We start from the raw sequence: 563,385 nt of genomic DNA on the forward strand, positions 1-563,385 counted from the left end.
AAAAGAAAAAAGGAAAAATGAAACCCAGGAAGAGAGCCAGCGTCGGGGAGAAGTCATAGGTCTCTGCTCTAGATGGACAACTTTCTCCCAGGCAATGGAAGAGGCTGTCCTGGAGGGAGTGAGCTCCCTTCCCTGGGGGGGAGGGGGGGGCGGGTATGCAAGCAGAGGCTGGGTGAGGATATTCATTCATTCATTTGGCAACTTCGGCACAACCATCGTTGGCTGGCCCTGATGGAGCACCAGGGATGCAGTATGGGTAAGACAGAGCCGGTTGCTGAGTGCATGCTGCTCCCAGAGCACTGGAGACATTCACAGGGGTTCTGGTGCCCAGAACTTCAGGATATGATAGGGTGAGTGGTCATATTTTGAAATTCTGAAATGATCTTAGGCGAATGCTTATTTTTTAGCTTTTTAACTATTTAAGCCTGGCTGCTTCAGGCATCTCTGGCTATGCAACAAATCATGTCAAAATGTAGTGGCTGACTGGGAGGTTATGCCGATCTCACTGGGTTTGCCCATATGGGTGCATTTGACCAGTGAATCAGGCAGGTCTGGGTTCTGGACAGGTGGGCCAGCTGGGCCTCTCTCAGTTTGACCTCAGGCCTCTCTCTGTACTGGCCTCTTATCATTTAGTAGTCCGGCTTGGGCTTTTGACACGGCTGGGCTGGGCTGGGCTGGGCCGGGCTGGGCTCCAGAGGAGTGAGCGCAGAAGCTGCAAGGCCCCTGAGGCCTGGGCTTCGGCACATGTACAGCTTCACTTATGTCACATGCGTCCGTTCAAGCAAGTCACGAGGCCAGCCCAGATCAAGGGGTGGGGAAACAGACTTCACCTCTGAATGGAGTCACATTTTAAAGGGGTGTGTATGTCCCGGGATGCAAGGAATTGGTGTCATTTAAAAGCTGTCCTTCCGAGAAAGAGTTCAGACCAGTGACAAATTGTTCTCATCTCTCAGCCTCAGTTTCTCTCTGTGTGCAATGGGGGCCCTGGGTATGGTTGTCTCTGGCCCTCAGTGTGTGCACAGTGAGACCCAGGTGCAGAAACATTGACTGTATCATATCAGGGAAGTGGAAGCCCAATGGAAGGAACTGCCAACCTAGACACAGGTGCCCATTGACCCTCTGCTTCCCATCCATCCTTTCCAGGCACTACCATTGCCAGGGCTCTCTCCCCATGGCAATAAAAGGGAGGGCATGTGACTCAAGCAGTCCAAACAGCTGCCTTCCCTGGGACTAATACTGAGGCCCAGGGAGACAGAAGTTCTCCTTTGCTTGGAGTTCTGAGTGAGTACAGCTCTTGGTTCAGGTCACCAGCCACGCCAATTTCTCCCTCAGCTGCACGAGCCAATAGGCTCCCTTATGTTTAAGCTACTTGGCATTGGATTTCTCCCTTGGAGTTGAAAGAGGCCTGAGAAACACAAACATTGTCTCCTGAGCAGCTACCACCACAATTAAACAATCGAGAGTTGAAAGCAGTCTTTCAGAAGCGACGCCTTCAACAGACATAACGGGTGGCATTTTGTTATGTGCACTCAGAAGGAAACCTCTCGGCTGACCCTGGCGCCCCCAGCCTGCTCCCTAAGCCTTGTAAAACAACAATTGCTTCCCCAAGGCAACAAGGAGGAGAATGTAACCCAGTGGCCAAAGGCTCAGCGGCCTGTTGCACTGGGTTTGCAGCCAGGGTCTAGCGCTCACTGGCTATGATATGAGATCTTCCAGAAATTACCAGAGAGGCCTGGTCTCCATGTGCACATCTATAAAGCAAGGCCTGTCTCATCCACAGGCATAGAAACTGCCTGGCACACAGTAGGTGTTTGGTCAACACTGTTATTCCTTTCCCTCAATATTATCTCCCAGCAACCTTGGGAGGGAATAGTTTAGTGGTTTTCCCATTGCGCAGATGATAAGACCAAGGATCACACAAGCTGGGTGGCTTGCCAGGGTCACACAGTGGGTAAGTGAAGGAGGAGAATCTGAGACCCAGGCCCAGATGCTCTGATGGCATGCCTCCTTCTGTTTGATCCCCCTCTCCCTTCCTGGAAGCTCTGGGCTCATGGAGCATACCAACCTCTGGGTCAAAGGACAGCTGGGCTGGGCTACTCTGCCCAGACCCCTGTTCACTTGCCTTCCCAGGAAGGCCTTTCTAAAAAGCACCCTAGTGCTAGAAAAAGCACTCTTCAGTCTCATTGTGTCCCCATGTTCATGTCATCTTATGACACGGGTTAGGGTCAAGAAGGCTCAAGACCTGGATTCTGGAGTAGAATAGTCCTTGAAGGTTATCTAGTTTAACCCCTTCACTTCCAAAAGGAGTGACTGGGGTCCAGAGAGGGCAAAACCATGGTCTTCTATTACACAGAAAACTACTGATGGTGCTAAGGACTACAACCAGGTCATTAGTCTCCTCATCCAGGGCTCCTGGAAACAGCCAACTAACCCTTACCCATCTCCCCCAAGGCCTTGGGATCCAGAGAGAGAAACTGAGGTGGATAGAGGGATCACTAGAGATCAGCACCACAAGTAAAACTGTGCCCTCCTGCCACTGGCATGTCCTTTCAGCCCAGTGCTCCCCTGGATGGACTGTGTGCAGGGGTGGGGGTGTAAAGGTGTGTGCCCTGACCAATGGCAGTCAGGCAGGGGCTGAGAAGCTGGCTGACAGGAAGCCCGCAGCATGTCTGAGTGATCAGATAACCAGAATCACCAAAGGTAACTGAGGAGAGGGGAAATACACTGTATTAGCATCCACAGCAGCAGCAGCCAAGAGCATGCCTATGCTGCCCAGGTCAGAGGCTCCTCACTCTGAAGGGAAGCTTGCCGTCCAGATGGACAGCACAGGCTTGACACACAGACACCCTTGAGGAGGCTTCGGACAGAAGGGAGGAGTAGGAACAGGGAAGGCGGGAGGTCAGTTGGTTCTAGAGAGGAAAAAAAATTATTCTCACAAGTGACTCAGGGAATCCCAGGATGTCTGAGGTGGTAAATATTCCCTCTTACACAAAAGAGGAGGCTGGGTGCAGGGAGGGGCAGATCTTGCCCCAGGTCTCCCTTGACTCTCAATCCAAGGTTTTGCCTTCACTTCCTCATCCCCTTTCTGCGTCCAGAGCAAGTATTTTCCAGCCTTAGCTGATGCCTAGGTCTTGATTTTGGAGAAAGGGTTGAGTACCTGAAAGAGGTCAGGAAAGGTCATGGCTGGACTTCAGTCATCCTGAGATCTTCTCCTTTCTCCCCTCTCGAGACAATAGAAAGTCACTATCCTCCCATCTGTTTCAATGGGGGCTACCAGCTATAGTGCACTTGCAGCCAGAAAGATCTGGGTTCAAATATCAGCTGTATTGCTTGCTAGCCTCTCCCTTTTAAGCCTCAGCTTCCCCTTCTCCATCTATGAAATGGGGTTACTAATCCTCATCTTGGAGGACATAAAGGATTTGGTGGGATTGTATTATTCCCATCTGAGGAAACAAACGCTTCAGAGAGTTAAAGCAACTTGCTCAAGATCACACCGCTAAAAATAAAATTGGGCAGTCAGTATTGGAACCTAAATATATGTGACTCCAAATTGCTTTCTGTGCCTACTCTAGCTGGGAACTAGAGTAGATTTCAGGCCAAAGGACTGCTTATGCCAATGTGTGGAGGCAAATTATTTAGCTTCTCAAGTGAGCAGAAAGCTAGACCTAGAGGAGAGTGCATCCCATCTGGACAGAGACCACCTGGAAGGCTTCTGGCTGTGATGGCCAGAAGGACTTGGGGTAGAAGAGCTAAGGATACTCTTGACTCAGTTAAGATCCTTAGAGGCCTTTGCCCCCAGCTTCTTCGGTGGAGCAACCTTGTCTTACCCACCCCTTCTTTGATGCCCTACCCAAAGCCCCACTACCTCCCCAAAGCTTTTATAACCCTTAGCTTTGCACAGCTCTTACTGACCTCAGTGCTCTAGGAGAAGAGATAGGGCTCCTGGATGCTCTTACACTGACTGTATGTGTTCACAAGGACATTTCTGTGACTGTGTGCACAAGTATATGTGCATTTGGTGTTGCACACTTGGAAGCTGTGTGTGCATGGAAGCACATTATTGCTTGTGCATGAACTGGTTGGGACAGTCATGTGTTTGGCTACATCTTGAAGATGTGTGTGGCTATTTCACTTGTATATGCTATTGAGAGTGTGTGGGCATCCTGAGTGTGTTTGTGAACATTTGTGGGGTGATATGCCCCAGCACCGTGTGCAAGGGGGACTAGCTGTCAGTGTGAGAAGAGTATGTGGCTGACAGCCTGAAGTGCATTCTGTGGACACAGATGGGCTTGCTGTATGTGGAGGCACCTGATTTGGGCAGCCTTTGGATGCCACTTCATGGCAGCAGCAAAGAACGGGGAAAAGAGTCTCAGGAGGTTTTGGGAATCTGAGAAAAGCGTCATTCCATTCAGTGTATGTTGCATCTACTAATGAGCTGAACTAGATCATCCTTGGGATTGAGGTCCTTGGGGCGGGGGTTGAGGGAGAAGGAAGCCCTGCCCAGCAGAAGGGGTAGGGACGTGCATCCTTAGTCAGGAAAGCCACGGTGGGAGATTAGGGGGATGGACACTCACCCAACCAGTACCAGGGAAGTTGCCCCAGAAACACAGCGCCAGCCCCAGGCCAGATCTACACCGCTCAGGAAGCACCTCTGTAGTCCCCTCTAGCTTCTGAAACTCAGTCCTCCGCTGGTGATCCCCTGGGGACCGGAGGCAAGGTACCCAGAAGGCTCCCCAACAGTTACCCTACCTAGAGGCTCCAACGCCTGCCTCCTTCGTGCCTATGGTTTACAGTGCGCTTCCCAGAGCAGAGCCCTTGTGCTTCCTTTCTACACAGAGAGCTCAGGAGGGTTGAACTGGAGTTAGAGGCTTTGAGAGATGGAACCAGGAAGGACGGACTGGAACACCAACACGGCTCTCAGACCCCCCAGCACCTATAGTAACCTAGCTGCAAGATTCAGACACGCTCGGGCTCCAGATGAGACCTTAGCGGGCTTCGCTCTGAGCCTTGGCTTGCTCCTCTGTCAAACCAGACAGGTCGATGAAGTTCTTTTGCAGGGCTTGTTGCGAGCTTTAGAAACCTGCTTCACCTGGGCCCCACGTTCGGGAGGCACGCAGCAGGCTCGCTTGGTAAACACCAGTTATAGTTAGTAAGTTTCATTTTTGTAACTAAACAGGGTACTAAGTCCTCTGTGCCGCTGTAGCCGCGGGACCTTGGCATCCGCGGGGACCCCGCCCCCACCCCCCGCGCGCAGCCAGAGCCACCGCGTGGGGTTTCTGCGCGCTGACGTGGGCGGATCAAAGCAGCTGCCGGTGCCTTATAAAGCAGTTTGGGCGGCCCCCGCCGAAGACCGTGCCCGGCCAGGAGCAGAGCTGGGGCGCACAGGCGAGCACAGGCCCCGGGAACTGAGAAAAGACCAGAGCAGCCTGAGTTTGCATCAGAGTCCTCGCCGGACCTGAGCCGGCCGCGGCTTGCCAGGATCCCGGTGGGCGCCCTTCCACCGCGGCTTTGCCAAAAGGGCACCCTCACCGCCTGCCCGAACAGGAGAGTGCTCAGGTCCCTTGGGGGCCGCGATCTCAGCTCCCTGGCCGACCCGAGTAGCCGGCCGCTCCGGGCGCGACCCGCCGGCGAGCACCCGAGGAGGTGAGCAGTGACTGCGGGCAGCAGGCGGGTGCTCAGCAGGGACCTGTTAGGGTGGAGGGCGTCCGAGTCCGACGGGGACGGCTCAGCCCTGCTGGGCACTCAATCCCGGATAAGCAGACCAAGCCCTCCTCCACACCTCTCCTCCGTGGCATTCCCCTTACTGAGCGCAGCCCCCGGGGTCGCGGGCGCTGGCCGTCCGCGGCTGTGTGATGGAGGCGGCTGTGTAGTTCCTGCGGCCAGCGCGAGCCTTCCCGGCCCTGGTTCCCCCCGGCCGACCCCCTCCCTCCCAGTCGGCCCGCGATGAGGTCATGCCCTAGCCATCCCGGGGGTGGGGGACTTGGATCTGGCGGCAGAGGGTGTGTGGCAGGGCGGGGGAGAGTGGCAGAAGGCAAAGAACCACGGCAGCTCCCACCAAACTGGGGGGTGGAGGGTGGGCGAACGCCTCGCTGTGAGACTCGGTCCCAGAAGAGTCAGGGAGGTGGGAGAACCGACCATTTATTTACAGACCTGAGCTCCAGGCTGGCGGTGGGAAGGAGGAGAGTCCTCTCCCGGCCGTGAGGCACATCTGGAGCCTCCGAGTATCTGGCTGAGCTCGCGCGCCCCACACCTCCCACCTCTCGGCGCCGAGGTACTTTCACACCCTCGCGGTCCTTAGGCGCTCGGGGTCGGGCCCTGGGGGCGGAGGTCAGTTGGAGGCACCGGAGTTCCCGCAGCCCTCCCTTCCCAATTCCAAAATAACCCGTCGCGGGTAACCCTGCGCTTAGTCCGCAGCGAAGCAGATCCTCTCTCAGTGCTCGAGCGGCTCGGGTCGAAGCCGGGTTGCGGGCCCGGCCTCGCTCCGCATCGCAGGTCATCTTGAAGTGGTCTGTCGGTGTTGCCGGCTTGCGGGGCCGGCTCTGCAAGCTGCGCAGCCTGAGGCTTCAGGCCCGGCCGGCGCCGACCTTATGCGCAGCGTGGACGCCCTGCCCCGGCGCGCGATGCCAGCTCTCAGCCCAGCGCAGGCTGACCCGGGTAGGGGAGGCTCGACATGTCCCCGCCGGCTTGGCTCAAAGGGGCGGCTACCGTGGAAGCGGGGTTTTTAGGGACTTCAGAGTCCAAGCCTTATAACCACCTGTTGGAGCGGCGCTGCGGCTCCTGCGCTCGCGGTGTCCCAGAGCGCGCACATCCCCGGCGGCCCCGTCTCTAGCCCGCGGGAAGCGGGCTACCTTGGGTCTTATCCCCAGTGTGGGGAGGAGGGGGCCGCTTATCTCTCCAAGGACACTGAGCTGAGAAGCAGGCCCACTGTGCGCCTGGTCCCAAGGGAGCCTCAGCTCTAGGCCCGAAGCAATGGGTCGGACAGTTGAGGGTTGCCAGCGGCAAGTGGATGTCTTACAGGACAACCAGAACTGAGAGGGCACTCACACTGCACCTCATCCCATCCTCAGACGGGGACACTGGGGCCCAAGAAGAGAAGGGGACTTGCCCAAAGTCCCACCGGGAACCCGCTCCTATCCTACCTTGAACCCCGATTTAGCGCCCCCTGGCGGGCCGGGGGCTCCGAGAGCGAGTTGGCCCTGACCCACCGGGCGCAGGCTGAGGGTGACCCCGAGGCCCACGCGGCTGTCCTGGACGCTCTTACATCGGACAGGAATAATCCGTCAGCACCCCGAGGCCCAGAGCAAGCACTGCCTCCCCAAGCGACGTGCTCGGGTGGCGGAAAAGCCCCGAACCACCAGGGCAGCTCAGAAAGAACTGGAGTAACTAGCTGGAGGCCTGGGTCGCCGTTTGCTGTGTAACCTGGGCCACCCCTCCTCTCTCTAGACAAGCTGAGCTGGACACTTACACCCCGCTGTGAGTCTTAGCCTCTTCCCCCTCTTCGTGCAGCCCCTTCCCCTTTTTCACCCTGGAATGTTGGGCGGCTGGGAGGCGGGGACGAGGGAAGCCTACACTTTGGGAAGGGTGGGGGCGAAGAGAGACAGTGACTGGAGGTATGATCCCCTCCCCCATCCACAAGATATTTTTCTAGCTCTCAGGAGTGTGGTAAACTTTCAAGGCCAGTAGACAAAGAATTTGAATACAGGCTGGCTGGGAAGAGGGGGCTCAGTTACACTGAGAATCCCGCTGAGACCCCCCCTCCCAGACTTAACCCGCTTGTTTGTAGCCAGCGTCTCTGTTAGACGCCTAATGGGAGACTTTGCGAAGGAGAAAATAAATTTAATTCAGATTATTTTCCCCTGCCTTTCTCTGGATTGTGACAGAGGCTCCAGAAAACAGCAGGGTTTCAAATCTGTGTGTGTTTAAGGCACACAAGTCCTTGCACACACTGCACAGGTATATGGAATAGTGGAAACCCGTGCAGAGGAGAGCTCAAAGCCCCGCAGACTGCTGGGAGGCTGACAGGACCTCAGGAGATGCGCCGTGAAGTCCAGTCCCTTGTTTTTAGAGAGGGGGAAACTGAGGCTGGCTGTGGTGAAGAACTCGTACAAGCTCACAGAGCTAAGTAAGAGCGCTCGCTTCCCGCTCAAACTCCCCCTCTAGGACGGGCGCCTACTTTTTCCAACTCCCCAAAACCTTTAGAAAGGAATCCCTTTGTCTCTGCTCCTCCCCAGGGGAAAGAGGCTGGGGTTGTGAATGCGTCCAGGAGAAAGCCAGGTGTTGGTAAATTTGGGAGAAACTGGGAAGGGAGTTAATGAGGCGAGAATGAGGAGGGAGGGGGGAGAAAAAAATCCAGAGAAAGTGGTTCTGCGGCCTCCAGGCGGGAGGGGTAGCGGCGGCTCTGCGGCCCCAGGGCGCCGCCTGGCGGCGGGAGGTGGCATCGCGCTGGCCGGGTGCGCTTTCCTGCTTATCCAAGGCCAGACTGCGTAGCCCGCGCTCTGGCCTGAGCACCACCAGACCCTCTGAAGGAGGTCGGCTGGAGAGGGACTAGGAAACCTGGCATCCTTAATAGCCCTCGCTGTACAAAGACCTTTGCCATCCCATTTCTCCACCCCCCCTTCACAGACTGAGAAACTGATGCCAGAGCAAGCCTCCATGTCCTTGTCTTCTCCTAGTCCGTGATCTCATCGGACCCCTGTGTAGATGTGGGAGAACACGGGGTGTTGTAGATATGCGCTCACTGGCTGAACAGCCCCATTTAATGTCCCTGGGCCTTAGTCTTATCGGTATGATGGGGGCTGTGATAGTACCTATCTTACAGGATAGCTGGGGGGAGCAAATGTGATCCTGTTAGGTAAAGGAACAGATTAAGTTATCACAATTTGAATCACAATTGTGTCTCCAGTATACAGAAAGGATCAACTGAGGCCTGGGGGGAAAGGGAAATCACCAGGGCCATAATATAATAATTCCTATTGCGGAGATAAGAACCCAGTTTCTGGGTCCCAAATCTGCTCCTTCCTTGGCCCGCCCGCGGCTTCCTTCTCCCTCTCCTTCAGGTCCATTCCCCATCTCCACGTGTCTCTGCCGGCATCTCGCTCTGCTCAGTGTCTTTCAGCCTCGGTCTCCGAGCATCTATTCCTCTTGCTGTCTCCCTGCCGGGTCTCTCCGGTGTCTCTAGCCCAATCGCCCACTCTCCTTCCTGCCTGCAGTACGGGTCCCAGCCGAGTGGCACAAAGAAGCAGCCGGGGGCCGTGCTAGGTGCGCACGCTCTCGGCCGCGCTCCAGCGGCACCTAATTCGAGCCAGATTCCGACCGAGTCCAGTATATGCTGGGCGGGAGGTGACAACCGCTGCTCACTCGGCTTCCCCGAGCCCGCCCCCCCTCGTAATTTGAATAAAACGCCCCCCGCCCCCTCCCCCGCCGGGGCCCCAGCCCTGCGCACCGCCCTAACCCGCCGCCCCCGCTCTCCCCGACTGCAGGCAGCCGGTGCGCGGACTAGCTGCGGTGGCGGTGCGCGCAGTGCAACTTTGGCGCGGCTCCTCCAGGGTGCGACCCCAGGCGCGCCCAGCGCGCGACGATGAGGGCACGGTCGCAGGTTTGTGAGGCTCTGCTCTTCGCCCTGGTGCTCCAGACTGGCGTGTGCTATGGCATCAAGTGGCTGTAAGTAGGAACCCCGTGTCCACGTAGATGGGCTCCGGGATAGACGGCGGGGGATAAGGGGGTGCCCGGGAGCAGTAAGGGGCCTCGAAAATGGAGCAAACGCGTCCCAGACCCGGAGCAGAAGTTGGTTTGGGGTCATGGGCAAGTCGCTCTTCTTAGGCCTCCTTTCCCATCTCTGCAAAATATTGTCCTTACCTCCCGAAGGGTTATGAAGCAGGGAGGGCGTGGAGGGCAATGGAACTACCTTGTCCTGGGCAGCTGAGGGTTGGGCAGGACCTCCCCGGGGGCAAATGAAATGAGACAACGTGGGCAAGGGGCACAGTCAAGAGGGTCTGCACCCTGCACATGGGGCCCTCTTATGTTGTGTTTCCTTGTCAGTCTCCTGACCCCACCTGGAGGTCCTCAAACAGTCCTTACCCCTCCACCTGAGTGACATTGGGGATGTGTCACATAGCCTCTGGAAGCTTCAATATCTCCTCTGTCAAAGGAGAGTAAGCGGCTGTACCTCACTCAGATCAGATGAGAAGCGGCTCTTGAAAGAACCTCATAAACTGTCAGATGCTGCGCACATGTGAAGGGTATTTCTTCAGATAGAAATGATTAATGGTGGGGTATGTGGGAGAGAGAGGCGCCCTTCCATCCAGCAGAAGGGAGGGCTTGCTCTGCGCAGTGCTGTGGGCCCTGCAGGGGTGGAGAGAGGAGTCGAATCCAGCCTCTTTCTGTAGGAGCTGCCCTCTGGACTGGAAGAGATAAGCCCAGGCTGTAAATAACTCTAAGTGCCTTGGAGAAAGCAGGGTGGTGTAGTGCGGGCCCAGAGTCGGGGAGACCACCTGGTGGGGTGCACACACTTGAGGCCCTGGAGAGATTTTTCAGGGGCAGTGCCCCTGAGCTGGGCCTTAGGAGGCTCTGGGAGTGTAGCAGGTGGGCACAGTGGGAAGGACAGCACTTTGAGTGGAGAGACTCCTGAGTGATGGGAAAGTCCAGGACAGGACACAGTCTGGAGTTTGGGGTGGGGGTGGGGAGCCACACAGATAAGACAGGCAGGGGACAGATTATGGGGGCTGCGGAAGGTCTGAGGAAGGTTCATGGATTAGCTGGGAGGCGGCGATAGTGGCCAGGCCACCAGCAAACATTCTCGAGGTCACCAGCCCTGCCCTTTTCAGGGCTGAGTTGTCAATTAATTGGAGATTCAAGAAGGGAGCCCCATCTTCCTGCATTTCTTGTTTGCAAGAAGAAGCCTGGGCTCAGAGGCCTCTCAGCTGCTCACTGATTAGTCTAGTGAGAAATCACCAACCTTCCTTCTACTGCCAGTACCTGGCACTGTCCCAGCTAGTGGGAACCTCTGATCAGGGAGTCCAAGCCCTCCTCACCCACCACCATTTTCAGAGGTGTAAACTGAGGCCCATAGAGGGAAAGGATTTGCTAAAGAGCCAAGTAGTGTCAGGCTGAACTGAGCTTATTCTATAACATTGTGGGGGATGCTGGTATCATTCCTAAGCTACAGTGGGACCACTAAGACTCTGAGAAGTGTGTGACTTGCACAGCCCCCAAGCTGGCATGTGGCCAGGGAGGGCCTAGAATAGATAGCTAGCTAAAGCCAATGTGCATGCTGGCCCCACTGCATAGCTGAGGCGGCCACAAAAATGGGTACAACTCCATGTCTGCCATAAGGACCTCTTGTGGGAGGTGGACATGTAAAAAAAAAAACACAAAGTGGACTTTGGGCTGTGTCCTCAGAGAGGGAGCATTGGCGCCCAGAGGAGGTTCAGTTAGTCCCACCTGGAATAGGTGACTTTGGGCAGGGCTTTGAAGGATAGATAGGATTTTGATGGTCAAGGCCGGGTATAAAGCAGGCACCCTAGGTAGGAGGAACAGCTGAGACAAAAGCATAGAGGTAGGACTGTGCACGTGGGAAACAGGGAAACAAGGAATTATAGGAGCCTATTAGTAAATCCCAGACACTGTTTCAAGAGCTGTAGACATGAGGTAGTGATATTCTAATCACTGCCATTTTACAAATGAGGAAGCAAAGGTACAGAGAGGTTAAGTAACTAACCCGAGGTCACACAGCTAGTTAATGGCTATGGGAACAGAACCCAAGAAGACATGCTCCATGAAACCAAACCTCTTTAGAGTGGTTAAACTTTTGCTGGAGCTGAATTTAGAGCAGGAAGAAAGAGAAGGTGTAGTTTAAGAATAACGTGTGTGTGTGTATGTGTGTGTGTGTGTGTGTGTTTACAGATGACCCTTGAACAACACAGGTTTGAATTGAACAGGTCCACATATGCGTGGGTTGTTTTTTCTTCAATCAGTACCTGTACTGTTTTCCATCTGTAGTTGGGAGCCCACGTATATGTAGGGCCAGCTGTATGTATTGATCCATGCCATATAGGGAACTTGAGCATCTATGGATTTTGGTATCCACAGGAATCCTAGAATCAGTCCCCATTGGATACTGAGGGGCAACTTAAGTTTTGAGAGTGTCAAAAGTTATATGAAGATTTTTGACTGCTTATAAGGGTGGGGAGGTGGGCACTCCTAACCCCCAAGGGGTTCAAAGGTCATCCATATATGACCTTGCTACAAGCCGAGCAGTTATAAGTGCTTTGTATATAGTGTTTCATTTAAGTCTCCCAAACACCATGTGAAGTGGGCTCTGCTATCACCCCCATTTAACAGAAAAGGAAATGGAGGCAGTTAGGCTGTCTGTGGCCTGTTGGTGGCAGGCAGCCACAGGACAGTTGGGAACAGGGAAGTATACAGTGCTGGTAGGAGGCCCCTGGGATTCATCCAGGAAAGCTCAGCTGTCCTGGGGTTGCCCTGGGGGGTCCTGCTGACCTGGGTTTTGGAAAGTGAGCTAAAGATAAAAAAGGCCATTTGACATAGGAACTGAAACCAGATGTGGCTGAGTGACCTGGCATGCCCACCTGTGGGACACCTGGGACTCAGCCTGAGTTTCCTGGTGGGATGGAGAGTAAGAGAGTGGGGGACAGACTGGCAGCTTGTGGAAGCAGCTGCCCAGAAATAACTTATGCGGCCCCTCTACTACCTCATCTCCCACCCAAGTCAGGTGCTGGGAGATTCTCAGACCAGCAAGTGTGAGACGTGAGCTGTCCAGTACTTTCTCTGGCTGCCCTGGGTGGGGGAGGGTGGTTTCAGCCTCCTATGAACCCTGGGGGTGTCAGTGAAGGCAAAGGGCCAGGGACAGCCCTGACTGATTTGCTCAGTGGTAGAGTGCCGGCCTAGCATGTGGATGTCCTGGGTTTGATTTCCAGTCAGGGCACACAGGAAAAGCGACCATTGGCTTCTTCACTATTACTACTTCTTCTTTTTCTTCTCCTCCTCCTCCTCCTCTTCCTCCTCTTCCTCCTCCTCCTCCTCCTCCTCCTCCTCCTCCTCCTCCTCCTTCTTTTCTCTCTCTTTCTCTCTCTCTCCCCCTTCTGCCATGGCTTGATTAGTTTGAGCACATTGACCCTGGAGTTGAGGGTGGCTCCATGGAGCCCCTGCCTCAGGTGTTAAAAATAGCTTTGTTGTGAGCATTGGCGCCAGGTGGATCCTGGTCAGGGCGCATGTGGGAGCCTGTCTCTATCTACCCTCCTCTCATTTGGAAAAGAAGAAAAAAGAAAAAGGAAAGGGCCAGGTTGGCTAGTAGGGCCCATAAAGGCCATTCCACCTGCTCTGGGCAGCCTCAAACCTGCTCCTCACTCGGGGGCAGGGCCTCTCAAGGAAGAGTCCTAGGAGTCTTCCAAAGGGACAGAGTTGCTGCAGAACAGGTGGAAGCCTGAGCTCTGCCAGTTCAGCAGCGTGAGCCAGGCCTCAGACCAATCAGTCGCTTCAGCCTCTCTGAGCCTCAGTTCCCTCCTCTCCAAAATAGGAGTGAAAGAGCCCTAGCCTGGGATCTGGGCGACCCGGGTTCCAGCTTGGCTCTGCCTCTGAGGGGCTGTGTAGAAGTCTGGGCAAGCCTTGCCCTTCTCTGGATCACAGTGTCCCCACTTACACAAAGGGATGCGGAAGCTAAGGCTCTGCAGGGTAACATGTTGGGTGAGCAGCTAAGCTGAAGTCGAAACCCAGGTCTCTGCACCCCAGACGTTCTCAGAAGAACCTCCAATTCCTGAATGAAGAGACCTCGGCCATCCCAGCAGCTCTCTTGGCACAGGCCTTGCCTGTGAACTCTCCGTTCCCTCCTGTCCTCTCTTCCACCCGCTCACTCATGCCCCCACCCCCAGATAAACCAAAATGTTTTCAATTAGGGGTCTGCTGCAGTGAGGCAAGCCAGTGGAGATGTCCAGACGGGCAGCTCCCCCGCCTCCGCCTTAATCCTTGATTACCTCCCTAAGGGGGACTTAGTTAGATACGGTCATTACCACTAATTACCAGATGACCGAATCTCCCTCCTCAGGAGTGGAATCCACGACCTCCCGCCTCCTGATCTCCCAGCCTGCACGCGCCTGTGGGTGTTCCCCTCCCCCACCCCCGTGCAGACCTCTGTCCCAGTCGCTTCTCTCCAGCAGTTCCCAGCCTTCATCCTGTGCCCACCAGGGGCATCCAGACCACTTCCTATTTGTCTACCTCCCACCTGGGCAGTCTGAGCCTTGTATGGAAGTATCCTCACTGTGGTGTCCCTCCTAAAACCTCTCACCATTGGCTGGGGAGGCAGATGCTTGAAGAATTCAGAGAGGAACAGGCTGAGACCCAGAGTGGCCCAGCGTCCCCAGGCACTGGGAGCACAGAGCGTACCTCCCTGGGAGCCACTGCACTGGGCATTCAGGAATTGTCTGAACTGAGCTCCCCAGGAAAGGCTGGGCTCATGTCACCCCACTTCTTGAGCTGAGCAGGATGGGTAGGGAGGCAGCCCACGCAACTTGAGGGCTCACTGCGTGCTCAGTCCTGCACCTGAGTTTTCTGGTGCATCTCATGTTAATTCTACCTGTCGTGAAACAGAAAACTGGCTCAGAGGGGAAGGAAGAGAGCTGGGAGAGGTGAAGGACAGAGTGGCTCAGGACAGCTGAGTGTGGACGGCCCCCAGCCCAGCAGAAAGGGGACCCGGGAGGGGCAGGCCGTGTGCAGGAGACTGGAGTCAGGAGGAGGCTGAGCACACAGACCCTGGGTGTCCTCTGCGTCCTCCTCTGTACAAAGGGAGGATAATCATCTCGTCCAGGCCTCTCCCCCGGCTGTTGTGAGAGTGGGGTGAGGAATGGCCCGAGAGGCTTTGCAGACTGGGGCTGCATGTGTGGACAGGGCCTGCAGGGAGCGGGGGGGTCACAGCTGAGGGGCTGACCACTGCCGCTGTGTGTCACACTCACCCAGTATGGCTGCAGGAATTTAGACCACGGTTTCCCTGAGGTGTACCCACTTTGGCAGGCCTCAGCGGCTCAGAAGGCCAGGTAGGAAGAGACAGTTCAGTTGAGATCGAGAAACCATGTCTGAGGTCTGCTCTGAGTGCTGGATGCTGGCATCCAGGTACACCAGACATTTCCATGTTCATGGTTTGGGAAGGTAGGGATGTCTCTCTACGGTCTCTGAGGGGAGGGGGCTAACCCGTTAAGGCTCTGGGGCCTCTCTTGCCTGCACTTAGAGAAGGTGCTGCCTGAGGCAGTCTGCTCCTCAGAGAAGGCCTGGGAGAAAGGCCTGTCCAGGATGGACCCGTGGTCCTTGGGTCTTAGAACCCCAGTGCCCAGGGCCAGGATCTGGGAAGCTCTTAGGTCCTATAGTGTCGCCAGGGTTCATAGAGACCACCGAGCCCAGTATTTCCCAACGCACAGGTGAGGTCAGCAAGGGCTTTGTGCTCAGTAGACGAGGAGTTAAATGAAACCAAGCCTGCTACTTTGTGGCAGTGTTTCTCAGGGCCCTAATATATGCTTGACCATGGCTCCCCTTTTCAGAGTTTTACTGGACTGGAACCCATTCTAGGAAATATATTTATAGGTGCAGTCACTGAGGCTCAGAGATACAGTGATTTTTCTAAGGTCACACAGCAAGTTCATGGCTAAGTACGTTTCATCACAAAATGAGTGGCTTTTTAATACTTTAGTAATAATCCCTTGCATGTATAGGGGACTTTATAGCTTAATAAATGAGTTTAATAAGTGAATGAAACAGTGATGGGAAGCTCCTAACTCATGTTGTACATCTAGTAAATGCTTAATTAATAATAGGTATTATGATGATGATTATAAAAATCTAGCACTTAGCACAGTGTCTGGTGCATAGTGGGTGCTCAGTGTTGAATGAATGTTAAATAAAGAGGAATAATTCGCAGCTATGTGAGAACTAAATCAAGGCAATGGATGTGAGTACCTCTCAAACTGTAATTTTTGTTGTTGTTAGTGGAATTATAATAAAGGCTAGATAGGATGGAGGTTGTGATCCTGTTATGAACAAGAGCCCGAGGCCTGGAAAGGGACAATTATGTGCCCAAGGTCACAGAGGAAGGAGCTATATTTCTGTTGGGGACAATGCTTTGCCTTTTGGTTTCCTGGCTCCTTCCAGCAAAGGCTCCAGGGCCCACTGAGGAGGGGCTGGAGCCAGTAGGATGGGTAGAGGCAACATGGCTCCTCACACACTTTCTCCTTTCATCGTTGTTGCCTTTTGGCGGTGCACAGGGCACTGTCCAAGACGCCGGCAGCCCTGGTGCTGAACCAGACGCAGCACTGCAAGCAGCTGGAGGGCCTGGTGTCCGCGCAGGTGCAGCTGTGCCGCAGCAACCTGGAGCTCATGCACACCATCGTGCACGCCGCCCGTGAGGTCATGAAGGCCTGCCGCAGGGCCTTTGCAGACATGCGCTGGAACTGCTCTTCCATTGAGCTGGCCCCCAACTACCTGCTTGACCTGGAGAGAGGTAGGGAGCCAGCAGGGGCTGCTAGGACCTACCTGCAGAATGCACGTGGTTGGGGATGGATGAATTCAAGCATAAATATATGTGTTTAGATAGGTGGGTGAATTCATGGGTGAACGGATGGATGGATATGTGATGGGTTGGATGAGTGAATAGATCGATGATGGATAGATACACAGACGATTAGAGGTGTGGATGGATGGATGGGTAGATGAATTAATCATAGATCTGGATATTTCGGTATGAATTGATGAATGAATAAACATATAGTGAGTGAATATACCAGTGCAGGGGAACCTGAATGATGGCTCAAATACATATGTACCCTAATGCATGAAGGAAGAAATTAATGGTGCCAGGGAGACTCTTGGGGGGTGAAGGGAATATGGGGGCAAGAATGTGATGGAACCTACTCTTGAGGCAGACTGGTGTTCACAGATAATTCTAGACCGGGCCAACTAATGTTGCTGTGAGATCCACAAAGTGATGTATGGACTAAAGAACATCTGCGGAGAAGGCTTCCTGGAGGAGGTGGCTTCCAGGTGGAATTGGGGATCGTGTGTATGATAGGCTTTTGATAGGCATAAATGCCCTAATGGACCAGAGTGCTCTGCACAGTAACAGCTGATGTTTGTGTGGCCCTGACAAAGCTTCCTTTCTTCCTGAATTAGTTGAACTCAGCCTGTGAGGCTAGTAGAGTCAGCCTGTGAGGTAAGTATTCTCATCCCCATTCTGCAGTTAAGGAAAATAAGGCTCAAGAGGGAGAAGCAGCCTTCTAGTAAAGAGATGGAGCCAGGGCTTGGACCCAAGGCCAAGCCACCCACAGCTGAGGCTCCTTGGCTCTGTGTGCCAGGGCTGCAGTGACAGAGTACCACAGACGAAGTGAGGGTGGCTCAGACAGCAGCGATCCGTTGCCTCACGGTTCTGGAGGCTGGAAGTCTGAGGCCGAAGCGTAGGCAGGGCCGTGCTCTCTTAGAAGGTGCTACGGGAGGGTCTCCCCAGCCTCCCTGTAGCTTTAGGTGGTAGCCAGTGCTGCCCTGCTTCCTTGTTTATCACTGCATCGCTCCAGTTTCCAGTCTCTGCCTCTGTCACGTGGCCTTCTCCCTCTATGTGTCTCTGACTCCAAAACGCCCTCCTCCTCTGAGGACACCAGACATTGGATTAAGGTCCACTTTGATCTAGTATGACTTCATCTTAGCCAGTGACACCTGCAAAGACCCTATTTCTAAATAAGGTCATATTCACAGGTAAAGAGGGTCAGGGTTTGAGCAGATATTTTGGGGGGCACATTTCAACCCACAGCAGGCTCTCTGCATACTCCCTTTGCCCATCAGGTCATGCTCTCTCTCTTTTTTTTTTTTTTTTTTTTTTTCATTTTTCTGAAGCTGGAAACAGGGAGAGACAGTCAGACAGACTCCCGCATGCGCCCGACCGGGATCCACCCGGCACGCCCACCAGGGGGCGACGCTCTGCCCACCAGGGGGCGATGCTCTGCCCATCCTGGGTGTCGCCATATTGCGACCAGAGCCACTCTAGCGCCTGGGGCAGAGGCCACAGAGCCATCCCCAGCGCCCGGGCCATCTTTTTTTGCTCCAATGGAGCCTTGGCTGCGGGAGGGGAAGAGAGAGACAGAGAGGAAGGCGCGGCGGAGGGGTGGAGAAGCAAATGGGCGCTTCTCCTATGTGCCCTGGCCGGGAATCGAACCCGGGTCCTCCGCACGCTAGGCCGACGCTCTACCACTGAGCCAACCGGCCAGGGCAGGTCATGCTCTCTTCACGGAGCTCAGGGACTGGGCCTTCATTTCTCTAAAGCAGCCCCTCACACGGAGTGCAGGGCAGGTGGGGGCGAGCACGGGATCAAGGGTGTGTGGGAGGGAGAGTGCCTGTGTGAGTGTGGGGCTCTGTTGGCCTGTGTGTGTGAGTGTGCTAGTTAAGTGTATTGGTGGGATAATGTGGGGGTGACAGATTGATGGCCCAAGTTCTGTCCTCCACCTGCTCTGCCCTGCTTGCAGCCCGTGTGCCCACCCAACCTCAGAGAAGCAGGTCGGGGCCCAGGAGGAGGCCCTCAGGCCTGGGCTGGGTGCTGTCCCCAAGTCCCCCCACACGGGCTGACCCGCACCTCCCCACAGGGACCCGGGAGTCGGCCTTCGTGTATGCGCTGTCGGCAGCCGCCATCAGCCACGCCATCGCCCGGGCCTGCACCTCCGGTGACCTGCCTGGCTGCTCCTGCGGCCCCGTCCCAGGTGAGCCACCCGGGCCCGGGAACCGCTGGGGAGGATGTGCGGACAACCTCAGCTACGGGCTCCTCATGGGGGCCAAGTTTTCCGATGCTCCTATGAAGGTGAAAAAAACAGGATCCCAAGCCAATAAACTGATGCGTCTACACAACAGTGAAGTGGGGAGACAGGTAACCACCCACCCCAACCACCCCAGATGGTTGTGCTTGTGCCAATCGGCCAGAAAAGGCCACCCAGTGTGCCCCGAAGGTGGGGGTGGCGGGGGGACGGGCCCTGACACACCCACAGTGACGTGCTCCAGGCCTCCCTTGGCTCTTCCTTCTCCAGCTGCTTGGGGCTTGCCTGGTTCCTCCTCCTCCAGGGTGTCCACTGGGATTTGGGTTGGGGAATATTGGCAGAGAAGAAGTAGTACTGAGCTAGGTGTCAGAAGCTCTGAGTTGCCACCTTGGCTCTAGCAATTGGCTCTGTATGTAAGTCACTTCCTCTCTGGCCCCAGTTGTTCCCATAGATAAAATGGAGGGTTTGTGCTCCTGAGCTCCTGTTGGTTATGTTCCTCAGTCTCTTCCTCTGGGGCTCCTGGCCAAGGCTGGGTGGGGAGGAGACATGGAGAAGCTGTGAGGCAACTAACCGAGCCTTAGCCTAAGGAGTCCTCTCCTGGGATCTAAGGGAGACTCCCTTCTGCCTCCAAAACCCACCCTAGCCTCTGAAACACAGTTTTCTGTAACATCTTTTATCAATTTTTCCATAATTCCTCACCTCACTCCAGAAAAGATTGGGAGAATAAATAAATGGACCTTTTTATATTTTGACAATTAAAAAGAAACACTTTATACCAATCTATGTGCCCAATACTGTGTTGGGTGCTTGATGAGTTTTTTCTCCTGTGGTCCCCAGACCACCTGCAAGGAGGTACTGCTATCACTTCTTTACAGATGGAGAATGGGGCCCTGGGGGGGCAGGGCATTGGCATCTCATGACCTCCTCCCTGCAGCCCTGTGAGGCCCATTCTACAGACATACCGAGTGAGGCACAGAGAGCTGAGTGGCTCAGCCAAGGACACAGGGCGTAATGGAGCCCAGGTCTGTGGGACTCCAAGTCCAGAGGTTTCCCTGTCCTGACCTTCCTCTCTCACTGGTCTCCCTTGTGTGAGGATTCTATGATGTTCAGACCATCTCTAAACGTTTGGGGAAACTAAAGCCAAGTCACATTGTTGGTCTGAAGCAGAACCTGGCCAGAGACCCAGGACTCTAAGCTCCTATCCTGGGAGGCTCAGTGGGAGCCCTTCAACCAGCCCCGAGCCCAAGAACCCAGCCCCACTCTCACCCACAGCCAGGCCCAAACCTTCTGCTAGCCAGGCACATCCATTGCCTCCCTCCATGCAGTCCAAACAGGGTGCTCAGCCTAGGGGAGCACTGGGCTTGTCCTGGGGGCCCTGATGCCAAGGAGCTGGCCTCTGGGGGGCCATCTGCAAAAGGGCGCAGTCCCTCTTCCCCAAGCTGAGGGCCTGTGAGGGGCGGATGGTGCCTCAGGTACCAGGTGGTCAGTGCTGGCAGAGAGCTGAGCTGAGAAACTGGACGTGGTTTACCTTTCCTTGATGATTCAGATGTACCTCCCCACCTTCAGGAGGCTGAGCATGCCCTGCAGTCATGTTCACTTCATTCCTGAGTTTTCCACAGGCTTTGCTGCGCCAATTCTGGATTTTATACTCAAACAGACTTCCTCATTCCCCTCTTCTTGGCACTAGTTAGGGGAAGGAACCCTGGGACCTTGACTGATGCTCTCACTAACTCACCCAGTGATTTGGGGCTAGTCCCCGCCTCCTCAGTGCTTCAGTTTCCCCATCTTTTGATAAAGGGGCTATGCCCAGGGAACCCAACAGCCTTGTAGCTGTCTGCGCAGGGCAGGCAGGAGGACTGGCCTGGGCACATGGCTTCAGTCTTACATGCAAAGAAGCAAGGGTTAAATGGCTGAACTGAAAGGATCTAAGTCATGCCCCTCGTGGGGAGGGGAAACTGAGGCCCAGAGAAGGTGGCAGGGCAGTTACTTCTGAAGCCAGGACCAGTCTTCCCGAGCCCCAAGCCCAAGCCTACCCCCTCCACCAAATTATTAGACTGATTTTTCAAAGCCGAAGTTGATTTAAATTTTATATTTCACAATGCAAGGTAACAATTATGTGTTGACTCTGCACATAGGAAGACAGAGGCACTGAGTGGTGGAGTAGCTCGCTGAGGGCCACCTGGCAGGAGTGCTGGCAGTGGAGGGGAAGGTCAGCCAGGCCAGAGAACATCCTCATGCATCAACTCCTGCCTCTTCTTCCGGCTCACCCTCCCTCCCTCCCTCCCTCCCTCCCTCCCTCCCTCCCTCCTTCCCTCCCTTCCTTCCTTCCTTCTTCCCTCCTCATTCCTTTCTTCTTCCCTCCCTTCCTTCTCCCCCCCTCTTTCCCTAAAAAACACTTAGTGAGCCCAGGTTTTGTGTGAGAAACAGCGTGGACCTATTAAAAGCCATGACTTTTGGATTTGCCATCAGACCTGGGTTCAAATCCCAGCTTCAGGGTCTCCTGGCTTTGCAGCTTTGTGCCTGAGACTCGGCCTGTCTGAGCCTTCATTTCCTCGTTTGCAGTGAGGGAAATAATGAGACCTCCTATGAAGGGCTGCAGTGATGATTAAGCCATAATTTGTGTCAGATAGAGCACTTGGTATGCAGTATGTATATGAATGGCATCCATTATCCTGCAAACACCACTCCTCCAGCCCCTCCCAGCTGCCCCCCCCCAGTTTGGAGGATAAGCTGGGGACCTACAACACCCCCCAGCTTTAAAGCAAAAAGCCCTGCCACCTGAGTTCTGGAGCAGGCAGGCAGTGACTCCCTGAGAGCACCCAGCACTAGGGACAGGAGGGTAGGGGAGCAGGGCGCTGGGGCCCAGGGCAGGCCAGGGAGGGGGCCCTGGCCACCCAGCCCGATGCCCTCCCCTGTCCGCAGGCTCTGCGTGCCTCCCTGGAAATGAAGTGTAAGTGCCACGGGGTATCTGGCTCCTGCTCCATCCGCACCTGCTGGAAGGGGCTGCAGGAGCTTCGGGATGTGGCCGCTGACCTGAAGACCCGCTACCTCTCGGCCACCAAGGTAGTCCACCGGCCCATGGGCACCCGCAAGCACTTGGTGCCCAAGGACTTGGACATTCGGCCAGTGAAGGACTCGGAGCTCGTCTATCTGCAGAGCTCACCTGACTTCTGCATGAAGAACGAGAAGGTGGGCTCCCACGGGACACAAGACAGGTAAGGGCCTGCCGCTACCCCAGCAGGAAAGGATCAGCTGCGTTGCACATGCCCCATCCCAGCTCAGCACAGGAGAAGGGGAAGGAGCCAGTGATGACTGCAGGCCTACTGTGTGCCAGGCGGGGTCTCAGTTGGCATTTGGAGAATGGAGTCTCTGCCCAGTCAAAGGAGGTGGCCCCAGAAATACTGAGTGGAGGTGCCAGGATTCAAGGGACCCCAAGCAGAGCTTCTGGGTATAGCTATTGTGCACCTCACCAAGGCAGGGGCCCCTTAGGAATGGGGCCTGGTGAGAAGCTCCCCCCCCCCCCTTCCGCCTAGCTGAGGAGACAGATGGGGAGAGATACTGACAGGTGCTAGCCTCAGGAAATGTTGCCAGATGAATAAGTGAAAGATAAATGTCATACAACTTGCTCACTGGACAAATGAGGGGCTGAGGCACAAGGGGCGGTGGGGGCAGTCGCCAGCCCACAGCGACACAGGAAGTCCGCAGAGAGTGCAGGTAGCACCAGGACAGCCCCTCTTCAGAGGTGCAGCAGGAACGCGAGCTCTGCCTGCGTGCTGTGGGGAGATGGTGGCCCCGTGGCCCCCCACTTGCACACGCCCACCCCCCTAGGCCCCAGTTTCAGAGCTGGGGCTGGGGTCCCTAGAGCTGACCCCATCCTGACTGCTGAAGCTGGCTCCGGACAGGGGAGGGGGAGGGAGTCAGTGATGACTGCAGACCTACTGTGCTGGCCGGGACTGGTGGGGAGCAGCATTTCCCAGAGCTGGTTCTGGAGGAAGCCAGTCCCGAGAAGCCATAATAGAGACAGTTCCACAATCATACTCATTTGGGAAATTTTCTGGCGATTCACAAGGCACGAGAACATATTAAAGGCTCCGAGGAATCCCACAGTAAAGGATCTGTCTAAGCTGTGTTTCCCAGAGGTGTTTGGCTGTGGAACTCTTTTATTAAGGAGCCCCTAATAGCATTCCATAGAATGAGTGTTCTGTGGGGTTAAAAGAATATTGAACCAGAGTGAGGGTGTCTGAGAATGTGTTTGGCACATAGTTGGTGCCCAGCCAGCATCTGCTTCCTCCGCAGCCCACGTTCCTGTCTCCAGGAGAGGGGGGCTGGTTTGGGGAGCTCTGTCTTCACAGGCCAGGGCAGCAGGCTCTGCAGGGAGGCCCAGGCTCCCATCTGGAGGCCAGATTGAGGGGGTTGGGCAGAGTGAAGATGGAACCAGGTCAGGCCAGGGAGACAGGAAGAAGTGAGGCTGTCAGGATGGGTATGATGAGGATGGGGTAGGGAGTGGAGAATTCTAGATCCCAGAGGGGCTGGGGGAATCCCATCAAGGACCCCAGAGCAAACAGAGGTTCTTCTTGGATGTGTGTGTGTTGGAAAGGACAGTTTGCACCCTGACACTGCAGCGTCCCAGCCGTTAGACCTTGAGCAAATCCCTCTACTAGTTGGAGGATCTGTCTCATCCTCTGTGCAATGGACTTGTTACCATATACTTGGGAGGATTGGCAAATGATCTCTGATTACACTTACCAAGCAGCTCCTCTCTGCTGGGCAGTCCCAGTCCCATGGGACAGGCTCGTTAATGGCAGTCTCCCCTCTCTTCCCATCCTTCAGGCTTCCATCTCCACCCGAAGGATTTGCCCCCAAACTACTGATGAGGAGACCCCACCCCACAGCACCAGTTGCCTTCCTTGCTTTCTCAGAATGCATCCCCCCAACCCAGGTTTCTTGCCATGCTCAGCTCTCAGCCATTCTTTTGATGATGAGCCTTTGCAGACACCTGTATTGGTCAGTGTTTTCTGCAGTAACAAACAGCCCCAATATCTCAGAAGCTTACAACCACAATACTCCTCATACCTATTACATGAGGCTCTGGCAAGCGCTGGGGAAGTAGAAAGACATCAAGTGCTCAGATTGTGATAGAGGGAAGCCGAGGAGTGAGGGAAACCCAGAGGGATCCTGATTCAGTCTGGGCATCAAGGATGGCTTCCTGGAGGAGGGATATGTAAGCTTTACTAGGCTAGGGAATTTAAGGGTGCAGGGGGTTGGGTATAAATTAGCCTTTTTAACTGTAAAAGGCATGTGTACAGGTTGTACCTCTTTAGAGACTGGCCCCCTCGCTGGGAAGACACCCTCCTCCAGTCCAACCTGGCGGACCAAGGCCTCTTCAGCAGTCAGTATTCTCTGGTCATCCTTCTTCCAGAGGCCCTGCACCCCCAAAACCTTCCCTCTGACAGCCTGTGCTGCTTGTTCCCTGGGAACCAGGTGTCCCTGCAGTCTTCTCTGGGGCCACAACTGACCCCTTTTTCCAGGTCCCACCTCCCACACCCTCCTCCCAGGCACCACCTCAAGCTCTCTGGCTCGGAGTTTGGAGGCCAGGTTTTCAGACATTTCGAGTCAGGGATCCAGAATAAAAATGGAACTCTGTCCCCTGCCTACCACCCTTTCCTTCAGAATAAGGCTGAGGAGGACCAATGGTGCTAAGTGACTAAAAGCCCAGAAAGGTTAAGTGATTTGCCTTAAGTCACTCAGCCAGTAGGGGCAGAGCTGGGGTTTGAACCCAGGTCTGTCTGGCTCTGGGCCTGTGTTCTTCCTATTGTTCCCTCCTGCCTCCTGCCTGGCACTGCTTGTGGCCACCACATGCAGATCACTGTCACCTCCTGACTCTTCCCGCAGCTGCTCCATTTCCTTCCTACCTCAAGGTCCCTTCCCAGCTCAGGCCAGGGCCTCTTACTCAGCCTCTGCCTGCCTCCTCCCTGGCCTCCTCGCCTCTAGCCTTACCCTTTCCGCCTATTGACTCGCTCCTATTAGTCAGGTTGGGCTGTTCGTCCCCAACACCCTGTCTCCTCCTCTCCATCTTGGATTCCTGATCCCTTTTCATAAAATGGCCCAGATGACTCTTCCTCCTCCTCTTCCTCCTCCTCCTCCTCCTCTTCCTCCTCCTCCTCCTCCTCTTCCTCCTCTTCCTCCTCCTCCTCCTCTTCCTCCTCTTCCTCTTCCTCCTCTTCCTTCTCTTCCTTCTCCTCCTCTTCCTTCTCTTCCTCTTCCTCCTCCTCCTTCTCCTCTTCCTCCTCCTTCTCCTTTTCCTCTTCCTCTTCCTCTTCCTCCTCCTCCTCCTCTTCCTCCTCCTCCTCCTCTTCCTCCTCCTCCTCCTCTTCCTCCTCCTCCTCCTCTTCCTCCTCTTCCTCTTCCTCCTCTTCCTTCTCTTCTCCTCCTCTTCCTTCTCTTCCTTCTCTTCCTCTTCCTCCTCCTCCTTCTCCTCTTCCTCCTCCTTCTCCTTTTCCTCTTCCTCTTCCTCCTCCTCCTCCTCTTCCTCCTCTTCCTTCTCTTCCTTCTCCTCCTCTTCCTCCCCCTCCTCCTCCTTCTCCTCTTCCTCCTCCTTCTCCTTTTCCTCTTCCTCTTCCTCCTCCTCCTCCTCCTCTTCCTCCTCTTCCTTCTCTTCCTTCTCCTCCTCTTCCTCCCCCTCCTCCTCCTTCTCCTCTTCCTCCTCCTCTTCCTCCTCCTCCTCCTCCTCCTCCTCCTCCTCTTCCTCTTCTAGGAGGCTTTCCTGAACTCTCACAGACCCCATGCTCACCCTGTGTGACCTTGGTCAAGGCCCCTCCCATTCTGTGTCTTGGTTTTCCCATCAGGAAATAAGGGGGTTGGACTGGTCACCTCTAGGACTTGCGCATCTCAGACATTCTGGGATTCCTTGGCCCCCGTGGCTGGGGGGGGGGGGGCCCAGCTGTGTCCTATGAGGATATCCCTAACCCGCTAGGGAACTGTCAGCCTGCACAGTTCATTAGAACTGATGGCAACAGAAGGATTGGGTTTTATAGGGACCTTCAACGTCATCTTCTCCCACATGAGTAATTCAGGATTCAGTGCAGCCTGGATTGTCCACCCTTTAGGGTGGGGGGAGTACACGTGGACTGTTTTAGGACCCCTGAGCTTAAGCCCTGCGTATCCTTAGACTCCTGTGAGACCTGAGTAGGCCTCTGCCCTTCATTCACTGAGCCTGTGAAATGGGCACAGTAATTCCACTGACCAGGGACCCTGCATTCCTTCAATAAGACAAAATACTGGAGAAAAGCACCTGGCAGGCAGCAGGCAAGGGGTGACAGACCCTCTTGCCCGATGAACAGTGTGCCAGACACTCACCTTGTCTCATATCCGGTGCCATTCCGCCTGTTTCAGAATTTTTCCTGGGATTCTGAAAGTAAAATAAATCTTTACATTTGTTACAATATAATTCAAGATTAAATAGGAAGATAAGATTATTGGAGTGATTTGAGGCTCCCTCGAGAATTTAGAAGTGGAAGAAAGGAAAAAAGACACCTTCAAGAAATAAAACACCCCCATCATTTTGATAAATGCCTGTTAGAAATGTAGGGAAAACTGAGAAGTCCCCTTGGGGAAGAGGATTATTTAAAATTCCCAAAGACCAAGACACCTTCCAGGGGGGACCGAGTCCGCAGCCACGGTGGGGGAGGACCACGGGCTGCATGGCTGAGAGTGTAGGGCCGGGCCTGAGAGAAGTGCTCACTAACCTGCCCTCCCTCCCGCCACCCCCAGGCAATGCAACAAGACATCCCACGGCAGTGACAGCTGCGACCTTATGTGCTGTGGACGCGGCTACAACCCCTACACAGACCGCGTGGTTGAGCGGTGCCACTGCAAGTACCACTGGTGCTGCTATGTCACCTGCCGCAGGTGTGAGCGCACGGTGGAGCGCTATGTCTGCAAGTGAGGCCTGCTCTGCCCCCGTGGGAGCTCCTGGAGACCCTCAGAGGCCCGCCGAGGCCCGCCAAGGAGCCTGGAGATGCCCTATGGCTGTTTGCTTGTGAATTCCAGATGCCAGGCATTGGAGGTGGTTTGTGCTTCCACTTGGAAGCTACCAGGAACAGGAGGAGGGCCAGAACATCAAAGGAAACTGACAAGATTAAAAATAACCTGGCAGCCTGAGGCCCTGGAGTGCCCACTTGCTGCCTTCCAGGCTGGTCTAAGAAGCCACGGGCATGGGTTTGGCAAGACTCCTACAGACTTGACCTTTCACAGCCAGATCACCAGCCTCCCGGGAAGGAACTGGGCATCTGCCTGCCCTCCTCAGAGTCCTGCAGGCCCTGCCCTTGAGACCCCCTGCGCTCCCAGGGGCAAGCCTGCTGGGCCAACCACATGGAACCACTAGCTTGGATTGTAAATGTTTTTGTTTTGTTTTTTTTCTTCCTCTGGGATGTGGGAGCTACAGAAATATTTATAAAACATAGCTTTTCCTTTGGGGTGGCTCGCCTCAATTCCTCTTTATATATTTTATATATATAAATATATATATATATAATGATCTATATTTTAAACAAGCTTTTTAAACAACTGTATGAAATAAATGCTGAGAGAACGCCAGCCCTCCCCTGCAGTCTCTGGCCTCCTTAAGAGAGCTCAGAAGATCCTGGCACTGGTGGGGGGCTCTCTGGTTTCCAGACAAGGCGGCTTCTGATTGATGTCCTTCCCCTCCCCACCCCCACCGAACCCCACCCGGCTCTGAGGTTCTGGCCCTAGTCTCCCTGTAAGATCTCTTGGTCAAGGGCGAGGACAGACGTCTTGAAACATAAACCCAGCTGGCAGATTCTTTGTTCCTCAGGGACACACACACACAGACTCGCACAGCCTGGCCGTGTCATCAGACCTGCTAAGCTAGCTTCAAGGGAAAACCCAACCCAGGAGAAGCTGGGGACAGAGACTCAGGTTCCAGCTAACTCTGTGGTGTTTCTATGTGACTGTGGGGGAGCCTTTTCCCCTCCCGAGGCCTCAGTTTCCCCATGTGTAAACTTGGGGAAGTGCAGATTGAGGCTGGTGGTTGGGAAAGGGCCCCGCTGCGTGCCCGGACAGGCTGGCTGCAGTGGGTGTGGGGAGAGGCAGTGGGATTCCTATGGTGTTCCATCAGGATTTGTTCTCTCTCTCTGGCTGTGGGCTGTGAGGACAAGGAGGATCAAGAAGGACTGCAGGGATTTGGGCCGAGCACTTGGAGGAATGCTGAGATGGGGGTGGAGAGAGGACTGGGTTCAGACTTGGACATGTGGAGATGATGATGTAGATTCGGTCCCAAGTGGAAATACTGAGTAGATGGGCAGTTCTTCAAATCTGGAGTTCTGGGGAGAGGCTGGGGACGAGATGCACACGTGGGCACCAGCACTAAGGGGTAGAATAGAAAAGCAGAAAGTCCCAAGGTCTGAGCCTGGACACTTCCACTCTGAGGTCAGGGAGATGAATAAGAAACAGAAACTGAGAAGTAACAGCCAGGGAGGTAGGAGAGACCGGGGTGGTGGTGGGGGGCAGGGTCCTAGCAATGGCCAAGTGAGACGGGTTTCAGTGCGTTCAGCACTGTCCTCTGAGCCACAGCTTCACTTCGTCATGGGCTGGCAGCATGTGGACAAGCGAGAGTGTCCTGGGGCCTGACCCATGGCAGCCCCCCAAGTGAAAGCAATTATTAGTCACCTGTATCTTGGTCTGGCTGTGGGTGACCACATGAGTCAAAAGATATAAGGAGAATTTACAAACAATGTCTGTGTGCACGGGAGACAAGCACTGGGCCATGAGCTGGAATGGCTGGAGCTCAGCGCAGCCCTGGAGTCTGGGCAGGACCCGGTGAAATGAAGCAGGTACCCTGGGGGTGGGGGATGGCATGGGTGTCCCCGAGAGGTGGGACCCGTCACAGGGTGGGAAGAGAGAGGGCTGTGCGGCCATCCTCCAAGCCCCTGCCCGAAAGTGTGCAGCAGGGGTGGCCATAATGACGGAATCAAAGGCTAAAAGGAACTTCAAGATAAGTCTCCTAGTCTCCTCTCAATCTGTTTTGCAGATGAGGAAATTCCAAGGAGGGAAGGGCCTTTCCTGTGGCCACAGAGCTGATAAGGGGCTGAGTGCTGGTGGTGGGGTGGCAGGACATCCCAGGGCGGGGCTCCCGCCAGCACCTCTGCAGAAACCACTCAGCTTCCAATGAACAAGCCCCTGGAAGGTGCGCTCTCGCAGGCCCAGGGCGATCCCTGTTCCATAGCCTTCGCTGGCTCCCCATGGCCCATGAAACCAATGCGTAGTTCCCTGCCCTGGTGGATAAGGCCCTTTCCTCAGGCCCAGGTGACCCTTCCAGCCTCAATTTCGGCAACATCCCAGGCATCTCCTCTGCTCGGCCTGCTTCTGGGCATCAGCTGTTCTTCAGCCTTCACAGCCTTCCACAAAGCTGTCCCCAGTGACCTAGGACTCTCAGCAACCCCTAGCACCTTTAAAGCAGCCATGACATGATCACAGTGGCCAGTCACTGCCCACTCTTTCTTAAAAGCCCATGTAAATGGCCCCCTCCTTCGGAAAGCCTTCCTTGACCACCCTCAGCCTGGGCCAGTGGCCTCCTGTGGGTTCCTACAGCCTTTGCACTCCTCTCTGATGCTGAACTGAGCCAAGGTATTGTAGTGGTCTGTGCTGTGTCTGTATCTCTCCCCTACCTGTCTGGGCCTTCTCATGGGCTGGGACCAGTCCAATGCACCCATGGGCCCCCAGGATCCACAGGTGGTACACTCAGGGCTGGGTACATCCTTGGACCTGTTGGATTTGGAAGTGTCCAAGACAAGCAAATGGAAAACCAGACCAAGGACCCAGAATGACTCTGGGTCGATCAGAAAGGATGATCATATACTCTATATGCTACCCTTTACTATGTACCTACTGTGTGTTATGCCAAACACATTGTCCTAAGTCATCTTCACAGAAGGCCCCTGGTGGGTATGGTTATCATCATCTGACCAGCGAAAATAGAGAGGCTCTGGGAGGGGTCGTCTGGTTCAGATCTCACAGGAAGTTCATAGCAGGGAAGGGCCAGGAGCCCAGGTGTGTCGGACACCACACCCCTTCTCACATGTCCTCATTCCAACTAGACATGAGCTGAGCAGTATGGAAGACAGAAGTCTATTTCTGGCTCAGGACAAGAGATGTAGCTGGGCCCATCTCAGTGGGCCTCATGTACCTGCTGCTGGCCAGTGCCCGGGCCTGCAGCTTTCTGGCTGGTCAGGGGCTGGGCAGCCAGGGTGTGGTGGAGAGCTGGTGCCGGCCTGCTCCTCCGGCCAGGTCAGGGTTGTAAGCATGTGACTGGGCTGAGCTCACACTCAGGGGAGGCCAGGCTAAGGCCTCCTCCAGTGTCAAGCCCAGGACCTTGATGCTCTAAGTGTCTCGACCTTGTTGTGGCCAGAGATTCAGAACCATAAAATCGTGGTACCTTGGACTTATGGAGTAAAATCCTCTAACTGTTGCATCAGAAGTCCTATAGAGGCCAGCAGCCAACCCAAAGAATTTGAAAGGCCCAGGTATTGATCCGTGGTTAGCATGCTTGTCACCAGCAGGATTCCTGACGCAGTCCACGCTCCATTCCCCTCCTTTGTAAGAGGCAGCAGTCCCAAACTGGGCTCTGTGAGGCCCAGAACGCCCCCAAGAGGTGGGAACTCCCCAAAGATGATAGTACCAGCGGCTTTGAGGAAGCTCCTGAACCAAGTGTGGGAGGCAGGCCGGGGACATGGGAGAACAGGGCCTGTGGGGAGAGACAAGAAGACGGCAGAGAGGAAACAGGAACTCTCGGAAAGAGGGAGAGATTAGCTCGGTGGGAAAGGAGAGAATAAGCAGATAAGGCCCCCTGGGGAGGCCAGGTCTGGCCAGAGGACCCAGCAGGGGGGCCCAGGCCTGGCCCGGAGCAGGCGGATGGTCTGTTGTTCCTCAGGTCGTGGAAACCAGCTGCCAGGTTACACAGACCAGGCTTCTAGCAGGATGCAGCCCCAGCCTGGGACCTGAGACCCGAGAGAGGCTGGAAGGAGGCAGGAGGTTGGGCTGGGAAGCAGGAACCCCAGTATCTTTTCTACTGCTGTGTGACTCCAGGCAGCCGCTGGCCCTCTCTGGGTCTCCACAGTAGTTGTCTTATTTAATTCTCACAACCATTCTTTAGAGCAGGGCCAGTATCTCTGTTTTATTGATGAGGCCTAGAGAGAGAAGTGACTGGCCCAAGATTACGGAGCCATAAGTGGCAGAGCAGAGATTCAAACCTCAGACTGCCTGGCTCCAAATCCATGATGGGCATCCCAGGGGTGCAGGTGACCTTCCACTGAGTGGGTAGTTTGACTCTCAGGCAGTGGAATGGCCAGACCAGGTGTCACACAGGAGAGAGAGAGAACAATTTCGAGTTGAGCAGTTCTTGATATCTGTCACTCAAGACTGTAGTCCAGGGACAGGTGCCAGGGGCTTCCATCCCATGGCCCTGAGACCATAGCTCAGACAACACTTTCCTGCCCTGTCCTTCTGAGCTGAGGAGCTTGCCACCTGGTGCCACCTGGGTGCCTGGAATCGCAGGACCTACCTGTGTGTGAGGCACATGTGCCCCATCAGTGGGCTCACAGTTCCTAGTTCGTGTAGCAGAGATGACTGAAATCAAAGGCAGGCAGAGTCCTGGGGGTTTTGAGGGCTTGGGAATGAAAAGCCCACTTCTCTCAGGGTGTTTGGGGGTAAGAAAGGGAAATCTGGAAGACTTCATGGAAGAGGTGCTATTTGCGCTGGGTCTGGAAAACTGAGTAGAATTCTAAGAGATGAATATGAGGGTGAAGGCAAGGGGGTCTGCGTGAGCAAGGCACAGCAGCAAGTCTGCTCATAGGTTGCCAGAAAGTGAGGTGTGGCTGGACTCAGGCCTGTGGGCACCAAGGCAGCAGAGGTCCAAGCCAGGCTGCCTCAGGCCCTTAGAGCCAGGGTGTCTAAGAACAACCGCACTAGGGCACCGGCTGGCACTAGACACTGGCTTGTCTCCCCCACCCCCAATTCCCTCCTGCCTGCCAAGTCCCCTGCCCACCCGCCGAGATGGCTGTCTTCAGGCAGAGCGATTTAACAGCCGGAGTTTAACAGGTCCCTTTGCTCCCATAGACCAAATCAATATCCGCTTGGCTCCCCAGGCCTGTGGCTGCTGAAGACATTGTCCTTATCGGCCCCTTGGTCCCCATTGCCTCACCTGCTGGGCTCCAGCAAAGGGCTGAGGCCAAGGCGGAGGGCGGAGGAGGTGGCATGGTAGATCACACAACCACCCCAGACACCCCCACCCAGGCTGGCGGGGGGGAGCCCGGGCCTCGTTGCTGGCAGGTGAGAACAGGGCTTGTGAGAGGCCCAGGCGCCAATGCTCCTGGACAGGGCACAGCAGTGGTTAAAACTCAAGTGTTTGCTTTATGTTGTCACCGTCTTTGCATCCATACCAGTGTGTCGTCCTCGTGGGGACTGTGGGGCGGGAGGCAGTCTGGGAGGTGCTGAGACAGCAGCTCATTAGGTGTCCTGTCCTTGAAGCCACCTTCTAACTAAACGTCTTGTCAGCTATTCTTAGATTCTCGACCTCCACCGGAGATGTTGCGGGGTCCTGGGAGTCCGGGACTCCAGGACTACCTAGAGTCTAAGAATCCCAACTGTTCGCCTTTGCTTTCCTCCACCTGCAGTGAGAGGGTTTCCTAGTGTTTACATCGCCCTTCCCTCCCCCCTCTCTTCCTCCCCCAGGAGCTGTCCTCACTTCCAGTCACATCTGACCCCAGAGAGGGCGGAGCGGGCAGACGGGAAGCCAGGTTGCTGCATGTCCCTGGACGAGCAGCCTGGGTGCCCTCTGACCCAAGGCCACCTCCTTGGGACAGGCTGTTCATCTGGATGGTTTCCCTGTGTATCTCTCATGGTGCTTATGGGCTCCAAGTGACAGCTCCCTGCCCCTTGGTGTCAGTTCAGGGGGCTGTTCACCTCCTCACAGTTGCTGACCCTCTCCTTCCTTCCCTGAGCACTCCTCTCCCTGCAAACAGAGACTCCATTGCCACCCCGAGTGATGGGGACCCGGATCCTCAGGAATGGGGTGAGAATGCCCTTGAAACACCCTGTCCAGGCCAAAGCCTAGGCTGGGTCTAAAATCCATGCCTGGAGCAAAGAATAAAAGGCACTCTGAACCCACAGAGCTCACCTCCCACCCACACATGTCCCCCCACATTCCAGAGACACCCACTACCCTCTCTCTGTGCCGCTTCCCAGAACACCCCTGAAACGTACCAACTATGTGGAACAGGCAGGGACACGGCCAATAAGAGTGACACAGCCAGGGTTTTATCCTTGCCTCTGCCGTTCCAGCTGAGTGACCCTGGACAAGTTTGGCTCCAAGACTCCGTTCCCTCAGCTGTCAGGTGGAGGTGAGCAGAGGCTCCTCCTGTCCTCTCCAGAGCCACACTGGGCCGGGCCAGATCAACCAGCCAGGGCTTAGCCCTGGTCCCTATATCCAGTCTTGGATGACACTTGTGCCCTGGTGTAAGAGCATCACAGAGCGAGGACCCTGGGAGCACTACTGTGGTTCGGAGAATGGCTTCGCTGGGGGCCAGGCCGGATTCTGACTCCTGTCTCTGCCCTCACTGGTTGTGTGACCTGGGATAAGCTACTCAACCTTTCTGATCTGTAAAGTAACATGAATAACAACCCCCACCTCTTTGAATTGCTGTGAGGCTCAAACTAGATAATGGACATCAGGTACTTGGTAGGCAGCAAGAGCTATTTATTGATAGTCATCATTGTAATTAAATCAGAATTGAGTCAGTCAGTCAACAAGCTTCTACTGAGCACAGTACTGCTCTGCTGGGGGTGGGGGGTGGGGTCAGAGCTGAGACCAACATGGCTCCAGACCTCCCAGTCTCCGGACACGGACACGGGGGTAGCCGAGTGGGCTGGGAACCTGGGTGCAAGCAGGGGCTGGGTAGTGGGTCACATGGCCCTCCTAGAGGGGGCTCCTTGGCCTTTGGCCCTACAGTTGGCACTGGAAGGACAAGGAACAGTGCCGAGACGGACTGGCGGACACCCAGGCAGAGGGGACAGCACGGCACAGAGACAGGGAGGGAAACACAGGGGAGTGGGGTTTACAGAAAAGCCCAACTTCAGGGGCAGGGGGAGTGTCTCACAGGAAGCTGTGGGAGGGGGTGGCATGCAGGAGTGAAGCCCAGCTCTGCCCTCCTGCACTGCTCCTTTGACAGCTGGGAAGGAGTCTGGGGGCTGGGGGAGGGGAGAGTTCTTCCTGCCTCCTGATGAGGCCCTGAGACCCTGAGGCTTCCTGGCCCATGGGCTCCGCTTGTCCTCTCCCCAGGAGGCTGTGGGCTTCTGGGGGGGGCTTTTCTCCACCATCACATCCCCAGCTCCAGGTATGCACAGCACCCCCACTGAGGCCCCTGGTGATGCCATCTTGCTCTCACTGTCTCTCTGGAACCCAGACCAGGTCTGGTCCAGAGATAGAGTGAGATCACAAGGCCTGAGGGGCAGATGGCCCCCCAGGTCCAAGGGTGGGGTTTGGGTCCAGGCTGTATTAATGCCCGCCAGGCACAGGGGAAATGTTAGCCCTTTGGAGGGTGCTGTTCACCTGGTGACTGGTGGGCACCCAGCGAGGCAGCCAGTCTCCCATTCTCCTGCAGGGTCATGCCACTTAAAGGTGAGAAAACTGAAACGAGAAGGCTATTCGACTGGCTCTACTCCCAGTGGCTCACCTGGCCTGCACTAAGGGCTTCCCTGCCCCATCTCACCTATGCCCATGTTTCCTGTGCACCTGCTCTGTGCTGTGGCTGCCCCAGGGGAAGTTGGGGGCACTTCAAGCTTTCCTGGAGGGTTTGAGGCTGGAGTAGCAGAGCTCAGAGCCCCACATCCTCGACCCACAGACCTGGCTTCTGGGGGGCATGGCTGCTTCAGACAGGATGTCCTCTCTCCCCTGGAAAAAGCTCCCAAAGGCTGTGCCACCAGAAGGCCCACATACCTTGGAACCTAGAAACTTAGACTCCACAGTGGGTAAGGTCATTGGTTCCAGTCAGCCTGTGGCAGAGATTAAGCCTTGTAAATGTCACCGTGAAGATGACGGTGCTGGGATTTGATGCCTGGGCTGGTCCCATCAGGACGAGTCTATGGGCTCCTGCTCAGCCCTTGCCATAGTGCTGGGCACAGAGCAGGCACTTACAAATGGCCAGTGTTTATTATTTGGGGGGAGGAGGGGAATATGGTGGCATTTGGAGGTGCTTTCATGTAAGCTTGGCCCTCGCCCCAAATGCACCGTTATATAGAGTCCCTCCGAAGCCTTGCATCCTTGGTAAAGGACCTTAATCTGTGTTGCCACTGTGTCTTCTCACCTTCGTGCTCAGGGGGATTGATCCTTTACCACTGCTCACTGAGGGCTGCTTTGTGGGGAAGGTTCAGAGAGGCTGTGTTCACTAGAGAGCCAGAAGGAGCCTCAGGAGTCAGCCTGTCCAACCCTCCTAGACCCGACCCCATTCCACCAATGGGGATACTGAGGCCGAGAGGAACAGGGCTGAGCCAGGCCCCACTGTGTCAGAGGTAGACTCCCTCATGACGCTCTGACTTTTGAGGGACTGGTGGCCTTTGGGCTGAACAGGGCCTGCTGTGATCAATCTCAGCCACCCCGTCTGCCTGGCCCCAGAGGCAGAGTTCTCCCTACCTCCCAGGGCTCCCGAAGACAGAGCAGCCAAACCAGAGGGGATCCTGGGTGCCACCAGGCCGGGGAAGGAGAAACCCAAATATTTAGTCTGGGCGGAAGGGAGCAGGGTTCAGATCCCGCCCGGTGGCCCTCCTCCCGGCCCCGTGCCAGAAGCCACATCACAGAGGGGTGTGAGCCCCACCCCCAACATGTCCTATGGCTCCATCACAAATATTTTTTACACAAACATGTTCTGGTGCCTGAAATGCCACCATTCAATATTCTTTTGGGTTGAAGCATCATGTCTTCCTGTTAGGTTCCCCTTCCTGGAAGTGGTACAAGAAGTAGTAATACTAATAACGCAGCTCATGCATGCTCAGGGGTGTACAGTTTACATACGGCTTTCATATCCCCCGGCACCTCATAACAGCTCTGTAAGGGTGTACTCTTATTGCCATTTTAGATGGGAGACCTGGACTCAAAGGGGTGTTACTAGTCTAAGGTCATAGAGGGTAGTGGGTGGCTGGACACAGAGGCCTGGGGATCAGCTCTCCCCCTGCAGAGCTACGGCTCAGATCAGCCGGTCTATGAAGGGAGACCTCGTCCAGATCGGCCCAGGGCACCAGCTGTCCCCCAGGCTCCCCCTTTATTCCTCCACAGCCAGACGCCTGCGGACTGGCTGCAGCATGGCACCCAGACCTGAGTTCACAAGGGTCCTCTGTGTTCCTGTCGCCCTCATTTCCCACCCTATGGGTTAGACATGTGTATCTCCAGGCCCCACCCCAGCTCTACAGGGTCAGACATTCCGGGATGGCGCCCAGTAATTGGTGTTTTAGCAAGGGCTCCGGGCGGTTCTGGCGCTGGAGTTTGAGAACCCCTACACTAGCACACACCCCCTATCTCTGCACTCCTGTTTTATAACCCCCCCCCCCAGTCCCTGCAGGACGAATCATAGCTCCTTAGCCTGGCGTGGAGGGCCCTCTGTTCTAGCCTCCCAACCCAATTTCCCTGCCTGCTCCTCTCCACACCCACACGCACTCAGCCCCTCGGGTCCCCCCGCCTCCTCCTGAGCTCCACACTTCTCACACTTTGTGTGTCTCCTTCCTCTTCTCCAACCCTGTGCCCACGCCATTCCTCCTGCCTGTCCCTGAGCAGACTGGAAAATTCTTTCATCTTGCAACACCCTCTGTCTCTGGGAAGCCCTCCCTGGCTTCTCCAGGCAGAGACGGCCCCAGCTGGGTAGCCACTGCCGTTCTGTGGCTCCAGAGGTCCCTAGGGGCTGCTGCCCCTGCACTGGAGCGGTCCAGCCTCTCCTGGAAGTCTCCTACATCAGTGCCTTCCCCCTGGCTCCGGACTGGCTCCATCACCCCCTCTCCCACCTTCCCCTCCCCTCAGCCCTGAGTGACTGCCCTGGTTACCTCACCCCTAAGTCTTCAAAGTTGGATGGTCCTTAGAATCCCAGCAGTTCTGGGTGACCCTGGCCAGTGACTTCTCATCTCTGAGCCCTGGTTTTCCCAAATATGAAATGTAAGTGATGACTTAGGCCCCATCACCAAGTATATGATGTTCTGAGTCAATGACAGCACCTGACTCTCCTGGGCTCTTCTGCTCCTTTCTCTTCTCTGCTGACAGCTCCATCACGTGATTAATGACTCTTAGAGCTAAGTCTTAAACTGCTGTGATTTCTTTGGTCGGATAATGCGAAGTATTTAACTCATCATTATTTCCTTTATTGCTGTGGTTAACAGGAAGTTCAGAGCTGAACTTTATCTTAATCACAGTCATTATATAGGTTACCATGCGGTTGATAAGTTACTTCCTACTCAGTCGAAGGGGTTTTAGTTAAGACCTCTATTGCATCCTTCCTTTTAAACTACCCCTAATCTTTTAAGAATTATGTGGTGAACACACTGTTATTTTCCAATCCTGCCTGCTCCCCGCTGTCCAGCCCAGCCTGCCCGGTCCCCCACACACACACACCGCCATCATCTCCTTTCCAGCCACCGGGCCTCCTCGCCCTTCTGCATTCACGTTCACGTTTCATGTCTGTGCCTGTCTCCAGGTCTAGTTGTGCCCCAGACCCAAGTCCCTTCCCCTGCCATCTGGCAAATGCCGAACCCTCATTCCAGGCCCAACGTCTCCCAGGCCAGTTGCCAACCTACATCTTCGCTTTCTCCTAATGCCCTCCCTCCCCACCTCCCACTCTTCCATGTTTACTGAGCATCTACTTGATTCCACGCACTGTTCTAAGGATTCCTCAGTAGACAAGAGACAAAACCTCTGCCTTCCTGGAACTGATATTCTTTTTGGGTGGAATGACAATACACAAGTAAATTAAAAAAAAAATTTTTTTTTTTCAGCTGGTGGCAAATATTAAGGAGAAAGTTAGTTCAACAGCCTGAAGGGGCAAGGTTGTGCTGGTGAGGAAGGATTCTATTTTACTGAGGTTGTCTAAGGGATAGGAGCAAGCCCTGTGGTCACGGTGGGGGAGCTTCCAGGCAAGGTTCCCTGGGGCCAGGGCGGCTACGGTGGCCGGAGTGATGAGAGATGAAGTCAGAAGCCAGCAGCATCAGACTAAGAGAGCCGGAGAGTCGCAGCATCCTTGGAAGCACGGGCTCAAGGTGTCCCGCCCCATGCCAAGCTCTGAGCTGTGTGCTTGCCATCCAATTTCTCACTTGGGCCTTCTGGCAGTTCTGTGATTTGAGGCTGGTTTTCAGACCATTTCACAGGCAGAGGAGGCCCAGAGACAGAAGGGACCTTCCCGAGGTCACACAGCAGTGAGGCCCTTTCCCTTTCTCCGGAATCTGCGGCCAGTGAGGAGTGGGAGGAACGTGCCCTGAGACTGCTTATTTCCCCCAGCCTCTCTCTCAGCATCTGCACATAAATCACTCTGACACCCAAAGAGGGGGCATGAACAGATTCAACATCACCTCTGTGGGCGAGCACTTCCCAGGCCCCACACTCCAGCTGAGCTTGTGATTCTTGGCTCTGAGGTTGGCTGCCCAGCCCTGGGCTCCTAATGCTGGACCCACAACACCAGGGGAGCTGTGTTTGTCCCGGGGCCGGGAAAGGGTTCAGGAGAAAGGGGAGGACCCCACAGGGCCGGAGGATCTGGCTACCAGATAAAAGGTTGGAAACACTCAGGTCTTACTGCCAATGATCTGGGTGAGGCCGGGCCTCCAGTGGAGGGTGTGGAGGGCACAGAGGGCCAGAAGCTCCAGGGGACAGGAGTAGGGCCCAGCCTCCTAGCTGGGGGCCCCCCTTTGCCCTGGGTCACCCCTGTCCTGCCTCACCATGCTAAAAGCTCCTGGTTTTGCTGGTTGTGCCAAAGTAGCACAGGAACAGAGGCAGACGGAGGGAGGGAAGATCACCCCCTCCAATCCTGACTGTCCTCCATCCACCCACCCACCCCTACTGGTGAGTCATTGGCACAGGAGCCATCAAATGCTTTTTAACATGGAAGTTGGCTAGAGGCTTTATGGAGACAGCCTTGTGCTCCCCATGGTCCCCCTGGAGGAAAAGTGACCTTTGTCTGACAAACCTTGAAGATTTAGAGAGCACCTATCCTGTGTAGGGCTCTGAGCTGTGCTAAGACAGCTTCAGAACAACATGCCTTGACCTGAAGGCGTGGCTGGTCTCCAAGTAAAACATATCTCTCGGCCTGCATTCAAGGCCTTGGCCGTTGGCCCGGCTGACCTTTCCCACCAGTATGTACCACCCCGTTGTTTTCCACACATGCCTGGGACTTGAAAGCCACCACACCTTTGTTCAGGTATGCCCTTCCTTCCATTATCGTCTGTCAGAGCCAGCCTACCATCCTCCAACTCTGGATCAAATAAATCTCCTGCCCCCTTGCTTGTCCTCAGGCACCTTCCGCCACCACACCACTCCAGGTCAGCTGCCCCTCAGCAAGGGTTACACCAGATGGTGGGAGGCAGGGTAGGGTGGGAGATCATGGATTCCTGGGTCAGAGGGGTCTTCTGAACATCCGATTCTGCCACCTACTCAATGGCTTACTGGGTAAGTCTCTAAACTCTGAGCATCAGCTTCCAGAAAGGATACTCGATATTAATCTTGTTAGGATATATAGGATTGTCAAATGACCATATTCTTGTGAAGGTTCAGTGAAGGACTCAGCAACACTGTTGATGATCATTAATAATCCATTGCTCTAGCTCCAGTGCTAGGCCTTGATGGTGACTTCCTCCTAAATCCCCTGCCAGCCACCACCTGCAGGGCAGGGCATGAGGAGGAAGGAGCTCTCCATGGATGTTAGGAGGGGAGGAGCAGTAGCCCAAGCTTCTTTTTCCATCCTCAGAAGATAGGTCCCTGGCCCAATCTGGGTCATTCCAAGGTTCTAGAAATCGGGGAGGGTGGGAATATCTGCCCCCATATAAATCCTCTTCCCTTCCAGAGTTGAGGGCAGTAAGAGGTGTGAATCTTGAGGGAGGAAAAAGACTCCTACCAAGAAGGGCCATGGTGGCTAACTGGGCTCAAATTAAAAAGCACTGCCTAGCTGCCAATTCTAGGCATAGCCAACAAGGGCATATTATGCAAGTTGCATTTCATGGAGAGGCCTCTGTGCTAAATTCCCTGCCTCTGCACTGAACTGCCTGAGTACTGTGTTTTTGCCATCTGAGCCTGCCTTTCTAAAGGAGTTCCTGAAATCCTATTTCAACCAACAAGACTGAGGCTTTCCCTATCCAATCGGAGCTGCACAGATCTGGCCAATCAGAGTAGCTCTATTTCGAGCAATCCAGTCCCTTTTGGACCAATCAAACTATGAGAATTTAGAGTCTTCATTTGTGTGAGGCTGGACCAATCAGGGACCAAGAGAGGAGACTCCTATCCATATAAGCCAGCTAGCTGCCTTCTAACTAGGAGAGTGTACTTTCCCTTTCCACAGGAGATTGAAGACTAAATCTCCTTGGTTGGGATGAAATATGGAAGATGTCTTGCAGAAGCAGAGCAGACTAGCTCAGTGCAAAGCAGATCAGCATGGAGCAGAGCGGAGCTGTTTAGTGGGAGAGGGGCTGCCTCATGGGTGTGCTATATCACAATTGAGCTGTTTGGCAGTGGATAAAGTTTCTTTCTTCACTATACCCTAAGTCGAGGGTTCCTGTTGGCACTGAAGTGGTGCCAACGACCATTGTTTGACAGGCTAACCCCCAATGTGGCCTTTTTTGTCTTAACCATGGGTCCCCAGCTTTTTTTACATAGCCTAACTTTCAGCAGGCCCACTGGCTTTTCACAGCAAGGGGCAGAGCTGGCTATACCCCCAGTGCCCCTCACCTCTCTGGGGGTCTGGCTCTGTGGCCCGATGACTGGTTGTGAAGTGGGGCTAGGTGGGGAAGAGAGCGGCCTCGTCATTTCTAGGAGCCCTGCCTGCTCTGAGTCTATGGGGTTCTGCCCCCCACTGCAGTGGTGGGGAGAGCTGCCTGGGCTCAGCTGTGGCTCTTCACAGCCTCACTGTGTGGTCTCGGGCAAAGTGCTGCCCTTTCTGGTCGGCGTGAAGGCTGGCCTCACAGGGCTGTGGAGGAGTCCATCCAAGGTGACTGAGGCTTGAAGAGGGATGAAGGCCACCCCCTTGTTCAATCAGAGCTGTTAGTGCACTAGAATCAGGAGGGAGGGAACAGCAGAGGCCAGGAGATACTGGCAGGGGCTTATGGGGGCCCAGTAGAAGGGACTATTGGGGATGGCAAGGAGTGGGCAGGAGGGCAGTGGGGGACCAGAGGGTAAGAGTTGGCAGGTGGCCAACCTCACCGCAGGCCTCCCCAGGGCCCCCTAATGGAGCCCACAGAGGCTGCTTGTCAAGGCCTCTTGCCTAATTATCAAATTGTTCCCAGATTCCCTAGTGCGGCCTGACCTCCTCCCAGCCTTAGTCTATTAGGAAATAGTCAGCTGTCAGCCCAGTCAGGCCAGCGGGAGTTGGGGACGCCAGTTTTCAGGACAGCAGGGCCCGGCCTGAGCCCCTCCCTCACTCCTGTCAGGGCCCTGGGGAAGACTTCTGCCCCAGTCCCATGTGAAGGAAGTGCTGGTTTAGGAGTCAGCCCTGCTGGGGGTGGAGGGACCTTGGCTAGGTTCCCTGATTCCTGTTTCTTCCTCTGTCAAATGGGGATTTCCACCCTAACTCCCAGGGTCATTGAGATAGTCTGTGCTGAGTCTCAGGGGAGCCAGTGCCTTCTCCCTGCACCCCAAACCAGACTCATAAGCACACGTGGGCAAGGACTGGTACCAAGTCGTACCTCTCTGCCCACCCCTCTGCCAACCCCGACACCAGGCTCCCTTAGCTCTCAGCAAATGCTTTCATTTCCGTGTTCTCCCAAGACGGCCTCATGCCTCCTCACAAGTCAGCCCATCTGCGGAGATCCAGCTCTCTGCTGGCTGACCCCCCAGGCCAGGAAAGAGGGTGCGTTCAGGCACACCCACAGGCCCTGAGCTGCTGAGGTCACGTTCTGACGTGCACTGCTCAGGGCCATGGGGGCCCCGAGGCACACTGGACAGGGATTTCCCAGGGTCCCACCATAAACCTGGCAATGCCAGCCCTGTCCCTGCACCCCCATTTGATGCTTTCCCCACTCCCCAGTGCACCCTCATATTTGTGTGTGCACACACATCTACAGACACATGCACACAGATGCACACTCATGTGCGTGCACACGCAGGATCAGCAAGGGTGATGAGGAGCCGACATCTGCCCGCCAGGTGCACCCCAGCTGTTAATCAGTGCTTGGAAGGAGCCGCTGGCGAAGCAACCCCCAGGGAGATGAGGGCAGCCAAAGGTCACCTGAGGTTCCCACAGCCCCTCACGGTGGCCACATGGAACGGGCCAGGAGCCTGTCAACCCCTCAGCTGCCTTCTCCCATTTCCAGATGGGGAACTGGGGCTCAGAGAGGGGCAGGGACTTAGTGGGGGCCACACATCATTGGCAGCTGGGGCTGCACTTCCTCCCCAGCGCTCCTGACCTGAGTTGGGCCTCTGTCTTCCCCACCCAGCCCCAGATGACTGCCCCACACCCGCGCCTGCTCTGTGTTCCTGCCTGGAAGGAAGAGGACCCAGGGTGCCTTGGCTGCTGTCTCCAGGCTCTAAGGGAGGTGCAGGGCCCTCAGCTCTGTAAGAGTCACATTCTTCCAGTCACAGCTGTCCCACTGGGCAGGGGCTGACACCAATTAGAGAGAGGGAGCTCCCTGTCCCTGGGTGTTCAAGCAAGGGCTAGAAGCTACTGGGGAGTTCAGTGGGTGGGCTCAGTGACCACCAAGAGTCCTCCCAGGCAAGGAATTCCTCTGTTCTGAGATTCAGAGTGTCAGTGACTCCCCTGAGTTGAGAATTCCTCTGAAGTTTCGATTAAATGCAATCACTTCCCCAGGCTCCTCTCAGCCCCTTTACTCCAGGGCTTTCTGAGCCTCTAGAATCCTCTCAGCCGAGCCTCACAGCACATGAGCTGACAGACCAGCACTCCAATCCCTGCTCATCAATGACAGCCACAGACTTTGCCTCCCAGAGCCTTGGGGCTCCATCTGTGTGATGGGGACCATCACAGTGGCACCAGCTTCACACACTGTGGTTGGGGTGGGGATAAAATGAGGCACTGCACATGAGAGCCATTGTGAATTAGACCGGGCGTTGTGAACTTGACTCTGGCTTGGTGACTCTGCAGGAGGAGGAGACAGTGGGAGCAAAGCCTAGAAGTGGTCCCAGGAGATAGAGGGGCTCAGGTGACAAAACGGCTGGGAGTGAGCAGGGAGCCATGGGGGCGGAAGCTGGGGGCCTCCAATGTCAGCCAGAGGCCTCAGGACTTGTAGGAGGGGACATGTGTTTCCCAGCAGGTCACCAGGCAGGCACATCCATCACTGCCAGGGCCTGCCAGCCTAGGCTCCAGCCACTGGACCTGGCAGCAGATCAAAGGGCCTTGAGGAGGATGCTGACAGCTGGATCAGGCCCACTGACCTTGCTGACCCCAGCTGGTGGCTCAGGCCTCAGGAAAGTAGGGCTTGGAGATGCCTGAGGAAGGAGTTGCAGGGTGGCAGATTCCAGTTCAGCGAACAGCACCTACTGGGCATCAGACCGGATGAGGCTCAAGCCCTCGTTATTGAGTTGGGTACCCATGTCATGATAATGCATTTCATAGATAAGGGTTCCGATGCCCAGAGGTCTCCTCTGTCTGGGTCTCCACCTGCCTCTCCCCCACATCCTCAGCCACAAAAGAGAAGGTGTCCAGAGGAACTGGAAAGCTGGGAGCAAGAGAGGGAGCCCTGGAACCTGATCTGTTCAGCTTCGATAGCTCCAGAGCCGCAGTCCTCCCTCGTCCGGTTTGGCCCTTCCAGGTCAACAGCGACCACAGTGGCCTTGGAAGGGTTTCTCCGGGCCTCCATTTCCCCATCTTCAAAACGGGTGGGTTGAACTCACTGCTCTCCAAGAGGCCTTCCAACTCTGAGGTGGGGTGGAGGGGGCTGGCGAGGGGCTTCCAGAGAGGAGGCCCCTTCAGCTCAGATTTAACGAGCCGTCTGTTTGGTTGAAGTTGATCAGAACCAGACTTGAGCTCAGCCATGTCTCTGATTTGCACCAACTGAAGCCGCCAAGAATTCATCCCTCACAGTTTCCAGTAAATAATTGGGCTCCCGTGGGGTTCCCAGGGCGGGCCGGACATCTCACCTCGTCTCTTCACAATGAACTTGACCAGGGAAGACCGGGTGGGAAGAAGACCCACAGCCAGGCCTCCGGTGGTGCCTCTACCACACCAACCCAAGGTGGGCGGAAGCGAACTCAGGGGCACCCAGCCCTCCGGTGGTCAGAGTGGTGAGCGGGGCCGCAGGAGCCCACGTCGAGAAGTCTGGCCCCATCACTTCCTTCATTCACTCAGTCAACGAAGCTTCATGGAGCTCCCAAGAACTGGGATGGGAGGCAGTGGCCTGGCCTCTCACCATTCCCCTCAGCCTCCTAGGTCCTGAGGGGTCATCGCCTCTTCCTTTGTTGTTCTCTCCACCCCACCCCCCACACCTGGTTTATAAAAGAAATGAAGAAATGCCCAAACCAACTTTCAAATAGTGATGCTGTGCAAGTTGTGCAGTCCTGTGGGTTGTCACCATGGCTGTGGCCACGCCAACCCTGTGTGAGGTGCTCACATAGCCCCGGGGGCCGTGCTCAGTGGAGGCGACGCCTGGGCTGAGAGACCCCTGCACAGGGAGTGTGCACACACATGCACACACACACTACTTTGTGTCAGGCCCCGGTTAAAATACAGGATTCTGACTGAGCGGGGTGGGGTGAGGACTGGAGTCTGTGTTTTAACGAGGGTCCCTGGTGATCCTCCCTCCTGTTGTGTTTGAGAACTCAGACTACAGACCTGACTTTGAAAAGATATCCACCTCACCTCTAGTGTTGCAGCCTTAGAATTCTTACTCCAAAATAAATAAATAAATAAATAGTCACAAAAGATATCAAGATGTGGGTAATGATAGGCATCCGTTTACTACCATTTCACCCTAAAGTGTGAGTGACTGGGTTTTACCCCACAGAGGAGAGTTTGAATTTACTAGCCTTGGGGAAACTAGATTATGCTATAAAAAAGAGTTTTAAGATATTAATGAAAAAATATTAAATAATACCTGACAAAAAACAATAAAACTGTTATTTAAGATATTTCCATATTGCTTCTTGATTGGTGTTCTCACTTGTAATTTTTTTCATCTGTGGACGGAAATAAACATTACTGTCGCAAAGACAATCACTTTTTGGAGACCACATGGCATGCACTGAGGGGAGACTGCCTCACAGTCCCCTACACAGGTTTCATGAGACGCCCCAATACCCAGTCCTTACCGGTGTTTACTGATACACACGAAATAGAAGCAGGGACAAGAATGAGGAAGTCAGGAAGGGAAACTTCTTTTGAGCAGATTAAAGGGCAAGAGAAGTAGCTCAAATAAATAGCCACAAAAGATATCAAGATGTGGGTAATGATAGGCATCCATGTCCCCACCTACTGATTAATCAGAATTGCTAATTCTATCCCTGTGTGCTGTGTTCCAGCATAGTACTGCGTTCAGTACTTTTGTCAGTAAAGTCACTGTGGCCTTGGCCTCAGGGCACTGAACTCTGTCACTGTTCTATGTTCCTGTTCAGGGCCTCTATACATTACTACGGGCGCTTAGAAGATGTTGTTGTGCAGATAAACATTAAAAAAGAGTAAGAAATGTAAATTTGTTATTTCCACATTGGGCAGCTGCCCAGGTGTCCACCTTAGAGAAAACAAGTGATTACAAGTGTCATTTTAAAAACTGGTTCGCCAAACTCAACGAATAATTAGGTATCAGTTCTGTTGAACCGGTGCAAACCGGCTGAATCTCAACACTGCTTGATACCCTGAGAAAGGGCTAGAATGTGAGTGGGTTCTGGAGCCCAGTGTGTGTTTTTACTTGCCTGCCGGGTGCAAGCTAGAATTAAAGATGATGGCCCACCAGTTTTTGGCTCCGTTGTTTCTTTACCGGCTGTCCGAACCCAATGCGAACCTGCATGGGCCAGGTGGCTGTGATGGTGGCCGTGGCTACTGGCTTTACAGACAGCTTTAGGCTCCCTCTCCTCCCCTCCCACAGGCCCTTCCCTGTTCTGTCCCTTCCCTGGCTCCCCTTTGCTCAGTCTGCCTTTCTCTTTCCCACCCACACTCAGCAAACCTGGGCCAGGGGAAGAGTGAGGGGCTCCTGTCTCAGCCTCCTGCATCAGGTGGACAGTTTGCAATTGGAGGAGACTTAAAAACATGGGGGGGGGGCTTTGCCTCAGCTGGTCACTCATTCCCTTAACAAGCCAGGCTCTGTGGACCTGTTGGGCAAATAAGTTTAATGTGATTTTTATGCTCACTTTTATTGTTAAAGATTGTGTTGTTCATGTAGATGGCCGTCGCCTAGGTGATAATATTACCTTCATGTTTGGGAAAGGGCTTGGTTATGCTAATGTGTGCTGGAGGAGGGGGTTTGTCTTGGGGGAAAAAGTTTTAAAAGGAGGAGCTAGGAGGCCTTTTTGAAGAGAGACTGCATTCTTGCAGAGAGGGGAGGAGACCATGCTGTAGCAGGGCAGGGAGGCCACCTGGAAGAGCCAGCTAAAATGGGGCATGCGGGCCCTGGACGGTTGGCTCAGCGGTAGAGCGTCGGCCTGGTGTGCGGGGGACCCAGGTTCGATTCCCAGCCAGGGCACATAGGAGAAGCGCCCATTTGCTTCTCCACCCCCCCCCCTTCTCTGTCTCTCTCTTCCCCTCCCGCAGCCAAGGCTCCATTGGAGCAAAGATGGCCCGGGCGCTGGGGATGGCTCCTTGGCCTCTGCCCCAGGCGCTAGAGTGGCTCTGGTCGTGGCAGAGCGACCCCCCGGAGGGGCAGAGCATCGCCCCTGGTGGGCGTGCCGGGTGGATCCCGGTCGGGCGCATGTGGGAGTCTGTCTGTCTCTCCCTGTTTCCAGCTTCAGAAAAATACAAAAACAAAACAAACAAACAAACAAAATAATAAATAAATAAACAAAATGGGGCATGCGGAGGGGACTGAGTGAGGCCTTTGATTCTAGCAAAAACCAGAGAAAGTCAGTGGCTTTGGGAGTCCTGAATGGAAAGGGAAGTGTTTTCCCACTGTGTGTATTTTCTCGCCAGCCGGTTGCGAGCAGGAATAAAGGAAAACAGCCCGCCAGTTCTTGGCTCTGCTGTTTCTCTACGATCGACCCAAATAAATGCGAACCTAAACCTGCACGGGCCAGGTGGCTGTGATGATGGCCGTGGCCACTGGCCTTCCAGGAGCCGAGAGGAATCCTACAGGTGTAAACCCAAACAGGAGCAGCTGGCTCGCTGTGCGCCCAGGCTGGGGTCACCTCTAGGCAAGGGCTGGGTCAGTCCTCTGGCCAGCATCCAGCCCATACAGGGAGAGTCTGAAAAGGCTCTGGGAAATATGAGTAAGACTCCAGACTCCCTATATCTACCACATCCACCACAAGACTGACTCAGAGAGAGTGTGAGGTGTGAGGAGCAAGAAATATTCTCTCGGGGGCCAGGGACACTGCAGAGATGGCACCAGTGTGCCAAATGCTAGAGTCGGAGGCTCAGTGTATGTGGGTGTGGGGCCACACAAGAGCTGACCTGCTGGGTCCCAGCACCCTTGCCCAAAGTGCCCTCCTAGTAGGGGAGCCCTTCACATGTCCAGGGGGCCTGTACCACCTGCCCAGGCTGCCCCAGGGCCTCAAGCCAACACCCTGAGCTGTCCTGGTCTCCAGGACAGAGGAGACAGACAGCTGATGGATGGCTGGTAGCTAAGGTTGCCAGTGGACAGCTTAGCTTCTAAGGGGCCAGCCTGACACCCCCATCCTCTAACACACACACCTGAAATAGCAGGCGTGCGCCTATGTTTCCAGTCTGTGACTTTACTCCCTTGCTATTCCCCTAGTTTGACAGATTAATATTCGAACAAGCCCCGAGGGATGGGTGGAGGGAGAAGCTCTCTCTGCCTGGGCTCCCTCTACCTCATCAGCAGCCCGGTTCTGCCTCATCTACATCCCAGACCTGCAGATGAATGGCAAAGAGGTACCTGGTGCCCCCTCCCCCAACTTACCTGCCCTTCTCGTTGTGCAAGTACTTGGCCCCTGAGTACTTGTATATAGTTCTGGGCCACCTAAGGGGCGGGGAGCTGGATACAGCAGCCTGGGTACAGCTAGCCTGGGGTCCTCAAAGAGGAGTGTTACTTGACTTCATCAGCCCAGCCCTGTTGTCACCAGACCTGGCCTATACCTGGCCTTTGTGATATCTGATCTTGGGGGCCCTGACCTTGATGGCCCCTAACACCCAGAACTTCATTTGCTAGGGAAGGGTCTGGAAGGGGTTATTGATGGGTATAGCAGTAAAGATCTGCCAAGCCTAGGGGTTTAGGGTGTGAGTTGTGGAGCAGAATGAGCCATGACAACATCATGGTTTCTAGACCACGACTTCCAGCCAGCGCAGCCATGCCCTTGACCAGACAGATCCTTGGGCCCCTCTCACCGTCACCGACTCCCAGGGTAAGGCTCTGTTCACAGGTTGACAGGTGGCCTTCCTCCAAATGCTCAAATCCCCCAGGGCCACCTGCTAGATCATGTCTAGGTTTCAAAGCCTCCATGATCCCACCCTGTAGCTATTCAACCCTCATCCAAGAAACATTTCTAGGTACTTCTCTCTGCCCAGCCAGACCTTGAGGCCCTCTCTGAGGTACAGCTGGAGTTAGAGGAACTGACTTTGCAGCCTTAAACCAGGCCTAACTTCTGTGTGACCTTGAGCAAGTCACTGTCCCTCTTTGGGCCTTAATGGAAAAGTGATACACAAATTATGATCTGGGCCTGTTCTGATTTCATTTTTCATTCCTGTCACTTTCACATCCCATGTTTAAACCCTTTAGACAACAGGGAGGCAGGGTTTCACTCTCCCTTTCCCAGATGTAGAAAATGGAGGGAGGTGGAGTTGGCACATGCAGGCCGTGTTCCCTGCAGGGAACTTGTAAGGAGGCTGGTCACAGCAACCCCGTGGGCCTACATCAGAAATCCCACCCTATGAAAAGGACCATGGCCCCGAGGGGGTCACTGATTAATCACAGCAACAACAAGAGCCAACCAACATTGATTGATTGCCTGCTTTCCATGTGCTGTTAGCTAGGCTAAGTGCTTTGTATTATTAACTCATTTAATCTTCAGAACACTCCAGTAAGGATAAAGAAGATGTGGCACATATACACTATGGAATACTACTCAGCCATAAGAAATGATGACATCAGATCATTTACAGCAAAATGGTGGGATCTTGATAACATTATACGGAGTGAAATAAGTAAATCAGAAAAAAACAAGAACTATATGATTCCATACATTGGTGGAACATAAAAACGAGGCTAAGAGACATGGACAAGAGTGTGGTGGTTACCAGGGGTGGGGGGAGGGAGGACGCAGGAGGGAGGGAGGGAGAGAGTTAGGGGGAGGGGGAGGGGCACAGAGAAAACTAGATAGAGGGTGACGGAGGACAATCTGACTCTGGGTGAGGGGTATGCAACATAATTTAATGACAAGATAACCTAGACATGTTTTCTTTGAATATATGTACCCTGAATTATTAATGTCATCCCATTAACATTAATAAAATTTATTAAAAAAAAAAAAAAAAAAGAACACTCCAGTAAGGTTGGCGCCTGTTAATGATTCCATTCCACAGATGAGGAACCAAGGCTCAGAGAAGTGAAGTGATTTGCACACAGCCACACACTTTGAAAACTCTAGTGCTGGGATTTGAGTCAGGTTGTGTGACAGAGCCTAATCTGTTATAGCCTGTCCCTGGCAAGACTCAAACCCAGATATGCCTGCCCCAAGCTCTCCAGATAAGCTCTGCCTGCCTCTGCAGGCCTGTGTTGGGCAGGAAACCCCCAGGCTGCAGAGAGGGTGACAGCAGAGCAGGGACCTGCAGCACAGCTCCCCAGAGGCCAGTGCTGAGCAGAGTGGTCAGCGGCCGAGTGGCTCTCCCTGGCTCCTACTCCCCTCATGCCCAGGGTTAGAGAGCCCGGGGCCTTGTTATCACTGGCCAAATGGAAGCAGCCATCCTGAGAGAGGGCTCTGCTGGTTCAGAACCAGGAAGGATTTTCTGTGGGAGGAAGGAAGAAGCTCATAGATCCAGTCAGAGAAACCCCAAGTCAGCCAGCATTAGGTGGCCACAAACCCAAACCCCAATCTCCTAATCCTCCACTAGCCCATTTCCACACTCTGAGGACAGAGGCCACCTGCCTACTGTCCTGGTCCAGACTGTCCTTCCACCACAGCCAGAAGCCCTGCCAAGCAAAGCAGAAAGGAGGGTGACATTGGTGTTCCCATAAAGCTGTGTGGCCTTATACAAGTCATTTAACCTCTCTGAGCCTCATTCTATCAGACAGGGGTATTCACACAGACCTCATTAATGGCTCTGAGTGAGAGAAGGTATGCAAAGGGCTTGTTGGCACCTAGCACAAAGCAGGTGCACCTCCATTCGTCTGCACTCCCAGTGGGGGTCTGATGCAGGCTGGGTCTGTCACCAGGCACCTGGACTCACACCGGGCACTGGAAGAAGGAGGTCAGGTGGCATGTGGCTGCCTGGGAAGAGAGTGCCCCTGAAAGTATCTTATCTCCTTTTCCCTCATGGCAAGATGGGAAAACTGACCCACAGAGTGTCAGTGACTGGCCCAGGGTCATGTAGCGGCTAGTTCCAGTCTTTGCAACCTTGTGGGCCTGAGAGTTCTCATCTGTACAATGGTTCTTGTCCTTGACCTCTTTGAAGTCAGAGGGAGGGAGACAAGGAAGGGAACTTGTGGAGAAGAACAGGAAACAGTGGGTTTCTTCCTACTCCTCCTTTGGGATCATGGGTCTCAGGATCTAGAGCTGGTGATGAGCAGATCTCTAATGGAGCACCCCCCCTTTGCTTCAGGCTGTATAGAAGAATGGGCCACTCCTTCCTCATGCTCAGCAGGACAGTCAGAGGTGCTGAGGGGCCTGAGGGCAGGGGCGGTCACAACGCCACAGTGCTCAGGAGCACAGAGAGGAGGCCCTGGAACAGGGCACCCTACCCCACCCCCAAATGGCAGTATGAATGCTCATGACACACACTTGTGCACATTGTATGTGCACACCCAACTTCTACTGGGTGGAAAGCCCTGCAGCTGAGGCAGAGTCCTGGTCAAACAGCGATGAACAGGCCTGGGAGCTGGACGCCTGACCTGAATGAAACAGAGAGGCAAGAAAGAGGCAGATTCAAACTTGTGCTCTGGTCCAACCTGATGATTTCTGGGCCATTTTCCCATCTCAGGGGCAGTTACCCTGTCTTGGTGGGAGAGTTTAGGTGATGGTGAGACAAGATCTTGTGTGTGTGTGTGTGTGTGTGAGGGGGTCCCCACTAATCTTAAGGGCCTTTTTGTCAGATATAGGGTGGGAGCCTTCCCACTGCCTCCCAGCCTTCCCCTCTCTTGGCCTCTGGCTATTCATCTGTTCAATGGGGAGATTGTGTTGAAGGATCCAGAAGGCTGCTTCTTGCTCTTAAAGGTCACTTGTCACCTCCTCCGTTGGAAAGGAGGAGCCCAGCAGAATTGAGGACCAGTGTCTACAGAATATTGGGGGTTAGCTGGGCCCCCAGAAATGAGGTTCTGGGGTCCTCTGAAAGCATGTAATGTCCAGGAGAGCCCCCGACATCTGGAGCAGCCTGGAGCAGGGCCAAGCCTGCTGTGTTGGAGATGAAAACAACCCCAGGGACAGGGTGAGGAGAAGGGGGTTGGGTGGGGGCCTGTCACCCGCCAGGCGGGCGGGATGAGCCTGAGTCTAAATAAATCACTAACACACGAGTGGAGAATTCCTTGAACAGGCGCCCTGGATTATAGACAACGGGAGGGGGAGGGGAGAGGGGAGAGGTTCGGGGTGGGGGGACCATTCCTGCCACCCCTCCCTCTCATGTGCAGTGACCCGTCCCCCTCTTACATCAGGGGCTGTGACTCTGAGGACTGGCTGCCTTAGCTGGGGGCCTCTTCTGCCCAGGCCCAGCCCCTTGATCAGTGCCGTGAGAAACTCCAAAAGCCTCGAGCCCATCCGAGGGGAGAGAGGTGTTGAAAGCCGCATCCTGCTCAGAGGGCTGAGCCAAGGCCAGAGATAATATCATGTGCTGGGGAGTAGAGGGATTGGGCCTCCCCAGCCCCCACCCCCCCGGCTCTGCACCCCTGCCTGCGCCTGAGCTCAGGCTGTTAGGCAGGGACCCTGTTGCTCCCAGCCTGGGAGGTAGCCTGGCCCCTGTCCTGCTGGACTCCTTCCAGGCCCCAGAAACCCCTGGCTGGCCCAGGGTGGGGTCAGAGATCAGCAGTTGAGGTTGAAGTCTGGAACCGGTCAGATCATTCTAGGCTTCTCTCCTGCCTCTCTCGGGACCCCGGTTTCCACATTTGGAAAGTGGAGTGGGGAATCCCAGGTCGTGTCTAAGGGTATCCAAGTACTTATCGGGCCCCGACTGGGCGGGGGACGCGAGGCTGGCTCTGGATCATGCTGTCCAGGCTTTCGCTACAGCTAAGGGGGTGGCAGCCACTGGCTGGAGAGATGGGATGATGAGGGACTGAACGAGAAACAGTTCAGATCTAGAAAGCCTCCCACCCCGGCATGGCTGGAGACCGGGTCCAGAGAAAAGTGTCTATTTCCCTGCTCAGTTATGATAGCCCGAGAGTCCCATTCCTCTTAGTGTGCAAAGGGCCTCTGTGTTCACTGCCTGGGCTTTCAGGAGAAGGACAGAGAAGGCCTATGGCCACTGGGGCAGATGAGGAAACAGAAAAGGCCCAGCTGAGCGTGGCACCAGGCTGTCTCCCCATGGCTTCCATGTTCTCTGTCTCTGAGCTCCCAGGATCCCAGAATGCTAACAGGAAAGGAAATGTCACCCTACTCAACAGATGAGACACCCAGGTCCAAGGAGGGTCAACACAGGAACTAAAGGCCCAGCCTGGACCAGAACTCAGGTGTCTACCTTCCAGCCTGGCCCTGTCCCGGCCTGGCTTGAGCCTGCGTGTGCCTGCTGCAGGAGTCCCGGGCACGGCCATCCATCTCCTCGGGCGCAGGGCCTCTGCCCATCAGTGCCCTCAGGGACAACTGTCATGGAGGCCAGGACCCAGGTCCCTCTCCTGCTAATACCCTTCCCTTTTCAGGCTCTGTGCCCAGCTCCTCCAACAGCATTTGAAGCCCCTCACGCCATGACCCCTGCCAACCTCTGTGCTGTGCCCACCACCATCCCCTACAGTGCTGGAGCCCTGACCATGTGCCTGGCAGTAGAAGGAGGCCTTTTCCAAAAATCAAGAACAATCTCCACATCTGTAGCCTGAGCTACTCTATACTGCAGCCTCTACTTTTCTACAACACACATCCGAAAACATGTCCTTGAAGAATGGCTGTCTTCATTCATTTCCACTCTCATCAACAACCCAAATCACCAATTCAGATGTAGTTACCTGCCAAATCCCATTCCCCTGCCTGGCCCCACCAGGGGAGGGGAGAGACCAGGCTTTGCCTTTAGGTTGGGTAGACTATGCTCATTGTTGTGAGGTCGGTTGGCAATGGGGGAAGGTAACGTGAGGAACCAGGTCCCGGGACTTTAGCTGGAACCACCCACACCCATGCCCCCCCCCCAAAAAAAAATGGCCCAGGAGCACTTTGAAAAAGAATGACTGTCTGTCAGCCAATGAAATTTCGCCATGTCATATCAACCTTCCACCACCATACCAACACTATAAATTACCCCCCACCCTCACCCCCCGGGGCAGGGGAGGCTGCGCGACTTCTCTGGCCCCTCCCTGTCTTGCGGACCAGAGAACCTCGTCAGGGATGTGCTCTGAATAAAGCTTTTACTAGTCCACACTTGGTGGCTATGCCCTTCTTTCTTCCTTAGTGGAAAATACCTTACAGTTGTTACCTGGGTAACCTTAGCCCAACCACCACCCTTCTCTGAGCCTTGGTTTCTTCGTCTGTAAAATGGGATGACGTTTATGCCTGAGAGGATGCAGTATTGCAAGACTCAAAGAAAAGGAGAGATGTGAATGGACTGCGCAAATTGTACAATGCTGTTCAAAGTGCAAATCAAATGCGAAAGAAGAACCTACCTAGGTGACTGCCAGGGTCACACAGAGGCGGGGAGGACATTACTGTGCGAAGGCCTAGAGGGTGACAACCTCAGTGTGGGTGCTGGGATCAGTCCCACACTGGGAGAGCCTGAGCACGGGGGCCCTTATTCCGTAGGGGCTAAGCACCTTCCCAGCGATGCCCATGTGGCTTTGGTCAGAGGGAGGACTCCTTCTTTGAGAGGAGGGATAGGCCCTCACTTGTGAACTTCTCAGCAGACCCATTTTACCTCCTAGAAAACGGGTTCCACAAAGGAAGATACCTACCTCGAGTCACATGGCCACTTGGAGGTGACCCAGAGGCCAACCAGGTCAGGGTGTCACCAACTGGATCAGCATCCAGCTCTTTGGGGACCTTATGAGCAGTCACACCACTTCAGCCTCAGGCCACTCATCAGACTCCCAGCTCGAGTAGCCTGACAAGGCCCAGGCAGGTAGCCAGGCGGGGCGCCTCGAGGTGTGCAGGGAGGCGGGACGGGCAGAGGGCGTCTCCGGAGAAGAACCAGAAGTGGTGCTGAAAGGGGCCTGGAAGAGGCCGGTCTGGAAGAACACAAGAGAGAATGGTAATAGGAACCAGAGGCCACGGGAGGGGCTGCTATGGGCTCAGCCCAGCCTGCTCGCCCCTTGAGGTTCAATCAGGGAGACTGAGGCCTGGCCCAGTGCAGGGCTCATTGTGGCTCCTGGGCCACTGCCTAGCACTCTCCCACACCAGACGGTCCGCACGGCAGACGGTGTGGGGTTAGGCAGTGCTGGAAGTCAGGGATTTGGTGAGGTTTTGGGATAGGGCCAAGTAACATCAGAAGAGTTTGTGAAGCTAATAAATAAAGTCAACATGATTGCTTAACCTACTGAGGAGGTTTAGGAGTCACTCAGGATCAAGACAGACAAATGAGTTCAATGTCCTCTGCCAGCCAGGGCAGGGTGAAGCCCTACTGTGTGCTCCACTTTCATACATGTTTCATTTGTTCCTCACAAGAGCCCTGAGCTGAAACTGTTTCCTGATTTATAGATGAGGACACACAGCCAGCAGCAGGCAGAGAAGGCACTGGGGCTCAGGTCTATGGATTTCAGGTCTGGGGTCCTTTCCATGCCTCCTCCCTCCACGCCCACACTCCCCATTTGTAAGCCTGCCCTGTGGCTCCGGAAGGAATTTCACAGGAGAATGGGGCTCTGCCCTGGTGTCCCCACTGGCTCAGCAGAGAGAGATGCTGGCTTCAAGAGTGTGGGTGCTGCCCTAACCCATGGGCCCTTGTCTCTCAGATATATTCTAGTGTCTTGCTTGGAAATCAGCAAAGCCCTTTCCCCAAGGTGCCCCTAGGGTTACTGCCCCCCAAGGCCTGTCACCCATGCTGTCCTCAAAGGTCACCCATCAGCTCCCTACCTTTGCTTTCTCCCCAAATACCTACCTTCCTCAGTTCCTCAGGGCTTGTTCCTGAGGAGATAATGAAGCCCCCCAGGGACCAATGAGGACTGAATACCAGCTTTCCCCTGAGGGTAATGGGGAGCCTCAGAAGGGTGTTGAGCAGGGAGAGAGAGTCGAGCCAAGCTGGAAATAAAACTTAAAGTGGATTTCCAAAGAAGCTGATGAAGCTCAAGTTTCATTCAGGTCCCTTACTCACCTGAGTTCCTTTCAAGACCAGAAGGAGAGTTGAGAGGGTGGGAGCTGGCCATGTGCTCACATGAATACATGTTTGTGTGATGTTTCCAAAAATATATAATGTCTTAATTCCAATCGGCTAAGGCCTCTGTCACTCTGCACTTACTCCCACCTACACGGCCTTCTCTGGAGCAACTCTAGATAGTTTTGGAATCTATAGGGAGATTGAACGAAGTCTGAGTTTCATTTGGGTGTAGGATACATACATATATGGCCACAGTCCTGTGCATGTATAGTCCTGTTAGTGTTGGTCCCCTGAAATGGAATAGCTTCCAGCAGTACTTCCACTGCCCCCTGCGCAGGCGCGCCCAGCATCGGGACTCCGTGGTGCAGAGCCACATGTCATATTGTGACATCAACATGTCTTACAAACTGTCATACCGGCAGCATTGGGCAGTGGTCGGGAAGCAATGTTTGAAATGGACAGAACCGGAAGGTAGTCTGTGGAAAATTCTATCAGCCATCAGATTGTGTAAATTGTAACCGGAAGATTTGGTTCTCGTCAGTGCATCCCGAACATGAGCGTTCTCTCCTGTCAGAGGAACATGCAATAAAGCAGCATTCATTTTTATTTTTTCTCTTTTCTGATGACACATAAAATAAAATCTATCATAAGTCTGGTGTTCTGGGCAAACCTGCAGCAGCACCACAAACAGCAGCTAATCTGGGTGTCAGCAGCATGTTTGTGTATCCAACTAACTCATCTCATCCCCGATAAGGTCTGGCTGTCCCAGATGAAATGACAGGTAAATTCTCTTTCTCAACAAGGACTCCCCACGCTGTACAAGCTTTGGGCCCTCAAAACTTGATATCTGTCCCCAGTCTGCCTCACAGGCCTCGCTTGTAATCTCTACAGTACTTTGTCTCTGACTGTAAGCTATGTGCCCAGAACCAAGGACTCCCCCAGGTCCAGATACTCCCAAGGCCTCACTTGTCTTTTTAGAACTTCTGTCTGCATGCTTCCTTAACTCCATATACTTCACTGTCTGAAAATCTCCCCTTCCCAGGCCTCCCACATTGGGGCTGCATTTCTACAGGTAGTGCCTCAGTGGATGGGCCAGGGCCAGGGGGCAGGGGTTCTGAAGAAGCCTCTGCAGCTGACTGCATGTGTCTGCTGGAACCCCCAGCAGTGCTGCCATGTAGGAAACGGATCTGGCAAGCCGGAACTTCCAATGAGCTGTCTCTCAGGTCCTGGGTGCCTGTGTCAGTCAGACTCTCTGCAGCCTTCCTCCTCAGGCGCTCACTGCTGCTGGCACACCTTCCCACGCCTCCATAGGTGCTCACTCCCCTCCAGGAAGCCCCCTGCAGCCCGGCCAGCCCCACCTGTGAGAAACGTTTTGTAGAGTGAACTTCTGCCTCCTCTCACTTCCACCCACCCAGAGGTCTTGAGTGTACTCCTTGGATCAAACAGAACAAACTCAACCTCCCTTGCACCATCTGGAAACCCTTTACTTCCACTGATCCTTCATGGCCCCAAACATCACTTCTCTGTGAGGTAAGTATTCTCTGCTCCCCATCTCACCTCCAAGTCCAGGAGCTGCCACACAGGGCAGTGCACTGACCCTCCTATGTGGCCCAGGCTGGGAGCTCTTGGAGGGCAGCAGGGACTGGATCCGGTGTTTTCTGTGCCCCAAGGACCAAGTAGCTGTCTGTCTGCCTGCCTGCCTGCCTGGTGGGCACACCTGGCCCAGGACAGAGGGTAAGGCCACAACCCAGCTTGTAATCCTCCTGGGTTTTCTCCCATCAGCCCCTGGGGCAGACACCTGCCTCCTGCCCTTTGCCTCCCCATAGCACCGGGCTCAGGCCTGACTTCTCAGCAACATTTGTGCAGCCAGCCACACACTTTTTCTTAAAACACCTCTTCCTGTGGATCCCCTGGTTTCCTCCCACCTCTTTGACCGTTTCTTCTTAGTCTCTCATGAGGGTTCCTTTCTTGCTCTTTCTCCCACCTATAAATGAACCCCAGGACCCCGGAGCTCAGTTCTGAACCCACTCCTCCCACTCTGCAGTCTCTAACGCAGTGACCTCTTGTCTGCACATGCAGCACCTCCGACATCTACCCTTGTGAGGCTGACAGGCCTCTCAAACTGAACACTTTCATCTGAAATCAGTATTTTTCCTAATAAACCTGCCTTCCCTTTTCTTTGCATTATAGCCCCATCCTGCTCCATTCCAGCCTAAGTCACTCCCGACCTTTCTACTCTTCAGCAGCCACTGGGCTTTTCTTTAATGTAAACAAACAAACAAACAAACAAACAGCTTATTGAGGTATAATTACATACAATAAACTATCCTCATTTAAAATGTACTTTCATAATTCTTATATTTTTCAATGCATTGAGCTTTCTATTACCATTATAAAATGTTCTTCTTTATGGTACTAGGCTCACTCTTAAGTCGCCTGTGTCTGATGTGAATAGAGCCAGCCCAGTTGTCTCATGCTTGCCGTCTGCATGGTCTCTGTTTCCATCCTTCTACTTTCATTCTGCCCTGTGTCTTTGTATTTAAAGCATGTCTCTATTAGGCAGTATGTATATGTATATGTATATGTATATGTATATGTATATGCGTCTGTGTGCGTGCGTGTGTGTGTGTTCTTTTTTAAGTGAGAGGAGGGGAGATAGTAAGACAGACTCTCACATGTGCCTCGACTGGGATCTACACGGCCTCCCCTGTCAGGGGCCAATGCTCGAATCAACTAAGCTATCCTCAACACCTAAGGCTGATGCTCGGACCAACCAAGCCACTGGTTGTGAGAGGAGAAGAGAGAGAGAGAGAAGGGGGTGTGGGGAGGGGAAGAGAAGCAGATAGTTGCTTATCCTGGGTGCCCTGACTGAGAATTGAACCTGGGACGTCCATATCCTGAGCTGATGCTTTATCCATTCAGCCAACTGGCCAAGGCCCATAAAATTTTTTTATTCTTGACTTTTTTTTTTTAATCCAGTCTGACAATCCCTGCCTTTTCATGGGACTATGTATTGCATTTGCATTTACTGTATTTACTGAAATAGTTTTGTCTTATTTATTTATTTCAGTTTATTTAACTTTGCTATTTGTCTTCTATTTGTCTCATCTGGGTTTTGTTTTTTAGTTTCTCCTTTCTGGCTTTCTTTTGTGTTAATCAAATTTTTTTTAATATTTTATTTTCTTCCATTTTTATTGGCTTTCTAGCTATATCTTTTTGCATAACTTCTAATGGTTGCTCTAGAGATTACAATACACATCTTTGTTGCATTTATATGTATATGATATGTGTGAACCTTGAGGAAAAAAGACACCTACTAAGGGCTCCTCGTGGCTAACTGGGCTCAAAACACAGCATAGCAGCTAGGGGCCTCTCAGGCAAACTGTGCTTCACAAAGAGGTCTGCACTGAACTGCCTGCCTGCACTGTGTTTCTGCCATCTGAACCTGCTCTTAAAAAGGAGTTCCGGGCCCTGGCTGGTTGGCTCAGTGGTAGAGCATCGGCCTGGCGTGCAGGAGTCCCGGGTTCAATTCCCAGCCAGGGCACACAGGAGAGGCGCCAATCTGCTTCTCCACCCCTCCCCCTCTCCTTCCTCTCTGTTTCTCTCTTCCCCTCCTGCAGCCAAGGCTCCATTGGAGCAAAGTTGGCCCAGGCGCTGAGGATGGCTCCATGGCCTCTGCCTCAGGCACTAGAATGGCCCTGGTTGCAACAGAGCGATGCCCCAGATGAGCAGAGCATCGCCCCCTGGTGGGCATGCCGGGTGGATCCCGGTCGGGCGCATGTGGGAGTCTGTCTGACTGTCTCCCCATTTCCAACTTCAGAAAAATACAAAAAAATAAAAATAAAAAAAGGAGTTCCATAAACAGAGGCAGATTTAACAGTGGGCACACCAGGCATGCACTCTGGGCCCCGACATCTGAAGGGCCCCACAAAACCCCAACTTTACACTTTTTTCTAATGACACTTAGTTTGGTTTCATATATGCAATTTTAACATTAATAGTACATAATATTTTTTATTTATTTTAAAATATGGTTAACATGTATTTTTATTTTCCTGTCTCTCTCTTTTTTCTAAGGGGCCCAATATTTTCTTCTGTGCCCAAGGCCTCAAATGACCTTAATCTGCCTCTGTCCATAAATCCGATTTCAATCAATAGGACTGAGGCTTTCCCTATCCAATCAGAGCTATACAGTCCAGCTGATCAGAGTGGCTCTATTCTGACCAATCAGGACAGTGCTTTTTGGACCAATCCAACTGAGAGGATTTGGAGTCCTCATTTGCATGAAGATGAACCAATTAGGGACCAGGCCCAGGGACTCCTGTCTGTCTGGGGGAGCACCCTTTCCCTTTCCACCCAAGACTGCTGTTTTTGCTAGAGCAGACCAGCGAGGAGTGGAGTAGAGCATGGCTGTCTAGCCAGAGGGGGGCCTCACCCCTAGGGCCTGTCCCCAAGGTTGTCTCACAGCCATGCTGTCTTCACAGCAGTGGTGTATCACAATTGAGCTGTTTTGCACTGAATAAAGTTTCCTTCTTTACCACACCCCAAATTGGGGATCCCTGTTGGCAGTGAACTGGCAACAATGACCATTGGTTGACATGTATACATATGTATATCTTTTTTTTTTTTTTTTTTTAATTTTTATTTATTTTTTTATTTTTTACAGAGACAGAGAGTGAGTCAAAGAGAGGGATAGACAGGGACAGACAGACAGGAACGGAGAGAGATGAGAAGCATCAATCATCAGTTTTTCATTGCGCGTCGCAACACCTTAGTTGTTCATTGATTGCTCTCCCATATGTGCCTTGACCGCAGGCCTTCAGCAGACCAAGTAACCCCTTGCTGGAGCCAGTGACCTTGGGTTCAAGCTGGTGGGCTTTTCCTCAAACCAGATGAGACTGCACTCAAGCTGGTGACCACGGGGTCTCGAACCTGGGTCCTCCGCATCCCAGTCCGACGCTCTATCCACTGCGCCACCACCTGGTCAGGCATATGTATATCTTGATCAGAGTCTATGTAGAGTTAATGAATTGTTTTAGGTAAAATTTAGGATTGTTGTGAAATATATTTCCATTTACCTCCCACCCTCATTTTCCTTAATGCTATTGTTGTCAATTACATATATATGTAATATATATGACAATATATATTATAAATATATATTCCTTTAATTGACATACACTTTTATCAAGTCTAGTTCTCTTGTTTCCTTAATGTAGATCTGAGCTCCCTTCAGCCTACAGCGTTTCCTTTAGGATTTTTTTTTTTTTTTTGTCATGAGATCTCCTGGTGATAAATTTTCTCCTTTTTTATTTTATAAAATGTCTTATTTCACCTTTATTTTTTGAGGACAACTTGCTAAATATAGAATATCAGTAATGGGTTTTTCTTCCACTACTTTGAATGTGTTGTTCCAGTATCTTCTGGCCTTCATGTTTCTGATGAGAAATCAACTATTAATTGTTTCACTTCTTCTGTATGCAAGGTATCTTTTTTCCTTTTTTTCTGGGCTGCTTTCAAGATTTTCTCTTTGTCTTTGGTTTTTATCAGTCTATTAAGTGCTTAGAAGAGGTTTTCTTTGTGTTTTTCTGCTTAAGATTTGTTGAGATCCGTAGCTCGTGAAGTTAGCTTTTCACAAAATTTGGGGAGGTTTTCCCCAGTATGTATTCAAATATCTTTTTCTGCCCTTTTATCTCTTTCTCCTCGCCTAATGGCATTCAAATTACACAAATTTTGCAGCTTTTGATATTCTGCAGTTTTCCAAGGCTCTGTTATTTATTTTTAAACCTTTTGTTCTCTTCAGATTAAGTGATTATTATTCCTCTACCTTCAAGGTCAGTGAGTCTTTCTTTCTTTCTTTCTTTCTTTCTTTCTTTCTTTCTTTCTTTCTTTCTTTCTTTCTTTCTTTCTTCTTTCCTTTCTTTCATTCTTTCTTTCTTTTTTTCTTTCTTTCTTTCCTTCTTCTTTATTTCTCTCTCTCTCTTTCTTTTCTCTTTCTTTCTTTCTTTCTTTCTTTCTTTTTCTTTTTGACAACTCAAACATATTGTTGAGATCAGCCAGTGAGTTTTTTATTTCAATTATTGTACTTTTCAATATTGGAATTTCCATTTAGAATATATATCTCTCTATTTCCTGTTAAAATTCTCTTTCTCTCTACTCATTAAGACCACTCTTGGCCCTGGCCGGTTGGCTCAGCGGTAGAGCGTCGGCCTGGCGTGCGGGGGACCCGGGTTCGATTCCCGGCCAGGGCACATAGGAGAAGCGCCCATTTCCTTCTCCACCCCCCCTCCTTCCTCTCTGTCTCTCTCTTCCCCTCCCGCAGCCGAGGCTCCATTGGAGCAAAGATGGCCTGGGCGCTGGGGATGGCTCCTTGGCCTCTACCCCAGGTGCTAGAGTGGCTCTGGTCGCGGCAGAGCGACGCCCCGGAGGGGCAGAGCATCGCCCCTGGTGGGCGTGCCGGGTGGATCCCGGTCGGGCGCATGCGGGAGTCTGTCTGACTGTCTCTCCCTGTTTCCAGCTTTAAAAAAAGAAAAAAAAAAAAAAAAGACCACTCTTTCCTTTAAATCTTAAAAAAAAATATTTTTTTATTAAGTGAGAGGTGGGGAGGCAGACTCTCCCACATGTGTCTCAACCAAGATCCACCCAGCAAGCCCCTACCAGGTGATGCTCTGCCCATCTTGGGCCACTGCTTCGTTGCTTGGCAACCAAGTTATTTTTAGCACCTGAGGCAAGGCCATGGAGCCATCCTCAGCACCCAGGGCCAACTTGCTCAAACCATTTGAATCATGGCTGCAAGAAGGGAAGAGAGGGGTGAGAGAGAGAGAATGAAAGAGAGAGAAAGGGGAAGTAGAGAAGCAGATGGTCACTTCTCCTGTGCACCCTGATTGGAATCAGATCCGGGACTTCTACACATTGGGTTGATGCTCTACTACTGAGCCAACTGGCCAGAGCCTCCTTTAAATTTTTGAACATATTTTTCTTTTGTTTATATAAAAGCTGTTTTGAGATCTTTGTTTGCTAAATCTAAAATCTGTGCTCCAATCAGATTCAGTTTCTAGTTTACCTTTTTTTTTCACCTGAAAATAGGTCATGTTTTCCTGTGTCTTTGCAGTCTAACAACTAGACATTGAAGTAATCCTAGGTCCTTTTGTGCTCTTCTGATGCTTGTTGGTGTTTATTTAGGTGAGCAGTTAATTTGCCTGGACTCAAACTGCAAATCTGTCTCCTCCACAGTGTGCAGCGGCAGCTCTCTCTGCCCAGGTCCTATAGCTCCTAGTTGTCCCTTTCTTTTTTAAAGCCTGGTTCCCAGGGGTCTTCCTATACAATCATCCAAGGATTTGGCCAGTTTATATTCAGATTTTTTATTGCTCACTTTTTTTGTGGTTTCCTTATTTCTGTGAATTCTTCCCTCAATTTTCAGCTGCTCTGTCAGTCTTGGGGTCTCTCCTCTGGCACCTCAAACAATCAAGGCTTTAGCTTTCTGCCACATGCACTGCACACGGGTTGGGAAAGCCACTCCGTTTTTTTTGAAGTAGTATACTCATCTCTTCCCAGCCTAGTGCAGCTCCGTCTTTCAAGGGTAGCTTCTTCTCTGGTGTCTATTTTTTTCACCAAGTCTTCTAGCATTTGATGAAAGAACATGGACAGTTTCTGCTCAGACCTTGTAGAAGGCTTAGCCCTTCTACAATTCTCTCAGTTCCAGAATTATGCCCTTAAATTTCCAGGTACTCTTATGACTCTGAACTCTTCCTTCTGCAATCTAAGGTCGTGAGGCTGTGGTTTTCCGCCTGCCACAGCCTCAGGGGTTTGGGAGCCCCAGCATAATTCTTAAGGCTTTTGGGTGCAGTTTTTCAAGAGTAAAGAAACTTTTCTTCAGCTTCTGTCTGTTTTGAAACACTTCCCAGGGCATTTAAATAATTGTTTTAAAACTTTGTGTCCAGATTTCCTAATTGTTTCCTAACTGCAGAAAGGTTCGTGCAATCTTCATTAAGCTTCTCCTGCTATGTTCTTTTTAAAACTATGACATCATGGCATGACCTGTGGTGGCGCAGTGGATGAAGCTTCGACCTGGAATGCTGAGGTCACCAGTTTAAAACCCTGGGCTTGCCTGGTCAAGGCACATACGAGAAGCAACTACGAGTTGATGCTTCCCCCCTTTCTCTCTCTCTCCTTTCTCTAAGATCAATAAATAAAACCTTCAAGGAAAAAAAAGCTACAATAGCATATCATTCCTTATGCTTAGGACACTTCAAAGATTTCTCACTGCCCTTAAGATAAAGTACAAAATCCCTAGAAAGACCTGCGGCACCATACAAAAAGTAATGTATGGGTTCTTTCTCTCTCTTTGGTTTTATTAATTGGTTTTACTGAGAGAAGAGGGTGGGGGAGACAAGAAGTAGTTGCTTCCCTGCAGTTGTTCATTGGTTGCTGGTTGTATGTGCCTTGACTGGGCAAGCCCCGGGTTGTGGACCAGCGACCTCAGTGTTCCAGGTTGGCGCTCTATCCACTGCACCACCACAGGTCAGTCTGTATAGAATCTTTTAAGGTTAAAAATTCCTACCGATCCTCTAAGTTTGAACACTTGTTTTATTTATAGTATTGCCTAAACAAGTCTATGCCAGCATAGGGTCTTTTCCTTCTCCATTCTTCCTGGGACCTGGCACACCAAAGCCAAACAACAGAGGGGACATTTGGGAATGTGGCCAAGGTGAAGTCAGGGGCAGAAACGTTTATGGCAAAACAGTGCTAAGAAGGGCCCCATATGGACACTGCAAATGATCAGGCTGTCTGGTGGGTGCTTTGCCGTCAGGATCCAGGGCCCCTTCCTTCTGCGCAGGCTGTCCAGAGGCCAGAGGGAAGAAAATGTGTAATCCAAAGAGGAAGGGAGACCCAGGAGTTAAAGGCATCTAGGGAAATAGTAGGGAGGGGAGAGGGCCTAGAAGAGAGAGCTGGCAGCCTGGCCTGTGGTGGTGCAGTGGATAGAACATCAACCTGGAATGCTGGGGTTGCTGGTTCAAAACCCTGGGCTTGCCCAGTGTTGGCCAAACAGGTGTGTCAAGCTTGCTCGCTTGTACTTTGCCTGATTGGTGCATGAGCACGGGGCAGCACCACCTGTGTATAGTCTATGTAAGGCTGCAGGTGCTTGCTCTTAGGGAGGCAGATTGTAGATTGTAGATTGCTTGCCGACATTGGGAGGGGCAATTGTTTGCTGAAGAAGGCTTTCCTTTTGCTCCCAGCCTATTTTGCTTGTGAGTCCTGAGAGAGAGGGAAGCAGTTTTTCCTGCCTTCTTGCTCATCTGCCATTGTGAGACTCATCATCCTCTGGCTCCACAGTTCCTTTACCATCTGCCTGAATCCAATGGGAACCTGCATGGCCATGGTCACTGGCCTTATACCTGGCCAAGGCACATACAAGAAGCAACTACTATGACTTGACGCTTCCTGTTCCTCACCCCCTTTCTCTCTCTCTCTCTCTCTCTCTAAAATCAATAAATAAAATCTAAAAAGAAAGAAGAAAAGAAAAGAGGGCTGGCCACAGAGGGCAGGCACTCGAGGCCGAGATTGGGGGCAGGTGATTGCAGCCCCTCCCATAATGCCCCTGGGGCCTGCATCTTAGGAAAGGGCAGATATGGGCCAAACCTGAAGTAAAAACTCTTTCCACTTCCCCCTAATTCCTGGGGGTTTTTTTGTTGTTGTTTTTATGAATTTTTTTTTTTTTTTTGCAAAGAAAGATGGTTTAGTACTGGCTGTTCCACCCTCCCATTTTGCTCTCAAGAACCTTTTAAAAACAAAACAAAACAAAAACTAAATATAAACTAACATTTATACCTCTTCTACAACCATAAAGCCAAAACAACTTTACAAATTAAAACCACACAAAACTACAAAGCTGGTGAATTTCATACTAGTAATAGTAATGTGATGGATGATGTTTTGCTGAAACTAAATCACCTCCAACTCTGGCACTTGGCATGACCTGCCACATTGCAAGTTTTTCAGGCTTTAAAATGCCCACACACCAATGACGAGACTCACTTCTCCCATCATTTCTTTCCCCCTGAACTTCTGGGATCCCTTTGTTTGGGCCACAGGCCCTGGCTTCATTTGGACCTCACTCAGCAGGAATGCTTCATTATTTGTCCAGCAGCCTCCTTTGTCCCTGCTTAATGGCAGGGAGAGCAGTGTAGCATTAAGCTAGGTGTTTTTCATTCCTCTGACCCCTTCCCTTGCCCCACCATTTACTGCCCGTGGGGCAGCGTGGATACAATCCAAAACATTAAAGGGAATTGAAGGGCTGAACGTCTCAAAAGCCAAGCTGTTATTGCGAGGGCAGGCAATGTTGAGCTGGAAAAGGATCTGAGCCCTGACCAGATAGAGGCTGGAGCCTCGAGAACTTGGAGTGTACAGCCAATAAAAAAGGAACTATAGGCCCTGTCCGGTTGTCTCAGTGGTAGAGCATCGGCCCTGCATGTGGAAGTCTGGGGTTCGATTTCCGGCCAAGGCACACAGGAGAAGCACCCATCTGCTTCTCCACCCTTCCCCCTCTCCTTTCTCTCTATGTCTCTTCCTCTCCTGCAGCCAAGGCTCCATTGGAGCAAAGTTGGCCCGGGCGCTGAGGATGGTTCCATGGCCTCCACCTCAGGCACTAGAATGGCTCTGACTGCAACGGAGCAATGCCCCAGACGGGCAGAGTATCGCCCCCTGGTGGGCATGCCAGGTGGATCCCAGTTGGGTGCATGCAGGAGTCTGTCTGACTGCCTCCTTCTTCTAACTTTGAAAAAATACACACACACATACACACAAAAGGAACTGTAGGGAGACAGGATGCAGGCTGGTGACAATGCAGAATGTTTTCCCACCTTTGGGAAAGGAAGTGAAAGTTTGAAGAGCAGCAGGGGGGTTATTTGGAAGAGTAAAAGCTAGATATCAAAGTCAAAAGGCTAGGGAGCCTGAGAGGGTCTGTCCTCCTGCCCAGGCCCCTATATCTGGGGTCTGAATAGAACATAGGTTTGGGCCAGGGGCAGACTAGGGACTCAACTGTCCGGGACTGGCAGGAAGATCTAGGAGAGTCTTCACAGAGGGTCCGTGTTCCTTAGGGTGCCCCAGCGGCCAGAGGGGAGAAGTCGCAGACAGTGGCGAGAGAAAGTGGGCCAGGTGACCTAAGTCCAACCCCAAGGGAGCCTAGCAGATCTGAGAGGGCCCGGATGTAGAGAAAAGTGACATGGTGAGGGGATCCAGAGACCAGAACCGCAGAAGGGCCCTGGCTGTGTAGGGCTGCGCCAGGTACCAAATGAGCCTCCCCAGGGGCTGGTCACAGATGTTTGCGTCAGAAGCCCTAAACCTGGGACCAGAGTGGCAGAAGGGTGGGGTCATAGAGGGTAAGTTTTAGCCAGAAATGGCTGAGTTTCTTTTTTTTTTTTTTGTATTTTTCTGAAGCTGGAAACAGGGAGAGACAGTCAGACAGACTCCCACATGCGCCCGACCGGGATTCACCCGGCACGCCCACCAGGGGGCGATGCTCTGCCCCTCCTGGGCGTCGCTCTGCTGCTACCAGAGCCACTCTAGCGCCTGGGGCAGAGGCCAAGGAGCCATCCCCAGCGCCCGGGCCATCTTTGCTCCAATAGAGCCTTGGCTGCGGGAGGGGAAGAGAGAGACAGAGAGGAAGGGGGCAAGGTGGAGAAGCAAATGGGCGCTTCTCCTATGTGCCCTGGCCGGGAATCGAACCCAGGTCCCCCACACGCCAGGCCGACACTCTACCACTGAGCCAACCGGCCAGGGCCGGCTGAGTTTCTTTGAAGTGGCAAGATTAAGAGTTTTCTGCAACTAGCTGAAGAGGGCATCTGTGAGTTTGGTTGAGGGTTATTCTGGGGAAATAACGTTACATTTCTGCAGATCTGGGCTGTGACTATCATTAAAACTTGCTGCTCATGCTAGTGTTCCTCATGCCCGTGCAAAGGGCCATACAAACACAGAGCTAACACCGAAGCTGAGAGGCCCAAGGCACAGCCAGGGGCTCAGGATGTCCTTTCATTGTAGTTGCTTTTTAATCAGTACTATAATGCAAAATGCCATTGGAAGAAAACTCGGCAGGGGAGAGGGTGATGTCTGTGAACCCCAGTTTGAGAAAACCTGGCCATTGTCCATGTCTCCAGCCTCACCACCCATTAGTCCCCTCCAGCCCCTTGGTTCCCTTTCCATGTACCACGCTGCTTTCTACTCCACGCTTGTTCCCTAGGCCTGCGGTGGGATTTCTAGCTTCAACTATGTTTAAATTTTACTTCCGCAAAAAAGGCTTGCCTGAGATTCCAGGGCAAAGGGGGTTCCTTGGGTCATAGTCTCATGGTTGCCTGTGGGTTTTCTTCATAGCACTGCCCTGTGTTCAGCTAGCGCTGGACCAACAGGGGGCGCCCAATCAATGCTAAATGGATGAACGAATGAAGGGAACTGTGGCCTGCTGCTCAGCTGTAATGAGAAATGGCGCAAAGGTTCTGGTTTCAAGTCCTAGCTCTGTCACATTTTAGCTCTGTGAACTTAGCTATGACACTGACTTCTCTGGGCCTCGATTGCTTCACCTATAAAAAGGGTACTCAGCACAACCGCACTGATGTAGCAAACTCTCCTGAGCACTCACTGTGCCTTAAAACGGGTGCCTGTCTGCTTGGGAGCTGGCAGCACCCTGGTGGTGACCGGGAAACTTAACTTAGAAAGTGTACAAGGGCCTGGTGGAAGTGTAATATAAAGTGAGTCACACATGCCAGTCTCATGTAATTTAAAATTCTCTAGTAGTCGCATTTTTAGAAGTAAAGAGAAATTGGTGAAATTAATAACATATTTTACTTAATTCAATATATTCAAAATATTGACATTCCAGCATGTAATCAATATGAAAATTATTACATATTGCATATTTTATATTCACTGCAAATCTTATTTTGGCCTGGCTACTTTTTCACTTACTAGTCACACATGGCCAAGGTCTATTGCATTGGACATACAGATAGAGGTGTGATCGTATTTAGGGTCAAGCATTTGCCAATACTACATTGGTACTGTGTTCTTCCATCAGGGGGCATAAAATATCCGGTTTTCCATGTTTTTGTGATACTAGCAGCCATTGATGATCATTGTCTCTTAGACCAGAGATTTTCAACCTTTTCAATTCATGGCACACATAAACCGATTACTAAAACTCTACAGCACACCCCTGGTCAAGTAGCTCAGTTGGTTAGAGCATCGTCTGATACACCAAGGTTGTGGGTCGAGTAGCTCAGTTGGTTAGAGCATCATCTGATACACCAAGGTTGTGGGTTCCATTCTCGATCAGAGCACATACAAGAATCAACAAATGAATGCATAAATAAGGGGAATAACAAACCGATGTTTCTTTCTCTCTCCCCCTTCTTCTTTCTCGAAAATTAATAAAAAATATTTTTACATTCTGTGGCACACTCTTTGAAAATCGCTGTCTTAGAGACATGAATTCATAGGAGGTGAATCTTTTTACTTGGAATATTTCAGTAAGAGAAACTTCCCCTCATCAACCATCTGGTTAACTAGTGTGCGCAATGGATGAAGCCAAGGTAGGCCAATGTTTAATTTTCTTTTATTGAACAGCTCTGAGAGGGCAGCAGCTTTGTGTAGGACAGGCCACTGGGCACGCAGTGTGCAGAATGGGGTTTGTGGGGTAAGAGGTGGCTGAAGGGAGCAGGGGAGGAGGTGGTCTCCATCCAGGTGCTACTCCAGCCATGGTGAATCCCTGGGCAGCCAGCCAATTCTCCCCCAAACCTCAGCAATCGCTTTCAAAAGGTCTGAGATGTTCTCAGCTACCCACAAGGTAACCCTTCCGCCCTGACCTGTATCCAGGATGGTCACTCCGATCAGGCCCCCATGCCAGGCCATCTCCCATTAGGGGCTAGCAGCAACCCCAGCAGCCTCTCACCCTCTGCAGACAGCTGGCCCAGTCCTGTCCTCCTGACCCAGGTCATGTCCTCACCACACCTGGCCTCCCCTCTCCTCCACCCCTCCCACTCTCTCTGAAACCTTGCTCCTTTTTATTATTGGAAACTTCTTATAGGAACCTTCACTTTCTCCCTGCTGCTGGCTCCTTCCATTAGCATCGACATAAAAATTCCTTCTACTCTCACATTTCCACTCTCTGGTCTCCATTCTGTTTTTCTCCATCTCTTTCCAGGTAAACATCTTGCAAAAGTCGTTGTCTCCACTTGCTGTCTGCACTTGCTCACCGACCACTCTCACTGCCACAGTCCCCTCTTCCTCATTGCTGCCCTGCCACGCAGGATGCACTCTGACTAGATGCTCAATGAATGACTATATATCGGTCCGGGCAATTCCTTTCCTCCTGCCTTTTACTCCGGCCGGTAGTCCTGCCTCCACGGAACCCCTAGACCTACCTGTTAGACATAGCTAAGGTGAGTCCTCAAAGTAGTTTCCCCACCCTTCTGGCTCCCTGTGTCTTGTATGTGAGTCACAGACCTCCTGGGCTTTTGACAGTTTCCTTTCTGACAGTTGCAAAGGTACATTCCTCCGCTCTGGAAATTTGCAGCATGTCCTCCTACGCAACAATCAGGAGACTGAAACTGTTCCACTGCCTGGGCAGGAACGTCCTCCCGGCGTGCCCTCCTTCGCAGTGAGCGCCGCCCCCTGGAGGCGCGCGAGCGGCCTGCCGCCAGCGGAGGCTCAGGCAGGCTCAGGCAGTGGGGCAGAGGAAGCAGGCTGCGGGCCTTCAGAGGACTTGGGGGAGGTCAGCGCCTGGCTTGGCCCCAGTGTGCTCTCAGGATTTGTATAATCTTTGGCAGGACATCCTCCCTCAAGGGCCTCCTGTGGGCTCCCTGGTCAAGTGGTGGTGGTAACCCATTGCCCACATTTTCTCAGGGGTGCCCTCAACATAAATGCTGTCACGTCAGACACTAGTTTGGGACAGGAAAACACGGCATATTTCAGGGGTCACTGCATCACCAGAGAGAAAGCAGGCACCCCAGTGCAGATGTCTGCAGGGCTGGGGGAGGGCGGCAGGGCTCAGCGCCCGCACGGGTCTCCCCGGTACGGGTGATTCGTTACCACGCGGGACGCTCTCTGAGGATCTGGGATAAATGCGCACTTTTTTTTTAGTTTTTATTTTTTTCTTTACCGTTTATAAAACCCAGTTCCAGTCTCTGACGGTTCTGCGGTTCTGCCTCTAAAGGTCACAAATGATTTTTATGTTAACATTTAACATGCTGGACCTCCACAGAGCTCCCACGGAACCAAGGCATAGACCCAGGTGTGAGGATAAAAACCCCTGGATCTATGTTCTGCCTCATTCTCCCACTCAGCCCAGCTCCATGCGCCTCTACCCTGCGCCACGGGTGGCCTGGGCGGGGGTGGGGGCATGAGGCCAAGGAGACTGACAGGCTCTGGGGGCAAAGGGCCTGGCTGGGGAAGCTCCTGAGATCTCTGTTGCTGAGTGGAAGGTCCCATACCCTCGCATATAAGCTAGCCTGGGATCTCCTCACATCTCAGTAACCAAGTGTGGCCAGTCTCTGACCCACAGAGGAAGACATTTCTGGAAATACAAAGAGATGCTGGTTTCTTTGAAGAATAAGGTGTTCCCTATATGTGAATTTGAAAAATAATAATAATAAAGTTTTTGCAAGTAAGTTTCTGAGAGAACAAGTTTATTCCTTAAAGCATCAAGAGTTATTCTCTTTGGAATAAAATACTGTCTTAAAATATTTTATGCATTTCCTAATTGAACTAGAATTAATTTATCTTTTCTCCGATGACTGAGGGCTATGCTTAGAAACAGTAAGTCACATGCAAGCTGAGTTTTTAAAGCTAGTTCTTTTATTAATTTTTGTTATAAATTTACAGACCCTTGTGTCAAGGATCCAAGTAGATGCAGGCTGGTAGCTGTTGGGCTACGGGCAAAACCCTGTCCGGAGCAGCTGCTGTTAGGTGGCTCCGCCCCCAGTTCTTCACAACAGGCAGAATGACAGGGCGAGGCGCTCTCCTTGCCCGCCAGGCTCTGGCCCCAAGGCCCTCTGAGGCAGGTTCTGAGGAAGGAATACAAATTCACACCTAGAGCAAAAGGAGTCTCTGTCCAGTTCCAGGAAAAACCTGAGTCAGGAGCTGAGGAGAAGCACCTGGGCTCAGAGACGCCAAGCGCCTTGCCCGAGTCACACAGCCAGTGCACGTCAGGGCTCCCCTGTCTTGCATGTGAGAGCCCTCCCCTGGGCTCTGAATCCCCGACCAGCTGATCTGCTAGGCTGAGCTCCCCATTCAAGCTGCCCAGACCGCCTCCTTCCTGACTGCTCACATGTGTTTCTTAGAAGGTTGTCTGTTACTTCTGTCCACTCCCACTCTCCATTCCTTTTTAATTTGCTGCTTGTGACTCAGGGACTAAGAGAAGCTCAGAACTGCGTTTTGTACAAAACCACAGGGACCCCAGCCTGCTCCTCTGCCCCTGGCAGTTCTGTGCCTGGGCTTGGGCGGCTACAGCTATTTTACAAACTAGTTCAGTTTTTCTTTCTTCCTTTTTAAATATTTATTTATTGATCTTAGAGAGGGTGAGGGGGAAAGAGAGAGAGAGAGAGAGAGACAGCAATCTGTTCCTATCTGTACTGTACCCTGACTGGGGATCAAACCCACACCTTTGTGTATCAGGACAATGCCCTAACCAACCTAGCTACCCGGCCAGAGCTGAAGTTTTCATTTTTATCTTGATCGTGACTATTCTTTTTCTGGATTGCTGATACCGCCAGCCTCTAAAAAGTGAGGAATTATTTTATAGACATGTATTTTTTATTCATTTAAAATCCACAAGGCTGAGCTGTTTACCTACAAAACTATAATTAGATGTACTGAGAGGAAAAAAGAAAAAGAAAAAGAAAGCTTCTATCTACTTCAGGTAAAATTCAGAGCTCTGGGCACCAATTTAGCCTTCAGTGAGGCAGCTGAAACGGTGGTAGAGTATTTCTGGAAGAGGTGGGCCAAAATAAGTTCATCTGCTGGTGTTAAGAAATATGAAAATTAAGCTAATTAGGCTTCCAGGGTATGTCTCAACTCTGTCCATGCCACCCACCCAAACCCTTGAAGCACTTGATATTTGCTTAGAGCTTAGTTTTTCAAAAGCTTCAGTCCTGACACATCCTCAGTGTGTACAGAATGAACATCTGTATTTCAGGTGTCCCACCAGAGCCTGACACTTATGATGCAAGGAGCCCCAGCTGAATGACTAACTCCTCCCAGTTTGCATGGTGATTTGCAAAGATCATTAAGTGCTTTCTTCAAAATATCTCTGTTTAACACTATCCAACCCTGGGAGCGGGTGGGTATTACCCCTACTTCACAGACTAAGAGTGGGATTTAGAGAGATTAAGTAGTTGTGCCCATTCGTTAGAACAGGTGACAGTGCTAACAAGTCTCAGGGCCTCGTCACTACTCAGTGGCCTCCCACACGACAAAAGGGAAACAACATTGACGGCGCAGGCCACACACAAACAGAATGGTGAGGGCTGAGTTCTCTCTAAGTTTTTACAGATTTAAAATGGGGGGGTCTTAAAAGTACAATGACTGGACCAGTGTCAGAGCTTCAAAGTGGCCAAGTTGGGGCATTCAAATTAAGCTTCTACAGAGTAGATGCTGGCTGCGCTCTTTGTACCACACAAACCAATCCAATCTGTTATTTAATACTTACCCTGAAATAAATCGTTAGGGACAGAAGGCTGTGTCTCTTTTGTCAGACAGATTTTTCTAAACCAAAAGGAAAAATTAAATAGACTCAAAAAAGTATCACTATAGTCCAGCCTCAACTGGGCTGCCAGTCATAATTCAGATCTAACCAAGTCACTCTTCTGCTTTAAAGCCTACGAGGGGAACCGACAAGTTGCTCTCTGCATGCATTCAAATCTCTTGACCTGGCACTTAAGTCCTGCCCATTGGCCTGCAATTCAACCTCTCTTCTCACCCTTCACATCCACTCAGACCCCGAACACAGCAAACTCCTTGCCTTCTGCAAACATAAGCCCCACCTTGCCCTTGCCATGTAGTCCCCGCACCTGTAATGTGAAATTCCCCAGAGCTTTTATCTGCATTACAACCTCCACAAACCTTTCCTGATCCTGAGTCAGGACAGCTTTCTCTGCATTCCACAGGATGGCTTAGATCCCGTCACCATAAAACTAACCCACTGAATTATAACTGTTAATATACCTAATCCCGCACTCCACTAGACTGTGGCAGAAGTCGAGGCTTATTAATCTTTGTATTAACCTTGTCTAGAGAAGAGAGAAGAGAGAGAGAGAGAGAGAGAGAGAGCTTGTTCAAGAAATGTGGAGTGGCTGGCCGACTGAGAACAAGGTTTTCATACTTCGCTTCAGTATGAAACTCAAAACAATGAAGAAGACAGGACTCAAACATAGCAGGGAAATAACATACACTTTTACTCTCAAAATAAATACTAATCAATTTTATTTTATAAATACAGATGCTGAGTTTTCTTCCAATTACCAACAGATCAGTTTCACATGCCATTTATTATTGGTGGTGGTAAAAAAATTATTTAAATAACCGGTTAGGTCAGGATAAATGGGCACCATTAGAACTGCTAAAAAAATATAGCTGGATACAATCTTCCAAAACTAATATTCTGAGGGGGGGAAAAATCTCTGGAATTTCTAAAGTAAGAGGAAGCAGAGAGAGAAAACACAATCAAATATTCATTTGATAACATTTGCTGGCTGTTAAAACTGTCTCAGCTACACAAAAGCTGAAAGGGCTTGGAGTAGTTCAGAAAAGGGTAGTAGTGAGCTTTCATTTCAACTTATATCCTCAAAGCAATTTTTTTTTTTGTAAATTACACAATTAAAAAGGTTAGTAGGAGATAATAACTCATCCCATATTTTGGCCATGGCCACTTTAAACAGAGGCAATGCTAATTCTGTCGCATTGGAAAATGTTGAACAGTTATTTCTGGACACATGTAATACTGTAGGTTCTACTCAGGTCATGGCAGAAACTAAAGACATCAAAAATATTCAAATGAAAACCCAAAACCCAAGCTAAACAAACCCAAACCTAATTGGTGTTTTGAGGCACAACATTATTGGACACAAGTGGACCAAGCAAATGTGTCAAGAACTACTGATCTGTTCTGAGCCATCTAATCACATTCATGGCAGGGCTCCACATGGAGGGGTGAAAAGCTGTGAACCCCAGAATCAGGGGTCCCAATGAGACAGATGGAAGCCTAGAGCTCCAGCCAGTCACGTGGAATCTGAGATGACCCTGTAACAACAGGTGCTCTGACGGCTGCCTCTGCGTGTGCTGCCAGGAGCCGGGTTGGAGGGCTCGCAGCTGAATACACCTTGTCTTTGAGTTTGGCATAAAGTTTAAAGTCCACTCCCATATCTTGGGAAATCACAATCGTGTGATTCACCTCCCATTGTTCAATGTTAACACAGTCCTTCAAAAACCTTTTTTTGGGGGAAGGAGGTGTAGCTGTTACTTCATTGGGGGACCCCACAGAACAGTCTGACGTGTATCCTAGGCCCCGTCTATCCCCACCCTCTTTGATTCTGAAATGAATGACAGTACATTACAGATGGCTTCTGCTCCAACTTTGGAGCAGCCCTACCTTTTATGAGAAATTCATGCGGATTTCTTCAGGTCAAGTTAGAGCTTTTAATTGCTTGCAGGTGGGTTTGTCTGTCATGCAATGATTCTGTGAGTCTTCTTTACATGAAAAATAACAACATGAACTATCCCATTTCAAGTGTTGCTATAAATTAAAAGAGCCCAGGAGCGCTGGATAAAACATGAAGATGATTATGAAACCTCTGAGTTAAGATGTTATGTCGGACAAATGCAGCTAGTAGAGAGTGCACCTGTGAAGGTGTTTGTGTTGCTATAACAACATGTAAATTCAAATGAAGTCAACATTAGCTTAGATACAGCCCGGCTTTTGCTCAGGCTAGTCCTGTCATGACTTAACACATGGAGATGTGGTTTCAAGAGGAATTTGAAGCTGGGAAAAAAAAAATCAGGTCGAGTGAAGTACACTCAATTTTTATTCTTCTATATAATACATGGATATATGAATAAGTTTTCCTTAAAGAGCTTGCAACCCTGAGGCGATGTTCTTGGGTATATAAAATATAAAGCAATAGCAAATGAAAGTTGAGCTCCAGGAATGACAATTGGACTTCAAAAACATAATTTAATATTTATGCAATTGCACATATACCAACAGCATTCTATACCTCATCTAGTCTCTCAGTCCAGCTACCTCAACCGCCTTGCAGTCTGCATACTGGGCAGCCTGACTTTCTACATATATTTCATCACATACAAGGTCTTCCATTCCAACTGAAATTTAATAAATTAACACGGGATTTACACACAGGGGTTTTGTCTGGTGAGTGCGCTGCCAGAAAGCACGCCTACTTTTTGACTGCAGCATCTGCCCACATAAACACTTTGGCCCTCAAAGGGGACTGGATGCCATCTGACTATAGAATCTTGGGGCCCTTGAGGGTTCCCTGGGATCCACCAAAGATGAGGTTTTTCATCTAGTTTAAGGGCTACATCAAGGGTATGGCTGATGAGAGCAGGTGGAAGGTCACAGCTACTGCGTTAAAGAGCCAGTGACTCTGTCCTCAGTTTTCAGGATGTACAACCACCCACCATGAAATGGGGCAGCAGCAGGGTCTGCAGTTGCCTGTGGGCCAGAGGCAGATGGACCTGGGTCTCGGAGACTATTGTGCTTCTTATTCTTTAGCCTAATGGATGGCCAAAGTTCCTTCAGTAAATGGTAGAAATCTTTTTCTAAAATTCAGTTTCCCCAAAGTTTTATAAACTGTGGTAAGGGCAAATGCTTGAGAAACTAAAGGTGAGTTCATTATATTATTTATATATTATCATCTTCCCTCTGAGGATAACATAGAAGTGTAAATAAAAAAGCAGACAAATACTTATAAGGTGACTTGAGCTAGAGAGTGACTGACTCTTGCCTTAAAATAATTGTCAGGCCCGAAAAGCAAATCTTGTGAGCAAAATCTAACTTTGTCTGGCCACTGATACACATTGATCCTGAGTCCCTCTGCGATTCACAAAGTTTGTTTTTCTGAGGAATATCCTCCACTAATACTTGTTATGTCATAATCATTACAAAGGGTAACCAGTGCAGCTTTATCTTCATTTTAGGCAGCAACCCTGCCCTGGTCCTACTGTCTGTCTGCTCGCTTCACTTATCAGAACTCCTGCGCGGCCGCCGGAAGCTAGATACGTTTTCATTCAGTGCATAGATCCTCCGGGAGAACTCTTCAAATTCTCCCAGAACTTGTTCGTCACACTCCACTGCCACAGCACTGTCCACGGGGATGCAGTTAAATGCTTCCAGCTGATCACTTGAGGTGAAACCGGTGGCTTCCAGCCCGATGATCTCTTCTGCCTGCTCCACGGTGCAGCAGAGCTCAGCGTCTGAGCCCGGGCGGAACTCGCCCGGAAGCTGGACACTGGCGGAGCCAGCCTGCTCGCTGGGTAGGAGAGAGCCATTTACTGCGGCAGGATGCCCAGAGAGGGCTGCTCCCTGTTCTTGACTGGTGTTCACACTCACATGGCCTCCATTTAAGCTGTCACCCAAATCTACTCCTTTTTTCTGGTTTTCTTTGGAGAAGTCCAAGGAGGTCTCTAAGGAGGAGGACAGAGATGTTGTCCTTCTCTCAGATTCTCCCAGGGAGGGGATGGTGGTCACAGGCTGGGCCAGTGTTGAGTTGTAGCTGGGAGGAGGGGTTTTGTACTGGAGTCTCTCGTTCTCCGAGCTGGCCCGTTTTCGGTGTCCTTTGTCTGGTGAAGGGATGCCTCCAGAGAAACCTACATCTGCACCCCCAAATATGGAGCTTTGTCTCTTTGGAACAGGGATTGCACTGGAGGTGTGATGTCTGTCGCTAGAAGACAAACAAAAATGAGAAGTTAACTTTAAACTTCAGAACTCAGTTTAAGCCTTCTGGATCCAGTTATAGGAAATAGTATGTTTAGGTTTGAGATAATAAAAATTGATAATCAATCTTAGTATATCAATCAATTATAGTGTCTGAATGAAAGAAACAAGCCGAAGCATTCTTAGTTCAAATTTGGGAGCTTCCTTTAAGAATACAAGGCATAGCCCTGGCCGGTTGGCTCAGCGGTAGAGTGTCGGCCTAGCGTGCGGAGGACCCGGGTTCAATTCCCGGCCAGGGCACACAGGAGAAGCGCCCATTTGCTTCTCCACCCCTCCGCCGCGCTTTCCTCTCTGTCTCTCTCTTCCCCTCCCGCAGCCAAGGCTCCATCGGAGCAAAGATGGCCCGGGCGCTGGGGTTGGCTCCTTGGCTTCTGCCCCAGGCGCTAGAGTGGCTCTGGTCGCAACACGGCAATGCCCAGGATGGGCAGAGCATCGCCCCATGGTGGGCATGCCAGGTGGATCCCGGTCGGGAGCATGCGGGAGTCTGTCTGACTGTCTCTCCCTGTTTCCAGCTGCAGAAAAATGAAAAAAAAAAAAAAAAAGAATACAAGGCATAATCAAATTATCCAGAGGACAACACCCAGGTAAGAGTGAGGAGAGAAAGCACGTCATACAGGGAAAGAGCTGAAGTAGCTGGAGGGACTGGATCTGGGAAGAAAAATATGTAAGAGATGTAATCAACTCTATATATTTGAAGGGCTATCCATATTCTTATTTATGTTTTTCATATTCAACTGATTTTATCTTCATAAAGCAGGCATCCTTATTTGGCAGAGCAGCTAAATGACTTGCCCATGATACCTCAGTGAGGCAGTGGCAAGGCTAGTCTAAAACTCACGGCTCATCTGACCTGTGGTGGTGCAGTGGATAAAGCGTCGACTTGGAACACTGAAGTTGCTGGTTTGAAACCCTGAACCTGCCTGGTCAAGGCACATATGGGAGTTGATGCTTCCTGCTCCTCCCCCTTCTCTCTCTCTCTCCCCTCTCTAAAAATGAATGAATGAATGAATAAATAAATAAATCTTAAAACAAGAACAAAAACAACTCATGGCTCATGATGTAATGATCAATAGCTTTTCCAATATCCAAATGCTAATCACTTGGATTAGAGAACTGACAGAGAGGGGATCATTTTATAAAATGACAAATTAGTTTGGGAAATGACTTCTCCTTAATAAGGCTAGTTTTGTAAGTTTGGTCTTCAGTGCCTTCTTTCAAACTTGAATTACTTCTCAGGAAGATACTTTGGGCCAGCAATAATAATCCTTATTAAGTGATACAAATTTTAGTTTCTAAAGTAATTTCACATACATCATTTCATTTGGTCCTTACAAAAATCCTGTCAAGAAAGCAGAGTACACATTATGACTCTTAAGTCTGAAATAATAAATAACAATTAGTTCATGGAAAGAGAGTGTCCAGACCCTGGAAATAATGGCCATGTTATATACTGTGCTAATAAAACCATCTCTAGAGTATCGATCACAGTTTTTGATATTATACTTGGATGAAGCTAGTCAGCTTCAATATAAGTATATGAATAGACTGCGTCCAGAGACAGAGGGAGGTAGAAACACCAGGCCTGCTGACTCGAGTGTTCTTCAAGTGAGGAGGCACACAGGGAAGAGGTCTGCAAGAGGACAGCGACTGGCAGGAGCAGAGGCTGGACCTGAAACCACACCCACCTCACCAACAGCCCCTGCAGCTGCTGGCCTGGGGGCGGAAACAAATGTGGGAGGGCAGGCCCTGCCTCTGAGGAGCTTCCAGTCTGTCGGAGAGAGACATCCATACTGACCTAAGTAACACAAATGGGATGTGCCCTGGGAAAGAAGAAAGGATCTAGGGTTCCTTGTCTGTGTTCACAGCCACAAGCCCTTACACCAGCTCCCTGCTCCCTCTTCTCTTGGACCTTATCTGCTGCTGGATAATCCCTGCTCCCTCAGACACCTAAGCGAGGGTTATTCTTCCTGAGAAAAGGCAAGCACAAGGCATCTAATCCGCAGGCCCATCAGACAACCCTGCTTGGCTGTAAGTGTTGGTGCCAGGAGAGAGTTCATGATTAGGGGTGGTGTTCAGTGGGGTGTACAGAACCAGGCAAGTAGACCAGTAAATCATTGTTTTTAGTTCTCAAAATAAACAAAACAAAACAGAGCAAAGTCTGCTGGCCTTAATCTCAGTTTTCAGTTACTATATTGTCAAAGCTCACAGTAACTGAGTGAACCACACATCCCTGCGAACCTTGTTTTCACTCTACCGCTTGCTGACATGGCCTTCTCTAAATGATTTTGCGGGGGCCTACGTAAGCAAACCAAAACAGAGCATCAGCACTACCCAGAGTCCGTTCCAGGCAATTCCCAGCCAGCCTCGTTGGGGTGGGAAGCACCAAGTGAAATATCCTGGAACGGTGAAGGCAGTACTGCGGGGCCGGGACTAGACGCCAGGTGCTGAGGCGCACAAGGCTGTGAAGGGGGAAGGCCAGGAGGCCTCCCTGCCGCCACCGCCCCCTCCCCATCCTGCTCTGCCTCTCCACTGGGCTGATGAAAGGCAGAGCATGAGAAACAAGCCAGGTACAACCAGCCATGCTTACAACACGGAGGAAAGGGGTTTATTTTGTAGTCCTTCATGATTTTCAGACACCCTGAAAGCTCTATTTTGCACAACAGGAAAGTAATAAAGTGTGACTCGCCTCCCTGCAACAGTGGGAAGGAAGCTATCGTTTTCTTGGGAATCAATAATGCTAAATCCTCACCTCTGCCCTGTGAAAAGGCAGGCAGATGAGTGGGTTCTCTGGTCTCTTTACGGTCGCAGAACCCACACCTGAACTAGACTTGGTCTGACTCGAGAGCCCACACAGTCTGTGGCATCTCACGTGGGAAAAACCACGTTCTAGTTCAACTAACATTTGCCAAGTGTGGATGATACACCATACTTCCAGCTACAGGCCATTCTATTGGCTTCTCATTTATCTCCCCCAGCTTATCTCTGAACTCTGTGGTGTTCCTCCTGTTTTTATTTTTTATTCATTTTAGAAAGGAAAGAGAGAGAGAGAAGGGGGAGGAGCAGGAAGCATCAACTCCCATATGTGCCTTGACCAGGCAAGCCCAGGGTTTCGAACCAGCGACCTCAGCATTTCCAGGTCGATGCTTTATCCACTGCACCACCACAGGTCAGGCCTACTCCTGTTTTAAGGATGGATTCTTAGGCATTTGAGAGGTAGACTTTGGTACTTTGACATCTGATTTTGTGATATTCTTCTCTAGGTCCCTTGGATTTTCATGAGAATCTAGTAATGATAGTTTGACATACAATCTGGAAAACTCCAGTAACAGTAAAATGAAAATGAGTTACTACGGATAGGCAAAAAGAAGTCTATGCATCTAAAGTTTACCCTTTAAACACCACATTGTCTCCCCCCTCCCATTTTTAGCCATGTGTAATGAAACCTTTCAAAGTTTTTTATTAAAGTCTTTCTCATAATCTTAAAAAGAGTAAGCTGAACAAAAAAAAGGGATTTTCATAACTTTAGCCCATCACTATGAACATGTATTACTAAACTATGACACAGTAAAGACACTAGGATTTCAGTGGCGTGTTTCTTAGGACATGAGTCTGGGTGATCAGTCTGCATGTTAGCTTTTCTGTGTCCTCCCTAACGGTCACTGCCAGGTGGTTGTGTCAATGCGCTCGCCTGCAGGGGCTCCTCTTCTTTAATGTTTGCTTCTGATTTGCTGAGTTCTTATACAGTAGATGTCCTAAGACTTGTGTGCAAAGAAGAGTAAATAGAATTTGAGTGATGGGCCAGTAGATGTGCTAGGCATAATATTCTTTATTATGAGTTTTATAATATTAGTTTTGGCTGCTCAGAATTAATTTTTTTTATTACATCCAGGACCTTAGCAATGTTCCTGATTTTTAAGACAGCTGAGCTCCACACAGCTGAAGTGTTGAATGATTACATTAAAAAATATACAAACACACATGCATTTTTAATTATTGTAATAATTTTCCCTGGAAAATTCAAAATATATAAACCATATGAAAAATAAAAATCACTCATAAGGCTAACCACTATTAATTTTGGATATTTTCCCTTCAGACTTTGATTTTTATGAGTGTGTGTTTAATTTTAAAAGACCAAATAAATCTAAAATTGTGTTTGTGGTATATATATACAATTCTGAATCCTGTTGTTGGATGTCATTAAAATCTCTCGGTAAACAATTCTAAATGGTTGCTCCATTGACTAGAATATCATCATTTGCTTAATCATTCCCTAAGTATTATAGATTTAGGATATTTCTAGAATTTTACTATTAAGAAACTACTCTGAGCATCTCCATATAAAAACATAATGCATAAATTTTTAATAAAATTTGATTTTCATATTTAATTGAAGGTTTCCAGGTGAAACTTTCATTTCACATTTCAGTAGAAGCTAAATTCTTAAAAGAAAAAAAGCATTTTACCTCTACTACTGCCTAAAAAAAGGTAAAGGGTAGCAATTAAAAAGTCAAACAATAGATTAAAAATGAAGGCCCAGAAGGTTTCATTTTGTCTGATCACAGTCTAGCTTTATGATTACTTCATGTAGATGGAAGAAGAGGTCGAAACACATAGATTTCCCAATTTATATGACCAATTTTTTTTTTCTTTTTCTGAAGCTGGAAACGGGGAGAGACAGTCAGACAGACTCCCGCATGCGCCTGACCGGGATCCACCCGGCACGCCCACCAGGGGCGATGCTCTGCCCCTCCAGGGCGTCGCTCTGTTGCGACCAGAGCCACTCTAGCACCTGGGGCAGAGGCCAAGGAGCCATCCCCAGCGCCCGGGCCGTCTTTGCTCCAATGGAGCCTCGGCTGCAGGAGGGGAAGAGAGAGACAGAGAGGAAGGAGAGGGGGAGGGGTGGAGAAGCAGGTGGGCGCTTCTCCTGTGTGCCCTGGCCGGGAATCGAACCCGGGACTTCTGTACGCCAGGCCGACGCTCTACCACTGAGCCAACCGGCCAGGGCCTATATGACCAATTTTTAAAGGCTGTTGATAATTTACTTATCAGATAAAATTAGTCTGTTATTTAAGTTATGATGAGTAACTTATAGGAAACTTCTACTCCTAGAAACAACCGGAGTGAACGAGGGTATTTAGGGAGGAGTGGACGCAGCAGGAAGCATGCCAGCTTCGCTCTGTCTTCTACTTCCACCTTAGACTAGCGCCTGGGGCACAGTGCCTGAGGTTTAACTACTGCGCAGAGTCCCCAATTCACTGCACACGTTCTCCTTATCACCCTGTGCCTTGAGTGGATGTCTCTTCCAGCTTGGCTTAGGTCCAAACTGGAAACATGACATCTGGAGTTTAATGCTGCAATTATAAGGAATTTATTAAAAACAATGACCCAAAGATACTGTAATTGCAAATGTACTAGGCCATGGTTTAGTGAAACAGGGCATAGACTGTTGAATAACTGAACCACATCGAGCCTGTTAAATTACTTAATAAACCTTTTGCTACAAGTAAAAAAGGATATCCTATGGTCACAAACGATGTAGCATGATGAGGGAGAGGCCAAGTTTTGGAGTTTAGAGGTCAAGGAGAACAGTCTGGTTTAAATTTGGCTTCTTTGGATCAAATCTTCTCTGATTTCTGTAAATTAAGGTGATTAATTTCTTTTTCGTTCCGTCAGTGCTCATTTATTGCAGCTTGCTTTGTTCTCCCCTCAGCTGTATCTGGAGAGAGCAGTGATGAGAAAGAACATTCAAAGACCTGGACTCTCCTCCTAGCTCTGCCTCTCCAACACAAGCCTGGCTGCAGTTCTGACTTCGCCACTTATCAGTTATATGACTGAAGTCACTTATCTTTCTGTGCTCCAGCTTTCTCCTTCATGAAACAGATTGTTGGACTATGGTAAGAAATAAATAAAACAATGTACTTCAAATCCCTGGCGGGATGCCTGGCATATACATCGATGTCAATAGTAGCTGTAATAGTGGTTGTTGTCATTATTGTTAGCTTCCATGGGTTTCAGATTCCAAAAGTATTACCATCATTTGACAGAAGGGGTACACTGAGGCTCAGAGACATTGATGTCTTGTGCAGGAACAGGGGAATAAGTGGCAGAGGAAAGACCAGAATCTCGATCTCTTCCTTCTATTGTTTCCCTGACACAGAACACTGCTGACAGCAGAGAACACACAGAACTCTTCCAACCCACCCCACAGCCACTCCTCCATGAATCTGGCCTAGTGTGAAAGTGCTTTGGAGAAAAAAAGTACTAAGTCAATCAAAAGATTTATTCTGCCCAATGTGAAACTTCATTCCAGTCTTTTTCTTTTTAGTTGAGGACATGGGATGGAGGAGGCTTTGGATAATGTAGAAATGCTCAAAGTACTTCTATTTACATGATCTACCAAATGCTTAGGGACTATAAGAACTTCCCAGAATCCTTTGTGGTACATTCCAATTGTCCCCAAACCCCTGATGCATCATGTTTTCCGTATGAATTTAGTTTCAGGGAGAGTTTTTGTAAGAGGCAGAATTTCTCTGTTTCCCCACAGTAAATAAGGAGAACCATGTTCAGAACTTTTATAACCATTACACAAATACCTGGCCATGAAGCCAACCTGGAGACAACAAAACCAGTTCGGGAAAGCACCGACCCAAAATGTGTTCCCATTTCCACATGGGAACCATATAAATATTCGAATACTCCATGTGCACTCCACCATTATAAATAGAGAAATTGGCAAAGCACATCATTACTCCGAACTTGTTTCTTCTTCTGTAAAATGGGTATATCCACCTAAGTTGTTACAGTAAGAATTAAATGAGATATACAAGTAAAATTCTTGTTACAATGGGTAGATATGGCCCTGGCCGGTCAGCTCAATGGTAGAGTGTCAGCCTGGCGTGCAGAAGTCCCGGGTTCAATTTCCGGCTAGGGCACACAGGAGAAGCGCCCACCTGCTTCTCCACCCCTCTCCCTCTCCTTCCTCTCTGTCTCTCTCTTCCCCTCCCACAGCAGAGGCTCCATTGGAGCAAAGATGGCCCAGGCGCTGGGGATGGCTCCATGGCCTCTGCCTCAGGCGCTAGAGTGGCTCTGGTCGCAACTGAGCGACGCCCCGGATTGGCAGAGCATCGCCCCTTGGTAGGCGTGCCGGGTGGATCCCGGTCAGGCGCATGCGGGAGTCTGTCTGATTGCCTCCCCGTTTCCAGCTTCAGGAAAAAACAAAAACAAAAACAAAAACAAAAAAACAATGGGTAGATACTCTGCAAAGCAATAATAATAAAACAATAGCAACTAACATTTATGAAGTACTGTGGTGTAAGAAAGTACTCTGTTAACAACTTCATACATGGTCTCATTTAATCCTCATCTCTGTGAATTATTATGAACACCACTTGCATTTTACAGATGAAGAAACTAAGGCACACAGGATTTTTAACCAAGGCTGTCTGACTAAGTAAATATAGTTCTCTTCTCTTGCCCATTCCCTAGGACTTGCCACCAAAACACCTACATTTGACCTCTATTTCTGTGTGAGGCAGGAGTGATAATCAGAACCATTTTTAGGTCAAGTGGCTTGGTATCTTTTCCTTCCATTCTTCATTAAGTTGGTGTAGTTTTCTTTCTGACCCCCTAAGACTTGGTAGGCTGTTACAAGAATGCTGATGCATTTTAAGCATCAATTATAAACAGAAATGCCAACTAACACAAAATGATATAAATGTGGAGATTTAGGGAAAAATGAAATAAAGGAAAAATAAAAACTTAGCACATCAAGAAAGTCCCTGAAGCAGGGGGGATGCATTCATAGCTATGCGAAAAGATTTTTTCCTATTCTCTTTCAGAGTCACTTGTGCATGTTTTATCTGTCTACAACCAGGTCTCGTACTGTCAAGTATTAGGAAAGAGTACAATTCACAGTCTCAAATATGTATCTCTCCCTCTTACAAAATATTTCCTCTGAGGGACATTACTAGATCACAGCTGGTCAAAATGCTAAATCTTGATTGTCTGGATCCTGGCCAAAATCTACAGCTACAATTCTGTGGAATAAGAATACTTAAAAAGAAAAAAAAAACCTTTTAAATAACATTTGATCTTCTTCTTTCTCCCCCTTGTAGCAAGTGATGACTTCATGGCAGCGAGAACTCTACATGGAGGTGTTTAAGTTGGTTTCCCGCCATTGGGAATGTTTGAAGCTCTAGGTATGACTCTGCGCCAATATCATGTCAACTGTGCTAAAAAGCAATAATAGTTTCTCACCTTCTTAAAGATTACTGCTTAAATAATGCAGAGCAGTGCCGGGCTGCACAGAGCGCCAGAAGCAGGTTGCCAAGGCAAAGCTGAGGTAGAATTACGTCTTTGGCAGCTAAGAAATTATGACATAAAGTTAGTTTTTTCAAAAAACAACCTCCATAAATAAGGCTACTATCCTTTTTCAAAATCCAGCGAAGAGTAGGATTTATCTTTCTCCTTTCTCTCAGATCAAGTAGAAGCACAGAGCCTCCTTTGGGAAAGCCAAATCTAACAGCTAGCTCTCAGCTCCCTAGGGAAGCTGGGGTTAATAGTTTTAAGCATGCAGTCTCCTGGCCACAGGCAAGCATCTGAAGACCTCTCACCATTACCAGATAAGTGAAAGTGCTTAATCTTTGCCCTGGATGTTAACAAAAACAAGAAACAAAATAAAAATAGAAACTATCTTGAGCCAAAAGCACTGGCTGAAATTTGTGCCAATGGTCACTTTTCCCTTGGGCTCAGCTTGAAAGGTTTCCTGCCAAAGTCTGACTAAATAAAAACAGAGAGTTAAAAAAGGTATAAATGAACAAGGTAGCCTTTAGATTTTCTTTGACGGAAAAGGCAAATTTCTGAAAGACAAAGTTCCATAGGCAAAGGATAAAACAAGCAAGCCGAAGAGACCCATTTCCCCAGGCTCTGTGATGAGAGGGCCTGGTCATCAGACTCCATGGCCTTAGGCAACAGAGCTCAGCCTGGAAAAGAGAGACCCAGCACAAGGCAGCAGACAGAGGCTGAGGGGGTGCCCACAGCCAGCAGGCCCATCTGGAAGCCAGCTCCGTCTCAAGACTGAGCACCCTGGGATCAGGGAATAAGAGACTGATCCTCCAAAGAGGTAAAGAGAGATCCCAGGAGGGTGATCAAGTCAACCACTACATCCACGAGCTTTCACTTTAAGAAATCATCATACAGCCTGACCAGGCTGTGGTGCAGTGGACAGAATGTCAGACTGGAATGCAGAGGACCCAGGTTCAAAACCCCAAGGTCGTCGGGTAAAGGGCGGGCTCATCTGGTTTGAGCAAGGCTCACCAGCCTGAACCCAAGGTCGCTGGCTTGAGCAAGGGGTCACTTACTCTGCTGGAGCCCCCTGGTCAAGGCACATATGAGAAAGCAATCAATGAACAACTAAGGTGTCGCAACGAAGAATTGATGTGTCTTATCTCTCTCGCTTCCTGCCTGTCTGTCCCTCTCTCTGTCTCTCTACCTCTATCACACACACACGCGCACAAAAAAATCATCATACAAATTAATCTACTTACTCACAATCAGACAGCAAATGATATGAGGGCTATAGAATAGTCTGTAAAATAGAGATGCCAGGGATGATGCTTAGGGACCCTGTGGAGTGTCTGGACAGCACCTAAGACTTGGGAGTAATAAAGTGTTTACAATGAAAACTGGAAAACAAAACCTCTAACTTTGTCAGGGAAACCAGAACAGTAATCTCAGAGCCCAACCCCAGCAGGAACTCTACAGGGAAATTAAAATCTCAGTCAGAGAATGCTTTCAGAATCTAAAAAGCTGATTTGCAAAGAGAGCTAAAGGAAGCTTTAGGCCCCAGAGGCCAATGCATAACAGAATCTGTGAAACTAAGTCTGTGAATGATGCTGCTAAAGCAGAACTACCACGACGATTCATAAGCTCTGACATGAACCAAACCATGGGGCTTTAGTAGTTTGTTATTCTCAAAGATAAATGGATAGGTTGGCCACTATTTTCAGATATGCTGGAGGCCTTTGGAAGAAGTGCTTGAATTACATTTTGCCATCATTTAATCACTGCCTCGTAAGAGGTTATGGGATGTCTTGGGAACCTTATCTTAGGTGGTCTCTGTAGCACTAAAAGAGGTGCAGTGTAACACTGTATGCACATTAACAGAACATATTAACAAATTAAATGATTTACTTCCTTACTCAAATATATACTGAGTGTCTACTATGCATAAGGCACTGGGTACTAGACATTATTGCATCTGGGATACTATAATGATTGAGGGGGAAAGCCATGGTTCCTGCTTTTATGGAGCTTACACCACAGTGAGAGAGGACAGGCATTTGTCAACAAAATTACAAACAGAAACATAAAACGACAGCCTCTGACACAGGCCACGCAGGGGAGGACATGGATTAAGAAAAACTTGTAACAGAACTGCCCCAGGAAGGCCAAGATTCAAAGGGCAAGTACAATTCTTCACCAGGTTAAGAATGGGTTAGCAGATGAGAAAATCTGTTGTAAGACATTTTAATCTCAACATAATTATAAGGGAGGCTGTACTGAGTAGTGGTTAAAACAGGGGCCCTACACGTGTCCTGCCGGGGCTCAAAGCTTAGCACTTCCATTTGATGGCTGTGTCACCTGTAAGTTACTTCAACCTCTCTGTGCCTTTGTTTCCTTGTCTGTAAGCTGACAGAGCATAATGGGTCTTAATTCACAGGGTCGCTGTGAAGACTAAAAAATTAACTACATAATATATTCAAAATGCTTTGAAAGAGTATCTTTGAAAGAGTAACAGTCATCTGATTTAGCTATAATGACATTATTTATTATTATAATACATTGCTGTCCACTAGCAGAAGAACTGTTGAACAACCATCAAATAAAATGATTTTTTAATTAAAGACTTTATTTATTAATTTTAGAGAGGAAAGGGGAAGAGAGAGAGAGAGGGGGGGGGAGAGAAGGGGGAAGAAGCAGGAAGTATCACCTCATGTAGCAGTTGTTTCTCGTACGTGCCTTGACAGGGCAAGCCCAGGGTCTCAAAACAGCGACCTCAGCATTCCAGGTCTGTGATTTAGCCACTGCGCCATCACAGGTCAGGCATAAAATAATCTTTAACAATTCCGAAGTTGAAACACAGGGTATATATCTAAATTGAACTCAGTCACACTGAGGCAGACAGTGATCATTTCTAACACTGCAATCCTTGTCAGCTTTTGATGGGCAAAGTCGATTAACTACACAGCCTTCTTGGAAGTTAAGAGTAGAGTGCTTTAGATCCAGAAGGATGCTTATCTGCTGATACTTACACCACATGCTAAAGAATCCCTCCTGAAAAACAATTAGTACAGGATACATGAGTGGCTTTTCTAATTCCTTCCCTCATTCATTTAAGGATATTCCTCTTCCAAAGCCAAATTCAAGTCCTACCTCCTTCATTAAGTCTTCAAACACGCCAATCTAAAGTGATCTCTTTGAACTCTAAACAGCTTATAGTACTTGTAATTAAACCATTAAGTGACAAGTGACAATATAATCACTTGTATTATATATTAATTTTAATATATGATTTTATAATATATAATTTAATAATTGATTTTAATATAATTTTAACATAATCACTTGTATATATATATTAATTTTAGAGAGGAGAGGGGGAGAGAGACAGAGAGACAGAGGGGGTGAGGTGAAGCGGGAAGCATCAACTAATAGTTGCTTTCTGTATATGCCTTGACCAGGTAAGCCCAGGGTTTTGAACTAGCAACCTCAGCATTCCAAGCCGACACTTTATCCACTGCGCCACCACAGTTCAGTTTCTACTTTTTAATCTCCTGTAGTACAGAGAACACAGTAGATTCTAAGTGAATATATATATTTGTTTTATGAATAAATGGATTTAATTAGTTGTATTCAAAAGGAATAATTTGTTTTTTTTTTCCTTTTGGCAATGCATTGAGAAACATTCAGTTAATGTTTAAAAAAGTAAAAAAAGAATACTACAGGGTTGCTTATAACAGAAAACCCAAACTATCTAAGGATATAGCTATAGTAAATCTAAACCAGGAAATATTGTGTAGTCATTAAAATGAAGCTAAAAAAATTTTAATGGCATTGGTGAAAGTCTTAAGATGTGATACAAGAGGTCTGTACAACCCCACCACTGCGCTGCCCCAGCGGCGGCTGCAGCCACAGGCCCAGGCACCTCGGGTGGGCTGCATTGCAGACCTGCTGTTAAGTGTAAAACACACACTGGATTTAGGAGGCATAATGTGAAAAGGAATGTGAAGTATTTTATTAATAATTTTCTGCCCTGGCCGATTGGCTCAGTGGTAGAGCGTCAGCCTGGCGTGCATAAGTCCCGGGTTCGATTCCCGGCCAGGGCACACAGGAGAAGCGCCCATTTGCTTCTCCACCCCTCCCCCTCTCCTTCCTCTCTGTCTCTCTCTTCCCCTCCCGCAGCCAAGTCTCCATTGGAGCAAAGATGGCCTGGGCGCTGGGGATGGCTCCTTGGCCTCTGCCCCAGGCGCTAGAGTGGCTCTGGTCGCAATACAGCGACGCCCCGGAGGGGCAGAGCATCGCCCCCTGGTGGGCAGAGTGTTGCCCCCTGGTGGGCAGAGTGTCGCCCCCTGGTGGGCGTGCCAGGTGGATCCTGGTCGGGTGCATGCGGGAGTCTGTCTGTCTCTCCCCGTTTCTAGCTTCAGAAAAATACAAAAAAAAAAAATAATAATAATAATAATAATTTTGAAAATACTGATTGCATATTGACAATTTATTATTTTATTGGGATTAAATGAAATATATTATTAAAATCAATTTACCAATTCCTTTTTACCTTTTTTCAATGTGACTGCCAGAAAACTTAAATTTACATGTGTGGCCCAGACTGTATTTCCAGCGAACAGCACTGGTATACAGGTGATGCGCTCTCAACCATGTAAGAAACACCTACAAAACTCACTGGACGGTGACTTTCCCCCCAGATTGTGGTTTTCCCCTCTTCTCTGTATATATTTTTACATTTTCCAAATTTTATTCATTGAGCACATACTACTTTATAATCAAAAGGAATAAAAAGAAATAAAGAAGACACAAATAAAAACAAAGAGAAAAAGATCTCAATTTGGTGTAAAGATTTGGTTTCTGGAGGTTGAGAAAAGAAGCCCAGGGTGACTGTCACCCCAGTGACAGACACTGGTGTAGGCCCAGCACACAAAGGGTGCTGGCCAGCTGTTCCTCATCCTGACTGGAGACAGCAGAAAGCGGAGCGGAAATGGTGTTAACAGCAGGACGGGCCTGCAAGTTAAATACAGGGAAGAATTCCTAAAGCAGGGCTGTTTCGGCTCTGGAATGAGTTATGGGAGACGCCTGCTCCCCCAAAGTCTTTTAAAATACTACAGATACCGGTATGTCCTGTGTGTTCCTGTCTAGAGGCAATGAGATGACTTGTCAAGGTTTCTTCTAAAGTAGCTATCTTAGAGCAAATAACTCCAATAAAACTTTCTTTTCTATTTATTTTTGACCGGGCTTCACTTTCCCTATTCAGGATGCCAGCCTGCGAGCAGTCCTCTGAAAAGCAAGTGTATATGCTGCAGCTTCCATAAGTAGTGCTCTTGAGACTTCAAAGACAAATTTGATCTAAATTTAAAAACCAACATCAGCTAGACAACATGTATTCAATTCCCTCACAGGTAACCTGCCAGAAGTTAGTTCTGATTTCAGCATAAGCATGATGGAGGGAGAGAAAGAGGGTAAATTTGCTTTTAAAAAGTGAGGCTTAGGTCCTGGCCGGTTGGCTCAGCAGTAGAGTGTCGGCCCTGCGTGTGGAAGTCCCAAGTTCGATTCCCGGCCCAGGGCACACAGGAGAAGCACCCATCTGCTTCTCCACCCTTCCCCCTCACCTTTCTTTCTATCTCTCTCTTCCTCTCCCGCAGCCAAGGCTCCATTGGAGCAAAGTTGGCCCGGGCACTGAGGATGGCAGGTGCTATGGCTCTAGTTGCAACAAAGCAATAGCCCAGATGGGCAGAACATCGTCCCCTGGTGGCATGCCAGGTAGATCCCGGTCGGGCGCATGCGGGAGTCTGTCTCCCTCCCAGCTTCTCACTTCAGAGAAATCCAAAAAAAACCCCACAAAAGTGAGGCTTTTAAAAAATGTTAATACTGGCTACTGCCTCATTGTCAGAGGTGACTGGTTTGGCTTAAAAGTAGAACTACTATATTGTTAGCCGATGCAGACTGGCTCACTTGCTCTGGGTTTTCATCATTCTCAGTTTACTCCAACATTTTCTTAAAATGTGCCAGAGTTCTTAGCTACTTAATTATTCCTTTAAAAACACTGTTGAGCTTGATTCTATTTATAAAAAGGACTGGAAGACTAGGTCCGCAGAAGCACTATCTAGAGATTTTACCCCTGAAGTGAGATGACCTTACAAAAAGCCACTAGTTGCTTCTCCCAAAGTCACATCATTAAACTCTGGAAGGAATCTGGAGAAGCAGTCCAGCAAACTGAAGAAGAGCCAACGATCCTTCTCAAGGGTTCTGTCCTCGATGAGCTCACTAAAGTTGATGCACACTTGGTCCTAAAACATCAAATATGTCAGTCTATGGCTGACTTCCTTCACTGTACAGATGACTACACTGAAGCCGAGTCTCGGGCTCTGAGCCCCACATGACAGCAAGACCGAACAATATATAGAAATATTTTTATAAGATACACCCTTCAAAATAGCTCATTTGTCTTATCTACTCATTTAGATTATAAACTAAACAACTGTCAACTAGGCAAAGGCAGGGCAAATCTTACACTTTGAATCTTCTTTTGTTCCTTGAATAGTGCTATACACAAAGGAGGCCCTTCATGAATTGTTGAATGCATGAATAATGCTTAATAATACTTCCCACAGTCTTTTTTAGTTTATAAACTACTTAGACATTATCTCATTTGCTCCATACAACTATGCTTGGGAAATAGGTCTGATGCTATTAACTTTCTTTAAAAACAGATACTCAAAATGATTTGTGAACACAAAATGCCAGAGTTGAAGTGGAGCCTACATTTTCAGATTCCCAAACCCAGTGCTCCTTCCACAGAGCCACACTGACTTGCTGCTATAGTTTAAGCTTCATAGTTGGGAAAAAATAAACTTAGAATAAAAAATTCCAAGTATAAAGCTTTGAAATCCTGCTTTTATCATGTCTTATTCTAAAGAAAGAACATGAAACTCAAGGAAGACAAACAGGGCAAACATGTTTTAGGACAATTAGTGTGTTTCCTTCCAGTTCTCTTGTTTCTTAGCCAACGGGGTTAAAACAAGGAATTATTTTTGTTTCTTTTGGTCTTAAAAGTTCTTCACAAATTTTTTGACTCTTGGTTTCCTACTTCTCCGAGGTAAATGGGGTAGGATATGCAACCAAAAATGTTTTCACCAGAACTGCAGCCTTGATTTTGCAGTGTATTATCCAAGAACTCTGGTTTTGACTTTGGTGGATTTTCTGTAGAAGGTAACAGGCGTTTCAAAATTAAGTGGCACAGAGATAGGAGTGCTGGAGAAGTGCAGTGAAAGGAAATAACGATCACTAACAAGTAATACGCAGCATGGTTCGGTCAAAAAAACATGGGACTAGGAGTCAGATAATCTGGCATTCTGGTCCCAGTTCCTTCACTTATGGCCGTATGGTCCTGGCAAGTCACTTTACATTTCCATGTCTCTGTTTTCTGAGATGTGCAACAGTGATCACTGTCCTTGCCTTGCTTGCAATGCTTAAATAAAAATATGGAAAGTTTTGCAAACAAGGGACTTTTTATTATTCATAACTTCTAACTACAGTGAGAGTTACCTAAGAAGGCAGGTACCCCAAAAAGTAAGTAGGCAAACAGATTTGTAGGATACTTATTTCTGTCTTCAAAAGGGTCTTGAAAGGAATAGGGGAAAGTGAGAGGGAGATGGTGAATATTTTGTCATCTCTGTACAAACAGATTCAAACTATGCTCTTAGTTATTAAAAAATGTGACCAAAAACCATATTCTATAGCTTACATGCAAGAAGATGACTATATATTTCAAAGTAAAAACAAAACACCTATAACAAAAAATGGATTTAGTTCTTAAAACAGATTACCATATTTTCCCATGTATAAGATGCACGTTTTTCCTCAAAAAATTGGGGTCTAAAAACTGGATGCATCTTATACAGTGGTCATAGATTTTTTTATTTGCATTTTCCACTTTTTCACCCTCGTTTTTTGCGCTCATTGTTAAAGACAGTGATTCGTCATCAGACACAGATTAGGACAAGCTAATGGATGGGAGTTTTGACAGTGATGAGAAGTTGTATGAATTTTAAGATCAATAAAACTTGAGTTCAATAACTTTAAGCAGTACATTTTTTTTTAATTTTGGGCCCCAAAATTAAGGTGCATCTTATACATGGGAGTCTTATACATGGAGAAATATGGTAATAGCTATGATTTACTTATCCATTACATATTTATAATAATAGCTACCATGCATTCAGTACTACTCTGTACCAGGCAGTATGCTAGATATTTACATATTTAATCTTTATGATTAAACTCTATCAGGTAGGCACTATTATCTTATTTTATAGAAGACTTTTAGCTAATAGCTTAAACTCGCCTGAGGTCACAGACACAATAAGTTGGTGGAGTTGGTATTCAAGCCCCTAGTCCTTACAGGCTCTTTATAACTGGGCAACTGCCTCCTTAACCTACTCTGTCCTTTTCCCCAAGCTTCATGTGTCTAAATCCTTCTTGTGCTCCAGGTCCACTCTCACTGCTTCCTCCTTAATGAAAGTTTACTTGGTTCTCACCCACACTTCTCACACCAGGAAGTAAATGACCTCCTCTGAATGTTCTAAATAACTTATCTACCTTTCGTATATACTTCATGCTTTATATTATATATTGTTTATTTCTACTTCATTGCCTCAATTAGACTATAAGCCCACTGAATATGCAAGTTCATATTCATGTACCTTGAACAGAAAAGGATTCATTCATACGCATATCACTTACCAAGCACCTCCTTGCTTAATGCCAGACTGGGACCCCAGGATGAGTAAGACAGTCCCAGCCTCAAGCTGCTCCCAAGCTGAATGGGTAGGACTTGGTGGGAGAAGCGAACCTAAGCAACTGAGGGAACGCACTTATTCCTCTATTTGTCCCTGAGCCTGCAGAGTGGCCCTGAAGGGAGAGGAGCATCTGGGTAGGGCGAAGACAAGGGCAGGCTATTCTAGCTAGTGGGAAGATGTCTGAGAAAAGATCTGAGGTCAGAAATGAGTGTGGCCTGATCTCTGGTGGCGCAGTGGATAAAGCGTTGACCTGGGAACACTGAGGTCGTCGGTTCAAAACCCTGCACTTGTCTGGTCAAGGCATATATGGGAGTTGGTGCTTCCTGCTCCTCCCCCCTTTCTCTCTCTCTCCTCTCTAAAATGAATAAATAAAAATAAGAATAATTAAAAATAAATAAATAAAGAAATGAGTGTGGTATGTCCTGGGGAGATGAGCTGAGATGGGGTAATAGGGCAGTGAAGAGAGATAATGGAGGGACTGTCCCAGGACTTGGACATTGGGGCCCCATCGCACAGCCTGCTCACAGCAACCCCAGCACATAATCTCTTCAACTCGGTTCCAAACTGATCATTTTACTACTGGCAGCCGTCAGGCAGCCCGCATGTACATTCTTCCCCAACCATAACTCAGCACTCGCACCAGCTGTGCATGTGCACGTCAATTTTAATCTTGGACCTCTTACTACTTAGTAGTAAAAAAAAAGAAAAGAAATAAAAGAAAGAAAAATGGCGTGTTTTAAGTGGCATGCTGGTGGCTTTTAACCAAAATATTCAAGAGTCAACCCCGAACTGAGATTCTGCTTTTAAAACTTGTACTGCTTGTAAGTTACAAGGGGGTTAGTAATCCTGGGATGAGAACCTGGGGAATTCTTTTGGAAAGAGCAGCATGGAGCACTGAGCCCCATGTAACTGTATTCATGAGGAAGAGAGGTTAATTGTAGAATTAATCAGGTAGATGCTTTTGGTATTAGATAAGGATTCTGTAATGTGAAAGAAAAAAAAAGGACTTTTAAGCACACAGTCTTTTCTTTAAAAAAACAAACCAAAATAAAATGTCATGTAGCTTTGAAGCTTACCATAAGGAGGAATTCAGTGACTGCACTGATTCTCAGCCAGTTTGAAATCCTTGACACCAAAAGAACATACAGCAATCACTTCCACAGGGACCAATCTGTGAATGGTAACAACCACACAGAAAATGGCAGTGTTTTCTTTTACAAAAGATGTAAGAGGCTCTCTTAGGAGCTTGAGTTTTTTTACCCTTTGCCCTAAGGAGCACAAGCTTGGGAGGTAACTCCTTAGTCCGTGGTTGCTCTCGGAAATTCTCAGATTTCCTCTGAGGCTGAAAGTGCTTGTTCCAGCTTTGTTTAGATTTGTAACTTCCAGCCCGGCTTCCTGCAGTGGTCTTTACTTGGGATCGTTATAGAGCATTCATTTTGCGGGACTTCGCATCCACCTTGGCAGACCATTTTTCACTAGAGCACCATAAAGTGGTACCATACGATTCAGTCAGTGTTTATGTGCTTGGCACAGTTGGCACAGAGGGGAACTACTTAAGTGTGTGAATTTGTAGCTTAATGGTTTACATCAGTGCCAGGAGGCCTAGATTCTAGTTTTATTGCTAGAGGTTCATGGGTCAACCATTCTTGGAAAGTCATTTAATTTCTCTGTACCTTACAAATGAAAGTTGCTACAAATTATGTAGCATTCTAGGAGGGGAAGGGCAGTCAGGTTGCAATGATGATGCATTTCTATGTAAGCATTTTGGGTAAGTTGTCTAAAAAGATTTCAAAAGGAAGAGATCTAATCCCTAAAGTCCCAGTAATTTGCTGTGATTTTGTTTCTCATTTTAAATATTTACTAAATTTTTTTCCTAATTTTATATTTGTAATTTTACCTTCTTTTTCTTAAAAGGGGTTCCTAAACTGTATAAGCTCTAAGTACAAGACCCAGATTCTCTGTTTCTAAAATGAATTTGTACTCTAGCCAAGGTAGTCTATTCTTTGCCAATAAAGCTACTGTGCCTTTTCTAAATCTGTTCCCTCTATGTGAGAGGTTGGGGTCAGGACCACCGCAGGAGAGAATGAAGAGCAAGAGCACATTCTAGACAGAAGGACACTGAGTGTCACGACTCTGAGTCAGGAAAGAACTTGTTCGTATAACTAAGAGGAGGCCAGGACAGTGACCAAACATGACAGCAGGGACAGTGGTATCAGATGCAGTGCAGAGGAAGGGGTCAGGCAGACCATGAACAAGAGCTTAGATTTTATTCTAGCCGCTGAAAACAAGGAGTGATTAAGATAAAACTACAAAAATTGTAAAGGTCACTCTGGCACTGTGGAAAATGAACAAAGGTGGGAAAAGAGTAAAACCAGGGAAACAGGCTGGACTGGCACAGTGTCTGGGTAAGAGGAGGTGGTGATCTGGACTGGGGTGGTGGTAGAGATGGTGGGAAGTGGTCAGATCTGACGCATACGTTGTAGGTAGAGATGACAGAATTTGCTGATGAATTAGACTGAATCTACTAAGAGTGAAGAAAAGAAGAGAATCAAGGATGATCCCCTGGTTTGAGCAATGAATGGGTAGACAGGGCCACCTGCTGAGAAAACACCAGTAGAAGGATAGCTTTAGATATGTTGAGGCTAAGGTGCTTCCGATATTCCAAGGGAAGATGTCAGTAGGTCTTTGACTATATAGGGTTTACAGGAGAAATTTACACTGAAAACATGACTTTGAGTGCCATAAAGATATACATGGTTTTCAAAACTAAGGAAATGAATGAGATCACATGAGAAGAAAGTAGAGAGAGAAAGAGAGAACTCCAGATTTAATGATGTAAGTAAGTAAGTAAGGATGAATATGAAAAACAGAGAAAGAGCAGCTGAAAAAAGAAAATCGCGGGAGAGTAGTATTGTGGAAGCCAGGAAAGGAGAATGTTTCAAGAAGGTAGGAATGCTACTGAGATGTGGAACAGGATAAGGACAGAAAAGAGACCTTTGGGTTTGGCAACAGAGAGTTCAGTAGGTACCTACCTAGAGAAAAGGAATTTAGGTATATGATAGAACTGGAAATCTGACTAGAATTGCAAAAATAGAACATAAATAGACCTAACATCATTATAAAAGTTAAATTGGTAGTTAAAAATCCATACTTTCCCTTTCAACAAATAAAAAACAATAGGTTTGCGCTAACTTCTATCAGACCTTCAATGTATAATTCCTATTGTATACAAACTGTTCCAGAGAATAGAAAAGGGAAAGGTCCTCAGTTTATTTTATGAAACCGTTATAACCTTGTTACCAAAATCAGACAAGTATTTATATGAGAAAGAAAAATTATAGGCTAGTCTCATCTCAGTTCACAGATGTAGATATTGTTTAAATATTAGCAAATCAAAGCCAATAATATAGAAAAAAATAATATGTCATGACTAGATTAAGAGTTTATCCCAAAAGAAAAAGATAGTTTAGCATTAGGAAATATATTAATATTTATTATCATATTAACATAGTAAAGGAGAACAAATAAAGTATTTTCTCAACAGATTCGGAATAAGCATTTGATAAAATTCAAAATATACACATTCACGATTAAACTTTGTGAGCTGGGAATAGAAAGAAAATCCTTTGGCGAATAAAGAATATTTATTTAAACCTGCAATAAATAAATATAATCTCTCTTTTTTTTTTTAAGTGAGAGGCAGGGAGGCAGAGATAGGCTCCTGCATGCACCCTGACTGGGACCCATCTGGCAAGCCCCTACCAGGTGATGCTCTGCCTGTCTATTGCTTGGTAACTGAGCTATTTATATTTAGTGCCTGAGGCGAGGCCATGAAGCCATTTCAGTGCCTGAGGCCAACTTTGCTGAAACCATTAGAGCCACGGCTGCAGAAGGGGTAAAAAGGAGGGGGTGGAGAAGCAGATGGTCACTTCTCCTGTGTGCCCTGACCAGGAATCGAACCTGGGACTTCCACACACTAGGCCGTTCTACTGCTGAGCCAACCAGCCAGGGCCAATAGATACAATACTTAATGGTGAACAGTTAGAAGCATTTTCTTTAAAATCATTAATAAGATGTGTATATCCACAATTGCTGCTCCTCTTCCATAATAAAACATAAGACAATAAAAAGTAATAAAAGTTGTAAAAAATAGAAAGGAAGAAACACCACTATTATTTACCAAAAAGAACTGTATATACAGAAAATCCAAGAAAATCTAAGACAATCTACTGTACTTAATGTTAGCAAGGTTACTAGATACACTCCAAAATACAGCAATCAGTGGTATTCCTGTATACTAGCCACAAAAAAGCTGGATGTTATAATGAAAAATGTGTTAACAGCAACCAAAATGGTAAGCTACCTAGGACTAAGTAATAAAAGACTTCCTTTACAAAGAAAATTAAAAGACTTCACCGAAATATTTTTAAAAAAAACAACAAAAAGAAAACATAGACATGATGTTCACAGTTAAGAAGATTCAATATCATAAAGCTGTCAAATCATGCAAATATGTATAATTCATATGTCAGGAAAAGCCAAAAGAATTTTGAGAAAGAACCGTAAGTAGGAGCTTATTATACCAGATTAGCAAGAAAGTTGGGGTATCTTCCTTTTCCTTGCTCTCCCATCCTCTCACTAACTGGCTCTTAGAGGAGGAGGGCCTTTAAAGAGAAAAATAAAACATGAGTACTCTTGGTTTAGCCCCATCTAGGCTCCTGTAGGAGTCATGGTACTGCTCTCTGCAGTGTAGTTATTTAAGGGCCTGTTCTGTGGGGAAAGCCTAGGGTTCTCCAGTTCACACTGTGATGGTGAGGGTACGTTTAATTTTGCAAGCCATTCTTATTATGGATCTAAAGCCACATTTCCAAGTGGCTTTATCAGTAATAAAACTGACATTCTGCTTTCTAGAGTCTGTCTCTTTTATCTCCTTTCTCAAGTTGTTCCAAATGTCAGGGGGAAAGGGATGCTATTTATTGGGCATCCTCAAACCTCAACAAGACTTATAGAATTATTATATATACCTGTTTCCAACTAGTTCACAAATCTCTCGATGGCAGGGCCCGAGTCTTACACTTGTTACCCTCCCGACTACACAGAGTTAAGCTAAATGCCTGCTAGTTTTCTTCTACTCCTCCTTTTTCTTACTATTATTTTACATTAAAACTCAATTCCTATCCCTCATTCCTTCAGGCATCAACCACATTAAGCTTTTATAATTATTTTGATATCCTTATTAGAATTCTTTAAACATTTGTTTATATCCTGACCTGTGGTGGCGCAGTGGATAAAGCATTGACCTGGAAATGCTGAGGTCGCCTGGTCAAGGCACATATGGGAGTTGGTGCTTCCAGCTCTTCCCCACCTTCTCTCTCTCTGTCTCTCTCTCTCCCTCTCTGTCTCTCTCTCTCCTCTCTAAAATGAATAAAACAATTTAAAAAAAAAGAAATCTTAAACATTTGTGTATTTGCTTAAGAGGAATCCTATCTAAAGTCAGATACCTGGAACTTACATTTTAAAGATCAGATGAGACAAAAATAAAAAAAATGTCAAAGGTTAATCCTATGTGTTGTTTTCTTACAATCCTCAAGACCTACCTCCATGGCACAAAAGAAAATGCAACCAATTTGGCACCTTCCTCTCCACAAGTAGTTTTCCCTCTAACATGGCATTTCATTCTCACCACAAATGGGTGAGATGAGGACAGGGATTACAGATGAGAGGCAGTTACATTTCAGAGCGGCAGGACTTTAAGTTTACTATTTTAGACAAAAATCGGGGATCAGAAGCCAGTCCTCTTTAGAAGAGACCATGCTGCTCCCAGTTGTCTAACTTTCTAAAGGCCTAATTTCTATTCACATGATTTTCTGAGTTACTGCCTATCATTCAAGGATTCAAACTCCAAGAATTACTATCAATACATAGCTAGAACTAATAGGTCTCCATTTATCTGAATCAAACAAGTCACTCTAATGTCTTCTTGGCATTAGATTTTCTGTCTCCCCTTCTCTTTTTCTTCTTTCTTTTTAAAGTGAGAGGCAGGGAGGCAGAGAGACAGACTCCTGCATGTGCCCCAACTGGAATTTACCCAGCAAGTACCCTACAAGGGTGATGCTCTGCCCATCTGGGGTCATTGCTCAATTGCTTGTCAACTGAGCTATTTTATATTTTAGCACCTGAAGAGAGGCCATGGAGCCATCCTCAGCACCCAGGGCCAACTGCTGGAACCATTCGAACCCTGGCTGCAGGAGAGGAAGAGAGGTGAGTGGAAAAGCAGATGGTTGCTTCTCCTGTGTGCCCTGACTGGGAATTGGACCCGGAACATCCAAAGGCTGGACAATGCTCTACCACTGAGCCAACCGGCCAGGGCCTATTTTATAGTTCAATTACACTTTACATTCAATATTATTTTACACTAGTTTCAGGTGGTTAGACAATCATACTTTTTAAATTGTTCCCCCTGATATTTCCAGTACCCATCTGGCACCATACATAGTTATTACAATATCAGTGACTATATTCCCTATGCTGTGCCTTACATAGTACTGGAAGTCCTAGCCACTGTAGCTACCAATCTGTGCTTCTTAATCCCTTCAGCTTTTTCACCCAATATTCCAAACCTCAATCTGTTCACTGTGCCTATGAGTCTGCTTCAATTTTGTTTGTTCATTTATCAGTTCAAGTAGTTTTAAAAAAAATGTGTGTGTAGAATCTTTAGGGTTTTCAATATACAGTATCATGTCTTCTGCAAGAAATGACAGTTTTATCTCTACCTTTCATATTTAGATGCTTTTTATTTCTTCTTCTTGCCAGACTGCTATGGCTAGGGCTTTCTGCACTGTGTTGATTACAAATAGTGAAAGTGGATATGCCTGTCTTGTTCCTGATTTTAAGGGATATGCTTTTAGTTTTTTTCCCCATTGAGTATGATGTTAGCTGTGGGTTTGTCATACATGACCTTTATTATGTTGAGGTATGTTCCCTCTATTCTCATTTTGCTGAGAGGTTTTATCATAAATGAATGCTGGAGTTTGTCAATGCTTTTTCTGTATATATTGATATGATCATGTTATTTTTATCCTTCATTTTGTTTATGTGGTGTACCACATTAATTGATTTGTGAATGCTGTATCAATTTTGTATCCCAGGAGTAAATCCCACTTGATCATGGTGTATAATCTTTTTAATGTATTGTTAGGTTCAGTTTGCTTGTATTTTGTTGAGCATTTTTGCATCTATGTTCATCAGGGATATTGGCCTATAATTTTCCTTCTCTGTAGTGTCTTCATCTGGTTTTGAAATTAGAATAATGTTGGTCTCATAAAATAAGCTTGGAAAAAATAGGAGTTAGTTCTTCTCTGAATGTATGGTAAAATTAACTTGTGAAGCCATCCAGTCCAGTAATTTCTTGTTGGGAGATTTTAAATTATTGCTTTGATTTCATTAGTTGTAATTGGTCTGTTCAAATTTTCTGTTTCTTTTTCATTCAGTTTTGGAAGACTATGTTTCTAGGAATTTATCCATTTCCCCCAGATTGTCCAATCTGTTGGCATATAGTTGTTCATAATATTTTCTTATAATTCTTTGTTTTTCTGTGCTATCAGCTGTTACTTTTCCTCTTGGATTTTTGTTTTATTTGGGTATTCACTCTTTGTTTCTTGATGAGTCTTGTTCAAGGTTTATCAATCTTATTTATCTTTTTAAAAACAAGCCATGGTTTCACTGAACTTTTTTTTTCAAACTCATTTTATTTATTTTCACTCTGATCTTTATAATTTCCTTTTTTCTAGTCATGTTAGGCTTTGTTTGTGGTTCTTTTTTTAGTTCCTTTAGGTGCAGGGTTAGATTGAGATTTCTCTTGTTTCTTGAGGTAGGCCTGCAATGCTATGAATTTCCCTCTTAGAACTGCTTTTCCTGTGAATTGGGTTGTTGTGCTCCCATTTCCATTTGTCTCAGGCTATCTTTTGATTCCTTCCTTGATCTCATTGTTGACCCATTCACTGTTTAGTAATATGTTATTTAGCCTCTGTTTGTCTTTCAGTATTTTTTCTTGTAATTGATTCCTAGTTTCATACCATGTGGTCAGAGAAGATAGCCTGATATGATTTCAATCTTAAATTTATTAAGACTTCTTTTCTATCTTAAGATATGGCCTATCCTAGAAAATGTGCCATGTGTAATTGAAAAGAATGTGTATTCTGCTGCTTTGGGGTAAAATGCTCTGAAAATATTTATTAAATCCACTAGTCCAGTGTATCATTTAAGGCTGTTAGTTCCTTGTTGATCTTCTGTCTGGAAGACCCATCCATTGATATCAATATGGTGTTAAAATCCTCTTCCATGACTGTATTACTGTCAATCTCTCCCTTTATGTCTATCAAGTTTTGCTTTATATATTTAGATTCTCCTATGTTGGGTATATAAATGTTTACTGGGGTTATATCATCTTGTTGGATTGGTTCCTTTATTGTTATATCATATCCTTCTTGGCCTATTATTATAGCCTTTGTTTTAAAGTATATTTTGTCTAAATATTGCTACCCCGGCCCTGACCAGTTGGCTCAGTGGTAGGGCGTCGGCCTGGCATGCAGAAGTCCCAGGTTTGATTCCCGGCCAGGGCACACAGTAGAAGCGCCCATCTGCTTCTCCACACCCCCCCTTCCTCTCTGTCTCTCTCTTCTCCCCCCGCAGCCAAGGCAGGCTCCATTGGAGCAAAAAGATGGCCCAGGCGCTGGGGATGGCTCCTTGGCCTCTGCCCCAGGCGCTAGAGTGGCTCTGGTCGTGACAGAGCGACGCCTCGGATGGGCAGAGCATTGCCCCCTAGTGGGCGTGCCGGGTGGATCCCGGTCGGGTGCATGTGGGAGTCTGTCTGACTGCCTCCCCATTTCCAGCTTCAGGGGAAAAAAAAAAATATTGCTACCCAGCTTTATTTGTTTGTTTGTTTCCATTTGCATAAAATTATCTTTTCCATCCCTTTATTTTCATTCTGTGTTTATCTTTCATTCTGAGGTGGGTCTTTTGTAGACAACACATGTAAGGATCTTGTTTTGTTATCCTTTCAGCTATCCTATGTCTTTTGATTGAAATAATTACATTTAAAGTGATTACTGATAGAAATATATCATATTTACTACCATTTTATTCTTTATAATTATGTTTCTTTTTTATTGTTTCTTCTTTTTTTTCCTTATGTTTGACATCGATTAGGTACTTTTTCTTTATGGCAAAGTACTTCAATCACATTTGTTCCTGGGATTAATTGTATTCTTTTTTTCATAATTGAGATTTTTATTGGTTGTTTTGAGGATAAGTACACAGACTTTTCAATTTGTACACAATTCTTAACAAACGTACCAAAAATGTAGTCATGTAGTTGTGATTCTTTTCTAAACAGTTATTCCAGTGACTTTCCAGCTTAAAATTTGGGGCTAATTTTCCTTGATAGAGTATCAAGTACTAGTATCTTCAAATGTTGACACACTGTCACATCAGTCCCACTAATTCACAATTTAATATCATATGTACTACATAATCAAATTCTTAATCTTTCACAGCACATTCACAGTTACTAGGAACACTGGACTACCACACCAGAGATGTTACAGAGTGCACAAACTTCTGACAGGGAGAGCCAAGATCAAGGAGTGGTTTTCTTTAGGGAACAATTCTACCAAAACCATGGGAATAGAAGCAATTTCAAATATTCAAGACATTAAATGCACAACTGACTCCAAATTGCCATTTAGTATGCTCTGTGTTATAGGATATAAAAACTACTCCCCATCTATGGAATGTTAAGCTGACACCCAAGACAATCAAAGCCTCCCATATTCATATCCCACTATTTTCTGGTTGTACCAAAAAATAAACAACCAGCAAATGATTTCACCTCTTAAAAAAAAAAGCATTTATACTTAAAAAAATGAGATGAGGTGGAATTCCCTCCTTCTAAAAAATGTTTCTAGAGCTACTAAAAAACTTGCATTTACAAAATAGTTGATAGAAATATTCCTCTGGATTGTACAAGAAGGGAGACAGGGACCGCTGATAAGACGTGGCGTATGACATTAATCAGACTTGGCTTCTTTCTCTCCGGCTTCCTCTGAGGCTGGGCTCTTCTCGTTTTTAGTTTATCCGTTTTCTGCAGGCAGATCTTCTTTAGGATCTTGGTTAGCCACTTCAGCCTGTTTTCCCTTTGCTCCCCTTTTCCCTTTTGATTGCACTTTTTTGTCGCAGATTTATCGTTTCCGGCTGCCTTTTTGGGTTTCATTTCCACTTTTGCAGGAGCAGGTTTGGCTGACAACCTCGCTGATCTCCTCTTGGGCTCCTCCTTCGCCGACCCCTGGGCGGAGCTGACCTTCCTTTTAGGCATCGTGGCGGCCGCGCGGGCGTGTGCTGGGTGTCTTCGTGAACCTGGGCTGCCTGGCCACTGCCGCTTCTCCCGACGCCCAAGATGCTCACTTAATTGTATTTTTGAATAATCTCCAAATTGCCTTACAAGCTGGTTTTCAAGCTATTAAAACACATGACTGTACATGATTTTGCTATGTTTGGATCTGGCTTTATTTCCTGATTTCTTTGTGTGTGTGTGTGTGTGTGTTTACATAGATTCTAGGGTCACCCAGAATGCATCCCCCCTCACTTGCCCCCCTCCTTACAGTGCCCTCCTCCCTTCCCTTCAGGTTTATCCCATCCTATCATCCTCTTTCCCTCTGTCCTCTTTTCCTCTCTTCCCTTTGATCCCTCCTCTGTTTCAATTCTGTTCCTCAGTTCTCATTATTCCTTGGATTCCTCATATGAGTGAGGTCATATGATATTTTTCTTTTTCTGCCTGGCTTATTTCACTCAACATAATAGTTTCCAGGTCTCTCCATATTGTTGCAAAAGGTAATATTTCCTTCTTTTCCATGGCCCCATAGTATTCCATTGTATATATGTACCACTGCTTTTTAATCCACTCGTCCACTGACGGACATGTGGGCTGTTTCCAGATCTTCGCTATTGTGAACAATGCTGCCATAAATATGGGGGTGTATTTCTTTTTTCAGTTGGTGATATGGTGTCCTTGGGATATATTCCTATAAGTGGGATGGCTGGGTCAAAGGGCAGTTCCATTTCTAACTTTTTGAGGAATCTCCATACTGTTTTCCACAGTGGCTGCACCAGTCTGCATTCCCACCAGCAGTGCAGGAGGGTTCCCCTTTCTCCACATCCTCGCCAGCACCTATCGTGTGTTGTTTTGTCAATGAGCGCCATTCTGACTGGTGTGAGGTAGTATCTCATTGTGGTTTTACTTTGCATTTCTCTAATGATTAGTGATGTTGAACATTTTTTAATTTGTCTATTGGCCATCTGTATGTCCTCTTTGGAGAAGTGTCTATTCATTTCTTGTGCCCATTTTTTGATTGAATTGTTTGTCTTCCTGGTGTTGAGTTTTACAAGTTCTTTATAAATTTTGGTTATTAATCCCTTATCAGATGTATTGTCAAATATGTTCTCCCATTGTGTGGTTTGTCTTTTTATTCAGTTCATATTGTCTTTAGCTGTGTAAAAGCTTTTTAGTTTGATACAGTCCCATTTGTTTATCCTATCTTTTATTTCATTTACCTGTGGAGATAATTCAGCAAAGATATTGCTGCGACAGATGTTGGTGAGCTTACTGCCTAAGTTTTCTTCTAGGATACTTATGGTTTCATGATTTATATTTAAGTACTTTATCCATTTTGAGTTTATTTTTGTACATGGTATAAGTTGGTAGTGTAGTTTCATTTTTTTGCAGGTAGCTGTCCAGTTTTCCCAACAACATTTGTTAAAGAGACTGTCTTTACTCCATTGTATGCTCTTACCTCCTTTGTCAAATATCAATTGTCCATAAAGATGTGGGTTTATTTCTGGGTTCTCTGTTCTGTTCCATTGATCTACATGCCTGTTCTAAGCTGTTTTAAGTAAAATGGCCTTGTAGTATAACTTGATATCAGGAAGTGTGATACCTGCCACTTTCTTCTTCTTTTTCAAGATTGCTGAGGCTATTCATGTTCTTTTTTGGTTCCATATAAATTTTTGGAATATGTGTTCTGTATCTTTGAAGTATGTCATTGGTATTTTAATTGGTATTGCATTGAATTTATAAATTGCTTTGGGTAATATAGACTTTTTTTAAAAAATTTTATTTATTCATTTTTAGAGAGGAGAGAGAGAGACAGAGAAAGAGAGACAGAAAGAGAGAAGCGGGGAGGAGCCGGAAGCACCCACTTCCATATGTGCCTTGACCAGGCAAACCCAGGGTTTCGAACTGGCGAACTCAGCATTTCCAGGTCGACGCTTTATCCACTGCACCACCACAGGTCAGGCAACATTTTAATGATGTTTATTCTTCCTAACCATGAGCATGGTATATGCTTCCACTTGTCTGTATCTTCCCTGATTTCTTTTATCAATGTTTTATAATTTTCTGAGTACAAGTCTTTAACCTCCTTGGTTAAATTTACTCCTAGGTACTTTTTTTGTTGTTGTTGCAATAGTGAAGGGGATTGTTTCCTTAATTTCTCTTTCTGACATTTCATTGTTCGTGTATAAAAATGCCTCTGATTTCTGGGTATTAATTTTATATCCTGCCACTTTGCTGAAATCGTTTATTAGGTCCAGTAGTTTTTTGACTGAGACTTTAGGGTTTTCTATATACAGTATCATATCATCTGCAAATAATTATAGTTTTACTTCTTCTTTTCCAATTTGGATGCCTTTTATTTCTTCTTCTTGTCTGATTGCTGTGGCTAGGACTTCCAGTACTATGTTGAATAAGAGTGGTGAAAGGAGGCCTTGTTCCTGATTTTAGGGGAATTGCTTTTAATTTTTGTCCATTAATTATAATGTTGGCTGTGGGTTTGTCATAGATGGCCTTTATTATGTTGAAGTATGTTCCCTGTATTACCACTTTGCTAAGAGTTTTGATCATAAATGGGTGCTGGATTTTATCAAATGCTTTTTCTGCATCTATTGAAATTATCATGTGGGTTTTCTCCTTCCTTTTGTTTATGTGGTGAATCACATTAACTGATTTACAAATGTTGTATCATCCTTGCCTCCCAAGAATATGTCCTACTTGATCATGATGTATGATTTTTTTCATGTATTGCTGGATCCGATTTGCTAATATTTTGTTGAGAATTCTTGCATCTAAATTCATCAGGGATATTGGCCTATAATTTTCTTTCTTTGTGTTGTCTTTGCCTGATTTTAGAATTAGAATTATGCTTGCCTCATAAAAAGAACTGGGAAGTGTTCCTTCCTCCTGAATTTTTTAAAATAGCTTGAGAAGGATAGGAGTTAGTTCTTCTTTGGATATTTGGTAGAATTCACCAGTGAAGCCATCGGGTCCAGGAGTTGTTTTTTGGGAGCTTTTTGATAACTGTTTCGATCTCTTTTGTTGTAATCGGTCTGTTTAGGTTTTCTGATTCTTCCAGATTGATTTTTGGAAGATGATATATTTCAAGGAATTTGTCCATTTCACCTAGGTTGTTTAATTTTTTGGCATACAGTTCTTCATAGTATTTTCTTACACTATTTTGTTTTTCTGTTGTGTAGGTTGTTATTTCTCCACTCTCATTTCTAATTTTATTTATTTGAGTCTTCTCTCTTTTTTTCTTGGTGAGTCTTGTTAAAGGTTCATTGATCTTGTTTACCCTTTCAAAGAACCAGCTCTTGGTTTCATTGATACTCCATATTGTTTCTTTAGCTTCTTTGTCATTTATTTCTGCTCTGATTTTTATTATTTCCTTCCTTCTACTACCTCTGGGCCTTACTTGCTGTTCTTTTTCTAGTTCTTTTGGATGAAGGGTTAGGTTAGTTGAGGTTTTTCAAGCTTCTTAAGAAATGTCTCTTTTAGCCTGACCAGGTGGTGGCGCAGTGGATAGAGTGTCAGACTGGGATGCAGAAGAAATGTCTCTTTTTTCTGCTCTGCTTTTGTGCCTTTGTTCATCTTGCCCTCCAACTCGCTGATTTGATCCTCAGCTTCAGCCATCCTGCTTTAAATTCCTTCCATTGTGATCTTCATTTCTGATATTGTATTTGTCATCTCCGACTGATTATTTTTTAATATTTCAGTGTCCTTTTTTATACTCACTATCTCTTTATTTAGGTGTTCGTAATGACCATCCATTGTTGTTCTAAGATCCCTAAGCATCCTAGCAATCATTATTCTAAACTCTGCATCCAGCAGTTTGGTTATTTCCATATCACTCAGTTCCTTTTCTGGAGATTTCTCTTGTGGTTTCATTTGGATTGCACTTCTTCTCTGTCTTCCCATTATGTCTGTGTGTTTGGGTGTATTGTTTGTAGGGCTGGCTGAGTCTAGGTTTGGTGTTGTCTGGCTCCAATTTTCAGTTGTGTTATTTCTAGGTCTTCTTGGGTTGGCATCAGCTGTTATTTTCTGTTTCTTCTTCTTAAAGAAGTCCCTTACCATTTCTTGTAATACTGGTTTGACAGTAACGAACTTCTTTAGTTTTTTCTTATCTGGGAAGCTCTTTATGTCTCCATTAATTTTAAATGATACCCTTGCTGGCTACAGTAATCTTGCTTGTAGTTCTTTGCTTTTCATCATTTTGAGTATTTTGTGCCAATCCCTTCTGGCCTGAAATGTTTCTGTTGAGAAATCAGCTGATAGTCTTATGGGAGCTCTTTTGTAGGTAACTGTCTTTCTCTTGCCCCTTTTAAGAATCTTTTTGTCTTTAATCTTTGCCATTTTAATTATGATATGCCTTGGTGTGGGCCTTTTTGGGTCCATCTTGTTTGGGACTCCCTGTGCTTCCTGGACTTGTGTATCTTTTTCCTTCACCAAGTCAGGGAAGGTTTTAGTCCTTATTTCTTCAAATAGGTACTTGATCCCCTGCTCTCTTTTACCCCCTTCTCTTCACATCACCCCTATGATATGAATGTTGTTATAATTCATGTTGTCTCAGTGGTCCCTTAAACTATCCTCACTTTTTAAAATTATTTTTTCTGTTCTAACTGGGTGTTTTCTGCTACCTATATTTCAAATTGCTGATTTTATCCTCTGCTTTATCAACCTGTTACTGATTCCTTTTAATATGTTCTTTATTTCATATATCTGATTGGTTCTTTTTATATGGTTTCTATGTCTTCTTTTATACTTACTATCCTTTTAAATTCTCACTGTGTTCACCCATTCTTTCTATAAGTGCCTTGAACATCGTTATAACCATTGTTTTAAATTCTGTATCTGGTAAATTGCTTGCCTCTGTTTCATTTAGTTCTTTTTCTAGGGATTTCTCCTGTTATTTCCTTTGGGGTGTGTTTCTTTGTCTCCCCATTTTGCTGCCCCTCTGTATTTGTTTCTATGTAGTAGGTAGATCTGCTTTATCTCCTAGTCTTGGTATGGTGGCCTACGTAGTAGGTATCCTGTGGGGCTCAGCAGTGCAGTTTCCCTGATCACCTATGCAAGGTGCTCCAGGAGTGTCACTTGTATGGGTTATGTTAGCCCTCCTGTTGTAATTGAATCTTAATTGCTATTGGCTCCTTTATGTGTAGAATAGATTCTCAGGTTGGCTGCCTGTGAGGACTGACTCCCAACCACAGGGTATAGGCTGCTATGTGGGGACTGATCACATGAAGTGAAATTTGCCCCCACTGGGTCTGGTGTCTTCTGAGATTTTGCTTTGGATGTGCTGCTTGTGGAACTGGGTCATGGTTTGATGTGGTCTGAATCTGCCACCTGGTGCGTTGGTTCTAGGGCCTCTTGAGAGGGACTCCAGTGAAGGTCAATGTCGGCTGCTCCCTGTGACCAGCTCTGGGCTACCTGATTGGAGCTACAACAATTCACACTTTGTCACTGCCTCTGCTATGCCTGTGTGTATGTGGGAGGGGCCAAGCTGTGCACCAAGGCCAGCTTCCACAAGCACCAAGCCTGGGGTCAAGTCAGCAAAAGGCCCAAGGCACTCTGAAATCTGCTTCTGTATGCCAGCTGCCTGCCAGGCTCAGTCACTATAGGGGCCTCTGGAGGTACTCAAGTTGCATGAGGTAGGCTCTCAGTGAGTCACCAGGGAAGGGTGAGTGGTGTTCATCACACTGATACAGATTCAAGCTTGGTGCCAGTGCTGGGACTGAGGCCACTCATCAAAAGTCTCTGGGTATACCAAGACCAGCTACTACCTTCTGAGTGTGCTTGGACCTTTGTGGTGGGTTTGGGAGTCTCAGGAAGTTGTCAGGGTAAAGCCAGCAGAGTTTATGCAGCCAAAACAGACCAACATTGGCCATGTGAAAAGAGGGCTCTGCACAGGAAGGGGAGCACTGATCAGGTGTGTGAGGGGAAAATGGTCCCTGCCCCAGAGCCACAAGACTCGGTCTATAACATCCAGGACTAGGCAGCTGACACTTTAGCAGGACAAGAGCTTGTCAGGGCAGAACAACAGGGAGCCAGGAGGGTATGGCTTATTTTTTCCTCTAGGCTGATGCTGCAGTACAGAGGGGAATATTCAACTCAGGAAAAGTGAGTGGCATCTATAGGCAGTGTGGGAGAGGTACCCAGCACAGGGATCTGGAAGCTGTCCCATCAGCTCTCTTTCCCCAGCCACACAACTCAGTTTGTTCTCACATGGTTCCATTTCACTCCAAACCATGTTCCCTCTGCTGGAGCACAGGGTGAGTGTCCCCAGATGAGATTTTGTAAGCTGGCTATATAAGAGGTGCCTGGGTTTCTAGAAGACTCCCATATCACCCTGGGTAATGAACTCCTGCTGATTTTCACAGCAATATGTTATGTGGGCTCCTCTTCCCCTGGTGCTCCAGGCTGGGGAAGCCAATGTAAGATTGAGACCTCATGCTTCTTAAGGGGACTTTTGTAGCTGAGATATCCCTCTCAATTCTTAACAACCCCAAATGGATGGGGGGCCACTACTTTTTGCATCTCTGGCCCTTCCTACTAGTCTCTATGTGGCTTCTTCTGTAAATATTTGGTTATATGACTTCTGTTCAGCTAGTGTTCAGTTGGTCATTCAGGTTGATTGTTCTATAACTAAGCTGTAATTCCACTCTGGACCTGGGAAGAGGTAGGTTAACTTCTATCTACTCTGCCACCTCTTGGATCTCCATCTCCCCTTTTCTCTTAAAAGAGTCATGTCTATCCTGACAAAGCACTTTGAAGGCACAGCTTGCCCTCATGGTAGACCATCAAACACAAGAAACATTCTAGCATGTGCCTCCTGATCTCAAGACTAGGTCTTGACAAGCTTGACCTGCTCCTTGTGTGCTTCCTTCCCTTAACACTCACAGACACTGATCCGTGTGTACATTCTATATTAATGACCTTCATCTGTTCTTTAGAAAAGTCTTAGGGGCTCCGTGTCTGTCCCTTTTAGGAGTCACAGAGCTGCCCTCAGTCTCTGCCGCAGCAGTGTGCTCAAGGACTGCGTGCCCAGGCAACCTCTCAGTGTTCAACTGCAGTCCTCCAAACCTCCCCTCCTGAAGGCGCTTCACCCTCCTTTGCCAGACTGGCACTTAGACCTGCAAAAGTACAGTGGCTGCCTTTCCTTTTCTTCAGATATCTTATTATAGAAGAAAATCCAGAAGGCCAGTGTGAAGCAGTGTGGAAGTCAGAAAAGTTTCAGGGTTAGTAGCTACATTACAATTTCTGAGTATCAGAAATAAAGGTACTCACCACCTGACCAGCAGTCCATGTTCCATGAAGTTTTTCAGGTTAGGAAGGGTTTGCCTCAAGTCTGGAGTCCCAAGTCCATGTTGATATCTCAGCTGCAAAGGTAGAAAAATAGAATTAAATGAAATTCTGGCAGATACTAGGCAATGCTTCAGAAACATGATTAAACATGTCTTTTTTAAAACTGTAAGAGAGAAAATGAATGTATGATCCCAATATCATCAACCACACTTTTGGGATGATGTTTAAAAGTAGCCTTTCCTCACTCCCTTGCCTCTGCTGGAAAAGGCTAAGAATGACTAAGTGTGGAATCGGGATATTCGAAGACCTCTGTAGGACTTGGTAACATCAATTCCAGGGACATAAAACCAGCATTTTATCCTAGATACTGAAGGCTGGTATTACATACTCTGAGTACATTATCCCTTCTTTCACTGATCCTTCCCTTAATCAAGGGTAAGAATCATGTTGTATTTGATTCCCAACAGTGTCTGACATAGTACTAGTGCTCAGTTAGTGCTTATTAAATAAATAAAGAGAAAGCCAATTTTGACAAAGGCTGTACACTACATTTCTCTTGCATCTATGATTTCCCTCTTTAGCCAGAACCAGGGCACAGAGTTATAGGTCTCACCTGAGGAAATTATGGCCTGTGGGCTTGATCTGCTCTTTTTTTTTTTTTTTTTTACTTATTTCTGCTAGAGGCTGATTTTCTAAAATTAAGTATCTTTCTATGAACCTTGGGAAACTTGCTAAATGGTTTTCATCTGTCCCTTGCCTCCTCTCACTCTGTCTCTGAATATCATTTGCTTCCTTAACTGACCATAACAAGATCTGAGATAGGTACATGTGCATATTTATACACGTACTCACATACATGATATCAAGTACGCAATACATATGCAACATAGCCCTCTAGAAATTTTTCAAATGAAAAAAAGTGCTTTGTAAACTGTATACTGGGGTACAAATGTGAAGGGTCATCCGTTTTGAAGTTTTACTTTTTTAAGCACCTAACTTTAAAAGTGACTAAGTCAAACTTTTAAATATTTTCTTTTCTTAAAAAATAAAACCACTACCAACAACAAAAAAATAAAGTTTTGTTTTGTTTCTATTTAGTAATCAATTGATATTTTTCACCTAACAGCAAAGTTCATTCTAACTACATTGAATTTTTAAATGAAACCACAAACCTAATCAGGTCTCTTGAATATTCACATAAAGCTGGGCATTAGAACATAGAATGTTCAAGCTAAAAGGTATTTTGAATATTACTTAAGCCAATCCTTTCCTTTTGCAGATAGGAAAACTGAAGCTCAGAAAGGGGAAGTAAATTTTCCAGGACCATGTGTTTCAATGGTAAAGACATTATTAGCCAGAGCCTCCTTTCACAACCATAATACCCCACCATTCACCCCAAAGTGAGAGGAAAATTGGTAAAAAAAAACACTTGAGAAGACAAAGAGAAAATATTCTTTTACTTTTCCAAAACTAAGCTTGGTGACCTAAATCACCTCCTGAGATTTGCTGACCTTGAATTATAACGTCTACTCCATATTAAATGACATCATTTCTTATATTAATATAAAAGCATTTTTTTCCATACATTGATAAAAGCAAAATGGCTGATATCCCAATATGACATTCCTGAATTCATTGTTTCAATAAAAAAGTGAAATTGTTTACACATGGCATGGAAATTTCACCTGTGATTCATATTGAAAAATATTAAATATCAAAAAACCATACAGAAATAACACTAAGCTATGTGTCCCTGAGCCAATACATAGCCAATTGCTGGCCCCAGGTCCACAATGGAAGGTGGGTGTTGAATTCTTTTCAGAGACCACAATGAAAATTTGTCTGCAAATCTGATTTCAACCAAAAAAGGAAAATATGGGCATTTGAAGCCTCTACCCAGGTCTTAACTCTTCATTTGCTGCATAGCACTGTTAGTCTTTATCACAGAATCTTAGGATATTATAGTTTAAAGAGGTCCTAGAGATCATCTTTTCCAAACCCCTTCCTTACATAAATGAAGAAGCTAAAATTTGGTAAATCACGTGTACTGCCCCAACTCACACAGCTGATAAGGGACAAAGCCATGGCTAGAATCTCTTAATAACCACTCTAAATTCTTTCTACCATGTCATCCTTTTACTTTCAATATATAGAACTAAAAAAGAAATTCACACACAGTACAAATAAGTTACTATTTAAAACAAAGAATATGTACTTTTTAAGTCAAAACTACTATAAGGCTTATAATAAAAAGCAACCGTTCTCTGCTCTTCAGTAGCAACTGCTTTTAGCCTCTTCTTCTTTACCTTTATATCTCTGAATAATATATTAATACTGCTTATTTTTTCCCTTCCAGTTTTAGACACCATCTACCATGTTCCTACTAAGAAAAATGAAAGTTGGCTCTCCTATGTTATTCTTTTCATTTATTTATTTATTTATTTATTTACTTACTTATTTTTGTATTTTTCTAAAGTTGGAAACGGGGAGGCAGTCAGACAGACTCCCGCATGCTCCCGACTGGGATCCACCAGGCACACCCACCAGGGGGCGATGCTCTGCCCATCTGGGGTGTCGCTCTGTTGCGACCAGAGCCACTCTAGCACCTGAGGCAGAGGCCATGGAGCCATCCCCAGCGCCCGGGCCATCTTTGCTCCAATGGAGCCCTAGCTGCGTGAGGGGAAGAGAGAGACAGAGAGGACAGAGAGGGGGATGGGTGGAGAAGCAGATGGGCGCTTCTCCTGTGTGCCCTGGCTGGGAATCGAACCTGGGACTCCTACATGCCAGGCCGATGCTCTACCACTGAGCCAACCAGCCAGGGCCTGTTACTCTTTTCTTACACAAACATTTTACCACCTTACCCACCGTCTACTGACTTTTCATCAAAAAAATACAAGGATTTAACTCACTATTCTCCCAAATATACTTCTCCTCATCCTCTTAAGATATTCAAAATCACATTTTTTGTTAAATCAATATTTAGTGTTTACTATACCTACAAAAATATTATTCACTGCTGAACTATGTATGTAATATACTATTCTTCTTTTTTGTAGTTTTTTGTTTTTCTTGAGTGCTAATTGCCATTTTTTTTCCACTTGCTGAGTATCTACTTTGTTGATAGCACTACTTGTTGGATACCTATGTACTCATCACTAGATTCTCCCAAACTAGGACAAAACCTTAAAATCTTTCTCAATCTGATTAAAAACACCATTTAACCTATCAAGTCCATTTTCCCCTTGGAGATATTCCCTGAAGCATCCCTCTCACTGCTCCAATCTGAACTGGCTGCTCTCTAGGTTATTCCATTTTTATCTTCTTAGAATTTTCCTTTACCATCAACTTGGACTTGTTGTTTACTTCTTATCTGTGTTGAAGCTGTTGTTCCCTAGATCTCATAACTTCTTTCTTGATTTACTGCCCATTTTTTTGAGAGAGAGAAAGAGAGAGAAGCAGGGAGAGAGAGGAACATCGAGCTGCTCTTGTATGTGCCCTGACTGAGGAATCGAACTGGAAACTTTAATGCTCTGGAACGACACTCCTACCAACCGAGCTATCCAGCTAGGACTTAATTTTTACTGATTTTTAGAGAGATAGACAGAAGAAGGGAGAGAAGGGAGGGGGAAAGGAAGCATTCATTTGTTGTTCCACTAAGTCATGTATTCTTTGGTTGCTTCCCATGTGCCTTGGCCGGGGACTGAACCCTCAACCTTGTCATTTCCGGATGATGCTCTTAACTGACTGAGCTAACCAGTCAGGGCCTCACAGCCTCATATTGGTGGAGCATATTTTATAATATCATATCTTTCTGGGAAAGCTGAGCATAGGAGGCATCTTTTTTGACACCTTGAATATTTAAAAATACCTTTATTCCACTCTTGCACTTGAATAACCATTTGCTTGGGTCTAGACTGCAAGGCTGAGAAGAATTTTCTTCTGACTTTTTAGAGTATTGTTTCACTGTCATTTCACTTTGCATATGGCAACTGAGAAGCCTGATAACATTCTGATTCTCTACCCCTTGTATGTGAGCTTATTCTTCTTTCTGGAAGCTTTCAAGATTTTATTCTTTTTTTTTCCCCCTGAAGTGAGAGGCCGGGAGGCAGAGAGACAGACTCCCACATGCACCTGAAGGGGATCCATCAGGCATGCCCACCAGGGAGCGATGCTCGGCTCCTCTGGGGTGTTGCGCTGTTGCAACCGGAGTCATTCCAGTGCCTGAGGCAGAGGCCACGAAGCCATCCTCAGTGCCAGGGCCAACTTTGCTCCAATGGAGCCGTGGCTGCGGGAGGGGAAGAGAGAGACAGAGAGAAAGGAGAGGGGAAAGGGTGGAGAAGCAGATAGGCGCTTCTCCTATGTGGAGAAGGAATCAAACCCGGGATTTCCACATGCCGGGCCAATGCTCTACCACTGAGCCAACTGGCCAGGGACTCAAGATTTTATTCTTTAACCCTAGTTTTCTGAAATTTCAGTGATTAGCCTTGTTTGGATTCTTTTTTCCTTCATTGTGCTGTTACTTAGTTATTGAAGGAACTGAGTTCTTCAATATGAAAACTCTTATCCCCTAATTCTGATTATGTTATTTTATTATCATTATTATTTTATTATTATTATTATTTTATCTCCTTCTTGATTTGTTTACTTCTGGGTTTCTTCTTTCTTTCACTTTAGACTTAAAAATATATTAGAGGCTTTCCTTTTAATGTCTAGTAATCTTTTGTTGTCATTCATCTTTACAAATGATACTTAAAAAACTGATGAGACAGTCCACGCACTGGGAGATTTCAGTTTAGAATGAGTGGGTGGAAATCTAGCTCTTTCCATGGAGGGCATGTCAGTTGCACTAGCTCTCATTGAGAGAACTATATTTTTTTTCCAGGGAGAACTTCAGTCTTCTACTTACAGGTATAATCTGGATCTCATTTTGGGAATTAGGTAGGAAAAAGCGATTAGGGAATTTAGTGTTGGCATGTTGGACTTTCCTTGAATTCCCTTATCTCCAGTAAGGTACCTTACTTCTTGCCCCAGATACCAGGCAGTTCAGAGTTCAGGGCTTCTCAGGTTTAATTTTTTCAGAAATTATCCTCCAGTTTCCCACTGGGGTATATGCAAAAGTAGCTGGTTAGCTATGCAGGGTGGGGGAAGTAACTCAGAATCTTACTTTTCTTCCTCCTAATTTCAGACTTATTCCTCACTCTATGAGGTCACTGGTACCTCTAAATCCTACATTGTTCTGAAATTCTATGGCTCAAATTACATTGCTTCTTGAAGGCTTTAGGTTTCACTTTTCTCCATTCTGCCAACTCAGTTTATCACTCATTTATTTGCTTGTGATTTTCTAAAATTTTGTTGACTCTGAACTGTTCTTGTTTCTTCTGTTCTTTTCATGCTTGTGAGTTTATAATTTTCATTTTATCTTTATTTTTAGCATTTCATTAGGGAGAAATAAAGTAAATATAGTGTATTTGTTTATCATGAAGTTCCATATATATAACAGCTTTTCAACACCGACTAACAACCTTCCTTACAGCCTTTTACACAGTACTCACCACTATGGCAGAGAACTCTCTTTCCTGTCTCCGAGTCTCTCTCTCTACATCTGTTCATATTCTACCCACTCCCAAAGAGCCAATACAAGTTCCATTTTCTGCAGGGAACTCTCTCTGACTGGTCCAGGCTAAGGAGGCATTTTACTCCTCTCCCCAAATCCCTTCCTATCTGATGTCTTTGTAAAGCCATTACTAATGAACAGGTAATTGATAACTATGTATTAACTAAGTCAATTAATGCAGTATGGGAGGCAACTGAGAGGCATCAGGACATACTGGAATGAGCTTAGATGCAGAAGATCTTGGTCTGAATACCTGTGCTGTCCTTATTAGTTGTTTGACTTGGGTATGTCACTTCATTTCTCTGAATTTCATCTCTTTAATTGGAAATGAGGATGTTATGTGCCTTGCAGAGTTGTTGTAAAGTTTAAATAAGATAAAGTATATAAGTTCCCAAAGCAGTATCTGGTACACAGTAAGAGCTCAATAAGCTATACCTATTATTATTGTAGTACATATATAGTTTCTCTAGATTATCATTATCATAGCATCTCCACTAGGCTGGGCATAAAACTGGTGCTCAATATAGCTATCACTTAACTAATCAGAATGAGAACCAGTAAGTGGGGGGGGGGGGGAAGAGTTCAAATCTAAGGCAAAAATAGCTTAAGTACACTGTCCACTTTTAAAAGTGCTATTTTTATTTTTTTTTAAACTAATTTACTCTCAGTGGTAGAGCGTCGGCCTGGCATGCAGAAATCCTGGGTTCGATTCCCGGCCAGGGCACACAGGAGAAGCGCCCATCTGCTTCTCCACCCCTCCCCCTCTCCTTCCTCTCTGTCTCTCTCTTCCCCTCCCGCAGCCGAGGCTCCACTGGAGCAAAGATGGCCCGGGCGCTGGGGATGGCTCCTCGGCCTCTGCCCCAGGTGCTAGAGTGGCTCTGGTCGCAACAGAGCGACGCCCTGGAGGGGCAGAGCATCGCCCCCTGGTGGGCAGAGCGTCGCCCCCTGGTGGGCGTGCCGGATGGATCCCGGTTGGGCGCATGCGGGAGTCTATCTCTCCCCGTTTCCAGCTTCAGAAAAATACAGAAACAAACAAACAAACAAACAAAAACTAATTTACTAAGGTTTTGACTGCAAGCATTCCCAAGAGGCAGCAAAAAATACATACACATGGCCCTGGCTGGTTGGCTCAGTGGTAGAGCATCAGCCTGGCGTGCAGAAGTCCGGGTTCGATTCCCGGCCAGGGCACACAAGAGAAGAGCCCATCTGCTTCTCCACCCCTCCCCCTCTCCTTCCTCTCTGTCTCTCTCTTCCCCTCCCGCAGCCGAGGCTCCCCTGGAGCAAAGATGGCCCGGGCACTGGGGATGGCTCCTTGGCCTCTGCCTCAGGTGCTAGAGTGGCTCTGGTCACAACAGAGCGACGCCCCGGGGGGGCAGAGCATCGCCCCCTGGTGGGCAGAGCGTTACCCCTGGTGGGCGTGCCGGGTGGATCCCGGTTGGGCGCATGTGGGAGTCTGTCTGACTGTCTCTCCCCATTTCCAGCTTCGGAAAAATACAGAAAAATAAAAAAAAAATAAAAAAATACATACACATGTAATATCTTTAAACTAATTACATAGTGAAATGGAAAGACTGATAACATGATCTGACTGGTCAGAAGACGAAGACCTGGGTGATAGACCCAGCCCTGTTGTGTGGCCACGAGCATGTCCTTCCCCTGCTTGGGCTAGTCAAATAATTGTCAGACTGCTTTGGTAGCCCTGGAGTCCTTTGTTCAGCTGAAATATGTGGAAGTCCAAACTATGAAACAAACAGAGAACTGCTCTAACTGTAGGGAGCGGTGGTCAAGTGGAGCCTGAGCCCTTGCAGGCATTCTCTTTTGCAATGTCAGCTCCCGTGGACTAGATCATCTGTAAGAGTCTTTCAAAGTTCTATGAATCCACTCTAAATGCTCTATAAATTACAGGCTTGAACCAAGCATCTAAGGATTTTGATATAAAAATATGGTAAGGTAGCGCACATTCACAATGTGAGTAAGGAAGGAACATCAGCCCATTTGGCCCCACTTCTGGTTCTGCCCACCTCTAATGGTGTCAGAAGTAAAACTTGGCTGGAAGAGTTAAATCTTTACACATTGACTTGAGCGGTGGGGCTGATGGCAGAGTCTACACTCTGGACACCTTAGGGGAAGTTTACATAAACAGAAGGGTAGGATGGGGTTCCTTTTTATACTATATACTATGGCAGGTAGAAATGACCCACTATTAGTAATGTTCCTTCAAGAGAGGAATGAACCCAAAATTTTATTAATTCTTTAATAAGTTAACTCTCTGATAAGATATTAGCAAAAAAAGGAAGGAAAAGAAAGGTCGAGGTCAAGGAAGAAAGGATAAGGATAAGAAGGAAAGGAGAGAAAGAATTATATTTCCTAAGCTACTACCAACCCTAGTCATTCATTCAACAAATATTTATTTAGTGTCTACTAGGCTAAGCACTGTGAATCTGTTCTCTGTCTTTGGAATGATAGCCCAGGACTCAAACTCTGTTCTTACCATAGAATGTATATAATCTGAGTACGTTACATAACCAAACTGTGCCTTGTCTAAGCAGGAGAGCGAATGAGGAAAAGTACGCCAGAGGCAACTGTGAAGGACAGGGGGAAAGACTCAAGTGCTCCCTTTTTTTGAGAAACTTACTGCACATCCCGTCAAAGCCTGCCCTCACCAACTGCCATCAATACCACACTTCCCTAAACGCTGCTCCTGCTCTCACGCAGAGGCCAAGAAACCCGAGCAAATAAAATACTGCTTTGGGTCTGTCTAACGGCCTCAAATTAGTCTCTGAAATAAACACCTTTGTAACAACTTCCTACTGCACCACCACCCAAAGAGTCTAAGCAGTTTTTAAGTGGAATTTTGGTTTCAATTAGCTTGAATTTCAGCTTTACTCTGATTGGTTTAGAACTCCACAGGAGCAATTAAATTTTTGTGCAACTCTATAGTAGGCTACTAGGTGAAAACTACACAGAGATGATAAATTAGATGGGAAGTGGGAATAGTAATGTTCAGTGGTTTCCTTTGAAAAATGAACAAATGCTATTGTCTACTAGCAAAAGAAAATCCCTGAACTAATGTAACCAGAGAGATCTGGCTCTCTAGTTACTAGAACCAGCAAAAATAAAGAAAATAAGAGCAAAGAATAAACTTAGACTGCAATAGACAACTGTAGCCGTGCTTATAATATTAACTATCTTCTATGTTTTCCTTTTCCATATCACCTTTTTGTATTAAAATAATGGTATTTTTCCAAAGCCTCATGTTGGATTCATCCCAAATCACTATATGTTCCCTGTGAGTTTCACCAAAGAAAACATATCAACTATGTTAAAGCTTTTGTAGTTGAAACTAACTAGTTTATTCAGTTTGATCACTGGTGTTGCATTGACCAGGTAAGACTATTCATAGCTTTGGAGATCACATTTAAAAATAAAGTGATTGTATTTCTGAGAAATAAACATTGAGTTTGTAAACACAGTGAGTATCTTCCTATTGAGCTAAGAGGCCTAATTTCATATCAAAGTGCTCAATTTTATTTTTATTTTATAAACACATTTTTTCAAGGCCTGGAAAGACTCTGGGGGTTCAGGAATCATTTTGTCATTTAGGTTTTGGCAGAAGAAATTCAGCTTAGACAAAACACACACACACACACACACACACACATATCCAAACTACACAAGGCCACTTATTGCGTGGCTTATTAGTTCCATATGGGGCTTGAGCTAAACTGCATGATATGTTTGATACAAACCGTCTGTTACCGTGAGGGAATGTGGATTAATACAACGCTTCGATAAAGGTTACCCAAAGATCAACACTTTCGTGATGGGATTACAATGAATTTGACTAAAAAGAGAAATGGACTAGAGGAACTCAAAAAATAAGAAATTAAAAATGCACATATGCATCAAAGACTTAACTTTATAGTTTTGGCTTATGTAGTCAAAAATCTCTATAGGAGTAGTGGCCAATATTTCAATTCATTTTTAAATGCTACGGTTTTGCTGACATAAAAAAGGAACTAGAATACAAGCTCAAAAAAGGGCACCACCATGTCAAAAATAAAATCCACCTTCATAGAAAATACAACTCCAAAATGTGGAAAAGCTACTTAAAAAATATTTAATATGAGCAATAATATTGTTCCTTACAGTGAGTCAATGCAATATATACCTCTAAGGAAAAGTATAAAGCCTGATTCTGAGCCTGTAGTTGCAAGAACAACCCAAGTACTTTTCTATCCCTATTTATAAACCATGCCAGTTTTTTCTCAAAATAGATATGTTATAATGCAAACACTGGACACAGCTGAGACCTGCCATTCTGAGGGCTGAAAAGCCTAAAAGTCAAGTCTAAGAAATGGAGGCGTTTCTTTCATTCCTCCTACCAATCACACTATCGACTAGTCTTAGAATTTGGGATTTATATTAGAGCTGAATGGCACCTTTGAGAGCACCAGGCCACCTGCTTCACTTCCCTTATAAGGTAAGTGAGTCAGTGGCCTATCTAAAGTTGAACAGGTTGAACCTAGGCACCAGAATCAAAGTTTCTTGAGTTCTAACCACAGGCTCTTTTTTTTTTTATATCACAAGTTGCATTTATGAGAAACAGGTTATATTTGAGTCAAACTTATCGTTTTAAAATCTGTTATATTAAAAACACTTCAATTAAGATGGTCCTTTGCTTCAGAATCTTTTGTTTGCCAGAAAACAAGCAAGCACTAATAAACTGATGCAACCCTGGGTCTGCATGATCTTTAAGTTTGGTCTCTATCACCGCCAATTTTTGAGTTGCGAAAGAGGGTCAAGTAAAGCACATTGCAAAGGGATAACCAAAGCAGAACTGGAAAATCTGTTATAGGTAGTTAAATCATACACTGAGAGCAACTGGAATCAGCTTTAATAATGGTTATTTTCCCTTTCTACTAAAGGCTATATAAGTGGACAGACTTGTATAGTAGGCTTCATTAGAACAGATATTCATACTGTCAGGTCTAGCAAGCTCAACCTCAGCTCCCTGCCCTCTTGTTATTATTAGTTCTGCGTACCCTGATTTACCTCCAAATCACCTTGTACTGACCTGTGACCCAACCTGGATCCTGATTCCCTTGCTCGCTAAACTGACCAAATTCAGCATTTCTGCTTCCAATTCACTTTGATGCAAACTTGATACAAAAAACTATATCAGATCGAGATCAAGAAGATCACAGGGCAGGGACAGTTTTGTAGAATGTCTTATAAACTTAATCATAAAATATTTAGCCTCCTGTGTCTGTCTTCTTTCATTTACATTTTTGAGATTCATCCATGTTGCTGCATGTATTAGTAGTAGTTCATTCCTTTCCATAGCTGAGCAGTATTCCACTGTATGGATATACTATTGCTTATCTATATACCAGTTAATAACAACAATTTGGGTTGTTTCAAGTTTTGGCTATTATGAATTAAGGTGCTGTAACATTTGGTTTCCACCTGTATATATAGCACAGGAATTTTTTTGGACCTGTATTTTTATTCTTCTTGGAGCAATACCTAGGAGTGGAATTTCTTTTTTTTTTTTTTTTAGGAGTGGAATTTCTAGACTGACTGGAAGATATATGTTAAATTTATTTTTAAAAATGCCTGTTTTCAAAGTGGCTACACAATTTTGCATTCCCTCCAGCAGTGTGTTTCAGTTGTTCTGCATCCCTGTCAGCACTTGATACAGTCTTAAAATTTTTAGCCATTCTAATAAGTATGTAGTACTTCATTATCATTTTAATTTACATTTCCCTAATGACTAATAATATTAAGCATCCTCATATATATAAACATATATATATACACGTATATATATATATTTCCCCCTCCTCTATCAGTATCTCTTCTTCTGGCCTTTCTATAGTTTCTGTGAATTACTTTTAATAAATATCTAATACATCTGAGTAATACCTTCTAATTAATATTAATACCTTCTAATTAGCAACCCCTAATTAATACCATTTCTGCTTATCATAGATAGAGTAAATTCTGTTTTGAAAAATACAATTCTATTTGTAACAAGGAGCCACAGGGAGTTGAAAGACAAAAAAGAAAAAAACTATTCTAAAGTGCAGGGATTCTTTCATAGAAATTCAGGCAAATCTAAGTATCAGTTTTGCTGGAATAAAAAAAATGCACTTAAATCTGTTGTCATAATCTGATTACATAGGAATATAGAAGCCCATTCTGACATCTTTTCAGGAATGCACAGCGATAAAAAAAATACCTGAGGCCCTGGCCGGTTGGCTCAGTGGTAGAGCGTCGGCCTGGCGTGCAGAAGTCCCGGGTTCGATTCCCGGCCGGGGCACACAGGAGAGGCGCCCATCTGCTTCTCCACCCCCTTCCTCTCTGTCTCTCTCTTCCCCTCCCGCAGTGAGGCTTCATTGGAGCAAAGATGGCCGGGCACTGGGGATGGCTCCTTGGCCTCTGCCCCAGGCGCTAGAGTGGCTCTGGTCGCAACAGAGCGACGCCCTGGAGGGGCAGAGCATCGCCCCCTGGTGGGCGTGCCGGGTGGATCCCGGTCGGGCGCATGCGGGTGTCTGTCTGACTGTCTCTCCCCGTTTCCAGCTTCAGAAAAATACAAAAAAAAAAAACCAAACAAACCTGACATGATTATTGGAATAAATTACTTAATTCAACAAATGATTACTGAAGAGCTTATGAGTGCATGTATGTGGTATAGTGATAATGGTGAAAATGTGGGAAATATATGGGAAAAATATATGGTGAAATAATAGGGGATAATGGGAATTAATTTGAATATATGGTAGGCCTTCAGCCAGGTTCTATGGTGGAATGAAATTGTCTTAATAACAAAAATAATGCTATAGCTGCTAATATGTTTATTGAGTAGTTTAGGCATTGTGCTAAACATTTCACATTATATTATTTCATTCAATCCTCACTATAACTCCATTATGGTTAAAGAAACTGAGATTTAGAACTAATAAGTGGTAGAGCTTGAATCTATAACCTTAGCTTGTCTGACCCTAGTACCTTAAGCTCTTAACCACTTAAGGATGACAATGCTAATGGGAATATCAGTAGCAGCGATTGTCCTTAACCTGCAATCTGTGCCAGGCATGGGACTTGACTGTTTCTTTATGTCATCTCATTTAAATTTCATAATAACCCCATGAGGTAGGTTGTATAATTCTCCCTATGCACCTGAAAAAGTTAAAAAGTTGCTTCAAATTTCGTTCATGGGTAACAAATCAAGGAGCTGAGATTTGAATTCAACTCTGATACTCTATATCCCAGTACACAGTTTCAATACAGCTTACAAATTGGTTAGAAAAGATTGTTTTCTCATTCCTCATTTAATTCCAATACTTAGAAAGAGACCCTCAACTCTTGAGAGAAACACATTCCTTCTCTTGATATCAGACATCTGACAATAGTTACATCTCCACTTAGTTGTTGTTCAGCTAAGCTATACATATTTAATCCTTCGAAATCTTTGCTTGTAAATTAATCCCCACAGCCTCTTCATCATTCTTTATGTCTCTGAACTCCCTCCAGTTTCCCTTAAAGAATCTGGTAATGAGGTGACCTAAATGGAATACAGTTTTCCAGGATGCTCTTTTCTCTCATTAATGATTTTTTCCCTTAAAATATTAATTTTACTATAATATCAACTTCATGCCTTTTAAGTTTTTTGGTGAAATTCTTCTGACTTCACTTGAGTTACATTAGAGTCCAAGCCCATATGTCTGCTGTTTAGCCTCTCTGGTTGATCATAAATAAATGTAGCTTCAAAAAAAGAAAAACAAAACCAGCACCACCCCCCACCCTGCCCCTGGCAATGAACTGTAGAGTGCACATTGCTCCTCCAACTGGACAGATGATGCTCTTACAATTTGGTCTGGAATAATTTTACTCATCTTTTGGTCTCACAGTTCGTTTAACAAAAAGCAAATAACTCATTAGATATGTACTGACAGGTAAGGTATGCACAATGTGACTGGGTATGACACAACGACCAGTGAAGGATGCCACCTTTTAGGAGGCTAAGTGAACCCAGAGGGAAAGCACAACCTTCTATGAGTTTGAAGGGCAGGGTTAGCAGGCAGAATTTTAAAACAGTTCTCATAACCTTCATTCCCAGTTGCTTCTCCCCCATCACTTTATGTTTATGGCAAAGGGAGATTATTTGGGTCAGCATAATCTAATCACATGAGGCCCTTTAAAAGCAGAGAGTTTTCTCTAGCTGGCAGCAGAAGAGAAATTTCAGAGAGATCTGAATGGCAAGAAGGGCTTGATGGGACATTATTGGTCTGAAGATGGAAGGGCCATGTGAGAAGGAATGCAGGAAGCCTCTAGGAGCAAAGAGTGGCCCCAGGCTGCAGGCCAGCAAGTAAATTGGAACCTAAAACTTTCAGCTGCAATGAGCTGGATTGTGCCAACAATTTAACATGAGCTTGGAAATGAATTATTCCCAAGAGCCTCCAGATCAGAGCTGAGCTTGACCAATGCTTTGATTTTGGCCTGTGTGACCTGGAAGCAGAGAAACAAGATAAAGCCACCTAGACTTCAGACCTACAGAATTTGGGACAAAAATAGATGCTATTTAAGCTGCTAAATTTATAGTAATTTGTTATGAAGCAACAGAAAACTAATAAAGGTTGAAAAGATTACTTCTACCTTATAGCTGAAGATACCTGGAGTGAATTCCTGGGGAAATGTCGCCTGAGCAGTTCCTCAATGGACAGAAAACATTTTGTATATCTACTACATGTCAGGTACAGTGGGGATGGCACTACACAAGGGCTCAGAGGTTTTTAGTTAGCAAATAAATAATATTTTGAGCGTCAGACACATGCTGGGACATACTTGTCCAATGGCCAATTAAGTACTCTGGGGGAAGGGATTAGGGTCACTGAACTATCATCCCTAACTTTATCTATTTTTGGGAGTCTGAGTTTTTGTTCTCCAGATATTACAGTTCTCTAAAATATTCTGGAAGATCTTGTCAGGCTAAGAGCCAAATTTGGATGTTCAAGTTTATAAAAGACAGACTTAAAAACTAAAAATACCACATGAATAACTAGTTCAGAATAGGACAAAATCTTTGGTGGTTAAAGCAAAGCATGCAATGTTAAATGACAACACATTTGAACTAGTGATATAAACTAGCTATGGTAACATCACTAAGTTGGACTTTCCACCTTCAGTCTTCCACAGGTACAGAGAAGACAAGCAGCTGCAATCAGCTATATTCAGCCAATAGATACTGTATACTCTCTATGTGGCAGGCCATGAACTGCAGTTACAAAATGAAGAAGAGGCAAACAATTCCTGCATTTAAAGGAAAAAATATAATAATATTAGGAAAAAGATATTTAAAAATGAGAAACATAATCATATTAGAGAATAATGAGTATTACAGTAGAGGAAATTATAGGAACACTGAGGGAGGACACCTAACTGAGTCCAGTAGAGGCAGGGACATTTGGAAAGGAAGTGCTAACTTATCTAAGTCATACATACAGTACAAGATTGATTTCACTAGGAGAAAGGATAGGAACAGTTTTCCATACAGAACTGCATGTGTAAAAGGGACGAGACTAGAGTAATGCAGGCTGACCACAGGAGTTAAGCAGTCTAGATAAAAAAACCTTAAGACAAGTCCCAAATTCTGAATGTCTCAAAGAAGTAACCAGAATGTCAAATGACAGTGACTAAGTGTGATGGAGGGTTTAACAGTTAAATGGCCTCAAAAGGACAATGATTTTATACAAGGAGGGAAAATAATGGTCTGGAGAAATGGACAAACTACCCGTCCTTCCCTCTACCTTCATCACTTTCTTTCTCAGTGTAGAATCAGAAAACAAGTCTCTAACGGAAAAGATTACAGGTTTCAGTTAAGATAAGAAGATGGACAGAGTTCTGTGGCTATTAGGGGCTTGCAAGGGCCTGGCAAGACTTATTGCAAACTGTCTGGAGGCTGTGGCTCAGGTGAGGATGCCCTTGAGGTTCCTGGAGCTGCACCAAAGGCTTCATTTAGATCAGTGGTAGTCAACCTGGTCCCTACCGCCCACTAGTGGGCGTTCCAGCTTTCATGGTGGGCGGGAGCGGAGCAACCAAAGTATAAATAAAAAGATAGATTTAACTATAGTAAGTTGTTTTATAAAGATTTATTCTGTCAAACTTAGCGAAAATCTGACATAAAGTACTTGGTAAGTAATTATTATTATATGCTTTAACTTGCTGTAACTCTGCTTTATAAATTTTATAAAGTAAAGTTACTTCCCTACTTTATAAATCACCATTACTGTGGAAGTGGTGGGTGGTTAGAAAATTTTACTACTAACAGAAATACGAAAGTGGGCAGTAGGTATAAAAAGGTTGACTACCCCTGACTTAGATGAAGATTGCCTTCTGTACTGAATTCAGGAGGACTGTGGAGAAGGCCCTGCTTAAGGCACCATCAGGAGACTGTTCTGTGGAAGCTCCCAGAGGTCTCTGAAGTGGCTGAAACTGTTCACTCAAGGAAGGGACTGCCTCAGGGTATTTGAAATAATCATTAAGGTCCTAATTTGTGAAGCAGGACGTTCTGGGCAAAGCCCAATAAAGGTTTACATTCAGAGGACAGCAAGAGCCCTGGATAGGCACAAAATCGTAAGGAATAAAGCATAACTTTGGAAGGCACTTAGTTTCACCTGTTCACAGAACAGACCCATTTTCTATAGCATCCTTGACAATCATGTAGCTTTAGTATGTACACTTCTAATGATGAGATACTTCATTCATCTCCAGGCTTTCCATTCCATTGTCGGGCAGTTCTATTTGTTAAAAATATTATTTCTCATGTGAGAGATTTGCCTCTTTCTGATTTCTACTTGTATGAAATTAATCTATCAGCAAGGTTTGATTTTTTTACTCCTTCTTCCCCCCTGACAGCCTTTCAAAAACAAAGACAGTTATCTCCTTTTCTTGGATCTAGTCCTTACTTACATTTCTGACCTGGCTAGAATAACTATATGTTTAATATACATTTTTTTCAGTTTTGTCAATAACATTATAATTTTGATCTCTATCAGATCAAGTTGTTCAAAAGCCACACTAAATAAGCTTCTCTGGAGAAGGGATCCTTGACTCCCCAGGGCCTCTTTGTTTTGTCTGTGTCTCACTGAGTGCCGCAATACCAGAGAACGCCACCTTTTCTTCCTTTTTGGCACTAAGGTGCCCTACGTCCAAACCTCCCGCCTCACTCATTACACTGGATCCCGTTCATGTACTCTACAGTGCAAACACCTAGAAACACTTGCCATCCTTTAAATAAGCCTTGTACTTCAACTCTGTGACACAGCTGTCACGCTTTTCCTCCATTCTGGAAGAGCTATCCTAGTCTTTCCATGTCTGGCTTTCTCTATTAAAATATTACCTTTTCAGAGCCTGACCTGTGGTGGCACAGTGGGTAAAGCATCAACTTGTAAAATATTACCTTTTCTCAGGCGTTATTAGCCAATTGTTATACGTTGAAGAGCTTTCCCTGACTGAGCCAGTAAGAAGAATAGATATCACTTAACAATTAGCTTCTATGTGCCATGTTCTTTGCCAGGTTCTTTAATACTGTATCTTATTATAAGTTTATAAACTGTCAAAGCATTATTATTTTTGCTTCACAGATGAAGATACAGGTTCAGAGGGTTAAGTAATTTCTAAAAGTTACACAGCTAATAAAACACAACTCTGGTCTCTCTGATTTAAAGGCCATGAACATCAGGCCCTGGCCAGTTGCTCAGTTGGTTAAGAGCATCGTCCCAAAACAACAAGGTCCCTGAAACAACAAGGTTTCGGGTTCGATCTGGTCAGGGCACACATGGGAGGTGGCCAAGGAATGCATGACTGAGTGAACAACAAATGCTTCTCTTCCCTTTCCTCTCTCTCTACCTCTTCAAAAAATCAATAAAAATTAATTCCTGGCCAGATAGCTTGGTTGGGAGGAGTGCCATCCCAGAGTTATAGGTTGCCGGTTCGATTTCCCGATCAGGGCACATACAGGAGCAGCTCAATGCTGTCTCTCTCGCCCTACCTCTATCAAAAATAAGAAAAAATAAAAAAGAAGTCCATGAACATAAAATGATGCTGCTCCTGTGACACTGTTCACCTACTTTAGAGCAGGTGCATTATGGATAAACATGCCAGCGAAACAACCAACCTTCCAACTGCTCTTCCACCTTCTTTCACAAACAGTCTAAATGCATGTCTCAGAAGGCAATGCATTTCTCATCAATTAGTTTTATGAAGAAATACAATGAGTATCTCTTAGGAATACTATAGAAAGTATTAGAAGTCAGAGAAGATGTCTCTGATTTTTAAATTCTGGGACTGTGGAATTCAGAAAAGCCTGACTGTGGCTTTGGGACAGTCACTAGTTATATCTGGATCTCATTCTTCTACTGTTGGAAATGTAATCAAATCAGGCTGAATTTGGTTAAAATAGAATATTTTAAAGATCACTTTCTAAAAATGTATTTTAAAACCTTCTTCTTACATTTAAAAAGTTATTTTGGGGACTTGTGGGTTTGAATGGCAGACTGAACGTGTACCTTTACTTTTGCAGCCTTCTGAAACTCCAATAACGTGTCAGTAATGGGATTTTCTATTTTTGTGTTTCCATGGCTTCTAATGAGAAGATGGTAATGATTTAAATTGTTGTTCCTTATATGTACTGTGTTTATGTATAAACAAACAAAAAAGATAGAAAATAAGAGATGATATAACAGCAACAAAATTGGGGAAGCTGAAAACCAAACGGATAAGTGGTCACTAACTCTGCAGACTTAAAAAAATTAAGATCTAACCCAGAAGAGCGGAGTTGTGAGGCAATTCAAACTACGCTTCAACAACCCCATTAAGACTCAGGAACTGGTGGCTCCATGTACTTCTTGGAGTGGCAGTAAAACTGGGTGAAGAATTGGAAAACGAGTTGAAAATCTATAAGACAATTCTATCTCTAGATCCCCTCCCAACTCCACAGAGCCAGGGAACCCTCCCTCTTACACCGTGGCAAATAAACTGGAATTGTATTCTTCGGAGAGGTAAACATTAGAACAATTCCAAGCAAAGGCAATGTACTAAAAATAAGTGATTAAGTTAACACATGCATATTAAATGCTAAGACTTCCAGTCCTCTTCCCCCTACTCTGCTTCCAGACTACAAGCAGATCTTTTACAGGCAGACACTTGAAAGATCCTGACAAGCCCCAGAGGAGACACCTAAGTAGCAGGACATTAGGTGTTCCCCAATGAAGAGTCCAGCCCGAGTACCCTACAATGAATCCACAGTTGACAGCCTCAGTCCACACACTAAGAGCTTCTACTGCTTTCTAGTCTTCTCTTAAAAATAAATATGCAATCAAGTATCTCCAAACCTCTAAAGAAAGCCTTTTATGCAAATGATATATCAAGACCAAACCAAAAACTATAAAAATTTTAGAAATCACTAATATGCTGATAGCTAAAAGATACTACACACAAAACAACAGATGTTATTCAGAGAAAAAGAGCTCTTAGAAATTTACAATATGAAAGCAGAATATGAAAAATGAAAAAGGACAAGAAGATAAAGTTAGGGGAATTCCTCAGGAGGTAGAACAGAAAGACAGAGGTAGAAAACAGGAGAGGAGAGGTAAGAACCCTAAGGGATTAGTGTGGGAAATCAAACAGCTACATAACAGGAGCCCAGAAAAAGAGGTAAGAGAAAATACAGGAAAGGAAATTCTAAATAAAATAATTCAGAAAGAATTCCCAGAACTTAATTATCTTAATTTTCCAATGAAAAGGATCCACTGAGCACCTAGCATGATGGAAAGAATAAACCCACACACATGCCCATCAGTCGGAAATTTCAAAAACACTAGTGACAAGAGGAGTTCCTACAAATTTCCAAAAAGAAAACAAAGCAAACAAAATAAGTAAATAAACAGATTATGTACAAAAAAGGGGTGTCAAACATTTTTAGGTTTCTCAAAAGTCACATTGGTATCTAAAATATAATTGAGCAAAGACTTCAAAATTCTTAAGGAAAATTATTTCCAGCCCAAAATTCCATATCCAGCCAAAGAAAAATGTAAATGTTTTCAGATTTACAAAGTCACTGAAATTTACGTCCACATATACCCTCTGAGGAAGCTGTAAGAACATGTGCTCCAAAAAAGAGAGTAAGCTGAGACAGAGGAAGACCTGGGACCCATCCAGGAAACTGATTTCAATGTAAGAGAGTGATGAGAATCCCTGGGATTATGATAAAAGCATAGAGAGCAATGAGACAGATTGAGCAGGTCAGACGGCTCCAGAGAGATTTCTTCCAAAGATGAAACTGACAATACCTAACATGTAATTGATTGCATATCTGACATATGTGAACATCTTGAGAGATTTACATAACTGGTAGAGAGTCTGGGTAGAATTAGTTATAAAAAACCTGAAAACTAACCAAATTAAAAAAAATAAGAAATCATAAACTCCAAAGAAAATAGAAAACATTAGGTAGGAAAAAAGTAATCACAGTATACTACATAAAATATCTATTAGTAGGATTTCATAGATAGAGTAATTTAAATGCTAACCTATATTGTTAGGTTATATACAGGTTACCAACAATCCATATGGGCAGAGCAGGGGAAGAGAAATGGAATACAAATGTAGTAAAGAGGTAGTGAAAGGAAGCTAAATTTTCATCTACTAAAGAAATCAGTGGTAATCCTAAAACCAAACTCAACTGATAGCAACATTATCAGGTTATTTAATAACCTAGAGGCAAATGCTAAGAGAATCTGTTTAAATTGTTGAAAGTTAGTTGCCTTTGGAGAACAAGAAGAACATTATTTTTCACAATAAGCCTTAAGGAATTATCTAACTCTTTAATAATATATATAATTTTTTAAAAACAAAAAAGGTGTTAGTAGGCCAGAGCTCTAGGCTTAAGTTATCTAAAGGCACAACCCCTTTCCCTCCATTTTCAGACCTTCAAATGGCATCATGTCATGCATCTTTGTTGAACTGGTAATAATACATCCTATATTGCCATTATAAATACACTATTTTAATTACACATAAGGGCAGTAATTTACTACTGCATCTGAAATAATTAAATAAAATTATCAGGCCTGACCTGTGGTGGCACAATGGGTAAAGCGTCAACCTGGAATGCTGAGGTCACCAGTTCAAAACCCTGGGCTTGCTGGTCAAGGCACATATGGGGGTTGATGCATTCTGTTCCTCCCCCTTTCTCACTTTCTCTGTCTCCCCTCTCTAAAATGAATAAATAAAAAATATAAAACAAAAAAAAGTTGATAAAAAAATTAAAATAAAATAATCAATGAGAGACAAACTTAGAAAATGCCAATAACACTTTGAAAACATTTGTCAGTTCTCTGGTGACTAGAAGAAAAAAAAAGGCACATAAGATTTTATAACAACTCATTACTAAAGGCACATGTTTTGGGAAAATGCTCACTTACTGTGTACAATCTCAGCCACCTCTCAAAGCCCTGCATTATCTTCCTAGACACAGAGAGTCAAGCACATTTATAATTGAAGACAGTAATTTCATCTGATACAAATGTATACTCCCCCTCTCCTTTCAAAGGACAGGCTATTCCTTTCAGTATTGAATTCTTGTCCTTAGTCCAGGCAGGAAGGTCACTGATTCATTCTAGCTTCCATGCACAAACCTTTCCTGAGTCCATTTTATGCGTTAGGCACTGCGTTAGGATGCAGAGATGAGTAAGCTTCCATCTCTGGCCCTTGAAGTGCTTATTTGTCTAGTAGGAGAGACACAACAAATAATAACAGAAGCATAAAAATATTGATATATTTGATTGACTGTCTTTTAAAATTTTCAGCAGGGAAAACAGAAGATGAATGATAACTCTGTTCAGGAAGGTAAAGAAAGACTTCACAGAAGTGAAGATGGTCTAGCTGGATAGCAGAGCAGGAATAAGAGTTTAGCACATGGACGATAAGGGGAGATTTCAGGCAAAGGGAGTATAAAAGCAAAAGCAGGTGGGCCTCACCTCAGTGAAGTAGTTCAGCTTTCCTGGCATAAAGGGCCAGTGGCAGGGGTTTTGGGGTTAATGGCAGCAGAAGGTGAGGCTGAAAAGGGAGGAAGAAGATAGATCACGTGAAGCCTTCGCCATGCTAGTTTTTCTTTTTCTTGTGGGGGATGGGTTGTGGGAAGGTAGCCTATGGAAAACTACTAAAACAATCTTAAGCAGGGTTTGACATGAACAGATTTGCAAGTTCCTCCCAACCTCACCCCCCACTCATTGTTTTTTGCTTATTTTAAGAGTACTTACTTGAATGCCAAGTATTTGAGCAAGAACTCTACCTTGGAGGCAATAAAGAATTTCTTGACAAAAACAAGCCAATGGGAACCCACACGGGTATTACAATGGTGTGACCAATGCTACTATTGGCCTATAAACTTCTACAAATGCCAAGTAATATCAGGGTTCAGAGGATTGTCCTGGACTGAATCAGTCTCACTGTAGTGACCATGAGTAAATTACTAAACTGCTCTACTCATTTCTAAAGTGGGAATAGAAAATAATTTATTCTGTCTACCTTAAGGAATGTTATAAAGATCAAATAAAAAATGCACCTAAAAGTCTCTTGGTAAAGTATCTTGATCCTTCATTTATAAGCTATAGATGATATATGACTTTGGGCAAGCTGTTCATGTTTTCTGAACTTCCCAATTCCTCATTTGTAAAATGGGGATAATTCCATCTATTGTAGGGTGCTATGTCAGAGGCCCAATATTTGTGATATATCTTAGTTGTTTACATTGGCTTAGGGAATATCAATTGGTCAGTTATGCAGTCAATAAACTTTCCCAGGGTACATGAAATGTGCAGAGTACTGATCTGTGAGAACTCATAGGAAAAACAAGCAAAACTAGATCAAAATTTAAGATTAACACCATGCTACTCATGATCAGGTCAACATAAGAAAATAGCAGCCAGTCTCTATAAGTTTAAACATTTCTCCAGAACCTCACACAGGAATTAACCAAGAATATGTTTAACTTTCTCATTGGCATTCCTATGTACCCGCACACATACACAAGCATGTGTGTATGTGTTGTGTGTGTGTGTGTGTGCAGAAACATTAGGACTCACTAAGGAAAAATAAATCTCTCACACTTGAAAATTAAGGAACTGCATAGGCAGCAAATCTCTGGGTGAGGGTGATATAAGCCAATAATTTATGTTAGGGTTTCACAAAATGTTAGACACTAGGAAAGGAACCAAAATAAGTCAAATTACATCAATAAAAAGGTATGACTAGCTGTGCTGCTTGGACTGGGATGCTATTTCTTGCTATAAACACAAATGGCTAGAGTTTGGATGGCTAACTAAACAGTGCAATAATAAAAACAAAGCATATTATAATAGCTGCTGCTAGATCCACAACCTTGGGGATCAATGAAATAATGCCTGCTGCCATATATACACAATCTCGTGGGTTTTATTTTGGGGGGAAAAATAAGTTCAGGTCATTTCTAAACTAGCAATTTGTCCGCCTAGCTTTTGCTAAGTCTGTTATGGTTACGATAAAATATAATGTTTCATATTAAATCACTTATGACCTTGGTAAAGTATTACTTTATATTAACTGACTCTTGGGATGCTTTAATTTTATAAAACATGCACTTTAGTTTCTAAAAGTATGAAAGCAAAACTAGATATCCCTAGTCTACTACATCATGTTAACAAGCCATCCAGATCTGGGAGTACACAGGAAAACAGACACCAAATCTCCATCTAATTAGTTTCAAATATGAAAGGATATCTGCAATTAAAACAAATATATAACCTCTATTTTAAATCCTTAAAACTCACAGGACACAGGTCTGACTGGCTTCCTGATTCGTGTCTCCCAGGCTAACACTGTATTCCAAGGGAAAAGGTTACCAAACAAAGTAAAAAACTGTGGGGAAATCCAACACCCATTTTAGGGCAGAAGTCAGCAGCTTTGCAGATGTGTGATGACAAGTATTTCTGGAATATGTGGTAAAAAAGACTAAATGAAGATTACAGCTCATGGATTAAGCTGGGGCATCCACAGCTCAAAAATATATCTTACATAGTTCCATTAAGCTCAAACTTTAAATTACAAATATATAACTAGGAGGTAAGTCACCTTTGTATTACTTATTTAAATCAGATTACTTTCCTCTTACATGGCTGCCTGCCTGCTTACTGAGGGAATGGGACTTGGCGCATTCTGGCCTGGGAGGGACAGCGGATTGGGTGGGGCACCACACCTGGGATCAGGAAGGCTGTGAAAGAGCACCTTGGAGCTCCAGGTAGCAACAGTCACGTGGTACCTGGCAGGTAGCAGGGGCTCCATGAATATATGCTGATAAATAAGCTGGGAAAAGGACACACAGAAAAGGACTTGGAAATACGACAGTGACAACCTTGCCTGCTTTGCTAGTTGATCATAGGCACTGAAGCGAAAAATGCTAAAGGTGCCACTAACTACCACCAGTGTAAGTAATGTGAGTCTCTAAGCCCTGCCTGCAGAGCTTTCTTCTGTAGCAGACAAGCAGAAAGACATTATGATGGAGCCCCTAGACAGTGAAAATCAATTTGATTTTCAAAAGGATGTTAGATTTTGCTTTTTATATTCGACTGAACTCCAGTGCTCCTCAAAGTACCAGTATATAACAGATAAGGAGCTTGTGCGAGAATACAAATAAATGCCCTCCTTCCTTCACTGAGAATGTCTTCATATGAAAAAAAAATGTATCTGAGCTAAGCAGTGTGTTTATCCCGCCTGCTGGTCTGCGTACCACACTCTGAGCGGCTCTGGAATAGACAACCTCAGCACAATTTATCCCCTAATGATGTTTTTCTAAGGAAAATAAGTTAGAAAATAATCACATGCTAGTGGAAGCAGGGGGCCATAAAGAAAACTAACATTTATTATTATTATTGTTCCAAGGTTTTTACATATATTATTTTACTTTATCTTCATAATAACTTTGTATTGGCAGTATGACCATTCTGAATTAATGTTCAGAGAGGTGCTAAACTTACACTGCTCACAAAAAGTAGGGGATCAGGCCTGACCTGTGGTGGCGCAGTGGATAAAGCGTCAACCTGGAAATGCTGAGGTCGCCGGTTTGAAATCCTGGGCTTGTCTGGTCAAGGCACATATGGGAGTTGATGCTTCCAGCTCCTACCCCCCTTCTCTCTCTCTTGTCTCTCCTCTCTCTCTCTCTCTCTCTCTCTCTCTCTCTCTCTCTCCCTCTCCTCTCTAAAATGAATAAGTTAAAAAAAAAAGTAGGGGATCAGGGAACGTGCAGATACTCTAGCACTTTCAGCCTTTTGTATAGTGCATTTTCACCAATGAAATAAAAGTTGGTTTTGCATCTTAATTTGCATAATTGAACAACTTTCTCTGACTTGTTGTTTGCTTTTCTAATGTTGTTTAATAAAAAAAAAATCAAATGCTTCTTTTTTTAAATCGCTTCGTATTTATTTTGAAACATCCCTTAATTTTTGTGAGCAGTATAGCCATGCCCTAATATAGATGCCCTGAAATGCGCCCCTTAGATGTCATGTAGCAGGGAATATAACTGACTGAAGGTTCCCGAGACGGCACCTCTGCAGCCTCATAGGACTTGTGCCACTCTTCCTGCAGGCTGCTTCCAGCCAATGACCAATGTGGGGCACAGCAGTACTGTGAGGGCAGGCCCATCTGGGTGAGACATAGGACTCTTCCAATGGGCAATTCTGGCTTGAGGACTTCCCAACAACCTGGATGAACCTTTCTTAGAATTGAGCTGCACACTAAGATCCTTCCTTCCCTCTCTCCTACAAGTATGTTATATGCATTACAATCTGAAGGCTCTTCACACCTTCAGCTCCCTGCTCCAATGAATCTTTTGTATATCTAATCCCATTATGAAGTCTGCCTCTTACTGAATCGAAACTAACATAGCTAGTAAATGTGGGCAGTGATATTGAACCATGTGATTATTTGGGGGGGAAGAGAATGTTCATACAGAATTAACTGCAGTGAGTCTAAGACACTGCATTTTACTCACAGTAAAGGAAGTTTTATACAAGGAACAAATTAAAAAGGCTGCCACTGTCTAACTTTCTCTTACTGCACCTGGGATAACACACTAAGAGTGAGGACCAAAGGTGGAAAGTAGTGATGTTGTGGTGAGACGGGCAGAAGTGTGTGTGCTAGCAGATCTGCAGAACTACCACTTCCTGGTACCATTAACTTCACGTGGCAGTTTTGAAAATGCAATACTAGCAAAAAGCAAAAGCAAAACAAAAGGGTATCATGCTGCCACAGTGCTGTCAGAGCCCCTGTAGGCAGTAATTTATGGATTCCTCAAACAGAAAGTCACATTAGCAACTTTGCCAAATGTCTCAAATGGATATGATCGTGAATGACATTGAGAGATATGTATTTACTGAATATGAATTCTGGCTAAAGCAATGTAGTGGGGAATTCATCAGAACAATTAGATTTTATACATGTGTGACCTATTTGTCTTGTGGGGCAACTTCTTTTATACTCCCTTACCCCCTAGAGTCTAGTTTAGTCCATTCAATAAATACTTTTTGGCTAGTATATCCAAAAGATACACATTCTGTATATATTCTGAGTTTCAGATTAATATTAGAAAACTAAGATAACTTATAAAGTATAGGGAACTAGGGTAATGTATTTTGTTTAGAAAAGGAGATTATATAAATGTAAGATATTAACTTTTAAAATAAATTATGTATATTTTAATGGCTATGTTTTAGGGAGAAAAAGAGAATAAAAATGACAACACAATAATGAATGTATTTGCTTTTCACATCCTCTCCATCTCACCAGAATGAAAGATCTTAGACCACTGCTAAGAGCTTTGCATTCTCTTGGACTCTTAAATTCAGATATTAATAACTCATTTATAGAAATAAATAAAAAAGCACTGATGGAAGAAGTAAAGTGCATTAGTGTTCGTGTTATCTCTCCCAAGTATGAATTTAATGGGTATCTTAATAAGGAGATATAAACTAATGTCACTGATTAGGAAATATATCTACTCACATCTGTTAGAAGCCTTTAACGGGGCTTGATGGTGATGTCTGAATGGAATTACTATAAAGCAAATGATGAATTAGTGTTGGGGCAAAGGGACACATAAATGTGCCTCAGAGATAAAACAATTATATTTTATATCACAAGCTAAAGGTCATCTCAAAAGCCAGTGCACTCAGCCCTCAAGCAGGGCTAACCAACTTGGCTAAGCCCACTGCTTGGAACGTGCTGAAGCTTAGCTGTTTTGATACCTGGGCCACAGGCTTCCCTGGCTACAATAATCTAAAAGTAACATGTACATGTTTTAAGTCTCTCTTAATCTCCTAAAAACCATGAAGTGATACTTATCAGGTTTTAAGACAGGCACATTCCGCTAAGATGATTTCATTCTCAGGGGACCCCCATCATTATGAAAGTGTATTAAAAGAAAGTGAAGGTTCACAAGCCTTTCAGAAGAATCCTAAGTGACATTACAAACTAAACCTAAAAACATTTTTGTTTTGGCTTGCCTATGCAAAATAATTTCCTTTTCATGGTTTGTTTAGTGGTCATAGTTCAGCAAACTTTGGATAAAGTGACCAACACAATTAGTGTATCAAAAATACAGATGTCGTTTCTCTCACTTCTTTTCTAATTAGGTTCAATTTCAATACTCAGTGCAAGGGCTTGATCTACAGTGGTAAATGCCCAAATATCCACAAGCTTACATACTACTAGGCACTGAGAAATCTTCTATTCTTTTAGGCTTATTTTAAGAAAAGATATCTAGCCCAAACTCAGCTTATTCATTTATTCAGAGCTTATTTTTATATTACATTTACTTAAAATGGTCCTAAAAGTTGTTTCCAAAAATATATATAAAAAATGCTCCACACAGATTTGTGTCAGTGATTTACTTAAAATTCCTCCTTCATGAAGGACTTAAGTACCCTAAGCTTCAATTTCCTCATTTGTAAAATGAGGACAATAAAAACCTGAAGATTAGGGATAAAGAATAAAGAGTATTTGGCTTGCAGATCATCAATAAAAGCAGACCTTCGTATCTGTGAAGTAAAGATAAATGAACTTCCAGTGCTCTAGTTCAAAATTCTTTTTCTTCTGGAATATGACAATGAAATATCAAAGCCTTAGTAATGACAAACATTTCTCAAAACTACAAGAATTCAATAAAATATTGTCACAAATACATTTTTATTGTTATCTTATAACTTTTAAGGCCATGATAAAACATACATATAAGAAAATGTTTAAAACAAATATGCATTGTTATTGTTATAGAGCAAACCCCCGTGTAACCACCCAGTCAAAAACCAGAATGTTCCCTCTGGGCCTCTTTCTCATTGTAACCCCTTCTCTTTAACAAAGGTGGTCACTGTCCTTGTTTTCTGTGTGGGTTTCATTCCTAAAATACAGTCCAGTTTAATCTTGCCTATTTTTGAACTATACACAAACAGAATAACATTCTGGTGATCCTCTTTTGTTTTGCTGCTTTTATTCAACATTCTGTTTATGAAATTTGTCCTTATTATTGCATACAGCTATGGTTACATGGTTGCACAGTATTCATTACATAATCATAGATTATATATTACGATTAATGATAAACACATTGCTGACAGATTTTGAGCTGTTTCCAGTCTTTGCTATTATGTTAAGGTGCTGTCTCAAACATTTTCATATGCATATCTTCAAGTTTACCGAATAATGCCAAATTGTTTTCTAAAATGATTTTACCAATTATACTTCTATCACTTCTACTGTCACAGTAAGCAATTTATTGTTTTTTAAATCATGTCTATGATCAAACAAGATGGGCAGGAATCATAGATTACTACTAGAAAGAAAGGTTATTTACTTGAACTTCCTTACTTAAAGAAGGATCTAGGGCAGGGGTCCCCAAACTACGGCTCGCCGCATGCGGCCCCCTGAGGCCATTTATCCGGCCCTCGCCGCACTTCTGGAAGGGGCACCTCTTTCATTGGTGGTCAGTGAGAGGAGCATAGTTCCCATTGAAATACTGGTCAGTTTGTTGATTTAAATTTACTTGTTCTTTATTTTAAATATTGTATTTGTTCCCGTTTTATTTTTTTACTTTAAAATAAGATATGTGCAGTGTGCATAAGGATTTGTTCATAGTTTTTTTATAGTTGGGCCCTCCAACGGTCTGAGGGACAGTGAACTGGCCCCTTGTGTAAAAAGTTTGGGGACCCCTGATCTAGGGGTTTAGACAGATTAAGAGGCTTGCATAATGTTACAGTGGCTAAGAGACACACTGAGTTAGAAACAGAGTTGGAGGCAACTTTGAAGGTAGAACACAATCTAGGGCTCTTTTTAAGACATTAAGCTTCCTGCAAGGCAGTCTGGAAACAGTAAGATACACCTAGTATCTACAAATGTGAACACCAGGGGGAACAAAGCTAGAAATGTTAAGAGCAGTTTAGAAAAAGCCTACAAGAACATTATATTGCATAATAGAGATTTGTGAGCCCCATTATATAAATAAAAACACTGAGGCCCAGAGAGAAATTTCTTATACAATACCACAGTTACCAAGTGGCAACACTGAAACAGGAACTGAATCCAAGTCCATTTGTGCCTGTGCTCCTGACCACATTATCTGCCCTAAAACCTACTTAAGGGAAGGTGAGATTATGAGATTTTGATTTTGTTAATTTTATTAAAAACTAATGGATATGGCCTGACCTATGGTAGTGCAATGGATAAAGCGGCTGACCTGGAATGCTGAGGACACTGGTTCGAGGCCCTGGCTGCCCTCGTCAAGGCACATATGGGAGTTGATGCTTCCTGTTCCTCCCCCCTTCTGTCTCTCTCTCCTCTCTAAAATGAATAAATGGAATCTTAAAAAAACAAAAAACAAACAAACAAAAAAACTAAGGGATACCAAAAGGGATCTACAGACTAATAAGAAAAAATATATAGCCAGGCAACATCATTAAAGCTGGAATCTTTACATCTGCTGGCATAGTGTATAATTTGATGGTAGAAGACAAGCATTAGTGAATAGATAAGGAAACCTGGTTTTCAGTGCCAGGTTTAACATGAAGCATTTATGTCATTTTGAGACTAGTAAGAAATCTCACTAGATCTCATATTTATCTGAATAGAATTATATTTATATACATATATTTTATTATAAAAGCAGTATGTACTCAACAGAAAATCAGAAATAAAAAGATAAGTAGAAAGATTACCCCAAATCCCACAAAACAAGCATATAATCACAATTTTGGCATTCATCTGGGTTGCATTTCTCTCCCTAATAAACAGTAAATGTTTGATTGGTGCCTTTAACATTTTTATTTTAGTAACTGTAATCATGCTTTGTATTCAACTCCAAATCCTCTTTTGCCCACTATTAACAGATACACTTCTATACTATTACCTAATCATCTTAAAAATTTTAATGGCTATGGATGTTTCTCCGTTTATTTAACCTACTCCTAGATGATAGCTAAAGACCTTTTAACTGTTTTCAGGAAGTTAGAATCATATCCTTCTGATAGAGTTCCTAAGAAGAATTACTAAATCAAAGGTGAAAATGCTTATGAAATCTACTTCAAAAGAAAGAGTAAGGATCAGTTTATGAGCTTTTGTGTGAAAGCATTTTAAAAACTATAGGGCACTACAGAAATGTATGGTGTTATCATTATCCCATATTAATCCATATTGTATTGGACTCATAGTGATCTGTCATTTACCTGGTATGATACTCCATAAATCTGTTTATTTTCTATAAACAAAATTACCAACACGTAGCCTACTGTTTCCAAATAGTATCTTAGAGAATCTTAAGATCTTTCTAATGATGTTGTGATATATACAAAAATTGAAGGTGATGATTTTTAAAAAAAAATCAATGAACAGACTGAAATGAGTGGTAGCGTTAAAAAGCTCAGATTTAAAGAATATTAGAACTGATAAGGACCTCAGAGTACATAAAACTCAACCATTTTATTCTTCAGATGAAAAGACTAGGCTCAGGAGAAAGAAATCACTTGCCCACAGTATCAGCAAGTTAAAAGAGATGGAACACCCAAATTTTTCATTGTTGATGTTTCATTCTCTCCATTAAACATTTTTGGAGCCCATGGATGACAAAACTTCATTCCTTCTATTTTATTTATCCAAGTAATTTAAATGTAAAATGTTCACCTAAGTTTATAATATATACATCTTTATTTATTTATTTATTTTACAGGGACAGAGAGTCAGAGAGAGGGATAGATAGGGACAGATAGGAATGGAGAGAGATGAGAAGCATCAATCATCAGCTTTTTGTTGAGACACCTTAGTTGTTCATTGATTGCTTTCTCATATGTGCCTTGACCGTGGGGCTACAGCAGACTCAGTAACCCCTTGCTCGAGCCAGTGACCTTGGGTCCAAGCTGGTGAGCTTTGCTCAAGCCAGATGAGCCCACGCTCAAGCTGGTAACCTTGGGGTCTCGAACCTGGGTCCTCTGCATCCCAGTCTGACGCTCTATCCACTGCACCACCACCTGGTCAGGCTAGATACATCTTTTAAACTGACAACTTATACAAGTATCTCAAAGCTATATAGGACTACGATTTGGGTCTATCCATAGATAACTGTGGGTCTATTAAAGAGAATAACTGTCTTTTCTCTTTTTTCAAAGGATAAATTAGCAAAATATAATATCATTTAAAGTTGCAAAAACCTAGAACTTCAAATCAATTGTGCTATTCTCTCCTAAAAGCTAGATATCCTGAGTTTGGAATCAGAATACCTAGGTTCAGGATTTGGCTCTAACACCTAAAAGATCTGTGTGACCCTGAGGTTGCGCACTGCACTTCACTTCTTCAAAGCGTAGTTTCCCAATGAGCAAAAGAGGACAACAGTAATTCTATACCACACAGGGTTAGGGGAGATTATAAGGAAAAGTGTCTTGTGACCTGTACAATGCTAGGTTATAAAAATCATTATTATGTGTGTAACTATTATAGTATGTAACAGAAATGAGGTAAAAGTTTAATACTCAAAGTCCAATCTACCAAGCTTAATTCAGGTAAATCAAAGCCTGATTCTGTTCTTGTTTTCATAAGAATGATAGAATAAGAGGAGATCTGTGTTTTTTTGTATTAATGCCTTGAATATATAGCATTACATTTTTTATACAGTCCTAAAATGGCTTCACTTTATTTCATACTGAGTTAAAAATATCAGTTTACTAATAGCAAAACAAAGAATACTGCTAAATTTTTTGGGGGGGGGATCTAGGAATGCAATATTCCACCTGATTAAAAATGTAATAATCCAGAAAAGGGTAACATGTCATAGCCTATAAATGCAGATGAAGTGACAGTGAGATGTAAATTTTATTGCCCAGGAACACAAGTCGTGTCATCAGGAGGCCTAAGGGAGAGCCCCTGACTGATCCCAGTGTGTAAGTCCCCTCCAAGCTCTGCTCACACTAGCACCTCTGCCAAAGAGTCTTTACCTGTCCCTTCCCACAGTCCTCCCCCCTATTTCTTTGAGAGCACACCGTGAAGCTTTAGAGGCCCAGCTTGCATGTTTCCTTTAGGAATACTTCCCGAAGAAGTTTTCACATCTCTGTATTATTAGCTCACACTACACTGTAATGCCACCTTGGCTAGTAGGTGAGCTACCAAGTTTAGAAACCAAGTCCTGTTCATCCTTGTCTTCTCAGTGCCCAGCCCAGCACCTGACATAGAGAAAGTGATCAATCAGCCCTACTTGGAGGCACAGAAAGACCAAGATGGTAAAGAGATACAGTCATAGCAGTCACAGTACTCAGACAAAAGGAAAGAAACCTTTACAGCAGACGAATAGTGCCAAGCAGAGGAAAAGAATGAAGAAATGAGCCAGGCACTGGGAGATGGGAGTGTAAAAACTTCTTCAAAAAGCTGTCTTCAGTGCAGCTTTTGCTCTAATGCCACGGACTGCTTTTATACAGCATGGGAACTGACAGTCCTGGACAGGACTCAAGAAAAAAGGAGGTAAAAATAGAGGAATAAAGACTGACACCAGTCTGTGACTTAGCAAATTCTTCACACTTAGTCGTAAGCCTATGTCTTATTTCCTTTCATTCTGTGTATTCTACTTATACATTTTTAAAAAAGGCATAAAAGTATATTGGTTATTCACAAAAGAACTTGAAATGGTAAATAAACATATGAAATGCACGAACTGATTCACTTACAGTCAATGTGGAGATATGTTTCTTCTCTTATATAAAAAAGGTTAATAACACACAATACTGGCAAGAGGGCAGAGAAACAGATATGTCAAACTTTAAAATGTATATTCTTTGACCCAGCAATTAGGTGTTTATCCTCAGGAAATAACCAAAAGCATGTACAAATATCTAATTAGAAGAATGCCTATCATTCCAATGTTGTTCATTAACTGGAAAATCTTGGAAATGATCTAAACGTCCGTCCATCAACAAGGAAACTTTAATTACAGTATACCCATACAAAAGAATGCAATGCAGACAACAAAATTTTATACAACTATAAATAATCAATATGAAATTATCTTCACAATAATTAAATGAAAAAAATAGCACAGAATAAAAACATTTACGTAAAATTTTATCTATTTAACTTATGTGTGTTTATTTGCATAGATGTTTAGAAAGATGTTAACCACAATATTATAATGGTTATCTCTTAAGTAGTAGAAACCCAAATGTTTTAACTTTTTCCTGAATGCATTCCTGTATTTTAAAACAAATTTATACTGCAATTAAAACACATAATTTAAAAAATGTTATTCTTTTGAGAAAAAAAAAGAAAGAAAAAAACATTATCTCAACTTGAAACTAAAAGTTGACAGTGAATTAGGTGTCTGAATACTTTTCCTTCCTATATACAAGGTACTCTCACTGATGCAGCTAAAGAGGCAACTTTCTCCCTCTCTTTACTTACTGTTAAGTTGCATTTCACTTGTAATCTACTTCCACATATCTTCACCTCATTTTGTATTTGTGAAATATGGGATTTCTTTACAATTATTACACTGCACTTTGCATTTTTATTTATTTAGCAAACACTTATTTAGCACTTACTGTCGTCCAGGTACTATTCTAAGTGCTTCACAAATATATTGTTCACAAAAATTAGGGGATATTTTAAAATGAATACGAAGTGATAAAATATCCCCTAATTTTTTTGTGAGAAGTATATTACTTAATCCTCATAAGAGACAGAAATTATACCTATAATTATTATTATCATCCTCATTTTACCAGTAAGAACACTGAGGTTCAGACAGATTCAGTAACTTATCCAAAATCATATAGGTAATGTGACAGAACTGGCATTTGAACCCTTGTAGTCTAGATCCATAGTAGTTATTCTTTTTTTAAAAAAAATTTATTTAGAAAATTAAATTTGACAGGGAGACATTGATCAATAAGAGTAAATCGGTTTCAGGGAAACATTTCTATAGCATTTGAACTGTTGATTATCTTGTATACCCATCACCCAAAGTCAGATCATTTTCTGTCACCTTTTATTTGTCCCTCTTTACGTCCTTCCCCCCACCTCTTCTCCATCCCCCTTCTAGTATGTCCCCCTCCCCCAGTAACCACTGCACTTTTATCTATGTCCATGAGTCTCAGTTTTATATCCCACCTATGTGTGAAATCATACAGTTCTTAGCTTTTTCTGATTTACTTATTTTACTCAGTATAATGTTCTCAAGGTCATCCATGTTGACAAAAGTCACTATGTCATCATTCCTTATGGCTGAGTAGTATTCCATAGTATTATATATATGTACCACTTCTTCTTTATCCAATCCTCTATCAAGGGACACTTTGGTTGTTTCCATGTCTTGGCCACAATGAATAATGCTGCAGTGAACATGGGGGTGCATGTGTTTTTACATACCAATGTTTTTGAGTTTTGAGGTAGATACCCAGTAGAGGGATTGCTGGGTCATATGGTAGTTCTATTCTTAATTTTTTGAGGAAACATAATACTTTCTTTCATAATGGTTGTACTAATTTACATTCCTTGCAGCAGTGAATGGAGGGTTCCTTTTTCTCAAGAGCCTCTCCAACACCTGTTATTACCTGTCTGGTTGATAACAGCCAATCTTACAGGTGTGATGTTTTGTAGTTTTGATTTGCATTTCTCAAATAACTAGTGAAGAGGAGCCTCTTTTCATATATCTGTTGGCCACTTGTATGTCCTACTGAGAGAAGTGTCTGTTTAGATCCTCTCCCCATTTTTTAATTGGATAGTTTGCTTGTTTGTTGCTGAGCTTTGTGAGTTCTTTATATATTTTGTATGTTAATCTCTTATTGGAGCTGTTGTTTGCAAATATCATCTCCCATTTAGTTTGTTGTCTCTTTGTTTTGTTGTCAGTTTCTTTTGCTGTGCAGAAGCTTTTTAGTTTGATATAGTCCCATTCATTTTTTTTGCCTTTACTTCCCTTGCCTTTGTGGTCAAACTCATAAACTGTTCTCTATGGCCAAGGTCCATGAATTTAGTACCTATGTTTTCTTCTCTGTAATTTGTTTCAGATCTTATATTTAGGTACAATGGAGCCTCGGCTGCGGGAGGGGAAGAGAGAGACAGAGAGGAAGGAGAGGGGGAGGGGTGGAGAAGCAGATGGGAGCCTCTCCTGTGTGCCCTGGCCGGGAATCGAACCTGGGACTCCTGCAAGCCAGGCCGACGCTCTACCACTGAGCTAACCGGCCAGGGCTGACATAGGGATTTTAATGGGGATTGCATTAAATTTATATATTGCATTAAATTTATATATTATAAATTGCTTTGGAAAATATGGCTATTTTAACTATGTTGATTCTTCCAGGCCATGAACATGGAATATTTTCCCATTTCATTATGTCTTTTTCAATTTCTTTCAATAACATTTTGTAGTTTTCAGTATATAGGTCCTTTACATCCTTTGTTAAGTTTATTCTTAGATATGCTTTTTTTTTTTTTTGCAATCGTAAAAGGATTTTTTTTTTTTAGTTCATTTTCCAAAGTTTCATTGTTGCCGTATAGGAAAGCAATAGACTTTTGTATATGATTATGTATCCTGCAACTTTACTGTACTGGTTTATTGTATCTAATAGTTTTTTGGTGGAGTCTTTGGGGTTTTCTATATACAGGATCACATCATCCGCAAAAAGTGATACCTTTACTTCTTCTTTCCAGATATGGATGCCTTTTCTTTCTTTCTTTTGCCTGATTGCTCTGGCTAAGACTTCTAGAACTATGTTGAATAAGAGTGGAGAGAGGGAACAGCCTTGTCTTGTTCCTGATTTTAGAGGAAAAGCCTTAAGTTTTTCACCACTTAGTATGATATTAGCTGATGGTTTGTCATATATGGCCTTTATTATGTTGAGGTACTTTCCTTCTATTCTGATTTTATTGAGTGTTTTAAACACAAAGGAATGTTGTATCTTATCAAATGCCTTTTCTCATAGTACTTATTCTTCATTTTTCTTAAGTTAGAAGCAGGGAGGCAGAAAGACCCGAATGCACCCCACAAGCCCCTGGGGGCAATGTTCTGCTCATCTGGGGCCTCTGTTCTGTTGCTCAGCAACTGAGCCATTCCAGTGCCTAAGGTGAGGCCATGAAGTCATCCCCAGTGCCTGGAGCCAACTTGCTCCTACCGAGCCATGGCTGCAGGAGGAAAAGAGAGAGATAGAAATAGAGAGAAGGGTGAGGGGTGGAGAAGCAGATGGTCCCTTCTCCTGTGTGCCTTGACTGGGAATCTAACCTGAGACATCCACAAACCAGACTGATGTTCTACCACTGAGCCAACCAGCCAGGGCCTCATAGTACTTATTCGTAAACATTCAGTTATGCTGAATTTATTTTAGCTCATTTTATTCTAGGATTTTGGCTTCCACTTGATACATTTACATTAATTAGGATAATAATTTCTTCCCCCTGGAAACACAAGTCTGCACATTTCTAAGTGTTTTCTCTAATGGGTCCCAAAATATACATATAACAATTTTTTTAAGTTCATGCCCTTAAGTAGCTTGCACCTAAGCTATACTGGTCATTCTGATGCCAACTAAAATCAAACCAAATTCATTTTTCATATATATTATTTCTCATACTTCATCTCATGAGGCTTAACCATAAAAACAGAGTTAGAATTTATAGTCAGCATTTTCTAAACTAAGTACTGCGTATTCATTTCACTTAAGGTGCAGTCCTTAAATAATTTTCTCCCAGCAAAAAAGTCACACATGGTGGTGCTTTGGAAAAAACTAACATCATTACTGACTAAGCAGTTTATTTCCTTAATTGAAGAAAATTACATGCCAGCTTAAAATATTAAAATGTGCAAAGTAAAAGGCTAAAGTGAATTTTTTTTAAAACAACAAGGATAAACAAAGAGATAGAAGTTATCAAAGATGCTAAACCAAATACTTAGCTCTCAGACAGCCATGGCTAATAGAAGAAACTGTTATTTAAAGTGTTTCTTTCTATCTGATAAAAAGAAACCAATAAGTATGGTCCCTTGAACTTAGAATCAGAAAGATCAGAATCCAAATTTCTTTGCTCAGTCTTCAGAGATTCAGTTTATCTAAATGTAAAATACAGACACTAATAGAAAGACTTTTAGGGCTTTTGCAAAGGATAAAAGAGATATATGTGGAAAATTGCTGTACCCTAAAATAAACCATGTAAGTGTAAGTTACAACTGCTTTATTTTTCATTTGGAAAGGTAAGTTTGGCACTGGAGTTCTAGTTTCAGTTTAAAGGGGCAAGGGGTAGGGGGGAGGGAGGATGTCCAAATGAGGTAAAAATAAATTGTTTTGTCAATTTAACACTCTCAGCATTTGAATAGTACAGTGTTCACGACTATTAATAATTAAAAAAAGATTATTTTTTTTTTTGTATTTTTCTGAAGTTGGAAACGGGGAGGCAATCAGACTTCTGCATGTGCCCGACCAGGATCCACCAGGCATGCCCACCAGGGGGTGATGCTCTGCCCATCTGGGTCGTTGCTCTGTTGCAACCAAGGCCATTCTAGCACCTGAGGCAGAGGCCATGGAGCCATCCTCAGTGCCCAGACCAACTTTACTCCAATGGAGCCTTGGCTGCGGGAGGGGAAGAGAGAGACAGAGAGGAAGAAGGGGGGAGGGGTGGAAAAGCAGATGGGTGCTTCTCCTGTGTGCCCTGGCTGGGAATCGAACCTGGGACTCCTGCATGCCAGGCCAACGCTCTACCACTGAGCCAACCAGCCAGGGCTAAAAAAAATAATTTAAAATGTCTACTAAACTGATATGATATGATGCTTAAAATATTAATAACGAACAATTACAGTAATTACTTTTAACTACAAAAAGGTAACATATTATCCCTTTAAATACAGAAAGAAACTTTTGGAAAACTATATATATTATATTTCTGCCTCAGTTAAAGACTTCATTTAAGTAAACATACATGAACATGCATTTAATGTATATTCAAATACACACATTATTTAAATAGAAGTTAACCACCCACCTTGAGGAGAAAAAAACAATCTCCTGGTTAACTCACTCACCATTCCCTCTTTCAATAAATATTCATAAAATACCTGAAACATGCCCAGGGCATTCACACAGACCACACTAGGTCCAAGTATAAAAACTGGTAGCTAAGTGGCGCTAGGGATAATGATGTTGTCAAGCAAAACATCTTCCTAGCCTACCATTAAGGTAACTTCTGCTCGAGCCAGGCTGGTGTTGATATACCTTAAGCTATCCTCCCCCTGCACCTTAGCTCTCCCTCCTCTCACTAGCCAGATACCCTTAAATGTACAGTTCAGGTGTCAGCAATTTTATTGAAGTATTCATTTTCCACATCAGCCTAATAGGAATGAAAATAACAACCAGACTGACAATAAAACAAACTATAGAAATGATCCCTGAAAGCAGTCTTCTGACAATAAAACAAAAAAGGGCAACTACCATTATCTGAGCATCCTGTGGATAAATACTGAGCTCCAAACTTGACATTCATTGTTTCTAGTCCCCACAACAAGCCTATAAAGATTATCCAATCTTTACAGAGCTAAGGGAATGGAGGTAGAGTGAGATTTTATCCAGTCAGTGGGACAACATATCCAGTGGGACACTGTGGGGCTCTAAATTACCACAGGGTTCTCCCTGCTGCGAACCAGAGCTGCACTTTGAGCAGAACTTCTCCTCTGACAGTAATCATTGCATGCCTTGTACCATTGTGCATATTTATATACTGTGCATATTTTTATTGCCCTCCCTCAGATATAGGTACCTTGAAGGTAAATTCAGCCTTTCATAGGCCTTGCATAGCTCAAACATTCAGATATTTGATGATTGAGATATATATTATATACATACATATGCAAATGTGATTTTTCTACTATTAAAGAGAAAAAGAAGTCACATAAAGGATTAATTATGTTATTTATCATCATTTTTCTTTTTTTTCTTTTTCTTATTTTCCAAGTTAGAAGAGGAGAAATAGACTTCCACATACATCCTGACTGAGATCCACCAGACAACTCCTGTCTGGGGCCGATGCCCTGCCCACCTGGGGTCAATGCTTGCAAATGAGCTATTTTTAGTGCCTGAAGTGGAGGCTCCATGAAGCCATCCTCAGCACCTGGGCTGATGTACTCAAACCAATAGAGCCATGCTGTGGGGAAGAGATAGAGAAAGAGAAAGAGAAAGAGAGAGAAAAGAGAAGGGGAGGGGTGGAGAAGCAGATGGTCGCTTCTCCTGTGTGCCCTGTCAGGGAATCAAACCCGGGACGTACACACACTGGCCAATGCTCTATCCACTGAGCCAACTGGCCAGGGCTTCCTCATCTTTCAAAGTGATGATCTGACTGAAAATCTGCTTGTCTGCTGCAGCATGAAGCTTAAGTTTGAACTGATTTAGTGAAAACACTGTACCACTGATAAAAAAGCTTTAAGAGACAGGATTTCTGCCACTATGAACTGCTCAATATTTATTTACCTTACTGTACCTTCTCATATCTACATGTCACTCTATCATAAAGCAGAAACATAATATATGTATATGTAAAATTCATTTTTATGCTCACTAGTATGGTAACTAAAATCTTATTTTTGCAAAAATCCTAGAAGAACAAATGTCCAAGATTAGAAGAATGGTTAAATAAATTATAATATATGCACACAAATAAAATATATATTAAAAATATTAAGTTTTTAATGTGTTGAAGAAATGCTTGCATTCAAGAAAAAGACAGGCCCTGGCCAGTTGGCTCAGTGGTAGAGCGTCGGCCTGGCGTGTGGAAGTCTCAGGTTCGATTCCCGGTCAGGGCACACAGGAGAAGCGCTCATCTGCTTCTCCACCCCTCCCCCTCTCCTTCTTCTCTGTCTCTCTCTTCCCCTCCGGCAGCCGAGGCTCCATTGGAGCAAAAAGATGGCCCGGGCACTGGGGATGGCTCCTTGGCCTCTGCCCCAGGAGCTAGAGTGGCTCTGGTCGCGACAGAGCGACACCCCGGATGGGCAGAGCATCGCCCCCTGGTGGGTGTGCCGGGTGGATCCCGGTCGGGCGCATGTGGGAGTCTGACTGCCTCCCCGTTTCCAGCTTCAGAAAAATACAAAAAAAAGAAGACAAAAATATAGAGAAGTATATAAAATGCTAACTTAACTCTGTAAGAAAAAGACAAAGAAGTTTAGAAAACCCAGAGGTACATGTGGATAGTAAGATTGTGGACTATTTAAAAAATTCTGTTCTCCTATTTTGTACTTCAAAAATTTTCAACAATTCTCATATATTTTTATTTTATTTAAAAAATATTTTTTAAAGAAAAAAGATATGGGTGGTACTAGCATAAGAACAAGGTACATAAATAAACCCTCATATTTATAGTTAATTAATTTTCAACAAGAGTGTCAAGACAATTTGATGGGTAAAGAGTAGTCTCTTCAACCATTTTTTCTGGGACAACTAGATATTTTCATGCAAAACAATGAAGCTGGACCCCTTCTTTATACTATACAAAAAATATTAATTCAGAGTGAGCCACAGACCTAAACATACTAGCTACAACACTGAAGAAAACCTAAAAGTACTTGAGCTGAGCTTTCTTAGATATGACACCAAAAGCACAAATAAGAAAAAAAAATTGATAAAATTGAAATTTACCAAAATTAAAAAACCTTTATGCTTCAGTGAACACTATCAATAAAGTGAAAAAGACAACCTACAGAATAGAAGAAAATATGTGCAAATCATACATCCTAGAAGGGACTTACATCTAGGTTATATAAAGATTTCTTACAACTCAACAATAAAGACAAATGATCCAATTTAAAAATGGGCAAAGGATATGAATAGACAGTTCTCTTAAGAACATATACAAATATCCTCTATGTTAATCCACTATGCACATAAAAAGATGCTCAACATCATTAGCAATTAGGAAAGTTCAAGTCAAAACCACAATGAGATGCCACTTTACATTCAGCAAGACGGTTAACAATAAAAAAGGAAAAGATAACAAGTGTTGGCAAAGATGTAGAGAAATAGAAACTCTTATATATCACTAGTGGAAATGTAAAATGATGCAGTTGTTTTAGAAAACAGTCTGGCAATTCCTCAAAATGTTAAACAAAGTTACCATATCGCTCAGCAATTCTACTACTAGGCATATACCTAAGAGCAATAAAAACATATGCCCCACAAAAATTTGTGCGTGAATGTTTATAGCAGTACTATTCATAACAGCCTAAAGTATAAACAACCAAGATGTCTATCGACTGATGACTAGAAAAAGAAAATTTGGTGTAGCCAAAAACAAACAAAGTGGTATATCCATACATAACTTCAAATTGCCAAAATAATTTGGCAATAAAAAGAAATGCCTGGTATGTGCTATAACACGGATGAAACTTGAACCTTGGTAAGTGAAAGAAACCAGTTCACAAAGCACAAATATTCTACGATCCCATTTTTATGAAATGTTCAGAGTAGGCAAATCTATGTAGCTATGTAGGAATGGAGGTCTTGGGGAAATGGGGAGTGACTGCTTATGGGTACAGGGTTTCTTTTTGGGGTAATAAAAAATTCTAAAATTGACTGTGGTGAGAGTTCTACAACTCAAATAATATACTAAAAAACACTGAATTGTACATTTTAAATGGGTGATATGTATAGTATATGAATTATAGCTCAGTAAAGTTTTTTTTAAGATACTGATATAGGACTTAAAATAGTTTCTACTACATTATAGGCAAATTTTGTAGGCAGTGGGGAGGGGAGCATTTTCACTATTAAAACGTCCTTGGAATTTTAATTCTTTTTTTTTTAAGGTTTTTTTTTTTTTTTTTTTTTTTTTTCATTTTTCATTTTTCTGAAGCTGGAAACGGGGAGAGACAGTCAGACAGACTCCCGCATGCGCCCGACCGGGATCCACCCGGCACGCCCACCAGGGGCGACGCTCTGCCCACCAGGGGGCAATGCTCTGCCCATCCTGGGCGTCGCCATGTTGCGACCAGAGCCACTCTAGCGCCTGAGGCAGAGGCCACAGAGCCATCCCCAGCGCCCGGGCCATCTTTGCTCCAATGGAGCCTTGGCTGCGGGAAGGGAAGAGAGAGACAGAGAGGAAAGCGCGGCGGAGGGGTGGAGAAGCAAATGGGCGCTTCTCCTGTGTGCCCTGGCCGGGAATCGAACCCGGGTCCTCCGCACGCTAGGCCGACGCTCTACCGCTGAGCCAACCGGCCAGGGCTGGAATTTTAATTCTTGACTCCAAAAATTAAGGAAATAAAAATGCATTTTCTCCCCATGCATCATGTACATTAGACTGTATGCTGAAGAAATAGACATGAATTTAAGCTGCTGGGTATAAGCTGGCATGGATCCCTTCTAAATAGATGTGCACTGTGAGTCCCACAAGCAGTCAAGTTTTAGAGAAAGACTATGTCCTTGGCAAAACAGAGGTTTCCAACTGTTCCTGGAAGGAGAAGCTATTTTTACTTTCTATGAAGTCTTAAAATAACTTAATGGGAAAGAGGTAATAGAGTAAAAGAAAGAGAGCTCATGAATAGAAAAAAAAAAGGGAGGAAGGGGGGAAGGGACAAAGGGAGGGAGGGAAGGAGGGAGAGAGGGAGGGAGGGAAGGAGGGATAGGGGGAAAAAGGAGAGGAAATAAAAGGAGGAAAAAAAAGAGAAACCATGTTAGTGGGACATGGCTGGATTTGATCTCAGAAGATTTGGTCTTAAATTCTGCTTGCCATTAATAGCTTTGTCATCCTTGGGGAAGTAAGCATAGCAGCAGCTCAATTTTTATCTCTAAAGATAATCCTGGTCAACATACTTCACAAATATAAAATGAGACACAGAAGTAAAAATATACCAAAAGCCATTACATTTAATACAAATGTAAATCATCATCAGTATTTGTAAACTATATCCTCAGCATTACTCTGAAGTCCCTGAGCTTTCAAGAAAGGAAAGAGGACTGGCTTATGAAAAGGCAAAGGCAACAGGGAAGAATCCATGGATAGCCTATGCCTTGCACTGCACAGTATTACCAGAATTCAAACTGTAAGTCTCTTATACAACGGGGAGTTGGCATATGTGTCTTGGTTTACCAAACTTCAGCAACTGAAACGTTTCATAGGTAATCTAGATGGCCACATTCTAATGGACAGTGCTTCTCCAACTTTTTGATCTCAAGATCCCTTTTGAGGACCCAAAAGAGCTTTTGTTATGTGGGTCGTATATATCATACATCAGAAGTTAAAATTGAGAAACTTTTAAATATTTATTCATTCATTTTAATATAACAATGGAAATCTACTACTTTTTAATTATATATATAATGTTTTTAATGAAAAATAAGCGTATTTTCTAAAAAAGGAACTTAGAGAAATGAGGAACATTTGTTTCAGATTTTTGCAAGTCTCTTTTGCAATGTCTGCCTTAACAGAAGACAGCTGGATTCTCATGTATTCTTCTGCATTCATTTTTTTTTTATTGTATTTTTCTGAAGTTGGAAACGGGGAGGCAATCAGACAGACTCCCGCATGCGCTCGACCGGGATCCACCCGGCACACCCACCAGGTGGTGATGCTCTGCCCATCTGGGGCATCGTTCCGTTGCAACCAGGGCCATTCTAGCACCTGAGGCAGGGGCCATGGAGCCATCCTCAGTGCCCGGGCCATCTTTTTGCTCCAATGGAGCCTTGGCTGTGGGAGGAGAAGAGAGAGACAGAGAGGAAGGAGAGAGGGAGGAGTGGAGAAGCAGATGGGCACTTCTCCTATGTGCCCTGGCCGGGAATCAAACCCAGGACTCCTGCACACCAGGCCAGGGCACAGTCTACCACTGAGCCAACCGGCCAGGGCCAAGATCATTTTCTTAACATGTGTGGTTTCATAAGAAAAGCCCACCACATATAAATATGTGGTTAGAAAAGATTATTTAAATAGTCTTTTCAGATAGTTGTGGCTATTCTTCTCTGATACTCCAAATTCATCAAGTAGTAGTTTCTTAAAGGTTAGTAGCAAGGTAAATCTAAAAAACAGCATACTTCCTCTAACTGTTGTATTCAAATCCATTGGTTTTTGGCATTTTGAGGAGGTCTTTACCTGTACATCATTTCATAATATCAGACATTGGTCACTTGGAAAATACTGGCTCACTGAATTATAGAGATTTTAAATGTTGACACATTCATTATAAAACATTTACGAATCAGTTGTTAAAAATCACTACCAATCAAATCAAAAAAATCTTTAAGGAATGGGGAGCTGTCAATTTCATGGGGACAAACACAAGTTTTCAGAAATACTAATTTTCATTCAAAATCTTAAATTTATTTATTTTTTGACAAAGACAGAGAGAGAGACAGAGAGAGAGGCAGAGAGGGACAGACAGGAAGGTAGAAAGATGAGAAGCATCAATTCTTCATTGCAGCTCCTTAGTTGTTCACTGATTGCTTTCTCACCTGTGCCTTGATGGTGTGTGTGTGGAGGGGGGGTGGGGGCTACAGCAGAGCAAGTGACCCCTTGCTCAAGCCAGCGATCTTGGGCTTCAAGCCAGCGACCATGGGGTCATGTCTATGATCCCATACTCAAGACAACGGCCCTGTGCTCAAGCTGGATGAGCCCGTGCTCAAGCCAGTGACCTCGGGGTTTCGAACCTGGGTTCTCTGCATCCCAGTTCGATGCTCTATTCACTGCGCCACTGCCTAGTCAGGCCAGTGTTAAAATTTAACATTAGTTGATTCCCTTTAAGAGAGAAGCTCATTTAATTCTTTTTTAAAAATGTTTGACAAATACATAAGTCTGAATAGTTAGTCAACTGTCTTTCGGTCATTCTTTCAAGATGGTGCCCCATAAAAAAACCAAGTAGTTTAGTTAGCAACTCAATTGCCCAAGGGCTCTTCTCAAAACAACCATTTTACTTCAGTATATAGCAGGGATGCCTTATGAATTATTTCCCTGTACATCACACAGAATATTAAAAGGTATGTGCTAATGGGTCAAGATATAACATAATTAATTATTTTTACTGCTCAAGGAAATTCCTCAGTGAAACTGGCTTTTTTTAAACTATGAATTCAAAGTGTCCCCTTTTCTACTTTCTGTCAACATGTTTGCTTATGTTCTGTATCCTATTTCCTCTTCCCTTCTCAAATACTTTAACCTGCAAGTTCCCTATTTTATCTTGTATTGTCAATTTTTCTTTTTTGATCACTCTCATCAGCATATAAACATGAACTGTTAACTTGTGATCTTAAAAAACAAACCAACAACTCCACATGCCCACAAAATAAACAGATAAGCAAACAAAAAATTGTTCTTAACCCCAGTTTTTCCAGTTTTGAACCCATCTCTCACTTTACACACACACACACACACACACACACACACACCTCAGAAGAGTTGTCTACAATCAACATCACTTCCTATTCACTCTTCAACACACCTTTTCTCTACTAAAACTGCTTGTCAGTGACTTCCATGTTCCCAACTCCATTGGATACTGCTTATAGTAGGATTTGACATAGTTGATTCCCATCCAGAAATTGACTTCTTAGTTTCCAAATTACTGCTTTCTCTCTACCTGATTGGTTACTCCTGTCTTTGCTGGTTCATCCTCCTCTGTTCAACTTCTAAATGTGATTTCCCAGGACTAAATCCCATTCTTTGTTTCTGTCTGTATCTGATTCTCTTTTCAGTTCTGCATTCTTTCCCTCATTGATTCCTTCTAGTTCCACAGATATAGATATTTTTAATGATGATTCTCAAATTTGTGTCTCTAGTACATACTAACCTCTCCACCCCGAGTTCCAGACTCATATATACTGTTGCTTTCTCGATGACTTCTAAAAGGCAACTCAAATAACATTTCCAAAGGACAGCTTCTGGTTCCCCTGCCTCCATCTCTTACCCTTCCCTATCGCAATAAATGGCATTTTCATCCTTCCAGTTGCTCACAGACAAAACCTAACTGTCTTGGTTACTCCTTATCCTCACCTCCCAATTCAATCCATTAACTCATCTCCCATAATGTAATTTTATTATTTTCTATTAAGATATAATTGACATATAACATTATATTAGTTCCAGATGTACAACCTAATGATCTTATATATGTGTATATTATAAAATGATCATTATAGTAAGTCTACTTAACATCCATCATAACATAGAGTTACAATATTTTTCTTGCGTTAAGAAAACTTTTAAGATATACTCTCTTAGCAACTTTAGACAATAGGCAGTATTAAACACAGTGACCATGCTGCACATTACATCCCCAGGGCTTATTTATTATGTAACTGGAAGTTTGTACCTTTTGACCACTTTCACCCATTTTGGCCACCTCTTAACCTCTGCTCTGGCAACCAGTAAACATGTTCCCTGTATCTGAGTTCAGGTTTTGTTCTAAGATTCCACAATAAGTGAGAACATACGGTATTTGTCTTTCTTTATCTGACTTATTTCACTTAGCACAATGCCTTCAAGGTCCACCTGTGTCGTTACAAATGACAAGATTTAATTCATTTTTATGCTTGTATATACATGCAATGGAATATTACATATATACATACGTGTGTGTGTGTGTATAATCTTACTTTTTATTCATTCATCTCTTGATGGGCACCTAGGCTATTTACATGTCTTGACTACTGTAAATAATAATAATAAATATGGTGGTGGTGGGGACAGTTTAAGATATCTTTTTAAGTTCGTGTTCTCATTTCCCTTGGATAAACCCCAGAAGTAGAACTGCTAGGGCAGATGGTAGCTCTATTTTCAGTTTTTTGAGGAATTTCCATACTGTTTTCCATAAAGGCTATACCAATTTATACTCCCACCAACAGTAGTACACAGGGATGCCTTTTCTCCTCATCCTCGCCAACACTTGTTATTTCTTGTCTGTTTATAATAGTTATTCTAACAGGTGTAAGGTGATAGCTCATTGATGGTTTCACTTGCATTTACCTGAAGATTAGTGATGTTTAGCACTCATAATGTATTTTAAATCTGTTCACTTCTCTTCATCCCTATCCCTACTATTCCTGTCCAAGCAACTATCTTTTGTAATAGCTTTCTAAGCAGTGACTTTGCTTCTATTCTAGTTCCTTATAATCCATTAGAGCGGCTAGAGTGAGCTTTGAAAAAAATCAAATCACACCACTTTCTTGCTGAAATTACTTACTGGCTTCCCTTCGTGTTTAGAATAAAATTCAAACTCTTTACTATAATCTCCAAGGCCTTATATGATATATTCCCTGGCTACTTATTCCCTTAATTACTATACTCCTATCACATTAGCCTGTTGCTTAAACACAAGCTCTTTTCTACCTTAAGGCCTTTGCACTCATTGTTCTCATGTCCTTAAGGAACTTCCTATTTCCTAGCTCTTGGCATGGCTGCTTCCTTGCTCAGTATCACTTCTTCAAGGTCCCTCTCTAGTTATTTACTATATCAACTAATTAATTCCTATTACAGCACTCATCACTACCTAAAATTATTGTCTATCTCTTTCCATTAGATTATATAAGCTTAAATGAGGCAGGAACTTTTTTTTAAAACAGCTTTACTGGCCCTGGCCGGTTGGCTCAGTGGTAGAGCGTCGGCCTAGCGTGCGGAGGACCCGGGTTCGATTCCTGGCCAGGGCACACAGGAGAAGCGCCCATTTGCTTCTCCACCCCTCCGCCGCGCTTTCCCTCTCTGTCTCTCTCTTCCCCTCCCGCAGCCAAGGCTCCATTGGAGCAAAGATGGCCCGGGCGCTGGGGATGGCTCTGTGGCCTCTGCCCCAGGCGCTAGAGTGGCTCTGGTCGCAACATGGCGACGCCCAGGATGGGCAGAGCATCGCCCCCTGGTGGGCAAAGCGTCGCCCCTGGTGGGCGTGCTGGGTGGATCCCGGTCGGGCGCATGCGGGAGTCTGTCTGACTGTCTCTCCCTGTTTCTAGCTTCAGAAAAATGGAAAAAAAAATAAAAAAAAACAAAAACAAAAACAGCTTTACTGAGATATAATCACATATCATACAATTCACCCATTTTAAGTGTATAATTCAATGGTTTTGGCTTACTAAATTATTTTTTAATTGCAGTAAAAGATATAATGCAAAATCTGTCATTTTAACCATTTTTAAATGTATCATTCAGTGGCATTAACTCACAATGTTGTGCAACTATCATCACTATCTACTTTTAAATTTTTTAATCACCCCAAATAAAAATTGTAAGCATTAATTAATAACTCTTCATTTCCTCTTTCCCCCAGCTCCTAGTAACCTCTGATCTACTTCCTATCTCTATGAATTTGCCTATTCTGGGTAATTTATGTAAGTGGAATTATATAATATTTGTCCTTCTGTGCCTACCTTATTTACGAGGAAGGGGTTTTGTGTGATTTAGTCACTGCTCTATCAGTTGAGATCTAACTCAGTATACACAGGGTGGGTCAAAAGTAAGCTTACAGTTGTTCATATGGAAAATCATACAGTAACTAATAACAATACAAGAATAAACTTTGTTTTGTGTACGCACAACTGTTAAGCTACCAAGTCACAACTTTCTGGATCTCAGTTTCTTAGCTGTGTGATGGTACTGTAACACAATCCATTCATTTATTAAACATCTTTTGAGAATTTATAGTGTTTCTGGCATTGTGCTTACTCCATGGAAATATTATAATGTGTAAAATAGTTATTGTCTCTGCTCTCAAGAAACATTACATTCCTTTCCTATTTGGGAATATTGCCTTCTTTGAATCTGTGCACATTTAGGATGGAAATATAAAAAACAATGAAGTCTATGGGAAGTAAGTCTGTCGGATACATGATACTACTACACTGGTGTGATGAATGTCAAAAGCCATACTGTCTTCAAATTCATTTAATATTAGCTACTCATTTCACTTTGATGATGAGGGTCATATGAATATAAATGTATATACATTATAAACTATCAAGCTCTCCATAAATGTAAGGTAAAAAGTATTGTTACTTTTTGGTTTACTACTTTTTATGATTTGGAATCTAAAAGCAAACTCCTGTGCTATACATAAACTCTAAAATACTTATAAACTTACTGACAATTATGGAAAGACCTGTTTTTTTAAATCAATGTTAAATACTCTGTGCTTGAATTTTGTCAAGCCCATTTCTACAGTGTTAAATGCTGATTGATAAAGAATGCTATTTCTAGACAAAAGGGCTGACACTTGAAAAATATTAGTAAATGGTGCTAAAAACAAGACATTTTGCTTATTCACTTTCAACACCAAGCCAGCACACATACACACCTTCACACAGCAATGACAGGAAGAGGGCAAGCAGGCCTTACTAATCCTCTCAGCTCTTCAAACAACACTTGAGGATTTCTACTTGAAGGCCTGTCTTTCTAAGCTTGTGCTTTCAAAACTTAGGCTGGACTGATCCCAAATACTGAAGTAACAAATATTACTAAATTCTGTCATTTCCTCTACCAAAAAAGTGATTTTACTACTACTTTTGGTTGTGATGAAAGGTCCTATTGACTATTCATTCAAATCCTTAACCAAGCCGTGGATGCAGTATTAAATGACTTCACGACTTTTTCTCTGGCACTTTAACACATGCCAATGCTTTCATCCAGCTCCACTAACGGGGAAAAGAGATTACTGAGGTGGGGCCATTTTAATAGTAGGATTTGTTCACATCTCTAGAGATGGGGTCTGAGACTGGCTGGGAAGACAAACTCCCCTTTAATAACATGCATTGGTAGAGATGTATAGAAAAATAAACCTTTAAATGTTAGAAATATCTTATTGATATACTACCTGGTTAGGAGCTATGATAATTAATGGTTCTTTAATTTGTTATAAGTTGAAATGTAATAAAGTGATGGTAGACAGGCCAAAGACAAAATGAAACATTCCCAAGATATAATAAGAGGTGGAAAAGAGTGGAAGCAAAGAAAGGTTAGAGGTCACACATTTGTTAAGTTTCTTTCTAAATGCTAAGAAAGGGGCTTCTTAAATAAATGCTGAATCCTAAGGAAGTCTGTTTATAAGAAGTTTGTTGCCACTGCAGTTGTAAAACAAGCACCAGAGAGCAACACACTTGCTCTCTCTGGATTCACAGGGTTAGCCTATGGGTCTTAAACACAAACACAAGTACAATCTCTCATTTTCAAAAAAGCATTTAAAATTACAGATGATACAAAAATTACTAGAAGTAGTCCATTTTTTAAACAGATAAATAAAATAAGTTCAACATACTTGTGACCTTGGTTCAGTTAAGAATAAAGTCAAGGACTACTTGGGAAGTGCTCCAAAGTGAGGACCAAGGAGACACTAGAGCTAAAAGTCTGATACAGAGGGCTGGCTTCACCAAATTTTCCACTACATACAGTCAGCCTCCATCTTTGTCCTGTTTTCAAAGCAAGCTGGGCTATTCGTAGCACCCCTTTATACCAACTTTTGGCATTCGTAGTGGGCCCTAGGAAGAAAGATTAAGTGTGTATCATGAGTGCATGCACACCCACACATGTGTGTGAAGCTGGGATTTATGAGGAAACCCAGGCATTTCAACCATAGGCTTCACTTGGAATCTTCCAACAGACTTCTGACTTAGGGCCTACGTGCTTAGAGCAAAAAAAGAAAAGAAAAAGAAAATAGGGCAAGAAGAGAAGAACCTGTGAACTCTGATCAGAACTCAGTTCTCCTACATGAGGCCAATGTTATTGATATTCTGATTCCCAGGCTCCTAGTATTCATGTCCTCTTTTTGACGCTGGTTGACTTCACATGAAGGTGCTCTCTAATTTACAGTATTTAGATTCCTTTATCTTTAATGCACTCTCAGTTCGGGCAGTTCTTCAACAGCTCTAAGCACTGCCTCCTCCATAGTATGACAACTGTGATCAGTAGTGTGAGCTTGGCAGCCTTGAAATTCAAGTCCTATTTCTCAGACTGAGATACTTCTCTGCCAAAAATAGAGGGGAGGGAAGATCAGTTGTGGGGAAAAGGCACACGGAAAGATGAGTCACGGGCCAGAAGCTGAGCGAGGTGCTGCCTGGAGGAAAGCACACGAGCGGAGTGGTGGCAACAATAAACGCAGCAGTGACTGAGGGCACGAGGGGAGGCTATAAAGCCAGTGATTCACTGCGGACTGCACACGAGACATTTGAGCCAACAGCAGAAGATGAAAAAATCTTAATAAAAAACAAAGTAAAAAATAAAACATTAAACTGTTGTTGGATGAGGTGAAGAAAGGCAAAGACGATGCCATCTGGAGGAATAATTCTAGATCTATCAGGAATAAAAAGGAAATTGTTTAGTGAAATATTTTTTTGAGATTTTATACTTATTGATTTTAAGAAGAGAGGAGAGAGAGGGGGACAGAGGAGCGCAAAGTATCTCACAGTTGCTTCACTTTAGTTGGTCGTTGACTGCTTGTCAAATGTGCCTTGACCGGGCAAGCCCAGAGTTTCAAACCAGCAACCTCAGCGTTCCAGGTCGATGTTCTATCCACCGCATCACCACAGAGCAGGCGGAAATTGTTTTGTGAATCTTTTGATTTGTATAGATAAAAGGCAATTTGGACTCATAAACACAATGATCATGCACCTTACTGTTTCTATAAAACAGAAAGGTCTGAGGATACAGTTGATAATGTCTTTAAATAACAGCCAAACCCTGGATGCTCATCCATGCGCTCTTCCAATTGAAAGGATGTTCAAATAGAAACAAAACACTTAAGCTAATCTTCCTTTTCAAGTAGAAAATTTATAGAATGTCTACCTTTTGAAGCAGAGCCAAGCATTCTAAGGAAATGCTGCATATTTCTTTCAGGAAAATGCAAACCCAAACAAGCATCTGTTAATCTTTTCTACAACATGTGGAGAGATTATTTAAATGAGATATTAGCTGGTGTGATGTGGAGAGAACCACAAAAACCCATGATGGGTTGGAAGGACCATGTGTTTGGTCTTTTTTTTTTTTTTTTGGCTCTGGATAATAAAGTGAGAAGACCATTAAGGACTTGCCAAAGCCACTCAACTTCTAATCCATAAACAACTCTCAACACAAAGTGAGTCCCTCTAGAAGTGGCCTACGAGAATAACGCTGTGTGAGAAGAAAGCTATTTACTGGTCAAGCTGCAGAGGCAAGAGTATAAAGCCCATACTCAAGTATAGTCAGCTAGCAAGTGACAACCCAGTAATGGGCTTCTGAGTTTAGCAGGAGGATTCCAATCTGTACCCCTTGCTTCTCTATAGTATTTATAATGGCACAGAATAAGACTGTGGCCACAGAAAAGAACTTTACATTAACGAGTAACTGGTTAACTAAAAGTTAACTGTCATACTTATTTACAAACAGAGTTAATCCAAGCAAGGGGGGGTGCATGTGGGAAATGGGAGAGGACTGAAAAGGAGTTACTTACCTGTGCTATATTTTTGTTCAGAAGATAGACACCATAATCAAATTGCAACTTCTCCCCTCCTTTTGGGTATAATGGAAACCTAAAAAAAGGTAACGTAGGTTCAGAAGTTTTCCAAAACTTGAGTAAAACCACCTCAAAGTTGTTGACCAAGGTGGAAGTCTCTAGGATACAGCAAGAACATCTGACGACTTGGGAGTAAATTACTCAGTTACAGTCATTGCAAGTTATATTTTAACATCTTCATTACATTAGTCCAATCAGAACAATGCAGCTTTGTTTCAAAAAAAAAAAAATTGAATAGGTGATGCCACAGGATTATACCAGAAAGTGATCCAACCCTGAGGCCACAATGTTTCGTATTTACATACCATAACCATGCCACCCTAAGATTAAGATCCTACAAAATTTTTTCTCTGTTACCTTGGACCTGCCATCTCAAGTTCTACTAAATGGGAAAGAAAGATTAAAAAACAAAATAACAACAACAACAAAAACAGATGTGAGAGCAATATATATGATTTCTGTTTCATTTAGGGTAACAACCAGTCAAATCAACAGCACCAACAGGAGTGAAAATTCATCAAAAATTAATTCATCTTTCCAGGGGTGACTATTTGGATGTTATGTTTCCAAGGCAATGTACTCATAACACAGAGCTCTTGTAAGACTTTCCATTTTAACCTGACTCACAGAAGCAACAAAAGCATGAGATCTGTGAATCTTTATAAAGATAATGAGTTATTTTAGAGAATAAGTTTCCCTCTTTATTTCCCTTTTCCTACTCCTGCATTATAAAAAAGGATACAGTACAGCTACTTAGTCACATATTCCCATGATTTTAAGACCAAGCATACATTTTATCCTCTGAACCAGACTTTTCTACAAACAGATCAATCACAACTTACTGTTAAGAAGAAAACTTTTAGCCCTGGCCGGTTGGCTCAGTGGTAGAGTGTCAGCCTGGTGTGCAGAAGTCCCAGGTTCAATTCCCGGCCAGGGCACACAGGAGAAGCGCCCATCTGCTTTTCCATCCCTCCCCCTCTCCTTCCTCTCTGTTTCTCACTTCCCCTCCCGCAGCCAGGGCTCCATTGGAGCAGAGTTGGCCCGGGTGCTGAGGATGGCTCTGTGGCCTCTGCCTCAGGCACTGGAATGGCTCAGGTTGCAGCAAAGCGAAGCCCCAGGTGGGCGGAGCATTGTCCCCTGGTGGGTATGCTGGGTGGATCCCGGCTGGGCGCATGCAGGAGTCTATCTGACTGCCTCCCTGTTTCCAACTTCAGAAAAGTACAAAAAATAAAAATTAAAAAAAAAAGGAAGAAAACTCCAGTTTCCTTAGTTTTGCAATATACAATTATTCTTAAGAATAAAATTATCTTACTGAAATGAATGGTAGATGACAATAACTGAATATTCTTAATTTCAATTGCCTAAGGAAAAGATACATCCCATAAAGCCTGGAGGATACTGTTTTCTAGGGAAAATAGAAGGAAACAGAATTTAAAAGCCTTATATTAAATTCTTGAAAGTTGCTGATTACATAGTATGTCCAAAAGGTAACTCTGTTGTGCTGTAAATTTTCTGGCACTGGGGAGTGAGCAGGGTCATGAACTGTTTTCATTCTCTAGGAAAGGAAGACCAAATGCTTCACACATCCATTAAGAAAATAGAGCTTTGGCCTGACCAGGTGGTGGCGCAGTGGATAGAGTGTGGTTAAACCCAAGTTAGAAACCCCGAGGTCACCAGCTTGAGCACAGGCTCACCAGTTTAACACAGGGTCACTGGTTTGAGGCCAAAGTTGGCTTGAGCAAGGGGTCACTTGCTCTGCTGTAGTGCCCCCCACCCCCCACCCCCGTCAAGGCACATATGAGAAAGCAATGATTGAATTAGGGAGCTGCAACAAAGAATTCATGCTTCTCAACTCTCTCCCTTCCTATCTGTCCCTATCTGCCCCTCTGACTCTCTCTCTCTGTCAAAAAAAAAAACACAAAAAAAACAAAAAAACCCAACATATATGTGGTTTGGTCCTAAATTGAAATACATAAAAATGACAGCAAAGCAAATTCAGGATAAGCAAAGTACAGCACCAGGCTTTCACAGGGTGTCTGAGAATCATTTAAGTTTGTGTTGGGTAGCTTGCAAAGAAACCTAAGTAGAAGGACATAACAACACAGGGGCACTTTAGAAGAACCCTACTAGAGCCCAAAGGCTCTGTACTTTGTAGTTACTATTGTTTCTATAAACCATCACATATACACTACCTACACAGCTCCCCAAAACCAAAAATATCTCCATTTTCAAATTATAAATACACAAACTGTTTCAAATGTTGGAAGAGTAATTTGAAATAAGCATGCATTCAAAACAAAGCCTCTAAATTACTGAAAAATGAATTTCACAACATTGACTGTATTACTTCACTGGGACTCTTTTTAAACAAAATGGTTTTATTGAATTTACTGGGGTAACTTTGGTTAACAAAATTATGCAGGTTTCAGGTGTACAGTTCTAACACATCATCTATATATTACATTGTGTGTTCACCACCCCAAGTCAAGTCTCCTTCCATCACCATCTATTCTCCTTCTACCCTCCTCCACCTCCCCCCACTCCTCTTTTCCTCCTGCAATCCCCCCACACTGTTATGTCTCTGCAATCCCCCCACACTGTTATTTGTCTCTGCAATCCCCCCACACTGTTATCTGTCTCTGCAATCCCCCACACTGTTATCTGTCTCTGTAAATCCATTTCTTCTTTATAGAAAGAATCACAAGGTGTGTACGTAACATTAAAACAAATCTACACTGAAAAAAACAAAAAGAAAAAAAAAGCCTGACCAGGTGGTGGTGCAGTGGATAGAGTATCAGCCTGCGATGCAGAAGACCCAGATTCAAAACTCTGAGGTGGCAGCTTGAGCGCGGGGTCACCAGCTTGAGCATGGGTCACTGGCTTGAGCATGGGATCATAGACACAACCCATGGTCACTGGCTTGAAGCCCAAGGTTGCTGGCTTGAGCAAGGGGTCACTGGTTTGGCTGGAGCGTTCCTCCCCCACCCATCAAGGCACATATGAGAAAGCAATCAATGAACAACTAATGCAACAAAGAATTGATGCCTCTCATCTCTCTACCTTCCTGTCTGTCTGTCCCTCCCTGTCTGTCTCTGTATAAAAAGTGATCAGAGCCAAAGGTTCAAATAGGGTGATTTTAAGACAGATCAAATATTAGGACAGAGCTCACATCTTAAATTGCTTTGAAATTTCTTTTTTTAAATTTTTTATTCAGTGAGAGGAGAGGAGGCAGAGACAGACTCCCATATGCACCCCTACAGAGATCAACCAGCAAGCCTGCTAAGGAGTGATTCTCTGACCATCTGGGGCGTTGCTCCATTGCTCAGCAACCAAGCTCTTCTTAGTGCCTGAGGCAGAGGCCATGGTGCCATCCTCAACACACAGGGCCAACTTGCTCCAATCAAGCCATGGTCACAGGAAGGGAAGAGAGAGACAGAGAGAGAGAGAGAGGTAAAAGAGGGGGAGGGGGAGGGCTGGAGAAGCAGATGGGAGCTTCTCTTGTGTGCCCTAATGGGGAATCGAACCAAGGACATCCACACAGGCCAATTCTCTACCATATGCCAACCAGCCAGGGTCTGCTTTGAAACTCTTGAAAGTGGTCATTTCAAGTTGACCAGCATATTTTATAATTATTACACATTCATCTTACTTTGCAAAAGTGTTGATTTGTAGATCTATTAAGCAATCTAGAAAAAGGAAGTATTTTTTAAATGGTAAAAATCTGTTACCATCACAACGTAAGATAAATCAAAAGCATATTAATTCAATATAGAGCATCACATTAGCAAACTGTAGATGATTTAGACAAGAACATGGTTACCGAGTACACCCAGAAAAATGTCATTAGCACCACAAATAGGATTCATTAAAGGGAAATATTACATTAAATAACTGGAGGAAGAACTGTACATTTACTATTATTATACTCTTACAGAAAAGGCAATTAAAATTATCAATATTAACTTCTTTTTCAAATTAAACTATATTTCCACATTGTTTGAAAAATTCACTAATTCTACATGGTAAAAAGTAATGAATTAGAAAGCAATAAATAGTTTCTGTGTGAAAATGATTTGGAGCTCTTTAGTAGATAGTTCATTGAGTATAAATAAAAAATTAGGTCATGACTACCAAAAAACTAATATGATCCCAGTCTGTATTAAAAGGAACAAAGCCGATAACTAGGAAACTTAGTAGTACCAACTACTTTGTACTGGGTCAACTATACAGAGAGATCTATATTCAGGAAGCTAACAGATAAATAATTGGAACATTTCTTATAGGTTTTGTAATAATTTCATTTAACTATAAAACATATGCAGTGAAGTAGAGTGGTCCAGTGTTTTTGTTACTTAAAAGAAAATGCCTTGCCTTGGTCACCTACTTAGGGGAAGAGAAATTACCTCAGTACGAGGTGTTCAATCATAGATTTAGTATTATTTCTATTGCCTCTGAGTCCTTTACGAAAGAACAACCAGGATGATTAGAAGACCAGGAACAACAAAAATAGAAGACCACGAGCTACAGTTTTGAGAGAAATGATTGAAGGAATCAGAAGTGGTTAGCCTGGAGTATAGAAGTCTCAGGGACAAGTAAAGAACTTTCAGAGAGAAAATGGCTGATTTTTTTCTCTAAGCTTCAAGCAGGGAGACCAGAGTTAGTAGTAAAAATTACAGGAAAATTGATTACACCAGAGTTAGTTAAAATGCAGTAGATCTTGGGTAGAAGAAGCCAATTTGAGGCTGGTCACTAGTGGATATAATTTAGAGGCTTTAAAAAAGGCTAAATGGTGGTGCCCAAAAGATATGTCCATATCCTAATCCTTGGAACCTGTAGATGTGACTTACTTGAAAGGGTCTGCAATTAAGTTAAGGCTTTTGAAATGAGCTCATCCTTGATCATCCAGGTGGGTCCTATACCCAGTAAGTACCCTTGTAAGGGACACAGAGAAGAGAAGAAGATTATGTGAAGCCGGAGGCAGAGGTTAGAGTAACACAGCCACAGCCAAGGGATGCCTGGAGCCACAGCGGCTGGAAAGGGCAAGGCAAGTTTCTCCTCTTATGCCTTTGGAGGGGGAGTGGCCCTGCTGACACCTTCATTTCAGACTTCTGGCCTCCAGAACCATGAAATAATAAACTGCTGCTATTTTTTTATTTTATTATTATTTTTTTTTACAGAGGCAGAGATAGACAGGGACAGATAGACAGGAACAGAGAGAGATGAGAAGCATCAATCATCAGTTTCTCGTTGCGCGTTGCGACTTCTTAGTTGTTCATTGATTGCTTTCTCACATGTGCCTTGACGGTGGGCCTTCAGCAGACCGAGTAACCCCCTGCTGGAGCCAGGGACCTTGGGTCCAAGCTGGCAAGCTCTTTGCTCAAGCCAGATGAGCCCGCGCGCGACCTCGGGGTCTCAAACCTGGGTACTTCCGCATCCCAGTCCGACGCTCTATCCACTGCGCCACCGCCTGGTCAGGCAAACTGCTGCTGTTTTAAGCCACCAAATCCATAGGAACTTGTTACGGCAGCCCTAGAACTAACATTGGGGAACCAAACACTGGATGATCCATTGGACTAGATGAGGCATTATATCTCCTCCACTGCCAAGATTCTGTAATTCTGGATATGAAAAACTAAGTATACTGAGTGTAGCTTCAACTTTTCTTCAGGAACCAAGAAAATATTACAAGACAATAATGTCAAAGAGTCAGCATGAGAGGCATCAGCTAAGGCTGGAAACTGGCCTACTGAAGTAAATGGCATGTGAGAAAAAAGAGTCACAGTCTTGTTGTAAATCATTTTCTAAAAAAAAATTTTAGTGTGTATGTGTGTGTATATGTGTATATACATGAAAAAAAAACCATCTCACCTGACCAGACAGTGGCACAGTGGATAGAGCGTTGGACTGGGATGCGGAGGACCTATGTTCAAGACCCCCAAGGTCACCAGCTTGAGCGTGGGCTCATCTGGTTTGAGCAAAGCTCACCAGCTTGGACCCAACGTGGCTGGCTTGAACAAGGGGTTACTTGGTCTGCTATAGGCTCCCGGTCAAGGCACATATGAGAAAGCCATCAATGAACAACTAAGGTGTTGCAATGAAAAACTAATGATTGATGCTTCTCATCTCTCTCCATTCCTGTCTATCTGTCCCTATCTACCCCTCTCTCTGATTCTCTTTCTGTCTCTGTAAAAACAAAGAAACAAACAAACAAAAAAATCACGTCTCAGTTTGGGGGAAAAATTGTAAAAGAAATATAACACTTTTTAAAAAAGATATTGGCGCCTGACCAGGCGGTGGTGCAGTGGATAGAGCGTCGAACTGGGATGCAGTGGATCCAGGTTTGAGACCCTGAGGTCGGAGTGACGTCACGGAAATGGCGCCATGAGCAGCGCGTCCGACAGCTCTCCCCTAAATCACAACAAATTTATCAACTAGAAACAGAAAAATTTATCCTCGGAGCATTCCGGAGTTCCACACAAACTGATAGCGAAAGGACTGTTATCACTTGAATCTGAGAGACGAGGGTGTGGAGGAAGCTACGGCAGGGACATTCATTCAAGCCACGAGGTTGTGCGCCTGTGGTGAGTCAGCCCACACTCGGGAGCCGCGAGCCGCCGCGAGCAGCCGTGAGCAGCCGCGGGCGCGCGCCCCGTATGGTTGCAGAGCGAGCACCGCTAACGTTCCCAGCGGCCCGCGCACTGCGAGTGAGAGTCGCCAGCCACCGGTGCCCGGAGCACCCCATTCGCGCGCGTGCCCTGGGCATTCCACGCGCCCAGAGCGCCCTACTGGCCCGCACACACAGGGTGCCCCATTATCCTGCGCCTGGTGCGATCCAGCGGCCAGCGGCAGGGTGAGCGGGAGAGGCACCAGGGTGGTCTTCCCTACTTGGGAGATTCTCTCCGTGGGCGGGGCACCTCACCCAGCCATTCAAGCTAACAATCAAGCCTTGGGGGAGGGGTGTGCGCAGGCAGCCTAAAATACCTTCGGGAGCACAGCTGCGACCCAATCACTGAAATTAGCTTAACCCATGAAATCTGTGCACCCTCGGTTCTAATTGATAAGATCTCTCTCAGTTCAGCGACCCAAGACAAGAGGCGTGATATTTTTTAGTGCCTCTCGCTAAAGGGGCGGGGGCAACTTCTGATTGATAGAGCCTCCATATTCAGGGATAAATGCTAACAAGAAGGACTTGGCAGATAATAAGATCTATACTACACTAGTCGCAAGCAGAGACTAGTGCCTCTTCTTCCCAGCAAAAACAGGCTACAAAGTGTAGAAAGCCTGGGTTGAGAGGTCCAACTGAATGATAGGCGCTGAACAGTCACCTTGACAACAATTGACTCCCACCCCCGCCTGATTACACTAGAGGCCCTGACTACCAGAGCCTTTCCCAAAGCCTTGCACTGAGTGGGGATAGAGTGGGGATTTCCCAGCTCTTTGAGCCTCTTACTCCCCAGGCAGAAGCAGTTGCAGCCTTATAGCTGGATCACCAGGCTGCTAATTCAGAAAGGGGGGACTAGGAGAGGGAATCCAGGAAAGCAAACTTTCTCATCGTTGGACCCTGCAAACGCCAACAAGCCTTGACTACCAGCAAGACTAAAGCCAATTATAGGACATTGCCATAGAATCCCATCAACTGCAAATCCCTACCTAAGTGTGACACAGGGGCAGAGCCTGGGGTACAGAGTCACCGACCAGGAAGAGGGAGAGAAAAGAAAAAGGAAGAAGTTAACCTCTCAAAATCAAGAAAAATCCACAGACTTTACAACTTGTTCCACTAATTTTTTTGTTGTTGTTGTTTGTTTCTTCTATCTTATTGCCTTTATTTCCTCCACCTCGGTCCTTCTATTCTCTGCCCATCTTATGCTTCCCTTTTCTTGAACTACACTACCCATGAGTGTTACATTTTATTTCTCTTGTTCATCCTCACCCTCCTTTAAGGTTATACTCCAAAACACTTAACTCTCACTCTCTCCTCTTTTGTTTTTTTTTTTGTTTGTTTTGCTTTATTTTGTTTCTTTTTCTTTTCCTTTTTTATTTCTTCCTTCGTTTTTCTCTTTTTCTTATTTTTTCCTTTCTATTCGTTTTTTCTTCTCTCATTTTACTTTCCTCCCATTTAATCCTCAATCATGAACAAATTAGTTAATTTGGGACTCAAGGCTTTTTTTGGCTTTATTTTTCTTATTTGCTTTTGTTTTTATTTTTTTTCTTGTTTGTTTATTTTTGTGGCATTTTGGGTCCTCCCAACCCAAGGTCTCCATTGTATTTAGTCTTTGCTCCACTTAATACAACAGATTTTTACTTATTATTTTTATTTTTCTCTTCTTTATTATTCTTTTTTGGTCCTTTTTTCTGGTTCCCTCTTATCCCTCTCATTATATCTCTTAGTTGACCATCACTTACAAGCAAATCATCTTATGCTTGTCTAAGATTTTCTTCCTTTTTTTTTTTTTTTTTTTTTGCATTTAATAGGTCCCTACTCCCTTTTTTTTGCCCCTTGAACTCTTCACCCCAAATCAGGCCCTCCATTATAGGTACGATATTTCCCTGAGGAGGGGAGAGGAGGGAAAGAGAAGAAAGAAAAAAGGGGGAAATAATAAATTATTACTGTTTTTTTTGTGGGGTGTTTTACCTTTTTTTTTTTTTACTTTTTACTCTTTATTAATTCTAATTAGTGCTATCAACAAGACCACCCTCAGATGCCGATAAGAAAGAGGAAACCGAATATTATGGATACAAAAGAAAGAGAGGTAACACAAATAGATGTGGAAAAATCTATGGAGAAAAGACTTAACATATTGGAAGCCTTGGAGCTAAAGGACAGAGAATTTAAAATAGAAATCTTAAAAATACTCAGAGATATACAAGAAAACACAGAAAGGCAATATAGGGAGATCAGAAAACAACTCAATGAACACAAAGAATATATTACCAAGGAAATTGAAACTATAAAAACAAATCAAACAGAAATGAAAAACTCAATTCACGAGCTGAAAAACGAGGTAACAAGCTTAGCTAACAGAACAGCCCAGATTGAAGATAGGATTAGTGAAATAGAAGACAAGCAACTTGAGGCACAACAGAGAGAAGAAGAAAGAGACTCAAAAATAATAAAAAACGAGAAAGCCCTACAGGAATTGTCTGACTCCATCAGAAAGAATAACATAAGAATAATAGGTATATCAGAGGGAGAAGAGAAAGAAAATGGAATGGAGAATATACTCAAACAAATAATAGACGAGAACTTCCCAAGCCTGTGGAAGGAGCTAAAGCCTCAAATTCAAGAAGCACACAGAACACCGAGTTTTCTTAACCCCAACAAACCCACTCCAAGGCACATCATAATAAAGATGACACAAACCAATGACAAAGAAAAAATTCTCAAGGCAGCCAGGGAAAAGAAGAGTACAACATATAAAGGAAGGCCTATTAGATTATCATCAGATTTCTCAGCAGAAACTCTACAAGCTAGAAGAGAGTGGACCCCAATATTTAAAGCCCTGAAAGAGAGGAACTTTCAGCCAAGAATACTATACCCATCAAAGCTATCCTTCAAGTATGAAGGAGATATAAAAACATTCACAAATACAGAAAAGATGAGAGAATTTATCAACAGAAAGCCCCCACTCCAGGAAATACTAAAGGGGGTTTTCCAACCAGATTCAAAGAACAAAAGAAAACAACACCACAAGTAACAGCTCCACCAAGAACACAATAAAACCAAACTTAAACTGTGACAACAAAGGAAAAAAAAGGGGGGAGAGGATGGAGATTAACAGTAGCAAAGGACGATGAAGTGCAGAAATACTTATAAGATAGGGTACTACAATGAATATGGTAGGTACCCTTTTCATTACTTAATGGTAACCACCCTTAAAAAAACCACCACAAAAACACTTGACTTAAAAAAGGTAGCAACAGAGGAAAGAAGTATGGAACACAAACAAACAAAAACAAATGATAGAAAAACAAAAGAGAAGAATCAAACTAGATACAAAACTAACAGAAAGCAATTTATAAAATGGCAGTAGGGAACCCACAAGTGTCAATAATTACACTAAATGTAAATGGATTAAACTTACCAATAAAAAGACACAGAGTAGCAGAATGGATTAAAAAAGAAAATCCAACTATATGCTGCCTACAAGAAACACATCTAAGCAACAAGGATAAAAACAAATTCAAAGTGAAAGGCTGGAAAACAATACTCCAAGCAAACAACACCCAAAAAAAAGCAGGTGTAGCAATACTCATATCTAATAATGCTGACTACAAGACAGAAAAAGTACTCAGAGACAAAAATGGTCATTTCATAATGATTAAGGGGAAGTTGAATCAAGAAGACATAACAATCCTTAATATATATGCACCAAACCAAGGAGCACCAAAATATATAAGACAGCTACTTATTGACCTTAAAACAAAAACTAACAAAAATACAATCATACTTGGAGACCTCAATACACCGCTGACGGCTCTAGATCGGTCATCCAAACAGAGAATCAATAAAGATATAGTGGCCTTAAACGAAATACTAGAACACCTGGATATGATAGACATCTACAGGACACTTCATCCCAAAGCGACAGAGTACACATTTTTCTCTAGTGTACATGGAACATTCTCAAGAATTGACCATATGTTGGGCCACAAAGACAATATCAGCAAATTTAGAAAAATTGAAATTGTACCAAGCATATTTTCTGATCATAAAGCCTTGAAACTAGAATTCAACTGCAAAAAAGAGGGGGAAAAACCCACAAAAATGTGGAAACTAAACAACATACTTCTAAAAAATGAATGGGTCAAAGAAGAAATAAGCGCAGAGATCAAAAGATATATACAGACAAATGAAAATGAAAATACGACATATCAGAATCTCTGGGATGCAGCAAAAGCAGTAATAAGAGGAAAGTTCATATCACTTCAGGCCTATAGAACAAACAAGAGAGAGCCGAAGTAAACCACTTAACTTCACACCTTAAGGAACTAGAAAAAGAAGAACAAAGACAACCCAAAACCAGCCGAAGAAAGGAGATAATAAAAATCAGAGCAGAAATAAATGAAATAGAGAACAGAAAAACTATAGAAAAAATCAATAAAACAAGGAGCTGGTTCTTTGAAAAGATCAACAAAATTGACAAACCCTTGGCAAGACTCACCAAGGAAAAAAGACACAGGACTCAAATAAATAAAATCCAAAATGAAAGAGGAGAGATCACCACAGACATCATAGAAATACAAAGAATTATTGCAGAATACTATGAAAAATTATATGCCACCAAATACAACAATCTAGAAGAGATGGATAAATTCCTAGAACAATACAACCTTCCTAGACTGAGTCATGAAGAAGCAGAAAGCCTAAACAGACCAATCAGCAGGGAGGAAATAGAAAAAACTATTAAAAATCTCCCCAAAAATAAAAGTCCAGGCCCAGACGGTTATACTAGTGAATTCTATCAAACATTCAAAGAAGACTTGGTTCCTATTCTACTCAAAGTCTTCCAAAAAATTGAAGAAGAAGTAATACTTCCAAACACATTTTATGAGGCCAACATAACCCTCATACCAAAACCTGGCAAGGATGGCACAAAGAAAGAAAACTACAGACCAATATCTCTAATGAGACCCTGAGGTCGGCCAGCTTGAGCGCGGGCTCATCTGGTTTGAACCCACCAGCTTGAACCCAAGGTCGCTGGCTGAAGCAAGGGGTTACTCAGTCTGCTGAAGGCCCATGGTCAAGGCACATATGAGAAAGCAATCAATGAACAACTAAGGTGTTGCAATGCGCAATGAAAAACTAATGATTGATGCTTCTCATCTCTCTCCGTTCCTGTCTGTCCTTGTCTATCCCTCTCTCTGACTCACTGTCTCTGTAAAAAAAAAAAAAAAAAAAAGATATTGGCCCTGATCGGTTGGCTCAGCAGTAGAGCGTCACCTGGCATGTGGAAATCCCAGGTTCAATTCCCGTCCAGGGCACATAGGAGAAGCGCCCATCTGCTTCTCCACCCTTCCCCCCTCACCTTTCTCTTTATCCCCTCCCACAGCCAAGGCTCCACTGGAGCAAAGTTGGCCCAGGCGCTGAGGAATGGTTCTGATTGCAAAGGAGCAATGCTCCAGATGGGCAGAGCATCGCCCCCTAGTGGGCATGCTGGGTGGATCCTGGTTGGGCGCATACTGGAGTCAGTCTGTCTGCCTCCCCACTTCTCACTTCAGAAAAATACAAAAGAAAAAGATATAATTATTTTAAGTGTTACTTTTTCTTTCCCAATCTAGCTATTTTACAAAGGACTACATATTGGTGACAGTTTCTCGCCTTTACCTTCAAAGCCCCACATCCAGGTCTGGTTCTTTGAGGGCTCAATAGGGAATGAAGATATAACTTTGGTTAATTTAAAATTTTTATTATGTGTATTAAGATTATTTCTGCCCATAATAGTAGAAAAAGGTGATAATACATAGTATTATATGTTCTGAGGTCACAAGCTTTCCTTCAAACTCAACATGCTCTCCTGTCCAGATTAGTCACCCACCACAACTTATCAGCTACTTAGGCTTAGAGTGACATTCCGTGTCACCCGCTTTCTTTGCCTTTTACATACACAGTGATTCACCCAGTCAACAAATTCTGTTTTCTGTGAAACAGTCTTATCTCTTATTCCCACCACCACTCTGGAAAATTCTTTGTTGTTTTGTGCACTGTAGGATGTTCAACAGCATTCCTGGCCTCTACTTATTAGAAACCAGTATTATTATTTAAGACTTTTTTTTTATCATGTCACTTCTCAGTCCTGCTTCCTAATCAGTCACTGTCTTAAATTTTAACTCCTCTGCCTACCTTTCAAGGCCTAACTTATCAGACCTGTCTGCTTGATTTATCTGCAACCTTATCATGCTCAAGAGGTCTCCTCACTGTCTCATGAATACACCCGGTTCACCTCTCTCTGCCTTTGCTCACTTCCTGGAAATGCCTATTTCCCTTCCCTTCCACCTGGCAGAGTAGAAGACACCACATTTCACTTCATCCTGTCTAAAGAAAAAGGGACTCTTATATTTTCCTACTAAGTTGTATGTCGCTAAAGCTTTATCTACAACGCACTGCAAGTTGATGATAATGTATGAAACCAGAAGGCAGGCCACAAGCATACAAGACGGAAAATTGCTGGAGCAGAGTGAGGGAAAAAGAGGTAAAGTCAGTGAGGTAACAGGTCCAGATCGTGCAGGGCCTCAAAGGTCACAGCAAGAAATTTGGATTTTGCTCTGAAAGACAGGGGAAGCTCTGGAGGATTCTGAAAAGAAGAAAGACATGGATGTTTCGGTTACTTTGTAAGAATTACAGGGGAACAAAAAAAAAGAGGCTACTGCTTGGTAGAGACTGCAGAAAAAAAGGAACCCTCATTCACTTTTGGTGGGAATGCAAATTAGTACAACCATTATGGAAGAAAGTATGGTGGGTCCTCAAAAAATTAAGAATAGAACTACCATATGACCCGGCATTCCCCCTACTGGGTATCTACCCCTAAAACTCTAAAACACTGGTACGTAAAGACACGTGCAGCCCCGTGTTCATCGCAGCATTAATCACAGTGGCCAAGACATGGAAACAACCGAAATGCCTTTCAATAGAGGACTGGATAAAAAAGATGTGGTACATATATACAATGGAATACTACTCAGCCATAAGAAATGATGACAGAGTACCATTTATGACAACATTGATGGGCCTTGATAACATTATACTGAGTGAAATAAGTAAATCAAAAAAAGCTAAAAACTGTATGATTCCATACATAGGTAGGACACAACATTGAGACTCATGAACATAGATAAGGTACAGTGGTTACCAGGGGGAAGGGAAAGGAGGCGAGGGGGAAGGGACATAAAGAGAAACAAATATAAAGTGACGGATGATTTGACTTTGGATGATGGGTATACAATATAATTGACTGTCCAAATGATGTGGAGATGTTTTCTCTAAGTCTATGTATTCTAGTAGACCATTGTCACCTTGTTCAATTTAACTGTCTAAATAAAAATAAATAAATAGGTTACTGCAAAAACCCAGGCAAGAGAAGAGGGTGTTTTAAACTAGGATGGCAGCTGTGAAGTGGTTGAATTCTCACATTTTGAAGATAGAGCCAACATGATTTGTTGACAGATCTCATTTGAGGTATGAGAGGCAGAGGAGTCAAGGATAACTTCAGAGATTTTTGGCCTAAGCAACTGACAGAATGAAGCTGTTATCTAACTTTGATAAAGTACAGATGACATTAGAATAGAGAGCTAGGGGCTGGGGTATGGAACACAGTATAAGAGCTCAGTGCTAAAAAAAATTAGGCTGGAGAAGTCAGCAGGGACCAACTGTGCAGGGGCTTGTACACCAGAGACATCTATCTAGAATATATCCTTAAGGACGAGAGGAGAATTAAAGATTTTTTAAGCATAGGAGTGCCAGGATTGGGGTTTCTTTCTTAAAGACTACTCTTACTACCATGTAATAAATAAAAAGGAACAAGACCTGGTTAGAAGGGCTGTTTCAATGGTCCAGGCTAGAATAGTGATGGTTTTGATTAGGATTCCAGCAAAGAAGAGGAACACAAATATATGAATAGATCTGAATTATAATTTGTGGGTAGAAGTGAAAGGACTTTGAAATACTTTGGTTCTGACAGTGGTAAAGAGGGAAGAGTCAAAGATGACTCTGCGGTTCTTGCCTGAGTGGCTAGGCAGTAGTAGTGTCTATGAACTGAGATAGGGAACACCAGGGGAGCAGCAGGCATATATATTATATACATATATAACATATATAACATGTTATATAAAATCTTATTATATGTAAAGTTAGTAGGAAAAATTGGGGTAAAAGTATAAACTAAAGAATTATAAAAATTTAAAAGGAAGTTGAAGGCATAGGTATTAATGCAGTGGGCTTAAAGAAATCAGAGAGAAGAGGGCTCTTTCAGAGCATTGAGAGTATCAACAAGGGATGGGGAAATGAAAAGGAGCCTGAAAATGACTAGTCAGACAGATTTGAGGAAAACCAGTGTCTCTCCAGAAAAGCTCAGGGAACAGTGTTAATTTAAGAAGGAAGATATCATCAGTAGTCAAAAGCTGCTGACAAGTCAAGTAAAACAGACATGAAGGCATGTCTATTGGCTGTAATTACATGAGTTCATCGGTAGGTAGCTTTGGTAATATGGTAAACACAAGTTTAAATGGAGTGGGAGATGAAGGAAGGCTGGTGTGAGTTCAGCAGTGACCGGAAGTGAGGCAATGGAGATGGTGAGAAGTCTGGCACAGAGAAGAGCAAGCTCAGTGAGTGCAGGGACACGGTGAAGCACAGCACAAAGAATGTCTGAGAAGGTGAGAGGGTACGGGCTCTCCACCCTACAGGTGAGAGTGCAGGAGAAGGACTTGCCTTAGATGGCACATAGGATAACTCCCCCGATATAACAGGAAGAATGAAAAAAAATGAGCAGCGTGGATACAATTTATTCATTCACCTAATTTTCACTATGTGCCAGGGATAGTGCTAGGTGGCAGAAATAAAAAGAATGGGCAAATACAGATAACAGAGCTTGGAGTCCAGTGGAGTAAACAGTGCTCACACAATCACACTAACATGTATACTTTATATAGCTCTGAAGGAAAGGAGCACTACTCCAGAAGAGGCAGACAGAAGACAGAATCAAGGAAGACTTCTGAGAGACAGTGACACTTTGGCTGATCTGAGATGGGTAGGAGCTGAGGAAAGGAATGCTCCAATGGAAGAAAGCAGCACATGTAAAGGCCTCAGGGCAGGAGGAAGCACACTGCCTCGGGATGGGAAGAACAGTAGAGTCAGCCTGAGGAGACCCCGGAGAAGAGATGAAGCTGACAGAAAGGTAGATTAGGCAGGGCCTTCTGGATCGCGTCAGATCCTAGTCTGGTTTTTTTCCTAAAAGAAAGAGGAATGACTTTAAACAAAGGTATAACTTGCTCAGATTTGAATTTGATACCTTCTTTTAAAAAAAAAAAGATTTTATTTACTGACTTTAGAGAGAGGAAGAGAAAGAAAGTGGAGGAGGAGCAGGAAGCATCAACCCATAGTAGTTGCTTCTCATATGTGCCTTGACCAGGCTTCCGGGCAAGCCTGGGGTTTCAAACTGCCAACCAAAGCATCCCAGGTCGACAGCTTTATCCATTGTGTCACCACAGGTCAGGTGATATCTTTCTTCATTTCCTTTTTTTTTTTTTTCTTTTTTACAGAGACAGAGAGAGGGATAGACAGACACAGACAGACAGGAATGGAAAGAGATGAGAAGCATCAATCATCAGTTTTTCGTTGCGACACCTTAGTTGTTCATTGATTGCTTTCTCATATGTGCCTTGACTGTGGGCCTTCAGCAGACCGAGTAACCCCCTGCTCAAGCCAGCAACCTTGGGTCCAAGCTGGTGAGCTTTGCTCAAACCAGATGAACCCATGCTCAAGCTGGCAACCTCGGGGTCTCAAACCTGGGTCCTCGGATTCCCAGGTCAACGCTCTATCCACTACACCACTGCCTGGTCAGGCTTCATTTCTTTTTTTAAAGATTTTATTTATTCATTTTAGAGAGGAGAGAGAGAGAAGGGGGGGGGGGAACAGGAATCATCAACTCCCATATGTGCCTTAATCAGGCAAGCCCAGGGTTTTGAACCGGCAACTTCAGCATTCCAGGTGAACACTTTATCCATTGTGCCACCACAGGTCGGGCGATACCTTCCTTCTTAAATTAACCATTTCTCTTTCAACTTTCTTGACAATGATAGATTTGCATTTTAAAAATTATGCTGATTACAGTGGAGAATAGTTTAGAGAAGGTGAGACCAGCTGGTTGCAGTATTCTAGATGAGAGATTATGGCAGCATGGACTAAGGTGATGGTATTAGAAATGGGAAAAAGGAGACTAATTTGGAAGACTTTTAGGAGATAAAATCGTAAGATTTGGTTATGAATTGGAAGTGAAAGGTGATGGAGAGGGGGGATCATGGATAACAATGTTTTGTTTTGCTCAAGTAGATGGAGGGTTATCGAATGGTAGAACAACTTGAACAAATAAAAGTAATAATGGTGCTGAGAACTACTGAGTGTCCAGATGTGGTTATTAATCATGAGTTTATAATGATACTATTGTGTGACATTTGCTTGGGTGCAGCAGGTATAAAGAAAATGGAGAGCAGGGCTATAAGGAAAACAAAGTCACAGTGGGCAAGACAAAGGTATAACAAAAATAATGGGCCATAAAATCTATCTAGATAAAGGGGCTAGGGTGTGAAGGTCACCAAGAGGAACAACGAACAAATGGCTGAACAAACAAGTTGAAGGAAAAAGGTCATCACCAGAGAGTAAGACGGCTGCATCAGATTTTGGATGTGGACTGAAATGATGACATGATTCAGAGTGTAACCATGGGAGTAAATAAAAACGATGGAATGCAAGAGGTCACTGGTGTCAAAGATCAAGGAAACGAGAGGCCAGGGTGTTGAACTAATCACCCACTTGTGTGTTAATAAGATTTTAAGTAGATAGAAAGACTTTGTCTTTTCTGTACTGTTTCTCTGTTGCCAAAATACATGATGAGAAAGGGGTTCTACTGGAGTGATTGGTAGGTGAAAGAATGGTATAGTTGAAAGGCATATGTCTCAAAAGAACAGAGTTTTTGTATGTTTGTTTTACCAACAGAGCAGAGTCTGGAAAAAGCAACAAGGAACAAGAAAACCACAAACCTCAACTCCTGAATCTGAACACCTAACATGTAAGAAAATTAACAGCTTCAAAAGGCAAAGTTTCAGGAGAAACGGGGTCCTCAAAGAAAATTCAAGTTCAGATTAGACACGAGATAGGCTGGATTCTCTGAGAAGAGCTAAAAGATTCTATGCAGCAAAAGAAACTGACAACAAAACAAATAGGCAGCCAACTAAATGGGAGATGAACAACAGCTCCAATAAGGGGTTAATATCCAAAATATACAAAGACCTCACAGAGCTCAGCAACAAACAAGCAAACAATACAATTAAAAAATGGGAAGAGGACCTGAACAGACACTTCTTCCAAGAGGACATACAAACATCCAAAAGATATATGAAAAGCTCATCTTCACTAGCTATTCGATAAATGCAAATCAAAACTACAATGAGATACCACTTCACACTGTTAGCTTGGCTGTTATCAACAAGATAGGTAATAACAAGTGTTGGAGAGACTGTGGAGAAAAAGGAACCCTCATTCACTGCTGGTGGGAATGCAAATTATTATAACCATTATGGAAGAAAGTATGGTGGGTCCTAAAAAAATTAAGAACAGAACTACTATATGACCCAGCAATCCCACTACTGGGTATCTACCCTAAAATCTTGAATATATTGTTATGTAAAGACACATGCACCCCCATGTTCATCACAGCATTACTCACAGTGGCCAAGACATGGGAACAAAGTGTCCCTCAATAGAGGATTGGATAAAGAAGATGTGGTACATATATACAATGGAATACTACTCAGCCATAAGAAATGATGACCTATTGCCATTTATGACAACATGGATGGACCTTGAGAACATTATACTGAGTGAAGTAAGTAAGAAAAAGCTAAGAACTGTATGATTTCACACATAGGTGGGATATAAAACTGAGACTCATGGACATAGATATAAGTGAAGTGGTTTCCAGGTGGAGGGGGATATATAGGAGGAGAATGGGGAAAAAAGGTGTAAAGAGGGACAAATATAAGGTGATGGAAAATGACTTGACTTTATGTGATGGGTATACAACATAATCAACAGTTCAAATTATAAAGAAATGTTTCCCTGAAACCTATGTACTCTTATTGATTGATGTCCCTTTGTTAAATTTAATTTCCTATATAGCAATTTTTTTTAAAAGCTATAGGGGAGTTATTGATTATATAGATGTACTTTCAGGGGACCCAGCTAACAGACTGGAGGCCTGGGTCAGGAACAAGGGAGTAGACGGTATTTTGGACATGATAAAGATAATTATAGAAGTTTTTGAGGTGCTTTAGTGAAAGGTTTCTGTATTCCCATCTGAAACTTCTATTTTCTCTATAAAGTCACAAATGAGGTGATTTATCAAGAATACAAATTTTCCCTTTCATTTGGGGGTTGAGGGAAAAAAAGAGAAGGTTTGAGATAGTCATGTAGCAGGAGAACCAGGTATTCTAGGATGTATCAGTCCAACTGCAATAGAGGACGATAAATTTACAGTGCTATCAATCGTTCTGTTTGATTTTTTTCCAGTAGATAAGTGGGTTAGATGTAATAATGATGGAATAAAGGGATTGAACAAAAAAAAAGTAAAAAAAGAGAAAAAACCCTCATGGACACAGACAACAATGTGGTGACTGCTGGGGGCAAGGCGGCTGAGAGAGGTGGAGGAAGGGAGAGGGAGATATATGGAAACAGACAGACTTGACTTGGAGTGGTGAACACATACAGTTTACAAATGATGTGAAGTGGAACCATGTACCTGAAAACTGTTTAATATTGTTAACCAGTGTCACCCCAAAAAACTCAATGAAAGGAAAAAAGGGATAAGGGTATTTAGAACACTGACATGAGAGAGCTGGCAAGTGTGGAGCTATGAGGGTGGAGGAGCCATGACAGTGGCCTAAGGGCAGGATGATGGTGGCAGTCTATATGGGGTACATTATCTGTAGAGATTATTTCTTTTAAATCTTTTGATTAAAACTTCGTCATTTTTTATTATCACTGTGAAATAACAAGCCTATATAATGCCAGTGATAAAATATTCCTCCCAGAAAAAAAAATATTGTTGGTCTAAGTTCTAAACAATTGCTGCTGTGACTGTTTAATTTCAACATACATGGAAGCTTCAAATTAGTATTTTTTCTTATGCATACTCTAATAAACATTGTATCTACACAAAGTTCATTTACGGAGCTCCAGTTATACAGTCAGTCCAACAAAGTGGTCTCAATGACACACTTCAGTTTCTACTAAGTTTCGAATGGTTTGGACTCTTCTAAGCTGGCTTTGGGCACAGTGTGTGTCTCTAAACTGTCCAGTGCTACAAATTCCTGTGTTTAAGCAGTCAATTCAAAACAAGCAATAATGGCAATGTGCAATTTTACTTTTTGAGTTAACTTGTTTTCTGCTATAGAGTTTTAGATAAGGTTATTCAGATACAAAAATATTTGGAATCAGCCTTGAACAAGGTCCAGTGAAATACAAACCTTTAAAATTGTTCCTTATAGATGAGCACACAGAAACTGTGTTCAATAAAAAAGTAATATATACATATTTTTTCAATAAGATAAATTTTTTTTCCCCCTGAAGTGAGAAGTGGGGAGGCAGAGAGACAGACTCCCACATGTGCCCACCCGGGATCCACTTGGCATGCCCACTAGGGGGCGATGCTCTGCCCATCTGGGGAGTTGCTCCCTTGCAACCTGAGCCATCCCAGTGCCTGAGGCGGACACCATGGAGCATCCTCAGCGCTCAGGCCAACTTTGCTCCTGTGGAGCCTTGGCTGCAGGAGGAAAAGAGAGAGATAGAGAAAAAAGAGAGGGGGAAGGGTGGAGAAGCAGATGGGTGCTTCTCTTGTTTGTCCTGGCCGGGAATCAAACCAAGGACTTCCATACACTGGACCGACATTCTACCACTGAGCCAACCGGCCAGGGCACTTTTCTTTCTTTCTTTCTTTTTTTTGGTAATTATTATTTGTTTCATTTTATGATCATTACTGAAAATAATTTTACCAGATTGAGAAGAAGTGTTAAAAATAATACACTCAAAGAACCAGAAATACTAGGAACATGTCACTGAGAAATGATTCTGAATAGACACTGGAAATCATAGAGGATACTACCTGCTCTAGACCAGAGGTCTGGGAGGTTAAGAGAAGGAACAGTATCCACTTGAGAAGGCTCCAGGGTCAGTACTACTGTCAGTCAAGCTGTTATCTTATGTATCTCTAGTTGTATATTGCAGTTGTTGACCACAGTTATATATAGAGCTATGTAGTAAAGAGATTGAGGATGTGTATATTATAATCATTAAAGAAGGATTTCACAAAGAACAGAGACAGATCTAGGAGGAAAGAGATGAGATAATAGACCAGAAGAGAAACAGCAAACAAAAAATAACAATGTGGAAATAATTCATGGGGAGAGTGTGATAGAAGTTTTTATAGGAGAATGAAAAGAAGAGTAAATCCCCCCCTTTGGGAGAAGAAAAGAGAGAGAATATATAATAGGAGATTATATATGCCAGCCAAAAGAAATTAAATTTGAGATGATAGGTAACAAGATGCCATCACATGTTTTCAAAGGAGAAATCATGTAATGAAAAGATTTACATCAGACTAGTCTCTTTGCCAATATTAAATATAGTTCTTTAGACAGGGCTATGCTAAAAAGGGAATGGAATTTCAAGGAAATAAAATTCCAAATAATTTCAGCAAAAAAGTTTAAAATAATTCCCATTTTTTTAACTTGGTAAGTTGCAGGGTTGTGGAAATTGTTAAAGAATTCAATATCAATTTCCTTGTAGAACCTTCTAGTTTTTCCATACCCTTTTGGTAACTGTTAAAAAATAGTCTACAGGCTAATTTCAATGAACAGAGCAAAATCAAAGGATGGAAACCATGTCTTTTTAATATTCAATTTTGTTAAATAAAAATTCTGCCAAGTAAGTCAGAATCACATTCCACAACATTAACAGCCATCCTGTATTTGCCCAGGTTTAACAGCACCTGTTTCCCACAAAAACCTGTAAATGCTAAAACTAAAACAAACAAAAAAACCTACAATTAAGCATGCAAGGTGCATAAAGCTATCATACTTGGTAAAGTCAGCAGATGTTTCCATCTGGAACATAGATTTGGAGGTAAACCATTCACCATTCTAAATTTCCAAAGACAACTTCACAATGTGTGCATATATTATATATTTGCTTAAATATATCAGTGTACCTAATATTCCCTGTAAATCACTTCCTTATCAATGTTGAGAACATAATAGGTTCTCAGTCCTTTATAAAAAATTATTCATTTAATTATAATACCAATCTCTGAGGGTAGAGGAAGAGAAGGGTGGAAAGGAGATTTATGTATAATAAGGCTTTGAGGTGAGAGAGGCATATGCTCAGACCTCAGCTTTGCTACTTACTTGTAATGTAACTGATGTATCCCTGTTTCCACATCTCTAAAATGGGTTTAATAATACCAATCTTTCAGGATTGCTGTGAAAGCTAAATCAAGCAGTTAAAATAAGAAATCTAAGACCCAGCGCAGTTACAAGAATACAGTGGCATTCAATCACTAACATCAATATGCCTTATTTCGTCCCTCTCCTCTCCCACACCCATCTTTAAGAGCCACAAAGAGAGATACCATTTTTTATTCATTTTGCCGCCTCCTGAAATTACAAAGTGTTTTTATGTACCTGGCACTTTCTACTCTATATTTTAGTTGTCTATACAAATATCTTATTTCCTCTATTAGAATGTAACAAACACCTCCTTGAGGACATGGGGGTTAAGTGCAGTCTTATCCACAGTAGATACTCAACAAATATCTGCAAATAAATGAATAAAGAATAGATTGAAAAATTAATTTAATATTGAATAAATATCTAAGTGACATATAGCCTTGTAAATAAAAAAACAAAATAAATTTTAAGATTTGGAAACATTTTCATCATTCTTTCATAACTTGAATATGCCTTGACATCCAACTCTTCTGTTTAGAAGGTGCTTTTGAGTTTTGCTCAAAAGACACATTCTTCAGTGGGGAGAAAATTCCCAGTTACAGAACAGCATTGGCTGCAGACTGTAAGGAAGCGGCGCCCTCCACTCCAGCACTAGAGTAAGAGTCTGCGAACAGTGCCGAAACAAAAGCAAGGACGATGGCCAGATACTGGATCGTGCTTACTAAGTATCTAGTGCGCATCAGGTATCATGCTCAGCACACATTATCCATACAATACAAGTAACTGTCCTATAAGCACTATTCTTGAGGTGGCCATGGTCACAGAGCTTTTCCTAACACTCCACTACAACCACCAACCCCACTCCACTCCACCTCAGCCCTGCCCTGAGTTTGGATTCTCTTAGAACCTTCACACTAACACGGTACCCTTTATCCTGTATCACAATTGCTTGTTTATTCCTTTATAGTATCCCCTATAAGAATGAAAACTATGAGTCTAAATCTTACTAATACTGTATCCCAGTTCATAGAGCACAACAGAACATATTTATTTGTAGAATAGAGGAAGAAAGGAATGTATAGATGGTGAAGCTAGAATTCCAACCCATGCCTGTTTGACTCCTAAATTCTATGCTTAATTCTACACCATGTCCTCCTCAATATTCACATTTTGTAAATTTGTATTATTTTATTAACTCCACTTATTCAAGATTTCTATAAAAATTTGTGAGACTTCTTCATCCTTAAATGAAACATTCATGAGCCAAATTATTAACAAATTTGTCAACTGATTTGATAAACTGGTACTGTAAAAACCATCAAATGTAGCTTTTATATGACAGCATTTTGGTTTTAGCACTAAGCAAAAAGGCAGAGACTGTCAACACCAATAACTATAGACCTCATTAAAGCCCAAACTGTAACTTCTAAAGTCCTGGTAACAATATCATATATATTTATTACTCTTGAAACTTATATAAACAAAAGTGGATAAAAGATTTGGAAATCAATCCACAAGTTTTTAAATATCCACTTCATTTTACTAAACTGATTTTTCAATAACTGTGTGCATAAATCTGTTAACTACGTAAGTTTTATAGGTTAATTTAAATCATCATTAGAAAGCCTAAAAACTTCTACCTGCTTTCTAGATGTCAAAGCTCAAAGTCACATACATAAATTAACTAAGCTTTCTGGAATGAATATACTGTCTAGGAATTCCACATATTCAGAATATATATGAGAAAGACATGTTTCAATTATGAAATTGCAAAAGGAATCACCTCAACTCATCATTTTACCCAATTTCAGAGCACAAGAAGACAATTTAGAGGTCCCTGAAGTTATTCTGTTTATGTATGGATTTCACAGGAAGAGGAATCTCCAAGGATCATTGATCTGACAGGAAGCATTGCTAACATCTAGGTTGTCATAATCAATCTCCTCTAATTATCAACAAGCTTTTCCCATTTCTGGCCAGTCATTTGGAGCTGACCTCTGACAAGTACTTACAAGTCATCGAAATCTCATTTTATTTTATAGCCTCATATTTGTTATTGGGCTAATCTTTACCTGTTCTACATCACACAACAGCTTAAATATTTGAATAGCCCAGTAATAAATTTCCATGGTCCCCCTGGGTCAGTCAGATGTTAGCTGTTAAGTAAAGCTAAAAGGATCTATGCTTCATAAATTTCTTTCAGGGTCCACATTTGCTCTTACAGGCGGGCTTTCAAGCCCAAACATCTTTATAGCTATGTGCAGTGATTTATTAACTCTTCCTTGTTTTTATCCAAAAAGATCAATCACATATGTATCAATAAGCTGGTGTGCTGGTGACTGCTTTTTATTGTACATATAACCACCTGCCTTTAATACAAACTGGAGTCTAAAGCTTTTGTAAGCTCTTGCTGGATTTTAACAACCCTCACCTGTTTCTAATTTGGTATAAAACATACGGTTTTGCTCTGTTATTTAGTTCTAAGCCAGTCTTTCCTCTTATGGACCGAACAATATAAAAGAAAACAAATCCAGAGCACAAAAAACTAAATTTGGAGGATGTTACTTTTACACACACACACACACACACACACACACACACACACACACACTTACTGGCCCAAATACTTCTCAAAGGCACTTTTAACAAATAACAGGAATAAATTATTTTAGTTATAAAATTATTAAATTTCTTTGCAAACAATTAGATGTGTCCTACATTACTCTCAAGGGTTCTAAGCATTATGTTCAAACTGCAAAAATGAGTGTTTAATCTCAAGACCTGAAAAAAAAGGTAACAGCCTGTGAGGTCAGGAAAGAGAGTTTCTATGTGGCCAGGTAAACATCAAGATTTTCTCATCCCATTCTTTATTCTTCTCTAAATGAGAGCGAAAGTTAAAGAGGCAGGAAGCCAGAGAGAGAGAACCACAGCCTAACCCAGCATGGGGAAAGTCAATACTAAAATTAAGAGTGTCTGAGTGATAGGGCAGGGAGAAGTAAATCCTCAGGAAAAAATGACTAATAGAAATGTCTAGGAAAGGCAGAGAAATCAACACAGCCTCCCACAGCTCTCCCAGACGTCTTTCCTACACACATTTACTTTTCCAGTCCTGGGAGACAACACTGGCCACAGCTGGCATTTAATCTCCCATTCAAATTCCTCTCATCCTTTGAGGCTCAGTGCAAATATTCTACCCACTATGTAGCCTTCCAAGAGTCCCAGATCAGGATGATGGTGCTTCCCTGAGATTTATCAGCATTTAGCCATAATTTATAAGCGTGTAATCACATTAGGCTTTGTTTCACAATCACTTATTTACATGTCTTTCTCATACAAAGATCTAACATAATGCATTGAATACATGTTCACTAAATTTCATTAAGTTGGTTTACAAATAAAAAGGTTTTAGAAAAAAAAGGTTTTGTAAAAATGAAGCACACTTAAAAATTAGTATTTATTTTTGTATCAAAATAATATACATACAGGTTTAAACATCAGTTTATGCGTTTATTAGCTAATATCTTCTACCTCAATTCCTAGATGCCAGAGCCAATTATTTTCAACACTTTAAGCTGCTTTTTCTCTTGGCATTTACCCTACATATACATATCTAACTAATATCTTATATTTCTGTTTCAGGATTCTACAGTTTGAAAAATAATCAATTGTCAACCTACTGGGGAGAGTGGAGATTTATCTCTCTTACACACTGCTTCCCCATCTCTTCTCAAAACATCTACATTTCCCCTTCCTCCCATTCTCTCAGTATGATCAACACCACCATTTTTGGTTAAATCAATAAGCAATGTTACAATAATATAACCATGTAATTATTACTCTGTGCTGAGCCATGTAATGTGTAATTCTTACGTATTTTTTTTCTTTTAAACTTGGTTTTTCCTGCAGTTAACCATCTAGTTTTTTCCTTTGCTAAATCTCCCCGACTCCCTGAAAGCAATGAAAACACCCTCCCAATATAGTCAAATGCATCATATAATCTATTTACTGCGCTCTTTTTTTGGAGTCCTTCATTACTCCACGCTCTAGGCCAGGTGAAGAACTGGCCTTCTCCAATTTCCTTTGCCATCATCCTGAGACCCCTTTACTTCTTGGGCCCCTTCCCTTCCTTGAATGTTCCCCTCTTTCTTGGTTTATGCCCTTGTATTAATAGAGCACATCTTCCAGGAGCATTCTAGAGAAGATGCATAGGTAGTTGTTTTTTTAGGACTTCCATGTCTGAAAAGTCTTTTTTCTTCTCCTATATTTGATAATTTGACAGATACATAAATAGGTTATAGAAACAATTTTCCAGTATTTTGAAGGCCATGTTTCATTGATTTCTAATTTTCAGTGTGGCCTTTGACCAGTCAGACATCATGATTTCTACTCCTTTGTATGTATTTTTCTCACTCTGCAAGCTTTCAGAATCTTTACCTCCAACATTTCAAAATATCACCATGCTGTATGCTCACTCACTGGCCCTTTCTATCCAAAATCAAATCTTCCTTTTATTAGAATTTTTCTTATATTATTTCTTGGAATTTTTGCCCTCTGCTTTCTCTGTTCCTTTTCCGCATTCACTCTTATTTAGATGTTGGGTTATCTGCTGTGGAAGCTGGAGAATAGAAGTCCTTATGAGGAAACAGTGCCCATTTTCCTGCTGGTTAAATAATGATTGACACCTCGACAACCTTCTCGAAGACGAGGGCCATACCCTAGAGCTGGCAGAGCCAGGAGCTTGAAGAAGCCTGGATTCCCTAAAGCATTTATGCAACTGCAATTGAATAGTAATCCCTGGATTTTTACTTGTGATAATAAAATTTTGTAAGTTTAAGTCACTGTTAATTTGAGGTTTTCACAGACAAATTCCAAACTGATACCATTTCCCCAAATTGAAGCTTGGAAAGTGACTTGCCCTAGGTTAGGGTGAGAAAGAGGACAGCTAACTCAGGTCTTACACCAAAGTTCGTATTTTTAACCGCAGGTTTTCTAAAAATTATCACATCCTAGAACCACAAACATAAATGTCATAATTTGAGGGTTGAGTATGATTACTATCCCAAGAAAGAATAATAAAAATTTAGGAGTCAGAGTTCAGCTCCCTCTTCCACCTGAGGGAAGAATAATCTGTTTTATAAATTTTTACTTAGCTAAATAATGGAAATAAACATGTTTTTGAATCATGTAAAAAGTTTTATGAAAGTTTTTAACCAAATTTGGATATAATGCTGGGGGTGCTCTAATTTTTTTTTTAACTTTTAAAAAAAAATTTTATTTTATTTTTTTACAGAGACAGAGAGTGAGTCAGAGTGAGGGATAGACAGGGACAGACAGACAGGAACGGAGAGATGAGAAGCATCAATCATCAGTTTTTCGTTGCGCATTGCGACACCTTAGTTGTTCATTGATTGCTTTCTCATATGTGCCTTGACCGTGGGCCTTCAGCAGACCGAGTAACCCCTTGCTTGAGTCAGCGACCTTGGGTCCAAGCTGGTGAATTTTTGCTCAAACCAGATGAGCCCGCACTCAAGCTAGCGACCTCGGGGTCTCAAACCTGGGTCTTCCGCATCCCAGTCCGACGCTCTGTCCACTGCGCCACTGCCTGGTCAGTGGAGGTGCTCTAATTTAAAATGTCAACTTGAATGCAGACATACAGAAAGCTACCCTGTAAAATTAGTGATGATTAATTCCAATGTATTAAGATGCTCTTTCCATATAAAAAACAGTGATTTCAAATATAAGCCCCAACTGAACATCACAATAGCTTACACACAGTAAAATCCTAGTAGTGTTTATTAAATGAATACAAACACATTGATTCTTGATTCATTTACTGAGAAATATTTCCCAGCGGCCCCTCAACTTAAAATAATTCCCACACCTTTGTTAATGTTTATTCAACTCATCTTGCACTTGTTTCCCTCTTTTTATTTTTAAAGATACTTTTCAAGAACAAGGAGCAAATAAATAACCCTATGACCACTATCGACAATTTATATTATCTTGCATTTCTTTTTGTGTGTGTGTGACAGAGACAGAGAAACAGAAACAGAGAGAAGGATGGATAGGGACAGACAGACAGGAAGGGAGAGAGATGAGAAGCATCAATTCTTCACTGAGCCTACTTAGTTGTTCATTGATTGCTTTCTCATATGTGCCTTGACCAGGAGACTACAGCAGAGCGAATGACCCCTTGCTCAAGCTGGTGACCTCGGGGTTTCTAACCTGGGTCCTCTGCATCCCAGTCTGACTCTCTATCCACTGACCCATGGTCTGGTCAGGAGATATTATTTTGCTTTTTTAGTTGAAATAAATAAAATATTACTGACGAAGTAAGCTTCCTTTGTTCCCAGTCCTACACTACCTCTTTGTCTTTGCCATGCTCTCAACCTCAATTGACAGAAAACCCAAATCAACTGATTTAAATAATAAGGAGAATGGAGACAAACTAGTTCCAGAGTCAGCTAACTCAGGAGCTTAATGATCGTATCCAGGACCCAGGTTTTCCCATCTTTCCACCCTGCCATCCTTAAAAAATTGTTTTAGGCCCATTCATGGTTGTAAAATGGTTGCTAAACTAGTAGAAGATGACAGACTTTCTCCCGTGTGTCCCATATATAAACTTTTTATTGAACATATAGATAAGTGCAAATCCATTGAATTTTCACAGAATTAATACTCCCATGAAACAGAATCTCAGATCAAGAAACTCAATATTACTTACTAACACCCCATGTATGTCTCAGTGCTTAACGCCATTCCCAGAAACACCCTGCAGAACACACTGTCAACCAGAATTGTGAGAGTTCAGGACTAAACCAATTACTGGCAGGTGGAATGGGATTACCATGATTGGTAAAAAGCCAGTCATGGTTTTACTCCCTGGGGCTGGGGCCGACCTTCCATAGAGCAAGTGAAGAGACAGAATAATGAACAAAATGAAGCACTGCTGATAAAAAGGAAGCCAAGAATGGCTGTGGACAGACAACACACTGCACCTGCCACAGTCTCTCCACAGCCCACTCACTAGCTCTATGTATCTCTGGTGAACACCTGTGTATATCACTTTTTATACATTTAAAATAAAAATGTTTATATAAATAATAATGGGCCATGTACATCATTCTGCAACTCACTTTTTCCTCAATAGTTTTTTTAAAAAATATTTTTATTTATTGATTTTTAGAGAGAGAGGAGAGAGAGAGAAGGGGGGAGGAGCAGGAAGCATCAACTCCCATATGTGCCTTGACCAGGCAAGCCCAAGGTTTTGAACCAGCGACCTGAGTGTTCCAGGTCGATGCTTTATCCCACTGCGCCACCACAGGTCAGGCTCAATATTGGTTTTTTTTGTTTTGTTTTGTTTTCTGAAGCTGGAAATGGGGAGAGACAGTCAGACAGACTCCCGCATGCGCCGGACTGGGATCCACCCGGCACGCCCACCAGGGGCGACGCACTGCCCCTCCGGGGCATCGCTCTGCCGCGACCAGAGCCACTCTAGCGCCTGGGGCAGAGGCCAAGGAGCCATCCCCAGCGCCCAGGCCATCTCTGCTCCAATGGAGCCTTGGCTGCGGGAGGGGAAGAGAGAGACAGAGAGGAAGGGGGGGTGGGGGTGGAGAAGCAAATGGGCGCTTCTCCTACGTGCCCTGGCCGGGAATCGAACCTGGGTCCCCCGCACGCCAGGCCAACGCTCTACCGCTGAGCCAACTGGCCAGGGCCTCAATATTGTTTTTGAGAGCTATTTTTGCTGATACATATAGCTAAAGCATTCCTTTAAACTCCTAATTAGTATTCTATATTATGATTATTCCATATTTTATTTCTCCACTCCCTTACTGATGGAGATTTAGGCTGTTCCTAATTTTTTCTATTTTTTCACTAATACAAATAATGATACATTTAACATCTTTATATGCCATTTGAGCAAATTACTTTAGTATGTATTTACAATTTCTAAGTATGTCCCCATTTTACTAGATTTTGCCAAAATGCCACTGTTGCTAAACCGAGAGAACATCGTGTGGCCTTGGAAGTAGAGTTTTTGACCTCCCTGTGACTCAATTTACACATTAATGTAAGGAAAACAACAACAGCATTAATCTCATACTGCTTTTATGACAATCAATTTACAATACCTGAAATATAGAGCACCTATAATTTTCTGAGTGGTTAGTATTATTAATTTTTATATTCCTAAAACAGAGTACAGGGCCTTCTCATAACTATTGTGGGATTTTACCGTGTTCATTTAGCTAAGCTGGAACTATTTCCCAGAATACTATTGCCTGTATAGATCTAGGCTAGAGGTGAATAAAGGGTAAATGTGATGAGATCTGGAAGACAGAAGTGAAGCAGCAGCCATTACACTCTGAAGTTAATGGTGGTTAACACAGAAAGTGACAAACATTGGCTGCCTGTAGATTCCATCTGGTCTTTGTGCTCCTGTTCTGCAGCTAGCTCTTGCTCTCAACTACTGGCCCTGATGACAAATAGTGACTCCAGAGCCACTATACCAGATGCAATGGCAACAGTCTTCCCTAGATGTCCACACCTGCTCTCCTTTGGGGTTCCACCCAGCAGCTGGAGAGATCTTGCTTCCCACTTCCGGACCTGAGCTGTCCACCTACACTGAGATTCTGAAGGGGCTGGTTAGTGACTTTCTCTGATCCTCCAACTCCCCCTTTTGGACTCTTCTCCAGCTTCTCTCACAACTGGATGGTAACTTGTTCCTATAATAACTCCCTTATACCACAGCACTCACAGTGATTCTGCTCTCCTAACTGAAATTTGACTGATACAATATCCTTTCATAATTTTTCAGTTGAATGGTTTACTGTACCTACTGAACCACAAGGTTCTTTATACAGTCTGGGTTCCTCCCTTCCTTCTTTCCCTCCTTCTTTCCTTCCTCCTTTCCCCCACTCCTTTCCCTTTTTCCTCCCTTCCTTCCTTTCTTTCTTTCTTTGGCTATTTAGGTGCTACAATGTACACTCACTAACTTATAAAGGAAAACTTGATTGAATCCTGGCAGGAAGCAGGAGTACTCCTTTGATTTTTTTCTGGACAAAAAAGAAAATCTCCAAACAACATTTGGGTATCCAATTTATTTCTAGCCAAACTAATTTCTTATATGCTTACATATCATTGTTGGTCAGTCTCCTCCAGTTGCAGTAATGTTTATGATATCCTTCTTAATGTCAAGTAAATTCCACCAATCCCTGCCTACTGGTCATTACTCTGTTTTCTCACCTCACTATTTCTATTTTATTGCTGCATTTTAAAATCCCTGTATATACTTCTATTAATTTACTGCAGATCTAGCATTGTCATTTACACAGTTTTGGTTAGCTACTATGGGACAAAACTCTCATATGGTTACTGGCAGAGAGCTTATGATAATTGTGCATGGAGAAAAATAGAATCATAATACACTATAAAAAACCACTTCAAATTCAAAACAAGTTAAAAAAATATTACAAGTATTATAACAAATCACAGTAGTATACTCACTTTCTTGGTTTATGTCTGTTCTAAACACATCTAGCATAAAGTCTACTCATACGGTACTCACTCAGCACCATTCACAGAATTTATTTTACACTAATCATTTATTTTAAAGAGAAAAAATATTGTTTTAATTATTGATGTTGCTTATTACTATATTCCAAAGACCTAAAACAATCTGTGTCTGTCATATAGCACACACTTAATAAACATTTGATGAATCAATGAATAGTTTAGCAGGTTCATGTGTGCATTTATAATTCTGATAACACAAACCTTCATTTTGAATTAGCATTTAATAATACAAAACTGAATTAAGTGTCTATCCCAAATTTTATGCTAAGAGAACAGGTAGGTTCCCCTGCCCCCAATGATAGAAAATGGGAAGAGAAACTTCTTTCAATTAAATGTGACCAAACTGCATCCTCTTAGAATGAGCAAATCTCCGAGCAAAAATGATATGCTATTTACTAAATTCCTTTTCAACCAACTTATGAATCTCCCATTTTGTGATTTATGCAAAAATCACAAATAAAATAGAATCCAGGAAATAATAAAAGAAATTATTATATCTCACACAGAATACTGTTTAACAAATTCATTATGAGGAGGTGGCTTCTACAAAGCTTTTCCTCTAATAAGTAATTTTTAAAAGCTGGAAATGACAAATTTATGCTACTGCATCCTCAAAAATAAATATCCCTTATACGAAATATCTTACAACAGAAGCTGTTTCAATAAAACCATTCATCATCTAACATTTAAAAGCATTTTAGTATAGGTGTCAATCAAACTCCAAGAGACCTGTCACTTCTCATTACCTTACCAACCTTATATTTATACAAATTAAAATAATAAAATGCTCCAGTTGCTTATTGGTGTATTTAATTAACTTACAGCAGTAAATTCCTATAACTAAATGCAGTTAACACTTCTAGTATTTCATCACTAGAGTCTCCACATCATGAACCTGGGGGCCATCATTTCTATTAACGGGAGTTACTAACAAGCAGCATGGGAAGAATTAATTCTTTTGAAAGTCCTTATAAAAGGTTTCCAATAATATAAATGAGTAGCACTCAAAACTCAAGGCATTATTAACATCAATATTTGCTCAAAAAGAAATATGAAGAACTTCTACTATAAATTTAAAATCAATCAAGAAGCAGTAACTGGTGTATAAAAAGGATATGAATTATGAGAAAAAGTAACCACCCATATCAACTCTGTGTTAATAAAGGAGAAGGCTATGTACCAAGAAACATACATTCTAGCCTTAAAAGAAGTAGCTTAAAAAATGTTTCACAGTAATGGGGACTCAGAAAGAAATACCAATACAAAAGGATCGAGGCATTTTTCAAAAATTAATACTAGCTATATAATTAGGAATAATTCCAATACAGAATAATAACGGCATCCAAGAGATAATTTAATTATCTATATAATACAGACAGAGACAATAAATATTTATAGACTATGTATAGTTAAAAGCTACTCAAGAGTCCAGTATATAACCAGGAGTGAGGTTATTAGGTTGAGAAAGGTTTGCAAAGACTTCACTGTATTATCAAATTGCTCTGAAATAGATGAACTAATCAAAACTCTCACAAAGGATGAGAGTTCCTTTTCCATTTTATGCTCACCAAATTTGGTACTTAAATAGATATCCTATTTTTTGCCATATTGGTGAACATATAACGCTCTCTTCTCTGGTGTTAATTCACATTTTCCTGATTACTGGTGAGGCTGAGTATTATTTTCTTATGTTATCAGACATTTAGTGTTTGATCTTCTATTACAGCTTCTTTATATATTATGTCCATATTTCTAGTGGGCTGATTGTTCCTTTTCTTATTGATATATAAAGGTTTTCCTTATATATTCTGGATACTGACCCTTAGGTAATCTATGTGCTTTAAGTATCTTCTGATTTATGGCTTACCTGTTCATTTAGTTATGTTTTCTTTTGTTATAAACAAGGTTTTTGTTTGTTTTTTTGCTTGTTTTAATAAAATCATGTATGAAACTTTTCTCATATTATGGTCTGTGCATTTCTATGATTATTTAAAAGATCCTTTCTTAATTGAAAGCCATGGGCTTTTCCAATTCTAAAACCTATGATTCTCATTTCTCCTGGAATGAAATAAAATTGAAAACTACAGGCAGAAGAGAAAGAAATTAATGTTGTGACTACTCTGCATTTATTCTGTGTACAGATATATTTTTTTTCTTTTTTAATCAGTGAGAGGAGGGAGGCAGAGACAGACTCTAGCATGTGCCCTGACCAGGATCCACCTGGCAAGCCCACTAGGGGGTGATGCTCTGCCCATCTGGGGCATTGCTCCATCGCTGAGCAATGCAGCTTTTCTTAGCACCTGAGGCAAAGGCCATGGAGCCATCCACAGCGCCCAGGGCCAACTCATTCCAATTGAGCCATGGCTGCAGGAGAGAAAGAGAGAGAGAAAGAAAAAGAAAGAGAAAGAGAGAGAGAGAGAGAGAGAGAGAGAGAAGCAAGAGGGGTCGAGGAAGGGATGAAGAAGCAGATGGGCACTTCTCCTGTGTGGCCCAGGAATCAAACCCAGGACATCCACATTCCAGGCAAATGATCTACTACTGAGCCAAGTGGCCAGGGCCCGAATATTTCTGAGTGACCACTATATGCAATAATTACATATAAGTTCTTTTATTCCTTGTAGTTCTCTAAAGCCATTATCTTCATTTTCAGATAAGTGCACCTGGGAAGGTGAAATTAACTGGTTCAAGGTGTGTTTGATGCTTAAGTTCTTTCAGAAGAGTGAAACAGGAAAGCCACAGTATCTCCTTTCCTAAGTTTAGAATACGCAATTTTTATTACTTAAATGCCAGTATGGTTTATCCTTGTTAGATAAGTTATATATGGAAGCAAGTAAATGTTTAAGTCAAATTAGTCATATGTTTATTATAACCCATCTGTGATTTAAAACATTTTAGAAAGATATATTACTATGCTTTAAATAAATGAGTAAACATATATTAATATTAACCATTTAAAACTAATCATCTGTTTATATAGACTAAAGATTAAATTATAAACGTATCCTTCTTTTATCTATGCCTAAAAAAATCACTGAGCAACTTAAAGTGAAGTCTCTTACCGGCAAAATGAGAAACTAGAGGCTTTGGTCAATGGAAAGGTTGCAATACCTGTTTTGTGCCAGTGTGTATGTCCTGTTGCATCTAGTCTTGGCTTAGACGGCTCCTTATCCTAGTTCTATACTGAACAGCTCAGATATTTGGGGTCATCTCCTCGATCGACTATGCCTTTGCTGGCTACCCCCATGCTGATCTCTGACATGGCACTTATAATCCTGAGTATGACTGTCTGCTGACTTAGTGTCCCCTCCTGATGCCCTTCAGCATCTGAGTAGTCCTATCTAACACCAGCATCTTGTGCAGTTGCTATATGTACTAGTCCTCAATACATAGTTTGACTTTGTTGTAATGTAACCCTTTTGTCATTTAAATCTTTTGTGATTTAACCATACATGAGCCTGACCTGTGGTAGCACAGTGGATAAAGTTCAACCTGGAATGCTGAGGTTGCTGATTCAAATACCTGGGCTTGCCTGCTCAAGGCACATACATGAAGCAACCACTATGAGTAGATGCTTCCTGCTCCTTCCCCCTCTTTCTCACTCTCCCTCTCTTTCTCTCTCCCCCGTCTCTCCAAAAATCAATAAATAAAATCTAAAAAAAGTTAAAAAAAAAAACACCATACATGAATAATTCTCATACCAATTTTTCATTTCAAGGAAGTCGAGAAGAAAAACCCTACGAAAATCAATTTATCATTTAATCTGATTTAGAAGTTAGTAAGTTTGGTGATCTTATTAATTGTAAATTATAGTGGAGATAGGTATAAAACTATGACAGTGAATATCTGCTATATTTTAACTATCTGGTTAAAAGAATGACATAATTTGTTTTACAGTAATACCAGACATAAATGTTATCCACAGATAATTATCTAGAGAACTATCATAAGATACTTTGAGAGTTAGAAAACAAAAAGATTCCACAAATCACCTACTTCAAATTCTCCGGCTTGCTAAAATTATCCTCATATCCCTGTTTGTCTATCCCAAAATCAAACATACAAGAACTAAAGGAAAGAATAGAGCTACTTTCAATGTAACATCAACAAAATAAAGTCTTACTTATTAATGATTAATTTATATCAGAACCCAAAGCATCTAAGCTGTCATATGATACATATTAACAGAACTGCAAAAAGCCAGTCCATGGACTACTTGGAGAGCTCACTGATGCTCTGGGGACCTCCTGTTGAGAAACACTTATCTCACATATTCTAATAATGTAACAATCTTTAACCTGTGACATAGTCCAGGGCTAGCCCAAAGTAGGTTTACAGTTGTTCATATGGAAAACAATATAGTAATTAATAATATAAAAATAAACTTGGTGTTTCATGTACTCACAACTATAAACTTAACTTGTGCCCACTCCTGTACATTATTTTCTGCCTTTCCAACCTCAAGCATTATACTGAACCTCTATTCTGATTTGAGTAAACTGCAAACCAGAAAAGCTTACAAGTTCAAGTTGGGGTCACATGTCAGAGTCATCTGGTTTTCTTTTTTATCCCACTGTCCCGTTATATTACTGTATTTTTATTTAGTTGGTTGCAGAAAACTGAGATGACAATAATACTAGGGAAGACTTCCTCATCCAGATAATAATATCAGCACTATAAAAGCACACTTCATTAAAAACAACACACACAACAATATGCTTCCAAGTGTCAGCGATGACATAGCTGCACAATTACTTGTGACTCATTTTCCACATTCCCTCTCTCTCAGTGGAATGCCTAATCTTCACAAGGTGTTCATTTCCTGTCTCACCCAGCAACCCCCCTTCTGCAGTTTTATTTTGTTGATCTCTCCTGCCTAAATTTCCATGGGGATTCCTCATTTTAAACCACGTTCTTTGCTCTCACTCCTGAACATGACCCCATCAGCACTGCTGCCTGTGCCTTGGATTGCAACAGACACAGAAGTTAATAGCTTGCCATGGTCCTATGGAACTATATGAAATAATGATTGTCTTAGCCAGAGTATCTAGAGTTAAAACTATGAGCTACAGAGTGGAGTGTCAGATTACCTAATAGCACTTGCAAAAAAACCCTGAACATCCCTTTTACTCTCCTAATTCCGCTCAAGAAATATTTTATTAAGTGTCTACACAATACAAGTTTATCTGCAAGGCAGTGGAGTAAATTAATGCCAAGTAAGATGTAGTTTCTACAATGAAAATATTTCATACAAGAATAAAACAACTCTAATACACCATTTGTATTACTGGGTTTTTGTTAAAATGAAATAAGTGTATATATAATCGCACTTCATTTCTGAGATACTCTATAGAGAGAACTGTTGATAGGATTACAGAAGGCTGTGGGAGTAAACCAGAGTATACCAAACTATGAGAATAAAGTTTTAGATAATAAGGGAAGGGCTTTATGCTTAACCACAGTTTGATCATAAGGAAAGCATTGCAGATAAGTAGAATAGCATGGACAAAGAGTATCAAAGTGGGAAACAATGTGATCGTTTGGAAAGGAATAGTTTGAGCACAGGTTATAAACTTAGATTCGAAAAATAGGGTAAGACAAAAAAAGTAAGTAGCAGGCCAGGGTAAGAACCATTTAGCTGGAACTTGCCCTACATTCCTTTTAAGAATAAGTGGTTCAGCATCCACTATGTGGTAACTTCTAAGATACAGACACTTGCTTGAGTCATTAGTAGACATTAGGCTAGGGGTCAGAACCTATGGCTTGTGAGCCAGATGTGGCTCTTTTAATGGCTGCATCTGTCTCACAGACAAATCTTTAATAAAAAATAATAATAACGTTAAAAATATAAAACATTCTCATGTATTACAATCCATTCATTTCCTACCGCACAGGTTCCTGGTTGTGGGTGGCTGGAGCCAATCACAGCTGTCCTCCAGGACAACACCAAATTTTTATTGGATAATGTGTAACGTACATGGGTCATTGTATGGCTCTCATGGAATTACATTTTAAAATATATGGCGTCAATGGCTCTCTCAGCCAAAAAGGTTCCCGACCCCTGCATTAGGCAGTGAACACCTTGAGTAGCTGCAGTAAGACCTGCAAAAGCTATTCCCCTGAACTCTGGGAAACTTCATGAGTCATCCGCATTTATACTGCTGACTGAAAGATGATGTGCATTATTACATGGCATTGTTACAAAAGGAAGCCTAGTACTATGCCACTGGGTTGCATTTAAAATGTCCTTAACCTTCCCTCAGGCCCATCTTTCCTTTAAGCACCTAGAAATATATAGTAAAAAATTACATGGCTGCTGGGAATTTCTGTTGCAAAACTCAGTGTGTGTGTGTGTGTGTGTGTGTGTGTGTGTATGTATATATATATATACATATATATTGCAAGATTTTTAAAAAGAATCTTCTATATGCCAAGAACTGTGCTTCATTTAACCCACACACTAGTCTAGTGGAATAGGAATCATACCAGGTGAATCAAAACTCCCAGAGGATATTCCCACAGTCACTCAGTGATAAGAGTCAAAGCCAACACAACTGCAAAGCCTTAATTAAAAATAAAAGACAAACTCCATGAAGTTTAAATAAAGTGAGGCAAGAAAGAAGAAAAGAGAGGCACTTTGCATTGTACCTTTTAGAGAAAAATAAAAATCAAATGAATGGACTAACAGGATTTAAATAATTAATATTTCTTTTAAGTGAGAGGAAAGGAAACAGAGAAACAGACTCACATGTGCCACAACTGGGATCCACCCGGCAAGCCCCCTATAGGCAGTTCTGCCCATATAGGGCTGTTACTTGGCAACTGAGTTATTTTTAGTGTCTGAGGCAGAGGTTCCACAGACTCATCCTCAGCACTCGAGGCCAACTCACTTGAACCAATTAAGCCATGGCTGCGGGAGAAGAGACAAAGAGGAGGAGGAAGGGAGGGGTGGAGAAGCATATGGTCACTTCTCCTGTGTACCCTGACTGGGAATTGAACCAGGGACATCCACACACTGGGCTAATGCTCTAACACTGAGCCAACCAGCCAGGGCCAATTAACATTTTCAATGAGAACTTAACATAGTGACTCTGCTTCATATACAGAGATTCATATCATGCCATTTTTACTATGGAGCTTCCCCTACGTCAGAAAAAAAAAGGTGTTTCACAGACTCATATACAGACTCATTTTGATAAACACATCTCTTTCATCTCCTAAAGCTTGCTTAAAGGTACCACACTTACAATAAGCATACCATCTGCTGGGCTGCTTTCTTCAGTGGGCCATGTCAAAGTGAATGCTTAGTTACTTGTTACATGACCTCACTTCATCTTCTTTTTTTTTTTTAGGTGAGAGGAAGGAAGATAGTGAGATAAACTCCCAAATGTACACCAACTGACATCCACTCAGCAACCCAATTAGAGGATTGATGCTTGAATCAACTGAGCATTTTTAGCGCTTGAGGCTGATACACTCCAACAGAACTATCCTCAGTGCCCAGAGCCACTCTTAAACCAATCAGGTAACTGGCTGCGGGAGGGTAAGAAGGAGAGAAGGGGGAGAGGAGGGAGAGAAATAGATAGTTGCTTCTCCTGTGCCCTGAACAAGAATCAAACCCGGGACGTCCATACACTGGGGCCGATGATCTATCCACTGAGCCACCAGCCAGGGCCATCACTTCATCTTTCAACCTGCTTATTCTCCACTTGTGAAATAAAAAATCAATTATATGACCCAATAATATTCTGTCTGGTTCTAGTAAGTCTACAATTCTGCATGAACATAAATATTTTTTTCATCTTCATTTCTGGACCATGGTGTGCCCTTAGGTAGTTATAATAGAGTTGAACTGCAGACTTCTGGGAGTTTTCACATGAACAGAGATTTTTCAATTAGGTCACTGCTGTAATTAAATGGAAAATGTGAAAGAACTAACAATTTCATTCATTTCAGTAATATTAGTCACCCTGAAAAATATTTGATTATACTTTTAAGTTGCACAGCAGGAAAAACAGAAAGCCAAAACATTTGGTCCACCCACTGCCTCAAGTTATCACATTTATTGTTCAGTTTAAAGGTTCAAAGTCTTGGTTCCTCAGTGATCTAAATGCCAGCACCTGGGCAAAAACTTATAATAAAATGAAGATGAAAAGTCATAAGAAACATTCAAATTTAAAGGATAAATAGTAGAAGAGTTGAAATCTTGAACCCAATATCTCCCACTTCTGGAAGGAAGCTATCAGATTTAATTGGATGCCATGAAAGCAAACAGATGCTAATTTAGTGAAAATAGCAATCATTTCTGAACTTACAGCTTGATTAAGAAACAGAAGCTGAGACATTTTATAGGAAGAAACCTATAATTCTAAATATAAGATGCTGTCAACACGTGCTTAAATATGCCTGAAGCAGGTAATAACATAAATGAGGAGTCAGAATTAGAGCAGTTTGAAAACTACAGCACTCTAAAAATATTCATGTTTTCAATATAAGCCTCATGCCAACAAAATCCCAGGTGCCAGTCACTATTTCTATAGAGAATGTGCTCCTTACACAAATAATGTTCAAGGTATTTTAACTGCTTCACAAAGTCACCATTAGAAAAAAAATTCACATTCACTTATGCAAGAAGGCAATGTTGCCACGCCAGAGAGGAAGGCTGAAAAGGAACACAGAGACAAGGAATCAATCTGCTCATTGCCATCCTGCAAATTCCTTTGTCTCTTCATTTCTGGAAAAATGAAACCTAATTATGCTGAAGGGGAAGCTCCATAAACATCCAGAAATGCCACAGTGGCTGCAAGAAAAATAAAAAGACTCAAGCCACAGGTTGAGGGACCTAGCTGTCTTGCCACCCTTTATATATAAGTCTGCACAACTGCCTTAGGCACCCTGTCACAAAAAGGGTGCTAGGTCATTAAAACAGACCACTCCTCTCATTAGCATCATGTCCACATGCAATGTCTGTGATCTGGACCTAATATTATCTGATTTTGGACACATCACATTTTTTTTTTGTACTTTACAATTTTTGACTCATAAAAATCAGAATCAATCAGGTAAAAAAAAAAAGGCAACTCCTGGAATTTTAGTCAAGATCATCCACAGGAATAAACATAAGTACAAAAAAAAATCAAGAAAATGGGAAAAGCAGCATTAACATTTCTCTAGGTTCCAATAATTCCACTACAGAAAAATAGCTGGCCATCTTATAGTGACTTGTAAAAGCCTTGCCTTGGACAGGCCAGGAAGTTTCAAAATGCCTGCCAATTATACCACTCCCTATTTCTCCTTCTGTGAATAAAACAAAAAAATACAGACATCTTTTGAGGGCTTGAAAAAGCCATATGCTCAGACCAGCTATGTCATAGCTCAATGACTGTTTCATTAATCACTAGTCCATTGTGAATGTAGTATCTAACAGACAGTTAGGCAGCACAATAGCAATGACTAATACATTTCATTTTAAAAATCACTTTATAACCTATTTTTCAGTCCTCAGTGAAAGAAGAAATAAGGGAGAAAAGAACATCGCAGCTGGACTCTGGTTACATTCCTTCGTGTTTTGTGGTCTGAGCCTTAAAATGCAATGCAGCAAAGATTCCAGAGTTTCCCTTTACAGTGTGCAGGTGCGCAAGAAACGTTTTAGGCAAGGCAGCAGTCCAGAGCCGTCTTTCAAACAGGCTAGACAAAGGAAAGAACAACTACCTCAACCCCCAGCAAAACTGGCTAAACAGGGCTTTGAACTCTAATATTTCATGTGCCAAGAGCCAGATGAGGCAGGTAATCAGAGAGGGCAGAGGCTGAGGATTCCTAGGTCTATTACATTAAGTATAATTTGTCCAATGAGTCATTCAATTCCTATTTTCCCTCTCCCATGAAGACCTGATTCCAACTAATACCCTGGAAAGGTTTGCATCAAAACTGACACACTTGGGAGAAAAAAAAACCCCATGTCTAATCCCTTCTTTCAGTGATCCAGATAAGAATAACAACAAGGATAATCAATAAATGTATTCTTAGTTATATAGTTATACACCTATGTTGTTACAAAAAGGCTTTAAAGTGCTTTACTACAGTGCAAAAAACCAGCCAAAAATTTGTTAGTTCATAAAATCTAAAACAGCAACAATTATGAAATGTATCATTAGCTTATGGACCATTAATATAAATGCTATCAATCATGACATGTCATCAATTATAAGGTGCATTTCATTTTTAGCAATATTAAAATGTCGAAAATATGTATAATAGAATCAATAAAATACATGTTTCAGTGTAAGGGAGAAGACAGAGGTAGAATTTTAAATTATTTCACAAAAATGTAATTCCTGTGGTTCTAATGGCTGCCAAAGAAAAATAGGTAACATAATCACCGAAATCTAGCTGGCCTTCCCAGACTGCTTAGGAAATCAATCAATCAATCAATCAATTAATAAACAAATCATCACTGGCCCTGGCCGGTGGCTCAATGAATAGAGCATCGGCCCAGTGTATGGATGTCCCGGGTTCAATTCCCAGTTAGGGAACACAGAGAAGCAACCATCTGCTTCTGTTTCCCTCCCTCTCCCCCTTCTCTGCCTCTTCCCCTCCTACAGCCAGTGGCTCAATTAGTTCAAGTGTCACCAAGGGCTCTGAGGAGAGCTCAGATGGTCTGAGTATATCAGCATCAGGGGCAAGAAATAGCTTGGTTGATTTGAGCATTGGCCCAGACAGGGTTGCCAGGTGGATTCTGGTCAGGGCACATGCAGGAGTCTGTCTTACTATCTCCCCTACTTTCACTTAAAAAGATAAATAAGTAATAAAATAAATAAACAAATCATCACTACAGCTCACACTTGGGGCACACTACTTGGAGTTGTACAAATGTTAAGTCACTCCTTCACAAGTTAAAGAATGCGGAAGAAAGAGTATCATTTTGAGGGACAATCTTTCAAACTTCCAAGGTGATTTTCCCACGTAAGTCAGATCATCATGCATAAATTTGATAAAAATCTGGAGAGAGAGAGTTAATTTTATTAATATGGAGCCTAGGGAAGGTTGGGAGGAGTGAACATTCTTCACAAAACTACAAGGTGATTTTTGTCAAAGACATATCTAGTCATAGTGTTGTTCCCTTATTTAAAATCATCAAGAGCCTCTTTTATCCCTTATAAGTAATGTTTTTCATCACTAAACAAATGGAATGGTATCAGGAAATATGAGGGAGTAGGTAGATCTAAGCACTTTTCCTTCCAGAGATATAATTTTTTAAAAAAGAAATCAAGCAAGAACCATCAGAATCAACTTTACCAAAACTCTGGAAAGTAGTCAAAGGTTTACAACAACCAGGTGAATTCACTGAATCAAGAAAAAGGAAACTCAAAATCAGGAGAAAAGTTTTGCAGCATTTTTACCTGCCCCGTCCCCAACCCCCTCTGCAGCTCAGCAGTAGTCTTGAAGATAGAAACCTATATTCCCAGTGTGGGCCCTGCTCCCTGGTTCTTTTCTATCCTAAAAAAATTGTGCTTGTCTGCTCTAACTTGTCTAGGGGCTACCTAAAGGATTAATGCAAGGTGTCCACCTTTCTTTTGCCTAGTCAGAGCTCACTCAGAGGTGAAAAGCAGGAGAAATTATTCAAGATATATGGCAAAAATACAACCCACAGCCTTGTTGTGCAAAAGATTGAGGCTGAGGTCTAAAGCCTGGGAGGAAAGCTGAGGAAAGTTTTTTGAAAAATTAGTGCATTGAAAAGCACACACATATAATGCAGAATACAGAAGTTACTCACATGCCCAGAATAGCATGCAGACTCAGAAAAGACCTGAGAAGACACTAGTGCCTCAGGCACTAAAAATAGCTCAGTTGTGAGCATGGCCCTAGATGGGCAGAGCATCGGCCCCAGAGGGGGGTGGCTGGGTGAATCCCAGCCTGGCCGCATGTGGGAGTCTATCTCCTCTCCTCTCACTTGGAAAAAGGGGGAAAAAAAGACAGTACTAGGGACTCATAATGTATAAAGATGTAATTTGTCACAATAATAACAACATAAAGGTAGGAGGACAAGAATAGAGGAGCAGTTTGTATATGCTATTGAAGCTAAGTTGGTATCAATTCAAACTAGATTGTTATATGGAATATTAATTATAATTTTCAGAGTAATAAGAAAATATCTTTATATTGAAAAGAATATGAGAAGGTACTCAAAATGGTACACTACAAAAAAAGAGAGGTTCTAATACAAGAAATGAGGGAATGGAATAGAAAACATGATCTTATACAAATAAGGTATAAGAAATATGGAAAACAAATAGCAAAATAGCAGAAGTCCTTCCATATCAATAATTTATACTAATTATAAGTAGATTAAACTCTCTAATCAAAATGCAGAGGTTGGCAGAATGAAAAAAAAAAAAATACCATAATCCAACCACATGCTGCCCAGAAGAGACTCATTTTAGAGCCAAAGACACAAATAGGTTCAAAGCAATCAAAAGAGAGCTGGGTGGCTATACTCTATCAAAAATTACTTCAAGAGGCAACAAGGGTCAACTCATCAATAAGAAATACAACTTAAAACATAATTACCAAATCACAGAGCCCTGAAATATATGAAGCAAAGACTGACAGAAATGAAGGGAGAAACAGTCCTACAATAATAGTTGGGAGAGTTTAATATCCCACTTTCAGTAATAGACAGAATATCTAGACAGAAGATTAATAAGAATATAAAGTACCCAACAGCACTGTAAACCATCTGGACCTAACATACAAGTATAGACACTACATTTAACAACAAGAGCATACACATTCTTCTCAAATGCATGTGGAACAACATTCTCTAAGACAGGCCATAAAACAAGTCTTAATAAATTTTAAAACATTGAAATCGCCTGACCAGGTGGTGGCACAGTGGATAGAGCATTGGACTGGGATGCCGAAGACCCAGGTTCGAGATCCCGAGGTCGCCAGCTTGAGCGCGGGCTCATCTGGTTTGAGCAAAAGCTCACCAGCTTGGACCCAAGGTCGCTGGTTCGAGCAAGGGGTTACTCGGTCTGCTGAAGGCCCGCGGTCAAGGCACATATGAGAAAGCAATCAATGAACAACTAAGGGGATGCAATAGGCAATGAAAAACTAATGACTGATGCTTCTCATCTCTCCATTCCTGTCTGTCTGTCCCTGTCTATCCCTCTCTCTGACTCTCTCTCTCTGTAAAAAAAAAAAGAAAGAAAGAAAAAGAAATCACACAAACTAAGTTCTCCATCACAATGGAATTAAACTAGAAATAAATAATAAAACAAAAACTAGAAAATTCACAAATATGTAAAAATTAAACTCTCTTAACCAACCTATTGGTCAATGAAAAAAATCACAAGGAACATTAGAAAATTCAGATAAATGAAAATGAAAACACAACATACCAAAATTTATGAGATGTGAAAACATATAGGTATAAACACTGACATTAAAAATGATTATCATATCAATATCCTCATACAATAACCTCACTTTTCTCTAGAGGAATAGAAAATAAACCCAAAGCTAGCAGAATAAAGAAAAAATAAAGATTAGAGTGGAGATAAACAAGATACAGAACAGAAAACCAGTGAAACCAAAAGTCAATTCTTTGAAAAGATCCACCTAATTAACAAAAAATATTTTCAAAGGTGGGGGGCATAACTAAAATCAGAAATAAAAATAGACATTATTAGAAAGTTTACAGAATTGAAAAGAATTATAAAAAATGCTACGTACATAATATTGTACCCTAACAAATTAGGTAATCTAGATGAAATACATATTTACACAAATGATCTAAATTGACTCAAGAATATATAAAAATATGCCTGACCAGGCAGTGGCACAGTGGATAGAGCATTGGCCTGGGATGTAGAGGACCCGGGTTCAAAACTCCGAGGTTGCCGGCTTGAGCACATGTTCATCCAGCTTGAGTACAGGCTTACCAATGTGAGCGTGGGATCGCTGGCTTGACCATGGGATCATAAACATGACCCCATGGTTGCTGGCTTGAAGTTCAAGGTCGCTGGCTTCAGCAAGGGGTCACTGGCTCAGCTGGTCAAGGCACATATGAGAAAGCAATCAATGAACAACAAAGGTGCCGCACAAAGAATTGATGCTTCTCATTTCTCTCCCTTTCTGTCTGTCTGTCTGTCCCTATTTGTCCCTCTCACAGTCTCTCTCACTAAAAAAAAAAAAAAAAAAAAGAATATATAAAAATATGAACAGACCTATAATAAGTAAAAGAATTGAATCAGTAATCAAACACCTCCCAACTAAGAAAAATCCAGGACCACATGGTCCTACTGGTAAATTATAACAAACATTTAAAAGAATATTTAACATCAATCCTCAAACCCTTCCAAAAAATACAAGGGAACACTTCCAAACTCATTCCATGAGGCCACTATTACCCTGATATGAAAGCCAGACAGAAGACAAGATAAGAAAGCTATAGACAAATAATCCTTATAAATACTGATGCAAAAATCCTCAATGAAATACTAGCAAACTCAATCCAATGGCTCATTAAATGCCTTATCTTCCTTTGCAGAAATAGAAAAGATGATCCATATGGAATTACAAGAGCCCTAAATAGCAAGAACAGTATTGAAACAGAACAACAAAGTTGGAGGATTTACACTTCTCAATTTCCAAACTTACAGTGGTCCTGGTGTAAGAACATACATATACATACTTATAGACCAATGGACCAGAACTTAGAGTCCAGAAATAATCTATGACTAAATTGATTTTCAACAAATGTGCAAGGGTATCTAATGGGGAAAAAGTAGTCTCTTCAACAAATGGTGCAGAGACAATTGGATATCCACATACAAAAGAATAAAGTTGGACCTCTACCTCATACCATATATAAACAGTAATTCAAAATGGGTCAAAGATCTAAATATAAAACACAAAATGATAAAAAAAAAGACTACAAGTAAACAAAGGGGTAACTCTTCATGACCTTGGATTAACCAAAAGCACTTTCAAACAAAAAATATAGTTAAAATACACTTAATCAAAATTTAAAACTGTGTATCAAAGGGTACTATAAAGATAGTGAAATAACTGTTTTAATGGCTTCTTATTCACCCCCCTGATAAGAGAGGAATTACTGCTCTAGGGTTATGGGGATGACTGAACACTGGACATCTGACACTGGACAGATGAAACTGGGAGCCACTTTATTAGTCACATACATTTGTAGCCCAGGGGAGAAGGATGCCACATATCATGCAGGGTCACATGGGATTTACAAGTGGGAACAGAGTGTGAAAGTTAATAAACAGAAACTACATTTAAAAATGGAGTCAGAAGCTGGAAGAGAGAACTCTCATGCTCAGTCAATGTATACTGCTGACCCCAACAGGAAAAGAAGTATCTTGCATCTCTGACAGGAACTGATACTATATTACTACCTCAGCAGAAAGAAGAAAAGATTCCTTCCTAATCAGCAACATCTCAGCCTATAAGAGATACCATAACACAGCTAATGAAAAGTCACTATATTTAGAACTTTCAGTTTCCTCCAATGGACTCTTCATTTAAAACAGCCCCTCCCAGGTCCATAAAAGAGAGTTCCTCTTTTGTTTTCTCTGTACTTGCACATGGTTTGCCATTACACCATATGTCCTAAATTGCAATTCTTTGTTGTACCGGAATAAACCCATTTTGCTACTTGTTTAAGGTCAACATTATTGAACAACCAGCTGTGAGAGGCAGGTTTTGTCGTATCAAAAGGATACAGTGGCCCTGGCCGGTTGGCTCAGCAGTAGAGCGTTGGCCTGGCGTGCGGGGGACCCGGGTTGGATTCCGGACCAGGGCACATAGGAGAAGCGCCCATCTGCTTCTCCACCCCCCCACCCCCCGCCTCCTTCCTCTCTGTCTCTCTCTTCCCCTCCCGCAGCCAAGGCTCCATTGGAGCAAAGATGGCCCGGGCGCTGGGGATGGCTCCTTGGCCTCCGCCCCAGGCGCTAGAGTGGCTCTGGTCACGGCAGAGCGACGCCCCGGAGGGGCAGAGCATCGCCCCCTGGTGGGCAGAGCTTCGCCCCTGGTGGGCGTGCCAGGTGGATCCCGGTCGGGCGCATGCGGGAGTCTGTCTGACTGTCTCTCCCCGTTTCCAGCTTCAGAAAAATACAAAAAAAAAAAAAAAAAAAGGATATAGTGCCTGACCAGGCAGTGGCGCAGTGGATAGAGCGTTGGACTGGGATGCAGAGGACCCAAGTTCGAGACCCCAAGGTCGCCAGCTTGAGTGCGGGCTCATCTGGTTTGAGGAAAAGCCCACCAGCTTGAACCCAAGGTCTCTGGCTCCAGCAAGGGGTTACTCGGTCTGCTGAAGGCCCATGGTCAAGGCACATATGAGAAAGCAATCAATGAACAACTAAGGTGTTGCAGCGCACAATGAAGAAACTAATGATTGATGCTTCTCATCTCTCTCCGTTCCTGTCTGTCTGTCCCTGTCTATCCCTCTCTCTGACTCACTGTCTCTGTAAAAAATAAATAAATTAAATTAAATTAAAAAAAAAAAAAAAGGATATAGTGATGACTGGTTCTTATGGGAGGATAAGATTGGTTTGTTTCCATTGATCTCCTAGCTAGCAAGAAACAAATTCACTGCATACTCAGGAAATCAGCAGGAACTACACCAGCTTATTGGTGGATAAGGAAGGTTGTTTGAAAGGAACAGCTTATTGGTAGATAAGGAAGATTGTTTGAATAGAGGAACAAGTCCATAAGAGCAGAGTGGGCGGGGCTATCCAAGGCCCTCCAGGTTTCACCAGATAACCAAGGCAGCAGATAATATTGACCTTAATTTTAGGCTTTAAACTGTAACAATCCAGAAAAAAGAGAAAAAATATTTACAAATAATACAGCTGATAAGAGACTAATATCCAGAATACATAAAGAAGGCTTACAACACAACAACAAAAAAATGTGCAACACAATTAAAAAATGAGCAAAGGACTTGGATAGACATTTTCCAAAGAGGATATATACATAGCCAGCAAGCACAAGAAAAGTGAGCAACGTCATTAGTCATCAAGGAAATACAAATAAAAACCACCATGATACACTACTTTACACCAGGGAATGTAAACTGGTATAGCTGCTGTGGAAAGATTTCGTGGTTCTTTAGTAAGTTAAAAATAGAATTACTGTATGACCAGCAATTCCACTCTAAGGTATATACACAAAAGAGTTGAAAATGGGTACTCAAACAAATAATTCTGAATGAATGTTCATAGCAGCACACTATTCACTAGCCAAAAGGTGGAAATAATCCATATGTCCATCAACAGATAAATAGTTAAACAAAATGTGGTATATACATTCAATGGAGTATTATTCAGCCGTAAAAGTGAGTAAAAGTACTAATTGTGCTACAATGTGGATACACCTTGAAAACATTAGACTAAGTGAAAGAAACGTTAACCAAAATGTCACATATTGTATGATTCCATTTATATAAAATATCCATAATTGGCAAATCCATAGAAACAGAAAGCAGATGGTAGTTGCTCAGGGTTGAGTAAGGGGAGTGCTTAGTGGGGGAGCAGGAAGTAACTGTTTAATGGGAACAGGGTTTTCTTTTGGAGTGATGAAATGTTTTAGAACTAGAGTTGGTGGTTGTGTAATACTGTGAATAAATATACTAAATGCCACTGAACTGTACACTAAAAAAGTTAATCCTCTGTGAATTTTACCTCAATTTTTTAAAAAGAGAAAAGAAGCCATACCCATGTCCCCCCTTCTGTCAAACATACATTTCAGGCTCTCTTTAAATGTTTTCAAAATAAAAAGCACATCTGAGCTATAAACTAATCAGCATCTTTGAAAAGAGGCTGGTTTATATTATAATAATGTTCTCCCTGCCCTGCACTTACAAGCTGAGAGTCACTGTCCTACCAGATATAGTACTAAATTATTCCACTGGGCCTAACTCTCCTGCTTTCTCACGCAGTTTCCTAAATAGAGTGGAGAATATTCATTTCTTCATGCCCATGGACACAACAACCTCTCAATCTGCAACACTGGATTTCAACCCTAACTACACACCAGAGTCACTTCCAGAAACTTGTAAAAAATCAAAATTTCTTGGGGAAAGGCCAAGAATCTCAGGGTTAGAATTTCTGCTCTTATTATTTCCTTCATTCTACTTTTGTAGGCCTTAAATAACTCTTTTTAGCTGTTTCAGAAGGAGACTTAGATAAATAATTTTTAAAAAACTTTTTTTCTTCTAATACATGTATTTGAGGGTATAAATTTCTCTCTGAGCACAAATTTTGCTGCACCTTACATGGTTTCATATGCTCTATTCTTACTATTATTCAGTTTAAAATAATTTCAAACTTCCTTTGTAATTTTTTCTTTGATCTATAGGTAATACAGAAGAATACTGTTTAGTTTAATATGCACACATTTGGAGACTTGATTGTTAATTTCTAGTAAATTACACTGTGGTCAGTAAACATACTATGAATTATTCTAATCTTTTGAAATTTGTTGAGGCCCAGCATAATCAATTTTAGTAACTGTTCCACGTGTACCTGAAGAGAATGTATATCCTGCAACCTTTGGAGCAATATTCTTTACTTATAATTTGGATCAAGTTTATTAATTGTACTACTGTTCAGGTCTTTTAGTTTCTAACTGATTCTTTCATCTGTTCTAATAGCTAATGAAAAAAACATTTTAAGTCCTCTGCAATGACTGTGGATTTCTTTGTAGTTCAGTTAACTTTTGTCTATATATTTGAAGTTATGGTTTTAAGTACATATATATCTAGAATTGACTGTATTATCATAAAATGTCCCACTTTAAATTGCCTTAATGAGGGACCCAACCAGCAACCTCTGCACGGCAGGATGACGCTCCAACCAACTGAGCCATCCTGCCAGGTCTCTTTTCTTTTTTTCTGCCTCGGATCAGGACATTTTCTGCTGACCTATCCTCCAGTTCACTAATCCATTTTTTAGATATGTACAATCTGTTAAGTCTTTTTATCTTTTTAGTGGTTGTCTCTCACAAATCTTTTACCTCTTTCATTTGTTGACTAATAGAAAACAGTTACTACATAAATACTTGCAGAGTTATATACTTGTCCTTACAAAAACAAATTAAACTTACATAAGTCAATTTTGTTATCATTAGCAATTTTAATAAGTATAAGAGTTGATCTATTATAATCTAAATGAATGATTACATTCTATTTTTAAAAAATAGAACTTTACAATCTTTTTTTTTTTTTTTTTTTTTTTTTTACAGGGACAGAGAGAGAGTCAGAGAGAGGGATAGATAGGAACAGACAGACAGGAACGGAGAGAGATGAGAAGCATCAATCATCAGTTTTTCGTTGTGACATCTTAGTTGTTCATTGATTACTTTCTCATATATGCCTTGACTGGGGGCCTTCAGCAGACCAAGTCACCCCTTGCTCTAGCTAGATACCTTGGGTCCAAGCTGGCGAGCTTTTTGCTCAAGCCAGATGAGCCCGAACTCAAGCTGGCGACCTTGGGCTCTCGAACCTGGGTCTTCGGCATCCCAGTCCGATGCTCTATCCACTGCGCCACCACCTGGTCAGGCAGAACTTTACAATCTAAGTCACATTTTATACAATATTTTTAATATATTCCATGTTCATACTGGCTTAATGTTAAAAGTATATTTTAAAAAGATACTTACTCTCTCTCTTTTTCTGTCAGCTTGTCATTGATATTATCTTTTATTGTTGATCTAGATCCCTTATGAATTACAGGGTATCTGAGGGGCACTTGCAGGAAAAAGGAAATCATGGAGACCAAATGTGCAGTGTAACCAAGGGCAACAGCAATGCTTCCATCATCTTTTGCTGTAAATTAGAAGCAGAAGAAAACAACGATTTACCTTACAAATGTAGTTTTGAGATCATAAAGAAACAATTTCAAAGGAGATTTTATTAAGAAATAACTGGTAAAGAAAAGATTAATCTCTTCTGAATTATATAGTTTACATTTCTAATTTTAAACTTTATACATTTATATATAAATTTATTTCAATTGTATGAATTTTGTACAAATTTAAACACATTAATAAGCCTTAAAATTTCATTTTCTATATTTAAAACTATTACCTAATAATTAATGTGGTAAAATTAACATTTGATATATATCTGAGAAATAAGTCTTGGTACACTCAAATATCCATTACTTTCTTTCCCAGCATTTTCAAAGGTAGAAATAATACTTGAGTCTATTATACAATGTGAAAATTAGTTTCAGAGGTTTAAACATAACACACTATATAAGCACTGTACACTTTATTCATTAACAACTTATAAGCAATATTGCTGTACTGCTATACTACTATACAACATTATTAATTCTAAGGTGAAGTGAAATATCACAATCCTTTGTGGGGTATGTTCTCCAAATTCACAAAAATAGTTTTGCATACATAAGTTTGTGAAGTTTGAAATATGAAAATAGGAGAAAATATTTTAAACAGTAAAAGCAAAAAAGTAAACAAAACAAAAACACACTTTTAATATATACTATATATTTATTCAATTTAGATGGAAGCACCTGTTGAAAAAAATGCCTGTATCCTACAGACAAACACAAGCAACAAGCAACTGTCTTTTAAGAAGTCATGGAAATTACATTTTTAACTCATCATTCAGATTTCTGCTACCACCTACCAAGTGTTAAATAATCATTCAGGTACTTAAAACCAAGAGTAATACAGCAAAAAGTTTAAGTTAGATCCAGAAAAAAGGAAAAAGTAACTGCTTGGTATTCAGTATTTCCAAAATACTTTAAAAAGTTTACATTCAAACTAACACACATGTGCACATACATTACAAATTTAACACATCATCTGGATTACCTCTAACTAAAGAAAGGCTGATATGATTGAGAAGACCTTGACATGAGTATTTCCTGATTTCTAAGGGTCACTTTAACTTCAATTATTAGTAATATTTTTCACATTCTTCTTTTATATTTATACTTAGTTATCTAAGCATTACCTTCTTACTGTAGGAACGCCATTATAACCCTCTAGTTCTCAGAGAATTCTCCCCCCTTGACTACCATAGCAAACCCTTGCTTTTTCTTTGATCGTATTATAAAAATAGGCGACTTTTATTAAAAACTTTTCTTCTGCCAGGAACTGACCACAGTACTTTATTTATGTCAGTACTTTATTCATCACCAATTACTAAACTGAGCACTTTTTATATGCTATTACATTTATTTCATAGATAAAAAAACTAAGACTCGGCCCTGGCCGGTTGGCTCAGCGGTAGAGCGTTGGCCTAGCGTGCGGAGGACCCGGGTTCGATTCCCGGCCAGGGCACACAGGAGAAGCGCCCATTTGCTTCTCCACCCCTCCGCCGCGCTTTCCTCTCTGTCTCTCTCGTCCCCTCCCACAGCCAAGGCTCCATTGGAGCAAAGATGGCCCGGGCGCTGGGGATGGCTCTGTGGCCTCTGCCCCAGGCGCTAGAGTGGCTCTGGTCGCAACATGGCGACGCCTAGGATGGGCAGAGCATCGCCCCCTGGTGGGCAGAGCGTCGCCCCTGGTGGGCGTGCCGGGTGGATCCCGGTCGGGCGCATGCGGGAGTCTGTCTGACTGTCTCTCCCTGTTTCCAGCTTCAGAAAAATGAAAAAAAAAAACAACAACAAAAAAAAACTAAGACTCAAAGAAAAAACCTGTTGAAGTAATACAGCTAGTATACAAGGTGACCTGACACTATCTCTGTCCTTTGGGCCCTCTACCACACTGTCTCAGAACTTGACTGTGGGATGGAGAACACTTATTTTCACTTGGAGGCTTAGAACATACCAAGCATATGATACACATATACCACTTTAGTTTCTTCACTCTTTTCTAGTAATGGCCAAGAACACATAAGAAGTCTGGAAGTCCTGGGTGACTTGTGGAGTGTCAAACAGAGAATGGGCTTCTCAACTAAGGCTTGATGTTCTTTCAAATCAAACAGTAGTCATTTCAACTGAAGTACTGAGTCATGCCCTAACTGACTAGAATTCTAACTATTTTTTAACCCTATTTTAGAGACCTTGTCCTCTAGCCCCAGTCCCATACAAGTACCTTGAATACTACCAACACTTTACTTCTTTTGAAATCTGTATACCACATTCTCCTAGAGGCTAAAATTACATTACATTGTAAATTCACCACACTATAATTTAATTATCATAATATTCTAATAAGGCTTCTAGGAGAAACCTTAAAAATCACTGAGTCTAATGCTATCCATTTAGAGATGAAAAAAATGAGACCTATGTGATTATAAGTGACTTGGTCAAAGTTACATAGGTAAACACTATGAGTGATGGAATAAGAGGAAGAACTGTATTTACACCCTGGGCCCCCAAAATATCTATCTCTGGAGTCACCACCGGAATGGTGAGCTACATAAGAGGACACTGAATCTTGCCTCCTGTTTTCTGTAAAGAGGAAGGCTTATAAAATTTAAAATATCCTATGGAACTTGTCTTTAAGAGCCTTCTTTGGAAGGGAGAGATGAGGAAGAAGAGGACTTACAGTAATGAAGACTAATACTACCCGAAGTGACCTGCCTGTATGTGCTTCCCACTCAGCTTTTCCTTTCCTATCTCACCTGACAGAGGCAACAGAAGGTCTCTTAATTAGCTTCCCAAATAAGTCAAATGCAAACTATGAATGTTTTTAAAAAAATCTATCCAATGCTGAATACTCAAGCATCTACATTTTCCCCCATATAACTAAAAGGGTAATGCTAAAAGATTACATTTGCATATTTTGAGACTACATCCACATATGTATTTAAAGAACAAAAATTAGTCTTCTAACATCACCTCTTCTCAATGATTAAAACAATTTTGCTCAAATTTAATGATAAAAAGGGTTTTTTTGAGAAACCTACACGTGCAAATCGAAAAGAAAGAGCAAAAACTGGAAACTGGGTAACACTGGAAATCAGCTTTGATTCTTGTTATTCACACTCACCGTCATTTCCACCACAAGACTCCCCGCTCCACCTATTAAAAACCCCAGGCTGTTTCCTCTTCCAGGCCATAGTGCTTACTTACAGCCTCACTGTTAAACACTGTGGTGTTAGATTTCCAATATTGAAGCTTTATATTAAAAAACATTTTAAAAGGACCACGGGTGAGGCATTACAAGGCCCAAGAGTATTCCAATACCCTCAAAAGGAAAACCACCTCCTGGTAGGGAAGTCACTTTCATCACCCCAAGACCACTGAACCTCCAGTGGGAAAATGTGAGCTCATATGGTTAATTATGGCTATTGCTGGCCACAAAACCTCAGATGTCACATTCTGTTGCCAATCACTTTAGCTAAAAAACCAAAGGGTTTAAGGTTTCCAGCATTCCAAGATCTAAAAGACTTTTTACCTGCCAAAGCCAAAACCTGGCTCTCTGGGGTGTACTTTTCCAGTAAGCATTAATGATGCCCCTAACACCTAATGCAGTGCCGAGGTTTGTGTTCCTTATGCTGCTCTGGGGGTTAGAAAGGTCACAGATGATAGTTTTGTTGGTGAGAAGAAGTTGGGGGGGGGGGGTGGAAAGGTTCAGGGAGGAAGAGAAATAAAATGTAAGACTCAGGTATGTAAAAAAAAATCCTGACCTAAAACAATGTTTTAAGCGGCTTCACACAAAACAAAAATCCACCATTTCCTCATAATACCTTTGATTTATTTTTTAAATGTTGATAGTTACTCAGGGCTGCAGTTCTGTGCAACTTTTTTGATAATAAATTTCACAAGCACACAATCTGAAGGACAACATTATAAATTCATTCAAACGTCCCTTTGACTTATATGCTGGATAAACTATTAATATTCAAATGCATCCAAGTATAATAAGTGATCTAAAAGCTCTTACCATCCTGCCTTCCCAATCACTGAAGCAGCTGATCTGTTAAGGAACCAAGCACCCACTGATCCAGACAGGACAAAATATTTAATACTCTAATCACTGCCACAGCATCTATGGAAGCAGTCCATGTTCTCAATGAGACACTGTTTGACATATGGACTCTCCTTTCCAAGAACTCATGCCTGCATAAAGGGATACAGACACAGAGGAAATCTGGGTCTCATTACCACAAAAGGCTCTGGCGTATGGATTACTTAAAACACAAACATTTTTTTTTTACAAGAAATGTCTCTGTCAATGGAACTCAAATAAATACCCTTCACCGGACAACTTACTCCCGTTGTGTCCAGGTCTCTTCAATATGCTCTAACAGTAACTTACCCAATTAGAAAAGCACAGTAAATTTGGGACCACTATAGAGGAGTTTCTCAAACAGTATTCACCGATATGATGTAAAGTCTATCTCAGAAAAGTCTCATTAATATCACAGAATAACCAGTTTGGAATTCCTTCACTATAATCTCACCAAGAATGCATCTGTTACAGAACACTAAAAAGCTGTCAGAAGTTTGGAAGAGGTTATTATTCAAAATAAGGAAGAAAACTACATCATGACAGAAATAAAATGGACCTTAAAATCAGGCTGACCAGGAATGACTTTAGTTCTGCCACTGATTAGTATGAGTTTTTGGAAAAATTAACTAATCTCTCTGAGACTCAATTTTCTTGTCTTTAAAAACAAATTGAGTGTAATTCTTTCCCTCACAGAAGGAGAGAAACAAGCTAGCATCGTGCATGATATTCCATGTTACCATATTTCTCCTCACCCGATCTAAAATGTCCTCCTACCCTTCTTTCAACAGGGGAATACTATATACTTCATTTTTTAAGACACCACAGCCATCATCTTTGCTAAAAAGGCTTTCCAGATCCCCTCCTATAAAACTTATTATTCCCATTTCTTGAATCCCACGTACCTGGTATAAACTTACAAATGCCTGACAAAAAGGATAAATTCAGTAAATATTTCTTGACTGGCTTGATTACAAGTTTGATGGCCTCAACTGGACTGAAATCTCAGAGGTAGGATCAATATCTTAATCATCTTTGTCTCCTCTCAGCACCTGGCACAGCAGATTCCACATGCTGGGCACTCAGTGAGTTTAGTAAATGGAAATGCCTTGTACAATACTAACATGAGCTGATAAAATCCAGTATTACCATATGTGCTTCTTCAAATTTCTGATTCCTAGGAATCATGGCGAGTGAATAGAGCCTTAGAGTAAAAGTAAGTGTTTATTTTGTTTTTCTCCCATTTTATTTTTCAGCAACTGCACTAAAAAGCTAAACTTACTTTTTAAAGAGTAGGAAGAATTTATTTAGCTTGTTTGGAATACACAAAGCAGGTAGCTAGGAAACAACTTCAAAGAAAACAAAAACAGAATCAAGAAACATCCCAGAGTGGACTAAAGTGACAGTTCACCAGTATTATATCCCCACCTCCCTTCAAATCATTCTATATTCAGCAGCCAGAGTAACTTTTAGAAACCTAAATCAGCTCATATCATCCCCATTCTTGAAAACTTTCAGAGCTTTCTCACTTTACCGAGAATAAATTATAAACTCCTGACAGTGGCCTCAGAGCTCAGCTGACCTTTCCTACCTCCTCTGATATAACTCTTCCTCTTGCTCACTATATCCAGCCACACAGGTCTGGTCTGGCCTTTTTTGTCCATCCTCCTTCACTTAATCTTTCCTTCTTTTCCTTCCTGTCTCTTGCAACTTAATTTCAATTACATTTATATGAGTGCTTTCTCTACAAAAAGCATTTTCAAATGTTACCCCATTCAATCATGACAATTAGAGATGTAGATATTACCTCATTTTACAGGTGAAAATTACATGACTGCCCAAAACACAGATTTTAAAATCCCATACCCGCCCACCCTGACTTTTTTAGATCTTGTATCAAGGTCATTCCTCCATCCTGACCTTATTACTGGCTGAGCATTCTCCTAAGTAATGCTCTGGCCACAACTGTCATATAGTTGGTTCCTTTCAGCCTTCAAAATTTTCTTCTGAGAGAGTTCTCTGCTTTATCTAAAGTAGGTTCCCCTATTGTCTATGAGAGCATATTCCTTTATTAAATACATGTTACATACTTACTTTCTTGTTTATTAGCTCAATAGGCCGTGTATGCCATGAAAGGAGAGAATGTTTTTCCCCCCATTGTCATATCCTTAAAACTCAGCACAGTGCCTGGCTCAATTAATAATTTTTCAGTAAATGAATGCTCTGTATCCCTGGAACATGGCACAGGGCTTAAGGTATTCAGTAGCTTTGTTCAATAGATGAATGAGGAAAAAGATGGGCCGTGGGTTTTAAGACATCATAACTTTGCCTAAAATCAACACTAAAGCACATCTGTATGACTTGGAGATTGGAAGGAACACTGTACAATGAAAACCAAATAAATCCCAGCTAGATAATTACTGAGCTTTGTGGTCTCTGGCAAGTCACTAAATAGCTCATTCACATGGTGTAAAATGAGATTATACCACCTTCCTTATGGGTGTCCTTTATTTGTGCTTGTGAGAATTAAAGATTAGGCAAAATGCCATGCTTTTATAGATATAATCTCACAACAGTCATGTAAAACATGTAGGACATGAATTAATATGTTCATACTATCAATTAGGAAATCAACTCAAAGCTTGGATCTGGCTTGCTCCAAATTACATGGTTTCTAGAAAGTGAGCAATTGAATGCATATAGGTTCTCCTATTCCTGTTTTATCATCTTCTTTTATCATGTTTGAATTACTTGTTATAAGTGTTGTTATATAGGCCAACAGAGATAATAAATTAAAACAGTCTTAACTGTTAAAGGACTACAAATAACAAATAACATTTCCTCTAAAGGAAATAGAAGAAAGTCCCAATCAAAACTGGTAATGCTCTATTTTTGAATAACTTCTTTCCAAATAGATGATATGCTAGCTTTGAAAATAATCTCAAAGCATTGTTTAGAGTAGGAAAAAAAGACTTTGCTAACAACAACAAAAATTTATTGCCAAATAAGTTCTTTCCTTTGGCATACTGGTAAAGAGATTAGGAAAATTAAAATATTTTAAAATTATAAATTACTATGAATCATAGTCTATAAAATCTTTATTATAAAAAGTTTTTAAATATAAGGGAATAGAAATGACAAATGAAGTTTAACCTGTCACAGTGGGAATGTCACAAAATTAAATTTTCAAATACATTTCACATCAGCAGAAATATAATTTTCTAAATAACAAAAGAACTGATTCATGTTTGTTATTCTTTTGCTTCCAATCACACAGACATTCTTCATGGAAATCAAACCAAAAGGACAGTGAAATTATTAGTATTCTCTAGAACCCCACTGTCTAATTTTCTTAAAGCCCTTTAAAAAACTATTTTCTTTTAAATTTCAAATATAAAGCTCAAAGATTTTTTTCCCCCCAAGATTAGACCAACTATTATGTTAAGTCTCCTATCAGGAAATCTGATGCTATCTACTTACAGGAAATCTGACTCTATGTACTTATAATTGGGAAAGGAGGGAAGGTCCAAAAGCCCTCTGGTGAAAGTGCTAGGCAGCCAACATTCCAAGATCTCTCTCATTTCCCCTGAACATTACCCACACGCTATATCCACAAAACCTTTAGAAATAAAAAGAAATAAAATACCTTGGAAGTCCTCAGAATTGGGCAACTTGACACCACATACAAAGTAATCCTTATAGTCATTCTGTGAATATAACCAAAGAATGAAATTAACTGCTTTTATGTATAAAGCAAAGAAACTCTAAGTCAAAGAAGTCAGCAGCCAGTATTAACTCGAAGACGATACTGTTGTAGATACAAAATATTATCATAACTGCTGAAGGTGGATGATGAGTGCATGATGATTCATTATACTACTATCTCTACATTTATATATACTTAAAATTTCCTATAATATAAGCATTTAAAATATAATGCCTAAGCAAAAAGACATTGTAAAATTTTTGTCATAAAAATATTCTTTGACCAACTCATAGCCATAAATCAAGTTATGAAGAGAATTAAAACTCTAGCCTGGCCAGATGGTGCCACAGTGGATAGAACGTTGGCCTGCAACACTGATGACCCAGGTTCGAAACCCCAAGGTCACTGCTTGAGCATGTGCTAACCCAGCTTAAGCACTGGCTCACCAGGTTGCAGAGTCACCAGCTTGAGTGTGGGATCATAGACATGATTCCACAGTCACTGGCTTGAAGCTCAAGGTCACTGGCTTGAGCCCAAGGTTGCTGGCTTGAGGAAAGGGTCACTGGCTCCGCTGGAGCCACCCAGTCAAGGCACATATGAGAAAGAGAAAGCAATCAATGAACAACTAATGTGCCACAACCAGGAGTTGACGCTTCTCATTTCTCTCCCTTCCTGTCTGTCTGATCTGTCTCTGTCTGTCCCCGCCCACCTCTCTCCCACTAAAATAAAAAAAAGAAATTAAAAAAAAATCCTACTACCTTTCCTCTCAAAAAATTAGTTTTTTTTTAATTAAAAATTAGGCTCTAGCTGATTAGCTCAGTCGGTTAGAGCGTTGTTCCAAAATGCCAACTTTTCGGGTTTAATCCTTGGTTAGAGCACATATGGAAAGCAACCAATCAATGCACAACTAAATGGAACAACAAATAAACGCTTCTCTCCTTCTCTCTCTCTCTTTCCTCCCTTCCTCTCTGTGTCTCTCTAAAATCAAACAATAAATAATACAAATAAATAAAATTAGTCTTTCATTTAAAAAAAAACATCAAATTTAGTAGATTTGGTTCTCATAAAAGAATCTTATCAGTTTATTAAAGTTTTACTATTTGTATTTATTCTAAGCAACTAGATTAAAAAACTTATCCTGACAGAAATATCTGAAGTAAATATTAATAAGTATAAATTAATTAGCAGTTATATTTTTGAAGCAGAGCACATATATCTGCATTTATGGGTCAGAAATGGTGGTAGTTGATAATCTGGTTGAGTGAAAATATCCTAAAGAAACCCAAAATAATTTGGTATTCTTTCAGATGAACATGGGTGCATCCTGCCAACAAACTAATATAAAAAATCAAATGGTGGAACCTAATGCCAAAGAAATCTAAATCTACATTTACAATAGGTATTTGCTCCTGAATGAAATCAGGATGGAGCACATGACTAAGACTAGAGCAATAAGTTTTTCATTGAGAGGAAATTCCAAATAGTAATCATCTTTTAGAAAAAGTAATTTTTTTTTCAAAAAATCTGACACTTACCAAATCAATAGGATAAATGTAGGAAAGCTCAGATAGTAACTGCCTGCAACGAATTGTCAACTGAGCATTAGTCTTCAAAAAGAGTTCTCTAATGAGGAGAGAGAGAAAGTACATTTGTTTAAAAAAAATATGCTTACATGCTTTCAAACATTTATTTCCATATAACTGACACAGAAGAAGATTACACGGTCTACAGTAGGTCACAGAAACTGGGCACTAGAGGCAAGAATAATATCTAACCTAAATCCTGACCTATCTCTAAATACCATCAATCAAGCCAACTATACACTTACTGAGGCCTACTGTGTGTGTGTCCAGCACCATGTTAAGGGATATAAAGGGTACAAATCATCATTGACTGAGCACTTACTACTATGCCACGAGCTTTACAAATGGCTTTAGTTATTACTGGCTCAGCTGGACCCCCCCCCCCCCCCCCCCCCCCGTCAAGACATGTATAAGAAGCAATCAATGAACTAAGGTGCTGCAACTATGAGTTGATTCTTCTCATCTCCCTCCCTTCTTGTCTCTTGCTATCATCTGAAGGGGGGGGGGGAGAGGGGACATTTTACTTAATTACTACAGCAACGCTCTTAAGTTGATATTATTATATCCATTTTACAAATGTGGAAACAAGATGTAAAGAGGATCGGTAAGCTAACCAACATCTCATTTAATCTGATGCCATGCGATTTCAGGAAATACCAATATGCTAGTTCCTCAAAAAATGTAGTATAATGTAGTTTCAATAATAACTACATGTTATCACTACCTCAAAAAAACAAAAACAAAAATATTGCCGCCATGTTAGAGAAAAAGAGCTCTTCCCTTAAACTACTTAAGAAACATAAGTAGATGACATTCCTACAGAATAAATGACCTGCTTAACTGTGTTAACAATTCAAGAACAAAAAGGAACGCAAGAGAAACTGTAGGTCAACGTGGAAGGTAAACGAAGTTGTATAACACAAATAGCATGAAGATGCACACGGATCTAGCTCTGTTTTCTTAGTGAGTTGGACAAACAGTGACTTCCCAGAGCCTTGTCTCCAATCTGCAAATTGAGAGGATTAGACTCAATGAAATCCAAGGTTCTTTCTAGGTCTAACATTCTTGAATGCTCAATTGCTAAGTTTTTTTGAAGACAAAAACAGGATGAAATGACTTTTCAAAAAAAAAAACACCACAAAAATAACAATGAATAAGGATGAGCAAAAGAACATAGGATGAAATAAATTAAGTATGTACTGCAAAAAAATAAAGAGAAAAGGCCCTGGCCGGTTGGCTCAGCGGTAGAGCGTCGGCCTGGCGTGCGGGGGACCCGGGTTCGATTCCTGGCCAGGGCGCATAGAAGAGGCGCTCGTTGGCTTCTCCCTCCCCTCCCCTCCTTCCTCTCTGTCTCTCTCTTCCCCTCCCGCAGCCGGGGCTCCATTGGAGCGGGGATGGCCCGGGTGCTGGGGATGGCTCCTTGGCCTCTGCCCCGGGCGCTGGAGTGGCTCTGGTTGCGGCAGAGTGACGCCCTGGAGGGGCAGAGCATCGCCCCCTGGTGGGTGTGCCGGGTGGATCCCGGTCGGGCGCATGCGGGAGTCTGTCTGACTGTCTCTCCCCGTTTCCAGCTTCAGAAAAATACAAAAAAAAAATTAAAAATTAAAAAAAATAAAGAGAAAAACCATTAGCATTCGTTAAGCAAATGTTGTGGAGTGACTGAAATTAGCTACAGTTGTCTAGCACCAATTTATTGAAGGTTATTTGAAAATTAAGTGAAACAATCACCATGGGCTCTTAAGAAGAGAAAAAAATACGGTACAAATAGTATTTTTAAAGGTCTGATAACCACATGGAGGACAACTGGAAAGATAGAGAGAATGATGTCAGAGAGATATCTAGGAGCTGTTGAGGTAATCCAAATGATTACTAACACTAAACAGGAGTAAATCTATAAAAATTACTATAGAAAAAAACTATAAACTCTACTACCTGCTGAAGACAAGACAAGGAGAAGATCCAAACATCAAGTCATGGTGCTGTGGCCTTGAAAACCAGAAGTGTTCTCATTTTGGATTATATGCTAGGAGCTCTAATAACTGCCTCTAGCACAGTGCATGACACATAGTAAGCACTTAATAAATATTTGTTGGATAAATGAATATGACAGTGAGGTGTGTGGAATATAAATTAATAACAGCAACTTTTAAAGAATCCTACTTTTCTAAATCATACTCTCAAAGCAAACTTGACACTCAACAATTTTTCCGAGTTTCATTTACCTTTTCGCAGTACACTCCTTCCGCAGCTCATTTAGGGATTCCTTCTGGAGTTGAAGTTTCAGGTGCTCAGTTGAAAATGTACTTCCTAGAGAGAGAGGGAAGAGGGGGAATTCCGGATGTGACAGTGCAGAGAGATGTTCAATCACAACCAAACAGGCACAACCCAGTCCCCTGACTGTGAGAGGGAAATGAAAAGAGTTAAAAGACAAAGTGAGTTGTATACAGAGGTCTTCTGGGGGGATTAACTAGAATAAAATGCCCTATCTGTTCAATTTTTACAAAAATCCAGCCTCTTGCAGGCGTCAGAGAGAAAGTCTTAAGATTCCATCTACATACAGATTTCTGCGTTGCTGACTAATAAACTCTGCTGAGATTTCAAAATTCAAACAACCTCATTTTTATTTTTAAAAAGTGGCTATGGACTCTGGGTATTAATGATCACTCATTATTGAGTGATCATTCAGAACTGAGGACGGTATATATTGCATTTTGAATCCCACATCTGCCTTGTCCCTATTTGTGGTTTCACTAACAGTGTTAGAATTGAGGCGGCCTAATTTATCTATGAAGGGTAATATTGCAAATTCCTTTAGTGGTGGAAGAATTCATGTGCATTCTGGTAAAAAGTACATGGTGTGTGTGTGGGAGGGTGGAAGTTGTCAACTTAAGTGTCTTCTTAAATCATTAAGAGTGAAGATTTGAAGAAGAATTAATTACATTGGGGCAAATGGTGTTCCTTCATTAAGATCTATTTTGGGGGCAGAGCCCCCAAATAATGAACCTTTATTAATGATTATAAAGGTTCATCAGTTGTAACAAATGTACCACCCTGGTGCGGGATGCTGCCAATGGGGGAAGCTGTACAAATATGGAGACCAGGGGTATAAGGGAATTCTCTGTCCCTCCCATTCAATTTTACCATGAACCTAAAACTGCTCTAAAAAATTAAGCTCATTTCTTAAAAAACTGATTAATTTCTGTTCAACAAAAAAGGCTATATAACAAAATTACATAGCACAACTTTGAAAAGCATAAAAAGTAGAACAGGAACTATTACCTGTATTTGACTACTTTAATATACATAGTTCATAAATACAGTTTTTATGAACTTTCATCTTACTCATAAGTATAAGTAGTTTTAGTTATAATCACAGTGAGCAGAAGATATATATTTTTATTTTTTCATATTATGTCAGAAGCGTTTTTTACATGTTGACAGTCAGTTATAACATTTATTGGCTGTGTAAAATTCAACCCCATGGATGTAAATTATATGACTATTCCATATTCTAATCATTAACTCCATACCTTAATCCTATTACAAGACATTTAATTTTCTTTAAGTGTTTGCTTTAGTACTGCAATGATTAATATTTGTGTTTATATGCTTAATTTTTTTGTATTTATATCAACTTTTGGAACTTTCATTTCTATTTATGTGATTATAAAATCCTTTCACATCTTCCTACTCAAAGAAAATGAGAGTCTTACATTCCTGACAATACGGGCCTGATAATTCCGGTGGACCTGAGCACAGGGAGGCAGTCTTAGATCCTGATATACCAGGTTCTAGATCTTACAGAGGCGTTCAGTTTCATGAACTGTGATCCAACAGGAAAGGGTGCCCTAAACTCTTTTGTGCATCTCCTACAAGGAGGAACAAGAAGTAGATTAACAGACCAAAGTACTTCGGACCTAAGCACTAAATTTACCAAGCCAAGTAATTTATCAACATATTTCTAAGCACCCTACTCTTCTTTCTCAACTGTACTTAAGTGACAGTAAGTTGGTGGCTCTGCCCCCAAAATAGATCTTAATGAAGGAACACCATTTGCCCCAATGTAATTAATTCTTCTTCAAATCTTCACTCTTAATGATTTAAGAAGACACTTAAGTTGACAACTTCCACCCTCCCACACACACACCATGTACTTTTTACCAGAATGCACATGAATTCTTCCACCACTAAAGGAATTTGCAATATTACCCTTCATAGATAAATTAGGCCGCCTCAATTCTAACACTGTTAGTGAAACCACAAATAGGGACAAGGCAGATGTGGGATTCAAAATGCAATATATACCGTCCTCAGTTCTGAAGACTCTGTAGAATGTATTACATGACCGAAAGAGAGAAAGTGCAAGAGCTAAAAAGAAAAAGAAAGAGAGAAAGAGAAGCATTGCAGAGTGAAGGAAAATTTAAATTTAAAAATATATTAGTCAGCTTACATATAGGGCAAAATGTTAACAACAGGTAAATCTGGATGAAAAAGATTGGTAATCTCTGTACTCTTCTTATTCTTGTAATTTTTCTATAAACCTAAGATGATTTCCAAATAAAAAGTAAAAGAGTAGATCCAAACCCAGAAAGAGGTAACCTGAGAGTCTATGGCTTTCCAGGCTTTAGAATGTCCACTGGTACCATCTCTTTAAAACATCAGGTTCATTTTTCTGTCAAAAGGTAATACACCTCATTGGTTATGGGTGGGCTGTGGAACAAAACTGAGTTTGGTTTAAATAGGCTCATATAGAGAAGAGCTAAGTATTTGAAGATACCTCAGACAGCTCAACCTTAATTCCAAAAGTCACATCATAAGGAGTAATCATACTGAGGCAATGACATACTCAATCTCTTTAGATGTTTTTCAAGTTATATATCACCAGCCTGAATACTACATTGGTGTTGTATACTTCTAAGGACATCACATATAGAATCACTGATGTCCATCTTTAAGACCATGCATATGTCCTGCTTCTCATCTAAATTTCTACCTAGATTTAGCATTGATTGGTGTCTTCTGCTTCAATCAATCCTTACTATGGTTGCAAGATAATATTCCAACTCCCTCCACATTTATCAGTCAACACTCGGCATTCTTTTCTAAACAAGAGATTTCCCTTCTCCATTAGCAATCAATCATCAATATGGAACGATGCATTCCATTTTATTTTTCAATGATTTATAACTCATAACTGTATATAATTATTTTGGTGCTAAGTGATCCCATATTTGCCAGTAGAACTCTCTTTTTTTTTTTTTATTTATTCATTTTATAGAGGAGAGGGAGAGACAGAGAGAGAGAGAGAGAGGAGAGACAGAGAGAGAGAAGTGGGGGAGGAGCTGGAAGCATCAACTCCCATATGTGCCTTGACCAGGCAAGCCCAGGGTTTCGAACCGGCGACCTCAGCATTTCCAGGTCAATGCTTTATCCACTGCACCACCACAGGTCAGGCCAGTAGAACTCTCTTCAGTCTTATTCCTGTGTTCTTCTGACATACTACCATTCTGTTAGTCAAAATATTACTTAATTACCATTTTAATTTCTCTAGGATCTGTAGTGGTGTTTCTTCTCATTCCTGATTTTGGTAATTTTTTCTCTTTATTTAGTTAGTCTGTCTAGAGATTTATCAATTTTATTGATCTTTTCAAAGAATACCTTTTGGTTTCATTGATACATTTTACTTTTAATTTGCTCTTCTTTTCTAACTATTAAGGTATAAGGTTTGATTAATGAATGACCTTTATTCTTTTATATGATAAGCCTCAAATAATATAAATTTCCTTATAAGCATGCATCCCTTCAAATGTTGATATATTTCCATTTTCATTCAATTCAAATTATTTTCCTTGTTATTTTTTATTGGACCCATGATTTATATGTGTGCATGTTGTAAATTTCCAAATATTTGGAATTTTTCAGATTTTTTTTCTGTCAGTGATTTCTAGTTTATTTCTGTTTTAGTGGGAGACCATACATGATTCTTTATAGTTGTTTTATTATACCAAAAATGGCCTAACTGAATGTTCCCTGTGTACTTGAAAAGAATATATATTCTGCTGGTGTTCAGTGTTCAGTGGAGTGGTCTACTGTCAGGTCAAATTAGTTTATGGTGCTGTTAAGGTCTTCTGTCTTTACTGATTTTCTTTCTACTGCCTCTATAAATTACTGAGAAATGAATGTTGTGGTTCCACCTACAACTGTGGATTTGGCCATTTCTGCTTTCAGTTTTATCAGTTTTTGCTTTATATATATATATATATATAATATATATATATTATATACACACACACACACACACACACACATAAGCTTTACTGTTATATTCATAGATATTTAGAATTTTTCTGTCTTTTTTGTGAACTAATCTCTTCACCATATTGTGATACCCATCTTTATTTAGGTAATACTCTTTATTCAGAAGTCTACTATGCCTGATATTTACAGAGTGGGGCAAAAATAGGTTTATAACTGTATGGAAAATAATACAATAATTAATAACTAGTAACAGAAGAATAAACTGTGTTTTATGTACTCACAACTGTAAACCCAACTTTTGCCCCACCCAGTATATTGCCACTCCAGCCTTCCTTTGATTAGTATCTGCATAGTGTGCTTTTTCCATTCTTTTACCTTTAATCTATCTATGTCTTTTTATTAAAAAGTGGGTTTTCTTATAGATATCAGTTAGGCCTTTTTTTTTTGCTATAAAATCTGAACAATCTCTATTTTTAATTGAGGTATTTAGACCGTTTATATTTAATATAATCATTGTATAGATTCAAATTTACCATTTTGCTAGTTGTTTTCTATATGGTCCATCTATTTATTGTTCCTTTATCCCTCCTTTTTTATGCTTTTGGATTAAGTATGTTTTTATGATTCTCTCTTCTTTCCTTTTGGCTTACTCTTACCTCCATTTAAAAATTTTTGTGGTTTCCCCAGAATTTACAGTATATAAGTTTAAGAAAGTCTACCTTCAAATAATATTATACAATTCATGTAGAGCAGTGGTCGGCAAACTCATTAGTCAACAGAGCCAAATATCAACAGTATGATTGCAATTCTTTTTGAAAGCCAAATTTTTTAAACTTAAACTATATAGGTAGGTACATTCCTTATCGAGGTAGTGCCTGCATGTGGTATTTTGTGGAAGAGCCACACTCAAGGGGCCAAAGAGCCGCATGTGGCTCACGAGCCGCAGTTTGCCGACTAGGGATGTAGAATATAAAAATCTGAAAACAGTACACACCAAATTCTTCCCTTCCCCACTCTTCAATTTCTTCATACATTTTACTTTATGCATATTATGAACCGAAAAACATTTCTATTTGTACACTAAAAAACCAATTATCTTTGATAGCATTGAAAAAAAAGATCCCTTTTTGCTAACTTCATTTCAACCATTTCCAGAAATCTAACTTTTTTGTGTGTAGAGCCATATTTTTGTCTAGTATCATTCTTTTTGCTGAATTATTTTACCTTTTATACAGTGGCTTCAACTTCCTCACACTCTACCAATGGGGAAACAGTCCTCACATTCTGCCTTTTGTGGAGATGCCAATCTTTCCTTACATCTCAGTTAACTTGGTTGCCCAGCAATCTTAGTTTTCTGATACAATCGAGAAAAATTATAATTTGAGGGACAAACATATGGTGATGGAAAATGATGGGCACAGAACACAATCAACAGTTCAAATGCTATAAAGATGTTTAGTTGAAACCTATGTGTTCTTTTTTTTTTTTTTTTTTTGAAACCTATGTGTTCTTAAGGACCAATGTCACCCCACTGAATTCAATTTCTAAATAAAAAAATAAAAAGAAGAATGGTGATTTTGAACATCATTCAGCTTTTTCTTGTTGTTAGGGTGGAAGTGAAGCTACTCCCATCTTACATCCTAGGAGGAGGCTGGAAGTAAAATCTGAGTATATTAATTTCAGGGTTTTAACCCTTTGAGTAGTGAGTTTTATTCATGCTTGCTGACCCCCGAGAGTGAGTTTTGTTTAGTTTTTTTCCAAAAAATGAAATTAGTTCCAGTTTTATTAACTTAAAATCATGTTTGTTTGATAACTAATTTATGAAAACAAGAAGAACATACATTTGCCTTTTTTTTTTATGTTTCCTTACACATGTCTGATCATACTCTGGATAGTCAGGAGGCACAAGGACGTATATGAACATTTGTACTACTCAAAGGGTTAAAGTTCTTTGGTCTTTGTATTTTCTTCTGGGTAAGTCATTCTGTTTTTTTAATTTGGACTCTTCATATTGTTTTCCTCAAATGTATAATGCCCCTTGGTTTTCCCTTTAAATCAATTAATACATGATTAGGTTTATTAGTATAGGTAATTAATGTACATTTCCTTTGACACTATAAAGATTTATTTATGCAAAAAGGCTTCACCCCTGACTGCCAGCTCAGTTTAAGTGGGCAGGTCCTATTGACAATTAGGCTTTCCTTCAGTGTATTTATGTTGAGAGAAGCCAGTACCTTTACTTTAAATCATCACGACTGTCAAGAGAACTTTACTTTGGGACTGTATAAATTTAGGGTATTTCATTCCTATGTAGAGCTGCCTTTCATGTTTTCCCTCTGGGTGGGTTGTAAAGTCTACAGTCAGGCTCTGCTTCACCTTTCTATGCCAAACATTCATACCATGGGACCTAACCAGGTCAAGAATCCATTGTGTTTAGAAAGCAATTGGAGCAAACGTTATAGGAAGTTACTCTAAATTCCTAGAGGAAAGAGAATGGGGCCGTTGGCCCAGCTTCCCTAATTACTACTTTCCACCATTTCTCCTCAAATCCAAGTTCAGGCATCTGAGAGCTCCACCAGAGACCCCACTGCAGCTTTTTCCACTTGTGTTCTAGGCTACAGGTTTTCTCTACTCTGGTTTATTCATCAGTGCAATCTTATCTACTTGGCGTCTTTGAGAACTGTGTCAGAATTTTTGCCATTTCGATGGTGCCACCTTTTATTTTCACCATCATCAAAGATTTATTCTTTGTGCACGTTTCCTTAGTGTCATAACAATGGGACATTGAGGGGATGTGCTGTGTTTACAATATTCCAAAACTGCTTTCTGAATGTCTGGCCTTCACACACCAATGTTCCACTCTGTTAAGATGGCCCCTCTATTCAGCGAGAATTCAAGCCAGGCACTTTAATTTTAATAACCAACATTGATGCTGTCTCCTGTAACTATAAAGCTAGCAAATATGAATTTTGCTTCCATCACCAAAACAAAACACAGACACTTTAGCCTCTCTCTCACAAGAGATTTTGGCCTCAGACTGGCCAATGGCCAGCCCCTGTCAAAAATTACAGTTAAATTAATAAACTGTCATTCTTTTGGGTTTTCTATATCAAGTCAGATGACCAAAAAGCAATATACTTCAACTATTTTATTTCCCCTCCCTGCAGAAATGCCTTTTCTATACCATGATTTATTATGTTGTCTTTCTCAAGGGTTAATAGATATTTCTTGCTATAGCTTTTGCAAAATTGTAATTGAGTGTATGTCATTATGATATTTAATATCTAGCACACAAGAAACATGCTAAATTCCTCTCAGAATTTAGTGCCAAGAGAAAAGTTTTTTCTCCCTAAAGAACTGATATACTTCCTTATAAGAGGCAATGAGAAACAAATGACACTTTTCATAACTCTATACAATTGGCGTGGCAGCTATAAAGGTCAGAGCTAATTCTAGTGCTTAAACACAACAGGCAGTATACTATACTGAAAAGCTCATCGACTAAGGATATCAGAAAGATCTGGGTTAAAATCCTACCTATGCTACTTTCAGGACTCTTAGTCTCAACTTTCCTGAACTTCATTTTCCCCACCTGTAAAATAGGAATAATTTCACTTTTATTCAATATTTGCAGCTTAATCTACCCCTATGAAGCTCCAAATGGGTAAAGAAAATTATATATCTAACCAGTCTGACTGATTCTACTTTAAAAATAACCACAAAGCACAAATCATGCACACTATCTAGCATTCTACAATTTCCTCATTTGTTTGCTTTCCCACTCTTAGAGATGACTGACTACTCCAGCCATTACCCAGAATCCTTAAACCTCCCCTAAATCTAATATATAATTACCTACCTCTACCCTGAAACAACAGGATTCTTTCATAGTTCTACCGACTACCTAATGGGTAAATTCACCTGTACCTATGCCATTTTCTTAGCCTTCTCCTCCTGTTTAATGGATAAGGCAAGTATCTTCATTTACATTTTGAATTCTTTCTCATTCCATCCCATTTCATACTACTTTCTTCCTAACCAATTATGTTTCAGGGACAGTGGCCTCTTTCCTATTCTACAGTCCAAGCCCTTCATATGTCCAAGTCTTTTGACTTCTGTTCCCTCTTTTGGTACTCCAGAAATTCCAATCTTGTAAGACTGAGCTCCTCAAGAAAACCTTTTCAGAGTGATCTCTGTAAATACGGTCTCCCACAGTCATCTTCTATCACAGCAGCTTGTTTCTAGTACTTGCCACAATCTGAATAAATAAAATCGTAATTACCGTAATACAATTGACAAGAAAGCAAATCCTACAATTTATTTGTTGGTTTCTTATAGGCTATCTTATCCACTAAATATCTAAATCTGGAAGTCTTAAGTCTTCCCTTTTCCCTCTTTACCCCAACATCTGCTTCTCCTCCAGTATTTGTCTTGATGAATGGTTTGATTTTCTGACCAGTTGTCCAAACCAGAAATTGGAAACTATCCTAAACTCTTCTTTCTCCCTCTCTCCTCAAATCCACTAAGCCATTAAAATCAGAGTCTATTATCTAAATCTCTTTAGAACCTACATGCTTTCTCCTCTCTTTACATTCCCAATCTGTTTAGATTTTAATTATGTATTGCTTAGATTAATGCAGTAACTTCCTAAATGATAATTTTCTATCCTCAACTTCTCAAAGAGAACTTCTAATATATATATCTAATCTCCATTTTATACTGTAGTCATCAAGACAGTCCTATGTGCTTTTTGTCGTTGAAAAAATTGCTTAAGTTATTTCAACAGATCTTCAAACCTTTCAATATAACTCCTTTTATAATTAGATCAATCTTTACCTCTCTAGACTCTTCTATGGATCTTGACTCAAATGTATCCTTAGTTGAAGCCTTACTGGAATTAACTGCAATTCTCTGATCTATTTCCATGGCTCTGTATAAACTGCTCCTGTTGCCTGGTAAGTCTTACCTTCTCCGCCTACCTAGCTATCTACTACATATTCTCTAGATTAAGCCTGTTTCACCTCCTTTACCAGGTATTCTGATTTCCAGATGCAACAGTACCCTCTACATATCTCTGCCATATAGCTATCACACCTGTCATTCTGCTTCTAACATCATAGACAGTGCCCAGTTGTTTGTAGGTATTTCATAAATGTTGACTAAAAGGAAGGTGTCTCTCTCTCTCTCTCTCTCTGCTCTTCCCAATTTCTTTACATGTCTAATGATCTCTTTTTTACTACTATGTCAAACCATCTAATTGTAAATATTTTTTGTTAATGTCACTTGCAATGTTTTTTGGGAGTAGAAAAAGAAAAAAAATGATGACAAACCAAATTAAAACCTGTTAGGTGGCTTATTTCTATACATTTATACCTTCCACTGCAAAAGAGGGAGATTAAAATATGATAGCTAGACTTTCTACAATCCAAAGAAGATATTACTGAAATAAATCATTACAAATACATGAAAAATGAATCATTCTGAGAAAAAAATCTGAGGTTTACTTAGGACCCACATTTACTCTCAAAACCACCAAGGTGTGTGGTTTTTATTGCCTTTCACAAGCTGCACACAATACCAACAGCTGAAAGTAAAGAAACTTGGATAGCTTCAATTCCAGATGGAATTGTCCTCAGGTCCAAAGACTTTCAAAAGGCAGATAATAATTTTGAGGTAAGTCTGTTTAGAAATTTCTGTCAGAGGGCTATAAAAATATCAGAACACACACAAAGACTAAAAAATTTAAATTTTACCATTCTTTCAAATAAATATATCTTGCATTTAAAAATTTTGTGAGATGTAATTTTTCAGTTTGTAACCTTATAACCTAAAAGAAGATTACATAATACTTATAAAATATCTATACAACTTCAAATGAAAATCTAGAAAATTTGATAGAAACTTTAAGTACCAATTCAAATATACTATGTGATTCTTCTTTTACTTGAAATGCAGGCTAAAATATCACAATAATTTTCTGATCAAGACAGAAGCCAATTAAATAAAACAAACTAGATACATATGTCATCTTAATTACCAAATTTTATTTTAAAATGACAAAAAAAATCATACCTGCTGGGAATGTCATGTAAAACATTTCTTATTTTGGCAATAAAAAAATCAAAACTGCATGACCAGGCGGTGGTGCAGTGGATAGAGCATTGGACTGGGATGCAGCGGACCCAGGTTCAAGACCCCAGGGTCGCCAGCTTGAGCACAGGCTCATCTGGTTTGAGCAAAAGCTCACCAGCTTGGACCTAAGGTTGCTGGCTTGAGCAAGGGGTTACTCGGTCTGCTGAAGGCCTGCGGTCAAGGCACATATGAGAAAGCAATCAATGAACAACTAAGGTCTCGCTACGAAAAACTGATGATTGATGCTCATTTCTCTCCGTTCCTATCTGTCTGTCCCTGTCTATCCCTCTCTTTGACTCTCTCTGACCCTGTAAAAAATAAAATTAAATAAATAAATAAATAAATAAATAAAAATAAAGCTTTTTATTCACTGGAATTACCAAAAGGAATCTCTTCCTCCAAATCTGAGCAGTGAAATCTTACCTCTACACACTATATCATTAAAATAATGTATTTGTTTTTATACTTGCTTACCAAAACAAATTAAAGAATTTATAAAACAAGAATTGAAGAAATCTAGTTACAGAACTCCAAGAGGTGGCTCCCATCAAATAGCTTTCCAGTCAACAAAAGACATTCAGAGACACACTTGGGGCAGAGAATCATTTTTAGATGCATCTTTCATTGCTAGAAAATACATAATTGGTATTAAACTTTGAAAAAGAAAGAGATTTCTAAAAAAGGTGCACAGATCCCCATCTTTTATGACCCTATTCTTTTGAGACAAGTAGAATCTCAGAGCTATAAGAAATCTTGACTATAAAATTCAAAATTTTGTTTGGTTTGCTTCTGAAGAGGAAATATGTCCAAAACTGTTGAATGACTCATCTAAGGACAGACTGAGAGATCTTTAATTCCAATATCTTAATCAAGATGCAACCAAATCAAAGAAATTATTGGGGAAAATTCATTTCATTGGTCCATTAATAAAAAAGAACACAACAGAACAAAGTTCTCTATCTAGTAGTCCATAGGCCAAATAGAAAACCAGCAAATTATTATCAATTTGTTGGACACATACTAGAGAAGGGAATGATATTTTGTTTAGTAGGAACAAGACAGGCTTTGGAATCAAAGAAACCTAAATCTGAATTTGGATCTGTTATTTATTTGTGTGACCTTGGGAAATGTCTCTGAGTCCCAGTTCATTTACCCTTTACCCAGGGAAAGAGGCTAAAATTATTATCTCTAGGACTGTCTTAAGAATTAAATAATAGCCCTGGCCGGTTGGCTCAGTGGTAGAGCGTCGGCCTAGCGTGCGGAGGATCCAGGTTTGATTCCCGGCCAGGGCACACAGGAGAAGCACCCATTTGCTTCTCCACCCCTCCGCCGCACTTTCCTCTCTGTCTCTCTCTTCCCCTCCCGCAGCCAAGGCTCCATTGGAGCAAAGATGGCCCGGGCGCTGGGGATGGCTCTGTGGCCTCTGCCTCAGGCGCTAGAGTGGCTCTGGTCGCAACACGGCGACGCCCAGGATGGGCAGAGCATCGCCCCCTGGTGGGCAGAGCGTCGCCCCATGGTGGGCATGCCATGTGGATCCCGGTCGGGCGCATGCGGGAGTCTGTCTGACTGTCTCTCCCTGTTTCCAGCTTCAAAAAAAAAGAAAGAAAGAAAAAAAAAAGAATTAAATAATATACTGCAAGTAAAATATCTGGCATATCACAGAATCTCAATAAAGGTTATCTGCTTCTTAGGATTTATGTAGGATTCAAATACTGTAAATTTATTTTGCAATGTTTCAGATAGTATGGAACAGTGAGAAAAGCCTAGAATTTGGAGACAAATAGTCTGAGGCTACATCTCAATTTTGTTTTTAACTGTCTGTCACTTACCTTCTCAGTATCTCATATATAAAATGAAGGTAACAATATTTTTTTTTATTTTTCGTTTATTTTTGTATTTTTCTGAAGCTGGAAACAGGGAGGCAGTCAGACAGACTCCTGCAAGCACCCGACCGGGATCCACCGGCACACCCACCAGGGGGCGATGTTCTGCCCATCCAGGGCGTCGCTCTGTTGCGACCAGAGCCACTCTAGCGCCTGAGGCAGAGGCCGTGGAGCCATCCCCAGCGCCTGGGCCATCTTTGCTCCAATGGAGCCTTGGCTGCAGGAGGGGAAGAGAGAGACAGAGAGGAGGGAGAGGGGGAAGGGTGGAGAAGCAGATGGGTGCTTCTCCTGTGTGCCCTGGCCGGGAATCGAACCTGGGACTCCTGCATGCCAGGCCGACGCTCTACCACTGAGCCAACTGGCCAGGGCCTTGAAGGTAACAATATTTGCCATACTTAGCTTTCAGGAATGTTTTAAGGATCAAATATGGCAATCTTTGTATAAGCACTTTCTGACTATAAAGTACTACATATGTTATTGTTACTATCAAGAAACTAATTACATTAGAATGTAGCTTCCTCCTACAAAGTGTAGGGAATTCTGCTTTTGTAAAGTTGATATCACTCCACAGGCACTGCTAAGAAGTTCTTGAATTTTATCAACATTTATAATATGTATTTAGGTTCTACTAAACACATTTCCTCAAGATCAATGTTTCATATCATTTTCTAAACCAAATTTCAAGCAAACTAATTTAGATAGAGTGTTACTGCTTCTCAAAGATTTGGAGGTTAAATTAGGGCAAAAAACCCTGTAAACCAACATAATTATTTAACGAAAAGGTCATCCGGCTTGAGACACTAATGAAAAGAAATCTGTTTTTGATTAAACATCATAAGTTAAACTACTATTCTTTGCCAGAAATAAAAATATATACATTAATAAACATTAATACTGAAAAGATGAGCACTCATGACCCAGCTGGAAGTTGCTGTAGACCACAAGCTGAAAACTAGTGGTGCCTCTGAGGTATAGGAATGGGAAACTTACAGATACAGAGTAAAGGGTCCCTCAGAGTTATGTGGTTACTCAGCAGCATGGATAAAACTATCTTTTTTACTCTTTCCAATAAATCATCCTGCTGCAATGAATTTCTATAAACAAAAATATAAAATATATAAAAAGCACCTGGCTTCTTCCAAATGTTTACACAAATTAATCCCTAAGGAACTATTATGAGCTGCTATCTTTACTGCACAGATGTGTAAAAAGATGCAGAAGTTCAGTAATTCCTTTATGGTCATTCAGAAAAATCAGTAGCAAAGATGAAATATTATGTATTACTGATGTTATATCCTAACTGAGCCCTTGAGTAAGAACCAAGCACCTAGATAAGCACCGAGAAGTCTTAATACATAAGAATCATTAGTAATATTCAGATTAACAAATCATTTCAACACACTACACACCATATCAAAGCTGCAAAAGCAAGTGAAAAATACATTTTTCTCCTTCATGTTACCAATACTAGGGACTCAAGCGCTTCCAAAATATTTTAACTTGGCTCAAGATTCATTAAATACAAGATTTAATTATAAATATTATTGACTCACAATATAAATAAATAACCGAGCGAGAGCTGCAGCTGCAACCATTACCCTCACACCAGCAATTATTCATTTGTCCCTAAGACTTTTGGGGAACTTTTCTCTGCATGTATAATAAATATCAATATCACTGAAAAGAACTCCATTGTATTTTTAAATATAAGCAACAAGTAGAAAATATAATTTAAAGACATTTACAATAGTATCATAAAACATAAAAAAATAAATAAATTCAGAAAATCATGGGAAACATCTATATACTAGTTAGTTAATTTCAATAACACTTGATAAAGAAGATCTAATAAAGGCATATAGCATTTTCTGGTTTTAGAAGACTTGTAAAAATAGCTAATACCCCCAAATTGTACTGATAAATATAGTAAATGTAATCCCATTAAAAATCCTAGCAAGACTATCTGTGTAGAAATTCATAGGAAAATGTCAAAGGATAAGAATAACAAAGGTAATCTTGAAGAACAACCAAGAGAAAGAACTTTGATAGCAAGACTAATTATAACATGAGAGAAATTAAAACATTGAGATAATGGCAAAAGAATAGAAAAATAGGTCAATGGACCAGAACTGAGGGTCCTGTAACAGAAGACATTGAAGTATATGGTCACTTGAGAGAAGACAAAAGGGAAACTGCAGTGCCATAAATGATGGTGAGCAACTAACTATATGAGAAAAAAGTGAATCTTGCTTGACTCTTATCTTACATCATACACAAAAAAATCAATCTCTGATGTATTATTATACTATAGATATAAATGTAAAAAGTACAATATAAAGCATTTAAAAGAAAACACAGAGAATCAGCTTTATTACATTAAAATAGGCAAATATTTCCTAAACTGGTCACAAAAAGTGACCTTAAAAAATGATAAACTGGAACTTCAATTCATGCAAAAGTACCATTAAAGAATGAACTAGCAAGTCACAAAATGGGAGAATATATGTTTAATTCATATTTCAAACAAAAAACCCATATGCATTATCCATGAAGAATTCCTATCAAAAAAAAATTGGTGAGCCAATAAAAAGAATGGGCAAAAGACTTCAATAGGCCTGACCAGGCGGTGGCACAGTGGATAGAGCGTCGAACTGGGATGTGGAGGACCCAGGTTCGAAACTCCAAGGTCGCCAGGTTGAACACAGGCTCATCTGGTTTGAGCAAAGCTTGGACCCAAGGTCACTGGCTTGAGCAAGAGGTTGCTCAGTCTGCTGAAGGCCCATGGTCAAGGCACATGTGAGAAAGCAATCAATGAGCAACTAAGGTGGTGTAATGAAAAACTGATGATTGATGCTTCTCATCTCTCTCCGTTCCTGTCTGTCTGTCCCTATCTATCCCTCTCTCTGACTCTCTCTCTGTCTCTGTTAAAAAAAAAAAAAAAAAAAAGACTTCAGTAGGCCCTTCACAAAGGAGTGGATCCCAGAAGCATGTGAAATAGTGTTCAACTCCATTAGTTTTCAGGGAAATTAAATTAAAACTGTATGAAGGTACTTATTACAACATACCCACTAGAAAAGCTAAAATACAAAAGACAGAAAGTACCAAACACTGACCAGGATATAGTACAAGAGACCTGACACACTGCTGGATGGAAAGGAGGCAAATTGGCACAACCACTTTGGAAAGCTTTTGGTCACAATCTGCTAAAGCTGAAGATATGTATATCCCATGACTGTGTAATTCTGTTCCTAGGTTTACATACAACAGAAATGAAAATACAATTAAAAACTTCATTTAGAAATATGTACTATAACATTCACGGAACCAATATCTGTAACAGTCCTAGCCTGATCTGTGGTACAGTGGTAAAAGTGTCAACCTGGAACACTAAGGTTCACAACCCTGGGCTTGCCTGGTCACGTCACATACGGGAGTTGATGCTTCCTGCTCCTCCCCTGCCTCTCTCTCTCTCTCTCTCTCTCTCTCTCTCTCTTCTCTAAAATGAATCAAGTCTTAAAACTATTTTAGAATGACGTCAGAGAAATGGCGCCGTAAGGAGTGATACTGATAAATCTCCCCCAAAATTCAACAAGATCTTCAACCAGAGACAGAAAAATCCTTGGAGCCTCCAGAAGTTCCACACTAAACGTGAAAGTATAATTGAGCGAAAAATTGACTAAATATAAAATCAACCCCGAAGGAAATAAGGAGGAAGAAACACTCCGCCTTCCTCACTAACCTAAATAAGGGCTGCTTTCACTGGGAACTGAGAGTATAGGAACTAAGGTGGTCATAGGGTGTGAATAGAACCAGACTGCGGCACAAACGTCCGAACTAGGCTGTGGCACAGACATTCAAGCCAAGGAAAAACTGTGCTTGTGGCAACCCAGTCAACACAAGCTAACGCTCGCGCCAAACCCAGAAAAAGAAAGGCACTTGGGACAGCCATCCGCCCCGATCTTCTGGTCGGCCCGCGCAGATAATGGGTGAGAGATTCCTCCTAGAGCCCCGGGAGTGGGCACCCATTTTACCAGACAGAAGGGCAGGGTCAGAGGCCTTTCTGTCGGCCAAAACCGGAGTATGGGGGTCACCCCTCTGCCGAGAAAAGCAGCGCGTGGGGAGTGAGTGGGAGCGAAATTCCATACGCTCAAACATTTCCGTGCGGGCGGGGCGCCTCACTCGGAGTGAGAGGCAGCTGGCCTGATATCCTAGTCAGCGAGCATGGATAGTGGGCGAGAGATTCCTCCGAGCGCCCTGTTCCCGGACAGAGGGGCAGAGTCAGAGGCCTTTGTGTGGGCCAAAAGCGGAATCTCGGGGTCACCCCTGCACCCTGAAAAGCAGCGTGCGGGGACTGAGCAGGAGCGAAATTCCCTATGCTTGAACTTTTCCATGCAGGCGAGGGCGCCTCACCGGGAGTGAGAGGCGGCTGGCCGGATATCCTGGTCAGCGAGTACAGATAGTGGGCGAGAGATTCCTCAGGGAGTGGGTGCCCGGGTTCCCGGACAGAGGGGTAGAGTCAGAGGTCTTTGTGTGGGCTGAAGCCCCGCCTGATTATACTAGCGGCTCTGACTGATTGAGCCTTACCCAGAGACCTGCGCTGAGTGGGAATAGAGTGGGGATTTTCCAGCTCTTTGAGCCTCTTACTCTCCAGGCAGAGGCAGCAGCAACCCCATAGCTGGATCATCAGGCTACTAATTCAGGAAGGAAAGACTAGGAGAAAGGCTCTGGGAATACGGACTCTCTCATTGGCGGAGCCTGCAAATGCTAATGAGCCTCAACTGCCAACAAGACTGAAGCCCAATATATGACATTGCCATAGAGACTTATCAACTGCAAACCTCTACCTAAGCATGCCACAGGGACAGAACCCGGGGTACAGAGTCACCAACCAGGAAGAGGGAGAGAAAAGAAAAAGCAAAAAGATAACCTCTCAAAATCAAGAATAATCACAGACTTTATAACCTATCCCATTTTATATATTTGTTCATTTGTTTCTCTTATCTTCTTGTCTTAATTATTTTCTTCCTCTTCCAATTTGGTCGTTTAATTCTCTGCTGGTCTTACTCTCTCCTCTCCTTGAACTACACTACCCATAAGTGTTACATCTCCCATTATCTTTTCTTTCTTCTTCCTTTCTCTCTATGAGGGTTGTACTCCAAAACCCTTAACTCTCTCTCTCCCTCTCTCCTTTTATTCTTTTTTCTTCTTTTTGTGTTTTCTTCATTCTTTTTTTTTCCTCCCTCTATATTAGTTTCTACTTTTCTCCTTCACTTTTCCTCTCATTCAATCAACAATCACGAACAAATTACTTTATCTGGGACTTAAATTTTTCTTTGTGGAGCTTTGGGGATTTTTTACTTCGCTTTTTTAACTCACTAGCAGTGCTCCCAACACTGGCTCTCCATTTTATCTAGTTCTTGCTCCACTAAATACAATAGTAATTTTTTAATTTTTTCCCCCTTTTTCCTGTTTCCCTCTTATTCCTCTCATCATATCTCTTAGTCAACCATCACCTAAAAGCAAATCATTTTATCCTTGACACAAATTTTTTCCTTTTTTGCATTTTGTGGGTCCATACCCCCTTTTTTTGCCCCTTTATCACTTCTCCCCAACTCAGGCCCTCCATTATAGGTAGTTTTTATACTATTTAGCACAGTATAATTCACAGTTCAACACAAGATTTTCTCAAGAAGGAGGGGAGAAGAGAGGAGAGGAAAAAAAGGGGGAGGAATAATAATGTTTTAGTTATTTATTGTTTTTTATTTTTTTAACTTTTTATTCTTCATTAATTCTCATTAATACTATCAACAAAACCACCCTCAGATGCCATTAAGGAAAAAGAAATCGAATATCATGGATACAAAAGAGAGAGGGGTAGCACAGATAGATAAGGAAAAATCTATGAAAAAAAAATTTAATATATTGGAAACCTTGGGCCCTGGCCGGTTGGCTCAGCGGTAGGAAACCTTGGAGATAAATGACAGAGATTTTAAAATAGAAATCCTAAAAATACTCAGAGATATACAAGAAAACACAGACAGGCAATTTAGGGAGCTCAGAAAACAACTCAATGAACACAAAGAATATATTACCAAGGAAACAGAAACTATACAAACAAATCAAACAGAGATGAAAAACTCAATTCATGAGCTGAAAATCGAGGTAACAAGCTTAGCTAATAGAACAGGCCAGATAGAAAGTAGGATTAGTGAAATAGAAGACAAGCAACTTGAGGCACAACAGAGAGAAGAAGAAAGAGAATCAAAAATTTTAAAAACTGAGAAAGCCCTACAGGAATTGTCTGACTCCATGAAAAAGAATAACTTAAGAATAATAGGTATATCAGAGGGAGAAGAGAGAGAAAATGGAATGGAGAACATATTCAAACAAATAATAGATGAGAACTTCCCAAGTCTGTGGAAAGAACTAAAGCCTCAAATTCAAGAAGCAAACAGAACTCTTTAGTTTTCTTAACCCCAACAAACCTACTCTAAGGCACATCATAATGAAATTGGCACAAACCAACAACAACAAAATAATTCTCAAGGCAGCCAGGGAAAAGAAGAATACAACATATAAAGAAAGACCCATTAGATTATCATCAGATTTCTCAACAGAAACTCTACAAGCTAGAAGAGAGTGGACCCCATTATTTAAAGTCCTGAAAGAGAGGAACTTTCAGCCACGAATACTATACCTATCAAAGCTATTTTTAAAATACGAAGAAGAAATAAAAACATTCACAGATACAGAAAAGTTGAGGGAATCTATCATCAGAAAACCCCCACTCCAGGAATTACTAAAGGGGGTTTTCCAACCAGATACAAAGAACAAAACAAAACAAAACCACAAGTAAAGACTCCACCAAGAACACGATAAAACCAAATTTAAACTGTGACAACAAAAAAAAGGGGGGGGGGAGAGGACGAAGATTAATAGTAGCAAAGACAATGGAGTGCAAAAGTACTCACAAGATAGTGTACTACAACGAACAGGGTAGGAACACTTTTCATTACTTAATGGTAACCACCATTGAAAAAACCACCACAGAAGCACATGATTTAAAAAAGATAGCAACAGAGGAAAGATGTATAGAATACAACCAAACAAAAACAAAAGATAGAAAAACAAAAGAGAAGAGTCAAACAGGACACAAAACTAACAGAAAGCAAAGTATAAAATGGCAATAGGGAATTCACAAGTGTCAATAATTACACTAAATGTAAACGAATTAAACTCACCAATAAAAAGGCACAGAGTAGCAGAATGGATTAAAAAAGAAAACACAACTGTATGCTGCCTACAAGAAACTCATCTAAGCAACAAGGATAAAAACAAATTCAAAGTGAAAGGCTGGAAAACAATACTCCAAGCAAATAACATCCAAATAAAGCAGGTGTAGCAATACTCATATCTGATAATGCTGACTACAAGACAGCAAAAGTACTCAGAGACAAAAATGGTCATTTCATAATGATTAAGGGGACGCTGAATCAAGAAGACATAACAATTCTTAATATATATGCATCAAACCAAGGAGCACCAAAATATATAAGACAGCTACTTATTGACCTTAAAACAAAAACTGACAAAAATACAATCATACTTGGAGACCTCAATATACCACTGATGGCTCTAGATCGGTCATCCAAACAGAGAATCAATAAAGATATATTGGCCTTAAATGAAACACTAGAGCACCTGGATATGATAGACATCTACAGGGCATTTCATCCCAAAGTATACATTTTTCTCAAGTGTAAATGGATCATTCTCAAGAATTGCCCATATGTTGGGCCACAAAAACAACATCAGCAAATTCAGAAAAATTGAAGTTGTACCAAGCATATTTTCTGATCATAAAGCCTTGAAACTAGAATTCAACTGCAAAAAAGAGGGGGAAAAACCCACAAAAATGTGGAAACTAAACAACATACTTTTAAAAAATGAATGGGTCAAAGAAGAAATAAGTGCAGAGATCAAAAGATATATATAGATAAATGAAAATGACAATACGACATAGCAGAATCTATGGGATGCAGCAAAAGCAGTGATAAGAGGGAAGTTCATATCACTTCAGGCCTATAGAACAAACAAGAGAGAGCCCAAGTGAACCACTTAACTTCACACCTTAAGGAACTGGAAAAAAAAGAACAAAGACAACCCAAAACCAGCTGAAGAAAAGAGAATAAAAATCAGAGCAAAAATAAATGAAATAGAGAACAGAAAAACTATAGAAAAAATTAATAGAACAAGGAGCTGGTTCTTTGAAAAGATCAACAAAATTGACAAACCCTTGGCAAGACTTACCAAGAAAAAAAGAGAAAAAACTCATATAAACAAAATCCAAAACGAAAGAGGAGAAATCACCACGGACATCATAGATATACAAACAATTATTGTAGATTACTATGAAAAACTTTATGCCACTAAATTCAACAATCTAGAAGAAATGGATAAATTCCTAGAACAATACAACCTTCCTAGACTGAGTCAAGAAGAAGCAGAAAGCCTAAACAGACCAATTAGTAGGGAAGAAAAAGAAAAAACCATTAAAAACCTCCAGAAAAATAAAAGTCCAGGCCCAGACGGTTATACTAGCGAATTCTATCAAACATTCAAAGAACACTTGGTTCCTATTCTACTCAAAGTCTTCCAAAAAAATTGAAGAAGAAGCAATACTTCCCATCACATTTTATGAGGCCAACATAACCCTCATACCAAAACTGGGTAAGGACAGCACAAAAAAAGAAAACTACAGACCAGTATCTCTAGTGAATACAGATGCTAAAATACTAAACAAAATACTAGCAAATAAAATACAACAACATATTAAAAAAATAATACATCACGATCAAGTGGGATTCATCCCAGAATCTCAAGGATGGTTCAACATACGTAAAATGGTTAACGTAATACATCATATCAACGAAACAAAAATCAAAAACCACATGATCTTATCAATAGATGCAGAAAAGGCATTCGATAAAACACAACACATTTTTATGTTTAAGATTCTCAACAAAATGGGTATAGGAGGAAAATATCTCAACATGATAAAGGCCATATATGACAAACCATCAGCTCACATCATATTAAATGGCACTAAACTGAAGGCCTTCCCCCTTAAATGAGGAACAAGACAGGGTTGTCCACTTTCTCAACTCTTATTTAATGTGGTGCTAGAGGTTCTAGCCAGAGCAATCAGACAAGACAAAGAAATAAAAGGCATCCATATCGGAAAAGAAGTAAAGGTATCACTTTTTGCAGATGATATGATACTATGCATCGAAAACCCCAAAGAATCTACAAAAAGACTACTAGAAATAATAAGCCAATACAGTAAGGTCGCAGGATATAAAATTAACATACAAAAGTCCATAGCCTTTCTATATGCCAACAATGAAACATTTGAGAATGAACTCAAAAAAATAATCCCCTTCACGACTGCAACACAAAAAAGTAAAATACCTAGGAATAAACATAACAAAGAATATAAAGGACTTATATAATGAAAATTACAAAGCATTGTTAAGGGAAATCGAAAAAGATACAATGAGATGGAAGAATATTCCTTGTTCTTAGATAGGAAGAATAAATATACTCAAGATGGCCCACAATTGCAACAAAAAAAATAAAATACTTAGGAATAAACATAACAAAGAATGTAAAGGACTTATATAATGAAAACTATAAACCATTGTTAAGAGAAATTGAGAAAGATATAATAAGATGGAAGAATATTCCTTGTTCTTGGTTAGGAAGAATAAATAAAATCAAGATGGCTATATTACCCAAAGCAATATACAAATTTAATGCAATTCCCATCAAAATTCCAATGACATTTTTTAAAGAAATAGAGCAAAAAATCATCAGACTTATATGGAACTATAAAAAACCCCGAATAGCCAAAGGAATCCTAAAGAAAAGGAATGAAGCTGGGGGCATAACAATACCTGACTTCAAACTGTATTATAGGGCCACGACAATCAAAACAGCATGGTGTTGGCAGAAAAATAGACACTCAGACCAATGGAACAGAATAGAAAGTCCAGAAATAAAACCACATATATATAGTCAAATAATTTTTGATAAAGGGGCCAAGAACATACAATGGAGAAAAGAAAGCCTCTTCAATAAATGGTGCTGGGAAAACTGGAAAGCCACATGCAAAAGAATGAAACTGGACTACAGTTTGTCCCCCTGTACTAAAATCAACTCAAAATGGATCAAAGATCTAAACATAAGACCTGAAACAATAAAGTACATAGAAGAAGACATAGGTACTAAACTCATGAACCTGGGCTTTAAAGAGCATTTTATGAATTTGACTCCAATGGCAAGAGAAGTGAAGGCAAAAATTAATGAATGGGACTACATCAGACTCAGAAGTTTTTGCTCAGCAAGAGAAACTGATAACAAAATAAACAGAAAGCCAACTAAATGGGAAATGATATTTTCAAACAACAGCTCAGATAAGGGCCTAATATCCAAAATATACAAAGAACTCATAAAACTCAACAACAAACAAACAAACAATCCAATAAAAAAATGAGAAGAGGATATGAACAGATACTTCTCCCAGGAGGAAGTACAAATGGCCAACAGATATATGAAAAGATGCTCATCTTCTTTAGTTATTAGAGAAATGCAAATCAAAACTGCAATGAGATACCACCTCACACCTGTTAGATTAGCCATTATTAACAAGACAGGTAATAGCAAATGTTGGAGAGGCTGTGGAGAAAAAGGGACCCTCATACACTGTTGGTGGGAATGTAAAGTAGTACAACCATTATGGAAGAAAGTATGGTGGTTCCTCAAAAAACTGAAAATAGAACTACCTTATGACCCAGCAATCCCTCTACTGGGTATATACCCTAAAAACTCAGAAACATTGATAAGTAAAGACACATGCAGCCCCATGTTCATTGCAGCATTGTTCACAGTGGCCAGGACATGGAAACAACCAAAAAGCCCGTCAATAGATGACTGGATAAAGAAGATGTGGCACATATACACTATGGAATACTACTCAGCCATAAGAAATGATAACATTGGATCATTTACAGCAAAATGGTGGGATCTTGATAACATTATACGAAGTGAAATAAGTAAATCAGAAAAAAACAGGAACTGCATTATTCCATACGTAGGTGGGACATAAAAGTGAAACTAAGAGACATTGATAAAAGTGTGGTGGTTACGGGGGGAGGGGGGAAAGGGAGAGGGTAAGGGGGAGGGGGAGGGGCACAAAGAAAACTAGATAGAAGGTGACAGAGGACAATCTGACTTTGGGTGATGGGTATGCAACATAATTGAAAGACAAGATAATCTGGACTTGTTGATCTTTGAATATATGTAACCTGATTTATTGATGTCGCCCCATTAAAAAAATATAATTATATAAAAAAAAAACAAAAAACAAAAAACAAGATGGCCATATTACCCAAAGCAACATACAAATTTAACACAATTCCCATCAAAATTCCAATGACATTTTTTAAAGAAATGGAACAAAAAATCATCAGACTTATATGGAACTATAAAAAACCCCGAATAGCCAAAGCAATCCTAAAGAAAAAGAACGAAGCTGGGGGCATTACAATACCTGACTTCAAACTCTATTATAGAGCCACGACAATCAAAACAGCATGGTATTAGCAGAAAAAGAGACACTCAGACCAATGGAACAGAATAGAAAGTCCAGAATAAAACCACATATATATGGTCAAATAATTTTTGATAAAGGGGCCAACAACACACAATGGAGAAAAGAAAGTCTCTTCAATAAATGGTGCTGGGAAAACTGGAAAGCCACATGCAAAAGAATGAAACTCGACTACAGTTTGTCCCCTTGTACTAAAATTAATTCAAAATGAATCAAAGACCTAAATATAAGACCTGAAACAATAAAGTACATAGAAGAAGACATAGGTTCTAAACTCATGGACCTTGGTGTTAAAGAGCATTTTATGAATTTGACTCCAAAGGCAAGAGAAGTGAAGGCAAAGATAAATGAATGGGACTATATCAGACTAAAAAGTTTTTTCTCAGCAAGAGAAACTGATAACAAAATAAACAGATAGCCAACTAAATGGGAAATGATAATTTCAAACAACAGCTCAGATAAGGGCCTAATATCCAAAATATACAAAGAACTCATAAAACTCAACAACAAACAAACAAACAATCCAATAAAAAAATGGGAAGAGGACATGAACAGACACTTCTCCCAGGAAGAAATACAAATGGCCAACAGATATATGAAAAGATATTTATCTTCATTAGTTATTAGAGAAATGCAAATCAAAACTGCAATGAGATACTACCACCTCACACTTGTTAGATTAGCTATTATTAACAAGACAGGTAATAGCAAATGTTGGGAGAGGCTGTGGAGAAAAAGGAACCCTCATTCACTGTTGGTGGGAATGTAAAGTAGTACAACCATTATGGAAGAAAGTATGGTGGTTCCTCAAAAAACCGAAAATAGAACTACCTTATGACCCAGCAATCCCTCTACTGGGTATATACCCCAAAAACTCAGAAACATTGATACGTAAAGACACATGCAGCCCCATGTTCATTGCAGCATTGTTCACAGTGGCCAAGACATGGAAACAACCAAAAAGCCCTTCAATAGAAGACTGGATAAAGAAGATGTGGCACATATACACTATGGAATACTACTCAGCCATAAGAAATGATGACATCAGATCATTTACAACAAAATGGTTGGATCTTGATAACATTATAGGAAGTGAAATAAGTGAATCATAAAAAACCAAGAACTGCATTATTCCATACGTAGGTGGGACATAAAAACGAGACTAAGAGACATTGATAAGAGTGTGGTGGTTGGGGGGGGGGCGGTGGCGAGAGGAAAAGTGGAGGGGGAGGGGCACAAAGAAAACTAGATAGAAGGTGACGGAGGACAATCTGACTTTGTGTGATGGTTATGCAACATAATTGATTGACAAGATAACTTGGACATGTTTTCTTTGAACATATGTACCCTGATTTATTGATGTCACCCTAGTAAAATTAATTTTAAAAAATATTTTAAATAGCCTGAGTAGGTGGTGGCACAGTGGATAGAGCGTTGGACTGGGATGCAGAGGACCCAGGTTCGAGAACCCAAGGTCACCAGCTTGAGCGCGGGTTCATCTGGTTTGAGGAAAGCTCATCAGCTTGGACCCAAGGTCGCTGGCTTGAGCAAGGGGTTACTCAGTCTGCTGTAGCCTCATGGTCAAGACACATATGAGAAAGCAATCAATGAACAACTAAAGTGCCACAATGAAAAATTGATGCTTGTCACCTCTCTCCCTTCCTATCTCTCTGTCCCTCTCTCTGACTCTATCTCTGTCTTTGTAAATAAAAATAAAAAATAAAAATAATAAAAATTTTAAGTACATGTATGTATCTGTAATAGTCCTAAATACTAAAACACCAAAAGCAAGAATAAATTCAAATTCATACAATGGAATACTCCTGGCAGTAAGAATAAACAAAGGCTGCATTCTTACAGATAAAGGTGAACTTTACAAATAAATGTTAAACTAAAGCCAGCACATAAAATGTACATATTATATAACTCTATCTGTTTGTTTGTTTTTTTAAGTTCAAAATTAAGCCTAACCAGGCAGTGGCCCAGTGGATGGAGCGTCGGACTGGGATGCGGAGGACCCAGGTTCAAGACTCCGAGGTTGCCGGCTTAAGCGCGGGCTCATCTGGTTTGAGCAAAAGCCCACCAGCTTGAACCCAAGGTCGCTGGCTCCAGCAAGAGGTTACTCGGTCTGCTGAAGGCCCGCGGTCAAGGCACATATGAGAAAGCAATCAATGAACAACTAAGATGTTGCAACGCGCAATGAAAAACTAATGATTGATGCTTCTCATCTCTCTCCATTCCTATCTGTCTGTCCTTGTCTATCCCTCTCTCTTACTCACTCTCTGTCTCTGTAAAAAATAACAATAAATAAATAAATAAATAAAGTTCAAAATTAGGCTAAACCAATCTTTGGTATAAGAAATCAAGGTGATGCCCTGGCCAGTTGGCTCAGTGGTAGAGCGTCGGCCTGGTGTGCAGGAGTCCCGGGTTCGATTCCCAGCCAGGGCATACAGGAGAACTGCCCATCTGCTTCTCCAACCCCCCCCCCCTCCTTCCTCTCTGTCTCTCTCTTCTCCTCCTGCAGCCAAGGCTCCACTGGAGCAGTTTGCCCGGGCGCTGAGGATGGCTGTGGCCTCTGCCTCAGACGCTAGAATGGCTCTGATTGCGGCAGAGTGACGCCCCAAGATGGGCAGAGCATCGCCCCCTGGTGGGCATGCCGGGTAGATTCCGGTCGGGCGCATGCCGGAGTCTGTCTGACTGCCTCCCCGTTTCCAGCTTCGGAAAAATACTAAATAAATAAGTAAATAAATAAATAAATAAATAAGAAATCAAGGTGGCAGTCAGTCTAGCTGGAGATGTACGGAATGGAAGGGAGCATAAGGAGGCCCCTGAGATGCTGGGGTTCTCATAAAGCTGTTTCTTTCTTTCTTCCTTCCTGCCTTCCTTTTTAATTAATTTTAGAGCAAGAGCAAGGAGAAAAGAGAGAGAAAAAGAGAGAGAGAAACATCAACTTGTTCCTGTATGTGCCCTGATCAGGGACCAAACTGTTAACCTGTGCTTCAGGACAGTGCCCCAACCAACCGAGTTATCTGCCAGGGTTATGCTTCACTTCTTGAAGGAGATTTGGTTTATGTAAGTATGTTCTCTTTGATACTTGAAATATAGTGTTGTGTACATATATTTGTACATTTTTCTCTATTAGTCAACTTCAAAATACTTCAAAAAAAGTTAAAGTTGTATCAGTATACTTATACAAAAGTGAATATTTGAGCCTATGAAGAAAAAAGGAGAATGTAAATGTGGAGGTTAGACAATTTGTAAGGTGTTTTCACTTACCTTTGTCCTGTAATGCAATCTGTTGCTTATGCAATAATGCCACCTCCCGTCCCAGAGCTTTCTTCTGTCTTTCCAGTTCATTTCGAAGCACCAAAATTTTTAATTGCAGGCACTCACTTTCTTTTTTCTAAATAGTTAAAAGCACAAGTAAACTTATGAATATAAAAGTCAGGACTATGAATAATAATACAATCATAATGTTTCCAAATTAATAATGGTTTATTAAAGCACTCTAATATTCATCTAATGTATATATCTTTTGAGTAACTTAATTATCAGAACCCATAATTTTAATGGAAAGAGTAGAGATGTAAGCAAAGAATAAGAAAAGAAATAAATCTAAAGTTCTTTCTAAGAACCCAAAAGATACTACAAAATATCCCAGGCCTCTTTCCTAGCATCACAATATAATAGGACAAAAATGAATAACAGAAAAGAAATGGGGTTCTCAAAATGTTAAACACAGTTACCGCAGGACCCAACAATACCTCTTCTAAGTATGTATACTCATGAGAATCAAAAACAGGACCATACAAAAACCTGAATATAAATATTATAGCAGCATAACTCATAACAGCCAAACAGTAGAATCAATCCCAATGTCCACTATCTGATAAACAGAGAAATAAAATGTGGCATATCTACGCAATGGAATATTATTTAGCAATAAAAAGAAATGAAGTACTGATATATGCCACAATATTGAAAACTATGCTAAGTGAAAGAAGCCAGTTTAAAAAGAACACAAACTCCATTTATATGAAATGTCCAGAATAGGACATTCCATAGAAGTCGTGAATTTCCATCCTTGCCAAACTGAACCAAGATGTTCTATCTCACAGATTCTAGAGAGTGCCAAGTAGAAACCTGGAGTGTTCATCCCTTCCAGGCGGTAACCAACCAAGCTCCCTAAAGTCTCAAGTGGACACCACAGGCAGAGCCTGGACTTGCAGCAGTCACAAGATAATCTTCTCCCTTCCTTCTGGGTGGTATCAGAGGTGGCCCAGTTGTCCGTCAGAAATTTCACTACTACAGAGCACTAATAGGTCACACTATCCCCCATGTTATCAGTGGAGGCCATGTGAGGAGCAATATCAAGGCTCTCCTACTCCTTTCAGAGAAAGTATAAGTGGAGGTATAATGGAGAGCTGGAACTCCCACTGCAAGCCAGCAGTAATGACCATGCATGCATGTGTGCATGCAAGCACGCACACACACACGCGCGCACACATGCACTTGAATGTCAATGGAACTGGTTTGGGAATCTGGACTCCTATACCCACCACGGTAATGAGAGGTCACCTTTCCCTTCCCCTACCAGACAGAGAGGTGTCAGAATAAAAACTTTCTTATTAAACAGAAAGTTTAAACAAGATCCAGAGACTCATAATAATACCCAAAATGTATAAATTTCAATTTAAAAAAATCACTCATACCAAAAACCAGAAAAATGTCAAAGTAAATGAAAAAAGACAATCAATAGATGCCGGGAGATGACAGAAATTTTAAATTATCTGACATAAACCTGAAAGCAGCCATCATTAAAATGCTTCGATAGCCATTAAGAACATGCTTGAAAAAAATTGAAAACAAACAAACAAACAAAAAACATATTGGTGAAGAAATAGAAACTATAAGTAAAAAAAATAGAAGATACAAAGAAAAAGCATCGAATGGAAAATAACTGTAATAAATAGCTCAGTGAACGAGCTCAAGAGCAGAATATAGAAAGTAGGGAAAAGAGCCTGACCAGTGAAGGCACAGTGGACAGAGTATTGACCCGGGATGCTGAGTCCTCAGTTGGAAACCCTGAGGTTGCCGACTTGAGTGCAGGTTCATTGGCTTAAGCCGTAGGATCATCAACATGATCCAAAGATCACTGGCTTGAGCCCAAAGGTCACTAGCTTGTAGACCAAGGTCGCTGGCTTGAGCAAGGGGGTCACAGGCTCTTCTGGAAACCACCACCACCCCAGCCGCCATCAAGGCACATATGAGAAAGCAATCAATAAACAACTAAAGTGAAGCAACTACAAGTGGATGCTTCTCATCTCTCTCCTCCACTTTTATTTCCCCCTTTCTCTCTCCCTCTCTTAAAAAAGGGGGAGGGTAGGATCTTTAAGCTGAGAGATAGAATAGAGACTGTCCTATTTAAACAACAGAGAGAAAAGAGACTAAAAAAATGAACAGACCCTCAGGGATCTGAGCAACTACATCAAAAAATATAAAATTTGTATCATCAAGTATCCAGGTGAAAGAAGAGAGCAGAAATGAAAAAGCACTCATTGAAATAATGGTTAAAACTTCCCAGATTAGGTTAAAAAAATAAATCTATAGATTCAAGAAGTTAGTAAATCCCAAAGAGAGTAGATTTAATAGAGAAAGTAACAAAATAAATAAAACCAAAAGCTAGTTTTTTGAAGAGGTCAATAAAATTGCTAAAACTCTAGCCAGGTTAACCAAGAAAAAAGAGAGAAGACATAAATTACTAATATGAGGAATGAAAAGGGGCCATCACAACTGATCCATGGACATTAAAAGAATAAAGAATACCACAAATTTGATACCTTTGATTAAATAGATTAAATGAAGCAATTGCTTGAAAGACAATCTACCAAAACCCACTCAAGGAGAAATAGATAACCTGAATAGACACACACACACACACACACACACGTATATCAATAATAAATAATCTTCCCAAACAGAAAGCACCATGCCCAGAAAGTTTCACTGGTGAAATATAGCAAACATTATTTCTTTTTTAAAAATAAGAAATAATGCTAGTTCTTTAAAATCTCTTCCAAAATATAGAAAACCTTCCTAACTCATTCTACAAGATCAGCATAACCCTAACACCAAAACCAGACAAAGGCATGACTAGAAAGGAAAATTATAAACCAATCTCTCACATGAACACAGATATAAACTCTTCAACAAAATATCAGCAAATCAAATCCAGGAATGTATAAGAATTATACATCATGGCCAAAAGGAATTTATTCCAGGTATTCAAGGCATGGTTGACCTTCAATAACCAATTAACGAAATTCACCACAGGAACCAGGCTAAAGAAGAAACATCATATGATCATATCAATAGATGCTGAAACAGTGTTTGACAAATTTCAATACCCATTTATGATAAAAACTCTCAGCAGCCTGACCTGTGGTGGCACAGTGGGTAAAGCGTCGAACTGGAATGCTGAGGTCACTGGTTCAAAACTCCAGGCTTGCCTAATCAAGGCACATATGGGAGTTGATGCTTTCTGCTCCTCCCCCCTTCTCTCTCTCTCTCTCTCTCTAAAATGAATAAATAAAATCTAAACACAAAAAACAAAAACTCTCAGCAAACTAGGCATAAAGGAGAACTTCCTCAGCTTGGTAAAGAACATTTGCCAAAAACCTACAGCTAACATCATATTCAATGGTGAGAAACCAAATGCTTTCTCCCAAAGTTAGAGAACAAGACAAGGCTGTCCCCAGTTCATCACTCTATCATGTACTGGAAGTACTAGCTATTCAGTACAGCAAGAAAGAAGAAGGAAGAAGAAGGAAGAAGGAAGGAGGAGGAGGAGGAGGAGGAGGAGGAGGAGAAGAAGAAAGAAGAAAGAAGAAAAAAGTAAGAAGAAAGAAGAAAGAAGAAAGGAAGAAGAAGAAGAAGAAGGAGGAGGAGGAGGAGGAGGAGGAAGAGGAAGAAGAAGAAGAAGAAGAAGAAGAAGAAGAAGAAGAAAAGAAGAAGAAAGAAGAAGAAGAAGAAGAAGAAGAAGAAGAAGAAAAGAAGAAGAAAGAAGAAGAAGAAGAAGAAGAAGAAGAAGAAGAAGAAGAAGAAGAAGAAGAAGAAGAAGAAGAAGAAGAAGAAGAAGGAAGAAGGAAGAAGGAAGAAGGAAGAAGGAAGAAGGAAGAAGGAAGAAGGAAGAAGGAAGAAGGAAGAAGAAGAAGAAGAAGAAGAAGAAGAAGAAACCTCCTGGAACTAATAAGCAATTATTATGGCAAGTTTGAAAGATACAATGTTAATACACAAGTTATTGCTTTCTTTCTTTTTCTTTTCAATTGCTTTCTTATGCTACAGGAGGAAACAATTGGACTTTAAAATTAAAAACACAATGCCAGCTACATTAGCATAAAAAATGAAATATTTAGATATAAACCTAAAAAGCATGTATAAGATCTATATGAAGAAAACCACAAAATTCTGATAAAATAAATCAAAGGATGCCTGACCGGTGGTGGCACAGTAGATAGAGTGTTGACCTGGGACTCTGAGGTCTCAGGTTCGAAACCCCAGGGTCGCTGGCTTGAGCATGGGCTCACTATCTTGAGCACGGGGTCACCGGCTTGAACATAGGATCTCTGACATGATCTCACGTGGTTGCTGGCTTGAGCAAGGGGTCACTGGCTCAGCTGGAGACCTCCAGTCAAGGCAAGTATGAGAAGCAATCAATGAATAATTAAAGTGCCACAACTACAAGTTGATGCTTATCATCTCTCTCCCTTCCTCCTTCCCTAAAAGTGTATTTTACACACGCACAAAAATATAAAAAATTAAAAAATAGAGGGAAAAGGAGATTCAAATAAATGGAGATGGACCATATTTGTGAATAGGAACGTCAGTATTGTTAAGATGTCAAATTTTCCCAATTTGATCTATAGATTCACTGAAATCCTAACAAATTACTTTGTGGATATCAACAACTGATTCTAAAGTTTGTACAGAAAAGCAAAACACCCAGAATAGTCAACTCAACACTGAAGGAAAAGAGTAAAGTTGGAAGACTGTCACTATCCAATGTTAAGAGTTACTATTAAGCTACAGTAATCAAGACAGTGTGATATGGGAAAAAAAATACTGAAACAGAATAGAGATCCCAGAAATAGATACACACAAAATATAGTCAATTAATCTTTGACAAAGAAACAAAAGCATTTCAATGGAGAAAAAATAGCCTTTTCACCAAATGGTACCAGAACCACAGAGCATCACATGCACAACGAAACAAAACAAAAAATTTAGAAACAGACCTTACAGCTTTCACAAAAATTAAGTCAAAATGGATCACAGACCTAAATGTGAAATAAAAATATACAACTTCTAGATGATAATGTTGGAGAAAATCTAGGTGATCATGGGCTTGGAGATAAGCTTTTATATACAACACCAAATATATAATCAATAAAAGAAAAAACTGATAAGTTGGACTTCATTAAAATTAAAACTTATGCTCTACACTTAATATGGCTGCAGGATAGCCAGCTCTTAACCAAAGAAAAGATGTGGAGTCGGCTGCTACCTCCTGGACTAAATGGAAGTGATACTTAGTTTTGTTCTAAAGATGACACATTAGAGAACTCTGGACTTAATTTACAGGAAGATAAAGAAAATGGAATCATTATAAAAACAGAGATCTCATATTCCCCTACAGACAGACCTAAAAATTGAAGCAGAGGCAAATATAAATGCATATTTAGAGGATCATTCTGAAATTCACTTATACATGTGGGATAAATTTCAAGACTGCATAAAAAACACTCTGCACAGAAAACCTCAACTTCAAAATTCAGAAGGAAGTAAAGAAACGGTCCAGAGAAGGTAAACTGAAGAATGAAGAAGAATCTCATAGTGAACAGTCCTCAAGTGAAACCCAGTGGAAGGAACTTGCTCAGTATTTTGGAGTCAATGTCAGACAGGTTTGAACTCCCTGTTAAAGAGAAAAAAATGAGAAGCATAGACCAGACTGTGGAAGAGCTGAAATAGTGTAAGAAAGTCTTATATTTCCTTTATGGACACCTTTATCTTAATGTTATAAAAGTAATTGTTGGTTCTTTATTGGATGCAACAGAGCTGATACTTCAAAACCACATAAAAAAAAGCAATTGGTTAGTTTTTAGTGGACCTTCAGATAAAATATTGTAGCCTAACCGGGCGGTGGCACAGAGGATAGAGCGTTGGACTGGGATGCGGAAGACCCAGGTTCGAGACTCAGAGGTTGCCAGCTTGAGCGTGGGCTCATCTGGTTTGAGCAAAGCTCACCAGCTTGGACCCAAGGTCACTGGCTTGAGCAAGGGGTTACTCAGTCTGCTGAAGGCCCGCAGTCAAGGCACATATGAGAAGGCAATCAATGAACAACTAAGGTGTTGCAACGAGAAACTGATGATTGATGCTTCTCATCTCTCTCCGTTCCTGTCTGTCTGTCCCTATCTATCCCTCTCTCTGAATCTCTCTCTGTCCCTGTAAAAAAAATAAATATATATATATTGTAATAAAGAAAGAACAGATTGTCTAAAAAATAATGCTATGATCCACAAAATCACTACCAAGAGAGTGAAAAGACATGCCACAAGCTAAGAGAACATATTTGAAAACCACTTATATGATTAAGAAATGGTATCCAAAATGATATAAAAAAAAAACTCAGTAATAAAACAATTCAATTAAAAAATGGGAAAAGTTCTAAACTGCCACCTCACCAAAAGTAATATACAAATGGCAAATGAGTAAATAAAAGATGCTCAACATCATATGTCATCAGGGAATTAAAAATTAAAATGACAATTAGATACTACTACATACCTAGTAAAAGAGTAAAAAGTCAAAACACTGACAATACCAAATGCTGACAAGGATGTGGAGCAACAGAAACTTTCATTCATTGTTAGTGGCAATTCAAAATGTGTACAGTCACTGTACAAGATGATCTGGCAGTTTTTATAAAACTAAATATAGGCTTACTACATGATCCAACAATTGTGCTCCTAGATATTTATCCAGATGAGTTGAAAACAAGTCCACAAAAAAACCTACGCATGAATGTCTAGAGCAGCTCTATTGATAGTTGCCAAAACTTGGATGCAACCAATATGTACTTCAATTGGTCAAAAGATAAACAAACTGTGGTATATCTGAACAATGGAGTATTTATTCAGTGATAAAAAGAATAATCTATGAAAAAACATGGAACCATTAATGCATATTGTTAAATAAAAGAAGACAATCTGATAAAGCTACATACTGTATAATTCCAAGGATATGATTTTCTGGAAAAAGCAAAACTATGGAGAAAGTACAAAGATCAGGGGTTGCCAGGGTTTCTAAGAGGGGGGCGAAGAATGGGTGGAAAAGGATTTTTAGGCCAGTGAAAATATTCTGTCCAATACTGTAACGATACATGACATTGTGCACTTATCAAAACCCATAGGATGTACCACTCAAAGAGTAAACCCTAATGTAAACAATGGACTTTAGTTAATATTGTATTAATATTGATTAAACAATTGTAACAAATATACCACTCTAATATAAGACGATAATAACAAAAAAATTGGAGGAAAAGGGGAGAAATGGAAACTTTCTGTACTTGCTGCACAATTTTTTGGTAAATTTAAAACTACTCTAAATAATAAAGTTAATTTTTTTAAAAGGGATTGGAATTATAATTCCAAAGAAAGTCAACTACACTGAATGTTCACTTAATAAAACAAATTCTGGACACATTCTATCATAGATACAACTTTTCTAAATAAGCTTGTAACCTTATCTTTCCATAAAAATATTTCCCACTTAAACCTATGAAACCATGGTTTAAATTTATTCAGGCTCTCTTTAAATGCAAATACTTTGCCAGAATTTGCCTCCAGATAAAACCGGAAATCCTACCCCCACAATGAACATATATGTGCTTACATATGTTTGCATTCATACACAATTACTACATTATAAATGTATGTGCCCTTCTTTCCTGGTGTTTATTAACAGTGTCAATAATATACTTTCTCCTTAGTTTTCCATGACATAAATCTTAACAAAACAGCAATTTGGCTGTACCTAGTAAACTCTTGTCTCTATTCTATGATATATACTAATTAAAACTGTAATAGGAAAAAAAACACATTCATTAAATAAACTGAATAGGTTACTAAGCCATGAGATAAGCTGGCAGAAAACTTTAAAAGAAGAGTCAACATCCCTATCTGATTCATGAACAATGAGGAGGCAGGGACACTCAGCAAGATGAGTAATGGTACAGCCTTGTTGAAGGAATGGGCACTGAAAATGACTTTTGGCAATTGTGTGAAAAGTACTTTATAGCTATCATTTCTCACCCATAATGCTTTCTTCTTCATCTCTGAAATACTGATTCTAAACAGATGGCATAATCTGTTAAAGATATTCAATCCAAGAAAACAAACAGACAAGCTTATTTCCAATCATCATTATTATATTTGACTGGAAAACTGAAATATGAAACTTTCCTAATCAATTTCTCCTTAACAAAGCAAACATATAATGAAGGGCCTACTATGCGTTTCTAAGATTAATAAGAAACGGTTTCTGCTTTCTAAGAGCTTGGGTCTAGTGGAGACAAGCCATTTTACCCTGTCAACCCACTGTAAAAAAAACAAAGACATAGTCAATGAGATTGCTTATCATTAAAGAAAAAAGAACCAAGCAGTAATCTGCATTTCTTGCCAATAATGGGATCAGGAAGCCCTAGGGTGTTTTTAAATCACTGAGGAAAGAAATATGTAAATTCTTAGGAAGCAATCTTTTCCCACAGAGATAAGCGTTCAAATTTCCTTAACTTGGATTTTTTCACAAAATATATAAACTGAATTCTACCTGGGTAGGAGAAAAAATAGGGGAAAAAAAATCACCCATTCAGATAATACCGAGATATGTCAATCTGCTCTATTCTAGGGTCCACACATAAATTAGGATATGTTTTCTAAAATCAAAGAACTAAGAGTATAAATTAATCTAAATACTAACCTAACACAGGAAGGCATGTGTATAACGTGTTTGTGTTATGGTCCATGTGCAGAAACTGGCCCATTTACAGAAACATAACAAGTCATTCAAAACCAGGATTTTTGGCTCTAACTTCTGATGAGTAGGGTAAACAAACACTGCCCAAGTGGGATCTGGTTCTGATCCTTTCTAATGCATCTAAGTCAAGTGCTCAAAAATCTTAATGTTCCTTAGATACCCTCTACTGGGTTTCTGTGTTCTATTTATTTGTTTACTCCAAGCATAGTTAATGTCACATGTGCATCTCCAATGAATCACTTTTAATTGGATTTTAGTGTTTTTATACAAGATTCTCTGATCTGTAAATCACAGATAAATTCATTATACTCCTCACAAAAATTAGGGGATATTTAATCACTTCATATTCATTTTGAAACATCCCCTATTTTTGTGAGCAGTGTATTTGCAAGCACACACATTCCTATTTATGGGTTTTTACAAAGACAGTGATGGGCAAAAGTTAAAGATTCACTTCAATGACAGGCTAATAATATATTAAAGGAAACGATTTAATTCTCAGAGATCATATTAGAGCTAAAAAGCCTTAGGCAAAAGTTCTCTAAGCATGGTCCTGGAAACGATGTGACATAAAAAATATTTTCTTAATAATACTAAGATATTATATCCCGGTTTTCACTCATTTTTTCATATCTGTAACATTATCAATAGATACATCCTAAGTTCTTTGAGGTCTTTACAAATTTCAAGAGCGTAAATAACTCTTCAGACCAAAAAGTTGGAGAAATGGGGCATACTCATCTATATTAGTTTTTCCACCAAAATTGAAAATAAATAACAACCTGAAAAAAAGTTAGCAGTTGTCTTATAAGTCAACAAATTTGCCTTTTATTTATTTATTTATTTATTTTGGTATTTTTCTGAAGTGAGATTCGGGAAGGCCAACAGAAGGATTCCCGCATGCGCCAGACTGGGATCCACCCACATGCAAACTAGGGGCAATGCTTGCCCATCTGGGGCATTGCTCTGTTGCAACCGGACCCATTCTAGCGCCTGAGGCGAGGCCATGGAGCCATCCGCAGCATCCGGGCTCTGCTCCAATGGAGCCTTGTCTATGGGAGGAGAAGGGAGAAACAGAGAGAAAGGAGAGGGGAGAGCGTGGAGAAGCAGATGGGTGCTTCTCCTGTGTGCCCTGGCCTGGAATCGAACCAGGGATTTTCATATACCGAGCCAATGCTCTACCACTGAGCCAACAGGCCAGGGCAACAAATTTGCTTTTAAATGTCATTTATAAGTTGCTTCTATGGCACCTACACCTACTCAACCACTAAGAGATAGAAAAATTTCCTTAGAAAATATTTAATCCAATCCATTAATTTCATAGATTCAGTTGCACTATCCTAGAACCTGGGTCTAGCTAGGGAGATAAAAAAGCAAAAAGTATATCATAATAAAATATACAGGAGTTCTGCTTCTGATATAAGAAAATAAGCACCTAACAAACTGGCCTTCTGTAAAGCCAGTAGCCACAGCCACCATCACAGCTGCCTGGTCCGTGCAGGTTTGCATTGGATTCAGACAGATGGTAATGAAACAACAGAGCCAAGAACTGGTGGACCATTAGCTTTAATCCTAGCTGGCACCCAGCAGCGGGCAAGAAATACACACAGTGGGAAAAATTTTCCTTTCCATTCAGGGCTCCCAAAGTCACTGACTTATCCAAATTCCCTAGAATCAAAGGTTTCTACCTCACCAGCCTTATTCACCTCTGTTGGTCAAATAAGTTTGTAAATATGATATATATGTTTGCTCGCTTATAGTTTGCATTGGGTGTGGGGGACAAGCTATTGTATAAGCAGGCAGGGTCGTTATAGCCTAAGGTTTAGTTTTAAGACTAAGCCTTTCCCACCCTAAGTGATTTTGTATCAGAGACTTTCTTGTTTGTATATTGGATTAAAGGTTTTGATTTCTACAAATATAAAATGGGGCAGAGGAGCCCATGCTGGAGGAGAGCAGAGAAAGGCCACATGGAGGAGAGGAGAAGCAGCCAAGATGGTAGAGTGCTGAAGGAGAAGCCAGTTTGTGCAGAGTTTGTGCAGAGAGAAGGAGATGGGGAACAGAGGTAAATAAGGCTGGTGAGGTAAAAACCTTTGATTCTAGGAAACTCAGATAAGTCAGTGGCTTTTGGAGCCCTGAATGGAAAAGGAAGTGTTTTCCCACTGTGTGTATTTCTTGCTCACCGGGTGCAAGCTAGGATTAAAGCTAATGGCCCACCAGCTCTTGGCTCCGTTGTTTCATTACCATCTGTCCAAATCAAATGCGAACCTGCATGGGCCAGGCAGCTGTGATGGTTGTATGGCTGTGGCTACTGGCCATACAACCTCTGTTCCCCATCTCCTTCTCTCTGCACAAACTGTCTTCTCCTTCAGCATTCCACCATCTTGGCTGCTTCTCCTCTCCTCCACATGGCCTTTCTCTGCTCTCCTCCTGCACGGGTTCCTCTGCCCCATTTTATAGTGTAGAAATCAAAACCTTTAATCCAATATACAAACAAGGAAGTCTCTGATACAAAGTCTGAGGCATAAACGGGATTCCTCATGAGAGTGCACCACCTCACATCATGCAATAGTCAAGGGTGGGGGGAAAAGCTTAGTTTTGAAAAGATCATAGTATTAAAGGGGTGGGAGAGGCTTAGTCTTAAAACTAAGCCTTAGGCTATAAGGACCCTGCCTGCTTACAACCTAACCCCCACCTCCAATGCAAACTATAAGCGAGCAAACACATATATTTACAAACTTATCTGATCAACACCCTCCCATAAACAATAGCTACAAACTATAGATAAAATACAAAAAGCTACTACTTCAGGGAGATTGATGAATGTGACAGGCAGATTTTAGAGGAGACTCAGAACCTAGTGCATGAAAGCATCATACAGAGTGAATTTCCCCTTTTCTGTAACTTTGTCCTGAGGGTAACTGCAGTCAAGACAACTAACTATGTCTCCAGCCAGAGGAACCAGGAGAAAGAGATAAGGCAGCCTAGTCCACCAGAACAAGAAAGGCAGAGATGAGACACCCCAAATTCTGTTTAAATTCAATCGGAGTTTCAGACTGAATCCTAAAGCACACATGCATGAGGCAAACGTGCCTGTTTGTTGTGCTTAAGAGAACAAGTACTGAACTAAAATATGAGCCAATGTTTATTGAAGTTTGAGCCTAACCAAGTTAATTACCTGCTAAAATAAAAATATTAATATTCTTCAGAGCAAACTAACAAAATCCAGAGATTCCACAAGATTATATGCATAATGTACCAAATACTGTGCAATATTACTCGGTATACTGTATAAAGAGCCAGGAAGCTAAGACTTACATTCAAGGGAAAAGATAACCAACATACAACCCAAGATGATACAGATGCTAACATATCAGACAAAAACGTTAACACCACTATTTAAATATGATGAGCAAGAATAAGTAAAATATTCTCATAATGCATAAAAAGATAGGAAATCTCTGGCCCTGACTGAATAACTCGGTTGGTCAGAGCATCATCCTTAAGCACAGAGGTTGCCAGCTCGATCCCTAATCAGGGTACATACAGGATCAATGTTTCTGTCTCTCTCTTCCTTCCTCTCTCACTTAAATCAACAAAAATAAATAATAAAAGATAGTGTTGAGCAGATAAAATATATTATGCTCACTTTGTTAAAGATGGTGCTGCCCACACAGAGGCCATTGCCCAGGTGATATTAATGTGTGTTGGGGTGGGCTAAAGGCAGGCAGAATCCTGTAGCCTCAGGCTTGGTTTTAGGATTAAGCCTTTCCCATCCATTTTGATGTGGGGTGGTACAATCCCATCTGTCTCTGATAAGTGACTTTGTATTAGAGACTTCCCTATTTTATATATTGGATTAAAGGTTTGGATTTCTACACTATATAATAGGGGCTTGCTCTTGGTTCCTGGGATTAGCGTTAGAGAGCAGAACAGAGAAAGGCCAGGTGGAGGAGGCCAGGAGAAGCAGCCAAGATGGCGGAGTGTTGAGTGAGAAGCCAGTTTGTGTAGAGTTTGTGCAGGTAGAAGGAAGGAGATGGGGAACAGAGGTAAGTCTGGTGAGCTAGAAACCTTGATTCTAGGAAACTCAGATAAGTCAGTAGCTTTGTGAGCACTTTGTGAGTGGGTTTTGGAGCCCAGTGTGTGTTTTACTTGCCCGCCGGGTGCAAGCTAGAATTAAAGATGACAGCCCATCAGTTTTTGGCTCCGTTGTTTCTTTACCGACTGTCTGAATCCAATGCGAACCTGCATGTGAATGGCCACAATGGTGGCTCCTGGCTTTACAGATAGGAAATCTCAGCAGAGTATTAGAAAATATTTAAAATCCAGGAGACCACCTGGCCGGTTGGCTCAGTGGTAGTGTCGGCCTGGCGTGCAGGAGTCCCGGGTTCGATTCCCAGCCAGGACACACAGGAGAAGCGCCCATCTGCTTCTCCATCCCTCCCCCTCTCCTTCCTCTCTGTCTCTCTCTTCCTCTCACGCAGCCAAGGCTCCATTGGAGCAAAGATGGCCCGGTCCCTGAGGATGGCTCTATGGCCTCTGCCTCAGGCGCTAGAATGGCTCTGGTTACAACAGAGCAACGCCCCAGATGGGCAGAGCATCACCCCCTGGTGGGCATGCCGGGTGGATTCCAGTCAGGCACATGCGGAAGTCTGTCTGACTGCCTCCCGGTTTCCAACTTCAGAAAAATACAAAAAAAAAAAAAAAAAATCCAGGAGACCTGCTTCTGGTCAAAATGGACAGGAAAAAGGAACACTGCCCAAATAATTTTACCAGGCAGCTGCAACCCTCATATCGACCTGATAAATTAACTTAAACAGTGCATTCCAATATCCCTAATAAATATAAGCCCCCAAACCCTTAAATTATTACTAGATCAAATCGAGAAAGAAAAAGATTATATATCATAATTAATTCAGGTATATTTCAGAAATGCAGTGTTAGTTAAACACTTGAAATTAAATCAATGTGGTTAACCATAATAACAGAATCATGGAGAAAATCATGTGATCATTTCAATAGATGCAGAGAAAGATTTGACAAAATTCAACATCCATTCATGATAAAAATGCAGAAACTAGGAATAAGAGGGAGCTCTCTAAAGTCAATAAAGAGCACTGCAAACATTAAAGTTATTTAATGGAAAAGGATGAATCGATTCCCTCTATAATCAGGAGCAAGGAAAAGATTTCCACTTTTATCACTTTTATTCAACATTTTAACTATATGTCTTAACTATTGCAATAAGATGGAAAAATTAAATGAAGCACATAAAGCAGAGCCCAAATTTGTAGGTACAATGGTTTACATAGAAAATCCCAAGAAATTTACAAAATAAGCACCAGAAATAAAAAGTTAATATAACAAGATTGCAAAATGAGTTGAATAAAGTGTATTTTTATATAGCAGCAGGAAAATGCAAAAAATTCAAAAACAATTCCATTTGCAATCATGACCCAAAATCCTCCCATAAAGTACTTAGAAATAACTGTAACAAAAGATGTCCAAAATTTCTACAGTGAAAGATACAAGATATTATTGAGAGAATTAAAGAAAAATCTAAAAAGAAGAGCTATACTGTGTATACAGATTGCAGAATTTGATAAGATATAATGCTCTACAAATTGATCTATAAATTCTATATCAAAATTTCAGCAGACTTTTATTTATTGATTTATTTTGTAGAAACTGAGCCTGATCTGTGGTGACACAGTGGACAGAGAAAGCATCAACCTGGAATGCTGAGGTTGCTGGTTCACGACCCCAGGCTTGCCCAGTCAAGGCACATGCAAGAAGCAACTACTAGCAGTTGACATTTCCAGTTTCTTCTCTGCCCACCTTTCTCTCTCTCTCTCACTCTCTCTCTCCCCTCTCTAAAAAAAAGCAATAAATAAAACCAAGAAAGAAAAGAAACTGACAAGTTGATTCTCAAATTCACTTGGAAATACAAAGAACCTAGAAAACCAGCAGGCATTTTTAAAAAGAAGAACAAAATTAAAAGACTTACTTACCTATCTAGTTTTAAGAGAATGACTCTATAATAATAAGAGAGTGTGGTATTGATGAAAGATAGACATGTGGATCAATGGAACAAAACAGAGAATCCAGAAATAGATACACACATACATGATCAATTGATTTCAGACAAACATTACAAAACAGTTAAATGGGGAAAGGAAAGACTGTTCAACAAATGATCCTTAATGAACTGGATATTCATACAGAAAATAATTACTGCACTTAACTCATACAGAAGACTAATGAGGTGGATCAGAGCTCTAGAACTATAAAAGCCCAGAACTATAAAACTTCAGGAAAAAAACACAGGAGAAAATGTACATGACTCTGGGTTAGGAAAAGATTTTCTTATACAAAACACAAAGAGCCCTAACCAAAAAATAAACTTTTAAAAAATACACTGAATTTCATCAAACTTAAAACTTTTGCTCTTTAGAAAACATCATTAAAAATACAAAAAGGCAAGCAACAGACTGAAAGAAAATATTCCCAAGACACATATCAGAAAAAGACATCTAGAAAAGAAATAGTTCATTTATTCTCTTTCTCTCCAACATAAGACAAGAATCCTATTTACAAACAGGGGGAGGGGTCTGAAACTATATTACGTGTATACGAGGAGTGAAAAAAATAAGTAAATAAATTATAGATAATGAGAGCCAGATTTCTCACTATCAGAAAAAGATACTACAAATAAAGTATGGGAAGAACCCTGTGGTGTTCGAGTTGTATATATCCACATGAACTCCTGTTTATATTTTAGAGATAGACACTTGTGTATATCAGCTCTGTCCACTGAGAAACCTAGAAGCAGTTACAACCCAGTAGCAATAATCGCATCCAGTGCCCAGATCTTGTTTCTAAATACCATTTGCCAATGAAAGGATCAGAATTCCTTGGAGAAATGGATGATTCTAGGGCTGAGATAGAAAAAATGCCAGATGAGCCTAGATCATATAATGCCAGAATTTAAGAAAATGCTTTAAGAAAACAAACAAAAAAGGGATGAAAGCACGTCAAAAGGACATAGAAGGCCAACTTGAAAGAGTGCCACAAGTTGAGCAAGAAAATACAAAACAATATTGGATTACAACCTAAATTATAAAATAAATATATACAAGTCCATACTGGTAAATAAATGATGGAATAAATAAATAAAAAGCAGGAGAAGGGAAGAAGGGACTAATCCTCACCAAGAATTTCAAATATGTATAGATCCAGGAAATGAGTCTTAAGTCCCACCCCCTTGAGTGTAGACTGGACTTAGCATCCTGCTTTCAAACAACTGAGTATGGTAAGAGAACTTTATAGTAGATAAACCTGGCAGACACGACATTAACCAAGTGATCAGGTTAATATATATAAACAGTAATTCGTCAGGTGATTTAATAATAGGAAAGAATGAGAGACTGTCATAAATCTGAGAAGCCTAGGAAGAAATGATGACTAAATCCAATGTGGTACCCTGAAATGGATAGTACAACCAAAAAAGGACATTAGAATCTAGTGTAATCATGATAAAACATCAGATAAATCCCAATTGAAAGATATACTATAGCCTGACCAGGCAGTGGCACAGTGGATAGAGTGTCGAACTGGGATGTGGACGACCCAGGTTCGAGACCCCGAGGTCACCAGCTTGAGCACGGGCTCATCTGGTTTGAGCAAGGCTCACCAGCTTGAGCCCAAGGTCACTGGCTCGAACAAGGGGTCACTAGGTCTGCTGTAGCCCCCCCCCATCATCAAGGCACATATGAGAAATCGATCAATGAACAACTAAGGAGCCACAACAAAGAATTGATGTTTCTCATCTCTCTCCCTTCCTGTCTGTCCTTATCTGTCACACACACAAAAAAAGATATACTATTAGTCCTTAAAACTGTCAAAATCATCAAAAACCATGAAAGTCTGAGAAATTTTCACTACAAAAAGAGTCTAAGGAAGCATGACTACTAAATATAATATGGTTTCCTGAATGGGAGGGATCCTGGAAGAAAAAAAAGAACATTTGGTAAAATTAAGGAAATCTGAATGAAGGATGAACTTTAGTTAATAATTTATCAACACAACTTCATTAATTGGGAAAAATGTGCTGTGTAAGATGTTAATAATGAAGAAAATGGGTGTGGAGTATATGGGTAACTCTGTACTAATAAACAGTACTATAAATTGATTAATTCTATAAATCTGTAACTGTTGTAAAATAAAAACTTTATATTTAAAAAAGACATTAGCGGAAACACTGGGGAAACCTAGAAAAAGTCCGTAGTTAATAGTAATATATCAATATTAATTTTTTGGTGTGATGATGTTCCACAGCGACCGTATCAAATGTAACATGGTTTTATAAGAGGCTAACATTAGGAGAAAATGGATGAATGGTACGTATATGAAACTCTGAACTTTCTTTGCAAGTTTTCTGTAAATCTAAAAATAAAAAGTTTATTTTTTAATGGGCAAAAATATTTTTATTTTTTTTTTTATTATTTATTCATTTTTTTAGAGAGGAGAGGGAGAGATAGAGAGAGAAAGAGGAGAGACAGAGAGAGAGAGAAGAGGGGGAGGAGCTGGAAGCATCAACTCCCATATGTGCCTTGACCAGGCAAGCCCAGGGTTTCGAACCGGCAACCTCAGCATTTCCAGGTCGACGCTTTATCCACTGCGCCACCACAGGTCAGGCAATATTTTTATTATTAAATAAATAAAAATATTTAAACAGCGTGACCTGTGGTGGCACAGTGGATAAAGCGTCAACCTGGAATGCTGAGGTCGCCGGTTCAAAACCCTGGGCTTGCCTGGTGAAGGCACATATGGGAGTTGATGCTTCCTGCTCCTCCCTCCCCCTTCTCTCTCTCTCTCTCTCTCTCTCTCTCTCTCACTCTCTCTCCTCTCTAAAAATTAATAAAAGAAAAATTTTTAAAAAAAACAAAAAATTTAAAAAAATATTTAAATCTACACTTAAGAGACATGAGTGACCAATATGAACAATGTTCATTATAGAAATGTAATTATAAACAAAATTAAGAAGACACTACACACTCATTTAGAATTTAAAAGACTGACCTCTTAAATGAAAGGGACAAATTCTTGAGAGACATAAACCAGCAAAGCTCACTCAAGAAGCAGATAATTTCAATAACCCTACAAGTATTAAAGAACTGAATTCCTACTTCAAAAGCCATGAAAAAAACTACAGACTCAGATGACTTCATTGGTAAATTCTACCAAACATTTAATAAGTCCAATTTTACATACATTCTTCCAGAAAATAGAGGAAAAATTACTAGATGTGGCCCACAATATCCTGACAACAAAAGCAGACAAAGAGCCTGACCTGTGGTGGCGCAATGGATAGAGCATCAACCTGGAATGCTGAGGTCACCAGTTCAAAATCTCAGGGTTGGCCAGTCAAGGCACATACGAGAAACAGCTACTACAAACTGATGCTTCCTGCTCCTCCCCCCTTCTCTCTCTCTCCTCTCTCTAAAATCAATAAACAAAATCTTTTTTAAAAAAATCAAAGAGATTACAAGAAAACAAAACTACAGATAAATATTCCGCATGAATACTCTAAATGCAAAAATCCTTTAAATTGTTTTAGCAAAGTAAGTCTAATAATATACAAAAAGAAGAATAATTAATTATTGACAAGAGGGGTTTTAAAAATTCAAGAAGACAAGAGCAGAAATTTCATAAGAAACATAATTAAATGCCAAAAAAAATATGTTGGATATTAATGTAATGTGAGAAAATGCCAACTCTTAGAACATCATCAAATATGAACCCAATTTCTTGTAACAAGGTTAAGTACTTTTGATCTTGGAGATAATCTGATTTCTTTTAGCATCAGTTATGCCTTCTCACTGTATTTCCACTTTTGCTAAAACTAAAATTAACTCTATATATTGAAAATACTTGGAATGCAGTGTGATGACCTTGGGCCAACTTGGAAAGGCAATGAGGAAAAAAAATATTAACAGTTTCTAATTTGCTACAGGTAAATCTTAAAGTAGATCATTACATACTTTTAGGAGACAAATCCACCAAAACCTCTGTCTCTACATGTCAAATTATTACAGGAAAGTTGCTTCCTTTCTTTAGGCCTCATTTTTCCTGTTCTTTTATAAGAGGAGATTCAACTAGATTCATTCTTAAATTCAACCAATATTTACTGAGCACTTACTATGCATCACTTTTATAGACACTGGGGAATACAGCAGTAGGGGGGAAAAATAGACAAAACCCTCTCCCCTCACAGGGTTCAGAGACAAACAAAACACATATGTAAGATATAAAGCCCACTTAAAGATAATAAATACTATGAAGATAAATAAAGCAGGGAAAGAGCAGAATGTACTGAGGGGGTATGGTTTTAAGTGGGGTTATAAGGGGATTTGATGATTTTTAGGTTCACTTTCAGTTCAAAAATCCAGTGATTTCCTTTTAGGTTGATTAGGCAGCATGAAAACACACAGTGAACCTCTGAACCTGACCTCTTTAAACTCATGTATTTTATCACCTTGCTCTGTATGTCACCACTTATATTTTAGAAAAATGGGATTAAACATAAATTTTTCCATACTGAGACAAAGCACATGCGGTTATTTAATGAAATAAGTAATTTCCCAGTCTTGCCTTGGGAAAGGAAAATAAGAAAAATAAAACCTAGCAATTTCTCCCCAGACAAAGGATCTAAAAATGTGGCATTTTTGTACGATATAGAAAGGATTAAAATTAGCTGTTTTTTTCTCCTCCTCCAATATATTTGTGGTCTGGAATCTGGTCCTTTATCGGGCCTAAGTTACAACAAGAGGTAGTTTAATAGCCTCTCCAAAATAAAAGATTTTCCATAAGAAAAGTATAAAAAATAAGTATTACTCCTATAGTTATTGCAACTACCATATTTTGTGTGCCTGCTATGTGCCAGGTATAGGACTAGACGTTTTATGTATTAGGCTGAACTATATGAAACTGTCACTTATAGGTCAAATACAGCAATGTTATATAGTTTAAATATGTTTTATCCATTAATTTCAAATTCCATGAGAGAGAAGTCTGTATAGGTTAATTAAGTTGTTGCATTTCTGGCCCTGGCCAGTTGGCTCAGTGGTAGAGCCTGGCATGCAGAAGTCCCGGGTTCGATTCCCAGCCACGGCACACAGAAGTCCCGGGTTTGATTCCCGGCCACGGCACACAGGAGAAGCACCCATCTGCTTCCTCTCTGTCTCTCTCTTCCCCTCCCGCAGCCGAGGCTCCATTGGAGCAAAGATGGCCCGGGCGCTGGGGATGGCTCCTCGGCCTCTGCCCCAGGTGCTAGAGTGGCTCTGGTCGCAACAGAGCGACGCCCCGGAGGGGCAGAGCATCGCCCCCTGGTGGGCAGAGCGTCACCCCCTGGTGGGCGTGCCGGGTGGATCCCGGTTGGGCACATGCGGGAGTCTGTCTGTCTCTCTCTCCCCGTTTCCGGCTTCAGAAAAATACAGGAAAAAAAACAAACTAGTTATTTAACTTAAAAAAAAAAAGTTGTTGCATTTCTATAGCTCATCTATTAAATTATTATGCTGGGCAAAACTTTAAGGTAACATAAAATTTCTGTCTGGGTCTGATATAAGGCCCTCTGCCCAGCTGACAGTGCTAAAAAGGCAAACTGGAAGATACTGCCCATCTATAATAATGAATTTGTGCAATCAGATAACTTAGACATTTTTAATAAGGATTTTACATAGGACTTAAATTTTATTTTAAGCATTAGAAGTCAGAACACTAACTTCAAGAGCAATCCATAGCCATGTGGCTTCATTTTGAGAAAAGTTGAGTTTATTAGCTATAACTACTGTTCTACTTACAAAGACAGAATCTTCATTCCAAAAGTAGTATTTTTTTCTCCACTAGAAAGAACCACCAAAAATTATACTAATATCTTTAATCTGTCTATTTGGAATGGAATTTCTATTTCTTTGGAAATGCCTCATTAAAAAAATCTTTCCCAAAAGAGAACACTATAAACCAACTTATTAAATTCAATCCAAATAATTTTAAATTCATCTTTTAATAGTAGGTAAGTCCATAAAGTTTTTTGTTTGTCTTCTGGCAGCTATTTTTCATTCACTCTACAGTTCATGTCTGAAGTTCACATTTATAAGACATTAATAAAATAGCTTTTAGTTATCTTCTAAGTAATTCTATGTAATCTAAAGTTTCATCTAGCAGAAAAGGGCAGGCACTTTGTATGTTACATTATTAGCAGATGTGAGTCTATTCCTAACATCTAAATGCCAAAAGAAGGTTCAGTGAAACATTAAGAGAAAAAAGAAAGCTACCAAAAGTGTTTTGGGGAGAAAAAGAAATTAATATAAGAAGAATGTGGTGATTACATTTAGAAATCAAGGAATTTAAACAGGTAAGTATATAAAAACCTACCAGCTCATTGCTTGTAGATGTGAGTCTTAGTTTTTCTTCAATTTCCTTTCCAATTTTCTGAACAGTTACCTGAGTCTGTTTAATTGCACACTGGGCTCTATGAAGCCTAGAAATAAAAGGTGTAGAAAAATTTAAGTGAGTTAACTATAAACTCTCAATACTGAACCACAGATATAAATGGAACAAAATGAGGATAAATCTTCTAGGATAAGGAACTCAAACTGAATGTTTCACAATTTTCTAGTATATTTACAATGAAACACAGTATGCTCTAAAAGCACCCTTTTTATACCTGCCTGACTGCCTCTGGCACATTGAAAGCTAAAATAAAGAACTTACAGGAATCTGGAAGAGACCTTAGAAAATTATCTGGTCAAATTCTATCATTTTTCACAAGTAGAAACTGAGGTCCAAGAAAAGTTTAAGTAGATTGCTAAAGTCACCAGGAGAACATTACTGCTATGAAGGCTGAATATTACTTATAGGTATCCATAAAAAAATTTAAAAAAAGTAATCATCTCAATTAAAAAGACTGATTTAAAGCAGCAGCTATACTGAAATAAGCAACATTAAAAAGCATTGAGCCATTTTATTTTTTGGTTTAATTATGGGTTTGTGTTTTCCTTGGTCTCTTTATCTACAACAGGAGTGTGTGTGTTTGTGTGTGTGTGTGTGTGTGTGTGTGTGTCTTACACATTTACATATTAAAAATGGTCAAACTGTCTTTATTTATAGATGGGATGATTTCCATGTAGAAAATAATTAGCAATCTACAAAACAACTAGAACTAAAAGTCAGAAGATGTAAGGTTAATATATAAAACTTCAGTTATATTTCTATATATGGGTCAGTAGTTTTGCAATCACAATCACAATCCCAAAAGACTGGGGGGTTTTGGGGTAGAAATGAAGAAGAAGCTGATACAATAATTTACACAGAAAAAAAGAATCTAGAAGAGACAAACCAATCTTGAAATCCACCAGCGTTTAAGGTTTACTTTTTGATAAAGCTACATAATCAAAACAATACGGCACTGGCATAAAGATTTTATAAAATAGATCAAACAGAATAAAGAGTGTAGAAAGACCTACACATATAAGGCCAATCAGTTTTGGACAAAATTAACAAAGAACGTAAAGTTTTTTAAATAAATGGTACTGGAACACTAAATAAACATTGGGGAAAAGTAATCTCATTCTCTACCACACAGCACCCCAAAAAAATTAATTCAAGAAGATCACAGTACACATAAAAGTTAAAATCATAAAACTTCTAGAAAAATATACGGGAAAATCTCTTGCAGTCTTGGGGTAGGCAAAGATTACTCAGAGAAAATACGAAAAGCAGTAAATATAAAATTTTAAATAAATAAATTAGACTTTACCAAAATAAAAACATGTCTGTTCATCTAAAGATGCCATTAAGAAAATATAAAAGCAGACCACAGACTGGGAGAAAATATTTGAAAAACATCAACCTGACAAAGAACTGTGTTTAGCCTGACCAGGCGGTGGCACAGTAGATAGAGCATCAGCCTGGGACACTGAGGACCCAGGTTCAAAATCCCAAGGGTGCTGGCTTGAGCAAGGGGCCACAGGCTCGGCTGGGGCCCCCCAGTCAAGGCACATATGAGGAAGCAATCAATGAACAACTAAGGTGCCATAACGAAGAATTGATGCTTCTTATCTTTCTCCCTTTCTGTCTGTCTCTATCTCTCTCTCTAAAGAAAGAAAAAAGAACTGTGTCTAGAATGGTTAAAGGATTCTTACAAAACCGTAACAAAAAGAAACCCTATTAAAAATGGGCAAAAGAGTTAAATACTTCACATAAGTAGATAGAATGGCCAATAAGCATAGGAAAATGTGCTCAATATCTTAGTCATCAAGGAAATGCAAATTAAAATCATAATGAGCCTGACCCAGTGATGGCACAGTGGATAGAGTAAAATTCTACTATTGAAACCCGGAGGTCATTGGCTTGGGTGCAGGGTTGCCGGCTTGCGTACAGGATCATTGACATGATCCCAAGGTTACTGGCTTGAAGCCCAAGGTTGCTGGCTTGAGCCCAAGAGTGCTGGCTTGAGCAACGGGGTCACTGCTTTGGATGGAGTCCCCTACCCCAATCAAAACATGTATGAAAAGCAATCAATGAACAAATAAAGTGATGCAACAAGTTGATGCTTCTTATCTATCTCTTCCCTCACTCTCTCCCTTCCTGTCTCTCTCTTAAAAAAAAAAAGTTCCTAGAAAACAACTCAATGTTCATCAAACAGAATAATAAACAAACTGTGAAATACTCATACAATGACATTCTACTCAGCAATAAAAGGACACACCACTGATACTATGTAAATGAATCTCAAAAACAATATGTTGAATGAAAAGAGCTAGAAACAAATACATACTGTATAATTCCATTTATAGCCAGTTGAATGGGTAACATCAATCTATGGTGACAGAAATCAAGAGTCGCTAATTGCCTATGTGGGGCAGGACTGACTGGTAGAGCATAGGGAGAACAAAGGAACTATGAGGTAAGGGAAATGTTCTGTATCTTGATTTCGGTGAGGGGGGACATGGATATACACGGAATTTAAACTTAAGATCTATTCATTTCACTGCATGTGAATTTTATCTCAGTTTTTAAAAATCAGTCAACAATCCTAACCTAAAAGTTATACTATATATGAGGAGGTTAATTTTATTAGGGATGTGATGACATTAACCCCTCTGCCAACATTATTATTTTTTTTATGACAAGACACACTAAAAAAAAATCATGACATACTCTGCACTTTTGAAAGTTGCCTGACAGTTATTAAGGATTTCTTAGGTCATCTAAAAAGGAGCAACTCTTATAATAGCTAGTTTGCTAATGAGATGAGTTATTTAGCAACCAACTTTTACTTGCCTGAAGCCTAAGGTTGCTAGCTTGAGCAAGGGGTCACTGTCCTGGCTGGAGCCCCCTAGTTAAGAAATGTATAAGAAGCAATGAATGAATAATTAAGAGGCTGCAACTATGAATTAATGCTTCTCATCTCTTCCTCTTGTCTCTCTCTCTCAAATCAATAAAAAAATATATTAAAAAAGTAAGGAAAAGTCCTTTGTGATGTACTCCCAGCATACTTCAGTTTCTTTTTCCTGATATTCCTTACCCTGTACACTATACTCCAACAATACTGAAGCACTGACAATTCTCCAAACACATCATGCCATTTCTTGCTTCTGTACCTTTGAGTGAGCTATTCTATCTCCCAACAAGTTTTCCTTGTCCTTTAACATGTAAGTATATCCCTAAATCCATTGAGAGGTAGTTCAAGCTTAACTTCCTCTTCCCAGGCCTTCACAGACTATTCCAGACAGTTAGAGGTACTCTTTCTTCCGGAATTCTGCGGCTTCATGTATACAATACCTCTAACAAGATTATAGAACATTTAAAGCAACTATTTCCTTACTAGATCTTTCCGAAGGAAAAAAAAAAAGATCTCTTTTCATGTACCTTCCCAGTGCTTAGCATGGAATATGGCACAGAGGAGGCACTCAACATGTGTTTGTTGGCTGAGTGTTGACTAATGCCTGCATATAAAGCACAGTCCAAAGATTTGATTATTTTTTAGTGATCAGTGGGAGATTGAAAGATTAATGTGATAGTTTTCTATATTTATAATTTCAAAAGAATACTCAAAACAAAGATCACACAAATTAAAGAGCACTCATTCAGGTAGGGAAACAAACTATTTTTACTGAAAATATCATATTAACATAATTCTAATAACGATAGGCACTATCAACCTAAGAACAGAAATCAACAAAATAGCCTATTACTTTAAAAGAGGAAAAATGCTGCCTAACATACTCACTGGTACTATGCAAACAACCTTGTCAAATGGTAAAGACTTTAAAAATAAAAATGATTCATGACCATAATTAATGTATGACTTCAACTATTTGGCTCTCACTGCCCCAGACGCTTTCTGATCTTACCTTAGGGGCTTAAAACACACAGACAGAGTCACATTTCCTCCAATCTTCAGTGTTATCCAAATAGACTTTCAGAGCCCCTGCTACAGCAAGACAGAGCTAATAACGTCCCCCTTTCAAACCCAACAGGAGAATAAAAGTTTGAAGTGTTTAGGCATTTAGGTATAACGCGGACATCCTGATTCCCCTGGGGCTGAGGAGGTGAAAACTGACAAGAAAAGAAACAACTGCTTTACCTCCAAACCAGCTAGTCAGTTTCAAAGGAATGTTCCTTAATTTTGCAAACTGTAAATTGACACTATAAAGAAAGAAATATATATCATCATCTAATCATGGGGGTGACTAGTCAGTATCAACACTAACACTACCCAGCTAAACTAAAACTCTTTTTTGTTGTTGTTTGTTTTTTTGTTTTTTGAATTTTTCTGAAATGAGAAGCAGGGAGGCAGAGAGACAGACTCCCACATGTGCCAAACCAGGATCCACCCAGCACACCCTTCAGAGGGCAATGCTCTGTCCATCTGGACCGTTGCTCCATTGCAACCAGAACCATTCTAGCACCTGAGGCAGAGGCAATGGAGCCATCTTCAGCACCTGGGCCAACTTTGCTCCAATGGAACCTTGGCTGCGGGAGGGGAAAAGAGAGATAGAGAGAAAGGAGAGGGGGAAGGGTGGAGAAGCAGATGGTCACTTCTCCTGTGTGCCCAGGCCAGGAATCGAACCTGGGACTTCCACACGCTGGGCCGATGCTCTACCGCTGAGCTAACTGGCCAGGGCTTGAACTAAAACTCTTAACCATTGGTGTGGGAAGGAAGGATCAAGTAGCTATTTGATAGACATTCTGATTACTGTATAGCAAATAGATGCATCCCTATTGATATAATTTGAAGTAACAGTAAAATTGAAACTGGGCTAAATATAATGCTTTGCAATTAGATATTGCTATAAAAGTAAAGATACATTGAATAAAAGGTATTATATCAAATAATTATAAATAAACAGTGAGACAATACCAATGAGATAGTAACAATAATCTCAGTAAAGGAGAAATTAAGAGACACTTTTTGCCTACTTAGTGTTGATTATACCATATCTGAAATGCTATATTGAATTTTAAGATGAAGAATAACAGCCTCACCAGGAGGAGGTACAGTGGGTATAGCTTTGGATTGGGACTCAGAGGACCCAGATTTGAAACCCCAAGGTCACCAGCTTAAGTGCAGGATTGCTGGCTTGAGTGTGGGATCAGAGACATGACCCCATGGTCAATGGCTTGAGCCCAAAAGTCGCTAGCTTGAAGCCCAGGGTCACTGGTTTGAGCACAAGGTCGCTATTTGGAAGCAAGGGGTCACTCACTCTGCTGTAGCCCCCCAGTCAAGACACATATGAGAAAACAATCAATGAACAACTAAGGTGCCGCAACAAAGACTTGTGCTTCTCATCTCTCTCCCTTCCCATCTGTCTGTCCTTATCTGTCCCCCTTTGTCTCTCTATCTCTGTCGCAAAAAAAAAAAAAAAAAAGATGAAGAATAACAAGTCAGAACACCTACCAAGGCAGTGAAGCAATTTCCTGTGGATTACAGTAAGAGATAAAAAGGGAGAAGAAAATAGAAAAATACAGGATCCTACTGAGAAAAATAGAAACCTTATAATTAAAGGCTTTGTATCTCATATGAAGAAGCTTAGATTTTTATTCTGAAGTTATTCAATAACTATAAATATTAAAATGTTTTAAGTGCACTTTAGAAAGATCTTTCTCCCTATAATAAAGCTACTGGGACACTGAGAACAACACTGAAAACAGAAAGGCTATTGTGAAGTTATTGCAACAGTCGTAGCAAAAATTTAGGTGTTGTCCTAAATTGAAATAGTAACAGGAGGGATGGTATAGCTGTAAAAAGTGAGAAAGAACAAGAGTTAAAGACTGATGCCTAAAAATAAACTATGAACTTCAAAAATGCAAGAAGATATAGCTACAAATCCTAAAGAAATTTAAAGGGTAGTAAAGGGAAATTATAAACTATGTGAAATTGTCAAATTGCTAAAGAGTTTTAAGTTTCTAAAATGAACAAACAAAACAGGAAACCTGAATGGCTGTTATTTAAAGAAACTACATTTATAGTTTAAAACTTTCTCACATAGAAAACTCTAGGTTCTGATGACTTCACTGGTGAAACACTAATCTTAACACAATTCTTTCAAAGAAGAGGGAACACTTTCAATAACCCTGACAACAAAACAGGACTACAAAATGACAAAAAAAGAATTATGGACAAATATCACACATGAATATAAATTAATGAGAGAGTGAAGGAGAAAAATCATATGATTATTTCAAAAGATGCCCCCCAAAAAGCATTAAATAAAACAACTAAAAACAAAAACCCTCAACAAAGTAAAAAGAAGAGCTTCCAAAATCTGATAAAGACTTATATACAAAGCAATCTATAGCTAAGGTTATACTTAAGATCAAAAATAAGGAAAGATATCTACTTTCAGCACTCTATCCAACACTGTATTCAAGGTCCAAACCATTGTAATAAGGCAATAAAAAGAACTCACAAATATAGAAAAAGGGAGAAGCAAAAATGTCTATTCACAGGTACTATAACTGCATGCATAGAAAAATTAAAAATATCTATAATCAAACAAATAAATTTAGCAAAATTACAAGATTCCAAAATAAATACTGACTTGTATTTTTACACAGTATCAACAAATAACTAGAAATAAAATGTGAAAGATCTATACACTAAAAAAACCAGAAAACATTGTTGAAAGAAATTTAAAAACATCTAAAAAAAATGGAGACATACCATTTCAGAGATTGGGAGACTCAAACTTGGTAAGAAAATAAGTCTGTATCAGGGTGATCACTTTCAAAAGTTATACAAGTGTCAAATCACTATTTTATACACCTAAAACTAATACTGTATGTCAACTGTAATTGAAACAATATTTTTAATATTTAATTTTATTTTTATTATTGAATTTATTAGGATGACCCTAGTTAACATAATTATACAGATTTCAGGTGCCCAGCTGTACAGCATATTGTGTGCTCACTCCCACAAGTCAAATCTTTGTCCATCACCATTTATGCCCCCATACCCTCCTCCACCCACCCCCTCCCAACAATCACCACATTGTTATCTGTGTCCATGAGGGTTTTTTTTGGGGGGGGGGTCCATTTTTATTCTATCCCCCCGCCAACAAAAAGAAGTTAAGTCTCCCTTAAACTTATCTATTATAGTCAATGCAATCCCAATCAAAACCCTAGAGTCTTTTCTCTCTAATTGACAAGCTGATTCTAAAATTGATATAAAAGTCCTAGAATAGCCAAAAAAAAAATGTTGAACAAAGTTGGAGGGCTTACAATACTAGGTTTTATAAGTTACATAATGCTATAGTGTGCAAAGTAATAGGAGTTGCATAAAGCTAAACAAACAGATCAATGAAATAGAATCCAGATAATAAAAAATAGGCCTCTTCATATATAGGCTGGGGCAAAAATAGGTTTATAGTTGTTCACATGGAAAAAATGCAATAATAAATAATAATATAAGAATAAATTCTGTGTTCCACGTACTCACAACTGCAAACCTACTTTTGCCCAATCCTGTAAAATCAATTTATTTTCTGATTAGGAAAAGAAAAACTATGTCAACAAATGACACTGAAATAACCAAGTAGGATGATACAAGTCATTAAGCAATTATACGATACAAATCTTCATATCATTACTATCATCTTGCTTATTTTCCTCCCAAAGTTTTTATTACATAGCTTATCAAACACCTTACTAGAGCTATTAACTGGATCTACAAATCTAATTACCCTTTCAAACTGGAGACTTCAGTCTGAGATAATTTGTTCTTGGGAATGGCTCATTAAAGGGGAAAAAAAGTTAAGTTTCAATTTGAAGAAAGGACTGATAGGACTCTGACAACTGTACAGAAGAGAATAGCCATTTAGGGTATTAGGAATAGCTTTTCAAAGTCATTAAAAGAAAAGTGTACATTGACTGCTCAGAACAAGAAGTAGATGGTGTGCTAAAGCAAAGGGTATGTGAGAGCACGGTCATGAGAAGCAATCTGAGAAGGCTGATCTGAGTCAAACTGCTGTTTTTTTAACGCCTGAGAAATCTTTTTCATCTCCACAGCACCCACAGCAGTCTTGGACACATAGGAATCACTCAAATACTTGCTGATGGGTTTATTAAATATCATAGTTTCCCAAAAGACCAGAAGTCTACCCTAAAGTCTACCCTAAAGCCTTCTACATTCCTCTGTCTAGACCATAAACATAGTTGAGAAGAACACACAGTCTCATGGTAATAGAATCAAATAGAACAGAACATTACATATGAAATTAACATACTCTTGTGGAAAAGTAAATGGCAGCATTGTGGGTGGGAAAGTTCTATTGAGGAGACAATAGGTGGTATGAAAGCATGTGACAATGAGAGTGTCAGGTCTAACCAAGATGTGCCCTCAAAACTAACAAACAACACTGATGAAGCAACAGTTACAGAATAATCAACCCTTCATTTTTCCAATTTACATCTCATATAACTCATTTCAGGCAAGAAGAACCACATTTGGCATAAAAGCAGGCCAAATCCTTTCCAGATTTTTTCATAATACTATCCATGTGCTAAAAAGGCAAGTCTAATTTAAAATATATTCATTGTACAATAAACATACTTGAAGACGTACATTATCTACAAAAATATTTCAGAATTAGAAACAAGAAAAGGGGACAAAGTATGATATGGGCAAGATTCTAAAAATTAAGAGAAATACTATATATCACTTGATGCCAATAAATTAAAAAATACAGGAAAAGAAAATGATTTTCTAAACAACTATAAATCACCAAGTTGTCTCAAGAAGAAATTAAAAACCTGAGTAGATCAATAACCATACAATAAACAACCATACAAATACATTAAAGTTGCAGGATACAAAACTGATGTATAAAAATCCATAGTATTCATATATACTAATAATAAAATTTTAGAAAAAGAAATTTTAAAAAAATTCCTTTTCTAATTGCAATAAAAATAATAAAATAACCTAAGAAATAAACAAAGAATGTGAAGGACCTATACACTAAATCTACAAGAAATTATTAAAAGAAACTGAAGAAGACACAAAGAGATGCAAAGATATTCTCTGGTCATGAATTGGAAGAATCAAAATAGTTAACATGGTCACATTATCCAAAGCAATATATAGACTTAATGCAAACTTCATCAAAATCCCAATGGCATATATATATATTAAGAAAAAAAGTCATAAGACTTGCACGGAACCACAAAACCACTAAAAAAACCTGAATAGCCAAAACACTCCTGGGGGGAGGAGTCATAAAGCTGGAGGTATCAAATTCTCTGACTTCAAATTTTACTACAAAATGACAATAATCAAAACAGCATGGTATTGCAGAAAAAGAGACACACAGACCATGGAACAGAACTAAGAGCCCAGAAATACATCCACATTTATATGGGTATATAATTTTTGACAAAGGAGCCAAAATAACACAATAAAGAAAAAGACTCACCCTGGCCGGTTGGCTCAGCGGTAGAGCGTCGGCCTAGCGTGCGGAGGACCCGGGTTCGATTCCCGGCCAGGGCACATAGGAGAAGCGCCCATTTGCTTCTCCACCCCTCCGCCGCGCCTTCCTCTCTGTCTCTCTCTTCCCCTCCCGCAGCCAAGGCTCCACTGGAGCAAAGATGGCCCGGGCGCTGGGGATGGCTCTGTGGCCTCTGCCCCAGGCGCTAGAGTGGCTCTGGTCGCAACATGGCGACACCCAGGAGGGTCGCAACATGGCGACGCCCAGGATGGGCAGAGCATCGCCCCCTGGTGGGCGTGCCGGGTGGATCCCGGTCGGGCGCATGCGGGAGTCTGTCTGACTGTCTCTCCCTGTTTCCAGCTTCAGAAAAATGCAAAAAAAAAAAAAAGAAAAAGACTCTTCAGTACATGATGTTGGATATAATGGAAAGCCACATTCAAAAGAATGAAACTAGACTGCTATTTGTCATCATACACAAAAATTAAGTCAAAATAGATCAAAGACCGAAAATATAAGACCAGAAACAATAAAATACACAGAAGAAAACAGGTACCAAATTATGGCTGTAGTCTCTAAAAGGATACTATAAATTTAAACTCAAAGGCAATGGAAGTAAAAGGAAAAATAAGTGAATGACACTATATCAAACTAAAAAGCTTCTACATAACAAAAGAAACCATTAACAAAATTAAAAAGGCAATCAACTAAATGGGAGAAAATATTTGCAAACAACAACTCCCATCATGGGTTTATATCCAAAATAAAGAACTCATAAAAAATAAAAAAATAAATTAAAAAAAAAAAACTCATACAACTGGACAGCAACAAAAACAAAAAAACCAAGCAATCCAAATAAAAAGTAGGCTGAGGATCTGAACAGACACCTATCCCAAGAAAGTATACAGATGGTCAACAGATATATGAAAAGACGCTCAACTTGCCCTGGCTGACGGTACAGTGGATAGAGCCTTGTTCCAGAGCACCAAGGTCACTGGTTCAATCCTGTGAGCTACAGTTCAATCCCAAGGTTGCCAGTTCAATCCCCAGTCAAAGCATATGCAAGAAGCAATCAATGAGTGCACAACTAAGTGGAACAATTAGTTAATACTCTCTCTCTCTCTTTCTCTCTCTGTACCCTCTCTGTCCCTCCTTTTCCTCCCTCTCTCAGAAAAACAAAAAAAGATGTTCAACTTCACTAGCTATTACAGAAATGCAAATCAAAACCACAATGAAATACCACCTCATACCTGTTAGATTGGCTATTATCAACAAGACAAGTAATAACAAGTGTTGGAGAGGCTGTGGAGAAAAATAGGAATCCACATACATTTGATAGTAAGAATGTAAACTGGTAAGCCACTATGGAAAGCAGTATGACTGTTCCTCAAAAAATTAAGCACAAGTAATCTATCATATAACCCAGCAATACCTCTTCTAGATATCTAACTAAAAAATTTGAAAACATTTATTTATTTTATTTTTTTATTTATTCATTTTTAGAGAGGAGAGAGAGAGACAGAGAGAGAGAGACAGAAAGAGAGAAGGGGGGAGGAGCTGGAAGCATCAACTCCCATATGTGCCTTGACCAGGCAAGCCCAGGGTTTCGAACCAGCGACCTCAGCATTTCCAGGTCGATGCTTTATCCACTGCGCCACCACAGGTCAGGCCTGAAAACATTTATTTTAAAAGATACATGTACTGCTATGTGCATATTATTCATGGTGATCAAAACATGGAAACAACCAGTGTCCTTCTTTAGATGACAACATAAAGATGTGGTACATATATACCAGAGAATATTACTCAGCCATAAGAAAAAATGAAATACTGCCACTTGTGACAACCTGGATGGATCTTGAAAATATCAATCTAAGCAGAATAAGTCAGACAGAAAAAAAATCAAGAACCATATGATTTCACTCATATGTGGAATATAAAATTGAAAGCAATGAAAAACAAGACAAAAACAAACAAAAACTCACAGACAACAGTATGGTCGTTACCATATGGAAGGAGGGGTGGGAGAGATAGAAAAGAGGAAAGGGGGTCAAACTGTGGTGAAAGAAAGAGACTGGATACAATGCAATTACATATGATGTGGTACAGAATTGCACACTTGAAACTTGTATAATTTTATTAACCAATGTCACTTCAATAACTTTAGTTTAAAACTTTTTTAAAGAAGGCAATTTCATAACTATAAAGAAGCCAATTTGTCAAGAGGATATAACAAGTCTAAATGTTATGAACCTAATAGCTTGAAAATACACAATGCAAAATGTGGTAGAACTGTAAAGTGAAACAGACAAAGCCACAATTTTAAGAGAAGATTTTAACAGCCTTCTCTGACTCAGTAACAACAAACCCAGAAAATAAGTTAACGATAAAGAACACTTACACAACCGATTTGACCTGGTTAACATTTATAGAACACTCCACTCAACAACAACAGTATGTTCTTTTCAAGTGCACATGATATGTGTAACATTAAAAAACATAGTCTGAACCGGTGAAAGTTTGACTCAGAATGTATGAGCCTGAGCTAGATAGAAGATGATGACTCACTGCAGGGTACAGAACCTCAGTGGGGTAAGGATGGTGTTCCTATGCTAGGAAGGGATGGCAGCAGCAACAGGGGACTGATTACAAACAAAGGGAATTGATATAAAATGTAACTATAGTGAAGATGATGGGAAACAGATTTTTCACTTTTGGAGAAGGGAGTCACAAAAAACAAAAACTAAAATGACCCTGTGGCATTAAATTTAAATTAAAGCTACCTCTTGTGGGCTCGTCACTTTTACACAGGTAGGTAGATAAGTAAATAGGGAGGTAAGTAGGCAGAAAGATGGACAATATAAACTCATAGGTGAGTATACATGTGTATACTTGAATATATTTCCTAAATCTCTCCACTAAAGGCCTTAGAACAGTGAGCAGTGACACACCATTTGCAAAGAACATACATAAACAGACCCAGATATCAGTTTCTAAAAAACTGTTCTTCACTAAAAGAAATCAAAGCTCCTTAGAGTAATACCTAATTCTAATGTAGCAACAAAGGAAATACATGGAATGTTATTCCAGAAAGGAAGGAAGTACAGAAAGAGTGATGGAAATAGGTGATAAGAAAACAGAAGCTAGCTTGAAAAGGTTCCCAAAGCAAAATTGAAATAATTTCAGTATCAAAATAAATAATTATATATAACCCATTGGATAACACAGAAATTCATGAATCCATAACTTATATAAATAAATGACGAGAAGAAAGCTTTTCCTCACAGAATGTCAACTGATCAGTATAGAAGAGAGGACAAAATCAAAAAATAACAATTTGACAACCATCATTTTAATAATTAATTCAGCCAAGAAACATCAATATAGTTAAAAATAATGAGTGGAAATTTGATGCAAAATGAAATATTTACATAATCTAAAAACACCTCCCCACAAAATACAGATTGCAAAGTCAAGAAGGGTAACTTGCCCTGGCTGGCTGGCTCAGTGTTAGAGTGTTGGCCTGGCATGTGGATGTCCCAGGTTTGATTTCTAGTCAAGGCACATAGGAGAAGTGCCCATCTGCTTCTCTTTTTCTCTCTCCTGCCCCCTCCTGCAGCCATGGCTCAATTGGAGACAGTTGGCCCAGGCACTAAGGATGGTTCCATGGGCTCAGCCTCAGGCATTAAGCTCGGTTGCTGAGCAACAGAGCAACACCCCAGATGGGCAGAGTATCGCTCCCTAGTGGGTTTGCCAGGTGGATCCTGATTGAGCCACAATGCAGATCTCTGCCTCTCTGCCTCCCCTCCTCTCACTGAATGAAAAAATTTAAAAAAAGGGTAACGTGACAGGAGGTACCAAGTTGGCTGCAGTGTAGGTAGAAGTTACACTCACATGCTCCAGGCACCAGATTTACTGATAAATAACAAAGCAATCAACCTGCATAACCAAATGAAGGCTAGCTGAACCATAATGCTATAACCAAAGATTTATAGAAGGACAGAGACATGGAAAGGGCTGGCCCCTGCAACCACATGCAGCAGCTGAGAAGTTGGAGGGATATATTGGATGCAAAACTTCCTCCCCACAGGAGCATGGGGTCTCAACCCCACACAGGGATCCCCAATTCAGAGTAACAGAGATGGGAGAAGGAGCCTATGTAGCATTTGGTGATAAAAATCAGTGGGGATTCAGTCCTACTGGGAGGGAAGGAATTCTACTAGAGACCTAGATGCCACCTTCCGAGGATCATGCATTTCTACTGTTTCAGCACCAGCTTGGAGAGTGCACTGCCCAATTTTCCAACTACTGGAGACACCACTCTGCCCAGCTAGCTGCTACACCCAGAGGCAACCTCTGGGGGGCTCTTTTCCTGGAAAAGCTCCTGGCAGAGACTCAACCAGTAATTGATCTGTGTAGCTTTGGGAAGGGGAACATTTTCCTTCATTTTAAGTGCACAAGCAGCGCCCTCCCCTCACCTATTGGATCACTTAGCCTCTCCTGCCACTCTGTGGCCCAGCCCTGATGAGTTCAGTCACTTGGAGTGACATGCAGAGCTGGAACATTTGGAGCACTGTCTCCGGGAAAGGCTTTTGTCAAGGAATCAGACAGGTGGGTGTGTTGGGTTGTGTGGCTATATCACAGAGGAGGGGCCCTCCTTTCTCCCATGCAAGCTCATCCCTCACTATCCCCAGAAAAAGAATTAAATGAAATGGAAGCAAGCAACCAAAATACTAGATGTAGAGTTTATAACAATGGTAGGGGAAAAATCAATGATCTCTATGAGAACTCAAAGAGATGGTAAGCATTAAAAAGGACACAGAAACCATAAAAAAGAACCAGTCAGAAATGAAGACTACAATATCTGAAATATAGAATACACTAAAAGAAATCAACAGAGCAGAGGATAGAATCAGCAATTTAGAAGACAAGATAACAGTAAGTACCTAAGCAAAGTATCAAAAAGAAAAATAGCCCTGGCCGGTTGGCTCAGCGGTAGAGAGTCGGCCTAGCGTGCGGAGGACCCGGGTTCGATTCCCGGCCAGGGTACACAGGAGAAGCGCCCATTTGCTTCTCCACCCCTCCGCCGCGCTTTCCTCTCTGTCTCTCTCTTCCCCTCCCGCAGCCAAGGCTCCATTGGAGCAAAGATGGCCCGGGCGCTGGGGATGGCTCTGTGGCCTCTGCCTCAGGTGCTAGAGTGGCTCTGGTCGCAATATGGCGACGCCCAGGATGGGCAGAGCATCGCCCCCTGGTGGGCAGAGCGTCGCCCCTGGTGGGCGTGCCGGGTGGATCCCGGTCCGGCGCATGCGGGAGTCTGTCTGACTGTCTCTCCCTGTTTCCAGCTTCAGAAAAATGGAAAAAAAAAAAAAAAAAAAAAAGAAAAATAAATTTTAAAATGAGGAAAGTCTAAGGGAACCTCTGGGACATCAAGCATAAAAACATCTTTAGCACAGGAGTACCAGAAAGAGAAAAAGAGTAAGCAAGGAATAGAAAATCTGTTTGAAGAAAAAATAGCTGAAAACTTCCCTAACCTGGTGAAGAAAAAAAAAAGTCACACAAGCTCAGGAAGCAAAAAGAGTCACAATCAAGATGAACCGAAAGAGATGCACACCAAGACATATCATAATTAAAATGTCAAAGGTTAAAGACAAAGAGAGAATCTTTTCTTTTCTTTTTTTTTTGTATTTTTCCGAAGCTGGAAATGGAAAGGCAGCCAGACAGACTCCTGCATGCGCCCGACTGGGATCCACCAGGCACGCCCACCAGGGGGCGATGCTCTGCCCATCTGGGGCGTCGCTCTGCCACAATCAGAGCCATTCTAGCACCTGAGGCAGAGGCCACAGAGCCATCCTCAGCGCCCGGGCCAACTTTGCTCCAGTGGAGCCTTGGCTGTGGGAGGGGAAGAGAGAGACAGAGAGGAAGGAGAAGGGGAGGGGTAGAGAAGCAGATGGGAGCCTCTCCTGTGTGCCCTGGCCGGAAATCGAACCTGGGACTCCTGCACGCCAGGCCGATGCTCTACCACTGAGCCAACCGGCCAGGGCCCAAAGAGAGAATCTTAAAAGCAGCAAGAGAAAAGCAATTAGTTACCCATAAAGGAGCCCCCATAAGGCTGTCAGCTGATTTCTCCAGAAACCCTTCAGACCAGAAGGGATTGAGATGCAATATTTATAGTGATGAAAACCAAAGATCTAAACCAAGACAACTCTATCTGGCAAGGCTATCATTTACAAGTGAAAGTGAAATAAAAAACTTCCCAGGCAAACAAAACTAAAGGAGTTCAGGATGATCAAACCAGTTTTGCAAGAAATGTTAACAGGCCTGCTTTAAAAAAAAGAAGGAAAAAGAATAAAGAAAGAATAAAATGGCAATAAATAAATATCAATAATAACTTTAAATGTAAACAGATTAATGGCTAAAATCAAAAGACATAGGGTAGCTGAATAGACAAGAAAGCATGACTCATATACATGCTGTCTACAAGAGACCCAACTCAATACAAAATATACACATAGAATGAAAGTGAAGAAATGGAAAAGAATATTCATGCAAGTGGAAATAAACAAAAAAAGGCTGGGGTAGTAATACTTTTATCAGACAAAATAGACTTCAGAACAAAGGCCATAGAAGAGACAAAGAAGGTCACTACATAATATGAGAGGGATAGATCAAACAACAGGATATACATCTTGTAAACATATATAAACATAACATAGGAGCACCTAGTATATAAAGAAAATCTTGGTAGACATTAAGGAATAGATCAACAACAATACAGTAATAGTAAGGGATTTTAATATCCTTCTGTCATCAGTGGATAGATCTTCCAGACAGAAAATCAACAGAGCAGCAGAGACCTTACATGACACCCTGGATTGGATGGATTTAATATTTACAGAACACTTCATCCCAAGCAGTAGAATATACATTCTTCCCAAATTCACATGGAACATTCTCAAAGCTAGACCACATGTTAGGACATAAAATAAGTCTTAATAAATTCAAGAAGACTGAAACCATATCAAGTATCTTCTCAGACCGCAATGGCATGAAAATAGAAATCAACTATAATAAAAAATAAAAATAAAAAAACATTCAAACACAGGGAGGCTAAATAACATGCTTTTAAACAATGAATGGATTAACAACTGGAATTAAGGAAGACATCAAGAGTTACCTGAAAACAAGTAAAATGAATACAGAACAATTCAAAATCTATGGACACAGCAAAAGTCCTGAGAAAAAAGTTCATAGCATTATAGGCCCATTTCAAGAAACAAGAAAAATCTCAGATAAACAAAGAAACCCTGCAGCTGTAAGAACTAGAAAATGAACAAAGCCTAGAGTAGGTAGAAGGTAGGAAATAATTAAGATGAGAGTGGATATAAATAACACAGAGACAAAAAAATATATAAAACATCAATGAAACCAAGAGCAGGTCCTTTGAAAAGATAAATAAAATTGACAAACCTTTAACCAGACTCATCAAGAAAAAATGAGGACCCAAATAAAATTATAAACAAAAGAGAAAAAGTAACAACTAACACTATAGAAATACAAAAGATCATAACAAAATTCTATGCACAACTATATGCCAACAAATTGGACAATCTGAGTGAAAAGAACGGATTCCTAAAAACATACAATCTGAACCAAGAAGAATTCAGAAAACCTATACAGACCAATTATAACCAATGAAATTAAAATAATCAAAAAACTCCCAGCAAACAGAAATCCTAGACCAGATGGCTTCACAGGCAAATTTTATCAAATGTTCAAAGAAAATCTAACACATATTCTTCTCAAACTATTCCAAAAATTCAAGAAAAGGGAAGATTTCCAAGCTCTTTTTATGAAACCAGCATTATTCTAATTCAAAACCAGATAAAGATACTACAAATAAAGAAAATTATAGGTAAATATCCCCCCAGAGATGCTAAAATCCCCAACAAAATATTAGCAAACCAGATCCAACAATACATTAAAAATTATACACCATGATCAAGTGGGATTTATTCCTGGGATGCAGAGTTTGTATAATACTAGCACATCAATAAATCTGATACATCACATAAACAAAATGATCAAAATAACATGATCATATCAATAGATACAGAAAAAACATTTGATAAAATCCAATCCAGCACCCATTTATGATAAAAACTCTCAGCAAAGTTAAAATAAAAGGGTCATACCTCAACATAATAAAAGCCACATATGACAAGCCCACAGCTAACATCATACTCAATGGGCAAAAACTAAAAGCATTTCTCTTAATACCAGAAACAAGACAGGGATGCCCACTTTCACTACTTTTATTCAACATACTACTAGAAGTCCTACCAGCACAGACAGAAGAAGAAACAAAAGACATCCAAATTTGCAAGGAGGAAGTATTCATTATTTGCAGATAACATAATATTGTACATGGAAAACCCGAAAGACTCCAACCAAAAAACTACTAGATCTAATAAATGAATCCAACAAAGTAGCAAACTACAAAATCAATATTGAGAAATAAATGGCATTTTCATATACCAATAATGAACTATCAGAAAGAGAAATGAAGAGAACAATCCCATTTACTATTGTAAAAACAAAGAGATAAGGTACCTAGGAATAAATTTAACCAGGGAGGCATTAGACCCATACTTGTAAAATTATAGGATAGTCAAAGAAATAAACTGAGAAAGATACAAATAAGTGTAGGTATATACCGTATCCATGAATTGAAAGAGTTAATTAACATCAGTAAAATGGTCATACTATTTATTTGAAGTGATCCACAATTCAACATAATTCCTATTAAAATACCAATAGCATATTTCACAGATCTAAAACAAATATTCCAAAAAGTATATGGAACCAAAAGACCCTGAATATCATCAGCAATCTTGAGAAAGAAGAACAAAGGTGGAGGTATCACTACACCTGATATCAAACTATGCTACAAGGCCATTGTGATCAAAATAGCCTGGAACTGGCACAAAAACAGGAATATAGATAGATCAATGGAACAGAACAGAAAGCCCAGGAATAAACTCATGCCTTTATACTCAATTAATATTTGACAAAAGGAGGCAAGAGCACACAATGAAGTCAAGACATTTTCTTCAATATATGGTGTTGGAAAAATTGAACAAGTACACGAAAAAGAAAAGAAAAAAGGAAGGGAGGGAGGGAGGAACTAGACCACTAATTTATACCATAGACAAGAACACATTCAAAATGGATAAAAGACCTAAATGTAAGTCGGGTAACCACAAAAATCCTAGAAGAAAATAAGCAGTAAAATCTCAGACATCTCTAGTAGCATTATTTTTGCCAATATATCTCCACAGGCAAGGGAAATAAAAGAAAAAATAAACAGATGGGAGTATATCAAACTAAAAGCTTTTGCACAGCAAAATAAGCCATGATAAATTAAAAGGAACCCCCCTGAATGCGAGAATATATTTGCCAATGGGATATCTAATAAGGGGCTAATTTCCAAAATATATAAAGAACTTATAAAACACCAGGAAACCACCCAATTAAAAAATGGGCAAAGAACGTGAATAGACACTTCTCCAAAGAGAACATATAATACTGATGGCCAATAGACATATGAACAAATGTTCAACATCACTAATTTACTGGGGAACAAATTTTTTTTCATTTTCTGTGACATGAGGTTTTAGAACTGTTTCTATATATTTCTGCATCGCTGATTCCAAATCTAAAATCTGTTTTTTGGTGCATGCTCTAGTTTTTAGTTTTTATGCAATTTTAATTTCTTTTTGTTACACTTAATGGCATGCATTGGTTTTTAAATTGGAGTTAAAGGGCAACGACTCTTGGATAACCACAAGGCAATTAACGTTTTATAAACATCACTTTTACATAATTGTAGTTGTTTTTAAATGTAAAAAAATTATATCTGATAAAAAAACACCCTCTTATTTTGTTTTAAGGTTGAATCATGGCTTCTTTGAGTAGGTGTAAATATAAGAATAGTCCTGGGCCCTGGCCGGTTGGCTCAGCGGTAGAGCGTCGGCCTGGCTTTCAGGAGTCCCGGGTTCAATTCCCAGCCAGGGCACACAGGAGAAGCGCCCATCTGCTTCTCCACCCCTCCCCCTCTACTTCCTCTCTGTCTCTCTCTTCCCCTCCCGCAGCCAAGGCTCCATTGGAGCAAAGATGGCCCAGTCGCTGGGGATGGCTCCTTGGCCTCTGCCCCAGGCGCTAGAGTGGCTCTGGTTGCGGCAGAGCGACACCCCAGAGGGGCAGAGCATCGCCCCCTGGTGGGCGTGCCGGGTGGATCCCAGTCGGGTGCATGCGGGAGTCTGTCTGACTGTCTCTCCCCGTTTCCAGCTTCGGAAAAAATACAAAAAAAAAAAAAAATAATAAAACTAAATGTTGAAAGTTTTACAATAAGAAAACCTAAAATCTTGAATTGCAAAAAAACCCTGTAGCTTAGAGGAAAAACTGTCAGATTTGAGATCAGCACACTCAAATTAGGTAAAAGCAAGTGTTTTTGTGGATGCAACAAAAATTTTGTTCCCCAGTATTATCAGAGAGATGCAAATTAAAACCACAATGAGATATCTCCTCACACCTATCAAAATGGCTATCAATAAATCAACAAACACGTGCTAGTGAGAATATGTAGAAAAGAAAGCACTCATGCACTATTGGTAGGGATGCAGACCTATGCTGTCACTATGGAAAACAGAAGAGAGTTTCCTCAAAAAATTAAAAATGGAACTGTGGAGTGATGTCAGAGAAACTGTAGCATGAGAGAAATTCCTGGTCTCTCCCCTTGAAATTGCAACAAATTGAGCAACTACAACTCAGTGAAGGAAGACCAGGTGGGCTCCCAGCCCTGCCTAAAAGATCCGGGAATCAAAGGGACTGAAGGTGGGACAGGTTGAAAGGGGGGTGGAAAAATTTCACAGTGGACTCTGGAAAGGAGAGAAGCCAAAGGGCTGAATTCTTCTCTTTCCTTGATGATCTCAGTGGGAGGGAGGCTCCATTAGCTTGCATTTTGTTTTGAGCCAAGAGAGGCGGAGAGATTGAAAGGCAGAAGGGAAGGAGCTAAATTAAGGTGGGGGCATCCTAGCACAACAGGGTCACGTCGGGGTTCCCATGGTTAGCCTACACGCTGGCTCCCTTGCAATCAGTGCAGCAGGGCATGTGCACAGTTGGCAGTGCTTGTTCATTTGGCATTCACTTAGCTCACCAAATTCAGCCATGTAACACTCAATTGTACTTGATCAGCAGCATGCACGGAGTTCAGCCCAGTGGCACTCAAGCATGCTCCACAGGCACGCACTTAGCCCATGGAGTTCGACCACCCAGCGCTGGGCACATGGAGTATAGACCACGGAGCTCCGCAGTCAACTGCCATTGGCCCACAGTGCACTGCCTGCAAAGACCAAAGTGCAGCCCCCATCCTCCCTCCCCTTGCAGTAGGAAAAGTGGCATGGGAAACACCCCACAGCTGACTTTCTGGGGCCACTCTCTCCCCTGTGAGGCAGAGGTGCTCTGGGTTTGAACCCTTGGTCTGTTGAGATGTGGAGAGGAGCACCAGGAGACATGGAGACCACCATTGCTAGAGCCATAAAACCACAAATCCATAAAGCTGAAACTGTAAAGTCCTAACAACATCCTCCACTCATCAAAGGGACTGAAGTGGACTACATCATTAGGACGGTGACAGCAACACCTCAGCATAGCTCTGCCCAGAATTTCAGAGCCAAGATTTGTATTACAGTGAAACCTACTGGAAAAAAAGAAAAGTAACCTAAAACTAAAAAAAACCAAACTTTATTTTTCTCATTTTTTCTTTTTTTCCCATTTGAATTTCATTATCCTGTGTGTGTGTGTATGTGTGTGTGTGTGTGTGTGTGTGTGTATTTGTGACAGAAACAGAGAAAGAGATACAGAGAGAGGGATAAATAGGGATAGACAGAAAGGGAGAGAAATGAGAAGCATCAATTCTTCATTGTGGCACCTTAGTTGTTCATTGATTATTTTCTCATATGTGTCTTGACTGGGAGGCTACAGTAGAGCAAGTGACTCCTTGCTCAAGGCAGTGACCTTGGGCTTCAAGCCAGCAACCTTTGAGCTCAAGCCAGCAATCATGGGGTCAAGTCTATGATCCCACGCTCGACCCAGCAACCTCGTGCTCAAGCTTGTGAGCCCCTACATGCAAGCTGGATGAGCCCATGCTCAAGCCAGTGACCTTGGAAATTTGAACCTGGGTCCTCTTGTGTCCCAATTCCACACTCTATCCACTATGTCACTGCCTAGTCAGGCTGGTTTTTAAATTTTTATTTTTTGTGTTTTATTTTTGATCCTTTTTCTTTTACTCTTTTTCTCTTCTTTTTTCTTTTATTCTCATATGAATTTCACTTTTAGCCAAATTATTATATTTTAACTCTTATTTTTGTGGTGTTTTGTTTGTTTTATATTTCATTTATTCCTTTTTCTCAGTTCTTGCTCTTTGTTTTCTGTAGTTTTTCCTTTGTACTTATTATTTAAATAATTTTTACTTTTTCACTGTATTTTTTCAATTTTTATTTTTCATTAGTTTGGTTGTCCATTGTTAGAGATCTTAACACCACTGTCAAAAGCCATCAAGGAAGAAGAAATCCAATATCATGGATACACATGACAGAGACGTAGTTAAGATAATAATAATTCTCCAGGAAAAAAATCTCAATTACATGGAAACCTTGGAGTTAAATGACAGAAAATTCAAAATCGAAGTTCTAAAAATACTCAATGAGATATAAGAAAACACTGGAGGGCAACTTAATGAGCTCAAAAAACAAATTATTGAACAAAAAGAGTACTTCACCAAGGAGATTGATACAATAAAAAAGAAACAGAGATGAAGAACTCAATATATGAACTGAAAAATAAGGTGGCAAGTTTAGCTAATAGAACAGGACAGATAGAGAAAAAAATCAGTGACATTGAAGACAATGAACTAGAGATACTACAGAGAGAAGAGACTCACAAATTTTAAAAATAATGAGAAAGCCTTACAAGAATTGTCAGCCTCCATCAGAAAGAGGAATAATAGGTATATCAGAATAATGGGTATATCAGAAGAAGAGAGGAAAAAGGGAATGGAGAGCCTATTCAAACAAATAATTAATGAGAACTCTCCAAGCCTGTGGAAAGAGTTAGAGCCTCAAATCCAAGAAGCAAACAGAACACAAAGTTACCTCAACCCAAACAGAGCTACTCCAAGGCATATCATAATGAAATTATCACAAATCAATGACAAAAAAAGAATCCTCAAGGCAGCTAGATAAAAGAAGACTATAACATATAAAAATAGGCCCATTTGGGTTATCATAAGATTTCTCAGCAGAAACTCTACAAGCCAGAAGAGAATGGACTCAAACATTTAAAGTACTGAAAGAGAGGAATTACCAGCCAAGAATATATCGATCAAAGCTATCCTTCAAATATGACGGAGAAATAAAAACGTTTACAGACATAGAGAAGCTGAGAGAATTTATCACTAGAAACCCCCCCTGCAGGAAATACTACAGGGTTAATTGACCAGATACAAAGAACAAAAAAAACCCCACAAAAGTACAAGTAAAAGTTCCAACAAGACCGCAATAAAAACAATGATAATCTGTGACAACAATAACATAAAAGGGGAGAGGATAAAGATTAGCAATAGCAAAGTAGGATGAAGTGCAGAAGCACTCATGAGATAATGGACTCTTGTAAATATGACAATTTCTCTTTTAATAACCTAATGGTAGCTATCCACAAAAATGCCACTATTAAAACACACATCTTTAAATAAAATACTTAGGAATAAACATAACAAAGAATGTAAAGGACTTATATAATGAAAACTATAAACCATTGTTAAGGGAAATAAAAAAAGATATAATGAGATGGAAGAATATTCCTTGTTCTTGGTTAGGAAGGATAAATATAATCAAGATGACCATATTACCCAAAGCAATATACAAATTTAGTGCAGTTCTCATCAAAATCCAATGACATTTTTTAAAGAAATGGAGCAAAAAATCATCAGATTTATACAGAACTATAAAAAAACCCGAATACCAAAGCAATCCTAAAAAAAAAAGAATGAAGCTGGGGGCATTACAATACCTGACTGCAAACTATACTATAGGGCCACAACAATCAAAACAGCATGGTATTGGCAGAAAAATAGACACTCAGACCAATGGAACAGAACAGAAAACCCAGAAATAAAACCACATATATATAGTCAAATAATTTTTGATAAAGGGGCCAACAACACACAATGGAGAAAAGAAAGCCTTTTCAATAAATGGTGCTGGGAAAACTGGAAAGCCACATGCAGAAGAGTGAAACTGGACTACAGTTTGTCCCCCTGTACTAAAATTAACTCAATATAGATCAAAGATCTAAACATAAGACCTGAAACAATAAAGTACATAGAAGAAGACATAGGTACTAAACTCATGGACCTGGATTTTAAAGAGCATTTTATGAATTTGACTCCAAAGGCAAGAGAAGTGAAGGCAAAAATTAATGAATGGGACTACATCAGACTCAGAAGTTTTTGCTCAGCAAGAGAAACTGATAACAAAATAAACAGACAGCCAACTAAATGGGAAATGATATTTTCAAACAGCAGCTCAGATAAGGGGCTAATATCCAAAATATACAAAGAACTCATAAAACTCAACAACAAACAAACAATCCAATAAAAAAATGGGAAGAGGACATGAACAGACACTTCTCTCAGGAAGAAATACAAATGGCCAACAGATATATGAAAAGATGCTCATCTTCTTTAGCTATTAGAGAAATGCAAATCAAAACGGCAATGAGATACCACCTCACACCTGTTAGATTAGCTATTATTAACAAGACAGGTAATAGCAAATGTTGGAGAGGCTATGGAGAAAAAGGAACCCTCATACACTGTTGGTGGGAATGTAAAGTAGTACAACCATTATGGAAGAAAGTATGGTGGTTCCTCAAAAAACTGAAAATAGAACTACCTTATGACCCAGCAATCCCTCTACTGGGTATATATCCCAAAAACTCAGAAACACTGACATGTAAAGACACATGCAGCCCCATGTTCATAGTGGCCAGGACATGGAAACAACCAAAAAGCCCGTCAATAGATGACTGGATAAAGAAGATGTGGCACATATACACTATGGAATACTACTCAGCCATAAGAAATGATGACATCGGATCATTTACAGCAAAATGGTGGGATCTTAGTAACATTATACAAAGTGAAATAAGTAAATCAGAAAAAAACAGGAACTGCATTATTCCATACGTAGGTGGGACATAAAGTGAGACTAAGAGACATTGGTAAGAGTGGTGGTTACGGGGGGAGGGGGGAGAGGGAGAGGGAAAGGGGGAGGGGGAGGGGCACAAAGAAAACTAGATAGAAGGTGACAGAGGACAATCTGACTTTGGGTGATGGGTATGCAACATAATTGAACGACAAGATAACCTGGACTAGTTATCTTTGAATATATGTATCCTGATTTATTGATGTCGCCCCATTAAAAAAATAAAATTAAAAAAAAAAAAGAAAATAGATCCCCACTTAAGTTAGAGACTTGAGCATCCAAATACTTTCTTTTTAAAACCATTAAAGCTCTTGCTGTCTGTCAATTGAAGTTAGGAGTTTTTCTGGTTAACTTTCTATGACCTGTGTTATGAAGGCAACTCACCTCTGTTTTTTTGTTTTTTTTTTTACAGAGGCAGAGATAGGGACAGACAGACAGAAACGGAGAGAGATGAGAAGCATCAATCATTCGTTTTTCGTTGTGCGCTGCAACTTCTTAGTTGTTCATTGATTGCTTTCTCATATGTGCCTTGACCGCGGGCCTTCGGCAGACCGGGTAACCCCTTGCTGGAGCCAGCGACCTTGGGTCCAAGCTGGTGAGCTTTTTTCCTCAAGCCAGATGAGCCCGCGCTCAAGCTGGCGACCTCGGGGTCTCGAACCTGGGTCCTTCCACATCCCAGTCCGACGCTCTATCCACTGCACCACCACCTGGTCAGGCTCACCTCTATTATTGATTCATTTGGCAAATATGTAATAGATATCCTCTATATGACAGCCATTGTTCTAGATTTTGTCAATACTAAGGTGAATAAAATACAGTATTTGTCATTCAAAAAAAAAAACACACATCTTTAAAAAAGAAGAAATAGGAAAAAAGTATGGAATACCACCAAACAAAAACAACTGACATAAAAACAAAAGAGAAGAACCAAACAAGACCAGAGCTATCAGAAAGCAATATATAAAATGGCTATAGAAAATCCTCAAGTGTCAATAATTACTCTAAATGTAAATGGATTGAACTCTTGACAGCAAGTAGCAGATTGGACCAAAAAGCAAAGCCCAACTGTATGCTAACTTCAAGAGACAAATCTGAGCTGCAGGGACAAAGGTAGATTCAAAGTGAAAGGTTGGGCAACCATTCTCCAAGCAAATAATTCCCAAAGAAAAGCAAGTACAGCCATACTCATATCTGACAATACTGACCTTAAGAGACAACAAAGGTAACCAGAGACAAAGATGGTCATTTCATAATGATAAAAGGGACATTGTATCAAAAGACATAACACTTCTTAATATAAATGTGTCAAACCAGGGAACACAAAAATAAATAGGAAATCTACTAAATGATCTAAAAATACAGACAAAAACACAATCATACTTGAAGATCTCAACACACCATTGATGATTCTAAATCTTTCATTCAAACAAAATCAATAAAGAAATATCGGTCTTAACACACTAGGCCAAATGGACATAATAGAAATCTACAGGACATTTCCTCCCAGAACTTCAGAGTATACATTTTTCTCCAGTGTACATGAAACATTCTCAAGAACAGAACATATGTTGGGCCACAAAACTAACATCTAAATTCAGGAAGACTGAAATTATACCAAGCACATTCTCTGACCATAAGGCTTTGAAATTAGAATTCAACTGCAAAACAGAGGTAAAGAAACCCATAAAAATGTGGAAATTAAACAACATACTTCTAAAAAATAAGTAGGTCAAAGAAGAAATAAAAGCATAAATCAAAAGATACATACAAACAAAAATGACAACATGACATATCAAAATTTCTGGGATGCAACAAAAGCAATAATAAGAAGGAAGTTTATGTTATTATAGGCTTATATCAAGAAATAAGAGAGAGTCCAAGTAAACTTAAAGAACTAGAAAAGGATGAACAATGGCAACTCAAAATAAAGGTAATATTAAAAATTAGAGAACTAAATGAAATAGAGAACAGAAAAATTATAGAAAAAAATTAATAAAACAAAGAGCTGGTTCTTTGAAAAGATCAATAAAATTGACAAACCCCTGCCCTGGCTAGACTCACTAAGAAAAAAAGAGAAAAGACTCATATAAACAAACTCCAAATTGAAAGAAGAGCAATTACCACAGATATCACAGATATACAAAGGATCACTGTAGAATACTATGAAAAATTACATGCCATGAAATTTAACAATCTAAAAGAAATAGAGCCCTGGCCGGTTGGCTCAGCGGTAGAGCGTCGGCCTGGTGTGCGGGGGACCCGGGTTCGATTCCCGGCCAGGGCACATAGGAGAAGCACCCATTTGCTTCTCCACCCCGCCCCCCCTCCTTCCTCTCTGTCTCTCTCTTCCCCTCCCGCAGCCAAGGCTCCATTGGAGCAAAGATGGCCCGGGCGCTGGGGATGGCTCCTTGGCCTCTGCCCCAGGCGCTAGAACTCGGCTCTGGTCGCTGCAGAGCGACCCCCCGGAGGGGCAGAGCATCGCCCCCTGGTGGGCAGAGCGTGGCCCCTGGTGGGCGTGCCGGGTGGATCCCGGTCGGGCGCATGCGGGAGTCTGTCTGACTGTCTCCCCCGTTTCTGGCTTCAGAAAAAAAATAAATAAATAAAAGAAATAGATAAATTCCTAGAACTATACAATCTTTCTAGACTGAGTCATGAAGAAGTAGAAAGCCTAAGTAGACCCACAAGCAGGGAGGAAATAGAAACAACTACCAAAACCTCCCCAAAAATAAAAGTCCAGGACCAAATGGTTACACCAGTGAATTCTACCAAACATTCATAGAATATTTGGTTCCTCTCCTTCTCAAAGTCTTCCAAAAAACTGAAGAAGCAATACTTCTGAACACATTTTATGAGACCAATGTAACCCTAATACCAAAACCTGGCAAGGACAATACAAAAAACAAACAAACAAAACAAAAACTAAAGACAAATATTTCTAACGAATACTGATGCAAAAATCCTAAACAAAATACTAGCAAACTGAATACAACAACACATTAAAGAAAATAATACATCACAATCAAGTGGGATTCATCCCAGGAGCACAAGGATGGTTAAACATACATAAATCATAATCCACCATATCAACAAAACAAAAAGCAAAAATCATATGATCTTATGCAGAGAAGGAAAACACTCAATAAAATGGGTATAGAAGAAAAATACCTCAACATAAGAATGGCCTTATATGACAAAACATCAATTAATATCATACACTAAATGGTGAAAAACTGAAGATTTTCCTCTAAAATCAGGAACAAGACAAGGCTGTCCACTCTCTCCATTCCTATTCAATACAGTGCTGGAAGATTTAGCCAGAGCAATCGGACAAGAGAAAGAAATAAAAGGCATTCATATCAGAAAAGAATTAGTAAAGGTTTCACTTTTTGCAGAAGACATGATCCCATAGACTCTACAGAAAGACTATTAGAAACAATAAACCAATACAGTAAGGTCACAGTATACAAAATCAATATACAGAAGTCTAGTGCTTTTATATACACCAACATTGAAACTTCAGAAAATGAACTAAAAAAAAAATCCCTTTTTTAGTTGCAACAACAACAACAAACATATGTAGGAATAAACATAACAAAGGATGTAAAGGATCTATGTACTGAAAACTACAAAGCATTATTTAAAAAACTGAAAAGAACACAATGAAATGAGAAAATATCCCATGTTCTTGGGTAGAAAGAACAAACATAGTTAAAATGGCCATATTACCCAAAGCAATATGCAGATTTAATGCAATTCCCACCAAAATTCCAGTGTCATTATTTTAAAGAAATGGAACAAAAAATCACCAGATTTGTATACAGCCATAAAAAAACCCAAATAGCCAAAGCAATCCTAAGAAAAAATAACAAAGCTGGAGGCATTACAATACTTGACTTCAAATTATACTATACAGCCACGATAATCAAAACAGCATGGTATTGGCAGAAAAACAGACATACAGACCAATGGAACAGAATCAAGAGCCCAGAAATAAAACCACATATCTATGGGCAAATTATCTTTGACAAAGGAGCCAAAACTACACAATGAAGTAAAGAAAGCCTCTTCAATAAATGGTGCTGGCAGAGTTGAAAAGTCACATGCAAATGGATAAAATTTTGACTACGGTTTGTCTTCCTGCACAAAAATTAATTCAAAATGGATCGAAGACCTAAATATAAGATCTGAAACAATAAATTACATAGAAAAGAACATAGGTACTAAACTCAGGGACCTTGGCCATAGAGAACAATTTATGAATTTGATCCCAAAGGCAAGGGAAGTAAAGGCAAAAATAAATGAGTGGGACTATATCAAACTAAGAAGCTTCTTCTGCACAGCAAAAGAAACTGACAACAAAACAGACAGCCAACAACAGCTCCAATAAGGGGTTAATATCCAAAATACATGAAGAACTCATGAAGCTTAGCAACAAACAAGCAAACAATGCAATTAAAAAATAGGGAGAGGACCTGAACAGATACTTCTTTTAAGAGGACATACAAATGGCCAACAGATATATGAAAAGATGTCCATCTTCACTAGCTATTCGATAAATGCAAATCAAAACTACAATGAGATAGCACCTCACACCTGTTAGATTGGCTATTATTAACAAGACAAGTAATAACGAGTATTAGAGAGGCTGTGGAGAAAAAGGAACCCTCATACACTGTTGGTGGGAATGTAAAGTAGTACAACCATTATGGGAGAAAGTATGGTGGTTCCTCAGAAAAGTAAGAACAGAACTATCATATGAGCCAGAAATCTATGTATACACCCCCAAAACTTGAAAACATTGGTACATAAAGACACATGCACCCCCATGTTCATCGCAGCATTACTCACAGAGGCCAAGAAATGGAAACAACCAAAGTATCCCTCAATAGAAGACTGGATAAAGAAGATGTGGTACATAAACACAATGGAATACTACTCAGCCATAAGAAATGATGACATAGTATCACTTATGACAACATGGATGGACCTTGAGAACATTACACTGAGTGAAATAAGTAAATCAGAAAAGGTTAAAAATTGTATGATTTCACACATACATGGGATAAAAAATTGAGACTCATGGGCATAGATATGAGTACAGTGGCTACCAGGAGGAGGGGGATGTGGGAAAGGGTATAGAGGGACAAAAATAAAGCGACGGAGGATGACTTGACTTTGGGTGATGGGTATACGATATAATCGACTGTTCAAATGATGTAGAGATGTTTACCTGAAATCTATGTACTCTTATTGATCGATGTAACCCTGTTAAATTTAATTTTCTAAATATAAAGAAAAAGGAACTGCCTTTTGACCCAGCAATTCAACTTCTGGGAATATATCCAAAGAAAACTAAAACACTAATTCAAAAGATTATACACATCACTATGTTCATTACAGTGTTATTTACAATAGCCATGATCTGGAAACAGTCCAAGTGCCCTTTAGTAGATAATGGATAACAAAAGCTGTGGTACATTTTACATGGTGGAATAATACTCAGCCTTAAAAAATAAAAAATAAAAAAGGAAAAAAAAATCTTACCGTTTGCAACAGTACAGATGGGCCTGGAGAGCATTATGCTAAGTGAAATGCCAGTCAGAGAAAGACAAATACCATATGATCTCACTTATATTGGAAACTCAATCATCATGATTTATAAAATAGCACACAATACAATGAGCAAAATATACCGACGAACAAAAGAGAAACAGAGGCACAGATACACGGAACAGAGTGATATCTGTCAGAGGAAAGGGAGATTGCAGGGCTGGATGAAAGAAGGTGAAGGGAATAAGCAAAACAATGCATATATGTGTGTGTGTTTTATATACATAACAATGTAGCTATAATTTGTGGGACTGAGTTTTAAATAAAGCATTTCCATCAATATTACAAATACACTATACAGAATAACTATACAATTTGGCTAACTTCAGAGAAGACTTCACATGCACATTAACTTTCCAGATAACTGTATCACATGCTTATTGTTTTTAATAGTTAAAAACAATTTTTTAAAATTTCATTCTTTTAGATAGCATATATCCTCAGTGTATTGCTACTCACTTCTCTGGTTTCTGACTATGTGTATGATGAAAATAGTAACGTTTTCTTAAAGATTTAGAAGCATTACGAACATCAGCAAGATGCTGAGGTTTATAGCACTAATTATCCTGTATCACATAGTCCTACCTCATAACACTTTTTCTGCCTTTTATCTTTCTATAATATGGCTTTCACATAATATTTCTTAGGGTTTCCAATGTTCCTGTCAGTAGCATCGCTATATGGACATGGAAACTTGATTATCATGACTTATAAAATGAACACAATATAACATTAAACAGTTTTTGAATAAGTCCTATGGATTTTCCCTATGTACAAAATATAGAACATTGTAAGTATAATTTTTGCAGCTTAGTAGATTTAGATTAACATTTATATTATTGTTCGGCTGTTATACTTGATACTGCCAAATAAATACGGCACTAATTTATTTCAATTTTCAAGGAAGACAGTAATATTATTTTTCCAGAAAGGTTAGAATATGCATATCCTATCACAGAAAATAAGACTGTGTTTAAAAAAGAGAAAGAAGAAGCCAAAAGTCCATCGTTAGACCTTGACTCTTAGGAAATTATACTGTGTTACATCAGCAACAAAAAAATTATAGGACTTTTCTATGTGACCAATCACAATTGGATCTATAGTAATATTATGTACATTACTATAAACTATAATATACTATATATATTGTCACCTGGGTCTATAGTAATGTTATAAAAGGTGTTTCTTTGTGGTTCAATTTTTTAAGTTATCCCATAAACAAAGCACAGGAGAGTTCATTATATCAACATAGCAAATGTTATTTTTTAAAATAACAACTCGATAATGCAAGACTAAGATAACTAACATAAACATGGAAGTGGAGGGAGAGAGAAAAGGTGGCAGGTACCAATAAATCTGTTAAATTCCTCTCCTTTCACTGTCCAAAGCCAAGAATCACTATTTAACATTTATTTATCAAATAACAAAAACAAAGTGTATTATTTCAAGTTGAGGCAGAGTTGGGAAGAGTAGAACAGGAACTTTTACTTTTTATTTTGTGTTTGGTTTAAAAGAAATAGTATGCAGGTTTCATTTAAATTTTTTCAAAGGCACAGAGGATGCAGAGGAGAAGGAAAACAACAAAGGTATCATTTCCTCCATGGAGTGTCCCATGACCATCCTGGGTCTCTCTGTGTTCCCAGAGAAGGAATCATGGGACACTATCAGAGCATTCACTACAAAGTACTGTATTTCTGTGCTTACGTGTCTGACTAACCTATCGATTAAAATCTCCTTGAAGGCTGGGGTCATATCTTCCTTACATTTGTATCCCCAGCACAGTACAACAACTAGAAGAGCAATAAATGGCTGCTGAATGGATGAACAACATATGAATGGTGGTCAACAGTAAATAAAACTGATAATACCAATTTTTCATTTGGAAAATAGTAACAAAAAAAGCAAAACTAAACATCCCCAAAATCACAAAATAAACATCAACATTTATAGTTGTGTCATAGTAACTATATCTCACCAAAAAAATCATTTTGAAAAGAAATTTTTTATGAATTCTCAGGAAAAATAAAAAGAAATTTAAAATGCAAACAAAGGGGAGAGAAAATGGCAACACCTTGCCTTTTCCATTTGCTTTCTATCAGAGACCCTTTTCGCCACCTCCTATGAGTAGTCTAAACTCAGGATCAAATATGGGCTGACTTGCACATGCCAGCACATACTGTGCCTGCTCAGAATATTTTTCAGAATAGTGAATTTATTTATATATAAACAATGTTTCAAGTCTATTCAAATGGCTCCACAGAGTAATTCCACATGACAACTTTTTTCTACCATCAGAATCTACTTATATGAAGAAAACTGTAGTTTAAAAACAAGCACTGAGAAGTTATGGTTTCCAAGGCTACAGGGGACAGCTTAATGTTGACACATCAAAACTGGAATGACTAACACACTGAATAAGTATATTTTTACTCTGAGAAATTATAAAACTTTCTTTGTCTGTTTGTTCTATATAAAAACAATTCTATAACAATAGTTTATCATATAAGGAATCACTAAGTTAGACATTCATTGTTAGCCTTAAAAATGCAATATTTAAGTTAGTTATTTTATCAGTTTTGCTGTTCAGCTCCAGTTTGAAGTAGTGTTAGGATTACACAGACCTTCGATCAAATTAATAAAAACAGAATGGAATTGTGATGAGGTAGAGTATAAAAAAGTCTTCATTAAGCATATATATCTGCCTAACTGGTGGGGGCAACAACTTAGGATGCTGAGGACCCAGGTTTGAAACCCCAAGGTCACCAGCTTGAGTGCAGGCTCACTGGCTTTAGCACAGGTTCATCAACATGATCCAACAGTTGCTGACTTGAAGCAAGGTCACTGGCTTGAGTAAGGGGACTCTGGCTTAACTAGAGTGACCACTCATTCAAGGCACATATGAGAAGCAATCAATGAACTAAAGTGCCGCAGTTGATGCTTCTCATCGCTCACTCTTCCTCTCTTCCTTCCTGTCTGTCAATCTATCTGTTTCTCTCTCGCCCTCTCCTCCCAAAAAAAAGCATATAAATCCTACTGAGAGGCAATGCATCCTGTTAAAAACAGCATAGAGTAGTAGAAGCCTCAAGCTTCTGGAGGGTGTCAAGAAAGTGTTGTACAACCTCGGGCAAGTTAAGTAAAGCTTCCTAAGCCTCAATTTCCTCATCTGTTTATTGTAGAAAGTATAAAATATGTACAACACCTAGCATAGTATTTACATGTAACGAGCACTAAAAAAAAAAAAAAAGCTAGTACTAATAATATACACAAAGGCATCTATATAAAAAGAAATAATGCAAGTTTAATAAAGCTAAGTGTTCAGGGCACAGATTGCTTGTTAAGTGCAATAAGGGTACAGGAAATGAAGCAAGATCCAAGAAGGCTTCCTAGAGCACAGGAATGTGATCTACATCTGGAAGAATTTATTTAACATGTCAGGCAAGCATTCCCTACCTTTCTACATGCTGATACCTGGGGTAATCTTCTGTTCATTGTACTGCCTGACAAACTCCCATTTATTCTCTATTAATTTAATACCTACCATGTGCCAGGGAATAGGCTCAGCACCAGAGACTATAAGAGAACAACATAAAGCAGACCCTCTGTCCCCACAAAGGTTACAATCTGAGGGGGGAAACAGAGTAATTAGCAGGCAATCACATCACCATGTCAAGTTTTATAATAGAATATGGCAAGGTGCTCTCTCTTCCACCAACACCAACCCTACAATGATGATATGACTGACATACTAAGGCCAACAGTTAGGTTTATGGTCAGGTAGGAGGTTCCCTTAGACCTATACTTCTTATTCAACTCAGTGTTTTTCCAGAGAGCTGCTGTAACTGCACTGGTTTTCATCCTGCCATTGCTGATTTTCTGCAGAGCTCCCACTGGAACTGATAGGGAAGAAGGGTAACTAACAGAGCAGCACAAGCCCTACTAATAGCAGGTTCTCAATAAAGATTTGTTGCTGGTGATATTTTATTTTAAATGGTTGACCAGCATTCTTTGCTTAGATTAGTGGATTACTAAAACCTGTACCTAATTCATTTTAAAATTCTCAAAGTTTATTTATCACACAGTATGCTCCATGATTCATATGGATAATATGTAGTAAAATTCTCAGTTATACACACTCTCGCAATTATATATTCCTGTTTGATCATCAAAACTGTTAGAAAACCCATAAATCCAATCTAATAACAAGAAATAAACCACACATCTCAATAGGAGAACATTCTAAGAAAATACCTGCCCAGTAATCCTCAAAACAATCAAGGTCATCAGCAACAAGAAAAGTCTGAGAAACTAAGAGCAAAGAGGAACCTCAGAAGGCATGATGACTAAATGTAATATGGTATCAGATTGGGATCCTGGAAGAAGACATTTGAATAAAGTATGGTCTTTAGTTAAAAATAATGTATCAATATTGATTAGCTAATTATAACAAAGGTACCATTGTGAAATACGTAATAGAAAAGATACATACTGGGGTCTCTGCCCCTGGTTCCTGGCACAGAGCTGCTAAAACCTTTGTAATTTCCTAATTTAAAAAAGCACTAGGAGCATATTTTGTTATAATATCTGTTATTTGACCCTGGTTCCTAACTTGGAGTTCCTAAACCCCTTGGAATTTCCTGGGTGGTAGCAGTGTCTTTTGTTCTCACATAAGATGGCTCTTGGTGGACTCCTGCATGTCAGCTGGTCACCAGAAAGAAGCCATGATAAAAAGCTTGGAATTTTCATCCCTATCACCATTATCTAGACAGAGGAGAAGGTCTGGAAATAGAGTTAACAATGGATTGTACCTACATGGTGAAGCATCCATAAAAATCCCAATGATATGGGTTTTAGAGCGCTTCTGGGTTGCTGAAGACATGGAGGTGCTGGGAGAGCATCACACCGCTCCCCATAACTTGCTTTACACATCCATTCTATTTGGATATTCATCTGTATCCTTTATCACATCCTTTTATAATAAACTAGTAAACAGTAAGTAAACTGTTTTCCTGAGTTTGGTGAATGACTCTAGCAAACTGACCAAACCCGAGGAGGGGGCTGTAGAAACCTCTGATTTATAGCTATTTGGTCAAAGCACAGGTGACAACCTGGACTTGAGATTAGTGTCTGAAGTAGGAAACGGTCTCATGGGACTGAGCCTGTGGACCCTGACGCTATCTCCAGGTAGAAGTGTCAGAATCGAGTTAAACTGTAGGACATCCAGCTGGTGCCACAGAAGTCCTTGGTGTGGGAACAGAACCTGCACATCTGGTGTCAGAAGTACTATGAGTGTGAAAGTAGTGTGAGAGTACAGAAGAAACACAGGAGGATTGAGTGCTCCCTCCTCAACCATATAAATGAAAGATACTAAGAAGGGGAAACTGAGTGCAAGTATTTGGGAACCCTCTGTACTACCTTACAATGTTTCTGTAAAACATTTTGTAAAATAAAAGATATTTTCAAGAATGAAAACAAAATAAGCTTATTTGTCATAACATCAGACTCAGGATGTTTGTATCACCACTGTGAAAAGACAATACGTAAAATACTCAATAGAAATTAGCCAACAAAATCTGAACAAATAGTCTTTTTTAGTTAAACAAAGAATATATTTTCAAAACCTTTCTGCCAGATTGTAATCAAGCCTAACAAAAACACGACCATACCCTGCAAGATTAACAATTCTATATTTTTGCCACTGAGTCCCTTCCCCAGGGATTTAGCTGATACAATACTCTTTTAAAATATCATCTTAGTCTTCTACAAATTTTTGAACTGACATCACAGTTCAAGCTTAAAGATCTTGAAAACCAAATAAATTGAGTTATCACAAATTCTACACTGAAATAAGGTAGCTCTGTGCCAAGTACACAGAGGGGAAAACAGGTAGTGGAGCCCAAGTGAGCTCTTCCTCCTCAGAAACTCAACGGCAATTAACTGACTTAGTTCATATGAAGTATTAAAATTTCAACATCAGAAATCATCCTGAGCCTGACAGAGCGGTGGTGCAGCGGATAGAGCGTTGGACTGGGATGCGGAAGACCCAGGTTCGAAACCCCGATGTCGTCAGCTTGAGCGCAGGCTCATCTGGTTTGAGCAAAATTCACCAGCTTGAGCCCAAGGTTGCTGGCTCAAGCAAGGGGTTACTCGGTCTGCTGAAGGCCCACGGTCAAGGCATGTATGAGAAAGCAATCAATGAACAATTAAAGTGTTGCAACACACAACAAAAACTAATGATTGATGCTTCTCATCTCTCTCCGTTCCTGTCTGTTTGTCCCTGTCTTTCCCTCTCTCTGACTCTCTCAAAAAATAATAATAATAATAATAAAATAATAAAATAAAATAAAAGAAAGAAAGAAAGCATCCTGAGACTGGCCTGTGGTGGCACAGTGGATAGAGCATTGACCTGGAATGCTGAGGTTGCTGGTTTGAAACCCTGGGCTTGCCTGGTGGAAAAGGCACATACAGCAAGCAACAAACAAGCAATGAACAACTAAAGTGAAAAAGTGAAGCAACTATGATTTGATACTTCTTTCTACCCCTCCCACTCTATAAAATCAACATATAAAATCTTTTAAAAAGAGAGAGAGGAAAGAAAGAAAGCATACTGTTCAAGAAGAGTTCATAATATAACAGTATTTCTATAACTGAAATACTAGAGTGGTTTTGGGGCTTAATTAGAAGATATGTTGTAAATAACTGAAATGGTTAAGGGAATTACAAAACAAAACTGTATGTACTGTTTCAGCAATAAATTTTAAAATCTAGAGGAAGGAAATGGTTTCCTAGCAAAAAATAAACTGCCAAGAGGTATTAGAGTAAGATTTATCATTATATCGGCACCTTGAATTTGATGAGTTAATAGCTACTGTAACAAACCTTTACGGGATTGAAAATTTCCCCAATTATTTAAGGTATTTCAACTGACAATGATGATGCTAATAGCCAACACATAGTGCTAATTATATTCTGGCACCGTACTAAGCATTTCATATTAATTCATTTAATTCTCTGAACAATGCAGTGAGGTAGATATTATTAATTTACAGGGTAGGGTCATAGAAAAAGATGAAAAGTTTCACAATTCAACTTTAAGATGTCAGAGAAAATGGTTAACTATCTTGAGCCCCACAAAGAAAAACTACTAAAAATATTATATACGGATCTCATTTATACTAATGAGCAAGAGTAGCCTATAACTAGTAATGCAATATCAGGAAATCTACATACCTTATTGCAACTATAAATTAAACAAAGAAAATATATGTCAATAAATGTGGAATGACATTTCCAAAAATTCAGCATCCATTCCTAATAAAAATGTTAAATAGAAAAAACTATTTTAAATATTTTTCAAAAATTAACAAAAAATATTCTGAACAGCAAAATACTGAATATGTTCAATTAAAATAAGAACTAAAATAGAATTTTCAAAAGTAATGCCCAATACTTTTCAACATTACTTTAAAAGTTCTAGGTTTTACGCTGAGGTCACTGGTTCAAAAAAAAAAAACCCTGGGCTTGCCTGGTCAAGGCACATATGGGAGTTGATGCTTCCTGCTCCTCCCTTCTTTCTCTCTCTCTTTCTCTCTCTCTCTGTCCTCTCTAAAATAAATAAATAAATAAATAAAGTCTTTGAAAAAATAAAAAATAAATGTTAAAATAAATAAATAAATATAGGGGTGCATAGTTTCTTAAAAAAAAAAGTTCTAGGTTTTGTAAAGATAATAAGACTAGAAAACCAGCATAAACATTGAAGAACAGATAAACTTATTATTTTATTGATAATATGAAGGCCAAGAAAAGCAAAGAAAGCTTTAGTTAAAAAGCATAACAACAAGAAAAATAATTTAATATAGTCACCTAACAAAAGATTTTCTTAAAACTATAGCTTTTCCCTATAATAGTAATAAAACACAGGAATGGAAGTAAAAAATATATTTTATATAAAAAAGTGTAAAAACTATAATGTACTTAAGAACAAACTTAATGGAAAAGCACATGATCAAATGAAGAGAATAAAATCTCCTTGAAGGAACAAAATAAAATTTGAACAAATATAAGATATACAATGTCTTGGATGGAAATACTAATATCATAAAATTGAAAGCTCTTCCGAAATATAAAAAGCCAATGAATACAAAAATTTCCATTAGAATTCCAATAAAGTTTTTTTATACAATAAAATAACATTCACATGGAAGAATTAAGTTCTGAAAATAACAAAAGATGGTGTGAAAAAGACTAGTAAAAGAGGGTGTACTTGCTTTACTTAATATTAGAACATGTCAAGAAGAAAACAAAGAACACTGTAATTAAATCAATCTGAAATTGGCAAAGAAATAGACAAAAAGATCAAAGCAAAACAAAAAGGAACCAGAAATGGATCCCAGTACATATGAACTTTTAATATATGCAAAGGTGGCATCTAATTTGGTGCAAAAAGGAAGGAGCAAAATTAATGATCATCTATGAAGAATGCTAATCTTTACTTCACAATAGATGGAATATCTACGCAATACATTTAAGAATAATTTCAAATTGCATCAAAGATTTAATTTAAAAAGATAATACAAATCTTAAAAATAATTTACAAAATATACATAGAACAAAAGTGCAGCAGAGACAACTTAAGCCAAGACAAGTGCCCAGAAGATATGAAAGAAAAAATAGAATTATACAATATAACAAATAAAAACTTTTTGTATATGAAAAGATGCTCATCTTCTTTAGCTATTAGAGAAATGCAAATCAAAACGGCAATGAGATACCACCTCACACCTGTTAGATTAGCTGTTATTAGCAAGTCAGGTAATAGCAAATGTTGGAGAGGCTGTGGAGAAAAAGGAACCCTCATACACTGTTGGTGGGAATGTAAAGTAGTACAACCATTATGGAAGAAAGTTTGGTGGTTCCTCAAAAAACTGAAAATAGAACTACCTTATGACCCAGCAATCCCTCTACTGGGTATATATCCCCAAAACTCAGAAACATTGATACGTAAAGACACATGCAGCCCCGTGTTTATTGCAGCATTGTTCACAGTGGCCAGGACATGGAAACAACCAAAAAGCCCATCAATAGATGACTGGATAAAGAAGATGTGGCACATATACACTATGGAATACTACTCAGCCATAAGAAATGATGACATCGGAACATTTACAGCAAAATGGTGGGATCTTGATAACATGATACGAAGCGAAATAAGTAAATCAGAAAAAAACAGGAACTGTATTATTCCATACGTAGGTGGGACATAATAGTGAAACTAAGAGACATTGATAAGAGTGTGGTGGTTACGGGGGGGAGGGGGGAATGGAAGAGGGAAAGGGGGAGGGGGAGGGGCACAGAGAGAACAAGATAGAGGGTGACGGAGGACAATCTGACTTTGGGTGGTGGGTATGCAACATAATTGAATGACAAGATAACCTGGACTTGTTATCTTTGAATATATATATCCTGATTTATTGATGTCACCCCATTAAAAAAATAAAATTATAAAAAAAAAAAAAAAACTTTTTGTATAAGATATAGTAAGTCAAGATATAATTAACAGACTCCGAAAAAACACCAAGGACTCTTAAAACTTTATGGGAAAAAGTGCAAGCAACTCAAACAAATAGGTAAATTCACAGAATATATTAAGTGGCTAACAAATTTAAGACAAGATGTTTACTCTCACTTATAGCTCACACTTAAACACTTGTACTGAGACTAATAAAAATTAAAGTAACAATAAGGTGTTATACTTATCAGATTAATAAAAATCATTTTTTAATTTTTTTAAATTTTATTTAAAATTAAATTTAACAGGATGACACTGATCAATAAGAGTATATACATTTCAGGTAAACATTTCTATAGCATCTGAACTGTTGATTAGGTTGTACACCCATCACCCAAAGTCAAATCATTTTCAGTCACCATATATTTGTACCTCTTTACACTCTTCCCCCACCCCCACCCCTAACCCCTCCTTTATATCTTCACCCTCTCCCTGGTAACCATTTCACTTTTATCTATGTCCACGAGTTTCAGTTTTATATCTCACCTATGTCTGAAATCATATAGTTCTTAGCTTTTTTCTGATTTACTTATTTCACTCAGTACAATGTTCTCAAGGTCTGTACATGTTGTTGTAAATGTCACTATGTTATCATTTCTTATGGCTGAGTAGTATTCCATTGTATATATGTACCATATCTTCTTTATTCAATCATCAGATTAATAAAAACCATGTTTTAAATTCAAAGCCCCAAGGTCACTGGCTTGAGCACAGGCTCATCTGGCTTGAGCACGGGGTCACTAATGTGAGTGTGGGATCATAGACATGACCCTATGGTCCCTGGCTTGAGCCCAAAGGTCACTGGCTTGAAGCCCAAGGTTGCTGACTTGAGCAAGGGGTCACTCTATCTGCTGTACCCTCCCGTTCCCCCCCCCCATCAAGGCACATATGAGAAGTCAATCAATGAACAACTAAGGAGCCGCAATGAAGAATTGATGTTTCTCATCTCTCTCTGTTCCTGTCTGTCTGTCCCTATCTGTCCCTCTCTCTGACTCTCTCTCTGTCTCTCCCACAAGAAAAAAAAAAAAAAACAGAATGGAATTGTGATGAGCTCTGAAGAGTATAAAAGACCTTCATTAAGCATATAAATCTGCCTGACCAGGTGGTGGCGCCATGGATAGAGCATCGTCCTAGATGCTGAGGACCCAGGTTTGAAACCCCGAAGTCACCAGCTTCAGCACATAAAAACTAAATCATTTAACTAAAACTTAAATACCAAAATTTTTCATTTTAAATTTTGACTGAAAACCTTTCTAAAACTTATCACGCATCCCTGCTTTCTTAAATAAGCTATAATAATCATAAACTTTTTATTTCACCAGTAATTTGACATTAATATGGTATAACAGGAAAAAGCGTATGCACTTCATTCAAACCTCCTTTGATACTCATCTTACGGTGCTAGGCAAGTCCTTTTATCTGTTATATGAAGACAGCACTAGTGAAAACTAAAATGGTGTGCTCAATAACAGTAATTTTCACTATTACTGTATTTTTCGCTCTATAAGATACACCTGACCATAAGATACACCTGGGTTTTAAAGAGGAAAATAAGAAAAAAAATATTCTGAACCAAATGTTGTGTTAAAATATTTAATAAAATACCATATTTTTTGCTCCATGAGATGCATGGGCATTTTCCTCTCCACTTTTGAAGGGGAAATGTGCATCTTATGGAGCAAAAAATACGGTAATTTCAGTGAACCACTATGTGGAGAGTGCTTAGGTAAAGGACTGACTGCTCATAGCAGAGGTAAGCTGGCTCTGCTTTCTTACTTAGTCTGTCTCTCTTTACAGTTGGAATACCCCCACCCCCATTTTCTGTGAAGTACTGAGAGAGGGTTGCTTGCAAATCCACAGTAACTAAAAAGGTAGGTAGGACAGTAGCTAATATGATTTGCCACTCAGTTATATTCCAGAATCAAAGAGTAAATCACAGAGCAAACTATCAGCTTTCATTTCTCCTTGCTGTCAGTGTGTCTACCTTAACAGTAAGCCTCTTAATTCCCCTTCTAATTTATTAAAAATGAGCACCCAGACACTGGCTTAACAGCCTAACCTCTACTATGAGTAGAAAAGCATATGAGTTACAGTACATAAATTTCATAACGTATTGCTTTCAGCTGGGTACCAAGCTATAGTCCATATACTTGCCATTAGTAGTTAGGGAGAAATCATTAGACGGGGAGAGAACTCTCCCTGCACCCAAAAGTTGGTTATCACACCCAAAATTTAAAGATTATGGACAGTTATGCCCTTATACATCACACCCAATCTGTTTTCTAACTATCACCCTAAGACATAATTTATCTGATGTAAGATTTCCCTTTTAAAATTAAAATTTTACAGTACAAAGTATTTTTTATCAAAATGGGTTGGGGGTGAGCAATTTGCCTCCAGATAGCCAGATAAAGATCTTCCAGGAAAATCTATATAAGGAATAAAATTAAAGGTCACAAAATCCTGAAATATCACCAGGTGTTACGTGGAAACTGATGGTTCGCATATCTGATTACATTTTCATCAACTTTTTAGATAAGAGCCTAAAAATTTTTACAACTCTCATTTTGCCAGATGCAAACCAATAACAGGAGCATCACAACCCTAGTCCTCTGTAACCTAAAGAACGGTTCAATTTGCAGATATAAGTGCTTAATATATATGATATACACTGTGATAGGGCTAACACCAAGATCGATAAAACAAGGATTCCAGCGTGAAGGAGTTCTCAGTCTGGGGGTGCTGAGAAGAGAGAGAATCAGATGATGAAGAGCAAATTATAACTCAATAAGTGCTCGATAAATGCTGGCTATTAATTTGCACAGGAAGTATAAGAGAACTTAAAATAAGGACAATAGTCCCTATGCAGTGTTTAGAACAATGTTTTTCAAATATCACCTTTGCTCAAAGATTTCTAAACCTAATGATGACAAAACTAATATATCTTTTACAAGGTCACTCTGGCGGAAATGTGGTAGATAAACTATACAAGAGGAGGGTGAAACAGTATAAAGCAACAAGATGTACTGGTTGAAAACATGGGCTCAGGAGCTAGACTGTGTGGTTTTGACTATAGGTTCACACTAGTGTGACACTGAATAAGCAACTTAACTGCTTTGTGTCTCAATTTCCTCTCTGTAAATAGGAACAGAAATAATACCACAGAGGGTTGTAGTAAGAATTGAGAGTTAATTAATGTAAAGTACTTAGAATACTTCCTAGCACAAAGTAAGTGCTTATTAAATAATAACTTAATAATTGCATGAAAGAAAAACTGGTAGTAGGGAGATTAGTTAGGAGATCAGGAAATTGTCTAGGAAAACAGGGGTGAGAATGAAGAGGGGTATGCATTCACTTGGGGTGCCTGAAATGATGTTAATATTACTAGACAAACCAGGGAAAAGAAAAGGAAGAGAAAAATTAAGATAATGAGTGTAGCACTTGCCAGATTATGACTGAAGGTCCTACAGAACATGAAAGTATAAATTTCTAATAGTAATTGGGGAAAAAAACAGATCAGAAATCCAAAAGACAGATAGGAATTAGAGCTATAAATCTGAGAGTTGCTAGCATATGGATGTGTTGGTTGAAACTGTGGTAATGAAAGAGAGTACTCAGGGAGAAAGTAGTGCAATAGAGTCTTAAGACCCAAAGGAACTAGGGCTCTAGGATCACAACAGGTTCTAACAAAACCGAGAACTGTCAATAAAATAGAAAGGGAGGAGAAGATATATACAAACAATAAAGAATCCCTTCAAGATGTTGTCAATACCATTAAGGAGAAAAGACAAACACATGTTAAACAACTTTTATCATGACTATTTAGGATTAATAAAAGTAACTCTAAAACAGAGATGGTAGTCTGACCAGGTGGTGGCGCAGTGGATAGAGCATTGGACTGGGACACAGAGGACCCAGGTTCGAAGCTCCGAGGTTGCTGGCTTGAGTGCGGGCTCATGTAGCTTGATCACAGCTCCCCAGCTTGAACCCAAGGTTGCTGGCTTGAGCAAGGGGTCACTCAGTCCGCTGTACCTCTCCCCAGTCAAGGCACATATGAACAACAAAGGTGCCACAGCGAAGAATTGGTGCTTCTTATCTCTCTCCCTCTCTGTCTGTCTGTCCCTATCTCTGTCTCTCTGTCTCTGTCACTAAATAAATAAATATTTAAAATAAAAACAAAACAAAAGTAGAGATGGTAAATTGTGCTGAATGGTAGAAACGCTAGTGGTGACATAAAAATAGAGTACTGGCATAAAGGAGAAAGATAATTCCAAGATGTGGAAGTAAAGGAGAAAATGAAAACTATTCTTTATTGAACATCTACTATATGCCAGTAGTTGCATATTTTACCTTATTTAATTCTCATAATGTTGCTATGAGACAAATATTATCCCCATTTTACAAGAGTAGCTTGAGATACCAAAATTAAATGACTTGCCCAAAGTCTTGCATCCAGTTATGGGCATACGGCTGTTCTAAAACTGGAATCTCAGTGGAGGGCCCATGGTTTCCCCACCATACTGCCACTTATTACACTGCTAAAGTAGCACAAGTCAAAAGGGGAAGGGAAAAAAACAATAAAAACTATACTAGAAGAAAACCAGAATTATTCTTACTTATCTCTACAACAAAGCTATCTTTTTGAGCATTATAGACACCTCCTCGCTCTCACAGTCTCACCCCTCACATCTTTTCCCCACTGCTACCACGGTAACAATTCTAAATTGTATAGCTGACCCCGTCATTCCTCCTCACCTTGTCATCTTTCAATAACTTCCTATCACCAACAGGATAAAAAATAATCAACAGAACCAAAAAGAAAAAGCTATCTAATAAATTTAGAAACTCAACCTGTAAGTAATAATAGAAAAGTTAACCTGAAGCAAATGCTCACTTGTAATTTATAACCCTACTTTTTTCTCCTTCTCACCTCAAAACTGTAAAATACAAGAAATTTCAAATGCCAAAGATACAACATCGACACCTTGTGGTGAAGATCAAGTGGCTCTTAATTAAATGTCTGCTTATGAAAACTAACCCTTAATCCAGAAAATTTCAAGGGTTAAAGAAGCAAAAATATAATTACCATCACACAACTGGAGGTAAATTTAGAAAGGGCTGCTATTACCTTGACAACTAAAATTAGTCTAAATTCTTAGCTACTGATTAAAAAGTCTGAATAAAACTTGGGGTCACTGTCTTCCTATTAAATGGAATGACACATCCATCTGAAGGAGTTTCAGTGCCCTGGGCTTAGGTGCCCCAATTCCTTGCCTTAGTCAAGATTTCCTATTTTGCTGAGGTATTCACACATAACAACAAAGTGAAAGTTATTAACTAGAATATACTCTTAAAAAACAGAATCAGGAGACCTGGGGTCTAATTTTGACTCCAAAAAGCACTGAGAATTTTGTGGAAGTAAAAGTGGTATTAAAGAATTCTGACTCCATGTGTTTTCACATAAAATTACAGGTCAAGAAGTAACAATTGCACAAACCAAGAAAAGCATCAGGTAAAGAAAAAAAAAAGTTTTTTAATTATTCTCATCCAGGAACAAATGTTACCCAAGTTAGAGAGGGAAACTGAACAAAACCAATGAGCACAAAATTGTTTTCTCCAGGAAGCATTTTACATATATCAGCAAAAACTGTGGGAAGAGTGTTTGAGCAGAGAAATAATGGTTACTCTTTACCAGGCATGGCCAAACCCGGCCCGCGTAATGAGCTTATGTGGCCTGCGATTAAATTTTTAATATTCTCCGCTACTTTAAAATCTCAGCTAAGCATCTTTGATTATTGGAAATTGAGATATTTAAGAAGATAGTGATCGGCAGAAAAGAATTCCGTGTGTGACTGATCTAGGCTTAACTTCCAATAATTGGTGGAATGGATTCGCGATACTCCTTTATTTTTTTAAAAAATTCCATTATAAAAATTTACTTTTGTATTCGTCTGTACTCAATATGAACTGTTTGACGTTTAGTGGCGATGTGAAACCCACATTCTTTTAGGCAGAGTTTGCCAGTGTGCACCCAAGGTCAAACACTTCGCTATTTTTGTGGTCAAGTGTGCTGAATCAAGTGGCATTGTAGCATAGACAATAGCTGCAGTTGATAACTGAAAACGTGTCCAGGCTGTTTGTAAAACGAAATAATTGTTTTATTTGCGATATAACCCCTTCAAGCTCATTCTATTAATTAAATATTGTTTCAATTGATTGCAATACAGTTTGGATATTTATAAGGTATATAATTATATTTTTATTAAAATATATTTTTATTAAAATAATAGTGTATATCAAAATTTTTTCACTCACATTTATTCATAAACAAATTATATAATAAAGTTTTGTTTACTTAAATGAATCGTTATTATATTTAACATTTTTTAATTTTAATATTTCGTCCAGCCTGTGAAAAGTTTTCTTTCTAATCTGGCCCAGGGGCAAAAACTGTTGGCCATACCTGCTCTTTATTAATGTCTGAGAGCATTTTCAGAGAAAGGTGTATAGTACTTATTCACTTGAACAAGTATAATTTGAACTTTCTAGTTGCAGAGTAACTCTCTGGGTTCTGGTAATTTGGTTGACAAACAGACACTTGATCTGGTTCAGAAAAGTATACCTGTGTTACCAGCTATAAATGATTTACAAAATGGTGAAGAAAAGGCCACTCTTAATAAGGCAATTCAAACTCTTGACACACCTGAGGAATCTGAAAGGCACAGTTATAAAGGAAACCCTAAGAGACATGTCATTGCAAGATTAATGTTAAATAACTGAGCACCTACCAAATTAACCTGATAGTTCTGTATTTAAGGAGGGCTCTAGGATTTTCAGAAAATTTTCTGTGGTTATGCTATTTGCACCTCAAAACCACCAATCTAGGAAGGTGAGACTGTGACAAGGATCTACAAAACTTACTTGTCAGAAAAGCTTCTTACCAATCTTCAGCCTGACTCTTACTTACTGTGTGCCCTCAGATAAATCATTTCACACCTCTGAACTTCAGCTTCCACACTAGTGTGTGAAAACAAAAAGTTTCTAAGAGAATAAGATCATAAATGTAAAAATGCTTATAAGTTACAAAAAATTTTAACTTCACTGCTTCCACCTTTTAGAATAATCATGGAGGTTAAATCTGGGATAACTAAAGTCAGGTTCACATTAATCAAAGCATTCTCTATTATACCATATTGCTTCCCAAGAACCGATAGTCTTTCTTTAGTTCCCCATTCTCCTGCACCATGACAGAGCTTTGGATGCTCCCTAAGTCTCTAGTCTCTTAGTTTATATGATACTGCCTTTCCCAAATCATCTTCTCCTCACTGACTTTTCATTCCTTTCTCTTTTAATTCTACTGTTTCTCTAATACACAAAATTACAGAATCTCATACTTGGAAGATATCTTTAAAACAATGGTATTTATACTCTCATTTTACTAAGGAAAATAGGTCAAGAAATATTAGTGGGCTTACTCACATTTCAACCGATTTCTCTACATTTTTCCTTCCAATACTTAAAACTTACTGCAGTCCCAAATTGAATAGGCTCAAAAATATAAATTACATATCTTGACACCTCCTGCTTCTTACCATCTGATTACTAAATCCTGTTCATTATGTTACATAACCTAAGAATTCAAAGTGAAAGTACCTCTCAGATAAGAATCAAAAGTCATCAAATGTGTGTGGTTACTTTAGCTGAAACTATTGTCTCTTAAAAGCAATTTATACAGTTCTTGTGACCAAACTCTATCATCATGTGTAATAAAATATAAGATTTGCAAAGGAAAGGTCCATTTCAAAATGTTTATAAAACAAATAATCATCCAATTGGACAAGAGTCCAATCATCCTTCTGGACTCGTCCTCTAGTAGATATATAAAGGATGTCTAATGGTCTCAAATTTATGATGTGTTATGTAAACATTAGAAAAATACTGCCAAAATCAAATTTCAATGAACCATTTGTCTGAAGAGGGTGAACATAGGTTGAGTGTCACTGTTAACTTTATTTTGAATTGCATTTATTTTGGTAACCTTCCTCTTGGGAAAATGTCCTAGATGATCTACCACACTGAAAATTAAAACCAAAATTTTAAATCTTTCAAAATTAAGCCCAGACATTATGAAAATACAGAGCCAAGGCAGTTAAGCCTTTGAGCATGAGATTCATACAAAGCTCCTTTGCCTTGCCAAGCATGACTCTCTTAAAAGATGAACAGAAAGTCAAAACTCCACGTCTGGGGCTATTGGAGGGCTTTTCTAGTATTCTGATAAGTCTAAATTTTGTACCTCTGCTTGTAGCTCTTTATAGTGTAGAAGACCGGAAACAGCTCAGGTCCCTGTTTTAAGATCACTGGCTTCCAGTCATTTTCTCCCACTGTCCAAAGAAAGGAAATGACTTTCTAGAGGCTTTGTGAAAGAGATAAACTTAAATCACTGTAGCTACAAAATTTATGAAGCTCTCACTAAAAAATGCCAAGCCTGAATAACAGCTTCTAAAGCCCCCATACATTTCCCACATGGAAATGTCACAAACTCAAAATAAGGAGAGTCTTTAGAAAATGCAGGACTCTGAGTCTTACCGCAGCAAAGAGAAGACATCATAAGAATTGCGAACACAGTTCTGATCCACCTGAAGAAGGATATTCTTCTGAGCATTAGAATAACCCTAAAAGATATTAATTAACAAGTTAATCAAAGTGAAATAAAATATGTGCACAATTAATCATGTTTGTGTTTTTAAAATTATGATTTATAAACACTTCAGTAAATTCAATCTGTTCAAAAATTTAAAAAATAACAATTTTCATATAACTGAAGTTTAACATTTTAGGCAAGTAAACTCAAAATAAATTTCCTCTAGTATTTTCCCACAGAAACAATATTTCACATGTTGTAGCAAATTTCCCACAGAAGCCCCAGAAGTCTTTATAACACGTGTGACTGAAAAAGAGTATTAATAATAAGATTTCAAGTATGCTTAGCCATCACATGTAATGTTTTTATGGGAAAAAAGGCATTTCAAGTTCCAATTAGGAATACCAGAAACAAACATTTCCATTTAGTGGTTACAAAGATGGTGGAAACATAATGGTTTCTAGAGAAAACACAGCACAATCCTTAAGAATAATAGAACAGGTATCTGTCATTTAAGATGGAAAAGTAAATAATAGTTAAGAAAAAAAGATTCTGGACACAGGCCACCTGATTACAATTTAAGCCCTTAATATACCAGCTCTGTAGTCTTGAGCAAGGTATCTAAGCATTCTTAGTTAAATCTTTGTTCCTTCATTGGTACTATAGAGATGATAATATTATCTACCTCACAAATGGTTGTAGGAATTAAAAGAGTTAACCCATTTTGCTTTTAAAAAAAGGTTATTAAAATATTATTAACGACATTATGCTATTAAATTTGACAACTTAGATGAGCTGGACAAACTACTTGGAAAAATACAACATGCCAGAACTGATCATAAAACCATACCTGAATAATTCTATATCTTTTTTAAGTGGATAATTTAAAAAGCTACCCACAAAAATTGTCTAGGTCCAGATGGTTTCACCGATGAATTCTACCAAGCATTAAGCACTAACAGCAATTTAACACAAACTTGCTCATAAAATAGAGAAGAGGGGAACAACTTTCAATGCATAAGACTAGCATTACTGATACTAAAACCTGGCAAAGATTTATCTCTCTCTCTCTGTCACACACACACACACACACACACATAATTACAGACCAATATCCCTCATGAACACAGACACAAAAATCCTTGGCAAAATATTAGCAAATTAAACCATAGTATAAGAATATAAATAAATCATTAACACATCATTATTGACTGAATTTATTCTAAAAATGTAAGGCCTGTTTAGCATCTAAAAACCAATCAATTAGATGAACATATAAAACAATCATAAATCCATCTTGATGATCACATAATTATAAAGACATATTTTGTGACAATAGTAACACAAAGGGGAACAGAGCTATATAGAAGAAAAGTTTTTATATAATATTAAAACTAAGTTGGTATTAATTTAAATTACATTGTTATAAATTGATGTTAATTGTAATCTCTAGGACAACCACTAAAAAAATAATTAAAAGATGCATAGTAAAAGAAATAAGAAAAGAAACAAAATATTACATGAGAAAATATATAACATAAAAAAGGTAATAATGGAAAAAATGAGGAACAAAAATGATAGGAAAAAACTAATTAAGAAATTAGCAGAGCCTCCATATCTATAATTATATTAAGTATAAATGGATTAAACACTCCAATTGCCTGACCAGATGATGGTGCAGTGCATAGAGCATCAACCTAAGACGCAGAGGACCCACGTTCAAAACCCCCAAGGTCACCCGCTAGAGAGTGGGCTCATCCGATAGCTTGAGAGTAGGCTCACCAGCTTAAGCACAGAGTTGCCTGCTTGAACATGGGATCACAGACATGACCCCATGGTCACTGGCTTGAGCAAGGGGTCACTGCCTTGGATGGAGACTGGCCCCCGTCAAGGCACATATGAGAAGCAATCAGTGAACAACTAAAAAGTGCCAGAACTACAAAATGGTGTTTCTCATCTATCTCCCTACCTGACTGTTCTGTCTGTCTCTCTAAAAAAAAGAGTGAATAATATTAATATCAATCCTTCTCAAAATCTGTTCAAAAATAGAAAAGGAAGAAATATTTTTTTTTTTTGTATTTTTCTGAAGTTGGAAACAGGGAGGCAGTCAGACAGACTCCCTCATGCACCCAACCAGGATCCACCTGTCACGCCCACCAGGGGGCGATGCTCTGCCCATCTGGGGCGTCGCTCTGTTGCAACCAGAGCCATTCTAGCACCTGAGGCAGAGGCCACAGAGCGCTGGCCATCCTCAGCGCCTGGGCCAACTTTGCTCCAATGGAGCCTTGGCTGCAGGAGGGGAAGAGAGAGACAGAGAGGAAGGAGAGGGGGAGGGGTGGAGAAGCAGATGGGCGCTTCTCCTATGTGCCCTGGCCGGGAATCGAACCCGGGACTCCCGCACGCCAGGCCGACGCTCTACCACTGAACCAACTGGTCAGGGCCGAAATATTTCTTAATTCATTTTATAAGGCCAATATTGCCCTGATTTCAAAGCCAGACAATAATATCATAAGAAAATTGTAGACCAATATCCCTTATGAATATAGAGGCAAAAATCTTCAACAAAATACTAACAAAATTAATCCAGCAAAATATTAAAAGGCTTATACAATTTGGTCTACCAATTCTGGGTATATATCCAAAATAATTAAGACTCAAAGAGATATTTTTTATATCTATGTTCATAGCAGCATTATTCACAATAGTCAAGGAGTAGAGGCAACCCAAATGACCATCAACAGATGAATAAATAACTAAATGTATATATTCATTCATACAATAAAATATTAGCCTTACAAAGGAAGGAAATACTGACATGATAGAATATGGATGACTCTTAAGGACATTATGTTAAGTAAAAGAAACAAGTGACAAAAGGACAGATACTGTTTGATTCCATTTATAAAACGTACCTAGTGTAGTCAGATTCATCGAAACAGTAGAAGAGTGAGTGCCAGTGGCATGGGAAAGAGGAAGATGAGGACTTGGTGCTTAATGGGTAGAAAGTTTCAGTTTTATAAGATGAAAAGAGTTCTGGAGATGGATGGTTGATGATTGCACAACAATGTGAACATACTTAATGCTATTAAACTGTACATTTAAAATGGTTAAGATGATAATATTTTATTATGTATATTTTATCACAATTAAAAATATTTTTAAAAGGATTATATGCCAGGAACAAATAGGGCTTTATCCAAGGTATGTAAAAATGGTTCAATAAATGAAAATCAATCCATGTAATACATCAATTGGAGGTCTCATACTTACCAATTTCAAAACTTACTATAAAGTAACAGTAATCAAAAGTGTGGTAGTAGCATAAAGATAGACATATAGATAAATGGAACAGAACAGAAAAACCATAAATTAATTCATACATCTATATTCAACTGATTTTCAACAAATGTGCCAAGACTAATCAATAGGTAAAGACCACAGTAGTAGAGCGTCAGCCTGGCGTGCAGAAGTCCCGGGTTCGATTCCCAGCCAGGGCACACAGGAGAAGCGCCCATCTGCTTCTCCACCTCTCTCCCTCTCCTTCCTCTCTGTCTCTCTCTTCCTCTCCCGCAGCCAAGGCTCCATTGGAGCAAAGATGGCCCGGGCGCTGGGGATGGCTCCTTGGCCTCTGCCCCAGGCACTAGAGTGGCTCTGGTCGCAACAGAGCGACGCCCCGGAGGGGCAGAGCGTCGCCCCCTGGTGGGCGTGCCGGGTGGATCCTGGTCCGGCGCATGCGGGAGTCTGACTGTCTCTCCCCGTTTCCGGCTTCAGAAAAATACAAAAAAAAAAAATAGGGAAAGACCAGGGTTTCGACAAGCAATGCTGAAACAACTGGATAGTAACATGCAAACAATGAAGTTGGGTCCATCCCTAACACTACATACAAAAATTACCTCCAAAATGAATCAAAGGCTAAGTGTAAGAGTTAAAAACATAAAACTTAGAGGAAAACACATAGGTACATCTATATAACCTTGGATTTGTCAATGGATTCTTACATATGACACTAAAAGCGTGGCTAACCAAAGAAATAATATATTAGACTTCAAAATTAAAAACATTTTGTGTAATGAACACTATAAAGAAAGTGTAAAAACAACCAACAAAATGAGAGAAAATATTTGCAAAACCATGTATCTGAAAAAGGTCTAATATCCAGAATACATAAAAAAACTGACAACTCAACAACAAGACAATCCATTTTTTTTAATGGGCAAAGGAATGCCTGACCAGGCAGTGGTGCAGTGGATAGTGCGTTGGCCTAGAACACTGAGGACCCAGGCTCGAAATCCCAAGTTCCCCAGCTTGAGCACGGGCACACCCAGCTTGAGCATGGGGTTGCCAGCTTGAGCATGGCATCATAGACAGGACCCCCATGGTTGCTGGTTTAAAACCTAAGGTCACTGGCTTGAGCCCAAGGTCACTGGCTCAGCTGGAACCCCACGGTCAAGGCACGTATGAGAATGCAATCAATGAACAACTAAGGTGCCACAACTACGAGTTGATATTTCTCATCTCTCTCCCTTCCTGTCTGTCTGTCCTTTTCTCTATCTCTATGTCTAAAAAAAGGGGGGGGGTGGAGGCAAAGGACTTAAAGATATTTCTCCAAAAAATATACACAAATAGCCAACAAGAATATGTCACCGTCATTAGGAAAATGCAAATCAAAACCACAATGAGCCTGGCCTGGGTTAGCGCAGTGGGTAAAGCACTGACCTAGAATGCTGAGGTCACCGGTTTGAAAACCTGGGCTTGACCAGTCAAGGCATATACAATAAGCAATAAGCAACCAATGAACAACTAAAGTGAAGCAACTATGAGTTGATTATTTCTTACTCTACCCCTATCCTCTGTAAAATCAATAAATAAAATCTTAAAAAAAACACAATGAGATGCTATTTTATACCCACTAGGATGGATGGATGGATGGATGGATGGATGGATGGATGGATGGATGGATGGAGACAGACAGCAGGTGACTGGACAGATAAAATTTTAAAATTAGAGTGAAAACAAAATAACTGATGGCAAGGATGTAGGGACATTAGAACCCTCATACATTGCTGCTAGGAATGTAAAATGGTCAGCCTCTATGGAAAAAAAGTTTGGCAATTCCTCAAAAAGTTAAACAGAATTACCATATGACAATAATTCTACTCCTATGTATATACAAAGAAGAATTAAAAGCAGGTACTTAAACAAATATTTGTACACAAATATTCATAGCTGTACTATTCACAACCAAAAATGTAGAAACCACCCAAATATTCATCAACAGATGAATAGATAAACAAAATGTGGCATATTCATGATACAATGGGATATTACTCAGCCATAAAAAGGAAAGAAGTATTGACACATGTTATGTATGGATGTACCTCAAAAACATTTTGCTGTGAAAGCAGCCAAACACAAAAGGTTGCCATTATATGATTCCATTTATATAAAATACTCAGACTAGGTAAATCTACAGAGACAGAAGCAGACTGGTATTTCCAAGGGGGTTAGCAAGGATAACGTGGAGAGTGAATACTTAATGGGTATGGGATTCTCTTTTAGAGTGATGAAAATGTTATGCAACTTGACAGAGGTGGTGATGGGACATTATGAACACACCAATGTGACTAAACTTTACACTTTAAAATGGTTAGTTTTATGTTATGTGAATTTCATCAGAATAAAAAAAAACAAAAGAGATGGCTATGGAATGATCTATATATCATGAGGGCAAGGAGGAGAAAGAACAGAGACAAGAGATAGTCCTGTAAAATAGCTACAAAATCAAAAATAGTAAGACACTAGAAGTACTGTATTTCCCCATGTATAAGATGCTCCCATGTATGAGACGCACCTTAATTTGGAGGCCCAAATTTTGGGGGGGAAAATGTATTACATAAAGTTACTGAACTCAAGTTTTATTCACTATAAAATTCATACAACTCCTCACCACTGTCAAAACTCCCATCTATTAGTTTGTCTTCATCTGTGTCTGATGATGAATTCACTTTCTTCAACAATGAACACAAAAACAAGCGCGAAGAAGCAGGAAATACAAGTAAAAAATCTACAACCATCTTTATAAGACATACCCAGTTTTTAGACCCCAAAGTTTTCAGAAAAGAGTGCATCTTATACATGGGGAAATACAGTACAGTTAAGATTCTCAGGAGAAATGAATGACATTCTACTTAACATTTCTTACTTTATGCAAAAGTCTGCCAAACATTTTTTTCCTATTAAAAACTCATCCACACCCATGAACAAACAACTAAAAGTAACACATTATAGCAGAAAAAGAGCATTCAAATGAAAGGTTTTAATTCACTCTGCCTGTCATAGAAATGAGGAAAATCATTTAATAACTCTATGCCTCAGTTTCTTCAACTATAAAATCAGATGAGACTACTACTAATAAAAATAATCATTAAAAAATAACAACAACAAACCAGATAGAAAGTGACGGAAGACAATTTGACTTTGGGTGAGGGGTATGCAGCATAATCAAATGTCAAAATAATCTGGAGAAGTTTTCTCGGAACATATGTACCCTAATTTATCAATGTCACTGCATTAAAATTAATAAAAATAAGATAAAATAAATAAGTAACAGCAACAGACACAGGATAACATTTATGAGTATTTACAGTATACCGGGCAGTTTTGTTTTCTATGTTAATTTTAATACTTCAACGTTAATATATTAAAAGTTAACATATTTAATAGTCACACAACCCTGAAAAGGAGAAACTATTATTATCCCCACTTTAAAGGTGAGGAAACTGAGCCACAGAGAGGATTAAATAGAAGAGCCATGCAGTCTGGCTGATCATGCTATCGTTGATCTCTAAAACCTTTTCCAGTTCTAAAATTCTGGGTCCATGTACATTTAAGGCAATTTAAGGACAATATTAAACCCTTATGCTTCAGCCACCACTTAGCAATTATCATTCTTGAAATATGCTAAGAGCTTTGTTCTGAATGACATCAAACTTCACCAGATGTGCAATCCCGACAGACCTCTGATGAAGGATCATAATGGAAAGAAACGGCTCGTTTGTATCTGGTTATCTGTGTGAGATAGTACTGCCAAGTGCCAAAGAGCCCAGAGGAGATTTACATGTCACTCAGAATTCTTCAGAAGCCAAGCCTATCCCTTCTTGTTCTTGTAAGGTCTGGGTGAGAACCCATTAAACTGCTCAAAGAAACAGAAACTTTCACATAATCCAATGAGCAGAAACAATTCTACGCAGATGATCAGGTGTGTTTCTAGAAATGCGGTCAAGAAACTTTCCCAGTCAATGACCAAATAGTAAATATTTTAGGCTTTGCAAGCTCTCTGTCACATATTCTTCGTTTTTGCCTTTAAATTCTTCACAATAAAAATATTCTTAGCTTGCTAGCTATACAAAAACATGTCTGGGGAAGTAGTTTGCTTACCCCTGTGTACCAGACCACTGGATAAGCCACATTTTAGAAACTCGTTATTGTACATTTTGAGTTTTTTAGCTGCTATAGCAGTCATAAGACTGTCCTTAATTTTATTAAAACTATAAAAGTTGTACTAAAGTATGCCCTGGCTGGTGGTGCAGTGAATAGTGTTGTCCTGGAATGCCAAGGTCACCAGTTTGATCCCAGGGTCGCTGGATCAATCCTAGGGTTGCAGGCTTGATCCCAAGGGCACCAGCTCCACCTCAAGGTCACCAGTTCAAGCCCCAGTCGGGGCATGTATGAGACGCAATCAGTGGGTGCATAATTAAATGGAACAATGAGTTGATACTTCTTTCTCTCTCTCCCTCCCCTGCCTTCCTTTCTCAAATCAATGGGAGAAAAAGAAGTAGTACTGAAGTACTCTAATTGAAAGGATAACTGATTACAAAGCAAACAGTATTCTACATAAACTTATTCATTTCAGTGTTTCCTAAACACCTAATACATAGGGAGTATCACAGGCAATTGTTACCATCCTTATAAAAGTATATAAGCCAGCATACTATAATGTATACAACCAAGTCAAGTATCCAAGTAAAGCAAAAAATACAAAGATGCCATAGAAAGGTTAAAAACAAAAGCTACAGGAGTTCTTTTTTTCTGACAGAGACAGAGAGAATCAGAGAGAGGAACAGACAGACAGGAAGAGAGAAAAATGAAAAGCATCAATTCTTTGTTGCAGGCTCCATCGTTGTTCAATGACTGCTTTCTCATATGTGCCTTGACCAGGGGGCTACAGCAGAGAGAGTGACCACTTGCTCAAGTCAGCGACCTTGGGCTCAAGCCAGCAACCATGGGGTCATGGCTATGATCCCACACTCAAGCCAATGACCCCGCGCTCAAGCCAGAGGAGCCCACGCTCAAGCCAGTGACCTCGGGGTTTTGAACCTTGGTCCTCTGCGTCCCAGTCCGACACTCTATCCACTGAGCCACCACCTGTCAGGCTCTACAGGAGTTCTGATGTAAAGATTCCATCCAGTAGAAGCAAGAACAGCAAAGATCGCATGCAGGTCAGTGTGTGGGATAGATTAAGAAGTACTGAAAAACTGAATAGGACTGAAGGAAAGTCCCACACAGACTGAACACCTGCGGCCAAAGCATGACAGTGGAAAACACAAACTGCACTGGGAGAAAATTAAACAGTGGTCCAATTTGTTCAACTTCGGTGATACAGAAATTACTTAGAACCTAAAGAGGGAAGCAGTGGGAGATACAGCTAATAATTAGGTTGGAAGGACCAGGGCACAGAAAGCCCTGTGTTTCGTGCCAAAAAATCCAAGACAACCTTTGGTCAATAAGGACTCATGAAAGGTTTCTGAAAGTGTCAGGGAATGATCAGACCTACATTTCAGGAAGGTTACTCTGGTAATGACAAATATGACAAAGGGAGGAGGCAGAATGCCCAAATGCCAGTTAAGAAGCTATTCTAAAAATCCACACTTACTAGAGGTAATGAGAGCTCAAACTATAAAAAAAAAGAGAGAGGAAGTAAAAATAAAAGCAGAGAGAACCACAAGAACACCACTGCCTGAACTTGGACTGATGGAAAGAAGGACATCAGGTCAGAGATCCCCACACATTCAGCAGATAATGGGAAGTTACTCTCCACAACCAAAAGGAAAGGGAGCTTTAGGAAGACTGATGAGGCAGTGGTGAATAAGACAGAATGAATACAAAGAGACTCGAGCCCATAGGCCTGCCAGAAAACTAAAGCAGTAATCAGCCCTCGAGGGATGCCGGCCTGAGCTTGGATTATGGCGGTGAGATGGAAAAGTAGCCATGGATATAAGTTATTTCAAAAGAGTCCAGCGACTGAATCAAGAGGATGTAAGAAATCAATCAAACCTAACTACAAGATTTCAGGCCTGGATAAATGGAAAATAGTTAATAAAGATGTGGAAAACTGGAAGGGAAAGCAAATGTGGAGAGAAAAATAAAGAGTTCCATTTAAGTATAATAATTTACAAATGACAGGTATGTATGCAGAAATGGTGGAAATGACTTAAAAAAAGAGAGAACTAGAATCCTGAGTAACAAGCTACACAATTGATGATGATGACCAAGTAGTAGACCCCAACAGAATTTTTAATGATCTGATGCTACAGAAGCTCCACTCATTCATCTATCAACTAGTTATTAAATTATTACCATATGCCACATAGAGTACTAAGCACTAGGGATAAGTCAGTGACAAAGACCGACCCTATCCCTGCCCGAAGCAGTTTACATTCTAATAAGTAAGAGAGATGAGCAAATGGGCAATCAGCTTACAACAGGATCAGGGTCAGTCAAGAGGAAAATGAAATGCAAGGTGCTATGGGTGACAGTGTGGTATCCAAACTGGATTTAGAGATATTCACAGAAAACTAATAGGAATAGGATCTAAGCTATAAAAAAAAAAAAAAAAAACAAAAACCTGAAATGGGTAAATTTTAGCATAAGAAAGTAGTATGGGTGGAACACAGAAATCAAGAACCAGATCACAGCAAGACCTTATAAGCCATTTATTAATTACCCTGAAATGATCTGAATAAAGAAGGGACAGGGCAAGCATTTTAGTAAAATAAATCTGGCTATGAAGTCAAGACCCAGGAAAGATGTAGATATTTAGCTGGTACCATCAGTAGTGATTCGAAGAAGTGATTTAAAAAAGAGGGCCCAGGCCGGTTGGCTCAGCAGTAGAGCGTCGGCCTAGTGTGAGGAGGACCCGGGTTCGATTCCCGGCCAGGGCACATAGGAGAAGCGCCCATTTGCTTCTCCACCCCTCCTCCGCGCTTTCCTCTCTGTCTCTCTCTTCCCCTCCCGCAGCCAAGGCTCCATTGGAGCAAGGATGGCCCAGGCGCTGGGGATGGCTCTGTGGCCTCTACCTCAGGCGCTGGAGTGGCTCTGGTCGCGACATGGCGACGCCCAGGATGGGCAGAGCATCGCCCCCTGGTGGGCAGAGCATCGCTCCTGGTGGGCGTGCCGGGTGGATCCCGGTCGGGCGCATGGGGGAGTCTGTCTGACTGTCTCTCCCCGTTTCCAGCTTCAGAAAAATGAAGAAAAAAAAAAAAAAAAAAAAAGAGGAAGGGGTCCAGAATGACTCCCTGTTCTCATTTGAGAAAGTGGATGGATCGCAGTACCATTCACTGAACTAAGGAATACAACAGAAGGAGGGTTTTTTGAAAGGGGGAGGGAAATGGAGTTCCGATCAGGACCTGTAGAGTGCTGTGACTGAAGCATCCAACAAGTGTAGAGATATGGAAAAACAGACTGGAAATGTCGACTTGGGAGGAATCTGAATCATCCAGACAGAATATGTTAATGAGAAGACAAAAGGTCCAAGTAGAAGCCTAAGGATAGTAATTTACAGGCTCCACTGAAAGTTTTCCCTAGCAGGCCTGTCAATGTGCTGTATTCCTAAAACTGTAAGCTTTGCAAATAGTCCTTCTTCTACTTACTTACTTAAGTAGAGTAAGAAATTATGATGGGCAAGAAAAAAAACAAAAACAATGGATCATTCTACTACTTGAACATTTTTTCAGATGCAATGCATATGCTTTCTAAAAATGTAGTATTTATTTGTACAACTACTAAAATAGCTACCTGATGAATCAATAGACAGCCTGTGTTCCCATGTGTATATGTTTATTTGGACATTAATATACTTTTAAGTGTCAGCCAAGTTAAAACTGAGAAAAATTATGCAAGTATCTCTGTTAAGCACTTTCAAGCCTTGGACATCCTCTGCCTCTGAACTCTTGACAAAGCCCAGATGCTGAGCTGTTAAGGAGCGGAGGCAAGGCCTCTTCTTAGACACTAAACTGGAGCTAAAAATGTATATTCCCAGATTTGGTCTAAGGTTTGAGACAACAGAAGATGTTTTCTTCTCCTTCAAAACAGTGAGAAGCAATGAGAAATAAGAATAGTGTTACTGAGCAAAGATATACAGATCCTGAAAATAAAATCTTTTTTTTTTTGCTGTTTTAATTCAAATCAACAGGGATAAAGAATTCTTGTTCTTACATCAGTGTTTCAAACACCCCTCAAAAATACAATCACAATCACAGTCACACTCTAAGTAGGAAGTGGACTGAAAGGCATCACTGCTACTCCCCGGCATGAGGACTGAAAGTGACCCTGCTGAAGAGGCCATACTTTAAAATATACTTTAGAATGGAGATAGGAACCAAGTGATCCCAGTAAACATCAGTCACTCATGTAAAAATATTTACTAAGTGAAGCCTTTGCTAAGTCCTGGGACTACAATAGTGATTAAGACACAACCTCAGTCCTACAAGAGCTTAAGATCTAACAGGAGGAAAGATGTAGCCACAAATTACTATAACGTGGAGAAAAGAGAGAAGTGAGAGAGGAAGGGAAGGCAATAGTGACATCATCTTAACTAGCATTAGTGGAGAGATTTTTTAAACAAAAGGAAAGGATTCCCAGCTTTGTAGAAGAACAGTTTAAACCAAAACTATCAGAGCGGGGAAATGGTCAAGAATGGCCTCGTCACAAAGTTAAGAAAAAACAGTAAAAACTGGTTTTCAAAACTTTAAACTAAACAAAGATTTAAACTCTGAATCCCCTAGTGAGGACTAGTCAAACTGCTCCTACTTACTTTTCCAGAATCTACAATATCTATATGAAGAACCATGCTTGGCTTTGAATTTTCCAGTATTAAAATTCTGAAAAGTTCAAAAATTGTGCTAAGAAGACAAGGGCCTCCAAATTCATAACAGGAAACATGGCATTTTCCCAGATTATTCTCTGGCTTCAATGAAGAAAGAGAATGGAGACCACACTGCAGCAGCAGGATTTATAAATATGAATTACAGGATAAGATGATTTTCCAAACATCTGTCAGAAGTTAATTTGATATAAGAGAAAAGGGGGGGGGGAGACTCACAGGGAAGCCAAATATAGTGACTAATACATGGAATTCATGTGGACTTCAGTGGGTTGATGGCCTCGTGGGCACTGCATGCCCACTCTACAATAATAAATACCCAAAGTCTGTGCAATTTATACCATTCAAAGCACTTTCCTGTATACTCTCTCCTAATGCTCCAATGGATATCTCTGGTTAAATGTAAAGATAGGGACTTGGTACTGTGACATGCTATATAATGAAGAAATGAGGGATGCCACATAGCATAGCGGTTAAGAGAAAAGGCTTTTGAATAAGTCAGACCTGGGTTTGAATCACGGATCTATGACCTTACTAGCTATGTAACCTTGGGTCAGTAATTTAATGTTCTCTTTTAGAATACTTTACCTATAAAACAACAATATAACTACTTTGTGGAGTTGTCACACAAATTAAATAAAAACACATGAAGTAGCTGGTATAGTATCTAATATAAAGCAGGCCCTCAGCAAATGAAAACTAGCAAGACTAGTTTCCAAATGCTCTTCCAGTGGTCGACAAACTCATTTAAGTCAACAGAGCCAAATATCAACAGTACAACGATTGAAATTTCTTTTGAGAGCCAAATTTTTTAAACTTAAACTATATAGGTAGGTACATTCCTTATTGAGGTAGCGTCCGCACGTTGTATTTTGTGGAAGAGCCACACTCAAGGGGCCAAAGAGCTGCATGTGGCTCGCGAGCTGCAGTTTGCTGACCAGGGTCAACCTGGTGTAATACTGTAACTAGGATATCATACCAGTTCAAATTATTCAAAAACAACATTTTACCCTGGACTTAAACTGAGCTCATCTATACCCAGATGTTTTATAACAAAGCAGGCAGCTATTAGAAACTATCCCTGAAGATTTGTCTAATTTTTGTTTCTTGTATTTTGTAATAGGAGAAAGCGGGGTAAAAAGAAAACTGAATAGAATATGTGCAGGAATAAGCTATTTTTATGATTTTCCAACTTTCACTTGAGACCTGTACAGAAATTATACCATAGATCTTTGTTGTTAAAACATCGGCAGCTTGGGACACTTAATCCCTACTTCTGAATGTTCCATTTGTGTACTGTGTGGAACGTGCTTTGGAAATAAGTTAGCATTCATTAATTTGACTAGCAAGAGGAAATAGCCACTTTTTTAATTTCTCAATTCCACAAAGTTAACCAAATGGAAATCTCTTAATTTTTCTCGGTTTTAGTATCTTTATTCTGAAAATGAAAATACTAACAGTTGCCCAACTGAGTTGCTATAAACTAAAGAAGATATCTCTAACAGCATGTAATCATAATCACAGTTAATCAAGTTAAATGATGGAAGAAACCTCAAAAAAATTGAATGATGAAAATCATCAATCCACCCCTTTTACACAGGCAGCATGGTATAAAGAAGAAAGTGCATATCTAGAAAGAGAACGACGTGTTCTGGTCTCGGTTCTGCTAATAACTCATCCTGATAACTTGGGCATTCATTTATTCCCCAAATATTTATAGATACGTACCTATTAAATGCCTGCCACTAATACTACCAAAACTACTAATAATTGATGTTCTACCTTTCCTCATAGGCTGTTGTAAGGATGGAGTGAAATAAATTATAGGTAAATTATTAAAGGTAAAAGAGCTATGAGAACATGCAGTGATTGTATTCTATGATATTATTATAGCTACATCTAAGTTATTCTCTATAGCATGAAACTAACTTGTCATGTCAGATTAAAGCAGTCATAAGGCTTCCTGAGCCTCAGTTTCTTCACCCATGAAATAAGAGTGCTGAGCTATATAACTCTAGTATTCCCTCTAGCATTTATCAGCTAATTAGGATATTCTAGCTTTTAAGATGAGAAACCTAAAACTAAGAAAAGTGAATTGCTCAAGAAACATAGTCAGCCTGACCAGGCGGTGGCACAGTGGATAGAGCGTTGGACTGGGATGCCGAGGACCCAGGTTCGAGACCCCAAGGTCGCCAGCTTGAGTGCGGGCTCATCTGGTTTGAGCAAAAAGCTCACTGGCTTGGACCCAAGGTACCTGGCTCAAGCGAGGGGTCACTCGGTCTGCTGAAGGCCCGCGGTCAAGGCACGTATGAGAAAGCAATCAATGAACAACTAAGGTGTTGCAATGCGCAATGAAAAACTAATGATTGATGCTTCTCATCTCTTCGTTCCTGTCTGCCCCTGTCTGTCCCTCTCTCTGACTCTCTGTCTCTGTAAAAAAAAAAAAAAACACAGTCAGTACCCAAACAAAAAAGGAATTAGAATTCAGTTTTCTACTTTTCAAAAGAATCATGTCTTGAAATAAATAAAATAAGAAATTTCTAACCCTGGCTGGTCACTCAGTGGATAGAGTGTCAGCCCAGCATATGGATGACCCAGATTCAATTCCCAGTCAGGGCACACAGGAGAAGCAACCATCTGCTTCTCCCCCCATCCCTCTCTCTCTTCTCTCCCTCATCCCCTCCCGTAGCCAGTGGCTTGACTGGTTCCAGTGTGGCCACACCATCAGAGTTCATCAGCCTCAGGTGCTAAAAATAGCTCAGTATTTGAGTATCGGCCCCAGATGGGGTTGCTGGGTGTATCCTGGTCAAGGTATATGCAGGAGTTGGCCTCACTATATCCCCTCAAAAGAAAAAAAGTGAAAGAGTAAGGGAGGGAGGAAAAGAAAGGAAAAGAAAGGAAAGGAAAGGGAAAAGAAGGAAGGGTAATTTCCATTTGTAGAGGCTCTCAGACCATGAAACTTGTTGTTGTCCCTAAATCTTCTTTCTCAGCTTGAGATAATCAAGTTATGTGGCTGCAGTTGTGAAATTAATCACCAAATTGCTATTTCAATCTCCTAAATTCCATTCCAAAAAAATTTGATCCTTTCAGTCTACTCATGCTCTAATTTTTTCCATTAAAATGAGAAAGCACTGCCATCTACTGGACTCTGAAGTCATTGCCGCTACAATTTTTAGTCTGAGAAAAGAACTCTTACCAATCTAATGCTTTGTCCTTTGTCAATAGCCCTAAGAGTTACTATGGCAGATATATATATCTGCCCCCAGTCCCTTGCACAGAGCCACTAAAATCCTTATAATTTCCCTAAATGATAAGAACCTGCAAAGCATCTTTTGTTCTAATATCTGGCCTCTTAACATAGAGCTCCTGAAATCCTGGTGTATTTTGTTCTACACTTGCTTAGCCAAAAGGTCAAGAAGCAATAGTCTTTTGTTCTAATGAGGCAACACTTAGTGAGCTCCTGGATGGCTCCTAAATGAGGGCTGATCACCTGAAAGACCAAGCCAAGATTAGAAGCTTAAAATGTTCATCCCCACCCCACCCCCATTCTCTTGAGAAGGGAGTAGGGTTGAAAATGGAGTTTATGATCAATCATGCTGATATGATGAAGCCTCCATAATATCCCAAAACTATGGAGTTCAGCGTCAGCCCAGCGTGTTCCAGGGACGTTCCAGAGACGATTCATGGTCAGGGCACACAGGAGAAGCAACCATCTGCTTCTCCATCCCTCCCCCATCCCTCTCTCTCTCTCTCTCTCTCTCTCTCTCTCTCTCTCTTTTCCCCTCCTGCAGCCATGGCTCGATTGGAGAGAGTTGGCCCTGGGCACTGAGGATGGCTCATGGCCTCACTTCAGGTGCTAAGAAAAGCTCAGTTGCTGAGCAAAAGAACAATGCCCCAGATGGGCAGAACATTGCCAGGTGGATCTCAGTTGGAGTGCATGCGGGAGTCTATCTCTGTCTCCCCTCCTCTCACTGAATTAAAAAGAAAGTATGGAGTTCAAGTTGGCCAACATATACACACTGGGAAAGGGACATACCCCAACTCCACAGGGACAGAAACTCCCTGTTCATCTGTACCCTTTAATAAATCCTTTATAAACTGGTAAACATAAGTGTTTCCATGAATTCTGTGAGCCAATCTAGCAAATTAATCAAATCCAAGGAGGGTTCACTGGAACCTTGGATCCATAGCTGGTTGGTCAGAAGCACAGGTCATAACCTGGGATTGCAACTGGCATCTGAAGTGGTGTAGATAGGAGTCTTGTGGCACTGAGCCCTTAACCTGTGGCATCTGACACTATCTCCAGGTCGATAGTATTAGAAACTGTAGCACACCCAGTTGGTGTTTCAGAGAATGACTTGACACAGGGAAAACCTCCACCCATTTGGTGACCAGAGATGTCAGAAGTGAGAAGTGTGAGCAGTAAAGACACAGAGGGAAGAGAAACACAGTTGAGAAGGACTGGGTTATCCCTACAATAGGAGAAAAAGACTGTTGTTTTTGCCTTTCAGTACCTAGTTTAATAATGGGCACACAGTAGGTACATAATATTTACTGACAGAAAAATCATGAATCACTTTTACAACTAAAGATAAATTTCCTTCATTTATTCAATTACCTCTTTGCACTGCTATTAAATATTTAAGAGTTCCACATTTGTATGCCAAATAAATGAAGTTTTACTACATAAAATAATAAGAACATATTATTCTCAAATAATGCCAGCAAGGTTACCAAACAAAGGATTCGAACCCACAATGTATGTTTTAGCCAAAGATTTTCAAATATATTAATTTCCAAACACACCCCTAGTAGTGAGACTGAACTACTTGTCTATTGTAGTATATACATAGTTGACACATTTACTAGGTTCCTAAAAACTCAACAGTTTTATGAAATAAGTAAAGACATTTTGGGAAAGTTTTTAAAAAGAGGCAAAAGTTCTGAGAAAATAAGTAATTCAGCTTTTAGACCCATAGTGACTGAACATACTTTAAGTAATAGGAACAGGGGGAACACTAACAGCAACATAATCATCAAAAGTAATAGTAAGAGTTTCTATTGTAGTTATAGCTAATGCAAAAAACAAGAATACTGAAGAACTAGCCAACAAAAATTTTAGTCACTATTTTAGAAGTTACTTTAAAACATGTTTACTTATTGCTTCAAAAGTGTAACGCATCCTCTTCTATACAAAACATGCATTTTTTTTTAGCAAGAGAGAGACAGGAAGGGAGAGAGATAAGAAGCATCAACTCGTAGTTGTTGCACTTTAGTTGTTCATTGATTGCTTCTCATATGTGCCTTAATCAGGGGGCACCAGCTGAACCAGTAACCCCTTGCTGAAGCCAGCAACCTTGAGCTCAAGCCAGCGGCCTTGGGTTCAAGCTAGTGACCTTGTGTTTAAAACCAGAGATATTTGGGCTCAAACCAGCGACTATGGGGTCATGCTCAAGCCAGCAACCCCACACTCAAGTTGGTGAGCCCATGCTCAAGCCGGTGACGTTGGGGTTTCAAACCTGGGTCCTCAGTGTTCCAGGCTGACACTGTATCCACTGTGCTACCACCTGGTCAGGCAGAACACGCATTCTTAAAATACAATCCTGTTCTCAAAGCCTAGTTGCTTCAGTATTTTTAAAATCCTTCATGAAGTATTTCAAACACAGATATGATATCCATTTGCAATTACTGTGATTATAAATATATTTGGACTTATTTCTACCACTGTACTACATATTCCTGTTTATCATTTTTGTTTTCCTTTTCTGTCTACTATCAAGTTGACAAAGTTTTCTACTCTTTATATTCCCCTTTCTTCCTATGCTAATTAAAAATCTGTATTGTTTTGTGCCATTAATAGGCATCTTTGCATTCTTAACATCACACTTGACTACAAATTTTTCCAAGAAATTCTAAAGTTCTTTAATATCTCTGTCCTTCTCCCAAACAAATTAGTGACCTCAGTAAGTCTTAACTCTTTAAACAATCTCCCTCATCTATTATTATTGTCTAGATAAAGGGTCTGTGAATCAACTCTCAATCTTTGTGTATTTAAAATTATCTCTCTGTCACCCTTACTCTTCACTGAAAGTTTACTAGAAATAGGCCTGACCAGTGGTGGCGCAGTGAATAGAGCATCAACCTGGGATACTAAAGTCCCAGGTTTGAAACACTGAGATCACTGGCTTGACCGCAGGCTCGTCTGTCTTGAGTGCGGACTCGCCAGCTTGAATGCAGAGTTGCTAGCTTGAGCCTAAGGTCGCTGGCTTGAGCAAGGGGTCACCGGCTGGGCTGCAGCTCACTCCCCGGTCAAGGCATGTATGAGAAGCAATCACAGAACAACTAAACTGACACAACTACAAACTGATGCTTATCATTTCTCTCCCTTCCTGTCTCTCTCTCTTGCAAAAAAAAAAAAAGTTTCCTAGAAATAGAATGTTATTTGTTTACTTACTTATTTATTTTTAGGTGAGAGGAGGGGAGATAGTGGGGCAGACTCCCACAAGCACCCCAACTGGAATCCACCCAGCAATCCCTGCCTAGGGCCAATGCTCAAGTACAGAGCTATTTTTAGCACCTAAGACTGACTTGCTTGGACCAACTGAGCTATCCTCAGTGCCCAAGGCGGACAGTTGAACCAATTGAGCCACTGGCTGCAGGAGAGGAAAGGGAATGAAAGGGGGAGAAGGAGAATGAGAAGGGAAAAGCAGATGGTCACTTCACTTATGTACCCTGACCAGGAATTGAACCCAGGGCGTCCACATACCAGGCCAACACTCTATCCACTGAACCACTGGCAAGAGCAGAATTATATATTAATAGTTAACAGAACTTTGAAGATATACAGTGTGTCCGTAAAGTCATGGTGCACTTTTGACCGGTCACAGGAAAGCAATAAAAGATGACAGAAATGTGAAATCTGCACCAAATAAAGGAAAATTCTCCTAGTTTCATACCTATTCAGTGCAGTTTGATGTGGGCTCACGCACAGATTCTTTAGGGCTCCTTAGGTAGCTATCCCATATAGCCTCTACAGACTTGTCACTGACTGATGGCCTACCAGAACGGGTTTCTCCACCAAACTGCGGGTTTCCTTCAACTGCTTATCCCACTGAGTAATGTTATTCCTATGTGGTGGTGCTTCGTTATAAACGCGCCGATATTCACATTGCACTTTGGTCACAGATTCGAATTTAGCAAGCCACAGAACACACTGAACTTTCCTCTGTACCGTCCACATCTCGACTGGCATGGCCATGGGCTATTCCGCTGTATACACAGTGTTACATCATCCACCTGTGCATGCGCACAGATGCTGCCACATCATCCTACAGAAACTGGGAGGCTTTTCCTTTTATTTGGTGCAGATTTCACATTTCTATCGTCTTTTGTTGCTTTCCTGTGACCGGTCAAAAGTGCACCATGACTTTACGGACACACTGTATTTCTTCCAGCATCTACTGCTGCTGTTGAGAAGTTGGTTTTCACCCTAATTCATGCAATATTTCCTTTTTCTCCACAACTTTTAAGTTTTACCCTTATAAAATTATCCTTAAAGATCTGCAGTTTCTCTAAGATGTCAAAGATGTCTTAGGGAGAGCAATAACTCAGCTTTTAGTATTCATTTGTTCTTTTGGCCCAGAGGAGCCTATCTTTCAACCAACTACTCCCAAGGCTTCTGCCCACTTGTGTGTGTGTGTGTGTGTGTTAGCTACAGAGAGAGCTAGAGAGAGAGAGAGAGAGAGACAGGGACAGATAGGGACAGACAGACAGGAAGGGAGAGAGATGAGAAGCATCAACTCTTAATTGTGGCTCCTAAGTCTCCTTAGTTGTTCATTGATTGCTTTCTCATATGTGCCTTGTCCGGGGGGTTGCAGCAGAGCGAGTGACCCCTTGCTCAAGCCAGCGACCTTTGGGCTCAAGCCAGCAACCACAGGGTCATGTCTATGATCCCAAGTTCAAGCCAGCAACCCCACACTCAAGCTGGTGAGCTCGCACTCAAGCCGGATGAGCCTGTGCTCACACCGGTGACCTCGGGGTTTTGAATCCGGGTCTTCCACATCCTCTGATGCTCTATCCACTGCGCCACCGCCTGGTCAGGCTTCTTTGTGTTTCTATTCCATTTCTGTTTCAAAGATGTTTATTATCTTGCTTTTTGTTTCTTTGTTTTAGCAACCTAAGTCCTCTTTAAATTTCTTATTTCAACAACCATTGCTTTTTGTTTGGTGTAAGAGAGAGGGTCCAAAGGGTATACTTATAATGCCAGCCTGACTAGATACTCTACTTTCTTTAAAAAGAAAAAAAAATATCATTTAAGGTTCTGCCTCTTTGTCAAGTGTTCATATGAAAGCAGGGGCAAATACGCAGGACTTATACATTTAAAAAACTCATTAACTGAAAGACCACAGAATAAAATTTATCACTATGACAATCATATATTCAATAAACATTTATTGACCATTTGGTCTTAATCTCACTCTGCTAATTAGTAGCTATGTAATCTTATAAAAGTGACTTCTCTGTGCCAGCTTCTTCTTCTACACAAAGGACAACTGTGAGGTTTAAATGAGGTAAGATATGTAAAGCACTTAGCATAGTGCCTGGCACATATGTGCTCACTGAACAATAGCTATTATTATAGCTCAGGGGCAACACTCTGCACCCCATGTTTCCACACAATAGACAAACTTCCCACCCTATTTCCAGGGTAAAATGTCACTAAAAGAGCATTTCCATTTACTCTATGTCTTCACTCACTCATCCCTAGTACAGGCAGATAACTTACCAGATCGTTAAACTAGGGAGACGAAACTGAGCACACTTGTCTCTCAGTTCTTTCTGCTCTCCTCCTGCTCAGGAATAGCCTGTCTAGAGCACACATAAATTCTTCTGCTTTGGCCAGGGAGGATCAGGCTTTGTCTGTATAATGGGAAGATCCAGTTTTGCTTGTCTGTCTTGTTTGGGGAGGGGAGTCAATTTGTAATAAAACATATATAAATTCTTTAAGTTGCGGAATTTAAGCCACAATAGCCAATGTGTGTTTGAAAGAGAGAGAGAGAGAGAGAGATATGGAGGGACAGACGGGAAGGGAGAGAGATGAGAAGAATCAATTCTTCATTGCAGCACCCTAGTTGTTCATTGATTGCTTTCTCATATGTGCCTTGACGGGGGGGGGGGGGGCTACAGCAAACTGAGCAACCCCTTGCTCAAGCCAGTGACCTTGGGTTCAAGCTAGTGAGCTGTGCTTAAACCAGATGGGCCCGTGCTCAAACTGGCAACCTCGGGGTTTCAAACCTGGGTCCTGGTGTCCCAGTCCAACACTCCATCCACTGTGCCACCACTTGGCCAGGCACCAATTGTCTTTATCACTAATAAAACCAATATTCTGATCTCTATCTGTCTTGTAAATTTGTTCCAAACTCAGAAAGATAAGAAAGGTGTAAGTTAGTGACCTACTCAAAACCTCAACTATAATAGTATGACATCTGGCTACAGAGTTCTTAGGGAGATTAAATACAATAATAAATATAAAGTTCTTAAAACAGTGTTGATACACAGTAATATTCAATAGGTACTGGCTATTAATATGTTTCAGGCATTGTGGTGAGGTATTCAGGTGAGGTAGCTACCAACTGCAGAAGAAACTCAATCCCTCAACAACTGTCCGGATGTCTAATCCTCTAAAAGAGACATTACAACAACAACACCAGTAGTAGGTCCAAAATCCTCTCATTAAATCAAACATTTTCACCTGATTTATTGTGGTATCATGAAGAGAGTAAACCTGGAATGCTGAGGTCGCTGGTTCAAAACCCCAGGCTTGCCCAGTCAAGACAAATATGAGAAACAACAAGTTGATGTTTCCTGCTCCTCCCTACTCCTTTCTCTGTCTGTCTCTCTCTCCTCTCTCGAAAATCAATAAATAAAATCTTTTTTTTTTAACAAAGCAAACTACCTGTCTCAAGAATTATGGCAAGGATACAATCCTGTATAAGGTTCTGTATGACATGGTCCTTACCTACCTCCCCAGCCTCATCTGTTATCACTCTCCTTCAATCACTCTAACCTTCCTTCAGTCCCTACAGCTCACCATGTCCCCTGTTTCTACACGGCATTCCGACATGTTACCCTCCTCTACCTGCAATGAGCTCTCTATTCAGCCCTCACCCCCTCCACATAGTTCACTTCCACACATCCTCTGGATTGTAACCTTAAAAGCCAAGACCTCAGAAGACCTTTCCTGAGCCACTAGAGCAGGTAATAAATTCCTCGTTATATGCTTTTATTGCACTGACAACCATTTGTGTTTATATATGTATCTGTTAGGTTCCTTTATAAATGTTTATCTCTTCCATACACTCCATGACAATAGAAAAATATCCATTTGCTCATCATTGTACCCTTAGCACTCGAGCACAGTGGTTGACATTCAGCAGGTGCTCAATAAATAGTTGTTGACTGAATGGAGTATTCTAGCAATAGGATTTCAGACAACCAAGAATTATGAAGTAGCATGATCACTAAGAGCAAATCATGTAGAAACAGAGGCGGATTAAAGTCATTTGAGGCCCTGGGCACAGAAGAAAATATTGGGCCCTTTATATTAGAAAAAAAGTGTAAAGTTGGGGTTTTGCGGGGCCCTTCAGAAGTCGGGGCCCAAGGTGAGCACCTGGTGTGCCCATGTTAAATCCACCTCTGTGTAGAAAACATACTGCATCGGTTTGCAACTAAATTATCAGATGGGATAAAGAACATGAATCACCTGGCATCATACCATCGATAATAGATATTTGATAAATATGGATTCTTGTCCCTCTGCTTTCTCTAATCGCCTTTAGAAACAGACCATAATAGAACTTGACTCAATTTCTTGGATGTATTGAAAGTTGTAAAAGAAATCTGAAACATTTAATAAAATTGTATTGCATTTAATCAAAATTCACCATTAATCCTTAACTGCCAAAGAATTACATAAATTAAGAAAAAGTTCATATTTTCTTTGAGGAAAATGAAGATAATCTAGATTTTAAAAAGATGACTTGAGGTGGCCACAAAATAAGTTTTCATGTTAAAGGCATTTACCCTAAGCCACACTAAACAACAAATTTACAGTAACACTTAAAACATGATTCTGTTGACTCAATGTGTTTTGACCAATAAGTCAAGACATACGCACACTAACCAACACTGCTAGCACTAGGAAAATCCTCTTACCTTGTGTTCAAATGGAGCACCATAGTAGCCATCATTCAGTCCAAAAATTATTTCATTTTGGTTGCGAGCATGAATCTGAGAGGAGAAAACATACTATTAGTTCTTATTCCAATCAGGTTTTAATATGATCAGAGAATGACAATTACAACAGGATACTTCATTGCTGAAAAACAGGCTGGCTATATCTAACAAGCCAGCAGAAAGTGAATCACTGTCACTGAACCAGGTAATCAACTGAGTTTCCTGCTTTAGTTAAAGGCCTCACACAACCATCACATGAGACTGCAGGCACCATGATTTACATGTATTTTCCAGAAACACTTCTTGAAGTTGTTATAGAAAGACTTTTCCTCAAGTATAGGAATTCAGAAGCAATACCACACATTCCCTTTTTTTTTTTTTTTTTAAAGTAGGAGGGGAGATAGTGAGACAGACTCCTGCAAGCCCCTATCTGGGGCCAATGCTTGAATCAACTGACCTATCCGCAGCACCTAAGGCCAAGGCTTGGACCAACCAAGCTATCCTCAGTACCTGGGGCCACGCTAGAACCAATCAAGCCACTGGCTGCAGGAGGAGAAGAGGGAGAGAAGGGGGAGAGGGAGAAAAGGGGGAGAGGGAGGGGAAGTGAGCAGATGGTCACTTCTCCTGGGTGCCCTGACCAGGGATTGACCTTCTATCCACTGAGCCAGCCAGCCAAGACCTACCTTCTCCTATCTCAAAGAAAACACAGTACAGTTAGTCTATAAGAGTACCTTAAAAAACATTAAGCCTTAGGAAAAAAATAAAAGATTAATATTTTCTATTTTCAAAAGGACAGTTAAAAGAAAATATCTAATCAATGAAGTGTTTATATGTCCGCTTAATTACTGTCTGCATGCCATTTTCTTTCTTTCTTTTTTATTTTTATTTTTTTCCATTTTTCTGAAGCTGGAAACAGGGAGAGACAGTCAGACAGACTCCCGCATGCGCCCGACCGGGATCCACCCGGCATGCCCACCAGGGGCGACGCTCTGCCCACCAGGGGGCGATGCTCTGCCCCTCCGGGGCGTCGCCATGTTGTGACCAGAGCCACTCTAGCGCCTGGGGCAGAGGCCACAGAGCCATCCCCAGCGCCCGGGCCATCTTTGCTCCAATGGAGCCTTGGCTGCGGGAGGGGAAGAAAGAGACAGAGAGGAAAGCGCGGCGGAGGGGTGGAGAAGCAAATGGGCGCCTCTCCTGTGTGCCCTGGCCGGGAATCGAACCCGGGTCCTCCGCACGCTAGGCCGACGCTCTACCGCTAAGCCAACCGGCCAGGGCCGCCATTTTCTTTCAAATGCAACTGGTTTGAGTTTTAGTCAATGCCACCTGAAATTAAATTTCACCTGAAAGGTAGAAAGATTAAAACTTTAAAACTGAAGAAGTAAAATAAAGACTAATGCAAAATAGTATAAAATATTCAATTGTGAAACATGGAAATAGATTTAGTTACATCATCAGGAAGAGTTGTGGCTATAAAAAAATTTTAACTGCTTGTGCAGTAAAGGGATTAAGTGAGGGTTCAAGTGGGAAAAGATAGAAAAGATTACCAGAATAGAATACTCTGTCTCTTCTTTCTCTAGCTACAGACAGAATAGCCAAAACCAGAAGCAGAAAATTCCTGTGAACATTTATCTGACTTCAATATATCCTGCCTCTATTACTAAAGCAAAATTAATCACATTTTCTGTTTACCTATAACATTTAGTTAATTGAATACATCAACAACAAAAGATGAGTCTGCAATAATAAATTTATAACAACTATAAATCTACCTCAAGAATTATTTCATTTTATGAGAGCAAAGAGGAAGTATTATAAAATCAATTTCAAGATTAGAAGGGATCTGAAATTATACAACCACAAAATATTTTATATACATATATATACAGCTAGAGAGATAAAAAGACTGAAATCATATGCATCTTTTTTTAAACACATTGAGAACCAGTAGTTTTATTGCTAGCTTTACTCAGTGGCCAGATAAATTTCTATTGAACAAAAACAAAAAGAAATTTTACATAAATGTTAAAGGCATGCCTTAAAATTAAATATCCATTGCATTTTGAAGTTATTTATTACATGTCCTTACAAGTCAATATCTTTTTTAAATATATTTGTAAAACATTGTGAAATATTGAAACATGAGAATTCTCATTATCTGTCTGCAATGTTAAGATTTTATTTATTGATTTTAAGGGGGGTGAGGACAAAGCAAGAAGTACAAACTCATACTTGCTTCACTTTCGTTGTTCATTGGTTGCTTGTCATATGTTCCATGACCAGATAAGCCCAAGGTTTCAAACTGGTGACCTCAGCATTCCAGGCCAACGCTCTATCCATTGTGCCACCACAGGCCAAGTAAAATCGTATGCATCTTAATGTTAACAATGGTTGTAGCTGGGCAGAAGGATTATACATACTTTTTTATTTTCTTCTCTGTGCTTTTCAAATTTTTCCAAATTGGCCACAAAGAACATGTATTACTTTCAAAATTATAAGAAAATATACCACTGTCGGGGGAGGGAGGTCCTAACAGCAAGAGCAAATTTAATATGAAATATTCTCATAACATAAGCTTCATCAAGATTATATTGTATTAAATTGGTTTGCTATAAAATAAGACACAACTTAGATCTAGTACTTGAGAAGATAGTGGGCTAAAAAAATCAAGTACTCTGGGTTCTAATTCTAACTTCAACTCTGATTTATCTTCATAGCCCTAGAGCCTAGTACTCTACCCAACTTATAATAGTTAATTCATGCTAATGGCCCATTCTTTAATTCCCTCATCAGCCAAGAGCAGAAAGCGCTCCTTGCTCCACCTTACAGAGGTGTCATAAAGATTAAAAGAGATAATTCAATATGAAAGTACTTTTGGGCCAGTGGTGGTACAGTGGATAGAGAATTGACCTGGGACCTGAGGTCTCAGGTTTGAAACCCCAAGGTCACCAGCTTGAATGGGCTCATCTGGCTTGAGTGCAGGGCTCACCAGCTTGAGCGTGAAGTCGCCAGCTTGAGCACAGAATCATATACATGATCCCAAAGTCAATGGCTTCAGCAAACCCTCTGTCTACCACTCATCAAGGCACATATGAGAAGCAATTAATGAACTAAAGTGGTGCAATGATGAGTTGATGCTTCTCATTTCTCTCTCTCTTTCTCTCTCTCTCCCCCACCCTCAAAAAAAAAAAAAAAAAAAAAAAAGTGGCCTGACCTGTGGTGGCGCAGTGGATAAAGCGTCAATCTGGAAACGCTGAGGTTGCCGGTTCAAAACCCTGGGCTTGCCTGGTCAAGGCACATATGGGAGTTGATGCTTCCAGCTCCTCCCCCCCTTCTCTCTCTCTCTCACTCTCTCTCTCTCCCTTCTCTATAATGAATAAATAAAATCTTTGAAGAAAAAAAAAAAAAAAGTACTTTTGGAAGGTAGACAGGAGTAATATTGGGGGGGAGTCTAATAATATAGTGCATTAGAATCAGGCAACCATAAAGTTTAGAACTATCTTTTTGTTCTTGAACTAAGAAAAGAAAAAGAAAAGCTTGCTTAATAAACAGGCTGCATGATATCCCACATTACTATGTAAATTTCAAAACTGTAATAAGAAAAAAAGATATACTATACTAAATGATAGTATATGATCCTTTACTCATTAATTATAGACTATTGACCTAACAATGTGTTAGAATACTAATACAGAGATTAAAGAATACAAAGCTCCATTAATCTAACCACACTCTGGTATTTCAATCCATTTATGGAAAAAATGGCACAATTTTAAAACAGATGATTAGATTTAATAGAATGAATAATATAATCTGAGCAATGAACAAGCAATAGCCTATATCCACCCATCACTGCAAATCCATCTTTAGCAAATTATTAAATCTCTCCGGGCTTCCATTTTTCTGAGTTTTTCGCTTTTATTGAATAAAATAACAACACTTGCTCACAAAAGGCCCGGGTCATTGTGTGCACGTAAAAGGATTACATAAATGCAAAAAGATACTCAGACAACTAAAGTTCACAACTATTGTTGTATTAATACAAAGTTCTAACCACTTAAACTAAGCACAAGAACTCCTGCCATTAAACATGGCCCATGTACACAGTTCAACAAATTCCCCAAACTTCCACTGTGAACAGAGCTATCGTCAAACTCCTTTGTCTCTTTGTCATCAAAATCCAAAACCAACCTTAGTTCATGACTTCTGGTAAAACACCTTGATTAACTATATTACCTCTAACAGCTATTCAGGAAACAGGGTTATAGTTGTAGTCCCCTGGCACAAACAAGTATGTGACTTTGGACAAGTTCCATCATCACTCTGGGCCTAGTTTCCTCAAATAAAAATGAATGAATTAGACTATGTTCATAATTCTTCCGTGACTAACCACATTGTTTCTTCTTTGGCTAATTTCAATTTAACATTCAAAATTCATTAATACTATCAACCAACTTAATCTAGTGAACATTTGTAAAACATTTCATTCAATGACAGCAGAATACACATCACATTCATATGAAACATTCACCAAGACAGATCATACACTCTGGGCCATAAAATAAATGTCAGAAAAGTTAAAAGGATCACTACCATACAAAACATTTTCTCTAAACTCAATAGAATTAAAGTAGAAATCAACAAAAGAAGGCTATCTGGAAAATCCACAATTATTCGTAAATTAAACAACATACCTCTAAATAACCATTAAGGTCAAGAAGAAATAAAAGGAAAATTAAATTTTTGAATTAAATAAAAATGAAAATACAGTATCAAAATTTGTTGGTCACAGCTAAAGCAATACTTAAGAGGAATTTTTACTAAATGCTTATTTTAGACAAAAAACTTTCCAAATCAGTAATCCAGATCCTGCCTTAAAAAACTAGCAAAGATCAAACTGACCAGGCAGTTGCATAGTGGATAGAGCCTCGGCCTGGGATGCTGAGGACACGGGTTCCAAACCCCAAGGTCACCAGCTTGAGCGTGGGCTCATCCAGCTTGAGTACGGGGTCGTCGGCTTGAGCGCAGGACCATAGACATGACCCACAAGGTCACTGGCTTGAGCCCAAGGTCACTGGCTTGAGCAAGGGGTTCACTGGCTCAGCTGAAGTCCCCCAGTCAAGCCATGTATAAGAAAGTGATCAGGGGATGACGTCAGAATAATGGCGGGGTAGGAAGCGATACCGATAAATCTCCCCCAAAACTCAACAAGATCTTCAACCAGAAACAGAAAATCCTATACTTGGAGCTTCCAGATGCTTCGCAATACACCCAAAGGTATGATTGAGTGAAAAATTGGCTAAATATATAACCAAACCCCGAAGGAAATAGGGAGTAAGAAATGCTCCTCCTTCCTCACTAACCTAAACAGGGCGGCTTTCTCTGGTAACTGTGAATATAGAAACTGAGGCGGGCAAAGGGGGTGAATAGATCCAGGCCGCCGCAGCACAAACGGCTGAACCAGGCTGTGGCACAGAGATCCAAGCCGAGGAAAATCTGATCCTGTGGCAACCCAGGCAATACAAGCTAACACTCGCGCCAAACCCAAACAAAGAAAGAAAAGCAGAGCGGCCATTTTACCCGGTCTCCTGGTGGGTGCGCAGTTAGTGGGCGAGAATTTCTTCCTGGGAAAGCCACGCACGGGAGGGAGTGAGAACTAATTCCAACGGTGGAGATTTTCCGTGCTGGAGGGTGTTTCACTCAGAGGGAACCGCGGCCGGCCTCATATCCTGGTTTGCGCATGCAGATAAGGAGTGAGCGATTCCTCCGAGTGCCTCGGCAGTGCGCGCCCGTGTTATCGCACAGAGGGGCAGAGTAAGGGGCCTTTGTGTGGGCCAAAGCGGAATCTCGAGCCGCCCCAGCGCCTTGCAAAAGCCGCGCACAGGGACGGAGCGAGACTCAATTCCAACGGTGGAGATTTTCCGTGCTGGAGGGTGTTTCACTCAGAGGGAACCGCGGCCGGCCTCATATCCTGGTTTGCGCGCGCAGATAAGGAGTGAGCGATTCCTCCGAGTGCCTCGGCAGTGCGCGCCCGTGTTATCGCACAGAGGGGCAGAGTCAGGGGCCTTTGTGTGGGCCAAAGCGGAATCTCGAGCCGCCCCAGCGCCTTGCAAAAGCCGCGCACGGGGACGGAGTGAGACTCAATTCCAATGCTACAACTTTTCCCTGCGGTTGGGGGTTTCGCTCAGAGCGTGAGACTGCTGACCGGATATCCTGGTCGCAGACAGTGAGTGAGAGTTTCCTCCAAGCGCCCCGGAAGTGGGCGCCTGCTTGTGTTACCGGACAGAGTGGCAGAGCCAGAGGTCTTTGAGTGGGCAGAAAGCCCGCCTGATTATGCTAGCAGCTCTGACTGACTGAGCCTTACCCAGAGCCCTGTGCTGAGTGGAAATAGAGTGGGGAGTTGCCAGCAATTTGAGCCTCTTACTATCCAGGCAGAGGCAGCAGCACCCCCATAGCTGGATTATCAGGCTACTAATTAAGGAAGGAAAGACTAGGAGAAAGGCTCCAGGAACACGGACTCTCTCACTGTCGGAGCCTATAAATGCTATTGAGCTTCGACTGCCAACGAGACTAAAGCACAATACATGACATTGCCATAGAGACTTATCAACTGCAAACCTCTACCTGAGCGTGCCAAAGGGGCAGAACCCGGGATACAGAGTCACCGACCAGGAAGAGGGAGAGAAAAGAAAAAGCAAGAAGATAACCTCTCAAAATCAAGAATAATCTGCAGACTTTATAACCTATCCCATTTTATTATATTTGTTCGTTTGTTTCTCTTATCTTCATTCTTGATACTTTTTTTTCCTCCTCCAATTTGGCCGATTAACTCTCTACCGGTCTTACTCTCTCCTCTCCTTGAACTACACTACCCATAAGTGTTACATCTCCCATTATCTTTTCTCTTCTCTTCCTTTCTCTCTATGAGGGTTGCACTCCAAAACCCTTAACTCTCTCTCTCTCTCTCTCCTTTCTTTTTTCTTCTTTTAGTGGTTACCTCTTTTTTTCTCTCTCTTTCTTTTCTCCCTCTATATTAGTTTCTTCCTTTCTCCTTTACATCTCCTCTCATTCAAACCTCAATAACAAACAAATTATCTTATCTGGGACTCAAACCTATGTTTGTGGCATTTTGGGGGGTTTTTACTTCACCTTTTTAACTCACTAGCAGTGCTCTCATCCCTGGCTCTCCATATTATCTAGTTCTTGTTCCACTAAATACAATAGTAATTTTTTAATTTGTCCCCCCATTTTTCCGTTTTCCTCTTATTCCTCTCATCATAATTCTTAGACAACCAACACCTAAAAGCAAATCATTTCATTCTTGACCCAAATTTTTTCCTTATTTGCTTTTTGTGGGTCCATACGCTCTTTTTTTTTCTTTTTTCTTTCCTTTTTTTTTTTTTTTTTTTTTTTTGCCCCTTTATTACTTTTCCCCAATTCAGGCCCTCCATCACAGGCATTGTTTGTTATAATTCACAGTCCACCACAAGATTTTCTCAAAAAAGAGGGGAGAGGAGAGGAGAGGAAAAAAAGGAGGGGGGGAATAATTTCCTTTTTTTTAATTTTTATTTTATTTTTCTTTATTTCATTATTAATTTTTTTTTTAAAAAAAACAACTCTTTTTGATTTTTTTTTATTGTTTTTTTTTTAACTTTTTATTCTTTATTAAATCTCATTAATACTATCAACAAAACCACCCTCAGATGCCATTAAGGAAGAGAAAATCGAATATCATGGATACAAAAGAAAGGTAACACAGCTAGATGAGGAAAAATCTATGGAGAAAAAATTTAATATATTGGAAACCTTGGAGCTAAATGACAGAGAATTCAAGATAGAAATACTAAAAATCCTCCGAGATATACAAGAAAACACAGAAAGGCAATTTAGGGAGCTCAGAAAACAACTCAATGAACACAAAGAATATATGTCCAAGGAAATTGAAACTATAAAAACAAATCAAACAGAGATGAAAAACTCAATTCACGAGCTGAAAAACGAAATAACAAGCTTAGCTAATAGAACAGGTCAGATAGAAGAGAGGATTAGTGAAATAGAAGACAAGCAACTTGAGGCACAACACAGAGAAGAAGAAAGAGACTCAAAAATTTAAAAAAATGAGATAGCCCTACAAGAATTATCTGACTCCATCAAAAAGAATAACATAAGAATAATAGGTATATCAGAGGGAGAAGAGAGAGAAAATGGAATGGAGAACATACTCAAACAAATAATAGATGAGAACTTCCCAAGCCTGTGGAAAGAACTAAAGCCTCAAGTTCAAGAAGCAAACAGAACTCCGAGTTTTCTTAACCCCAACAAACCTACTCCAAGGCATATCATAATGAAATTGACACAAACAAACAGCAAAGAAAAAATTCTCAAGGCAGCCAGGGAAAAGAAGAATACAACATATAAAGGAAGGCCCATTAGATTATCATCAGATTTCTCAGCAGAAACTCTACAAGCTAGAAGAGAGTGGACCCCAATATTTAAAGTCCTGAAAGAGAGGAACTTTCAGCCACGAATACTATACCCATCAAAGCTATCCTTCAAATACGAAGGAGAAATAAAAACATTCACAGATACAGAAAAGATGAGGGAATTTATCATCAGAAAACCCCCACTCCAGGAATTACTAAAGGGGGTTCTCCAATCAGATACAAAGAACAAAAAAAAAACAGAGCCACAAGTAAAAGCTCCAAGAAGAACACAATAAAACCAAATTTAAACTGTGACAACAACAAAAAGAAAGAGGGGGAGAAGATGGAGATTAACAGTAGCAAAGGACGATGGAGTGCAAAAGTACTCACAAAATAGTTCGCTACAATGAACAGGGTAGGGACCCTTTTCATTACTCAAAGGTAACCACCATTGAAAAAACCACCACAGAAGCACATGAGATAAAAAAGATAGCAACAGAGGAAAGATGTATGGAATACAACCAAATAAAAACAAAAGATAGAAAAACGAAAGAGAAGGATCAAACAAGACACAAAACTAACAGAAAGCAATCTATAAAATGGCAATAGGGAACTCACAAGTATCAATAATTACACTAAATGTAAACGGATTAAACTCACCAATAAAAAGGCACAGAGTAGCAGAATGGATTAAAAAAGAAAATCCAACTGTATACTGCCTACAGGAAACTCATCTAAGTAACAAGGATAAAAACAAATTCAAAGTGAAAGGCTGGAAAACAATACTCCAAGCAAATAACATCCAAAAAAAAGCAGGTGTAGCAATACTCATATCGGATAATGCTGACTACAAGACAGGAAAAGTACTCAGAGACAAAAATGGCCATTTCATAATGGCTAAGGGGACACTGAATCAAGAAGACATAACAATTCTTAATATATATGCACCAAACCAAGGAGCACCAAAATATATGACAGCTACTTATTGATCTTAAAACAAAAACTGACAAAAATACAATCATACTTGGAGACCTCAATACACCGCTGACGGCTCTAGATCGGTCATCCAAACAGAGAATCAACAAAGACATAGTGGCCTTAAACAAAACACTAGAGCACCTGGATATGATAGACATCTACAGGACATTTCATTCCAAAGTGACTGAGTATACATTTTTCTCCAGTGTACATGGATCATTCTCAAGAATTGACCATATGTTGGGCCACAAAAACAACATCAGCAAATTCAGAAAAATTGAAGTTGTACCAAGCATATTTTCTGATCATAAAGCCTTGAAACTAGAATTCAACTGCAAAAAAGAGGAAAAAAATCCCACAAAAATGTGGAAACTAAACAACATACTTTTAAAAAATGAATGGGTCAAAGAAGAAATAAGTGCAGAGATCAAAAGATATATACAGACTAATGAAAATGACAATACCACATATCAGAATCTATGGGATGCAGCAAAAGCAGTGATAAGAGGGAAGTTCATATCGCTTCAGGCATATATGAACAAACAAGAGAGAGCCCAAGTGAACCACTTAACTTCTCACCTTAAGGAACTAGAAAAAGAAGAACAAAGACAACCCAAAACCAGCCGAAGAAAGGAGATAATAAAAATCAGAGCAGAAATAAATGAATTAGAGAACAGAAAAACTATAGAAAAAATTAATAGAACAAGGAGCTGGTTCTTTGAAAAGATCAACAAAATTGACAAACCCTTGGCAAGACTTACCAAGGAAAAAAGAGAAAGAACTCATATAAACAAAATCCAAAATGAAAGAGGAGAAATCACCACGGACACCGTAGATATACAAAGAATTATTGTAGAATACTATGAAAAACTTTATGCCACTAAATTCAACAACCTAGAAGAAATGGATAAATTCCTAGAAAAATACAACCTTCCTAGACTGAGTCAAGAAGAAGCAGAAAGCCTAAACAGACCTATCAGTAGAGAAGAAATAGAAAAAACCATTAAAAACCTCCCCAAAAATAAAAGTCCAGGCCCTGACGGCTATACCAGCGAATTTTATCAAACATTCAAAGAAGACTTGGTTCCTATTCTACTCAAAGTCTTCCAAAAAATTGAAGAAGAAGCAATACTTCCAAACACATTTTATGAGGCCAACATAACCCTCATACCAAAACCAGGCAAGGATGGCACAAAAAAAGAAAACTACAGACCAATATCTCTAATGAATACAGATGCTAAAATACTAAACAAAATACTAGCAAATCGAATACAACAACATATTAAAAAAATAATACATCATGATCAAGTGGGATTCATCCCAGAATCTCAAGGATGGTTCAACATACGTAAAACGGTTAATGTAATACACCATATCAACAAAACAAAGAACAAAAACCACATGATCTTATCAATAGATGCAGAAAAGGCTTTCGATAAAATACAACACAATTTTATGTTTAAGACTCTCAACAAAATGGGTATAGAAGGAAAATATCTCAACATGATAAAGGCCATATATGATAAACCATCAGCTAACATCATATTAAATGGCACTAAACTGAAGGCTTTCCCCCTTAAATCAGGAACAAGACAGGGTTGTCCACTCTCTCCACTCTTATTTAATGTGGTACTAGAGGTTCTAGCCAGAGCAATCAGACAAGACAAAGAAATAAAAGGCATCCATATCGGAAAAGAAGAAGTAAAGGTATCACTTTTTGCAGATGATATGATCCTATACATCGAAAACCCCAAAGAATCCACAAAAAGACTACTAGAAACAATAAGCCAATACAGTAAGGTCGCAGGATACAAAATTAACATACAGAAGTCAATAGCCTTTCTATATGCCAACTATGAAACAACTGAGAAGGAACTCAAAAGAATAATCCCCTTCACGATTGCAACAAAAAAAATAAAATACTTAGGAATAAACATAACAAAGAATGTAAAGGACTTATATAATGAAAACTATAAACCATTGTTAAGGGAAATTGAAAAAGATATAATGAGATGGAAGAATATACCTTGTTCTTGGCTAGGAAGAATAAATATAATCAAGATGGCTATATTACCCAAAGCAATATACAAATTTAATGCAATTCCCATCAAAATTCCAATGACATTTTTTAAAGAAATAGAGCAAAAAATCATCAGATTTATATGGAACTATAAAAAACCCCGAATAGCCAAAGCAATCCTAAAGAAAAAGAATGAAGCTGGGGGCATAACAATACCTGACTTCAAACTCTATTATAGGGCCACGACAATCAAAACAGCATGGTATTGGCAGAAAAATAGACACTCAGACCAATGGAACAGAATAGAAAGTCCAGAAATAAAACCACATATATATAGTCAAATAATTTTTGATAAAGGGGCCAACAACACACAATGGAGAAAAGAAAGCCTCTTCAATAAATGGTGCTGAGAAAACTGGAAAGCCACATGCAAAAGAATGAAACTGGACTACAGTCTCTCCCCCTGTACAAAAGTTAACTCAAAATGGATCAAAGATCTAAACATAAGACCTGAAACAATTAAGTACATAGAAGAAGACATAGGTACTCAACTCATGGACCTGGGTTTTAAAGAGCATATTATGAATTTGACTCCAATGGCAAGAGAAGTGAAGGCAAAAATTAATGAATGGGACTACATCAGACTAAGAAGTTTTTGCTCAGCAAGAGAAACTGATAACAAAATAAACAGAAAGCCAACTAAATGGGAAATGATATTTTCAAACAACAGCTCAGATAAGGGCCTAATATCCAAAATATACAAAGAACTCATAAAACTCAACAACAAACAAACAAACAATCCAATAAAAAAATGGGAAGAGGATATGAATAGACACTTCTCCCAGGAAGAAATACAAATGGCCAACAGATATATGAAAAGATGCTCATCTTCTTTAGTATTAGAGAAATGCAAATCAAAACGGCAATGAGATACCACCTCACACCTGTTCGATTAGCTGTTATTAGCAAGTCAGGTAATAGCAAATGTTGGAGAGGCTGTGGAGAAAAAGGAACCCTCATCCACTGTTGGTGGGAATGTAAAGTAGTTCAACCATTATGGAAGAAAGTATGGTGGTTCCTCAAAAAACTGCGAATAGAACTACCTTATGACCCAGCAATTCCTCTACTGGGTATATATCCCCAAAACTCAGAAACATTGATACGTAAAGACACATGCAGCCCCGTGTTTATTGCAGCATTGTTCACAGTGGCCAGGACATGGAAACAACCAAAAAGCCCATCAATAGATGACTGGATAAAGAAGATGTGGCACATATACACTATGGAATACTACTCAGCCATAAGAAATGATGACATCAGAACATTTACAGCAAAATGGTGGGATCTTGATAACATGATACGAAGCGAAATAAGTAAATCAGAAAAAAACAGGAACTGTATTATTCCATACGTAGGTGGGACATAATAGTGAAACTAAGAGACATTGATAAGAGTGTGGTGGTTACGGGGGGGAGGGGGGAATGGGGGAGGGAAAGGGGGAGGGGGAGGGGCACAGAGAGAACAAGATAGAGGGTGACGGAGGACAATCTGACTTTGGGTGGTGGGTATGCAACATAATTGAACGACAAGATAACCTGGACTTGTTATCTTTGAATATATGTATCCTGATTTATTGATGTCACCCCATTAAAAAAATAAAATTATAAAAAAAAAAAAAAAAGAAACAGAATAAAGGGACCTCATTTCCAATCAAAGTAAAAAAAAAAAAAAAAAAAAAGAAAGTGATCAATGAACTAAAGTGTCACAACACAAGTTGATGCTTCTCATCTCTCTTCCTTCCTGTCTACCTGTCCCTGCCTGTCCCGCTGTCTCCTCTCTCTCTCATTAAAAAAAGAAAAAGAAAAAATTAGCAAAGATCAGCAAATTAAACCCATAGTAAGCAAATAGAAGAAAATAATGATAAAAGCAAAAATGGAACTGAAAACAATGACAATAAAGATATGAAACACACTTTTTTGAGAAAATAACAGAATTGATAAATCTCTAGTCAGAATGATCATAAGAGAAGACAGAAATTACCAACAACAAGAATAAAAGAGGAAAGAATCACTATATCCTGTGAAATGGATATAGTGATATTGTAGAAGTTTTTATAGCAATAAATTTGAAATCTTGGGTAAAAGTGACAAATTATTTGGAAGACAACCTATCAAAGCTCACTTAAGAAAATACAGATAACCAACCTGCCTGACTGGTGGTGGCACCACGGATAGAGTGGCAACCTGGAACACTGAGGTCCCAGGTTCAAAACACCAGAGCCACTGGCTTGAGCGCGGGTCATCAACATGATTCCACAGTCACTGGCTTGGGTCCAAAGGTTACGGGCTTGAAGCCCAAGGTCACTCGATTAAGCAAGGGGACACTGACTCGGATTGAGCCCCCTGGTCAAGGCACATACAAGAAGCAATCAACAAATAACTAAAGTGAAGCAACTATGAGTTGATGCTTCTCACTTCCTTCTTCTCCCCCCCTCAAGATCTATTTTTAAAAATATTTTTTTAAAAAGATATCGATAACCTGAATAGCCCTTTCCCACAAAATCTTAACACCCAGATGGCTTCACTAAAAAATTCTGCCAAACATTTGTGAAATACTTAACAACTCTACACATATCTCTCCCAATGATAGATGAGCAAACCCTTCCCAATCCATTTTATGAGACCAGCATTACTCTGATACTAAATCAGACAGGGTGCTCCAAGAAAAGTACAGACCAATATCCCTCATGGACTTAGATGAAAAAAAGCCTTCAGAAAATATCAGCAAACAAATCCACTCCAAATAAAAGGAAACTTCCTCAACTTGATAAAATGTCTACAAAATCTGTAGCTAATATACTTAATAGTGAAAGACTGAATACTTTCCCCTAAGATCAGCAACAAAAAAGGATGTCCACTCTATGCTCCTATCTATTTAACATTGTACTGAGATCTTAATCAGTAAAATAAGACAAGAAAAATATGTAAAAAGAAAAGAAAAAAAGAAAGAAAAGTTCACAGACAACATGAATGACTATATAACAATCTACAAAAGGAATTCACAAAGAACAACAAAAACCTACCAGATGTAAAAAGTGAGTTTAGTAAGGTCATAGACTAAAACATCAACACAGAAATGTTTCTATATAGTAGCAACAAAAATTAGAAATAGAAATCTTTTTAAAAGGAATACCATTTAAAATTGCATCAATAAACATGGAATCCATAGGCACGAAAATAACAAAATATGTGCAAGATCTGCATGCTGTATGCTACCAAAAAACTGATGAGTGAAATAAAAGATTTTCACAAATGGAGAAATGTATCATGTCTGTAGATTAAATACTCAGTAATTTTAAGATATCAATTCTCCCCAAGTTTTCTTAAATTCAACACGTATCATAATTCCAAAAGGATTTTAAAGTGTATATGTAAAGGCAAAAGATCTAGAAAAGCCAGAACAACTCAGAAAAGAGAACAAAGTTGAAGGATTCATATTACCTGAATCCAAGACTATTGAAACCTCAATATTTATCAAGATAATGGGGGCCCTGGCCGGCTGGCTCAGTGAATAGAGTGTTGGCCAGGCTTACGGACATCCCAGGTTCGATCCCTGGTTAGGGTGCACATGAGAAGTGACCATCTGCTTCTCTTCCCTCTCCTCTCTCACACAGTGGCTCTATTAGTTCCAGTGTCAGTCCTGGGGCCTGAGGATAGCTCAGCTGGTCTGAGCGTCGCATCAGGCACTGAGGATAGCTCGACTGGTCTGAGCATTGGCCCCAGACAGGGGTTGTCGGGTAGATCCTGGTAGGGGAGCATGCGGGAATCTGTCCATCTCCCCTCCTCTCACTTAAAAAAAATAAAGATAACGTGGTACTGGCATAGAGACAGATGTCTAGATCAGTGAAGAGTCCACAAATAGATCCACACAAATGATTTCAACAGTGATTTTCAACATAGATTACAAGGTAATTCAATGGAGAAATAATAGCCTTTACAAACAAAAATACAGGAACAAATGTTCATCCATATGTAGAACAATGAACCTTGTATTTTATGTAAATAAAATTAATTCAAAATGAAGCACAGACATAAATATAAAACCTAAAACTATAAAATTTCTAGAAAAACTACTTCATAGGATAAAATCTTTATGATCTTGGGTTAGGCAAAGATGTCTTAGAGAAGACATAAACAATAAAACATAAAAAGCTGATATAGTGGGCTTGATCAACATTTAAAAACTTCTGTTCTGTGAATGATACTTTAAAAAAAAGGGAAAAACCAAGCCACAAACAGGCAGAAAATATTTACAAAATTTGTATCTTATAGAGGACTGGCTCATCCAGAATTCATATAACAATTTAACTCATTAATGAGACTCAAACAAATTTTTAAAAGGGCAAAAGATGTGAACAAACATTTTGCAAGAGACTGTGCACACCACAAAGAAACCAATGAAAGAAATTTTTTTAATTCTTAACATCATTTTATCATCGGGAAAATTAAAATTACAATGAGATACCATGTCAGAACCCATTAGAATGTCTAAAATTAAAAAGACTGACAATAAAAAATAAAAAAAAGACTGACAATAACAAGTGCATACAAAGGCATGGAACGATCATACTATGCTGATGGAAAAGTATAATGATAGTCACTTTATAAAGAAGTATGGCAATTTCTTATAAATTTCAACATACATTTACCTTTAGGACAATAAATTTCATTTCTGGGTATTTACTCAAGAAAAGTGACAACATGTAGCAACACAAAGACCTATATTTAAATATTCATAGCAACATTACTCACTGTGGTGGTAGTTATTCAACCTTATATATTTTTCAAACTCACTGAAGTATATTATTTTAAAGAATGAATTTTATTGTATATAAATTATACATCAACAAATCTAACTTATAAAAAACATGTCATTCCAAACTTAGCCCTCCCTGACTCTATCCAGGCTTGTCTAAATACCTCCTTCATGTACTCCCATAGCATTCTATGTAGCAATCAGTATGTTACCGGTTTATGGGGTCTAAGAATCTTCTCTTACTCATCTCTAGATCCTTCACACTAAGAACAATGCCTGGTAGAAAGCAGATCGATGAATCTAAGTGATTCTGGCTATTATCCTGATACATTTTAGTCTTACCTTTCCTCTAAAAATTTGTAATTCTATTTTATCTAATTTCCTAGTAGCATATAACTTGTTATACCTATCTCATAGGTGAGTTTTAAATTTCTACAATTCTATTGTTTCTAACTGACTTAAAAAAAATATGCTCTCTCTTTCTCTTGTTCTCTGTTATGCCAGCATTACCAATTTTGTATGAAGACACCTAAATGCTAAATCTCTGAAATTAGGGCAGGTCAGACATAAGCACAGTTGGATATTTTAAGAAGATGATCATTTAAGGAATGTGTGAATTGAAAAGTATAATAAGGTCATCTTTTTTTTTTTTCTGACAGAGACAGAGAGTCAGAGAGAGGGACAGATAGGGACAGACAGGAAGGGAGAGAGATGAGAAGCATCAATTCTCCGTTGCAGCGCCTTAGTTGTTCATTGATTGCTTTCTCATAGGTGCCTTGGTGGGGGGGCAGCTACAGCAAAGCGAGTGACCCCTTGCTCAAGCCAGTGACCTTGGGCTTCAAGTCAGCAACCATGGGGTCATGTCTATGATCCCACACTCAAGCCAGCGACCCCACACTCAAGCTGGTGAGCCCATGCTCAAGCCGATGAGCCCACACTCAAGCCAGATGAGCCTGCGCTCAAGCCAGATAACCTGCGCTCACGCCTGCAACCTCAGGGTTTCAAACCTGGGTCCTCTGCATCCCAGTCTGATGCTCTATCAACTGCGCCACCACCTGGTCAGGCTGATGAAGGCCATCTTCTTGGGCCAAAACCTCTCCTACAATTCTATGGCCTATACCCCTGAAACACTAATGTTAAGAAGCACCATCCTCCACAAAATGTAGATACTTTCAGGAGAAAAATAAACAAGTGCTTAATATCATAGTCTATCCATAGAGAGCCAACGACACCATGTGGGAAGATAGAAAGAGCATGGACTTCACTCAGCCCAGGCCATGGCTGGCCAACCTAAATGCAACAAGTTTCTGGTACTGAAAGAAAGGAGGAAGTCCCTAAGCCAAAAGTTATTATTTTATCATTTTTAATTAAGACCAGCCCTAAAACAGAAAAAAAAAAAACAAAAAAATAATCAAGAATTTGTAGCAGGTTAGAATTTAATTAAGGAAAATATCTATCACATACATTGTTCTGATCACTATAGGAGACAAAATACAGTGTGGTAAGCAAAATAAGGGCAGAGTTTTTTCAATCTGAAAAAAATAAGTAGAATTACATTGTTTCTTTAAAAGAAATACATGCCACAGAGTATATATTAAATAAAATATTAAGAAACATCAGGGATGTTTGTAGCTATGACTAGCATTTTAGGGTTATCTTTAACAGTCGTCCCACAGAACAGAAATGGCACTCATTCCAGGGTACAGTGGGTGGTTACCAAGGACTACATGTATATATATATACCAGGGTGCTACAGCACACAAGATGAATTCTTAAGTCAGCCAGATCTGGACTTAAATCTTAGCTCCAGGTAGCTATGTGATCTTAAGTAGTGTCTTAAATTCCCTCAGGTTCAATTTTCCCATCTGGAAAATAAGGGCAATTAATATCAACCTTCACAAGGCTGCTATTAATGTTAATTGTTAATAACCTAGGTCTGGGGATGGCATATAGTTTTCATTTCATATGAGTTCTAACGTAAGTTGCATATACACCGTGTTAGAAAGGATGGTGGAGCTACTTCTGAGCTCAGCTAGAAGAGTGCAAGGACCACCTTGCTACATCACTCATGGGGAATGGGAAATAGTTCATATGCCTATTTGTCAGCCCTGCGCCCAATATAGAGTAAGTAGCTCTTCTTATTCCTAGAATAACCCAGCTCTACTGGTCATAGGAGAAGAAGTTTAACAGCATGTTCATTGCTTGTTCCTTATTTTCAACTTTATTTTCAGATTATAGGGGGGAAACATCAAATAAGATAGAAGAAGCCGTGTGCTATGAGAAAGCATATTCTTTGCTACAAAAAAAAAACACCTTAAATAAGCAGATTGGGGTCCTCCTTCAAAAGTTTTTTTAATTAAAGGTTACTTGGTAAGATAAACAATCATAAAATCTGCCTGACCAGGTGGTGGCGCAGTGGATAGAGCATCGGACTGGGATGCAGAAGGACCCAGGTTCGAGACCCCGAGGTCGCCAGCTTGAGCGCGGGCTCATCTGGCTTGAGCAAAGAGCTCACCAGCTTGGACCCAAGGTCGCTGGCTCCAGCAGGGGGTTACTCGGTCTGCTGAAGGCCCACGGTCAAGGCACATGTGAGAAAGCAATCAATGAACAACTAAGAAGTCGCATCTCGCAACGAGAAACTGATGATTGATGCTTCTCATCTCTCTCCGTTCCTGTCTGTCTGTCCCTGTCTATCTCTGCCTCTGTAAAAAAAAAAAAAAAAAAAAAAAAATCATAAAATCTGGAATCAGAAGAATCAACAGAAATGGTCAAAAGAAAAAGGTTAATTTAGAGAACACAACAACTTAAAACTGCAGCCTCAAAATTACCTGCTGACCCAAGTATTTCAGCCCATCCAAGCAGACTTTCCACTCAATCAGCAGATGGTAGACGTCCTCCTTTCCACCCCATATCTTCACCACGAAACAAGACACAGATGTATCGAGACGGTCCGGCATTATTCCAAAATCAAGACTCCGCCACGTTGGATTCTGTTGATGGAAATGAAAACATGCTTTAGGAAGACTCTCACCTGTTTACAGTTATTTCCATTAGGTTGTAGATCATTTCATTTTTAAAAAACAAAGACTTCATAAATATATTATATTACAAGCTTAAGTAAACCAAGAAGGCATTATAATTAACATGACAGGGGTGATAATGTTATTTTTACATTTCTCTGCTTATTTATTTATAGTCTTTAAAAGGAGCATATATTCTTAATCTCTTATTAATACAGCTTCTTATGATTAGTTATTTATTCAACAATTAAGACACAATTAATAAGAACCGACACATAATCAATGCCCTCAAACCTACTGGATACAAACCTCTACTTAAATAATTTTACTGTTTCATGAAAAGTTCAATAACAGAATGATGCCAAAGGTTACACAGTAGCATAGAATGGAATAATAAACTTTGAAGGAACAGGGGAAAGACATCACAGAAGGCTATGAAACTTTTAAAGAACAAACAGGATTTTACTTGGTTAAAATAAGGAATTCCAGGCAAAGGAACAAGACAAACAAGGAAGGGCTCAGAGGTGTGAAATTGCGAAGAGTGGATGGCACACAAGAGTGACAAGACACAAAGCTAGAGAGATAAATGGGACTAAACTGAAAGAGATTTTATACTTTGCCAAAGAAGCAGTTCCTTACTGTATAGAAGGATGTGGGGCAATTGAAAGGTTTTAAGGTTACTTAACTACTACATGCAACAATATGGTCAATCTCACAAATACTACATATACAAAGCAAAAGAATACATGCCATGTTTTCAAAAACTGCTAGTTCAAAAACCAGCAGAACTAATCTATGGTGCTAGGAGAAGGTGGTAACTGGAGAGAGAGCACAAGAGGGGCTGACAATATTCTGTTTTTTGATCTGGTTACACTGATCTCTTTGAAAAGTCATCAGACTATAACTTGTGCCTTTAATGTGCTATATCTCCACAAAAAGTAAGAAAACTAATATTTAAAAGATCCAGGCCCTGGCCGGTTGGCTCAGCGGTAGAGCATTGGCCTGGCGTGCGGGGGTCCCGGGTTCGATTCCCGACCAGGGCACATAGGAGAAGTGCCCATTTGCTTCTCCACCCCCCCTCCTTCCTCTCTGTCTCTCTCTTCCCCTCCCGCAACCAAGGCTCCATTGGAGCAAAGATGGCCCAGGCACTGGGGATGGCTCCTTGGCCTCTGCCCCAGGCGCTAGAGTGGCTCTGGTCGGGGCAGAGCGACGCCCCGGAGGGGCAGAGCATCGCCCCTGGTGGGCGTGCCGGGTGAATCCCGGTCGGGCGCATGCGGGAGTCTGTCTGACTGTCTCTCCCCGAATACAAAAAAAAAAAAAAAGATCCAGCCCTGACCAGATAGCTCAGTTGGTTAGGACATCATCCTAAAGCACAGAGGTTGCTGGTTCAATCCCCGGTGAAGGCACATACAGGAACAGATCAGTGTTCCTGTTTCTCTCTTGCTCTCTCCCTTCCTCTCTCTAAAATCAATAAAATAAACAACAGAAAAAACCAATAATGGGGAAAGGACAGCATCTTACAAATCAAACGAAGGTATCTCATCAGGATGTAAATTTAGGCTGAAAAGCCTAAGAGCAGGAGTTGAAGGACCTTCCTGGCCTTCAAATTATACCACCTGAAAAGGCAGCCATTCCATTTTGATTGCCAGTCAGGGCACACAGGAGAAGCAACTGTCTGCTTCTTTACCCCCTCCCCCTTCCACTCTCTCTCTTCCCCTCCCGCAGCCATGGCTCAATTGTTTGACCACACTGGTCTTGGGCACTGAGGATGGCTCAGTGGAGCCTCTGCCTTGGATGTTAAAAATAGCTCAGTTGTGAGCATGGCCCCAGATGGGCAGAGCATCAGCCCCAGATGGGGGTTGCCAGGATCACAGTCAGGGCACATGCAGGAGTCCATCTCTCTATCTCTCATCCTCTCACTCGGAAAAGAAGAAAAAGTAAATTTAAAAATAATAATAATATAATTTCAAAATCTCACTGTCAATGATAAGCCCCAGAAAAAGCATGAAATAACCACTGCTTTCCAAAGTGAAAAAAAGTAAAGACTTGGTGAATGTATCTGAAGAGCCGACTGCACAGGGGACTAAGATTTTGGAAACTGCTGTTGTAGTACATATTCTTCAATACTGCATTCTAAAATAAATTAAAAGCCTTTGGAGGGGAGAGTAGACATTTGAAGTTATTTTCTGTGGCTGAATAGATGACCTGGGTTTCCTTTCTAAGCCAATACAATGTTAATACGGTACAGCTGTTGTCAATCTTATTACCGTGACCTTCCTTTGTACTTCCATAAAATAGCTGCCAGACGATGAGTAATAATTCCTGAGTTTAGAGGCAGTTTGCCACACATTCAAAGACTTTGTGGCTCAATAATGTGATGGTCAAGACCCATAAAATGATTTTTATTTATATTTACCATATAAAAATATTTTTTATTTTTATTTATATTTTATTTATATTTATCAAAACAACAAATTATTCAAGTACTACTATCATTTAGGGACCTATTTCATCTTCACTAATTAACAGTGGCAGGATATCAGAATATTCAGTTTTGAAAAGTTCATTGCCTCTTAACCACCTACAAGAGAATCTAAAATTATTTATTGCCAGGACAATTTCTCTATACTACTGGTCAATAACTGCTTGATACATATATATTTGAAAAACACACAAATATAGAAAATTTTCAACACACACACAAACTAGCTGTCACTGTTCTTATCACTCAATGACAAATGTATGGTCACAAGAAACACAACTAAGAATTCATAAAAGTTCTTCTAACTCTCTCAAAACATACAAGATAACTCTCCAGAACTGCATACTTAATTTGTACTACAGTAGTATATATTCCTCAGCCCAATAAATCTGCTTTCCCGTCTCCTTCTTCTCTATTCATCCTTCATGTTTCAACTTAGGAATACTGTTAGAAACCTTTACTAACCACCAGCTCCCAAACTGAGATAAATAATACTCCTACATGTTTTAATAGTCCTCTTCTTCCCTGGTACTATGATTGCCTGTGTCAATTATCTTAGTCTCCCTCCAAATCATGTACAGTAGTTGACCAGAAAAAAAGCTAGAAAACGCAGTGTAACCCGGAGTAACATAATTTGGCATAAGCAAGAGGCACCAACTTTCTACTTAGACACACACCCACAAAGATAAAATGGTCATTCATTCAGTCAAAATTCAACTGAAACAGAAATTAGTTTGAGAATCACACAGGGCAGTATCTCCTAAATGACTATTTGTACAGTTCAGTTCAGTTTTTCCCCCAAAGATTTTTAAAAGAGCTCTGGCAGTCAACATTACAACAGAAGTTTATGGTTCTGATAATTATGCCACATGCTTTCCCTAAAAAATACATGCTGTAGAACTTTGTTTACTCAGATATAAGGCTCATCACTGACCTCTACTGGAACTCTAGCAGAAATTCGGCCAGTGGAAGGAAGTGTGGTCTATAGGGAGGCAGCCAGATGCTGCAAAAAAGCAGGGCTCTTGAACATCAGTTTTACCACTAGATTTACAGCCTAGAACAAGTTCCTGGGCTTGACCCTCAGTTTCCTTAATAAAACAGGCATACCTCTTACCATATAACATTGTTATCAGCATAAGAAACTATATAATGCATCCACCCTACTTGAATTACAGGTGGGTACTTAATAATGAATTTTTTAAAAGATTTTATTTATCGATTTTACAGAGAGAAGAGGGGGAGGGAAGCGAAAAGTATCAACTCATAGTTGCTTCATTTTAGTTGTTCATAGCTTGCTTGTTGCTTGTCATATGTTCCTTAACTGGACAAGCCCAGGGTTTCGAAAGGGCGACCTCAGCATTCCAGGTCGATGCCTTATTCACTGCACCACCATAGGCCAGGTAATAATGAATACCTTTTATGTATTAAAACACACACACATAAACTAGCTATCACTGTTCTTACTCCCACCATGAGATTTTAAATTTTCGACTCTATTTTTTTTTTTAATTTTAATTTCTATTTATTCATTTTAGAGAGGAGAGGAAGAGACAGAGAGGAGAGGAGAGACAGAAGGGAGGGAGGAGCTGGAAGCTTCAACTCCCATATGTACCTTGACCAGGCAAGCCCAGGGTTTCGAACCAGTGACCTCAGCATTTCCAGGTCAACGCTTTATCCACTGCGCCACCACAGGTCAGGCGAGATTTTAAATTTTCTAATAAAAGTTTTAAGATTCCCCTTTTAAAACATTTCTAATTAACTTCATAATTGTTACAATGGGTACAGATGGGTTCATTAAAATTCATCTTTACTTGGCCCTAGCCGGTTGGCTCAGCGGTAGAGCGTCGGCCTGGCGTGCGGGGGACCAGGGTTCGATTCCCGGCCAGGGCACATAGGAGAAGCGCCCATTTGCTTCTCCACCCCCCCCCCCTTCTTCCTCTCTGTCTCTCTCTTCCCCTCCTGCAGCCAAGGCTCCATTGGAGCAAAGATGGCCCGGGCGCTGGGGATGGCTCCTTGGCCTCTGCCCCAGGCGCTGGAGTGGCTCTGGTCGGGGCAGAGCGACCCCCCCCCCCCCCGGAGGGGCAGAGCATCGCCCCCTGGTGGGCAAGAGCGTAGCCCCTGGTGGGCGTGCCGGGTGGATCCCGGTCGGGCGCATGCGGGAGTCTGTCTGACTGTCTCTCCCCGTTTCCAGCTTCAGAAAAATACAAAAAACAAACAAATAAAAAAAAAAAATCTTTACTTGTGTGAATGTAAAAAATCTACTTTAGAGAATTTAGTTACTTTCATTCTTACTACTTCAATCATTTCAGTTATTACCAACAATCTCTCAAATCATATTAAGGATATAACCTACTGCTGAACCAAAAAAAAAAAAGTTCCCAAAAGTTAACAAATGACTTGGAAGGTATGGCAAACTGAAGCCAGAGACATTAAAGTTGAATTATACATTCACCAGTAATTATTCTATGCTAAATATATCAGAAGAAACCATCACTCTGATGTATAACTTGCAGACACATCCCCACCATCTAACCTGTCAAAGGTAGATTATTCTTGTTACTTAATGCAACAGACATTTATTGACCAGCTCTGGGTAAAGTCTTGTGCTGGGGACATTAGAAAATAGAAAAATTACTAAGTTGGGGGTCCTTGTCCACCAGAAGCTCGTAGCTTTGTGTGGCCCATAACTGTACCTGGCCAGAATCTTCCTCTTTTGCTATCCAGCCTTTCACTATCATCTCCTGTCTCTCAGATTATTTCCTCCGCTGCCCTGCTCCTCAGTTCCCTTGCCACTTTGTCACACCTGCCCAGCAAAACTTCAAAGCACCCCGCTTCAGGTAACTGCTTGGCTGTTACACTCCTGCCTTTGTACTTCCCTGTTTCTTGGATCTCTCCTCTAATATATACCGAGTTTGTTTCCTTCTTTCAGGTATCTACTCAAATGATATCTTCTAAGACTACCATAGAAAAACAAGCAACTCCTTTACCTGCTTTATTTTACTCCATTATATTTATTACCATTTAACATTTCTAATTTACCAATTTTAACATGTACTTTCTTCACACTGTTCAATGAATTCTGATTTTAGAAATTTTAAAATCAATACAATCCTATAATATTTGACCACCAGATGGCAGTCATCAGATGCCTCTATATGCACAACCTTAAAAATAGCTACTGTTATTGTCAGTTCTGTTAGGCATGTGTTGGTACTGTGTTGAGTTTAATTGCCAACTAAATACCTTTACTGATTTTGATTTAAACAAAAAAATTTCTATCAAAAATTTAATATCTACCAAAATTTTAATATCAAAATTTTAAATTCAACAATTTATATATAATATCTACCAAAAATGTATATCTATATATATTGTATATAATATCTATAAAATTCTATATTAAAAAAGATCAAAGAAATAACAAGTGTTCTCAGAATATGGAGTAACCAGACTGCTGGTGAGAATATAAATAAAACAATAATTTTGGAAAACTGTTTGGAAACATATACTAAAGCTGATACCAAGCATATTCCCTGCAAGTCCACTCCTAGATATATACCCAACAGAAATGCACACATACTTTCAACCAAAAGATATACAGGAAAGCTCATAGCAGCACTACTCAGCTCAGAAAACCAAACGCCATCCAACAGAATGGACACATTCTGGCATATTCACAGAATGAAATACTGTAGAATAAACAAATACAAATACACCTCACAATATGAATGACTCTTATGATACAAAGTTAAGACATGGAGGTCAGACACAAAGAATGCATTTCTATAAAATTCAAAAACAAGTAAAATTAATTTATGGCATTAAAAGTCAAGAGGGTAACAGTAACTGAAGAGGGCAGGAGGGGGCTTTGGGGGCACTGAAAGTCTATTTCTTGATCTAGATAGACACTGGTTACATGGGTGTATTTAATTTGAAAAAAATTCACCAAAATGTATACTTAAGATCTGTAAACCCATGTATGTTAAAATTAAATTAAGATTTAAAATTAATAAAATTCAATTAAAAGTATTAAGTTTTTATATAAGCATAACGGCAAAGATATAAAGCAATGAGGCACAAATTTGGTATTAGAGAAGCAAATATCCACCAATGGAGAAATAACCTCATCCATCTTCTTTACAGAACATAAGGAAATTCCCACAATTGAGGAAACTGATTTATATTTTATTGCTGAGATACATACAAAAGATTCTCTATCACAGGTCAAGCAATACACATAAAGGAAGAAAAAACTGCTAAATAAATACTTCCTTGGAATGTGTAAAAGAAATTTCAAAGTAATAAGAGGTTAGTAAGATTGACCACAATTCACACAGGACTGTTGCCAAGGCCCTGTGTTTCAGCTCAGACGTGTTTATTTTTTCTTAGTGAACATGAAATAATGGTGAATCTTACAACTGACAACTTGGATTAGCACATATATATATACTATAAATTGTCTTTCCCTTGCTTGTTTGCCAAGTACAAGCCAAACACAATACAATGCCTGTGGAGACTACAAAGATGAAGTACACAAAGTCCCTGACTCCATGAGGTTTATCCTATGTATTAAAGGACAACCACGTGAGGCAACCACATGAACAGCTATTAAATTTATTTAGAATGGTACTAGTGGTATAAGTACAATATGTGTGTGTGTGTGTGTGTGTGTATAAAATCTTTTTAAAGCACACACAAAATAAGAAATTTCTTCCTGCTAAGGTAACAGATTTGTAAGAAAGCTTTCCGAAGCATCTAGACTGAGCTATCCAACACTATATCCATTAGCCACTTGTGACTATTTAATTTAAAATTAAATAAAACTAAATATTCAGTTCCTCAGTAAGACTTAACCATATTCAAGTGCTCAAGAGCCACATGTGGCTAGTGGCAAGTGCACAGGACAGTGCATAGAACGCTGCACTCGTCACAGGAAGCTGACTGGACAGAACTTAGTTGGAGATTTCAGGAGTTAGAAAGAGGCACAGAAAAGGCACGTAAGGACAGTTTATCTAACCTTTAAGGAAAACACTGTTTTTAATCTTGTGTCCATTTTTCTATGTTGCCTTTAACGTCAGAGTGGCAAAACCAGGCCACTCTGGTCTAAGAACCAAGCTCAGAATACAAACCTAGAGAAAAGAGTCAAAGTCTCAAGTTACATAAGTAAAAAATATTATTCACCAGCTCGCCAGAGTCTGACTTAGTTCACTAGAGTGAAAATTTACTGAAATCTTAGCTACAAATAATTACTTTGCTTAGTCCTTTAGTAGCTAATCAGAGGTCAGTCAATAAATATTTGTGGAAGAATTCATCCAATAAGAAACATTTGTTGAGCACTATGTGCCAAGCACAACGGTCACCGGGAGGAATAAAAGCATTTAAACCACTAACTCCATTCAGCAAATACAACAATAGTTTAAGAATTAAAACCTCAGGTCCTGGCCAGTTGGCTCAGCAGTTGAGCATCGGCCCGGCGTGTGAAAGTCCTGGGTTTGATTTCCGGTCAGGGCACAGAGAAGCAGTGTCCATCTGCTTCTCCACCCCTCCCCCTCTCCTTCCAGATCCCTGGTCTCTTTCTTCCCCTTCTGCAGCCAAGGCTCCACTGGAGCAAAGTTGGCCCAGGCGCTGAGGATGGCTCCAAGGCCTCTGCTTCACGTGCTAGAATGGCTCAGGCGGAAAGGGAGCAATGCCCCAGATGGGCAGAGCCTCACCCCCTGGTGGGCATGCCACGTGGATCCTGGTCGGACACATGCGGGAGTCTGCCTGACTGCCTCCCCGCTTCTAACTTCAGAGAAATACAAATATCTATATTAAAACCTTCTAGGCAGGGAAGAAATCAAATTCTACTCATCTATAGTTCTTCAGAGGCAGCAAGAAGGGAGGTAACAATGTGCCATCCCCAGCATATTATTCCCTGAGAGTAGCTAACCCCTGTGGTGCTCAACGCCCTCTAATCTGAACCAGTTACAATGATTTGGCAAAAAGCTAAGAAGAATCCTTTCAAAAAGAAAAGAATTAAGGATTATCAAACCTATATTAAGGCATAAAAGAAACTAACAATCCTTGCTAAAAATATCACAATCTCCAAGAATAGCCTTAAAAGGAAATATCAATGAATCAACATTTAGCAAACCACTACAGGACAGAAGTAACAGTGGAGACATAAAGATTTTCAGGCGGTCTCCAACCTTCAGTAGCTTTCATCTACTTTGGGAGATGAAACATTCATGAACAAGTACAATGCAAGCAAATGTTATTAAGTGGAATACTCAGGAAATATAACTGCAGTACAAACTATAGTTGAAAAGACCTTGGAAGTCTTTTTGTTCAACCCTCTTCCCTTGACGGGAATCCATTTTACAAAGCATTACTCAGCTTAAGTACACCAGGGATGAAGATGTCACAAATTAATATAGAGTACAGAAGTTATTTAAAGACAGGAGTCAAAAGGAGCTGAAGACAAGAATTACCATTCAGAGAGATGATGTTTAAAAATATGGATTTGGAAGTCAAGTGAATATCAAGTTAATACAATTCTTATAATGCATAATAATACCGTAAGGTACCACTACAGCATAGGGTCCATTATAATACAAATCCAGAGAAAATATAATGGGATGTTGTAAAACCACCTCCATCTAGAGTTTTGACTATGTAAAAGGGAGTAGATAAATCAAAGTATATTCTACTCCATAAACCCCTTCCCACCTCTCACTTCTCTGTGGGCTATTTCAATTTCCTCCTAAGCCAGAAGATAAGAAAATAGTAATATTTGTGCAGTACCTATTATGTGCCAGGCCTGGTGCTAGTCATTTATCATGAACATGTAATGCATGAAGAGCTTTACTGATGACTGGAGTTCATCAGAGATGAGTTTCAGGAACCTGTTTGGCCTAGAATCCAAATCTATTATGATATTTGAGATATTCAAAAGACAGCTTGAGGAAGAGGAAAGAGCAGTAGAAACTTTAAGACAGAAGGTCTAAGAACTGAGGTTCTGGTCTTGTAGCTGTATAACTAAGTTGTTGGGCCTCTCTGTATGTCAGTTTCTTAAGATCTACTTACCCCATCTACCTTACATACTTTTTAAGGTTCAAAATGGGACATTTGGGGGTTTTTTTGTTTTGTTTGTTTGTTTGTTTGTTTTGTGACAGAGAGACAGAAAGAGGAACAGACAGGGACAAACAGGAAGGGAGAGAGATGAGAAACATCAATTCTTCATTGTGGCACCTTAGTTATTCATTGACTGCTTTCTCATATGTGCTTTTATCAGGGGCTACAGCAGAGCAAGTGACCCCTTGCTCAAGCCAGCGACCTTGGGCTCAAGCCAGCAAACATGGGGTCATGTCTATGACCCCACGCACAAGCCAGTGACCCTGCACTCAAGCTGGTGAGCCCACACTCAAGCTGGTGAGCCCTCACTCAAGCCGGATGAGCCCATACTAAAGCCAGCGACCTCAGGGTTTCAAACCTCGGTCCTCCAGGTCCCAGTCCAATGCTCTATCCACTGTGCTACCACCTGGTCAGGCAAAATGGGATAACATTTGTAAAAAAATTCTGCAAACATGATACATCACTAATATCCACTTATTCATCTAACAAATACTCACTGAGCATCTATACTATTCTGCACTTTAGGGTTTCAAAGGCAAACAAGTCTGGCAAGGTCCCTGCTCTCATGGAATTTATGTTCTGGTAGATGTGAGACAGATAATAAAGAAACACAAATTAGTAAGTGAATAAGAGTTTCTAATAGTGATAAATGCTCAGTCTAAAGAAAATAAAACAGGTGACATGAAAAACAGTGAATAAGGGAAAGGAAACTACTTTAGATGATAGAATAGTCAGAGAAGCCTAGCAGAAGTGTCATAGTTGAGATCTCAAAGATTTCTTCAGCCAGATGAAGAGCCAGGGAAACAAGAGTTCTAGGTATAAGGAACAAGACAAGCTTGGTATTTTTAAAGCCCTAAAAAATGAGGTATGCCTAAAGTACAATGACTGAGAAAAAATATTAGGAGATGAGGTCTAAACATGTGGACAGCAGCCAACTCCAGTGTGGTCTTGGACCATTAAAGGGATATAATCATTACCCTAAAGCTCTTCTTCTTTATCAACATGGCCCAATAAAGTGAGCCATTAATAATGCAAATACCAAATGTATAGATTATCAAAAGTAGCACACTTTCAAATTTCTAAGTAACATCATTCCCAAAAACTGGAAGGATCCTATACGATGGCCCTAGACATAAAAATTTTAAGAACTCTATCTAAACAAAGATATCATTTATTATAATGTTTGGTAAGTCAAAAGCCTCTCTAGTATACAGAAGTGATAGAATTATAAAATTTTGAGTTAAAAAAAAGTTTTTAATAGAAAAAAAATATCAGTTTATTCAACAAATATTTATCAAGCACCTACTATGTGCCAGACATATTCTAAGCACAAGAGATACAGCAATGAACAAATCAATGAAGATTTAAGCAGTAATCAACCAAACTGTAGAAGGATTGTACCACAACTGAACTTAGCTTTATTTTATGTCTCAGCATTTTCTGAAACAGGAATTACAGGCTTAGTCATATGTACCTGTCAGAAGGCAAACTTACCAAGGAATTCTTAATCACTTCACTTCTATAAAATTCTGGAAAAAAAGAAAAAGAACGATAAGTGATATGGAAGAAAATAAGCTCATTAACTCTTAATCCGGTAAATTTTCTAACATATGTATCAGTAAAACATTTTAAAATATTTTCAACGGATCTATCTTCTCTATAGCTTTATCTGTAAAAAATAAATTAAAATATAAATAAAGGTGTTTTAAAGGTCAAAACCAATTAAGATTTAAGTTACTTACTTTTACTTTAATGGTTCCTTTTATCCTAGATTCAAATTTGTGTCCTTAAAACTCAGATTTTCTTCTCCCTACCTACTGCCACTCTACAACTGCTTCCATATGCCCTGTTTTTCTCAAACATCTCTTATGATTATGCATTGTAGTATTGTGGAGTGAATATGGATCTATCAACCAGGTAACATAAGTTATATATAGTTCCACCTGTCATTAATATTCTAATTTCTGTGGGCCCATTTATCATTAGACAACTTAAAGAATTAAACTAATAACCAAAAATCCTCTGTAAGCATGATCCTACAAACCTTCAAGTATATGTTAACTGTTACAAAACCTGAAAACACAATCAAAAGAGAAAAATGTGACAGAAGTTCGGGCAAACATTTCCAACCAGCCTCCAACATTCCCTGCTGACCTTGCCAAGTTACCTACCTCCAGGATGCTCTCTGTCTCTGCAGAGCTCACAAGGACCCTGTATCCTCAGGTTGCTATAAGATACTATTTCCCAAGCATGATGCAAATACTACTAGTCCTTGAGATGCTTTTAGATGATACATGGACAAACTATTTTTTCCTAATAAATTGAAACTTATATCTCATATATTAAACCTTTCTTTGTAAGCACCATAAAGGAGTAGCATTGTTGATTTTTTTCAACAGAATCTCCTACTGCTAAACAGAATTTTTTCAAAGTATCTCTTACTGATAAACATTTAGGTTACTGCTAATTTTTAGATATTTCAAGTAATGTTATAAATAAGCAATCTTTGAAAGATATCTACACTAACATATTTGAATCTATAGGATAAACTATTAGAAATAAAACTGCAAGACAAAAAGAAAAATATGAATTTGATAGATATTGTCAATTTATTCTCTAAATATATTGTACCAATTTACAATCCCACCTACAAAAATAACTGTTTGTCTATCTGATTGGTGGTGGCACACAGTCCCTCCTTTAGAGAGGAGAGGGAGAAGAACATAAAATATTCTAGCTTGCGAGAACAATGGGTCATTTAGTTTTAAATCTAAAATAAAGATTAACCAAGAAACTTCTCTTTCAATAGGAGGCAGAATTTACATACCACCTTGCATTGATTGTAGTTCCTCCCCCTTCTTGGAATCTTGAGAGTAAAATACCTCTAGGCTAGTGGGGGAAGATGAACCTTGAAAAATTTGTATATATCTTTGTGTTACCTTGAAAGTCTTAATGTTTCTGTGTATCCCTAAACAAATGTTGCCAGCCTACACCATAACATCATGCCCTCCCCCGCCCATGTGTGATATAAGCAGCCCCTGAACTATTTTTGGGACTGCACGATTTGGGTCTGATGCCCCGTGTCAGCCATATGCGGCCGGCATATTTAATAACTCTCCTCCTCTAATAAAACTCTTCAAAATTCATCTGGACTGGGTGTCTCTATGTGAACTTGATGAAATGAGGTACAGTGCCTTTCAGAATCTGGGGTGCAGTACTTTATAACACCTAAAGGAGGACGATTGGTCACTTATTAATGCACAGCTAAAGTGAAAGCAACTACGAGTTGATGCTTCTCATCCTTTCTCTCCCCTCCTGCTCACACTCACACATTCTCTCTTTCAAAATAAAAACTGTTCCCCAACACTAGGCAACACTAAGTATTACTCTTTTCATTTATTCCCCAAAAGGTTAACCAACTATTCCAACTGTAAATTAATTATAGATACTTATGTATGTATGTATTTGTATATATCCATATATTCAAATTTATATATGCCTTTTTTTTTTTTAGAAAAAACACTAAAGGGACTAAAAAGGTGTTCATTTTTATAACAAGGTATTTATACTTTTACATTGTAGTATTACTTTAAAAATCAGTGGGAAAAAATTAAGTATTCCTTTTTCCTTTCAAGGGAGAAAATTCCTCAGCTTAATCTACAAAGTTAAATTAATTAAACAATTTCCAAAATAAGTATCTCCAGCTCTTAGAAGATGAATAGAATTCTTTCAAAACTTTGCTACCTGATTGTTTGTATAAATGAAATTGAACAATTTTCCTTCTCCTTGAAACCTTCAAAATGGACTTGCTAACTTAAATGCAGAGAGATCAATGAAGGAGTCACACAATTTGGAAAGAAATCAAGTCTAAGGTAATTTCTAACATGCTAACCATGGACCTAAACAGTCTATCATTCTGTTACATCTAAAATATTGTCAATAAAATTAGCAGCATGGTGAAAAACAGAATAGTGAATTTAGAAGAATTTAGAATCAAAAATAGTTCCAGTCCCACCTAACCAGGCAGTGGCACAGTGGATAGAGCGTTGGCTTGGGATGCGGAAGACCCAGGTTCGAAACCCCGACGTCCCCAGCTTGAGCGCGGGTTCATGCAGCTTGAGCGCGGGGTCTCTGAGATCATAGACATGATCTTCTGATCTCTAGCTTGAGCCCAAAGGTCTCTGGCTTAAAGCCCAAGATCACTGGCTTGAGCAAGGGGATACTCAGTCTGCTATAGCCTCACCACCACCGATCAAGGCACATATGAGAAAGCAATCAATGAACAACTAAGGTGCTACAACAAAGAACTGATGCTTCTTATCTCTCTCCCTTCCTGTCTGTCTCTCTATCTGTCCCTCTCTCTGTCTCTGTCTCTTTCACTAAAAAAAAAGGAAAAAAATAGTTCTAGTCCCCAATCTACCATGCATAAGCTTGACCATGGTCAAGTCAACTTTTTTGGGCATATTACCTTTCAAAAGAGAATGACACTTGAAAAATAACAGGGTTGTTGTGAGGCTCAAAAGAAATGGTAAATTATGAATTATATTTTTATTAATACAGTTCTATCATTTTTTATTAACTCAAATTGAATTATATTATTTGACACTATAAATTAAAATTTTTATTACAATTCCATGAATTTTTAATTAATTCAATTTGAACAAAAAGATGCTCATCCAAGATCTATTTCTACATAAAAGAGACCATTAGATGCAAACATTTCTCTATCCATGCCACAGCCTAAACAAAGCAACCAGAGGCTGCAGAGCACAGCACCACTGGCACGTTCTAGCTGTTCTGCAGCATTCCATTCACTCAACAAATGCTTTTCTAGGACTTCAACTTCACTCACAATAAAAGAAATACAAACTTAAACTATACTATCTACTTTTCACCTATCAGATGGGCAAAAACTCAAAAGTTTGATTGTACTGTGAGGCTCTGGGGCAAAGACATAACAACTGGGAATGTAAGCAAGGACAATTTTCTAATATCTACCAAGTCTATAAATATACACTCTCTTTGTACTTCTGCTTCTCAAAATTTAGAAAATAATGTGCTTATAAAGTTACTTAATACAGTACTGTGTGTACAGCAAAAGACGGGAACCACCTATAAATGTCTATCAATAGGAGCCAGTCAAATAATTTATGGCACACTACTCAATGCAAAACTATGCAGAAAAGTAGGGAAGCTCTCTATGAACCAATAAGAAAAAACATTTAGGATACAGAAAAACATTTTAAATATAAAAAAAAACATTGAAGACATATTAAATGAAAATTTCAAAGCACAGAAATATATATAGCTTGGTACTAATTTAACTTGTATTTGTATAAAGAATCTCAAGAAATGAGTAACAGTGGTTATCAGAGTGGAGTAGAAAACTAGGGAAACAGAACAGATGAAAGCAAGACTTTAATACAAACCTTTATACACACACACACACACACACACACACACATATATATATATACCATGAAATGCACTTCATGTATATTCTGAACCATTAACTGCATTAGCTATTCAAAAATTTAATGAAAAAAAATATACACTTAACTCACAGTATGTGCCAAGCATTGTTCCAAGTATTGGAAATAATGCAGTGAACAAAAGTGACCTAAAAGTTACTGACTTTAAATTTTCTGCTCTCGTGGAGTTTACATTCAAGTGGAGAGAGACATATATTAACCAAAGAGTTAAACATACAGTATGTCAAATGATCTTAAGTATTGTGGAGAAAAATAAAGCACGAAAAACAGGAGAAAAGTAGTCACAATTTTTCAAAGGGTTTAGTCAGCGATCAGAAAAATTTCTCTGAGAAAACATTCAGAGTAAAGACCTGAAAGTGGGTAGAGGAGCTCATCGTGTAGATGTCAAGAAAAAGTGTGCACAGGCAAAGACACAGCAAGTGCAGAGGCCTTTCAATTGAAGTAAACTTGATATATTCATGGAGCAGCAAAGTTGGTGTGGTGGGAACCGAGAAGCAGAAGAGTAGGAGATGAGTCCCGAGAGTAACAGAGGGTCAGATCATGAAAGCCTTCTGAAAAACCTTTAGGATTTTAGCTTTTACAGAGTAAGATGGGAAGACACTGGAGGGTTTTAAGGAGAGGAATAACATGATCTCACTTCAATTTTAATGAGACCTCAGTTGAGAACATACTGAAGAGGATACATGAGTAGGCTAACTTAACAGAAGTCTACTTCAACAATTCAGGCAAGAGATGATAGTGATTTGGAGGTAGTAGGAATGATTATATTATAGATATATTTTGATAGTAAGAGCCAAAAGTATTTGCTAAAAGACTGAATGTGGGATAGTCCTAGCCACGTAGTTCAGGTGGTTAGAGCATCATCCCAATACACCACAGTTGAGGGTTTGATCCCCGATCAGGGCACATACAAGGATCCAATGAAGGTATAAATAAGTGGAACAACAAGTTGATGTTTTTCTCTCTCTCTCTCTAAAATACATAAATACATAGATACATATATAAAAAGATTGATGCAAAAGAGGACAATACAGGATGATTCCAAGTTTTTTGGCCAAAAATATTAAAGAATGAAGTTGCCATTTTCTGAAAGAAGAAAGAATACAGGAGGTGGTTCAGAGCTGGAATATCAAAATATGGTTTTGAATATATCAACTTTAAGTTACCTACTGGACTCCAAATAAAGATGTAGAGTAAGTAGGCAATTGAATATAGGAGTATGAGTTCAGAGGGGAGGATTCAAGCTAAGAACATTTTGCAAGTTATTAGTGACAAAGCATATCTAAAACTAGGAGACATGGATGAGATCTCCAAACTGGATTATATAGAGTTCATCCTTCGATATATTCCAAATATCTGGTTGATTTTCCAGGAGAGGACAGGCATTCACATTTCATAGTAAGAAAATAACTATGGCTTAAGAACAAGCTTGATTTTATAAAATTTTCAAGTTTAAGAGGAAACCAGGATTAAAAACTAGGTTCTCATCCAAAACACAAGACATTGTTCTCCAGAGAGAACAATGTGTTAGTGCTTGATTCAAACTAACTAAAAAGTAGACAGCCTCCTAAGGACACTAAAAGATGTCAATTTTTTTAAATTTTCATATATAACTTCTTAGGACCTGCTCTGAATTCAGCTAAAATAAAATAATAATTTAGAAATTAACATTTGAGATATTCTTATTAAAAAAAACTTGTCTTTTAAAACTAACAAATGATGCCTCTACACAGGTGGTACAAGTGGTTTTGTAAGAAGAGCCAATTTGCTTTCTAGCATGGTCTTCCTAGGCCAACGGCCACATAATGATCATGAAATAAATAACTGGACCTGTGTTTATTATCACAGGTCCAATAAAATAAAGTATTAGCTAGGTTTAGTAAGGAAACAGCTCTTGGTTCCCCTTATGGTAGATAAAAGTTATAGAGCCCAACACATGGGCCTGACAAAACCACCATGAAAAGACTTCATTCATCCATGACATTTTGGAACATAAGGAAGTCTCAGAAATCATCAATCCTCTCATTGTAGAGATAAATTAACTAAATGCCCTACCCCAGTGGTCAGCAAACCGCGGCTCGCAAGCCACATGTGGGAGATGCGCAACTCAGCATCAACTAAATCCCAGCCCTGGACGAGGAGGCCTCAGGAGAGCCCACACATGCGCATCTCTGTCGCTGCTGCTGGCCTAAACCCACTGCTGCCAAAGAAAATGGCAGCAACTTCCTGTTGATATTTGGCTCTGCTGACTAGTGAGTTTGCTGACCACTGCCCTAGCCAAAGGGTTGGCCAGTTAGTGATAGATTCAAAACCACCAGCTATTCCCTAATGGTGTTAATGATCCTTTTATTGAGATAACTTCAAGAAATAGTCAATGATAATTTCTAAGCTCAAAATGTAATCTGAGCAAAAAGACAAAAGACAAAAACAAAAATCACTTTCCTCATCTCTCTTAGACAAGTTCTTACATCATGGTCATTAACCAGTCCCATGACTACTCTCTTTTTAGAAACTACTATTACGATTGTTAACATTACAGTTCTAATAACAATTGCAACCATTACCAAATACCTAAAATGCTCTAAGTACAATGTTAATCGTTATTATCAGATATAACTCTGGAGAGCAAGGACACAGAAGTTCTATGAAAATGATCAAGAACTGATTATAGAAACCTATCAAAAATTTAAAATACTCTGACACTGTCATATATTGCTAATGATAAAACCAGTATTAGTGAACAGTAGATCAAATGTATTAAAGTTTGCAAAAATGCTTATACATTTAGGACAAATAGCAACCAAGCTGTTTATTTTCCTCCTAGATACATAGGAAGACAACATTTCCTAGGCCTCTTTTCATCTAAAAAGAATGATGCAGATCTATGGCCAATAGAATGTGATGGAATTAAGCTGGGCTATTTCCATTTTTAAAAATCTCCCTCAGGCCCTGGCCGGGTAACTCCACTGGTTAGAGTGTCATCCTGATATGCTACGGTTGGGTTCTATCCCCAGTCAGGACACATACAAAAATCAACCAATGAGTGCATAAATAAGTAGAACAACAAAACAATGCTTCTGTCTGTCCGCCTCTCTCTATTCTTATTTCTCAAAAATCAATAATTTTTTTTTTTAATTAAGAAAAAAATTTCCCTCAAATTATCTCTCTCTTGCTGTGTCAGAGGTCATGTGTTAATGACAGCAGCATTCCAAAACAGAAGCAGCCTGGACCCCAGAGTCACCACTTAGCAGACAGCAGTCAGAACAGTGCCTGATACAGAACACCCCCACACTGAGCTTAGAGTATGAAATTTGTTATGTTAAGCTACTGAGATCTGTGGTATTTGGTATAATAGCTAGCATTATTCACTCAGATTACAGCAATTATTTTAAAAATACACGATGGTCAAAGTAAAAAATAAAAATCAAATAAAATTATGTGAAAATAGCAGATTTTAGAGTCCTTTTTCATCCTTAAAAGGTACTTTAATGCTATTTACACTGGAGGGTGGGGAGGTTCTACTCAACATAATTCCTGATTGAATTTTTTAATAAGCTTATGCTGGTATTAAAATTAAAAAAAAAAAGAAAATATTTGCTAAAACAACTACTGCTTTGATAATAATGGTTTTTAAAAGTAATTAAAACCAAAAAATAAATGTCATTTAAATATTTCATCTTTGCCAAAGGACAAAATTCAAATCCTCAATAACTTTTATTAAAATAATTCCACCTTTTATTAATAAGAAGACCTTTGCCTTACTGGTGGCGATTCAGTGGATAAAGCATCAACCTGGGATGCTGAGGTCTCAGATTCAAAAAGCCCTGAGGTTGCCGACTTGAGTGAGGGCCCATTGGGCTTGAGCATGGGGTTGCAAGCTTGAGCGTGCAAACATCAACATGACCCCATGGTCACTGGCTCTATCCCAAGGTCACTGAGTTGAGCAAAGAGGTCACTGGCTCAGTTAGAGCACCCCAGTCAAGGCACATATGAGAAGCAATCAATGAACAACTAAAGTGCCGCAATTAAAACTTGATGCTTCTCATCTGTCTCCTTTCCTGTCTCTCCCTTTCCCTCTCTCTCTCACACACACAAACACACACACACAAATATATATGAAGACCTTTAATAACATCATACCTACTGTTATCACTTTATCTCAGTTGATCCTCAGTCTTGCCAGCTTCATAAGACCTCATAATCTCCACTTTACAAATGGGAAAAATGAAGTTTAAAAAGCCATGATCTTTGTCCCAAGTCAAACAGCTAGTAAATAGCTGAGCTGTAAGTAGTATTGATATTTTCTATCCTAATCCAATATTCTTGTCATTATACCATGCTTCCTCTCTTAAAGCATCCAACATAAAGTCAACTGATTATATCAAAGTCCCTTTCATCTAATATGTATTCAAAAAATACTTGTGATATTGAATCACATATTGGGTCTACTTTTAGAACTGTCATTTATGGAAGAATTCGCATTTCAATACATAAAACTGAATTAAAAGAAACCATGTGCCAATTCTAAAAAACGACTCCATATATACAAGGAATTACAGATATGAGATTATATGAACTAGGACCCAATTTTACCAAAATATTAAAGAAATCAATTACATTTTTTTTTATTGATTGATTTTAGAGAGAGAAGAAAGTAAAGAAACAGTGATTTGTTGTTCCACTTATTTATGCATTCATTGCTTGATTCTTAGTGTACTGGGACAATGCTCTAACCAATTGAGCTATCTGGGCAGGATCAAAATCAATTACACTTTAAAGAAAAGCAAATTAGTACTGGATATTGAACTCATATAATCTATTTTAAACAATAGCTACTGGAATAAAGTTATTAACTAACATTCACAAAGGAATGATAAACTTACCAAAGTAAGGTTATCTGAAAGAATTGTCCAAACATCATGTTTCTTAATATATATAACAACTGCTCAAGCAATATTTTCACAGCATGACAATTTAGCCTTCCAGTAAGCAGTGAGAGCAAGTGGCACTTGTGTCACAAAAGAATAAAAATGAGATGTAATGATCTGTGGGTAGCAAGTCCCTTACCTTTATATATCTTTTCAGTATTACACAAGTGAAGTGTGAAGTAGGTATCAAGGAGTTGATGGCCATTTCTATTAACAATGTTCCGGGCAGCAATGTTCCGAAGATGTCTAAGACGACGCTAAAAAGTAAACCACAAAAAAAAAGAGGGGCATTCAGCTTTTTCCTCCTATAAAATTTCCTAAGTTAAAATTTTAAATGAAAGACAGTAAGTTGTCCCAGTGATTTATCTGTTGAGCCACCAACCTTACCCAGTCTTTCATTTATGTCTCAGTACCCCCACTGTCAAATGAGAATTGTACCTGCCATGTCTCATTTACAAGGCTAAAACGTGTCACTTTCATGTTGTGAGCATGAAATGACAACAATATGAAATATTTTTGAAAAGCATAAATATTATGTAAGTGCTATATACCTGCAGTATAGCATTAGTATTTCCTAGAACTTTAGTAATTTCCTTTTTTCCCTTCAGAAGGATGCTGGTAGACATGCAAAGTCTATCTCATACCAACAGAAAATCAGCAGCTATTACATTCATACAGCCCTATTGCTAGTTCAGTCTAGATACCAGACCATCTATATATTTGTACAACCAAAAAAGAAGCCAAAACCAAAAAATAAAAGCAATTAACTCACTGGTCACTGCATCTCACCAATGACTCAACTGTTGTAGCTTAAATTAAATTCTCACTTGAAGAGCTATTATTGCTTACTGGAAAGCTAATCAGGCATCCTTCCCAACAATTTCTCAAACTAGAATGCATGAATTATTTGGAGTCACAAGTATGATGAGCCTGACCAGGAGGTGGAGCAGTGGATAGAGCTTTGGACTGGACATAGAGGACCCAGGTTCGAAACCCGAGGTCGCTGATTTGAGCGCAGGCTCATCCGGCTTGAGCGTGGGCTCAACAGCTTTAAGCACGGGTCTCTAGCTTCAGCATGGAATCACAGACATGACCCCATGATTGCTGGCTTGAGCCCAGAGGTTGCTGGCTTGAAGCCCAAGGTCGCTGGCTTGAAGCCCAAGGTCACTGGCTTGAGCAAGGGATCACTCACTCTGCTGTAGCCCCCGGATCAAGGCACATATGAGAAAGCAATCAATGAATAACAAGATGCAGCAACAAAGAATTGATACTTCTCATCTCTCTTCCTTCCTATCTTGTCTGTCCTTCTATCTAACTCTCCCCGTCTCTGTCAAAAACAAACAAACAAAAAAAAAAAAAAAAAAAACAAGTGTAGTGTGATGAAAGGCAAAAGCTCCTTAAGCAACAGTAGAAATCAAAATATAAGATAACTTAAGGAATAGCCAAATCATTTCATATCACAAAAAGAAAATGCTAGCAATGCTGAAATCTGAGCACATCAGATTCTTTCCCAAAAGCTGGTTCCCTGTGTCAAATATTATGTTCAGAGATTTAAAAATAGCAACAAAATGCTCAGTTTTAAAATATGCTTAAAGCTCTCCCTTTGGGCTAAAATATATCCTATTCTACTGAGGCAAGTCCATCTTTGATTACATGTGCAGTCAACCAGAAAAGTACAGTTCTTTCTTTATATGCAATCCTTTCTCCCAATCCAGAGATTAAGATTCTTTGAGAGAGGTTATTGTCTAATAAATTTACTTAATACTCTAAGTATGAAAAGCCTAAAATGTATTTACAGAAAGATCCTAGGGCTTACTCTAAAAGACTCATTTTTCCAAAAACTGCCAACAGTTTCCATTTCACACCCTGGATTACGGCTACAATTTCCTCCTACTACCTATTTTTCATTAGCCCTCTCAGTCAAGATTTTAAGTTCACAGGAACCACTAAATTGCCTATACACAGTAATCACATTCATATCCCTGTAAGACTGCAATCCTGTCCTTTATTCAGACTTGAAAATATTACCCAAAGCCTTTAGCACAAAATACAAACTTCCCATTACTGTTTTCAAAGCCCTGTGCAATCCATATATGATTCTTACTTCCCAATAGACCTTGCACATATTTAAACCCTCAGTCACACAAGACAGCTTAGTTACACATGTCCCTTCCATGCACATTCCTAGCTCATGCTTTTGCTAGAAATGATCTAGAATACCACTCTCTTTAAAAGGCGAAAGATTTATACGATCTGAAGAAAAACCAGAGCATAGAATACCACTCTCTTTAAAGAGATCCTATTTCTACTTCAAAATTAAGGAGACAACAGTCCTTCTTCCTGATCTCTAACTGAAAATAACTGCTCTTTTATAAGAATAAGAACTTTACTTCTCTCTCCATTATGCCATTTATTTTCATTTAGCCTTGTATTATAGGTAGTTGTTTACAGTTGTTTTCTCTATTAATCTGGGAAGAAAAGACATGATGACAGAGACTATTACCATCACTATACTGTTAGCATTTATTAAATGATTACCATGTACTATGTATTATGCTGAACACTTTACACATGTGATCTTATTTAATCTTCATAACACTCCTACAAGGTTAGAATTAATCATTATCATTATTCATCTCTTTATCCCAACATTTCTAAGTAACCAAATATGAACAAGGAAACAAAATAATAAACAAAATGGTAAATAATAAATAAGGATACCTCAAAAGAAGGAAACAAAGCAGAAAGAAAGCAAAGGGGTTATACATACATACATACATACGTGTGTGTGTGTCCTATATTTATACATACCTAAGAGATATAATTTAGTCTTTATACTCTATTGCTACAAAGGCTGAGCACTGACCTACCCTTCAGCTCAAGAAAATAATTTGGCCCTGGCCGGTTGGCTCAGCAGTAGAGCAACCGAGCAGCGGCCCCAAATGGGCAGAGCATCATCCCATAGAGGGTTTGTCGGGTATATCCCATTCAGGACACATGTGGGAGTCTGTCTCTTTGCCTCCCCACCTCTCATTTTAGATAGATAGGTAGATGATAGATAGATAGATAGATAGACAGATAGACAGATGATAGATAAAGATAAGAATAATTTTACGACAAATACAAGAACATCAGAACTGCCTGCCTTACAAAGCAGTATGCAGGGCTTGGACAGAGACTGAATCTATAATGAATGCACAGATATTGCTGAAGAGATCTCTGTATTACGTAGGAAGTTAGCACAACCACCTCCAAGCCACCTTCCAACTTCAAGCTCTAGGATTCTAAAATCAGCAATGTAGTATACAATGGAGTCATCATCTAACCCAGTGGTAGTCAACCTGGTCCCTACAGCCCACTAGTGGGCATTCCAGCTTTCATGGTGGGCGGTAGCAGAGCAACCAAAGTATAAATAAAAAGATAGATTTAATTATAGTAAGTTGTTTTATAAAGATTTATTCTGCCAAACAGCAAAAATCCAACATAAAGTACTTGGTAAGTAATTATTATTATATGCTTTAACTTGCTGTAACTCTGCTTTATAAATTTTATAAAGTCAAGTTACTTCCTTACTTTATAAATCACCATTACTGTGGAACTGGTGGGCGGTTAGAAAATTTTACTACTAACAGAGATACAAAAGTGGGCAGTAGGTATAAAAAGGTTGACTACTCATGATCAATATATTGTTATTTCTAAGCTTCCCTCTCCTGATGTGCAGAAAACAGAACTGACCATATTAAAGCATTTTATAAGAAAGTTTACAAAATAAATAAATTCCTCCGCAAATCAGACAACTATACTTAACGCACTAACCTAGGTTGTATGACCTGGGTTGTATGACCTGTCCCTTATTTTATTTACTTCTAAAGCACTAGGGTAAGTATTCTCATTACACCATGATTAATTAAAATACAAAGTGCCCCCACAGCAGCTGGAACAGCCTAAAGAAATCAAATCCTTATGGGTAAATAACTGATAGTAATCTTGGTAAGCAGCAGTAAATGTCCAAAAGAGCCTTCTTGTGCCCTTTGTCTTGGATTCTTTAATAAAACTCATTCCAAATTGTCATAAAGCTGTTTTTACTTTTGAAAAGTGCTAAATTGACCCTGGCCAAGTAACTCAATTGGTTAGAAACAGTAGTGGAGGCCCTGGCCGGTTGGCTCAGTGATAGAGCGTCGGTCTGGCGTGCAAGAGTCCCGGGTTCAATTCCCGGCCAGGGCACACAGGAGAAGCGCCCATCTGTTTTTCCACCCCTCCCCCTCTCCTTCCTCTCTGTCTCTCTCTTCCCCTCCCGCAGCCAGGGCTCCATTGGAGCAAAGTTGGCCCAGGCGCTGAGGATGGCTATGTGGCTTCCGCCTCAGGTGCTAGAATGGCTCTGGTTGCAGCAGAGCAACGCCCCAGATGGGCAGAACATCGCCCTCTGGTGCGCATGCCGGATGGATCCCGGTTGGGCACATGCGGGAGTCTGTCTGTCTGCCTCCCCGTTTCCAACTTCAGAAAAATACAAAAAAAAAAAAAAGAAAGAAAGAAAAAGAAACAGTGGGACTCAAATAATTTAATAACCAGTTCTCTGCCCTAATGACTATTTTAAGTACAAAAAATGATATACCAAAAGGTAGTTTATTATTTCATGCATTTAATACTTAAATGAGAACAATAAAAGAAGTACACACAACTAAATTATGTTATAAGAGTTTTAAAATGTTAATGAAAAATACTAAATAACACCTGACAAAAAACAATACAAATTGTCACTCCCTGGTTGTTTGGTGATTTTTCTCTTTATGTTATATGTTTGTTTACTGAAGTAACAAATGCAGGGAATTAAAATGTAGTATTTCATCAAAGGTATAATGAGTTTTATTAAATAAATAAATACTATGTTTCCCTGAAAATAAGACAATGTCTTATATTAAATTTGCTCCTAAAGATGCATTAGGTCTTATATTCACGGGATGTCTTATTTTTCCATGAACAAAAATTCACATATTGTTGAACAAAAAAAAAATCAACATTTATTAATATACTGTAGTCATGTTATCACAAACGTCAGCATAACCAGCAAATTCTGAATTTCATCAAGAATTTCTTGTGCCTCTATTTCCATGTACAACAATCTACCATTTCCCCAAAAATAAGACAGTATCTTATATTAATTTTTGCTCCTATAGTTGTGCTAGGTCTTATTTTTAGGAGAGGCCTTACATTTCTAAGCCTGAAAAAAAATGCACTAGGTCTTACTTTCGGGGGATGTCTTATTTTCAGGGAAACAGTATTACAAGCATAGTTCCATCAAATTGTTTTCACCTATGGACGGAATGAACATTACTACAGGCTCTTAAAATACATTATTGTACAGATAAACATTAAAAAAGAGTAAGAAATGTAAATTTGTGATTTCCACATTGCTGGGCAACCGCCCACCTGAGAGAGAATCCTGATTACAAGTGCCATTTTAACAACCCGTTCACTGAACTCAACAAAAAAACATTGGTTCTACTGAACCAGTGCAAACCAGCTGAATCCCACCACTGTTAGAATGTAATCCTGATATATCAAGGTTGCAGATTTAATCCCCGATCAGGGCACATACAAGAATCAACCTATGAGTGCATAACTAAGGGGGAAACAACAAATAGCTGTTTCTTTCTCTCTCTCTTTCTCTCTCTCTCCAAAAAAAGTAAATAAATTTTTTAAACCTAAACTGGTACACTAACAAACCAAATAAAAACAAACTCATATATAGAGAATAGACTGAAAGCTGTTAGAGGGGAGGGAGATTGCAGGGATGGGTAAAAAAAGGTAAAGGAATTAAAATAAATAATGGTAAATAACAAACTCGCCTGACCTGTGGTGGCATAGTGGATAAAGCGTCTATTTGGACCGCCGAGGTCACCGGTTCAAAACCCCAGGCTTGCCTGGTCAGGCACACATGGGAGTTGATGCTTCCTGCTCCTCCTCCTTTCTCTGTCTCTTTCTCTATCTCTCTCTCTCCTCCCTCTAAAATAAATAAAATCTTAAAAATAAATAAATAGCAACCTTATAACCTTATATACACAGACAGATAACAGTGCGATAATTACCAGATGGAGAGGGGGGGTGGAAGGGAGGTATTAGAGGATATTGGGGGTAAATGGTGATGGAAGGAGACCTGACTTGGGGTGGTGACCACACAATATGATATAGAGATGATGTATTGTAGAACTGTACACCTGAAACTTATATAATTTTATTAGCCAATGTCACCCCAATAAATTCAACTTAAAAATGCTAAAACAGTTTAATAATAATGTGCCAATGTTATTTTTCAGTTTTGATCATATAAAATAATACAGAGGGTATTGTAATGTTAATATTAGAGGAAACTGAAGGAAGGAAATTCTGTGTTATATTTGCAACATATCTGTAATAAAATTATGCCAATAAAAGGTTTATTTTTTAAAGTTATTGCCTTTCTCAGAGTCAACAGGAATGGAAGTGGGACAAAAAGAGTGCCAATGAAACATTTCACAAGCACTACTTAACTAGAACTCGTCTCCCTCCATTCTCACCCGTTAGCCTCTTCAGTCTCCCACCTCCTTCCTTCCTTCCATTCTCACAAGATGTAATGAAATTTTTAAAAAAAAACACTGGAGGATCAAACCAGAAATTCAAGAAAGTTGAGAACAGGTTAGAGAGAACAGAGATATAAGCAAGATTTACTTGATACTTGTTTATGTAGCTTTGACTTCTGCAGCATGTTTCACATACTCAAAAAATAAAGTTAAATAAGAAAAAGTTCAAATCAAATAAGTCCAGTCAAAAATATAACAGCAATACCAAAAAATGCCTGACCAGACAGTGGTGCCATGAATAGAGCATCAAACTGGGACACTGAGGACCCAGGTTCAAAATCCCAAGGTCACCAGTTTGAGCATGGGATCATAGACATGACCCCATGGTTGCTGGCTTGAGCCCAAAGGTCACTGGTTTGAAGCCCAAGGTAGTTGGCTTGAAGCCCAAGGTAGCTGGCTTGAGCCCAAGGTCGCTGGCTAGGCATGGCATGTATGGGAAGCAATCAATGAACAATTAAAGTGACAATTATGAGTCGATGCTTCTCTTTCTCTCTCTCTCTCTCTCTCTCTCTCTCTCCCTTGCTTTAAAAAATAAAAAGTTACCACCAATTTTAGGATATATCACCCACCCACTTTTACCCAAATTATTACTCTATAATCAAAGGAAGTATTAAAGAAATCAAGGTGACCTAAAGGATTCTCTCTGGTTCTCAGTTCCCCAGAAGATCTATACTTGACCAAACCAGCATGTAATTTCCAGTGAATTAGCCCAGTCAAGAAGTTCCTTGTATGATATAGTCCTTGCATCGATCCTAAGTGGCCCCCAGAACCCTTACTGAATTCTGGTGGAAAAAAACAGAGCACATCAAACCTAAAAAACAGACTAAAGCCTGACCAGGCAGTGGCGCAGTGGATAGAGCATCGAACTGGGATGCGGAAGACCCAGGTTCAAGACCCCGAGGTCGCCAGCTTGAGCGCAGGCTCATCTGGTTTGAGCAAAAATTCACCCAGCTTGGACCCAAGGTCGCTGGCTCAAGCAAGGGGTTACTCAGCCCACAGTCAAGGCACATATGAGAAAGCAATCAATGAACAACTAAGGATTCGCAATGCGCAACGAAAAACTAATGATTGATGCTTCTCATCTCTCCGTTCCTGTCTGTCTGTCCCTGTCTATCCTTTACTCTGACTCTCTGTCTCAAAAAAAACAAAAAAACAACAGACTAAAAACTAAACATGGGCCTGACTAGGTGGTGGCACAGTAGATAAGAGCATCAGCCTGGGACACTGAGGGCCCAGATTTGAAACCCCTAAGTCTCTGGCTGGAGCGTAGGTTCATCTGGCTTGAGCACAGGCTCACCAGCTTGAGCACAGAGTTGCTGGTTTGAACATGAGATCATAAACATGACACAATGGTCGCTGGCTTGAGCCCGAAGGTTGCTGGCTTGAAGCCCAAAGGCTGCTGGCTTGAGCCCAAGGTCACTGGATTGAGCAAGGGGTCACTCGATCAGGTGGAGCCCCAGTCAAGGCACATATGAGAAAACAATCAATGAACAACTAAGGTGCCACAACTATGAATTGATGCTTCTCATATTTCTCCCTTCCTGTCTGTCCCTGTCTCTCTCTCACAAAAAAAAAAGAAAGAAATTAAAAGTGAGATGAAGTCTTAACACTGCTTCTGGACTACAACCAATCCTCAGGACTCACCTACCATCAGTGCTCTAGGGCAGTGGTCCCCAACTCCCGGGCCACGGACCGGTACCAGTTCGTGGGCCATTTGGTACCGGTCCGCAGAGAAAGAATAAATAACTTACATTATTTCCGTTTTATTTATATTTAAGTCTGAGCGATGTTTTATGTTTTAAAAATGACCAGATGCCCTGTTACATCCATCTAAGACTCACTCTTGACACTTGTCTCGGTCATGTGATACATTTATCCATCCCACCCTAAAGGCCGGTCCGTGGAAATATTTTCTGACATTAAACCGGTCCGTGGCCCAAAAAAGGTTGGGTACCATTGCTCTAGGGTATATATATACAATCTACTAGTACTTCATGGTGGCACCACCTAGTAGAAATGCAATGCCTCAGCCCTTGCCTAAGTGGAATTAAATTCCAGATTATCTTTTCAAATGACAAATCTAAAGATATTCAAAGTCAAATGTCTTTCTAATTTAAATTGGCCCAAATATCTCAAGTAAAAATATTGAGTAATTAAATTACACACTTTGCAATAACTCTTTAAAATAACATCCCATGGTTGACCTGTGGTGGCACAGTGGATAAAGCATCGACCTGGAATGCTGAGGTTGCCGGTTCAAAATCCTGGGCTTGCCTGGTCATGGTACATATGGGAGTTGATGCTTTCTGCTCCTCCCACCTTCTCTCTCTCTCTCTCTCTCTCTCTCTCTATCTTGCTCTCTCCATCTCTAAAATGAATAAAACTTAAAAAAAAAACAAATACATTCCATGAAGTTCTCTTTACCAGCAATCTCTATACTTTCTCAGATGCTCCATGCTTTCACAGTTAGAGAATAATCTTGGTGCTTCACTCTGCAGCAATAGCTTTAGGCAGCCAAGCTTTATTACACTAATGACACCTATCTCCAAATCTAAGGCTGACTAAATTTTAATTTTTGAAGTTGGAATTAACATAACTTTAAAATCCTTGAAACACTACCTATAAAACATTCTATACAGAGGTTAAAAACATTTACTAACATATAAAATTAAAACCTCCTATTCACCTTTGATTTTGGAGGATTGAAGGATGTAATTAAAGCACAATTCTGCTACCTGAAATGTTGGCAGTGGGCAAAGAATCAGTATGACTCTAAATTCCTTAACTTTTTAACAACTCTTTCAAGAATAATCTCTAAAACAAGATTTAAGTGGCATGCATTATAGACCTAAAACATTTGCTTTAGTAAAAAACATGAGTTACCCATTAGTATGACTGTTAATGGTCCCTCTGAAGAACGAAAAATAGTTGTTTTTTATTTTGGGGTTTTGGGGTTTTTTTTTGTATTTTCTGAAGTGAGAAGAGGGGAAGAGAGACAGACTCCCATATGCGCCAAACTGGGATCCACCCGGCAAGTCCACCAGGGGGTGATGCTCTGCCCATATGGGCTGTTGCTCTGTTGCAACTGGAGCCATTCTAGCGCCTGAGGTGGAGGCCATGGAGCCATCCTCAGCACCTGGGCCAACTTTGCTCCAATGGAGCCTTGGCTGCGGGAGGGGAAGAGAGAGAGAGAGAAAAAGGGGAGGGGGAAGGGTGGAGAAGTAGATGGGCACTTCTCCTCTGTGCCCTGGCCAGGAATCGAATCTGGGGCTTCCACATGCCAGGCTGACACTACTGCTGAGCCAACCAGGCAGGGCTCTTTTTCTTATTAATACTACTAATGTTCTTGGAAAACTGCTTTTTTCAGAGAGAGAGAGACAGACAGACAGGCAGGAAAGGACAGAGAGGAGAAGCATCAAGTCATAGTTGAAGTACTTTAGTTGTCATTGATTGCTTCTCATTCATGCCTTGGTGAGGTACACAGGGGGCCCTCATGTCTATGATCTCACGCTGAAGCAGGCAACCACATGTTCAATGGTGAGCCTGTGCTCATCAAGCCAGCCACCTCAGGGTTTCAAACCTGTGTCCTCAGAGTCACAGGTCAGTGCTATATCCAATATACAACCACCTTAGAAAACTGCTTTAAAACCCACAGTAGTCAAAAGGATACTTTGTTTTGTTTTTGTATTTTTGTTTGTTTTGTCCTCCCCAGCACCTATACAGTTAAAAACAAACTCAGATTTTCCTTTGTAGAACCACCCTCCCCTCTTATCAGTGTATATTTCCTGTGCAATTAACTTCACTTCCAACTCCAGGGATGTTTATGTGACTCAAATCAGGCCAATCAGCACATTCCATGCTGGTGACCACATAACACATGATTCATGAAAAGGTCCATGAAAGACCAAGAAATTATACTAAATTGTTGAATTCTTTTTTTTTCTACTGGCCTTGAACCTGCAAAGACATACAGCTAGAGATGCTGGCAGCTACCTTTCCATCACTGTGTAACCTGAGAATGAAACCAGCAAGGAAGAAAGCAGAACCAGGAGATACAGGATTAAGGTCCTGCCAACAGAATTTAACTCTTTGGATCAAACCACACCTAAAATGAGAACTACGATCAAAATCACCAGCTCAGTCCCCATAAAACTGTCAAAGATTACAACTAGGGAAAAGACTCATACTGTAATTATTTATTAAGATTTAATCCTGTCATAGGTTAGCAAATGAAGAGTAACAACATTCTAATTTAGTGGCAAGGGAAAAAGAAATACTTCATTTTGTTAAACATCCCAGTATTTTAGAAGAAAATGATCATTTCTGGCAGGTCAATCCATTTTTGCTAATATAATTTTGAACCTCAAGATAAATGATACCAAGAGCAGCAAGATGATGACAGAGTAGGTGGATGTTCTAACTCCCACCTACCAGAACCAAAGTGGATTACAACTTAATTTTAAGAACAATCATCTTGAAAAACCAACTTTGGACTAAACTAAGAGGATTCTATAACCAAGGACCACCAAAGAAACCACACTGAGAATAGTAGGAAAGGCGGAGAAACAGAAAGGGCTGCCCCGCTCCTAGGAGCGAGTTGCGGCCTGGAGGGTCTCTAACAGCGGGGTGGGTTGCCCGGTGAGTTGTGGGTCCTCAGCCCCAGGACCAGAGCCCCAGCCTAGAGCCCCAGAGCCTAAAAGAGGCTTACGGACAGTATTTAGCTGAGAAAAGAGCCAGGATACTGTTTGAGAGAAAGAGACAGAACTCTCAGACCCAGGCTCCGTCTTAAAGGAACTGCACGGAAAACCTCGTTCACAGCCACTTACCCGGGGCTCCAGAATCAGGGAGTGCTGAGAGGACTGGAGTTGCCAGAAGAGAGTGTAATCTCTGAAGCACAGGGAGAGACACTTTGAGGGACAAGCACCCTAACCCCTGGGCTGTGTCACTCCCCAAATCAAAAGTGACCATTTTTCCTGGGAGCAGCAACACCAGCAAAGGGAAGAAATTACCCTGCCCACCGGAGGCTCTCCTACTCCAGCCAGAACAAAGAGGCACTTAGAAGCAGGGAGCATGTCAGGGACACAAATAGTGAGTGCTAAGGTCTGAGCTACACCACCACCCCCACACTGCTGAGTATTCGACAGAGGGAGGGAAGGCCGGCAGGGGCCAGGGCGGCCACGGCAGCAGCCCAAGCACACATGCGCAAGCCCACCTGCAGCAACGGAAGCTGCGGCAGCAAGCCAGCGCTGGCAGTGCCCGAGCCCAAATGCCCGAGGCAGCAGCAGCAGTGACAGCAGGCAGGCAGACAGACCACACATCAGGAACACAGAGGCCATACCCACTGGGCTCTTGTGGCCACACCCTTCTGAGGGATGAAAAAGAAGAAAAAAAACAAAACAAAATAAAATAAAATGTCTGGATAGAATGACATCTGAGGTTAAGGGGCAAGTCACATCCAATACCATACCTAATCTATGAATTATAGTACTGAGCCCAATAAGTAGCCAGCAATAAGAGATGGCAGAAATAAGAGGTGGCAGAAAGCAGGTCTCAGGGGAACTTGAACTTTTAAACAAACTTCCCCCAGGCCAAGAATAGATAAAAGCTAGCTTAGGAGTGCAGCTGATATTTCCAATGGATTCTGGGCCCAGCAGAAGCAGCCACAGGATCTGGATCGCCTGTAGCTCCAGAAAGGTTGATAAGGGTCAGTCAAGGCAGTGACCCCCACTGATCTAAGCCAGGCTCCAGCCAGGGAGGACCAGGGCAGGCACATTCAGCAGCCAGATACGGACGGAGAGCATCAGTTCAGGACCTAACAATCCTTGTTAGAGTGGTATCTTAAGGAAGGGCTCCTCACACCTGACCGAGCTAAGACACAGAAAATGCCAACACAAATAGCAAAAAGAACAGTGATAGCAGACAAGTAGCCCACAGCAGATTACAAACAACAGCTGATGGCAACCCAAGAAGATCTAGAAACAACACAACTGAACATTGGAGGCAGATAATACCTACCCTAGACTTAGGTAGCTATACAAACACACCAAAAGGAGGAGTCTATAAACTGACAAAATAGGAAGACAGGGAAATGCAATCCAAATTAATCAACAAGAGAAATCCCCAGAAAAAGAATGGAATGAAATGGAAATAACCAAATTACCTGATGCAGAGTATAAAATAATGGTTGTTAGGATGCTCAAAGATCTTAGAGCAACGATGGACGGACATAATGAGCACCTAAATAAAGAGACAGCAAGCAGCAAAAAGGACATTGAGCCTGACCAGGCAGTGGTGCAGTGGATAGAGCATCGGACTGAAATGCGGAGGACCCAGGTTCAAGATCCCAAGGTCGCCAGCTTGAGCGCGAGCTCATCTGGTTTGAGCAAGGCTCGCCAGCTTGAGCCCAAGCTCACTGGCTCAAGCAAGGGGTCAGTCTGCTTTGGCCCCCCCGGTCAAGGCACATATGAGAAATCAATCAATGAATAACTAAGGAACCGCAACGAAGAACTGATGTGTCTCATCTCTCTCTCTTCCTGTCTGTCTGTACCTATCTGTCCCTCTCTCTTCTGTCTCTCCCACAAAAAAAAATTTTAAAATTTAAAAAATAAATACAAAAAAGGACATTGAAATCATAAAAAAGAACCAGTCAGAAATGACAAATACAATATCAAAAAGAAGACTACACCAGAAGAAATTAAGAGCAGGATGAATGAAGCAGAGGATCAAATTAGCAATTTAGAGGACAAGTTAACCAAAAGCACAGAGCGGAGCAGCAAAAAGAAAAGAGGCTCAGGCCCTGGCCGGTTGGCTCAGTGGTAGAGCGTCAGCCTGGCGTGCAGAAGTCCCGGGTTCGATTCCTGGCCAGGGCACACAGGAGAGGCGCCCATCTGCTTCTCCACCCCTCCCCCTCTCCTTCCTCTCTGTCTCTCTCTTCCCCTCCCACAGCCGAGGCTCCATTGGAGCAAAAGATGGCCTGGGTGCTGGGGATGGCTCCATGGCCTCTGCCCCAGGCGTTATAGTGGCTCTGGTTGCAACAGAGCAACGCCCCAGATGGGCAAAGCATCGCCCCCTGGTGGGCGTGCTGGGCGGATCCCGGTCAGGCGCATGCGGGAGTCTGTCTGACTGCCTCCCTGTTTCCAGCTTCAGAAAAATACAAAAAAAAAAGAAAAAGAAAAAGAAAAGAGGCTCAAAAAGTCTCAGGAAACTTTTTTTTTTTACAGAGACAGAGAGAGAGTCAGAGAGAGGGACAGACAGGATCAGAGAGAGAGATAAGAAGCATCAATCATTAGTGTTTTGTTGCGCATTGCGACACCTTAGTTGTTCACTGATTGCTTTTCTCATATGTGCCTTGACCGTGGGCCTTCAGCAGACCGAGTAACCCTTTGCTCGAGCCAGCGACCTTGGGTCCAAGCTGGTGAGCTTTTGCTCAAACCAGATGAGCCTGCACTCAAGCTGGCAACCTCAGGGACTCAAACTTGGGTCCTCAGCATCCCAGTCTGACGCTCTATCCTCTGCACCACTGCCTGGTCAGGCAAGTCTCAGGAAACTTTAAGAGAGTTCTGTGACAACATGAAGAGAAACAACATCCGCATCATAGGGGTTCCTGAAGGAGAAGAGAAAGAAAAAGGGATCGAGAACCTAATTGAAGAAATAATAACTGAAAACTTCCCTAAACTGATGAAGAAAAAAATTACACAAATTCAAGAAGCAGGGCCTGACCTGTGGTGGTGCAGTGGATAAAGCGTCGACCTGGAAATGCTGAGGTCGCCAGTTCAAAACCCTGGGCTCACCCAGTCAAGGCACATATGGGAGTTGATGCTTCCTGCTCCTCCCCCCTTCTCTCTCTGTCTCTTTCTCTCCTCTCTCTAAAATGAATAAATTTTAAAAATTAAAAAAAAAATTTAAAAAGCACAGAAAGTCCCATTCAAGAGGAACCCAAAGAGGCCTACACCAAGACATATCATAATTAAAATGCCAAAATTAAGGGATAAAGAAAGAATACTAAAAGCTGCAAGAGAAAGGCAGCTAATTACCTACAGAGGAGCCCACATAAGGATGACATTCAACTTCTCAACAGAAACACTAGAGGCCAGAAGGGAATGGCAAGAAATATTCAAAGTAATGCAAAACAAGAGCCTACAACCAAGACTTCTTTATCCAGCAAGCTTATCATTTAAAATTGAAGGAGAAATAAAAAGCTTCCCAGACAAAAAAAAAAACAAACAAACCTCAAGGAATTCATCACAACCAAACCAATACTGCAAGAAATGTTAAAGGGCCTGCGGTAGACAGAACAAAGCAGGGGGAAAAAAATAAAAATAAAAATAAGTAAATATATATATATAAATGAATATAGATTTAAAGGGAAAAATGGCAATAAACAACTACATATCAATAATAACCTTAAATGTAAATGGAATAAATGCTCCAATCAAAAGACATAGGGTAGCTGAATGGATAAGAAAACAGGACCCGTACATATGCTGTCTACAGGAGACCCACCTCAAAACAAAAGATACAGATAGACTGAAAGTAAAAGGATGAAAAAAAAATATTTCATGCAAATAGAAATGAAAAAACAGCTGAGGTAGCAATACTTATATCTGACAAAATAGACTTTAAAACAAAGACTATAGTAAGGAATAAAGAAAGTCGCTACATAATGATAAAGGGAGCAATCCAACAGGAAGAGATAACCATTATAAATATCTATGCACCTAACATAAGAGCACCTAAATATATAAAGCAGATTTTGATGGAAATAAAGGGAGAGATCAACAGCAATACTATAATAGTAGGGGATTTCAATACCCCACTAACACCAATTGATAGATCCTCAAGAAAGAAAATTGGCCCTGGCCAGTTCGCTCAGCGGTAGAGCATCGGCCTGGCATGCGGGGGACCTGGGTTCGATTCCCGGCCAGGGCACATAGGAGAAGCGCCCATTTGCTTCTCCACCCCTCTCCTTTCTCTCTGTCTCTCTCTTCCCCTCCTGCAGCCAAGGCTCCATTGGAGCAAAGATAGCCCAGGCGCTGGGGATGGCTCCTTGGCCTCTGCCCCAGGCGCTAGAGTGGCTATGGTAGCGGCAGAGCGACGCCCCGGAGGGGCAGAGCATCGCCCCCTGGTGGGCAGAGCTTCGCCCCTGGTGGGCGTGCCGGGTGGATCCCGGTCGGGCGCATGCGGGAGTCTGTCTGACTGTCTCTCCCCATTTCCAGCTTCAGAAAAATAAAAAAAAAAAAAAAAAAAAAAAAGAAAGAAAATTAACAAAGAAACAGCAGAATTAAGGGATATACTAGGTCAACTGGATTTAATAGATATCTTCAGAACCTTTCACTTTAAAGCAGCAGAGTATACATTCTTTTCAAGTGCTCATGGTACATTCTCTAGGATAGACCACATGCTAGGACACAAAACGAGTCTCAATAAATTTAAGAAGATTGAAATCATATCAAGCATCTTCTCTGATCACAATGGCATGAAACTAGAAATCAACTACAATAGAAAAACTGAAAAACATTCAAACACTTGAATAATAACAGCATGTTATTAAATAACAAATGGGTCAACAGTGAGATCAAGGAAGAAATAAAAAATTTCCTTGAAACAAATGAAAATAAGCATACAACAACTCAAAATCTGTGGCAAATAGCAAAAGCAGTCCTGAGAGGAAAGTTCATAGCATTACAGGCATACCTTAAGAACTAGAAAAAGCCCAAATAAACAACCTAACCCAACATCTGAAAGAACTAGAAAGAGAACAACAAACAAAGCCCAGAGGAAGAAGAAGGAAGGGAATAATAAAGATCAGAGCAGAAATAAATAACATAGAGGCTACAAAAACAATACAGAAGATCAATGAAACCAAGAGCTGGTTCTTTGAAAAGGTAAACAAGATTGATGAACCTTTAACCAGACTCACCAAGAAAAAAGAAATAAAGGACTCAAACAAATAAAATTAGAAATGAGAATGTAGAACAACTGACACAGCAGAAATACGAAGGATTGTAAGAAAATACTATGAAGAACTTTATGACAAAAAATTAGATAACCTAGGCAAAATGGACAAATTCCTTGAAACACATAATCTTTCAAAAATCAATCTAGAAGAATCAGAAACCTAAATAGACTGATTGATTACAGCAAAGGAGATTGAAACAGTTATCAAAAAACTCCCAAACAAAAGTCCTGGTCCAGATGGCTTCACAGGCGACTTTTACCAAATATTCAAAGAAAAACTAACAGCTATCCTTCTCAAGCTATTTCAAAAAATTCAAGAGGAGAGAAGACTTCCAAGTTCCTTTTATGAGGCGAGCATAATCCTCATTCCAAAACAGACAAAACTCTACAAAGAAAGAAAACTATAGGCCAATATCCCTGATGAACTTAGATGCTAAAATTCTCCAAAAATATTAGCAAACTGGATCCAGCAATACATGAAAAAAATCATATATCATGATCAAGTGGGATTTATTCTGGGGAGGCAAGGCTGGTACAATATTTGCAAAACAATCAATGTGATTCATCACATTAACAAATGGAAGGAGAAAAATCACAGGATAATATCAGTAGACACAGAAAAAGCATTTGATAAAATCCAACACCCATTTATGATCAAAACTCTCAGAAAAGTGGGAATACAGGAAACATACCTCAACATGGTAAAGTCCATCTATGACAAACCCACAGCCAACATCATACTCAATGAACAAAACTTAAAAGCAATCCCCTTAAGATCAGGAACAAGGCAGGAGTGCCCCCTTTCACCACTCTTATTCAACATAGTTCTGGAAGTCCTAGCCACAGCAATCAGACAAGAAGAAATAAAAGGCATCCAAATTGGAAAAGAAGAAGTAAAACTATCATTATTTGCTGATGATATAATACTGTACATAGGAAACCCTAAAGTCTCAGTCAATAAACTACTGGACTTGAGAAATGAATTCAACAAGGTGGCAGGATATAATATTAATATTGAGAAATCAGTGGCATTTTTATATACCAACAATGAACTGTCTGAAAGAAAAATTAAGGAAACAATCCCCTTCACTACTGCAACAAAAAAAATAAAGTACTTAGGAGTAAATTTAACCAAGGAAGTTAAAGACTTGTACTCAGAAAATTATAAAACATTGATAAAAGAAATCAAGAACGATACAAACAAGTGGAAGCATATATCGTGTTCATGGATAAGAAGAATAAACATCATTAAAATGTCTATATTAACCAAAGCAATCTATAAATTCAATGCAGTTCCTATTAAAATACCAATGGCATACTTCAAAGATATTGAACAAATATTCCAAAAATTCATATGGAACCAAAAAAGAACATGAATAGCCTCAGCAATCTTAAAAAAGAAGAATAAAGTGGATGGTAACACACTTCCTAATATCAAGTTATACTACAAAACCATTTTACTCAAAACAGATTGGTATTGGCATAAGAACAGGCATATAGATCAATGGAACAGAACAGAGAACCCAGAAATAAACCCACAGTTTTATGGACAACTGATATTTGACAAAGGAGGTAAAAGTATACAATGGAATAAAGACAGTCTCTTTAACAAATGGTGTTGGGAAAATTGGACAAGTACTTGCAAGAAAATGCAACTAGACCACCAACTTATACAATACACAAAAATAAACTCAAAATGGATAAAAGATTTAAATGTAAGTCATGAAACCATAATCATCTTGGAAGAAATTATAGGCAATAAACTCTCCAACATCTCTCTCAGCCATATATGTATTTGCTGATTTATCTCCACGGGCAAGTGAAATAAAGGACAGGATGAACAAATGGTACTATATCAAGCTAAAAAGCTTTTGCACAGCCTGACCAGGCGGTGGCACAGTGGATAGAGCGTCATACTGGGATGCGGAAGACCCAGGTTCGAGACCCCGAGGTCGCCAGCTTGAGCGCCGGCTCACCCGGTTTGAGCAAGGCTCACCAGCTTGGAACCAAGGTCACTGGCTCAAGCTAGGGGTTACTCAGTCTGCTGAAGGCCCGTGGTCAAGGCACATATGAGAAAGCAATCAATGAACAACTAAGGTGTCACAACAAAAAACTGACGATTGATGCTTCTTATCTCTCTCCATTCCTGTCTGTCCCTATCTATCCCTCTTCTGACTTTCTCTCTGTCTCTGGAATAAAAAAACTTTTTGCACAGCTAAAGACAATATGAACAAAATAAAAAGACAAACCACACAATGAGAGAACATATTCGACAATAAGTCTGATAAGGGGTAAATAACCAAAGTTTATAAAGAACTTGTAAAACTCAACACCAGGAAGATAAACAGTGCAATAAAAAAATGGGCAAAAGTGTCTGACTTGTGATGGTACAGTGGATAAAGTGTCGACCTGGAATGCTGAGGTCGCTGGTTTGAAACCCTGGGCTTGTCTGGTCAAGGCACACATGGGAGTTGAAGCTTCCTGCTCGTCCCCACTTCTCTCCCTCTCTTTCTCTCTAAAATGAATAAATGAAATCTAAACAAAAAATGGACAAAAGAACTGAATAGACACTTCTCCAAAGAGGACATACAGGTGGCCAATGGGCCTATGAAAAAATGCTCAACATCACTAATCATTAGAGAAATGCAAATTAAAACTACAATGCAATATCACCTCACACCAGTCAGAATGGTGCTCATTAACAAAACAACACAGAATAAGTGCTGTAAAGGGTGTAGAGAAAAGGGAACCCTCCTGTACTACTAGTGGGGATGCAGACTGGTGCAGCCACTGTGGAAAACAGTATCAAGATTCCTCAAAACATTAAAAATGGAAATGCTTTTTGACCCAGCTATCCCACTTATAGAAATATATCCTAAAGATACCAAATCATTGATTCAAAGGAAGAAATGCACCCCCATGTTTATTGCAGCATTGTTTACAATAGCCAAGATCTGGAAACAGCCCAAGTGTCCATCAGTGGACGAGTGGATTAAAAAGCTGTGGTACATATACACAATGGAATACTACACGACTGAAAAAGAAGGAAATCTTACCTTTTGCAACAACGTGGATGGACCTGGAGACTATTATGCTAAGTGAAATAAGCCAGGCAGAGAAAGAAAAATATCATATGACCTCACTCATATGAAGAACTGAATGAACAATGTGAACTGAGGAATGGAATAGAGGTAGAGGCAGGATCAAAGGGACCAGAGGGAAAGCGGTTAGAGGGAGAGGAGAGGATGGGACAGAGAAGGGAAAGAGATTAGTGAAATTATATATACATAACACAGTATTATAGAGAGCAGGACAGCAAATCCTGAAGGGAATGAGGCAAAGCGTTGGGAGGAGGGGTCAAAGGGGGTATCAAGAGGAACACAGGGGTGGGGGGAGGGAGATATATTTGATGGAACACTTGAATCTATGTAAGCATAATAAATTAAAATCAATAAAAAAATTTTTAAGAAATATAAATGATACCAAGACTTCAAAAACAGTTAAATCACACTCCAGAAATAAAGGGGATCAGAAGTAATTTTCAGTAGCTAAATATGTCACTGAGGTTCTATATTCTCCCAATTTACCTGTCCCTTGCTGGCATCTAAAATTTTCTGGCTTCTGAGGTATAATAATAACCAAAGAGAACTGAGGTGTCTTTGATCCTTTGATCTTCTTTCTCATCACTGCTGAAGAGTGACTCAGGCAGGCTGATGGCAAACAAAAGAGAAGGAAATGGCTATCATTCACCCTCCTTTCATTGAATCTCTTGCTTAAAAAAAATAAAAGTACTATGATCCTTTTTTTTAGAGAAAGACAGTGACAGAAAGGGAGAGAGATGAGAAGCATCAATTCTTCGTTGCGGCACCTTAGTTGTTCATTGATTGCTTGCTCACATGTGCCCTGATGGGAGGGCGGGGGGGGGGCGGGGGGGAGAGGCTCCAGCTGAGCCAGCGACCTTGGGCTTCAAGCCAGCGACCCCATGCTCAAGCTAGTAAGCCCACGCTCAAGCTGGCTATCTTGGGGTTTTGAACCTGGGTCCTCAGCATTGGTCTGGACCAATGTTCTAGCCATTGCACCACCTCCTGGTCAGAAAGTACTATGATTCTTAAATACAATTACTCTACAGATTCCCACCATCACCAAACTAAACAATCACATACCCTGTATGACTCCCAAAGCCATACTGAAGTATCTTCAAAACAAATTTTGAATCTACTCTGCTTAATCTATAGGAGCTATTACAAATCAACAATATAATCAATAATCTATAGTTCAATAAAAAAAGGGACAAATGATATAAAAAGGCAGGCCACAGAAAAAGAAATAGAAGAGGTCAATAAACATATGAAAAGATATATAGCTAATCTTTGAACAAGGGGCACCCATCCACCCATACACGGTGAAAATTCCATGTATTATATAATCCCTGATTCCTGAAAAACTTAACTACTAATAGCCTACTGTTGACTGGAAGAAGCCTTAGTGATAACATAAACAGTCAACACATATTTTGAATAAGTATTTTATACTATATTCTTACAATAAAGTAATCTAGAGAAAATAAAATATTATTAAGAAAGTGATCGAGTACATTTACAGCACCGTACTATATTTATCAATACCGTAAATTTATGACATCTTTTTATTAGAAGAATCATCTGTCAATACCTACATCAATATTGTCTTATATGATACAAAACACTGCAGTGTTAAACATATACTAACATAAAACATCAAAAATAAAAAGTTAATGTTATATTTTTTTATAAGTACAGTATAATGATTCATGCACTGGTAATGAAGCAGCAATATGACTGCTTTATGGTAGCCTAGTATAATCAATATGATTACATTACAACAGTATGGAAATCTACATTTTTCTGATATATTTTTTGGAAAAAAAAATCCACACAGGCCCTGGCCGGTTGGCTCAGTGGTAGAGCGTCGGCCTGGCATGCAGGGGTTCCGGGTTCGATTCCTGGCCAGGGCACATAGGAGAAGCGCCCATCTGCTTCTCCACCCCTCCCTCTCTCCTTCCTCTCTGTCTCTCTCTTCCCCTCCCGCAGCCAAGGCTCCATTGGAGCAAAGATGGCCCGGGCGCTGGGGATGGCTCCTTGGCCTCTGCCCCAGGCGCTAGAGTGGCTCTGGTTGCGACAGAGTGACGCCCCGGAGGGGCAGAGCATCCCCCCTGGTGGGCAGAGCTTCGCCCCTGGTGGGCGTGCCGGTGGATCCCGGTCGGGCGCATGAGGGAGTCTGTCTGACTGTCTCTCCCCGTTTCCAGCTTCGGAAAAATACAAAAAAAAAAAAAATCCACACATAAGTGGACCTGTACAGTTCAAACTCATGTTGTTCAAGGCTCAATTATATAATCACACTCATAATTAAAGATATGCACTCAAAAACAAACGTTCTACCTTGTGGCAGACTGCCATTTCCAAAGAATGGCTGCAACAATACTTCCCATCCCACATGCTCTCTTACAGTGTGATGTTGCCACTCCTCCATTACTCAGTGGAGTCTTGAAATTCAGTCACCCTACTGTGAGGATGCCAAGCAGCCACATGGAAAAGATTTCCAGAGCCTGAGCCGAGATCCCAGCGAAAGTCAGACATACAACCATTTCAGCCCCAAGCCTTTGAAATTCCAAAAATGACATCAAGTAAAGCACAGAAAAATTGTTCCACCAAGCCCAAACGAAACTGAATTATTTGTGAGCAAACTAAATAATGATGTTGTTTTAGGCCCCTAAATTTTTTGTTTGTTACTCAACAAAAGAAAACGAAGAAACCTCATCTGATTAAAGAGTCAAACTATTTTATTTCTGTCAAGGTTGACATGAGTAAGAATAACAACAATGGGAGAAATATAAATTGGTCCAATCTGAAGGGAAGGCGATTTAACAACAATTATCAAATTCTAAATTGCATATAAGATATGAACAAGTAATCCTCCAAGTCACAAAAATGTGTGCAAATATACTTAGTCCAATACTGGCTATAAAAGCAAAAACGAAATAACCACTCTTAAAGTGTAGTCCATTCATACAATGGAAAGCTACATCACCATTAAAAAAACAAAGTGTCAATACAGAACACAAACAAAAGAGCAAGAAAATTTAAATGTTCATGTAAAGAAATATACTATATGTAAGGTCGGTGGATAATGGGGGATGGTCACGTGGGGAACCCAGGCCCGGGAACTTTGGCTAGGACCGCCCACAACCAAGCCCGCCAAAGGAAGCTTCCCAGGAACCATTTGGAAAGAAGCGATCGTCTGCCAGCCAGTGAAATTTCACCACATCATACTAGCTCCACTTCCCTAGAGGGACCCTTTAAATATCTCCCATGCGGTTTAATCCATGCAACTTCCCTGACCTCCATCTCTCCTCCATCTTTCTTTCTTCGGGGCCAGGGAACCTTGCCGGCGGGATGCGCTCTATACTCAATAAAGCCGTTTATTATTCCACACTTTGTGGCTCCGAGACCTCTTCCTTCCTTCTCAGCGGGGAAAAATACCTTACACTATATATCCTGAATAATATATCAAGGGTTGGCCAACTTGTTTCATAAAAGGTCAAAAAGTAAATCTTTTCAAGGCATATCCTGTCTCTGCATAATCATTCATTTTCTTTCTTTCCTTCCCTCCCTCCCTCCCTCTCTCTCTCCCTTGCTCCCTTCCTTCTTTCCTTTCTCTCTCTCTCTTTCTCTCTCTCCTTTTTTTTTTGGTATGTACTTGTTTATAATCCTTTAGCAACATAAAAGCCTTTCTTAGTTCATCAGATGTCACAAAACCCAGTGATTGTTAGCCATAGTTTGCTGAGCCCTAATGTAGGTAAATCACAGATATTATGAGGTACTTTTTTCTTCTTCTTCTTCTTTTCCAAGTGAGAGAAGGGGAGATAGAGAGATAGACTCCCACATGCACCCCGACCAGGATCCACCCGGTAACCCCTGTCTGGTGCTGATGCTTGCCTATCTGGGCCCATGCTCACAACCAAGGTACTATATTTTTAATGCCTGAGGTAGGGTGCCCTGGCGAATGTACTGGAACCAATTGAGTCATGGATGCAGGAGGGGAAGAGAGAGAGAAAGAGAGAAGGAAGAGGGGAAGGGCTGGAGGAGCAGATGGTCACTTCTCCTATGTGCCCTGACCAGGAATCAAATCCAAGACATCCATATGCCAGACCACGCTCTCCCACTGCACAAAGCAGCCAGGGCCTTATAAGGTAATTTTTTAAAGCAGTACTTGCTTTGGAAATGTAGTCAAACTTCTGGACACCTTCCGCATTTTCTCTTCTCAACTCATTTCAGGTCAGCATTTATTCTCAGCCTGGGACAAGGCTAAATGGAATGGAAGAATTAAGGCCCAGGCTATTGCCAGTAAACTCAGATTACTATTACTAGAAGGAAATTAGTTTTCCACATTTCCACCAAAGATAAAAATGCTAAATTACTGCCTGACCAGGTGGTGGCACAGTGGATAGAGCATCGGACTGGGGTGTGGAGGACCTAGGTTCGAAACCCCAAGGTCGCCAGCTTGAGCAAGGGCTCATCCAGCTCGAGCATAGGCTCACCAGTTTGAGCTCGGGGTTGCTGGCTTGAGCAAGGGGTCACTTGTTCTGCTGTAGCGCCCCCCCCCCCAATCCAGGCACATATGAGAAAGTAATCAATGAACAACTAAGGCACCGCAATGAAGAACTGATGCTTCTCATCTCTCTCCCTTCCTGGCTGTCTGTACATCTGTCCCTCTCTCTGACTGTCTCTGTCTATCTCTCTGTCTCTCTGTCTCTCTGTCTCTCTCTCTCTCTCTCTCTCTCACACACACACACACAAATGCTAAATTACTGAATCAAGAATTTAAGCTTGATAAAATTTTTTTAAAAAACATAAAAGCCCCTCTATATTATAGTACGATCAATCACCTATTTTTTAGAATCTTTTTATAGCACCTGAAAGACTCACTGTGGAAAGTACTGAAAGAACACAAAAATACTTTAATATTAGTATTTGGTGCCCTTGACTATAAGCAAATGGTGCCAATAGCCAATATTACAAATTTAAACAAACAATCCATCAACTCTAATCTCTCATAAAATACTTTATAACTTTCACCCCTGAGAGCTTTCTCTACTGCAAATGACACAACCTTGGAACTACAGCCTTTCTTCTGACATTAACTCTGCTCTCACCAAAGTTCAAGTCGGTCTTAGAATTTAATTATCATTTATTTAAACACCGCTAACTTATAAAACAGGCCTTTCCAAAATTTATCTCTGAACTTTCTACTTTTCTTACACATTGGGGCTCTGGGCTTTTCTATCTACATGTGTTCACCGCAATCTCGGTGGACGATCCAAGCCTGCCTTCTTGCCTCCCTGATTCCACTGGGTAGTACTGCTCTAAGAAGCAGTCCTTTGCAGTGACGAATCTGGTATCTTCCTCTGCCTGTCTCTCTCATACTTCTTCTCTTGTTCCTTTTTCTTTTCTGTTTTATCTTGCTGGCATTTCCTTTACAGACTATTCTAGGAACTGTGGGGATACAAACGGCATTTCCTAATTTCAGAATATGTAATCTTACAAAAGTACTGGAGTTTGTGCACACGAAAAGGCCAATTGGAGGTAAGTCTATCCAACAGTATACTTTCAAAGAGCATGTATCAAAGCACTGTTACTTTAGAAATATAAGGCTAAAGAAGAAAGATACAGAATTATACAGGATGACTGAGGGAGTAAAAATTAGAAGACAGAAGGCAGTTGTCAGTGGTCCAAGTGTTAAGAGTAATATTGTGCCTGAAATTAGCTTCAAAATAATTGGGTGAGGGAGGGAGGACAAGTAGGTAGATGTATAGATAAAACAAGACCTGCTGGAGGCAACTGTAATTAAAACTGGATAATTGGCACCTGGGAGTTCATTATATTCCTTCTCTATATATGTATTTCAATATACATTGATATATACAATACAGTCTGTCCTCTGCATCTGTGAATTCAAATAACTGCAGACTGACAATATCCTAAAAAAAATAAAAGAAATCCCAAAAAGTTCCAAAAAGCAAAACTTGATTTTGCCATATATCAATGAGCACTATGCTGAATCCACACAAATGAAGAAATATGTAGGAAATCCCTGTTATAGCCTGTACACAAATACAGGTTATATGTAAATACTACACCATTTATTTTATATAAGAGACTTGAGCATCTGAGAATTTGGGTATTGGGGGAGGAGGTCTTAAAACCAATCCCCCATGACTGTAGACATTTCAATATACTTATTAAATTATTCATTAAAATTTCCATAAAGTTTAAAGTAATATCAATAGGAACAGAAAGGGTAACCATATTGAAGCTAGAGAAAAAATGGATTTAATAGGGGCTAATTAAATTAGATAATAGATATAGTTGAGGATGAAGAAAAGACTGATAAAAGAGATAAGGGACTTAATAAGGGCTAATTAGATAATGGTTGGAGTTGAGGATGAAGAGAAGACTACTACTAAGACTCATGGACATAGATAAAAGTAAAGTGGTTACCAGGAAAATAGGGTTGTGGGGAGGCGTGGGGAAGGAGAGTAAAGGACAAATATACAGTGATGGAAAATTATTTGACTTTGGGGGGAGGGTACACAACATAATCAACAGTTCAAATGCTGTAGAGATGTTTACCTGAAACCTATGTACTATTATGGATCAATGTTACTCCATTAAATTTAATTTTCTAAATAAAAATTTTTTAAAAAGGATAAAAGATAAGGGAGTCAAAGGACCCCTAGAGAAATAAGAACTAATAAGTAAAGATGTTAAGGTAACAGAGGAATTCTCACCCCCATGAAGTGGCACCCACTACCAGAAGGTGTGGATTAGGATATCAAAATTTAGCATAGGGGCCTTGGTAGCTCCTGCTACGTCAATAATGCATCGAGCAGACCCAATTACTTGGAAATCAGATAATCCTGTATGGGTAGACCAATGGCCCCTTTCTCAGGAGAAACTTAGGGCAGCTGCTCAATTGGTACAAGAGCAGCTACAGCTTGGGCACATTGAACCATCTAATAGCCCATGGAATACACTTCCATATTTTGATCTTGTCGCCTCCTGGATTATCAAGGGGCATAGGCGACCCTTCAGCTTATAGGTTTCGAGCCTCAAAATTATTGTTGTTCCTTTTTCAAAGGATCAACAATGACTCTGGGAAACTTCCACTAAATGGCAAATCGCTTTTGCAAATCAATGGACAACTTTATACTGAAACAGTCAACTTAAAACCAGCTCAAAGACTAGAATTATTTGTCATTATCATGGCTTTTCAGCATTTGCCATATTCCTCCTTTAATCTATATACAGACAGCAAATATTTACTTATGGTTGTTTCCACTATAAAGACTGCTGTCTTAGAAACAACTGTTGATGAACTATTTCAGCAGTTCCTCCTTCTTCAAAGACTTGTATGTCAACACAGAGCTCCATGTTTTATAGGACATACTCGAGCTCACTCCATGCTCCCTAGAGCTTTAGCACAAGGGAATGCCCTTGTTGATCAAGCTACCCAAAAGAAAATTATTTGGAGGAACCATGACAGATCGAGCAATTCAGTCTCATACTATTCATCACCAGAACGCTGCAGCCCTGTGTAAACAGTTTCAACTTTCTCGGGAAGCAGCAAGGCAGATTGAGAAATCCTGTCCAAGGGGTCCTATACTACAATCTGTCCCTTCATTTGGAGTTAACCCTCAAGGACTCCCCCCAGGACAACTTTGGCAAATGGATGTTACTCATATACCTTCATTTGGCAAACAGTCCTATGTCCACATTACAGTGGATACATATTCTGGATTTATACTAACCTCTGTCAGAACAGGAGAGGCTGCTAAGCATGTTTATAGCTCATTGTCTGTATGCATTGTTCTATTATTGGATTTCCTAAACTGGTTAAACTGACAATGCTCCTGCATATGTAGCAAAAGCATTTACTGTATTTTGTCAAACCTTTCGAATTATGGGTATTTCTTACAATCTTTAAAGTCAAGGTATTATTAAAGTGTACCCAGCAAATATTTTAAGGTCAATTTAAAAAAATTTTAAAGGGGGGAGTCATATCCTGGAACTCCTACGCGTCTACCATACCATGCTTTTTACTTAAAAATTTTTTAATTTCTTTTGAATGCTGATGAACAGGAGACGTCAAATCTTTTTCTCCTGCAAACTTCTACCTTCCTTTATTTGATCCAGCTAATAACTGTTTTGTCTTTTGCCAAATAGCTCCACATATACGGAAAAGGTTTATATAGGCAGATGGAGATCTTCAAACCCCTCAGAGAGATCTGAGCATGGCTTTTAAGGTACCAAGAGGCAGAAAAAGCCCAATAGAGATCAGATGAACTACCAGCTTTTAGGATATGCCCTTAAAGGCTCCAACGCCCCAAAGGGGTCTCATAGGATTCCATCTGGGTCCTGCTTCAATAGTGAATTGGAAGGTCATGGAGCTAAAGCCTGCCAGTCTTACATGCCTCTGCTGTGAGAAAAAAGGGACACTGGAAGGTAGGCTTCCCCCTCGCTCCTCTAAGGGAGGGTTCAGTCTCTCCCAGCCCTGCTCCAGCCACCTATGACCTAACCTTGTCCAGAATGCTGGGGTTTGCCACTGAAGGCTGAAGGTGCCCAGGGCCGTCGGCCCCATCTACGACACTGTGGATGAGCCTAGGGTATTTCTTGCAAGAAGCAGGTAAACTGATCTCATTTGCACAAGGGCCACTTAACTATGTCTTGCCTGAATAGTCAGGTTTTTTATTCTTCCCTCGAAGATCTCTGTTGTGGGTGTTGATAGTCCTATTTTCTGCTGCTTTGTTTAATATATAGTGTTCCCTTTATTCCTCCTACCTCAATGCCCCACTCATATTTCAGGCTGGGACCTACTCCTAATTTAGAGCTCTCTTTCCCCCTTTTGCCAACTTCTATTATGAATTTACCTTTGCCACCCAGCTTAGTGTATCCCAAGGTTCTCTTTACCATGCCACAGTTGCAGAGCTCCAGAGAAAAGCAACCTGGTCTCATCTCTCCAGGCAGAGGAGAACAGAAGCTCCATATCCACACATGCTGCAGATGGCTTTTCCAGTCTACCTGAATCATTACCAGCTAGAAGCAGTGGTCATTGGGACTTGGACGTGAGCTGCAAAGTATAGAATGGTGACAACAATTCCAGTGCCATGAGGACTTTTCCTGGATGTGGACTTTTCCTGGACTCCTGCTCCTTGTGACAGCTCCTAACGGACTGAACTGGGGTTGGGTTGCATTTGCAGAGATCTGGAATGGTGTTGGTACCAACTTGGACTTGGTGAACATGTTAAGGACACTACTCTTTTATGGATTCTTACTGTATTGGCGAAAAGTTTGCTTAAAGGCTTTAATCACTGTAAAAAAAAAAGAAGAAGACTGGATAAAGAAGATGTGGCACATATACGCTATGGTATACTACTCAGCCATAAGAAATGATGACATCGAATCATTTACAACAAAATGGTGGGATCTTAATAATATTATATGGAATGAAATAAGTAAATCAGAAAAAACCAAGAACTGCATGATTCCATACATTGGTGGGACATAAAATCGAGACTAAGAGACATGGACAAGAGTGTGGTGGTTACGGGGGGGGGGGGGCACGGAGGGCAAGAAGGGAGAGGGGGAGGGGGAGGGGCACAAAGAAAATTAGATAGAAGGTGACGGAAGACAATCTAACTTTGGGTGATGGGTATGCAACATAATTGAATGACAAGATAACCTGGACATGTTTTCTTTGAATATATGTACCCTGATTTATTGATGTCACCCATTAAAATTAATAAAAATTTATTTATAAATTTTTAAAAAAAGATGTTAAGGTAACAGTAGCAATCAGAAAAGAAAAGAGAAGAAATTAAACATATATGGAGGAAATATACCCTTATCATTTTTATCAAATTCCAAACAGATATTTAAATGTGAATTAAAGCATAAAAGTGTCAAAATAAAAAAAAAAATATGAAGAATTATTTTAAAACCTCAGAGTTCTAAGAAGAACATAAAACTCAGAAGCTATAAAAAGAAAAATAATATATTTTACTACACAAAATGTTTTTCAATTCTGTAGGGAAAAACTATCCTATGCAATGGAAAAGGAAAAAACAACTTAACAAAAAATGTTTAACTCACATAATGATACAATTTCACTAAAGCATAAAAGAATTCCTAGAAATCAATAAAAAAAAAAAGTCTAACAATCTGAAATTAAAAAATGGCAAAGAATACTAACAGTTTGCAGAAAAGGAAATAGAAATAGCATTTAAATATAAAAAGATTGGCCCTGGCTGGTTGGCTCAGCGGTAGAGCGTCGGCCTGGCGTGCAGGGGACCCGGGTTCGATTCCTGGCCAGGGCACATAGGAGAAGCGCCCATTTGCTTCTCCAGCCCCACCCCCTCCTTCCTCTCTGTCTCTCTCTTCCCCTCCCGCAAACAAGGCTCCATTGGAGCAAAGATGGCCCGGGCGCTGGGGATGGCTCCTTGGCCTCTGCCCCAGGCGCTAGAGAGGCTCTGTTCGCGGCAGAGCGATGCCCCAGAGGGGCAGAGCATCGCCCCCTGGTGGGCAGAGCGTCGCCCCTGGTGGGCATGCCGGGTGGATCCCGGTCGGGCGCATGCGGGAGTCTGTCTGACTGTCTCTCCCCGTGTCCAGCTTCAGAAAAATACAATAAATAAATAAATAAATAAATATGAAAAGATTTTCAACCTCACTCATAAGAGAAATGCAAGTTAAAACTACACTGAAGTTGGCACAAACCAAAAAGTCCAGTAACACAGTCAGAAACAACCTCTACAGATGGCAATCTCACAATATCTAACAAAATTACAAATGCACATATTCTCTGACTCAGCAATTCCACTTTTTCATTTATGTTAAAAATATACTTGCAGAGTCTTGACCGTTGGTGGCACAGTAGACACAGCTTTGACCTGGGACACTGAGGACCCAGGTTCAAAACCTAAGGTTGTGGGCCTGACCGCAGGCTCAACAGGTTGACTGCATTGAACACGGGGTTGCTGGTTTGAGCCCAAACTAAAGTAACGCCAACTATGAGTTCATGTTTCTCATTCTTCTCCCTTCTTCTCTCTCTCTCTCTCTCACACACACACACACAAGAAGGAAAATGCTTGCAGATATGCAATACAATGTATGTAATACACTACTGTTTGTATTAGCAAAAAACTGGAAATAAGTGTCCATCAAAAGGGGATTAGCCAAATCATGCTATATCCTATGGTGAAATGCTATGTGCCATAAAGAACAAATTATGTGGTAGCTCTTTGTGACCTATATGGTATAATCTGTAAGACACACTATTAGTTTTCTTAAAGTACAAAACAGTTTATAAAGTCAGTGTGTTTAACATATCATCATTTGTCATTCATAAGAGAAAAAAAGAATATTATTATGTAATTATTAGAGATGCATAAAATATAATTAACAATATCGTTGCCCCAGGGAAGGGAAAACAGGTATTTGGGCCACAGAGTGGTATGGAGACCCTTCACAGTATCTCTTTACATACTTTTTGAAAATGTTCCACATGAACATATTATCTATTTTTTATAATAAAACTAGGCCCTGGCCAGGTAGCTCAGTTGGTAGTTGGTTAGAGTATAGTCCCGATATTCTAAGTTTGCAGGTTCAATCCCTGCTCAGGGCACACGCAAGAATCAACCAGTGAATGCATAAATAAGTGGAACAACAAATCTATGTTTCTCTCTTTCTCCCTCTTCCTTCTTCTCTCTCTAAAATCAATAAGTAAAAATTTTAAAATAAAATAAAATAATTTACGTTTTAAACAAACATATGGCAACCAACCATTAAGCTGTACAGGTGTCTGTGACAGCCAATACTAGAAGCAGTATGACAGTGGCAAACCTCAACCCAGGGTCAACAATCCTGAGCTCCAGGCTGGTTCTGCACTTCTCCATGGGTAAATTACTTAAGTCTCTGAGCTTGTTTTCCTTTCCATAAAATGGAGATATTTCCTGCATGCCTACTTCTGTGGGTTATTATAAGGAACAAATGAAATAATGAATACAAAAGCTGAAAAACTGTAAAGGACTCAACAGAAATAGAGATGTCAAGAAAGGGATGTGGTTATCAGGGTAAGATGATAAATTGGTTTAGGCATTTGTAATTTGAAGTAAAGATACAGATTTAGAATTCACTTATCTAAATAGAGGATAAAATCACAAGAGTATAACAGCTCCTCAAAAGACAAATATTAGATAAATAGAATTCAAAAACTGAGCCTGACCTGTGGTGGCACAGTGGATAAAGCATCAACCTGGAACGCTGAGGTCGCCAGTTCGAAACCCTGCACTTGCCTGGTCAAGGTACATATGGGAGTTGATGCTTCCTGCTCCCCCCCCCCCTCTAAAATGAATAAATAAAAAAAAAAAGAAAAAGAAACTGAACAACTGCAAAAGATCCTGAAGCTAAGCCTTTGCTACTCAGTATCACACAGGAACTTGTTGAAAATGCAGAATCTCAAGTCCCACCACAGACCTACTCAATTAGAATCTACACTTTAATAATAATATCCCTAGGTAATTTATATGTACATTTTAAGTTTGATAAGCACTAATTAAGCCATCTTACTCATTTTTCAGATACTAAAATTGAGGCCCTAAGTAGAGGAACTTACTCATATTCACACTGTTTAATATGCAGCAAAATCAATATTTGGATCCAGGCTTAATCTCGGGCTGTGTATGTACACTACGTATTTGCTTCCTAGATACCTAGTTTCAAAACCTTTGAGATATCTTTGCCTGGCAGGTGTCCATGCCCCCACCTCCATCACTAATCAGCCATCCAGCTCATCAATCCTTTCTTCACAATATCTCTGATATATGTTTCTTCTTTTCCACATCTTTCATTCATTGCCCTAGCGCTACTACTGCTCTCTATACTATGCAAAACCAGCTTTCTTCTCTTAATAGATATATCAACCTCCTCTCCTGCAAACAATAGCTCAAGGCATTAAATATTAATTTAATACTGATTTCAGGCAGAATCTATATGTCAAACCTACCAAGACTAACAAATTACAACTTTGTAAATCTAACCCAGCATCTTCATGTCTTCACTTCCATTATTTCTTTTCCATTACCTCCTTCTCTTTGCCTTAGAACTAACCCATGTTGCTTTTATCTAATAAGTTCTTCTTCTCTAATCAAGCTTTACTAGAAAAATCTACAGGCCCTAAACTTCTTTCTAGTATAATCATTTATCCCAATATGTCTCAATAAACTCACAATTCACAAACATTCTCACAGTTTCCTAATTCTCTCCTCTACACTGTACCCTAACCAACATTTTTTGAGTACCCATGAGGTTTCAGGAACTACACAAAACAGAAGATTAAATACCTCTGAATATCTTTCCTACACAAACTCAAAAGGGTAAAAGTCCTGGCCTCTGCCCCTATTCCTCTTTTTAATTTTGTACAAATTGAGTTCAATTAAATCAACCTGAAAAAACAAAGTGTGCTTCAGTTCAACATCAGAGAATTATTCCAATTACCCAAACACTGAGTGCTAGCTCTGCTATTTCATTTGGGAATGTATTTAACCTCTCTAAGGTTCAAGTACCTCACCTATAAAATAGAACTAGTAACAGTTTCTACCTCATGGAACTGTAATGAGGAATAAATGCAGTAACTGCAGAGTACTTAAGACACAGTGCTGGCACATATGATGATGGTTCAATAATACTATACTACTATTATTATCAAACACCTGAAAGTTTCCTCAGTCTTTGTGCTCCGTTTACCTGTAGCTTCAAAATCTACCCATCTAACTTGAGTTATACAGGTTTGTGAAGTTAGAGGCAAAGACTAAATTGGAAAATTGCATTTTAAATTCAACAAGCAAACAGAGAAAAATGGTAGAAAAAGCTCTGAATTTAGAACCAGAATAACTGGGTATGAATTCAACCTCCTCCGTGTTGAGTTCATACCCAACATGTTCTTTCTTGAGTCCTGACTTCCTTACCTGTTTCATGGAGAGATGGTTTTAACTGCTATGGCTAAAAATACTATGAGAATGGTTTCAAAGAGATTAACTACTAAAAACACAAGGAAGCATGGCAAAGCTAAAAAGATAAAAGCGGGAAATTTGTTAATAACAAGTTTTAAAGGATATTTCTGTAATGGTGGATGACTAGGAACCATGAATCTTGTGTAGTAAATGGTAATCACAAAGACGGAGTAAAATGAATGCCTACAATTAAGTACACAAACACCTAATCCTTCTTCATGACTCAGCTTTAGAATCTATATCTTGGAGACATCCTTCCTGACCTTTCTGCCTCACCCACCATCCCAAACCAAGATGATCTTCAGATATTGTTAAAATAGCCGAGTTTGAATGCTATCAAAAATGCAGCAAATATGTAATTAAGAAATTCTGCAATTTTAGTGACCCATCTAATAATCAGCCTGATGGCTCTTGAAAGAAATATATGAATAACCAAAGTAAAACAGTCACTCCAGAGCACCTGGATATCTGTTCTATATTTTTATGCATATTTTAAATACCTTTCATGTAGAATGGATTCCATTAAGTCAACTCATGAAAACTAGCCTGAAATACATACTATATATACAATTCTATAACGGGATCAATTCGATCCTATAATGTTTACAGTTCTATAAACTATCCTAGGCCTGTAATGAGCACCTCACAGCCCACCTGCCTACCTTGCTTTATGGTCTAGTTTCAAGATAAAAAATTAGAAAGTTTTCTTCATATTGCTGCTTCTCAGATATACATAGACATTAATATTTTAGTGGATGAAAGCAGTGTAACAGTCTAATGCTCCACTTTTCTTTTCTTTAATATTTAATAGTTAATTTTTCAGGTTTAAATTATTTTTACTTATTTATTCATTTTAGAGGGGAGAGAGAGAGAGAGAGAGAGAGAGAGAAAGAGAGAAGAGGGAGGAGCAGGAAGCATCAACTCCCACATGTGCCTTGACCAGGCAAGCCCAGGGTTTTGAATCAGTGACCTCACCATTCCAGGTTGACGCTTTATCCACTGCGCCACCACAAGTCAGGCCTAATGCTCCATTTTTCTGACTCTTGTTCAAGCCTGCTTTGTTCACATGGCCTTCAGGCTAATAACTTCTGTTTTGTCTTGCATAGACATGCTAATCATTACAGAAATTCTGCTTATAACTTAAGAAAAATAAAATATGTTCTGCTTATGAAAGATTTGCAGAAACCTTGTAACCATGCTCACAGCAACAAGCACAATCTTCCTCCAACCCCTGCTGATCCCAGATGTGTGCAGTGATCAGTCATCTCTTGCCTCTCCCATTTACCCTTCCCTTGACATTTAAGAAACCCAAACTCCGGTCTGGCCTGTGGTGGCACAGTGGATAAAAGCCTCGACCTCGCTTGCTGAGGTCACCGGTTCAAAACCCTGGGTTTGCCTGGTCCGGACATATATGGGAGTTGATGCTTCCAGCTCTCCCCCCTTCTTTTCGCTCTCTTCCTCTCTCTCTCTCTCTCTCTCTCTCTCTCTGTCTCTCTCTCTTCGTTTTTAGAAAAGGTCTTTGGACTATGATACCATTAAAAAAAAAGAAATAAAAAAGAAACCCGAACTCTGTACTTTCCAAAGATAAATTTGAAAATTAGGTCTCCCATCTTCTCAGTTGGTGCCTTTCTATCAATAAACCTTTCCTTTCTCCAAACTCTGGAGTTTTGCATTTTAGCCTTTCAAAGTTTGGGTACCTTGCACTTTGGACCTGTAAAAGCAGTACCAGTTTTCTCAGTGACATTATTCTATTCATTACAGTAGACAAAGTTTAAAAAAAAGTTTTTTCTGAAATAACTTTATTTAGTTATTTAGTATTAAAGTTATTTCAGTTTGCATTTTAAAAAAGGTTAGTTTTCCTGTATTATACCAAAAAAAAAAAAAAAGACTGCAACTGTGACAAAATAATTTGTATTCCCTGAAAGACCTAAGTAGATTAGAGGAAACAAAACATACAGTTTCTAATCCTGTGACTAACATAATTCAAAGAAGGTACTTTACTCAACAAATACTATATTTGTTGAGTAAATGCTGACGGCATCGGTTTCTCCTACTTCTCAACTTAGAATTAGTTTTAACATAGGCTTTCATGAACACATGAATTACTTATAGGTCAAAAAGAGTAAAGTCATGTTAAAGAGCACCAAGTCTGTCTTGGAAATAACAGATCATAAAACTCTGATTTCTACTTTTATTTGTTTCTGTCCTCTCTTTTTTCTGTCTCAGGAGTCTGACAAAAGCTCAAGGTAGCTGCCAGTTTCAGTTTCCTGATTTTCCTTATTATTTTCAAAAATAGTCTGACTTTATCTTTTAGGATATTCTAAAAACCATGGTAGGAAAAGTGCCAGATATTTCAATGGACCAACACACAAAGCAAAACTCCTAAGTGGTTGGTTCTAATGCTTAGCTTTAGCATCATCTGTCTCAGCCTCTTGACCAGTTTTCAAGGCCTAATAACATTACTAGTAAATGCGGTCAATGGCAATCAGCGTCATATATTATACAGAATAAAATTTCTGACATCAAAAACTCCACAATCACCAGAGGTAAAGAGTCAGGCCTTCTTGCCCTGGTAAGATAGCTCGGTTGGTTAGAGCATCATCCCAATATGTAGAAGTTCCCAGTTTGATCCTTGGTCAAGTACATATGGAAACAGGTCAGTATTTCTCTCTCTCTTTCAAATCAATAAAATAAAATTTAAAAAATAAAGAATCAGGCCTTCTTAACTGTAATATTCACAGAAGGATAGGCATAGTAAGTACCCAGGGACAAAACAAGAAGACTGATCACTTAAAACTACAGAGGGACATTCCAAAGTTTCACTCTAATTTATGCCATAAGAGGCATAATTAGGGGGGTGAGGTGGAGTACCAGTGCTTCACCTGTAAAGATTAGTTTAAAATACAACCTTCCTCCCATTTAAATTCTAGCCTAAAAATCTCCAAAGCTGTGGCCTGACTTGTGGTGGCACAGTAAATAAAATGTCAACCTGGAACATTGAAGTCACCAGTTTGGAACCCCAGACTTGCCCCGTCAAGGCACATACAGAAAGCAACTACAAAATGATGCTTCCTGTTCCTCTCCCCACCCCCCTTTTCTCGCTCTCTCTCCTCTGTCTAAAATCAATAAATAAAATCTTTTAAAATTAATTAATTTTTAAAAGCCCCAAAGCTGTGGTCATAACTTGTCATAACCTGTCAAAGCACAAAGATAAGTTTAAGAAACAAATTCTCAAAATACCCAGCCAAGTACAGTGGAACTGCTCATTGGAGACCCAGGATCCTGTCAGGTCTCTGCTATTAGCAGGAACAGCAGGACAATCAATTCAGATTTGTACAAGGAATACTCTTTATTAACTCCTTAAGGGCCAGAATAAACAGATGGACCAAGGCTATAGACAGAAAAATAGTTTCACCTGAGCGCTTCAGATATTTCATTTATAAAAGTCAATGATTCAAAATTCATGTTTCCATCTTAAAGTGAGATGGAAAACAAGGTTATATAATACTGACCCAAGAAGATATACTATAAATAATGGAGTGTTTTTAAAATTCCAATGTCAAGTTTTCCATTCTCCAAGTGCTCCTCTACCAGGATAATCTAAGTATGCAACTGCTAAAACACAAAGCATTAAAAACTCTGCCTGGGCCCTGGCCAGTTGGCTCAGCAGTAGAGAGTCGGCCCGGCGTGTGAAAGTCCTGGGTTCAATTACCAGTCAGGGCACATAGAAGTGACCATCTGCTTCTCCACCCCTCTTCCCCCCTCTATCTCTCTCTTCCCTCCCACAGCCATGGCTCGAATGGTATGGTTCAAACAAAGCTGGCCCCAGGTGCTTAAGATGGCTTCATGACGTGCCTCAGGAGTTGAAATACTTTGGTTGCCAAGCAATAGAGCAGTGGCACCAGACTGGCAGAGCATCACCTGATGGGGGCTTGCTGGGTAGATCCTGGTCAGGGCTCATGCAGGAGTCTGTCTTTGCCTCCCTGCCTCTCATTTAATAACAAATTAAAAAGGTAAAAATTAAAAAAAAAAAAAACCTTTTCCTGAAACATGACTGATATTGTGGCAGGTAGTTAAACAGACATGAGCAAGATAAGGACTATAGGCCAGGCACAGAAGGTCACCTGGGCAGAAAGCCACAGGTGCCTTGCAAGAGGGAAAACTAGGAAGACAAGGATCTTTGCCCCAGAGTGACCCTTCTTCCCTCAGCTGGTCATACAGTTTAAACCTCCTGACCTTTCATATCATTGGTCATGCAGTTCGAACCCTCCCTGGACCTTTCTTCCCCAGGCATATTGCTAGTCATGTGGTTTAGAACCCCTTAGAGAAGGATCAGGGGACCAGGAGAAGAGCCTTATACCACCACCCATACAAGCAAGCCCTTGCACCACCACTCCCTTAAACATTAAGCCCTAGAGGTAATATCTAGACCACAGTTGGGTTTCAGCTGCAGGCCCAGAAAAGCAGCAAAACCAGACAAGCCATGCACCGGCTGACCTCAGGTCCAGCTGCACTGACTGACACCCTGCCCTGGCACTGACCAATCAGTGGAGACCACGACCCTAATAGGACAAATCTGGAGAGTTGATGAATATTCTACCTGGACCCTTTCCTGGGACTGCTCCTAAAATCCCCACACTTAACCCTTTAAGTAGTGAGTTTTTTTCATGCTTGCGGACCCCCGGGGACTGAGTTTTTTTCTAAAAAATGAAATTAGTTTCAGTTACTGTTTTAACTTAAAATCATGTTTGTTTGATAACCAGTTTATGGAAACAAGAAGAACATACATTTGCTTTATTTTAATGTTGCCTTACACATTTTTAAAATAAAAATTTTTGTACGATCGTACTCTGGATGGTCAAGAGGCATGAGGATGTACATGAATGTTCATACTACTCAAAGGGTTAAAATCCCTTACAACTGAGTACCCTCCCCAGAGCCTGCCCGCCCTTTCCCTTCCCTACACCCACCCCTTCTTCCCTTCAAGAGTGTATCTCCTACCAATAGTTTTCAACCTTTTTACTTTTGGGGACCAGTGAAATAGAATTATTTTTGGCAGAATAGGAGACTTACGTCTGCCTTATTTCAAAGCAGAAATCACCCTGAGCATAAATGAATTTGACTAAGACCATTGGGTCTATAATCTTCATACAACAATCAGGGTAATTAATCAATGCTTTCGCAGTCTGGCAGGAAATTTCTGGTGACTGGTCCATGGACTGGCAGTTAATGCAACCAGGGGCGCAGTGGGCAGTGGCAGCTCATCCCAGGCTCACCCCCTGAACCTGTCTCCAAGGCCCCCTTTTCTCTGACTTCCCAGTGAGCCAAAGCAGCTCTGCCTAGGCTCCCCTGTTCTTCAGTTCTAGGCCCTTCCTTATTTCTTTGGCCCCAGCCTTATTAAGCTTACTCTCAAAATCACCTGGACGCCTGTTGTGAAATTTTTCCTGCACAACGTCAAGGACCCACACATTACAAGCTGGCCCTAGGCAGACTGGGAGGGCTAGGTCCCATGTCCAGTAACAATGTCATTAAACATGAAAGTATAAAAGCTAAAATATCCTCTCTTAACATACTGTCTTTAATTTTTCTGAAACGCCCCGACTTAGTAGCTGCACATATTTGAGTAGATTAAAAATGACAAGTATTTCTACCACCTCCCCTGCCCCTCCCAATAGTAATATGTCTGACAAGTAAAAACACACAGATTATCAAAGTCCACTTTTGGAAACTATGAAGACCTAAATTTTTTTTCATTTCACCACACACTTCAGGCCCAACTTAATAGTTTCAATTCTGCTCCTGCTCTATTTCCAGTCGGTTTCACTTCTGAATTTTCTGCCACAAAGTTAACAACTATGACCCTGTGAAGAAGCAAATGTTAAATGAGAACATAGCTTTTCCTTTCAAAAGAAAACTAAACATTTTCACAGGAAAAACAAAAAAACTATTAAATTCCTGATGGCTTTTTGTCACATAAAAATCATGATTTTAAGAAGCTGATGTTTTGACTTTCTGAAGCTTCCTGACATTATTTGGTTTACGAGAGCTACAGCAGCTCAAAAATTGTCATCCTTTTATTTTATAGATATAAAACTACATATTATTTTTTTATTTGAGTCACAAGGAAGGGGCTCAATAAATATTTGTGGAGGAATTGTTAATAGCGCTGCATGGGGTATATATTCACAATAAGATATAGCTTCCTTTCTACCTTCAGTGGCCTTACCAACAAAAGACCTTTTTAAAATATTTAAAAATATATATATGTGATTACATTAGGATGGCAAAAGTTAAGATATAAACAAACATTTAAGGGGGAAACATATCACACACAGCTAACTTAAACTTTATAAAGCTTTTGTGCTTCTTTGATCTTTTTTCTGGTATGTTTCCACTCCATTTCCTTCCTCCCTTTAAGCTGTCAAATTCTTCGAAGGAAAGACCCATATACAAATAAAATAAAAAAATAAAAATACACTGATTTCCTACTATGTAATCAGCACATTGTTGTAAGAAATAAAATATAAAAAGAAAACTACCTGCCTCTGCATTGAACTGCCTGCCTGCACTGTGTTTCTGCCATCTGAGCCTGCCCTTATAAAGAAGTTCCTGGAATCTTATTTCAACCAGTAGAACTGAAGCTTTCTCCATCCCATCAGAACTACACAGCTATAACCCCATCAGCTTCTTCACCAACCAATCAAGACAGTGCCTTTTGGACCAATTAAATTTCAAGAATTTGAAGTCCTCATTTGCATAAGGACAGACCAATCAGGGGCCACGAGTGGGGACTTCTGTCTATTATAAGTCAGCTCTGGTCTGGCTCCAAGAGCACACTTTCCCTTTCCACCAAAGACTGCTGTTTTCTAAGGTAGGTTAGCTAAAACAGCAAGATGCCCAGCTGGAGCAGACCAGATCAGAGCAGGACAAAGAGACCAGAACAGAGTGGAACAGACCAGCCAGGAACAGAGCATTGATGTCTAGCCAGAGAGAAGCTTGGACCCAGGGCCACTCACCCTAGGGCTGCCTCACAGCTGTGCTGTTTTCACAGCAGTGCTGTATCATGATTGAACTGTTTTGCATTGAATAAAGTTTCCTTCTTTACCTCACCCCAAACTGTGGATTCCTGTTAGCATTGAATTGGGACCAATGACCTTTGGTTACACTTCCAAAGAAAACAGTATGAAGGGGTAATCAGGAGAGAGCAACCTTACAGCAGAGAACCATGACAAACACTACCTCAGCCAGGGGTGATAAAGGTTAATATTAACAGTGATAAGTCATGTTAACAGTATGTACACTTGATAGGTAGGATATGATGAAAATGATACTTTACCTCTCTAGCTTTCCTCCCAAAAACCCATAACCCCAGTCTGATCATGAGGGGGGAAAAAATCTGACTAATTTCAATAAAGTGGGTATCCTACAAAATACTTGACTAGCCCTCAAAACTGTCAAAGTCATCAAAAACAAAGAAAGTCTAAGGAACTGTCACAATCAAGAGGAGGCTAAGGAGAGAAAACAATTACATATGGTATTCAGGATGAAATCCTGGCATAGAAAAATAGTTCATTAGGTAGATACTAAAGATTCATCAATAGATGAATGGTTAAATGAAATGTAGCATATACATGCTATAAAATATTACCATAAATGGAATGAAATTCTGATACGTGCTACAATATATCACTAGATGAACTTGAAAACATTATGCTGAGTGAAGTAAGCCAGACACAAAAGGAAATGTATGATTCTACTATGTGAAGTATTTAGAATAAGCAAATTCAGAGACAGAAAACAGAATTTACCAGAAACTGAAGGGAAAGAATGGGGAGTTATCTTTTAATTGGGTACACCTTGTGGTTAGGATGATGAAAAATTCTTGAAATAGATAGTGGTGATGGTTGCTCAACACTGAGAATGTAATTAATGCCACTGAACTGCACACTTAAAATAATTAAACTGACAAATTTTGTTACAGATATTTTGTGACAGTTTTTTTGTTTTGTTTTGTTTTATCTTGTGACAGAGACAGAGAGAGGGACAGATAGGAACAGACAGACAGGAAGAAAGAGAGATGAGAAGCATCAATTCTTTGTTGCGGGACCTTAGTTGTTCATTGATTGCTTTTTCATATGTGCCTTGACTGGGGGGCTACAGCAGAGCAAGTGATCCCTTGCTCAAGCCAGCGACCCCAGGCTCAAGCCAGCGACCTCTGGGCTCAAGCCAGCAACAATGAGGTCATGTCTACAATTCCACGCTCAAGCCAGTGACCTCATGCTCAAGTTGAGCCCGCACTCAAGCTGGAGGAGCCTGCGCTCAAGCTGGCAACCTCGGGGTTTCAAACCTGGGTCCTCTGAGTCCCAAGCCAATGCTCTATCCACTGTACTATTGCATGGTCAGGCTTTATCACAGTTTTTTTAAACTAAGAAAACCTAAATAAGTTATAGAGTTTAGTTAGTAATAATAATGTATCAATATTGGTTCATTAATTGTAAAAAATGAACCATACTAATGCAAGATGTTAAAAATCAAGGTAATTGGGTATAGAATATATGGAATATTTCTCCACAATTTTTCTATAAATCTAAAAGTGTTCTAAAAAGAAAGTCTATTTTAAAATTTCACAATATATAAAATATCAACTCATTATGTTGTACACCTGAAACTAATATATTATATTCAATTAAAAAAATAAAACATCTGAGGTTGCCGGTTCGAAACCCTGGGCTTGCCTGGTCAAGGCACATATGGGAGTTAATGCTTCCAGCTCCTCCTCCCTTCTCTTTCTCTGTCTCTCTCTCCTCTCTCTCCCTCTCTCTCTCTCTCCTCTCTCTCCCTCTCTGTCTCTCTCCTCTCTAAAAATGAATAAATAAAATTAAAAAAAATATCTATAAAAAAATAAAAAAAATAAAACACATGAAGATGAAGAAGCAATTTCTCAAAGGGCGGGGTAGTAAGTTACAGTTATCAGAGTAAGTGCAGGAAAGATGATGGACAGACAAAATAATAACAAACCGAAAGGCAGTTTATTATTTCATGCATTTAATACTTAAATAAGAACAACAAAAGAGGTACACAAAACTAGATTACCATATGTTTAAGAAAGAGTTTTAAAATATTAAGGAAAAAATATTAAATAATACCTGACAAAAAACAATAAAACTGTGATTCAAGATATTTCCATATTGCTTCTTTATTGGCATCCTCACTTGCAATTTTCTTTGCTTTTATGTGAGCATCATCGACTGTGTGATTTATCCTTAACCATATTTTCACTGTAGGAGTAGGATCCCATTCCTTTATAGATAGGCTGATTAGACTAACAGTCAATGTATTTGATATATTAGAAACAGGTGACTTCTCTTCTCTGGATGTATTATGTTCATCTTTGAAAAACCCCACCTTAGAGAGAACCCTGATTACAAGTGCCATTTTAACACCAGTTCGCCAAACTCAACAAAAAATTAGGTATTGGTTCTGCCAAACTAGTGTGAACCGGCTGAATCCCACCACTGTATATGTATGTAAAATATATATAAAATCATATTGGAAAACACCAAGAAAACTTATGAAGCCCCAAGTTAACAGAAAGCAGAGATGCAGGTCCTGTCATAATTTGGTAGCAGTATAATAGGCATGGCCTCTTTGAGAAACACTTGGCTAATATTTCCTAAAGTTAAAAAAAATTATATATAAAATATATATTAATAATATAGCCTGATCAGTGGCAGTACAGCGAATAGAGCAACGACCTGGGACGCTGAGGTCCCAGGTTTGAAACACCAAGGTCGCCAGCTTGGGCACAAGCTCGTCAGCTTGAGCAATGGGATCATAGACATGATCCCTTGGTCAGTGGCTAGAGCCCAAATGTTGCTGGCTTGAAGCCCAAGGTCACTGGCTTAAGCAAGGGGTCACTGGCTCAGAATGAGCCCCTAGTCAAGGTAGGAATGAGAAACAAGCAATAAACAACTAAAGTGACGCCACTATGAATTGATGCCTCTCATTTCTCTCCCTTCCCCTGCCCCTGCTTAAATAAAAATAATAATACTGTAATAATATATATATACCTCCTTTGACTGAGTTATTTCAGTGCTCAAAATTTACCCTGCAGAAATTATATATGAATACTTATTACAATTTTATAGAGAAAAACTGGAAACAGTCCAAAATTATACCAATGATGGTTAGTTTAACATAAATATTATTATGCAAAATGTGGTAGATGTATATATAATGACATGAACAACTAAGAAAAATAATATTAAATAGCAAATTTTTAATATTTTAAAAGAAAGGGACTAAACTGGGTTAGTACTATTTAACCTGAGCTCTTCTACTTAAACTTCAAGAGACCCAAACCTGAATGCAAAATTGTGTTTATGTACATATGTGAGTGCATTTTCTGAGGAGAGTCTATAGCTTTTACCAAACCTTAAAGAAATATGTGGCCCCTAAAAAGGGTCACAGAACAATCACTAAAGCACCCCCCCCCAGCCACTCTGAGTATCTGAGATACACTGTCAAGTCATACTTAAGTGAGGAAGTCTTTGGGAAGGAAAGAAAGGCTCTAAATTAAACTTTTAAGGAAATATTAAATGTTTCTATCACAAAACACATTTTTTATTTCAAGACTCCTACATCTAAGGGTATGAAGGAACTTATTCTTCAGATGAACTCATATTCACTAGGTAATTACAAACCTCAAACAGAAATTACAGAGCAAAAACAGTCTTCAAAATGTATGATGACTAGTTCATACTGAAATTACAGTTAACATAAGATCATACAGAAGCAAAAGGAGGCAAAGACTAAGTAGTAGTTCCATTTGACAAGTCAAGTAGCTATCATGGACTATAGTTAGTACTCATACATGTAAAGGTTCAGGAGCTATACAGTCTTAACTAAAGTTTGTTCTCTTAAGACAAGCAGGTTCAACTAAGACAGAAATAAGTTAGGTCTTATACATAGTTTTGTGGACTTTCCTTAGGCAAAAACAAAAGTCAGTCTTTTTTCCTGATGCAGATGGGAGTGGTCCAATATTTCTGGAACTAATCAATTATAAATTAATATTTTAAACATTACTGCCATTAAAATCAATGAGATTTAATGAAGACTGGGATAAATGAGTAGTAATAGCAGGGATAGTCTCTATCATAAAATGAAAATAAACTTAACAACAGTGGATTTCAACGTGGAGATATCTTGTCCTTTAAGGAACATTCGGCAACATCTAAATACATTTTTTTTTTCTGAAGCTGGAAACGGGGAGAGACAGTCAGACAGACTCCCGCATGCGCCGGACCAGGATTCACCCGGCACGCCCACCAGGGGCGACGCTCTGCCCACCAGGGGGCGTCGCTCTGCCCCGACCAGAGCCACTCTAGCGCCTGGGGCAGAGGCCAAGGAGCCATCCCCAGCGCCAGGGCCATCTTTGCTCCAATGGAGCCTTGGCTGCGGGAGGGGAAGAGAGAGACAGAGAGGAAGGAGGGGGGTGGAGGTGGAGAAGCAAATGGGCGCTTCTCCTATGTGCCCTGGCCGGGAATCAAACCCGGGTCCCCCGCACGCCAGGCCGACGCTCTACCGCTGAGCCAACCGGCCAGGGCCTAAATACATTTTTGATTACTAGAACTGGGTAGGTGCTGTTGATGTATTGCGGAATAGAGGCCATGGATGGAACTAAAAATCTTATAGCCCCATCTGTCTACCTACCCACAATGCCAACAGTGCTAAAGGTGAAAAATCTTGCCTTAGAAGTAGGCTGCGGAACCAATGAATCTATGCTTTAAGGTAATTAACTTTAGTAAAAAATCCTAAATCAATAGGGTTTGCTTATTTGTTTAGAAATATTGACACCCTAAATAGCATGGGATCTACTGAAGTGACACAATTTTCAAAAAGTGTTATTTAAAAGAAAATTAATTCGATTTCCAATTTATCTAAACCTTTGAAATTTTGCAAAAGCCATAGGCAATAAGAAAATGAATTAATGCTAACAGAAAAATTTTATACATACACATATCCTATGACTCTCACAAACAATACTGAGCAAAAGAAACCAGTCATAATCATACATTTTGCATGTTTCCATTTATAGATAGTTCAAGAACAAGCAAAAACTTATCTCTAAATGTTAGAAATCAGAATAGTGATTTGATTCCTTCAGAGAAAAAGGAGAAGGACCAATGGGAGAGAATGTAAGGGAAACTTCTGGGATGCTAATAATTTTGTATTGCTTAATCCAGGTAGTAAACAACTGTATTTACTTTGTGACAGTTCATCAAGCTGTGTACTAATAATCAGTGCAACTTACTATAGACAGATAACACTTTAACAAAAATGTTTATTTTTTTAATGTTACATATTTACACCCAAAAAATTTGGGCATCTGGACTCAGAAAGCTAAATTAATATTTACTGCAAAAGTGAAAGTGTTTTGTTATACTATAGGCTGCCTTCCAAGAATTCAAGAAGGATGACACCCCCAGAAAGCTGTAAATAAAATATTCAATATTCATACAGCATTCACTGTACACTTAAGTCACTCTACATTCCTCCTCACAAATGCAAAAATTTGACAAACACAAATGCAGTTGAATTTATTCCATGAGCTGTGTTTGGATTATTTCCTCCAATGTTAAACTGTGAAATGTTATCAGAGAACAGCTCTGTGAAACATACATAATGCTTTCTCTTTCCTAATTCCACATTTTTCCAAAGTTCACCCAAACTAAACCCCTCTAGGCACTTAACTCCTTAGGATTTCTCTCCAGACTGCTTGTAATAGTGCCTACTACTGCCTCTCCCAGTATCCACTCTCACAATCCATTTACACACACACACACACACACACACACACACACACACACACACACATTAAAGCTTCTTCCCAAGGATAGTCTTCCCTCTCCCTCAAGCCTTTTACCCTTTGCCAGCACCTCATAAATACGATCCAAATCTCACTCACCTTAAGCTAATATTCTCCACAAATTCGCTTCCCAGTCTTTTAAATCCTCTTCTCTCTCTCTCTCTCTCTCTCTCTCTCTCTCTCTCTCTCTCTCTCACACACACACACACACACACACACACACATACACACACTTTCCTGTATTCAGATCCATCCCTTTTTCCGTTCACCCCTGCCCCAACCCCTTTATGAATCTTTCCCAGGTACAATAGAAATCGAAAGTTGGAGAAAGTTTATGCCCTGTGCGAAGGTAACTGCTCAAATCTCAAGTCTCCAGCACACAACCACGTGCATGGGCTAGAGTCAGATGCTGGATTCTGAAACCCAGCCCCACCACTTATTAACTGTAAGTCTTTCAGGGAGTGATTTTGCAACTTTAAGCCTCAATTTCCTGAACTACAAAATGGGACTAACAAAAACAGCTATCTCTTATTAGAGTTGTGAGAATTAAATGAACTACCATCCGTTTAGCACAGAGCACAAATCCAACAAGGTAAACTCTCAATAATTGACAGTTTTTCTGAGGTCCCCTTTTTGGAAGGACTAATAAAGAAGATGAAAGGTTCTTTCTTGGAGTCTATTTAATGCTACCGTTCCTTTAAAGTCTCCTCTTGGGGGACAGAAGTAGGGCAAGGGAAATACAGAGGTAAGAAATACTCTACAGATATGTCGGTGATACAAAGGATTTTGTCAGATCCCCAAACTCAGTGCTCTCTCTATTATTATCCCTCTAATAGGTGGATCCAAGAAGCTATCAGGCTCTTGCAAAAGGATGAGACACGGATATATTGTACATATGCATTTAATCCTCCTTCCACAGATACTCGTTTGAAAAAATGAGGTAAGAAGAGACCCTTAAGTTGCTAAAACGCGTTCCTTGGGGGTCTGAGGTAAGAAAGGAAACCCCAAAGTCTCAAAGAATTTATCTTAAGAAGCTGAGGGAAGCCGATTAGAAAAGATCAAAAGTAAATGCTAGAAATCTTAAAGACTCCTCGATTCTCCCGTAGAAAAGAGCAGCAACTGGAATCTTCGTAAGTGGGCTAAGAAAGGAAAAGAGCAGTCCCTGTCTCTCAGGGGACACCAGGGCTTCCCCGGGTTTCTTCCTAGGAGGGATTAGGGGGAGGGTCTCCGCAAGGGAATCCCCAGCTGCCCACTAGGGGAAAAGGCGGACTCCGGCCAGGTCCCCAGGGAGTTTCACTAGGTCTCTTCTCATCTCTTCACAGCCCAACTCCAGTAACGGGATTTCTCCTCTGACTCCGGAATCTTCCAGAGGTTGGGCCATCACTGGATCCCTCCCCTTACAAAACCTGCAGATCCCCCCGTCAGTCCTCTGAGTTCTCCGGGTCACTTCGCGGAGTCTCCCGCTGGCAGAGGGACAGCCCGCCGCCCACGGGATCCCCTCACGGGCCACCTCCGGCCCCTTCCGACTGCCGCGAGCCCGCAGGGTTACCTGCTGAGACCGCAGCTCCACATGCAGGGCCCGCGCAGCAGAACCGGGAGGCAGCGCGGTGGCCGGGCCCGGAGGCGGCGGGGGAACCGGGCCCCCGATCGACGCTGAGACGCTCATCTTGACCCAGGAGCCGCCAAGCGGCGGGGCCGGCGCTCCTCTGGCATCCGCCACCACTGCTGAACCGCGACCCGCAGAGCCTCTGCAGTCGAAACACCAGCCACCGGCGGGGCAAGATTGCTCTACCCCACCTCCGGCCGCCGCCGCCGCTGGCTAAGGAAGAGCCATATTACCGCAGTGCAACCTCCACCACCCCGCCGAGACCTGGCTTGCTCATTGGTTCAGCTCCTACAGGGGCGGGACTCAACAACAGACAGAAGACGCGCTATTGGTGAAATGTCTGTCCATCGCCTAGAATGGAATGGGGGCGGAGGGACTCGAGGATGGCCTAAATTGCCTCTGTCAAACCGGGGTGAAACCTAGGGCGTTGCTTCTGTTTTTTCTAAGTCTAATTGGCTTTTCGCTACCACAGGGCGGGGTCTCCTGATGGAGCCGCAAAAGCCATTGCTCTACGTCGCTGTCACTTGTCAGTAAAGGGAAAGGGGGCGGAGTCTTGATTAGGTAGAGGGTGAGCTTGGGCTCCGGTGTCACGTGCAGGCGGCAAGCGAGTCATCTGATTAGAGAGAGTCAGTCTTCTGAGCCACTTCCGCCCTAACCTAGTTGCCGTAGTTACCGGCCTCTAGAAGAGGGCGGGGATCCTCGGCGCCAGCTGGGTCGCGAAAACTGCTCTGCTGTTAGTTGTAGGCTCCCTAAACACTCTTTTCCTATAGTGCTGCGGTCAACGTGCTGGAATTTGAAAAGGAATACTTTGTTGTTTGGCAGAAAGATACCAAGCAGGGTGCACTAAGACCAGAAACCTGTCTGGCAGTCCCACCAGCTCTCCCCATGACCAACTCTAACTAACCTACAGGTCCATGCCTCTCCTCTCACTCCTCTCACCGTGCTGAACCGCACGGTGTGCCCGGCACCCAGGAGCCTTTCATCTCTACGAGGGGGTTATTACTGTCCCTAGAATGCCTTTGCTACTTTTCTACTAATGTTTATCTATCAAATCTCATCTGGAGCAGGGATCCCTTCTCCCAAAAAGCTTATCTGATTTATTCTGTGACCCTGGTATGGAATCTTGCCTCCACCATATTTCTAATTATTCTATGCATTGCCATTGCCTTTTTTTTTTTTTTTTTTTTTTTCATTTTTCTGAAGCTGGAAACAGGGAGAGACAGTCAGACAGACTCCCGCATGTGCCCGACCGGGATCCACCCGGCACGCCCACCAGGGGCGATGCTCTGCCCACCAGGGAGCGATGCTCTGCCCATCCTGGGCGTCGCCATGTTGCGACCAGAGCCACTCTAGCGCCTGAGGCAGAGGCCACAGAGCCATCCCCAGCGCCCGGGCCATCTTTGCTCCAAATGGAGCCTTGGCTGCGGGAGGGGAAGAGAGAGACAGAGAGGAAGGTGCGGCGGAGGGGTGGAGAAGCAGATTGGCGCTTCTCCTGTGTGCCCTGGCCGGGAATCGAGCCCGGGTCCTCCGCACGCTAGGCTGACGCTCTACCGCTGAGCCAACCAGCCAGGGCTGCATTGCCTTTTAATGTGTGCAATACACACATGTAGACTCATACATATATATACTAAATTCCTCAAGAAAAGGGACCTTTTCATTCATCTCTGGATTCCCAGTGTCTGACAATCTAGATGTTTTTGTTTCTGAAGTGAAAGCCATCTCAAATGCCACCTCTTCCATAAAACTTCCTTGATTACAATGATAGTGTCTACAGCAACTGTGTCTATAATAGCATTGAGTTATTCTACAGGATATTGATCTACCTTTACAACCCCGCCACCCACACACTCCCCCCACTGCGAATTTCTCCACCACCTGGACTGATGTAGCTCAAAGAACACAATATTTTAGAGTCAAAAACAGCAGAAATCAAGCACTTCTGGAATCTTTGCTCTGCCACCTTCTAAATATATACTCCTAGGCAAACCAGGTGTCCTCTCTCAGCTTTAGTTTTCCCATCTAAATATAGTAATAGGATGGCTGTAGAGATTAAGTAACTCAACATATATAAAATGTCCAGTTCAAGACCTCGCATATAATTGCACTAAAAATATTTTATTAAAAGGTAAGCACACTATCTTTCCAGGGTGTTAAGAAACCTAAAGACACTTTGGATCTGACCCCAGGGCTGGCTAAGGTGAATGGCACACTGTCTCCTATTCTGAAACGTTGAGTGCTTCCTGGTGGCTAGAGCCTAGGGTGTATGGTCAAGTGTTTATCAGGAAGGGAATAGCTGGGAAATCCCAAATCTCATCTGGTTCAACTCATGCAGTGCCAACATCTGGTAGAGTTTCACAGAAATCACTTTTCTGTTTCCAAGCAATATTAGTTTCCTGAGGATGCTATATCAAATCATCACAAACTGGATAGCCTAAAACAGAAGAAATGTATTTTTTCACAGTTCTAGAGGCCAGAAATCCACAATAAAGATGTCAGCAGGGCTGCGCTCTCTCAGAAGGCTCTAAGGGAGAGTTCTTCCTTGACTCTTTCTTCTTCTGGTGGCTCCAGGTATTCCTTGACTTATGGTTACATAACTCCAATCTCTACCTTCATCTTCACATGCCTCCTCTCCTTCTTGTGTCTTCTTTTTCTTATAAGAACAGTTGTCTTTGAATTTAGGGTCCACCCAGATAATCCCAATCTCATTTGGAGATCCTTAATTGCAAAGACCCCTTTTCCAAATAAGGTGATGTTCACAGGTTCTGGAAGTGAGTATGGACTCATTTGGGCAGACTGGGGGCGGGCAGAGGGACATCATTCAACATATTACACAAGTTAAGAAAATGGGTCTGTAGAGACAGAACAGAGAATCACTTCTTTTGGGAGTCATTTCTGAACATTAGCTAACTTTATTACTTCATTCAGTCAACAGATGTTCATTGAGGACTTCTGTGTGTCAAACTCTTTGCTAGATGTTGAGAAATCAGACTTAGACTAGTCTCCCCTACTTGTAGAGGAGTTTAGTAGTAAACAAAGAGTGATAATCCAGTTGTTGGGTACAAGGTCTAAGGACAGTCCAGGGGCTATGGGAGCCAGAAAAAAACAGATTTTTGCAGAAGAAGGGACATTTAAACTGGGTATTGAAGAACCAATAAGATTTCACCAGGCAGGCCTGACCCAAGAGGTAGCACAGTAGATAACAGCATCAGCCTGAGATCCTGAGAACCCAGGTTAGAAACCCCAAAGTCTCTGGCTTGAGCACAGGCTCACCAGCTTGAACGCAGGGTCACCGGCTTGAGTATGGGATCATAAATATGACCCCATGGTCACTGGCTTGAGCCCAAGGTTGCTGGCTTGAGCAAGGGGTCACTGGCTCAGTTGGAGCCCCCCCAGTCAAGGCACATGTGAGAAAGCAATCAATGAACAACTAAGGCACCACAACTATGAGTTAATGTTTCTCATGTCTCTCCCTTCTTGTCTGTCTGTACCCTGTCTGTCCCTCTCTTTCTCTCACTCTCACTTAAAAAAAAAATCGGCCCTGGCTGGTTGGCTCAGTGGTAGAGCATCGGCCTGGCATGCAGGAGTCCTGGGCTTGATTCCTGGCCAGGGCACACAGGAGAGGCGCCCATCTGCTTCTCCACCCCTCCCCCTCTCCTTCCTTTCAGTCTCTCTCTTCCCCTCCTGCAGCCAAGGTTCCATTGGAGCAAAGTTGGCCCGGACGCTGAGGATGGCTCCATGGCCTCTGCCCCAGGCGCTAGAATGGCCCTGGTTGCAACAGAGCAACACCCCAGAAGGGCAGAGCCTTGCCCCCTGGTGGGCGTGCCTGGTGGATCCCGGTAGGGCGCATGCGGGAGTCTGTCTGACTGCCTCCCCGTTTCCAACTTCAGAAAAATACAAAAAAAAAAAAAAAATCACCAGGCAGGTTGGTAGAAAAGGATATTCCAGCAGAGAGAACAGGATCCATTTTTCACATGCCTTTACGGAGGTTCAACTTTGCACCAGAGTGATTTTGGGGCACTGGAAATACAGGCTTCAAGGAAACATCCCTTTCCAAACCTTTCCATCCGCATGCCAATACAGGGGTCCCCAAACTACGGCCCGCGGGCCACATGCGGCCCCCTGAGGCCATTTATCCGGCCCCCGCCGCACTTCCAGAAGGGGCACCTCTTTCATTGGTGGTCAGTGAGAAGAGCATAGTTCCCATTGAAATACTGGTCAGTTTGTTGATTTAAATTTACTTGTTCTTTATTTTAAATATTGTATTTGTTCCTGTTTTGTTTTTTTACTTTAAAATAAGATATGTGCAGTGTGCATAGGGATTTGTTCATAGTTTTTTTTTTATAGTCCGGCCCTCCAACGGTCTGAGGGACAGTGAACTGGCCCTCTGTGTAAAAAGTTTGGGGACCCCTGCCATAAACACTAGGAGAGCTGGAACTCTTACTTAGAGGGACACAGCAAAGAACTGAAATACCCAGCTGTTAGCAAAATATTCAAAGTACTGTAATGATTATGAAGTGTTTAGCACAGTGCTTTGGATATAGTGTTCAATAAAGGCTACCTATCATTTCTATATGTCCTGTTTCATTCTGAAAATTCTTCTATTATTTTAGATCCTATTCCATAATAAGGCTGTATTTGTTTCAACATAAACATAAACATATTTAATCACTTACAATTAAATAATTAAGATATTTATACAGTGCTATATATCCCCTACAGAAAAATTTACCCTAATTTAAGAAGCATAGTTTCTAAGGTAGCCAAGTACAATATACATACAATAATAGAAGAAGGATTACGGTTGATAATGAAATGATCCACTCCACCGGGGATGGTGGGCAACATCAAAGCAGGCTTCACAAATGTCTTGAAGGATGATTAGGAGTTTGATAGAAGAACAACACGGGGGAGGGGAGAGATCTGTTTAGTTCATGAATGACTGGTGTTTTAACAGCTAACTATATTACCATATGGGGTACTGAAATCAAACATTCAGTTTGCAGAGCCAAAAAGCCAAAAAACCTACCCTAATCCATGTTGTTCTTCTTCTACTTCCCTCTTTATTCTCCAGATCTCATAGACACAATACATTGGAGAAATAAAAGCAAGGTAGGGCTGATTGGTCTTTTGATCTCTTGAACTAATTAAATTAAAACGTATCCCCATTCTTTCACTTACTCGTTTAGTCAAACATCCATCAGACCTTTACCAGGTGTCCAGCCCAGGCACTACATTTACAGAGATCATGCAGATAGAATCTCTTGCTTTTAAAGAGTTGGCAGATAATTTCAGTACAAACAGTAAATGCAATCATTAAGATGATATATAAAATATAATGGAAGCTCAGAAAAGGAAGTCGCTCACTGCAGTGTGTTGTGCAGGAAGGCTTTCTAGAAGAGAGAGATTATTCTAGGCAGAAGGAACAGCAAGAGTGAAGGCATCAAAGCAGAGGGCATGGCATTTGTGTTCTTTAACATGGTTGAAAAAAAAGGTTGCATGGGGGAGCAACGAAAAGGCTGGAAGTGGAAGACCAGGGAGAAAAACCTTACTACCAGGCTAAAGAACTTGGGCTGAAGCCCTGGCTGGCTGGCTCAGTGGGAGAGCGTCGGCCTGGCGTGCGGAGGTCCTGGGTTCGATTCCCGGCCAGGGCACACAAGAGAGGCGCCCATCTGCTTCTTCACCCCTCCCCCTCTCCTTCCTCTCTGTCTCTCTCTTCCCCTCCCGCAGCTGAGGCTCCATTGGAGCAAAGTTGGCCCAGGCGCTGAGGATGGCTCCGTGGCCTCTGCCTCAGGCGCTAGAATAGCTCTGGTCTCAACAGAGTGATGCCCTGGATGGGCAGAATATCGCCCCCTGGTGGGCATGCCAGGTGGATCCCGGTCGGGCACATGAGGAAGTCGGTCTGACTGCCTCCCCGTTTCCAACTTCAGAAAAATAAAAAAATTAAAAAAAAAAAAGAACTTGGGCTTGATCTTAAGTAACAGGAAGTATTTAGAAGATCCTCATGCAGCCCTGCAGAGGCAGCTTTGAAGGGGCAGAACCAGAAGAGCAAGACTCTTGCAGAAAGCCAAATGAAAATTATAAAACAAAGAGGTCAGCCCCAAAGAACCTGTACATACCCAACAAACCTGAGAGACAGGTCCCTGGGCAGCATTTCTCCTTCTCATTTCTCAATCCTTCAAGGTCACTTTTTCAAAAAAGTCACTCAGCTCTGGACTAATTATTGCCTCCTCTGGGCTCCTACAGCAGCTGCTTGGCCACTTGTTAGTATGTATATCTATGTGCCTCATCATATAATAAGTGGTATGTGTTTATCTTTCCCACCCTACAATGAACTCCTGCTTTTAAATTTGTTCTGATTCCCTGGTGTCCTGACCCAGAAGACAGGCTTCATTAGCTTCAGTGAGAAATGACTAACTAAATGAATGAATATAATCAGTGAATGAATGCATGAATGCTTGAGGAAGTAAATGTCTGGATGACAGGAGCCTCCATACCTCCCCCACTGGACACAATCTTGGAGAGAGAAAATTAGCTTGCCCAAGGTCACACAAAGCGTGTAGCAAAGCTGAGACAAAGACTTGGGCTTCTTGCTTGCAAGACCAGTGCTCTTGCCTGACCAGGTGGTGGCACTGTGGATAGAGAGTTGGACTGGGATGAGGAAGGACCCAGGTTCAAGACCCCGAGGTCGCTAGCTTGAGCACGGGCTCATCTGGTTTGAGCAAAGCTCACCAGCTTGGACCCAAGGTCGCTGGCTCGAGCAGGGGTTACTTGGTCTGCTGAAGGCCCATGGTCAAGGCACATATGAGAAAGCAATCAGTGAACAACTAAGGTGTCGCAACGAAAAACTGATGATTGATGCTTCTCATCTCTCTTCATTCCTGTCTGTCTGTCCCTCTCTCTGACTCTCTCTCTCTGTCTCTGTAAAAAAAAAAAAAAAAGACCAGTGCACTTTCATCAAGTCCAGTGTTTTTCATACTGTCACAGACCATAAATGTGCCAATTTGAGTACATGAGCTTGTGAATTTATGGGCCAGCTGGGTGTCACACATTGGTTACAAACACATACGCATCGAACCCATGGGGCTGATATAGTCAGAATCATCCAGAGAAAGCTTTCTGTGGGAACTCAAGACTTTTACGGGATGCTGAGGATGAGTAGGTGTTAACTGGACAACAAAGCCTAGTGAGAGCTATATTGCTAAGGTGACCAATTTTTTTTACAATGAAAAGGAGGACAAAAATAAATTGAAGAAAACAAAATCATAAATAAAAGAAACATTTTATTAATTGCAACAATAATACACTATGTAAGGTGTATGGCTGGTAGCCATGGCCACCATCACAGCTGCCTGGCCCATGCAAGTTTGCATTTGATTCAGACAGACGGCAATGAAACAACGGAGCCAAGAACTGATGGGTCATTACCTTTAAGCCTAGTTTGCACCCAACAGGCAAGAAATACACACAGTGTGAAAACACTTCCCTTTTCATTCAGGGCTCCCAAAGCCACTGACTCATCCAAGTTTTCCTAGAATCAAAGGCCCCACCAGCCTTATTCACCTCTGTTCCCCATCTCCTCTCTGCACAAATTCTGCACAAACTAGCTTCTTCTTCAGCACTCCGCTATCTTAGCTGTCTCTCCTCTGCAATGCTGATGGCAGGATCTGAGAGAGAGTGCCCCTGGTCTGCCTCATTTTATAGTGTAGAAATTAAAACCTTTAAGCTAATATACAAATAAGGAAGTCTGATACAAAGCCACTTATCTGAGGCATAAATGGGATTCCTCATAAGAGTGCACCACCCCACATCATGCAACAGTCAAGGATGTGGGGAAAAGCTTTGTGTTGAGAAGATCTTGGTATTAAAAGGGTGGGAAAGGCTTAGTCTTAAAACTAAACCTTAGCCTGACCAGGCAGTGGTACAGTGGATAGAGTGTCGAACTGGAATGAGGAGGACCCAGGTTCGAAACCTCGAGGTCATCAGCTTGAGCGTGGGCTCATCTGGGTTGAGCAAAGCTCACCAGCTTGGACACAAGGTTGCTGGCTCGAGCAAGGGGTTACTCGGTCTGCTGTAGCCCCATAGTCAAGGCACATATGAGAAAGCAATCAATGAACAACTAAGATGTCATAATGAAAAACTAATGATTGATGCTTCTCATCTCTCTCTGTTCCTGTCTGTCTGTCCCTATCTATCTCTCTCTCTCTGATTCTGTAAAAACAAAAACAAAAACAAAAAAACAAACAAACACACACAAAAAAAACTAAGCCTTAAGCTACAATATAAGGACCCTGCCTGCTTACAGCCTGTCCCCCACACCCAATGCAAACTATAAGGTCTTCCGGAAAGTTCTGTCCTTTTCCATCACAACAAGTTTCGACACGTAAGCACACGTTTATTTGGCTCATGTATGCCTCTCTATTTTTATCACTTAATGTATACATACTGACGTAGCAAATTAACTAAAACAAAGTTGATTCACATTAGTCTTATGTGTGAAGCGATAGTGTACCCATGGCTATTGATAAAGTTCATTTATGCCACTGTAATTTTTATGAATTTCAACAAGGAAGAAATGCTACAGAAGCATGTCTGTCGCATCCATCATATTTCCGGACTTAGCACTCTCTGACTATCACTTGTTTTTGTCCTTACAAAATTTTTTGAAGGGCAAAAAATTCAAAAATGAAGAAGATATTAAACAAGCACTGGTTCAATTTTTCACATCAAAAGATAAAACATTTTTCAAAAATGGGATATACGAATTGCCCTCACACTGGCAAGAAATCATTAATAATAATGGCAATTATATTATATAATAAAGTTTATTGACGGTAAGAAAAATTTGTATTTTGTTTTAATTCCAAAAACGGACAGAACTTTTCGGTAGACCTTATATAAGCGAGCAAACATATACATCATATTTGCAAACTTATTTGACCCACAGTCACCTTAATATTGCAGGAATCAAAGGAAGACAAAAATCCCAGACAACTTGATGAAGGAAGTAGGATTTATTTAACCGGTGGAGCAGCGTAACCCCAAAAGAGGCAAGCCAAACACGTGCTTCCCAAAGTTAGGTTTCATACATCTTATATACCTTTTACAGAATACAGGTTTTCATGCAAGGGTCTCGTGATCCCTTTGTCTAGAGCAGTGGTAGTCAACCTGGTCCCTACCGCCCACTAGTGGACGTTCCAGCTTTCATGGTGGGCGGTAGCGGAGCAACGAAAGTATAAATAAAAAGATAGATTTAACTATAGTAAGTTGTTGTATAAAGATTTATTCTGCCAAATTTAGCGAAAATCCGACATAAAGTACTTAGTAAGTAATTATTATTACATGCTTTAACTTGCTGTAACTCTGCTTTATAAATTTTATAAAGTAAAGTTACTTTGTTACTTTATAAATCACCATTACTGGCCCTGGCAGGTTGGCTCAGTGGTAGAGCGTCGGCCTGGCGTGCAGGAGTCCTGGGTTCGATTCCTGGCCAGGGAACACAGGAGAAGCGCCCATCTGCTTCTCCACCCCTCCCCCTCTCCTTCCTCTCTGTCTCTCTCTTCCCCTTCCACAGCCAAGGCTCCATTGGAGCAGCATTTTCCTGGGCACTGAGGATGGCTCTGTGGCCTCTGCCTCAGGTGCTAGAATGGCTCTGATTGCGGCAGAGCGACGCCCCAAGATGGGCAGAGCATCGCCCCCTTGTGGGCGTGCCGGGTGGATCCCGGTCGGGCGCATGCGGAAGTCTGTCTGACTGCCTCCCCGTTTCCAACTTCAGAGAAATAGAAAAAAGAAAAAATAATAATAAATCACCATTATTGTGGAACCGGTGGGCAGATAGAAATTTTACTACTAACAGAGATACAAAAGTGGGTGGTAGGTATAAAAAGGTTGACTACCCCTGGTCTAGAGGTATAGGTCACTCTCATGACTCCAGGATGGGAGGGTCAGTTTAGGTGAGGTCAGAGAATAAGTGTTGGAATTTGTAAATTAAGGTCTTAAAATTTTTTAAGAAAAGAAAAGAGGAAGGGGTTTTCAGATAAGTTCTATCGTCCCTTCTCTGTGTAGCAAGTGGCCCCAACCACCCTTTTAGAGAACTATTGGAAGCAGTTAATCCCCTACAGGCTCCCTTCCCCCTGCATTGCTCCTGCCTCTTTCTCCTCAGGGAGGAGGGGTAGGGGGCCTGACTTCTCCTTCCTTATTCCCCCCTTTTGAGACCTCCAGAAATTTTTTTTATACTGGAGTCTCACCTTTTTTTTTTTCCTGAACAAACTTTCTGCAACTTACACAAACCTTTAACTTTCATGAACTTTCTCTACTATTCATATATAACCAGTTTTCACAACTTACTTTTTCCTTTTCCTTTCAAAAGTACCTCTATACCTTATACCATTTATCATTAAAATTCAAGACTTTTACAAGGATGCTGGGGATGAGTGGGTGTTAACTGTACAACAAAGCCTCTGTGAGCTAGAGGTGCAATTCTAGCTGAGGAACAACCTGAAGAAGGAGCTGAAACACTGAAGGAACTAAAAGAGAAGGCCAATCAGGAGCAGGCCGAGAGAGGCAGCCAGTGCAGAGAAGGGGGAGAAAAAGAAGGGAAAAAAAGTTTTTAAATTGATATTTAAAAAAAAAGACTCTTTCAATTTATTTTACAGTTTAGTATTGCTTTTATTTGTAATTTCATATGACAGAAGCAGCACCATCTTTTCAATACTTAGAGCTTCTGAGGGTTTGTTTGTTTGTTTGTTTGTGACAGAGACAGAGAGAGGGACAGACAGGAAGAGAGAGAGATGAGAAGCATCAATTCTTTGTTGCAGTTCCTAAGTCTTCTTAGTTGCTCATCGATTGCTTTCTCATATGTGCCTTGACGGGGGGAGGGGGCTATAGCAGAGCAAGTGACCCCTTGCTCAAGCCAGCGACCTTGGGTTCAAGCTGGTGAGCCTTGCTCAAACCAGATGAGCCCACACTCAAGCTGGCAACCTCAGGGTTTCAAACCTGGGTCCTCTGCGTCCCAGTTCAACGCTCTATCCACTGCGCCACTGCCTGGTCAGGCAGAGCTTCTGAGGTTTTCGTCCAGCCCCAACAGTCCAGAATGAGGTTGGAGATTCCAGTGGAGGCCAGGTACTGCCAGGCATTGCAACCCCAGTGCAGTTTAACTATGAGGTGCATGGGCAACTATCAAAGAGTCTAAGCAGGAGAGTGACATGAACTGTTTTACATTTTGGAAATGTCACTTTGGCTGCTGTGTCAGGAGCAGATTCAAGAATTGGAGAAGGAGTAAAGATGGTAACAATAAATTGTGACTTTTCTTCATTGAGTTAGAGGACAATTAGGACAAAGGAATACAGCTGAGTTCCTAGAAATAAGGGGGTTCAAAGGATGCCAGATTTCCCTTTATCTTTCCCCAGGCAGGCTTGGTTTCACAGGGTTCCTGGGAATGAACATCCTGGACGTAAAGCAGTGTGATTGAAAGAGCTCCAGGCCAAGGGGCAGAAAACATAATATCTTCCTGGACCTGCAGCTTATTGGCTGATGATTTTAAGTAAATTGATCTCTTCCTAGAGCTTATAGGTTTCCCTTGTGGATAGAGAGAGCTAACTTTTACTAAATATTTTATGTACTTACTGCAGTCAATCCCCACAGGATTCTTTAAAGTAGGTATTCTTGCCCCAGTTTACAGCACCCTAAAATGGAAATGAGTTGCCCAAAGTCACTGATTCTTAGTGACAGATTGACTTATGAACCCAGATCTCTTTTCTTCTGGGCCAAGACTGTCCCCCAGACCATACTTCCTACATTAATTAGAATACACTATTTAGAAATTGAATTTTACCAAAGAATGAGAATCTTACTCCCACCAACAGCAAAATGTAGTTACAAAAAATCCAAAGGAGCCTGACCAGTGGTGGCAGAGTGAATAGAACGTTGACCCAGAACTCTGAGGTCATAGGTTCAAAACCCAAGGTTGCCTGACCAGGTGGTGGCGCAGTGGATAGAGTGTCGGACTGGGATGCGGAGGACCCAGGTTCAAGACCCCGATGTTGCCAGCTTGAGTGTGGGCTCATCTGGTTTGAGCAAAAGCTCACCAGCTTGAACCCAAGATTGCTGGCTTGAGCAAGGGGTTACTCGGTCTGCTGAAGGCCCACGGTCAAGGCACATATGAAAAAGCAGTCAATGAACAACTAAGGTGTCACAACAAAAAACTGATGATTGATGCTTCTCATCTCTCTCCATTCCTGTCTGTCTGTCCCTATCTTCCTTCTGTCTCTGTAAAAAACAAAAACAAACAAGCAAACAAAAAAACCCCCACCAAGCTGAGGTTGCCAGTTTGATCTTTGATTCCCCAGTCAGGGCATGTATGAGAAGTAATCAATGCACAACTAAGTGTTTTGTGGAGCAATGAGTTGGTATTTTTCTCTCTCTCTTCCTTTCTCTTTTTGTCAAAAAAAAAAAAAATCCAAAGGATAAAACTCCCTACCCAAGTTCTTCTTTCTCTTCCTAAATAATTTAGTCCAAAACCTTTAGGGTAGGACTAAGAATTAGGTCAGGGTAAGCACAGGATAGAAGGTGGAGGTTGGTAGCCCAGAGCAGTCAGAAACGAATGAAGTGAGGAGGGTGTCCCCACAGGTCCAGAAGTAAGCAAAGGGGGAGAACCTGGCACAGGTTGAGACCCAACTAGAATAGGTAAATAGTATGTCTATGTGAGAAGGGCCTGGAGCAAGGTGTCACAGTCCAAGCAGAATGAGTGAGTAAAGGACTAGCTCCATAATTTATGAAGCCCAGTGCAAAATGAAAATGCAAAATTGCTCATTCAAAAAATAAGACTCCTGAGAAGAGAACAACATTAAATGAAGCGTAGAACTTTCTAAGCATTGAGTTCAATGCCACAGCATAGGTTAAATCCCATGAAGACAGCAGCCCTGGTGAGGAAAGTATCAATACAGCAGTTGGGGATGGAGGACAATGGAAACATTGGGAGATAGGTTACTAACACAGGGATTGGTCAGATAAATATAAGGATTGTTTAAAAAAAATCAAAATGCAACTGAATACATTTTAAAGATCTTATTAATTGTATTCAATGATTCATAAATCAGTATCCTATCTAGCAGACAGAGAGGAGCTCCAAGGTACTATACAGAATCAAAGACATTTATAGGCAAAAGGAAATGAAAACAAGAAAGTTATGCTAGTAAAAAGTAGATGGAGTGTTGCAAGGTCACTTTCTTTTAGGGGATGACAAGGGTCTATCAAGCAGATTACCTCACTAATGTGACCAGGTAATTCCTGATTGACCGGTTTAGATTCTATTTCTGGGAGAGGCTGAAAATGTAATTAAGTTAAGCTTCAGTTTGGTGATGTGGGGTTTGGCATAAGTGACTCCATTTGGAAACTATTGTGTTATTTTGTTTTTGTTTTAACAGGATAATGGAAGCCAATTTTCTTTCCATCAGAAAAAGAAAGGCATTACAAATACAATAAGTGAGAGAATTATAATAAACTTTGTGGGAATAGACTAAAATTCAGATCTTTCTAAATATCATCCTCCACTAAAAATCCAACACTATTTTCTCTATAAGAGATGCACTTGGTTCTACTAAGAGAAACCAAGATTCTTTGAAGAAATGTCTGAGTCTCAGGATTGGACCACAAAATGTACGACATGATTCTGAGGCAGTTTGAGCACCAAAATAAGCAGTGATAGAACAGCTTACAGCCCAGTAAGTAAAATAGGGATTGTAAAGCCAGTGGCCGCCATTGCGGCCCTTCACATGCAGGTTTGCATTGGATTTGGACAGATGGTAACGAACAATGGAGCCAAACGCTGGTGGGCCATCATCTTTAATCCTAGCTTGCACCCAATGGACAAGTAAAAACACACACTGGGCTCCAAAACCCACTCATTCAGTGCTCACAAGAGACCTGTGGTGGCGCAGTGGATAAAGCGTTGACCTGGAAATGCTGAGGTCCCCGGCTCGAAACCCTGGGCTTGCCTGGTCAAGGCTCATAAGGGAGTTGATGCTTCCAGCTCTTCCCCCTTCTCTCTCTCTGTCTCTCCTCTCTCGCTCTCTCTCTCCCTCTCCTCTCTAAAATGAATAAATAAAAATAAAAAATTTAAATTAAAAAAAAAAGCGGCCCTGGCCGGGTTGGCTCAGCGGTAGAGCGTCGGCCTAGCGTGCGGAGGACCCGGGTTCGATTCCCGGCCAGGGCACACAGGAGAAGCGCCCATTTGCTTCTCCACCCCTCCGCCGCGCTTTCCTCTCTGTCTCTCTCTTCCCCTCCCGCAGCCAAGGCTCCATTGGAGCAAGGATGGCCCGGGCGCTGGGGATGGCTCTGTGGCCTCTGCCCCAGGCGCTACAGTGGCTCTGGTCGCAACATAGCGACGCCCAGGATGGGCAGAGCATCGCCCCCTGGTGGGCAGAGCGTCGCCCCTGGTGGGCGTGCCGGGTGGATCCCGGTCGGGCGCATGCGGGAGTCTGTCTGACTGTCTCTCCCTGTTTCCAGCTTCAGAAAAATGAAAAGAAAAAAAAAAAAAAAGCTACTGACTTATCTGAGTTTCCTAGAATCAAAGGTTTCTAGATCACCAGTCTTATTCACCTCTGTTCCCCATCTCCTTCCTTCTCCCTGCACAAACTGCACAAACTGTCTTCTCCTTTAGCACTCCGCCATCTTGGCTGCTTCTCCTGGCCTCCTCCACGTGGCCTTTCTCTGCTCTCCTCTCTAATACTAATCTCAGGAACTGAGAGAGCAAACTCCCGGTCTGTCCCCAAAATGTAGTGTAGAAATCAAAACTTTTAATCCAATATACAAATAAGGAAGTCTCTGATACAAAGTCACTTATCTGAGGCATAATGAGATTCCTCATGAGAGTGTACCACCCTACATCAAAAAGGGTGGGAAGCCTGACCTGTGGTGGCGCAGTGGATCAAGCGTCAACCTGGAATGCTGAGGTCACTGGTTCAAAACCCTGGGCTTGCCTGGTCAAGGCACATATGGGAGTTGATGCTTCCTGCTCCTAAACCCCTTCTCTCTCTCTGTCTCCTCTAAAATGAATAAATAAATAACTTATAAAACCTAAATATCAAAAAAAAAGTCACTTTTTAAAAAAAAGGGTGGGGCCTGACCAGGCGGTGGCACAGTGAATAGAGCGTCGGACTGGGATGCTGAGGACCCAGGTTAGAGACCCCGAGGTCGCCAGCTTGAGTGCGAGCTCATCTGGTTTGAGCAAGGCTCACTGGCTTGGACCCAAGGTCTCTGGCTCAAGCAAGGGGTTACTCGGTCTGCTAAAGGCCCGTGGTCAAGGCACATATGAAAAAGCAATCAATGAACAACTAAGGTGTTGCAACGTGCAATGAAAAACTAATGCTTGGCCCTGGCCGGTTGGCTCAGTGGTAGAGCGTCGGCCTGGTGTGCAGAAGTCCCGGGTTCAATTCCCGGCCAGGGCACACAGGAGAAGCGCCCATCTGCTTCTCCACCCCTCCCCCTCTCCTTCCTCTCTGTCTCTCTCTTCCCCTCATGCAGCCGAGGCTGCATTGGAGCAAAGATGGCTCGGGCGCTGGGGATGGCTCCTTGGCCTCTGCCCCAGGCGCTAGAGTGGCTCTGGTCGCGACAGGGCAACGCCCCGGAGGGGCAGAGCATCGCCCCCTGGTGGGCGTGCCGGGTGCATGCGGGAGTCTGTCTGCCTGTCTCTCCCCATTTCCAGCTTCAGAAAAAATACAAAGAAAAACAAACAAAAAAACCCAAAAAAAACTAATGCTTGATGCTTCTCATTTCTCTGTTCCTGTCTGTCTGTCCCTGTCTATCCCTCACTCTGACTCTCTCTCTGTCTCTATAAAAAAAAAAAAAAAAAAAAAAAAGGTGGGAAAGGCTTAGTCCTAAAACCAAGCCCCAGGCTACAAGGATCCTGCCTGCCCACAGCCTGCCCCAACACACATTAATATAATCATGCCCATTCCAAGCAAAAAGGGCAACTAATATCACCTGGGTGACGGGCTTCTATGTGGGCAGTGCCATCTTTAACAAAGTGAGCATAATGTATTTTATCTGCCCAACAGGGATACATGGGTCTTTAGTAATATAAATCAATAATAAACTTTTTTATAAGGAAAAAGGTATTACATAGTCTGAAAGTATGGAAAAAGAGCAACTTTACCATATAAAATCATGATAGTCACTGCCTTAATCAAGTGATCAAAGTAAACATCCCTTGTAAAACAATTAAAATCATAAACCATCTGAAAGGATATGGTGAGAAAAAGAGTCCATTATCACTTCTGTGATATTTCTCCTAAAGATGGACAACCTGAATCAACCACAAGTAAAGATTAGACATAACAAAACTAAATGGTGTTCTACACTGTGAATTCCTGGCTTGTATTCTTTAAGATTATCAAGGTCATGATCATCAAGGACAGACTGAGGAACTTATTTAAATAAAAGGAGTACTTGGTATGTGCCAGGCATTGTTGTAAGTAGTTTCTCTGTAGCCTCACAACAGTGCTATGAGATTAGAACGCTAAGGCAAGAGTGCTGTCATTTGCCCAAGGTCATACATTTTGTATTGTGCTGAGATTTGAAAGCAATCTGACTCCAATGTTATTAATCTTACATTTTACTGCCTCTAAGGAAAGAGTGTTACCGCATATATTTAAATTTTATTTATACAATGAAATCATATTTATTTTCTGAACACATTTTTATACCTTAAATATTAAATTTATATATATATATATAATTCAGGTTTAGTTACAGGAAAAATGCTTTGTATCAGTTTTCATCAGAAGTAATTAGTCCTACCTGACTAGGTGGTGGCGCAGTGAATAGAGCATTGGATTGGGACGCGGAGGACCCAGTTTTGAAACCCCAAGGTAGCTGGCTTGTGCGCGGGCTCACCTAGACCGTGGGGTCACTGGCTTGAGCATGGGATCACAGACATGACCCCACAGTCAAGGGCTTGAAGCCCAAGGCTGCTTCCTTGAGTCCACGGTCACTGGCTTGAACAAGGGGTCACTCGCTCTGCTGTAGCCATAAAGGCACATATGAGAAAGCAATCAATGAACACCTAAGGTACCACAACAAAGAAGTGATGTTTCTCATCTCTCTCCCTTCCTGTCTGTCTGTCCCCAACTGTCTCTATCTCTGTCTCTGTCTCTATTGCAAAAGAAAAAAAGTTATTAGTCCTCAAAAATAATTTGAAATTTTAGAACTGTGAAAAGGAACTTTTTAAAATGTGTGCAAGTGTGATTTAATGTTATGTAAAAAATGTAGGTGATAAAATTGTGTGTAAGCATGATAAAAATATTAGATGAAAGTACACAAACCAAAACTCTCTAAGCAGTAAGTGATGAAAATCAAAAAGTATTTACAAAAAGAGAAACAGAATTATGAAAAGGAAATTTGGAAGATATATGGGACAGAAGTTTTGTCATAAAAATTGTGGTTAAAGCCAAGGATGAGTGAAAATTCCTATTTTTCTCCTCCTAGTGATCCTATTATAAACCCATTAAGTGGGAATTTCTCCCACCCTTTCAGAACTATTAGGAAAAAGTGCCTCCCAAACTTGTAGCCCACTCCATATAAAGATAAGTGAAGTACTTTATTAATAAGAAATCCAAACTCTACCATTCAATGGTACAACTCCTCTATTAGGACATAAATATATTGAATGTCACTGTCTGTATTCATTTAAGCCATAAACTAGATGGTTTACAACAGGGGTGGGGAACCTATGGCTCATGAGCCAGATGTGGCTCTTTTGATGGCTGCATCTGACTTGCAGAAAAATCTTTAATAAAAAATAATAATAACGTTAAAAATATAAAACGTTAACATATAAAAATATATTTTATAAAATATAAATTCTCATGTATTACAATCCATTCATTTCCTACCGCTCATGTTCATGGTTGCAGGTGGCTGGAGCCAATCACAGCTGTCCTCCGGGACAACACTAAATTTTTATTGGATAATGCATAACGTACACAGGTCATTGTGAGGTCAGGAAGTAAACTTCCCTGCTTTTAATCAAGTAGTCAGCTAGCTAATTGCAGAAACCCTTTTGACGAAGAAGATGGCTAAAAGAAAAAAAGATGAGGAGTATCGTTCTTTTTAGCAGGAATAGACAGAGGAATTCACCTTTGTGGAGAGAGCAGGTTCTGCAGTGTGTCTAATATGCAATGATAAAATTGCATCGATGAAATGGTCAAATATAAAGCAGCACTTTGACACACACCATACTACATTTGCATTGAAATATCCAGCAGGAAGAAAGCATGTCAAGAGCTGCTGTGCAGGCCCTGGCCGGTTTGCTCAGTGGTAGAGCATCAGCCTGGCGTGCAGGAGTCCCAGGTTCGATTCCCAGCCAGGGCACACAGGAGAAGCGCCCATCTGCTTCTCCACCCCTCCCCCTCTCCTTCCTCTCTGTCTCTCTCTTCCGCTCCTGCAGCCAAGGTTCCATTGGAGCAGGGTTGGCCCAGGCGCTGAGGATGGCTCCGTGGCCTCTGCCTCAGGCACTAGAGTGGCTCTGGTTGCAACAGAGCAACGCCCTAGATTGGCAGAGCATTGCTACCTGGTGGGCGTGCCGGGTGGAGCCCGGTCGGGTGCACGCGGGAGTCTGTCTGACTGCCTCCCCATTTCCAACTTCAGAAAAAATACAAAAAAAAAAAAAAAAAAAAAGAGCTACTGTGCAGAGTGCAAGCTAGTCAGCAGCAACTCCATGTTTGGACCCAATAAGGTGACTGGAATTCGGCTAGCTTTGCTGGTGCTTTAGCAATTGTGAGAAATGGAAAGCCATTCACAGATGGGGAATATGCCAAAACATTCATGCTTGATGTCGCCAATGAACTAACTTTTTGATGACTTTTCAGATAAAGACAAGATAATCAAACGAATAAAAGACATGCCTCTGTCAGCAAGAACTGTTCACGATCATACCATTATGATGGCAAATCAAATTGAGACAACACAAGTTAAGAACATAAATGCAGCACCATTCTTTTCTCTCGCTTTGGATGAGTCAACAGACGTAAGCCATTTATCCCAGTTCAGCGTGATTGCAAGGTATGCTGTCGGTGACACACTATGTGAGGAAAGTCTTGCTGGTTTGCCTATGAAAGAAACAACAAGAGGGGAGGATTTCTTCAAGTCTTTCACTGAGTTCGCTAAAGAAAAAATCTACTGATAAATAAACTTATTTCAGTGTGTACTGATGGTGCTCTGTGCATGGTGGGGGAAAACAGGATTCGTAGCGCTTCTTCGTGAACATGAAAAAAGACCCATCCTAAGTTTTCACTGCATCCTACATCAGGAGGCGCTTTGTGCTCAGATGTGTGGCGACAGCTTGGTGAGGTGATGTCGCTGGTCATTTGTGTGGTCAACTTTATTGTTGCCCGAGCTTTAAATGATCACCAGTTTAAAACACTGCTGGATGAAGTTGGGAATAATTATCCTGGTCTGCCTCTGCACAGCAATGTGCGTTGGTCATCAAGAGGGAAAGTGCTCAGCCATTTTGCAGCTTGTCTGAGCAAAATCCGGACTTTTCTTGAAATGAAAAACGTCAAGCATCCTGAGTTAGCTAACACAGAGTGGCTCCTGAAGTTCTACTATCTCGTGGACATGACTGACCATCTGAGCCAGCTCAATGTGAAAATGCAAGGCGTTGGAAATACAGTCTTATCCCTTCAACAAGCAGTGTTTGCATTTGAAAACAAGCTGAAACTCTTCATCACCAACATTGAAACAGGTCGTTTATTACACTTTGAAAAACTGGGAGAGTTTAAAGATGCATGCACAGCAAGCGACCCTGCTCAACATCTTGATCTCCAGCAGCTAACAGGCTTTACATCTAATCTCCTGCAGTCATTCAAAGCGCACTTTGCAGAATTTCGTGAGTGCACTCATCTTTTTAAGTTCATCACCCATCCACATGAGTGTGCAGTGGACAGTGCCGACCTGAGTTACATCCCCGGTGTCTCCGTCAGAGATTTTGAGCTACAACCTGCTGACCTGAAGGCTCAGACATATGGGTGAATAAGTTCAAGTCACTGAATGAAGATTTGGAAACACTTGCATGACAGCAAGCAGAGTTGGTGAGCAAACACAAGTGGGGAGAAATGAAAAAACTTTAACCCACGGACTAGCTGATTGTCAAATCTTGAAACGTGCTTCCTGTCACATACCACACACTGCAGTGTGTGAGTATTGCTGTATTGACAATGTTTGTCTCTATGTATGCATGTGAGCAGTCTTTCTCACATCTAAAGAACGTTAAGATCAACCTATGATCACGTTTAACGGATGGAAGTCTCAACGCCTGCATGAAGCTTAACCTCACCATGTATCAACCAGACTACAAAGCCATCAGCAAAACCATGCAGCACCCCAGAAGTCGCATTAATGGTAAGATGTACTTTATTCATCATTGGTTAGCAACAGCATAACAATGTTATTTAAAAAAATTCAGAGACTTATTGTACTTTAAAAGTGTTAGTCTTACATAAAATGCACACATTTACTTGTATTTAGTGTTAAACATATTGTATGGCTCTCATGAAATTACATTTTAAAATATGTGTCATTCGGCCTGACCTGTGGTGGCGCAGTGGATAAAGCGTCGACCTGGAACACTGAGGTCGCCGGTTCGAAACCCCGGGCTTGCCTGGTCAAGGCACATATGGGAGTTGATGCTTCCTGCTCCTCCCCCTTTCTCTCTCTCTCCTCTCTATAATGAATAAATAAAATCTTTAAAAAAAAAAATATGTGTCATTCATGGCTCTCTCAGCTAAAATGTTCCTGACCCCTGGTTTAAAACAACATAAATGTATTCTCTCACAGTTCTGGATGCCAGAAGTCCAAAATCAAGGTGTTGGAGGATCTGCGCTCCTTCAAAGACTCCGGTGGGGGAGGAGAGAGCCTTCCTTGGCTCCACCAGCTCCTGGTGGCTCCAGGTACTCCTTGGTTTGTGGCTGCATAACTCTAATCTCTGCCTCCTTCACATGGCCTTCTCCCGTTTTTCATATGTTTTCTCCTCACTTTCTCTTTTAAGGACATTTGTCATTGGATTTAAGATCCACCCAGATCATCCAGGATTATCTTATCTTGAAATCCTTAAATTTATTACATCTGCAAAAATACTTTTTCCAAATGAAGTCTCAGTTATAGGTTGCAGTGATTAGGACATGTACATATAACTTTGTGGACCACTATTCAACCTAATACATTATTTCAACTTATGACCTTTTTTTTTTTTTTTTTTTTTTTTAGTGAGAGAGGAAAGGAAAAAGAAAGACAGGAACATTAAACTATTCTTCTATGTGCCCTGACCAGAGATCGAACCAGCAACTTCTGCACTTCAGGACAATGTTCTAATGAACCGACCTATCCAGCCAGGGCATGACTTGTCCCTCTTTTCTCTCATGCATGCTTGAAAGCCTGCCTAGAAGATAGAAAAATTAAGTTGGTATTAATCTGAACTCAATGGTTTTAATTTTTTTTATTGATCTGCCTGGCCTGTGGTGGTGTAGTGGATAAAGAGCCTGGAACACTGAGGTTGGCGGTTTGAAACCTTGGGCTTGCCTAGTCAAGGCACTTACAAGAAGCAACTACTACGAGTTGATGCTTCCTGCTTCTCTTCTCTCTTTTTCTGTCTCTCTCCCCTCCCTAAAAAAAACCCCAACAAAACAAAACAAAACAATTTTACTGATTTTTTGAGAGAGAGAGAGAGAGGAAGAGAAGGAGAGAGAGAGAGAAAGAAGCATCGATTTGTTGTTCCTCTTATTTGTGCATTCATTGGTTGATTCTTCTGTGTGCCCTGACTGGGAATAGTACCCCACAACCTTGGCATGTTGCGGTGATGCTCTACCCAACTGAACTAACTGGCCAGGGCTGACCTAGGCTGTTTTAAATTAGGATGTTAATTGAAACCTCCAGGATAACCACTAAGAAAATGATTTTAAAATATACTGTAGCCTGACCAGGCGGTGGCGCAGTGGATAGAGCGTCGGACTGGGATGCCAAGGACCCGGGTTCGAGACCCCGAGGTCGCCAGCTTGAGCGCGGGCTCATCTGGTTTGAGAAGAAACTCACCAGCTTGGACCCAAGGTCGCTGGCTCAGGCAAGGGGTTACTCAGTCTGCTGGGGTCCTGCGGTCAAGGCACATATGAGAGGGCAATCAATGAACAACTAAGGTGTGGCAATGCGCAGCAAAAAACTGATGATTGATGCTTCTTATCTCTCTGTTCCTGCCTGTCTGTCCCTCTCTCTGACTCTCTGTCTCTGTAAAAAAGAAAAAAAAAAAGTCTCAATGTTTCCCTTTAAAGAAAAAAAGGAAGGCCTGACCTGTGGTGGCGCAGTGGATAAAGCTTCGACCTGGAACGCTGAGGTTGCTGGTTCAAAATCCTGGGCTTGCCTGGTCAAGGCACATATGGGAGTTGATGCTTTCTGCTCCTCCCTTCTCTCTCTCTCTCTCTCTCTCTCTTTCCTCTCTAAAATGAATAAATAAATAAAATTTTTAAAAAAAGAAAGAAAAAAAGAAAAAGAAAAAAATATACTGTAAAGGAAACAAAAGAATTAAAATAGTATATTAAAATTAGTAGATTAGTATATTAGAAAATACATGTTTAACACAAAAGAAGGCAAGAATGGAGAAAGGAACAAAAAAGCCATAAGACACAGAAAATAAATAGCAAAATGGCATATGTCAATTATTTTTTATTGGTAATTACATAACATACAAATAGACAACACTTCAATCAGAAGACAGAAAGTAGAAGTATGGACTTTAAAAAAATTCAATACTACAAGAGACACACTTCATATTCAAAGATACAGATAGGTTGAAAGAAAAAAGATAGAAAAAGATATTTCATGCAAATAGTAACCAAAAGAGAGCCAGGGTGGCTATAGAAAAATAAGCCATGCAAAATAGATATTAAGACAAAAATTGTTACTAAAGACAAAGAAGGATATTTTATAATGACAAAAGGGTGACTCCATCAGGAAGATATAACAGTAATAAGCACATATGCACATAGTAACAGAGTCCAGCCCGACCAGGCGGTTGCGCAGTGGATAGAGCATCGAACTGGGATGCGGAGGACCCAGGTTCGAAACCCCGAGGTCATCAGCTTGAGTGTGGGCTCATCTGGTTTGAGCAAGGCTCACCAGCTTGAACCCAAGGTCACTGGCTTGAGCAAGGGGTCACTTGGTCTGCTGTAGCCTCCCGGTCAGGGCACATATGAGGAAGCAATCAGTGAACAACTAAGGTGCCGCAACAAAGAGTTTATGCTTCTCATCTCTCTCCCTTCCTGTCTGTCTGTCCCTATCTGTCCCTCTCTCTGAAAAAAAAATAACAGAGTCCAAAAATATATAAAGAAAAACTTACAGAATTAAAAGAAATAAATAATTTAACAATAGTTGGAGACTTAAATTGCCTATTTTCAATAATGAATAGAATGACCACAACAGAGAAACAGAAGACTTGAACAACACTATAAACCAATTTGACCTACTAGACATCTACATCTACATACTAGTCCAACACCATGAGCAGAATATATAGTTTTCTTGAATGCACATTAACATTCTTTAAGACAGACCATAATGAAACCTCAATAAATTAAAAAAGATTGAAATCATACAAAGTATGTCCTATAACTACAACTGATATTTTTGAGAGAGAGAGAGAGGAAGAGAAGGAGAGAGAGAGAGAAAGAAGCATTGATTTGTTGTTCCTCTTATTTATGCATTCATTGGTTGATTCTTCTGTGTGCCCTGACTGGGAATAGTACCCCACAACCTTGGCATGTTGCGGTGATGCTCTACCCAACTGAACTAACTGGCCAGGGCTGACCAGTTAGTTCTATGAACTATGGTTCCTGTTTGGTCAACTTAAAGGTTAAGTATAGTAGTTATAGGACATATATTGTAGTTACAGTATATTTTTTTTCTTTTTCTTTTTTTCTTTCTTTTTTTAAAATTTAATTTATTTATTCATTTTAGAGAGGAAAGAGAGAGAGAGAGAGAGAGAGAGAGGAGCAGAAAGCATCAACTCCCATAGGTGCCTTGACCAGAATAAAATTAGAAATGAATGACAACAGGAAATATGGAAAAATAGCAAATATGTGGAAATTAAGCAGCATACTCTTAAAGAACCAAAGGGTCAATGAAGAAATCAAAAGAGAAATTAGAAAAATCTTTGAGATGAATGAAACAAAACCTCAACACACCATAATTTATGGGATACAGCAAATGTAGGTCAAGTGGGAAACTTTTAGATATAAATACCTATGTTAAAAAATAAAAAAAGAGCTCAACTTAATAACCTAAGCTTCCACTTTAAAAAAATAAAAAAGAGCAAACTAACCCAAAGCAAAGAAGGAGATAGTAAAGACTAAAGAACAACAAAAAATGATATAGAGAACAGAAAAGTAACAGGCAAAATTAATGAAAATTGGTTCTTTGAAAAGGTCAATTAAATTGACAAATCTTGAGCTAGATGATCAAGAAAAAAAAAGAGATAAATGTCAAATTACTAAAATCAGGACTAAAAAACAACAAAACAAAAACATTACTACCAGCCTTTCATAAATACAAAAGATTATAAGGGATTACTATGACCAATGTGTACCAAAAAATTAGGTTATCAACTAAAATGGTCAAATTCTCAGAGATACGCAAACTAGCAAAACTGATTAAAAAACAAATAAAATATCTAGCCTGACTAGGCAGTGGTGTAGTGGATAGTGTTATCCTGGGACACTGAGGACCCAGGTTTGAAACCCCAAGGTTGCCAGCTTTAGCATGTGCTCACTCAACTTGAGCATGGGATCATAGACATGATCCCATTATTGCTTAAGAAAAATTTTAACAGATGTGCAAACTTGTACACTGAAAACTGAAAGGTCCCGGGCCTGGCAGGAGTTGCAAACCATGCAGAGCTGCAGAGCCGAAGTGTGGAAAAGAGAATTTATTGCAAACACCTGTATGCAGGTGGACTGAGTCCAATAAGAGAGTCAGCAAGGGACCGGGAAGAGGGAGTTAGTTTTATACTCTGCTGCCACCTTCTGGCAATTTCTGTTGATGCTGGTTACCAGGTCTCTAGTCCAGGCTAGTGGTACAGGTATTCTGTTTCGGTTCCTGCCTCCACTGGTAATGGGTCTGTTTCAGTTCCTGCTTCCGTTGGTAACAGGCTCCTGTGCTAATGGTTCCTGTTTGGTCAACTTAAAGGTTAAGTATAGTTCATCAAGTACTGAGAAAGGGTTGAGAAGGGGCAGTTTTGAGCCCTGAGGATATACTTTGCCCTAACAAAAACTACAAAAGACCATTGAAAGAAATTAAAGAAAACTCCAATAAATGGAAAGACATCCAAGAGACTTAATATTGTAAAAAATGACCAAATTGACCAAATTGATCTATAGATTCAAATGCAATACATATTAAAATCCCCACTGCCTTTTTTTTTTTTTTGCAGGCATTAAACACATCCTAAAATTCACATGCAAAAATACAAAGGACACAGAATAACCTAAACAATCTCAAAAAAAGAACAAAGTTAGGATTCACTCTTCTTAGTTTCTAAATTAATTTCAAAGCTAATTAAGGCAATGTGGTACCAGAGTAAGTTCTGTATAGAAATATAGGAAAATGGAATTGTATCGGAACAGCAAGAAACAGATGTCCTGCCACACAATCGAGAAGTCAAATTAAGGAGTCTTTAATGCCGGCTGCCTGACGCATGGAGACCTAAGTTGCTCAAATCAATGCAGCAGTGAAGACAGTTTGGGGTTAGCTTTTAAAGACAAAATTATATACTGACTGAGGAATGGGGAGGAGAAGAAGCATAGCAGTAAAACAAACCAGTGAAACAAACTTTCTTACAATGTTTATTTATAGGGTTAATTCAGGGAGAAGCATTCTGAGAACACCTGCAAATACAAAGCTTGCAAAGCTAGCCCAAGGCCACAGTCTGGGAGACCAGTCTCAAGGTCAGGAATAGGGAGTCTTTTTAAAAAAATAAGTTCTGCCAAAAATTATTCATGCTAAGAGCCTTTCTTTTCTATATTTCAGAATAAAATGGAGAATCCAAAGATAAATTCTTAATTTAGTGGTCACTTGATTTTTGGCAAAGTGCCAAGATAATCCAATGAAGAAAGAATAGTGTTTTTAATAAATAGTGTTGAGATCACTGGATATCCACATGCAAAAGAACAAAGGCTGGATCCTCGACCATTGACAAAAATCGACTCAGAATAGTCCAGAGATCTCCATATAACAGCTGAAAGCTCTAAAATGTTTAGAGTAAAAACACTGGAGTAATTCTTTGTGACCTTAAATTAGGCCATGGCTTCTTAGATACAAAAGCACATATTAACCAAAAAAATAAATAAATAAAAAGATAAATTTGATTACATCAAAATTTAAAACTTCTGTGTTTTAAAGAACAAATGATACATTTGATTCATGATCTGTACTATATCATGGATGAACCTCAAAAACATTATGCTAAGTGAAAAAAAGCCAGACATACTGTATAATTCCATTTTTATAAAATGTCTAGAACAGGAAAATTCATTTAGACAGAAAGCAAATGAGTGTTTAGTGATTCGCCAGGAGCTGGGAGGTAGGGGTCATAAGGAGCAACTGCTAATGGGCATGGAGTTTCCTTTGGGGGTGATAAAAACTGTTCTGGAATTAGAGAGTGGTGATTGACGCACAACTTTGTAAATATACTAAAACCCACTGGATGACCTATCTAAAATGGTGGACTTTATGATATGTATATTATATCTCAATAAAACTTTTATTTAAGAAAATGAAGGAAGGCTAGCTATTTTGCTGCCCGAAAAACTGGCGAGCAGCTGGAAATAGGGCACTCAGTTCACTAGGTCAGAGAGGCCCAGTGAGGTTGACATGGTGATGATGACAATCACAGCTATCATTTTCTGTTGAGGGATTAGAGGCCACACCCTGAGACAAATACTTTTCATTTATAAATCATATATTCAAATACATAGTCTCACATTTACTCAGGAATATAGATTATTCCCATTTTACAGAAGAGGAAGCTGAGGCTTAGAGAGGTTAAGTGACATGATAATGCCACTGGTAATGGCAGTGTCACAGGCTGGATCCCACACTTGTAAGTATATGTTATCAGGGATGAGAACAGAGGGAATGGTGGAAGACACAAAAATTTCCATAGTAGCATCAACAGGCAGGTATGGAGAGTTCATCAAGATTGAATGACTGGATAAAAAAAGAATGAAATCTTACCTTCTGTAACTGCATGGATGGACATAGAGGGTATTATTCTAAGTGAAGTAAGTCAGAAAAGGAAGACAAATACCACATGATTTCACTTATATGTGGAATCTAAAGACCAAAATAAATGCATAAACGAAACAGAAACAGACTCATAGATACAGGGAACAGACTGACGGTTGTCAGAGGGGTGGGGGTTGAGGGGCTGAATAAAAAAGCTAGAGGGATTAGGAAGTACTAATTGGTGGTCACAAATAGTCACGGGGATGTCAAGTACAGCATATAGACTAGAGAGTAGTCAATAATATTGTAATTACTATGTATGGTGCCAGGTGGGTTCTGGGAATACTGGAGGGAACACTTTGTAAGTATATGATTGTCTAACCACTATGCGGTACACCTGAAACTAATACAAAGTAATATTGCATGTAAACTGTAATTTAAAAATAGAAAAAAAAAAAACAAAAAACAAAACCAAGACTGGCTGGTTTTGCTGACGGGTGAGCAGTAGTGACATCTAGAACCTATGTAAAGAATATAAAAAAAGGAAAAGGTTTTTAAAAACATGAGTGCTTTACATTTCTGCCTCTCTTCTTACATTACAAACACCTAAGAATAAACAAAGGATATTCAATTGGGAAGCTCCTCTATTCCCTGTCAAGAGGAGGAGGCCTGTGGTAAATGTTGATTTTGCTGTGTGATTAGAGGCAAGTTCCTTGCCTTTCTGTATCAAGTTTCTCAGATTAAGAGGAGCTGTTCTAGATAAATGCTAAATTCCTCTCCATCTCTGAGATCTTGAGTCTGCGATTTTATCTCTAGCTTCTAGCCCAGGCTATGAGCTGGATGTGTCAAAAAGTGTGTTGGGCAAACAAATGATTTTTAGGTTTGCTCGCTTGTATTGCAGCAGCTATAAAAGGCTGAGGGGTACTTGCCCTCAGGGTAGTGGATTGAAAATTGCAGGTTGCCTTCCTGCTTGGGAGGGGTGATTGTTTGCTACTGTTTGCTGGAGAAGGGGTATTTCCGCCAGCCTGTTTTGCTGGAGAGTCCAGACAGAGTGAGGGAGTGCTGAGGGGCTTGGGAGCTCTGCTGAGGTTGGTAGGGGCCTATGAGTCTGGAGGGTGAGTCTGGAGAATGAGTTCGGGTTGTGGAACCGGAGACTGAGTCGGAGCTTGGGAACCCTGAGAGAGAGGGAAGTGGTCTTCTCTGACTGCTTGCTTGTCCGCTGTTAGGAGACTTTAATAAACGGAATGGCCCACCATCCTCTGGCTCCACAGTTCCTTTTACCTTCGGCCAGAATCCAATGGGAACCTGCATGGCCTCGGCCCCCCGCCTTACAATGTGAAGAGAGAGTTTATGAAGCTGTGTGGAATTTGCCTCAGATCCATTTTTACTGTCCCCTAGTGGCCATAGGTAGGAACCACAAGCAGGATCATGGAATTGACCTTCCGGCTGAGACTGCAGCCCCACTCCCACAGGGCAAAGGCAGATTGCCTTCTGGAAAAGAAAGCTCCAGTTCCATCTCACAAGGTAACAACTCCCAACCCAAGGCAATGTTCACAGCATTTACCTACATCTCCACATACACAACTTAGAGAAGATCTGGCCTCTGCTCTGCACAGGCTGCTGCAAGACATACGTTGTGCTGGGTAAGGTGGCCCTTCTGATATATATAGGGCCTGGTTATTGTCACTTCCTTAGGCAGAGATGGGGGAGTTCTCTAGTGCACAGGTATTCAATCTTCACAAAATTAATGCTTAGAATAATGGCTAATTGGAGCTGGGGTGGGGCTGAGACTCATGACATAACAGGCCTTTCCTCCATCCTCAAGGAAGTATCTGTGCTCTGACCTGAGCTCTATGGTCTGAGGCCAGCACAAGGCTACAGAATTCAGCCTCCATGGGCTCCTCCAAGGCACCTCCATTCTTTGCCCTGCCCTCCTTCCCACCTAGAGACTATAGAAAAAGCAGCTCCCCACCCTTCCAAGCAAAGCCCCACTGAAGACCTCTGGACACCTCTCTACCACCACCTCTCAGTCATTCAAATCAGCAACATTATTTCCTCCATCTGTACTTTCTTTTCGTTTCGTTTCTTTTTTTTTAGTGAGAGGAGAAGGAATAATGAGACAGAATCCCACATGCACTCAGACCGGAACCCACCTGGCAACCTGTCTGGGGCCCACTCAGATAAAACAAGCTATTTTTAGCACCTGAGGCTAACACTCCTTGGACCAACCATCTATCCTCAGTGCCTGGGGCCATACTCAAACCAACTGAGCCACTGGCTACAGGAGGGGAAGATGGAGAGAAGGGGGGATGGAGGGGAAGAGAAGCAGATGGTCACATCTCCTGTGTGCCCTGACAAGGAATTGAACCAGTCCTTATGCTGGGTTGATGCTCTATCCATTGAGCAACTGGCCAGGGCCAGGCCTGGACTTTCTGCTCTGCCTTTCAACTGCTTCCTTGCAAATTTGTCACCTTTTGCATCCCAGCTCAGGTATCAGGGTTCCAGTTCAATGAGGCACCCCAAATTGGGGTAGGGGCATCTCTGTCACAGGTCTGACCATCCTGCATCTCCTCAGCTGTTTTCAATGTTTGTTTCTACTTCCAAGGAGTCCACTCACAGCTCTGAAACAGAGGAGCAGTCCTTGAGGTGGATGAATGGCAAGGACAGGCATTTAGGCAGTGAGAAAGTTGGGCTGAGCCTGACCAGGCGGTGGCGCAGTGGATAGAGCGTCAGACTAGGATGCAGAGGACCCAGGTTCGAGACCCCAGGGTCTCCAGCTTGAGCGCGGGCTCATCTGGTTTGTACAGGAGCAGGAGTTCACCAGCTTGGACCCAAGGTCCCTGGCTCATGCAAGGGGTTACTTGGTCTGCTGAAGGCCCGCGGTCAAGGCACATATGAGAAAGCAATCAATGAACAACTAAGGTGTCACAGTGAAAAACTGGTGATTGATACTTCTCATCTCTCTTCTGTCTGTCCTTATCTGTCTCTCTCTCTGACTCACTCTCTGTCTCTGTAAAAAGAAAAAAAAAGTTGGACTGAGATCCATTAGTTTCTGCTGGGAAGGGTTCACAGGTGGTCAGTACTTACTGAACTGAATAGAATCAGAACAGAGTGGGTGTGGCATGAAATTACTAGAGTGAGAGTAGGCCAGGTCTCACCCTTTGTGGTCTAACTTAGGCCAGGGGCAAGGAACACGGTTTGAGCAATCCATAAGGACTTTTCCAGCTCAGCCCTTCCAGCACCTTTCAGCTGGACAGCAGCCCTTTATCACATGGGGCTCCAAGGACCCTGCCTCCTGGTTCACTCCGTCTGTAATTCTCTTGACTGTGACCTGGACCTTGTGATTTTACATCTAATGAAGAGAATATGGCAAAAGTGACAGGTGATCACTTCTGAGATTGGGTTATAGAAGACTGACTTGTGTCTGCACTCTTCTCTGGCTCATCTCATTTACTCTCTCTGGTGGAGCCAGCTGCCATGCTGTGAGATCCTCTATGGGAAGGCCCATATAGCGAGGAACTGAGAGTGGCCTCTGGTCAACAGCCAGTGACGAAGTGAACCCTGCCAACAACCATGTGAATGACCTTCAGAGTCGATCTTCCCCCAGTTGAGCCTTGAGATGTCGCTGCCCAGCCGACACCTTGGCTGCATGCAGCCTTGTGACAGCCCTTGAAGCAGAGGGCCTCAGAAACTGTGGACAGTGTTGTTTGAGGGCAGTAAGCATTAGAATAACTTGTTACACAGCAATAGATGACTAATACACCACACAGGGCCATGTGGGTCAAGGGGGAGAGGGCTTGGCAGGTAGCCCAACTGGAGCCATGGTCTTCCCAAGGGTCAGGGGCAAGATGCAGATGTAGCCTCAGCAAGCGCTCAGAGGACGTTCATTTTTATTTATTTGTTTAGGAATATACAAAAGTCTGATATGGTACGGTGATCTCATCAAGAGAAAACAGAACACACAGAGGTGGGGCTGGGTTTCCTCCCTGGCCCTATCCCCTCAAAAAGGCACACATATGTGAGGCTTGGTTTAAGGACCTCTTATCCTGGAACCAATTTGATGCTCAGGCCAGGTCCCTTCTGTGCACAGGAGGAGGGGCCCCTTCCTCACACCCACACTTGGTAGTGTGGGTTAAGCAAACAGAGGCCACTGGAAAGTGTGGGATCAGGCTAACACTGGTTGATGCTGGGTCCACGTCACCAGCCCCCTGAAGAAAACCAGTCACTCCAACCAGAACGTGGCAGCAGGATAATCCAGGAGATGGTTCGTCCGGGACAGCCCTGTTCCCCAGCACAGGATCATTGCCACCCCCACCGTCTCTCCGGAGGCCAGACCAGGCTCAGATGTGAAAGACTGGGGGTGTGGGAAGTGGCAGAAAGGAGAATCAAGCTGGAACAGTCCAGATGCTCATCACTGCACTTTTCAAAATAGGGACTAGTCCTGCCGTCAAGTCAAGGTGGCTGGGAGTAGAGATGTTTGTATTAGAAGCGGCTTCTGCTCTTCATCCTCCAGGGGCAAAGAGTGAATAATCTAACTGGCCTGAGTCAATAATGTCTGTCCTTCTTCCCCAATTCACCAGGACTGAGTTTTCTCTGTCGTTTACAGAAGGGAAGAGGAGAGGTTGGTTGAGAACACATGGAGGCCCAGCTGTGCTAAGCCACCACCTAGAATGGGACAAACTGGAAGTGAAAGAGCTTGAAACATTCACTTTTTCCATCTTAAAAAAGACCTAACATTACAATGGTTTAACAAAATTATTATTTTTTTTAAATAACCCACAGACACCCATCACACTTCCAAATTTACAGAAAAGCACTCCAGAATTCAGTAGAAAACGGTTAGCAGCAGGGCCCTCCTGGCAGCTGCCCTGAGGGCTGGCTCAGTTCACCTCCAGGACCTCCGTGTCCGGGAGGCCAAACTTGGTCTTGTGCTTGTCGAAGAGCTTCACCAGGGCCTCCATGTACATGGCGTGGTACAGGTCGATGTCCTGCTGCGTAGGATGCTCCAGTTTGGGAATGGTGATGGGCTCACCCACTGCAGGGAAGGGGCAGAGGCCTCTGGTTAGTCAGTGCCATTCAGCCCACCCTCTCTGGGCAATTACCACATTGTTGATGCCAGCAACCCTGTGCTACATGCCAACCATGTGCCAGGAACTGTGCTGAATGTGTTCTTAGGTTGTACTTTTTACAGGTGAGAAGACTGAGGCTCAGTGGCATGGGAAGGGACCTACCCAATGCCACCAGAGTCACTAGGCTGTAAGCAGGGTGAATACTGGCCATACCCACTGGCTCAGCTGGGAGCTCCTATGAGAGCTGTGGGATCAGGGAATGACTTTGCTTTTGGCAAGACACTTCACTTCTCTGAGCCTCCGTTTCCTCACATATCACACGGGAATCCTTCCTCAGGGGGCTTTGCTGAGGATTCTGCGAAATTGTGACATGCTTTGAGAAGTGTGGTAAGGGCGACAGAGGAAGGAGGAGACCAACCCTCACACTTCTGCACACTGCTTTATTTCCTAATCTTGTCTTGTCTCCACACCCAACTTATCACCAAGACCTGTCAAAGACATTTCTGAAAATTCTCCCAAGTTCTCCTCCATTTCCACTGCCATGCCCTCCATCCTAGCCACTCGCTACCACAAAAGCCTCTGGACTAGTCTTGTGGCTTCCATTTTTTTCCCTTTCTAATCTACTTTCTATCCAGCAGCCCCAGGATCACTTTAAAATGCAAGCCTGAACCTCCCTCCCCAAACCCTCAAGTAGCTGTTCATTCTTAAGGTGAAGAGCCAATTCCTTCACAATGTCCACAGGGCCCTGTCCCTCCCCAGCCGCCCCTGAGCATGAAAATGTCTCTGCTGCCTCACAGAGATCCAATCTAGTATGGGACTGGCCTATAACAAGAGTCAAGGGTGAGTCTGGGTCATGTGACTTAAAATGCAGGAAATCCATCTCTGTATAAAGTACAAAACACAACATGCAGCTCTATGTGAGCTTTGGCCTCTGAAGTCCATGGATTGTGGCCCACATGCTCCTGTGTGATCTCTAGCTTGTAAACCATTAACACACACACAAACACACACATACATCCCTACACAATTCTTTGAACTCCTCTAAATGATCTCAAATAAACCAAAGCAAATAGCTGAAGGCCAAGTACAGCCAATTTTATGCTACACTTCCACAGGATTATGCTCCAGTCATGTTGATTCTCTTCTTTCTGTTCTTCAAAAATCTATAAAGTCTTGCTGTAGGAAATTTCCTAGGCTATTATTTCTGACAACCCCACCCCCACCCCATCACCTCTTTGGCTGGATAATTCCTATTCACCTAACAGTGTAAGAGTCACCTCCTCCCTGGGATCCACTATGGCCCCCAGAGCATCTGGCACATGCTACTCACACCCACTCTTGATCTTTGCTGTAACACGATCTTCCCTGACAGACTCCTGGGCTCTGCAAACACAGAACTGTGGGGTCGTTTTGTCACCTAGCACAGCTTAGCTCACAGTAAAAAACTATACCCCATGACCCCCCCGCCAACCTCCAACAGTAATTCCCATATGGCAGCACCCAATAGGTCTTCATGGTTTAGAGCAGGGGTAGTCAACCTTTTTCACCTACCGCCCGCTTTTGTATCTCTGTTAGTAGTAAAATTTTTTAACCGCCCACCGGTTCCACAGTAATGGTGATTTATAAAGTAGGGAAGTAACTTTACTTTATAAAATTTATAAAGCAGAGTTACAGCAAGTTAAAGCATATAATAATAATTACTTACCAGGTACTTTATGTTGGATTTTCGCTAAGTTTGGCAGAATAAATCTTTATAAAACAACTTACTGTAGTTAAATCTATCTTTTTAGCCTGACCTGTGGTGGCGCAGTGGATAAAGCGTCGACCTAGAAATGCTGAGGTCGCCGGTTCGAAATTCTGGGCTTGCCTGGTCAAGGCACATATGGGAGTTGATGCTTCCAGCTCCTCCCCACCTTCTCTGTCTCTCTCTCCCTCTCTGTCTCTCTCTCTCCCTTCTCTCTCCTCTCTAAAATGAATAAATAAAATTAAAAAAAATTAAATTAAAAAAAAATCTATCTTTTTATTTATATTTTGGTTGCTCTGCTACCGCCCACCATGAAAGCTGGAATGCCCGCTAGTGGGCGGTAGGAACCAGGTTGACTACCACTGGTTTAGAGCATGGATATCAGAGCTAGGTGGCCTGGATCTGAATGCTAATTCTACCACTAATGAGCTGTGGCACCCCAAGTTCAGGGTCTTCAGGAAGGGAGACTCACCAACAGTGGTGATGGGCTTGGAGTAGGGCACCAGCCCCCAGGTGTCAGAGGAGAAGAGGCCTCGGCCATGGAAAATACACGGGGCGAAGCCAATGTACTTCTGGAACTTCTTCTGGACCCATCGGCCCCAGGAGCCCTCCTCAAAGATCACCTGCTTGTAGACCTCGTTCTCTCCGAAAGAGTAGACAGGAACCAGGTCAGCACTGGAGGGGAGAGGCCAGAGTCTGTCACTCCCCAATCACTGGCTTTTGTTCCTCCTGTCAGCCCTCAGGGCCCTGGACACCAGCCAGCCAGGCTCCCCTCCCCCAGGGCTCTGCCAGAATCACTTGGAGGGGGTCCCAAACGATGCATCTGGGGAGCATCTCAGGGCTTTGGGACCATTAGGTAAAGGGAAGGTTGAGAACCCTGCTCTAGAATGCCTGTTCTTTCAGATCCTTCAGGGCCTGCCTCTGCTGGAAAGTTCTACCGGTCCCACACCCAACCTAGGCCTCGCTCAGTTCCGTGTCACAGCTCTCAGCATGCTATGTTGTCACTGTCTGTCCCTCCTCACTTCCCCCTACCATGAATGCAGGGACTGGGTCTGATTGACTGTGTCTCCAGTTCCTGGCACAGGGCTGGCCCTGAAGAGTAGCCTCTTCTGAAGCCTGAAGCCAGGTCTTAAGGACCCAGGGAGGAAGGCTGTGGGACCTAGATGGTGGTTTCTTCCCTAACTTGTGTGACTGCAAGCTGCATCCTCTCCCATTCCAGGTGTGTCACTGATTAGGATCTGTCACCCGAAGGCCCTCCTCCTAGGGTTGCCCAGAGCCCAGACATGTGAAGAAAACAGTGGACGTGGCATCCAAGGAGCCTGGCCCTGCATTTTACAATATGATCACTTAACCTCACTCAATTTTCTCAAGAGGAAAATGAGGATGTCATCACCAGGCGGACAGCAGGACTGCTGTGGAATCAAAGGGGACTTAGCAGCGAATGTACTTTGTCAGATGAAATGTGAACAGGTGGCTATATAGAATGTGTCTCTGGCTTTCTAGAAAAGGTCACAGAAATCCAAGCTGCCCAGTTCCTCTCTGCCTGTCCTTAGTAGCACCTCTCTGGGAAGCCTTCCCTGATGTTACCAGCCATGCCATCCTAACTTCTGGCCTCTTGCTCTCTTAACAGCATGGTACCTTTTTGGCCCCAGGGTATTGTCCTCCATATGAGCCCAGCCTCTCAGCCTACCTGCAAGGGTTTAGGGGACACAGGCTGCATCTTTGCCCCATTCAGACACCAACGCTACACTTAAACAAACCTGGCCCAAATCTTTGGGCACCAATCTCCCCTCCCTTACACAGGAGACAGGATGGTGAACTCTGTTCTATGCCTTCCTGGGGTGTGGGCCCTGCCTCCAGGAGCCAAGGAGCTGCTACTCTGGGCTGAGCAAAGCTTTGGAGGAGTGCGTGTACACGTGCATATGTGTGTGTGCAGGGAGGCACTTACCCATGTCGCAGGGCCAATTTCACAAAGCCCTTGCGGTTGCGCAGGGTGACGGCATTCTTGCCGGGCATGGAACTCAGGGACTCAGCCGCACCCCCCACTACAATGATGATGGCATTGCCACTCCCATTCTTTGAAAGCAAGTAGTCTATGGTGTCCCGGTTCACAGGGCAGATGCCTAGGGGAGGAGGGGACACACAGTCAGGGCTGCCCATGGATGCACTGCCTACCCCTGCATAGTCATGTGTTAACAGAAAAAGCCCTGGACTCAGGCCCCAGACCTAACCCAGCCACTTTAAAGTGGCATGGCCCTATATAAGCTATTCTTTTTCTGAGCCTTGGCTTATCTATAAAATAGGGATAATGACACAAGGATGTTTAGGTAACTCATTCATTTGGCAAACACTCCTGAGGCCTTAACTCTGCCAGTCTGGTGCCAGGGGCTGGGAAGCCCAGTGAATCAGGCTGTCGGGGGGGGGGGTCACAGGTAGGGAGATAATGACAGAGCCATGGGCAACAATCACATTGTGCACAGGGCTGCACAGGGGCTGGGATACCCAGAAAAGGGGCCAGAGCAGGCTCCTAGGAAAGACATCAAAGTTGAATCTTACAGACCTATGAACAACTCTTCTGCTCAACCCTGACTCACCATGCCTGTGACAGGCTGAGAATCTCAGCACAGGACTAGTATGGCGTATTGGCTTCCTGGCCAATCTGTCACCTTGCTCAATGGAGAGGCTCAGGGCTTGACAGTGGTGGCCAGTAAGAAAAAGCAAAGATGGATTCTCACCTCCAGACATCAGGTATTCCCTCAGCACTGGCATCCGGAAGTTGCCAGCAAGTGTGGCCAGGTAGGGCTTTATGCCAGGGAACTTCTTGCTCACTTCTGTGGCTTCTGTGCTGAAATTGCAGAAGGCGCCCAGGCCCATGATGCCATGGGGGTGGTATCCAAAGATGTAGTTCCTGGTGGTCAGCAGGTTGTGAGTCTTCACCAGCTGCAGGGAAAACGTTGGGTGAGAGGAAACTGGCCAGGAGCAGGATTCTGGGGCACATTCAGAAGGCAGAGGAGAGACTGGGTGTGCTACACCCCCTGAGACTTGGGCCTCAGGAACTGGAGTGACTCTCCACACCTGACCTCAGATCTTCATCACTGGGGCCACAGTGCTGGGTGCTCATCAGTTGCCATTTGGACTGCGGGTCCCTGGGAAGGCAGTGGGAGACCTTCTCCCTCGATCCCCTGATTTCTCCAGCCAAACATACCAGATCCCCTTACTTGCACTCTGCCAACCTCCTGTCCTCCCTCCCTCTGGGTCCATCCTGTTCACCACAGCCAGCATGACTATTACAAAACACAGTGCAATCCCTGTAACTCTCTAGTTCCCATTGGGGTAAAGTCCAAGTCCCTTAGTCTGGCCAGAGAAGAAATGGTGCAGCCAGCCTGAATGGAAACTTCCTTCCAGGCAGCCAGATTCTACGTGGGCTCTGATGCAGGAAGGACAAGGGCGAGCAACAGCCCTGGTGCCAGCCAGTGGGGGCAAGGGAGGTCAGCAGTATAGCTGTGCAGCTGACCTGTGGTACTTTTTTATTTTTATTTTTTACTTTAGTTTTCTTTCTCTCTCTCTTTTATAATTAAGGTATAATGGACATTTAACATATTAGTTTCAGGTATACAGACAGCATGATGATTCACTATTTGTACATATTGCAAAATAATCACCACAATAATTCTAGTTAACATCATCATCACACAAAGTGACAAAATATTTTTTCTTGTGATGAAAACTTACAAGTTCTACTCTTAGCAACTTTCAAATCTACCAGAGTATTATTTACCACAGTCACCATGCTATACATCATATCCCCAGGGTGAACTTGTTTTATAACTGGAAGTTTGTACCTTTCGACTATCTTTTAACCCACTTTGTCAACCCAACCACTCCTGCCTCTGGCAACCATCAATCTGTTTCTAAACCTGTGAGTTTGGTTTTTCAATTGATTGTTTTTTGTTGACCCTTGATACTTTCAACAAAACTGTGCTGGCATGCTCTAAAGCAGCAGTTTTCAACCTGTGGGTCGCGACCCCGGCGGGGGTCGAACGACCAAACACAGGGGTTGCCTAAAGCCATCGGAAGAACGACCAAAACACAGGGGTCGCCTAAAGCCATCGGAAAAATGACCAAAACACAGGGGTCGCCTAAAGCCATCGGAAATATGTATTTTCCAATGGCTTTAGTCGACCCCTGTGTTTTGGTCGTTCGACCCCCACTGGGGTCGCGACCCACAGGTTGAAAACCGCTGCTCTAAAGAATGATTTGCTTCCTCGGGGTCCACCCTCTGCCCTGAGGTGGGGTGGGTGAGGTGGCTGGTGCAAAGTTTCCCTAAACCCTTAGCAACAAGAGGCACCTGCCCAGCATTACAAGATAGAGGGGAAGGATGGCATTTTGTTCAGAAAACATCACTTTTTTTCTAATTAGAAAAATAATGAATAATCACAGAGAATTTTTAAAATACAGTTTAAATAAATCAAAACCACCTGTGCTACCTCCATCCAGCCAAACCACTCTGATATGTTGAGTCCTTTTTCTACTCAAATATACATGTGTTTGTTTGTTTTGTTTTGTTTTTAGCAAGAGAGAGACAGAGACAGGAAGGGAGAGAGATGAGAAGCATCAACTCGTAGTGGTGGTACCTTAGTTGTTCATTGATTGCTTCTCACACGTTCCTTGACCAAGGGGACTCCAGCAGAGAGTGACCCCTTGCTCAAGCCAGCGACCTTGGGCTCAAGCCAGTGACCTTCGGCTTCAAGCCAGTGACCTTTGGGCTCATGCTGGTGACCCCACACTCAAGCTGGCTATCCTGCACTTAAGCCGGATAAACCTGTGCTCAAGCCAGGTACCTTGGGGTTTCGAACTTGGGAGCTCAGTGTTCCAGGTCAACACTCTATAGATTGCACCACCACTGGCCAGGTATAGATCAAGCACTGTCTTCTCCCATCTGTTTTTCCTTACCAAAATTCTTCAGTAATATGACTTCTTATGCCTGTGCTATTCTATCACACAGCTATGCTACAAATAATGAAACTACACTATAATCAAACCCTGACTTACAGACCTTCAAAAAGCTTCCAAAATTTCCCTCATAAATAATGCTTCCACAAACACCTTATTTTTATCTACATGTCTGATTATTTTCTTGAGGTAAACTTCTAGAAATACAGTTCCTAGGTCTAAGGACATGAATAGTTTGGTCCTGTGGGCTGCCCTGACTCTCTAAAGAGGTGGCAATGATGACATTGTCACCTTCAGAGCTTGAAAGAGCCCACATCTATGCCCTGGTGCCAGCCAGAAGCAGAGCCACTGGCCATGGGCCGAACATAAGGAGCCTGAGTTTTCCATGACTGCACATTTGGGAGCCTCCTAGCTGAGGAAAGGACTCTGCTCAGTTTGCGGAGGGGTGGCGGCGGCTGGCTTTGGGACATTTGAAATCCAACAGGAGCCAGAGGGGCATGGAAGGAAGGAAAACGAGCACTGTTTGCAGCTGTAAATGCCAGTGTGTGCAAAGGTGAGCAAGACCTGTTGAGTTTCACTCCCTATTGCTTAAGACATTCTTACTCTTTCTCCCACTTTGCCTTTGACAAATAGATTAAAGCTGCTCAAAACCCCAACCAGATAGCAACACACAAGTCTACATTATCATAAAAAACCCAACCAACTCTTAGCTGTCTACTACATACATGGGGAGCAGCGGCAGTTTAATCCATGGCTAATGGGGTGGGGGCAGTGAGGGAGTCCAATGGGAGCCCAGCTTTATGAGTTCTGCAAGGTGGTCATTCTGGGGTATTGCCTCCTGAAGAGCATGGCTGCCCACCACTGAGTGCTCAGTGAAGCTGCAAAGAGAAAGCACCTCAGGCCGGCCTTTGCGAGGGGACGGTGCCGACATGGGAGCTGAGCAGCCAGCACCGCCTTGCTTCTGGGCTGCTCACTGGGCCTGGGAGCCCAATGCACAGAATGGGCTGGAAGAGCCCTGACCCAGCCCATTGTTTTCTTTTTTCTTTTTTTAAAAAAAGATTTTATTTATTGATTTTTAGAGAGAAAGAAAAAGGCAGGGAGATGGAGGAGTGGAAAGCATCAGCTCATAGTTGCTTCTCATATGTGCCTTGACTGGGCAAGCCCAGGGTTTCGAACTGGCAACCTTAGTGTTCCAGGTTGATGCTTTATCCACTGCACCATCACAGGTCAGACTATTGCTTTTATTACAAGGTAGAAACTAAGGTCTAGAGAAAGTAGTGCCACTTTCCTGGAGGTCACAGTAAAAGAGTCTGCACGTCTGATGAGGCCACCCAGCTGTGCTTTTCCTGGGGCCTGGATTGGAGATGTGTCACTGTCATTGGTAGAACCACAGCTGTCTCTCTAAACCATTTCTCCCCTCTCCCAGGCCACTGTCGGGTGGGACATGTGGTTAAATGAGGTGCCCTGGAGTCAGAGGTGGATCAATGGCGAGTGCACTGGGCAAGCGCCCTGGGCCCTGACTTCTGAAGGTCCCTGCAAAACCCCAACTTTACACTTTTTTCTAATGACACCAAGTTTGATTTCATATGTGCAATTTTAACATGAATAGTACATAATATTTTTTTATTTATTTAAAAATATGGTTAACATGTATTTTTATTTTCCCTGTCTCTCTTCTCTTTTTTGTTTGTTTGTTTGTTTATTTATTTATTGAGTTTAGCCAGAGAGGAAAGGAAAGAGAGAGAGACAGGAACACAGATCCCTTCTTGTACGTGCCCTGACTGGGGATCGAATATACAACCTCTGAACTTTAGGCCAATGCTCTAACCAACAGAGCCATCCAGCCAGGGCTCTCTCTCTTTTTTAAGGGGCCAATATCTTCTTCTGCACCTGGAACCTCAACTGACCTTAACCCACCTCTGCCTGGAGTGCAGTGCAGGTGAATGGCCCTAGGTGCAGGACTCAGGAAAACACAGGCATCCGACACAGCTTTGACCTGTCTTTGTGCCACACTCTCTGCCCCTCAGGACTGGACAGAGTGTTCATTCTGGGGGGAGGAAGGACATTGCTAATGAAGGCTCTGTTGACATGACTGCTCTTGAGTCCCCTGACATATCCCAGGATAAAGTTTCAGTCCAAAAGGGTGGCTAGGCCAGGCTTACTGGCTCACATAAGCCTGGGATACATTCCTGGCACATCACTCCTCACACCCTGCCTCTCAGGGCAGGAAAGGTGCTCAGAGAGGCTTGTGCCACTCTGGCACCACAGAGTGGGAAACTCAGAATCAGAGCGGAGCAGATACATGCCTGGGCTCACACAGCAAGGCACGGTGGCAGAGAATGCAGGAGTGAGACCCTGGGTCCTAAAGCTGACAGCCTTGGTTCTATATTAGCCCTGACATTGACTTGCTTTGTGAACTTGGGGCATCCCTCCTCTCTAGGCCTCAGCAGGCCCATCTGTAGAATGAGGCAGATGGACAAACAGAGGATTCTAAGCTCAGAGTCTTCCGTAGTCTCTTCCCCCAAAATCCTGCCTATACCTCAGGGAACAGTGATCCGGGCACTGACCACTCTTCTCCCAGGCAGCCAGCAGTCTGGTGGCTGCTAACATAGGAGCCGCTCCTCTGTTCGGAGAAGGGGTGCTCTCCAGGCCAGCTGAGCTGCTTGGGTGGCAAAGATCAAAGAGCTTCATCAAAAAGGGGGAGGGGAGGTGTAGGTAGTGGGTACAGCTAAAGACCAGTGCACAACCATTGACAAGAGGCTGGGGAAAGGGGGTGAGACTGAAGGGTTACACACGACTCCACAGAGTGTCGGCCCTGCTGTCAGGTCACCAAGGCCAAAACCTCTCACAGAAGAGGAGCCTGAGATCCCAAAGGGCAGGAGCTTGGCCAAGGTCACCCACAGGCAAGATCAAAGCGCAGGTTGAGAGTCAATGCCCTGGCCTGCCCAAGGTCCAGGGTGGCTTTGGTTTTCATGCCCAGGGGCCTCCCAGGGCCAGCTCCAACGTGTCTTGCGGTTCCACCTCCCAGCTTTTCGGAGTGATGTGATGAGGGACCTCTGGGTTTTGTTTCGGCTCTTTCAGCAGGGCCAAGGCCAGTGGGAGAGGACACCTGCCTGTCCCTGCCCTGAGCAGCAGTCATCAGGTCACCCTCTTTTGGGGTGAAGGGGCTGTCGGCCTCGAGGAGACTTCCTGAAGGGCAGGCCTCTCTGAACCCTGGGGCTTGGCGCCTTACGTGAGGGTCCCAGTAGAGAGAACAGCGTCCGCAATTCCTCAAAATTAACCATAATTTACCACTTTTTATCACATGTACAGCTCCATTTTGCACAAGACTAATGAGGCTCAGTGAGCTTGATAAAGTGTACCTGTGGTCCCAAGGGTAGAAAGTGACAAAGCCAAGCAGGATCCATTGGACAGTGAGCCCACTTGAGGGCAGGGACCAGGGCTTCTGTGTCCCCGTGCCCAGCACTGCACAGGGAGCAGCAACTGATGCTCAGTGAATGGAGTGACAGAGCCAGAAGTCAACCCAGGTCTCCAACAGCAAAGCAGAGAGAGGGAGACCCAGGAAGTGGGTCTCAGCAATGGGGAAACCCAGGGCCGAATCTCCCCCAGAGAAATAAGCAGTAGGAATTCAGTGGGAAAGCCCCTGGAGCCTGGACTGGAGTACTAATGCTGGCATGGACTCGCTGGGCAACCTGCACTAAGCCTTATCCCTCTTTGGGACTGTTTCCTCACCTCCAGAATGAGAGGGTTGGGTCCTATGATACAATATCCTCCCAGCAACAACAGCCTTGAATTCCTAACAGTTGGTGAGATGGGGTCAGGAAAAGAGACCCCAAAGGTTCTGGAAAAAGTGGGCTCAGGCTGGGGTGGACAGAGGGAGCTGGCCCCGGGGCTGCCCCACAATACTAGATTCAGTGGAGGAATGTGAGGGTCACCCAGCCACCTCCCCCGGGCAGCATACCAGGATGTCTCAGTCGCTGACTCACAACAACAAACATACACCACCCTGTATCACGCACACTTTCACACTCACATACACTGCCACAGCTCTTCAAAGCCCACTGCTTTCTGCTGGGTTTCCTCCGCAGCTAGGTGTGTCAGGGCTGGGCTGCTCAGTGAGCTGGCCAGACAGGTCTTTCCCCTGTGGGTAATACCTTCAGGATTTTACCAGTTATCCACAATCCACCAGTCTCACTCAAATGCAGCAGGACCCAGATGCCTCTGCCTTGCCAAACTAGCTTGCAGACCACAAGCGAGGGGACAGGGATGAAACCGAAAGCCAGACCGTGCCTCATTTACTGTCAGGACCTGGAGGTTGGCCTTAGAGAAGAGAAGATGGGTACTCAGAAGACTGGTGTGGAGGTCCCAGAGCAGCCAATGGTCCAGCAGGAAGGAAACCCAGAGACTAAGTTGGTCTAAACTTGCTTCATATGGGGAGACTGAACCCTGGAAGAGACAGTGCCTCACCCAGGGTTCGAGGGGGCTTTTTCTGCCTTTGTCCTCCAAGCCTGTGGGAGGCCTGAGTGTCTGCCCAAGCTTAGCTCCTATGGCTCTGCTGCATAGGGAGGCAGTGTGCTATGGTGGCAAGAGCTCAGACTTTGAGGCCAGACAGCAATTGGAATCTTGGTTTCACCCTCACTAGCCTCAGTCAGCTTTGCTACTCTGACCTTCAGTTTCCTCTTCTGTAAAAAAGGGAGAGCCATGGCCGGCTGCTCAGTGGATAAAGTATCCTCCCTGTACACCAAGTTTGCAGGTTCAATTTCCAGTTAGGGCACGTTTGAGAAGCAATCAATGAGTACATAATTAAGTGGAACAACAAGTTGATGCTTCTCTCTTTCTCCCCCCCCCCCCCCGCAATCAATGGAAAAAGGAGGGATAAAGTTAATACCCTTACAGGGTGCTGAGGACTCCTTGAAAAAAGGTACTGGCTCCTAGAAGTCTCCCAATAAATGGAGATCCTCCCTCTCCACTCCACGGGCTTCTTCTCAAACTCAGGTGCCTATGCTCTCATTGTTTTCCCTGCCTCTTCAGTGCTGCTTATCTTTAGGACGGAGTTCTAGGCGCAGCTCCTCCAGAAGCCTTCCCCAAGCACTTGAGCAACTAGGGTCTCACTCTTCTTCCACTGCACATCAAATTTCCTGAGCCTAATTTCCACGGCCAGAGACCCACCTGCAACTGGCTGAGAGAAGTGATGTTTCTGTAAGAGCTTTAGAAGGAAAGAAAGCCCCTCACACTTATTGTTATACTTGGTTCAGTGCTCTCCTTAGTTCAGGCCAGATGAACTTGGACTACTTAAGTACTGCTCTTGATAAATCCCCTCACATTTTAAGCTATGCCTTTAATATCCAGTGAAAGGCAGACAAACAATGGCCACAATATCTGCTGTTATACCTGCCCCTTGTATCACTCAGGATCTCAGATCTGAAATGTCTTTTAGATCCAAATGCTAGAGCAAGTCTTGTTTCCAAGAAACTATGTAGTTTCTTCTTCTTTTCCCAAAACAAGAATCAACGACTGTAGTGCGTCCCCTTTTGCCCTGGCTGCCAGGAATTTCAGAGCTAATAATGAAGCTGAACCACCATGGCTTTGTGACCCTTATGGTTGAAATGCTAGTATTTTCCCCCCAGGTCTTCATTTCTTCATTTACCTGGTGTGGCATTATATGTATCCTAAACTGCTCAAATCCTGCAAAAATTGGGGAATAGTGTAAACAGATGCTCATAGTGGGAGATGTCGCATGACTCAACTCAGCGTGCGTGATCACTGTGGATGGGTAGGCTAAGGCTTGAATTCAGATTTCCCATCTGTTCCCACCCTCCCAAGATAATACCCACAAATCTTTACCTGGATGGGAAAGTAGTCTCGAAAGTAGCGCCACACAGCCCAATTTCGGACCCACTCTGACCTCCGGCCACCTTCCAAAGAACAAAATACAGTGTTGGGGAGGCAAGAGAATGGGAGAGGGTGATGCTTGGGCAAGAAGACAGAAGAGAGCCAGTGAAGTGGGTGACTCTCACCCTATCTTCTCTCCCTTCCCACTGGGCCCCTTTCCATGTTAATTCCCTCCTGTTATGTAAACCCTTGACTGTGTGCTACTGCAAGGACCAGAATGGGGTCCTTTAAGGCGTTTTTAACCCTCCCCCACCCAAAGTCACTCCCTGGCCTAGTCCAATGTGTTTCACATAGTAGGTGCTAAGCAAAAAGGGACAACACCCACAATGAGAAACCTCAGCTTGTACAAGAGGGAGGGTTCCAAGGGCAAGGGGTGGAGCAAGGAGACCCTGCCCTTACCTTTCTTGGGTGTGTTCCAGTCAAACACCAGCCAGGTGAAGTAGAGCACAGCGATGAGCCAGCAATCGGTACAGAACGTGTACATGAGGATGACTGTGCAGGCCACTCCTGGTGGGCAGGCAGATGGACACAGGTCAGGCCCTATCCTCCCTGGGTGGGCCTCAGTTTCTCCTGGGCAAAGACTCACCAAGTGACTAAGTGATCATTTACTATGGCACTAAGCTAGGCACAACCAAGGTCATGGGCACAACCTCGAGAGAAGCAGGCTCACAGAGATGAGAGCCTTATCTCCTGGAGGCTGATGGGCTGTCCTGGCAGTGAGGGGCATGTGAGCTCCGTGTGGTTTGGGCAGCAGCGTTGGAGGAGGTGAACTTCGGCTTCTTGTGAAACTGTCTTTGGAGCTGGGTTTTTTCCCCCTTCTGAATGCTCTCTCCACCCTAGTGCCCAGCACAGTTTCTGTGGACGAGGAAAGGGACTCACCAAGTGCCTCCACATCCCACCCAGAACATGGTAACTTTTACATTTTTTTTTATTTTAAGATTTTATTTATTGATTTTAGAGAAAGGAGAGAGAGAGAAAGGGAGAAGCATCAACTCATAGTAGTTGCTTCTCATATGTGCCTTGACCGGCAAGCCGGGGCCTCAAACCAGCGACCTCAGCATTCCAGGTCGATGTTCTATCCACTGCACCACCACAGGTTGGGTTACTTTTATACCATTTTAGAGATGAGAACACTGAGGTTCTATGAGGGGGTAACTTGCCAAGACAGCGGAGAGTCAGGATTCAAACCATAATCTGCACCACGCTTTAGTAAATCACCAGAAACGAGAAGCCCCAGGCTGCCACTGGAGGGACCTGACAGAGGAGGACTCCTGCCCCAGGAGGAGGGCTGGCGCTTCCCACATAACGAAGTGCCAGGCAGCCCCAGGCCAAAGTCCAGGACCCATCAGCCTCTCTTCTCAAAATCCACAGCAGGGTACTTAGAAGCCTCTTTGGGGCCAACTTTCATGGGGTCCCTTTGTTCTGAGCCTGCTGGCCAAGACTGATAACAGGGAGGAAGAAAGGCCCATGCCAAGCCTGGTTCATCCTATGGCTCACCCCTAGGTGCCCTCAGCAGCTTCTATCTTTTCAATTTTTTGTCCAGCCTGCAGAAACTCAGACCCCGTCTCTACAAAACTGTTGTCCAGTACAATACCGTCCTCCCACATGGATTTCTCACCTCTGAGGTCTCTACCGAGGGGGCCCTATCTTCTTTGCCCCCTAGCACTCGGCACAGGGCCGGGGGCAGCAGGTCCTCATGCTTGGTAGAAGCAGGCCTCCGTCTAGCACCCTCTCCACTTGCCAAGGAAGAAAGCCAACCCCAGCTGTGTGCCCACCCTCTGCTGGGCACTGTACTGGCCAGGGGTGCCTAGGCTGTCTGGCTCTGGACTCCATATTCGCTTCTTCCCACCATGCTGAGCCTCTTCTGGTGTCCCACGAGAGGGAAGGGCCACACACAGACTCCTCCCATAAGTCTAAGGGGAGGAAAATGGTCACCCACAATCCAGTCCTGTTCTAGCCTCTCCCCAAGATAGCTAACAACGATACAACTATCTGGGGAGGGGCTGTGAACACAGAGTGACCGGCACCCAGTTTTTCAGGACCAGTTTAGGAGTGTGACATCACAGACAGGAAAGATGAGTCTCTAGGGAGGCATCTGCAGCCTATGAAACTCTGTTAGAGGCAAACTTGAGGCAGTTTGGTGAATGGCTGTGTCTAAGTTAAGGCCACTCACAGAGTCACTCATATTATTAAACAGTTTGCCACTGGTCCCCTTAATTAAGCTCCTAAAGCAGTCAGGTGGATGCTCCAGGTGGGCCTGGGTGGGACTGTGTGGTTCAGGTGAGCAGCCTGGAAACCTGGCTTCATCAAACCCCTAATTCTACTGAGCGGTAGAGGAACTAGAGAGGCTGAGACCAGGCCCGCCCTAGGTGTCTGGGCTCCCTGGGAAGGTGGGTAATCCCTATCTACTGTCCTCCCTCTGAGGTTAAGACAGACTAGATGGAGGAAAAGAGAACAGACGGAGAGTCTGGAGACTGCACTCCAGTTCAGGACTTTCTCAGCTGCACGGCCCCACCCCCAACCCCTGAGTGTCCACAGCCCCTCTCACAGCACCCACCGCCTGCCTCCCCCATCAGACTCCTTCCAGCAGATGGTCTGTCAGCTTCTGAACTCTCGGGAGCTGGAACTGAGTCAGAATAACCTCTCTAGTCCCAGCAACCGGCACAAGAAAGGTTTATTGAGCAAAAAATGAACCACACCCACCTAACAACCTTCCTTTCTCAGAGTCTAATCCTAGTTTCCGAACAATGGGCTCCCTGCTGGAGGCTTGCATGTCCTGGGCTGTACAGAAACCACTGCTGGGTTCATGAGATGTAAGCAACTGCTTAAAGGCCCTGCTGGCTTCACATGTGGAAGGCTCAGGACCACCTGCACAATCCCCCTCCCTACACATCATGGTGACGCTCAGATTCAAAACTGATCCCTGAGGCCTGTAAGCAGGGCATCCCGTGGCTGCTCAATGCAGAGAGCACTGGCCCTCCCGCTCACTGGCCACGGCCCAGCCCTGACCCTCAATGTCCTTACAGGGTGTTGGGAAGATCACATGAGATGATGTGTGAAGAGGACTTTACAGTTAAGTGTCCAATCAAAAGATCCATGGATTTGAATGGGGGGGGGGGGAATGACATCTTAATTTTTATCTATCTCTAATGGAAATTTAGTATTTACTTCATTTATGAAAGTAACAGATCACAGTAGTATTAGAATTACTGTTGACAGTGACACCAATAGAAAACAAAGGTGTTTTCATGTCACATTTATAGCAGTTACAGATTATTTTGAAAAATCATTTATTCTCAACACTACTTAAGAATTATGCTAATAGCCCTGGTTCGATAGCCCAGCTGGTTAGAGCATCCCGAAGCGCAGAGGTTGCTGGTTCGATCCCCAGTCAGACCACATACAGTCACAGACCAATATTCCAGTCTCCCCTGTCGATGATCCCACACTCAACCCGGTGACCTTGTGCTCAAGCTAGTGAGCCTGTATTCAAGCCAGTGACCTTGGGGTTTCAAACGTGGGACCTCAGCATCCCAGATCAACGCTCTACCTACTGTGCCACCACCAGTCAGGCTCTAATTTGATTTCTTAATGTGTGCATATACTTATATTTCAATATCACTGGTTTTTAATGTCAGTGACTTCCTTCGAAATCCAGGGTACTTTGTATTACACACTTAAAAGCACTGAGAAAAGTCTCTAGCCTTTGTCAGAATGCCAGAGAAGCCTTTGGCAGAAAAATGAAGTGTGTCTCTGTTCCAGAGGGAGGCTGACGTGGCCACAGCAGCCTCTGCAGCACCAGGAGAGCTTCCGCCAGCGATGTGGTGGCAACAGGATGGAGAGGCTGGGCTGCCCGGGGCAGCAATTAGCAGCAGCTCGGCAGACCTGCCCATCCAACCAGGCTTAGCTCCCACCTACAGGAGGGCGTTTGGAAGATGTGGGACCTGTTTCTGGGCTGTGGTTGGGTTTGATGGGTTGTTAGCCTACAGGTGGAGGCCAGTGCCTGTCTTGTGCTCTATGGACTGGGGTTCTGCCAGCTGCTCAGCTCCCCATCAGTCAAGCTCTGACCCACTCAGGGAAAGAGGTAGCTTCTCAGGGCAACTGGGGACTAAGGGAGCTGGTGCATCAGGCGAGGCGGGGCTCTGGGAGACTGAGTCCAGAGGGTTTTGTCTTGGTCCCACTACTTCCATCTCATGTGATTCTGGGCAAAGCTCAGCCCCCACTGGCTCCCTACTTCCTATCTGAAAACGAAGAGGCTACACTGTGCTCTCTACTCTAAGATTCTAAATAAGTAGCCAAACGCAGGCCCACATGGGGTTTCAGCCCTGAGGTAGCCATTTTAATTTGTTACTCCCCAGACCAGCGTTTCTTTACCTTTTTGAGGCCGTATGTCCCTGTAAGAATCTGAGGACAGCAGTTGCTTTTCACCCCAGACAAATGTGCATGTACTCTCACATATACTTTTGCACTTAATTTTAGGGGTTCATGGACCCCCTAAAGTCCACTCTTGGGCCTAAAGATGAGGTGAGAACCAGCTGTTTCAGTCTCACTGCACCTCTGTGAGTTTTTCTCTCCTCACCTGTGAAGCAGGAAGTCAAGGGAAGACCCAGCAGGTGCCTGGTACACTGTGGGGTTTGATACACAGCACCCTGTCCCACCCCTCCGTCCCGCAAAGGAGGGAGGGGCTGCACGGAGCTGCCCTGGAAATGTGGTCTCAGAGGTTCCCTGGAGCCCCTGGAAGGACAGTTGCTCAGCATTTACAGGGTAACTCCTGATAGCACCCATCAGCCCTGATAGTCCTGAAGAGTAGGCCACCAGAGGGACTCGCCCACGGGCACTGGAACGTATGCAATGCTGCCTGACAGCAGGTTTGTCTGCCTCTGTGCTGGGAAAGCCACTTATTATGCTGGAGTCACAGGGCTGGGGAAGCATCAGAGAAGGGGCTGCTGGGAGGGCGGGGGCTGGCCCGGCCCTGGGCCCCTTCCTTCTCCCTCACAATCCACAGTATCCTGACCCTGGATGGCAACCAGGGAGTGAGGGCAGCAATCTGGACTTGCAGAAGCAGCAACCAAAGCACTAATGCGGGAGGTATGGAGAGAGAGGAGGGAGCAAGCAGTACACGGGCTGCAGGGAGCAGCCGCAGTGTCCAGCAGTGGGTAGGTGAGGGCCCGCTGTGACTGGGCCTGTGCTACCTGCTCTCATTCCTCATCTTAGTCTCCACAAAAGCCCTGTGAGTTAGGCAGCATTTTCCTCACATTCAAAATGAGGCAGCTAACTTCTGGACAGCTCCAGGAGCCTTTGTATGGGCACAGAGCGTGTTTGTGTTAGAGTCGGGACTCAAATCCAGCACCACAGCACCATAAAGCAAAGCACTATACTCGCTGGAAAATGTTCATTGGAGGGCATGGCATTTGGGAAAAACACAGGCTTTGGGGTCCTAGAGACCTGAGTTCAAATCTCTGTGAATTTGGACAAGTTACTTACCTTCTCTGAGACTTGGATTTCCCACCTGTAAAATGGGAACCATACCACCACCTCCCACTGAATCTCACTGAGTTCTCATGCATGCCTCGGGGTAGAGCACTGGATCAGGGACCTTAAAGGTGGTGACTGGGAGGATGCTCTTACCCAGGGGTCCCCAAACTTTTTACACAGGGGGCCAGTTCACTGTCCCTCAGGCTGTTGGAGGGCTGGACTATAAAAAAAAACTATAAACAAATCCCTATGCACACTGCACATTTCTTTCTTTCTTTCTTTCTTTCTTTCTTTCTTTCTTTCTTTCTTTCTTTCTTTTTTTTCTTTACAGGGATAGAGAGAGAGAATCAGAGAGAGGGACAGATAGGGACAGACAGACAGGAACGGAGAGATGAGAAGCATCAATCATCAGTTTCTCGTTGCAACACCTTAGTGGTTCATTGATTGCTTTCTCATATGTGCCTTGACTACGGGCCTTCAGCAGACCAAGTGACCCCTTGCTCAAGCCAGAGACCTTAGGTCCAAGCTGGTGAACTTTTTGCTCAAGTCAGATGAGCCCGCTTGAACCTGGGTCCTCTGCATCCCAGTCTGACGCTCTATCCACTGCGCCACTGCTCGGTCAGGCCACATATCTTATTTTAAAGTAAAAAAACAAGACGGGAACAAATACAATATTTAAAATAAAGAACAAGTAAATTTAAATCAAACTGACCAGTATTTCAACAGGAACTATGGGCCTGCTTTTGGCTAATGAGCTCGTCAATGTGCTCCTCTCACTGACCACCAATGAAAGAGGTGCCCCTTCCGGAAGTGCGGTGGGGGCTGGATAAATGGCCTCAGGGGGCCGCATGCGGCCTGTGGGCCGTAGTTTGGGAACCCCTGCCCTTACCCCTTAGCACTGCAGAGCAGAGCTCCTGTTCTAACCTCTGTTGGGAGGTGGCCCTTGCCTGCCTTCACCCTTGAAGCCCCAGCTTACCCAGCACGAGGAAGGACAGGACCCATTGTAGCACTGAGATGACCTGTAGCTGCTTTTCCACTTTGGACCTGTTGAGCCAAGTGATGGAGAAGAGGTCCTGGAGGGCAGAGAGGATGCTGGAGCCAGTGCCTGCAGCAGAGGGGAGATGTCAGCCTGCTTCCCCCTTCCCTACAGCCTGCTTCCCCCTTCCCGTCAGAATCCCCAGCACCGACCCACCTCGCACAGACACCTCCCTAGATGTGAGGGGCATGCACCACAAAATCAGACAGACGTGGGTTCAAAGCCTAGCTCTGCCACTCACTAGCTACAAATTCAGAGCTGTTCACATGCCTCTCTGTGCTCCAGTTTTTATACATACCCACTGGGAATAGTGTCCCCTCAGAGGGTCATTTTGGAGACCAAATTAGTCAGCCAAAGAAGCTAGGGGAATGCTGTTCATAATTATCAGTCCTCTTCCTTCCCTCCACCCCTTCAAACTCCTGTCCTTATCCTTTATCTGTAACTAGTACAAATATTTAACCTTTGCTATCTGTGTTTGTGAGCAAAGGACAGGGGATCAACATCCAGTTTGCAATGTTTTTATTTTTGTCAAGCTGTACTTTGAGTACCCCGAATCCCTACCCCAGGACTGATGCCCTTTCCAAGGAGCTGAGGCCTCTCGCCCACCCCCCAGCACCGCCAAGACCACCACCATGAGCACCTTCAGAGGGATTTACACATTCACCTTCATCTCAGTGCCCAAAGCTCGGGGCCCACAGGGATCCAGCAGAGCCTTTGCTTCCGCAAAGAACCTGCTGGCCAATGAGCTTCGGGTCACCTGGCACACTGAGGGCTGTGATTTAGTCCATACCACGCAAGTGCCAAGCCTGGAAGTTAGGACAAGATGTGCTTACTTAATTGGCTCTATGCCCCCAGGATGACGCTCTGGACTTCAGTGATTGAGGGGCAGTTGGACCAGAAAGCCTGGTGACTGCAACAGAGGCAGCACTAGGGGTTGGGGGAGCGTCTGGCAGGGGGGCTAAAGGAGTGGACCACTTCAAACCCCATGTCTGCTGAGCCCCAACTGCATGCCTTTCACTCAACACATATTCACTGAGCGCCTGCTGTGTGCTGGTCAGACATTTCTTCACACCACTCACTCTGCAAGGCCCTAGGCACTAAGTCACAATCTTGTCCTTGAGGGTCTCATGACCTTTTACTCTGGCCTACTGCTGGGAGTGGGAGGGAGAGGGGTTTAGGGGCTTACACTCAAGCCTTTGCATTTCTTTAAGATCTGTAGAGCAACAAGGTCACAGCAGAGTTTAGAAGGGCACATAACTCTCATCAACTGAAAGTCAACAACTGCTTTGACTCTTAAAAGGAACACAAATAACTCAAGGCAGGCACACCAGTCCTGTCTTCTTTACCTGGTCTAATGGAGCAGTGGGAGGGGGCTTGGTACAGCAGGAATCAGACGCAAGTTCAAATCTTGGTTCTACTCACTATTGTGACCCCAGGTAAAACCATGAGGGCTCCCTGACATATACCAAGAGTATGGTACATATTAGGTGCTCAGTAGCATCTAATACTCCAAAGGCATAAGCAGGGTAGAAGAGGTAGTATGTGAAGTCACAAAAGCGACTAAAGAGATTGGGCCCACAGAGGCATTGGCCCATAACTGCTCCTTCACCCTCTCTCTATAAAAATCCTACTGTCATAGGTCCTTTCCACCTCTGCACTTTCCTGACAACCCCTCTTGGAGACTGAGGGCCCTCTGGACTCATCTAGAATAGCCCAGTTGGACCATCAGGGGGACTGAGGTGAGCAGCACTGTCTCACACTAGCTTATCCAGACAGTAGAGCCAGGGTTGGAATCCAGGATTCCTGGCCTCTGCTCAGGCCACCTCCCTTTCCTCCACAGCAGGTGCCAAGTGCCCATGGGACATAGCAGGGCCTGTCTTCCAAGTCATGCCCTAGAAGCTGGCTCTGCCTCTTGAGTTGTGCCAGATGAAGTGAAGCAGGGGCCCTGGCAGCTGGGTGGAGGCTAAGGGGTAGGCACAGCCCTGCTCTGGGTCTGGGGCAGGCTGAGCGCTCTGGCTGGAAAGAAGGCAGAATGGACGCCTGCACCTTCCTACTCAGAGTGTAGTCAGAGAGCTGTTTAAAATGCAGGATCTGGGGCCCCAGCCTGGGTCTGCTGAATCAAAACCTGCATTTTAACAAGATCCTCAGTCCAAAGTCTCAGTAGGGCAAGTTTGGAATGGGGGCGGGGTGGAGGGGGGAGCTGGGGACCTCTACCTTTGTCAGGCAGGGGAAAAGGCAGGCAGCGGAGGAAGGCAGGACCTCAAACACTGTCTAATCTGACCACTTCCTACTGCAAACAGGACCCTGAGGCCAACGGCACAAGGAAAGCTTAAGAAAAGGGCTCAGACTAAGCCCCAGCCTTTAAGGTCAGGACCAACCGACTGGCTGTACTCATTACCCCTACCTGGAGCATTCCTGCTTGGGGGGAGGAAGCATATAGTAATTCCACATTGGTGACATGTCCCCCCATTGAAACAACGGAAAAGACCTGGGTCTGCTAAGCTTATCAGAGACCTCTCACAATTAGATAAGGAGAGAGTGCAGGAACTGCAGACCATCTTGTCCAACCCTCACCCAGACAGGAAGAAGGGAGCTTAAGGGACTCCCACAAGTCCCACAACAAGTCGGCCAAAGCCAGGCTTTCCCCACATTACCCAGTCTGTTCTCAGGCCTAGAGGGAAGACTCTGGCCTCGTCCCACCCATGGCCCATGGCTAGCGCTGCAACGAAGAGGGAAATGCAAAGTCCCCTGGGAATGCCAGGTGTCCCTGTGGGAGGCCAGGACGGAGCTACCACTGGGATCCTCAGGCCTGGGCCCACTCGGGGCTGCCTCCTGGCCACAAGAGTCCAACCTGACTGACCACAGAGCACAGCCCCAAGAGCTGGCCTGTCCAGGACACTAAACCTCAGCCCTAATGGAAGCCCCCTGTGGGCCTAAGAAATATCAAGCCATTGCTTCTGTGCCTAGAATATCCCTTCTTGCATTGCCCACCTGATGATTCCCCAACAATGAGATAGAGCAAGCCTATGGAGAGAAGTCATCTTTCTTCCTCTGAGATGATAAACCCTAATCTAATTAAAGCCTGGAACTGTATGGGGCTATTTTACTACTACCCCCAGCCCCCATGGGGAGAACTGGTCTGAAGATCAGCTGAATAGAGAAATAAGACAGAGAAATGGGGTCCCCTCTCTAGGCTCCTACAGCCCCTCACCTTGTACTGACTGCTGGTCACAAGTCCCTTCTCCCATCACACTGGGAGCTGCACAGGGGCCAGGTCCGGGTCTCATTCACATCTGGGTTCCCAGTGGCCTGCCGGGGCCTGGCCCAGAGCACAACTTACAAAGGTTTGCTTAGCAAAAGGAAGAGCAGGTCTCTGCTCTGGCTGCTCCTCAGGCCCCCGGTTCCCTCCCTGCAGGGCAGGGTGACAGCTATGCTGCCCACATGGCCCATGAAGCTTTGGGGCCTCCAAAGAACTTCCATCGACACTCTGACTCCTCACTAGGCCTGTGTGTTTGGCATCATCATTCCCATTTTTATGGTGATAAAAATGGATCAGGGAAGTAACATGGCCAAAGTCATTAGGTCAGAGGGTGGCAGACTTGAGCTCAATTCAGCTTCTAGGACTGCATCCTGTCCCTATGCTACAGGTCCCCAAGTTCCTTCTCTCTTCCCACAACAAAGTAGAGGGCGGCTGGGAGGAGACAGGGTACAATGAATGGCCTGTTTTACTTCAGAGGATGGGCCCGGAGCAGGCATGTGTGCGGTTGGTTAAGTAACAGCAGGACTTGGAGTTCCCATCCCAGCTCCGCCACTGATGTGTTAACGTTGACCAAGTCACTTCATCTCTCTGGGCTTCGGCTTCCCCTTCTATTATGGAGGTAGGGAGGATAAACTCTACAGCCTCTTCGAATGCTTGGACTCCGATGTCCATGCTCCTAAGGACACCACCGAGGCTTGCCACCTCGCAACAGTCCTGGAACCATTGTCTGGCAGATGGGAGGTGAGGGTTCGGCTGGGCACCCCCAGACCCCTGCCAGCCTGCACCACTCAGCTGCCAGCACTGCCTCTGCCCTGGCTGTGGCTGGGAGGGGTCCAGCAAGAGCTGGTTGGATGCCAATACTGCAATCAGATGCCATCACTGCCACCTATACACCCAGCCCTGGGTGGGGCCAGAAGGGAGCCTAAGCATCTAGCCAAGTCCCAGCTTCAATCTGCTCCCTTGCCACCCCTCCCTCGGCACAGCACACCTCTGCACACCCTCCCGGCCCCAGTCCGCTGCAGCCAGTGCCTATTGATCCGGTCATCCTCCTTTGCCAGTGTCTCCTGGGTACCGAGCCTGGCACCTGATTCATCTGTGCACCCAGTGCCCTATACAGGGCCTGTGAAAGGAGGAGCTCACAGAGGTTTATTACATGAATGAACAAACCCATGGGCCCCAGAGACAGTTGAAGGCCTGGATGCTCAGGTTAAACTGGCTGCCTGACAGGAAGCCCCCACCCCTGTCCCTTTACTGAGGACTCTGGAGTTGGGGTGGAGGGTGGAGGAAGGGAGTTTTTCTCACCTCCCTGAGCACAAGTCTTCCCATCTATGATGGGAACAGAACCCCTTCCTACAGAGATGTCCTTCTTTTCCATGGAGGGAGACAAAGGCAGGTATAGGCTGACAAGTCCTATAAAGAAAAGTTTTCAACAGCCAATTCAACTAGCTGCTCCCAGGTTCCAGTTATTTTACACAGCACATTTGCTCCTAGATTTGGGGAGGGCAGAGGGAGTGGGGCTGCCGGCGAGGCCCTGAGAAGCTCTCTCGCACCCAGAGAGGACCCCCCCTCCCCTCATGTCTATAGAGGGGTTCACTGTCCACAGCACTGCCCAGGAAGGTAGGCGAGGCAGGAACGGGCAACCCCATTTCACAGAGAAGGAAACTGAGGTAAGGTGAAGTTAAAACCGTTTAAGCCATTTGCTTGAGATCAGGAGAACCAGCACTCAAGGCAGGTATTTGGGCTCTGAGTCCCTCATTTCCACAATGCCACGCTGTAGGGCTGGTCCCCAAACCAAGCCAGTCCACACCCAGACTTCAGGAACACACGGCCAGCTAAGCGAGGGCTGACTGTTCTGCCCCACTCCATGCCCCAGTCCAGTGGGGACATTCTCCTGTGCACTGGCTGTGCAAGGGATGTGAACCCCCATCCCCCCACGTGTTCCTACAAACAGAGCTCCTGGTGCAAGGGCTAAGCCAGAGCTGCCCACAGCAGTGGGACCAACGCCCCTCAGTCCCAGGCTCGGCGTGGGGGTGGGGGTGGGTTTGTCTGAACACCTCCTTGCTCAACAGCTGATAGCAGAGTGACCAGGGAGGCACACCCAGGGCTGACGAAAACAGCTTCCTCTCAAACAAGCCTGAGAGGGCAGGGTCAGACCTCCCACAATCTGAAACAGGGCCCTGGGCCAGCTCTGCCCCTGCATGGCTCTGTGACCTTGGCCAAGTCACTTAGCCTCTCTCAGCTTCGATTTTCCCATCTGCTAAATGAGGACAATAATCCTAACTCACAGGGTTGTTGGGAAGGCTAAATGGAGAGAACACATGTAAGGAACGTCTGGCATGTGTTAGGTGATTCAGTGATAGCTACTGTCATTGCTTCTGTCATCGGCCAGTGTGGGAAGGAGTATTAATGATAATAAGTAAACACAAAGCTGTGCATCATGAGAAGAGGGAGCAGAGTGACGGTGGTAACGGGAGGCTTCAGGGAGGCAGTGAAGCTGGGCAGGGCCCTGAAGACAAGGTCTAGGGGGCAAAGAAAAGGAAAGCGGGCACTGGGGTTGGGGCTACTGCTGGAACAGACTCAGAGGGAGCTGTAAAAAGGCAGGCCCAGAGAGAATGTTCTATGACCTAGGAATGAGAGTACGCGTTCACTCCAAGCAAAGCAGAGCATACAGAAGTCAGAAAGGGCTAGATAGTCCAAAATGGCTTCCTGAGGAGGTGGCTGGGGCCAGAGATAAGACTGAAGTGGGGAGCACTTAGGAGGGGCCAGGCTACTGGGGAAACAGCAGTGGACACAGAAGATAAAGTCTCACCTGGCAGGGGGCTTACCTTCTGCGGACAGAGAGAGAAAGCACCTGCTCATGAAGGTGTAATGTAGTGTCAGGCAGTGATGGGAGAAATGAAGAAAAATAATGTGAGGGTAATGGGCTAGAGAGAGGAGCAAGAGGCTCCTGCGACCAGTGGAGAGGAGGCACTGAGCACAGCCAGCGCCCGCAGGGAGGCAGCAGCACAGGGTCGTGTGTATGGACAGCGCACACTGCAACCCCGAACCCACCTTCAATACTGGTACGGGGAGGGTGTGCGCCAACCTGCGAAAGACAGAGGACAGGAAGCTGGGCATCAGAAGGGTCTGGCCCCTAGCTCCCAGGAAGCATAGATTTGGTGAGTCACCTCCTGTGTTAGCCTCAGTTTCTCACCTGTACAGTGGAGCTAATACCTACCTCGGCAGACTGTTGTGAGAATTAAATGAGATAATGTGTAGGCAAGAGCTTCATAAAAAGTAAAGACCTATGTGAACGCCAGGTAATTATCAAGTGAGCCTCAGTGTCCTCTCCTGTCTAATGGGTACAACAAGCCCTGTCCTGCATTGAAGCAGAAGTGTTGGCATCAGTAGACGGGATCCAAAGCCTAGCTCTGACCTCTTACCTGCTGTAAGAACTTGAAAGTCCCTGCCCCTAAAGAGACTCAGTGTCCTCCTTTGTTGTGATCCAGGATTGCTGTAAAGAATCTAAAATACTTATGGAAAAGGCCCAAACAGTGCCTGGCACGTCTGTTACAGACCTAGAAAGCTGCCTGTGAGGCCACAGAGATGTGAACAGCCTCTAGGGATTCTGTGAGTGGGGAAGTCATTCTGCTCACGTCCTTAGGGGGACATGCCCTTTGGGACCCACCTGGACCTTAAGCTCTGCCCTGGGCCACCAGCTGCTAAGTAGACAGTAAGAAAGTCACCCCAAGCTACACGAAATAACTGGGTACAAGTCTGCATGGAGGCAGAGGATGGACATACTAACACCTCTGACTGACCCTGCCAGTCCCAGGAGGGTCCAGGAAGCTAGGCCAAGTGCCAAAGAGATGCCACATCTTCAAGGTAAGAGGCAAGCTCTCTGCCAAGCCCCCAGTTAGCTTCTAGCAGGACCCCACCCATTTGATGATGAGAGAGGGTCATGGCTCTGGAGGGTCATGCCTGTTATTTTAGAACCCGAGTCCAGGCTGGGCTCCTGCAAGATTTGCCACTGAAACTGCCCCCATTCTGTATCTCACCACATGCTCAGCCAGACATTCCTTCCTTCCAGGAAGTCTTCCCACATTCTTGGCCCTGCCTGCATTCCCTGCAGGTAGAGCTCTGTCACCTGCAAATCCAGTCTGGCCACTGGTTCAACACCAGCCAGGCACTGAGTACTGGCCCTTTGGAAGCCCTTCTCCCCCCACCTCATGTGCTCCACCTCACCCTCTACTAGGCCTTCTCATTACGAGAAAGAGTGTGCATTTGTTTGCAGAAGCCAGGCCTTGTTTACCTGGGTCCCTGTGCCCAGCACAGGGTCAGGCACAGAGCAGGTGCTCAGTCAGTGCTGGCTGAATGACTGATGCTCCAGGGGACTGAGATGGACAAGCCCAGTCCACAACTGACTGACTTGGCCATGACAGAGGGTCGAATGGGACTTTCTGAAGAATCAGGAGGAAAAGGTCTCCTCCAGCTGGAGGGGGTGTGTTAAAGGCAGGATAACAATGGAAAGCTTAGAGGGAGGGAGAAAAGAGTGGAGCCCAAATATTAACATTCATCAACAAGTGCTCTCTAAGTACCCTTCACACGCCAGGTGCTGCAACAGGGTGCTCCAGACCCTGCCTCTGTTCTGGGGCACCTGCTGGAGGCTGAGCTCTCCCCAGGGCCACCTATGTCAGCTATGACAGCCCCAGCAAACAGGCTGTGAACAGTAAGGCACAAAGGGTAGTCAGGGCCAGGGAGTCCAGAGGAGGGCCCGAACCCAGCTTGGGGGATGGATGTTCTTGGAAATGCCTTCCTGGAGGAAATAATGGGTCAGGTGAGGTATACGGATGAGTGATAGTTTGCCAGGCTGACAGGAAGGAGGTGCAGGGTCAGGACCCCAGGTACTGGAGTTCTGCAAATGGATTTGCAATGGCCTGGAAGGGAGAGAGCAGAAGTTTGAGGAATTAGCTGTAAGCAGCAGCCAGGCTGGAGCAAGGAGCCTGTGGGAATACATGTGTTTAGGTGAGAAAGTGAAGAGGGAGCCACGGAGGACCAGGCATGGCAGGCCAAGGAGTTCTGGAGGCCACCCTGAAGGTCAGGAAGTTTGTCACCCACTCCTCCCATTTCTTCTACCAACTGAGGCTGGTGCCTAAGGGTCCCAAGGCCGCTAGCCAGCTGTTTATCTGGTCCTGACATAGTGCTGAGTTCTTTTCTGAAGGAAACTAATAATTTCCACTTAAGGTTCTGTTTTGCAAATTTGGGGTCCTTAAAGCAGGGCTCGTTGGGACATGTGGCCCAAGGGAGAAGCCAACACATAGCTGGGTGTGTGCTGGTTGGGAAGCGCCAGGCTTGGCTGTCAGGACCCTGCCTAGGTTCAGTGGATTCCTGCTTGTTGGTCCTCAGTGCCTCCCGCATAGGATACAGGCAGGAAGCCAGGCACCCTGGGCATTCACAGATATGCGGTGACCCAGGCCTCCTCTAGCCTTCCCTGGGTCTCAGTTTCCCACTGGCACTAAATTAATAGTTTGGGTTAGATCAGCTGAAATCTGAAATCCTGACAACCTGGGCCTTCTATGCTCTTCTAGATAGGCTTCCGCAAACTACGGCCCACAGGCCGCATGCAGCCCCCTGAGGCCATTTATCCGGCCCCCGCCGCACTTCCGGAAGGGACACGTCTTTCATTGGTGGTCAGTGAGAGGAGCACTGTATGTGGCAGCCCTCTAACGGTCTGAGGGACAGTGAACTGGCCCCCTGTATAAAAAGTTTGGGGACCCCTGTTACTAATGAATTTTTATCCATAAGCGACCCCCTTAAAGAGACTACAAGACCCTCCTTGGGCTACTCCAGAGACCTGAATTTTCAAGTATTTGGCTTCAATGAAGTAGGGAAATCCTGGGAGGTCAAGAAAGTGGGGCTCTTAGGATTCTATATGTTTCTAACACTTTGTAATAGTAACCAGGACTGTCAAGGTGATTGCTGAAGACCCCAATGGCCCACTTTTCCCAACCCCACCTGCTGGCACATTAAAAAATAGCTACTGAAGTGGGAGAAGTTGCCATGGCAACGCCACCAGCCTGTAGGTACACATCACCAAGGAGTCCTCAAAATAGGCTCCTGTCACAACACATGAGCAAGTGTGGGTGTTAAGTTCTTCTGGGGCACTTATCTGAGCCCCAAGCAGGACATTAGCCCATTTTCACAAGAACAAAATGAGAACAAGAATGAAGAGGAGGCTGACCTCCCAAGGTCCCACAGCAGTCAGGAACAAGACTGGAATCACATTTCTGCAGCAGATTCGTAATGAACCGGAAGGGGCCCACCTCAGCCAGCCCTCCTCACAGTACAGGTGAGGGCATCCAGGTTCCGAGAGGGTAGGGTTTTGCCCAAGTTCACATGGGAAGCAGAAGTAGAGTGAGGCTCCTGGACCTTTTCTCAGAGCTGTTAAATATATGTGCTCTAATAATGAAAGGAATTCACATTTTCTGTTCCTGTTGATTTGCCCAAAGCGTTTGTGAGTTCAGCTTCCCAGGGTATGCAGCATAGCCCGGGCAGATACTCTTGTGATGCCTTTGCCCATTTTATAGATGAAGAGACTGAGTCAGGAAGAGTCAGGAAGGCTTGCTAAAGCTGCCCATCAGTTCGAAGGCTGAGCAGACCCCAGGCTTGACTCCTAGCCCCAGGCCCTCAAATCTACTAGCTGCAGCTCCATATCAGGAGGGAAATCCATGAAGTAGGAAAATCCTGGGAAGGGAGGTCAAAGAAGTGGAGCTCTTAGGATTCTATGTTCCTAATATTTTGTAATAGTAACCAGGACTGTCAAGGTGTTTGCTGAAGAAGGCTAGGAAACTGAGTGCACCCCCAAGCCCCCATGGGTGTAGGTGAGCCACCCCAGGCCTGAATAAGGCAGCCTGTCTTTGCCTCATAGCATACATACCAGGATTTAGGCCCAGGTTGCTGACTTGAAGGCCCTGCAGTCAGACTGCCCTTCCCACCCAAATCTCATGCCCCTGTTTACACATTCCCTGTACCTGAATGTTTTTTCCTGCCTTGCTAATGCCCATTCATCTTGCAGTATCCAGACTGAATGTTACCTCTTTCAGAAAGCCTTCCCTGACCCCAAGGTGATTTAGCTGCCCCACCTCCACATCCAGGCATCCAGTTCCCCTTGCTTTCCTTCCTATCACTGTGTGGATCACTGTGACAGTCATCTGTATATCCCCCCAGTCTCACTTCCTCAAAGGCAGAAACGAGAGCTGACCAACCTGTGTGTAGTACAGAGTCTAATGCACAGGAGATGTTCCCTCAATAAACCAAAGGGCTCCACTATGGTGAAGTTTCCTGGATGGCCCAGAGAAGAGCCTGCTACTCTCCATAGTCTTGGTGAGTGTCACACAGGATGAAAAGACCACAAGAACTAACTTGAGTCTCAAAAATGGGGTTACAAAGCACTTCACATTCACGCTCACTCAAATCCTCCCTGCCTTGAGAGTTTGAGATTTGTGATCCTATTTTACTGGGATAGTGAGATCCCCAAAGGGGAAGTAAGCTGCCAGTCATGCCCCAGAGGGAAACCAGGGCTGGAATTCTAGTTCTCTGTCTTCTAAGCCCTGGAAGCAATGAGGGTACCCTGGTGAGTCCAGCTCCATCCAGTCAGCCTTATAGCCAGCTTCTCAAGGGATTGTGGGGTCTCCAGGACAGGGAGACCCAGCCTCAGCACAAGGGACAAAGAGGGAGCCTGAGGAAGAATGAGGAATCACACTGAGGCTAAGAGCAGCGCTTCCTGCCAAGAGGAACAGGGCATATCCCAGGAGGGCTGAGGGCTCATTAATGATTCATTCATTCAACAAATATTTACTGAGAACCTACTACATGCCAGGCACTGAGAAAGACACACAAGGTGCCTGTTCCCAAGGGACTGACATTCTTAAGGGGAGATAATGACCTAAACAGATAAGTCCACATGATAATTTAGGTAATAATAATGACTATAAAAAAATAAAAGGAGATGTGGTGACTAGGGGGTGGCTCTCTAGATGCATGGTCTGAAAAGGACTGTGAGAGGATACTGTATGATCAGCCAGCTATGCAAAAATCTGGGCAGAAGGGCAGCACACACGAAGACCCTGAGCGAGACAGGACTGAACTGGTGGGAAAGCTGCAGGAAGAGGAAGACTACTGGCAGTTCCAGAGCACAACCTGGTAGCAGGTGAGGTCGTGAAGTAGTGGAGCTGCTCACGTGGGGCTTCCTGGCCATGAGGAGGAGTTCAGAAGGCTTAAAGTATGAAGAGGGGCAACTGTCAGTTTGCCTGGCATCACAGCTCTGGGGGCTTGTGGTGTCTCTATCCATCAGGGCAAGCGGGGCTTGGGAGGGTCTGACTGGTGGTGGCACAGTGGATAGAGTATTGACTTGGGACACTGAGGTCCCAGCTTTGAAACCCTGAAGTCACCAGATTGAGTACAGGCTTACCAGCTTGAGTGCAGGGTCACTGGCTTGAGCCCAAAGTCACTCGCTTGAGCAAGGGGTCACTGGCTTGGCTGAAGCCACCTGGTCAAGGCATGTATGAGAAGCAATCAATGAACAACTAAGGTGCCACAACTATGAGTTGATGCTTCTCATCTCTCTCCCCCCTCATTTCTGGAAAAAAAAAAAAAAGGCCCTAGGGAGGGATGACCAGCCACCACATCATGAAAACTGGAAGCTGCTGAGCACCTACAATGGCCAGAGTGTTGTGCTCTGCCCTTTTCACTGCACCACACTGCTCTCTTGGTAAGGAGTCAAGTCACAGTCTGGGAGATGAATCTGGGTTCGAACCCTGGCTTTGTTAACTCCGGACCAGTGCCTTCTCCTTGGAACCTTCAGTGTCCCTTCTGTAATTTAGGGGCTGGACCAGATCCAGTGTTAATAGATCGCTATGCTTTTATGACTCAAATATTGTTGCTGAATTTGGAGGTGGGAGGATGGGAGTGGGGCAGGATTTCCACACTGGCTAATGACTCACCCAACCTGCTAATAAAATATTACTCTTGGCCCTTCTTTCCCAGACCAGATGAGCCTTTGGTAGCATAGATAACCCCAAATTGGTCTCTGTGCAGTTGGGGATGGGGGATAGAGGAGAAGGAAAGCTACAAAAAAATTAGGGGAGAGGGGAACATCAGAATAATGTTCTCATCCTATAATTTAGGCCTGAGTTAGGTAAATGTCAATCCTCAGTTCCAGAGTTATCCCCCAACAACCTAGCCTCCTAGTTTCACCCCCCACCAAGTGCCTGCTTGCATACCCCCAGTGATGAGGAGCTCCATTCCACCCACACTGAGCCTGTTGCAGTCCTCAATAGTTGTTAGAAAGAATTCCTCCATTACATCACAGCCCGTCCCCCATGATCCCACCCAGTTCCTGGCCTTGCTCCTTGAAGCCACACAAAACAAATCAGCTCAGAATTTTACTAGGGTTGCCACCATCTCAGGCTGGGTCATGGGTAAACCCTAGGGGTACAGGCAGGCATCACAGGGTTCTGACCTGATGAGCCTCCAGACCAGGGGCAAAGGCAGAGATGAAAATATGACTAATGCTGCAGTCTCCACTCTGGCACAGGATAGTCCTTCAGAGATTGGAAAATATCAACACAGACTCCTCTCCCTCCAAGAGACACCCACCTACCCAGACACCAAGAACCCAGACACCAAGGTATCTATTTCAATCTCTCACCCTTCAATGGACTTCCCTTCACAGAATCCATGGTGTCTCCTTGAATACCACCATTAACAGGGTGTTCACCACCTCACAACATGGGAACCTTATCTATAGAGGCAAACCAGGCCACTGGGGAGTGTCCTCAAAGACCAAGGATGTAAAAAGCAGGTCTAATGGAGATGCCTAGATAACAAAATTTGCTTCAGCACCCTCCCCTACCCCACCCAGTCTTTCACCAAGGCAGATCCCAGAGAGCTAAACTGATTGGTTTGCATTTCATACCAGCCCTAGTTCTATTCCATGATGGAATTCTTTGCAGCCAATTAAAAAATAATGTTATGAAGATCTGATAACAACATGGGGAAATGCTCCTGATATGCTATTAAGTCACCTAGTCAAAATCATTCACTAGAAGTCCTCCTAAATAACACATTCCAGATCAAAAACATGAGAATCAGGGTCACTGTCTCGGAAAGACACAGTTCCCAGCCTGTGAACAGCTAAGGTGAGGGAAGGGGATCACAATGAAGCATGAATTAGGGTAAGTCTCTTCCTTCCCTTCTTATGGGCCTTTAAAGGACCATAATGGTCCAGCACTCTTAAGTGAGAGGGGCTATCAGAGGCTATCGGGCCAGGTGCATGGGGCACCTCAGGCTGCTTGCCCACCTGGACGGCAACAGCAGCTCAGTAGCTCTCCAAGGGCAAGCAGCCCCAAGACCAAGAGCGGCCGACAATAACAGCAACAGTCACGCAGCGAACAATAGCAACGCCCAGGACACGGTTAAACTGTGATACAGTTCCAGGGTGATGCAGCCACTAGAATATCATAAGTGATTTTGAGTCACAGAAAGAAATACTCATGATATAATATCAAGAAGGAGAAAACAGGATTCAGAACTCTATCTATAGCATGCCCTCAACTTTATCTATATAATATGTATAAATAAAATTTTATAAAGAATATACTAAAATGGCAATAGGAATCTATCTTTGGATAATCAATATCATTAATTTTTATTTTCACCCTGTTTCTCTGTTATTCAAAATTCTAATAATTATCGTTATTTATAATGAAGCTAGGTGGAGCAGGCGATTGTTAGTTACTAAAGAAGAACCCTAAGTAGGACAGGTTCGGCAAGCAGAATAAAGACTTAGAGGGAGGGAGGGAGGGATGTTTCAAGCAAGACAGCCACTCAGATCAGGACAGCTGTGATGACTTCCCAGGGTTTCCCAGATTTGTGTTTAATCCCATGACTAAGGCATTTGTTAAGGAAACTTTGGGCAAGTCATGCACTTCTTCAACCTCAGTTTCTCCAAATATAAGTGGAGAGTTTGGGAGGCGGAAGGGATGCTCTTCCTCCAGGGGAAAAAGCTCTGAAGTTTGATCTCAACTCTGCCTGATTTACTGAGGGCCTCCCTTGCAGGGGCTTGGGCCACACTGAAGGGCACACAGAGTCCTCCGCCCCACTTTCTAAATGTGCCAGGCTCACAGGTCCTTCTGAGTGGGCTCCAAAGCCTAGGCTGGAAGATGGGCATTGGATAAAAGAGAGTTGGGGCACATCTGTCCCAGTCAGACATGTTCTCTGTCTGGTGGCTGTTTCAGGGGACTGCAAAACCCTTGCACTCTGTCCCATCCAGTGTCTCTCCCCTGCTCCCTCTGGAAGAGAGAGGGGAGGGAACTTCCAGGGACCACCAACAGTGCTGGCGATTGGAAATGAGTTATCAAATACCACCCACCCTTATGTCACAGATGAGAAAAACAAGCTGAGGGAAGGAAAGTGATGTAACAGAGGGTGCAGACACTAATGAGTGCTAGAGTGGAGAATGAACCCAGACTTGACTACCATGCCAGGATGCGCGGATCAGACTATGTAACCATTATTCTTCCCTCATCCCACACCGGATGATCTGAGGCAGGCCGGGCGGCAAAGCTTTCCCAAAAGAAAAGGGTTGGAATCTCAGCCTGCACAGTGGCCAGTTCTCCAGCAACATACCCTCATTATAAGAACACGCTCCTGCTAGTCTCAGAGCCCTTCATCACAGCTCGTCTTGAAAACCTTCTTGCAGCTTCGTAACCCCAGGACGAAAGCCCGAAAGGCCCTGCAGACCCCTTGGTGGTGACAGCTTATCTCCCAGACCCTCATCCCATCGCCCAGACTCCTCACGTTTCAGACCCTCCGTTAGAACTCTCACTCCGGGCAACCTGGGCCCGGTGCTCACCTCGCAGGACCCCCGAGTAGGCGGCTATGAGGGTCTTCATGTTGAAGCAGGTGCAGGTAACGGCCGTGCGGGAATCCGCTTTACCCCGCGCCCCTGGCCCATGCCCCGGCCGCCGGGGCCAGGGCTTCGTGCCGAGCACGGGAGCCCGCGGGCCGCGCGGACGCCTGCGCGGCTAGCACAGGGGGATGGCGCGGACGGGCCTGGGTAATATGACGAGTGGCGGGACGCAAAGCCCTAGCCGTGGCCACTGCGCGCGTGACTCAGAGCGCTGCATTTTATAACCTCACAACGGGGCGGGGCCCGATGCGGATGGGGGCGGGGCCAGCGTTCCACCCCTTGCCCGCCCCACTGCCTCCGGGGAGCGTGGCTGGGGCTCTCTGCTACGCCCGCGCCCCTGTTTTGTTCGCGGTAGGCGGGAGGCGGAAGAGACTTGGAGGTCGAATCCTCATTGCAAGAGGTGCGCCTAGTTGGTTAGTCCTACTGCTACCTCTTATCCGCCCCTCTGCCGCTCCCCGCGGAGATTGGTTCTGCTTGGCAGTTAGACCTCAGGGAGGTGGTAACCGAGCACGTGCAGTGCTTGCAGACCGCGTGTTGTGTTTTAATTCATTTGCCAACGCCTTTCCTTGGCTGCAGATGCCATAGTCCCGTCTCTGCTTGGTATCAGGGATTAGTTAGGTTAAGTTTGGGCTCCTAAACCATCCAAGCTGCCTTTACCTTTCCATCTGTTTATTAAGAAACCTCAGGCCCTGGCCGGTTGGCTCAGTGGTAGAGCGTCGGCCTGGTGTGTAGAAGTCCCGGGTTCGATTCCCGGCCAGGGCACACAGGAGAAGCCCCCATCTGCTTCTCCACCCCTCCCCTTCTCCTTCCTCTCTGTCTCTCTCTTCCCCTCCCACAGCCGAGGCTCCATTGGAGCAAAGATGGCCTGGGCGCTGGGGATGGCTCCTTGGCCTCTGCCCCATGCGCTGGAGTGGCTCTGGTCGCAACAGAGCAACGCCCCGGAGGGGCGGAGCATCGCCCCCTGGTGGGCAGAGCGTCGCCCCCTGGTGGGCGTGCCGGGTGGATCCCAGTTGGGCGCATGCGGGAGTCTGTCTGACGGTCTCTCCCCATTTCCAGCTTCAGAAAAATACAAAAAAACAAAACAAAACAAACAAACAAACAAAAAAAACCCCTGGGCTTGCCTGGTCAAGGCACATATGAGAAGTGATGCTTCCTGTTTCTCCCCTGCTTCTCTCTCTTCCTCTCTCTCTCTCTCCTCTCTAAAATGAATTAATAAAATCTTTAAAAAAAAAAAAAAGAAAGAAACCTCAGAAAGCATCTGTCTATTCAATGCTGAGTGCTAGGGATCCAGAACAATCAACCCAGGTAGGCTCTGCCCTTGGGGTGCTCATGTTGGTGGTGATAGTACTGGAAGGGGACGGTGTTGACTACACAAACAGGTGCCAGCAGTACTGGGGAAAGAGAAACTCTGCCTTGGCCTGGGGACTGGGTGCATTCCCCAAAAAGGTTAGTGCACAGCAGCTTTGGAATCAGGTAGACCTTAAGTCCAATTCTGGGCCTGCGTTTCTTGAACTTCGGTTTCCATATCTGTAAAATGGGTATAATAACAATTATTATGTTAGGTGCTTTGAGAACTAGATGAGATTAGATGTGAAAAAAGCCTAGCATAGTGCTAGGCACAAAGAAAGTGTTCCAAAATTATTTTCATTGTACACTGATGAGTACTGTAGTTCTGTAGATGGAAGGCAGACAGGCATAATAAAGTCTTAGATAAGCCACCATGTTTGGGGCAGGGCCAGGGTACCTGGAGTGTCTCGAGCTCAGGCAGCTGTGGCAGAGGAGGCTGGGTTTGATCTTATGAAGGTCCTTGAATACCACCACTCTTAGGATGTTGGGGTAGGAGAGGAGCTTTTGGAATATCTTTGGGTAGGGAAATGACAGTGGTTGGAGAGCCCTTCAACCATAGTGGGAATTGATGTGAGAAGCTAAAGGCCGAGAGGGCTGTGAGGAGCTGCAGGAGGGACCCAGGTGAAAGAGGAGCAGTGGTGGAGGGAATGGAGGGAAAGGCCTGGTCTAGAGAAAAGCATAGGAGGTGGTGAGATCTATTGGACTGTGGTGAAATGGCATATTGGATTTTGCAGGTGAGGAAAGGAGTGGGGGCAAGAAGCATGCCAGCGAGAAGACAGCTTCCTTGGGCACAGCTTGAGCAAGTTGGTTGTGGGACCACAGCATAAGAGGAGAAGGAGTCTCAGCTGTTGAGCTGTTGAGTCTCACCTGGAGGAGAGGGGTATGATAGAAACCACAGTGCCAGGGCAGCATGTGACAAGTGCCACTAATGGGACATAGAAACACTTCTATTTGTTTAACCCTCTGAAGGCTTTAGGAGTAAACTTCTTTGAGAAAATGTTGTTGAGCTCTGAGGTATAAGTGAACCAAGAGTAGAAGAAAAAGTATTCTGTGTCGGGCATGTGCTGAGGCTCTGAGGCTGAAAAGCACTTGGTGCCTTTAAGGAAACTAAGGGAAGGCTAGTGACATACCAGACTTGTGGGGAACAGTGGGGACAAGTATGTGCAAAGGCTGGGAGGTAAGAACAGGTGTGGTGTATTTCTGGGTAAAGGGAAGTACAGCCAGCTAGATGCTGAAGATGCCACTGAGCTCTTGCATCCTCTTCCCAAAGGTATATTTGGGTTCTCTTGGTAGAAAGACCCCTGCTGGCTTGGAAGGACCCCAGGTTAGTGTATGGATGTGCCTATTTCAAAAGGGTCTCCTGAGTAGGAGGTCTTGACCTAAAACCCATGGCCCACCCACAAACTTCATGGTATGAGCTAAGGGGCAGAGCTTGGGCTAGGAGGCAGGAGGTCTAGATTCTGGCCTTTCCTCTACCACTGACTTGCCAAGTGTCCTTGGGCAAGACTCTATCCCAGTCTAGGTTTCGGTTTCTGCATCATGAAATGGTGATGACAGTTTCTATACCGCTGATTTCATTTCAATATTTGAGGATCAAATGAAATCACAATGTGTGGAAAGTAACATATTATCTTAAATGGCAAGATTACAGATCTTCAAGGCCTCTTTGAAGCATTCAGATCCTAGGTTCATCTGCTTCCGCATGATTTTCCTGTGCACTTTCCTGGGCCTGGTTTTCACTGGGACAGAGGGAGTAATAAGACAGCCCTTGCCTTTGAAGAGACCCAACCAAGAGATGGTGTCCCAAAGCCAATGCTTGCAGCCAGACAGCCAGGCTGTGATGCAGGGGAACGTAGCAGGCTATGCTGAGTTCAGGCCTTCCCTTTGGCTCAGTTACTGTCTGTCTACTTCTTCATTGGTCCCAGAGATTGCCAAAAGCGGGAACCTCATCACCCTGTGCCTCAGGGCAGGCCTGGCCTGGCCTGGCATAGTGGCTCAATCATGCCACCATTGATGAACGAATACAATAGAGTCATGAACCAAGTGCTCTGGGAGCATGAAGGAGGGATAGTAAATTGGGATGGTTGAGAGGAGGTGACATTGCTGCTGAATCTGAGGTATGAGTATGATTGTGCCTGCTAGAGAGTAAAGAGAAGGGTGTTCAGGCAGAGGCCTGGAGATGGGAACCATGAGCACCCTGGGGGCTGGAAGAGGCATACAGGCAGGAGAGGGAGAGGAGATGCAGCTGGAGAGGTTGACAGGGACCAGATCTGAAGAACCTTATAACCAGCCAAGAAGCTTGGGTTTTACTTTGGGGGGGGGTCAAACCAAAGGAGGGGCGTGAGCAGAAGGCACCTTGATTAGATTGGAAGGTTGGAAACAGGTGGGTTGGTGGTGTACAGCAGGGGTGGGGCTTAGGGAATGGGACAATAAAACCTCTCCCAAGTTAGGCTCCTCACACACATGTGGGATCATCCACCAGAGGATGCAAGGGCAAGTGTGAGGGCTGAAAGGGGGCATCACTTATTTCTGGGCCACCTTACAGAGTGACAGTTCCCTCCTGTTGGCCTCTAGCTGCCAAGCCCAGGGCTACTGCTTAAGCAGTTTGGTGCCGATTGGCTTTGGATGAAAAACTAGACCTAGAATTAGAGTAGCCTAGAAAGGACAGTTTTTGGCAGCTTTCTGTGTTCTGAGACTGGTCTCCCCTGCGTGAGGTGAGCATGGGGCCACACACACGAGGCACTGACTTCGCAGCCCCTCCCCACACATCCTGCCATCCCTGCATTCCTGTCTGTAATGGCCTGCCCTGCTCTCTTTCTGCAGGTGTGTGAGCAGGATGGCTCCAAGATCTAGATCACCTTTCCTTCTACATCTCCCAACCCAACCTACAGGTGCTTTGGCCAAACCACAAATAGAAAAGTCAAGCTACCAAGCAGCATTTGTTCAGGGTAACTTCACCAAGTGTGGCACCTCCCACCATCCCCCTTCAGTCACCAGTGTTGTGTTGCTGTTGGAACTTATGAGTACAGCTTTGTAGCTTATGAGGATTTGGACACTTGCTCCTCTGAGACTCCTTATGAAAATGGCATCCTTAGCCCCACCATTGCATAAGCAGGGTAAGCGGTCAGCCTACAAGGCAGAGAGCACACTTGCCCTAAGAGAAGCATAAGGCGAAGTGCAGAAAGAGACATTTACCAAGCACTGTGCCGTGTGCTAGTCCCTGGCCTGTCCCAGTCCTTGCTCTCCTGGAGCTTTTGAAGTTAAAGGTCAAAATGAAAAGAAGGAATATATTACTCCCTGGAGTTTTCAGAGAAGGGGTCTTTTAGGGAAGATACCAGAGACTGATATGAATTTAGCCCTGACCTCATGCATAACATTGTAATACATACTGTTATTTAACCTTCACAACCCTGGAGGTATGAATTCACAATTATATTAAACTAGAGATGAAGAAATTGAGGCATAAAGAGGTGATAGCTAGTTGGAAGAAGAGCTGGGACTGAAATCTTTGTTGGTCTGATGGCAAAGGCCTTGCTTATTCTACTTTACCTGGGCCTGGATGGAGAGAATGGGTGGGGAAATGAGAGAGAGAGAGGAGGGGGGGACCCGAATCCAGGTTTTTAAACACCTTTTCAGTCCTGTATTGTGATGGTGCAGTTGAAGTGACTTGGGCAGAAAGGATAAGACTAAGTCTGGGGATTTTGCAACACAGTCATTGGGCAATCCCCAAAATTATGTCATCGTTATCTCTTTTTGTGTGTGTACCCAATGTTGAGAAAGAACTTAAAGCTGAGATAAACTCAGGGAAATTTGAATCTAGCTAGTCCAGGGTGGGCTCTGCCAAGCCAATCCCCTTAGACCTAGAGTTTGGACACTCTGTGGCCCTCAATTTCCCCTCTTGACTATCCCAGACCTCATTATTATACCAGGAACAGATGAAGAAGAAATGGCTTGGCTGCTCTGGGAGCCCTCCATTAGGACATTTAAACTAAGATATTAAATATATTGACATAAAGTTGTTCATACTATTTGCTCATTATCCTTTTAATATCTGTAGGAGCTGTAGCGATGTCTCTTTTTTTAATCCTGATGTTGGTAATTTATGTCTTCCTTCTTTTTTCTCTTGACCAGTCTGACTAGAGGTTTATTAATTTATTTTTTCAATAACCTTTGGTTTCAATGATTTTTTCTCTGTCTTCAAATTTATTTTTCTTCTCTTATCTTTATTATTTCCTTCCTTTGGCTTGATTAGGATATACTTTGCTTTTCTTTCCTTAAGTTTAGATTATTGGTTCCACACTTCTCTTATTTTCTAATGCAAGCATTTTAATGCTATAAATTTTCTTCTACAAACTTCTCTAGCTGCATTCCATAAATTTCAACATATTATGTTTTCATTTTCATTCAATTTAAACTATTTTAATTCCTTTTGTAATTTCTTCTTTGACCCCTTACTCATTTAAAAGTGTGTTGTTTCCAAATATTTGAGGAATTTTTTTTTGTTATTGATTTCTTTCTAGTTTGATTCCATTTAAATTAGAAAACATTTTATGTAATTTCAATTCTTTTAAATTTGTTGAGGTTTGTTTCATGGTCAGTCTTAGCAAATTTTTTTTCTTCCCAAGTTTTTAATATGCATTTGAAAAGAGTGTTTATTCTGTTGATATTGTATATAGAGTTTTGTTAGTTGTTGGATGTTGTTATTTTGGTCTTCTGTATCCTTGTGATTTTCTGTCTAATTTCAGTCTATCAATTACTGAATGAAGAGAGAAAATTTGAAGTCACCCACCATATTGTGGATTTATTTATTTACTTTTCTTTCAATTTTATCAGTTTTTGCTTCATGTATTTTAAAATCTGCTTTCTGGCTCTGTTTGCTCAGGATTATTATATCTTCTTCATAAATAGATTTTAGAAAATGACAACTAGGTGAGGGTTCAGCCTTTTCTTTCTCTAAGGAGGTGGAATAACTGCAATGTGGGTACAGAGTCTGTTGTAAGGGAGGGCATTTCTTTATCATCTCCATTCCTATAATATTTGTTCTGAAATCTACTTTGTCTCATATTAATATAGCCACCCTAATTTTCTCTTGATTAGTGTTCATATAATGTAACTTTTTTCTTCCCTTTTTAAACTATGTATTTATATTTATTTCTTTTTATTTTAAAGATTTATTTGTTGATTTGAGAGAGAGAGAGAGAGAGAGAGGCTGGGCAGGGTGGGGGAGTGGGAAGCATCAACTCATGGTTGCTTCTCATATGTGCCTTGACCAAGCAAGCCCGGGGTTTGGGTTTCAAACCAGCAATCTCAGCGTTTCAAGTCAATGCCTTATTCACTGTGCCACCGCAGGTCAGGCTTGCATTTATGTTGAAAGTAAGGTTCTTATACATAGCATATAGTTGAGTCTCTGTCTGTTTGTTTGTTTTAATTCAAATACAATGGAATAAAAATAAATGTTCTACAGCATGACAAAAGTTAAAGACAAATGTATACACATATCAGAGACTTGGCTTGAAGAACCAAAGATGACTCTAAGTGCATTCATGAGAATAGCAATGGACAATAGTAGGTGAGGAGAAGAAAGACAGGAATGAAAAAACAATGATCTTCCGAGACAGTGTTCAAAGACAACCCAAAGACTTCCTAGAAACTGTTTTCTGGAGTTTTATGTCGAAGTTCATTTCAAAATGGCTGACCTTCTGTGTGCCTAGAAGACTTTGGGGTCCTCAGCTGGAAAGGAAAATGGGGCTGGGGGACTGAGGGATTGGCCATGCAGGGGGAGAGAATTGATCCAAATCCAAATTGAAGATCATCAACCTGGCTTTATCACATTTCTCGGTAAACACCTTTTCTCTGGTGGTAGTGATGAACCTGCGTTTGGTCAGCTCAGAGGCCAGGTCCCTATAGGGGAGGCTCAGCCCTTTGCCCATGGGCTCTTCTGAGCCATGGCCTTGTGCTCAGAGGACTCAAGGAATTTAGATTCAGTCCACCTGTGAATCTTTTGATACCAGATCAGCTCCGTCTAGAGCCCCTTCCACACCTCAGCTCATGGCCTTGCAAAGAAATGCCCTCCCCTACAACAGACTCTGTACCCACATTGCAGTTATTCCTCCTCCTTAGAGAAAGAAAAGGCTGAACCCTCACCTAGTTGTTATTTTTTAAAATCTCATTTGATACTCTCTGACTTTTAATTGGGTGTTTAGGTCTTTTCATCATTAATATAATTATTGATATTGCTGAATTTAAGTCTACCACCTTGCTAGTTATTTTCTATTTTTGCTGTTCAACCTTACATGCTTTTTTGGGTTTAATTTAGTATGTTATTATAATTTCCTTGTATTCTACTACTGGGTTATTGATTATACCTCTAGTATAATCAATACTAGGTTGATCTAGGGTTTATATAAATTTTTTTTTGTATTTTTCTGAAGCTGGGAACGGGGAGAGACAGTCAGACAGACTCCTGCATGCGCCGGACCGGGATCCACCCGGCACGCCCACCAGGGGGCAACACTCTGCCCACCAGGGGGCGATGCTCTGCCCCTCCGGGGCATCGCTCTGCCGCGACCAGAGCCACTCTAGCGCCTGGGGCAGAGGCCAAGGAGCCATCTCCAGCACCCGGGCCATCTTTGCTCCAATGGAGCCTCGGCTGCGGGAGGGGAAGAGAGAGACAGAGAGGAAAGAGAGGGGGAGGGGTGGAGAAGCAGATGGTCGCTTCTCCTGTGTGCCCTGGCCGGGAATCGAACCCAGGACTTCCGCACGCCAGGCCGAAGCTCTACCACTGAGCCAACCGGCCAGGGCCAGGTTTATATACATTTTAGTTATCAGAATGTACCTTTGAAAAATAATGTACCGGCCCTGGCCAGTTGGCTCAGCGGTAGAGCGTCGGCCTGGCGTGCGGGGGACCCAGGTTCGATTCCCGGCCAGGGCACATAGGAGAAGCGCCCATTTGCTTCTCCACCCCCCCCTCCTTCCTCTCTGTCTCTCTCTTCCCCTCCCGCAGCCAAGGCTCCATTGGAGCAAAGATGGCCCGGGCTCTGGGGATGGCTTCTTGGCCTCTGCCCCAGGCGCTAGAGTGGCTCTGGTCGCGGCAGAGCGACGTCCCGGAGGGGCAGAGCATCGCCCCCTGGTGGGCAGAGCGTCTCCCCTGGTGGGCGTGCCAGGTGGATCCCGGTCGGGCGCATGCCGGAGTCTGTCTGTCTCTCCCCGTTTCCAGCTTCGGAAAAATACAAAAAAAAAAAAAAAAAAAAGGAAAAATAATGTACCATTTCACATACAAGGTAAGAACCTCACAAAAGTATGCTTCCATTTCTGTACCCCTATTTTTGGTGCCATTTTTTATACAGCTTTCATCTACAGATGTTATAAACTCTATGATATATTGTTACTATTTCTGCTTGGGACAGTTCATCATTTTTTAAGGTGTTCACGGAGCACTTTAATGGTCAAACTATTTTCATTTCGTTTGTTCACTCATATTCATGATCTAATTTAGCTAGAACACAAGCTACCTGGGGTGTGAATGTCAGGGATTGTTGATCCCCATTGACAGCGGAGTGAGATTCAAAAAGGGGTTGGAATTAGGCCTAGGTCAGCCAATGAGATCAGAGTAAGCTAGCCTGAAGCGCAGGATCTAACGCTCTTCCCCAGAGCTCCAGGCTAGAGCTCCCCTACATTTCTGCAGCAGCTTGTGCCTCCCTCTGTCGGAGGATAGGTAAGATCTGGCAAAGCAGAGAGGCCTGGGGCGGGGAAGCCTGAGTGGCTGGTGGTTGGAGCCGTGCACTAAATGTGAGCATGTCCTGGTAGGGAGAAGATGTCCTCCATTGTTGCTTCCTGGCCTCGTGGGCTTGACAGGGTCAGGAGGGTTTTGTTGAATGAAGAAATGAAAAAAAAATTATCTTCCATTTTTTTTCAGGCTTATGAATTCTAAACCTTCAAAGCCAGTGATGACCCTTGAGTTCCCAGCGCCAGGCATAGGAAACTGCTAGTAAATATTTATTTAAAAGATCATAGCACCAAACTCAATTCTTTCACAGGTTAAAATAAAAGACAAGGAGTAGAGGGAATGGGCAGTTATTGTTTAGTGGGTACAGAGTTTTAGTTTTGCACGATGCAAGAGTTCTGCTGCAGAATGGTGGTGATGGTTGCAACAATGTGAATGTAACTTGATGCTACTGATGTGCACACTTTAAGATGCTCAAGATGTAAAAGTTATGGTATTTAAAAACTTGAAAAGAAATATGACAAAATAAATACACTTTCTAACCAGAAGAAACAGAACAAGGTTAAACCTGCCTTACTTCTTTCCACTCCCCCAAATGTAAAAGACACCGTTAGGCTGTGCCCTTCAGGAGACCTGGGGGACACAGCACACACCCATCCCCACCTGGATTAACCCCAGTCCTGAGGCACCCAGCCTGGGCTTCAAGATCCTGGGGTATCTGGGTTTTTTTTCTGAAGCCAGGGGCAGCATTAGAGACAGGGCAAGTGGGACAAGGAGAAGGGAAGCCCTCCACTAGACAGTGTCCCCACTGTGCATGCCCTCTGGCTTTTACAAAGCACGGGAGTGGTGTCACATCAGCAAAGCCACAGGACCCAGCCGGTTACACAACCGTGGATGGTACATAACAAGAACAAAAATAGTCACCTGCTCCCCAGAGTTCGTTGTGTGCCAGGGACCTGCCAAGTGCTCTGCCTGCTAAGTCATCCCGTTTAATTCTCCCAGGCTGCGAGGTCAGTCCAGCCGTCATCAACTCTGACACAAGAGGAAACGAAGACACAGCCAGGTAAGCAGCTGGTTCATTCATTCGGTGAGTGCCGCGCCACAAGAAGTAGATTTGACGCTTGAATCTTGTGCTCCAAATGCCATACTTTGCTGTGCCATTGAAGGCCTTCCATGAATGGGGAAATGGGGAAATTGAGTCCCTCAGAATGGCATCCTTAAAGTTGCTCAACCAAGTGATGGTGGAGTTGCCATGGGGATCCAGATCTCCCAGTTTCCAGAATGGTGCCTTTTCTACCCTAGGAGGATTCATCTGAGAAAGAGAAGGTCTAGCCTTTGGCGACCAGAGTACCATCCGCCTCCTACGTGTGCACCCTTGAGGGCAGTGTGGTGAGAGGTATTGGCAGAGCAGTTCTTGTCTCCCTCCCTCCACCTTGGAAGATGTCTCTTTTCCTGCTTTCTGATCCTGACTACTTCATTTTCCAAGGAGAGATGATGGTTGAAGGAGACATCACAGGAAAGGGGACCCAAGCAGAAAATTTCCTAACCCAAGTCTGTTGGGGGTGTTGCGGAGAGGTCATCGGGCCTACAGGGGAGGTGGGTACAGCTCCTACAGAGACTCAGGGTACAGCTTGCCACAGGGGAGAGCCTGTGGAGACACATGTCCCCTCTCCAGACCTCTACATCCTCTTTGTTCAACGGGGTTGTGAGGAGGTAGTTTCTAAGCCTACCTCCCTGTTTCAGGTCAGGTTTCCTAGAAGCAGACCCTGTGATGAGGAGATCTGTGAGACTAGTTTATTGAGGAAATGCCTGCAGGAGAAACTGGAGAGGGAGCTGGGGCAGCCGGAAAAGGAAGAGGAAGAAACTAAGCAGGTGTGATCCCAGACCAGGAGCAGCTTCAGCCATATCCCACCCGCAGCCTGGGAGTCTGTTCCAGTTGAGAACGAGGCAGCTGGCTTTCACCAGTTAGTCCTGACTAAGGGTCTCCAGGGAGGGGTAGAGTGCAAGGGGGCGATAGAAACTCCCAGGTGTTTGCCACACTCTGCTCATGGGGTGAAGTGTCTTCAGTGACTTCAGGTAAGCCCAGGAGAGTTGCAGGGGCAGGTGGTTTGAAAGAAAAGTCAACAGAATTACGAAGTGGGGTCCAGGTCAAAGGGGATCTGGTGGCGCACTAAGAGGGTCGCCTGCACCACCCTTAGGATTCCTCCTAACATTTCAGGATTCTGGGTCTTTTCCAGCAGCACTGAATCAACGACAGAAGGAGGGAGGGACTGATAGATTGGAAGCTTCAGTACTGTGGGAGCTTTGGAGTAAGAATGGAGGTTACAGCATCGGGGGAACCCCGAACCCAGATGTCATAGTTCGGCAGGGCTGAGGGTGCTTGACTCCCTTCCACGCTCTCAAGTCCTGCCTTTATACATGCACAGAGTCATGCACACAGCCGTGTACGCTCAGATATGTGGGACACAGGAACACCCTTTTGTGAATGCATGTACACAGACATACACATGCACTTTTACACAAGCTCGTATTTGCACATAGATACTCTTGAAGAAACATATTCATAGATATGCATGCTTGCTTGCACCTACATGTTCCTGAGCTCATCTCAGAAGCATGGCCAACTAACGTTCTTTTTACTCCTGCTCTGGGGAGGGGGATGGGCAGGCAGGGTCCAAGGCCAGGCCAGTTGCAGCTGGCTACTGAGGATTGACCTTTGGCTGTAATGGCCCAGATCGCGCCAGTTCCAGAACTTAGACTTGTGTCTGTCTGGGGTTGCTTGTGGAGGACTGATAAAAGTGTCTGGAAGCTCAGCTGACATCTCCCCCACCCCTTTCATGTCCCCCAAATTTCTACTCTCACCTTTGACCCAGTCCTTAGACCATCAGTAAGCCAGGGCCCCCTGTCTCCATTGCATCAAGGAGGATCTGAGATCCAGGGAAGGAAATGAACTGGGGCTCCTGACGGGTATCCCCAGTCCCTGATTGGTAGCCTGCTTCCTTTCCAAATGGCAGGAGCAAGCAGCAGGAACATTGTCATTGGGAAGCAAGGGACATCAGTGCAGAGTAGCATCGGGGAAAGCTTTCTGGAGAAGGTAATGTCTGCAATGACTCCTAAAAGATTAACAGAAGTGGATTTGGGTGTAAGTAGGGTAAAAGGCATTTAGCCAGAGGGAACCGCTTATATAAAATGCTTGTTCTAGGGAAACAAGGTGTCCTAGGGAACTGGAAGAAGTTCAGAAGGGTGGGGGTGAGGGGTAGGGAGCAGCTCGGAAGGAAGGCAGGAGTCACACCATGAAGGGCTGTACTCTAGCCAAGGAGCTAGAGGCTGTCAGAGGGCACCGAGAAGCCACTGGGTTTTCATCAGTGGAATAATTTTGTCAGACCTATGCTGGAAAATCTTGGCTCCAAAGTGCAGGGTGGATCTGGGGATGGCTTAAGACAGATTTGAGATGGGACATAGGGCAACTGATTAAGTAGTGGCTAACAGAGGCTTTGAAGGCCAAGAGGCAAAATGAGACCATTAAGTAACAAAACCATTACATAACAAGCGAGGAAACAAATTTCCACAAAATTTTAACGGACAAAATTCAAAGTAATTATGGTAATTGAATACAAACTTGTAATACAGGTCAGTTAATGAAAAGACTGGAATATTTTGGAGGATAGCATTTCTCTTAACTGAGGCTTAAAGTTAGTAGCATTCCCCACTATCTTTTTAATTGAAAACATTCATCTGTAAAAATCATTCTTAGTTCACAGGTTATTCAAACACAGGCTGAACCCTGGCCTAGACTAGTGGGGCCTGGCTGAAAGCAAGCAGAACAGTGCTTGCATCTCCACCACTACTGCCATTGCTTAGAGGTCACTTCTTCCAGAGGGCTCCAGCTAAAATATACCCTTGTTACTAGGAGACACTGAGATCCTTTATCCAATAGGAAGACACAAAAATAGGAACATCTGTAATCATAACATCTCAGGGCAAGAAGTCCTTCTCCAGTCCTCTCCCAGGGCAGGAGTAACGTAACATGTGTTTCTTGGAATTATACCATATCCCAGATAGGGAAAATCACTTGCTTGAGGTCACACGCAAGTTGCTGACAGAGCTGGGATTTGAACCCAAGTCTCAAGGTTCCTAGCTGGAGTTCCTTTCCCTACCACCATGTCCCTGCCATGGACTCCTGATAATATGGTGGGGATTAGCACATGGGGAAGGAGTAGTGTCAGGACTAACCTGCCCAAGATAAAATGCTCTTCAGGTTCCTGCCTTCCCCAAATAGCAGTTCAGGGACCAATTCTCTCATTTACATACATTTGCATATATAATTACCAGATGAGAAAACTAAGGCTCAGAAAGAATGAATAACTTGCTTGGCATGTGTAGTAGGTTAAAAAATGGCCCCCCAAAAGATTCACATCCTAGTTCCTAGAACCTATGGATGTTACGTTAAAAGGGATAAGAGGGTCTTTACAGGTGTGACTAAATTAAAGGTTTTTAAATAGGAAGACTATCCTGGATTATCTGGAGAGGCCCTAAATGTAAGACAGCCTTGTCCTGGTAGCTCAGTTGGTTGGAGCATTGTCCAGATATGCCAAGGTTGCAGGTTCAATCTCTGGTCAGGGCACATACACAAATCAACCAATGAATGCATAAATAAATAAAACATAAATCGATGTTTCTCTCTTCCCCCCCCTTCCTCTCCCTCTAAAATCAATCAACAAATAAAATTTAGAATAATAAATGTAAGGCAAAGCTAAAAAAATATGTATGTATACTAACTTGCATACACACATATTTATACTTATTTTTTTATTTATCCATCTATGTCTATATTAAACTAAACATGAAGTCATACTGATGTCTCCCACCCTAATCTCTCAATATATGGACCATTCTAGCCTTTCCCCCTTGCTTATCTGTAACCTCCTCCAAAGTGAGAAAATTGGCCCCTACCATCCACTTACTTACTTGAGCAAGCTCAGTACACAAGTACAGTTTCCAAATTGTCAGCCTGGACACCCACAAGAAATTCACCTTTACCAATTATGGTGGGTGTTTATGTACATTTTCTTTTAATATTAGTCTTTTATTGTGACAGACACAGAGAGAGAGACAGAGAGAGGAACAGATAGGGACAGACAGACAGGAAGGGAAAGAGATAAAAAGTATCAATTCTTCATTGCAGTTCCTTAGTTGTTCATTGATTGCTTTCTCATATGTGCCTTGACCGGGGGAGAGGACGGGGGGGGGGGGGGAGGAGGCTACAGCAGAGTGAGTGATGCGTTGCTCAAGCCAGAGACTGTGGGTCCAAGCTGGTGAGCCTTGCTCAAACCAGATGAGCCCACGCTCAAGCTGGCAACCTCAGGGTTTTGAACCTTGGTCTTCTGCATCCCAGTCCAATGCTCTATCCACTGTGCCACTGCCTGGTCAGGCTATTTTAATATTAGTCTTACAGTTTCAAGGTCAAAACACTATTTTCTAAATTTGCTTAGGTCAGTTCTTCCCACTCAATCCCTTTAGTGAGAGTTCCTCATTAATTTGTAATATATATAGTTACGATTCTTTCGTCACAGTCTGCATTCCATCCTGAGATTCCCTCAATTTCTTGGTTGAGTTTTAAAATTTAATTTCTATACATTAGAGTTTTATTCTTTGTGGGTTTTAACAAATGTGTAGTCATGTATGCACCAGTACAATACCATCCAAATTTATCCCGCCACCGCAAAGAATCCCCTACGCTCCCCCTAGTCAAAAGTTCTCCCTCCTTGAATTCCTGACGGCTCCTGATCTGTTCTCCAGGTCTATATTTTATCCTTTTCCAGAATGCCATGTGAATAGAATCAAATAGGATGTATGTAGCCTTTTTATTCCAGCCAGAATTAAGATTTATTTATGTTTTTGTGTGAGTTAATAGCTCATTTTCTTTTATTTCTGAGTAGATTTCATTCTCTGGATATACCATACTTTGTTTAACCATTCACCTGCTGAAGGACATCTTAGTTGCTTCTAGTTTTTGGTAATTATAAATAAAGCTATAAATATTGATGTGTAGGTTATTATGTGAATTAATTTTTAAATCAGTTGGCTAAATACCTAAGATCATAATTATTGTGTTATATAGTAAGCTTCTGTTTAACTTTATATGAAACTGCCAAAATGTCTACCAAAATGCTGTGCCATTTGAATAAATTAGTTACTTTAAATTTCACAATTTAAATCTAACTATTCTGTTCTTTTCCTTTGTTTCCCAAGCTGGTAGTCAGGAGGTCAAACTCACAAGGCCAAGAACACAGACTTTGCCATCAGATCTGAGTTCAAATCTTGACTCCAAAAACTTAAAAACCATTTAAAAACTGGATGTCCCTTTAGGCAATTAGGTAACCTCTCTGAGCCTCATACTGGAAATGAGCTTTTCACGTATTCATCCTGTCACAGGTTGGGTTGTCCAGGAAGCAGATTCTGAGATGACGTTTAGCCTGTAGGATATTTCTTAGAAAGAACCCTTGGGGTGAACACCTTTACAAGAAAGGGAAGGTAGCAGAATTGGGTAGAGGAAGAAGTCAAACTGAATAGCCCATCAGGTTGTCCCGATTTGGCCTGAGGTGGCCAAGTCTTTATATCCCATCTGGATCAGTCATTGCATCAGCTGCCCTCACAGACACAGCTCTCTGCAGCTGGGACAGAGTGTCCTTCCTTGAAAGTGAATCTGGGTGGCATATCCCTGAATCCACCACACAAGGTAGAGTGGAAAGGACACTATGTAAGAGCCAAAGATCGGTCCTGACTCGGCCACTTGCCAGCTATGCGACTTCAGGCCAGTCCTTCCCTTCCCCTGCCCCTCAGCTTACCCAGACACGAGTGGCTGACGGCCCCAACCAATCTGTGTCTAACACTTTGCAGTTCACCAACCACTTCTGTGCATTTTTATTCACAACAACCTGACAATGCCAAGAGTTAGTCACCCCAATGAGTTCTGGGTCAGTGCTATTCCAGTGTGGTCCAGGGACCAGAGTTTATCCATGGACTGCTTGTGACTGGTTTCTGACGAAGTATAGAATTTGAGAATAATTGTTGAGAACCCTTACAGCAGCAATTTTCAACCTATGAGCGTCATTGAGATAATGCACAAAAACCATCCCATCTGGAGTTCAGCACATAGTAGGTTCTCAGTAAGTAGCTCAGAGCGCTGACTCTGCCCTTCTGTGGGATTATTAAAGAGAGATGCCCAGTTCAGCCTAAGGCACCCTCTGGCCCTCTGGTCATGACCCATTCCAGCTCAGGGACCTCCCAGGGCTCCTTCCTACACTGGAGATAAATCCCTGGCTCCTTGACTAGACATTTGAGTTTCACCAGCCAGTAAGCAAGACAAAGGCAGAGAGCCTATCTGCCTTGTTCACCACTCCATCTAGATAAAAATTTACTAATTGAAGACCTAAACTCCTAGCCTCCTGTTCCCTAAAGCTCACCCTTATCTTCTGCCCAACACCATCAACAATCGCCAGTGCAACCTGCATTTGCCTGCTTCCTGCCTCTGCTTGCTCAGCAGCTTTCTTCCTCCTGCGCCTGCCTCCTGAACCCCAGCAAAGCACAATACCCTGTGAGGCTGAGCCTGGCCACATGCCACATGGCTGTTAGCAGGGCTGTGCTGGTGGACTCCGGTCCCACCTGTCACAATAAAGCAGTGTCAGACGGCTGGGCCCCCACAGACCCTTTGTCCCCACTGGATAATGATGTCTGAGAACTTCTACCCAGATCAAAGGGCAGCCTGATTTCTAGAGGAGACTCAGGCTCTCCCCATCACTTGAGGCCTCAGGCAGGCTCTGGGGGCTCTGAGGAGTGTCAGCAGGTGCTGATTTAATAACTGAACCCTTCTATGTGCAACTCCTGACCTGCTGTATTAGTTGGGGGGTCAACTGCTATACCAAATACTCCTAACCTTAGTGGTTCACCACACAGGCATTTTTTGCTCTCATAAAACCCTGGATGAATAATATACCTATTTGGAACTCCCTTAGGCAGTTGCCCTTTGATATAGGGCTGTATGTGCCTTTTATTTATTTATTTATTTAGACTTTGGAGAGGGGAGAAAGAGAGAAAAAAAGAGGAGAGTGAGAAAGAAAGGAGAGAAGCAGGAAGCATCTATTCATAGTAGTTGCTTCCTACATGTGCCTTGACCAGGCAAGCCCAGGGATTTGAACTAGCAACCTCAGGCAAGCCCAGGGTTTCAAACTGGCAACCTCAGCATTCCAGTTTGATGGTTTATCCACTGCACCACCACAGGTCAGGTTGTATGTACCTGTCTTGTATTGCTGTCATCTTCAACATGAGGCCTCCAAGATGCTATGAAAGAGGGAGACTCCTCTTCCCTCTGGCCCCTCAAGTCTTTCCCCAGCCTCATCCCTCATCCTGGCACCTTCAAGTCTAATGGCTACCTAGGACTCCATCACCACCAGGTCAGGGGGGGTCGTCATTTCCACCTCGGACCTTTGCTCAAATTGTTGTCCACCTATTTGAGGACCTTTTACATGGGCAGTTCAGCTTCTGTCCTCCAAGCTGGCCCCCAGTGATCTCCCCTTTTGGTATTTGCACCCTTGTATGGAGTGTGGGCTGGACTTGGTGACTCACACCCAGCCAACAGAATAAGGCAGAATTGATGGTGTGTGACACAGAGGCTCGGTCATCAATGGCAGTGTGGCTTCTGGACTTGCTTGCTCTGGGAAGAGCTATATCTTCGGCAGCTCTATGGAGAGGACCAGCTGTCTAGGGACAGAAGCCTTCCGCTAACAGCCAGGCAGGAAAGCTAGGGAGTTGACCCTCCAGCTCCATACAAGTCTTTAGAGACTGTTGCCCAGCCAACGGCTTGGCTGCAACCTCGCGAGAGACCTGTGCCACAACCCTTCAGATACCTGACCTTCAGAAGTTATGGGACAATAAACGCTTGTTGTTTAAAGCAGATCAGTTTTGTAGTATTTGTTATGCAGCAATAGAGAACTAATTCAATCACATCTGGAGGCAAGGTGGTCTTTTCTCCTCACTCCTGACTCGGGCCCAGTGTGCCTGGCCAGAGGAAGCACCCACATGAGAGTTCATTTATGCCACCTACTCACATGCCCCAGGACACAGTGGCATGGAGCTGCTCCAGGTCTTGGATACATCATGGTCCTCAGGGGGTTCTCAGTCTCCTGGGAAATAGAGGAGTCCACTCACGCATTAATGACCCTGCCTTTTTCACACACACACACCCTCAGGTAGCCTAAAAGAGGGATAGCTAACTCTGATTCAAGGCAGTGGGGTGGGAGAGGGGGGTTTGAGGGTGGGTGGGCTGTGCTCAGGTTCTACAAAGGCAGTGACCATCAGGGGTGAGTGATTTATAAAGTTGAATGTTTTATTGTTAAACTTTCTTTTTTATTTTTTCTTGTAAGGCTATTGTGTCACTATATAAAAATAGCACCAGCACACTCTGTATATTGCAAAATTGAGATAGTATTTTTCATCATCTGACACGGTAACAATTAACAAAATCTTTTCTACATTACCAGTTATTTCCAATGGAAAGATCACTAAGTAGTTTGATCCAATTCCAGAGAAGAATGTAATTAAGGTACAATATTATATAAGGTTTAGAGTAACAACGTTATCCTTGAGTTACATAATTTTTATAACTAGATTTTACCACAGATAACTTCAAGAATTCTGAGTATTAGAACTGTAGCCTAGCCTAAAAATCATAGGGTGGTGTGGAAAAGATGCCTATTGTGTTTATCTGCAATCATTAGAATGTTAAAGGGTATTTTCTTTCAATAGTATTGTTGCAGTTTCTTTTTTCCACTGGTATTACTAAAAGTTGCTTTTTTAAATCTTCTGTCCACCACTAATATAAGACAACTATGCTAGATCAAGTTGTTATATCCTACTTTATTTAGGGGGTTCCATTTTCACTCCTCAATAGATTTTATGTATTTCGCATGTGCTTCCTCACTCATTAGTTCATCTAGTTCTGAAGGGTCACTCGGTGTCATCTTGACCAGCCAACCAGCTTCATAAAAAGATGTGTTGACAAGTCCTGGATTTTCTGCAAGAGCTTCGTTCACTTCAGTTACTTCTCCTGATAGAGGAGACTAGAGTTCACTAGCAGCTTTCACACTTTCCAAAGCATTAAACTCATCTTGTTTTTTCCATTGTTGTCCCAATTTCAGACTGTAGTCTTACAGTAAACATCTCCCAATGCTTCCTGTGCAAAATTGCTGATTCCCACTGTTCCAATACTATTTTCCGTCGCTACCCATTCCCGTTTCTCTGTGACCTTACGCAGCATGGAGAGCAGATTGGGGCTGACGTGCTCCCAGGCCCCAGGGCGGCGGCTAGCAGAGGCAGTGAGCAGGCTGCAAGTGGCCATTGGCAAAGCCATGTTCACAGGAGTGAGGGCGGGGGAAGTGAGGTGTGAGGCACAACTCCTCGGCCACCCAAACGACCTGGGGTGAGTGATCTTGACCAGGTTGAGGAAAAGTGTGTTCTGGGGAAAAGGACTAAAGTGCCCCAGGACACAGCGGGTCTGAGAACAGAGTGCACTCTGCGAGCAGCAAGGGGCACAGAGGGTGATGTGGTACAGGGGGAAGGTCTAGGAGGCGAAACTGATAAGGTCGAGGGAGAGGATGAGAGGGGCTTTGAATGCCGGGCTGAAGAAGAGTTTAGACCTCTCCGGGGGCACTGGAGACGAGTGAAGGGAGTTGGGTTTGGTTTGGGAGAGAGGACATTGGCGCTGTATGTGGGTAGGCTGGAGGCAGGAGCATTCGTGCATTTTCACCCAGTGACCACCCAGGTGCTGAGTGTGTGACAGAGGAAGGGAAGGCTGGGAAACCCCTAGCTCAACCAGAGGACATAGGGAAGGCTTCCTTGAGTAGGTGAAACCGGTATTGAAGGATGAGCAGGAATTACCCAGAGAAAGGAGGAGGCAGAAGAGGGGAGATGGCATTCCAGGCAGAGGGAACATCATAGGCAAAGACCCGAAGTGAGAGAGAAAGAGAGAACTTGTGGCTGACACATGGATATGCAAACGGTTCAGTCTGGCAGGAGGGAGCGCATGAGTGAGGGAGGAGGAGAGATGAGGATGGGGAGGATAGGGCCAGATGGTGGAGAGCGGCGAGGGGCAGGCTAAGGAGCTTGGGCTTTGAGGAAGATGTCTTCTGTTTTTGTTGACCCCTCCAGACCGACTCTCCACTGTGTCCGTCCTGCTCCTTCCTGGGAGACCTACCTGCATGGACTATAGCCACAGGCCCTTAGACCCTCTAGCTTACAACTAGGTTCAGGCAGTAGGAAGCCTTGGTGGAGATGGAGGGAGGAGAGTGGGGTGGGAATGCTTACTTGGCTCTTCCCTGCAATACTCGCCCAGACTCTGCTGATTCGGGTAACCGCTGCCTCACCTTGTCCTTCCAGGACACACACAGGGTGGTGGTAGCAGTGCTCTGCCACACTGCCTGGCCCAGCCCTGGCTTAGTGCACCATCCTGTATGCTTCCCCACACCCTGGACACACCTCAGAAAATTGTTCCTTTATTCAACCCTTCTGATATTATCCTAGTATGCCATCTAGTCCCTGCTGGGATCCAGGCTGATGCAAACTCTAGCAGCAATGGAGAGCCATAGGAGGATTCTGAGTAGGGGTGACATTTGCATTTTAGATAGCTCCCTGTGGCTGTGCATGAAGAATGGACTCAGGACAGCAAGATGGGGACAGACAGCAATGTGGAAGCCTGAGCTGGGGCCTTCTGGATAAACTCTGGCTTTTGTCATGGTTCTGATGCAAGCTTTCATTTAAGGTCATCTCTCACCCTATCGCAGTTCACTTTTTTTTTCTTTCTTTTCTTTTTTTTTGTATTTTTTCTGAAGCTGGAAACGGGGATAGACAGTCAGACAGACTCCCGCATGCACCCGACCGGGATCCACCCGGCACGCCCACCAGGGGGTGATGCTCTGCCCACCAGGGGGCGATGCTCTCCCCTCCGGGACATCGCTCTGTCACGACCAGAGCCACTCTAGCGCCTGGGGCAGAGGCCAAGGAGCCATCCCCAGCGCCTGGGCCATCTTTGCTCCAATGGAGCCTCACTGCAGGAGGGGAAGAGAGAGACAGAGAGGAAGGAGAGAGGTAGGGGTGGAGAAGCAAATGGGCGCTTCTCCTGTGTGCCCTGGCCGGGAATCGAACCCGGGACTTCTGCACGCCAGGCCGACGCTCTACCACTGAGCCAACCGGCCAGGGCCCGCAGTTCACTTTTTGCAGTCTCACTGTATCACGGATTTTTATATTGTATGTATCTAATTTTGTATCACAGATTTTTCCCCATATCGCGGGATTTTGCAGTATCTAGGTATTTTTATATATTGATTATTTTAATTATTTTTGCAGTAAAATAAGCATTTTCTCGCCTAAAAAATTGAAAACAATATAAAAATATTAAAAGAACATTAAATCGAAATAAAATACATAGCGTACAGCAGATGAGTAGACAAAGACTCCCACGTATGGAAAACACATAGGAAGTGTTTATAAGAGTGTGGGAAAGGTTAGTAACAGTATGGAAAAGGTTTATAAGAGTGTGGGGAGGGTTTATAAAACCTTAAAACATATATAAATAATAAAATAAATATAAGGTCGCTACTTCGAGGATTTTCACCTACCGTCGCAGGTTCTGGAACCTGATCCCCGCGATAGACAAGGGACTGCTATATAACTATTTTGTAGATTGTTTGCAAAGATAGGCACAAGAATCTCCTCATGTGTCCCCAGCCTTTTGTATTGTGACATTGCTGCTCTTCCCATGAAGAAGCAGGGTCTGTTCCTCTCCCCTTGAATCTGGGGCAGGCCTTGTGACTAGTTTTTACTGACAGAATTCAGCAGAAGTGACACTGTGCAAATTTGTGTAGACCTTGCAACTTTACTCTTTTTTTTTTTTTTTTTTTTTTTTTACAGAGACGGAGAGAGGGATAGATAGGGACAGACAGGAACGGAGAGAGATGAGAAGCATCAATCATTAGTTTTTCGTTGTGATACCTTAGTTGTTCATTGATTGCTTTCTCATATGTGCCTTGACTGCAGGCCTTCAGCAGACTGAGTAACCCCTTGCTCCAGCCAGCGACCTTGGGTCCAAGCTGGTGAGCTTTGCTCAAACCAGATGAGCCTGTCCTCAAGCTGACGACCTTGGGGTCTCAAACCTGGGTCCTCTACATCCCAGTCCGACGCTCTATCCACTGCGCCACCGCCTGGTACTCTCGTTCTTTCAAAATCCAGCCACCACTGAATGCTAAAAGATGGGTCAGTATAGCCTGACCTGTGGTGGCACAGTGGTTAAAGCATTGACCTGGAGTGCTGAGGTCACCGGTTTGAAACCCTTGGCTTGCTTGGTCAAGGCACATATGGGAGTTGATGCTTCCTGCTCCTCCCTTCTTCTCTATCTCCCTCACTCCCTCTCATTCTGTCTCACCCTCTGCCGTCTTTAAAATAAATGAAAAAATTAAAATGTTTTAATAAATAAATAAATAAATAAATAAATAAATAAAATATGTCAGTATAGAAAGGGGCCCAGGGCCCACCTGCACAGAGGCCCAACAGGTCTAGTCCCTGAGCTGTCCCACCCCAGCCGACCCAGCGCCGAATGTAGCGGCATTACAGTTCCAGGCAAGACCAAGAGATGCCAGAGCCAACCCCCAGAATTGTGGGCAATAGTAAGTCCTTGCCGTATTCAGCCCTTATGTGATGGAGTGGTTCATCACACAGCAACAGATCGCTACAGTGAGTGGGCACTTCTCTCCTTTCTCGGCATTCTTTCAGGGCCTGGCCTACCGGACACTTCCTCCAAGTCTCCCCTGGCCAGAGACCATCACGCCCTCCTCTGCACCTCACTGCTCTTTGCTCCCGCCTCTTCTGACCTGTACAGCACACTGCCTCGGGATAACAGGCACCTCCGTGCAACACTAGTACACTCATCACCCGACTCCTAATTTCCACGCACTCCGCATCGTTCCAGACAGGAAATTGAGTTGTTCATAACACCAGAGGTGGATGTTGTGATCTTACTTTTCAGATGATAAAATTCAGGTTTGGAGGTGATATGATTGGCCTGGAGTTACTAAAAAGGGATGGGCCAGGATTTGAAGCCAAATTTACCTCTCAAAATGTCCCTATGTTGTAGTTGCTGGTATGATCTGCCCCTGGAGGGAAGGGATGCTGTTTCCCTGCTGGGGGACGGGGAAGATGCACAAGTGTTGTTCTTACCCAGTTGTCTGTCCCTTGACACCTGTCCCAAACCCAGGAATCCAGAATTCTTTTTTTTTAAGACTTTATTTATTTTCTTTTATTCTTTTTTTTTTTTTTAATTTTAGAGAGAGAGAGAGAAGGGGGAGGAGCAGGGAGCATCAACTCCCATATGTGCCTTGACCAGGGAAGCACAGGGTTTCGAACCGGTGACCTCAGCATTCCAGGTCAACGCCTTATCCACTGCGCCACCACAGGCCAGGCGGAATCCAGAATTCTTGGTGATGGCCTCTGTCTCCATCTCACCCACACTGCAGACATATATAAGCATCCACTCCTCACACCTGGTCAGCATTCTCTGTCCTGGTCTGCCCTGTGTCTTAACATACCTTTCCCCATCTTTCCCAACAGAACACAACCACAGGGGGTAAGCTTGGGGTGGACAGATCGGGAAGGGACAGTCAGCATGACCTTCTCTGGCCTGATCTGAGTGTAGAGATTCACCTTCCAGGAGGATGAGACAGGGCCACAGGGTCAGGCTGGAGTCAAAGCCCTCTTAGTTGGGGGGTGGGTGTGGAGGAAAAGAAGGCTAAAATAGAATCCTTTTATTTGTTGAATTGACATTTATGGACACCTCCTCCCTTTTGTGCTACAGTAAGGGGCTGAAGCTAAAAAGGACGAGTAAGAGGTACCTCAGGGGGCTCTCAGCCTATGTGATGTCAGAGCTGGGACTCAGAGGTCCTCTTAGTCAGGAAGGGAAACTGCGGCTCGGAGGGAAGAAGGTAAAAGGCCGATAGTCATAGAACCAGTGACAGTGCAGTTGTCCTTACCCCGCTCAGGGAGGGAGGAGCTGGGACAGCCGGGGTAGAGGATAGGAGAAAGGGCTGGAGCTGGTAGCTTCTTTTCTGCTGTCACTAAAGGTAGAGGAAGAAAAACCCGGTAATGGGTTGCTGCTCTTTCGCTACCCACTAAGTGACATTCTACAAGAGGACAGAAACCCCGGAAACCATTCTCTCCCAGTCCTCTCTCCCGTTTCAGACACCCGAGAGCAGAGACCGGGACTTGGCGGAGGTGTCTCAGCAGACTGCGAATCACCAGTGCCAGGGTCTGCACACCCATCCCACGTTGCCAGCTGGGACTTGGGGCTGGCTTTGCAGGAGTCTTGGAAGACTTTGGAGAAATGTTCAACAGACACTTCCAGAAAGCCTTCTCAGATCGCAGCACCTCCCACTGGGCTCCCTGATGCCAGCCCTGCCCGCTGGGGCAGCCACTCTTCTGGGGAGACGCTTAGCAGAACTCCAAGTGTTGGTCCGCCGGGACATTGTACTTGAGCTTGTGGGCTTCGAAGAGGTTGCACAGCTCCTTGATGTAGTGCTGGTGCAGCTTGTCCACATCCTCCTGCGAGGGTTGCGGTGTCTGTGGCACCTCGATGGGCTTCCCCACTGCAAGACACAGAGGTGGGTAGTGGCCCAGAGCAGAGGCCCTTGGCGCATGTGCCTACTCCAGTGGTCATCCCTGCCAGAGCGTGGCCCTAACTGCCATCCCTTTCAACCCTATTTCAAGTGATATTCTAAGATGTTACAGCAACTAACTCCTAGATTCAGCTATAATAACACCGCCAACAACTGGCATTGCAAAATGCCTAGAATATGCTAGGTGCTTTACATGCATTATCCACTTTAATCCTCATAACAATCACCCAGGGATAGACCCTGCTATTCCCATTGACAGGTGAGGCAATGAGGCTTAGAGAGGTTAAGGAACCTGTTAAGGTCACATAGCCAGGAAGAACCAGTACCAAGTTTTAAACCCTGGGGACATGCTGTTAACCTCCAGGCCATACGGTTCCAGGAATCTAAGTTGCCACGCTTAGAAGTGCCTATGTTTCTAAGATAAGTTGGGCCTGCAACCCAGACAGTCCTTCCTCCCTCCCCTCCCTCCACGCTGGCCCTCTTCATTCTAGGGAGGAGTCGGGAAGGCCCTAACAAACCTCCTTCCTCTGGGTCTGCCAGGCTGGCTTCTCCTCTTGGGAATAGCTTTGGAGGCAGCAGTAGAATTAACATTCATGAAAACATTGTCCCACATCCCAGGGAAAGTCATGGTAGAGGGGGTGCATCAAGGCTGTGCTCAAGTAACAAATAAATGGGTGGCTGGAGGTGCACAGACCTCCCTACAGGCTTTGTCAGAGGAACCCAGTTGAAATCCAAGAATAAAACAAATGAGGTATCCAGACATCTGAACCAGGTGGTGCTAAGTGCATGCACTGAAGCTCATGCTTGTTATTTACAGGAAAATGCCCCAGCTCTGATCCAGGCTTGTTGGCTGCTATTTACACATAGACGTGGGTAAGCCCTTCTCTTGTACCCACCTTTTCCAATAAACCTTATTAATCCTCTGGGTCCAAATTAAACCCTCTACTTTGGCATAATGAACAGTAAAACAAACCCCAACTGAAACCTCAGCTTTGCTACTCAAAGGCGGTGTGATTTTTTTTGGAAGATATTTCTCTGAGCCTCAGTTTCCTGTCAATGCAATCGGGATAATAGTCTCTACCTCAGAGGTTGTCAGGGCTAACTGAGCGGCTGCATAGAAGGGAGCCCACGCAGTGCCTGGCACCCAGTGGATGCTCAGTCATCAGTAGTGACCATTGTTCCTTGTGCCTGTCACAGACCACCTCACATTGGGCCTATCTGCTGAGCATTTCCCAGTCTAGAATGTGAGCTCTGTGAGGGCAAGGATGTGTCTGCCTCATCCCCGTGTCCCCGTGAAGTTCACAGCTCAGGCCCCTTGCCCTGCAGCCTACCCCTTCCCAGCCTGGGCCGTGGCTTACCCACAGTGGTGATGGGCCGGCGGTGGGGTAGGAGACCAAAGCTGTACTGGAAAACGCCACGGCCGTGGAAGAGCGGGAGGGAAATACCCATGACCTTCTGCAGCCGGTTCTGGATCCATCGCAACCAGGAACCAGGACTGTTCTCAACTTGGTCATATAGGTCATTCTCCCCGAAAGAGAAGACTGGCACCAGAGCTGCCCTGGAGGGAGGCAGAGAGAGAAGGCACGTTGGAGGCCCTACAGAGACCCGTGACCAGGACCGGGAGCAGAGGACAGAGCCCCGGACAGGAAGTAGGAGATCTGGATTGCCTCTCACACCTTCCAGAGCCTTGCTTTCTGACCCTGGCAGGTCCTAGCCCCTCTCAGAGCCACAACTTCCCAGTTGCACCATGACAAATAGACTAGAATGCTTCAGAGTCCTCCTAGATAGAAGACACCTGCCAACTTTGTAGAAAAATCTCTTCTGCCCCAGCTAGCTCAAATTCTTCAGATGCTTTGAGGTAAGAGAACAGCACTGTGATATGCTCCAAACTCTGTTCTCTCAGATCCCACAGATCTCGTGTCTAGTGCCAACCTTGGGCAACATGGGGCCCTTCCCACCTAGGTCACAAGTCTCCTTTGGTCACAGTCTCCACTCTGGACTCTTTCCTGGCTATCTGGGCATGAGATAGTGCATGTATCATCTGCATTGAGAATGGACTGAGAAATCTCCCTGCCCAAATAGAAACTCCATTCATCTGTTGTCTTCCCACCGAAATACAACGCTTGCCAGTCTCCAATCAAACCGAGAGCCCTCTTCCCAGATACCCATGAATCAGGGCAAGCTTGATGAAGCCCTTGCGGTTCCGCAGCAGCAGCGTGTAGGCCCCGGGCCTGGCATTCAGTGCCTCCTGGGCACCGCCAACAATGATGCCCAGCAGGTTGCCACCGCCCTTCCTGTTCAGAATGTGAGCAGCGCTCTCCTTGTCTGATGTGACCAGCCCTGGGGAGAGAGGAAGGTGGTCAAGTATGGGGTGAGAGGGGCAGGGACTATGGGGGGTGTATTTGGCCCAAGAAAGAGATTACTCAAAGTGCCCACAGAGGTCCAGGACCCCTAACCCACCCACTCCAGCGGGCAGTTCCTGAGGACTGGGCCTGAGTCTTCTCTCTCGTTCCTTAACCCCTCGCCAAGCCCACTGCCCTGCTTGGTGCTGGGGTGCTGTACCTCTTCCACTGCGCATGCTCTCGGAAGTACAGACTGTCGGTAGCTCTCCTTAGGATCCCCTCCTCCAGCTCCTCCCATGCTTACAGCCTCATCTACCTGGGCTAGCCAGGTGGGGAGGACTCACCCCCTGACATGATGTAATCCCTGAAGACGGGGGCCCGGAACCACAGGTTCAGCATCATCAGGTGGGGGCGGATGCCGGGGAAGAGCTCAGAGAAGCCCGTGCTCTCAGTGCACAGGTTGATGAAGGATCCAGTGGCCAGGACCCCGTGGGGGTGGATGCCCGCAAGGTAGTTCCGGGACGGGTCCAGCTCAGCAGTCTTGACCAGCTGCAGGGACAGCAACCTAGTGAGCCAGAGCTGGCCCTGCACCCCCACTCTGATGCTCACACTCTCCAGTGTGACCTTGGGCAAGCCACTCCTCGTCTCTGAGCCTCAGGTCCTCAGGAAGACTGAGATATGGTGTGAATGCACCTGGTGTGTCACCAGTACCGGCTGTGTCTCTGGCTCGAGCTGGCTTTGGACAAACTGCTTCCCTCTCAGGATTTTTATTTGTAAAATGGGGACATTTTGCCCTGTCCCACCTACCTCCCAAGACTGCTGAGCTCAGGTTTGAGGGAATTACCAAAACAGCTACATGGATGTAATTTGAAGGTGACAAATGGCCACATGGGGGTGCTGCCATGCTGGAAAAGCCCCATTTTACAACTCAATATATTGGCACTGAAGACTGGGAGTGAGATATATCCAGAGAGGATTCCTGTTCGGCTGCAGACCAGGCCAGCTCTAGCCTGTCTACCCCTCGGGTCTCGCCTGTGGCTCTCTGCTCCCCCCACACGGGACCTTCGCTACCCTTCGTCTCCCCTTTCCCTAGACCGGCAGCTCTGCTGGCACAGACACTTGCCTGGGTCTGGTGGAACCTTCAGCATGGAGTGTATAGCAGAGATCAACACACACTGCAGACTGAGTGGGAGAGGAGAGCCATTTGTCATTAGCAGTTTCCAGGTGAAGCGCGGTGAGTGGAGGGGGCAGGAACTGAGTTAAATGCTCCTCCCAGCCGGTTACTAAACAGGCTGCAATGTGGCAGTCTGCAAATATCTCTGCTGGGGGCAGTAACTTCGTGTGGGGGGTAACCAATCCTTCCCTCGCCCTGCCAGGAGCTGCGGGGGCCCATCCTTCGCAGGGCCCTGCCCTCTGGAACCCCCAGGCATCAGTAAGGCCTTGAGGCCCCAAGCCCCTGGCGGGAGGCTCCCTACTAAACCTGCCAGTGCCCTGCAATTTGCATTACCAGGTTGGGGTGAGGTGAGTAGGGCTTTGCTAGGGTGAAGGTTCACCCTGTCATCAAGCCCCCCACTCCCACCACAGGATGCTCTCCAGTTAACCACCGACCCTTTGCACAACGGCTGCAGGGACTGCTGCTTCCCAGATGAGTACAAAACTCTTCCACTCCTGCACTGAAGATTTACTAGATGTCAAAATAAAGACATATAACCAGAGATTTCTCACCACCCCATTGGGTAAGGTGCTTCCTCAGGAACCTATTTAGTAATGTTTCTTTTTCCTTTTTTTTTTTTTAGCGAGTAGAGAGAGAAAGAGAGGGAGAGACATGAGAAGCATCAACTCGCAGTTGTGGCACGTTAGCTGTTCATTGATTGCTTCTCAGATGTGCCTTGACCGGGAGGTCTAGCAGAGCCAGTGACCCCGTGCTCAAGTCAGCAACCCCACGCTCAAACTCATGAGCCCACACTCAAGCCGACAAGCTTGGGGTTTTGAACCTGGGACCTCAGTGTCTAGTGACCAAAAGTGGCTCTATCCACTATGCCACCATTGGTCAGGCTGGTGTTGTTTCTTTAAAGACATACTTGGCTCCCTGCACTTAAGCATCTGCTTATAAATTTTCTTTCTCCGCTAGAGGGAAGGTAACTTCCATAAAGGTGATTTGGCAAAAAAACCCTGATCTTTCAACTCAGCAACTCTGCTGCTGAGGAATTTAGCTACAGAATTTCTCACTCTTGTGTATGACATCTGAACAAGATTATTATCTGAAGCATCTTTTTTCTTTTTTTTTTTTTTTTTTGGTAATAAAAACTTGACATCTTCCCAAATGTCCATCAACAGGGCCTGTTTAGACAAATCCTGAACATTTACAGAATGGACCACTGTACAACAATAGAGAAGTATGACACAACTTTTCCTGTCCTGAAGGGAAGATGACCACAGTCGCCTCTCAGATGAAACAGCAATGACAAGACACTGGATGCAGACTGTCATCAACATGTGCTTGTATGCAGTTGTACCGAACACTGGCTGTCATAGCCACCTCTGGGGGAAAGAACTGGGGAGGTGGGCTGGTTGTCATAGCCACCTCTGGGGGAAGGAACTGGGGAGGTGGGTTGGGAGGTGGGACAGGTCTTTTCACTGCATATCCTTTTATCCTTTTTGAATTTTGAACAAGGATGTATTACCTATTTTAAATGAACAATAAAGAATGAATGAAATAAATGAACAAATAAAGGAATGATAATCCCCTTAATAAGTAAGTCTGTGTATAGAGCACTATCCTGGTGAGTGTGAGCACCTTGTCTAGGAAAGTGGGCCAATATCTGCTTGTGCATCTACATGTTTGTATCCAAGTGTGTGCACAGCTGGGCCATCACTATCCCATGGAGCCCGCTCCGCATCTCTCCTGCTGACTTTCCGGGCTAACCTCTTCTATCTGCCCCATGCCCAAGTGATATCCTGCCATCACAGTGAGGGCCTTGAGATTAGAAACCACCCATCTGAGGCATCTCTGTGTCCCCAGTGCAGGCCTGAAATAGAGGAGAGCCTCCCTGAGAGACTGAAATGAGAAAAGAATTAGTCCACAAGTCCAGGAACAGATGAGGCTGATGCAGCCAACCCCTGCCCCTGATCCTGTTCTGACCTGTCACCTGGGTTGACACTCATCTTTCTGCTGGTCTCTGGCCAGCACTAATCTATTGTCTGTCTCTATGGATTTGCCTTTCCTAGACAGTTCATGTAAATGGAATTACACAATATCTGGCATTTTGTGTCTTTTTTCTTTAACTTTTCAGAATGTTGAAGCTTACATAGGTACTTCATTCCTTTTTATGACTGAATACTATTCCATTGTGTGGATAGACCACATTTTCTTTGTCTGTTGAATGGTCTTTGGCCATTATATATAATGTGGCAATGAATGCTTGTGTTCAAGTCTTTGTGCAAACATGCTTTCAGTTTTCCCAGGGGTATTCCGACTTTGAATCCCAAGACCTTTGCCTAGTAGACCCTGCACAGGCTCCCAGGGGAGGACCCAGGCTTCCCTTGGATGGGAAGGAGGACTGTGAGGGGCTATGGCTCTACCATGTCTTCTCAGTCCTATCTCAACAAATGCCCTTGTGCCCTCTCAAATGTGACCCAGATGCCTCAAGAGCTCACTGTCCTGATGGCTCCTTTATGTACCCCACCACCGGGGCGTCTAACCATGGTCCTCGGCGGGCTAGCTGCAGCGTGAGAGCCCTCAATGGACAGTGCAGCAAGTAGATGCGGAGGGGTAGATGACCTGCCAACAGCCACACAGATGAGTCCGAATTCCATGTCTCCGGTGGAGGGCGCCAGAGAGGCAGAAAGCTTTTGCTCTGGACCAGGGAGACAGCCTGAAACTCAGCACTACCTGGGGTGGGGTGGGGGCTCTCCTCTGTGGTCAAACTGGGAAGGTCCAGGGCACACAGGCACCTTCTCCAGGAGGCGGTTCCTGCACCAGCAGCCTGGCCCTAAGGAACCTGTTCCTGGCCTATTAATGTCCCTCGATAACTTGACAGGTTAAAAATACAGGGCAAACAGGGCCTCAATCAGAAGCTCTTGTTCTGGTCTTGGGCATCTGATTTGTGACAAATTTCCCAGCGTATTCCTATATAGAAATGTTTGGTTGTCACAGTGGCAGAGGGGAGTGTTACCGGCATCTAGTGGGTAGAGGCCAGAGATGAAGTAAAAAACCGCCCTCCCCTCCCCCCCCCCCCCCCACAACCATACACACATACAACAAAGAACGATTCAGCCCAAAACATCAATGGTGCTGGGCAATCCTCCTTGAGAGCTACCTGGCTGGAAGAGGGGTGGCAGCAAAAGCAGTGCAGGTCAACAGGCATGGGGCCCCCAATCCCTGCAGGGCAATCCTAGGGCTGTGCTCTGGCCCAGGTCCCCGTGCCCATGGCAGAGGTAGGACTCCTAGGAGCGTCACAGGAGACAGACCCATCTCCTTGTGAAGGAAGGCCTTCCCATAGGCAGATCCTTCACACAGAGAAAGGAGCCATTACGGAAGAAAGCGAGCACCTTGTCCAAGGGCTATGTAAGCCGGAGTTCAGTTCTGTCCTGGGTGGACAGCCAGCCACCTGAGTCCTTCCGACTTAGACTAAGAGACCTCTGTGTGCGGGAGGTGACTGGGCCGGGAGGTGGGGCAGAAAGTCCCTAGTGATGCCTGCAGGGCTGCAGAGGAACTGAGGGATGTCCCAGGTGTGGGTAGGAGGGGTCAGGGTGGTGTCCAGCACCGCAGCATTTCCTGTCACCAGGTCACAGCCCTGACCACAGAGGTCTGTCTCCCAGACTCCTCCAGATCTGACCCTCCTCAGGCCTTGGCCTTTGTAGACAGTGTTTGCTCTGGGATGATGTTCACAGGGGAACCCAGCTCCCAGGCTGGTCTTCAGCATGAGGTGGAGACAGCTCCCCCGACACCAAACATTGCCTGGTTCTCCATTGTTAGCTCTTTAGGAAGCCCATAGGGTGAGTTTAGAAAACTCTAGGGCCTAGAAACTGTTTCCTAATTTGTGTGAAATTCCACCACTAGATACTAGTTTATAAAATCACAATAAGAAACAACAGAAACTCTGAAATCCACAAGTATTTGATGGGAGTACAGAGGCTTGTGAATGCAGGGGAGCTCCAGCAGAGCTGGGACTTCTTACTTCCTGCCCTCCTCAAGGTCCTTGCAGGGCCTTTTGGGAATACAGTGTGTCCGTCAAGTCATGGTGCACTTTTGACCGGTCACAGGAAAGCAACAAAAGACAATAGAAATGTGAAATCTACACCAAATGAAAGGAAAATCCTTCCAGTTTCTGTAGGATGATGTGGCAGCATGTGTGCATGCACAGATGATGGCGTAACATCGTGTATACAGCGGAGCAGCCCACGGCCATGCCAGTCGATACAAAGGGAAGTTCAGTGTATTCTGTGGCTCGCTAAATTCTAATCTGTGACCAAAGTGCAACGTGAATATCGGCGCATTTATAACGAAGCGCCATCACATAGGAATAACATTACTCGGTGGGATAAGCAGTTGAAGGAAACCGGCAGTTTGGTGGAGAAACCCCGTTCTGGTAGGCCATCAGTCAGTGACGAGTCTGTAGAGGCTATACGGGATAGCTACCTAAGGAGCCCTAAAAAATCTGTGCGTGTGCGTGAGCCCACATCGAACTGCACTGAATAGGTATGACGTTGCGAGAGTTTTCCTTTTATTTGGTGCAGATTTCACATTACTATCGTCTTTTGTTGCTTTTCTGTGACCAGTCAAAAGTGCACCATGACTTTAGGACACATTGTATTAGAAGGTCTCCTGGGAGTTTATAAAGAAGGGAATCTACAGACCTGAGCCCCACCCCTGCAGAATCCGGGCCTAGGACTGGCGAAGTCAAAATGCATGTTATCTCGCCCTCTGCTGGCCACTTGGTGGTACTGCCTGCTCTCTGCGGGTGGAGATGCAGCAGGCCTGCAGGGGGCACCAATCCTGAAACATTGTGCAAGCCGAATTTCTGCAAAACAGGTCTATTGTTCCACCAGTGTCAATAGTATCAAGATTGGGAAACCCTCCTTGAGAACTACCTGGCTGGGGGAGGAGCAGGAAAGGCAGTGGATAAGATAGGCACGGAGCCACCTCAGCATCATTTTCCCACCAGACCTGTAACTGGCAGCAGCCACCAGGTGTGAAGGGCCATTGCTATCCTTTGCAGGCCCTTGGATGACAGCTCCCTGGAGAATTTTCAGTTGAAGAATCTCAGGTCTGTGAAATGGCCTTCAGTAGCCTCTGTTACCTCGTCCCTGAAAAACACTTTAGCCTCGTCCCCAGGCGCACCTTCTGCTTTGGTGGCACTCAGCGTTAGGCTCATCGCTCGAAAGCCATACCGAGGCAGCTTCTGGGCTGGCGCTTGTGCCGTCCTTTTCTTTCCCTGATGAACTCAAGATTCAGCTCACAGTGGGAGGTGAGGCCACAGAGTGGGAGTCACAAAGCTCTACTAGAGGCCAGAACCTGCTTAAGGTTTCTTTGGCTTAGAAGTTGAGGTCCACACACACTCCCAGATTACAGGCCACTTTTCTGTGGGAACTCTGACCTTCCTGGAACAGGAGAGCGAGCCCTAGCCTGGGAAGAGGCGGGGAAGGGAAGGGAATTCAGAATCACAAGCTCAGAAGTCCTGGGTGGGGATAAGGGACTCTCCCCATGACACACCCATGGCTCCTTTTAGGACCCAGCAAGCCCTGCTTGCCTTTGATGGTAATATTCTGGAAGGGCACACTGCAGAGGAAATAGATATGGGGAGTGAGAAAGACCACCCCTCACCTGGGCCCTCAAGTTAGCTCAGTTCTGCCTACTCACTCTGCCTTTCAACGTGAGCACGGAAATCTCTGCCAGTGAACTTCCTGCCCTCTGCCCAGCCCATGCCCTGTTGGCCTGCCATGCCCTGTTCCACCCTTGCCCTTTGACCAGGAGGCTCTGCTCACTGGGGTGTTAGGGGCTGCTGCAACCTGGTTGTTGACCAGTATTTGCTAGTCCTTCTTGGGCCCCAGGACTCCTAGAAGGGGGCAGTGCAGGGGCACTGACTATCAGTGAATGCCCAAGACTAGGGTGAGTTGTTTATCCTCTATGATCCTGTTTCCTCCACTCCATCCCCCTTTACTAGCTGGGGACCTAACTCCCAGAGGGGCACAAAGAGGTGGAGCTCTGGATGGAGTAGGTAAAGCTATGCAGGTATGAAGGTCAGAGCAATAGGGCTTTGGGCTATCAGACCCACAGCCATGCCCAAGCCTCCCAGACTCCCCACCGATTCAGTAAAGTAATGCTAGTTACTAGTTTACTGAGAACCTACAAGATGCTTTATCCTGTCCCACTGAATCCACACAACCCATGATGTATGCAGCATTATCTCCACTTTTCTTGTGCGAGAACCAAGGCTCAGAGAGCCTGTGTAACTCACCCGAGGTCACTCAGCTGGCCTGTGGCAGACCTGGTATTAGAATCTGCTTAGTTCCAGAGGCCATATTCTATACTTTTTATTTCTTTCCTGTTTCCAGAAGACCCACTGCCCATACCTGGCACCTCTCTGTGTCCCCTGTCTTCCCATCCTATCCCATCTGTCCAATACACCATTCCTGCCCAGCGGCTTACAGCAAGGGCTTAGTCTGTCTGGAGTTCAGTGAAGGAGCTGAAGAGTCTGCTCATTCAAATCTAGGGATCTGCTTCCCTCAGGGCCCATCTTTGGGTCAGGGTCAATTGTCCACAATGGCCAGGAGGGGACCTGAGTCAGGGAGTCAGATTCAAAGACACTCAGAGTAGGAGAGATCAATCTTCCTATTGGATACATGGGGAGACTGAGGTTCAGAATGGTACAAGGCCTTACCCAAGGACACATAACATACCAGAGTCAGGAACAGGAGAGAACCTGAGAATCACTTCAGCGTTCTCTCCCCTCCCCCGTTACCAATAGTTTATGCACAAATTTAAAACCAGTAAAAAAAAAAAAACCCAAAAAAACAGAACAACTGGTTATGTGACCATGGTCATACCTTTGTCTGTCTGGTGTCAGTGTCCTCATATGATGAAGTGTAGAACTAGATGGTCTCTTAAGACCTTGAGTTTCTTACCTCTCTCCCCCCCCAGAAAAAATGGGCTGCTGAGGTGTTTACACCTGTAAGATACATATGTGTGCCACACTACATGCCCCGCAGAGCTCCTTCAACTCCTATGCATTCATGAACCCTCACCTGGCCCCACGTCCCTGCAGATGGCCAGAGAGGAGCTGGACTCTTCCCCAAGACTCAGAGTAGTGGTCGCCCTGGCTCCTGCCTCCCAGTCCAGCTCTTCTAACATCACACAGGGCCCCACTTTCCCCATGGAAATGTGTGATACTATGGTCCTGGCCACACCCAGGCTAGCCCCAATACTCACTGAGACGGGGAAATAGTCCTTCATGTGCTTCCATATAACTAAGCGTCTTATGGTCTGGCTACGCCTACCACCCTGCCATGGCTTGTTTCGGTCCAGGTACCACCAGGTTGCATACAGGACACTGAATAGCCAGAATCTTGTGAACAGGAGGCCTATGAAGATTATGATGCAGATCAAACCTGGAAAGGGAAGCGGGAGAGCAGTGGTGGGATTCAAATAATTTAACAACTGGTTCTCTGACCATACTGTATATAAAAAAAGATATACCGAAGGTAGTTTATTATTTTAGGCATTTAATACTTAAATAAAAACAATAAAAGAGGTACACAAAACTAGATTAGGTTATAAGAAAAAATTTAAATATTAATGAAAAAATATTAAACAATACCTGACCAAAAAACAATAAAACTGTTATTTAAGATATTTCCAATAACAGCTTGTTACCCCCTGGTTGTTTGGCACTTTTTCTCTTTACGTTATATGTTTGTTTACTGAAGTAACAAACACAAGGGAATTCAAACGTAGTATTTCACCAAAGGTATAATGAGTTTTATGAAATTGAATAAATAAATATTGCAAGCATAGTTCCATCAAATTTTTCCACCTATGGATGGAATGAACATTACTAAGGGTGCTTAAATACACTGTTGCACAGATGGCAGATGAACATTAAAAGAGTAAGGAATGTAAATCTGTGATTTCCACATTGGGTGGCAGCCCAGGTCCCCACCTTAGAGAGAACCCTGATTACAAGCGCTATTTTAACAACCAATTTGCCAAACTCAACAAAAGAGTAGGTATCAGTCAGTTCTGCAGAACCAGCGTGAACCAGCTGAATCCCACTACTGTGTGAGAGGTATGAGCGAAAGGAGATGACACTGCCCACACTGAATCTCCCCATATGCCCAGTGTCAGCGACACAGTCCTGTCCCGGCCGCAGTTCCAGAAAAAAGAGATAAGTTTCCCATGCCTTCAAGGAGGAGAAAATGCTGTCAGCCCAATGTCACAATGGAACATGGATTTGAACCTAGGTAGGCCTAACTCCAAAACTCTCCCCCCACCCGCCCGACTGCACCAGGCTGCCTTATTGTCTTCCCTCTCTTTCCTCCTTCCAGTAAAATATACCTAACCCTTTTCCTTAGCTGTTCATTGATTGCTTTCTCATGTATGCCTTGACTGGGGGGCTGAGCCAGTGACCCTTTGCTCATGCCAGCAACCTTGGACTCAAGCCAGCGACCTTTGGGTCATGTCTGTGATCCCATGCTCAAGCCATCGACCTTGGGGCTTCAAACCTGGGTCCTCTGCATCCCAGTCCTATGGTCTATCTATTGCACCACCACCCAATCAGGCTATACCTAACCCTTGAACAGCAGGGCTTTGAAGCTCATGGGTTCATTTATACAGGATTTTTTTCAGTAAATAGAAATCTATTATAAATTTCACTATAAATGTGTTTTCTCTTCCTTATGATTATGATTTTAATTAAATTTTCTTTTCTCTAGCTTACTTTTTTTTTTTTTTTAGTGAGAGGAGGAGAAATAGAGAGACATACCCACATATGCGTCCCAATCAGGATCCACCCAGCAACCCCTATCTGGGGCCAATACTCGGATCAACCGAGCTATTTTCAGTGTCTAGGGCTGATACTTGAACCAATCGAGTCACTGGCTACTAGAGAGGAAGAGAGAGAGAAGAGGGAGAGGGAGGGGAAGACAAGTAAATGGTCACTTCTCATGTGTGCCCCGACTGAGGATTGAACCTGGGACGTCCCTATGCCAAGCCAAAGCTCTATCCACTAGCCTACCAGTCAGGTCCTTAGCTTCCTTTATTTTAAGAATACACACATATCAGATACAAAATACATATTAACTGTTTATATTCTATATAAGGTTTCCGGTCAACTTAGGCTATCAGTAATTAAGTTTTGGGGGAGTCAAAAGTTCTATGTGGATTTTCAATGCACAGAGGGTTGGTGCCCCTCACCCCCATGTTGTTCGAGGATCAGTTATATGTGGATTTTCAATGCACAGAGGGTTGGTGCCCCTAACCCCCATGTTGTTCGAGGATCAGTTCTATGTGGATTTTCAATGCACAGAGGGTTGGTGCCCCTCACCCCCATGTTGTTCGAGGATCAGCTGTGGTCTGCACTCACCAGGTACTCAATAAATGCCTGGTGGACAACTGATTGCATTTACTCTGTTAGTTTCCATATTTTGGGACCTCAGAGAAAAAGAAGACACTCTTTCTGCCCAGCCCTCTGTTCACCCTCTGCCCCATCTTCCCCAAAATAAAGCTGTCTAGGTTTCCCCTCTAAAGAAAAAGCCTTCCATGGTTTTTCCATAACTTCAAAGCACAATTTGAGCAGCTCGGCCTGGCTTTCAGGCTCCATGTGGCTGGCCCAGTCACCCTCCTGGTCCAGCCTCACATCTGTATACACACCCAATGCTCCAGCCAATGCTTTACCACTGAGCCAACCAGCCAAAACCTATTTATTATTCACATTTAAAAAGTGTAATGGGTGCCCTGGCTGGATAGCTCGGTTGGTTGGAACGTTATCTTGAGTCACAATGGTTATGGGTTTGATCCTCAGTCAGGGCACATATAGGAACAGATCAATGTTTCTGTCTCTCTCTCTCTCTCTCCCTTCCTCTCTTTCTAAAATCAATAAGTAAAAAATAAAATAAAATAAAAAAGTTTGATGGGGGAAAAAATAATAAAGAACTTAGGGCTCTCTCCCTTCGAAAGTCCGTGTGGGTGACTACCACTTTCAGGGAATCAGCTCTAGAGAATAAAAGTAAATTGTTACTGGTGGCTATCTGAGGGGTAGGATTCAGGAAGTCTTTTTACCTTTAGGATATACATTTTGTTTGAAGTTCTTACAATAGCATGTATTAGTTTATCAGTCAGAAAAAGAAGTGGTTTGGGGGGGAAAAACGCACAGGACCCTTGCACTTCACCGGAAACTTCTCCTAGTGGGTCCGCTCCAGACCCTGTGGTCACCCTTTCATTCTGTGAGCGGGCAACACCCAGACTGCAGGTCACTTAGACAGGGAGACACTTTCTTTCACTTAATCCTTAAACTTTGAGAGGGGAAATTTTAAAACGCCACTTTACAAAGGTCCAGTGGAGAACAAGACAAACTGTTTGAATGGAGTTTACCTTCGTGTGTGCGTGTGTGTGTGTGTGTGTGTGTGTGTGTGAGAGAGAGAGAGAGAGAGAGAGAGAGAGAGAGAGAGAGAGCAAGCAGAGGAAAGGAAACAAGGAATCCACCAGGAAAGTATCTGACTTGGCTCAATCACCCATGACGGGTCCTAGCTGACCTCGCCAGACACTTTTCACCACTCCCCAGAACGCCTCCTCTAACTCCAGAAAGAACCAGCTGTTCAGTAAGTGTGCAGATAGATTCTTGACTCCTCCACTGGATGCCCTTACTCTTCTGTCAGCCTTTAAATCCTGCCCTCTGGACCCCTGGTCCCCATCCCTAGGTATCTCCTGAAAGAGGCTACTTCTTCTCACCTGTGGCCAGCCTACCTAGATCAGGTTGGCAAGCTCTTCCTTAAAGGGCCAGACCGTAAATACTTTAGACTTTGCAGCTGAAGAGGCAACCTGGAGGCTATCACATTGGCACATTACCGTTTATAATGCAATCATCTGAAAATGTAAAAATCATTCTTACTTCATGGATTGTGCAAATACAAAAACAACCAGTGGACTGGATTTGGTAACTCTTGATGTAAATTGTGACTGCTCCCTGCCACTGATCTATTCCCCACACCCCAAACACAGTAGATACCATCATGCAGCCACGGGGCCCTTTAACACACAGGTTGGACCTTGTCACTCCTCTACCCAAAGCCCTCCTGGGGCTCCCTTTCGCTCCCAGGAGAAGAGATAAGGTAAAACCTCCAAGTCCGGGCACCAGTGGGCCCAGACCCCTCTTCTCAGCTGTCCTCCCTCCCACCCTCCAGGTCCAGGGTGACTTTGACCCCTGTGCTACTCCTGACATTCCCAGGCTCCCGGGCATTGGAGTCTGCAGGGCTGGGAGTGGGCACAGACAGTCAAACACACTTCTGCTCACAAAGCTTACACAAGGCAAGCCAAGTACAAGGTCCCTTATCCCCCATGATCCCTAGGCTACCGGGTGCCTGGCTCTGGGCTCCCAGTGCCCTTTGTCCAGGATCCAGCGCTTACAGTCTGCCCTGGGCACAGACCTTCCTCATCACATCTTCCCGAAGCCTCCTCCCCAACAACTCCTCCACATCGTTTGCCCTCTCCCTCCCCAGCCCCTCCTCTTTCTCTGTCAGCATGAGGAGCCCAGGACGCTACAACCTTGGGCACTTAAAGCAGTTAGTTTCTCTGCACACACATCTGTGTAATGGGGATAATCAAGAACATTTAAAATGTTTAACAACCTTTAGAATGGAAGACACAGATCAACATGAGGGATGCCAGGGGCAGGGTAGTGAAGTGCCTGCTTTGCTGGGGATGAATCCTTTAGCTGCAAAATTGTAAGGAGGGTCTGAGAGAGCACCTGGTGGTGATGGTGCTTTTGTGTGTATGTGTATTGGCTGTTAAGCAACCTGTGCAGAGTATGTCCATATTTTAACACCAGGATATTGGTGTCTGTGTACAGGCTGGACACCAGCCCTGGGGGTAGCAGTTTCCACCCGGTCTGGTGCCAGCAGATAAAATGAATTCACAAAACTCTCCCTCTTAGTCACTCCCTCTTCCCAATCCTCAGTCCTGGGCCCTCCTCGAAATCTAACCCTTCAGGAGCTGAAGTTTGGGCAGGTGTGTTTGGGTAACACAATAGATGTATTCACGGTGGGGGGGGGGGGAGGTAAGGGGACCCTCTGTGTGATCCCAGCCCCAGGGCCAGGCCAGGTCTGTGCTGGACAGAGTAACACATCGCTTCATTTCATCCCACGACAGTCCTCAAGGTCAGATTTGTCATTCCCATTCTGCAGGTGATGAATGAAGTGGAGGCCTGGAGAGGTCTGGTGTGGGTCCACCAAGGTCACACAGCTCATCAGCTGCCCAGCTGGAGCAGGACCCAGGTTTGCCTGGTATCCTGCTCACCCCCCAGTCCTGCCCCTTCTCTCCCCTTTCTGTTCTTTCCCTGTTCCACTCTCCTTCCCCACTACTTCCCCTCCTCAGTGTTCTTCCCTCCAAAAGGCAGGAAACCCAGCCCCTCTGAGCAGCCTAAGGAGCCCTTTCCCTCAGCTGCCCAGACCCTCCCCACACCAGTCTGCGGGAGGCAGGTGCTCTGTCCTAGGACGAAGGTGGAATCCACAGCCCGGGGAAGCTAAGTAACCTGCCCAAAGTCACAGGTAACGACTTCTACTCCGCTCTACCCCCACCCCTGACCACACCCTCCAGAAGTCTTTGGGCAGAGACTCTGGGCAAGCAAAGCCCTCTTAGGACTGATGTCTTGCAGTCGTCAATGCACTGTGTGCACCTAAAGTAGCAGGTGCCCACGGTCTCCCTCGTCCCCAAGCCCAGCCCACCTTACCCATGGCCAAGAAGCTGAGGAGCCACTGCAGGACCATGAGGGTCTGCAGCCTGCGCTTCCATGGCACGGACAAGGGTGCGAACTCCACCATGCTGGCTCCTCCGGGGCTCTGGAGGCTACTCTAAGGACTGCTGGGGCCTGAGGCTTTTGTTGCTGGCGGAGCTTGCACAAGCATTTGTGGGGGAGGAGGTTGCCCTGCCCAGCCCCGCCCCAAGGCCTCCCTGCCCCCACCTTGTAGGGACCTGTTTCCTAGGAGAAACCTTTGAATCCTGGCACTCTGGGCTCAACTTTAAAGAAGGAGGAAGCGAAGTAAATGCACAACCTTTATCCAGGGCAGTTGCGGCCTCAGGCCATGCCTTATCTGCAGGATCACCTTTCTCCGATTGCTTGAATCTTGCCCTTCACTTACCAGGTGAAGCCCAAGTATCATATAATACAGGGGTCCCCAAACTTTTTACACAGGGGGCCAGTTCACTGTCCCTCAGACCATTGGAGGGCCGGACTATAAAAAAAAACTATGAACAAATTCCTGTGCACACTGCACATATCTTATTTTAAAGTAAAAAACAAAATGGGAACAAACACAATATTTAAAATAAAGAACAAGTAAATTTAAATCAACAAACTGACCAATATTTCAATGGGAACTATGCTCCTCTCACTGACCACCAATGAAAGAGGTACCCTTCCAGAAGTGCGGCGGGGGCCGGATAAATGGCCTCAGGGGGCCGCATGTGGCCCACGCCCCGTAGTTTGGGGACCCCTGATATAATACAATCCTGTCTTCTTCCCACCTACTCAATGATCTGGCTCCAATAAGGGTCTCTTCTGTCTCCTGCTATGTCCATTGCTCCCCCTCCACAAATACACAGTATAGCTCTCATCTAAAAATCCCTTGGGCTTACCAGCTCCTCTACCTCCTGCCTCATTTCACAGCAAAACGCTTGGAAGTGCTGTCTGCATTCCATGCCTTCGCCTTCTATTCTGTCCTCAAATGCCACTATTCCTTGACAAGTACACCAGTGGCCTCCATGTTGCTAAGTCCAGTGGTCAACTCTCAAGTTTCATCTTGACCTATCAGTAGCCTTCGACAGAGGCGATCACTCCCTCTTCCTTGAAACCACTTGGCCCATGACACCACACTCCCCTGGTTTTCTGCTACTTCTCTGGCTGCTGCTCCGTCTGGTCTCTTTTGTGGCTCTTCTCCTTTCTTTACCAGTGTGGACTAAATAAATAAATAAATAAATAAATAAATAAATAAATAAATAAATAAAGATGGGTCTATGAACTAAACCTGGCAAGCTCTGCTGAGCCTACACACTGGCCTTGCAAATCAGAGACCTAAAGTAACCACACAAGATGGTCTGAAATTAAACCTTTCTAACTAAAAGCAGTTTATGGTAGGTAGTCCTGTCCTAGGGAGATATTTTTCTCTAAACAAAGGTCAATACTTTTACTCAAGCCTGTCTGTTGTCCTTTCCACCCATCTATAATATACCTGATAACATGCCTTTGAAACGTAAGAGTCATCTTCTTTTCCTGTTTCCATTAGGCCAGACGTCCCACCAAAGCAAGAACCAACAAACCCTCTCATTGTTATTGTTATGTGAATCATTAGCTGTTAACTGTCTGGTTCCTACCTATGTAAAAGAATTTTCAACATGTACATGTTCACTTTTATCCAATCCCAGAGGTTCCCCCCCCTTTACTTTCTCCTTCCTCCCTAATCTATCACCAATCAATTTCATGTACCCCCCCCCCTTAAGTCTTCCCCGTTGATTCTGATGTATAAAAAAAGTGGTTAAATGGCCATTTTGCGGAGTACTTTCTCAATCCATTCAAACTGCTTCCTGGCAATTGTGGACAGTTTGGCTCAAATAAACTCATTAAACATTCTTACAGGATTGGACTTTTTTACGTGGTCACCAGACTGAGTGCCCTCCTGCCCTCTTAGTCCTTGGACCTTCTCTCTTCTTTTCACTACCTTGGAGATTTCATCCTGACTTATGGCCTTATATTCTATTTACACAATGAAGGCTGCCAAGTCTGTATCTCCAGCTCTGATTTACCCCTGGCCCCCTTATTTGAATATGGAATTGGCTACCTGACATCTTCACTTGAAAGCTTGCTTCACATCTCCATTCTAGCATGTCTAAAACTGAACTTGATTTCTACTCACCTGCCCACATTGGCTTTTCTTCTGCTCTTTGCCATATCGGTAAATAATAACTCCATTGACCCAGTGCCTCAGGCCAAAACCTAGACTCTTTCTGTTCCTCTTCATTCATATCTATAAGTCTGTTCTCCTAAATCTCTCCTTTTAAATATACACTTTGAATTGAAGTATATCAAACATACAGTAAAGTGCACAAATCCTAACTGTACAGAGGGATGTATTTTTACAAAGTGACTACCACTCTCAGCAACTAATAAAAAATGACCAGCACTCCTGTGACTTGCAGTCACTTCCTTCCTCCCGTAGGTTACTACCACCCTCATTTCTGCTTTTGAACTTTATAAAAAATGAATCTTACCTGGCTGGGGAGCTCAGTTGGTTACAGCATTGTTCCTGATATGCCAAGGTTATGGGTTCAATCCCTGGTCAGGGCACACAGAAGAATCAACTAATGAATGCATAAATGAGACAACAAATCAATGTTTTTTCTCTTTCTGTCTCTCCCTTCTTCTTTCTCTAAAATTAATCAATACATTTTATTTTAATTAAGTGAAAGGTAAGGAGGCAGAGACAGACTACTGCATGCACTCTGACCAGAATCCACTCAGCAAGCCTCCTACCAGGCAATGCTCTCCCTCTCTGGGCCACTGCTCCATTGTTCAGCAACCAAGCTATTTTAGCACCTGAGGTGAGGCCATGGAACCATCCTCAGCACCTGGGGCCAACTTTGCTCAAGCCATTCAAGTCATGGCTGTGGGATGGGAAAAGAGAGACAGATAGAGAGAGGGGAGGGGGAGAGAAGGAGATGGTCACTTCTCCTGTGTGCCCTGACCAGGAATCAAAGCTAGGACTTCCACATGCTGTGCTGACACTCTACCACTAAGCTAACTGGCTAGGGCAATAAGCTTTTTAAAAAGTGAATCTTATACTATATACTCTTTGGGACTGGCGTCTTTGACTCAAGATTTTATATGTGTGTGCGTGTGTGTGTGTGTGTGTGTGTGTGTATTCCTTTTCTGAGAGAGAGAGAGAGAGAGAGAGAGAGAGAGACAGGAAGGGAGAGAGATGAGAAGCATCAATTTGCTCTAGCACTTAGTTGTTCCTTGATTGCTTCTCGTATGTGTCTTTTTTTTTTTTTTTGATGGCGACAAGAGAGAGATTCAGAGAGAGGGATAGATAAACAGGAAGAGAGAGAGAGATGAGAAGCATCAATTCTTCATTGTGGCACCTTAGTTATTATTGATTGCTCTTTCATATGTGCCTTGACTAGGGTGGGAGGAGGGCTAAAGCAGACCCAGTGACCCCTTGCTCAAGCCAACAACCTTTGGCTCAAGTTGGTGAGCCTTGCTCAAACCAGATGAGCCTGCGCTCAAGCTGGCGACCTTGGAGTTTTGAACCTGGGTCTTCTGCATCCCAGTCTGATGTTCTATTCACTGAGCCACTGCCTGGTCAGGTTAATGTTGTTAACTCATGTTATCCCAATAAATTTAATTTAAAAAAATAACAAATAGCAAAAAAAAAAAAAATTAAAGTTTTGTTTTTCCCATAAGTCTTAATTCATCTGGGTTTTATGTAGTATGAGATAGGTTCCAATGTTATTGTTTAACATATGGATAACCATTGTTTTGCCCATTTGTTGAACACACCTCCCTTCTGCAATGATATAATATGTCACCTCTATCATACAACAGAGTTCTACATTTACATGGTCTGTGTTGGGGCTTTTATTCTCTCCTGTTGGTCAATTTATCTATCTCTGCCAATGCTACACCATTTTAATTATTTATTTTTACTATCTAGGAGGGCAAGCCTCTATGCTTTTTTATTTCAGAAGTGTCTAGACTTCAATTAACCCTTTATTCTTCCATATACATTTTAGAATCATGTTAACAAATTCAAGAAAATCTCTCTTAGAATGTTGGAATTCATAAAATGTTGTTCATTTTGAGGAAACATATGTGTAAATAAAAATGAAAGTAAAAATAAATGAATTAAATTCCTAGGTCATAATATCTAGCAAAATAGCAACAGAGAAACCCGAAAGAAAGTACAAAAAAGAAAACAATAAATATAAAAACAGGAATTAATAGGCTAGAGAATAGACCTAATTAATAAATTAAAATGTTGGTTTTCTAAAAAAATAAAATAAACTATTAGCTAATGCAATCAAGTATCAAAGAGATAAATCACACATATACAAAATAAGAAGAAACAGTGGGGAAATGATTAAAACAAAAGTAATTTTAAAAATCAAAAGAAGCTACAAATGATCTCCAACTTATGATGGTTTAACTAACAATTTTTTAACTTTACAATGGTGCAAAAGTGATATAAATCATAAATTACATGATATATTTAACGCTTTATTATAAAATAGGCTTTGTGTTTTATGATTTTGCCCAGCTGTAGGCTGATATAAGTGTTCTAAGCAGAGGTAAGGTACACTAGGCTAAGCTATGATAATTGGTGGGTTAGGTGTATTAAATACATTTTTGACTGACAATGTTGCCAACTTGTGATGGGTTTATCAGGACATAACTCTATCATAAATCAAGGAGCACTTGTACTCTGCAAACTTTACTGCATATAAATTTGCATTCTTAGATGAAATTGATAATTTCCTAGGCAAATGCAATTTACCAAACTGACTCACTTACAGATAGAAAGCTTAGCTGAATTTCCATATGAGAAACAAAGATTATAATCAAGCCTGACCGGGCGGTGGTGCAGTGGATAGAGCGTTGGACTGGGATGCGGAAGACCCAGGTTCGAGACCCTGAGGTCGCCAGCTTGAGCACGGGTTCATCTGGTTTGAGCAAAAGCTCACCAGCTTGAGCCCAAGGTCGCTGGCCCCAGCAAAGGGTTACTCAGTCTGCTGAAGGCCCGCGGTCAAGGCATGTATGAGAAAGCAATCAATGAACAATTAAGGTGTTACATTGCGCAACGAAAAACTGATGATTGATGCTTCTCATCTCTCTGATCCTGTCTGTCTGTTCCTGTCTATTCTTCTCTCTGACTCTCTCTCTGTCTCTGTAAAAAAAAAAAAAAAAAAAAAGATTATAATCAAGGAATTTCCTCACCAAAAAGCACCATGCCCATATGATTTCACAGGAGAACTTGACCAAATCTGCAAAGGCTAGATAGCCCCAATGCTCTATAAATTGTTTCAAAACTTTTAAAATAAAGAAAAACTTCTAATTTCTTATGTAGCAAGAATAACATTAATATTTAAACTCAATTATTAGAAAGCATTGTAAAAACAGAGAACTATAGACTTATTTGTTTATAAATATTAATGCAAATATTAAATAAAATTATAGATATATTATACTAAAAAATATTAGAAAACAACCCAACATTACATTACCATATAACATGAACGGGTGGGATTAGGAAACCATTAATATAATACATCAGATTAATAGATTTAAGAAGAAAATCATATAGTTATCATTATAAATACTAAAAAAGCCCTGGCAAAACTCACCATAGAGTGAAATTGGTAAGTGTCTTCTTAATGTGATAAAATATACAGATGTTTTTCTAAAGTTAGATTCTTAATGAGAAAATACTAGAAGCATTTCTGCTAAGATTAGCAGTAAAAACCAAAGAGGTCCTCTACTATTCAACATTGAACTGGAGGAATTAGGCAAAGCAGTTAGAGAAATTAGTAAGAGACCTAAGAATTGAGGAGAAAAAGAGTAAATCTATTCCTTGTAGATAATATAAATATTATTGTGTACATGGAAAGCCCTTAGTATTAAATATTTGTCTTCATATTTACTTTTTCTAGAGTTCTTCATTTCTTGGTGTATATTGAAGTTTTTGTCTGGTATTATATTCCTTTTGCCTGAATAACTTCTTTTAATGTCTCCTATAGTACAAGTCTTCTGGGAATTATTATCTTGGCTTTTGTTTGTCTAAAAACAACTGTATTTTTGGCCCTGGCTGGTTGGCTTAGCAGTAGAGCATCAGCCCAGCATGTGGAAGTCCCGGGTTCAATTCCCAGCCAGGGCACACAGGAGAAGTGCCCATCTGCTTCTCCACCCTTCCCCCTCTCCTTCCTCTCTGTCTCTCTCTTCCTCTCCCGTAGCCAAGGCTCCACTGGAGCAAAATTGACCTGGGCTCTGAGGACGGCTCCATGACCTCCACTGCAAGTGCTAAAATGGCTCCAGCTGCAATGTAGCAACGCCCCAGATGGGCAGAGCATCGCCCCCTGGTGGGCATGCCAGGTGGATCCCAGTTGGGCACATGTGGGAGTCTGTCTGACTGCTTCCCTGTTTCTAATTTCAGAAAAACACAAAAAAACAAAACAAAACAAAATAAAAAACCCAAACCTGTATTTTTGCCCTAAATTTAAAAAAATATTTTCACTGGGTATAAAATTTTAGATTGAAAATTTTTTCTTTCAACTTTTTAAAGATGTAATACTTAGTTTTGTTCCTCTGTATGTAATACATCTTTTTCTCTAGCTGCCTTCAAGATTTTCACTTTGGCCTTGGCCATTGTTACAGTGGATAGAGCGTCATCCTAGAGCACCAAGGTCACCAGTGTGATCCTAGGTTCACTGGCTCAAGCTCAGGATTGCTGGCTCTATCCCAAGGGCTCCAGCTAGATCCCTAGGGCACCAGTTTGAGCCCTGGTCAAGGCTTGACTCCAAGGGTGCTGGCTTGATCCCAAGTCGCCAGCTCAACTCCCAAGCTCACAGGTTCAAGCCCTGGTCAGGGCACATATTAAGAAGCAATCAATGACATAATTAAGTTGAACAAGAAGTTGATTCTCTCTCTCTCTCAAAAAAAAAAGATTTTCACTTTGCCTTTAGGTTTTTAATTTTATATTTTAGCAGTTTTAATATAATGTGTTTAATTTAATTGTTTTTTAGTTTATTCATTTTTAGAGAGAAGAGAGAGAGGAAAGAGAGAGACAGGGGGGAGGAGCTGGAAGCATCAACTCCCATATGTGCCTTGACCAGGCAAGCCCAGGGTTTCGAACCGGCGACCTCAGCATTTCCAGGTCGACGCTTTATCCACTGCGCCACCACAGGTCAGGCTTAATATAATGTGTTTAGATTTTTAAAAAATTATCCTGTTGAGATTCTCTGTAGTCTTGGATTTATGGTTTTATATTTTTCATTATTTTTGAAAACTATTCAGCTATTTCTTTAAATATTTCTTCTGCTCTGTTATCTCTTCTTCTTCTGGGATTTCAACTACATGGATGCTAGATTGTTCAAAATTGTACCACAGCTTTTGAATGCTCTGTTCTGTTTTTTTTTCTTCTCTTTTTTTTTTTTGATTATGTTTTAGTTTGAGTAATTTTTGTTTGTTTGTTTAGGTAGAGAAAGAAAGAGGAACAGAGAGGAACAGGCAGACAGGAAGGGAGAGAGATGAGAAACATCAACTTATAGTTGTTGCACCTTAGTTGTTCATTGATTGCTTTCTCATACATGCTTGATCAGAGGGCTACAGCTGAGCTAGTGACCCCTTGCTCAAGCCAGCGACCTTGGACTCAAGCCAGCAACCTTGGGCTTCAAGCCAGCAACCTTTGGGCTCAAGCCAGTGGCCATGGGTTCAGGTCTGTGATCCACACTCAAGCTAGCAACCTTGGGATTTTGAACCTGGGCCCTCAGCATCCCAGGCAAACACTCTATCCTCTGTGCCACTGCTTGGTTAGGCCAGTTTGAGTAATTTTTATTGACCTATTTTCAAGTTCACTGATCCTTTCTTTGGATATGTTGAATCTACTAATGAACTCAGAGAAATTCTTCATCTTTGCTTTTTAATTCTAATATTTCAGTTTTTCTCTCTTATTGTTTCCATCTTATTGCTTCTGTCTTACTACTGTTAATTTTAATGCTATCTTTGAGACATACACACTCCTTTGGTTTGTGTTCTGCTATGTTCCTCATCAGCAAAACAGGCTCCCTCTCTCTGGGTCTCCATGGTTGAGAGCATCCCTTTAATAAAGCCCTTAGTTCCTGTCAGATGACTCTTCCAATAGGGCCCTAGGCTTCAGTGATAGCTTTCTCCCTTTACCCTTTCAAGATTATGAGTGGCAAAATCTCCTTGGTCTGGCACATAGGAGACACTCAAACATCGACTGAATAAATTAATACATAAAAGAAAGTAACTGAATATAAAGTATAGGGGTAATGGAGAGAGACAAGCATGGAATTAGTAATTAAATTAAGTTAATTAGTAATTAAATTATAGCCAGTCTATAAAAGGCCTTGAATGCCTCAGAGCTCCCAGTCAGCAGGCTAATTGTCTAATTAGAAATAACTAAAGGAGCCTGATCTGTGGCAGCACAGTGGATAGTGTAGTGTCATCCTGGAATGCTGAAGTCGCTGGTTCAAAATCCTGGGCTTGCCTGGTCAAGGCACATATGAAAGCAACTACTAGGAGTTGGAGTTGATGCTCTTGTTCCTCCCCCCTTTCTTCTCTCTCTCTCTTTCTCTATCTATCTATCTATCTATCTATCTATCTATCTATCTATCTATCTATCTATCTATTTCTTTCTTCTCTCTAAAATAAAATCTAAAATCAAATAAATTAATAAATAAAATTTTTTTTCTTTTTTTTTAAATTAAACTTCATGTGGGCTTTTCAGCCCTTTTATTTCTTTCTTTTAGATTTTATTTATTCATTTTTACTAGAGAGTGAGGAGAGAGAGAGAGGAAAGACATAGAGAGAACAGGGGGAGGAGCAGGAAGCATCAACTCCCATATGTGCCATGACCAGGCAAGCCCGGGGTTTCGAACTGGTGACCTCAGCATTCCAGGTCGACGCTTTAACCACTGGGCCACCACAGGTCAGGCTTTTCTTTTCTTTTTTTTTAAGTGAGAGGAGGGAGATAGAGAGATAGACTTCCACATGTGCCCTGACTTGGGATCCAGCTGGCAACCCCTGTCTGGGGCCAATGCTCGAATCAACCAATCTGTCCTCATGACCTGAGGCAATGCTCTGACCAATTGAACCACTGGCTGTGAGAGGGGAAGAGAGATAAAAGGGGGAGAGGAAGGAGAAGAGAAACAGATGGTCATTTCTCATGTGTGCCCTGACCAGGGATCAAATCCTGGACATCTGCATTGATAGAGCCAGGCTGATGCTCTATCCACTGAGCAAACTGGCCAGGGTCAATAAATAAATTTTTATTTCAAAAAGTAATAACAAAATGGACTTGAGACTCAAGCCAAGCGCTACAGGTGGTTGCTATGCAAAGGACTCCATCAGTGGTGCTGAGTCCTTACCTGTGTTGCAAGTCTCTGTTCACTATGTCATCCTGGTGACGTCTTGTCTTTAGCAAAAGATGAAGGGAACTTTTTTACAATTTGGCCTAAGAACCCAGAACTTCTGTCTGCACTGCTATCTTTATGCTGGGCACAGAAGAAAGTTGTGGAATGATTCTGATCTTAGGGAAGCATAGTCTCTCTCTGGGCCTCAGTTTCTACATCTGTAGACTAGAAATGGGAGTCGAGTTATAGGGGAAAGAGCTGACATTCAAGGCCTACTGTGAATTGTCCTTTGCATTAATACTTATTAAAGAGCTAGAATTTTTGAGTATCTACTATGAAGAAGGCAATCTATGTGCATTATTTCACTTAATTCTCAAAATAATCCAATGAAGTAGGTGTTATTGGTATCATGAATTCACACATATGAAAACTAATATCTCATATAATCCCCACAACAACTCTCCAGAGTAGATGTTACTCCCTTCACAGCTATGAGAAGTGCAGTGACCTATCTGAGATATCAGAGTCCTCAGGGGGAAGAATTAAGGTTCAGTTTGGGTCTTTCTTACTCCAGAACCTTCTCTTTTCATATATCACACTCTTTATTCCATGATTATAACTGGCTTCCTTTCTTGAACAGTTCAAAAAATCTTCAATCTAAGGGATCCTGTGCCCTCAGTATGCAATATAGAGTCTGGCACAGAGAAGTTGAGAGGAAAGTTTTGATGAAAGATACAAAAGAGCCTGACCAGGCGGTGGTGCAGTGGATAGAGCGTCAGACTGGGATGGGTTGGACCCAGGTTCGAGACCCCGAGGTCGCCAGCTTGAGCACGGGTTCATCTGGTTTGAGTAAAAGCCCACCAGCTTCAACCCAAGGTCGCTGGCTCCAGCAAGGGGTTACTCGGTCTGCTGAAGGCCCGCGGTCAAGGCACATATGAGAAAGCAATCAATAAACAACTAGCAGGGGTCCCCAAACTACGGCCCGCGGGCCACATGCGGCCCCCTGAGGCCATTTATCCGGCCCCCGCCGCACTTCTGGAAGGGTACCTCTTTCATTGGTGGTCAGTGAGAGGAGCATAGTTCCCATTGAAATATTGGTCAGTTTGTTGATTTAAATTTACTTGTTCTTTATTTTAAATATTGTATTTGTTCCCGTTTTGTTTTTTTACTTTAAAATAAGATATGTGCAGTGTGCATAGGGATTTGTTCATAGTTTTTTTTATAGTCCGGCCCTCCAATGGTCTGAGGGACAGTGAACTGGCCCCCTGTGTAAAAAGTTTGGGGACCCTTGAACTAAGGTGTCGCAATGCGCAATGAAGAACTGATGATTGATGCTTCTCATCTCTCTCCGTTCCTGTCTGTCTGTCCCTCTCTCTGACTCACTCTCTGTCTCTGTAAAAAATAAAAAAAATAAAAAAGAAAGATACAAAAGAAGGGAAAAGGAGAGAAAGGAGGAGAGTGGGAAGAGGAGTCGAGAACCAGTAAGCACCAACTGTGAGGCACTCCCTCTGGTGGTCATTCTGAGAAGCTGCGGGCAGGATAGACTTCTTTCCAGGACAGCGTTGGCAAGGGCTCCAGAGAAGACTGGATAATAGGCAAAGCTGTGAGGGGGTACTTACAGAGATGGATAAAGGATCTATTTCTACTGGCTTTGGTTGGAGAAGAGCTAAGTCTTTCCAGGCCTGGTCAGGATGCAGAATCCTGTTTCTGGGTCTTGGATCCCAGGGTCTGAGTGTGGCTCTCCATGCTCTGGTGATGATGAATGTGCTAGACACCTATGGCAGGCTGAATAACAGCCTCCAAAGATGACCACATCATAGCCTCCAGAACCTGTGAATGCTACTTTATATGGCAAAAGGGACTTTGAAGATGTAATTAAATGAAGGAATTTGAGATATTCCTGAATTATTCTGTATTATGCAGGTATTCCTCTCTATAATCACAATAGTCCTTATAAGAGGGATGCAAGGGGGATCAAAGTCACAGGAAAAGGCAAAGTGAACAGAAGCAGAGATTGTAGTGAAGAATTTGAACACTAAGGAAGGGGTCACAAGCCAAGGAACACGAACAGCTATTAGAAATTGAAAAAACAAAATAACAGATTCTCCCCCAAGTACCTCCAGAAGGAACCAGCCTTGCCATTACCCTGACTTTAGCCCAGGGAAACTAATTTCAGACTTCTGACCTCCAGAACTGTAAGAGAATAAACGTGTTTTTGTTGTTGTTGTTTTTGGTGACAGAGACAGAGAGAGGAACAGAGAGGGACAGACAGGAAGGGAGAGAGACAAGAAGCATCAATTTTTTTTTTTTTTTTTACAGAGACAGAGAGAGAGACAGACAGACTGGAATGGAGAGAGATGAGAAACATCAATCATCAGTTTTTCATTGCAATACCTTATTTGTTCATTGATTGCTTTCTCATATGTGCCTTGACGGTGGGACTACAGCAGACTGGGTAACCCCTTGCTCAAGCTAGCGACCTTGGGTCCAAGCTGGTGAGCTTTTTGCTCAAGCCAGATGAGCTCACGCTCAAGCTGGTGACCTCGGGGTCTCGGGCCTGGGTCCTCTGCATCCCAGTTTGACACTCTATCCACTGCGCCACTGCCTGGTCAGGCGAGAAACATCAATTCTTCATTGTGGCACCTTAGTTGTTCATTGATTACTTTCTCATATGTGCCTTGATGGGGGGCGGAGGGGCACAGCAGACCGAGGGACCCCTTGCTCAAGCCAGTAACCTTGGGCTCAAGCTAGTGAGCCCTGCTCAAACCAGATGAGCCTATGCTCAAACTGGTGACCTCGGGGTTTCGAACCTGGGTCCTCAACGTCCCAGTCTGATGCTCCATCCATTGCACCACTGCCCGGTTAGGCTATGTGTGTTGGTTTAAGTCATTACATTTATGGTAACTTGTTACAGCAGCAATAGGAAACTAATATAGCACCTTGTAGGGGATCAGTAGGTCTTGCTTCTGAACTATTTCTTTTTTTCCTGCTCTTCTAAAAAAGCCATGGCAGAATGCTAGCCAATAATCTGTGCTCCATGAGCTAGCCTGCTCCTCTCTCTCTGCCTAGAATGACTCTCTCCCATATATACCCCACCCAACCTTCCAGATCCAATTTAAACACACCACCTTGCCTGACCTGTGGTGGTGCAGTGTATAAAGCATCGACCTGGAACACTGAGGTCGCTGGTTCAAAACCCTGGGCTTGCTTGGTCAAGGCACATGCGAGAGCAACTACTACGAGTTGATATTTCTGGTTACTCTCCCCTCTTTCTCTGTCCCTCTCCTCTCTCTAAAAATCAATAAATAAAAAATTAATTAAATAAATAAATAAATAAACACACCACTTCCTCCGTGAGGCTTGCTATGACCACACACCACCCCACCAGGTAAAAGTGAAGACTCACAGCACTCAAAATAGGGAATCCTTTCCACTTCAACCACAGCCACCCTCATTCACAATTCAGTTCCCATCAGACTTAACATCAGTAGAGGTTTCGTGGGTGGGATGAACAAATGGTGTATAGGGGGAGAGCCCATTGTGGAAGAGGGCTCTTCTGCACCGTCCTCCAGTGAAATAAACATGTGCTCTGCCTGACCTGGATGGGTTCCCTCAGTCTGACCTGGATGGGTGCCTTCATCTGTGCCTTCCCCTTGGGCCCACCTTAGGAACCCAGTTTGTCACTTTACATCCTGGACAATTTCCTTTGGACATCCCACAAGCCCTTCAAGCCACTGTGTCCCAGAATGACATCAGCATATTATCACACACTTGCTTCTTCTGCATTCCTGTATGCCATTGGCACTACCCCTCCAGTCCTCTTCAAATCCAGTACTCTGGGGTCATCCAGGACTCTTGCTTCTCTGTCACTCTCCACATTCAGTTATTTAGAAAGTCTCCTGTCATTTCTTAGGCACATCTCTCAAATCTCATCTTCTTTCCTCTGTCTCCCTGTCTCTACCGCAGGCCAGGCCGCTATTACCTGTTCACTGGATCCTTCTATAGCCTCCTTCCTAGTCTTTCTGACTGCAGACTGGCCTCAGCCAGCCCCTTCTCCACACAGCAGCAGCCAGAAAGAGTTGCTAAAACCCACATCTGAATATGTTTCTCTTCTTGCTCAGGCAAAGCAGATGAAAGATGGGTGTTTTGGTTTCTAGCAGCTAGTGGGCGGCCTTGTTCCTAGCCCTTCTCCAGTATTTCCTAAGAGCCCACACCTGCCGCTGGCAGACAGACCCCAACCACGTCCCGCCTACTAAACTGTGATACCCAATTCCACCCAAAAACCAGTTGTAGGTTCCATCTTCTATGACTGGAAGGGATCCTGCACTGCAAGACCAGCAGAATCTTGCAAAGGCCTTTACAGACTGGAGATCCACCATCTTTATGATAATCATAAAAAGCTACTCTTGCATCAAATACCATTTACTGCAATAAAATTTTGAAAAGGATTTCTATAATTTTGAGGGTTTTTTTTTTGTTTTGTTTTGTTTTGTATTTTTCTGAAGCTGGAAACAGGGAGAGACAGTCAGACAGTCTCCCGCATGCACCCGACTGGGATCCACCTGGCACGCCCACCAGGGGGCGATGCTCTGCCCCTCCGGGGCGTTGCTCTGCTGCGACCAGAGCCACTCTAGCGCCTGGGGCAGAGGCCAAGGAGCCATCCCCAGCGCCCGGGCCATCTTTGCTCCAATGGAGCCTTGGCTGCGGGAGGGGAAGAGAGAGACAGAGAGGAAGGAGAGGGAGAGGGGTGGAGAAGCAAATGGGCACTTCTCCTGTATGCCCTGGCCGGGAATCAAACCCGGGACTTCTGCATGCCAGGCCGACGCTCTACCACTGAGCCAACTGGCCAGGGCCTAATTTTGAGTTTTATAAGGAGTAAATTATTCATTATTTTATAGCTTGAACTCTATTTATTATAATTAAATAAGAATTGCTTTGGGTTGCCCATGAACTAATTGGCATAATATTGCATTTGTAGACATTTAATTAAATATATATAAATTTTGATGTTGCTTTTCTTCTGATCACATTTTAGAGCCAATGTACTGTTCTTCTCAGGGCTTAAACATTTAAGTGCTTGAAAAGCTCATGGGCCCCAAGTCATGAGGCCATGAGACTACGAAAAGGTTGCTAGGACTCTGTGAAGATGCCTGTCCCACTGCCCCAGAGAGCATAGGGCTGAGCTCACACCAGAGCTGGGAGTCTGGGGTGGGAGGGTTCCCAGCTCCTCACACAGGGGCATCAAGGTCACTTGTGCTGTGCCATCAAGGTCCTGGAGTTGAGAACCGGGGGGAAGAAACCTTGGGTGGAGAAGAAATCCAGGAAATTCTGAGCACCTCCTTACCTCACCTTGTACCCTCCTGCGGTTCTCTTACCCACCTCACCTTGCCCCCACCCCAGGTGTTGCTGGTTCAGATGTAGCTCTCTTGAAATGTCGCTCTTCAAAAACTTAAGGTCCTGAGCTGAATAAGTGAAGAGGACTTAGAGCTGGTGGTTCTCCTACACCTCAGTCTCATTTTCAACACCCCATTTCCCCAGCATGCAACCTCACAGGTCTTTATAATAAACAGTGTAGAGACTTTGGGTTCAAAAAAGCCTGGACTCATATGTTGGCTCAATCTTGAATTACCATATTTCCCCATGTATAAGACGCACTCTTTTCCGAAAAATTTGGGGTCTAAAAACTGGGTGCATCCTATACAGTGGCTGTGGCATTTTAAAATGCCATAGATGGAACTGAGGATGAGGCAATATATGAAGGCAGTGATTCATCAGACACAGATGAGGACAAGCTAATGGATGAGAGTTTTGACAGTGATGAGTTGTATGAATTTTATGATGAATAAAACTTGAGTTTGATAACTTTATGTAATACATTTTTTTCAAATTTCAGGCCCCAAAATTAAAGTGTGTCTTATACATGAGAGTGTTTTATACATGGGGAAATATGGTAGTTCCATGATTTGGGGCAAGTCACTTTTCCTGTCTGAGCCCTGATTCCCTCATCTGCAAAATGAGGTGAATAATATAAACTCACAGTCTATTTTCAGGATCAAATATGGAGGCACTAGTACAATATTTGGCAGTCTGTAGGCACTTGGTAAAGGATAGTTCTCCTCTAGCCACTTCTGAACCCACAACTTCACCAAGATTGGTCCACCATGTCCTGGTTTCTTTCCCTTTGTAGGTGGTCATTCCTGCCAGGTCATCAAAGACAATTCCATGAGAGAAAGGGAATAAGAGGTCTATTTGCCTCATAGCTGACATGTGCCGATCACAGTGCCGGGAGCATTAAGCAGGTGACATTATCACTGTTTAAGTCCTGCCTGAGAGAAATATTTCTCTTTTCTCAACAGACTTTCTTTCTTTACCTTACCCTCAATATTCCCAGTGCTCTGCCACTCTGCTGAGGAGCAGAAACCAAAATGTGAATCCTCTTGGGCAAATTTCAAGCCACAGTTCCCCATAATCATCAAGAGAAAATTGATTCTAACTAAAGACTATTTTATTTCCCCTGACCATTTCACTTGACCCTACTATTGAAGCCCAGCAGTAAGCCTTATCTTTTAAAAATAGAAGAAAATGTAATCACTTAATTTCAATGCTCATCATAAAAAATTCTGAGTCAGCAAACCAGTACAATGAATTGTAGCTAATGCATTTTCCTTTCAGAAAATGGATGGCTGGTGTCCAGTATTCATCACAACTACAATCATTTTGCAAAAGAAGGAAGCACAACTCGGCCCACCCTTCTGCTCTCCATCATAACATCATGTGGCATTCTCGTATCCAGAGACACTGACTCAAAAAATCTGAGTCCAATGCTGCTAAGCAAGAAGTTCGCCAAATTGTCTTCCACTTACCCTCCCCACCATCTTAATCACTACCCCCCACCACTATCATCACCCTCATCATCACACCCATCATCTCACCACCATCATTACCACTATCATCATCACCACCGTCATCAACACCATCATCACCACTATCATCACCCCATCATCACCATCACCACCATCATCAACACCATCATTACCACCATCATCACCACCATCAACTCCATCATCACCATCACCACCATCATCAACACCATCATTACCACCATCATCACCACCATCAACTCCATCATCACCACTATCATCACCCCATCATCACCATCACCACCATCATCAACACCATCATTACCACCAGCATCACCACCATCAACTCCATCATCACCACTATCATCACCCCATCATCACCATCACCACCATCATCACCACCATCATTACCACCTTATCACCACCATCAACTCCATCATCACCACTATCATCACCCCATCATCACCATCATCACCATCAACTCCATCATTACCACCATCATCACCACCATCAACTCCATCATTACCACTGTCATCACCACCATCATCACCAGCAGCAGCAGCATCACAACCACCACCATCATCACCAACACCACCATACCACTATTATCATCATCACCTTTACTACTGTCATCACCACCATTATTACCACTATCATCACCACCATCCAACCACCATATCATCACCATCACTACCAGTAGCATCCACATCACCACCACCTTTGCCTCTGTCATCACCACCACCATTACCACTGTCATCAGTAACTTTGTTTCTCCAAAGTTATCCAGCTGGTAAGAAGTAGGCTGGAATTGAAAATGTGGTTGCTCTGACTCTAAAGCACAAGTTATTGCTACTGTGATATAACTTCTCTCCTCTTTATCCTTTTATCTCATGACTCACTTCTTTCTTTCTTTGTCAGCTCTTGTCCGCTCCTCTTTTTTGATGCTCCCTAATTTCTGAGCCCTCAAGATTACATTCTTTCTTTTCAACCACATGTTTACAACTGTGCTTTGTATAATGCACTTTTGGCTACTTCATAGCAGTGCTTACTACAGTCTATTCTAACTTTATTTCCACTACTCTCCCATCCCCTCCAGACTTACAGTCCTTTAGGGCAGAGACTATCTATTGGTCAACCTATCTCCAGTGCAGTGTGAGCACTACGAGAGCAGAGATGTTTGTCTATTTTGTTTAATTCCATATCCCAGGGCCTGGAATGATGCCTGGAACCTAGCAGGTGCTCAAAAAATATTTGTAAATAGATGAATGACAACTTAGAAGAAGAAGGAGAAGAAGAGAAGGAGGAGAGTATTACCCTAAAAAATACTAAGGCCTACAATAATTTTAGACTTAAAAGATGCTCAAGGGTAAAAAAAATAGACCAATAAAACAGAAAGTATAATTTAGAATCAGATCCACACATATGAAAACTTGTTGTATACTGGCGGAGGCATTCATTATCAATCAGTGAGGAAAGAATAGATTATTTAAATAACCATGATAAAAAAAATTGGCTATTTATCTGAAAAAAAAATTAGATCTTTATCAATATTAATTAGGAACTGTATTCTGCTACAAGCATTATGAAAGTGACCTAACCAGAAATTCATTTTTTCTCATAAAAAAGAATTCTAGAAATAAACAAAAGAAAAAAAAATTAAACTAGAAATAAAAAAATTGCCCAGAGGTAGGCTGATGCAGCAGCCCTACAATGTCATTAGTGCTTCAGATTCATTGTCTGCCTGTCCCTTCACAATCCTTTGCATCCTCAAGAATGACACCTCACGTTAACAAAGGGTGATTCACCTCTAGCCCACATCTAGTTTTTAGAAAAGAAGTGACACAGATAGTGTCACAGAGCCAAACCAGGTCTGTCTGACTCCAAAATCTACTCTGCCTTAAACACTCTTACTTATATTTCTTTTCTTTTTTGTGACAGAGACAGAGAGAGGGACAGACAAGCAGGAAGGGAGAGAGAAATAAGAAGCATTAATTCTTTGTTGTGGCTCCTTAGTCTCTTTAGTTGTTCATTGATTGCTTTCTCATATGTGCCTTGACCGGGGGGCTATAGCAGACCAGTGACCCCTTGCTCAAGCCAGTGACCTTGGGCTCAAGCTGGTGAGCTTTTGCTCAAACCAGATGAAACTGCGCTCAAGCTGGCAACCTCAGGGTTTCGAACCTGGGTTCCCCACATTCCAGTCCGATGCTCTATCCACTGCACCACCAACAGGTCAGGCTACACTTTTACTTACATTTCTGACAGAAGAGCTCCTAATCATCTCTCATTAGTCATTCATTCAGTACCTATGAATAAATCTCTCATGCTGACCATACTGTTTTCTAATTATTTATTTATGTGCCTGTCTCCCAGTCCTCCCATAACACATTTCTCTAATTGAGGGCCCCTCTCTGAGCTAGACTCCATCCATGTTCTGCAGTACCCAAGGCACAGATTAGGCACCAGGAGAGTTCTGTAGAATTGGGGGGGTAGGAAGGGTCAGACCAGATTATGTCGTTTATAGAAATGTATCTCCTAATAACTGAAAAACAGTGCCAGGCATCATTTTATTTGTGGAACTCAAATCAAATCAGCAAGAGGCAATGACCCAAGTAGGAGGAAGTCCAGCAAATAATTGACTAATCAGAATTGTCTTCTCATCCTGTTTAATTCTAAAGTTAAAAAAAAAAATCCAGCTGTACTTTGCAATCAGTTTCTAAGCTAAACACATTTCTCCCTCAGAAATACCAATGTCCCAGGCTAAAATGACGCTAAAAACTCTGACTAACTTGGAGAGAAACAAAGCTGAAGGCCAACGAATGTATCTAGGGGTAGGGAGTAGAAGACAGTGTAAAGGGCATAAATGGAGGGACACGAAGAAGAAACCAAAAGGTACTTGGAAGAACAGAGGTCTTCTTGCTGAAGGGGTCCAAGTGGCTGGCCTACTTGGGAAGCTCCACCTATGGGTTTCCTGGGTAGGTTCTTTGAATACTAATAGCTACCATTTTTGAGCCATTGCTATATGCCAGATGTCATGGTAAGTGCTTTTAGTGCATTATCTCATTTTCATTCTTAGAACTTGCAAGTTCATGCTTGGTACCCCCGTTCATAGATGAAATAAAGGTCAGGAAGTTGCAGTGATATACCCATGGCCATACAGCTAAGAAATGCAAAAGCTAGGATTTGAATCCCTATGGATTTGATTTGACTCAAAGCTGCTACTCTGAGTCGTTAACTATCTTTATAAAACCACTTTGAGG

General features: G+C 42.2%; 4 protein-coding genes and 1 pseudogene across 6 annotated transcripts; 1 reads left to right on the forward strand and 4 right to left on the reverse strand.

Annotated features, from left to right (window-relative positions):
* Nucleotides 1–5,363: 5,363 nt before the first annotated feature.
* Nucleotides 5,364–27,374, forward strand: WNT11 (Wnt family member 11). Its single transcript, XM_066253714.1, has 6 exons — nucleotides 5,364–5,643; nucleotides 9,480–9,660; nucleotides 16,263–16,498; nucleotides 18,624–18,901; nucleotides 21,711–22,003; nucleotides 26,559–27,374. Exons 2-6 carry the CDS (start codon nucleotides 9,578–9,580, stop codon nucleotides 26,731–26,733), a joined length of 1,065 nt encoding a protein of 354 aa, XP_066109811.1. The 5' UTR covers nucleotides 5,364–5,643; nucleotides 9,480–9,577; the 3' UTR covers nucleotides 26,734–27,374.
* Nucleotides 27,375–74,828: 47,454 nt separating this feature from the next.
* On the reverse strand, nucleotides 74,829–436,403 carry UVRAG (UV radiation resistance associated). 3 transcript variants are annotated; one of them, XM_066249894.1, is made up of 15 exons: nucleotides 436,095–436,403; nucleotides 388,142–388,259; nucleotides 379,077–379,111; nucleotides 367,796–367,957; nucleotides 348,714–348,788; nucleotides 325,285–325,370; nucleotides 276,644–276,749; nucleotides 255,392–255,518; nucleotides 228,394–228,478; nucleotides 226,127–226,214; nucleotides 224,532–224,592; nucleotides 216,617–216,782; nucleotides 165,086–165,164; nucleotides 112,491–112,582; nucleotides 74,829–77,673 (listed from the first exon to the last, which is right to left on the reverse strand). In XM_066249894.1, the coding sequence occupies exons 1-15, from the start codon at nucleotides 436,209–436,211 to the stop codon at nucleotides 76,971–76,973; spliced, it is 2,100 nt and encodes a 699-aa protein (XP_066105991.1). In that variant the 5' UTR covers nucleotides 436,212–436,403; the 3' UTR covers nucleotides 74,829–76,970. The 3 variants fall into 3 exon arrangements, with proteins under 3 accessions (XP_066105991.1, XP_066106000.1, XP_066106010.1); XM_066249913.1 differs by lacking the exon at nucleotides 74,829–77,673 and adding an exon at nucleotides 85,992–86,091; XM_066249903.1 differs by lacking the exon at nucleotides 379,077–379,111.
* Nucleotides 104,887–105,364, reverse strand: LOC136320552 (non-histone chromosomal protein HMG-14 pseudogene; annotated as a pseudogene).
* A 30,879-nt stretch (nucleotides 436,404–467,282) lies between the features above and the next one.
* Nucleotides 467,283–502,990, reverse strand: DGAT2 (diacylglycerol O-acyltransferase 2). Its single transcript, XM_066249917.1, has 8 exons — nucleotides 502,731–502,990; nucleotides 487,519–487,647; nucleotides 481,467–481,574; nucleotides 481,020–481,090; nucleotides 472,958–473,162; nucleotides 472,171–472,345; nucleotides 470,695–470,897; nucleotides 467,283–468,444 (listed from the first exon to the last, which is right to left on the reverse strand). The coding sequence occupies exons 1-8, from the start codon at nucleotides 502,768–502,770 to the stop codon at nucleotides 468,290–468,292; spliced, it is 1,086 nt and encodes a 361-aa protein (XP_066106014.1). The 5' UTR covers nucleotides 502,771–502,990; the 3' UTR covers nucleotides 467,283–468,289.
* Nucleotides 502,991–526,169: 23,179 nt separating this feature from the next.
* On the reverse strand, nucleotides 526,170–544,019 carry MOGAT2 (monoacylglycerol O-acyltransferase 2). The gene is made up of 6 exons (XM_066249921.1): nucleotides 543,859–544,019; nucleotides 538,347–538,525; nucleotides 530,260–530,464; nucleotides 529,739–529,913; nucleotides 528,932–529,131; nucleotides 526,170–527,543 (listed from the first exon to the last, which is right to left on the reverse strand). The coding sequence occupies exons 1-6, from the start codon at nucleotides 543,947–543,949 to the stop codon at nucleotides 527,389–527,391; spliced, it is 1,005 nt and encodes a 334-aa protein (XP_066106018.1). The 5' UTR covers nucleotides 543,950–544,019; the 3' UTR covers nucleotides 526,170–527,388.
* Between the last annotated feature and the right edge of the window lie 19,366 nt (nucleotides 544,020–563,385).

This window comes from Saccopteryx bilineata, chromosome 1 (genome assembly GCF_036850765.1).
Source record: "Saccopteryx bilineata isolate mSacBil1 chromosome 1, mSacBil1_pri_phased_curated, whole genome shotgun sequence".
Taxonomy (NCBI): domain Eukaryota; kingdom Metazoa; phylum Chordata; class Mammalia; order Chiroptera; family Emballonuridae; genus Saccopteryx; species Saccopteryx bilineata.

Coding starts and splice junctions, on each gene's coding strand:
- DGAT2 (XM_066249917.1), bottom strand. CDS start 502,770: ATGAAGACCCTCATAGCCGCCTACTCGGGGGTCCTGCGAG. Junction 473,163..481,019: donor GAGACTACTTTCCCATCCAG/GTAAAGATTTGT, acceptor TTTTCCCTGCAG/CTGGTGAAGACTCACAACCT. Junction 468,445..470,694: donor CAAGCCCATCACCACTGTTG/GTGAGTCTCCCT, acceptor CCTTCCCTGCAG/TGGGTGAGCCCATCACCATT.
- WNT11 (XM_066253714.1), top strand. CDS start 9,578: ATGAGGGCACGGTCGCAGGTTTGTGAGGCTCTGCTCTTCGCCCTGGTG. Junction 16,499..18,623: donor CCTGCTTGACCTGGAGAGAG/GTAGGGAGCCAG, acceptor ACCTCCCCACAG/GGACCCGGGAGTCGGCCTTC. Junction 22,004..26,558: donor TCCCACGGGACACAAGACAG/GTAAGGGCCTGC, acceptor CGCCACCCCCAG/GCAATGCAACAAGACATCCC.
- UVRAG (XM_066249894.1), bottom strand. CDS start 436,211: ATGAGCGTCTCAGCGTCGATCGGGGGCCCGGTTCCCCCGCCGCCTCCG. Junction 325,371..348,713: donor GTGCTCCATTTGAACACAAG/GTAAGAGGATTT, acceptor AATATCTTTTAG/GGTTATTCTAATGCTCAGAA. Junction 226,215..228,393: donor AAGGAGTGTACTGCGAAAAG/GTAAATGAAACT, acceptor TCTCCTCATTAG/AGAACTCTTTTTGAAGACTA.
- MOGAT2 (XM_066249921.1), bottom strand. CDS start 543,949: ATGGTGGAGTTCGCACCCTTGTCCGTGCCATGGAAGCGCAGGCTGCAG. Junction 538,526..543,858: donor CCTCAGCTTCTTGGCCATGG/GTAAGGTGGGCT, acceptor TTCCCTTTCCAG/GTTTGATCTGCATCATAATC. Junction 530,465..538,346: donor AGGACTATTTCCCCGTCTCA/GTGAGTATTGGG, acceptor CTGTCCCTGCAG/CTGGTCAAGACTGCTGAGCT.